Source organism: Anas platyrhynchos, chromosome 6, assembly GCF_047663525.1.
Source record: "Anas platyrhynchos isolate ZD024472 breed Pekin duck chromosome 6, IASCAAS_PekinDuck_T2T, whole genome shotgun sequence".
NCBI lineage: Eukaryota > Metazoa > Chordata > Aves > Anseriformes > Anatidae > Anas > Anas platyrhynchos.
The window spans coordinates 40,598,292-41,113,997 of NC_092592.1; the positions used below are offsets into that span (position 1 = coordinate 40,598,292).

Sequence of the window (515,706 nt, forward strand, 5' to 3'; positions counted from 1 at the left end):
GCAAGAAAGCTTTTTAAAATCTTTTTTCCTTGGGAATTACCTTTCCATAAGGGCAGCAAATGGGAACATTCGGGGTGCGTTCAGCCTGCAGAGGTCCCATCAAGGTGTGCACAGCCACCGGGATGGGGAGGAGGGAGTCAGACCCCGTGTGTCCTTGTGGAGCCGTGAGGGACCCCGTCTGCCTTGCTGCCTTCTGAAGGTTTGGGGACCTTCAGCAGATATTCAAAATCATGTTTATGTGCATAGTGCTGCTTAAAGAAAACCCATTATTGCACACCTCTCTCAGCCGTTGTGTGCGTGCTCATTTCCCTGCCTGTGATCCAAGCAATTGCTGAATAAATGAGAAGCACGTCTGTGGGCGGCCTTTCAGGGCAGCACAAGACCATGAAGCTGGCGTTACGTCCAGGGGAGGTCCGGAGGCCCATACGTTGATCTGCTATCAGAGCACTGCTCAGAAAAGCTGCTAACACAGCCTGTTTTCTGCTCAAGTGAGCAAAATATCCTCATAGGAGAAGTTTGTTAGCTTGAAAATAGCAAAATTTTATGCATGATTCAAGCTTCACTTGAAGCTTCACTGAGCTGAAATTGCTTGACCTTTTGATCTTTCTGCAAATAAATGAACAGTCCCAAGGAAGCCTGAAAGTGCTGCACCTCAAAGGAGGGGGACGGGGCTGCTGGAGGAGCTGAGGAATCAAAGCGTTGTTTCATTGCAATGGATGGAGACCTGGAAAAATAGAGGTGGCATCACACACTTCATAGGTCTATCCAAAATATATACATACTGTATCAACAAGATATACATAAATTTATATGCACAAGCTCAGAAAAGTGTTATCTTTGCAAAGGCTGCCTACCACAGCAACACCGTTAGGGCTTGCTCAGCTAGCTCCCACGACTCACGTTATTGCCACCCAGGATGCTCTTTCTGCACAATCTTGAGGTCAATATGAAAGCTGAAGATGTATTTAAAGTCCCAAGAGGGAGACAAGTCTTGATGGACAAGCTTTGGAAAGTCTTTGAAAAGATCAGCTGTAGAAAGATGGAGCTATTCTGAACCAAAAACTACACGAGCGGTGTGGTCACTAAGCCACCTGTCAGAAAAGTGATGGAGACCAGCAGCTTTCTCAGATGGAGTAGCTCCAGCATTCATGCTGAGTGATCGTCTGAGCAGGGCATAATTGGTTGGACAGCTCCCAAATGGCAAATCTCATCCATTCTGCAAGGTAGGCAATTCTTAAGAACTGTGTTCAGCTATTAATCAAGACGTGGGGGGAATTTTTAGCCTCCCCATCTACTTTCATAAGCCATCTCACAGGGTGTACATCTGTGTTTGGCGTGATGATGGAGAGGATCGGATCTCTTCTTCCCCTGGGAGTTCAGCTGGAGTGCAAGTGCTGCTGCCCTCCTGGGCTGCCCGCCGGCGTGGAGGGGAGCTCTGCACACCTCACAAGTTAAACTCTTGCTGTCTTGTCATCAGGCTTCTCACTGATCTCCAAAGGGTGCTAACATTTGGGTCGTGCAAACTTTTTTTTCCCACAATAAAATTGGAGTGTGAATGCCAGTCACTGCCAGGAGTCAGGCTGTTGGAGAGGCAGGGATTTCCACATTGTGCTACGAGTTTCACAAAACTGTGAAATCATGAAACAGTACTAATAACCTCATTATTTAAAAGGTAAATTGGAGAATGATAACCATGCACGAAACCACAACTGTGGAGAACCAGAGCTCTGGCAGCCGGTAAGACAAGCAAGCAGATAACGAAGCAGCACCCCCAGAGCTTCCCACCCATGGGTGCCGAGCAGGAGCGATCTTGCCAAGGAGACGTCTTCCTCCTGATCTGTGTCCTCCTTCGGTGTGTGCCACAAGTGAGGCACAAGGAACGATCCCTGAGCCTTCACAACTCCGCTGTTGCTGTGACACAAAGGTAACCAAAAGTTAGTATTATAGAAATTTTCTGTTCTTACAAAACATACATTTTTTTCCTGTTAATCATTTTTTCCTCCCTTTCTCTCAGACATAAAAGGACTGAACAAGCAGTCAATCCAACTAGCTGGATGACAGGGCTGAAGGGAAAAACATGATTTACCTGAACTTCATTTCATACAACACACTGTTCTGGATGGAAGCAAAATTTGCTAAAATTTACAACAAACAATTCAGAGAACAGCACAGAAAGTCCAAGAGAAAATGTAACAGCCCAACTTACAGATCTATTTAAGCATCTCTGAATAAATCATGCTTTTAAAAAAGCTTAGAGAACTGTCAATAAAATTTTCAAAAAATATTTTTGACTAAACTCTCCACCGCAGAGCAACATGATTGCTGTGTGTGCCAGGGACTTTCCCGTCCATTAGGAAGCTTATGAGAAGCATCTGTGATATTATAAAAACAGTCTTGAGATGATTTCACTTGATGGAGGAGAGGAGGGCAATGTGATTTTAAAAATATTTCTAAGTTGAGGCACGTGCCTGTGTTCCACAAGTTGTGTTGGCTGAACATTGGCTCCCCTGTTTGTTGAAAAAAAAAATAAAAAAATAAGAGAAAAGGAGCAAGAAACGCCAAGGAGAGGTGTGAGCTCTCGGAGCATCCCTTGCACATGGAGCCCTGCTGCGGCCGCCCGTGGCACCAGAGGCTGTGTGCTGCTGCCAGTGCCTACAGCAGGGCAGGCCCAGCCCAACAACTTCAGCTCAGCAGTGCTGAAGGGCTGAGTTTGCTGCTTATTTAAGCACACCGCTGCTTTTCAAAGCTGTACGCACAGCACGGCAATGGGACTTTTAGTCAGCAGCCCAGGAGAGCTGCAGGAATCAAAGAGCCGCACTGGGATACCTACGGAATGTAAGGAGGCTTGAAGTGCAGCGGGAAGCTGTGAAATGCTTCTATTTTTATCCTTCAAACCATTCTCACCCTGTCCTAGCATTCACAATTGCTTGAGAAAGGCAGAAAGGAAGCTGGCCTACATAGCAGCCCTGAGGCTGCGGGGACTGCTCCTGCAAGCCTCTTTTATGTTTCTGATCCGACACCTAAACCTTAGCAGTTCCTCCTCTTCTTGCACCTCTGAATTTACTCCAAACAGAAGAAATAGAAATGAAATTGAAAAAAAAAATAAATAATTTGATTTTAAAAGTGTTTTTGTCTAGTCAGAGCTGGGAAGTGCTCGAAATACAATTGTGCAAGATCGAGGTTGATAATTGGGAGGGTTGTTAGGAAAGTTCACCCTGAACCTCAACCCAAATTCTGGCCGATGAGATCACGCAGTATTTCCTTTAAATTGAAGCTGACAAACAGAGCAAAGCTTACGATGTGTAAAAGGATTTAATGTTGATTTGGAAATACTCCTGAAGCTGCTCCTGACCTGGGCAGTGAAGCCCCGCAGCTGCCCAGCCATCCCCCAGCAGCAGCATCACAGCTAGGGGCTGCCAGGCTCCCCAGAGAGAAAACACTGGGTCAAAAGAGGTATTTTGGGTTTCTTAGTGAATAAAAGCAACTAATAAAATCTCTGTTAATGTTGGTTGTGGAGTCTGGCTCTCTTCCTGGTAAAACTCAGTGGCTATGAAAAAAAAGCACACTTCTAAAATGAAGACAAATACACCCACTCCCACACGTTGTTAGGCACAGAGGAACAGGAACAAAATTCATTCCCATTTCTTAGGTACCCAAAACACGCTAAAACCTACCACCCAGGAGGAAAAAAAAAAAAAAAAAAAAAAAAAAAGATAAGTAATTCATGCCTTTAGAATAAAATATTAGGTGGCTATGTTGTGAATGCTGATACCCTACAGCTGGCTTTAATATAACAAAACTGTGGAAGAACTTCCCCATCTCTGTGGATGGACAAAGAGCAAGGAGAGATGGAGAAAGAAATGGGTCTGAAACCATCAGAAGAAACATCACACAGACAGCAAATAAAAGAAATTTCCCTCCTCCTCACTGTCGTTCTCCATCTCCATCACCCTGCCTTATGAATATGTATACAGAGCTTTAAAAATTAGGCGAGACACTTTAGTGTCTATTACTGGATTCTCCTTACAGTCATTTAAATTGTAAACAGGGCTATAGATGCTAAACCTGAAGTACTGAAAATTATTGCAAATAATTCACACCCAGCTCTGAAATTCTGAAGTCAATTTAAAGCATCGCTTTTAGAAATTGGATGCCTTGTCCTAATAAATGTATGTTGGCCATATTGTGAAGACAGTTCGCAATGTTTTTATAAATTTTACATGCAAGTAAACTAAATTTATCATTACATTGATTCAGTAGCAGCCATCTAGAAAGGTCTAAATGAGAAGAAATTGAGAAGTCAAGGAACCAGAGTGGGAGAAACATGGAAAGTGAAGATTGGGATGTTATCTACTGCCTCCCACTGTCCCCCTGCCATGCCTCTTCAGCAGGAGCAGTCAGGTAGCAGGCCCATGGGCTCTGCACCCTCCCAAGAGATCCCATCTCATATCAAACGGCTCAATTTGGCCTTAAAATGGACATTATTCAGTTCAAGATGTTTTCGTGAAATAGCACCCCAGTTCACATGCACCCGGTGCTGCTTGAGCAGCTGCAAGGCATGCCTGTCCGATATACAAAGCAAAGATGAAGTAGGAACGATACTTAAAATCCCACCTTAAAAAGTCATTTTGTAATTCCTCAGCAGGACTCACCTCAGTCTGAGTTCCCTGGGTGCCAGGTGAGAGGCTTCTATGCTCTTTATGAGTGATGTCAGGGCACCAGACAAGGAGCACAACGTGTTGGGTGATGCTGGGAAGCTGAGACATCCAACCTAGGAAACCAACATTTATTAATTTATACTATACAATATTCCTAAAGACAAAATTAAAAATTTCCTCTAACCAAGTCTAAGCATGCTAGCTCTCTTTCAGACATCCCTGGCTACATAAAAGTGGAGCTACCTGGGGAAAAAAGGTCCAGTTCTTGCAGCCTGTAAGAAGCTGACTGCCTCATGCTGTATCTTCCATTTTTCACACCTCTTATTTCTATGATTAATTAAGCAACATTTGGAGTTACCCAGGAATGAAAAGAGAAGCAGCTGAATTTAGGAACACTAAGGACTTTTTTTTTTTATATATATATTCTCCTACTTTTTACCTCAAAACCACATTCATATGAGAAAAACATAAATAAGCAGAATATTTTTTGAATTCTACACGTACTGCACTGTCAACTGTAATTACACTACTTCAAACCACATTCATTTTCTGCTTTTAAATCTTCTATGACAATGATTTGTTGCAATAGTCTGATTTTACTATATTATGCCAATACTACTCTGGTAGGAATTTCAATCTTCTTATACAGGAAGAAGTGCAAAAATACATTAACAACAAGCAGAAGAAAATTTAAACTCTCAATGCCTCTAGTTTATGCTATTGTGTGTGTGTGTGGTTTAAAAAAAAAAAAAAAAAAAAAAAAAACCACCTTTCTTTTAACAGCTTGATGCTGTCTCCTGAATGCAGTTTGCCTTTCCCACGCTGTCGTGCTTGTCAGCCCCAGGTGCCGGGCACAGGCGATGCACCAGGGACTGGGCTCCTGGAGCAGCTATTCAATAAGATTAAGTAGCACAGGTCACACAAATTAACTTCTACAGAAGCCAATATTTAATACCTATGTGTACGCCGGGGCCAAGTTTTTTTCACTGTGGCATAGACAAACACGGGCCGGGTGGATTTCAAACCCAGGTTGGGTGGATTTCAGCTGCCCACACCGGACAGTTTGCCTCACTCCTGAATTTACCAGATTTCAGTGCTCCCATCACCTGCCTGAGGCAGGGTGCGATGCTTCTCCATGCCAGCACATCCAGAGTGCTGCAGCGGCCGTGCCAGTGCTGCCCAGGCACCCACTGCTGACAGCCGCTTGTCTGCCCTGAGGTGAGAGGAGCCACATCTGCTTTGCATCTCTTAATCAGCAATAACACTTGGGTGTCTTTGGGTCAGAAACTTTAATCTGAAACCTGAATGTCTTCATGCAGCCAGTGCCGTGCCAAACCCAACGTGCACCCCTGAAAAGCTGGAGCTGGTACCTGTCCCAGAGGAGACGAACCTGCCCCTGGGAAGGCACCAAACCGGGGCTCACACCATGACGGGGGGACAGCAGAGCACAAAGGACCCTCTTCTGTTCCCCATCCATTCCAGGAGGGCAGGTGGGGAAACATCTTGCCAAGGCAGGGCAGCAGGGAAGCGTTGTGGTTTCCGTGTCCAGGCTGCCTGGAGGGGCCCGCAGACAGGGGACAAGGCGGGGGAAGCGGTGCCCAGCCGGGCTGAGCGTGGTACTGAGAGGCAGCAAGGTCTGTGGCACCCACTGCCCACTCTCCCCATCACACTGACAGCCCATCGGGGCAGGATTCGGTACACACGGGAGGGGATCAGCACTGGAACCTCTGCTCGGAGCGAGCACAGGCGCTCACGGTTGTTTAAAGCATGAATTCCAGGCATGCGGCTCCTGAACTCACTTTCACCTGCATTTGTTTCACCAGGAACTGAGAAATTAAAACTTTGGGCTTTGTGAGTTGTTTTTTTCTCTATTCTTTTTTTTTCCAAGCCCTTCTTAAATTTTCCCCAACTTACCAGATAGACGCCAGGGAAGAAAGGGTGAGGACAAACCGCAGCACTCCTCTTCGCGCCTGGGGAAGCCTTGGATACTTCTCAAGCTCTGGACTCGGAAAGAACAAAGCCGTTTCTTACATTAAAAAGAAAAATAATTTAAAAAATAAAGAAAAAATAAATAAAGAAAAATCCCCATCTCCACTATCGATGTCTGTGTCTGGGGATGCAGGGATGCTCCTGTGCAGCATCAATGCTCCCAGCCCGGCCGCGGTGCCCCCCGGAGCTCCGGCAGTGAGAGCCTGCAGCCATGTGAGGGATGCACATCGTCACCCTCCGTCCTGTGCCGTAGTGCTGGAGTTGTTTAAAGCCATATTTCAGCAAAAGAAAAAACACTTATATCTCCTCGGGGAAAAGCAAGCCTGCAGTGAAATAAATATCTCTTTTGTATCAAAGCGATTCACAATTCCTTTGATAAATCTTATCACTGCAGAGTTTTTCTGCATTGAAACAACCCCATGAAGGGCTGAAAGAATCATCTAAATGCATCTGAACAATTCTGTTTATTTTGTATTCAACACTGCACTGCACAAGCCAGCATAGCATTTCCATTAGTCTTTAAAAATAGTATTAAAGACATTTCAGTCTATTTAAATTATGTCTATTTTCATTTAAATTAGTTGCTAAATAACAACTTCTATACCATCATCATGCTGTAGTATGTGACTGCCAGAAAAACGCTTCAAACAAAACAAATTAAGGAACCTGGAAATTGCTACAGCAGAGCAAGGACATATTTTTAGGCAAAAATAAACAAGAGAACAATGTCAAGTCATGAGAAGTATGATAATAAACGAGCCTCTATTTAGTGCGCCAAAGGAATGGTACATACGGAATAACTCATTTCACTCCTATGTGGCTTTTGTTTATAAAACAGCGCGTAAAATTTGCAATTTCCTTACTTAACGGGAAGAGGGCTAATTACAGTTTCGGTGGCCTGTTCTGTCACACACGGCAGCTTTCTGAGAGCCCTCGGAGCGGGACAGCTGGCGCCCTTTGTGTGGCACCATCCATCACATCACTGTGCCGGCTCCCAGCAGAAACCAGGCCTCGGCCACGGGCTCCCTGCACCCCTCACCTGCAGGAACGGGAGGCAAGTTGTTGCTTTCTAAAGAACTTAAGCCGTGGTGATTTATATCCCGAGTGCCAATGGCAGGGCTGAAGGAGGATGGAAATCCCTCCTCAGGGGCGCCTTGTCGCTAGGGGCACGCGTGGAGGAGCGATGCTGGCAGCAGCCCGAGCAGAATAAATGCCCACTGGCTCCCGAGCCATGCTGCTCCCCAAGGAAGCTGCCAAAGCAGCGTCAGTGCCAGGAGCCTGCGGGCAGAAGAGCTCAGGGGCCCTCACCCATGGCAAGAGGTCCCCAGCACATAAAACATACCGAGACAGACATCCTTAGGAGTAAATCCCGTAGGAACAAAATCTGACCCTATCAGCTTACCAAAGCCTTAACCTAAACATAACCCTTATGTTGCACCTTACGAAGTTATATACTATGAAATTATATCAAGACAGAATTCGAGGAGAAATGTCTTGCCTGAGATATAGCTCATCAAACAACGGGACTGAACACATGTGCACATACCAGGAATGTTAACATTTCTCAAGTTCAGCATTGCCTTCTCCAAGCAGTGCCCTGAGATCACTGTTCATTGATCATTACCTACATGAAGAGGAAAAAAGCATATGTGTGTATTTAGACCCGATGAAATGCAGAATTCACACACTTCATCCTAAATTAACTACGGCCACGCACATGCTCTTGGTGGGTCACCTCTCCCTCCAGCAGCTTGCTCTGCCTCTCCTGCAGCCCCAGGAGGGAAGCCACCACCCTGGAGATTGTGGGAGCTCTCATGCCTCTGTTCCTCAAGAGGCTCTGTCGGATGTCTTGGTGGTACTGACGGCACAACAAAGAGGCAGCACAACAAATTCTTTACCAATAGTACTCAAACTCCTCACCAGTTTGCATCCCCTACTTAACTAGAAGAATCTAGCTTTAGGTTGGGAATGTTTTCAGACTAGAGAGGTTTTGGTCTTTTTGTTGATATATTTCCCAAGGAATAAATACATCTTCTGCAAACTGAAAATCGAGAAAGTCTTCTCAGCCTAGGTAATTTGCATATATATTTACTCTCTAAAAATTCCTAGCTTCAACTCAATGTAGGAGAATAATGTAGTGTGTACATTTGATACTCAAGCCATGCAACAAATCATATGCATTTAATTCAACAGTACTATGAAAAAAAAAAGAAGTACCTGAGTAATCAAGAATGTACTTAACCTTTCTCTAAGCAACACAGAAAAAAGTTGTTGTGAAATATGTGACAACCCCCTAAAAATATAACTAAAGGGCAACTGGCAAAGTGTGCTGTAAAACCACAATTGGCACTAAGTAAACAACAAACTGACACAGCAGAAGAAAAATTTGCTTTGGAGCCATGCTCAGTAAAAGCTGATGTATGCTCACAGTAAAATGAGATGTATAATGCAAACCCCAAAGAAAATAAAAGACAACATAATTTCAGTGTTATGCCAGCACAACAGGTCTAAGAATAAGAGTTAGAAAATTCCTGTGGGCTGAAGAAAAAAAATATTAATCCTCTTTAAACCTGAAATCATACAAAACCTCAAAAATTATAGTAAAACATCTTCCATTACATTTACATAATCACAGGATAGAGAAAGGAAAAGTGAGACCATTCAGTTCTTTGGATTTGCTTTCCCTTAACATTAAAAATTGACAAAAGTGCTTGGAAAGTGTGCAGCAACCCTAGAGGCACAGCCGAAGGAAGAGGCATCCAGTATTTTATATGTGACTCAAACCAGCAGGTGAGCCCCAATGCTTCTGGAGAGCAAGGAACTTCTGTTACTGTGTCAGGTTCCTTTAATATATAGGAAAAAAATGTATATATACATATTTTATTTCTCTTTCCAAAAAGATAGCACAGCTCTAAGCCTTGGAAAGAACAGGTTTATTAGAATAAAACTAACTCATCATCTTAGGGCAGCAGGGAAAAATGAGTAAATCCTGAAATTTCTAGCCACACAGATAGAAACAACCTGGTGGAAAATTGTTAAAATAGAAAGACTATCAGTATGACACAATATCGCCGAGTACTCTGAACCTATGTTCATGACTCAATGAACTATGGCTTTGGGCTCTGAGCATTTAAAGAAGATATCCCATTGCTGAGAAACCAGAATAAGCAGAATCAATTATACAAAGCTTGGAAACTGGATTTGAAAGTTAAAGCTTTAGCTATTGATTCTTCATATGACTGAAAATAATAATTACTGCAGCAACACAGGCAACAAACAACTACTTATATTAATACCAACATATAAATTAAATATTTAATGCAAGGATAGATTCCAAATTAAATAATTAAATTTGCCAGACAGATAAATGTGATGTCTCATTTCTCACAGTTCCAAGTTAAAAGCTTTAAAAAACACGCAAAGTACAGCTCTGCTGCCATCAGTTACATGGTGGCCTTTTCCAGCCTTAGTGATTCTATGGTTAGCATTCCATGTCCTCACAAATCCCCTGTCCAAAACAGGTTGGGAAGTGGGGCTTCTCCCACTTTCTGTCTTCCATAGTTTTACCTGCTTGATCTCATTTCTCTTCCTGAGTCCCCAGTTGTTGCCAATGCTCCTGATTACTCAAGTTTTTACATCTTCACCACAGGCTACAAAACTGACATTTGCCACACGCAGATGTGATACAAATCGTGCTTTTAAAATAAAAATAAAATAAATATTAAAATAAATAAAATATGTAGATAGAAACTTCAGCATGTGTAGCCTACATCCTTGTTGAGATCTCTTGTTAACTAATGAAGCCTCTTGCTCTTAATCCATGTTTAGATGAAGAATTCAAGTAAACCCACAGGTATTGTACTGTTTCTGTGTTACAATTAACTGTGCTTTGCGATATTTAAGCAAACAACAAGAAATGAATGAAAAGTAGTAAAATCCATAGGCGAAAACCGTCAGGTATACTATTCTATTAACCAGCAACAACAAACAATAAGATAATGCTATGCCTAAGGCATAGTGTCAATTACAATATAACAAAATGAATACAAAAATAAAAAACAGCAGTGTTACTGCACCTATTTGTGCATTGACAATCAAACAGATGCCATCCGCTGCCAGGGCAGATTTAGCATTCAAATGCTAACCTACTAACCATATCACTGGGAAGAAATTGAATAGATAAATCGAACCTAAAATAGCATTAACATTATGACATAAAAAGCAGGAAATGTAAAGTCAGTGCTTACTGAGCTGCTGGCTTAACTTTTTTTTTCTTTATTTCATGGGAATGCAAACTAACCTCCAGTCTTACATAGTGGTGCTCTTAAGTCAGCAGCAGTCACATCTTGGTCGAGTCCAGTAGTTGAGCATGTGCTTATATTGCCCAGGTAAATAAACTTCTTTCTTCTTACATGATTTGGTGAGGCAATCTCCATATTTGCTTGGAACAGGCTTGATTTTGAGAAGAAACTCCCTTAACTCATCAGCAAACTTTTGCAAGGCTCTCCAAGGCGAATCACAGAGATTATGTTTAGGATGTAACGTAAATCATTACCAAATAAATCCCTTTTAACAGATCATCAGTAAGCAAGACCATGATGATAAAATCCTTGGGGTCTGATGGTTAGCATTGCTGTGTGCTTGACTGGATTTTCCAGCTTACCAGCTTTCTTGTGCATTCCTGTATAATTCAGGATGGATGCATTCCCTTTAAGTGCTGGGATCCAGAGGCAAACTTCTTTGAATTGAAATCCTTAATTCAATTTTTTCTTTATTATTTCTCTTGCAAGGCAGAGAGAATAGCTCTGTCTGGGGGGTGGGACCAGATAGCCAGATCAATCATGCTGCCCCATGGCAAAATGCACACCCTTTAGAACATGCAGTGTGTATGTATTTTGTCCATTGCAATGACTGGTTAAAGAAATGCTGCAAAGAGAGGAAAAGTGCAAAAGCACAGGACTTCCTCTAATGAGAAGCCTGTACAAAATTAGGTCAGTGCAGTGAGGTAAATAGTAAGTTAGTAAATAATTCTAAACGTTGCAGTGACGCTCAACGTGGCAACATCAGAATAACTCCAGCAGGATGTAAGTTCTGTTATGCAGTAATAAAATATAGTCTACATAATCCTGCAAAGATTTGCGAAGACCCAACAACAAAACCTGTAAGGGTAGTCTTTTCTGTAAGCATCTCAAGCTATAAGAAAACAAAGTTGAGTAGCCCAGTGTCCTGGTTTCAGTTAGCACAGAATTAATTTTCTTCCTAGTAGCTGGTGGAATGCTGTGTTTTGGCTTAGGATGAGAAGAGTGCTGATAACACCCCGATGCTTTAATTGTTGCAGAGCAGTGCTTATACTAAGCCAAGGACATCTCAGCCTTTTGCTCTGTCCTGCCAACGGGCAGGCTGGGGGTGCAGTAAGAGCTGGGAGGGGACAGACCCCGGACAGGTGACCCAAACTAGCCAAAGGGGTATTCCATACCATCTGACGTCATGCTAAACAATATATAGGGGTGGCTAGCTGGGGGGAGGGGGCCGGACTGCTCGGGGTTAGGCTGGGCATCGGTCAGCGAGTGGTGAGCAATTGCATTGTGCATCACTTGTTTGTACATACTATTATTACTTTCATATTATCACTATTGTATCATTATTGTTATTATTGTTATTATTATTTTTTTGTTATTATTATTTTCCCTGTCTTATTAAACTGTCTTTATCTCAACTCACGGGCTTCACTTTCCATTTCTCTCCCCCGTCCCAGAGAGGGAGGGGGGAGGGTGAGCGAACGGCTGCGTGGTGTTTAGCTGCCGGCCGGGTTAAACCACGACACCCAGAGAAAGCAGGGAAATGCACAGCAGATGTCCAGTAAATAAACCAAAAAACTCGTTGGGTTGTTGCTAATAATCACAGAAAACAAGCAAACTACTTTGGAAATTCAATTTGCCCTGCAGTTTCTCTATGTACATACTGGAATACCAGGCAGAAAGCAAACATTTTGGTGGACATTGAGACGAACAGGATTTCCGAGCGCTGTGAGAGCACTCCCAGAAGCACACTCCCCCGGCACGATTTCATGAGGCAGGGGAGCAGCCCCTGCACTGCTGCACAGCACAGCACGCCGGCACGGAGAGGGGCTGGGGATGAAGCCACGGCCTGCCTGACCAGTCAAATTAACCACAGCCTTTGCCTTTATTTCTTCTAGCATTTGAATATTGTCTCCTAAGGCAAACCCAGCATGTACCAAATTACATCTCAAAAACCTATTGTATTTTACTTTTTAAATCACAGAATCACAGGCTGGTCTGGGTTGGAAGGGACCTTAAAGCCCATCCAATTCCAAATCTCTGCCATGGGCAGGGACACCTCCCACCACACCACGTTGCCCAAAGCCCCCCAGCCTGGCCTTGGGCACCTCCAGCTTCTCTGGGCAAAGTAAAGAAAGGCTTTACAGAGACAAGAGGAAAGGAGAAAGAAAAACAAGTTTTGGGACAGGGTTCAAAACTCCAGCTCATTCCAGTTGGCTGATTTCTTTCACCCCACGTGGACACGTGTTTGCTTAGGGTCTCACCTTTCAACCACGAGCCGTGCTGCCACATGAAGTGGCATTTCACCAGGGCCCTCCAGCTGGCAGCCCCATGCCCAGGCTGCCTGCAGGGCTGGAGGAGCTCAGCACAACCCAGCTGTGTGGGTAAGGAGGGAGGAAGAGTGAGGACTCCAGTTCTGGAAGCTGCGGGCAGGATGCAGCACCCGTTACATCGAGGTCACACATCAGAGGAGAAGCACAGCAGCAGTGTGTTGGTACAGGGGAAATGCAAAACGGGGTGATCATTCAGGGGTCAGCACAGGCAGCTCAACCACCAAATGCGCCGTGCTTCCAGCACTGCTGTGCTCTGGCCACAGCCAACTCGAGTGATATCTCACTAAATATATTTAGATTTAAATAATTTCTTTGATTCAATAAGGACGATATCAGGGGCTCTCTCACAAAAACTGCAGATGTTTCTAAACAAAGCTTTAATGAAAAAAAATCTAAAATATAAAAAATTCAGAGCTAAATAATTGAGAATTTATGGTGTTGTATCAGGGGCAAAAGACAAAACATGTCCTCATATATTAGATATGGTCTGAATAGCCTTTAATGTCAACAACATATCACACAGTAAGTGAACAAAACACCTGCAGATTGTTATTCTGAATCAGTTCAGCTTACATTAGCACATGTGAGAAGGTTTAAACCAGAACAGTCTACACAGTGACAAAACGGTTTATAAAAACAGTCTGTTGTTTTTGTCTCCAAGTTGCTTCTCTTCTGGTAAGACTTTTAATTTTTCAGACTTTCAAATTTTATCTCTACAGAACTCTGCTGAACCTCGAAAGGCAGCAGTTAAAATCCATTCACTGAAAGCAACATCAACTCTGAAAACAAATGGAAAAGGTCAGGGACGAGAGAGGATCTGGAGAGCAAGTGAGGAGATGTCTTGATAGGAGGCCTCATTGCACCTGAATAATAAATTTCTTTCTTGAGTTTGGTACAAATGGAACCACGTTGAATTCAACGTTTGGAGGCAGTTTTTTATGATTAAGCAGTCATCCTTTTAAGCTGTACTTACTATTTCTTTGCTGTTAAAAGGCAGAGTTAGGTCGGTGTGCTGCTGTGCCAATACTGTCTCTGAGAGGCACAAATTGCAAACCAGAAAGGAAAACCCACAAAAAGTCACCAGCAAAGCCAGCACTGACCTCCCACACCAGCAGTCATTTTTGGTCCATTCTTGGGCATCGTTCTGGGATGAAATCCCTTCCAGACAGAGCTCCACTGGCAGGAAGAGCGCACAGCCAATCTCTCTTCAGACCCAAAGCTGTGATATCCCCGTCATCACCACAAACACCATAAATGATGTGAGGTTCCTGCTGACAGTACTCAGTACTGGCTGGGCCAAGGTCTGTGGCAGGGCTGCCAATCTCACCATTGTGAGCTTCTGCTCAGCACACTCTGGAATTAAAAACAGAGCCCAAACACCTGGCTGGGTAAGATATAAAAATGGGCTTCCCTCAGAGGGAAAAGTTGCCTAAAAATGTGACGGACTCATTTTCAGGGCAGGGCAGTTGCTATCATGTAGTGGCTACTTTTTTTGTTGGCGGTGGGTTGGGTATAAGAGTTGGCCCTTCTTAGCATGATGTGCTTTGCCCTGCAAGCACAGTGGCAGAGCCAGTGGCTGCAGGGCACGGGCAGCTGCAGGAACCAGCCCTTACGTAGGCAAGGTATAAGTGTCCTCTGCCCTTCCCGAGGCAATGTGAAGTAAATGCACTTGTTAGTGCTAAAATAAGAGACGTTGCCTTCATGGTTATACTTCTAGGAGAGGCGTAATATGCAGTATGTTGCCACAGCTATTGTGACCCAGAAAGCTGAACGTAAATCACAGCATCAAAAATCAGCAGACGAGAGCTGTGGCTCAGTGGACAGGTATACAGCAAATCCACTTCTCAGAGCAAGGTTAAAATAAATCCAGCATTTTCCCAAGATGCTATACATTACACTGACAAGATAGCTGAAAATACCGTAAATAAAATGGCTTTTATCATCTCATATCAGTCTCTGGTGGGTAATACTGTTTATCTCAAGAATACCTCCTCCAGCATCACATAAAATTCAGCAGTAAAATGGACTTTGGTTCCTCAAACCAAACAACAGAGCGGGGAGATGCTGCTAATGAACTAACGGGTCCATTCGCTCCCTGTGCTGAAGGAGCCACAGCCTGCAGTCCAGTCCCCATCGCAGTCCCCTGTATAATAACCTGCGACAACAGAACAAGAGATGTCACATTTCTTTAATGTGTGTATCCTTTCATTTTATAAGATGAATGAAAATAAATCATTATGTTTATCATTTCAACAGAAATTGCTCATTTTCCAACTCCAGAAATCTGAGTATTCATTGCCATATTCATTGTTTGCATAGGGGGTTATCCTCAGCTACGTTCCAATTTACGAAATAAAATTTAAACTTCTGCTAAATTGCAGACTCAAACGGATACTTTGCTTTTAATTACTTTCAAAACTGTTAAATATCTGACAATAAGGGATGCATTCTTCAGCTGTGTGATACATTTATTTACTCCGCTGTGCTTTTGGAGCTCGCTGAATGTTTATAATTAGGTTGTGTAACCATGCGAACCTTCAGCTGGTGTTTGCTGTTTCCAAAGCAGTTTTGTTCTGCATTTTGAAAGAAGGAAAAGCTACAACGCACCATGAAAATTATGCAGTAGTCTTTAATCTATACTTCCAGCGTATAAAAAAGCCCACTTAAAAATTATAATCGTGATATTATAAATGCTGCTTAGGTGCATGGCAGAACAATGTTTCCTGGTGCAAGGCAAATGTACCCAGTGACATTTATCCATCTAGGAAGCAGTCGCTGCAGATTTCCTTCCCCCGTCCCACAGGTGCTGCCATCAGCCCCTGAGCGCAGCAGGCTTTGCACAACTACTTACACACCTGCACACACGAGGGCAGCCCAAACGGGGTGTGCATCTTCGAGTACTGCAGCAATACATTGGGTTAAATAACTGTGCTTTTGCAGGCTTCGTCCAAAAGCCCCCAGGTTGTGCAGAGGCATTCAGGAGGGCGGCAGCACCCCGCGGAGCCTGCCCAGCTCCTCTTCTCCTGGCAGTGGTGGGCACAGCGGCCCCAGCACACAGCAAGGCTCTCCTCTGCCTCTCCAGGAGTCGTGGCACTTTAAATAGGTGCATTTCTTCTTAGTAGGGTAACTTCTCATCCAGGATTAATTTTTCCATTGTTTCACGAGAACGTGCCTTTTAAACCATTCTGTTTTCTGCAGTAAACAGCAAAAGAGAGTAACAGTTGGTGTCCGGTTTAACCATCTGCTCACACACAGGATTTCTAACTCTCCCCCATGTCATTTATAAACAGACTCCACCCTGTACGTGATTAAGTTATCTCCACCACACAAATGTTCACGTACATCTTTCCAACCCAGCAGTACTCCACACAAATTTTCTAGTAAGTGCTGAGAAACTCAGCTTTCCTTAGAATGATGACAAAAATCTGAACGCAGACCACAACATGCAAGCATTGGAGATTTGCCATCTTCCTGTGCTTCTGTCACAGTTGTAGCTGAAGAGTTATGCAAATACATGAGTTTTCTGTTCAGGAGCTTGAAAAATAATAATGAAATATCAGCTTGACTATGAATCATTTTTTCCTTTTTTTTTTTTTTTCCCCTCGCCAAAATCTGCCACACAAAATTCCATTTTTCTTTCCCTGTGGAAATTATCAAGCAAAACCAACCAACCAAACAAAAATGAATGGAAAATGAAGGTGGTGCACTGGTACCATTCAAAGAGGGAGCAGGAGGGGGGTAACAATGCACATTGCTCCAACCCCACCGAAACCAAACCTCTGTGGTGGAGGAATCCTTATTCTGCCTGAAGGGACACAGATTTCCTCCCCTGACAGAGTCTCTGCATTTAACATACCCTTTGTCACGGCCTGAGACACGGCGCCCTGGTAGCAGGTGGGCAGGAGCCTGCACAGAACCCAATTATCTTCAGCAACAGCTCTGGGAAGAGAGGTTTGGCTCCATGGAGCTCCCTGCAGATAAATAAATAAATAAATAAATAAATGGATTTCAGATGGGTCTGGAAAGTGCGGATCTGGCTGTGGGTTTTCACTCCTTTAAGTGCTGTACTGGTGCTGTGACAGCTCTCAGCTGCCCAAGGTGTCCTGATGCTATGAGGACATGCAGAAACAGCTGAAGTCAGAAGCAATTTCTGCAGGTCTGTGTGTCTTCAATGTTAGGAGACAATTCTTGTGCAGATTTTCTTTATTTCCTTCTGAGACTTAAATAGGTCAAATCCCTCACTCAGTGTCATGCAGGAAACTGTACATTTCTATATTTGAGAATGTATAATCAGACCATTTAAGTATTATCATTATAGAAATGACAACAAAACACAGACTGATAAGAACTTCAACTTATCCACAGGCCCTTGAACTTTAATGCAAGTTATTCTGATATTCAGCTCTTTGCCTCATATCACTGCATTCCAAATATATAGAATAAAAATTGGATTAAATAACGTGCTGAAGAGCACCACTGTGCAGTACGTAGAGTGCTTGGTGGCATGCAGGATCCACGTGTCTAGATGAATTACTAAGGCTCGAGAGTTAAAGTGTCCAGGCATGATGGGAGAAAATACAACACAGTGATGGCTTTCCGATGCCTCTAATAAAAACAGCAATTCCAGCAGAGCACAAAGTACCAGTATATTCTCTTAACAAAAATATTGAGTTAGAGAAGTGAAAGAGATGGCAGAAAGAGAAAACAGAACATATCCGCAAGTCGCTTGGTCTAGGACAATAACAGACTTCTTAAATTCTGCATCTGCACCATCCTTCCCGACGAGCTGCTAATATACAAGTCTGTCACAGACTAAATCTGGTAGAAAAGATTGGAAAATTATGTTAATGTGACTCGAGCTGAGAATACTAAACCAAAATAAACAAACAAAGAAACCAAAAGATAGAACTTCGTCACTGCAGAGGCTGTCATGGAAATCATAACACACTGCCAAATAAAAGGAAAGGCACGTTCACTGCTGGAGCACGTGAGAAATAGCTCATGGGGATGGAAAGGTGGGACATGGCCCTTCTGGGCTGTATAAGAACACACACACCAGAAACCTCACAACCCTTTCTATCTATAGGGTAAAAATGAGAGTATTTGGTGCCTTTTCATCTGCTTATATGAGCGGGCATTGGCCAGTCTGCATGGGCTGGTTAGGGGGCTGGGGCTCGGCAGCCCCCATCAGCAGCATAAGCACCGCAGAGGCACGTTCCCTTTCCACAAGTGTTTTCCTGCCAGGGTTCTCTGGGAGCACGCAGCTTCCCGCCTGCTCTGCAGCTCTGCCAGTGCTGTCCTCCCCGCCTACTTTCGCCTCCTTGGCGTTAAAAAGATGTACACAAAGTTTCAGTAAACTGTGAAATGAGCTGTCATTCAACAAAGCTAAGCTTTGAATAATGTGTGCTTGCTAATACATATTGCCATCAGCTTCTAAAAAAACAACTACAAAATCCTTGTCAAAATGGTAGGTCTTTCTGAAAATGTAACGCTAGATCTGATTTTTAAACCTACAGATTTGCTTTTGCCACTCTTTGCCAAAGAGGGGTATCTAGAAGAGCATAAGTCAAATCCTTTTCACTGATCCTAATGGCAAATGCTAAGAAGAAAATGAGAACGTTAAAGCCTGCTAAAAGGATCCAGCTGACTTACCATGCTATGGTTTTTATTATTAAATGATATTTTTCCTGACTGAATAAAATTAGGATGCTTAAATGCTGCATACCAGTGATCCTGATTAGTTGTATGTCTTGAGGGATGTCTGAAGGACTCAGATAACCAGCGCTTGGGATTACATTTAATTTCTATATGAATTTTGGATTCGGGGGAAACATATGAATTTCAGATTACCCACAACTTGGATAACAAGGTTTCATGCATTCAAGGCTTGCCTACATTAAGGAGTTGCCCAAGAGCTATTCTGCATCTTGTGTGTAACACATCAACAAATGAAAAAAAGACCGAGAAAGGAGTTGATGTTGGAAGGTAAGCAAAAGAGCACCTATAATGAAGTACATTTTGCTCATAAGTCAGAAATCAGAGAAGCATATTAACACGCCAGGTGAAAGTGCTTTGCAATTCCTCCCTAATTGGGCCCTGAATAAGAGACACTCGGGGACTTTTTGCATCAGCAGGGATTTTACTCCCGCGGTGAACCCGCTCGCTTGGAAAACAAGGTGAGGAGATGTTACAGGGGAGATGCTCTGGCTGTGTTTTATTTCTTGCACATTCACACGTGCAGCAAGAATTTTGGAAGGACCTACATGGCCATAAGGGCTCAGCTTTGTTCAGTCCTTTTGTGACTACTGTCCTTCATAAATATGTTTGGCCCATGCAAACTAGTGACAGGGTTTTGGGGGAAAACACCCCAGAAGTGTACTACAAGTGCTGCTACTGCATGAGGAACTTCACAGAGCAGCTTGTTAAAGTAAATGTTTTCTGAATTCTTTTAAAATATTGACATCATATTAAAAATAACACTAGAAAACAGAGCACAGAAAAATTCCAGAACATAACCCAATTAGTCATGGAGCGGTGAGACAAACACTAAAAAAGTTGTCAGATAGCAGGGACAGATGGGTTCCCATACACATTACAGTCATATCACCAAGGTGACTCCAGGTAGCCCCCAAGTGCCACCCGCTGTGCATACCTGGAGCTGGGGAGCATGGGACCCAGCCAAGGCCCCATCCCATCAGCAGCACAGGGGCACTCTGGAGTGAGCTTCCAAAATTTGGTGTATAATCTGTTTATAGCACTTTATTTGGTCTGAGATAAAAACAGCCCAGATACAAATGAAGACAGCTGTCAGTTGAGCTGGCCAAATGCCACTTGAGTTTCTATATCTTTTTCTCTTAAGAGAAGGAAAAAAAATCTCAGGAAAGCAAGCCAGCCCTGACTTCAGGCTGATACTGATAACAAGTGTTGGCTTTCAATATGTTTGGAATATTTCCCCTCTCCTCACCCCAAAGTTTGTCAAACTTGAGATGTTATTTCCAAGGCATGTGAGTATGCACTTTCATGCCTTTGAAATACCCTTTTACACATTAAAGACAGAATTTCACCAACATTTCTTTACTCCGAGTAGTCCCAGCCTTTGGCCTGTGCCAGCTGCTCTCACCTCTTGCTATCAAGCAAATGTGCCAACTTAAACTGCTATTTCTTCTCACTCCACTGCAGTACCAAAGATTCTTCAGGCCAAATAAAATACTGCCTTATGCTGTTAAAACGCCCTGATCCCCAGATAGCACTATAATAACAGCTGATGCTCAATGCCATGGTGTCACCCGATGCTTGTGTCAGAGAGCCTGCACTGCCTGCACTTTCTTAACCAGCAGAAAAATGAAAAGGTGGGTTTAGATAGGAAGAAAATAATTTCTCATTAACAAAATAGATGGGGTGTTAAAAAACTGGAGTAATTGCAGTTACGCAGGATGGACGCAGAGCTCAACTAACTGAAAAATTGGCCATCAGTAAGCGCCGAACCCCCAAATACCTGTTTGCTCTGCTAACAGCTGTGCTGCCCAAGGTTCACTGAGCCAGATGGGAAGACACAGATGCTGAAAAGCCAATGTAACCTCTCAAGTAGGCAGCAGGGAAAATGTAAAGGGAAAAAAAAATAAAGTTGTCAATATTAATGGAACATCAAAACTTCCAGGAACATCGACACCAGGTGATCAAAAGAAAACAATGAGAAAATCTCCCACCAGTAACGGAGCCGCAATAAATGCGAGAGAGCAGCAGGAGTTATCGATTTCCTGCTCTCCTACCTGGGGATGTCAGCTGGGACAGCACAGACCAGAGTTGTGTTTGAATCCATAGAAATAACTCACCGGTGTTCTTCTGGGACCCAGCGAGCTATGTGGCTGCTCTCCAGCATCACGTTTCAGCAATAGTCACCTCACTTCTGTACCAAATTAGCAACAGATACGCCTTATTGTGCTGACCTCATAACCTCATTGCTTTTTTTTTTTTTTAAATCACTTCACCACTTATTTGCACTTATTTCAATTTCGTTCTGTGAAATGGAGATGCTGTAAACACGTGAGAGAAGGAAAACCCCTGAAAAGCTTTATCTGAGTCCCACCAGCCAGTTACTACTGGCAGGTTGCAAGTTTATGGCAGAAATATATTGGGTGTGTTTTTATTTCTTCCCTCGCTAAACAAACAAACAAATAAAACCCCAAAGTTTGATTCCACTCTAGCAAGGAGACAAAAACAAACAAAAAGGTATAGCAACAGGTTGGTTTCAGCTGGGGGGGGGCTGAGCTGTGGCTCTGGAGCCCAGCCACAGGGGTATGGGAATGGGGCGGTGTGAGGGATGCTGCCCTTCACTGCAGCTGCCAACACCTCTCTGCACCCTATCTGTATGCCTATACAAAAAAATTTATCCTGGACTGAATTATCTGAGGCATTACTTATTTGGCAAGTACAATTTGAGATTATCAAAAAAAAATATTGTCCTTACCTCGTATAAACCCAAGCTACAGCTGTTCTGCTGATAGCAGCAACATCAACACCTCATCGATGGACTGAGGCCAACGCAGGCCCAAAGGCTCCGGACCATGGGACCAAATCCCCAGCAGGATTGGTGCCGAGGAGCAGAGGCAGCTCGCCCTTGCCTGCCAGCCCCATTCCCTGCGGGACAATGCCTCGTGGGGTGCGGGAGCTGGAGAAGGAAAGGGGACAGCGGTGGGATGCTGTCCTGCATGGGGAGGGGGAGTCCATCCAAGGAGGAAAAAGAGTAAGTCCTGGGGTTCTTGTTTTAAAGCTAAAATGAGAACTTTGCCTAAGTGAGAGCAGCTGGCAGGAATCACTAGAGATGATGGTGCCTGCGTGCTGTGGGGTAAGGGAGCCCTTACACTGTTGGGTACTGTGATTAAAACAGTCTAATTTCAATAGGCCAAGCCTCTTTTTCATTCATTTAAGATAAAATTAAGGTAAAAACACACATAGATTTACAATCATAGGAGGTGAGAAAAAAAATAATTAAATTCATATAACACCAGTGCAGCACCTCCTTGAAACACAGGCCTGTTAATGCTTACTTTCCAAGTGTAAAGCCCAAATGTGCTTCTGACAGAGTAAATAAAAGTGGATGCCTGCAAGGGGTGGGTAAACTCCCGTCCCACAGAGCCACAAGACTACAAGCTGTTAGTAACACTGCAGAAAATAAACTTCACAGAAGAAATACTACCAAGACGTTGAATAACAAAGAGAAGAGAGAGAGAGGTTTGCAGGAAGCTGCCTTGAGATGTGCTGAGAGTGAAAGCACCTGGAAGATCTAGCCTTCATTTTTAAATCCTTATTTTTTTCCCCCCCACTAGTGACTTGATATTTATGGTAGAAAAGCAGTTATTTCTGTCCCTGTTATTTCTGGCCACCTTGCCAGGCAGGGGCACAGGGAGGGCACAGCAGCACGCCGATGCCATCGGGAGCCCCGTGCCACCTGCACGCCCAGCTGAAGGCCAGGCAGCTGCTGCTACACCCCAAGAAAACCACCAGGTACCTGGCTGGGCACGAGGCCGAGCCTGTGCAGAGACATTCAGCCTGCTGCCAGAGCCTCCAATTTTCAAAATAAATTGTTTCATCACTTCTGTTATCAAGCTTTGTTTTGTTCGTTTGTTTCTCTTTAGGTGTTACAGAGAGAAAGAGAAAAATCTGATGGGGGTTTCCAGACACTGCTTGGGTGCACAGCCAGTGGGAAAAAAGGATGGGTCAATCTCCCTCTGTGCTGTTTTTTGTTTTTTCATCCACAGAAGCCAGACACCACTTAATAGCTAATTTAAGATGAAAAACAATCCATATATCTCATCATTCAAACCACATTCCTATAGAGCTGTTAAAGTACACAGGCACCTAACCCCTCAGGGGCTGGAGAGCTTGTACACACTGGGAGCTCTCTCACTTACCTGCTTTAGGGGAAAAAAATAACAAATAAAAGAGCAAAGCCAAAATTTGACTCTAAAACCCTTGTCACATCAAATGCTTGGGATAGTACCACTCAAATGTATTGGTGCCTTTTTGCTTTTGGCTATATTTTCACAAAAAATATACTTTGCCAGATAATGTGAAAACCCAGACTTGAAATATCCTTGCCATCTCTAGTGCCTAAGGTCCGTAATGAAGATGTTAGCATCTGCTAGATTAATGTACAAAATAAAAGATCAACTCCCACTAGATTAATTTGAGAAAAAAATCTATACACCTCCCTTGATCCAACACGTGGACATGTCCCAGCAGCGTGCCCTGCTGGCAGCAGTTGGGGGGCCCCCAGCGAGCCCCATGCACGTTGCTGTTCCCACATCCCCCTGGCTGCCCCAGGCTCAGGGGTTCCATCCGGCCCTTGGGAAGGAAACGAATAAACATTTTTTAACGTTATTTGGGTGTCAAAAAAGGAGACAGAAATTAACAGAGAAGTACACTTAATACCAATGTTGCTCGTGAGTCACGTAGCTTACTGGCTTTTCCACTGTCAGTGCATTGAGCCCTGTGCCCTGCTGTGGCTCGCAGCAGTGTGTTCAACCACTTTGAGAACCAGAGGAATATTTAAGGTAGACTTTGACCAGAAGACCCAGCTCGAGCAACCCCTGCCCCATCAGCAGGGAGCACGGTGCTGGAGAAGGGGCACAGCCCTGCTCTGCCACCCAGAAACTTCTCCTGCACCCATCACAAGTTTCAGCAGCCTCAGACAAAGAAAGCCTCGCCAGGAGCAGGTAACTCAGGTCAGTCAGATGAATGTATATTAAAAACACAGAGATAGGTTTCAAAAGTCTGATTCAAAAGCCAAAGTATAAATTAAACGCTTGAGGAAATATTATTTACACGTCGTGTTTTCAGAGAGCAACAAAGCACTGTTCTAAAATGATGTTTCTAACCCCTTTTGATAAACTGCATATACAAAGAATAAATTTAAAGTTAGATCCATGAAGGCTGTCAAAAGCTACAGCGTTTATTTACAGGAAAGAGGAACAATATTTTGACTTCTCTTGAGCAACCTTTCAGGAAGGGGACCTTTCTGCGACTTAAATGTAGAAAGAAATGCCACATTAGTCAAAGGTCTATTTCCCCACCACAACAGGAACATTACTTCGTAATGACCTCCAGAAGGCCTCTATTTTTCAGTGCGGATTGGATGAGGTGTGAAGTCACAGCCACTGCCAGCCTTAGCTGGCCATGCCCAAGCAGCAGCTCAGAGGACGCCTTTTTCCTCTGCAAAGCCATTTCTGGTTCATCTCCTGGTATCCACAGTGAGAGATTTAGCTACGTTAGGATGGCACAAAACACCTGACAGGAAATACAGTGATTTTCTTTTGTGCTCCACATCCCATGGAGCCAGTCCCCATAGGGGCAGCAGCCCCAATTGGGAGCTCCACAGCCAGCCCAGCATCAGCCCACACCCACCCACCAAGCAATACCCAAGTGAGAAGATGAGATGATACGGTGAGAAATTGCCCCAGCTTGCACCAGGGGAGGTTTATGCTGGGCATTAGGAGAAATTTCTTTACTGAGAGGATTGTGCAGCACTGGAACAGGCTGCCCAGGGAAGCGATAGAGCCACCATCCCTGGAGCTCTTCAGGAAACACAGGTATAGAACTTGGTGGCATGGTTTAGGGGTGGACTTGTCAGTACTAGGCTAAAGGTTGGACTAGAGGATCTTGGAGGGCTTTTCCAACCTGAGTGACTCTATAATCACCAGCTCACTGCAGGTATGCAGCACAGCTGGGTGGGCACGCTGCACGACTCCTGCAGATGTTAGGGCTACTTTGGTTTCTTCAGTTTTCAGCAATATTGATCTATTTGTTGAAAGGCTAAAGCTTTTTTTTTGTTTTGTTCCCAAGGGGTTAGTTTGGTAGAATGTTATCTTGTTTGTTGGGCTTGATTTTTTAAGACCAGACCTGAGATACCTCACTTTTGTCTCTTCTGTTTCAAATAGGCTTTGCACACACATGCAGCAGGAGCACTAACAGCATTTAGTCACAGTCTGTCACTGCCACTTTCTTTCAAGCCTTTCCCCCAACCTCCTTTTTATGACTGTAATCGTGTGGTTACTGTATGGTGCACTGCTGCTGCATTTCAGGGAGAGATCGTAGAGCTGTGGCTTACTTGAAGCACACATCCACGCACAGGCATAACTTACTTGGTATCTTCATCCAGGAGAGTAAATCCTATCTTACCTGAGAAGCTTGAGCCTTTTCCTTTTTTTTCATTTTTCGCTTAAACAATCACCTCCAGCCACCCAGCTGAAGTTAATCCACTCAAAACAGGGTGGCCATGCTGCAAAACCGCTGTCCCAGAGTGATGCGATCAGCAGAGCAGAATGGTTGAATTAGCATCTGATGGGCTGTGCTAACGTGAATTACAGGCTGTGCCTGCATCCCAGCACATCCCTATTCTGGGCTCAGCAGGACTCCAGCTCCCTGGTGGGTGGGCTGGCTCAGGTTTCAAGCACTGCTTAACTCGTGGCTTTCATCTGTAGGCAACAGTTAGCAGCAGCACTAAGATTGTTTTTGCCAAAGGCTTCAATAAAAACGTGCTTCCGCTCTTCCTTCTTACCCCAGACATAATATACATTTATTTTGTAGCCAGCAACACTTTAACCATGACTGCTTGGAGTCTACTGGCTAAAAGTTGAAACTGATATTAAATTCGCAGTACCTGCAAACAGATACTGGAACCTGGGAAATAAAGATGCCAAAAGAGCTGGTTTCAGTACTAGTCCCACCATAAATTCTAAGAACTTGGGAGAATAAAAGAATTCTTTAGAATATTCTTTATAATACAAAAGTATTAAGTTTTATTAGACTTTGAAAAGACTTTAATTTTACCTTTCAGTGTTTACTGGGAAAACACCCTTGTGCTTCAGGAGCCTGAGCACTTAGCAGTAGAACTTGGCCATTTATCTTCAGTAATGGCCCACCCCACTGTTCTCGTTTCTGCTTGGGTAATATGTTTATTGCAGCTTGGTGGAGTGCTATGATTTATTTATGTTATAACCCCAGTACTAATAGATATGAATGAATGGGAACCAGAGCAACACACTGATGTGATCTTCTAAACAGCACTGCCAACAGCCATCCTTCATATCCAGACACGACGCAGAGTTGTGCTGCTGCAATAACGCTATTTTGGAAATAATGTTTCTCTATAGTAATTTTCAAGGAGCTGAACTGATCAAAGGGAATTTTTAATTCCATCCTGCAAACTCAGACTTCTCACAACCACTCCCCTCTTGGGTGCCAGCCGTGAAGATACAACATCCCTGAAGGGATACGGGCAGACATGGCATCTCTGGAGGAAACAGGTGTTTCCATACTGGTGTTTCCTTCAATATGCCAGAACATTGAAAATCTGTTGCAGAAAAGTAGCACTTAGACAAGACTGATAGTATTGCTCGTCACTATACTCATCAGCAACAAGAGGAAAATATATCACTAAAAAGAAAAGATACAAGAGTTTGAACTGAGTAGCAGATACTTTGACATGTGAAAGTCTCCTTAATTACTTTAATGGAGGCAGATTTTACCAGGAGTGTGCTGTTTACAGCACTGGCATTGCAAAAGATCTGGGTACAAGTCTCCATTACCCCAGTCCTTACTTTTCCCACTTTAAATATAGGACTAAGATCCACATTTTGGACACAGGAGCTAATTCCCCAGTCCCCAGCCCATTTTACAGTCTCACTTTTCTTTCCTCCACTTTTCTAGTTTCACAAGTACATGCTTAAAATTACATTTCTGTTCCAGATTAAAAAAAAAAAAAAAATAAAATAAAACAACTCAGAACCCTTTTATAATTCTGCAGATAGGAACTGTTGCTGCATCAGACCAAAAACTGCATGTAGCAGCTGAGAGTGAGAGGCCCCATGCAAGTTAGCATAGATGTGGTAGGTCTGCACTCCCCAGGCTGGAGCCATGTAGGATCAGAGCCGTATAGGATCACGTGCAATGCTTTGGGAACTGGCAATTGCCCGCCAACATCTTCCCCACTGCAGCAATCCCACATCTGCCTGCTAATAACATGACAACACCAGTGACACCAGAAAGCTGCCATGAGGCATCTGCAGCCATCCCAAAACTGGGTGTAACTTAGGAGAAAGTGGCAGAGCTACAGTTCTGCTTTGAACCCCAGTGGATTCCGAGCTGCTGATGTGCTGTATCATTAACAGGGAAGGAAACACTTTTTTTTTTTTTAAAAAAAAAGCAACATGACTATCAAGTGATCGTACAAAGAAATTCAAGCTCTATTCTTTTGTCTCTTGACATTTTATATTGTGCTAGCATGCAAAGATCAGAATATGCTGTGCATCTCTTGACAGTGGCAAAAGTGAAGTATGGCAGATGTAGACCATAAATTGATATAATCTAACCTTATACAAATGTTCAAAAATAAGAAGTTTACTACCTTATGTCATGATTTCGCAGTTTTACTTCCATTGTCACTCTTATTGAATATGCTCAGACTTGAACTCCAGAGAGGTCCGTGCGCTCTCCAGAGCAATGACAGCAAGCAAAGAACTTGAAATTACCAACAGACTTGCAACATCCACACTCATGGGGGTTACAGAAGCTGCAAGACATTTGGCTTCACTTCAGTGAAGACTTATTTTACAGCCTTTAGCAGTAAAACTCATGAGCAAGAGATAAGCGCAGTTCCCAGTCCAGTTAAATACCCAGGAAAACCGAGCAGCAGCTCAGCCCGCAGCCCAGGGGACACCCCAAGGCAGCTCCACCTGGAGTGCTCCAACAGGCACAGGCTCTGCAGCCCCTGCAAACATGAAGTTTTGGGTTTTAGAGAGCTTAAAGCTCATGGTAGAATCTAAGAAACAATCACAAGGAGTAAGATCATTTCTCTACAGGGAATGCAGAGGCTACACCTATCTTGCCCTAGCACAGGGTATTTTATTTCAGCATAAGATTAGTTTATTAAGAAGGAAAGGGCAGACAAATCATCTGGGACCGCATTTCTTCAGTACATTTAGGTGCCAGAAAGTGCCTCTCATTAAGAATCAACTTTAAACATATTCCCCAATACTGAGCAAAGCTGTTAACCACCTTTTTTCCAGGACGGTTAACGTATCTTATGTGTAACTGGAGCAGAGCCACGACTGCCCGTGCTGCTCTGTCGCATCCCCCTCTGTTGTTCCTGCCCAGCCCCAGGGACCTGGAGGCCTCCAGGGGGGCACAGGGGGTCCCTTCCCCAGGCAGCCTGTGGGCAGGAAGCACGGCAGCCCCCAGGGGAGCAGGTGACAGGCTGAAAGCACTCAGGCAGAAGAGACATGAGGGCTGTTCCACCATATTTCATTTTAGCAATTTCACACCAAACTGTTTTGCAATGAGGAGGAAGAAGTGAAGGAAAACAAACAACATATCCTCCCCTCTGCTCATGTTTTCTAGGTCTGATCTTGCAGCTTTTGGTGGAATACGTTTTGAGGATGCTTAATGGCCAAGCCTGCTGGGTAAGGACCTCACTGCTGGGCCCCTTTATTTGAGGGGCACCCTCAAGAGCTCAGGGAAGAAAGCAAAAATAAATCAAGACATCTCTGCAGTTTAGCTCTGCTGGCTCTAAGCAGCAGCTAAGCAGATGCTTTCAGACCACTTGTTCAGCCACATACGTTGGAATTGCAGCTCACTCACAGACACTGCTGCCCTTCTCTGCAGAAGCACCAGCTTCCCACAGGCTGCAGTCTCCGAGGCAGGTGCTTGCAGCTGAGTCCTGACCCCACGAACATGCACACCTCTGTTCAGCTCCTCATCAAGCTGCTTGCAGTTTTACTTCAACAACTTTCTGCTCAGTCATGTGCCAAAACCACACTGGACTTCAGCTGGGCCCAAACTTTACCCTTCGCATGTGCATTTTGGACAAACCAGGCATACTGGTAACTTCCAGCTGATGGAGTGCTGCAGGAGCCATCACTGCACAAATCCCACATACCTGATGTGAGATGAAACAGGCTTTCAAGCACACAGAACAGAACTTCAGGCACGAGGGGGTCATCCAGAGGCACAAGGGTGCCGCGGCAGGGTCAGGCACAGCCAGCGACGTGGATGACAGCGAACATCATTAAGGGTCCTGAGCTCTGCCAAGGACAGGAAAAGCCTAATGCCTCACTGCTTAAAACTGCATCATTCAGCTCAGGTTTCTGTTTGTTGGTTATGAATTGAGTGGAGTTTTTTGTTTATTTTTTGGGGGGGGGGAGGGGGGAGGAGAAGTGTGTGCCTTATTTTGTTTTTAAGACTTCTCAAGGCCCAGAACCATGCAACTCAACATCTGAAGAAACACAGAAATGCCGAGGACAAACTTACCAAGAACTGCTTAGCAGCAGCACACATAAACAGGCAAAGCAATGTTTTGACAGCCCCGTTAATGAGAATAATATTTTCTGAGAGAAAAGGAGAAGAAAATGCTACCGTGAGACTATGCAGTCAGACACAAGACAAACTTTAGCAAAGATTTTGTGTTGCTGAAGGCTTAAAGAGGAATAGACCAGTAGGTCCTCATGGCACCAAGAACGAGAGCAGGACATCCCTGGACCAACACAGAGGGACATCTGGCATGGGCTTCCTAGGGCAGCCACACGGAATAGCAACAGCTTATCCACCAGGTGCCTCGACAAAGTAGTGCTATAAGAAGTCCACACCTGAGCAAGCACGTATTTAGGCATAAAGAACTACAGGCACATTTGGATTTTTTTTGTTTAAAAAAAAAACAAACAACCAAGTAGCAAGTTTTAGGTGGTATAAACATCAGGCAAGCATTTAGAAAGGACCTATTAAGCCCTGGTTTTGAGCTTGCACATCAGTGATGTACTCACCTACATCTTCACTGGATCAGGTCTGGAATCTTTATCATTTGCTTTTGAAAATGTGCCTCCAGGAATGGGCATCATAAATCTGGAGTAATAAAACAGGCAAAGGGAAACAACATACCATTTGTACATATTTGCTGTATTTTACTTAAATTAGTTTTACCTTTGTGGCTATTCCAAATTCTTCTACCATTTCTAGGTACTTTAATAACCTTTTCACGGAAAAATTAGTCTCCTCATACACTAGTTAATGTCAAAACAAGGTGCTTGCAAATCTAGGCTTCTTGCCTGTTGAAAGCAGTAACAGATGTCCTTTCTGATCATTATTTGTTTCACATATGAACCAGCTACTGAGAGGTTCTAAATCACAGATGTGTTTGTTTGATGCTTCCATTTCATTTGGAAATACTTCTATTGGCCAACTGCATAAGAACTGATTTTGCAAAACAGATGGAGATTATTCTGCTGATCACTGGTTCTTAGTCATAGTTCAGAATATTTTCTGTGCTGTTCCTTTGAAGTATACTCATGCAAAACAAGCACATTAAAAATCCCTCCCACATTAAAATATAGTAAAAGTTCAGTGTTAACCCTCAAGGACTCCCAAGAAAAATCAAGGATAAAGCTGATTTTCCTCGCTACTCCACCTTGTTCTAGATGAAATGACATGAAGAGGTGCATTCCTCCTTTGAGATAGATGCCTTCCGTGGAAAGAAGGCATAGCTCATGCACAGCATTAGGGTAGGATGGAGTTTGCCTGTGCTCTGTTTTCAGCTGTAAGCACAGGTAAAAGCAGGAGAGATTCTGATGGTAGGAAAGGGGCTGATCAATGCAGATTATACGATGTAATATAAGGTATGGTGACTGGGGCCCTGCCCCCCAAAGACCTGCATTTTAATACCCAAAGTCTTTATGAGGTCTAGAGCAATCTAAGTATATGTAGAATAAAACCTGGATTTTGCCCTGAAGAGCTTAAATGAAACAGAGGAATTAGCATTAGATGCAGAAGTGGAGGAGACACTAGGATTAAGAGGTAAGAGTAATAAGACTGCAATGTTATGTCTTAAATGCAGTTCTAGTGAATCCAAGTTGTCTGTTTTTAAAGAAAAATGCAAAATGATGGTGCCTCGGGAACAAGCTGCCAACTAGCAGGAAACAAATGACTAGTAATAGGAGGAGTGTGTACCCGATAATTGTACCTTTGCATTTTACAGCAGAATCTGAGGAGAAAGAGACGTAGCTATTGCCTAGACTATCCATATGAACAAATAAGTATCAGCCACTGCCAGCAGGAGACTTGGTACTGAGGGAGAGTGGCTGGAGAGAAGGCACCGCCTGCATGGCACTGTTTTTTGGAAGAGTAGCTGGAACAAGTTTTTATGTTGATTCATAAATGTGTCATTTTTGGAGGGAGGCAGGAAAATGTGTGTGAGCAGAGACAGCAGCACAATGAATAAATACCAGAAGTGTGGGAGACGGGAGCAGAGAGAGGAAGGGAGAACACAGATAAAAGTTCAGAGGAAGAGAACACAGCCTGGATGAAAAACAGCAAGGAACAGGGAAAGGGGGAAATGAAAGACATTTTTACAGGTACAGAGAAACAATGATAGATTAAAGCCTGAATAAAACCAGAGGGTGAGAAGGGGATATGCAGCACTGACATGGGGCAGAAGGGAATGATTTGAAATGGAAACACTAAAGAAACAACTACATTGCTTTTACATTTTCTTAACAAGTATATGTGCAAAATTATCCCTCAGCCTACGATCATTAAATTTGTTAACAAGGGTGAAGGTAAAGGGAGGCGGAGGCAGAAGAAATAAGAGTGGAAACAGCTCCAGCTATACTGCCTCTTCTCTAACCATATGTACTCCATACTGGATGAAGCTCTCCTCTCCTCTTCCCCCATTTCATTTCCCCGTCGCATCCTGTGCTCTGCAACCTGCTTGAAATCCCACTTGAAATTCTGCTCTGAAATCTGCTTGTATTGGCCCTGCAGTCTTTTGAAACTTGAATGCAAATGAAACCATCTGTGTGGAGATGACAAATTCCACTCTCCTCCAGCAAAAGCTCCCACATGACAAAACACTTGGTATCCTGCCCTGTAAGATAGTGGTTGCCCAAGTAATTGAATTTTCCTGATGGCCCAGGCTAAAACACACGGCCAAAAGTCTCTGTCAACCTTTTAGCAAGTGGACAAGCACAATGAGATGCTTGGAAGGAGAGCAAGACATCCTAATCCTCCCTGGACAGAGACTCAAGCTAGACAAGACCAAGCTGGCCAGCACTGATGACCATCCACCACCCCTCTGAGCTTCAGGCTGGGACCAGGGCTTGAGGAAGGTGGGAAGTTCATGCTTAGGGGAGGGATGGAGTGCTAAAACAAGGTCTGTGAGCTCTCCTGCTCCACAGCTGATTGATTTTTGACCCAAAAAAAGATTATAATAAGGCAACAATAAACCAGACCAGAAGCAGTCCTCAAGATATGCTTGAAAGACAATTAAAATGTGGCAAAAATTGTTTAATACACAATTTCAGCACTACAAAGGAAACTCCAGTTGTCTCAATTGGAAAGTTTGTCACAAAGCAGAGAAAAGTCTACCATAAAGCCTACAGAGCACAGCCCAATAGTATTAGACTTCAAATGGAGTATTTCAGATGCCTTTTTACACCAGCTTATTGTCTGTTTCCTTAGAAACAGGAATCAGCAGCCACAGGCGAAGGAGTTGGAACTTGTGTTAATTTTAGCTGCTGTTTGTTCCAACTTTGCTTCCATTTTCAAAGAAGCACAAAAGTATTGAATTGGACACTGCCATTTTGTAGGACATGTGCAATGTTTCAGTCTTTAAGCTCTGGATTTATATCGAGCCTCTCTATTCATGAGGTGGTCCATGAAATGTTCCATAATAGGCCCATCGCTCCAAACTGAGCTCAAGCTTTTACAAGCCTCACACGTGTAACTAATGGTCTTTACTCAAGATATTTTTAAAGGATGGTAATGGGTTGTCTCTCAAAGATTTGTATGTGACGCCTCGAAGTCCAACCCCATGAAATTACATCTCATCAACAGCTTCACCACTGTTCCCATGATGGAGAACTAGCATTAACCAAATATTTTGTTTTGCCATAACCAGCTTTCATTCATACTATTTATTTATACTAATTACAGACCACCCAGCTCAGCACAGTCTAGTGCCAGAGGTGCTTTAAACTTCATGTCCTTACTTTTGTCTTTATTTCTTGCTGTTCATCCCATGCTTGTTTTTAAGTCTATTGTTCTTTCTAAGTAGGCATGGCTTGAACCTTCAATACAAACTGTCAGCTCTCTGCTCCATTAAGCTCCACATTGTCCTCATCACCTCGTATTTAGGGCTCTGTTAAATGTGACCCATTTTGATTTTTGCAGGCTTACCCTTTCTTTTCTTTAACATTACTGCTACTATCCAGCCTAGCTCATGCTTCCTGTTGCTTCTGCTGTGTAAACTGAAAGCAAAATAGGATCTCAGGTCAAAGGAGCACAGCTGGAGAGACCCCTTCCAGAGACACTGAATCAGTGGTACATAGCTTGGTTTTGACTCAGCTGATAAAGAGCACTTCATTCCTGAAAGCAGTCTCTGCTTTAGCTACCAATCATCTCATCTTTGGTATCTGTTCCATAGGGTGAGTCTGTTTTACAGGGCTATTACCAGAGGACAAGGACAATCCCACAATTAGGGCACGGCAAGAAATCTCAGATAACACACGTTGAGTGCATTATATAAAAGTAGCCAGGTGGAAGTACAAAGGAGCTGTGGACTCTATTCAACCCCAAACACACACCATTGCACTGCATTGCTCATCCTGGTGGTGCCTCAGAACTTCCCTGTGTAGGCAGAAGTTCAGAGACCTCTGAAGGCAGATCCCGGGCTGAACCCATCTGGGCTGCCAAAAGGTCTGTCCTCAATCTGAGGAGTTTGTCTAAGTGATTTAATTGAAACATTTCATGCTCAAAGCATTTTGCTAAAGCTTTGTAGCTCAATAGTCAGTATGTAGATTAAAATTTAATTTAACTGGCTTAATATGTTATGGCCAACTGATTTTTTTTTTTTGGACCAAAATTTTATACCTATCAGACTGATGATTCAGGCTGGGAAACCTTAGGAGATTTATAGTCCAACCTGCTGTTCAAAGTGGGATCAAAGCTGAATTCAGACCAGGTTTGTCACAGCTCTGTCAACATGGGTCATGGAAAAAATCTGAAGATGAAGGGTAAGTTAAGCAAAAAACAACCATTTAAGAAATTATATGTTAAGTCATTACTTTGAATTTAAAATGGGGTGAAAGGTAGTCTTTCTAAACTGGAGGTATGGCCATTTGTATGCAAGTTTTCCACAAGCAGCAAAAGATGTTTGTATGCTGAAGAACTGCTGTTGGTTTTGTGCAGTTTTGTGCATGCATCCTGCAAAACATTCATGTCATGGTTTCCTGCAGGGTAGACAGAACACCTGATAGCAATATAGCAAAGGGCACAAGACAATGCTAAGGGTTACAATGGGAGAATCAGAATACCCTGAGTTGGAAGGGGCCCACAAGAATCAGACTCTAACTCCTGGGCCCCCAAAGGACCATCCAAAAAAAATCAGACTGTCTGAGAGCATTGTCTAAACACTTCTTGAACTCCAGCAGGCACTTCCCTGGGGAGCCTGTTCCAGTGCCCAAAGAGATTAAGAGGTAGACTTAAATTGCAGGAATTAAATACAAAGAATTGGAAAGTACTCTGGTTTAGGATTTAAGAAAACAAAGACCTTCTGAAAGTAAATGCATTATATTTTCAAGTGTAATTTCTCATGTAAATTATCAAATACATTCACATTCATATTTTTATTTATGCTTCATCTTTTCTACATCACCTTGTATTGTATTTCCAGTTGCTCTCAAAATGCTTTGGCATCTGTATTTAGGTTTTGCTGTGTAGAATTTTGACTAGAGAGGAAAAAACAAGACGTAAATACTTCTGAGATGCCACTTACTCCCACTTCCACAAAAAAGCTCTACCTATGGTACTCTTACACATTTTTCACACAGATCAAATAGGATGAATGTGCAGACTGCAGACCAGTAAGTGATTGAACATCATTTTCCAGTCATCAGTTGTTGGAAATATCAGAATATCAAGATAAAATTATTTATGGATACATTTTACAGATTTTCATGAAATAGAGGCCATTTCATGAGATCAGTAAAGTGCCAGAAAGGGTAGTTCACTGCTGGTAAAATTGCATGCTTACATAAAAGAAACAGACAGGGAGAGATTTCTCTCCCCTATGAGCATAGGGGAGAGAGAAGTATGTGTACAGTGCAATATTCTTCAGTACTTACGGAAAAGTGACAAAATTTCTCAGACTCAGACTGGGGCAAATAAGAACAGCCTGAGCAGTAGAAAATCAGGTACAAAAGATAGATATGAGCTTGGTAGTAATGGCAAGAATAGGGGTTCATTAATGTAGAAACCACAAAACCTGCTTGCAGGCAAATGACATGATTTTGGACAATGTTTTCATGATAGCCACCAACAAAAAATTTTATGTAAAAACTCTAAAAATATTAATTTCTAATACTAGCTAGTTAAAAGTAAAGAAGGATAGAAGTACCTTTTTTTTTTTTACACAGTATTAGTGTGCAGTATTTTTTATAGGGATCTGTAGTGCTACAAAAGAAGTCAGCAAAATCAAGCTTCAGATATACAAGATCATTACATGGTCTTTTCTGTGTGCCTTGGAGACCCAACCACTTCGTAGAAAGAGGAAAATTGAGTTGACTTTCCATTAAACAGGAATGGATTGTTGAGCCTATTGAGTCATTTCAAATTTACAGAAATGTAAGCAAGAAAAACACGAACCTAAGAAGTTTACCCGACAGAAGTGAACTGCATAATAAGTACAATGCTCTTAGCTAAAAGGTTACAGTGACCTATATGATGGTTGGGAGGGAAGGAAAGGTATTTCTGCCCACCTGGAGCAGTCTTCCACAACATTTTCAAGGAAAGTGCAGGGGGCGGGTGATGATGCAAACAGTCCAAAGCTAATGAATGGTTATATAAATACTATGAACAGCCAACACCCTTGTGTTTGAATAACATTGTGAAGAAAAAATATGTACAACAGCTAGAATAAGTTTTATAAAAAAAAAAAAAACACTATAAAGTGCTGGGAGAGGGGGTCTCCAAAGCTTTCCCACCACAGTCCTTCCAGAACCCCAGTTTCCTTGTCTGAAGCCACATTAGTGTAAACAAGAACTGTTTTGATTTTAGAATTAAAAATGAGTGTTCTAAATCATGAATTCATCCCTTATTATGCAGCACAACTTTGGAGTATCTGGTCAAATGCCAATTAACACTGAAATAAGGAGCCAGTAACTTGGTTGTTGACTAAATTTAGTTTGGGCAGATAGTCAAGAAGAAAGTGTTAGAATTCAGGGAGAAAAGAAGGTCCAACAACACACTGTAGAAAAGGGGAAAATCTAACAAGAGAAAGAAATGCATCCAACCAGCAGAGACCTCAGTGGCCAGGCTGTGTGCCACGGTGGCCAGAGGCAAGCACGAGCAGCCCTTGGCAGAGCACTCTCCAGCTGTTCAGAAAGGAAGAGGCAACATCCCCAAACCCATAAGTGCAATTAGTTGATGTGATCTGGCCAGGCTGCAGTGAAATAACTGTGGGCAGATGGCCTTAACAGCTAGGGTATCAACCACACATGGAGTAAGGAGGCACAGCTACCACAACAAGCAATCAGGGCAGAAAGCACTACCCAGTGCCTCTTCCCATACACTCACCTACTCTCTGTTAGTGCTGCCCCAGCTGCCTTCACCAGCACACAATACCTTTCATTGTCCTTTTCCATTCTGCATGCTTCTGGAAGAAGCCACCCTTGCTTGGAGCACCGACTCCAGAAGTGCCACCTCCACTTATGGCCTGAGCAGGAGCAAGGCCCCCACCAACAGCAGCATCACTGCACAGCTCATGCTCCTGGTGAAGAGGAAAAAAGAGGGAGCCTGTTCCCCACCTTCTTTTAAATGACGGCCTTAATTCTGCAGTTGCTCCAGCTGGCCCTTCCTCGGCCACTTGGTGCTGCCCAGCTGCAGCCAACACGCTGCTGCAGGTGCTGGCTCTCAAATCACTTCGCTGCAGAAGTGTGTGAAGGAAATTGTGAAGGCAGAACTCAGCTACCAAAGCAGGGATGTTCTCATTAAACAAAAGCATGGGGAAAAAAAAATAGGAAAAGATTTTGCCTCTTAAATTAAATGTGTAAATGAAAAGCTGAACTGCCATGTCCTATATATTTCTGCCACTCATAGCACAAAAAAAAAAAAAAAAAAAAAAAAAAAAAAAAAAAAAAAAAAAAAAAAGTCAAGAACTGCTTCAACACATTTTATCCCTATTGTCTAATGTATTCCTCTTGCAGTGACCTTGGTCTGAGGAGAGTTTTGTAGAAAACTTGCACTGGGATGAAATCTCAGTGTCCTACCTGCAGTACAGGAGGCATTCGTGAGATGATTCCAACAGTGAGAATGAGATTCTCAAGTCAAAATCTGTTAAAACAAATCTTTGCAAATTTTATTTACTGCTTTTATTTGCTCTTTACAGTGTTGACACATAATATGCACTAATGACAAAATGTTTTAATAGAAGATAATAAAAAACTGAGATAGCTTAGAAATAATTTTCATTCAAAATTTCCACTATCCTCCAAACTGGGCATACTAACTGCAAAATCTCTGTAGCCATAGGAACCTTGAACTGCTAATGCTGTTTATACAGAAAAATCTACTGATAGTTTATTTGCAATTTTAGAAAGTTAACAGGATAGGATAAAATCATATTATATATTCAAAGCTTTACAATGTAAACATGATTTTTTCCATAAATCTTCAGAGTTTTCTAAAAGGCATCAAAATATTGTGTTCATAAAGTTTCATAAGGTTTATTTTTTTCAATAAAGTTAAAAGCAGTTTGAAACATTATTTGGAATTGCTACATCTACATCTTCACTGATGGCAAAGTTGCTCTTTGGTGATGGCTATTCAAGAATGAGAATAAACAAGGCAAGAATTAGAGTTTGATGCAAATTTTATTGCACCTTCTGGCTTAATGAGTGATCTCCCCAAATTCCTCAACCATATGAAGTCTGCTGCAAATGCTGATGATTTTTTTAAGTGAAAGGAAAATATCATCTTATTTTGCTTTCTTCGGGCTTAGTTATAAAAACATTATGTTTCTATTAAGGAAGCAAGCAGTTGGTGTTTATCATCTCTCCCTTACCACAAATGTGATTTGAGCAACAAAGCCGTTATCCAGCTGTTCGCTGGTTTCTCGTGTTCACACTCGGTGCCTTAGTGTTGGATGTGCCACCCGAGGAGCAGGAGCTGTGACCGGGCAGCCGGTGTTTTTTTGTTTTGTTTTGTTTTGTTTTGTTTTTAATCTTGTTGTGAATGGTGCAGGCTTTGTACAGAAGCCTCTGGCACTCTCTGGCACTGCCCACACCCAGGCACCCGTCCTGAAGGCTCCAGCGCTGCAGCAAGTGGGGTTTCAGGAGAAGGCTGGGCAGAAAGAGAGCATCACGTCATACCTGAACATTTTTAGAAGAACATGCAGATGCTCATTTTTATTCCTCCTGCAGTCTTCAGCAGCAATATAGGCCTGAGTAAACCCACCTCACTCTTCAGATGCCTGAAGTATGCGTTGCATGTAGAGCTGAATCAGGTTTCTTTGTCCCATGACCGACGTGGTGTCACATCATTACGCCCACCGTTTGCATTCAGAGCTCATCACAGCCTCCGGGCAGCTCCCAAAGTCCAGAGCCTGTGCAGCATGCACCTTGTTCACACCGTGCAGGTAGCAGCCGGCCTGACGCCACCTGTGGTGTAAGAGCAGCACCGTGCCAGCCTTCCTCCGAGCACCGAGCACTTCAGAGCACTGGGAGAGGCAGGCACTGGGAGCGGGACCCACCACAAACTGGTGGCACTGGGTAAGCTGGCTCCCCAGGAGCGGCAGCAGCACCAGAGCTGCCCACAGCACGCACAGCAGGAGCAACCTCGGGTGGTTGGCGACACAGAAAGCTTCCCAGTTTCTGTGCTACAGCTTGTCAAAACCCAGCTTTTAGTATCTGGTCTGTGTTAAGCATCATTAGGATTACAAATAATAACCTGTTCCACAGTTTAGCACACCAGCTTTGATACACATCTATGAAGTTGACTCAATTTGTACCACGGGACTTTTAAAGGATGCTACAGTGAGGAAAGAAAAAAACAAACCCTCTCTGCTGGTGTTAATTTAAGGCATACCTTTTATTTTGTCTGACAACAGCTCTCTTCTATCAGTTTGAATTTACTTTTTAATTATGTATATTGCTTTTTTTCATGTGAAGCTCCAGACTAGAAATATGTATCTCATTATATTTTACGTTATTCAATTGACCTAAACACAAAAGCATTTTTCTTGAATACTGAGTGCTCATGTACCTTTTTAATTAAAGCTTAAAAAGCTTTTAATTAAAACAATAAATCACAGACAGCAGGGTCTATCCAAACTGTCTTGTGGTCCAGGCATATTTTTCCTTTTGTGATCGGATTGACCCACAGGGTAACAAAACAGGTGAAAATGTCTCTCACAATTAATTGATACAGTAGAAATTACCGGACTGTTCCACACGACAAGCCAAGGAGTGTGTCTGAACCAGCACCACTGTGCCCTGCTTGGGGGCACTCGGGGCTGATGGCCCCCCTCAGCCCGTGCCCTTGGCAGCAATTAAGCCTCCGCTGGCTGCTCCGTCTCCCACGCCTTTTCTGCCACTCCAGCCCCAACCTCCCTTGCTCCAGCGCAGGGGCTGGACTCGACTTGCTGGTGTGATGCTGCCACCCCTGCCCCACAGAGCCCCCAGCCCTGTCCCATCCATGCCCATGCGGGACCCCAGTGGGACGCACGCACCAGGCACACTCAGCAGCAAGGAGGCAGCGTGTGTGCCCCTTCTGGGGATCTGAGCCGGTCTGGGCAACTGTGAATCTTGTTTTATCTCAAAACTCACAGGAATACATCTAATCTACTAGAATAAGATATACTAAATGCACTAACTTTGGGTTTGACTTTTTTTTTTTTTTGCTCCGAGATTACAAGGACTTCTCAAATTCAATTCTGGGTATTCTAAATGCCCAGAATTTCTAACAGTCAACCAGGTTTTGTGCTTACAGAGCACATGCTAAAAATACACTTGGTCCTCATGTCCTCTCATGCTACAGAACCCTCTTCTACTTGTGTAAAAAAAAAAAAAAAAAATTATATGTTTTTCCCGCAGGTGGAATATTACAGCCACTAAATTCCCAATTACATCTTCAGTACTGGAAGGGAAAATTTAACCTTCATCCTACCCCTATAGATACATTGTGCTGCATTCATGTTTTTAGGGAAATATTTTCAGAAATTTCCAGTTCATTTGTAAATGTACTATTGTGTTTGCAGAAGAAAATTCATTTGGACATGCCAGCGAGCTATGCAAACATGCATTCTTCAAGTTATATGTGGAAATATTTGTTCTACACACAAATTGGGACGAACAGAAGTGAAGCTGCTCCAGACACCAAGCAGGGAGGAGGAAATGAGCTGGTGGGAGGTGGTGTTCCTTTCTTCTTTCCAGTCGCAGCAGCGATGCGCAGGAGCAGCGCGCAGCACCCAGCGGGCTCAGCTCTCCTGCACACACTGCCCTGCTGCACGAGCCTCCTGGTTCTGAGCAACTTCTTCAGCCGAAGGACAGGTGAGAAGCGAAACTGCAAAGAAATGATGGCAGGGTGACCTGAAGGAGAAACACAATCGTGCAGTGAAGCCAGCAGCAAACCCAAACCACTTCCTACAAGCACCACAGAGTAAAGCAGGGCACACCTGGCCAGGGCCACGCCATGCTGTGCACGTTCCCTTTTCCTTAAAAGCCTTTCCTTAAGGAGAGGATCTTACCTCATGCCTCTTTTCCTGTCTGTTTTGTGGTCTTGATCTCTAACGCATCTCCTTGAGTTTCTTGACCCCTCCATGTTCATTTCTCAGGTAACCAGCCCCGAGGAGGGAACACCTCCCGCTCCCAAATTACCAGGCATGGCGGTGGGAGGCAGGGGGATGCACGATGCTGAGGAGGGGGCTCTCTCAGCACAGCCACTGTCCTGCTGCTGTGCACTGCCCAGCTCCTCCTAGCTCTGTGTCCCCGAGCAGCTCACTGCACACGCGATCAGAGGTCCCAGAGAGACGGTCGGGTCACGGGCGAGCAAGAAAACGAAACTCACGAACACGAGACCGTGCTGTTGAAAAAGAAAAGTAATCCAAACACGGCTTCACCTTCTGTAGCTAAGGGGACTCTGGGCCTTTACAGTGTTTCTGAACAAGAGAACAAAGACAATACTTTCAAGTGGTTTTAGTTTGGGGAGAATTGTTTCATCTGAGACCTGAGGGACGGAGAGACGTTGTCAGACCACAGGCTGTAATTAAGCTTGCCATGCTCAGCTCATGAGCTTTCAAGCCTTTTGCTAGAAGAAAGAGAAGGGGAGCAGGAGAGCAGCTGTCAAGAGCAATCTGCGAGCGTCCGTGGTTGTGATGGACGTACTGCAGGAAGGATGCTCGGCGTGGTGGGTGACTGCAAGTACGGCCATCCTGAGCACGAATCTCAGGCTGCAGCAGGGAGGGAGCCTTTACACCTGCCTGCAGCTGAAGATGGGACGGGTGAAATGCTGAGCCTGCAGGACAGGGCAAGCACCGCTGATCCCCGCAGCCAGGGGTTGGTGTCGGGCAGTGGCTGGCTCGCAGAGCTGCTCTAAGCGGTGCTGTCAGTGCTGCGCAGTAAGGATCTGTGTTCGCTCACTGCTCCTGACAGCTCGGCTGAATTGCCTCGTTGAAACACAAAAGGATGAGCCTAAGCTGTGTGTTCAAACCGCCTGCTTCTGTGCAAACTCGTAGTTTTACCTTCCGCACATGAGGCACGTCTCCCCGCTGAAGGCAAGCACACCTTTTCCCAGGCCGTGTTCCCAGACAAAACTTGTCCTGGACACTGGCAGAGGCTTCCCTGGCTGCTCGGCAGATGTTGAACATGAGCTTGAGCCAAGCACACCGTGTCTGACCCATCCCTGTCCCCACATCTCCTCACCACAGCCCAGGGGCTGCACAGGAGGAGCCCCACGGGTCCAGCTGAATCAAGCAGGACTCCTCAGCCTGAGGCAGACCTCCCCGACCCTACGGGGTGATTGCCTCTGACCTCAGCACCCCAGGAGCCAAAACCTCACCTCCAGGGACCGGCAGTCTCTGCAGAGTCTTTTGCAGGAGATCCCCAGTGCTCGCACAGTGCTTCCTATGAGGGAATTGGTCTCCGCAGGGCAGACTTTCCAGTTCAGTTTAACACATACCTTTCTAAGTTTTCCAAGAACATGATTTTGTCTTCAGTGGCAATAACAACCGCATTACCATAATTCCACGTGTGTTTAAAAAATCAGCACACGAGTGCTATGCGTAGCACAAAAATACTGCTGAACTTAATGCAATGTGCCTCGTTCCCACTTGTGATAAAACCCAGGAGCATTTCCATCTCTGTAAAGGCAAATAAAAACAAAAATTATGTCTCTCAGCCAGGAGAGGTGAACGCCTCCATCAGAGTGGAGCAATAAATCCATTGTGGCTATTAATGGCACGCTCCCCACCAGTCTGTGTTCCCCATGAAGGAACCTGGAAGGTCTCTCCTGCAGCTGTGGGTGCTTTCGGGACCGAGCCCTGGGAGAAGGAGCAGGGTGAAGAGGTCTGCTGGCTGGCATGGGTTTGTGCAGAGCGACTGATCCTCCAGTGCTTCCCATCCCACTGCCACGCTGCACCCAGCTGTAATACCTGCTATGGCTCCAATCCATACCACATGAGCTACAGAACACAGGGGCAAAACCAAAACATGCAGACACCTTCATGAGCTGAGCTATTTATCAGTTATTGGTGTTATCTCTGCTGCCATCAGCTCCTCTGCTCAGAGAGCGGTCAGGAGTCTTTGTCTTAAACGAGGAATTTATTTGCTCTTTCTCTCTAATGTTTACAGTCGGCTTTTTCCTTTTGCATACACTCTGCAAAGTTAACATTTCTTCCTCAGAACAGTCTGTGAGAAAAAAATCAATGTGTGTAGTTGTTTGGAAAAGAATTAGGCAGGTAATACTTTTTCATCAAGAGCAGAAAAAAATATGCTTATTTCATGTAAAGCACAAAAATCAAGAAAGAAAGAAAATGACTTGATAACATCTCAAATTTGAAATGGCAAGCACAGGACTCATACTGAAAACAAATATATATTGGTGGATAGATGATTTTTTTTTTCAGTGTCCTGGATTGATAAGATTTAAAAGCTTTTAAGGAATTCAGGGACAATTTCTTCATAGGGAGGTGCGATAAATAAGAAGTATGGCCATCTTATCTTGACAGGCATAAACTTTCATTACCCTAATTCAGTGCAAGGCATTTAGCTCTTGAAGTTAATCTCACCAGGCTGTATTCATCACGCCCATGGAAGGATGTCTGTTATTTTTACTTTAATGTTCAGTACACTTTTTAATGTATCAAACACATGGAAAATCTATTTCTTCAAGAGCACGAGAGGCAAATAATATTTCTGCAGCAAATAAATGTCATTCAACTGCTGCAAACTATCTCGAGCTGGAGATGGTAGGAGGCAAACTCAGACAGCATACATACATTTTGCCTGTTTCCTTAAAAAGGATAATGAAAGAAAATCTGCAAAGTGCCATTAGCATGACTAAATGTATTTTTAACTACGCAATTGTCTTTTGCAGGGATTTAAATTTCATTTCCACCTGTTACTGAGCAGCTAATAGCTTACTGAAATGCTCAGAATTTGTTTTTTCCTAACTTGCTGTGACAGAAACACTTCTTACCACAGCATCAATTTCTGGAAAGGCATCAGATCTGCTCGGCTACATCAGTGGGATTTTCGCTGTAGTTTTGAAAGGAGCCAGACAGGATCTGGCTGCCCAAGGGGCAGAGCTGCTTCCAAGCACCACGCTGCACAACACCGGGCTGCCCGAGCCACCAGCCGATGCAGGGACAGCCCCATGCTGCCCACGCCGGCTGCTGGGGGTCCCAGAAGGAGCCACCAGTGCCCTGGTGCCCATGGAAGGTGCCTCCAGCAGCAGCAGGGTGAGGCCGTGCACGGCTCCAGAACCTCAGCCTGCAGCCCTTGGGATGTCTTGATCCACCGCCACAGCAATTGGCCACCTCGATTTCTTGTCTCTGCATAAATCCTCCTGAGCTAACTCTTGTTTTTCCTTTCTGCTTTGCTATTTCTGACAGGAAGTTTAGCCTCGGGATGGCTGACTGCATCGTTGGCTGCTGTGGTTTTTATTCAAAATGCTTTTGTTAAATTGTAACCAGAGAAAATGAAGTATGTGAGGCTGTCACGAATGAGTCGAGCCGGCAAGCGAAGCCCGATCACACCGCTACGCATAAGAACATATAATGAACCTTAAAAGGCTGTTGTGTATCTCGCTGCGCTGCAAGATGCGTTTCAGCGGCTGTTCTGGATGCTTCCACTTTTAATCTTCTTTTGCTTCCTTATATTTATGTTTCAGAGAATAATGAAATGTGAAAAAGATAAATTTATGGAAAAAATATGTAGTTCTATGTATGCAACGAATAAACAAGTATTTTAAAATAACTTTTTTTTTTTTTTCTAAATTGGAAGTTGTAAAGCAACACTTTTTGCTTCATGTCTGTCTGTTTTCTACTCGGGTAAATTCTCCACTCAGGTGCAGTACAGTAGAACAGCTCCACATATTGCGGTTATCCAGCTATACATATTGCGGTTATCCACAGAGAGAGAGACTTTTCTAATTGCTTTTCAAGTGCGTTAAATAGCTGCAAAATGCAGGGCAGCACTGAGCACCTGTCTCAGCACAAACATTCAGAATGGGGTCATCGGGTCAGACGTGCAGAGTCACCCCAAGCCAGCACTTGGACCCCATGCCCGAGGGATGCCCTTCCCCACCCTTGGCAGCTGCTTTTCTCACAGAACGCAGGCCTGAACATCACAGATCCCTGTGCAGATCTCTGACTTCATATTCAGGCCTTTCATAAATAAGAAGAGACAATTTTACTGATCTCCTCACATCTGAATTCCTGTCTCAGTGATGTTTAAACATCCTTGAGTAGTATCTGCTTTGGAAAGTAAAAATGGCTCAGCTGTTTCTTTGTCCAGAGCTAACACTAATGTCTTTTCAATGTATGCTCGCACACAAAATTTAATCTTTGCTGTGGAAGTAAAAACCTTACCTTCCGATGTCATGTTTTTTGACAACATTATGAATACAATAAAAGTTCAGTTGTAAGCAATGGCAAAACATTCCTAACCCATAGAAGAAAAGCTGTAACTTCCTATCGCCGCAATGACAGGCACTAAAACTCCACTGTAAAACCTTTCCCTGCTTTCACACCACCTCTTTCACAGCATTAAAAATGTATTTAAAAGGAGTTGTTGCCGTCTTGTAATACTTGTTGGTGCTGTCAGCCCCGTTCTTTGTGAGCACAGGATCACAGACATGCCAGGAAGACGGGGCCGTAGCAGGGCGTGCAGCAGGCTGCTGTGCCCCATGTGTGCCCCCACTGCTGGCCCGAGGGACACGAGGGGTGGCCAGGAGAAGGGGTTCAGCCCTTCGGCATCTCCTGTGGCACCAAGAGCACCTCGAGCCACGGGGGAAACGCTCCTGTGTTGTCCTTGGCACTGCTGTGCCAAGTCCTGGTGTACCGACAGTACTCCCAGCGGCGATGTAGCTATGTTGGAAAGCACGGCCTCTATTCCTTGGGCTGTGCCCTTTGTAGGGCACTCATATTGGGAATATCCATGGTACAAGGGCCTGGCAGGCCGAGCTGGGTGAGCCCTGGGGCACTGCATGGAGCAGCCCTGTGCTGCGGGACAGTGGGCGGCATGCTGCACCGTGAGCACACCCAAAGAGCACAGAAAAGCCAGAACCAGCTCAATTTCTTCAGCTAGGCCTGGTTTCCTACAAAGGTTAAACACAAATACCTGCAACTCTTAAGCCTACACCTCTCTTTCAAACTTCTATAGGGGTATGGTGACTTACTAAATTACCTTAGAAATCCAGACTTGACTAAACAGGGCAAAAAAACATGCCACGATCAATGTCGGTGTTATGAAAATACTGTGGTGGTTTTTGTTTGTTTATTTGTTTGTTTTTTGATGAGCTTAAATGTATTTGTGCAAAAATCATTTGAATTTTTTTTAATCAACATGTATTCCACCTAACTGTATTCCTAGCTTAATTGTGCATGAATGACATTTTTTTTTCTAATGTATAATTGAATTTCACAGAAATCCTGGAGCAACTTTTGGCCAGTTTCCATTTTGTAATTGTTTTGCTGTATTGACAACTAGATTAATTTATCCTAACAGTTTCAACACAGTCTGTTTGTGAGGAAGTCCCTGTTGACTTGTGTGGTCCCACAGGTGCTCTCACTAACCAGATTGATCTCCCATTGTGTTTGTATCTTGGACATTATTATAGATGTCTTCTAGCTATGAGCATCTTCTTAATCACTTTAACTTTGTCTTTTAATTCTCAGTGTAACCTTGGCATTGTGTTTTGGTGTTATAGTATGCAAATAGTACTTCGGTGCAATGAGCTACATGTCACTATTAACCATGGAAAGAGCAAAAAGCAAATATCACTGAAAGATGGAAAAAAAAAAAAAGTTACTGAAGCTAGAAAAAAGTTTTTCTGCTTACTCTTAATTTACCACTACCTTTTTTTCCCCCTCAGGAGTAGAAAATCTGTCACGAGTCATTTCTGTAGGATGCATGAATTCAATACACATGTTACTTGATGTGGAAATAGAGCCCAGTATTCCATCTTTTCAATTTTAACACATTAAATGGCACCAAAGAAGAGAAATCACACTCATCAAGAAATAATATGCAGGGCATTTTATGTAAAGAGTGTGAAAATTCATCAAATTCAAACTCAAATTTTAAAAACATCAACCAGAACAACACAGAAATATCAGTTTTAAATCGGACTTGACATGTTCAATGGCTTCTAAGGGAACTGTTGGAGTCAGTTTCAGAGAAGACCAACTCAATGTCTGATTGTTTGATTACTCCTCAGAGTGATGATGGTGAACAATAACTCCAGCATCCATTTCTTTCTCTTTCAAAAAGTAAATTTAATGCCACAAGTGGGTCTCTGATTTGGAGAACTCCTCTGAAACACTTTCAATACCACAACTTTTAAAACCTATCTCTATCTGCATCAACTCTACCTGGCACAGATGCCTTTATGGAACTCATGGGGCTTCAGTGATCTGCGTCTCCATAAGTGCTTGCAGTATCTAGTGCCTTATTGGGAAAGATGATATAGACATTTTAATTTACCCCAGGTAGTAATAAAGCTGAAAATAAAAACAAATGACAACACCAACAAAAACCCTGCATGTTTATATGTTTGTTTCTAAACTGGTAACATATTAAAACCAAAACCCTTAAACAAACCATCCAGACAAACCATCCTGATGCTTATCTTGTGATGTAGTATCATAAAGCAAAGATTAGGAACTTGTTATTCTCTGTTTATATGGATTTGCATTTAGATCATTGAAAAGTTCAAGATGATATAAAAGAAGAGAGGAAGGTTTCTTCATCTCTTTCATTCGTTTACATCAGTGAATCTGCATATAAATAGTAAATCAGATCTGAACATGTGCTTTCTGGAGTGACATTATTAAAGTCTACTTCCTAATGCTAATTGCTACCATTGACATCAATTTATGATTGCCTGCTTCTGAATTAGACCAAGTGAAAGAACTGTAGCTCCAGATCTTTCTCTACTACATTGTCACACACAGTTGCATACAAAACATGAGTTCCTTTAAGAAAATGCATTTCTCCAAATAGCTACTGGCACAATTGTCATTGTTAAAAAATCTAATTAGCAATGAGAAGAATGCTGGTAAAGGATTGTTGCTTTACTGCTTATGGACGCATTCCTACAAACATCACTGGACCGAGAATGTCCGCTTATCTTACGAGTAGATGCTTTATGTTTTGTGCTTCACATTACACAATGCCAGTGTGATTAGCAGCAAGGTATATATAGAAAATAGAACCACTAAACTATTGTTTTGCTAATGATTAGCGTTCACCAGCAGTCTCTTGTTGCCCCAACTCTTTCAGGTATATCTCTTAATAAACAACGTACTACAAGAAAAAGCCTTTCAGTCAGTTCAGGGGTGCACTTATCACAGCTTCACAGGCAATGCAAATATATATATACTTCAAGAATTGAAATAGTATTTGTGCCTTTATGTTAGCAAAAAAGAGGCAGCAAACATTTGACTATTAATCTGCTTTTCCCTTCCCCTGAACAAAGGCTGAGATAAAGTGTGTGGCTCAGTTTAATTTAATATGCAAATCTTTTTTTTTTTTTTTTTTCCTTTCTTACAATAACAGTAGCACATTTTATTCTCCCATATAAATCCGCTAGTCTTCTGAAGAGAACCTGAACAAAGCATAATCTGCAGTTTACCTCCAGAAGGACTTCAGAGGGGTCTGCTGGCAGCCAAGCCTCCATGTCCCCAGCAGGCAGCAGCAGGCGTTTACCACCCCACGTTTTGGACCATTTCTTCTGGTACCATTCAATTTAGGAAGCAAGAAGTCTCCTCATTATCCCAATGGAGTTTTAAATGCAGACCTCCTTCACTGACCTATGCATTGGAGCACTGTGGCTCATGAAGGATTTTGATGTCCTGGACTAGCCTCTTACCAGCTATTCATTCTAACCCCCTTCCAAAACAATATACCTTCAGTCTTTGTGACTGTGCAGATTCAGAAAAGAATAACAAAGCTCTTACAGAACTGAAGTACATGGCATAAGAACAAGGTTAAGTCCTGTGGCCATGATCAAAACTACACAAATGGCAAGAAAAGGGCAGCTACTTTATTTATCAGCACAGATTTCCCTGAAAGAAAATTGATGTCATAATGACTAGTGAAAATGGTGCTAGAATGTAAAATGTATTTTGCAAACAGCATACATTTCCTTCAGTGAAAAATTTACATCCCGCATTCACTTTAAGAGAACTTTAAAGGTGGGTGAACTATTTAGTATTGACACTACCACTGAGAAATTCTGAGATAACTCAGCTTTAAGATGCAGAACCCAATGTTACAAAATTCCAGCAAATACAACTCTGAAAAGACATTTTAGACATATTTTCAGTGGTGTTTGAAATGAATGCAGAATGAAGATGAAATGATGAATTTTAATACCAGAACTTATTCCATTAAAAATATATATCTTGTGCCTCTATTATCTGCCTTCCTGATGCATGAAGGTGTTACCCACAGTACGTGAATTTTTCCTCTTACTATTCGTTGCCACATACCTGCTCCCACTCCAGCCAGGGAGGACTGGGTTGGTCCCTATGTATACTGGAACAAAAACAACAAACAAACAAGCAAAAAAGAATATATTTTTACCTATACACATAGTGCTTTTCTATCTGTTTCTATGTGTGAGTTTTTCTCGTTACACCATTCTGCGTTTGAGAACCCAAGTCCCAAAACATCCTGAAAACCTTTTTCCTCAGCTCCTATCCTGCAGCTGGCTTCATGGCTTTTCCTGCAAGCAAAACCTGTTGACATGGGGAAGTCACTTCAGCAAATCCACCTTTTATTTGCCCAGTGCTTCATGTTTTCCAGACGATTCAACTGAGACAATGGGATCCGATTTGCAGAAGTACCAAGTTGTGAATGGAGTCAATAACTACTTTCTATAGAGAGGAAATAGCGTGAAATTAGCAGGGTTCGATTCATTAAGTGTTGCACCTTATGGAGGGATTATGGATTCCATCAGTGGAGAAGGATGACTCCTACAGTGTTCTGAAGGCTGCAGTGGGTCACAAAGTGAAGACAAAACAAGCACCCACTGGGGAGCACATCTGGGGATAAAAGCAGGTGGGGAGCCCGGTGCATGGGGTGAGGTTTGTGGGGCACATCATGGGGCGGGAGGATGTCATGCCTCAGGGCATCCACGGGAAGACCCAGAAGTGGTTGGGACTGGACAAAGTCTTGCCTGTGGGGAAAGATGAGCAAGCTGGCTGCTTTACCCAGAGAAAAGAGCAGGATCATAGCAGTCTACAAATATGCAAAGGGCTGACACAAAGATGGAAGCAAGCTCCGGTTCCTGCTACCTGGGGAAGGAGCACATAATGGATTTAAATTGAAGCAAGGAGCATGGACGTCAGATGTTACAAGAATCTTTCAAGGTAAAAGGGATAGTTAAGCACTTGAATAGATCAACTAGGAAAGTCATAAAATCTCTATCATTAAAGGTTAGACATTTATCCTACCTGGATATCCTAGAATTTATCCTACCTGGGGCAACGGGATTTACTACATGACTTGATATCCTTTCCAGTATTTCTTTTTTTTTACAATTTCTATGATTAAATAGGAAAGTAATTAATAGTGCCAGGTTCTCTGAAAAAAACAGCTAAGAGGCATGTCAGATTTGGCAAAAATTAATAGATACTTTTGACCTTAATCTTTCTGTACGTTAGTTTTCTATTTACAAATCAGCAATAATGCCCACTCATCTCACAGGAGTGTCAGGAAGAAAATTAATTAACTTTCCGAAGCATGCTTGCATGAGCAGGAGCAGCAGTACTGAAAATCCCATGCAGAAATTAATAATTCTTCCTGCAGAGGAGAGGGTGGGTAGTGTGTGCAAGGGGAGGGCTGGATGGACTAGAGCAACACCAACAGTTTGTCACCGTGTGATTAAAGATTAAAGCAGAACAAATGCACTAAGATGTTAAGTCAAGAATGCGTCTCCCAGACTTCACAGACTTGATTTTCCAGCCCTTGAAATATTTCTTTGTAAAAGTACACACACGCGACATGCAGGGCGTGTTTTCATTTATAGCTGGTCGAGTTTAGAATTAGAGTGCAGCTCTAGCAATTATTTACATAAATATACTGTAGAAACTAGGAGAATCGTCTATACTTTTACTAATAAGTATCCTGGAGTGCTCTATATTCAAGTTTTTTCATGGACATCAAACTTCCCATATTGATTCTTTGGAGAAGATTCTCTTTCCTGAATGCAAAAACAAACAAACAAACTTATAAACAATGAAAGCTGTAAGTTCAGCTTGCCTTGGCTGTTTTGCCTAATTCTAGTGTCTCTTCTGCAAAGGCTTAATTTGCCCATGAGCATGAGGGCTTCTGTCAATGCAAGCACTGCGAGGGAAAGTCTCCCTCTGCACAACCCCAAGGTGTGATGCCAAGCAGGCATCTTAGACTCAATTTACTCTACATCAGATCATTCATTTCTTACCACAAGTGGAATTGTATAATGGAGTTACTTATTTTTGGCCAACATTAAAAATAGATATTGCAAAGTGCCAATTCAGCTCCCAAAAGAGCTGAGATCCATTACGACCGCTGGTGGCGTGAAGCACACGATGTCTGCTGCACCCTCACCGAGCACAGCAGAGCAGCACGGGCATTTCGGAGAGAGGAAAACGAGCTTCCCAAAAGCAAACCTCTGCTCATCTGGGGGCAGCGAAGGAATCACTTGGACATGGGATTTGCTGCAGGGCTTGGTCATCCCAGGAAGACTTTGGTGGGAAGCAATGAAGGTAGCAGAGGAACCTGCCCAGAGATCTCCACCCAGCTGGAGGACATCCCTGCAGACCTGGGGCCTCATCCTGGGCTGAAGGGGGAGTGAGAAGTGCTGGCCTCCTGCACAGGTGCCTTCTGGCCTGGGTCAGCAGCAGCACTCAACCTAGCCTGGAAATCCTATCTCAGGTCACAGGTGTTTGTCGCTATCCAGCCTGACTGAGTGACTGATGGCTGCACGGGCAATCTGGTGTTCAGACACTGTCCTCTCCGTTCAGAGCAGGGCTTTCCGGTGATTCCTAAACCACAATCTTTTTTCATTGTCTTGACATTAATAAATCCTAAAAATTCAGGTAATATTTCACACTCAGGATCCAAATGGCAAGCGTGCATGGCATCCCCAAGATGATGAAATGCGGTCATTCTGGATAACAGCCTGCTGGCTCCACCCGCCACCCCAGGACGCACTTGCCATTCCAGGTCTAAATCATTGCTGTTAATAATAAGGAGTTCAACTTATATGGCATTTTTCATCCAAAGATCACCAACTAGCGTTTACAAACTTCAGTTCAGCCTCAAAACACAATAGGGTAGCTCAGAGCAACCAAGAAAACTTGGGCCAGTTTACTTTTTTTCTTTTAATTTTTTAAGGAATGCATTTTTTCATGACAAGTTGGCGAGGCCCTGCCCAGGCTGCCCCAGGAGCTGTGGATGCCCCATCCCTGGCAGTGCCCAAGGCCAGGCTGGGGGCTTTGGGCAGCCTGCATTGGGGGCAGGGAGGGACCATGTGGGCTGTAAGGTAATTTTTTCCCAAATTTATTTCCTTTTAGCATTTATTTTGATAACTCCTGCTGTGCAATTTTGGAGTTCCCAGCACGAGGGTGCTGGACCTGGCCGTGGGGCTGCCACACAAGAGCAGACCCGTGGGCAGTGAAGGTGCCCGGGCTGTGCACGACTGGCTCCCACATCAGCAAAATAATTCACAGCGAGGTTTCCCAGCTCGCAGCATTTAACTTGCCAGCTGGCTTTGAACACTCCTGGTAGACATCCTCATCTGCCTTTGAATTTCATGAACTTTGAGACTTTTAGGGAATGCTAAATAAAATATTTTTCTGACAAAGCAGCAATGAATCATTGAATAAGAGAGCCAGGAATCCACAGGGGAAGCTTGGACTTGTGGGTTTTGCTAAAAGTGGTTTGAAATGTGTTACTCCTGCTCTGCAATTACAGGATAGCAGACAAGAAGAGCTGACACCTGAGAGGTGCAGGTAGGAAATTCTTCCTTAGGTAAGAGAATATGCTTCTTTTTTTTTTCTTCAGGTCCTAGTATAATTTTTTTATGTGCAAGACCTGAAAACTGCTTTAAAATCTCAATAAATAATTTATTGTGGAATAAAAAGCTTATTAAGTACGCAAGAGGTTCCTAAAAGTCTTGAATGTGTGATTTTGCACAGCTGTTACAAAATAATGGAGGGATGCAGAGAACATGAAAGTGAACTGTGGAAACTACAGATGGAAGCAAGGGGAGGTTTAATCAATTTATCTGGCCTGCACGTGGGTCATGGCTCAGCACTGCAACCAGAGAAACTCCAAAGCAGCAGCATTTGAGCCAAGGTCATGGCTTGGGCACAGCAGCTAATCCTCCATCATCCACACAGGGGCTGCAAGCTTCCCGGTGGTTTATTTTGGTGCAGGGAATGTGGTTGTTACATGAAAACTGAGACTTTGTGACGGTGTAGAGGTCTGTTTATTTTAAGGAGAAAAAACCAGACTTGATTAGCCTGTGGCTTGCTTTGGCAAAGTCAGCAATGAAAAATGAAATTGTGTTTCAGATTGAATTTATTCCTTTAAAGTTCTTTAACTTTCCTAAGGACTTTCCTAAAGAAGACTAATTTGTTGATTTAGCTTTATTGATTCCGTTTTCTGTTATGCTAAACAAAGAAAACACAAACTTGCTCCACAAATTTTAAAAAATTCCCTCTGCCTTCAGCTAAACTGCAGAGAAGTGGTGTTTTCCAAGCCCGAGCTGCTGCCAACCCCCTGCCACGCCTCGCTGCTGCTGGGGCTGCCCAAAACTCCTGACAAGGATGCTCCTCAGCAAGGAGAGCAGCATGTGCCCACTGGCACCCAGCAAGCCACAGGACACCAGCACTTTTTGGGTGGATTGTTGAAGGAATCAAGAGTTTTCCAGCATTGGAGAGGGCTGCCCACAGCACCCGTCCTGGGTTGCTTGTGCTGGGGACAGCTGGTGGGATGTGGGACTTGTTGTGGTCTAACCCAGCCGGCAGCTCAGCACCACACACCCTCTCCCACAGTGAGATGGGGGAGAGAATCAGAAAAAATAAAAATAAAATTAAAAAAAAGGCTTTGAGTTGTAATAAAGACAGTTTATTAGGACAGAAAAGAAAGAATAATAATTATTATTATTATAGTAATAATAATGTGTATAAAACAAGTGATGTACAGTGCAATGGCTCGCCACCTGCTGACCAATGCCGACCCCATCCTTGAGCAGTGGCCCCCCCAAACCCAGCCAGCCACCCCATATGAATTATTCAGCATGACCCCACAAGGTATGGAACACCCCTTTGGCCAGTTTGGGTCAGCTGTCCTGGGTCTGTCCCCTCCCAGCTCCTGCTGCACCCCCAGCCTGCCTGCTGGTGGGACAGAGCGAGAAGCTGAAAAGCCCTTGGCTTGGTGTAAACAGATTTTCGGTCATAGCATTTCAGAAATTAGAAATTTAGGCTGAAAACTCTTCCATAGCAAGGAAAAAAAAAAAAAAAAAAAAAAAAAAAAAAAAAAACAACCAACAACGTCAACAAAAAAATCTTGGTACCTAGAGCAAATGAACATTTAGAATCCAGCATCGTCTGTTACTCTCTTTTTTCTCTGTTGTTTTCCTTGTCCTTTTCAGACTCTAACAAGTCTGAAAATTGGACTCTGAAAATTGGGTTTGCAGAAGCCAGTTCAGCCTGTCACCTCTGAAAGAAAATGATACCCACACCATCACTCTGGGGAATAGCACCGCTGCCCTGCACAGCCACATCTCTCCCAGAGCTGCTCGCCCAGCCCACCATGTCCAATTTTAGGAAGTTTTCAGGGGCTGAGCCCTGGGAGCGAGGCCGCACACCCAGTGCCCTCACGGCATGGACAGACAGACGGATGGACAGACAGACAGCCTCTCCCAGCAGGGGCTGCAGCTCAGGGGCCAGGTGAACAGGGCAAGTTCAAGCCACAGCAGTCATCGAAGGGCAGGCTGCAGGTTTCATTAAGGGGAGTTACAGAAGCGAACATTGGTGATTCACTGCGTATCGCCACCTCGGTGTTTCATGTTATACTTCCATAGTACAAGGGGTGAATGCATAAATCCATCAGAAAACCTTTGGGAAAACTGTGGAGGATATCAAAAGCCTGCTTTGCTGGGGTTTTGGCATACCTCCTCGCGAAGCATCCATCTCAAACCAAGCTCTTACTGCACTGGAGAAGATAGTCAAGCATCTTCCAAGGGCACTGTGATTTATACCTTGCAAAGCCTTATGCCAAAACATCAGTGCTTGAGATCGTACCTTGGCTTCGCAGTGCTTCCTGAGCAGCATAAGCCAGGCAGTAAGACCCAAAAGCATGGACAAAGCTCTCAGAAACTGCTTCCACTGAATAATACAGCCACAGGAGGTCAGGTAACCATGCTCACTCATGGGAGAAAGGCAGCAAAGCAAGAGCCTAACAGGGCAGTTTGCTCAGCCCACAACTCTCAGCCTCCCCACAGCCCCCGGGAAGTCCCTGCGAAGACTGGGAGAGGCAGGGGGAGCATCGCAGAAAGGATGAGGTGGGACATGAGGATCCCCCATGGGGGCGGTTTTGCAGCGGGGGTACCAAGGGTGCCCCCCGCCCACGTGATGCTTGCATTAGGGGAACTTCATCCCCTCTTGCTCTGTGTTCACACCCAGCATCCTGAGCCACCCGTGGGCAGCCGAGGTGCTGCACAAAGGTAGCACAACATCACTCACCAAGAGCCAAACCCTCGCCCCCGCTGCCCCCTGGGCACCTCCAGCCATCGGCAGAGCCCCAGGCTCTGGGGGAGCCCCAGCAGCTCCTCCAGCACAACGCTCCTCACCCCGCTGCCCCCACACCACCACCTCCCCCAGGCAGCACGCCCCGCTTCCAGCACCAGAGGCGGCTTTCGGGGCAGCAAAGTGCCAAAATTGGTGATTCTTCGCACAGTTGCCGCGGAATTGCAGAGGCTCGGATGATCCCTCAGACAAATGCTAAACTGCCCACGGAGATTTAACAGTTTTGAGAGTGATAGGTGCAGCGAGAAGCTAGCATTATGTTTTATTAAAGCCTGTTGAAAAGTTTATGGGCTTGCTTCTGAATGAGGCTTTTTCTCCCCCTAACTACATCTCATTACTTCTCCCGAACACACTGTCAGTCACTCTCGTTGTGTTTGCAGATAGAAAGGGGGCTTTATAGGTCATCTTATTTGTTGGATCGCAAATATAACAAAATGCTGCAAATGACTTAAGGCACTTGGACAGCTGAGCAATTAGAATCCCCAAAAGCTTCTCTAATTAAACAGGAATTTCTTTCGTGCCTTAAGTGGTGGGGTTTGTTTGTCGTTTATTGGAGAAGCTCTTGCCAGAACGCACGTAAAACCCAAAATAGCGTGCCTCCATGTTGCAGAGGAGGATTTTTAAGCCAAAACTTCTGATGGAAAATTTTCCAGCCTGTTTTGAGCAGGGAAAAAGAGGGTTGGGCATTGACACAAACCTGACACCCACTGTACCCCCCTGACCTCCCAAGGCCTGGCCGCTGCAGGGCAGGCAGGTGCCAGCAGCACCCCCCTGTGTGCAGCCCACAAGCCCCCTGCCCCGACAGCCCCACCTGGCACGGGGAGCACCTAAGGGCCCCCGGCTGGGTCCCACGTTATCCTGGAGAGCACAACATCTCTGGAATCGCAGATTTTCAGAGCTGTGGATGTTTTCCCTAATTGTATCGCTGGATGGAAACCCGCCCCGGTTTTGCAGGGACTGGTGTTTGGCCTTTTTGCATCGTTGCCTTTATAATCCTGTACAATATTTCCTCCAGCCCTCCGGAGAACGTCAGCATTTACGTACAAATCACATTATTTCATCTCAATTTGCATGCATCTTTCAGCCAGCCTGGTGTACAGGAGAGCTCCTGTGGTAAACAAAGATATCAAGCCATTAAAATGCAGTAACTAACTTTCAGGAACCATTTGACTAATTCCATGATTCGGGAACTCTTAGGCAGCCACCACAGCAAACCGTGGGGCTAAACGGCGTGAATGCTAAATAGTCAGACCTGCTTAGCTTTCCTTCAGAGCACCAGCCTGATTTTGAGTTTGTATGTGTGGTGCTTGTTTGTTCCCTTTATCCTCCATGTGCTCTCCTGCTGGGAAACTGAAAATACGTACACAAATAAGGTGATCTATAATGGACTCCAGTGGGAATGGGAAGCAGAATGAAGAAGCCCTAAAGCAGAAATAGCTTTGAAACAGTGATATTTATGATAGGAACGTATCATTTCACTTAACTGGCATTGCCACAGGCACAAAGAACAAGGTTTCCGCCTGCATTTGCCTATCTGGAGCTGCAACTGCTGCCCACCTACTGCAGGGAGGGCACTGACTGCTTCCCCCTCCCCGGGCAGCTCTGCACAGGGCTCATGGCAAACGCGGTGAGGGACCCCGGGCACCTTCACCAGTGCTGAACAAACACAAAGACGGGCATCAGGCCTCAGTTGTTTGGCTTTCACGTATCTGAAATGGCTATTTATTGCATGAGTATATCTTAAATGTGCGCTTGTGTGGTGGGCATGCAGCTCGCAGTAGCACTGGTTGGGTTTTTCTCATCGCAACGTGCGCTCATTAAGCGGGATTTGATTTGCTGTAAGGACTGTCATTCCCCGCTCTCCTCTTGCAGGAGGCAAGTCGGTGATCCTGCTCTTACCCATCAAAAAACAGGAGGAATTTAAATTGGTTTGCTGAACGGATGCCACCTCGATTCAGCCTCCGGGGACTGGTTATTTCTCTAGATTAATACATTCACCTTAATGCAACGGCGGTTTTGCCTCCGGGGTGAGACTTTCATTGCAAGCTGGAGTGATGTGACAAAAAGGTGACAAAAATCCTTAAACCCCAACTCACGACTACAAACGAGCTTCAATGGGAAATATATATTTTTTTTCTCCACATAGCAGAGATTTGATTGGAAAACGTTTTTCAGTAGAATGCTTCTGGTTTGTCCCTTTTTCCCTACCCCATGCACTGATTTTAAGCTCCCAGGAGCAGGCCCCAGGACCACGCAGTCCCATCCTCCTGCCCAACTCTGCAGGCAGAGTGGAGCCAAGGGGCAAGCAGCTGCACTGCATGCCTGGAGGAGATGCAGGTTGCTGGGGGCTCCCCTGGCCCCACTCTTCCATATTTAGCTTTTTTTGAAGGCAAGTAATTCAACAGCATGGTCTTCAGCAAGGACAGCAAGCATTACCCAGCTAAAAGGCTCAGGTATAGATCCTCACTTTTTTTTTTGTCATGGCTGGTGTCATTACACATCACTCAATTCTCAAATTAAAAATGGGTAAAACATCCTTTGTCTCTTCAGACATACCATACGCTGTTTCACGGAGATCACTGAATGCTGACAGTAGAGACCAGCTGGCTAGAAACAGGAGCTCTGGAGGAAGGAACTCAGTAATGCTGCAAAGTATTTCTCATCAAGATTTTCCCTACTACTTTTTCCATCAGAAAGCACTTATTCATCTGAGAGATTTTTATTTTTTTTCATAGAAACACATCCGCTCAGTGAAGCTTTTCTGGAAAATGACTCTCAAACCCAGGGCAGGATTTCTGGCCAGGCCCTTCGCAGAGCAGCCTTTGGTGCTGCATTGTAGAGACTAACGGAGCCCATGCTGCAAGTCCATGCTCTGATCAGCATCCCCAGGGCCTGAGATCCCCCCAGTTTCCAGGCCCTGCTCCGTGGGGTGCATCCCCGTCCCCACAGCGTGGCTGTACAACTGCTCAGCACCACCCACCGCTCCCACCACCCAAACAATAACTTTGCCCTCCCGATTTTCCAGCTGGCACAAAAAGGCTGGGGTTTCATTCCTCACCAGAAGAAATTATTTCTTGAAACCTTTGGGTTTTGTCACAACAGAAAGCCATTTCTAATTATATTCTATAGGGAAAAAACTAGACCAAGCTGGACAGAGTGTTCACCTGGAGGTGCCAGTTATCTGGTTGATGTCTCTTGTTGTCACAGAGGCCTTCAATCTTTTGCAGTGGCAGTTTTATGTCCCATCAGTTCCCTTGCCATCAGTGAAATACCCCATGAACAAGTGAATGGAGAGTGAACCTATAATCAGCCACAATATAGGCAGCTCAAAACTACTCCACATCTGCATTATACTCCTCCAATCCTTTAAAATATTAGCCTTCCAGCAGCATCTCAGACTGTTTTAAAGTTTAGAAGTGCACAATCACCTTGCAGCATGCCGTTACCTGAGCCTGACCTCGGAGCCATCTGTATGTTCAGCACAGTGCAGTGCCTACCCTGGGAGTTCAACCTTACTGCATGAGTAAACAGCTGCCCGAGACGGTGTCCTCGTGCACATCCCTAGTCCTGCCAAATGAGACACACGGGTTCACGAAGCCCAAATGCTCCAGGACAGCACCACATGCAGTGTCCTGGATATACAGCATGAAAATAAAACCAGGCCTTGCTGATTCACAAATTAAATAAATAAATAAATATTTTCCTGGAAGAAAAATTCAAAATACCCCAGTAAGACACAGCTATTAGTGCGGGTAATGCAGCACCACCAGGCTCCGTGCCATGGCAGGGAGCAGCAGAGCTGCTGCTGTGTGCTCACCTTTCTGCAGAGAGCACCTGCAGAGTGTGGCATTGGGGAGCTGCTACCTCTGAAGACACTTGATGTTTGCTGGTGTGGGACATGGAGACACCCATCTTGGCACAAGAACTGGAAGAAACCCACAGTGCTTTGTGTCCGGGGCAAAAATATTCCCCCCAAAATCCTCCGTTTTGAGGGTTGCACAAAGGTTATGCAGAAGAAATGCACACCTGTACCTCAGAGGAAATGCTTGAATGTTTGGGAAACAGATGGATTAGCATGAAATAAGCACGGGAAACATGCAGATTTTTTATTTTTTTTTCAAATGGCACCCGAGTCTAGAATTTCCCCTTCATTCATTTGCCTCTTTCCTAAAAATGCTGCAAAAGGGAAAAAAAAATACAATAACCTTTCTTGTTCTGTTTCTGCAACGAAACTAAATAGATTTCTTTTTGGGCCAGCCTAAGCCAGGATTTAACTTCACCATCTTTAAAGTTGGAGAGTAAAGCAGAAACAACAACCCAAGCATCTCTTGGCCTTTGGTGGGCTATCAGGACCTGCTCTGGCATGGGTCGGGAGGTTTCTGGGTACACCACAACTCTTTCTTTCCCGTGGTGGCTGAACTTTATTTCCAGCTACGCAGAAAGACCCACTCAGCAAGGAAATTAATGACCTGCCAGAAATACTGAAAGCAGTACAAACCAAGTATAATACGAAACAAGGGAGTGCTGACATATTTTGATAATTCGAGATCCACACCTTGCGATAATAATGAATTATTTGAACTTCTGTTGTGTTGAAGTACCAGCTGCACTTATTTTCATTAAATTGACTTACATTTTTAATAAAACATCAATCATTAATTACATAAAATGCCGGATGTCTATTGGGATCCTATCCTCTTTTCCTTGAGGTTAACAGGCATGGCATTCAATATCAGCCTGAAGCTTTGGCAAGGAATAATCAAGTTTCCAATATCCCGTAAGCTCAAATCCTAAAGCACAATGTCAGCTTTTCAATATGCTTTACTTTCTACCAGATTTATTTCTTACTTTTCCTTACTGGAAACAGGGAGCTTCCTTCCAATCAAATAGTCAATATTGTCGAGGGAACGCACCAGCTGCTGTGACAACCACAGGTTGGGTGCCCCGTTTTCTAGGGACAGCATGGTTTGTGCATGCATGCACCTGCACACGTGTCTGTAACCCCATTTCCAGTGCAACACCAGCAGGCAGTGAGTCCCTCCTCGCTGCACTCTCGTAACTGTGCTGTGTTTTTCAGCTGTCCTACCTGGGCTCCCTCACGGTGATACATTCAGCTTCTTATTACTTCTCTTCATCAGTTCCGACTTTCAATAGCATAATATGCAAAGCAGCTATCAAGCACATAGGAGATGTCTTTTTGTAATAAATCTATAATATGAGAATAATGTAGTCTCAGATGGGGAGAGGATATATGCTTAAATGTCAGACATGAGATTTAAAATTCAGTCTGCTAAGCTAGATAACATCCTTCACATTTGCATCTGTAAGATAAACAATGAGCTTCATCTCGTTTAAGATACATACTCCTGGCCTAACGCCCTGAGCTTCTAGACAGTAGCTCTGTCAGTGAACTGCCCTGTACCCAACCAGCCTGTACCTGAACTGGGGTCGAATTAAACAGAGTTGATGCTGTCTGTATGAAGCTTTTCTGTAAGTATTTGATCTATGCAACTAAATGTATTAATATATTAATATATGTGTATATATGTATTATATGTGTATATATATATGTGTATATAATATATGTGTATATAATGTATTAATATATTAATATATGTGATAAAAACATCCCAGTAATTAACAATTGCATTACTTTGGATTTCACTGAGATGTTTCATGTGTGTAGCTCAATCTGACTGAACAGGATAAAAGGTTAATAAATTTCTATAAAACATTTTTGAAATAGACGAATATTTCCAAACTATAGAGGTTGGTTTGTCATAATGGGCTCCCAACAGCATTTTGCTTAGTAAAAATGAAATTAAGATTTTCTGTGCAAGAGCTGCTGTTGGGGCCGGCCCTTCCTCATGCTCTGATACAGCCAGAACAGCCCCAGGCACCCAGGCAGAGCCCCCCCAGCCTGGCCAGGTGCCTGCTCATCCCCTGCTGACACCGGGGCCTCCAAGAGTAGCTAACAAGAAAAGAAAGTGGGGAGAATGGGGGAGTCTTCACACCACAGCCTCAGATGGCCGTATTCTACTCCTGCTTTGGTGAATCAGTAGAGGAATATCTGTCATTAAATAAAAATAATAATAAAATTGCACAACCTCAAATTAAGATCCAATGTTTATGAATATTCACTGTAAATATCATGCCAAAATATGTCTGTGCTCAGATGCCTTTTGTTCACAAAGTCTTGACAATTAAAATGTGCTAATGACATGCAGATTATTACAAATTTATCATGCAGATTTTATGTTGATGAAAGTTTAAATATACACTGAACTATCAGCCACAGACAGGGAGATGCTCATACATTGTGACACTGCAGTAACTGAGACTGAGTTCTGATTTCCTGGCATGCCGCCAGGAGAAGTCGACGCCTCACAGAATATCCATCTTTTGTCCAAAGGAAAGCACATTACAAAGTCAAAGCGTTTTATTAAAAGACAAGAAAGGAGCAAAAACAAAACAAGGACTATTTTCAGAAGATAGCTAAAGCTGCAGAGGGATTCTGCCTTTGCAGTTCTCCTTATTCCCTGCGTCCCCGCTAAAGGTTCAAGCACACTTTAAAAATGAAGAACTAAAGTTGATGCATGAGTTCTCCCAGCGCTGGGATTTAGTAAACCATATGTTGCATTGATAATGGGTGGGTTTATCTATTAGCTCTTTTTACAGTAATGAGCATTCAAAGACATTCTGACTCTAAGACACCGAGAGGAAGTTTCAAGGGTAAACTTTGAAAAATAATTCATTACTAGGTCATTGGCAGGCACTGTTTGATCATCTTAAGTCATAAGTTTACAACTGTAAATGAATTAATTCAACTGAATAAATACCTTCTGGGACAATCTGAGTGGATTCAGAGTCCAAAAGCAAAGAGTAACTACAGGGAGCTACAGCACACAGCTGTCACCTGCAATGTTCAAATACAGTATTCTGGCTGGAGAGCAGATAAATACATGGAGTGTCAAAAATGGTGTGAATAGGGAGTGGGTAGGAGCCACCTGATGCTCACAAGGGGTGCCTTAGAGGCCACATCCTTTCTCATGGGTGTCCAGAGAAAAAAAAATATCAGTACTGTTCATGAATGCCTTGTGCAATCCTGCAATAAACTACTTTGGAGAAGAGCTTAGCTAACAGAAGATATCCCCTCCTTCGCATCCAACAAGTAAACGAAAACCTCACAGTACGCATGCAAAAGCACTGAGACTTCTGTATAAAATCCACAAACTTAGCTCAGTTCTATTCTTAGTGATATGACTGTCAACAGGTTCTGTGTTACCTCTGTACTTTGTATTTCCATTACAGACTTTTCACAAATTTGCATTCTTTCAAAACGTAAGCCAAAATTCTCATTATAAGAGTCTCTACTTGCCTCAGTAAAGATGGATGAGCTTTAAAAAGAACAATTTCAAACACTAAGTGCAACTTGAGTATTATAACATGAACACAGCTTTAATTTTGAGAGGTAGACACAGCAAGATATGGTGTACGTGGGTGTGATTCATACATATTAATGCCCTAAGTGTGTCATTTGTCTTTACTTGATGTAAATTGCATTTGTCTGTTAGGGCAGAAACTCAACCTACCATACTTTTAACTATTAGCAGCTTCATATGAGAGCTCTGCAAGGAAGAGCACAAATTAAAACCATGTCAGCTGCTGCTCCGGTACAGCACTGGCACCGGGTGCAGGTGCCACGCTCCTGACACATTAACTGCTCAGCTCGAGCTGCAAACCCCCTGAGAAATGCAACTCTCCCCAGTAAATACACACAGTCTTCAGGCTGAAATGCATCTGTAACTATTACTAGCACTCCATGCTTTTCAGATTTGCAATTTTTCAACTTCTAAATTACGGCACTTACATTCGTGAAGAAATCATCTCATTTGTACAGTGTTACCAGCCCTCGTGTACCGCAGTATGATAAAACAGCTGAACAGATCACCCCCAGGCAAGACTGCGTGTATCCTGTTGGTGTACATTTTATCTCTGTTCTGATCCTTTCTCTGCTAGGAAATTAGATCAACCCTACCAGATACGGTAATTTTCCTCATGTCATCTTTTACTGACTAATTTTTTTTTTCTCCTCCTGTAGGCAAGAATGAATCAGAAGCAGCGATAGCTGGTTTCAAGTGCTTTTATACTTGGAAGAATAACTCTTGCACTGAAGAACCAAGTCTCCTCTGATGCTGTCCAAACAACTACCAAACCCAGGACCATTCAAATCCTCACCTTGGACTCTGCTTCTTCAATTCCTACATCACAACAGCAAAAAGCACAGCAGCCACCCTTTGTCTATGCAACCGAGAGCAGCTTGGGATGAAAACCTCTACAGGGAATCAAGAACAGTGCTTGAATCCAAGTGCTGCAGTTTCTCTCTTACACGCACACACCTCACCCATTATCCCCCGTAAGCGTGAAGCCCAAACCACACAACTTCACCACCTCTCACCTGCAAGTCCTGGTGCCCCTTTGCCTTGCCTTCATGCACAGCCCTCACTGCTGCAGGCTTATTTCGGCACAAAGCCACCTCCCCACTCAGCTGCTAGCAGGCAGCAGATGAGCCCTTTGGGGGCGGTGTGGGTGTGTGTTCCTTCACCAAAACCACCCAGACAATGTTATTCAAAACCTTGACACCCTACTATTTGTTTTCTTCTTTTACAGAGTATGATCTCTGCTCCTGGGTGAGAAATCCAGTTCTGCTGCTGTTTATCATGGAGAGACTCAAGGACCAGGCAGAATATAAATGGGGAGAGACAGAGCTGCAGCAAAAGGCAAAGCAGGGGGTGGAACCCCATACCCAGCAGGACAGCCACACATCCTTTTACAAGACAACTGGGGAGGCCTGCTGAGGCACCCCAGCATCAGCTGGATTCAATGGCTTCAAAAAATCCCACCAGCAATGCGAAAGCTCTGCTGCTGCTCGTGCAGCCTCACCTGGGAGCACACCTGCAGAAGGGATGCTGAAATGTGCCACCAGCACTGCTCGAGGTGGGCAGACAACATGCACCCATCCTGCTGGGGAGCATCCCTGTGGGCACTGCTGGACCCCAGGGCGCACTGCAGCCTCAGCCCTGGCTGAAGGAAGGAAAGAAGGAAGGAAGGGCCTCCTCCTGCTGATCAGCTGCTTGCACTTGCCACTACATCCTTCTCTGTACGCTCCTAACTGATGTGGCAGCTAATTGCTGTGTTAATCCTTAGAGCCTATAAAATAGACAGCCCACATCCTTCCAAAAGAACCGATATATCAAAATAAATCCTCTGCAAACCAGCAAAAAAATGAGTCAGAGCGAAGGAGGAAGAACTGGGGGAAGAGTCCTGGGGCTTTGTCTACAGCTGCCGTAAGAGCTCGTATAACTTTATGTCTTTTGAGAGGGCCTCCAGGAAATAAAAAGCCTTGCGCAAGGGGGGAGGGAGAAATCAGTGAAAAATCTGCATGCTTCAGGATCTGATGGCAAAAAAAAATGACTTTGAGAAGTACTTGTAGTTGAACTGATTAAGAAGCAATTTGTTTCACTAATTATCTAAGTAATAAATTGCTAAACAACTCATTTTCTAATAAAATAGTTAATTCTTGCGGTTCTTTGCCTGATTTGTAGATTAATAGATCTTAATTTTGGCTGTTTGAAGTGGTGCATCAACGCTTTACTCAGTAGATAATTTTACACGTACCATCTCTTTGAGAAGACGGGGCTGCCTTTCAGTCATTGCCACGCGTTTGTGGCACGCACCCGTCTCTGTCTCACCCATGGAGGAGAATCCAATATCATCCAGAGAAGAAACCAACAAAGCAGCACCAGATCACATCCCAGGCAGGTGCAAACTGAGGCAGCTCACACAGGGTTATGGATTCGCATGGCCTGGGACCTGCCCCAGGAGTGGGGCTGCCTTCTGCCTCTTTGTTTCTTCACACAAGGTTTCTCGTTAGCTGCTGTGCTGTCAGTACCACGCTGAGCAGATGATCCACGCAGCCCCACAGAGAGAACTGCTTCACAACAAACCCTGCTCCCCCACCTCTCTGCATGACCTGAGCCATGGTCTTTGTCTCAAGTGCCTGGTGAACACCAAGACCCCGATCACCCCCTGCATCCCCAGGGACCAGGTCAGGCAGGGGGTGCTGGTGCTTGCCCCCAGCCTTTGGGGTGCAGCACAGGGTCCGTACAGAGGGCTCACGCCATGCACGTGGTGGGCAGGAGAGGTTGCTTCCAGCACAAACCCCTCAATAGCAATGACATACTGAGACTTTATGGATGAAAGACATTTCTCTCCACTGTGATCTTACAGTTCTCAAGCTACAAGATCCCCTCTAAATCTCCTTGATGGAAGGATTTGGTTATGGGATTTGAAATAGGAAAGAAAACCATGGCCTGATTCTTGGGTTTACTCATGCCCAAGTGTGATGGACAGCAGTAAGAATGGATTTGCATGGTCTGAGATCCCAATGAATTACCATGCTTATTTTCAGTTATACCTAAAAATACCTATCACTAAGCCCATACCAAAGAGAGCAGAAGCCCAACAACATTTGGCTTTTCTCAGAAGCATCAACCAGAAAAGGTGGCTGGGGTAAGGTGTGACCCTGTGATAACTCAGTATGGCATTGCGAGGGAACAGAGACCTAAAAATGTGAGGCATGGAATTAAAATTGAAGGACATCCAAACACATCTGAAAGAAACCAAATAAGAATTTTCTAGTTCAGCCACGTCTTTTGAGCAATATTGTCTAGAAAAGAGTGCACACTATGAAAAATATATATCAGATAGATTTCTGGATTTACTGGACATTGCTCTTTATTTTGGTAGATTTGTTCCTTATTTGCTACTAATCTTTTTGATAGTTGCAATCCTGCAGTAGGGTCACAAAAAAGCTGAGTTGGAAAACAAGAGATTGAGTCACACCTGCAGCCTATAAAGCAAGTCATACACCCACAGAGAGACCAGAACACCTCATGTGGATTCATGTTCTCCAAGTAAGCAGTACCGATACTGGTTTGCTTTAAAATCGACAGGATTGCAGTTAAATAAAGGCTGCAAGCTCTCAGCTGTAAGGGCATATTTTTCTCATCAAGGAAGCAGTGCAGTGTCTCAGCACTAGGAACAAGGTGCCTGTTGGGCTAGGGACTGGGGTTTGGGGTCTGAGAGGTTGAAACAAGCCGGAGGATGAGGACCACCAGCCACGGGCAGCAGCCCCAGAGCTTAGGGGTGTCCCAAAGCTGCCTGGACCTGGGGCTCGGCACCCTGCTCGGGGGGGTCCTGCTGGAGCAGGGGTTGGACCTGGTGATCTCCAGAGGTCCCTTCCCACCCCAGCCATTCCCTGACTGAGAAACTCAGGTGTACCTACTGATAGTCAGAGGTGGGTCAAACAGACTTCCACTTTCAGCTGGACACCAAGCCAGTATTTCATTACATCTCATACAGTGGCAACCCTCTCAGCTCAAGCACCAACAGAACCTGCTTCCTGGCTGGCCTCTAAAATCCATATTATTCGTGGCATCTTCTACATTGATGTGAAACTGCATATAAATTTTAGCGCTCAGGAAGGAAAAAAAATACTTCTGTGAAATTCTGACTCCTTGCCAAAGACCATTTCAATTGGTAGCATGCATGTTTAATGAGGTGGGTTTTTTCTTCGGTGATAGTTGGAAACTTAGTTCCCTGAGCAAGTTTGAATTTTAATTTTTTTTTAGTTATTCAACAATAGCGCTAGGCACACATTAACAAAAAGCAATTATTCCTGACATCTCAGCACTTATTCCATGTCATTTCAGAACAGAACTGTGTAGCAAATGAGGATTTTGAGTTACACAATGCAGAGTGAGGAAAGCTAAAGTACTATTTTTCTTTCCAAAAAGGTGGATTCAAGGTTTCAAAGCACAGGAGATGCAGGTTAATGTTAAACACGGTTTAAGCTCCCACATTTTGAATCTGTGAATTTTGAAGAGTCCCCAAAATAATGACAAGCTTGCTGGGACAGACACCGACAGAAACATTGGCCACGTGAAATTAGATGAATAACTCTTACTGCACCTTCGTGCACCGAAATAAAAGTGGGAGCAGGGATGGGGCCAGGAGTGCTTGTCCCCCACAGCCTGCTCCAGCACCCAAAACTCATGGAATGGGTCTGCGTGAGTCCCTCCTGGACCGATGGGATTCTTCTCTGGTTTAGCATGGGGAGGAGATGAGATCCTACAGGAACCACCTGGTTACATGTGTATTCCGGAAACTTTCTGGAGCCCTTGGAGGAAATGGAGAGATTTGATCATAATTTCCAGGGTAGATGCTCAGATAAAGAGTAAATGCTTTCAGTAGCGTCTTGCATTTTTCAAGTTTCCCAAGATAAATCCCTGGAGGAACATTTCTATATTTAGATGTTATCTATATGTATGTATAATCAAGTTGCTTAGTACATTATTCAAAGAAATATGTAAACTAGATTTACGTGCAGTGCATTTTTTAAGATCTAATTTGAAAAATATGTTTGAGAAAATTCGTGGTGGGCCACAGCTGTTCTAGGATGAAAATTAGTCAACCTATAAGCAAGCTGGAACAAACTGTACAAAAATAATTATTTGGGAATTATTACAGCCTCTCTACATACACAAACAAAATTGAAAGGATACCAGACAGAGTCTATAACTAGCATGTTATTGATAGTGCTGCTATTACTTACAAGTGTATTCTACTAATATTGGTTTGGCTTAACACAAGAATCAACTAATCATCTGATAAGTACACGCAAGATTGCTCCTACCATGTACCAAGTCATATGCAAATTTAGCCTGTTAGCAGCTTTTCACTTATGATATTCGGAATAATTGTTTGTCCCTCGGACACATGCACTGAACACTACTGGACAGAATCATGTTTATGAGAAGCAAAAAAAAAAATCTATGCTTTCTTCCCTGTTCCATATACATAAAAATACCCTCAGGAATGTTTTGCTGAAAATCTGATGTTCAAAGTACTTTTATTAACAATTGTATCATTACTTATTAATCCAAAACTCACACTATTTTTCTTTAGGTATTTACAGAAATGTGGTTTACATCTTATGATTGGAAAAATGGGTGTTATGATTTTTCTTCTATTTTCTGTTTATAGCAAATGAGAAAGTCTTCCTAATTCATTATAAAACTCATTTGTCATATCAGATTACTTTTAAATTAGCTTTGCCCCCGTGTTTTCCATATTTAGTTCTGAGAGTTATTGCTTTCCATTGTGAAAATCTCTGCCTGCCCGTCTGAGAAAGGGACTAATCCTGATCCCATTAGTGCCACACACAGCAAACCAAACAGAAGTTTCCTGGTCTGATCCTCCTCCCTTTCCCTGCCGTGCAGTCACGCACACCAGGACACAGTGGGTTGGGGACCCCAAAACCAGAGCTGGGCAGCAGGAACGCACTCCCCACACAGGGACAGCCTGAGCCAGGGCTGCCAGAGGAGCAGGTCCAGGGCACCCAGGGCCCTCTTCCAATGCTGAGCAACACAGTGCCTAAAATCTCACACACACCGCACTGCAACAAGACTACAGAAAAAGCTGGGAAAAAAATGAAATTGCCCTCTCATGCTGCAGAAGAATAGCTTCCCACAGAAAGGACATGGAAAAAAAAAGTTATCTTGCAAGCATCAGCAAAAGCTCAGTGTAATTACAAGAGCTAACAGAGTAACAGGCTCACAATAACATGTTGTGGGGCTGCTAAAGACTATCTTTTCCAGTTGAGTTACAATAATGACCTATGATTTATTTTGAGTTAGAACCTGAGGAACAAAGTTACATATGTATTATTTACTGCATTTTGTCTGTAGCAAACATCATTTCTTCACTTTAGTTACAGGGAAAGTAAGAATTGGTGTGAGCGTATTTGTGTGTTATTTAAGAAAGCAAAACTACTTTCTGATTTTATGGTCTGATATCCAAACTTCTTGAAACAAATAGCAGACATCCTGCTCCCTGCCACAAACCAGCTCAGTGGTTATCGAGTATGGGCTGGGTCTGCAGTGAGCACAACTCCACACGCACCTCGAGGAGGGGAAGGTGCCCACAGCTGGGCCATCACTGCCAGGGCAGGGGCAGAGATGCACAGAGCCCAGCAGGTGAGCTGAAGCCGCTCTGCAGTCCCCAGCCCAACCTGCGGAATGCTCTGAGAATCAGAGCTGCAAATTCAGAAGAGGTTGATAAATTGAGTCTTCTTTTGAGAAGAGAACACACTACATGGTTTCCTCCCCCACAAACGAGCTAATAACAAACACAGTATTAGAATTTGGAAATATTAAGCATAAAGCCAAGGTTTCTCCCTTTTCATCAGCTCTTAATCTGTTGCCCATTAATCATCTAACATGATAGAATCTTTCTTATTACACCAGGTCACTTTACAGCATGCAGCCCAGTCCATGGGGTGTTTGTCTGCTGGCCACAAGTACCCAGTCTGAGCAAGGCCTCATCTTTGAGGATTCTTGACTGTATACCGATCTATCATAGGTATATGATGTAGACATCACATTAATTAGGAATTATTTTAATACATTGGAAAAAAATTAGCCTTCTGCATTCCATGCCTCTATTGAGCTTACGCACAAAATGTCAGTTTCATTTGAGCGTTTCATCTGCGTATTTGATAGTCTTGAATGGAGAATGCCCTTTGCATACAAAGCATCATAATTACCACAAAATCATTTAGCATACCTATAGTTCATTAAAAGGAAAATAGCATCAAGAAGTTATAAATATTTTAATTTATGGTGTCTCCTAGCTGCTTTCCAATGGCATTTCAAAAACAGATTTAGGTTTCTGAGTAGCTTTGGTGCTAAGTAAAAAGCTCTCATTTATCTCCATGCTTTAGATTTTTATTTTTTAAAATAGTTCTTAATTCTTCTCTCCATTTTCTCACCCATTCTTCATCGACCTTAATGCAGACTAGGCAAATTAAGACTCAACTGGGAAGAATTCTGTCTGACCATGAAATCAGCAGAATAAGGCACAGTTGTGTGCTTCTTGTAAATACACACAGACATTTACAGAAGCCACAGGTGGAAGCAGGAAACAATGATTATTGGACCACTCAGAAATGTTGGTTGTAAGCTAGACCAGAAAATAGTTTAAGCATATTCTTCCAGGATTTTTCCCCAAAATGCTCAGTGCAAAACTGCTCAATGGAAATTAATTCTAATAACTTTATGGAATCTTCTATTCAAGCTCTAATTCTTCACATTACACAAATCTTGCCACAAAAGAGATAATAGGCATGGGATATATTAAATTACTAGATAAAGTTCTTATCTGTTCCTCTGTTACTTCATTGGATCTGAAATGACAAGTCATAGTTATTAAAACCCTGTAAATTGCCTATGATTAACAAGGAAGCCTATATCTTATCCTAATATAATTATCTTCTCTGTCTGAAGCCCATGACAATCACCAACGATTCTTGTCCTTAGAAAAAACTTTTTACACAGCAGTTACTCATAGTTCTGTGGAGAACATCTTCAGTCATTAACAAAATGATCTTATAATTACAGTACATCTTGCACAGCACCTCTTGGTATTTTGATACGTTCTGCTATGGCAGTCTTGTGGGAAGCCAAAAGAATTTCCAGACTTCTCTTGAAGTAGTCATTTATCAGTGAGGGCCAGAATATAAAGCAGGAGCGAGCTTCTAACAAATTATATAAATATCAAGAACTCCTAGATTTTATAAATTAAAAGTTTAGCATCGAAAAATGAAGCTTGTATGTTGGTGTTGTTTTGTAAAATGTCCTATTTAGAGGAAATCACCTAAATCTTGTCAGCTGCTTTCCAGCACACAAGAAATTACCTCTGAATCTCTTAGGTGCAAGCTCCTCGCACCACATTTCCATAGACCAAATGGAGGGAGGAGAACTTCAGATGCGCCAGTGTGGTCCCTAGCAGACTGAGGTTGCCATCAGTGCCACAGGGTGTTCCAGCTCATGGGCAGAGGCAGGCTCACAGCCACCCACAGCCATGCTGACTCCAAGGAGCCTCTGGGGAAAAGCCATCATGAAATGCCTCTCCTAGGAGCATCCTCAGGCTAAACCAGCAAGTGTGCCCAGGGGTTAAGACTTTCATATAATAAAACATTAGAAGTCAGTTTTTTTGGAAGTGTTTGTGGAGTGTGAGCATCCTTTGTTCTGGTTATGCCAGATAGGTTTAAAAGCGAACTCAAAATTCAAAATTTTGTTCTTCTATCCTTAGGAAGAAAAATACAGTCCAGAGAGGAAAGCTGCTCAGCAGTGTTATAGGGAAGGGAACCCAGTGGTGCCACAAAACGTGCCTGTGTGACTGCTGCAGACTGCAGCCATTTGAAGTAGACATTCCACAGATTGCTTCATCTTAAAAAGCTAAAATCAAAATTGTTATTACTTTGAGGGAACAGATATTGTCTACAACCAGGTCTTCTGAGGGATATTACAAGCAGCAATAAATGTATTTGTTTTACAGAAGTACTGGAAATATTTTTGAAATACTCATTGGGATTGAAATCCTGCTCCTCTCAGCACTGAACAAACTCTAACAGAAATTGAGTATTTTCCTAATAATCTTGGAGATCAAAGCTAGAAACGGCAACTGCAGGAAGAGGTGAAAAAGGCAGACCCCAAATCACAGCAAGTGCAGCTCAGTGCCTTGAGCTGGCTGGTGCGGAGGGAGCAGGAGCCCATGCCAGCACCCTGACAGCAGAGGAAGCATAAAAAGAACTCTTGTTTTCAGCTTTACAACTTTACAACTGAAAGCTGGACAGGCAATAAAAAGAAAATGAATGCTCAGGTCAGCCTTTGCTTTAGAGCAAGTTGGTTGAGAAGTTAGTTGCAAGCACACCTCACCACCACGTTCCTGCTCCTCGCTGTCAGTGTGACACCAGCCCTGATGAAGCCTTTGTGGGACTCAGTCCGGTCAGCAGCTTGCCACCAGCATTCCCCAGCCACCACTGAGAGACCCCAGCTCGGGCTGGACAGGCGCTGCTCTGCACTGCCTCCTGAGGTCTGTGTGCACCCGGTGGCAGCTCCAGCCTCTGCACAGCTTCTGTCCACCAACAGTACTGGGCAGGGCACCTCTGCGCTCTCATCAGTGCTGCAAGTTGACATCTTTGGTGATGTAAGAATCAGTTCCACCTTCCTGCTGTCTTTTCAGTACGTACCCCCACGTCTCATCTCCTTGCTGTGCAGCTTTCCTGAAGTCAAGCCACCCTAAACAACAACTGCTGAATTCCTTTAGTGTTTAGTCCAAAATATTACAAGTGTAGTTACTAACTGGGCAATTCCCAAGTACGGCTCATCCCCGTGTTTGACTCATTTCCTGAGAGTACCTTCATAAAATACCTGAGAGCAGCTAAAGAAATTACAAGCAAGAACATCTGCATTTTCTCGCCATGCATCCCATCTTCTGCTCTGAATAATTACGACTTAAATCAATCATCAAAAATCCATAACTTTCTCTAGCACATCAACATTACATTAATACGAAAATCAATGTTTGCACACGCAAATCTATACCTAAGTGGTCAGTGACCGTTTGCATTCGGAAGCAGCAGGTTTTAACCAACAGCTGCAGGCTGCCAAGGAGTGCAGGTTTCTGGTTTCAGCATTAGTCACCAAAGAAGAAACAAGATGGAGAAATCGGGGAGGAGGGAGGCAGAGGGAGCCCAGTGAGCAGAACAATGCTGTCTGATTTATGGCCTGTGGCTGCCATCCCCCAGCGCACTGCTGAGCCCAAGTACCAAGTAACCTTTGTAATCAAAGTAGCAGTTATAAAGAATAAATGATGTAAAGAATAGACCCAAGATTAACCAAGTAATTCTAAGCAGATATTTTTATGCCTTTATTTTTGTATCTTGATACCAAAGCAGCTCTTTGTTGGAATGCCTTTCTGATTACCTGGCATTTATGGCTTAATTGTGTGGTTTAAAAACATTCCTCTGATAACAGAGGAGTACAACATTCAGTTATTGTGATTGTTCAAATCAACCACAAGAGAAGGTAGGATACTATATCTTACAATTAATATTTTTTTGCAGTCTTAGACCACAAGCCTTCGAGTGAAGATTTCTAGGTGTTAAACAGTAAGTTTTCCAATGAATAGGGCAGTCATCCTGGCAGATCACAGGCATAAGGGCTAGCAGATGAGTGTACACTCCTAAGGTACGCTGCAATAGAAGTGAGGGTGAAAAAAAGTCTATTAAATCATCAAATGAATTTCCCTGTGCCTTGCCTAACAGGCACATTTAGGATCTGTTTGCAAAGCCTAACTTCTCTCGGGCCCTTGGGAAGGCTGGACTCTGACCAGGGACATCCCCAGGAGCATGGAGGGACAAGCAGCAAACAGCCACCAAGCACCACCTGCATCTTCCCAGCACAGGAGCAAGACATGGATGTGCTTCTCCAGGATAAAGCGATCGATAATAGGCAGAGCATAAGAGTCAGAGGTCTCTACTTTGCAAGCACATCTTACAACCAGGTGAAAATAAGGCTACATCAGGCTGCAAAAAGAGCATGCAACACATGCTTAGCTAGGGAAAACACAGGAGGAGAAACAGATTATCCTGACATCTGAATTTACAATTAATCATTTATTATGTTAACAGAACTCAAAAAAATTTATTGAAGAAAAAAAAATATATTTTCTCCAGAATTTGATGTTATTGGCTTTGTCTACTTCCATCTACCTCAATTCTAAATGGGCTTGGAAACCTTGAATAAACATATACACCGATAAGACAATTAGTTCCATCATATACTCAGGAAAGTGGGTGTGAAAATCCATTGGCCTCTTGGAAAAATGAGAACATCATGAAAATACCATGCATCACATCCAGGGCATTAAAAAAAATAAAAATGCAGAGAATTCAAGGTGGAGAGTGAAGCTCTTTAACATGCTGTGTTTGTATTGGATATGTCAGCCAGCCATCTTCCACTCAACAAACACAAATTCAAATAGAAGTTTACTAAAACTCATTTGTCCTAGTAAATCAAAATATGATGTATACTTTAAAATGTTTTGAAAGTGTGAGGTTTGTTTGGTCACCAGTTTTTGTACCAGCTAACAGTGAAGCTCACTCTCCCAGGCAGCACAAGCAGCCGCACAGCTAATTAACACCACTGCGTTTTTCTCTTTCATGAGCCAAAACCACCAGTCCTTGTTCTGCAGCAGTGGTGAAGTTATTCATCCACACTATCGTGGTCTTCTTATTGATGTAGATACTGTTAATATATTTTGGGGAAATAAATCCTTCATTTTAGAGGAAATTGAGTCATACAAAATAGGAAAACCAGCGTTCCCCAAAATCTACCCATTATGGCGTTAGTTTCTTCAGTTATTCAATAACAGTTCTAGGACGGTGCAAAGGGAAGAAGACTCATATAACTCCAAGTATCATTTCATTTCTGTGTACAATTTGGTTTCTACCTCAATGGTACTCATATTGGATTCAAACTCTGCTACAGATATCCAACTTGGTAATCCAACCCTTTGTTTCAGAGTAATGTGTATTAGAATAAATCCATTTATAAATATAAATAAATTTATAAATAAATTGTTGCTGTTCACTTTTTTTAATTCCCATCTCCACTATAAACTGCTCATCTGGTAAAAAGGACATGCACTTGGACAGGCTGGATGGCAAACTGAGACAGCATCGTTTGGAAATCACAGTAGAAGACGTTGGTTTAAACTAGTGTCACTGTTTTGGTGGTACTGAGTGTTGCAAGACACCTTTTTTAAAATAAAAGTTATTTTCCCAGAGCTCTTACAACGTATGTCCCATGCCTGCCACCACACCACCAAAGCCATGCAGGATTTTGGAGCCCCTTGATGTCTCCCTGCAGCTGGAGCCGAGGAGCTCTGCTCAGCCCCTTCCCCAGGCAGGAGGGATGCTGCCAGTTGTCAGAGGGCACCCCCAGCCAGCAGCTGTAAGTCGCTAATGAGGTTCTACAGAAACAAACATCGCATCAGCAGAAACAAAGTCAGTGCAATAAAACAACGACGGCTGGGACTTCCACGCAGCCTTTGCCTACGCTTCTGTTTCCATGGGAACCCAGCAGAAATGCAGCTCAAAGCAGAGGGAATAAACGGCCCGTTTCGGTCCAAAGTGCAGCCATGGCTATTTGCCCAGTCATGTAAAATTTGTGCCAACACAGCCTTTACAAGGAAGGGAGGTTTGGGGAAGAGCAGGGGTTACACCTGCATCAGGAGGTGGTCTGCTGAGCACCAGCACCCACCGCGCACATCTCCAGCTCCAACCTGCTCCTGTGGGCTCAACACCCATTAGGGTGAACCTCACCCAAAGAGCACCCACCAGCACGGCCATCAGAGGTGTCTTTGCGCATTTCAAACTGGGGCATTCCTTGTTCAAAAAGAGTTGGATCTTGGGAGGCAAGGGGGAAAGAAAGTTTGAGTCAACTTGGACTCAAATTTGGATAAAACATTGGAAAAACATTTGGGACTTTCGTGAAAATCATAGTCCCAGAGAAGGACTAGTGGTAAATTTTGTATTAACTCTTCATCCATTCCCTACATTTCTGCCATAAGCTACAGCTTCCTCTGGTTTATGGTTTTATTCATAGGGTTATTTTCTACTTGAAGGAATGACTTCTTTTCTGACCTGAGATAAAAGTTTAAAATCTTGGCATTTAACTACCTAGTCTGATAGAAACCTTACTTTGCATGTGCAGTATGACTGTTTTCCTACACGTAAGGAAACTCAAAAGAGCAGAGGTTAGGCAGTAAGTGGGCTTCACCTGCCCTTCAACCAGCCCCAAGGGTGTTGTTCATCACAGCTCGCCCAAGCTAAGCCCTGTAGGCGTGGGTTGAAGGAGAAATCTACTTGAAGGCTGAACTGCTTTCTGAAGCATCCTCTCTGGCTTTTGACCGTCTTCTAATGGCAGTACGTCAGCTGGCGCTGACAACACTGCAGAGCTACACATTCTCAGTCCTGAGAGGTCTGCTGCTTCTTTATCCAGGACTATAAAGTCTGCTCCTGTGATAAAATGCAGTTTGGTGTTTGTTTTTTTTTCTGCTCCCGCAGCACAGAGGGTCTCAATCCTGCAGGAAAATGAGCAACAGCAATTCTTTTAAGAGAGGAAGTGGCCTCTTTCCTCTTCAGCAGAAAGGACAGCTTCAGAGGACCTGGGGACATGTCACTTCTCCAGGGCGTAACATGCCCTGAGGTCATGGGCAGCAGCAGAGAGCAGAGCAGAGCAGCCTGGAGCTACAGCCAGGTCAGGCCGACGTTTCTGCTTGGAAACACAAAGCCAACTCCTGCTGCTCCTGCATATTTTAACTTTAATTTCATGAATATTTATCTGCCAGTTTATCACCCAAAACTCTTTATTGTGGGTCTGTTGTGGTTTTAGCTTCTTATAATTAAAAAATTTTAGATACAATCCATATAGACCTGTCTCCCCCAAGGAAAAAGGGGACCTCACCGCCAAGTACCCCCTTTCTGTTGACCCAGTAGCATCACTCGTAGCCTGCACCCCCAGACACATAACCCCAGCTGATGCCAGCAACTGCATGAACTTGTGAACAGCAAGCCCTAAGCCCCTGCTTTCCTCCCCAAAGCCTGTATTACCTCCATCTGGACCCTCTACTGCTCAGTCTCACCTCACTCACAGCCTGTTCAGTCTTCCATTTCTCCCTGTGATGTGAGCTCCTTTTCACTCACGCTCTTCTTGCTTCACCTCAGAGCAATATGCTAGGAGTCTTTATTACTTTCAAGCCTTCCACCTTCCTCCCCTTTTGTCCCTTCGCTGCGCTCCCAGGAGCTGCCCTGGGTGCAGAGCTGAGCCCTGCGGCTGGGGCCGCCCCGTGCCACACACAGCACCCCATGTGGGAAGGGGGGGCTGGCCCCAGCAGCTGCTTCTGGCTCCCACCGGCCCCCAAATCCTCAGGCACCAGAGCAAGAGCACCCCCTGCTCTGTTCGCACATCTGTCAGCGATGGAAGTCATTTGAACACTGCAAGGCAATTGGGTCCTAATCCTACCTTGTCAAATTAGTTCAATTTGTTAAATAATGATCCTTTGTTTTCCATGTTAATAACTCTCCAAGCTCTGTAAAATAGGTTTCCTCTGTGGGTAAGCTGTTTTCTTCAGAAAACCAGATCTCCAAATCCCGGTATTTCCTGTGCCGTTCTGTTCATCTCCCTTCCACACTTTTTTTTTTTTTTTTTTAATTTGTGTAACAGATCGATCAGTTCTTGTCTTATTTTTCAGTCTTTGCATTCCTGAGGACTTGCATAAATATGTAAGATTGGATTGTGTTTAGATACAAAGCACATAATACATCTATAAGAAACCTGTAAAAGTAGCACTTAGTTCACATAAGTGAAACAAACATAGCATGGCTCGATCAAGGTTAGAGCCTGTAGTTAAGGCAGACATAGAAAAATGCGAGATTTACATGGATTTTGCAAAGAACAAGGTTAAACAGATGCCAAGCTGCACAGTGGGGCAAGGAAAACATTGCTCTCACTGCAAGCCGTGTCCCACACTCCCTGGCACCAGGGCACAATCTCCCACAGGGCCACCAGGAGAGCCAAGTACAGACACAAAAGTGAGGTTAAACACAAACCCTCGCTGTCCAGCGATGGCCATCACCACCAAACAGCAAGGCAAATCTGCCCTCCTGCTGACCTCAACAGCCTTACAGGTACCCAGACAAAGCCCGGGTTCGGAGCTGGGCAATAAATCCTTTACAGCCTTTCAAGAGAGCGTTCAGCTGCACAGCCCTCCAGCGAGTTAGCAGACTGATTAATTAATAGCAGCCGTGGCCCAGACCTGTAAGGTTTCCGTGTTATTGGCTTCATCTTACTTGCAATAAACACAGCTCTGCTCCTTCCCACCTCTTTTGACCTCCGTAATTATTAACCTGGGTTTAGTATTCCAAAGCAGTGGGTTGCAGGTACCGCTGATCCTGCATTCCTCTCAGCAACACCTTCCCCGTGCACACACCACAGCTTGCAACGCATCTGGAGAGGCGACACATTTGGAAGATGGCACATCCAGCTCTGACCCTGGCTCTTGGGCAGGATATAATGAGGGGGGAAGATCACCAAAATATGTGCTCCTAATAGAGGTCTTGTTAGGAAAAAAAAAAAAAAAAAGAGTATAAAGATGTAAAAAAAAAAATAATAATATATTGTGATGAGTATAAAGCAGAGACCTAATAAGGAGCTATAGAGGGAGGTAAAGCTTTGTGCTGATAGAAAGCACGCTGGGAAGACCACACATGCTATATGCTCGCATCTGGAACAAACACAACCTGAAAAAAATCATATTGCAGCAGCATAGCCTGAATTGCAAATAGATTACAAGAATTAAAACACAGAAAATGAATTCTTTTCCATTTAAACTTTGCATGAGATATGATCCCCAGTGAATACAGACTGATAAAAGGAGAAGGGTTTTTAGGTGGAAAATGTCACTTGGCACGAGCCTCTCGAGCCATTCCTCACTCCCCATCATTTCCTTAAGCTCAGTGTTCCACGTTGTGAAACAAAACCAACAAACTGTTCTCCTCTGGAGTCACCTGCTATGTAAAAACAATTAAATCCTGTAACAGTCTCTATTTACATACCTTACTAATGCAACAGCCAAACAAGCTTAGTCCCAAAACTTTTCCATCAGCTCTGACAACCTCCCTTTCTTCCTTGCCGATTAACTTGACTGCGTAAGCACAACTGCCAGTGCATCTGTGACAAAGATGGATAATTAACGGTCCTGGGAGGAACCTGCAGAAGTACAGTCTTCTCTCCTGCCTTTCATGTTCCTTCAAGTAACTGCTACAGGGATCCCAAATACAAACAGCTCGTGGCTCCCAGCAGCAGCTGTGGCCAGAACTGTGTGGCATCGCTTCGAGTCAGAAGCCCGTGCCCAAGTTCAGAGAGTAACTTGGAGCATGCTTAAAGTTATCCCGATAGAAAATCAGTGTAAAACACACTTGCAATGTTTCCTTGGTATGGTACCAATATACCTCTTAATGAAGTCTGTAGCTTCTGGACTACGCACAGCTGACTGCTCATTCCACTTTTTTTTTGTTGTTGTTCTGGACCATTTTGCCCAAAGAAATATCAAGTTAATGTAAGTCCTCCAAACTGTCAAGGACAGGTTCATTTTGAACAGAAATGCTGTGAACCCTCACTCAACACAAATCCATCTTTAAGTACCTTTGCCTAAGAATAATTTATATTTTCTCACAGAATCACTTGGTCTGGAAAAGCCCTCTAAGGTCACCTAGTCCAACCTTTAACCTAGTACTGACAAGTCCACCACTAAACCCTGCTACTAAGCTCTACACCTGCATGTTTCTTAAAGACCTCCAGGGATGGTGACTCGGCCACTTCCCAGGGCAGCCCATTCCAATCCCACACAACCCTTTTAATAAAGAAATTTCTCCTAATATCCAACCTAAATGTCCCCAGGTGCTACTTGAGGCCGTTTCACAGAATCACAGTTTACCCTTATCTTCTCAGTTTTTAATGAATATAATTCATTAAATTTATCCCCTCTTTTCCTGCTCATGGAATTGGTGGGTGGGCTGATTTAGTCCCATTTCATTTGCTTTTCAGTGGAAGATCTGTATATTTGGATGCACTCAGGTTAGAACTATTAAACCAGGAGCTCTGCATCTCTTATCTTTGTTCATGCTACACTACAACAGTAAGCGAGTTCCTGGTCTTTGTACCTGTGCTTATCCCTGACTGCCACACAGCAGATTAGGTACATTTTAATGAATTAACCTATGGTAAAGACACTTATCTGGGGGCATACTTATCGCAGCAGGATGCCGTGGCATTATGCTGTGTATGGTAGCATCATGCCACAAATACAGCATTCCCTGAGCCACAAGGCAGGGAAAAGAACAGAAGAGGTGCAATAGGAAACTGCTGGTGCCATGGCACGGGGAGGCGGGTGGCAGGGAGCTCTGGCAGTGTCTCAGGTACTGTTCCTGTAAGCACAGGAGTGTATGTGGCAAGGAGAGGTATCGCCAACTAGCAGCCGAGCTGAAAGGCAGGCCTCAAAAGTTACAGGAAAAAGTGTTTACTTATGAAGTTTTCTTATAATAAATTTCATAGTTGGAAGGTGAAAGAGGCTTCACGTGAGAATTCTTGTCCTGTGCAGTTTCCTCCTTGATAAGATGCATCATTTCTCTTGGACCTTTGGAGAAGCATTGGATATAGATAAACTAGGAGGTACTGGTTACCTGGATCCGAGGCCAATGAGACTTACAGAGCCACGGAATGGAGGAGGTGGCAGGGACCTCTGCTTCCCTCTGCCCCCCCGAGCAGGGTGCCCAGCCCCACATGCAGGCAGCTTTGGGAGAACCCCAAGGAAGAGCCCCCCAAGCTCTGCAGCCTGTGCCAGGGCTGCGGCACGGCACAGCACAAATGAAGCACTCTCTGACGTCCAGACAGGTTGTGCTGCACAACTCCAGTTTACATCTCTTTGCTTGGTTTTGTCGCCTTCAGAAAAATATTGCTTAAGTGTCTTAAGTAGGAATTCCTGAAGGTTATTGGAATCTCCACCAATTCCACTTCTGTCTGATCCAGTGCTGATTATGCATTCAATCAACACGCTTTTGTCACGTGCTCAGAGCTACATCTGTTAAAATAGCTCTGCATTTTATTCCACAACTGAAATGAAGCTTGATAGGATCAGCTTTATGGGTTTATCTTGGTTATTTTAAAATTAGATTTGTTTTCCATGTACTTTCTGGTGCTCAGAGTTTGCTCTGAAGTACATTAAGTTAAGCCTTTAAAGACATTCTTTATAGAACTCTCTTCTGTTAACTCTTGTTGCTTTTCTGTTCCGCTATTTTTAAACCAAAAACAAAGCATTTCATCCCAAGTATTCTAACTTTTTCTTGAATCAATCCATTTATCTGGTATGAAGGCAAGGGCACTAAGCTTCTCTGTCAGTCTGGAAATTGATTCACCAGTTGGGCAGAGATCCATCTGAAATAGCCATAGTGAAAAGTCCAAGGCTGCTTTCCAGTTAATCTCACATCCTTATCCATGGACAACAGCTCCGTCCACAGCCATCCTAGCACTCCTGACTACTTTCCTCTTATTTATCACTGTGTAAGCTGAAATTTAAGCCATGGATCTTGTTAATGAATCAAGGATCTTTATTAATATTTCTCCACAAGTTATTTTTACTGTAAATTTTAAAACCTTTTTTATGTCTCTGTAATGCTCAATATGTTCACTGGCATTTAGGCTCCAAAAAGCCAGTGGGAAAATTAGATGTGCTTTAAATTAGGCAGCATTGACCATCTGGTTTTGGTGGTTTTGTGTTTTTAAACAGCAGCCACATTGGCTCAGGATATTCCAACAACTGCTCAGCCAAGAGGTCCATCAGTTGTGCTCCTTCCAGTGTTTGGGTTCTGCACAACCCGTAAGTAAATGTCCTATTAATTTCCCTTACAATGACATAACTAGGCAATTTAAAATACAGTTTTAAGCTGTACTTTAAAATAACTTAACCATTTATCAATAGTTTAATCATTTAAATGATACAACCCTGGTTATGGCAACCATTACCCAAACCGTGCCTCCTACTATTGGACATCCTACTATAATCTCCATTTAGGAGAGCAAGGAAACCATCTCAATACGACTGGGCAGGAAAGAGCTTCTTTGCTGTCCTCCCTGTTCATGCATTATTTGTGTACTACACCTCTTTTTATTTATAAGAAAAGAAACCATAATGACCTGAAGAAGCTCCAGGGGCATTACCTTACTCAGTCTAAAATAGGACAGATTCCACCTCCACCACCCCTCACACACACACAGTAAATTACTGTCCTTTTCTTCATCCTTCAGAATTTCATATTTGGACAGCTTGGTTTAATTGCAGAAGATTTGGGGCTTGCTCATACAATGGTCATAAAAGACCATTAAAAAAAAAAAAGTGTCCTGAATCAACTCTGTTGATATCTGAAAGAGTGACAGAGGTGGACTGATGCAGCACTGCGAGCGTATTTCTGGAAATATTCCCATTTGGAAAAATAAGGAAAATTAAGGGGAAAAAGGTTAAATTTCCATTAATGGGTAGCCAACTTGTGTCCACTTTACTTCAAGAGCTACAAATCTAGATCTGCGAGAGTACTGCAAGGCAGATGAAGTCCTATTATGTTGCAGCACTGAGAGACGTGAGGTTTGTCAGCTCAGTGAACCGTTCGCTCCTAAAATAAATGAGCGGTTTATTGACCTTTCGGTGATTGAGACAAAACTGAAAGCCAAAAATACCCCGGCAGCAGGCAGGCCACACGGGTGATCGCTCAGCAGTCCCCAGCTCGCGCAGGGAGCGCAGCCCTGAAGGTCACCGCGGTGGAACAGGGATCGCATCGACCTGCTGAAAACTTCTGCCAAGAAACCCAGGGGTTTTGCTTTTATGCTCACTTAACTCCTTACTCATTTTTTGTTATGACCACATATATCTGCTCCTTCAGCTTCACTGCAATATACCAGGAGCTCCACGGCTTTGCAAGAAATAGGGCCATTATCTCCCCATCCTGGAATTATTTTCACACACTGCGATTCTCTCCTCTCTCCAGACGTGCTGTCAGCTTCAGTGGGAATAGCCATAACACTAAAGTTAGCTGTGCTCAACCTCAGAGCTTTAAAAGGTGCCCAAAACTCAGCATATACCTGGGGACAGCACCTTTGGCTGTCTTGGCCTCGTTTCCACATTGGCAAGGACTTGCAGCTGCAGCATGCCATGTCATGGCTTGTGAGCTGCGCTGCTGGCATGCTACACTGATTTTGTAGATAAACATGTATGAATAGTTACAAAATACATCTTCAAAATACTTGAAAGCAAGAAATTTAAGACTGATTTGGAAAACTGGACTGAGAAAACACCTGCTTTGGGTTGGTTTTCACTGAGGGAGAAAGAAACTCCTTGTTGGCAGCTAGAGCCTGGCAGAGGAAAAATCCTAGATGTACCTCAGTGTTAGCTCTGCACAAAGCTTTTAGACCAGTGGCATTATTTCTGCTCCAAGTGGTTCCACCCCGCACAATTAGTTTGTTTTGTGCAGAGCAAAAACAGCAGACTCGGCAGCCTGTGGGTCAGGATGGTCCCCCTGGCTCACTGGGCCCAGAAATAAAGCTGTAATTCACATCCTGGCTTATCCCCAGGGGTACATAGCAATAATCCTGCAATTTAAGTATAGTAAAAACTGGTTTCTGGCTATGGACATGACCTTGCCCTTACGCATAGCTTGGGATGCTTAACACCTGTTCTTACCCCATGTGTGGGCTTTGCAGAAGGGATGGCAATCTGTATGCTCGTGTCCTCCTCCTCACCGTGAGGAATGCATCTGAGGATTTGTGTAACCGCCGATATCCCAGCTCAGAGATGCACACGCTGGCCCATGCAACCCACCCAGACTCAGGTACCAATCCGCTGCTAGCAACAGCAAGCCCCAAATTCCTGCTTTCCAGAGTGAAAGGGGACTGGGTTGAGTTGCAGCTGTCTTCCCCTGCAAGCCCCTCCTGGCACAGGGACACAGCCGTGAGTCCCCGGTGCCTCTCCGCAGCCACAGCCACCAGCACTGCTGGCTGCCAGCAGCTCCCGAGGAGGTGTGAGAGGAGAGGAACGGCTCTCCCAGCAGAAGAGGCCACTCTATTTAATGTCTTATACTGCCACCATCTGAAAACTCGCTCGTTCGGAAACTCGGCTAATGGCTGTCACACACCGTCCACTCCGTCCCAGTCGCAATAAAGAAACTTCAGCTGAGGCAATAAAGCGGCAAACACAGAAGGAAACAAAAATGATGAAAGAGGGGCATGACAAACTGGAGCTGCTGAATACAATTTGTCTCCCCAATTCACTCACTGCACAAGTTAATAGAAATAGACAAAGGTTTATATCCATTTTATGGACTGGGATGTGGTCGTAAAGGTAATTCCTGTTAAATGCCAGTTAAATGCCACCAGCACTCACCCCGGAAATTTCATTCACAGAACTTAGAAGCTTCTTTGCAAGCAAAATAGTACTGCTGGCTGCCACGGAGTGCATGGGCGTTTATGCATAATTTAGCACAGGTTCTCCAAAGAGCAGGAATTACAGGATAGCATGTGGCAGGGTATTAAAATCTGAGCCACTCAAAAATTGTCCTTAACAAAGACAGCTGAGTAACCACAAAAAGGGGGAAATGATGCAGTCAATGCACTCTTCAGTCTGACAGACGATGACTCTGTCTTTTCAGAAAACAGGGATGCTATTACCTTTGTTTCTCATTTCAGGCTTGGAAAGTGTTCAACCACTTCCTGCAGCAAGTGCAAAGAAAATTTTGTTCACAGTTCAAGGCCTGGCGCTCAGGAGCCTGCCTTCTCCACTGTAGCCCACGCCAACTCACGTAACACGGGACATTGCAGCGCACAAAACCAGGCAAGGACTGAATTTACAATGCAGACAGCACTCCGAACTCCTCGCTAGCACTAAAAATAGCTGCTGACATCAGACAGCAGCACTGGGGAGCTTCCAGCCAGAGCTTCCAGCGCAGGAGCGCATCAGCGCCGCGGTGCCTGGGGCTGCAGGAGGCACTGGCCCCAGGGGCAGGGGCTGCCTGACCCCAGCCACGGGACAGCAGAAAAGGGACCCCCACAGCAAGAGGCTGCCCCAGCTTGCTCAACATCCCTGCACTGAGCTGAGCTGTGCAATGCCTGCCCGGGTGGCGAGGGCTGAGCCGTAAATACGGAGAGAAATTACGAGGCAGGAAGTTTTCTCTTCTACAGTGCTCAAAAGAATGGATTTTAGGTATGCAGCTGCTCTGTGAAGCTTCACACCACTTCAACTACTTTTGGAAAATCCAGAGGATGTGGAGTAGCAAAAGAAGCCCTCAGTATCACCGACATGGCAAGGTAGTCTAAACGAGTGCACGGCAGGGCTCCCTGCTCGAATGTGATCTTTCCATGGAATGGGGGTCCACCTTTATAACCCCCAGCACACCCCATCAGGCCCAGTGAGACCAGAAACCTCCCGCACGCAGAGGGAGCGAAGAACACTCGGCACCGGCAGGACTGATCTGAGGATGCACAGATCATTTAATTCTGGGTGTGTTTGATAAGGAAATGGTTATCTTTGCAATTCTGTCAGCTTTATGATTGACTTTGACATTTTAATATCCTATTTCAAAGAGTTAATGAATAGGTTGTCTTCAGGGCTTCAGCAAATTGCATAAAAGAGAGGATTTACAAATGAAATTGGGATACAGCAGGAATTCAGCACTGCTAACCTCAGCTCAGGAGGCTGAAATGAGTCACAATTCATGTTGGCACAGTGAATGAATTTCTTTAACATCTCTTTACTATAAGATGTATGACTCTCTGCTTACTGCCTTGACAAGAGAACCATCAACATCACCTCACGATACAATGCTAAAAAACAAACCCCCAGAAGTTAACTTCTGCAGAACCATTTGTTCTTATGTATTGACAAGGGAGAGGGAGCTGAGTGTTTTCCTTGATGAGAGGTAGAGATCTTCTACAAGTTACTCTTATTTTCCACCAAAGAGGAACAACAAATGCAGATTCAAGGGGGGAGAGTTTATTAAAAAAAAAATAAATCATCACTCCTGCCAAAAGAAGTTGACTCTGAACATTTGTATTCATCTACTTCGTTGCCATCTCAATGTTCAAGTGTATTTACTTAGGAGGGCTGAAACAGAGACAGATTACATGCTTTGGCAGATGCTTCATACACCTTTTAGCTAAGGCTATTTTCAGCATGACCCAAATAAGCAACACCGGAGTCAGTGGGAAAGGCATTATTCAGAGATCTGCGCTGACTGTTACAATAATCATCTCATTCAAGGTGCGATTGACCATCTGTCACTGAGCTTGGGGATTTTTCCATTGAAACATTTATAAATAGTCAATTATTTAAGTGTTTAAAATTAGAAGACATTTGGGAAAGGAACATCAAGCAACTTGGCATGTATTTCTCAGCATCCTCCTCCTCGCAGCTCTCAGCTGCTCGGCGCTGCTATGAACTCTGGTTATAATAAAGCCACGTCCTTACTGTGAAGGCTTCCCCGCTATCTAACTCTTAGAGGTACCCAGCTCTGGAAAAAAAAAATAATCCAACAGCCATGTGTTCAATTAGTTATTGCTGTAGAAGAAACCTTGATGAAAAGGCAGTGATAAAATATTGCATGGAGTAGCTGAGAAATACCAGGGGGAGAGAAAAGGAGAAAAACCATGAATGAGAACTACCTCTAAGCTTGAACTCAACAGCATCGGTTTAGCTAGTTGGGAAAGCCACCTTTGCATGAATGTCACTGCAAGTGAACGACAGCACCGTTCTCTCCAGAGGAGCCAAATCTCATCAGCACAAACACAAATAAAAGCAGGGCTCAGAGGTTTCTCCCCTTCCCAGTGGGACACCTGGTAGCCCGCTGCCTGCTGGAGCACGCTTGCAGCACATTTCCCTCCCACAAACACTGCGCTGAAGTTCTTGTGTTTGCCCCCAGCACTTCACACTTTTCATAAGGAAGCCACTGCTTTGCTTACCAATGTCACCTTAATGTCTCTTTTTCACAACATGAGCCTCTTTTGCTTCGGGATATTTCAAGATTGCCTGCAATAAATATGGACGCAAATGTATTCATTTGGAAGTTGTATTTGTCATTCACTGTTACCACTGCTACGGAAGCTAGGAAGACATTCATCTACAAATTTCTTACTAGAGATTTCTTCACTGAAGACAGGTACTTGATCTTCCAGTACACTTTTTTGCCTTTTATAAAATAAATACATGAAACAATATATAATTCAGTCTTATTTTATGTTCAGTGGAAAGATATCCATACTCCGAGAAGTTATGCGCTACCAACCTGCCTCCTCAGTCTAAGAAAGAAATTAAACCTCCTTCCTGGCAACCCCTTATAAACTGCTTTTCAGAGTGTTCCCAGACCATGGATGCCACAAGGACCCTGTCCACAGGGCAGGGACTTCCTCACAAGGACCTCCCTGCCCCAGGCTGAGAGACCTTTACACCTACACACTCAGGTTTCTGCTAAGCCCCAGGTCACCGCCTTTAAAATCCCACTGCTTCCAACCCTGCTACTGACAGAGGCTCTCAGCCTTCCGAGGAGGGATGCACCTTTCAAACAGGCTACCTCTGTTTAATAACCTTCTTCACCAGCCCAAATGCTCCTTAAATTGGCTCTATTAGCTGAACCAGGCCAAATACCTACAGTCCTGTGGCATTATATCCTAGACTGACTCATCCAAGCCCTTCCCAAACACTGCAGATATGAGCAGCTTGATTATATTCCACAGCAAAATGGTACAGGAAGCCCCCAGAATAATAAGATCTCTGCATAATCCTGAATTTCATTATGTGCGCTTACATTAAACAGAAGCTTTAGAAAAATCTACTTTTTCTAAGAGACTGGACAGGGTCAGTGTTTTGGATGGAGTCAAGGAAGGAAGCAACCCCAAGAAGGATGGAGCACTTCTGCACTAAAACCCTCCTGAATATTAATGAAGCCATCACCAAAGAAGCTCCAGCATTAATGAGTAGCATGATAAAATATGACTTCAGCTTATGACATGTTCAATCGCTCATTTAATTTTTATAGGAGTTGATTAAGATGCCTTCACTTGAATTTTATACTGTTTACTATAAAACATTACCCTTTTCTTCAAAAATCTATCGAGACAAACCACACATTTACCAAGCCGTTAAGTAAATAGTATTAAATCAACAATACCCAGGATCCCAAAATGCAGGTCATTTCCATGTATATTGATTTTATTTCCATTTGCTACAATAAAAGTTTTGTCTCCAAGCAAGAAAAAAAAGCTGTTTTTATCAAATTGTTTCAGTTCCTGAAATGCTGCAGTTCTGCAGTCACTACACAGGGCAAACCTGCCTTAAGTGCTTTCCTCCAGACATGCCTCCAAGAGCCGACTGAGCCGAGTTCTGCACAAAATAAGGCCTGAGTGGATACCTGCCCAGGGGACAGCAGAAAAGGAACAGAGAAGCCATGGCAGGCAGCAAAGCAACATCAGTGAGACACTGCTCTTAGTGCTAAAACACATGCACGACTACTTCTGACATATGCCAGGGCTTTGTGGGCAGCCTGCATGAATGCAAAGGCATTTCCCTTTGTGCAGTAGGCTCTGTGGCAAGAAACCCAACACAGGCAGGGCTAACCTTGCTTTCTCCCAGAACGTGTGCCCCAGGCACTGCCCATCGCTCCTCCCCAGCAGCTCTAAGCAAGCGCCAAGCCCCTCATAGCTCCAAACCTCACTCCGTGCTCCATCGCCCCTTTTGCATGCTGTGACCCCACAGGGCACTCATTGTGTTCCTTAACTAACAGCAAAGGCAGCAGGTCAGCTGGATCCATCGAGCAGCTGGATGTCAGTGCCAGAAGACTTGTGTCTTTACCCAGGCAAGTCACATTTTATTTCAGCAGGCATTCTGCCCCCAATCATAGCAGAGAGGGTCATACCAGTTATTTGACTCTGGATCAAATTTGTCCACTCTCCTACTGCTCCTCCTCACAGAAGCCCATCTCAGTTTCTCACATTTCCATTCACTGATCTTTTTTCATAATTAGGTATTCTGAGATGCTTGGAAGAGTTGCAGTTCTCTAAGTGTTCCTCATTAATATGTCAATGTATTATAGTTCTTATTACTTCAGTCTGGTGCTGGGTCTTCAGTAAGGTTGGAGTATACTTCAGGCTAAACAAGTTATAAATATTCCAGTTCTGACTTTGCACTGCTGAGTTACTGCAGGCCATTTAATTTCCTGGTATCTGAAAGCCCATACCTTGAGAATGAGTGAGAAACTAAGGGATTCACGGAGAATACAAAATGATGAAAAGGTCAAGCTTCTGTCACACCTTGCACAACCATAATGAAGCCATGAGATGAACACATCTTTGTCCTTGCAAAGACAAAACAAAACCAGGCTTGTCCTTTCAAACCATGTAAGAGGAGTTTCCTCATTAATATACATCCTGAATTCGTACTTGCCCATCACCACTTAAAATTCAAAAGGTATTTATTAACTAGTAATTTCAATTAGGATGGTCCTGGATGAAAACTATTTAAAAGCACATTTTGTGAGTGTTTGATTTAGTCCGTCCTTTTGCCAAAGGAATAAAGAACTGCTCGCTTTTCCGATCTATAACAATCATTTTTGGTTCAGATACAGTAAACTAAAATTTAATTGCTATGCAGCCTAACACAGTCCACAGGATCTATATTATTCAATATTTTTCCAGAGGTTTTGCATACATAGACCCAACTGCTTTCTTTTTCTGAGTTTTATAAGCTGATAGTTTATCCTTCATTATAATAAGGACAGCAATCAAAGGAGGTTACACAGCCACTGCCTTGGAACACCATCAGATGCTCTTGTATTTAATCAACACCAAATACATGCAATAAAGCCACCAGCCAAATCCCAGCCCCATTAGCACAGCACAGCTGCCTCAAGTGCTCTTGTAGATGAGTGTTACAGCCAAGGGCTTTAGATTCCTCCAGAAGTTTTTCTAGCACAAACCAAACGGATATGAGGGATGGAGAAGGGATGATGTAGAGATTACTCCAGGAGTTTTTTGTACTACAGAGCAGCCTCACCTTCAGTAGGCTTCTATTTGCAGTACGTATAACACCATTGCTTCAGACATGGCCACAGTTTTGTTTATGTTTGGGGACAGGTCCGTGCTCCTCCTTGTCAATAAAGTCAGAAAGGCAGCAAGGAGCCTTGGTGCAGACAACGCTGAGGTGCTGCCGGAGGACTGAACTATGACAGTCTCAGTAATTCAGGGCAACTGACCCCCTTTGAAGTTTGAATGGGAATACTCTATTTTAATTTGAGTTACAATCTGAAAAGCCAAACAAATGTGCTCTTCTGCATAGTCAATAGGCAACAATCCCTAGCACAGCAGTCAAACGGCACCCAGATATGCTCCCTCTACTCTGATCCAGCCTCTGTCTTCTGTAACCACAGAGACACAACACAGAACTGCTACTGATAAAAACAGAGCTTTTCAGGCAAAAATATGCCTGGGGAGTAGATGGGAGATAACACTACTGTGCTTCTAAGTAACTGGAGTACTTCCTGCATACTGATAAATGCCAGAATCTTTCAGATTGTCTGACTTAACAGGCTGATCATTTACCTGCCCAAGACAAAAATAAACTTATTAGTGGATGAACAGACTGAATTTCAACACCCCTCCACTTTTTATTTTGAATGAGCCCCCAGAAACAGAGCACCAAGTCCTTGACTGTTCCAGCATAGCCTCATGAATAGCCACAGACTTGCCTCAGAAATTGGACATTAGTGCCTATTGCTGTGTATAAAATGCCTCCTTTTAAGAATTATTTTCAGCTTTGTTAAACAATAATACTGCTTGACAACATTATTGTTCTCACTTCGGTCTTTTCAGCAGCACTGAAACTGAGCAATTCTTGCACCTGGAATTGTCTATGTCTACATGTGCTCCTAGCCTGAGCAGCAGTAGGGTGATGCCTTCTCATTCCCACCAACAGGACATCAGCTGGATTATCTGCTTTTTGCATGGCACTACATTTTGATGCTGTTAATTATCAGCAATTTACATGAAAATTGTGGGCTTTGTCTTTTATTCCTCACCTGCACTTAGTACTGGTGGTAAGGTTCAGAAAGCTGCCTTGCCCTTCCTCTTCCTCCCAGAAGAAAATATGCAAGAGATTACTGTAGGCAGAATTTTTCAGTTGACTTCACTGGGCCGTAACAGAAACAGGTGGAGTGTTCCACATTCCTGGAAGATTCAACATGTTTTTCAAAACAAATACCCAGCAAAATTATCCATTAACTAAAATACATTACTTGCAAGGGATAACTGTCAATAGCAATGTCTTCCTGAAATCCAGCCTGTTCAAATGAACACTGTTCGAACTTCAGTGTCAGGTATCTGTTGGATAAGAGCTGCAACAGCACTCAGCATTTAGCACTCAAGCTTCCAGTATTAAAACAACCCATCACAGGGAGAAGGAGAAAGAATCATTCTTCAAAAGTTTCTCTTTAGATTGCTTGCAATGGCTCAGGTTTTTCATTAGGTACAAGTGCACTAAATACATGGCAATTGGCTCAATTTCTTGTTTTGTGATTTAATTAGCCTTGAAGATAAGATGAAGTGCAAGCCCTTTGCAGCTGAAGGAAGAAAAGATTTTATTCCTGAGCTTAGAGTATTCTCACTGAACAATGACACTGTAACCACTGCTTCTTCTCCCACTGCAGCCCAGGTAGCCCTTACACCAGTTGATGCGGCAGGGAACAGAGAAGCTGCAATGCACAAAGCTGAGCACTCGTGGGCAAAGAAGTTCCTCAGCAGAAATTGCTGCTCAAGTAGCAGACAGGGATCTCGAGTATTTTGCACATTGTGTTCCACCACAGTTGTCTGATAGTGAGCTGATGGTGACATTTCATACTTATATTTCAGCAGCTTAATCCTGGCATAACATATTTAAAGAACATTTTACAAGAGGCAAGCAAGTGTAATTCAATACAGTAAAAAGCATCAAAGCTGTGAAAGTGGAATGAAAGCACAAATACTGGAAGGGTAAACTGAGAAGCAGCTACTGAGGGCAAGGAGTCTGTAAGCAGCAGGTGGAGCAAGCCTCACCGTGCCCAGAACCACGACTGCAGCAGTTTCTCAAAGTCAGAGGAACTTGTTTGTTGGGAAGCCAATGTAAATAAAATCAGATTCAATCAGAGACTTTATCTGTGTTCTAGGTATAAACAAGTTCAGAAAAAAAAAAAAAAAAGAAAGAAAGAAAAAAGTATTTATTCTGCCAAAAGATGTTTTTTAAATTCTAAACCCAAGTTTTCAAAAACAAAACAAAAATACTAACAACAAAAGAATTAGCTTCAGATTTATTCTTTGTGCAGAATAAAATTTCTCCTAACCCCATGTGGCTAAGGAGTACATGCATATTTATCAACTATGCGGGAAGTTTTGCTACATCTGTTATCAGTTTTTACATGATGCTGCGTAAGAGCATCCCGGGTCAAGTAGGTCACATAAATGACAACCCATATACTGATCATCCCAAAGCCCTCTCAAGCTCCATTTAGCAGAAAGATCCCAATCTATCCAGATGCCAGCAGCCCCTGGTGCAGCTCGGAGTGCCATTTGCTCGGCTCAGCAAGGGCTGCTCTCCAGCAGAGCATTGGTAAGTACCAGCCACAGGAGGGAGATGAGAGGCAGAGCCTTTCAGTACTTATTTTCCAGGTACAATCAGACTGATACATCACGTTCTCTGGCAGCTGCCAGTCTCACAAGGAAAAAATTGCAATTTTGATGCCAGGCTTACTAGACAGGCTCTCTTAAAATGAAGAAGCTCCATGGTGTTTTTAGACACTGTGTACTGCCGTGATACATGAGGGCTGACAATTCTGAAGAGAAAAAGGGTTTCAGAGAACCAAGCTTTGTCATGATAGAAATCAGCTTAAGAGAGACTTCCATACCTCCACATCCATAATCACTTTAAGCTAACACTGTTTCTAGGGTAATGATTTCCAAAGTATTGAGAAAAGCAGCCCAGACAATGCTTAATCTCTGTTTTCAGAAGCAAAATGACTTAGAAACACACAGCATCCAGTGAGACTCCCAGAGACGAGGACATGCTCAGGTGAAAAGGCTCCAGCCAAGGCTTACCTGGCTCACAGCATCTCACTGTCCCCTCCCCGGCTGCGCAAAGCTCCCTTGGGCTGAGCACCACTGAATGACCAAACGTGGTTTCAGCCCTGTCTGATTCAAATCTTAATCCAAAATACAGCCCACCTAAAGTCGCTCTCTGCCAAACCCCTCTCGCTGGATCACATCAAACCTAACCCTGGCCTGAAAGACCTGACCTAAGTGTAACCCTCCCATATTTCTAGGCTGCACCCAAACCTCAGGGTTTAATGCACACCTGTATGCAATCAGGTCTCCTTGCAGCCTAATCCCTCTCTGCTTGCCCTCCTCTATTCTTGCAACCAATACAATTCAGCTGGAGCAGGACGTTTAGCCTGAGGAATTTACAGGCTTTGACTAGACCTTGTGCTGGGAGAATAACCAGATTGATGGTGTGATTGACAAGGGCAAGAAGTATATCATGAATTTTTTAACTTGTTAGTGGCTTATAGACATATTAAAAAAAAAAAAAAATGTTAACTCCAAGCAGATAGACCTCCAGTAATCAGCAAGCCCCAGTGCCCCCAGCACACAGGGAGCCCAGCAGCACCCTGTTGGGTGGACGGTGTGCCCTGGGGGGACAGTGGCCCTGTGTGCCTGGGAGAGCAGCAGAAAGAGGGAACAGGGCCCCAGAAAGGCCTGAAGAAAAAACCTCGGCCAAAAAGTGGGGAACTCTCCAACAGCAGAGGGTCCCGAGGTCTGTGCTGCCAGCCCTGCTCCAAGCCTGGGGGCTGCAGCCCCACGCCAACCGAATGCCTCCTGCTCTCCTCTTCTGCTTACAAAGAGCTGCACCAAGCTCCGCTGGCTGCTCATGCTTACCTTCCTCCTTGCAATCTGCATGTCTCTGATCCCTCCTCCCCCAAGAGTTACAGAGTGCCAGCTGGGATGTACAAAGGGAATAAGAGGTGAAAAAAAAAACACAGCGTTTTCTGAAACAAGCACCAAAATTGATGTGCAGCTTTCCAGGAAAAGAACAGCATAGGGATAATGAGGTTTTAAGTAGGTACCATGGTTTATTACAAATTTATCTTTATTCATAAAATCTCCCACTAGTAATATTCCTGGCTGTAGTAGGGAATACAATATCAAATTAAGTTCCAAATACTTGAGTACAGTCAACCACTAAACCACAGCGCAATCACTTTAACAAAGTGATCCAACATAATTAATTCTTATTTTCATAAAATAAAATTAATCTTCCAATAACATTGGATCGCAATACCACGTTGGAGATCCTCAAGGTGTCGTGGCAGTTTATGGCTTTAATGTACGTCGCAACTATAATTTTGCTTTTAGTACATAAAGGATGTGGATTGATTTCTTGTTTGGCTGAGCAGCAAGTCAGAGGAGGCAAGGATGGAGGAAATTCAATCGGACGGTCCTTTATACTCAGGTACAGATATGGGAGATTAATTGAACAGAGGTCCCACTAACTCATGTTTATCACCCAGTGCCATGCCCTTCATGACATCAAGGTCTCAGTGGGATCCCAGAGACAGTTGTACACGACTATGACTTAACCCTCAAGCTGTGTATTCAATTTAGCGTCAGTGAATGTATGGCAACACATGAAAGAGGGCTATTTGGGGACAAAACCATAGCATTCAGCTCAATGCAGCTGCTGTCTTCTTTGTAACTAGGTTTGTGCTGCACTAACCAAAGCCTTTTTTTGCTTAGTTTTAGATGAAGAAGTTTCTGAATAAACTGTGCTGTACATGTTCCCTCCATCATGATCCGCAGCTGCCAGAGCATGTCCAATTATTCCATTGAGTTCAGCAGTTTCAAAGGTTGTTTAGATGTATGTGTGCCAACTGCTTCCTTTTGACTTGCTTACTTTGTTAAGAGGTATAAGGGATAGGAAGAAAGAAGCCATCTAATTATTTGTTACCTGACAGGAAAAAAAAAAAATGCATACCAAGATGTCTGGGTTAAACGGGGAATGAACGGTTTTCGCTTTCCTACAGAAGAGGGAGAGCAATGACAAGGCATGGGTATGAGGAACGCCACATCTCGGGGCAGGGGTTAACAGAAATCTTGTTTTACATATTGATCTGAATTCACGATAGCGCCTGTTTCTCCCGTGCAGGGAAAGATCGGTGAAATTTTCAAAACCTTTGCACAGTTTCAATGCAGATCGTTGTCATTTGCACTCCTGACAACAGCAGCTTGGTGCGGGTGTTGCCTTCAGAGGTGGACTGGCTCAGGTGTATTGCCATTAAATGGTGACAGTGACATCACCTCCCTTTTTTACCAATTAACCTTTAGCTTAGCAGCAAGATGACAGCCTAGACCTGTTAGAGGAAATGGGATAACAGAGCCTTTAGGAAGAATGAGATACTGGTCTCCCTGGCCCTGTTACAACCCCACTACACTGCAGATGCTGGGTGGTGTGGGCCAGATGACATCCAGGTGGTGAGCTCACACACAGCCCAGAAGAGGAGCAGAACTTGCCTTTTCCCCACAGTGGGAAATTGCATATTTGTAAAAAGTGCAGGTTTAATTTTTATTTTTTTTCCATTTATTTTTCAAGTCCACTCCCTTCCAACAGCTGGTTAAAGCATATCAAAATTATTTCTTTCCCTCTAAGAAGTTTTCCAGTTGCATTAACAGATTCTGCTCACTGAGCTTCTGAAACGAGCTGTTGGTGATACGCCTTGTGCATTGCCTTTTCTTCCTCTTGCCTTGCTACTTCCTTGCTCACAGCTCTGCTGGAAAATGTAAGAAATCGGGTGCTTGAAGTGATGGCCACTTAGCATAGCTGAGGAAATCACTGTATCATGAAAAGTGGAAAAAAGACATTATAAAGAATGAATAGACGGCTTTGTCTTGTCTGCTCTTCAGCCAGATCTGGACAAAAGAGAAATATGCAGCACCGAGCAAAGCAGGGAGAGCCACGATGTCATCCCAGCTCAGACCTTCAGAAACTGCAAATTGCTTTTTCTGCAATTTTAGATTTTTTACTTACATGTTCCATCTTTAGTAGCCAGCCAAAATTTTATACATGTTATACTTATCACAGCTGCTTTCTTGATTCAGGTGTGGTAGAAGAACATTTTCCAGTTCTGGTCACCACTAAGTCACCTTACAAAGCACTTCAAGTCTACAAAGGTCAACAGGCACTTGCTGTGGCAGAATGTTTTGTTTTGTTTTGTTTTTCAATACCAAAAGTCCTCAACAAATTTGTAAGGTTCAGGGTTTGAATTTGTTCCATTTCACCTGTAAGGTAATATAATAAATATAATAAAATGTTAAAAAATAATAATTATAATATTTATATCATATATAATATTTATAATATAAATATGTAAATCAAATATAATCAAATGTTTTACTAAGATAACTGAACAGTCATGTAGAGTAACCCAAGCTGACTTTGGCATTAACAAATCTGGTAAATGGCAAAATTAAGCTTAAGACTTTTTATCCACATTTGTGGTGTAGGTTTCCTGGAGGTGATGAAGCTGGGTTATAGGAGGTAGGCAAACCAATGAACAGTGAAAAATGAGTCTTAAGCAGGCTGAAACTAGGCATGTAAAGGAAAAGTTCCCTTTGTGGTATTGTTGTTGTTACTATTATGCATGGCTGAAGCATCAAGTGGAAAATGATTGTTTGACTGCTGAGGTGGCTGCTCCCAGGAAGGTATAAAACATCAATTTTCCTCTTGGGAATACTTCCAAGAAAGGAAACAAAATAAAATAAGCAGTTAAAAACATGAAGATGTATACAAAAGGGATGTTTTTAAAAGTTAATATTTTATGACTATTATTGGTATGCTCTTAAAAAATATACTATATAAAAATCCTCCAAGACACAGAAAGACTGTACTTAAAAGGACACCCAACTTAGCAGCAATACTTCCTTTTTTCTGGTCGTTTCTGTATTTCTTCCTTTTGCTGTAGTTCACAAGAAATTATTCACTGCTTCCCTGTAGGCTTAGCCTTATCCTGCCCATCAGGTTCATTTACTCCTTTCCTTCAGAGGTGAGCTCTGCTCAGATTTCAGATCACTACTTTATCACTCTAAGGAGGAGAAAGCCCTTTCTGGACAGTGAGTAAGGGACTATTTTGCAGAGGTAGTAACAGGAAAATAAATGTGTCTGGTAGTGAGGATGTGAAAAGCAGAGGAGTCAGCACTCCTGGGCTCAATTGAAAGCACAGCATCTGTGTGCAACCCTGAGCACTTTATCTGCCTTATTTAGCTTCCCCATCTGTAAAATGGGAATAGTAGCCTCACAGGATTGTCCCAAATCTTCATTAATTAATACTTACATGAGTTAAGGATCTTTAAATCTCTGATCACGTTCAACTACTAAACATATTACTAAAACAAGGAGAAATAAAAGTCAGATATTAGTAGGATAAGGGACTGAAAGGGACTTAAACCCCTAAAGCACCTCATATTCTCGGTGGGATTACACAGATCTGAACCATCGCCCATCCTGCTCTCCAAGCAGCAGTGCAGAGACACAGCCTCCATGGGCAAATTGTGCCAGTGCCCAAGTGCTCTTAAATACAGCAGAAAACATTTATTAATAACTAAAGAATTCTCCTTTGCTGCAATTTGAGCCTATCTGTTTTCACACTGCCCTGAGTGGACATGGATAACGGCTTAATGCTTTGTTCTGTGCAATATGCTTTTACATAATTAAAGACTTCTCATGTCCCTCCTCGGGATTCTTGCCTCTAGACTGAACAACACCGGTGCTTTCTTTTTTTCCTCATTAGCATGTACAAGCATTTTCTTGGGAACTGTCTAGAATAATCCTACTCTTCTGCATCACTGCCTGCGTTATTAAGGAGAGTGTGAACAGGAGAATTATTCTCAGAGTATTCCACAAATTCTTGCTCAGTTAAGCCTTCCCCAGGGTAAACGGTCTTATGAGATGCAGAGTAAATACTGTGAGGATTAGTCTCAAAATGTTTCTCAACTTTGAAAACTAGCATTAGTCCAAATCGGTCATAACCATGCTTGGCCTGGTTAAGTCTCTGGGTTTTAACAAATATTTTCACATAGGAAATGATCTCTAGGAATGATTTTTAGTCCAGGAGTTCATTGCTTTATGAGATAGATGAGTTTAACGTTTGAATAAACAGACTTGGTCCCTCTTAGGGATAAGGCTATATTACTGTTCTGTCCTGTACCTGAGAGACTGGATCGTGTGAAACAGTGGCTGGGGGGTGGGGGACAGATGGAGGTGCATCTGGATCAATTATTTAATTAAAGGAGGAGAAGGAAGGATACATTTTCTGCCTGTGTAGCCGTGTTTAACTTACTGTTTGCTTTTCTTCATTCAATAAAACCCATACATGGGTAAATACACAGATTACTAAAACAGTCAGGCTACAAAGAGAACCACAGTAAGTTTCAGCTATTTTGTTAAAAACAGTTTTTCTTTTGCATTCATGAAGTACCAAGAAGTTGACAGTCCCAAACTCTGAACAAGTACTTCCAATACAAACAGGTATTTTAATAACTGGCTTCTGTACACGGCTCATTCAGATGGAATGAGGCACAGTCATCTGGAAAGCTTTCTGAAGACCTGCTTTTCCTCTGTTGTAAATTAGTTGGGTCTCTTTTAAAGCAGAGTCCTTATTCTGAAAAATGTTCGTGTGCATAGGGAGGAGATCTAAGAGCAGGAATAATTGGACTTACCTGTTTGATGACCCTGAATTCCTGATGCTTGTAAACCTACTTTATTTCCCTCTGGTTTTTCAAAAACACAGGACTTAAATTGATAGCAACCTCAGGACATGCAATGCAGAACAATAAGCAAGCAGTAAGTACACTTGACTTTTAGAGCACAGATTAATATTACCGTGTTCCTTAGCTGAAAATTGCCCTTCTGACAAATTTTCTCTGGCTATTTTTCCCCACTATATTGTCGTTGTCTGAGGGAGTAAGAGTCTATTCTAAGAATTCTTATAATATATTTATCTGGAGAGACTAGGAGTAAAACCTTACTCGAATGAACACCGGTTCTCTTGAGAATGCAGCAAAGAGAAGGTTTTGTCACACAATAAAGTGGAAAATAAAGACAATTTTTTATTTTGATTTAAAAAATCTTGCTAGAAGGATGCACGGTGTTATGTTCTTTCTATAAAGTCATTCTTAATTTTCTTTCAAAATATTTTGTTTTTAGAATATGAAAGAAATAAAAATATGAGCATTTACAAAATAAAATGACATTGTAAATATAAGTTCTATACATGTGTTTGCATAATTATTATATTGTGCAGTAAAATGTCCAATCAGCCAGACATCTCTAAATAAAAGAGCAAAAACACTTCTACATATGCTATGAAGGAAGGAAGGCACAGAACGTGGTTCCACTAGAGAGGCTTTGTGTTTTGTTTTTTTTTTTTCCTAATTAGTATAAATTTTGCAGTTCTGTAAGTTTTCAAAGCATGGTTTGAAGTCCTCTCAGTCTTTCCATCTGAAGGAATTTGAGGCACTGCATCAGGGGACCTGGCACCTACACTTCGCAGCAGGTGTAGGAGTGTGGCAAAATATAAAATGATACTTCTGACTACTTCCAGCGAGAAATAAATAGCATGTTACTCTGGCTCACCTTTACTCACAGGCCACAGCTGCTTTCCATCTTCTGGGTGTTTTGGCTTCTCCAGTGCTGCCACCTGCCCCATACCTTTCTTTTTAGCATCTCAGCAAACCCTGATGTGCATGAGTAGTGAACACATAAGACTACAGAAACCTCTACCTTTCAAATCCTTCTCAAGACTGAAACTTCCTGCTCCTTTGCAGAAGATATGTCTGAAATAAGAAAGCATAAAGAAAGCAATAGCAAAAGCAAAGAGGTTTTTTTAGCAGACATCTCCTGCACACCAAGAAGGATTGCTCCAGCAGGTCATCCAGGCTATAGCCTCTTGACCCCAATTGAAGAATGATGCTGAGCAGCCTCTGAATTGACAGAAAAAGACTCCAAAGGTCACACTACCTTTCTGCAAGGAAATTTCTCCCAGACTTCAGATCCAGCAGTCAGCTGAACCTGTGTTTGTCAGCCAGAAAGCCAAAGACACAAAAATTCAGGTTATGCTCTGAGATGTAAATGATAGATGAAACATTTTTGTTTTTGTTTTTAAAAACTACACATTTTCAAAAAATTGATAGCTTTTCTTCAACCCATTCATAATGTACATTCTCTAGATTTCCAATTAAGCTTTTTTTTTTTTTTTTGGCTCGTCCCTACATTGAAACTTGCAATTTTCCTCAAAATGAGCTGTTTAAGAGACCTGATTAGATTGTTTAACAATGATGCTTGAGTTGACACCATCATTAAAGCTGAGTGTAAAAGTCTGCACTGAAATATTGCCATAACACCAATGCCTTGCAGTTCTGTAATGTGCACTCTCATAAGATGCTTCCTCATGTTGTCCCATAAGTGCAAATAGGATTCATTTTCCTCCTGCCCGGGAACTGTGAAGACGTGTGATTCCTGTTATACTTTATCAAATGTTGTTAATAGCATTGCAGTTTGTCATAAGTAAATGACTCATCTGAAGCTGCTGACTGAAAATACATAGAAGACAAAAGTCTCTTATCCACATAAGCAGAAAGCACAAATCTCCTGCTAAATTCGGGTGAAACGGGCCACACTATTAAGGAATCAAGGTGGGAATGTGCAAACGAAGAGGAAACTAAGAGGAAGGTGTTGTCAGTCTGTTACACATGATCTGTAAAACACTTGTGCCTCTGCACATCCGAGACTGCAGATACCAAGAACTGCACTTCTGATTTGGCTAGGAGCTTCTTCTAGCACAACCTGCCTCAGCCAGGCTGAGACCAGGTGTTTTGGAGGAATGTGCAGGTACAGAAGAAGAGTAATAAAAGAAGAAAATCTTAAAAATCTCCTTTACAGTCCTGTTATCCAGAAATAGGTTTCTGACTTGAAACACAGATTTTTCAATTCCTTTTGAAGTCTTGGACTTTACTCTTTGTATTACTCTATTATTAATTTCTCTGTGATGGAACTTGTCCATAATGTTGCTGAAATGTGCTGCCCTCTGATATGCTGGGCTCGTGGCTGAAGAGAACAAGGATTTTCGGTTTCATGCAGGTTTGTCTGAGTTCCCAGTACTTCTTTTTATCATTCACTTCTCATTTTACAAAAAGGACTATTGCTTGATAAGCAATGTCTTCCTTCTCTCTCTTTTTTTTTTTTTTCTTTTTGTTGTTGTCTTGTTTCCTTTCAGGACAAAATGCCACATTGGTCCAGACCTATTAAAAACTGCAGAAACAGGAACAGTGCATACGTGCAGCAGCCTCAAATCTAACACCAGCTGATGTGGTCCCAGCACAGACCAACGCATTGAAAGCACGCCAGGCACGTTGTCAGGTTCAAAGCCTCGCTGTGAACCCAGCTGATTTTCAGCCACCTGGGTTCCTGTTTAGATGCAACCACAGTTGAAAGACCATCTGCATAGCAAGATGCTGGAAATGAAAACTCGAGTTCGCTAATATGACAGCAAATCTGTAACAGTTCCTACAGCAGCCTGCCAAGTGCTGGATTATCACTTTACGTGAGGCTCTCCAGCTGCTACCCTGGCCAGGCAGGTCAGTCACCTGGTTTGGGACCAGAACCCAGATTCCTTATTCAGTATCAGAATTACAGCTGAGGAATGCTTTCGGCCAGCTGAACTAGCACTGAGAAATGTCCTACTCCACATGAAATAAAGGGGCTACACACAAGCAAACTACCACCCTTGGTGATGCTCAACCCCTGGGTGCCTTCCTGAGCCACTTTCCATGGGGACCGGCAGGGACTGGGGTGGGACAGAGACCCCACACTGCTGCCAGCCCCGGCCCCGGGGCTCTGTGCCCCTCTGGGGAGAGGCATTGGGTCCTGCTGGATAGGGGCCCCCCATCTTAACACACACATGTAAAGCTCTAAGCTCAGTATTTTGGAAGGAAAGAAATGAAATCACAAAGGGCTTGAAGCAGAGGAAACATTCACATTTTAATTAACCAAAAATAGGGCAGTCACACTCCCACTGACACTCTTTTTCAGATCTTCTATCAACAAGAGTTACTCAGCTATTTTTATCATCAGGATGCGCAAGCAACACTGGAGGTGCAAAGTGGATGGGCAGAGGTGGATAATTTATGCACAGAAAGATAAAAGAGAGTGCTCGAACCAAGGTGAAAAATGTGCTGTGCTCCTCTCACAATTACATTTTCACTTTTCCTCCCCCGTGTGATGGAGGCCTCCACATCTCCTCTAATAAATAGAGGGAAGGAGAAAGATGGAGCTGTCAGTTTAGTTGCACTGCTGAACGGGGGGCTGCGGGGGGAAGTTAAGGCTGTGCATGGGGAGAGAGGGAGTCGAAATAAAGTACAGCCTGGCATTGAGATGAGGCATTTTCTTTGTTAAGATTGGAAAAAAAAAAAAATAAACCAAAGGTCTTGAGGTTTTTTTCTTTGTTAAGGTGATGGAAGAGATGATGAAAATATTTGTGTGATGTTAAAAGCAGGAACCCTGGGAAGCTGGTCCTGACTGACAGCAGATTCTGGGATATTTCAGGATGATGAAACAGGAGAACATTACTGCTTCGCACTGGTGCTGTGTCACACTTCTCTTTCCACCTGTGTCATTTCGGTCACGCCCCAGGTAGCTGTGTGTCCACCTCTCCAGCACTTGGGGACCTCCCTGCAGCCCTGGGCTCTTGTCCTCTTACATTGTGCTGGAAAACACAGAAATGCCATTTTGGCTCCTCGGTTATTTGGGAGGTGGTAGGAGACAGTCCTGTCACTGCCTGTGTCACTGGCACCCCTCAGTGACTGCCTTCTGTCGCGGTGTGCTGAGGTTTGCACTCACACAGGATCACAGCCATGCAGCACAGCTCAGCCTGGGCGCACCCATGGAGCTCGGGATGGAGCATTCGGGTACTGCCTCTGGATTTTGTTATCAGTCGGGCACGGCAGAGTTAACTCGGTGTGCACCTGAGGTAGCATCCACATTAGCTGCCCTCCTCATTTTTCAGGAATGCCGGAGGATAGACAAGGGACAATAAACAGTGGCATCTTGCAGCTGACATGCACCTGCTTTTAATTAGTCTGATGACGGGATGCGCAGAGCAGCAGAGAAGAGTGCACCCGAGGTAAGCAGCCTTCTAATTTCTGAGAAACTTCTGGTTTTAAGGCACCGGCAGCAGGAGATCAGTGAATTTGCCCTGCACCACACAAGCCCCGGCAGTGCCTGCAGATGACAGACTTGAGTGGTATTAATGACCATGAACCTGACTCTGGTCGTGAGCCCACGCCAGCCTTACAGCACTGTAATTCCACCTCTGCTGCCAAGAAATGCGTCCGGCTCTGGCTCCTTCACCAGGACGGGCAGGAGGTGACAGCCCACAGACCCTGCCCAGCCAGGTGTCACCCCGCCGGGGCTGCTGCTGCCTCCTTGTTTTGGGTTGAGATTCTGTCACACTTCAGTTGTTTATGTTTTCTCTAAGTTCCAACTGTGCCACAATTTAAATTAATGATTGAGATTAGAAACTTGAAAAGATCTTCTGCAAATGTAGTACTTCCGTCAGTGTTATTTTTAATATAGCCTGCCTTGTATCAAACGCGCTTGCAAAGCTATTCCTCTCAAGTTTGCTGAAGCTTTCCCTGTGGAGCACAGAAAAAACTCCACAATCCCTCAGAAAATACAACTGCTAATTTTATGGTTTACCTGTGCCTTACTTCAAAGTCTCATGCCTCGTACTAAAATACTAAACACAAAAGGCTCGTAGATGAAATTGATTTTTTAAGTTATAAATTACAGAAAACATGATTTTTAATTGGATGTGCAAGAGAACATCTGCAATAACATCTGAAATAAATAGTTTTTAAAAATAGCTTTCCTCTACAGAGCAATTCCTTTGGAACAAATAGAGTAAATGTAATAAAATGAACTTTGCATTTATATATTTATTTCTATATTTGCATCACTTCAGAAAATGAAAAATAGTATAATTTTATTTTGGGCCCCAGAAAATACAAGCAGAGAGTTTTTATGGCTTGCCCCGTATCACACAACATTAACAGCAGAGTAGAAGTAAGCAAAATTGCATTTCCCCCCGTGGGACTCGCCCTTGCCCTACCGTTAGGCTCCCGGGTCTCTGTGGCGATTGAAATCACAGCCCCACCTTGGTCAATAGAAAGCTGTTACCAAATTAATGAAGCCTGCCTCTAGCTCTTGATGAGAACCCAAATTTCTGATAGTGCTTGGCAGAAGGTCGTAGCAAAGGCTAAAAAAAAAAAATCATTTGGAAAGTAAAACGCAGACAGCATTGAGTTAATATGAGAACAGAGACAAAGAAACCTGGAGAAGCGGGGCCTGTGGCTCCCTGCAAAGACATCTCTGAAGGCACCCGCTGCCCAGTTCTCCCAGTGGAAGAGCCCAGATCCCGGGCTGGGTGCTGGGAACGCTGGCTGCTGGGTGCCGTGTGCCCCAGGGGGGTCAGCGTGTGCCCCCCAGGGCTGGCACAGCCACGGGGCTGAGGTGATGGAGAGAGGAGCGGGGCTCAGGGACACCTCGCGGGGTGTCTGACGGGGAGGCTGCGGGCCTGGGGATGGTGTCTGCAGTGGGATAAAAAATCTTCCGCAATTAAAACAATTAAGACAATTAGCAATTGTTAGTAATCGATTAAAGCCATCAGTCTTGAAGATCTCTAAGGTTAAGTGCAATCAGCATACGTTTGATCGCACTTGAGCAGACTCAGGAATTGCTGTGCAGCAACATATTTGAGGAATTATTGTAGAAAGGAAAAGTAGTAAATACCAATAACTGCTTGGTGGGAAAGGGCAATGGAAAGATACAGGAAAATTAGTAAAACGGTAACTGCAACCAAGTGTGTTTTTAGAAAGAAAAAGTGAGAAAAAGAGAAAAGAGTGGGGAAGAAAGAGAGAAAGCAAGAATTCAAGCAAGAAAATTGAATAAGAAGGAGAAAGAAGAAAGAAAATGGCTCAAAAAAGAAATTCAACTTTTAAGCTCATGCTCATGATCTTCCAATTTTCCTGAGCTCTCACCTTCTGCCCATCGACCTTGGCTTTCAGATCCAGCCACTCCTCAATTCCCTGCTGACCCATTCCTTATATCTATCACACAGGGCAGAAAAGGAAGTTTTGCCAGTATATGGCCATTTTTCCAAGCTGTCATTTTTTAGCCGGTTCCTTTAACTTTGCACATTTCTTTGCCATCTCACAAGTCTCGTTCCCTCAGCACCACACCAACAGGCATCCCTCCCATCCCACAACGTGTTGGTGTTACGGCCGTCCCACCCCTCACACTCATCACTTTATTAATAGAGACCACTACAAAGCATTTTGCATCAATACATGTTAAGTCCCTAAATTGTGATTACTACCTCTTTTTTGTGTTTTTGTTTTTTTTTGTTTGTTTGTTTAATATATGTAACAGAAGATAAAAATCTACCTGGATATAGCATACACATCATACACAGAGATACTTATGAATGCTCAGTAGTTCTGCAAATAATATAGAGCAGTCAACAGAGGAGATGTTTTCTTCTAAATCAAAACAAAGAAAAGAAACCATAAAAGGACCTGATCTACCACTTTTGAAGTCAAAAGAAAACTCTCAGTGACTTCAGTGAAGCTGGATCAAGCTCAAAGTCTGCATATTTCTGTTTTCATGAGTCGTGTAAACTCCATCTGTTTTCCAGTCCCCGCGGGGAAATGCCATCTTTCTGTTTTCATTATTCAGTTTGCTCTCTCTGTTGTAGTTTGTACTCAACTCTACCACTTTCACAAAACACAATATTTTATGGTGCAGTGCTCAGCTCTCTCACAGAGGCCTCGGTTCCTGTGGCATGACTGACATCAAGCATTTTTAATTAAAAAGAAAACTTTATTACTCCATAACCTCCTCTTCCATCTTTTCTCCTCTGAAGAACAGGATTCTGGTCATGAGAGACAGCACAATATAGAGCTCTTATTTTTATTTCATTGGTGCTCTCTCCCTGATTTACACATATTAAGCACGCCTGAGATCCTCCTCTCCTCCGTCCTGGCTGTGATGTAAAGTTTTAAGGTTGCCTGGACCTGGCTGAGAAGTCAATTGTCTCTGAATGGTGGTGGCGAGGCCAAAGCCCTTAAGGGACATTCCAGGCAATGCAAGATGGAGCAGTAGGTCCTCTATGGCCAGTGCCCACCTTCCACAGGACGGCAGCAGTGTGAGGGTTTCAGATGATGGCTGTGTCATTGGCTTCGGAGCTCATGGCAGCTAAAGCTTTCTGCCATAAGTTATATCCATGTGTTTAGTGATGCATGCACAGAAGCAGAGAGGCTGTGGTCAACAAAAGGCTAAAAAAATTAAAAATTAAAATTAAAAATAAAAATTAAAATTAAAATTAAAAATAAAAATAAAAAATAAAAATAAAATAAAAATAAAAATAAAAATAAAAATTAAAATTAAAAAAAATAAAAATAAAAATAAAAATAAAAATAAAAAATAAAAATAAAAATAAATAAAAATAAAAATAAAAATAAAAAATAAAAATAAAAATAAAAATAAAAATAAAAATAAAAATAAAAATAAATAAAAATAAAAATAAAATAAAAATAAAAATAAAAATAAAAATAAAAATAAAAATAAAAATAAAAATAAAAATAAAAAAGAGAGAGAGATGCATCATCACTGACCTGTCTACATTATCCGGGCCAGCAAAACTTGTCTGAAATCATATGATTTTTGTTATGTGTCTTTCCATCTTCCTGTGAAAGGAATGAAACCTACTGAAGACTGCAGAGGTTTAGTTGACAGTGATTAATTTAGTCAAATTGATGAAGATATCAGCCTTTATGCAATTTTTGCCCACAGGTAAGAGATGATGGTAATACCTAGCCCTTCCCCGGCACTTCTCATGGCACACTTGCAGAAGTGCTCCCGCTGCAGGTCCCGGGAGCACAGCGGAGGCGGGTGGCTCACCGAGGGCAGCGATGGCAGTGACACACCAGGACACCACCTCAGCTTAGGACATGAAGCATTGCATCCTGGCAGCACTTTGCTACTGGCTGCAAGGACTCGTGCCATTACCAAACGCAAATCCTGCAGGTTCCTGGCACCAGCAGCGTGCTCCCGTCCTTAGGGCAGCCTAGCGCGTTGGCTGCAGGAAGCACACCCTCCTGGATCAGGACCTGCCTGTGTCCGGGAGGCAAAGCTCACTTTGGAGCTGTGGTTAAACAAAGCACATTAGCCCTCAGAAACCAATTAGGTTCTTCATTATCAGTGGAAGGAAGTAAGGCGAGAAAGCTTCGTGGTAATCAAGTCGGTGAACAAGGCCCTACTTCACTAATTCATTTGGGTATTAACAAGTGAAATCTTGCCTATATTGTGATTCTGCAATTTTGAAATAATTCCTAAAAGTAAAATTAAAATACAGGACTAACAGGAAATTTATATATCATTCTCATTTTCAATGACACTACGTACAAATTCCTTTTCTATCTAGGTAGTTTTGAACATAGAAAAAAAAAAAAAAACAAAAATCATTCAAACAGTGGTCTTTCAAAGGTCAAGCAAGGAAATAATAATAACGGGGTGTCCTCATGGGTAAAGCACATGAGTGCATCTATAGATACCCTCAGCTGTCTTGTAAACTCTGTTCTTTGTTGCTAAAATGAGCCTAAAGCATATGCCACTGTCTGCACGTCTTTGTGTACAGAAAATCTCGATATTGCTGTCCCCAGCTTGAAGACATTCAGCCTGAGCTACAGAGGGAGGGAAGTTACACAGATGTGAGTGAATGCATCAGGAGCAGATTCATTTACATCCATGTCTACATCATGTTTGCATTACCCTCTCCAATTGTATTTCTGTGCACAACAACAGTTACAAATCACTGTGTAAGAGAACAGAGCATTAAGGTCAATCCCTGGTAAGAACAGCAAGAGGACTCGGGGGTTCGTTACACCAGCCTAAGTCATGGGGAAGGAAGGCAGCAAACTGTTGAAAACAGGATATTTTAGTCCTTTATTCTTTTCAGATTACTAAGGTATACTGAAATAGTTTCTGTGGATGTTTGTTTTGTAGTACAGAGCTTGTCAGAGAGATCCATTAGTGTACTTTGGCTTTAATAAGTACAACCAAAGAGAAAGATTTTTCTTCTCAAAACATTGAAAGTTTTGTCATGAAAGGGAAAACTGAATTTTCAAGTAGGTGAAATAATGCATATTAGTGCAGAATAACATAGTAAATACCACAACAGCAGCTGCCTTCCATTAGGGTCTGTGCGATGAGCTGTCAGTGTGAGTGCAGCTCCGCAGTGCCCGTACTGAGCAGGGCCAGCACAGCAGCATCGTGCTCACCACCAGCTCTCCTCACCCACACCCAGGGAAAACGAGGTTAGCTTACATTTGGTAAAACAGTCACCAGACATGACAGTGCTGGCAACCTGGCCCAGAGGGATGCAGAGGGGCACGGAAAGCCTACCAAACCTGAAGAACAGGGAAAAAGAAATAATTCTGGTGGAACAGCACAAGTCTGTCAGGGGTCTAGAATAAAAATACAAAAGAAAAACCTCGCAAGCAAGGTTTGCATCAGTTGTCTGCATCAGTTGGTGCTGGCAAAGATTGATGACAATGATAAGTATGATGAATTGATGCTGTAATTATGAGTATATGAAGTTTTATGAGGAGACAACAAATGTGTCACTATTTATACACAGCTGAAAAAGCACCACCGATTTCCTTCAGACTGTCTGCAGCTTCAGAAATTAGTCATTACTGCAGGCCTGCCTTTAGATAATGATTTACCCGATGTGAATGCTTTGCACCTGAAGATGATCTAGACCTCCATACTGAAATGAGGTTTAAAGAGCCAAATATTATTGAAAAGCATTTAAATCCTTTAAATCCTTTAAAGCCATTCTCAGGAAATATATACATATATCAGGAAATATCCATCCTCAGGAAATATATACATATATATGTGTGTGTGTTTGCATTTTGTAAAACTTTTAAACAGCATCCTGCAAGACCCACATATGCTGAGGCTGTGAAGCTGAACAAAAACAAAAATGTGAAAAGATTTGTTTTTTACTTACTAAACATGTACGCAATTGAGTAAGAAATTGCAATGCTTGCTGATATGGGAGCTGGAAACCTGGTTTACATACAAATAAATTCTGGGTACTATCACACAATGCTAATGCGGGGGTTTAATCAGCCCCAGAGTTAGGAAAGCATACGAATGTGAGCACCATGGGGATGGGCGATCAGCTGCTGTTCCAGACTCCAGCGAGGTCCCTGCAGGTTTCAGGCCCGCCAGGAGCCCTCCAGCACCACGTCCTCACCAGGAGGCACCTGCAGACACCAGTTGGGTTCCAGCAGTGGCTTCGCTGTGCCAGACGCAGGTGATGTGCAGGGACCTGCAGGGCACAGCAGCAGTACCTGGGCCACCTCCGAGTGCTCTGGTGGCCACCCAGCATTGGGAGCCAACCACCAGGGAGCCCGCGTGGGGTTTGGTGCATCAAGCATCCTGAAACCGCACGGCTTTAGGTCCTCATCATAGTCCTTAGTTAGGATAAAGGCACTGAATGTCCAAAGGAATAGACAGGGGGTACTCACGCACCCAGCACATCACCAGGTTTCATACATGCTAGATATAAACATCTTGGGGAACTTGGCACTTTTACAGTTACTAGATAAATATCGAAACCAAATTCACCGATGCTTAACATGTGTTGATATGCGGGGGATTTACCAGGTTCGCACTGACATGAAAGCAAGGCTACCTCATTTTCCTGTAAAAATGTGTACTTTCTGCCAAGCTGCTGCTTCACATCCCTCAGACTCCAGACACAGGGCCAGCAGCTTTGGGGCAAATAAGAGTTGCTCCAGAGGCTCATGTAAATGTATTAGATCATGAGCTGTTCATACCCATAACTGGTACAAAACTGCTTCCTTTTTTTTTGCCTTTTAATGTCCTATGAGTTTTTAAAGTAAAATATCCTGTGAGTTTTTAAAGTAAACAATGAGTTAGTATTCATATAGTTATGGTCTTTTTTTTACTTCGTATCTTATACCTCAAAGAGAATTTGCCTGCTTATCGGAAGGACTGACATATCCCTGCAGGATGAAGCAGCCCCTGGGAAGCGCTCCTGTTTGTCTTACAGCCTACGAGGACAGAGCAGTTTAATGTTTTGGTAGAAGGCGCAAGTGAGCTTCTCTTCAGTGATGAAGGAAAATAAGCTTAGTGCTAAGGCAAATAGAAAATATTGATCTATCTCCAGGTACTGTAGCTGAAAACCTTTTGTAAAATATATCATCCCCTATCCCTACTGATCAATGCCCTTTGTTTTTCACCAGCTAATTCTCTGTAGTGGAAGGTTTAACTTTGAGCACACACACACACAAATAAAAAGAAAAAAAGACCATTTATGAGCATCAGCTAAATGAGCAGCATGAGTGCTTCAGGACCCACATCGGCCGTGCCTGCAGGAGAACGTGGCCAGGACCACCTCGCAGGCTGACCTCCTGTACTTGCTGCCCTCTGGCAAAGTGACCAACATGAACATCCAGTGCTATTTCTGTCCGTTCATGCATACTGCATCTGCATGCATAGGGTTAGGTATGAAAATCAGCAAAACACACTACAAACACACAACCCCTGGAAAAGAGGCATTGGTTATATACAGAAATAACAGCAGCTTCCTAAATCCTTCCCGTGAGTGAGGGATGGATAAATAACCAGCTCCCAGCCCACAGGTCGCCCCCCCAACCACTGGCATCAGGCTGCCTGGGGAGCTGAGAGACAAAGCCCCAAGGGGCTGGGAGCCATCCCGGGAAGCGTGGCCGTCATGAAAATCCATGAGCCTGCAGCTCGCCCAGAACGATGCCAAGACTGAAATCAGAGCAAAATGAGAGCGCTTGAGTGCCTGGCCCTGCTCGCAGCCAGGCTTTGTGCCGAGGGAGTGGGGGGGCCGTGGGATGGCTACCAGCACAGACCCGGAGGGGCGCACACAGCCAGCACACAGCCGGCTGATTTATTTACGTAAATCTGCCATCAGTGCCTCGAAACAGGTAATCAACTCCAATTTAAACCAACGCTTGAAACGCTTCCTGTTTATTACAGGTTTACATGGTTTGGGATGGGATTTTTCGGGCCAGCTTGTTTGTGTCTCCTCTCCGCTTTTATTAAGAGCAGGCCTGTGCCATAATATTATTTTTCATACTCTCGTACCACTGACAGCACATCCATCATTCCTCATAATTGCATCTAACAAATATTGATTTTGACTCTGAAGGAGTAAATAGAAACATTAAAGTGCTTTTGTAGAAGGCACAACCACTAGTGGAAAGCATATTTAGCAGACCGGCGAGGGTGCAGTCCGTGTCCTGTGACGGGGGGTATGGCTGCGGGACAGCAGCACCGATTTGCAGTGCCTTAGGAACAGCCCGGCAGCCGGCGTGCTGGGCTGGGCGGCCCAACGCTGTCAATACCAGCGTTGTTCAGTCCACTCCTTCTCAAAACACTTTCTCAGGGCTTCCTGGATGGGAGGAAACAAGCGTATTTTAGCCTCAGAAAACCACTCAGGCTGCTAAGTGCGTTGCTGCACCCAGGGCGCAGCGTGCAGCGGGTGGTACCTGGTGGTGCCACCGCGCCCCGCAGAGACACAGCCGGGCAGCAGCCTGTATCCTGGCAGAGCTGGGCCACCCTGAGGTTGTTACAACACCCCACTCCTCCTTTCTTCCTCCCGGCCCTTCCTCTGCGTGTCCCTTCAACCTCAGGATCGTGGCACAGTGGCAGTGCCGCAGCCCCCCCAGCCCCCGGGGACACGGTGCTGCCATGCGCCGTGCTTAGCTCAGCTCTCACGGGTCAGAAGCTCTCAGGGGAGCTTTGGGTTCCATGCCTGCATCTCCTGGGTGTGTACAACCGAGCAGCTGTACGTATTTTTCCAGGTCCTCCTCTGCTCTCGGACATTACCCCGAGACACCGGCTGAGACACCGGCAGAGGTGGCAGCGCTGCAGCAACTCGGCCCCTGGTCCACAGGCAGCGCAGCTCTGGTGCCTCACACAATTTATCCATGGTGCAAATAAAGTTTGCTTTGGAGAGGTTTGTAGAAATATTCCTCGGCGTTGGAAATGGATGAGGCACGGCTTTCAAAAGGTATTGCCTTGCAGGAAGAGGCAGAAATCACAGGATCAGAGTCATTTAGGTTGGAAAAGACCCATAAGATCATCACATCCAGCCATCACCTAACACTACAAGCCCACCACTAACCCATGTCCCTTAGTGCCACATCCACACGTCTCTTAAACACCCCCAGGGACAAGGATGCTCCCTGGGCAGCCTGTCCCAGGGCTTGACTGCCCTCTCCATGAAGAAATTCTTGTTGATCTCCAACCTAAACCTCCCCTGCTGTGACTTGAGGCCACTTCCTCCTGTCCTATACATCCCCAGTCAACGACTTTCAGCCCTACATAGCCTTTCCATAAATAAAACCCAGAAAGCTCTTCATGCATAAGACCAGAAATGGAAGGTTTCTGGCAAAAACAAGCAAATGCAACACATAGGAAGAGAGAAATCAATATGTTAAAAAAGGAAAGAAAATATAATTATTTGGAAAATTTAAGACTTTTGTATGAAGAATAGCAGTCGCTGATTACTCAGTATATTGCCATTAGTAAATTAACCTTGTAAATACAATCTATCAAATTGCTTTGGTGTCTTTAACAAAAATAAATAAATAAAATTAAAGTAAAAAATCCCACAGTTACCTTAGACCTGATATATGGGAAGAAATGTCAGAACGCCGGAATGGCAAACAATCTCCACCTGCAAGTTTTTGTGAGTTAATGAAAAATGAAGATGCATGAAGTACGTGGAAATGAGAACACCTGGAGATACCTTTCTCTTCCAGAACTCTGAAGGTGTCTTCACAAATACCTGGGCTTTAGGGGTTTGGTTTGTGGTTGTGTGTTGTGTTGCTTTGCTTTGTTTTAAATGTGAACAAAAGTCTTGTAACAGAAATGAAAATACTGATTTGGTACGGAGCTCTTTTTAGGAAGCATACATGTATTAATTAATTAGTAGTTAATTAGCAATTAGTAAATACTCTTTATGCAAATCCCGCAGCAATTAGCCATATTGCTGCAGATCACTTATGACAAATGTTAGGAAAAACAAGTGCCTTGTTGGTGCACGGGGCGCTCCGGCACCCCGTAAGGGCACAGTCGCAGTCACGGTGCCTCTTCGACAGGTACCAGCACTGCAGTCCCCCTCATTGCAGCGGGGCTGGCACACTCCAATATCAGAAAGAAAAATGATTTCCATTGCGGCTGCACGGTGCTCCGTCCTTATGAGCATGGGGCTGAAATGACAAGTCAGGATGGCAAAGCTCTCCAACGGGTCCCTGAACCACAAAAACAGCTGTGCAAGCTTCTCTGCTCCCACCTACGGGGCTCTGAGCACAGACACCCGGTGGGCTGGAGGAAGGTGCAGGTGGCACCACCCATCTCTCTCAGGGCACCAAGCTCTGTGCCCTGGACACTACCGGACACTGTCACACCCGTACCACAGCCACCATTAAAATTCAGGACAGGCAAGGGCTGATATCCATGGTCTCACCAAAGGTCAAAGTAAAATTTAAAAAAGATCATTCCAATAAGGCTGAGGTCACCCTGATATATCTTCATTAGCAAAAAGTACAAGGAGCAAATTCCCTCCCCTTCCTTACTTCACAGTCCCTGGAGCCAGACACGAAGCAGCAGCCAGCTACACACCCATCTCAGCTCCGGATGGACAGGGGTGAAACCTGTTCCACTCCTGCTCCCACCAGGACTCTGGACTCCCCTTTCTGCATTTCCAAGGGGTTGAAATCTCCATCAAAGCAAGAGATGCTCTAATGAGCTACTGTTTTGTTTTCTGGATTATTTTTTCAACATTTTTTCTGGAGAGAGTTTAAATTCTGCAGGATCCACTACTTTCAACAGCATCCCTTTGGGCAACACATTCAGGCATTTGTTTCAGCAGGAGATGCCCCAGCTGGAGAAAATTTCAAGAGGAAAAGAAAAAAACTCTAACATCAAGCAAGCAGCAAAATGGCATGCAATAAATAACAGCAAGAAGAAGAAATCATTCTAGAGAAACTTGGTTGACTACTGACAGCTTTACAGAGTGGGAAGATAAAAAGAAAATTATACATTCGGCGTGCAGTAAAGTATTGGACATTGTGTCTCTCCTGAATCTTGATGGCTAACATGATTCTGACTGTCTTGTCTGGGAAATACCACTGCTCCGGGACTGGCGGAGGGCAGCAGCTCAGCATGCCTGCAGCTTGGCAATGGGAAGCTTTGTCAGGCACTCACACTGAACCCCTGCACCGGCTGCAAGTCTCCAGCATCCATGGAAAATTAACAAACTGATCAAGAAATCAGATCCCCACTGCACAAACACTCGGTAAAAAGAAAGCGTCAGTCAGGTGCTAGCACTTCAGGAAAATGCTAAAGATGAATACAATAAGCTGAATTTTTCTCTAACAGTAAGTTCTAATGTTAGAGTGAAATTCTGAACATGAGACAAATGAACGTTACTAGAAGATTAAAGGAGAAAATCAACAAAAGTCACTGGAGAGACAAGAAGTTCCTTCTTAAGGAACACCATTGCAAAACCTGATCATTATCTGATACAGCAGCCTCCTGAGTTAGCAAAGGTCACTGGGAGAAAGCCAAAAAGGGATACAGGAATATCACATTTCTGTGCACATCCTTTTCCCAGAAAGGCCACGAACTGCAGTCTGGAGAGCACAAGTGGAAAAGAACAAGACAGCTGTCTGCAAACATCCATTAGCCAAGTAACCGCATTACTGGAAAGACAGGACATGGCTTTGTGCTGTGTACGGTGCCCACAGCCACTTGGATCTGGGAAAGGCTTTTATTCCTTTGCTTTCTTGCACATATTCCTCCAAAATGCCTGGTAAGTTGGTGAATAACAGTCAGGACATTATATACCTAAGCAAAACAAAAACACCTATTTCTCTATTAAAGCTCCCCTGTGAGCCCACCCGATGCCAAGTAGCAGCAGGAGGCACTGAGCCCGGCAGCCAGCTGCCCCCTCAATGTGCCCTCGGGAGTGTGGAACTGCACTTTTCGGCAGGTCTTTCATGAAGCTTTCAAGTGGCATCACCCATCGCTCTCAGGCCTTTAAGCTTTTAAATTGCCAGGACACCTCCACCCAGACACCAGCTCCCGGCACAGCTCCCATCCCCACGCGTCCCCTCCTGCCTTCCTCATGCACATCCCGTCCCCACCACCTCCACTGCTTTCATCACTGGAGAAGTGTTTAATTGGAAATGAAGAATAAAAATGAATTTTAAAAACTTTCCCGGGTGAGTTAATCTATTGCAACAATAGACTGTGATTAACCAGGCACCAAACCAACATGAACACAGAAAAACCCTTGGAGGCCGTGGGGCTGTTACTCTGGCACAGGGAGCCGCTGTGTGTCCGTGTGCTGAGCGGGCCGGTGCCCACACTGGCTGTCAATGAGCATGGGATGAAGGCTGAGCCATGGAAAAGAGGATTTCACAACCGAGCAGCCCAGCAGCGAGATGTTCTGCAGGACACAAGCTGAGGCTGCTGCTTTGTTACAAAGCCGCAGCCCACGGGCTGCCTTTGCTCTCTCATTCTGCACCAAGTGCCAGGACTGCGGGTGGTGTGGACATCCCACCCCATGGATGGGAGCACAGCTGAGCCCCTGGACAGCGCACATACCTCTGCTTTTGGGCCCCTGGTCCGTGGCTTCAGCCCCAAGGAGATGCAGAATTCCCGTTCTGTTATTGAAGTGTGTGGGGAGCGGGGTCTGCCCGGCACGGGAACATCTTGGCCATGGCCTCCAACCCCTGCCGGTGCTGACGGAGCACTTCAAGGCCCCGCACCAGCCCATCAATCTTGCATTGATTTGCAGGCAGCATTTTGTAACAGCGAGCACAAAGGGAAGGGCTGGGAACCCACTGAATGCAGAAGCTCTGTGGGGGTCGTACCGCAGAGGGACACGAGCCCGGGCACACGCGGGTGTGCAGCAGGGCCCGGGGGCATGGGGGCTGCTCCTCCGTGCTGAGCACAGACAGCAGCAGTGCCAAGCTCCCCGCAGCCCTGTGGGGTCTGTTGTGCCCTTGGTTAATGCATCTCATGGACATACACGGGAGCTGCACCACCTGCGCCTCTTCTGGAGACAAAGCACAGCGAGGAGCCCCCGTGCTGTCCCCAACCATACTCATTTTACCAGTGTCCTTCGTGTGCGCTTTGGGGCTCCACAATACAAAAAGGTGTTAAGATCCAGAGGAGGGCAAGGTTCAGACAGGAGCTCAGGAAAAAGTCCCTTACCATGAGGGCTCAAACCCCAGGACGGCTCCTAGCACGGTGGTTGGTGCCCCGTGCCTGGCAGTGTGCGGGGCTAAAGCAGCTCCGGGAAGGTTCCCCTGCAGGGTGCTCCTTCCTCACCCCCCTGCCCGCTGTTACTGCTGCGGGTGCCCGGGGCTCTTTTCCATTGACACGACCAGCCTGTTGTTAATAGCTCTGCTTTAATTAATCTTGAGGGTGGGAAGAGAGAAAGACGAGCTTAACAGAATCTGATGCGTAAGGGGATCATATTTTGTCTTTTGGGGGAGCTGCAGCCGCCATAAACACAAACACAGGGGCTTCTAAAGGCTGTGCAACAGAAGATGGCCGGAGGCAATCTTACTAACTGATTTCTAAGGCTTAAAAACTATTTTTCATCACCGAAGAGCATGATTTACTTTCTTAGAGGCATCTGTTCAGAGAAGTACCTGGTTCCATCAGTTTTATTGCATTAATTCTGCTGCCATCCCCACGCCCACCACCCGGCAGTGCAGCCTGAGGTGGGCAGCCCGAGGGCACGGGACAAGGCACGGGCGAGCGGGGCGGTCACCAGGACACTCAGCACTCGGCTGCGTGAGGACATTCGGTTTCAGAATTCTTTTCCTTATCCCGACCACTGCAGCAAGGAGAACTGGATACTCAACAAGAATCAGGAATGAGAGAAACAGAAACCCAGATTTTGACCAAAATTACTGGCCAACTCCAGGGGTGGTCCTCGGAGATTCTACCTGTGTTATTTGAGGGATTCATCACTTTTAAGAGACTCAATCTCCTGGTGGTATCAAATGACACGTTTTTTAAAGGTACTTGTACACTGTATAACCTACAGTTAGTATCAAGGTTAAAATCAGATTGGACAAACAACTTGAAAAATGCTGATGAAAAGGACTTCCTAGTGTGTATGTATATAGAGATATTAAGCAGTTCACAGGACAATATTTACCAATAATTACCATATATACCACAATAATTAGCTATACATTTGACGTTTACTATAGTAAATAAAATAACTGGAATAGATAAAAAGTCAGGAATCCAGATGGGAGGTCTATCACCAAATCACCATCCATCCTGTGTCCCCTGTTCAGGTGCTGCACACCTGTAATTTGGCAGTTCTGTTAGCTGCTGCACAGGAAATTCTCCTTTTCACAGCCAGCATTATAACATCCATACCAAAAAAAAATTCTCTGATAATAGGTCTCCAGTGTGCTGCTCCCGAGCAGGAAAAGTCTCATTAGCTGAATGATAGCTCTCTAGCTGTAATGCCTCTCCTCCCAGTCTGCACCTGTGCACTGTGTTAACTGTATTTTAAACACAAATACAGAAAAGAACTTCAGAAAAACAGCAAACAAACAAGCTTCTTAAAAAAAAAAAAAAAAAAAAAAAGCCTTTGGAGAGATTTCTTTCTAAAGTCTCACAGCAGACTAAAAATAAGCAGAGCACCCACGACCCCTCCAGCTCAGTTTCCAGGCATCAGTCAGTACCTGGCACGTTGTTTACGACCGCATGCACCAGACAACAAAACCCGCAGCTGGAGGCCCCACCTTTTCTCAGATTTATGGGAAAATCTAAATGCCTGATGTTATTTTCATATCCACCTCAGAGGCATACTTATTAATGATTAGTTGTGATACAGCAAAAGTGTGGGCTCTGCCTTCGGCTGCCAGGGGGCCAGACACCACACAAAGGCCTGGTTTACCTGAGTAAAGAGAAAACTACACAGAATCAATGTTTCTTTCCAAATAGCTTCTATGTTTTAAAAAATACTAATATAATACACCTGTATGGGATTTGCTAACTCAGGGCCAGTACTGCTTAATGCTTTATGACCTTAAGTGATAAAGAAGAGCATAAGTGGTAATGCCAGTGTTAAAACAGGACTTGTACATGGCCCAAAAGACTGGTTCTCACTGCCTCTCTGTTAAAAAATAAATAAAAAATAATAATTAAAAAAAAAGTCAGGAGTGAATTTATGGATTTCCTACCTAGAACACAGGGTACAACATCTTACAGAGTTCACTTTCTTGGTCTGACACCTCTGCTGTACCACACCTAGCACCCCATTCTCTCTCTTTTGATTTGCCTTTTACATTCCCTCTCCTGTTCTGCTCTTAATCCCGCCTATAAATAAACACCAAAGAAGTGGCAGAAAACAGCCACGGTGGCAGAAAGTCAGTTTCTAGCCTGCTCCTATGGAGGCAGATGAGAACCTTTTCCAGTGCTAAAATGTTAAGCTGGAAGGAAAAAAGCTGCTGCAAAAAACTATATTAGAGCTTTTATCAAATTAATATTTCATTACACATGCATGGGAGAGACTAATCATTCCTTGGCTGTTTCATTCTAAAAAGCTAAAACCAGCTTGTTGAGCTTTAAAACTTCACTTTTTAATAAGAAATATCTTTGTAAACAACTAATGAGAAAAATAATTTAAGGAAATGTTTTTTCCTCGATTGGGTTGTTCCTCTTATTGCTTTTTACAGCGTGATGAACAAATATTACAAACACCCCAGCTGCTTGGCAGGTTGTTACCCCAGCTGGAGCAGGGCTCTTAGTGGCCATGCAGCGTGGAGCAGTGAGGCCCCGCGTTGCTGCAGGGAGGCAGGAGGCACCGTGACACCTCCCCTCGAGGGTCTGTCCCTACCTGTGGTCTGTCCCCAGCTGTGCTTGCTGAGCAGGTGACAGGGAGCCACAGGACCCGCAGCTGCAAAACTGACCCAAAACTTTGCTTTTTGAGTGGGCACAGGGACAGAAACTGCCCTTCAGGGTCAGGGTCAGCCACAGCCGCCAGCCCTTCCCCAGCAAGGAGCAAATCTCCTGAGCAATCAGCACTCAGGAAGCATCCCAGCCAGCCCCGCTCGCCAAACTCCTTAATAATACTGAACTGGGAATTAACACAATGCTAACTCCAGGCAGAACAAGGCGCTCCTTGGGGGAATTCAGTAACAGCCAGGGAGAAGTCGTGGGACGTAAAATGCTTTCTTGTTTTCTGTTTGTTTGTTTTCAGTGCAGGATAAAGCCATCCCTGAGCAAGCTGCACAGTGAGCAGCTCCTGGGAACGTGGGCACTTCTGAACACGGCTGTGAGAGAAGTTGGGCAAGTTTCACGCAACTGCTCAAAGTCTCAGAGGTAAAAAAAATAATGCAAATGTGTACTTCTAAAGGGTTTCTATGTAAAAAGACACTAACAGCAGGGAAGGCTTGAGATAGCCTGCTATGCACAACAAATTATTTTACAGGGCAGTGCATGGAGGCCCACGAAGAGATACAGAAGGAGGAAGGTGGCAGACACGACAACCTGGGCACACGGCTGCTCGGTGCTCAGTGCTCGGACCTTTTGATGCAGCTGTAACACAAAGGGACGTTTCCAGGTGCAGTTAGCTCACCACACAAGGAAGGCTCCGCAGGGTCTCGGTGCTGACCAGACAAACACATTTGGATGAGATGCTCACAGCCAATTGATTCACGAGGTCGATATTTAGTGTTGAGGGGACAATCACCAGTGCACGGCCCTGTCTCATTTAAGAATAAGCCCAGTGCTAAACCCATCTTTCAGTTTCACCAGGAGCAACCAGTCCTCGGTATCTCCGAGGATCAGACACTTCCCATTCAATACCTAATTTCAAGAGCAATCACCCAATTTAGCCCAGCTGGCCAGGAAGAACGATGCTGAGCTGGTGCAGTGCAAGACGGAAGCGGGGCTGCCTGCCTGCTGGCCGTGCAGACAGAGGTGAGATGTTCCTCAGCACGGGGCTCAAACAGAAGAGACCACAGTAGTGCTATGCCTCCTCTCCTTGTGCCCGAGCATCCTGAGATGTTTGCTGTTTGGGAATGCTGCTTGTTTTCAGCTACAAAGATGAATACATGAAGCACACTGAGAAATTCACCAGCCCACCCTCAGCCACCCGCAGACGGTGGTTGCCTGTGCCTGCTGCTCCCACGTGTTACCGAGGAGGTTTCTGAGCGTGAGATGAGAGGCACCAGGGACCATGGCAGCAAGACACGCGATACCAGCATCTCCATCCCGGAGTATCAGCCACAAAACTGGTTGCTAAACATAGATATAACATTTTAATAATGTTTTAACTATTAATGATTTAACTTTTAGTAATGTTTTAACTTATTAGGATGCTTAATTTAATAATCTGAAAACAGATTGCTCTACAAGAGAAAATTACAACAAGCGTTCCCAAGGCAATGCAGGAAAACCACGTCTCATATTATCCTGCAGTGGGTACAGGACCACGCCATGCTTGTGTCTTGCTTGGCAATGCAGCAGGGTGTGCCAAAAAGCGGTATTTGGGGATTCAGTGAGGCTTCTCCACCTTGTGCATATGGTGGAGAGCCATGAAAGACAGTGCATGAAGCCAGTAAGAGTGACCTACTCCCTCGGGCTTTGTGGTAACAGGAGAACTAACAAGAGGGGAGTTTCCAATTGTACAGAAAAAAAAAAAACATTATTCATTTTCCAGTAAAAAATAAAAAGCTATAAAGAATTAAGGCACTGAATTGTTGCATGTTGCAGCAGAAAACGTTATCTGTGTTACTCTAGAAATATTCCAGAAGTCAAACAGGAACCACTGAGATCTTTCTCCTCAAACTCCAAGTCAGCTGCACAATCTAATGCACTGTGGGATTACAAGAACTGTAATGTTCCAGAAATTCTGGCAAATATTAAAATAAAGGTATGTCACCTAAAAAAAAATAAAAAATAAAAATTTCCAGTGAAAACTACATTTTGATAAATCCAGTTGGGGACCAGGGGTTATTTTTATATGTATTTTACAGGTTTAGTTAAGAACTTACTTTATTTTACATGGAATGGAAAGAGTGTTTAAAGCAGAAGGAGGGGATGTCCTAGCAGACCTGTTCCCAACCTGTGACCTGTGCGGTGTCAAGAGTTGGACTTGATGATCCTTAAGGGTCCCTTCCAACTCAGGATATTCTATGATTCTATGATTCTATGATAATTGCCATTCTGAGACGAATGGAAATTAAGCCATCTCCATGAGGTCTAGCAGAACAGCCAGCAAGACCTTCTTGGGTGCAGGCTTGATGCTGCTGCCTGCATGCACAGGTGCAGATCAAGAGGGGGAATGTAAAGGATTAGCTCTCCTCCCTGCTCTGAGCATGTGGGATGGAAGATTTGCGTGGGCACAACCGGTCGGCAGGGCAAGGGAAGCTGAGAACTTCTCCGGGAGGTCGCTGCCACAGCTCGGTGTGGGTGAGGTGGGAGCACAGCCCCAGCCAGCACAGCACCAGCACCAGCACCAGGCGCTGGGAGACCCTGGTGCAGTTCCCCGCTCCACCCAGTGCTTAGACGAGCAGCTCATCCGTGACTTCATTCCCCCTGACAGCTTGAATCAGAAGCGTTTTTCCATGTTACGAGTAGGAGGATAAAAACACAGATGATTTGAGATAGAGATGACAGCGAGAGAAAGCAGTGTTATCAGTTTAATGAATCTCAGCACTTTTATTATTGCTTTAATTTCATATCTACACAGGGAAGGCTTATGCTTCGAAATGCAGCTTCTCTAGACAGCATTTCAGTATATTATGGTAATCTCCATTTTAATTTCTCTGTAAGAGAAAAAGTCTTCAAAATTGGCTCAATATCATTACTCAAAAATATTGCAAATTACAGTTTGAAAACCGGGAACTTCACAACTTGCTGTCTAAACTCACGTTGTGCCAATGGCTAATGCCACTACAAAGGTTTCCATTATCTGGCCTGCCTAAATCACAGAATCCCAAACAGGCCGAGGTGGGCAGGGACCTTGGGGTGCCTCCAGCCCCCCCTGCCCCAGCAGGACCCCCGAGCAGGGTGCCCAGCCTCATGTCCAGGTGGTTTTGGGACATCCCCAAGGAGCCCCCCCAGGCTCTGGGCAGCCTGTGCCAGGGCTGTGGCACAGCCCAGCTCTCCCAGCCTCTCCTCATAGCAGAGGTGCTCCAGCCCCTTTGTCATCTCAGTGACCCTAAATTGTAGCATGCAGCACAAATCCAACAGGAGCTACGGCCACCCAGGCACCGAAACCTGGATCCTGCCCCTGTAGCCGCCAGCTCTCTCCCTGCTGCAGACGGAGCGTGTGATAACTCCTGGTGAGGGGCTGCCCTCCATTGGCACACATAATGGAAAAGGGAAACACGGGAAGCGTCAAGAAGGCAAAAAGGAATACAAATGGCAGATGTCCTGGGAAATAAATAAATAACTATACATATTTATACCAGCCGTGTCATCTGTCTTCCCTGTCATGCCTTTTGGTCTCGCAGTTCCTAATCCATCACCCATTTTTCTGAACTAGCAGGTCGCAATTACGCATTCCTTCTTGCGGCGCACAGACATGAGTCCTTAACCTTTAGCTGGTGGCAGCATTGCCATACCAAACGCCTCTCCCTGCTCAGCATTCCGCCCGCTGGCTCCACGTGCAGCTGGATTTGGAGACATCTCCCCGTGTTTCACACGCTTTTCACTTTAAAGACAGACGAAGAATCGTGAGCCGGGGAGGCCGGTCCGTGAGGACGGGTCTCGGGAACGCTGCACCCCCGGGGCCCCCCCGGAGCCCCCCGGAGCCCCCCGGACCCCCCGGTGCCGCCCGCCCGGCCCCGGCCCCGGCCCCGCGGAGCTGCTGCGGAGCGATCGTGCCCCCGCGCGGCCGCCGCCGGGCTCAGCGGCAGCCCCGGCTCTGCTCAGCGGCCCCATGGCTCCTGGCGGGATGGGGGGAGTCGGGGCTTTTATTGTCAACGCTAAGGGTGGAGGCAAAAGAAAATTCAAAGATAAAAAAAAGTTTGCAAAAATCTTTCTTATTCCAATCATTTTCTATTACTGTCTGCAAGCAAAAAGACCCTGAACGCCCAGAATTTACAAGTTATCAGACGCAAGTGTTTTATTCTGACTCTTTACTTTCAGACAAGAGCAAAGACAACTAGGAAAACAGTGCCATGACCACGTCCCTGGGAGCCTGTCCCAGTGCCCGACCAGCTCTGGGTGCAGACCCTTCCCTAAACAGTCTGAGCCTCCCCGAGCCTCCCCTGTCCCAGCTCCATGCCAGTCCCTCAGGTCCTGGTGCTGGTCCACGATGAGGTCTCCTCTCAGCCTCCTCTCCTCTGGGCTCAACAAGCCGAGTGACCGCTCCTCATACATCTTCACCTTGCACATAATCATGCGTAAACAACAAAAAGAAACTGCTTTGTTAGTGCCCAGCAACAGCTTTGTGGGAAGGACGTAATGTCTCCTTGCATCCAGCTCCGGTCAGGACGTGGCTGTACATCTACGAGGAAGTTTTACCTGCAAACTCCTAGGCTATGGCCTGCAAACACCTTCCCTGCTTTCCTGCCAGCTGCACAGGACAGTCCTTACCAGGACAGCAAAACTCACCAAGATAAAACAAATCGCTGTCTGAGCACTGGTTCCTACCAAACGGTGCCACCTAGAGAGGAGAGCAGGCAGGAACAGGTTTTTATCTCAGGCTGACATGGAGAAGGAAATCTGCAGCTTGCAGACTTGGGGCAGCTGCCCCCTGCCCACCCCTGCCCTGGGGCTGCCCCTGGTTTTAGAGCTAAATTCCTCTGGCACCAGCTAACCCAGTGTCCTGGCACTTATTAGCATGCTGAAATAAAAGCAAATTGTAACGCAAGAGAGACCGGGTGCTGGCACAGAGACCGCTGCCCTGTGAATGCACACCTACCCCCCAGGTTTCCTGGGAAAAGGACAGGGGAGGGAACAGCTCCCACACTGTGGGTCCAGGTGCCTGGCAGCTGCTGCACTTCCCAGGACAGGGGTCTGTTGGAAAAACCTCATTCTGTCCCTTCTCTCTGCCCCCCAAACCACAAAATCATTTAAGAAGCAAATTTTAGACCTTAAAAACTTTCCACTTCCCATGGGCAATGTGGCCTTCTTCACCTACAAGCAGTTTGCTATGAAAACTGGATTAGTTCAGTACACAAAGTGCTACCGCTTTAGCAATTAAAATTCCACGCTTCTATATTGCCCACAAACTACTGCTAGCCTGGGAAATATGCTCAGCCTCCCACCGACCCCTGCCGCAAAGGGAACAGCATCCCACCGCCCTGGGTTTGTGCTGCTCTCTGTGACACTGGCTGCAGCCAGCAGCAGCCACAGGTCACAGCTCCCTGCTGCAGTTACAGCTCCGGGACAGCAGAGAGCAACGCTGCACGCAGAAAGCAGCACCAGGGGGTGAGGAGTACTGGGTACCCCGAGGCAGAAAGTAAAGCAGAGCTGCAACCACCACAAACAGCTTTCCTCTTGTACGGAAGGGAGTAATGAGGTGGAATGGGGTAGCGCCGGTGTCACTTATGCTACACACACACCTATATATATATATATATATATATATATATATATATATATATATATATATACTTTAACTAAAGAATATATATTTGTATATCTACAAGTCTAAGTGTTAAACAGGTCAATGAACCTTATTTAGCATTTATAATTACACTCACATGTGATCCCAAAGAAGACTGGATGGCATTCTTTGACTCAGCATGCTTTGCCATGCCAAATAGCCTCATGTTGCTACAGGGATCACAGCAGATGATCTAAGTCAGTGACATATATTAAAAATTAAGTATAACAAGAGAGGAAGAATTAAGTATAACAAGAACAAAAAGGAGAGGAGAGGAGAGGAGAGGAGAGGAGAGGAGAGGAGAGGAGAGGAGAGGAGAGGAGAGGAGAGGAGAGGAGAGGAGAGGAGAGGAGAGGAGAGGAGAGGAGAGGAGAGGAGAGGAGAGGAGAGGAGAGGAGAGGAGAGGAGAGGAGAGGAGAGGAGAGGAGAGGAGAGGAGGAAGGAAGGAAGGAAGGAAGGAAGGAAGGAAGGAAGGAAGGAAGGAAGGAAGGAAGGAAGGAAGGAAGGAAGGAAGGAAGGAAGGAAGGAAGGAAGGAAGGAAGGAAGGAAGGAAGGAAGGAAGGAAGGAAGGAAGGAAGGAGGGGATCCTTATTTTGAACACTGCCTGATTTTCAATCTGCCAGATGGAGTGTGTTTGTATGAGTTTGTATGTATACAAAACGGTGTATTTGTATGAGATTTTAATTGCAGCCCACTAACTAGTTGAAAGGAAATCAAAATACAGTACTTATAACCTCAATCAATATTTAAAACTGTATAGCCACAGCTGATAGATAAAACCCTGTGCTTTCTGCACCACGGTGGTTAGCCGAATTTCCCTTATCAGGGTAAATACACGATCTGGGACTGGCACAGTGGGTCCAGCTGGCAGTGTTCTCACCACTGGGCAGCGAAAGATAACATTCGAGAATGCACAGTCCGTAATTTATTAGATTAAACAGCATTCAAGTGATACAAACTACCCGAACAATGCTTAGAAAGGGGAGGAATCTATTAGCATCACATCCTAATTTCCAGCAGCCAGCCTCACTTTCTGTCCGCTCGCACCGCAGTGCCAGGACGCAGCATATATCCACCTTCCTGGCAGTTCACACGGCAGTCCGGGTACGGTTACCACAGCCTAAATTCTGGAGACAAGGACAGACACAAATCTCCATAAAAATAACTGAGATAGGATGGAAGCTCGGTGTCTGTAGCAGAACAGGGTAAGGCACAAGGGCAAAGTCACAGCACTGAGCAGAGAAGCATGAACTCCAGGCCACCTCAGCTCTCCAAACCAGCGATGTCCCACAAAGCTACACCCAAATCCCCAGCTCACCCCGTGTGCTGGCCCTTCCAGATCTCACTCCGGCCGTTTCAGGCATGGGGCTAATTGGGACCCTCCCGCTGCGGCTGGGTTTCTCAGCTGCCTGCCCCGTACCTGCTGGCTCCTGGAACGTCCCACACCACTTCAGGCTGCTCGTGCTGCCCCCACACTCCTCCACATCTCCACACCTCCTGCTGATGCTCCATAGAAAGGCCAGGGGCTGGGGGGGGATACAAAGAGAGAAGACAGCAGCAACCCCCCTGCCCCAAAGCTGCCGGGCGCTTTTCAGGCAGGAACCTTTAGGAAGAGACCAGCCTTGCCCGGTTGCTCACCAGGAGCAGTGCCTGGCTCTTGGTTTCGGAGGCAGAGCAGAGCAGAGAGCTCCAGCAACCCTCCTGGTTGCCATGGCTTTCCCCATGTGCCGTGCGTACGAGCACCTTCTCCTCGCGTTCAGCACCTGTTCTGCATGCACCGCGTGGCTCTGTGCCTCAAAGTAAGTTTTGTCTCTCAGAATGCCAAGCAGCCCGACTTCCTGCAAAAAAGAAGCAAAACAAAGTCTCCCGTAAAGAGACTTTGCTCTGGTAGCTTGCTAGCAAGCCCAGCTCTCCCTGCTGCTTCCCACGTCTCCAGAATCACTGAAGAAAACAGATTTGCTCTGATTAGAGGAAAAACACCCATTTTTTCATTTTCTATCAGATTGCCCAAAGCCTGATGCTGAATTTGGGGTAGGGACCTAGCACTTCTGCAGGACAAACAGCTGAAAACTCCATATCAGATTGAGAAAAGCAAAGACTGACCCCGAGCTGAGCTGGGCCAACAGGCATGGCTTGGCGGCAGTGCTTGAGGCTGTGCAGCAGGAAGGTGTTTGTTCACGGCCATAGAAACAGCCAGTGAAATTACCTCAACTTTACTGCTTCTCCTGGCCTGGGGAGGCTGAAGTCACACTGCCATACGGACCCTGGGCTTTCACAGTGCTCTGTGGAAACCCTCTGGGCCAGGGCCCTCAGGAAAGGGATTTGGGATTTCTTGGGGTTCTTCAACAACTGGCACATGTTCCATGCCTAAGATGATGGAAGGCTTTTTTTTTTTTTTAAGGCCTTTGTTTGTAGCCTTTATAACTTTGAAATATTTTTAATGAATCAATGCATGTTTAATGGAAAATGATCATTGTTTTAATTGTAGTTACCATTCCATTTGTATTTAACTTTTTCAAGTAAAAACAAAGTTTAAAATAGTTTTTAGAGGAAATATTTTTGTCTACAGTCCTAATTATATCATTCTAAACATTGCTGCATTTCAAAAAGCCATCTTTTCTGCCTGTTACACCATCCTTCACAGGATAACTTCTGGCCAGCAATGTTTCACAGGCTGCTTCATTTTGGAATTTTGACTTTAAAAACCAACCAAACAAATAAAAAGTAGTTTAAAAGCAAAGACAACTTCTGCTACAGATAACACCTGTGTCCTACAGTTAGGATATCCCATTTCAATCAGTAATCCTCAATCAAGAAGTGGCTGTAAACATTTTATGAGCCTGTTGTAAGGGTAGGGGGTAGTTTAATAACTGAAATAAATGTTTAGCACATGCCCATGTCCCTTTCCCTCAGACCTTTGTGTGCCCTGGCTCCCTCCCAGTGTAAACCCCTGCTTAGCAGCTCGTGCCATGCTGAGGACGCAGCCACAATTTGGCTGGGTGGTGGAGGACAGCAGGCAGAGCCTTCCTTTGGTAATCAGCTGAGCAGAAGGACGTGGCCAATATCGCACCACTGGTGCACAGCTGTGCCTGCTGTGATGACAGCTCTCAGTTCTGCCCAGACCATCTTTGACAGGACGGGTTCTGCCGGAGCAGCATTTAAGGACTTCTGCCACGCGCTAAGCCCCTGCGATGACCAGCTAGTCTCTCAAGCACTCCAGCTGTAGGGTAAGTCCTCTCACCTCTATTCCTCTTCTCAAAGCCTGGCCCCACATGTGGCTGTAGCTCCGCAACTTTGCTGTGATATCCCAGAAATGTTTTGCTGGATGATTTTCGGTGGTTGCAGCCCTGCACCCACCTGAAGGCTCCAAATTCTCTTCCCTGCCAAGCTTTACTGGTCAAATCATGACGGCCATAAATAAGCAATAGCATTTATTTACTTTTTTTTTTTTTTTTCTTTTACCATTGTGGAGGACCTGCAGCAGCTGTGCAAAGTTCAGATCTACTGGGGGCAATACGAGGACTGTACGACCATTTGCAGCCCAAGCCTCCCCGGGCAGCACGGAGCCCCAGCAGCCTCAGCAGGCACCCAGCGGGCTGCGCAGGCACAGCAGCCCCAAGGGGCAGCACGCTCGCTCCCTTCTCAGCAGGCTGGCTCACAAAAGCTCCCTTCACCTCCTCGCATTGAAGGGAGACCACGCACCACCTCACAAGCCCTGCCCGGCCAGCAGCCCTGGCCCTGTCCCTAAGCACATTCCTGCTGTGAGGTTGCACAACCATGTGGAAAAGTTATCCAAAATACACAGGGCACTTCCACAGGTGTGGGATTTAATCCTCTTTGGACACCACCGATGCTAAAATGTGCACAGGGCAGACAGACTTAAAAATGAAGAATTTTACAATTATTTAAAGTTCAGCATGTTGAGCCTGTAGTAAGACATGCATGGTGTTAGCGCTGTCCACTGGCATTTCAGATACTCCTTGTGGGTCCTCCAGCCAGACGTAGCCCTGGCATGCATTAGTTCTACATATTTCAACACTGAATTTGCTCCATTATGTCACCGTGGCTTAAACACTCGTGTTATTTTCAGTATACCTTTAATGCTTACCAAAACATCAAACATCTTAGAAGGATGATTAGTCTGGAAGCCAACCAAACCTAACATCATTCTGTTGGACACACATTAGGCAGCATACTTGTCTGGCTGCGAAAGGATTTCAACACTTCATTTAGTCCCAACTCTCTTAATAAATAAATAAATAGATAGATAAATAGATAGATAAATAAATAAATAAGTCATACTTGGAGAGTTTCACTTCACACTGTCCCTGATTCAAAGACTGATGAGCTGACCACCCCCAGAACATGCATTTCCTACTGTAGCTAACAATGAAAGTAGAAGGGCTTGTTAATCTTGTTTATTTTTAAGACATGAATTTGCTATCCACAGCCCTTTGGTGCTTTGCCCCTCCTGAAATCCTACCATCAGAATAGTAAGGAGAAGAAGAACAACAAAAATGTCTTCTTTACCTTCAAATAGAAAAGCTGCAGCAGGAAAAGAGAAGACACATCATTTCCTACGTTTATGTATATCACCACATATAGGTCTTCTCAATAACTACATGTATTTTTGCAGAACATTCCTGTGTTCAAATAAATAGGTGTTCTCCTAACTGAGGTGTTTACAGTAGGATTCAAATATTATCTTCTTCAGATGGAAGTGTTTCTTTTTCTCCTAACTCCCACTCTGTCAATCACATGGATTATTTTTACGCAGGAAGAAATACTTCAGAGTTGAACAAATCCCCTATCGGGCTCGATTTGCCATGCTGTCAGAAGGTAGGTAATGGCTTCGTAGCCTTAAAGTCAAGGAGTGGAGTATCTGTAGCCACACCTAGCTGAAGAAGTGACTCATAACTTGGTTGTGACAGGTTTATAACTTTTCTTCTCCACTGGAAAATGCACAAGTTGCAATTAAAACCTGGGCGAGGCTGGACAAACCCAGCGATGTCTGGAATTATTCTGAAGTTTTAATTGTAGTGGCACAGAACGAAGCAGCTGCGGCTGGGTGGGAATGCGACTGTGACATTTAGCAGAGTGTCACAGAACAGAAATCTCGCTATCACAGATATGACTAACTCACTTCTGTGTCTGACATCCATCTTCTCAGAGCTGCGAAATCAGGATAATTCCTGCTTTAATCTGGGAGCAGAGAGATGAGCAATTCCATTCAAACCAAATAATAAGTTCCTGTCAAAAATAAGTTGAAAATTAACGTTCTAGCAAGATGTTCGTACTTAACCAGCTGCCTAGGTCTAAAAATATCAAAATGGGCCATTTCTAGGGGGGTGGTACCTCACAAGGGAGTGGCACTGGCTATCCCCAAAACAGAGCCCACTTCGGTTAGAGATCACTGAATGTTCTTCTAATCCTCTGAGAACGAAATCAGAAAACAGCCAGTGACAAAACAGAGGTGTATTTGTTTTTCGTTACATTAACAGGGTTGTGAACATTTGGCTCACGTTTTAAACTGAAAGACTGCACTGCCACACCCCGTCCCTCCCGATAGCTCCCCAGGTGCAGCGGCCGTGCAATGCTGAGCGACTGGAAGGGCACTGAATAAACTTAAGTGATGTGAATCTAATTTGAAACAAGACCGAATTCCTTGCTTTTATGCAAATAAGCCACATAGCCCCCAGCAGTGCCGAGAACCGAGGACAACTGTGCGTGGAAAGGGCAAGCAGCAAAGGTCTTCTGAGGGCTTTGAGGACTAGCTGAAAGTGAGGAAAACACCCATAGGAAACAACGCTTAGGATTTGCTGGCACTTTTCTGCTTTGACTGAGGAAAGCTGAAATGCAGAAACAGATTTACATCTTGACAGAACATACCATCTGAACTCAGAACCAAAAATGTGGCGTGGCTCCCATCCAAGCGATTACGACCTCGTGATGTTCAAGCAGAGCAAGTCTGCAGCCATACTTCATGTTCTCTGTGCTTTAAAATTGTTTCCATGGGCCACATCAGCCAGAAGACAGAAGGCAAACAGACGCAAAACCACACAGGGTTGCTATAAGAATATTTTGCTCAACTTCCAAAGATCCACAGCTGAGGAAGAAAGCTCCCTCCAAGTGGAACAGCAAGCAGCTGTTGCCCATTCCCACCAACCATAATTTCTGCAAAATGGTGCCACCGACAGGACACAGGAAAGAGGACCCAGAGGAGGGACTTAGTTTTTGAGGAAAGAAGCTGAAAAGCAAGGCTCCTGTGGGTGCGTTGGCCCAAAGCCCCCCCGCAGAGCATCAACCAGGGGCAACAGGCAGCGTTTTAACACCCGCTGGCGGTGGTCAGGGACCTGGAGTCATTCAGCCTTCAAACAACTGCTCAAACTGTTTAGGCATAATGAAAGACTTGCAATTCTGCAACACCGTGAGGAAAAACATGCAGCAAAGACAGGCCAGACCATGCTGGTGGGGCAGTAGTGCTACAGCATATGATAAAATTAAGTAGAAAACCTGCTGTCAGCCGTGAGTCCACATGGACTGCACGTACAGGCCAAAGCGTGAAGGCTGTGGCACTGCTCAGAATTACTGCTGCTCTGCCAGGCAGGCGAGCTGTCGGCATGCTGACGGGTGTCTGAGAGGGGAAAAGGGCAGGAAATGTGAGGGTAAGGGCATTCATGTTTGTCCCCATCTACATGGACTGGGCCAAAACCAAATTAGGGGATAATTTCCAAACATGATTTTAGGGACTACCAACTGCTGTTTTATGGAACAGAGAGAATGCACAGACTGAGATGTGAACCCTGGCTTGCTCCTGGGTAACATGCAAGATCTCACTTCAAATGCTGTAGTTGAAAGAATTACATGCAACTCTAATGCTGTTCAGCCTCCCTGTAAGAGCAAAGACTTAGAATATATTAAAACCTGTAATCAACTTGAGAAATACAGGCTACAGGAAACAAGGACGCTCATCAGATGTAGACAGTAAAGCAACTGAGGTAACTAAATCCTTACAGGTGGCATGGAAGCTGTTAACTCCATCCAGAGCACTCACAGCCTGTGGATACCATCACTTAAAAAGGCTTGGAAAGAATCAGGAGAAAGCCAGCACAGCCCACTAGCATGCTGATACAGGACGACATAAGGAAGAAGGTGGTATCCTTCAGACAGCTCAAGCAATATCCGAATTAAGGCAATAAGAATGGACCAAACTCCTGGAGACTAAACATAAAATGCAATTAGGCAGGCCAAAATGGAAAAGAAGTGAGGAAGCAGAAGAAATCCAATTATAAATTACAGTATAATAAACCCTAATAGCTTTTCTTCCAATAGCAATAACCTGTTAACTTGGTTATGCTTAGAGTCTCCGTCCTCAGCGATGCAGACTACCACTCGCCACGAGGAATGGCAGGCACAGGGCACATTTACAGGCAGGAGCTGCTCCGTGCAGAGGGAAAATAGCACCCCTTCTACAGAAACACCTCCAAATCTGCACCAGTGTCAGTTAGTGGAAAACTCTGGTGGCTCCTCAGCCGGGCTACAAAGCGACCAGGCTCCTCTCCCCGCAGCAACATTTTTGACATTGCTGAAGAAATGTTGTGTACAGAAGGGTTCACACCGTGCTCAGAGGCTGCCTGAAGTTTCTGTTTAGCTCAAGTTCTTTCCTTACAATGCCAGAGAGCAATTACTGGATCAGAGCACGAAAAGCACAATAGAACAGACATTTTCTTCAGCCGGGAGGTGATTCAGCTATCAGAGAGTTTCTTTTGTTTCTATTTGTGGGAAAAACAAATGGCTGTGTTTAGCTGTCTGAAGCTGAAGTTCCCAAGGTCATGCTGGCAGCCGGCTGCAGCGCGGTACCTGCGGCCCTGTGCTGCTCCTCACATTCCTTCCTCCCTAAACAGCCTGAGGTTCACTCGAGGTCAGCGGCATTGGAAGGCAAGCAGGGCGAGAAACTGTGACTAACCAGGGCACGTTTTGCCTCTGCAGCTGTAAACAGGGAGCAAAGCACATGCCATCACTCCTTCCGTTCCCTCATACAGAAGCTATCCATAATATATAAAGGAAATGTGCAGCAGCAGCCAAGGCAGCGCTGAGAAACGAGGCCGTGCTGCTTCTTCCTGGAAGAGCTGCCCTTGCCGGCGGGGCGAGCCAGCGGGGCAGGCCTCAGTGCGTCAGGGCACGGCACGGCACGGCCCTGCTGCACGGGACACAGCCAGCGAAGGTGACGGCACTGCCTGTGGGACTGGCGTCGCAGGAGGCCAAGAGAAACACCAGCTGAGCCACGAGTCCTAGGAGACTCGTGGGAGACTCTGTCCCACGAGGGAAGGGGCCTGCTTCGCTGGGCTGGGTGCAGGGAGTGTGGTGTGAGAACCAGACACCTCCCTGAGAGGGGTTTGGGACTTGGGACAGGTCTCAGGGCAGGCATTTGGGTCTGGGGGCGGAGGGAAAGGCAACAAGGGCAGCAGCTGCCACATTTAAACAGAGTGCAATCTAAAGCCCACGTCTGAAATTCAGCATACGTCTATATACCTTATTGATAAACAAAGGGTAAGAAATACAGGTAATTAGACTAAACACCTGGCTGTAAGGTAACTTTCCAGCTTCTAAACCGCAGATTTTCTTTGGAGTTTGGAAGAGAGGCAAAAATCCCATGGGAAAATCTGTTGCTCCTCTCACCTAGAACTAATCAGATGTTTTTTATGTCAATTAGCATGTAATATGTATCTATTAGTGAAATCTGATTCCTTATGCCAACCGGTTGTTTCTCTCCTTACAGTAAATGCTATTTCTGTGGCTTGCACTACATTTAAAAAAAAATATATAAATACGCTTTGAACATGCTTTGTTTTCAGGCACTAGTTGTCAAAGACCAATATCAGAGTGCCAGCCAAGAACTGGGGTTCATTTAATCATAAACAGATAGTGGGAAACACGCCAAGAAACAACTGCTGGTGAGCTGGCAACAACAACGCTTCACACAGCATATGTCAGGGGGCACGAGGCAGCTGGCTGGGCAGGATGCTATTTCGAGAGAACATTTGGAAACATCTCTGTCAGGAGCTTTTCTTGCAAAGTGTGGCAAGAGCACAGCGTCACTTTCTTCCAAGTGCAACTCGAACACACAACAGTAAGCCACTAAACTAGAAACAGCCCTGGCAAACACGCTGTGCTTTAATTCTGAGAAGTGCCCAGAAGTGTTGCACCCCTCATCACGCAGCATGTGCCACACCACTCCCCCCGGGCTCCTGGAGCAGCTTCCCAGCAACTGGAGACAAGTGACAAGTGACAACCACCGGGACCCCTCCTTCTGGACGGCTGTGGTACACAGCCCTCCCCTGTACGAGATAAACAAACGTGTTTGGTGGTGACACCGTCAGCTCCCAAGAAGAAGCAACTGAACAGAAATGTTCTAGGAAAATCCCACACAAATGCCAACAACTTTAAGCAGGTTTATTCACTGCAAAACAAGCAATAGAACGTATTTGTCTGAATCTTCCTCTGTCAACACATCCTTTTGTATTTCAAGTTCAAAACTTTAGAAAGCTTATAAAAGCTAATTAGTTCCTTGACTTTAATTAACCTATTCTTTGAATATAATGGAAAGCAGGTGCTTTCTGTATACATATTAAACTTAAAAAAAAAAAATCTTCACACAAATCTAACAATTTTTTTAAAAATCCTGCTCATAAAACACAGACATTACAAAATCAACAAATATATGCATCCACTTCAATAGACTTAATTATTGGTTATTTTAATTTCTGTTTTCTGATGAGCAGGATTCCTCCAAAAGAATGCACCTACGCCAGCGTTTGAATTCTCTCCCAAATTTCACACATTAATTTATGTTTATGGGATTTAAAGGCATACAGTTCACCCCAAAAGCACATTAGTGGAAAGCAAACAAACAAAAAGCGGGCAGACACAAAAATACTAAGCTAAGAACTAACAGTGACTGCACAGTGAGGACCCTGGCCCCTTTGGCTAGGAGGGACCCCGGAGGGCAGCTGGCCCAGGGCTGGCCCATGCTCCTGCTTTCCTCAGGATCACATTGAAACGGTGCATGAGGCTGCTCACATCCTCAGGCAGTCGAGACAGGACTTCCCCCAAGGATGGGACTTCCACCCTGTCCGGGCACCACATCCAGCATTAGAGCACCTTCCTGTGAAGAGCTGGGTCCTCATATGTAGCCTGGGTTTTCCTTGCTGCAGCTGCATTGACTGCCTTCAGTCACACTGCGCAGTGCCTGTCCTCCACTCTCCCTACCTCCATCCCTCCCTGGATGGCTGGCGATATCCAAAACACAGACACGAGTGATATCCAACTGTTTTATTTTTGAAAGTTTATTATTATACATGCAAGGAATTATAATGGCAATTTGCCGTACACAAAAATGGCCAATAAAAGTAGTTTCTTGTTGAAATTTTATTTTAATTTTTAAATTGTTAAAACTGCTTAACTGCTTGTTAAAAATAATAATAATAATAAAATCTTAGATTCTGAGGTCATAGATGTGATCCAACAGAAGTAGCTGCTGTCAAGATGTAAGCAGACTGAGGCCAACAATGTGACATAAAAGCTCCCCTACCAGTTCAATAACAGAATGAAGCCAGTGCTCACTTCAGGCTGATATAAGATTTCAAGGCATGAGCCCCTGCCTGCATGTGAGCTACAGTTATTCTATTCATAGCACATGTAAATTTAAAGTTTGTTTTTAGATGTGTTTGTTGCTAATACAAAGTGATAAAAGCACTATAAAAACTTCAAGATTGAGTTTCTTAGAAATAAAATCAGTACCATTTGGATCCACTAGTGATCTATTCCTTTATTAAAACAAAAGTTTCAAGGTATCCACAAAATTATGACACATAAAACATTAGTTTTATATAAGTATATAACTGGAAAATCAGTATGGTCTGAACACGCCAGTCAATCAGAAAATAAAATGGTCAACTTTCAACAGGTAAGTAAGTTTTGGTAATCACAGAACTTGCCCCACAAGTTCTCTTTCCAGAGCAGAGATGTGATAACAAATGAAAAGCAACTAATATCCAGTTGCCTTGTAAGATTACTTTCCCATACCTACAAAGAAGACACCCACAGAACAGTAAGCTGAAATTAATTTCACTTAAATTCTTAAGTTCTTAATACAATGCATAAGGAATAAACAACACAAAGTAATGAATCCATAAATGGACCATGTACCATGCCTAGAAATTAAATAAAGACAACTTTGTTCAAATATATTTCTGTAACTGAGGAACTAAGTAACATCAGTGAGAGGCTGCAAGCCTAAAGAAACCTTCGCTAACTGGAACCATACTAAACTCAGGCGGGTTTCAGAAACCAAGTGCCTTTGCAGAAAGATGCTGGAGCCCCTCTGGATGAGTGTAGGTCCTGTGAAAGAGGAACTCCAGCTGCAAAGAGGAACTCCAGCTGCAGAGCGCTTCATTCGTCACTGCTGATCACTAATGAGGCTCTTGCTACACAAGACCACCTACTTCTTTTGTGATCTGCATTCAAGATCACAGCCCACCAGGCCTCTGCTCACCGCCCACTTCCTGCGTACTTTCCACCACCACGATTTAGGCTGTCTAACAGTAAAGACATGCCAAAACAGCCTGATACCTTTCTAAGCACTTAGCTCTTCCCTAGAAGGACGTTAAATCACAGCATCACAGGCTGGTTTGGGTTGGAAGGGACCTTAAAGATCATCCAATTCCAACCCCCTGCCATGGGCAGGGACACCTCCCACCAGCCCAGGCTGCCCAAAGCCCCCCAGCCCAGCACTGCCAGGGATGGGGCACCCACAGCTCCTTTGGGCAGCCTGTGCCAGGGCCTCACCACCCTCTGAGTGGAGAATTTCCTCCTTATATCTCATCTAAATCCCCTGTTTCAGTTTGAAGCCATTCACCCTTGTCCTCTCACCACCCCCCTGACAGAATCCCTCCACAGCTTTCCTGCAGCCCCCTTTATGTTGGGGCTGGGGGCCCGGAGCTGGGCACAGGGCTGCAGCTGGGGCCCCAGGAGCGTGGACAGAGGGGCACGGAGCCCCTCGCCATGCTGCCCACGCTGTGGGTGCTCTCGGGGTGGTGTCGGGGTGGTGTCGGGGTGGTTTTGGGGTGGTCTCGGGGCTCTGAGCACGCCGCCTGCTCATGCTGAGCCCTGCCAGCACCCCCAGCCCTTCTGCTCAGGGCTGCCATCAACGAAGCTTGAGGCCCCTCACCTTCCGAGGGTCTCATGGGTCAAAAATCCATCAACACGGGAGTTATGGGGAAAAAATATTTTTATTTATTTGTGTTCACTTTTTGGGATTCGGGTATAAACATTGCACCTTTGGAGCTTTCACTACGCGTATCCTCTGGGGAAGCGTCTGGATTAAGGACTCAGGGAAAAGAACGGGAAATAAACCCCGAGATGTACCAAAAAACGCTACTTTCAGAACTTCCCCGCTCTTGCTGCCGCCAGGACTGCGGTGCCAGGCGGCCACAGGGCGAGCGGCGGCCGCGGCCTCGCACCTGCCCCGGGCACGGCAGAGCCGCGGGGGACCTTGGGGACCTCGGGGACCTCCTCATCCTCCTCATCATCGCCTTCATCCCCCTCATCCTCCTCATCCCCATCTTCCCCCCCCGACCCCGCCAGCCGCCCCCTCCCTCCCGGCGGGGAGCCGCGCGGTGACGTCACGCGGCGGGCCGGCCGGCCATGGGCGCCATTTTGAAAGGCCCGGGCCCTCCCCTCCGCTCCCCTCCCCGCCGGGCCTCCCGCGGCGGCCGCTCGGCGCCCCGGCTCCGTCCCGCTCCCGCCCGGCGCCTCCCCCCGCGGCTCCCCCGGCCCCGCCGCACCGGCACCGGGCGCCATGGCAGGTGGGGGACGAGGCTCGGAGCCGCCCGGCCTCCCCGGGAGCCGCCGCCGCCGCTGCAGGCCGGGCAGGGCCCAGGGAGCCGGGCCGGGGCCGGGGCCGGGAGGCGGCGCTGCGGGGAGCCGGGGGCTGAGGGGACGCGGCCTGGGCTGGGGGCAGGGGGCAGGGCCGGCTCCTTCCCTTCCTTCCCTTCTCTTCCTGACCGCGGTCTCTTTCCCCGTAGGGGTGGCAGGCGGCGGCGGTAACGGTAACGACTTCCAGTGGTGCTTCTCGCAGGTGAAGGGGGCCATCGACGAGGACGTGGCGGAAGGTGAGGGGGCAGCGGGCCCGGCCGGGCCCCCCAGGCCGTGACCGAGTCCTGGGGCACGGAGCGGGGCCCAGCGAGCCCGCAGCACGCCAGGCCCCGCGGGTCTCGCTCCTGAGGCGCAGGGAGCGGGCGGCGCTGCCGGGGGTGCGCCATGGGAAGGGGGGGGGGGGGGATGGTGTGAGGGCTGGGGGCAGGTTTCGTGCCTTGGTGGGGAGGCTACGAGCAGGGATGCTGAGCTAGGGGGCATGGGCGCGCCTCTACACCACCTCTGAAACTTGCCAAGCCCATCGTGTGTGGGGTTGAGTCCAAAAAAAGGCTTTGCTGGTTGGGGGGCGTTTCTCTGTAGTATGTAGAAATGACACAAAGTTCCTAAATCCAAAGTGAAGACCCTTTCTCTCTAAATCTTCCACGTTCAAACTGTTCAGGCTGGAAATACTGAATCCTGACTCTTGAATTCTGATTTTTGGGTAGGCCTGTGTGGAGCCAGGAGCTGGACTCGATGGTCCTTGTGGGTCCCTTCCGCAGGTTATTCTATGATATTGCTTAGAAAGGGCGGTGTGGAATGAGCACAGAACATAATTCTGTGCTGCTTAGTGAGGTTTTTACTGCATTAATTGCAAGTGCTGCATCTACTGCGTTAAGTGAAATAACTAATGACTAGTGTGTGGTCCTCATGGGCTGTGTATTTTAGTTTTACTGGAAGCAGTAAATATTTTTTCTGACTGTCTGCTGCAGGGAAATAGCATTGACGGTGTTTTCATTTTCATGCCACTTGTTTTGGCATTCCATTCAAAATAAGAGCTCTGGGAGGAACAGACATGAAAGCTACTCAAGATCCTAGTACTCAGGCATGGCCGTTGTTTTCTTCCTTTTATTTTTTTTTGCTAAGTGTGTTTTGCGCCACGTACTCTTGTTTTGGAGTGCACAGAATTCTTTTGAAAATATGTTTAAGTAGCCTTCATGAATTTCTCAAATAGTCTTTTTTTTCTCAGTTTCTCTCACTGTGGAACTAAACTGCAGTTCTCCATGAGTAAGATGTGCTTCTATGAGCACGTTACTTCCCTGTCAGCAGCTGAGCAACAAGAATTTGTGTAGTGCTGGAAAGCTTTCAGTTTTTGAAATACCAGAATGTCTTAAAGCCATTTAATTATTTAAGTGCATAGCAGGGCTGTTCAAGGAGGAACTTAGATTACTGATGAGCCGCATCACCAAGGCCGAGCTCTTCGTTAGAGGGGAAAGCTCTCTGTTCTGAGCCATGCTGAGAGGAAGCAGGGGTGATAGTGCTCCAACACTTCTATCCTGGAATTGCCCGTATGTACCTTATTAACGCAACTCTTCCTGGAGTGAGGACTGCAGATTGTGTGTGACACTATTACATGGGAGGAATTTTTTTTTCCTGGGGCAATCAATGTAAGTAAGCATTTAGCCCCTGTTTTTTACTGAATTGGTGCTAGTTTTGTTTTCCTGCTGGAGTATGAGAACTGCTTACAGATTTTGTGATTCTGTTTATATTTTGATTTCTGCTTTTTTCTTCCCTGTTAGTTTTTGCCTTGAAATCAGGCTTGAGTACAGAAGGGATGGTTTATTTGCTAGTAATTGTCTGAATTTGACTCTGGAGTATGCAGTGAGAATGCAATTGTATTGCTAAATTTTTGTTCCAATTACGGAGATATTCATTCATCACCATTTTTCTAACATTTTTACCCAAGCCGCATTTAAATGTAGTGGCGGTGCTGCTGCTGACCTGGGATAGCCTTGGTGCAAATACTGCGTACAGCCACTGTGAGTTCCACCTACATTGTTGTGATGGGGAAAACTCGCCTTTTTGTAATGCTTTTTTTCTTCCCTGTTTTGTGAAAAAAATAGCTCTGTAAAAGAAATCTGAAATGATAACGTGAAGTAGCTGTCAGCTGTATTAAAAGCAGACTTTTTGCTAAATGTTCCTAGGGGCAGTTCATTTAGCAGTAGAAATTAAGGTGCCTGTTAGTCAGGCAATGTAACCAGAATCCCCCTTCCTTTTGAACTGCAGTTCCAGGGTACGGTTTGTATTCAGCAGCCTTCTCAGCTGTACTGCTTTGTCACAACCCCGCTAATATTTTTGTTTGCTATAGTTAGATTTGCAACTGTCATCTCTATTCACAGGATTTTTTTGAAGTCATTAATAGAGAAAATCGTTCTCTTTCTTTGTTTTCTGTGTACGGAACCAGTTTCTTCAGTGAGTAATCTCTGAAACCTGAACAGTGCTCTGCTCAAATAAATAGAACACCAGTGGTTGTAATGGCCAGATTGGCCATATAAAAAGATCAGGAAAATACACCAGGATTTGAAATATGTATTTGTCTAAAGCAGGAAAGTTTAGTTGGATTGAAGGAGGAGGAGGAAGATTGGATTAAAAACAGATACTGAATTGAAGAAATAGTATTGAGGATGGCAACAAGTTTAACCTTTTTTTTTTGGGGGGGGAGGGGGAGTAGTAATCTAAACTTGTGTTGTAAATTGGTTGTTAGCAAAAAAAAAAAAAAACCAAAAAAAAACAACCCATGGGATTATGAAAACTGATTGCCTGTGAAACTTTTTGTTCTTGGATTACCTTTTTTGGTAGAAATTGGCTTTCTAAATAAAGGCTTCAGGGTATTTCTGTGCTACCCAAGACCTAATTGTTTTTGTGATTTCAGTGTTTAATTTGTTTTGCGTGCTCAAAAAATACTAGATTTCTTTTTTCTTTTTTTTTTTTTTCTAGCAAAATATGAAACAGCTTATTTAAATAATATACAGATAGTCCCAGATTCCTTTGGGACACATGCACTGCATACAATCCATGACTGCTTCTGGATGTAATTAGCAGTGTGCATATAAATATATATATATTTAGGGGGTACTATAAATCTTCCTAATTGACTTGTGCTAGTGACCAGTTGGACACACTTGGGAGGCGTGACTGATCGTTGTCAGAACGTGAACCTGTATGCTGTGGAGGTCCTGGGTTTCCCCTTACTGATGGGGAAATTTTGTGTTTTGCTTCTAACTCCTCCCTTGCCCCTCAAAGCAGTCTGTATGGATTTTTGAATTGTGATGACTGTTCCCTTCTGCGAATGCTGTTTTAATTCAGTATCGGTAAGGCATAGATTCCTGTTCCAGGTTTAAGCAGCTTTAATGTATGGCTACTCCACAGAGTATTGCTTTCTTCTCACAGCCTCATTAGCTGAAGACTTCATGTAAGTGTTGTATTTGAAGTTTTTCTGGAGGAGCTGAGCGTAAAGCCAGGTCTTGCAAATAAATGGCATACCCAGTGACCTGTTGTAAGTGAGGAGAGTTCCTTAGAAGCTCCCTTTCATTAACTTGCAAGGTATTTCACAGGAGTAGAACTCTTGTTCTTCAGGTGGAAAAAAAAAAGTTGTCATTGATGTTAAGAGTTGTCACTGGCTTACAAACATAATTTGTGTCGGTGTAGTGCATTCTCTGCTTGTTAAAGACTTTTTTTATCTGCATGTAGAGATCAAAGAAAAATACTGTTTTCTTTTTTAAATTCTCCAGCCAGTAAGTTTGATAGCAGGGGTAAACTAAAGGATACCTTGTTCTCATCAGTTCAACAAGGTGGTTACTTAGCACGGTGACAAGCCTAAAGAGAAGTAAATCCACCTCCCAAGTGGGTGAGAATGCAGAATACAAGTAGAGAAGAAAACCACGATCTGGTAAAAATATATTGGATTATAATCCTGCAGTTTTTCTCAGGTCTGGAGACAAGTGCTTTAAAAACATGGTGTGTTTACCTGTCTTTACAAATAAGTGACTTGAAAATCTTCAGGAGTTGAACTGGTTTATTTTTGTTGTTTTTAAAGCTGATTCTGGCATGATGGTGCCATTATATATGTGTGTGTATATACATGCAGGTATTCCAAAAGAGGTACAGCTAGTTGGCATCTGGTTACAATTGCGTGGAAGAAATGACAAAACTGGTTATTATCTTTCAAGATTTTCTTTTATGTAAGAAATTGAAAACAATGTGAGGGAGTTGTTATTAAGCCACATGGATTGTTCCCTTTCATCCTAAATAACTGCTTATACCTGAAGATGTTGCTTATTACTGGGAAGGGGCAGAAAGTCAGCTTTTAAGCTGTTTTTGTTTTGTCTGTTTTTTTGTTTGATTGCTTTTTGGTTGATTGTCCTTTCTTGAAAAAGGATTTTGCCATAAGCATAAGGTTTCACGTGCCTGTTCCCTTGCTGCACCCATCGCTGTTTTATGGTGGCACGCTGTGGTGTGCTCTTGCCTTGATCCCTTCGCAGCTTCACCACATCTTTGTTCCCAGGACAGTGGAGTAAGCTGAAGAGGCACCACTTGTTGCGGGAACCAAAGTTTTTGATAGTTTCCTTGATCTTTCCTGCGTTGTGTGCTGTACAGAGTGTTCTGTATAATGCATACAATTATGTTGCATCAGCTTTGGGAAGTGCTCTGGTGTTTTTGTGGGCAGAAATAAATATTTTTGCAAACAGTTTTGACCAGAGCCCATGTTATATAGTGGCTTTCTGCTGGAGAAAGTCGTCTTAATATTTTAGGTAGACCACTTCTGTTCTTTCGTGGAACCCACAACCAGAATTTATCTCCACCCTTCATTTCACAATAAGCTGTTCCCTAAAAACGGTCTTCTCAGATAGTGGGATTTAATAATAAGCACTCTTGAATTCCACTTCTATCAGCCAACAGTAGAAGCAGTGTGTTACGCCACTGGACAGTAAATTGCACTGTCTTACTGTGTGAGTAACTGTGGATGCACCAAGATGGTGTGAGCGAGAAATGCTGTGTTAGTGAGCTTTTGGAAGCTTCTAGTTCTTTCTCTGCTCCCATAATTGTTAGATTGTGGCTTCTCACCGTGAGGAAGCCCAGATGTACAAGACACAGATGTTGGGGGGTGCTGGGCGGCCTGGCCTTTGGCGCGGGCCTTGGGAGTGGGGTGCCAGCTCACCTTGCTGCTTTCCTACCTGCTTGCTCGCCCCGGTGGGCCCAGGGCCTTAGTGAGGCCTGGCTGCAGGACCCAGCGCTGGCAGCTGCTCGAGGGAAGGGCTCGTGTTTGTGCACTGCCTTCAGCCACAGCGCTGGCTCCAGCCAGCCTCTGCTGCTGCTGCTCGAGTGCCCTGCGCTGTGCTGCCTGCTGAGCGCCTCGCGTGCCCTCCCCGAGCTCTTGGCTGACCTCTGACCTATTCAGGGATTTCCACTAGTGCAAAAAGCGGGCTTGTTATGCACAGAGTTAAGTTCTACTGGGTATGTAAAGGCAATTCAAGCCATTTTGCCAGTTGTTTGAGTATTAAAGGAGAAAAAACAACACGTTAGATCTGGTGGATACTTGAAGTGGGCAGCACTTATATCTGGAAGAAATTCAGTCTGAGCAAAACTGTGCTGTCCTTGGCTTATTCTCCTGACCTCTGATACATGGCACTTCAGTGTTAAGTCTTCAATCACAAGAGTAGAAACCTGAAAATAGTTTAAAAAAAAGTATATTCTGAAAAACAGGTAATTTTGGATAACTTCTACAGATGTTGTCAAGTGATTATCGATACCTTTAAAGTCTGGCTTACTTTTCAGTACATCCAAATGCAGAATTCAGCTTTCTATCAAACTAAGCAACAACACTAGGAAATATTTGAGGAGATGTTAGGCATTACAATAACAGCATGCCAGCGTTAGGCCATCCTACCTGCAGGTAGTGTTAATCCTTGCCATTGACTGTTCTGGCAGGTGTAGTACAGAGAATCTGTGTTCGGCCAGAAGCAGACGAGCAAAAAGAGCAGGAAGGAGGGGAGTTGTTGAAGACTGGCAAGGAGTGCCAGAGCTGGTGACCAGAGTCCCGCAGTAACTGAACTTGTGCTGGCATTGCCTGCCCCGACAAGTAGGCAGTGGGAGGAGGGCCCGCTGGCAGCTCTGTGGCTTTGCCTGCTGTGATGCTGCAGCGAACCCGGGGTGAGGAGCTGCTAAACCGTGGGGCAGCTCCCTGCGCCCCACCCCAGAGCCCTTCTGGTGCAGACAGACACTGTGTGACACTGAGTGGGGGGGTTCTCTTGCAATAAATGCAAATCAAGTAACAAGCACTCGGAAGGCACTGTGTATCTGTCACTTCTGCAGCTTGGATGCATTTTTTTTTTAACACTTATTAACAGTTTAACAGGCATTAGGCTTCGAATTTATTCATTTTCTTTGATTACTTTTTTCCCTCTAATGTGTCTCTGGGTATATTTTTTCCTTTGCTAATCTTACTGGCTGTTTTTACGTTCTTGTATGACATTCTCTCTCATTGGGAGCAGCTCAGCAGAGGGACTTGGGGGTTCTGCTGGTCAAAAAGCTCGACATAACCCAGCAGTGTGTGCTGGCAGCCCAGCAAGCCAGCTGTACCCTGGGCTGCAACAAAGCAGGAGTGCCCACAGGGATGTCTCCCTCTGCTCTGCCCTGTGAGCCCCACCACCCAGCTCCAGGCCCCCAGCCCCAGGAGGACACGGAGCTTTTGGAGCAGGGCCAGGGGAGGCCATGAGGATGTTCGGAGGGCTGTAGCCCCTCTGCTGTGGGGACAGGCTGAGGGAGCCGGGGGTGTTCGGCATGGAGAAGGCTCCAGGAGACCTTGTAGTGGCCTTCCTGTACATAAAGGGTCTTCTAAAGAGGATGGAGAGAGGCTTTTTACATGGGCATAGTGACAGGACAAGGGGGAATGGTTTAAAACTAGAAGAAGGGAGATTTAGATTAGATGTTGGGAAGAAATTCTTCCCCATGAGGGTGGCGAGGCCCTGCCCCAGGAGCTGTGGGTGCCCCATCCCTGGCAGTGCCCAAGGCCGGGCTGGGGGCAGAGGGGGACCGGGTGGGCTGTAAGGTCCCTGCCAACCTGAACCTTTTGGTGATTCCGTTTGATTCTTCCTGTGTTTGCTCTGCAGCGTTGGCTCTTTGCCGTTCCTGCCTGGGCCCTGGCCACATTTCTCAGCAGTTGTGCCGTGAGGCCATGTGTTGGCATTGCCTGTTGCAGAGGAGGTTTCTGCTCATTCTGCTGGCAGGTCTTAGGTTCAGCACAGCATCACAGGGACATCCCATCTTCTGCTTTCCAAGATGGTTTAGGAGCACGCAGCCTGTAGTTACCCCCCACGTGCTCCCTTTCACTGCCACCAACAGCAGGTGATCGTGCAGTGTCTCCAGGACCTTTCTTCAGCTGTGGAACAAAATGCACCCTAGAATCACAGGGCACGGGGTAGGGGAAGGTGTGTGATCTTGACTGCAAGCACAGAAATGTTCTATGTTTAGTTTGCTCTGTTAATCTCCTTTACGGGCTGTGCCAGCTCTCTGGCTGTGGGCCAGGTCCAGTCACTTCCTCTCAAAGCTTGAGCCTTTCCAGAGAGCCTCATGGTCCTCAAAAACTGCTGCTTGTTTGGATCCCCAGGACAGACCTCGGACTGAGGTGTTGTGTATTAAAATGGTTTTCAGGGAGAGGGGCAGGAGGCAGGTCGGCCAGTATGTGTGTCTGTCAGCGCCTGAGCTAAGCGTGCAGCTGTTTACTTACATTTCCCAAAAATGTAATGGTCAAGGTCCCTTAGAATGTGAAGCGTCCTTCTTTTTAGGTAACGTTTGAAAATGGGGACTGTTTTGCTGCCTTGTCCATTAAGTGGGATTTCACCAGAAGTGTTGGAATAGCTCTCAGGAAGGAGAGAAGTTGATGCTGCTCGTGTCTAGCAGCCGGCACTAAGCAGCGTGCAGCCGTACGGCCTGCCAGGAGAGCTGTGCTCTGTGGGGTTCTTCAGGCTTCAGCAGGAGTGGCAGCGTGCAGCCAGCTTAGAAAGGAAGAGTTCGTGGTGGCTAATTTTAGACATCTATTTTAGATGCCTAAGCAGAGAGCCGAGGCGTTGATACCGGTGTCAGGAATACCCAGTGGGAGCCCTTTGTGGGATCAGCCCCTAGGCCCCAGCTTGCTGTGCTGTCCTCAGAGCTGTAACACCAGCCGGTCTCTGTCATCCCCGCTTTCACCCCGGCACAGCCAGCCCAGGGTACTGCTGGGCTGATACTGGAGAGCTTCACCAGGCTCAGGGCAGGGGCTGGGATACAGGGAAGGCAATATCCAGCAGTGCTGCTGACAGGCAGCAGCAGGGTGGGGAGGGGACTGTCCCCTGCTGCTCTGCTCTCCTGAGGCCCCACCTGGAGCCCTGCATCCAGCCCTGGGCACCCAGCACCAGGACGTCGGGCTGTTAGACTGGGGCCAGAGGAGGCCATGAGGATGCTCAGAGGGCTGGAGCACCTCTCCTGGGAAGGCAGGCTGAGAGAGCTGGGGCTGGTCAGCCTGGAGAAGAGAAGGCTCCGGGGAGACCTCATTGCAGCTGTTCAATAATTAAAGAGGGCTTATGAAAAAGGTGGGGAGTGACTCTTTGATCAATCAGGTAATGACAGGACAAGGGGGAATGGGTTTAAACTAAAAGAAGGGAGATTTAGATTAGAGGTTAGGAGGGAATTCTTTGCTCAGAGGGGGGTGAGGCACTGGCACAGGCTGCCCACAGAGGCTGTGGCTGCCCTGTCCCTGGAGGTGTTCAGGACCAGGCTGGACGGGGCCCTGGGCAGCCTGGCCTAGTGGGAGGTGTCCCTGCCCGTGACAGGGGGCAGAACTGGGAGATCTCCAAGGTCCCTTCCAACCCCAGCCTTTTTATGACCTAGAGCATTTAATATGAAGTTTTAAAATTGGTGTTAAGGCTTACAGGACGGGCTCCTGAGTCACTGGGAATGCTTTCCACCACGTTATTATAGAGATGGGTGTTTTTAGCCTTCTAGCATGTTTGGAGGTCACTTCCTACCCGCAGAAGCACTCAGTGCTTTTACATTTGAGGAGTGGACAGAATCAGTCTGGTTGCCAGCACCTTTCACCCAACGCTCCTTTTAATGCACCAGCTTTGGAAACAACTGGGAGTTTCCTGCTCTGCGTGGAGGCCATAACCAAGTTAGAACTTCTTTCCAAAAGTGAAACTAAACATTAATTTTTCATGGCTGTAAGGAAATCTTGCCAGACACACATCTTACTGTAAATCCGCAGGTCTTGCTGCTCTCCTTAGCTTACAGGAGAGGAGTGCAGGCTCCCCTGGCTGCGTGCAGAGCAGAGCGCCTCAGCCACGGGGAGCAAAGCTGGAGGGAAGGAGGCTGGGCACACTTCTGCTTCCAAAACATAATCACAAGGGTGCCTTGTGTAGGAGAAGAGTGCGTTAGGATGCTGTACCTGAGGCAGTACTGTGCTTTCCGAAACGCTTGTGTGTTTTATTGTGAATTACATTGTTAGTAGGAAGAAAAGGCTGAAATATTCTGCCGGGAAGTAGGCTGGTGCTTGTGCACAGAAAAAGGTACGATGTAAAATAAAAAACCTTCAGAGGCTTCAAAGTTAATGTGATGATTAAGAGCCTGCAAAGGCTTGCTTTGTTTTTTTTTTTTGAGCTGTCTTCAAAATACAAAGCAAATGTAGGTGGGTAACATTACTGAGCTGAACAGAGTGATCGCTTTCAAATGGATTTTGTGGTTTATCCGTAGTTTCGTAACTGTTTTCTTCTATTCACTTTGGAATAATGCTGAGATTCCTGATGGAATTTGGGGATTGGGGTTAAACATGTTTCAGTTAAACAGTCTTATAGGGAAAAGTGGGTTTAATTCATACTTCAAAAAAATTACAGTGCTGTTTAAGTAACAGAAAGTTAATTCTTCATAAATACAGTTTTTCTTGATAATCTACAAACTTTCATCAAGTATCTTCTATTTTTTTCCTGAAGCGCACTGTCCGTGTACCGATTTCCATCTGGCATATTTGTAGTAGATTCTAACGTACTGTTTCAAGGATGATTTGAAATTTTAGTGTGAATTTTCCAATTAATTAAGAAGACATTTCACAGTGGCATGGTCATTTTATCTATACATCTTGTTTACCCTCTTCTCCCTGTCCTTTTATGTAACAATGTAGAATTCCAGCAGTGTCTGTGTATTAGCGTGTTTCCACAGGGCTTAAGGTGAGGGAACTGAAGATCATGCTTGGATAGGAAACACTGCTGGTAAATAATAGCTGGCAGACTAGTTTTGTTGACTTTTCATGCCCATTAAAGCAAAAAAAGGTGCACAGGGTATTTTGAGCAAATCATGTGGGTAGATACTTTGTGTACCTGGGAGAAGTTATCAGTATCATTTCCTGAAACTAACTAGAAAGTGTTTTCCTTGATGTTGAAATAATTGCATGTGTTAAGGAGTGATTTGTTTCTGGTAGGACAGCTTACTCAGGTCTCAGGATAAAAATGACCTGTGCTAGAATGACTCTCAGATTTTGTGGTAGTGGAATATTCGTTTTGTTACTGGTAAAACTTTGTAATTCAAGGGTTACTCTAACGTTTAAGTAGAGTGCTGAAAATGTCCTGAATTTATTCTGTCAAATCCCTTTACTGTGGATTGCCTATCTCGGCTGTTCGTATCTTTCCTTAGTCTATTTCCTCTTGAAATGCCTTTTTTTCCTGTGCATTACTGATTGATCCTAGGCTGTAGGACTTCTCTTAATCCTAGCACTGCTGTCAGTCTTGTAGTAGAGTTTAATTCAGATTATGTTTCCAGGTCGCTCAGTGCACACTAGCGTTGTCGGTTTCAGTGCAAAATCCTTTATGTGATGGTATTTGGTAATTGTAACTAGAAAACCCCTTAGCCAGCCAACCGTTTGTAATAACTTATTCATATGTTTGCAAGATTTAGACATGTATTGGGCACAAAACAAACGTATAATTGTGGGAATAATTAGCATGGATCAGTATAAAGGCTGATAGTGATATTAACCACATACACAAAGGGGTGTGTGTGTGTTCTGGTTCTGTTTACGCTGAATTTCAGTTCTTGTATGTTTTTTCCCCACGATTCTCATGCAGGAAGAATGAGTTGGCCTTCAAGCAGTGGCACAATTCCCACATACACGTGCTCTGCAGGTTGCTGTGAGAGGCCTTGATTAAATTTGTTTTCATTTTCAAGGCAGAAGACAGTTTTCCTTCACCTTCCAAAGAGAGGAGCAGAGATGGCACTTGGGTGGGAATGGGCAGGTTTTGTTTGACTCCTGAAACTTGTTGTTTTAACCTGGAGGTGTGATGAAGAGAAGTGCATGTAAAATGGCACAGCTGTGCCCAGTGTGCACATACAGCTTTGACAGCCTCAGGGTGCACCAAGGGAGGTTTAAACTGGGCAGTGGGCAGCATTTCTTCACAGAGGGGGCGATCAAGTGCTGGGGCGGGCTGCTCAGGAGGGTGGAGGAGTCCTGAGGATCTCTTAATAAAATCTGAAATATGAGTGATATCTTGAGAAAACTGATGAGACTTCCTGATCGTTTTCCTGATAAAAGGGGGGTGATTATTCAAAGGAGCTTAAAAGTTGGCACATCAAAATCAATCCAGGAAAGTAGTTTTCAGCTAGTCTCTAATTGCAAACTCTGAAACTAATGGGCATCAGATGCTTCAAATCTTTTTTTCCCACCCGCCTAATGTAATGAAAGTTGACATGGCTAACAAGCACCAGTACAGTTACAAGTTCGTTGACATTTTTAAGGTGAGTAGCGTTTTGTTGCAGTACCGTGTGCCTAAAGTCTGTGACAGATCTGTAGGTCCTTACCTATCCTCCTCCTTATTTACAGATTGTTTAATGGCAATTGCTTCTTTATTACCACCTCCGCAGATTAACTGTGGCATGTAGTGGTGAATAAATACTGGTTGTTTTTTCAAGGTGTGAGTCCAAGAGAGCTTAAGTCAGTCTGTGCAGGAGGTCCTGCAGCCTCTTACTTTGCTCTCCTGTCCTTCAGCTGCCGCCACCCTTGCCTTGTTCGGTGTAGAAATGCTGATGCTTCTGCGTGGAGGTGCTTGATGGAGCTCGACTGGCAGAAATTCTTTTTTTTTTCTTGGCCAGTTCAGCTTCCTGAACTAATTACCTAAATAGTTAGCTCAGGGGAAAGGCAGGCGTGCACCTTGCACTGATGGGTGTGAGCTGCACTGCTGCTCCAAGGTGACGCCGCAAACGAAGCGCTTCTGGCACGGCTCCTGCTCCTGGAAGCACTGGGCAGGCGTTGCTGCCCGCGTGGGTCAGTGGTCACTGGTGGCAGGTAGAATACATAGCTTGGTTCTTAAAACAGTGTGCCTTCTCCTCGGTGACCAAAGGCTTTCAAGGTTCAGAAGTAGCGAAATCACAGAATGGTTTAGGTCGGAAATAAATAAATTCTGATGGGCTTTGAAATGAGTTAATTTCTGGATGTTAATGATGTAAATCAAGTAGTTGGGCTGTTGCATTAATGTGAACTGTAATTTTGTTTTGTGTTCAAGTCTTGAAACATCTTGATTTGCTTTCCACATTACAGCGCTATTTTATTTCTGTTCTGTTTACAGCTGATATTATTTCAACAGTTGAATTTAATTACTCTGGTGATCTTCTTGCAACAGGAGACAAAGGTGGCAGAGTGGTTATATTTCAAAGGGAACAAGAGGTCAGTGACTTGAAAAACAAAAGTGCTGTTACTACGCTGCTCTTGTGTTGCACAGTCTCACTTCATCTGCTCGTGCTATGAAGTTTAAATGGTTGGGTGGTTTTCTCAGAAGATGATGTTAGCCGTATTTATAAATATCTGCCTCGTGCTGAATTTGGTAATGTAGCTTGGTGGTGGTTCCACCCCCTCACAGCTTTCAAAAAAACCCTCACAAAATACAGTGGGTTTGTTATGTGTACCTATTATGCTCAGTATCATAAGTGTAGAATTGCTTTTGAGGTTTCTCCTAAACTTTACACTTAGGTGGATGTAAGACACTTTCTGTTGTTTTTGAAAACAATGCAAAAGAACTGATTTATAAAAGAGGACACATGTTAAGCTGCAACAGACAACAGAGTAAGACGGTCCAGAACTTGAAGAATTAAACATCTGATGTGTTTTAGGATCCTATGAATCAAAAGCAGTGGTAACAGCTTCATCTCCAGGAACACTTGGGTGTTCTGGTTCAGAGGGTACGAAGACTTCCCCCTCCGGTAGTTAAGCAGACTTTCAGATGGCTCTGCCCAACGCTATCAGCTGGGAGATGATGCTATGCTGTATCCTGCCCATTCAGCAATGCAGACACGCTGCCAAGCCTTTTATATCCAAAGTATTAGAAAAAATACACTAAATGCTGATTTACTGATCAAGCCTTTTGCTGAAAAACAGTTCCCATGCCTTTTCATGTCTGAGAGAAATGTGGAATTTCTTTTACATCAATGTTCCATGTGACAATTTCTTTTTCTCCCCCAGCACCAAAGAGCATGTATGTCCTTCCCTTTGAAGAACTGATGAGAATTTGAACCTTTTCCTGGTTTAGAAATACCAAAATTGATTGTGGGATTGTGATTCAGCTTGTTTGTGCATGAAGTGCACTGCTCTGTAGGTGCTATGCTTTTTTCCCAGCAGAATCCCCCTTTCATTGTGTGGTTTGACTGATGCTCATTAAGGACTAGCCATCCAATATTTTGCATTTCATCCTCGCTCTGACACTACTTACAGAATGTCTCACCAAAGCTGGTTTATCAGTTTTACTCTGAGGATTTTGAGAGGCAGTGAAATGAAAATACCAATGCTGGAAAAGCTGCTGAAATGTTACACAGCTACACCTAGACAGCAACTGCTCATTTATCATTTAGCCTGCTGTGTAGACGTAACTAAGGCACAGAGACCAAGGTCAAAAGGATCCACCTGCTGAGGATCTCTGACTTCCTTGACGCTTGTTCAGGGTGGAGCTGTCATTGGTTGGCTCTCAGCTGTTTGTGCTCAGTGCTGTAACTCAAAACCCAGCTGTCATGTCTTTTCCTCGTAGTATTAAAAAAAAAAAGTCACACTCTTCACACAGCAATATTCAAATGTCTTCTGTGAGCACATGTGGACTGTAGGGAAGAGGTGGGCATTAGAGTCCTTTCTCTTGTCATCTACAAAACTGTGGAATTGCTGAAGAGGAGGAAGAGAAATCTAAAATAAGTATATAATGCTAGAATGATAAAATCGTACTTATTTTAAACAGTGTAATTCTTGGGCTATAACTTTGGATAGTTATAAAATTTTACATACGCTTTATTTTTGGAAGGCCGGCTGAAATGCTGGGCTCCCTACCCTGAGCTCATAGAGCATTTTTTCGTTTCCAAGCAGCTGTTTGTTCCAACCAAATACACAAGTAAAGAGTGAGACCACTGCCAAGACAGCTTGCACAAAACATAGGTGGTTAGGTAAGGAATGGAGAGAACTACACAGAGTAGTGTAGTTGAGAGGATCCCATCTAAAATGATTAAAAGTGAAGTGACAGAGAGCAAAGTAATGTAAAGTCTCAGACTTAACTAAAATTCCATACTTCTGAGAGATTGCAGGGAAAAAAAAAAAAAAAAACTCTGCAAAACCTTATCAGAGTTGCAAAGTCAAGCATGGAAATACAAGTAAGTGTCAGAACAAAGGTTACCTGTGGAGCCTCAGGTTGGCATAGCAGGCTTTAATTACGTGAGTCACTACTATTTTTTCCCCAGTAACGCACCGTCAATCAATGTGCAAGATGGGCTTTTCCTGGGCAGCTGATTTTCTTGCCTGCCTTTGGCAATAAACGACTTGCTTCTTCTCAAGTGTGATTTCCGATTGTGCTTTGGGGAGTTTTTTGCAGGCGTTCAGGGCACTGCAGCTCTGCAAGCGGAGCTGGTCTCCAAATATGAGTCACTATCTAATATTAAATTATTTGAAGAGCCCAATAACATTTTCTTCAAATGTGATACTGCAGGTCCGCAGGTACTTGCAACTTTGATCTCTGTTCCTTGGTGCCACAAAAGTCAAATAAGAATAACGCAAAGCTGTCTTCTAGTGCTGTGAGGAGCAAAACAAGTTTTTAGTGCACTTGTAATAGTCTTTGGAGTGTTACAACAAACACTACAGAAAGCCTGAGATGAAAACGTGGTAATTCCAGCCTTCAGATTTTCACAATGAAAAAGGTTGTCAGAGCTTAATTATGAGCCTTGATGGCAATTCTGGATACAGCATGGTTTAAAATGAGTAGGAAAGGAGCTAGATCTAGTGCTCATATGACTTTGTGCCCTCATGGCTTTATAAAACATTCAATTGCACCATGTCCTCTGTCCTTTAACACTTACTTGCTAGTCTGCAAACCCTGTATAATGTCATATCGTGACGAGCAGAGGAATGAGCTTTGGAAAAGAAGGAAAGGAGATAGGTGAAGTGTAGAAACTGATCCCATGGAGTTGGTGGTTTAGGATTTAGGACATAGCTGATTTTTATGCCCTGGTTGGTTTTAAGTCCTGGGGGGCAGCAGAGTAACCCAGAGCTCTTCCACATGAACCCAGAACTCCTCTGCAGACAGCTGCCCTTTTTGAAGTGCTTTGATACAAGTAGACAAAGAGTTGTATACAAAGAGTTACTTTTGAAAAGGAAGTCTGCACACATTGTATTGATGCTAAACTCTGGGAAATGTGTCAAATTCAGCAAGACCTGTTGTGAAAAGTTTACTTTCTAATTGACCGTTTGTAGGCGTTACTTTGTATGTGTGATTTCTAATGACCCAGATAACATCAGCTTCAAGAAATATTATGTTTCTTTGCAGAATAAAAGCCGTCCTCTTTCTAGGGGAGAATATAATGTTTACAGTACCTTTCAGAGTCATGAACCTGAGTTTGACTACTTGAAAAGTCTAGAAATTGAGGAAAAAATAAATAAAATTAGGTGGTTACCACAACAGAATGCTGCTCATTTCCTGCTGTCTACAAATGGTAAGAACATTTTATTTTTGAAAAAAAAACCTTCCTGTATGTCATTTGAATATTATCTCATCGATGATGCACTTGTGGGGTTTTTCTGGAGTGTTTTGGGGTTGTTTGTTTCTTCCTTAATTACACAGTGTCTGTTTTGATTGTAATACCTTGTAAATTACTGACTTAGGAGCTTAGAAGTAACGAAGTAGCAACAGCACAAGTCCTCAATTTACATGCCCTGGTGCTCTGCTGTTTAGTATGCGTTCAGTGTCAGTGTGTTGCCAGTGTGCTGAACTGTAGCACAAGGCTGACATTAACTTAACTTGATCCTCCCAATTTTGAAATTGAATTTTTTGTGATCCCAGATGAATTTAGAATAAAAGCATTTGAAATTGAAACTCTGTGGTTACAGTGCTCTTCTGATTCTAAAACATAGTGTGTGCTTTGAAGAGCTTATGGATTAAAAGACAACAGTTGCTCTAGGAGCATGTTTGTACCATTTTTTCATTCACGTTATTTTCTTTAATTTCTCCCCTTAACGTCTTAGCAGTTACATGTATTGCTGAAGCAGTCGGTGCTGGGACTATAGCGCTGTTTCATTGTGATGCATCTTGGAGCAAGTTGTAACTGTAAATGCAGAACTGTGCATGAAAAAAACTTGCCTTTGACAGAGGGATGCGCTTGTTCCCAGCAGCTTGCTTCACCTTGTTCCTAGATGCTCTTTTGTAAGTGCTGATGTGTGTTCTGTTATACCAAACTTCAGAAGCAGGAGTGACTTCTGGCTGCTGGACTTGGATCAAAACAGATGAATTTAATTTCAAAGTCCAGCTAAACTCAAGGCAGTCTCTAAAGTGTGTTACCTTAAATGCATTAAATATCTGTAGTAGTCCAGGGAGGAGAGGTTTGTTTCCAGTTAGCTGAGGCTCTCACTCTGTGTGTACTCCCTTTCTGCATTTGGACAAACTGCCCCCGGTAGGAGCCGGGAATTACGTGCCTTTGGACGTGGAATCCTAAAGCAGTGCAGCAAACCTCCTCAGTTCCTGACTCTGCTCTCCCCTTAAGGGGGTTACTTTAATTCAAGCTCTTCTTTTTTTGTTTTTGTTTTCTCTCCCTAGCATTTGTCTGTTTAAAATAGGTTAGATAGTAGTGGGCTCACTGCTGAATGTTGGTCAGCAGCGTGTGAAACTTCCCTTGTAAAGGATCATTTTGGTGAATGGTAGGCGTTGTGCTTTATCATTCAGACAGAAACTTGTATTTAATCCAAACAGAATTTTATATTACAATAAAAATGAAATCTACTTAATTTTTTCTTCCCTTAAATGATATTTTCATGCATTTCCCATCCGCACCCTCCAAGTGCATATTTTCTGTTTATTTTTAATGTACTAATTCTGCTAAACTATATAGCTGAAGGCAAAGTTCTTCATGTTTGTGTAGGGAAGGTTGTATTTCATATTATGTAGTTGTGGGATCCTTTCTGTTGCAAGCAGTAGAAACCTAGATAGAAGAATAACACATTCTGCTCACCCCATCAGTTGGGGAATTTATTTTTGAATTGAATTCATTCTCAAGGATGTGAATTTTTGTTGGTTTTAGATAAAACTATTAAATTATGGAAAATAAGTGAAAGGGATAAAAGAGCCGAAGGTTATAATTTAAAAGATGAAGATGGAAGACTTAGGGATCCTTTCAGAATCACAGCACTACGGGTATGTTTCTGCTCTTTAACTTTAAATATCTTTTTGCATGTTCTTCTTTACCTTTGTTCAGAGTTGTCAACTGAAATGTGTAGATTAGAAATGGTGCTTTGGTCGGGGTAACTGATAGCCTTTTTATTTTTTTTAAAAAAGGCGCTTGGTTTAATATAGAAATAGATATATTTCTAAAATCATAGAATAAGGTTCCTTTGGAAAACTTGAGACAAATTTCAAAACTAAGATACTAGCTTCTCAATAGTTGTTTGGGTTTGTTTGTTTGTTTGTTTTTGTTTTTTCTTGGAACACCTTATATTTTAAATGGATAGGAAATTTTAAACTTTTAACAATCAAAATTAAGTATTGTCTTAGAGGTGTTTTTGTTAGAGGCCAGCCCCTGAGCATTCAAGAAACCTGATGTATATATACTTGTGGAGCCTTGCTATTTCTCCATTTTCCTAGTGATGTTACGGTAGGGTTAGTGCTCCAGACTTGGAACCTTTTAAAGCATGAGCACAAAACCAAAGCAGTCATTTGGGGGTAGGGGATTTTTGATGGACTTTATTTTTGTTGCTGTTGCTATAAATAGGGATTGAACTAAAGCTCTCACTCCTTCTAAAGCTGTTGTCACTCCTGACACTTGCAGGAACTATGCTGTTGTGGTTTTGTGGTTTTGTTTCGTTGATGTTGTTGCTGCTGATGTTTGGATTGTTTTTTCTTCTCTTGCCTTGCTTCAATTGAATATTGAAGCTTTAGGTATACATCAGCATAATGCCTTGTTGTGCTGGGAAAGGTTACCACTTCTGGGAGGGAGCTTTCTACTTAGTGTAGGAGCCAAGATCTGACTGAGTGCTCCAAATACAATACCTAAAACCAGGGACACAAATCATACAATGCCTTAGCCCAGTGGCTGGAAGTAGGCAGGGATAAAATTTGGGCATCTCCAACCTTGCCATTCTGTAGGAGTAGACAACCTATTAGAGAACATGAAAAGTGCAGAATATGGCCAGAACAGTTCAGCTGGATACTGGCCGGTACTCACTGCACTGCTCAATGAGTGTGTTGGCAGCTGTGTCAAACACTGTAAGGTTTTTAGGAATCATCAGGCTGAATTGGGGGGGCAACAAAAAGCAAGAACTGCTTTCTTAGAAGTTAGTCTTCAAACTTTGCTGCCCTTCTGGGAAAGGAGGCTTGGGCTGAGCTGCAAACCCTGCCAGGCACATCATTGTACAAGAAAAGGTGACGGAATGAACTAAGTGTGAGAAAAGATTGGCAGAAGGGGGAGGAAAAACTGAGTTACTCTCATATGTTAAAAATATCAAGTTTTAGAGATCTAGAGCATATGTAGCTTGGCCTCTTATGGGCATTGTCTCCATACTGCCTTACAGAAGTAGAACCCCAGTTGTTTGTAATGAAGCAGACTTTAGGAGAAGCAGCCCTGTGTGTGGAGGCCTTGTCACTTCCAGTACCATTCCTGGTGACTCACGTTAATGCGTCTTCAATTTCACAACTGACAATTGTTGGAGCTAGGAACACTCATGGTCAGATAGGAAGATTGGCTAATAAGCAGTAATAGATTAATTTTAATAATGACCTTTCTTACTTTAAACACTGCAAGATACAAACATGGTGAAAACAATTACAGAGCTCTTAGATTAATTTGCTTCTTGTTCAGGAAGACAAATTACCCTGAACAGTGTCATAACTCTTCTCGTGGTTAGATGATGTAAGATAGTGTTCTGGTACACACAGTTCAACAGCACAGCATGGGAACGTCCATGGACAACATTAAACTCTTGACGTGCTGGTCAGTGACAAGGCTGGGGAAGGAGCAAGAAGGAAGCTTAATCCTGCTGGCTGGGGTAAAGCTGTCACCCTCTGTATCAGCGAGCTGTGGAAATGGAGCATTTACATCTTCCTGAAATCATATTGTTCAGTGAACAAATCGGGGAGGTCCTTTGCAAACTTCCTAACAATTTCATCAGCACCCTCTAAGATACAGAGGTTGATTTTAAGCACTTGTTTCCAATTAACATCATCTTGAAATACCATGATAAACATGTACTGTTTTCTGGGGGGTGAGGCACAAAGCTTCCTTCTTTGGCAGGTAACTTCTAAAGGGAGCGACCGAGGCTTTGTGCAAGTGGTCTGCCAAAGCACTGTTCAAGGCCTGGTTTACTGCATCTCTTGCTCTGAGGATTTACAAGGCAGTTAGGACTTGATCTAGTTTTAGAAAACAGAAAATCCAAATTTTTCTCTTAGTGTTTGCCATTAGATGAAGTGTGCTGCTGTGGATCTCATAGCTCAGGGGTTGCAGCTGTGTTCCTTAACTTAATGCGGGGAGAGGGACAATAAACTTATAATCCTGTTGGAAAACTGTTGGGAGGGTGTCAGTAAGGCAAAACAGAAATAAGTGGGGTGAAATTAACGTCTTCTGAATCAGAAATCAGTTTTATGCCCAACTTGACCGTTCTCTTTCATGTTTCAGGTGCCAATATTGAAACCCATGGACCTAATGGTAGAAGCAAGTCCCAGAAGGATATTTGCAAATGCACATACTTATCACATAAACTCTATTTCAGTAAATAGTGATCATGAAACATACCTTTCTGCAGATGACCTAAGAATTAATCTATGGCACTTAGAAATCACAGATAGAAGTTTTAGTATCCTTTTTTTGGTCCTCTGTGAACGCTAGGGTACATGCAACTTATGTATGTTTAACAGAATCACTTTAATTTTGTGAATTGGTGTTCAAATCTAGGGATTAAAATACAGGATTTAAAAATCTAGAGGATTAATGCAGGGAAAGCAGGTGTATTAGGATGCTCTCGCTCATTCTGAGTGCGTGCATTCTTTCAGTGAAAAAGTACCAGTAGAAATGTTGCAGATGGCTTGTTTTGGTTGTGGAGTTTGTACTTTAAGTACGACTTGAAAGATTTGAAAAGTAGATCCTATGTTACTGTAGATCTTTTCAAAGTTTAAGGTCTCTTAACTGTCTAAAATAACATTTCTCTTGGAGAAGACAAATTTTATTTTTTTTCCATATCAAATGGTGTTTTCAACTGTAGAAAAAAAATTCAAATCTTTTTGCAAGCCTGTCTGTCTAGCACTGTAATATTATGTTCTCCTGAGGCAAGTCTGCAGTAAAAGAAAAGTTGCAGAAATACATATTAAAAGGATCATATGCAAGTTATCTAAAGCTTTAGATAAGTAAGGAAACTATATTCAGCATTTGTATATTCAAAAAGTATAAGATAAGGCCCATCTGGACACCCACCTGAGCAGCCTGCTGTAGGGAGCCTGCTTTGGCAGGGGGGTTGGACCTGATTATCTCTGGAGGTCCCTTCCAACCCCTTCAATTCTGTGATTTGGTAAGAAGTGTTAAAAAGGAAGTTTGGGAGGAATCTGAGATTTCTATCTGGGAGCTTAATCTCTGAGTTTCGTCTTTGGTAGGTGCTGATGCGAGGGATTGGAGGCTAGCTGCTTTGTAAGAACAATCTTTTACCCCCTTTTTTTCTTTTTAACTTTTTTATGCAAATAAGAGTTTATAGCAAAAATACAAATTAATTCTTGCCTCTTTCTGTAATTTTGTGGGTAGAAGGGGCTTTTGTTTTGGAACAGATTCTTTATATCATCTTTCAACTTGTCTTCAGTTAACCTCCAGCATCTCCTGAAGTAGATTTGTTACAACAAGGTCTGGTGTTATGGCTCTTCTTTAATCTTCTGTGGTCACTTTACTTGTGTAGATTGCTGATGGTGGAAATTAAAATCTTGCCTGGTTTCCTACACTATTTTCTACGTTTTTGTAGATAGCTACTTGAAAGCAATGATTCAAATGTGAGGTGTTACATACCTTTACCAAAACCTTCCCAGATATTGTAGATATTAAGCCTGCTAACATGGAGGAGCTGACAGAAGTGATCACCGCTGCAGAGTTCCACCCTCATCACTGTAACGTGTTTGTCTACAGCAGTAGCAAAGGAACTATTCGACTCTGTGACATGCGCTCTTCAGCTCTCTGTGACAGGCATTCAAAATGTAAGTCAGGATGCACCTGTGGTTTCTGGGTTTCTTGCTTTGTTCTCATGTAAGATAGAACGCATAGGTGTTCGCTTATAAATAAATATGCCAAGTTCTGCTTATTGGTAAAGAGCATACAAGGTAAGGAGTGGTAGTTTTGTAGAATGGAACATTTTAATTGTCTTGTTCTAGGCCATCAACAAGCAGAAGTGTAGCATGAGACAATTGACGATCTGACTCTGCTCCTGTTTACCCATTTATGCATCATAAACTGATGGGAACAAGTGCTTTTGGCACCAGTGAGACCTGTCTTCTGTCCAGACTCAGTCTTGGTGCTTCTCAAAGGTATCTGCTTATCAAATCCCAGTTCAGGGCAGTTTGTTCACCTTTGTGCATTAGCAACTGGGCTGCGGCTGCTGCTGATCGGTTTAGTTTGTGACCATTTGCAGCTCCTAAGATAGAATATAGTCTTGAAAATGTGCACTGAGTTTGAAGTTAGTTTCCAGGGCTGACAGATGAATGCTTCTTGGTCTGCTGAGCTATGTAAACTTAGGTAGGTGAGGAAAGCTTTTCTATTGAATCCAAAGGGAACACTGTCTGTGCTTTGCACGCAGCCTATTGTTTCTTTTTGCTACTGTAACAGCTACGGTTTATTGGCATTACTATTCCTGTGGGTTACCCTACCACACTGATACTTGCAGGTAAGATTTCTATAGTGAAGATCAGGATTTCTCCCTGGGAGAAGGGAAGTACTTCTGCAATGGGAAGTGTGGAGTGCTAAGCATTTCAGCTGTGTGACTTAGCACTGCCTTAAATCACATACTAGCATTTTATTTTTATTTTTAACTGTTCATTACTAAAACCCATCCTGTTAAAAGGGTCTATTCAAAAATGAAAAAAGTAATTCTGGATAGCTTTTGTCATGAAATACTGACTCCAGAGATTGACTTTCAATTTAAGCAATATTTCTTCCTGCTTTCTAAAACCATACCTTTCATGGCAAGTGTAGATGCTAATATTTCCTTTCAAGAGGTTGCATTGTACAACTTCTGTTCAGATCTAAATAAAAGTATGTCATACGGTAGTCTCAAAATATGTGGGTCGTGCATTAAGATCTTTTTTTGGATGCTGACAATTTCACCTGCTGTGGTTCAACTTAATTTGTAGATCAGTTGTAATGTTTTCACTGTACACATACTGTTGTTTTTTTTTTTTAACTTTTTTCTCTGATTCATCCCTTAAGACCTGTGAATTGTTTGCTGATGCTGTGCTCCAGCTGAGAATGCTGGAGATGGTCATAAAATTGCTAGAATGTAACATTGTTTAAACAGAGACTATTTTTAATAATTTAATGGCAACCTCTTTTTTTTTTTTTTTTTAAAGAAACTAGGAATTTAACTTAAAATTGTCAAAGTACTGGAGAATGTTGGAAGCTGTAGAATTTGATGTTGGTTTCATTGGTAATTGTCTTCTATCTACAGTTTTTGAAGAGCCTGAAGATCCTAGCAGCAGATCATTTTTTTCAGAAATAATCTCATCGATATCTGATGTAAAATTCAGTCACAGTGGTCGATACATGATGACAAGAGACTACCTTTCTGTTAAAGTCTGGGATCTCAATATGGAAAACAGGCCTGTAGAGACATATCAAGTATGAAGTTCAAGTTCTCTTAAATACCCTCTTTTCTTCTTTTTCTTTAAATCTCTCTAATATCAATTTAAATGTTTCAAAAAGGTTCATGAATATCTTCGAAGCAAGCTTTGTTCCCTGTATGAAAATGACTGCATTTTTGACAAATTTGAATGCTGCTGGAACGGTTCTGATAGGTAAGTTGTTTTGCTTTGTTTGTCTCTCAAGTTTAGGAATTTAATTTTGTCCCAAAACTCATGATATTTAGCATTAAGGATGTAATTAGTTAAATTCAAATCATCTGGGGGAGGGGGTGTGTTTCATGGTGTGTTGTTGTGGTGGGTGTTTGTTTTTGTTTTTTATGTTTGAAATCTTTTTTGGGGTAAAACAGAACCATTCTTCATCTTCCACCCTCCAGTTGAAGGAGTAGAATAAGTCTTTGTCAGTATGTTTCTAACATGGATTCTTGTTGAAGCTTTATGTAGTCAAGGCTGGCCATTTCAAGCCATGGAAAGGTTACTCAGATTAGTTTTCAAAGAGTATACAAGAGCATGCACTCAGTATTTTCCACATTAAATCTTTGTTTTCTGTAGGCTAAAACAGATACTGATTTGTATCTGTTGCAAATCATGGAAATACTTGTCTCACCTGCAAGTTACAGAAGCATTATAACCAAATAGCAAAGCCACTCTACTGGCACAATTTGTGCGTGTGTCTTGTCACTAGCTACATATTAAAATGTTTTCAGAACCCCGTGTAAGATAGCGGCAAATCTGGATCTTCTATCTGGATGCTTTTTGTTGGCTTGCCTATGCGGCTCATCCTTTATTTTTTTTGTAGGATTTTTATTATTTCTGAAATACCTAAAGCCATGACTTGTCCACCACCAAATGCTTTCAAGCTGTTAAATGAATAGGTACCAGTTTGGATTTGATAGTAACAGGATCATCCTGTGAAACAAGCTTTGGCCTAGTAATGGAGGACCAAAGATCTGCCACATAACTTAGGAGCGGAGTGATCAAGGAAGTCAAATCTGGCAAACTGTCCAGGAGTCAGTGGAGGAAGTAAAATCTACCCACATTGCTATTGGAGTGATATTCGAGGTTGCATGTAATGCTAGATGCTGCTTAACAATTAATTTTCTGCAGAAACAGTAATAGAGAAAACAGGTTACTGTCAACTCCAGGTTGCAAGTGGCTGTGAGTTACTGGGGGGAAAAATTACACTGTATCAGTGTACCAAAAAAATTTTTCTTAGCAATATTTCCATTATCCATTATAAAATACATAAAAAGAAGCTGTATATGTTTTTCACTAAATTAAAATGCAAGGAAACTGACACTTATTTCAACATTTTTCAAGTAACTCCAGTTAATCTCTAAAAAAACAAAAATCAAAACAACATCATCTGATTATGACATAAAATAAGAACATGTGTTGCTTACCTCCCTTGGAAAAATTCCTTTGGCTCTGCATTCCCCCGTACAATCTGCGAGATGTATGTTGTGTTAATAGTATCTCGTTCTGCTCCTAGTCTTTAATTCTTTAGTGCCGTGAAGACAACAAAAAAACTGTTCATTGGAAGCAAGGTACATGAAAGTATTTTCAGACACAGTTTTTTATCCTGCCTTGTTCAAATGCAAATTTAGTACTTTATGGAAACCCTGAATTGTTCCTGAAGGGCTATATCAGATACTCAAGTGAAGGGTTTCTTTTGCTGCTACAGAACAATTTTTTGTAATGAATCCATTGGCATGTTCATGGTCAGCACGTGCAAAGGAAAGCACTTCTGTTTGTCATAGTCTGATGAAATGAAGTAGTTTAAAGTTGCTTTGATTCCAGTATAACTTTTGGAGCAGCGGGATAAAGGGATGGAGTAGGAATAGGAAGGCCCGCTTTGCCCACATTAAGATGAACAAAGCCCAAGACTCTGCTGAGAGCCAGTCCCAGGAGGGATACCTGGGAGAATACCTGGAAGAGAAGTTCACGGAGTGGAAGCAGCACTTAATACCCAACAGAGTTGAGCAAACATACATCAGAGAGGAAGAGAGTGTAGTGCCAAATACTGGTTGTGAATTCGATTTGAGTCACCTTGTGGGTAAGAGGTGGAAGAAAGGGATCGAATACCACTGCTGGAAGCCTACTGAGATTTCCTTTTTTCTGTTTCTCAACAGCGCTATCATGACTGGATCTTACAACAACTTCTTTAGAATGTTTGACCGAAACACACGGCGGGATATCACTCTAGAAGCGTCCAGGGAAAGTAGCAAACCTCGTGCCATCTTGAAACCGCGTAAAGTGTGTACAGGTGGTAAAAGAAAGAAAGATGAAATAAGTGTTGACAGTCTGGACTTCAACAAGAAGATTCTTCATACAGCATGGCATCCCATGGAGAACATCATTGCTGTAGCTGCCACCAATAATTTGTATATATTCCAGGACAAAATTAACTAAAGATGACTTACTTGAGGACAGAGTTGTCTTCTTGCATAGTTAAGCTCAGTTGTTATCTGTAAAAGAGAAGGCCTTGTTGTCCTACCAGTGAAGAACATTGATGCACTTACTTCCCTTTAGATAAAGGAGAGAATCTGGCCTGTTTTTTGAGTTCATGGTGTAGTTCTGCCTTCAGTGGGGTTATGGAGTGTCAGTTGCAATTTTCTGAGGAAAAACCCTCTAGAAGCAGAATTGATGGACAGTGCTCAATCAGGCCAATACTCAAAACAAATGTATTTATTTAAGTCTGAGCCTTCCTTTCCAGTTTATAGACCAAAAATTTAACACCCAAGAAGAAAAATTGTCATAAAAATGTAATTTCTATCTCTTGCGCTCTTTCTCTGCTGTAATATTTGGGCCTTTCAAAACATATATTGTGCTTAATGCCTGTAAACATTCCTCCTCTGGCCTGTATCTAGGCTTAGGTGTTTTTACCTTTGAGCACTTAGGTAGGTCTTGAGTTGGGTTCATAGACAGGTTTCCATGAATATTTACTCACCAACTGTATCTATAACCACACCTTCTGGTGTAAACCACTTAATAAAATAACAAACTATAAAAAGTGTTTTTAAATCTGATGGTATGTATTCAGTTTTTTTTATTTTTTTATTGCATGTACTGGGATTGTGCAAAATAACCCAAATGGGCAGATTTGACAGTGTTTGTCCCAAACTATTAAATTTTGGCAGACTAATACAAACTTTTTTGTGTAGTAATTCAAATTCTAAATTTAGAGTTTCCATGAAAGTGTCGTTTAGTTCTAAGTTGCACAATTTTTTTTCTTGTAAGATGCCATTTGTATAACGAGTAGGAGAAATGTAAAGGTTGGTATAGAGATGTCCACAGCCTTAACAGAAAATGACCACCTTGCACAGAAGGGAAAACAAAATGTGTAACATGTTCTTCTTTGGAGATTAAAAAAAAAAATAAAGTTTATCTGATGCCTCTCAACGTTAGGTAGAGACATACCTTATGTGCATTATGTTTTTTTAACCTTTTTAGTACTTGTCATGAAGATACACTTTTATTTTAAATATCTGGCATAATGTATTGTATTTCACATTGCCGTTCAAGCAAAAAGGTATCTTGATTATGCCAAGCAGTGACACGGCTTAATACTTAGCACATTCTGACTTTAACACCACGATGTCGGAAAACACTGAGGCTACAAGCTGGTGTTACCTGCATTTGTTATAACCCTGTTCTTGCTGTTTGTTTTTTTTGTTTGTTTGTTTTTGTTTTCTTTTTAAGCCTTAGGTACTTTTTTTTTTTCAAAAGGGGCCTAAAATGCATCAACCTTCTCTTCACCCTAGGCTAGCATGAATGCAAATTTTTTCCTGAAGCTAATGCAGCACATTTTAGTACCATCAGGTAGCTAAACATTACATTCTGTAAAATGTGCCTGCCAATTAGAAATTCTTTGAAGAATTAGATCCCTCGGGCTTCTGAAAGGAGACGCAGAAGTGTGGTTTACACTCCGTTTTTATTAAAATGAAGGTGTATTATGATTACTGAATCAGAACTGCATATGCAACAGTCAAATGTCTCTGTTCTTACCCTCTCAATTAATGTCCATAGAGTGCCACTCTTGTTCACAGTAAGCTAGTGAGTACAACTAACTTTGAGGTTCTACAAATAAAGTTTAAATTAAAACAAACAAACCCTTATACTGTATATTGGTTGTGACACTATTTGCAAATCTTGAAATGTGGAACTTCTGGGTCACTAAAGTGTTAGATTTGACCTTGTTCCTAAAATGCATAATAGAGCTAATACAATGGGATTGTACATACTTGTTCAATTATTTTGACCAAAAAGTTTAATAAATTTTAAATGTTTACCTGGATTTGCTCTGTGTATTTTGACAACTTTTTCTTCCACAACTTCTTCCTTTTGTGAGATAATTGGCCAAACTAAATAACCTGCAAACTTGAATTTCCATTTTTGAATGGTCATACTTCTAACCCAAAGCTGTCTGTTCGTATTCAGTGAATATCTTAGTGCTCTTTATTTTTATCTATTTTTTCAGCTTCAGCAAATGCAAGTGGAAAATGAGTAAAAAGAGAAAGGATATAATGAAATCTATTATATAAAACATGATTTTCTTATACCTATTTCAATTAAATAGCTTTTAATGATTCATTAAATTTTTATCATCTAATTCTACCTAAAAACTAATTTATTGTAAGTTTGATAAATTACTGGTCATTCACATATTTGCTTAAAATCACTATTGACTTCTCTTATCAGTTTAAGAGCACTGTATTGTTGGCACATATACCCTGAACAGTTAATTTCCCTGACATAGGGTGTCTCGTAGGCGATCTCTGACCCAAGCAGTGGGATTATTGCAGTGGATGCAAGGTGGTCCCGCGTGGAGCCAGGAGCTGCGCTCGATGACCCCTCTGGGTCCCTTCCAGCCCAGCGAATGCCTCAGCCCTGCTGTGGGGGGGGCTGTGGCTTGTGCTACCAGCCTCAAGGGCAGAGGGGAGGCTTTCTCCTGTGGTTGCTTTCCCCTTATTTTGCATCCCTCACAGTTCCTTCAGTCCAAAGCAGGCTGTTGCTGGAGTCCTGGGGCTGCGCTTGGTGGTGCACGACCCACCTGGATCCCCATGGAGGAGCCCTGGGAGCTGCTGGGGGTCCTTGGCCCCATGTCGCAGTCAGCAGCAACATGGTACGAGGGTTTGAAGCAAAAAAGGTAAGAACAGACTTTAATTTCTTCTTCAATAGGGAAAGTGTATTGCTTAACAGAGATGGGGATAGCTTCACCTGTCTTACCTTTGAAGGCCTTAAGGGCTGCATGTGTCTCATCACAAAAGCTTTTGCAATACCCTGTTGTTCTAGGAAGCTCTATCTCTAGGCTCAAGAGTTAGAGAAACTGTTTCTGTCCAACTTTTAACCAGAGGTTTGTGTTTAGTACCCTGTCCAAAGGCATCATCTAGAAATTAAGTAAGCTGATGGGCATGCAAGGACTTCCCCGTGCAGCAAAGAGCCCTGGGGAGAGGAGGCCGAGGGGAGCAGCTCTTCTGGGCCGTGTCCCTGCCTGGAGGAGAAATCAGGTCGGTTAATCAAGTGTAGTCCTGGCTGCCTGGAAAAATCGAGTCCCTGGTGCTGAACACACAGTACTTAAACACTGCCTGTTTACCCCATTCCACCTGCTGGAGCTGACGGAACCAGGACCCACTCAGGGCCGCTGGAACACCGAGCACGTGTTTGTAACACCGAGCACTTGTTTGTAACACCGAGCACGTGTTTGTAACGCTGCTGTAACACCAAGCACGGCTGCCTCATCCCGCAGCAATGCACAAAGCGTTGGCTCAGAGGCTGTGGAAGAGGAGCGAGGCACCGCTCGCAAGGTGCTGGTAGAGATACACGTGCAAGTGCATGGTTGAAAGGCACCAAACAGTTTCTAATTTTATTCCTTTAAGCTGTGAAAAAAAAAAAAACTACATCAGAAATGAAAATATAACAAAAAAGCGAGGGCAGCTAGGCGCGCACTCGGCTGTGTTTGCAGAGGCGAGGACTGCATTGCCGCTCAGTTTCTTACACCTTTGTTTTTAGCATTTAGGTTCTAACAGCGGATTAAAGATATCCAACTACTGTAAGAACACCAACTTACGTGGCTGCTTTGCAACATCTTTGCAGGGTGGCAGTTCTTTTCCTGCCCCTACAGGATTTCTTTGTTTCTGTGGTTAAAAAAAGAAAAATGAAGCAATACTTAGTTCCCTTATTCACAATGCCTGCTTTCATACCATTGCATTTTGCAATGTACAGTAGGAGTATTTAAGTGTTATTCCAGTGTAGTTTCTGTAAATCTTTCTGTTCAAAATAGCAGTAGTTGCCATAGAATGTAAACACGGCGCTTCCAGTGCAGCGTATCTTCACATTCAGTGCAAACAGGAACTATTCAATACAAATAACAAATTGTAAGAACCCTGCTTACATAAAACGTGAATGTGTACAGGTGCTGGAGCTTGCAGGACACCCCATGCACCTGCTGTAATTTAAAAGATGTCTTTATGGGTGTAAGGTGCTAAGTATTCATGATGAAACTTTTACTTAAATTCTGATATAATAGTATTAAGAAGTCTTGGATTTTTCAAAGGGGGAAGAAGCAGTTCATCTAATGATCATTCCAATATCAGTGTTTTTATAACCATCAGTTAAAAGGCCCCAACTTCACAAGACTTATAATTCAGAAATTAAAAATGTAATAATTCCTTTTTTTATTGCACAGGCACTTAAAAACCAACCACCACCACCACCAGATACTGGCCCTCCTACAAGGGGTATGTGATTAAATTCCTGCAAGTGAGAATTTCCAGTGGCCTCAGCAGGATTACTCCACGGAAAATGCAGTACGTGTCTCTCCTGGATTGGGGCCCACGGGATTAGGGCACTGCTTGTTTGTACAGCAGTAATCTAGTCCCACACCTCCGGTGACATCATGTGGTGACAGGACACGGGCTCAGCACCGTGCTGCAAGGTGCTCAGCAGCAGGACTCCAAGCACAAAAGAAAGCACTGCTAAATAAGAGCAAAAACAAAGTAGAAAGTAAATTTATTTTTAAACGATGATAGTACAAAGCAGAACCCATACTTGCAAGTTCAGTGTTTGTTTTCTGAGTGACTTCTAATGACAGCTTACTCCTATTCAAATTTAAGAACCAAAATGATTTTCTATAGAAACTCCTTACCCATTTGTCAGTTATGCAAATAAATTATGAAATGGCCTCATTTAAGACAGAGCCTTGTCAAGCACTTCAAACAATTAGAGAAAAAGAAATGAGAAAACTCAATCTACGAGGAACCTTTTTATTTAAATATACAAAACATAATTTGGCAAACATTCATTTATTCTCATTAAATAAGATAAAATTACTGAAAAGGCATTCAATTAGTACAAACAAATAAGCAAGCAAACCTTTCTTTAAATCTATACAAGGATAAAGCAAATAGAAGATGCAAATTTATTTTACAGATAAAAAGACTGAGAAGCAATAGGCTGCAAGAAGATACAGCAAAAAGAACTTCTATTAATTGGGGAGTTAAATATATGCCTTTATAGAAGAAACTATTTATTAGGCACTAAGGTCCAAATTTTAGTTCAGGCTTTTGCGTATCACACTCTGAATGAGTAAATATTGAAGGAAGCTTTACCAATACACTAATTTATTCCAGCTGTCTCTCACATTTCACATCTCACACAAAAGTGAAAGAGAGCTAAGCAAAATCTAAGGAAGGAACAGCTTCAAGTGAGGTAAAAAGCTTTTTCTGAACTCCTGTATATGATACATAAGGCCACACATTGTTTTGGGCTAATCCCTTATTGTCATGATTACAGTAGCAGTGACAACCATTCACATCTATGAGATATAAAGAAACAGCACTTTAATATTGCAGTGGTGATTCAGCTAGATACTCAACTAAAGCTAAGATTTTGTTTTTAAACATCAAATTGTTTTAGTTTTCAAAGATACTTCACTACAAAGCAATGCAGCGGATGTTAGAGCACGATTCGGATGCGTTATGAATTGCTCCAGAATATTATGTATGATACTTCAGCTTTAGTGTCTCCTCCCACTCTTACTGAACTAGGACCACAACATTTACAGAACAAGTATACGCTGACCGTGTAGTCATTGCTAGCATGGATGTTTCTGCTGTTCACCTCCCCTATTCCCTGATGAACGTTTCCTTTGCTTTGAAATCACATTTCAGGTGCCTTCAAAACGTACTGCTTGAAGCTGTGGTCGTAAGGCGTCTTCCAATGTAAATCCTGAGATCAAGAACACACAGCCAGTAAGCATTTGATTTCAGCTCAAGAGGAATGTACAGCATGTAGGGTTTTTTTTTTTATTTTAAATCAGACTACTAGGTATATAAATTACAGCGGGGCAGTAGTGCCAGTTTTAATTAAGAGGGCAAATCAAGTGTCTCCTATAAAACTTGGTCTTCGGTTGTTGGTACCTTTCTGCATACCCATGTCTAATAACGCTCCCTAAATTCTACATCTGAATAAGTCTCTGTGTAAGCTGTACAGTTTCAGGAATGTAAGAGGCAGAGATAAGCACAGGGTTAACAAGAACACTGCTTCAGGAGCTTTCAGAAGTCAGATATTTTTATCATGTTTTTTTTCTTTTGTTATCTTGAATTTTCCTATTCATTAAATACATCTGACATTTGTTAACTGCTCACGTTATGGTCATCTTCACATACTCTTTAGCATTTCTCCAGTCACTATTTCCTAACTTGGTAAACATTTACAGCTGCCCTACATCGGGTCTTTTATTCATTTACTTTTTGCAGCTTGAAGAAATCAATATTTTGCGTTTAATGATTTTAGTATTATTACACTAAGCACTTTATGAAGATGTGACTTATTGTCACTCTTTACCAACCTGGAATGTTGTAATTTCCAGCAGCGGTGGAAATAACAGGAAAGTGTTTACATTGCAAAACTTGCAATTACTTTGGAAGGAAAATTTCAGTATGCTTTTGTTCCATCTCACACAGTTACTCATTTTAATTTTGAAAGGAGTTGTATTAGTTTCATGTTATTTTTACGCCATTATGTTGCTGAGATGTGAATTTTGTACAGGACAGATGAAGGCCCAGATTATCTTTAAAGTTATGCATACTGCAGAGACCACAGTCTGTCTTTCCAGTTACTGGAGCTGTCATAGTCCTCTCCTTCTCTCAACTTCTACACTCTCCCCCACTCTCAACTTCTGTAGTTTTTATTTTTGATAAGGGTTCAGGATTTATGCAAGGTACTGAGAAGAAAAAGAACAGGACTAGAGGTAATTGGAGGCTCCTTGGAGGACAGCTGTCACCTCAGAACTTGTTTGACCTCTCCCCTAAGCCCTCTCATGTGGCACATTGCACTCAAAAAGCAGAGGTCAGATGTGCCTGGAGTCCCAGCATTCTTTGTTGATACAGGAATCTGCCATGCCTAGGTAAAGGCAAACTCTGCTCCTGACAAAAAGGCATTTAATCTCTTCCCTTTAGTCTGCGTCCTGTGGCTATTTTTAAAGAATCTCATCTAATCCCTTAATCATCTGGAAAACAAACAAACAAACACACACTAAAACAAAAGCTCAAACAACAACTCCTGCTTTGTTTGCTATCCCGTCCGCAGAGGTGTGGAATTTTAAAATATATTAAATGATCATTTTTCCTTCACAAATAGCATTGAGATTATGGACCAACTACCTCCAATGGAATTGAGTATTATGTATGTATAGTAAGATTTCACACACACAATTGCAGTGTCCCTTCATTCTTTCAAAAATACTCAGCTAGTAAGAAAAAAAATAATTTGATAGATTCAGCAATACCACAAACAAGTAGGAAACATTCCTGAATAGCTAATTGTCTAAGAGATGAGCAATTATAGACTCTTCTCCACAGAACGACAACAAAGATGGAACTGGGAGTCAGAATTAGGCCTCAGAGAAAAACGTGTAAAAAAAACAAAAAAGCCTTTTTTTAAAATAATAAACTTACCCTAGTCCAATAGCAAGCAAATGAGAAAGAAGCAGAGATGGAAGGAAAACCTTCAAAAATTCTGCTGAGAATATGCCCCCTTTCTTCATTACACTGGTGTTTCTCATGCTGAGAGTGGCTGTGCGCCTGGGATGTTTGAACAGGAATTCCCTAATTTTGAGGAAGAAAATACAACCAGAACATGAAGGGGTACATGTTTGTACTTGTGGCAGAAGCAGTACCAGAGTTCCTCCAGAACCACTGAGAGCACTCACTTGGGTGGGATGTTCTCTGGCCTGCTGGACCAATCCCATATCCAATCTGCATTTTTCTTCAGGAGCCTTTCTACTTCTTTCCTCCTTTCCAGAAAGTCTTCTTCAGACTAAAACAAAGAGCCATTATCAAACCATACACACGACTACGATGGGTAGAAAGTCCTGCAAAACAAATCTTCTGTTCTGCATCTAAAACCATACACGAGACCACCCTTGCAGCTCAAATCTCTCAGCTCTTTGCATATCACTTGATATCACTTGTATTGAACTATTTAGATCCTAGATTGGGGCACGGAGGGGAATCTGTCCTCACAGCAGGATGCAAATGCAAAAGGTCATATCCCTGCCTCGTATTTGCTTAAGTAAAGACTGCCCTGGAAATAAAGTGCCAAAGCCCTGTATTGCACCCTTACATGAAGGCTGAAAGTTACCCACATTCACACATCTGAACGACACTGGGCAGAATAAATTGCTAAAGTCTGTCTGCATTCAAAACTGCATGAATGTCATACTTACCTGAAGATGCTTATTCACGCTAATACAAGCTAAGTAAAACTAATTCAGTCTAGTAAAGCTACCTGGCTTTTGGGCCAGCATTAGGAACACAGGTGAAGAAGCAAGCCCAGGTTTATCTGCACACATCTGTGCAGAAAAAAAAAAACAAAAAAAACACCACAAAACAAAAAAGTGGCTTTGTTCTCAGTAAATTACAGTGTACATGCTGAATGAGAATACAATTTCTTGCTTATTGCACATGCATTGAATAGAGCCAACAGATTGTGATAAAAATAGTATCTGATCATAGAGTTTAAATAGCTACACACACACAACTGTGGAATGGAAATAAAGTTGTCCAGGCAACTATGTCTGATGTTTTTTCTAACTTTTGATGAAAAAACGATTTGATCTCAAAATCCAAGTAATCACCTTTAAACATATGAAGGGTTTTCTGGAAACGTAACATAAAAACAATTAATTCAAGGTAACGCATTAATTAACCTCAAGCAGGTAATCCATTGAGCTAGATTCCTGTAGGAGTTGTAGAGCTGGTGAGAAGAGTTTCAGATAAAGCGAGAGGCTGTGGGACCACACACACTTAATGTAATTTTGAACCGATTAAACCTGTTGGTAACACTTGGGTTGTCCAGCTTGGAGAAGAGGAGGCCAAGAGGCAACCTCCTTGCTCTCTGCAACTTCCCAAGGAGGGGAAGTGCAGAGCCAGGTGCTGGTTTCCCTCTCCAGTGACAGGAATGGCACAAAACTGCACCAGGGGAGGCTCAGACTGGACACCACAAAAAAATTATTTACTGTGAGGGCAGTCAAACACCGGAACAGGATTCCTACCAGTGTTTGAGAACCCAGATGTCTTTAGAGACAGAGTAGGGCACCTTAATCCTTCTGAAAAACTCTCAGGTTACATATTTAAAAAAAAATAAAAAATCAATGCAAATCAGGTACTTACTAAAAGCCTGATTCTGAGAAGATTATTTTAAGATACTGAGCTACTGAAGTCTCTGCACGAGGTGAAGCTGCTGATTTCCCAATACTGGTTTCCAAACAGTGACAGTAACAAATCCTTCCTCCAAAGGAAAATGAGATTTTTACCTGAAAGCTATTTTTTTCTCCACTGCTGTGACTCTCTATTTCCAAAGCTCTATGACTGTCTTGAGGTGTCTGGGAACGAGGAGGGCTTGATAAAAGAGAAACACAAATACAAAATAGCTCATTAAATTTTTTATGACGTTGTTTATGGGATTACTAACAAGCTAGTGAATGAAGCTTGTAAGCACAGCTGTCCTGAAGAGCTACGGTGCCCTGACCATAACCTGAGAGATTAATCTGCCAATGGGTGATATAATCCAGCCACCTCACTCAATTAATCTTTGATTTCCTAACAATCTGACAAAGCGCTTGCTGCTCAGAGTTGTTTTTCAGCAGCGTGGAGACACGCCCATAAGGCTGTATGATTTGGCCCATGTTGCTTACTAAATAATGATAGGCAGCAAGCTATTCCTAGACGTACACTTTGGTTTGAATTCAACTAGCCAGATGAGACTAGGAGGTTCTGCACCCGACTGCCTATTTTAAGGCCTTTTAGTTAAATAAACTTTAGGCTGTAGACTTCCTAACCCAGCAAAATCAAATACATGAAATAACAAAACTGACCACGTGCCTCAGATGTCTTTTTTTATTATTATTATACTCCTAGAAATCTTTGTACACTAGATATAGGACTTTTTTTTTTTTTTTAAAGCAACTGCCTAAGAACTCCTAATTAATGTACCCATCACAAAACACACTGCTTTTTTACCACCCCACTCTGAGGTTTCTGTTTGGGCAGCAGCACACTGCTTGCACAGGGTCTGACCCTTCAGCATGACAGCAGCACCCTGCTCTACAGGGCTTTCCTCACCAGAACAGGACTGTTGCCTGTACTCGAGCAGCACACCCATGGGAACACTGCGCATAAAGAAGGCGAGTTTCACATTGCTTCCAATGAGGCATGTTGTTTACCTGTCACAATGCGAACTTTCCCTCGAGCTGCTCCGTCCCGACTCATGCTGGGCATCCAGCAGGATTTTCTCCATGTCGCCGTTGTGGATGGAGATGGAGGCCGGCACTTGTTCGTGGCCCGTCGGCGTGGAGCCGTTCCCATTGCCATTCCCATTGCTGCTGAAGTGGAGCTCTACCCAGGAACCTGCTCGGTGTAATCGGGAACAGAGGCGGAATAAACCTGATGGTTTTGTACAACAGGCAGGTGGGCAGAGGCTGCTGACCCCCAGCCCGACCTCACAGCGGGACGCACACCCACGGCTCTGCCCATACCCACGACGAAATGCCAACCCAGAGCGCCAGGGAGCTGGGGGCGAGCTGCCCAGCGCTGGGTGCCTCCTGCAGCCCACAGACCTTCCATTTCAGGGCACGGCATAAACAACCCCTGCTGCTCACCACAGCTGGAGGCCTGCGGGGCCCGGCACCGCCTTGTGTCGGGCTGGGAGCGCTGCCCGGGGCTGGGCAACAGCGGCCCGGGGGGCAGGGAGAAGGGGAAGGGAGAAGGGGAGAGGGGAAGGGGAGGCCCTCCCGGTGCCCCCGGCCTTACCCTGCAGGTTGTCCTCCTGCGGGCTGTGCCGGGACATGGCGGCCCCGCTCTGCCCGGCCCGCGGGCACGGCGCTGACGGCAGCCGCCGGCCCGGCCTCCTCGGGCCGCCCCCGGCAGGCGGGGCCCGGCCGGGCTCGGTGCTGCTCCCGTCAGGAGCTGGGGGGGAATGGTTCGGTGCCCGAGCTCAGTAAAAGGCGTGTCTGTGTCTGTGTGTGTGTCTGTGGCCCTGCAGCTGGTGCCCAGGGCGTTGTTTTGGGTCCCTCAGCTGGCCCAGCGCGGAGGATGAAGGAGAAAAGTGGCTGGGGCAGCGCTCTGCCGGCTGCCACACGGGCAGATTTTGTTAAGAGATAGCTATGGACGCTATTAAGGACACTGCGGGGTGTGGAGCAGCTTTTCTCGTAGCTCCTTCAAGCAAAGCGAGGTTTGATGTCCCCACCGCAGTGCCCAGCAGTGCCACGGCCCCACAGGCAGGCCTGGGCCCAGGGAGAGCGGCTCCGTCCCCACCTCGGGGAGGGGACAGCGATGCCACCTGGAACAACGCCAGAATTGGGAGAACATCACAAAACATTTCCCAAGGAGGGGTCGCCAGGTTTAACCTCTGGGTGCACACTGCTGAGATTACAGTACAGGATTGGTATCCTCTTCGGCACAGAGAAACGGTCTGAATTAAAATAAAATTAAAATACACTAAGAGAGAAAATGTCGTAAATTGATATCATTTACATGGTAAATATTGAAGTGTTAAAATTAACCTTTGGGGAGGGATACATTTTTTTCTGTCAACAATTATCTGACTTTGAAAACTGATTTTGCCAACTATGGGCCAGAGTCAGCTCTGCCTTTGGTGGTCTAAGTAGATGGGAAATGGATTTGGGAAAAGGTTTGGTGCTATGGGTGTCATGCCAGGTGTAACGACATCAGCACTTCCAGCAAGGCAGCAGTGCCTAAAACCCCGTGGTGGTGCTCAGGATGCTGGATAGGCACCCCAGGCACCCTGCCAGGCGCTGGGCACAGCAGGGACACCCCGGTTCCACTGCCCACCCTGTCCTGATGTGCCTGGGTGCCCTGGGTGCCCGGTGACACCACACTGCCATGGGGCAGGATGCTGGCTGCCACCACCCATCCCTGCTCCCCGGCTCGGGGCTGCACTGACAGCCAGCACTGGCCTGTGCCCCCGCACCAAGCAGCCCCAAGGCTCACTTTCTCTTCGTCCTGTTTCCTCTTGGTTGACCTCCGCTTCAGGAAATCAATTTACTAGAAGTCTTTCCTGCTCTAAGGCTGGTATGAAATGGGGTCGAGCAAATATCACAGTGCGGCTGCAGCAGCTGACCTCTAGGATCTTTTATTAGCAGCCAGATGAGTGTGCTTGTTTTCCTATAGACCTTTATGGTAAATGATTTTTGGTTGTTGCCAGACAAGCACTCTGCTGTGATCACAGAAAATTGCAAATTATATGGGACGAAATCTTTCAAAGGCTATCGATTTGTTAAGCTGCGATCCTCTTTCAGGTTGGAACCCACTTTAATGTTGTTTAGCTGCACATCAAGAGAACAATCCTGCATTGATCATTTCCTCCGAATGCAGAGGCACGGCCCACCGCCTCCACTGGCTAAGGAACGCAGCATTTCGGGTAGCTGTGAGGTCCCACGTGCTGGCCAGACACCTTTAACTTCGCCTTTAGCTTTAAGCCCGTGTTTTTGTACCGACCCTGCAGCTCACAGCGGTTTTGAGGGACAGTTATTTTAGGCCTTCCACAAGGACTGTTTGTAAACCCAAAGTGATTATTACCTTAAAGTACTACAAAAATGGACACAAATGGACTAATTAGAATTGCCTTGGTGTCTTGCTGCTATAAACCAAGGTAATACCCACCAAGTTTCTACGGGCTATGGCGTGAGGCGTGCTGTCAGCTAAGGGCTGACGTGGGGGCCAGGCCCAGGCCCCCGCAGACGGGGACCCCACGCACGCCGTGGTCCCCTGCTTGCCCGCTGCCCACACGATGCCCCTGCCTGCACCCAGCACCGCTCCTCGAAGGCGCCTGCACCCCGAGGACAGTGCCTTTTCCTCCCTCTTCTTCCCTGCCCGCGGTGGCTCAGTCATTAACCCACTCGGCTGCCGCTGGAGGTGAGCTCTGGGTGTACATTTCATGCTGCACGCCCCTCGGAGCGGCGTTGATCATTAACTACCGAGCTGTTCCGAGATCCTCATTGCAGAGCCGTTCGTGCTTATCCAGGCCGCTGGTGTGAGGAGACCCAATGTGTGCACACAGCCTGTTGGTACGGCCTCTTTACGTCTGGGGTTTGAAAACCAAAGCAAACACAACGTGGTGAACTTAACGATCCGATTTCATATACAGCCTCAAGAAGGAGAGGAATTAGGAGCTAGGTCTGTACATGATAATCATACCGATTTAACCAAATATTTTTCTAGAGTGATATAAATGGGGAGAGTCTTATGTGGACCCCCTTAGACTGGTTTAGCTTAGCTCGGGAGCAGACAATGCAGGCCCAAGTGCTGGGCACAGCCTGCAGGGTGCAGCTGGGACACAGAAGTCCCCTTTTGCACAATTTTCTTAGGTTTTAAAAGGTGTTTGTGCTACAGGGTAGAGGACAGGGGCAATGAGATACCCTTACAGGTGGAATAAAACCAAAACTTGGGTGCAGAAGAGCCTGAGTCTTTTATTTGGGCCAATCTTGTTACTTTTTTTTTCTAAGATTTGATTTCTTCGATTTTAATTTATGAGCATACAACACTATTTCTTGCATATTCTTCTCCCTTTTCTATGCATCATTTCTTACTCACAGCAGTTTCTGATGGCCCAGTGACCCAAATCTGGTCACTGGGATTGTTCATTCCTCATGGTGTCATCCACTGCCTTGGCACCCTGGAGAGGTGCAGGAAGCACGACTCACACTGACTGCATGTAGGACTGAACTGGTTTCAGATACCTGGATGTTCTTCTGCTAAGCCTTGGAAATTGCTTTCTCTTTTCTCGCTTCTAACAGGTGCACACTGACCTGGGCTCAACATCAGAAGTGCAGAAAGCCTGCCTGAGAGGTGCGTGCCGAGGGGCTCTCAAGGCTGAAAGAGGCAGAAACCAGAGAGTTAAAAACAAAAACCAGACTGCTGGATTGCTTTTCAGGCTCTAAAATGTTGGAAACCCTGACCACTTCTAGAGTGAATCAGAAAGTGGAGCATAACAAATCATTCAGCTCTTCTTTTACTTGCTAACTTTGGATTTTTAAAGATCATTAATGTGTTTGTTCTGCTTGGTGAAGCAGCATGCGGTGGGGTGCTTTGGACAAGCCTGTAGTGGGTACACCTGAGGAAATGGAAATTGCCAAAAGAATGCTTTTTCCTAGCACTTGTCAGCTGAAAAACAAAACCTGATTGTTTGGACGATGCAAACTAACATGGCCTCTTGCTTTCCATCACTAGCGCTGCTCCCAGTGTTACTCGTTTTACTCACAGGCTCCCACAAACTGTTGCAGTTCAGCTCTAAATGCAGACGCCTGTTTTATTTGCCCAGGGGCTGAGCAGCCCAGTTTGCCCAGCTCTGTGGTGCTGGGAGGGCTGCAGCAAGGTGGCCTTTCCCATCTGCAGGGCTTTACTTCTCACATCAGATTTTACCAGAGCTCGCAAAGCCACCTGCCTTTTTTCCTCCGTGCTGCCATTTCCCCACAGCTCCAGAGCTCAGCCCTGCTCCGTGATGGTTCACAGACAAAATCGGGGCCCCGCTGCCTGGCCCCACACCTGCATGCGCGAGGGTTGCGGTGCAGCACCGTGCTGCGGGGGAGCAGGCAGCCTGCTCGCTATTTTTAGCCCCGGATACCCTGCAGATCTCCTCTGCCCTTCTCAGTAATTCAGCTTCTGCTTCAGGAGGAGCTCAGTTTGGATGCAGACAGTGCCGGATGCAAACCCTAATAACTCAGCTGCAGACACGATTCCTCGCAGCAGCGCTGCGGAGCGAGAGGACCTCAGAGGGGATCTGGGCCCGTGCCAGCACGCTCGGCTTGGCTTTCCAAAAGGGAGGGCTGGCTGCTGGGGAGCCGGTGCGGTGACGCGCCCGCGCTGCGCTGCGCGCTGCAGTGGCACCGCAATGGCTGCGGGCTGCCGCTGGTACCGCGCAGTGAGCTCATCCCGCGCAGCGCAGCGCCCAGTGCAGCACCCAGAACATCACCCAGCACATCGCCCAGCACATCGCCCAGCACATCACCCAACGCATCAATCAGTGCATCACCCAACGCATCACCCAGCGCATCACCCAGCGCATCACCCAGCGCATCACTCCTTGCATCGCCCAGCGCATCACCCGGCACGCAGCACGCACCCGCCGCCAGCCGCGGCCTCCCCTGCTGCGCTGCGCTGACTCTTCGCTGGGGGTGTGTACATGGTGAGCAGATTTTACTGTCTGGTTGGTTCTTCTGCTTCTTCCTTCTTTTTTTTTTTTTTTTTTTCTTCCCTTCCCTGTCCTCTAAATGCTCCCCCGGACTGATTGATGAATCATTTCTCATCTGATTCCGCTGTTCAGGGGACACAGATGGAAAATATAAGCTTATGCAGCAGGGATGGATTATTTTTTTTTAGCTTTTTGCAGCGTGAATTGTAAAAAATCCTTTTAAATCTGTCTGCTAGGAACAGCCTACAGGTTTTAAAATGAAGTGCACTGCACACAAGGAATGGTACTGCCCTCAGGTAAAGCAGACAAGCAGTGTGTGTGATGATGGAGCGTGCCTGTAAGGTTAGTTCTGTGTATGTTTATGCCTCTCTATGTATCTGTTAAATATATATATGCTATATGTGAAGCATCTACTACCTATGGGGTTTGTACAGCCCATTTTCAAATGTAATATTTTGCATCCTATGGTTTTGCCCTCCCCCCCCCCCCCCACCCCTCCCTTAGTACCTAGTTTCTGTTTGCTGTGGTTAATAAACATAGCTCTGATTTGTAACAGCTTTGCCGTAGGATGCTAGCAAACCCATCGAGGATAATGTCTCTGCATTTCCTTGGTTAAGTGGGCTGTACCTTCCTGCTACAGTTATTTATCAGGATCTTCGTAGTCTCCATCATATGTGATTGAGTTGAAACGCCAGGGCCTTTAATTGTAGGTAAACCTCCTCTGCAGCTCTGAACGTTGGTATTTCAGGGTGGTACAAGTTGTGATGAATTGCTGTAAGAAAGTAATCTGCTTTCCACGTTCACTAAATAATTCATTTGGATATATCCAATTTTCTGAACTGTACATAATGCATATACTGCATATCTTGGGAACTGCTTCCTATTCAGCACTGTTTAACCTGTTAAATTAAAAAATGAAGCACTTTTTTTCCCCCACCTGCTTGGTCCCTTGCAACATTAAAAAAACATCATTTTTTCAAAACATTCATTTTTTCATCAAAAAACATCATTCATCTCACCAAGATTTCTTTTCCTTTCGAGCAATGTGGCCATGCCTCTACTAAAACTGCTTAAAATGCAGGCAGAAATTTTAGAACAAATACACTGAAGTCAGATTGATTTTTGCCTGTTATTTCTCACACCGTGATACTTTCAGAGAAGTGCGTACCATAAAATAATAATTTGCTGGCAGGAGCCGTTCCCTGCTTTCAGTCTAGGCTCTCGGCCCTCAGCTGATGTGCAGCATTTTTAACCAACTGCCTGTTCTGCATTCCCTCTTCTCTGTAGATGTAAGTGCACAGTATGCTCAGTATGCTCAGAAATTGAATGTTTAAATTGAAATTTAAAGTATGCTCAGAAATTGGATGTTTGGTATAGGAGCTTTCTTAATACTGTACTTTGGCAGTGGACTTTGAGTTTATTTTGTGCCTGCTCTTGTCAGCTTTCTGACTGGTAATGGCTTGTTCTTCACCTGGAAATATCAGACTGGAGGAAGGTCTGGATTCTGCAGCGCTGGGTAAGGAGGCAAATTAAACTGGTCAAGGGCTACGAGCGCCTTGACTAGAGGAAGGTGCCTTTGTCATGGGGGTCCTGCTAAAAAGTATAGCACCCAGTTAAGGTGACTGTCGAGAATGTGCCTAAGGCCTATGGATTACCTTGAAAAACATTAGTCTTGGTTATATTTGTGGAAGTGTGTGCCTATAAAGCCTTTCCTTCTGATATGCCCTGCAAGTGATGGTTGTCAACACCTCCTACTTTGTGAGGCTTCAAGCAGTTTCCAACTGTGCTGTCAATTTATACGGAGAATAAAACTGCTTCACTTTTCTTCCAAATGCATCTCTGAAATATTACTTTTTATTGCAGATGACTCAAATTCAAAACCCTGTCAGAAAATGAACGCTGGCAAGTGAAGGCCTCTAAGTAATGATCATTTTTATAACACTTTCTTTTAAACTGTCTTCTAAGCTTTTTACCTTACCTGGTGCAGCTCTTTACATATAATCAGCATCAGAGGTTCAGCTGAAAGGGAACAATAAAACAAAAGCAGGTTCTAAAAACTCTACATAAATCACTTGGCTGGGATGTAGGATTTGAGCACAGCGATTGCACCCGGCTGCCCTGGCTGAGAGGCTCTGACAGGGCTGGGCAGCCTTCAGACAGGTAGCAGCATTCCTGCTTACACAGGGTATGGTAAACGCAGCTGAACATTAGCCAATATTTCAGACTTCGAAATAAACTCATTCTTTTAATCCTGTCTTTGTCTCTCCACAACGAGCCAGTAGCACTGATCTGCATGCTAAGGGAAAAGGGGAGCTCACTTGTCCCTAGAGCAGCAAGCGCTGGCTGTTGGTGGTGGTAAAATGCTACACAAATTCTGTCGGGGTCTCAACTGGAAAGAAGATTCCCTGGTTTTCCTTTGTCTCTTACAGTCAGGTCCTCTGTAGTCAAATAGACCCTGAGATCTACAAGATCTCAGGAATTTGATACAGTTCTGCAGAAATTATTCTCAGGGAGAATGACATCCTTGTCACTTTTCAAAAACTCGTCAGTTCCGTACAAATCTGCGGCTCGTTGTGTCCAGGAGCACGTGAGGAGGGATCTGCAGGCCCGTGGTGACCCTGGGCGAAGAGGCAGGACCCTGGTGTCGGTGAGACACGGCTCAGGGGGGCTTGAGGAAATGTCTGCAGGACACAACTCGCCTCCTGAAGCACACTGCGAGCCACGGGCATGGCGTGTTGGCTTCTCTAGGCCAAAGGGACACCTTGTGCTGCTTTTTGAGCTCTTCTGCCCGTGCTGAGGTCATTTAACCTTGACAAGGTCACGTGCAGATGGGGCCCTTATTCTTCTTTGCGCTCAGGTGATAAGCAGGAGCCAGTCAAAGATGCAAAACTTATATTTCCTATCCCTTTAACCACAGTTTCCTGGCTCCTGTTTTCTCCTCTCACTGTTCCTAGGCTCAGCTGCCACTTCAGAGCATGGCCGAGGCTGGGGGCAGAGCGATGCCCCTGCAGCCCCCGAGCTTCCTGGGCTGAGCTCTGGATGTCCCCAGACTACCCAAAGCCAGCATCGGGGCCATGCAGCCGTGAGCCAGACCCTGCTGCATGTGGCAGGGGGCTGCTGGAGCTGTGCTTCACAGCCAGAGCTGGCAGGCCTGGCAGGACCCGGCGTTAGCTGCACAGCAACTGCTGGCTGTGCAAGGCTGCTGCGGAGCGAGCGCTGCTCGGACCAGACATCGTCTGTGGCAGTCCTGGCTCCTCTACTTCAAATCGTTGGTACAGCTGTCATTGACTCAACATGGGCTTTGGGTATCAAAAAGGCTTCTCCTCTTTTTGCTGACTGCTCGGTTTTGTCTTGCGCACCCCTTAGGTGCACAGCAGGTGTGTCCCCTGGCAGCGGACAGCACGAGGGAACTCCAGAGGGCACCTCCTGTATTTTACTGGGATGTAAATCTGAAACAAGTTCTGCATTAATGGTGCTTAACTAAAAAGAAACTGCACACAGAAAGCCTGGTTCTGATGGCACTGAGTCAATGTCAGAAATCCAGCTGACTTCCAGGGACTCAGGACGTGCCCAGAGGGAGAACTGTGCAAAGCATCTAAGCTGTCTGCAGGTTTAAGATTTGCACTTTTAATAGGACTCTGTCACTAAAATACCCACAGCTTTACTTAAAATTTTTGTTAGGTTTCACATTTTAAGTAATTTTATATTAAAACTATTGTTTGGTTCATTCCATACTGGATTCATGTTGCCTCCATAACAAACAAACTCTAGCCACGGTTTATGATAAGCCTGTGTCCTGTTAGGATGACACCAGCGCTTCTAAGGCAAACTTCCTGATGGTACCAATTGCACTTCGTTTTGCATTGTGTATGTTGTCAGCATCCACAGTCTGGATCCTCTTTGGGTAAAACTAAATCAGAAGGTGTTCTCCAACCTCTAACTGGTGCTCACAGCAGCGTAACACTACAGTTTGAAGCTCCCCCAGAACTCGGATAGCGTGAATGCCAGACCTTCAGCACCAACCCTTTTCCTTCAGCACACATTGCACTGCCCGCTGGTGCAGACAGAGCCAAGGCTGTCTGCAAGAAGCACCAGCTGCCACTCGGTCAGTAACTTCTCAGAAGGACAACAGCTCGAGTTATACCTCAGAAAAGTGAGGTATTAGTTTGTGGGATTACGTAGGCATTGTGCTTGAGCATCTCTAATGATGACTGGGTAAGGTAATGAGGAACAGCATCTTTCCAGTTCACGATAATGAACTGCAGGTAGTGTGGAAGGCTTTCCTAGGATCCTCCTAATGTGAAGGGGACCCCAAAGTACATCAGATGTTTGGGTAGGACATTTCCAGTCAGAAAATCTCTGCATTTATTTTATTATTGCTGCTAGAGTTGAAGTCAGCCCCTATAGGAACAGAAAGTTTGAACATATAATGGAGGCTGAGAACCTAATGTAAATATATATGAACAAAAAGGCTTTGTTTAAGGGACTCAGAGTCCAAGGCTGTGTGATGCATGACTGAGATCTCTGCTCACTGGGAGTACAGGCACCCACAGCATACATTAGGTTTTTTTCCTATTTATAAGAATACTGATATTTAAAGGTCATGTGTCCACTTCCATCTAATCCTGAGCAAGACACAGGTTTCCAGACTTCTCAGATATTAATGACAGATAGCAGAGAAACCAATGTAAATGTAATTAATATGCAAATTGGAATTTCCATCCCAATCAAAGAGAGCAATGTTCACCGCAACGTATGGCTGCAGCACCACAGAACTGACCGATGGAGTTGAAGTCATTAATGTTGTATCTTAAATACCATGTGGAGAACATTTAATGTGCTGTTCTGAACATTACTGAGCAGCTTTACAACAGTGTGATTATTTTATTATTATTTTTTTCCCCTTTGGAAGGGCTTTACAAGAAGAGAAAAGGAAAACAAACAAAAAAAACACTATTTTTTCCCTTCTTCTGTGTATGTATCTCTGGAAGTTTATGATACCACGTCAGAATAACTGAACATTTTCCAAATGGGCTTGTGCCGCTTAGGCAGGGCAAAGTGAATTTAACAAAATCAGATCATGAGGTAATTTCATAAGAAGCAGATTCATGATTATACGGGGAACTGTAAATGTAATATTTCCTCCATTAGAAATGATTGATTTCAATAAGTCACATAGGCTCCAGCTTTAGGGAGCATGACAGATACGTGCAAGGCTGCAAACTCCTGCAGCCGTAGCGCTGGTTTTGTGCGAGGCGCTGCTGAAAGGGCACCGATGGCCTCGGGCCCCAATTCCTGGGGTGGGCGCTGCCACTCCAAGCCCCCCGGTGCTGTGCAACGTTAGTTTGGTGTAACCCTGCGCTTCATTCTGTTTGCTTCTCATTATATCGGTGTTGCAAGGGATATAAAATTGATCCCACAAAGGTACAGAAGCGGGCAGCCCCTGTGCCTAAGCAGAGGCTGAACCTGCCCGAGCCCTGCACCAGCCTGGTAGACGGCTCCTGCCTGTGCCCTGCCGCAGCATGGCCCACAGCCCCTCCTGGGCTTCTGGCTGGCATGGGGCACTCGGGGCACGATTTTATGGTATGGCAAAGCCCTGTCATGGCAGAGCTGCCTGGATTTGCTTTGGTCACAGTCAGGGATTGGCACCGCTCGTCCCAGTGGTGGTCGTGCTCAAGTTTTCCCGTGTTTGATGCTGCAGTAGCTTGCATGGCACTCTGCCCTGCGCCATGCAGGTGGCTCTGCAGACAGAGAGCCCACCCTCAAAGAGACAGGGAGAGGAACAACAACAACACCAACATGAATTGGCTTTCCTAACGAGGCCTGGGTCAGGGCAGGTAACAGAAGTGTGGGTCCCTCCGGCACGCGGCACCCATCACACAGCGGAGCTGTGCTGTTGTTTTGCAGGAAAAACCCAAAACTATTGAGAACAGAAAATGCGAAGTAACATTTTCTTTTAAGGAACAACAAAACAAAAGGATCTGAGTTCTAGAAATAAGGAAAATTATGTAACGCATGATATATTCAGTTTTGTTTTCTCTGATTTGAAGGCAACAATTTGTAACCATGTACGTGCCACATAAAATAATGAAGTTATAAACTACCGCTAATCCTGCAACTTATGAACATTAACACAAGTGAAATATTTTAAAATTAAGCCATCTTTCAGTACATCACAGCAATTAATTAAGCAATCCTTTTGTCCCATTCTGTCATAGAAAATAAAGCTTGAATATTAACGGCTTACAAGTTTTTATATATGAGCCTACATAAACCAGAGCACTAAATTGACCCATTTTTTATTTTTATGGCTTAAAGATGTCTTCTCTAGCATTTCTTCTAAAAATGGAACAGTCGCTTCCATAATGTTGGCTTTTTATAGATACAGGGTTCATTCTTGCATGTGACATTTTCTTACTCTATCTGAAAATAAATTTCAGCGAAGGAAGCTCATGAGCATCTTGAAAGCATACTAGAGATCCAGTATAACCATGAAAGCACAGATTTTTCTTTGCCTCAAAGGCAAAATTTCAGATTTTCATGGATGCAGGAAAAAAATCCCTGAACGTAGCTGGTAGAGTTACGGTGTGCAATGAGAGGGACAGGAGTTTTTAGTCACGGCCTTTGTCACTTTGGAGAATTGCACTGATATGCGTGCCATGGTGTGATACCTGGGTTGTGAACTGGTTCAGAGACAGCAGCTGACAAGCACTGAGTGTTTGGTCCATAGCAGTAAATATCCTTTGTGATTTATGGAGATTTTGTTGGCAAAATAAACTGGTTAATCACAATACACCATTTCATTGTTTTCTAATACCACAACTCCTTCTTGCATGCCAGGTAAGGCCAAATTATCCCAACTATTTCTTGGGAAATGCTTTTTATGTTGGATAGGAAGTTTGCTTCCATATTGTTTGCATCCAGAGCAAAGTCAGAGGAAGCTACAAGAAGGACAAGACCACTGCTGCCACATTTCTGCACTTTGCTGGCTCCCAGGCTTGCACTGGAAATCTCATTACACCTAACTCTCCTTAGGATGCTCTCAAGCTCAGCAGCAGCCAAAGGCTGGCTGCTCACAGGTGCCCCTGATGAGATGTGGTAATCACTCATTAAGTAAAAATGTTGCGAGGAAGCAAAGAGCCCAGCAAATGGGAAGTGTCGCAGGTGTGAAGGATGGGAAGGAGAGGAGTGCTGGGGATGCATTGGAGGCGTGTGTGTGGTAAGGGTGTCCCAACGTGTGCCTGGTGCAAGCAGCTGGTGCTGGGCTCCTGCCCTCCTGGGGCAGAGCCACTGCTGCTGGCAGCTCGGGAGAGCTGGGACTCCGTGGTGTGGTTGGGAAGTCTGGCTTTTGCTGGGGAGGAGGAAACTACAGGAGCTACTCTTTTATGTTTCCACTCCATTGCCACCACCTACAGCACCAGAGAGGTGTGTACGGCAGGAAATGAGGCAGGTTTGGTACAGGGGCCTTGTAGGAGGGCTTGGTGTTGCTGTGCAGTGTCTCTAGCAGCCTCTTAGGAGGAGCATCACGAGTGGGGGTGAAATGATCTTTGCAGCCCATGGTGCACTCCCTTCCCTAGATCAGAACTGATGCCAGCTGGGTGTTTTCTGTTTGTTCACGGGGAAGAAAAAGATGCAAGCAGTTCCTTTCACCAGCTGAAGCTGGAAGGCTGAGATGCTCAGCAGGAGCAGCTTTCAGCAGCACTGAACGCTGATGGAAAACCTGAAATGGCTTCCAACAGGCAGGGTGTTTGTTCGCTGGCGTCGGCCTGTTTATTTTTACTGTCAAGGGGTGGGCACCTGTAGCAGAACTAAATGAGTTGTCCTTCTGACCTGGTAACTCTGCTTTCCATCCCTCTGGTCTGATGCTGTCAGAAGTGTTTGGGTGTGTTTTACTGTGAGGGCACTAACAGGTATGTGAGGGGAAAAAATGTTGCTGATTAACTTGGGGGGAGGTGAACAAACATGAAACTAAAGAAAAATAGGTGCTTCTGCTAAAAATATTACTGTCACTTAAAAATAAGTCACTCAGCAGCTGCATTTGACACTGCAGACATGAATATTTTTCCTTCTGCTTGTATTTCCATGTCAATCAACAAAGTGTGACATCAAGTAGCGTTAGTCAGCTCGGGAGTAGATGTACCTCCTGGGAAGGGATGTCGGCACACAGACAGATGTACATGCAGATCTCCAAATCACGAGTGAAAGATAAGGAGTAAGAAATGCAAGGATTTCTTAGAACAACAGCTGTATCTCTGGAGCAGTTTGATGGCATGACTGTATACCAGCACCAAATGAAAGCAGGTAATTCAGCTGCTAATAAAAACTGCCCTGGAAATTGTGAGACACTTTGCTCCTGCCTCCAGCCAGCCCTTGGGTGTTATAGCTCACAACTGGCTGCACCGAGCACAGCATCCACCTGTGGGATGCAGGAGTAATTAAAGAATTAATTCTGAGCAAAGCCACTGGGTATTTGAAAACGTAGACTGGGACCCACTGAGGTGTAGAGGTAGCCCTGAGGCACAACTGCCTGGGGTGCCGGGGGAGATCTTGCCCCTTGACCTTCTTGTGAACGTGGTTTGAATGCTTGGAGAATGTGCGAAGGAGTTTGGTGTTGGGTATGGCTTGTACATTTCGGATTGCTGTGGCTGGTTTAAGTAATGCCATACTGAAAAACAATTCTTTTATATAGGTACGCACTCACATGAGCTTTACATAGAGTTTAGGTAAAGAGTGTGAGCTCTAGGAAAAGTCAAATGGTACGAAAGACAAACTTCTTTTCTTATAAAGATTTTTTTTTGCCCACTATGTTCTGCACTATATGCCCAAAATGTTCTGTCTCCTTAACAGCAATAATTACTATTTTGCACAAAGGACCTAGATATATGCTTGTCTGATATAAATCTGTTCCTTACAAGTAGGAAAACAGATGGCAAATGGGCAACAGACCACTTCCCCACATGAGCACTTAGGGAACAGTAGGTGATAACGTGCAAAAGCCTGGATGCTATTTTAAAAAAGGCAACTTTGGTTTATCAGTGACTTTTCATTAAACTTAGCTTTGGTTCACCAGCTCAGGGTTGTGAACAAGAACATAATTTCATGGGTGCTTAACTCATATTAATGTGACTCATCCATTTCAAGTAACAAAAGTGCAAGCTTGGGTCTCTGAAGCTTTCTCAGAGTTCCAAGCTCCAGTCTGACTCGTTTTGAGTCAAATTTTGAGGCATTATTTCATGTTATGTCCAGGTAAAATCAGTTATTTACTACAGCAAAATCTTTTTGCTGTAGTTATTATTTGTTATAAACATTTAATTATTTTATTTCTGTTGTTGTTGTTTGTTTTTTTTTTTTCTCATACAGAAGTTCAAATCAGTTTTCTTCCACAATTCAAAAAAGTTCTAGGCCATTATTTTTGGAAAATGTTTTGTGGAGTAAATCTTAAGAGCCTAACGTTAGACTGCTTTTGAGAAGTATGTGACTGTCTTAATTGGTGACTCACTCACGAGGAGAGGACTGGAAAGGAGCACCTAGAGTCAAAGCTGGTCGAAAATACCACGTTTGGCAGGCTTGCAGTACCTCTTCTAAGTTTAATGTTAAACTCTGGGACATGGTAGTTTTGTTGTTGTTTAGTTTGGTTTTTATTTTCAACCATGTCTACTTAAAGACAAAATATGGAAATTTATCTTCAGCATTTGCTGCTAAGTCATCAGAGAAGATAAAGGACAAAGAGGAACAAAATTTGCAGGTCCCTTTGTCAATAGCAGGGAAGACAATTCCTGTGTCCTGGTTTGGTCAAAGCTTTCCTCTCCCCTCCTGTCTCATCTTGCTGGAGCTGACCAGGGCAGGGAGAGGTCTTCTCCTTGTCCTGCTCAGTTTTTAGGTAATATTTTATTTTGTTTTACTTTATTTTTGGAAGTTCAAATTGCACGTAAACTGTTCAGAGCTTCACGGGCTTGGTCCTGCCCTCGAGGCTGTTGCTGGCAGCAGGAGGATGGCGGTGGGTCCGGCGGGGCTGGGGCTGTGCTGGAGGCAGGCTGAGCCTAGCCCAGCGTCCTCTGAGGTTCTGTGTCTCTGTAAAGAGAGCCTACATTAACAGAAAAGGGAAAAAATGGCTTTGTTCATGTGCTGAACTGAAACATCTCAAATGGGTTTTTCCTCTTCCTTCTTTCTCCCTTTAAGTTCCACCCAAACAAAATAAAAACTTACCGCTTGACATTCCTCCTGGAAGAAAATGTTTAAAACCAGGGTTTTTAGACTCTTGTTTTTAATTAAACTCAAGCAACTCTAAAACAAGTTTTAGTTTCATTTTTACATCATAATTGCAATTTTATCTTAATATTTTGACTAAAATGATTGAGAAATAAACCCAGCATAACAATTCTTCCATCTGCCAATTTCATCACAGGAACCCTGTGCTCCAGACATTGCCTTTTGCCCACAGTCCTTGAGCTCTCCATGTAAACATAATTCACCAGATAATCTACAGCAAAGTCACTGCTCTTCTGTGTTTAGTTTTGCTTTTATAAAAAGGGCATGTGTGTGTGCAAAATGAGTGTGAGAGGGCAGGGGTGCGGCTGCAGCCCGCTGTGCCTCGAGGGAGGCTCCCCAGGCCATGGAGAAAAGCTGTCTCTAAATGCAGCCAGCGGGGGTGATGATCCCACAGGTGGCCTGGGCACACCTTGCCCAGCCCCTGGGAGCCAGCTGGGACCTGCTGCCCCTTACGAGCCTGCAGAGCGGGCGGCACGGGCAGCTGCTGCTTCCCTGGCACAGGTACCATGGTTTGGGGAGCTCGTGGGGAGCCAGGAACAGCAATTGCCCCTGGATTTCAGGCACAGATGCTTGTGTCCTCAGAGGCCCTGGATAAAACCTGTTTTCTTTATCCTTTGATATGTACACATGCACAAAAAAAAAAAAAAAAAAAAAGCCAAGCAGTGTGGGTCAAACCAAAATTAGGTTCCTTGGTTTTGTTTTTTCTCCTTAACACATGCTATGAAGAGAAGCAGGCAGGGAGGAAGGGTGAGACGAGGCAGAGACAGACTTTGATCAAAGGAAATGTCTCTTTAGCTCCAACCAAGATCTTTTATTTCCCCCTGGAGGATGTAACAAAAGCAAAGCAGTGGCAGTGGGGAGGCAGACTATGCACAGAGCCAAGGAGGAAGAAACAGAGGTGTCACAGCCCTTCCCCGGCCCCCTCCACCTGCACAACGGGGTGTTGCTGTAGGTAGCGCATCTTTATGGGGGCCCTGGGGGCCCTCTGCCCGCTGGGGGCCCTCTGCCTGCCAGCGGGGTGCACAGGGAGCTCAGGAGCTCCCCAGGGGCTGCAGCTCTTGCTATTTTAAATTGTGGTTTTATGGCACTTCAGGCAAATATTGACTTTTCTTTTCTAATTCACCTTGCAGCCTACCACATGCCACGGAAATTTTATTTCTGTTTTCTTACCAATTCACCCATTTAATCCATTCTAAAACTCTCAGCTATATGCCTTTTTCCTCATGTCATGCCAGGGCCTCTACCAGCCCCAGGGCTGGTGTCTCTGCATGCTGTCAGACCCACAGACATCAGCGCCAGGGGCAGTGGGAGATGTGCTGGGTCCCCCTCAGAGCACTGGGGGTGCCACCAAACAGCACTGGGGTGCCACCGAGCAGCACTGGGGTGCCACCAAGCAGCGCTGTGTGCACGGGCTCTGCTGCACCGTGCTCCCAGGGAAGTCCTCTCATCACCAACCAGCACCTCCAGGCTTTCTTGTTGCAAAATGCCACTTGTAAGTGTGAGGGTGGTGGCGGTGCAGCTGCATGTGGCTTCTGGTGCTCTCTGGGTGGTGTGCACTGACACTGACACCCCTCAGAGGCTTTCTGCTGCTCCCCTGGGCGTCTCCAAGCTTTTTGTTGCTGCTCTACCCCACGTCTCCTGGCCATGGGCTGCCCCACAGCGCGTGTGTGGTCAAGGCCCTTTATTAGAGTGAGTATTTGAAGCTCTCAGTGATAAGCGCCCACCCAGCAGTAGCTGCTCTTTAATGCTTTAATCATTTGAAGGTATTCATGGCTGCAGAGGGACGTGAGAGCCGTGCAGCCGTCCTTTCTGCACCTCTGGGCTGGGGCTGGGTCCTGCTGTCGCAGCACCCTGATGGGCAGAAGGTTTGTAACCGGGGCCGTCCTGGACCCAGCCAGGTCTGCAGGCTGTGGCCGTGGTTCTGTTGTACTAGCAGTGAAAGAAACACATGAAAAACTTTCACAGAATCACAGTGTAAATGGCATTGGCATTCATTTTTTATTTTTTTTTTATTAAAGCAAGAAGTGAAAGCCTACATAATTGAAATATGTACGAAGCTAAAACGCTGCTGACTTGTCCCAGGCTGAACTCTCCGGCACTTCTTGGTTCGGTGTTTCTGGAAGGAAGCTCTCAGCCTCCATTCCCCATGGTAATGGGCCAGCTCTCCACGGGCTGGCACCCCAAGGGCCGGGCTCTCAGGAAGGGCAGCGGCAGGGCTGGGGCTGCGATTTCCCTGTGCTGAGCATCCTCGGTGAGAGCCAGCAGTGCCCCGCTGCCAGCACAGCCCTGCCCTTCCTCTCGCACTCGCTACGGGGAATTATCGCCAAAGGGACTTTATGGTGGCACCGGCAAAATCTTTCCCGTCTTTGTTTTAAAATGAGGTTGAAAACAAACAAACAACCGAGCGGGTGAGTCGGTTCTGTCCCCCGCTGTCTCGGGGAGGGGGGGACCTCGGGTAAGGGCAGCAAACCCCGGGGCTGATGCAGCGGCACCGGGAGCACCCCAGCTATTGCCTGGCGGGGGGTGCCGGGTCAGGGGGTGCCGGGTCAGGGGGTGCCGGGTCAGGGGGTGCTGGGTTAGGGGTGCCGGGTCAGGGGGTGCCGGGTTAGGGGGTGCTGGGTTAGGAGGTACCGGGTCAGGGGGTGCCGGGTTAGGGGGTGCTGGGTTAGGAGGTGCCGGGTCAGGGGGTGCCGTTTCGGGGGTGCCGGGTGCGGGGGCTCTGCCCGGCTGTGCTCCTGCGGGCTGCTCCCGGCTGTTCCCGGCTCCGAGGCGGAGCGGCAGGACGCGGAGGTTTGGTGCCGTGATGCCGCCCATCCCCATCCCCAGCCGCAGGCAGGGGGGGACAATTTTTCCTCCTCCGGAGGAGCTGCGCTCCTTCTCCCCAGCGCCCCCGCAGCATCCCGCTGCCCGACGGCGGGCGGCCGGGCAGGGCTGAGCGCACACACCCCGGCAGGGACCCCAAACACCCCAAATACCCCAAACACCCCAAATACCCGGCGGAGCGGCGGCACGGGGCGCAGCCAGCTCCTCCCCGGGGCGCCTCGGCGAGCTCCGGGCCGCGGCTGCTGAGTCACGGCCCCGGCAGCCGGGCGGCGCCGGGCACCGAGCGCAGGTGAGGGGGGACCGGGGGGCTCCGGGGCCGGGGGTGGCTCCGGGGGGCCGGGGGGGGGTCGGGCCGGTCCCCGGCAGCACCCGGCGGGATGGGGCTGGGGGGGCTGCGGGGGGCTGCGGGGTGCCGGGGGGCTGCGGGATGCCCCCAGATGCGCCCCGCAGGCAGCGAGGAGCGACCCCCGGGCCCCCCCCTCTGCTTTCCCCACGGCCCAAGGGCTCTGCAGCTGCAGCCTGGTGTTTCTGCAGCCCTTGCACTTGTTTATCTGCCGGAGTTGCAGCAGCCTTATTTATTCTTGCTTTTCCATGGCGTTGCTGTGGTTCAGCTGCACAGCCGGGGGCTGCTCGCTTCCCGAGGCTTGTCCATCTTCCTCCCTGAGGCTGCGGGGCTGGGGGCGAAATGGAGGGAACGGGTGGGCATGGGAAGGGGGGAGCTGGCCTTTTGGAAGGTTCACCGGGTTTCCTTACGGCAGAGAAGCTGCAGGTGGTACCTGCAAGTAGGAGCATTCCCTGGGCACCATTAAAATCCAACATCTGACTTCTGAAAACAACCCTGTTTTGCTGAACTACTGCTAAGATATAAACTGTTTGGATGGAAAAATAATCTCTGGCTATGCTTTCAAATTTAAGCATAGAAATTGCACTGGCAGTTGCTTGTAAATTGCAGGTTTGCATTTTGCAAACAAAAACATTTCAGAAGCAAATATTAAACATAAGATGCCGTGAATACATATGTGTTTTCCATGGACTTTTAAATATTATTTAAGTAAACAAAAAGCTGAGCAATATCATCAGGGGCTGTGAATTTGGTGCTGCACTGATCAGGCCAGCTCAGTCTCCACAGAGGCCTTCCCCTCCCGTCCCCCTTTTCCCTTCCCCTTCCCCTTTCCTCTCCCTCTCCCCTCCTTGCCCAGGCAGGGCTGCCCCACGCCTTGGCTCCCATCTCAGCAGGACGTCTGTACAGACAGCTTTTATGCAAAGCAACAGAAAAGAAGAAATGATGTGATTTCAATACAGAAATGAAAAAAGGAAACCAGAAGGGTGGGGGAAATAATCTCATTAGATCGAAGGACCAAGAAACTTTGTTGTCTCTGCCCTGATGCCTGGCCTTGCCCTGCCTGATGCACTTGGTACAAGGAAGGTCCAAAACTAAGCCAGGAGCACCTTGCTGCCGTGTGGGGCTGCAGGCCAGGTGGTCATTTTGTACTGGGAAGCACAAACGTTTCTGCAAAGTCTTTGAGGACAGAGTTTGCTGCTAATGTGAACTTCCTAGCCTTTTGCTTTCGTTTCTTGAGCAGCAGATAAATTTTGGCTGTTTTTCCTCCAGAAGCAAAAGAAAAATGGTGTGCAGAGCCTAGCTGATGCCCAGACAGCCGGGACTTTCCAAGACTGCAGCAGCTGCAGACGGCGTCTTGCAAAGGGAGCGTGAGCCTCGCGGCAGACAGGTCCCCAGGGCCTGCCAATGCCTGGGCACACACTGGTTTGGGGGCAAGCACTCTTAAATGCCACGCTGAGTGTTGAGGCTTGTTTGCATCTGACTTGGACTCCGAGATGATGCCGGTGCTTATTAGCAGCCGGGAAAGCTGCCCATCCTCCCCAGCTGCAGCCGGGGCTCTGCTGCCTTGCTGTGACATGGGAGGACGAAATGTTGTGTGCTTCCTGTTGGGAGGCTTAATGGGATGCGAGTTTAAAAGCAAATGTAGAGACACGTTAGTTCTGTAGGGCTCAGCTGAGCTGGGATTTAGGTGAGGCATTACCAGACATGAGGACAATCTCCGTCCTTCTCGTGATGCCGTGGGTAGGAGTTGGGCTCCATGACCCTATTTGTAGCTCTTAGGGATCAGGATGTCTCCCTGCATAGGGCTGCAGGATGAGTGAGCTCTTGTTCGGGTGGCTGGCTCACCCCTCCTGGCACCCCCAAGCTGCTCGGTCGTGGCCAGGGCTCTGACAGGGGCTGGGGAAGGGCTAGGAGCCAAACGGGAATCCTGACTGAGACAGCAAGTGAGGATGCTGGTGGAGCCCCCTGAGCCTTGGTTCCAGTTATTTTCTGATAAGCTCTGGGTTATGTGGGGAGAATGCTTTCAAGAAGTGAAATGGCATGTGGATTGAGCTGTGTGTTCGGGGCTGTGCACCAATGGTGTCTCACTGCGAGCAGGGAATCTGGGCCTCACAAACTACATGTGGCGGAAAACAAAGTCAAGCTGCGGCGGTTTTTACTCTAAGCCTCTTAAAAACAACAACAAAAGAAAGCAAAACCCAACCACAACAACAAACACCATGCACTACAAAGGCTGTATAATTTTAATGATTTTTCTTTTATTCCTTCTAGTATCCATTCCTAGAGCACGTAAAAGCTGAAGGAGGGAGGGGGAGGCTCTCAGTGCCGTGCCCTGGAGGGCTGGTGGAGGTGCTGTGTGTGCAGCCCGAAATAGCTCTCCTCCATGTTCTGCTTTCCCGTTTCCAGCAGGTCGCCTCGCAGCGTTTGTGCAGCAGGAGGTTTCCTTACCAGGGGGCAGAGGCTCTGTTGCCAGCCACGTGCTAGCCCAGGGAATGCTCAATGTCTTCATTTGGAAGGGATTTATAAAATGTATATCCAAAGCTAGGGTTTCAGAGCAACTGTTTAATACATATATATATATATATATATATATATATATATTTTTTTTTTTTTTTTCCTCTTGGCAATACCTGGGAGGCATTTGCAGCAAAACCTGTTGCTCTGATGCTGTTGTTACTCGACCTGCTCCCGTGGAGGCCACGCAGCATCCCTGTACCTTTCCTCAGCGCTGTGCCAGGCCCTGCTGGTGCTGGATGCTGCCAGCTCTGCCGCCGTCACCCTGCAGCCCGTGGCTCACACAGGGTGAGGGCTCTGCTCAGAGCAGCAGAATTTGGCTCTCGCCATGGGTTTGGCTCGTGGTAGTTTGATGGCAGGAGCAGAAGGACAGAGGAGTGCTGCCAGTGTCTGCAGCACGCTGTGCAAAGGGAAGATTTGTCTGTGCCCTGTGAAAATCCTGTAAATGCCTCCTGCCAGTGCCCCCTAATAACGTCGGGTGGCTTCTGGTGCTTGCATTATTGTGAAAAGGTAAACGAAACATTCTCTTCACCTCCATGCTATCAGTCATTCACAGCTGCCTGTTTAATGCCTCTTCAGAAAATCCCAGCTCTTGATTCTCTTGTTACCTGGCTGTACCTTTTATGTTTCTTTTAGATGAATATTACTGTAATCACGAGTACCTACCACTTATCCTTCTGCAGCATTATAATGCTTTTCATCTTGTTTCCTGCCTCCTGCTATTAAAATCTAATATCTTATTTACCTAGCTGCACGCACAACAGATGTCCCCAGTGATGACTTGATCTTTCCTTCTAAACCTCTGTCTGCAGGATATGTCAAAATGTATTTTTAAATATGGATTATCTTGTACTTTCCCACATTGGATTTCATGTTGCTTAGTTACTTAATTTTCTAGTCTGTGGTTATTGTTTTAGTTTTCTCTTCCCTTTTCTTGCTTTATATTCCTCTCTCATCTTGATTGACCTAAATAATCCTCTATTATCAGCAGATTTTGATATCCCACCCTTCACTCTTTCTGCAGGTCGCCAGCAGAATACCAAACACTGACAGGCCTGGCTCTGGTCCTTGGAGCCCGCAGCTGGGAATCTCTCCATCTCAGTGCTTGTTCCTCCTTTGTTTCTATCCCCCACCCATGCCTAGAGTTTGTTTTACATCATCTTACTAAACCTTCTTAAGCAGTTAATTGCGTAAGCATCCAACCCTGAAGTATTCATTGTCAAAATGAGACTCAGGTTTACGTCCTCGCATCTTTACACATTTACACATTTTACACATTTACATACACATACAGGAGGTCGTGCCTGCTGGCCCAGGTTCAGCTCAGCCTGTGAAGCCCTTCTGCCTGCTGGGAGCAGCTCTTTGCGGGCAGTCACAGCAGCATCAGCGTGTCTGCCTGGACACGGACTTCTCTGGAGCTTGTGGGTTTGATGACAAGTGCTTGTGCAGTTCTTACCAATATTTAGAAAGTCAGAAGGCAGACGGACACATCCTCTTAGCTAAGATCGGTGCAGCACAAGCCATGCGAGAAGCGACTTTCCCTGAAGGAGTAAGTGCAGAAGGCTGTAAGGCTGGAAAATCCTTCATTTAATGCCAGGTTACCCAGATGCCACACTCAGAAAAGGAAAGAGCTCTTCCCTAGCTGTGTCCTCTCTATAAATGGAGATGTCTGGGACAATGTTTCCCCAGTTCTTTGATATAGATTATTTTCCCAAAGAAAAGCAAGGCTAGCACTACTTCCATCCTGAACAAGTCCTTGGGAGGGAGAGGTCTGCCTCTGAGTAGGTTCTCCCAAGGTGAGGCATCAGCAGGCCTTGCTGCAGAGGATGCCACTCGGGGCTGAGTGACTTCGTCCTTGGTGCTTTAAGGGCCAAGAGAGCAAGTGTGGTATCGCAGAAGATTTCCTCTGTGATGTGTTTTTTTGGTTACAAAAGTTACAGAGTTACAGCACTGATGGCAAATTAACGGAGCTCCAGGACTACAAAGGGTGCTTGGGACTGATTCCACTTGTGGATAGACCACAAGGTTTTGGCTCGTTAATGTTTTATTTTGAAGCCATACCTGGCTTAGCTGAGAGATGAAGTCTTTCTCATCATTTGTGGTGGCGTTGGGTACTTGAAGCTGTCTGCTTTCACCGCTGGTTTCTAAATGCAAATCCTGAGAACCTGAGAACAGACGCTCTTGTTTGAAGGGAGCTAGATAAAGTAGGTGCTTTTTGTTGAAATAACCCGATTAAAGGATGCATGGAAAATTGTACTCTGTATTTTAGAATGGCAGGACTTAGCTGTACAAGAACAACTGCTCTTGTTATACTCAATTATGTTAGCAGCCGATGCTGACCTGTGCTGACTGACATCAGCACATCTTGAGTTCTATGGACATCTTCAGTTTGTACCTGGGTTTATATTTCATTTCATTTTTGCCTTTGTATGTTGGTCCCTGGAAGTCTTTTGCTGGCAGGTAGAGCTACGTGTGTTACCTGGTGCCATTAGAGATTTAATCCTCTGTGTGCATTTGTCCTTCTTGGTCCAAGTAACAGGAGGCTGTGAAACATGGTACAATTTCTGTTGGCTTTCTCTCTGCATACACACACATACTTTTTGGGATGAAGCACCTTCTGAGATGCTCATTCCAATTATTTTTACATTTCTTGTTGATTACATTTCATACAGCAATAGAAGGGTCAATCTACCTGATCCCTGTTAGTAACGCTGTACCTTCAGCATGACGATGTATGTGAACTGGATGTGATTTTCCATGGAAGTTAGCCTCTCTTCTGGCTGTTAGTCTTGGTTAAAGAAATAAGTAAGAGGTTACACAGCTCCTGTGCTGAAAATAAGGTTTCCCTAAAGGACTGGGTTCTTGACATTTTAGATGGGTCTGGTTCTGCCACGCTGGAGGGAAGTCTTAAACCCACTCACTGTTCTGTAAAAAAAAACTGCAGAGAAATGGATATCTGCCTGCCAAGCAAATCGACTGGGAAGATAGATGCAGCATCTCAAATCAAATCAGCTTAAAAAATAATAAATAAATAACAGTAAAAATCAGATTATAGCTTAAAAATTCTCAGCCACGTGTATCTGGTTAATGCACAGCCACCTATGAGCAGAAATCACCTTGACAAGGTCAGCAGCAGTGAAAGAGCACTGCATCTGCATATCCTTAGCATGAAGCACCTCCAGTGACGTGCCTCTGGCCCGGGAAGGCTTTGCTCCACGATACGTGGGGCATGTCCTGCTCCTCGGTGTGGCCTTTCCAACGTGCTTGAGTGTTTCCCTCCTAGTCACAGCTTTGCTTTGCTGTCTGGAAACATGAGCTCTGTTACTGCAAGCTTCATGAGTCTTTCTGTTCCATTATCTGGGAGAGTATTTTGCCTTTAGGATTTTATTCAGCCATCTTCCAGGGCCTGGACTGAGTCAGGTTTGTTGGTTTGGTTTGTTTCATTTTGTTGATGTTGTTTATTTTAAATCTTACTCATGTTTTAAATTTAATTCAAAAGATGAAGGTGATTTTCTTATAGTTGGAAATATGTACTTAGCCAGGCAAAATTCCTCCCTCTCCAGGTCCTGAGTACCTCAGTACTTGGCACAGATTAGAGGATGTGTTGGCTCTTGCTTTAGTTGGCTTCATAACACGTGTCAGTAGGGTTCTTTGCTACTGACCCGAGTGCCTGGGGCTCAGCTGTGATTTACAGGAGCAAGTCTGAGTTCCGACCCCAAGCTGATAGATTATTTGCCAAAAAGTGGTTGGTCTCAATGGGCCCTTTTGAGTACCAGAAGCAAATAACAATTTAAAAAGCGGTGCTTTCTGTTAAAGCATTCAGCTAGCTCTGCTGTCTGCATCCTCCCCAGCTAATTCCCATTTTTTCACCCATCCTTCCCCAAGCTGTGCTGGTACACAGGCTGGTGCTGCCATGGGAGATGCCGTGCCGCTGTGCTAGGACCAGGCAGGGGCTGTCAGGAGAGCCGGGGTCTCCAGGGAGCTGGCTCTGCCGAGCCATCGTGCTCCTGGCTCTGAGGATGAACACAGCTCCACGTCCAAAGCCTCGCTGTCCCCCTGATCCCCAGAACCCATCTCATGCTGGCGGCACGCTGGGTTTGGCAGCCTATGGACGGGGCTGTGCTTGCTGAGCTGCTGCTGGGGAGAAGTGCCTTTCAGGCAGTCACTTCCCACTACTGTAATGACCAGATCCTTTTAGTGAATGGCAAGCTTCCTACCGACTCGAGTGGAACTTGGCTCAAGTGCCTATCTGACAACCTGGTGAAATAAATGGAAAATGCATGATTTCAGAGGGCTGTGAGTGAGGCCACAAGGGGTTACAGCTGTTCCCAACTGCGCTGTTTCTGTCTGGCATCTTCATCCCTTGCATAAACGCAGCCTTTCTAGATATGTAGTGGAGCTACTCTGTGGAGCTGTCCAACAATATATACCCATATAAATATGAAATCCTTTTCTAAAAGGGATTTTAGAATTCAGATTCTCCTAACAGGCAACTCTATGCTATTAAAATGTGCAGTATCAAGGAGCTGTGTATTTTGACATTAGCTGAGAGTAGTCATTGATCACATTGATCACTTGCTGATTAATGGGTGAATCGTGAAACCTGTGAAAGCATATGAATTAATTAGTTATACAGAAGTTTATTTCATACAGTGACCTGGTATCCCAAAAGATACTAGTGGTAAATCCAGTACCTGTTCTCATGTACTTTAAAAAAAAAAAAAAAAAAAAAAAAAAAAAAAAGGGGGGGGTTTCTTCTATTTTCTGTTATTCACTTAGATCTGTCTCCATCTATTTTATATTTCAACACTTCTTAATTACAGTTCATTTTGCATCATGTGTGAGATCTTTGGTGAAATTCAGGAAGCAAAGAAAAGCAGTTCACATTATCCAGTTGAAGCTTTTTGGGTTTCTATTACAAGTTTGTTGCATCACACACAAACAAAATATATAGAATGGAGACCTTAATCTGGTATCACATTTCCAGCAGCTTCGGTGCTCATTTCACAGCAAAGTGCAGTAAGCTAAATACTGCAGTTCTTATCTCCTCAACAGGATTCACAAGCAAGTAAAGGCTTGGTGCCAGGAGTGTTTTCAGAGCGACTCGCGTTGTCCCTGTGGCTGTACAGGCAGTGGCCGTGCCTGCTTTAGCTTCCACGGGGCAGTGGGAAGCAGGTTCTACAGGGAAGCAGTGGTGATGTGCTGCTGCTGAAGGTGGTGCTACTCGAGCTCAGAACTGCTGTTGTGAATGCGCAAAGCCTGGCCTCTCAACTGCAATGATAGTAGTAACACCCGTGTTTTGTCTCTTGTATCCGTGTATAACTTAGTCTTCTTTTGTGTCCCTCTCTTCCCTTGGAGAGGACACAATCTTACACTGCTCTCCCATCTCTCAGAGTGTTTTAAGCCATGGTACACAGACAGGGAGGAAACCCCACAATTAGCAAGCACTGCTCTCACTGAACCTCGCAGAGCTCTGCTGCAGCAAACTGCTGGCTTCCTTCAGCAAGGACAGTAAAACTGCGTTAATAACCCCAGAGCACAGAAATAAAAACTGGTTCTGGAAATGATTCCCTTCCCTACGCCATTACGTTATAATGTGATAGAAATCTGTGTACTTAGAATAACTCCAGCTAATTGGGTAACAATAGATATAAATGACTCTGTTGTGTTCATTACGATTTTGCCAGCCCAGTTCCTATACTGAATATTTACTTAATGCTCCCCACTCCAAATATTAAGAAACCCCACTGTGTGATACTGAGAACCGAATGTTAGGTCATGGTAATGTGCAGTTTGAACAGCTTTTCTTTTCTGTGCTCATTTGTCACCTCTAAATAGGACATCACTCTCTCTTTCACCTTCTCCACCAATGTTCTAGCCAGAAGCCAGAGGAGCAGCACGTTGCCTCGTCAGTTACTTTACTACAGACCTTCCCGTTACCAGAACTTACTAAAAGCTCTCTTGGTCTTTCCCAGGGACCATCTTCCCAGCTGAGACCATGCCATCAGGCTCATACGTGATTCCATGAAATTTCAGACATCCAGCCCTCAGCGGGACTGCCCACGTCAAACAGATGTTTGGGGGAGAGGAAGGGTGCTAATCCCCAGCGCTGCTGTCTTCGGTGGGTACTCCAGCCTGTCCCTGCTAAAAGGGTCAGAAAAAGTCTCCAGCAAGTCTGTTTGATCATATTTTTGCTTTCTTTCTTAATCAGCTTATGGGCCAAGGGGCTTGCTCCCTGTCAAGTAAGTGGGCAGAGGTGGGCTGAAATTAGGGAGCAGAATCTCAGCAACTGTCAAGACGAGGTAATTTAAGATAATGAGAAAACAGGTCTGAAGTTATCTGACCCCAAGGAATAAACTTCGGGGAGGGGTGAATGAACAGCTTTGCATTAGAGCTTGATGGGCATTTAACAACTTGCAATTGATTTTCATTCAGATTTTTCAGATTTATCTTCCCATTCAAATTCTTGTTTGTTGCAGTTAAATTTGTTGTTGTTGTTGTTTTAATCAGTGTAGGGCTGGGCACACATCTAGTTATAAAAGGAACAAAATGTAATAAATAAAAATGTATTTTGTTCACTTGGAAAGCCATGGTCAGGCTAAAGAAAGGCTCTACCTCCCATCAGTGTCCTTCCACGCTGTCCAGTTCCACAATGCTGAGTTTGCTGAGGATGAGTCATTCTGAAAATTAGTCTTATTTATGAAATCTAAAATGCAATGTTTTTGTTTGCCACAGTAGAGCCTGTTATTTACAAACTCATTTATAAATTGAATAAATCCAAGAGCTGAAATTCTTTTATAACAGTGCTGCAATTAAATGCTGCCTTTTGCTCTCTCAAATCCAGCTGTGTTGTGTGTTCATGCAGAAGAGGGTTGGAGAGGTAGCATTAAATAGTTAGTTATTTAGGGATGTTAATAACATGCTTAAAAGGTTTCTATAAAGCGCTTTTGGATCATACGACGCCATCTGTGTTACAGTTGATTGTAGTTAATTATACAGGGATGAATTCCTTGGGAAAATGGATGGCATTGCTCAGGCAGTCTGTTTGTGATCAAGATAATGCAATGACACAACATTAAGCTGACAGAATTAAGTCTGAGATGCACTCCTCGCTAATAATCCTACACAAATCAGTGAAATTATTCTGAGTTGCTCCAGTTTAACTGAGAATTTGGATAGGTGAATTTTTGTAATATTATTATAATAACTCCAATGTATTTTTGTACCTAAAGTACTGAAGAATATCTAAAGAAAAAATATTTTTCTACATAATAGTTACTGTTTCTAACTTATATAATTTCTTTACTTTCAGCAGTTTAGCCACAAGAGATGTGAAAGTAAGAAAGGTGGCCTGCTTAGGTAATGTTAAACTTGTGGTGTTAAAATATCAGGCTCTACCTGTTCAGATTTAGTAACAATTAGGTCTTCTAGTACTTAAATTTCATTACTTTCTTTGTATTTACTGGAAACTATTTATTAACTATGTAGGCTATTCACAGATTGGACAGCCACCCATACCTTGCATTAAAAAGAACAAACAAACCAAAAAAAATAATGTAAAACTTATTATGAAAAATCAGTGGTTGGGGTTTATATATGAGTGCATGTGATGCAGCAGGCAAACAATGTATGTGCAGTTCACAGGGTTCAGGATTTTGCTTTGGATTCTGTAACCTTGGTCCACCCATCAATGAGTTAAAGCTAACAGTGGGTGAGGGATTAATCTTTGAGGAAAAATTCAGGTCAGTCAGGATTTGACATGTGTCCGTTAAAGCTGTTGTTGGAATTGATCTAATCCTAAGCAAAACTTTGGCTAGAGATCCATCTGCAGAAATGCATTACGGTACGGTGCTGGTTTTTTTTGGTTGGTTGGTTGGTTGGTTGTTTTTTTTGTTTGTTTGTTTATTTGTTTGTTTCTGTTGTTTTTTGTTTTTTGTTTTTTTTTTTTAACCAGTTACTATGTCATCATATTTAAGTTTTAGAAGTTGTTCCATGCTGGGAAATATTGTGTTTGTTTTTCCCTATGAAAACTGCGGTTTACCCTAGAACAGCTAACTGTTGATAAGTATGTGCACTCAGTAGGTGCACATGGGTAGTCCACAAGAGTCTTGCTGGCATACAGAAGCGTACACCAGCTCTTTTCAGAGTGGAAATCTTCAAGACAAGATGATGTTTCCCAGTCAGTACAGCAGTTGGTTAGAAGTAGGGCCCTGAATTTAAGTCTTCTGCATCCTGAATTTGTGCCCCGTGTGCTTGAGTTTTACTTTGCTGTCTTCTGCCAGATTTTATGCACATTTTGTTTTAAGTCTGAAACTTTCTCAGCAAAAGTGTGGTTGAGACAAATATTGGAAGTTGAGATAACTGCATTTGGTCTTAAAAACAAACAAACAAACAGAGATAAGTTTGATTATATATTTCTAAATATATATATAAATATATGTATGTAAGTATATATAATATATGTATGTTCATAGTAGTGCTAAATTAAGGTTGCATGGGATACCCAGGGATCTGTGAACTCTGGAAAGTGCTCTAGTTTCTTCTTGGTACCCGTTGCTTCTGCTAAAACTGGGGATTGAAAGAAATGAGACTTGACATGGGTTCCCTTTTAAAAATGGTCTATCATTCACTTCCTATGCTGGTTTCACTACTGAAACTTGGCAAAGCACAGTCCAAAACCAGAATAAGGTCTGAGTATCACATCAAAACATACTCCCTTCCTCCTCCTTAATCCCTCCCTTCCCAAGTCTGGCGAGCCCAGGGTGACCCTGCCCTCCATGCAGCACGATGCCATCCTGCTGGGGCTGTACCATCCTCCTGGGATAGGGATAAGGTCAGCCTGGGCTGGCGGGACAGCAAACCACCCTAGGAGTGAGTGCCAGCTCGTGTGGAGTTTGGTTCTGTCATAGATATCGCTGCTGGGGTGTTCCCATGCATAGGCTAGCAAGGCTTGAACCCTTTTCTGCTTGATGGCAGAGTTCACGTTCTGAAGGTTATCTTGCAAGCACAGCCATGGCAGCTTTGTCATGTCAAACTGCATTAACATTTTTTTTTTTTTTCAATTTAGTATAATATTTGGTTTTCAATTTTAACTACTTTTAACTGTTTTTTAATCATGAGAGAGTTGCACAGTAAACTATTATCTCTGAGGCATAAAAAATCATCACAAAACCAGCACTTTGACCCAGCATGAAACCACCTTTCAGAGGACAGCCAATTAATTTTCTTTTATTCAGATTTATAAACTGTTGAAATCCCAAGTGAAAAACTGAGATTACTCAAGAAGAGCTTCCCCATATGAGGAAGTGGGAACTCAACCATATCAAACATACCTGTCTATGGCTGAGTTACATTTTGTATTTGCATATTGCATTTTCTTTCTATTACAATATTCTGAGGTGTGCCAGAGACTGAAAAGGGATTGTATAAAGCCTTTAGTTATAATAGCTTTTCAAAACAGAAAAAGAACAGCATTTTCTCAAGCTCGTATCATATATTTCAAATGTCCAGTATTTGTAAGAACAGTGTTTTGTTTAAGCTGTTTTGTTTAAGATACTGGTACTCTGGTAGCACTCAATTTAATTCAAGTGCGGTGAAACTCTGGTTTCAGAAACCGTTAACTAGAAAATGTATTTTCCAATTAGCCTTGATGTCTGAACTACAAGTCAGGAGGCAAAAAGAATGATGAGCCCTGCTAAAGACACCTTACGATGCATAATTGATGCTATTTTCAATATCAAACATACCAGGAATCGTATTCATATATCCATAATATATTCTCCCTGTATCAGAAATGTGAAGACATTACTACTAAAATGCCTCACAGATTCCCCTCTACAGAACTAATTGAAAAATAAAATAAAATTCAAGGGCGACATACCTCATGTATCAGAAATGTGTTTTTTGCCCGTTACTGCCCAGGACTGTGCAGACAGTATCCCCCTGAGCTGGGCTGTTTGCTGGGGGTTGGCACCTCAGCGTTAGCTTTTTGGGTGCACCACGCTTCAGCCAGCTGTCAGAGCGGGGTGGCAGGGAAAGCCATGTCTGCCTGATTTGCACCCCTTCTCCAGCACGACAAACTCTCTGCTGAGTTCTGTGTAAGTACAACGATGTTGGCTGGGAAATATTTTTTATGAATATTTTTTCTCACAGCATTTGGGAGAAGTATTCGTTTAAGGCTGGCGTTTGTCCACCAGCCCCCAGATGGCTCATGTGTGCACAGGCATGCACCAACAGACACCACTGTTCAGCATTACAAGACCATGACTTTTTTTGAAATACAAATAACTACTTTCATGCTTTACAACAATGATGCTTGATTCATTGCAGGCACAGAAGCTCATGGTTGCCACTGGAAAGCTGCCTTACTCTGCCCAGTCTGTTTTCCCACTATTATCCCTCGGAAAAACAATTCAGCATACGCCAAAAGGACGAATGGTTCTAAACCATGTAAATCCCACTCTGATCTGTAGGGCTCGAAGCATCCTCTGTGCCTCTCACCAGTTCTTGAAAATAAGACCATTGCCTTGAGGTTTTCTCCTGTGATGCATTATGCTGCGTCCATCGACCTGACTCTCTGAGGGGTTGTGGCCAGGAGCCCCGAACCGAGCCGATTCTGCAGTCATTTCTGTGATCTGCTGGCCATGGGACACCTGCAGCCACAGGAGCTTCTCCCGAGGGGGAGAACAGAGCTGGGATCCACTTTTCCTCCATGGTTTGTGCCCATCCTTGGCAGCATTTTTATCCCCTGTCATGTCCCAGCTAGGAGAAGATGTGCCACCCAAGGGCCGGGAGCCCGCAGCTCGCAGGGTCGTGCAGGGCAGACAGCTCCTGCTGCCTCCTGCACCCGTGGCAGTGCTCCCTTCTCACCCCAAATCAGAACCTAGCACTGCCTGAGAGAGCGTGGGGCTGGGCAGCAAACAGAAGGCAAACTGCTCGATGGAGGGGCTGAAACCTCCCGAGGAGATGCGGAGCAGCAGAGGACAATGCCTCCCGAACTGGGCTGCTCCCAGGGAGTAAATTACAGGCTGTGTGGCAGTGAGTACGTGCTCGGTGCCTGTATGTCTTTTGTTTATTCTTCCTGCGGTTCTCTTCGGCACAGAAAAGCAGTGATAAATGAATGGTTTGGGTAACGTGCTTATTGATGCTTTTGTTCTCTCTGACACAAAGTCTGGTGTAAATACTAATAACGATTTTTTTTTTTTTTTCTGCTCTGCCTTCAAAATCAATGTTCTTGCAGGTAAGCAGCAACTCAGGTTATGTTTCTTGGTTTTCCAGAGATAAATGAACCTTGTCAATAATAGTAAATATCATTCAAACTGCGTTTTAATCTTTTTATGTTTAGAAGCTCAAGAGCCTGAGCGCTTCTTGTCTTTAAAACTAATGTCTTTGAAACCCAGTGGAGTTTCATGAGTATAGACAATCTAAAATCTTTGCATCACTCACTAATCATTCATTAATTTGCATAGAATTAGACAAAAGTAAATAATTAAAGTGAGCATTTAGTAACACTGGAGCTCCCAGTCCACAGCCCTAGGCTGATTTCCCATCCCTCCTCTCCCCTTTCTCCGGGAAGGGTAAGGATTCGGGTTTGTAGCCAAAGGGGTGGGTTGGTCCCTGCCTTGCAGGGAGGGGACCGTGAGCCCCCATGCCCCAGCAGGGCAAGGAGCACTTCCCCCTCTGTCTTTATCCAGTATCTGCCTTTTACATTTCAGAAGGGATGTGCAGGGCACCCAGCAGCAGGGTCTGAGGTCCGATACATCCAGGAATAAAAGCAGTTGTAGCATCACTGGCGGGTACTGCCACTCCTTGCCTGCTGATTTCTAACAGCACATGGAGATGCTACCACAACCCCCTCCTCTGCAGGCCCCTTCCACTTCACTGTTTGATGAGTACATCTGCAACTAATGCAGCCCATTCTGACTTTGGGACAGGAGAAATGCGCTCTTTGTCTCGTGTGTCTTCCTCTGAGAAACCTTCCCCACCAGGTTTTGAGCTTGGAAGCGTGGTGTGCAGGGCAGCCTTCCTATTGTTCTGCAGCTCTCACTGTAGTAGTACATTCTGCTGACAGATCGTTACCAAGGCTGATCAAATTCCTATTATCCAGATCTCTTAATCCTTGGATGTTTTTCTTGGCTACATTCAAGTTTTATCATTATGTCCTTTTTTCAGCTTTAAAGACTTAATTAAAATAGTCCTCAGCTAATTTCTGTGTGGTTCTTTTTGAATCAAGCTTATTACTTTAAGTACTGGCAAGGGAGCTGATTTTTCTCTAAGAAAATCTCATTAAAGCTTTAGCATCCCAGTTTGGAGGATGCTCCTGATGCTGGACCCCTTGCCCACGCTGAACTGATGGGAGTCCATAGGACCTGAAAGTTTGCTCTGTCCCTTTCCATTCTCACCTGGGATTTGACATGGGCATGTTTACATGAGCTGCAGCAGAGCTGTCAGAGGAGAAATTCTCCTGGGCCTGCTTTCTGGGGAATGGGTGCTGGGTGTTAGCAGCCTGTTCTGGCAAAGCTTGGCTGAAGCTGGGCTCCTGGGGCCTCTGACAGGCCTCCAGTTTTCCAGACCTGGGCTGCTTTTATACTTTATCTTCAACGGTTTTGTAGACACACTTAAAGCAAATGTTGCAATACAAGCCTTTCTTCCCTGGAATATGCTATTTTATCTGTGTTTTTTGTTGTTGTTTTGTTTTGTTCTGTTTTTAGTAGAGAAAAAACATACTTAGGCAGATGCTTGGTACGAAATGTGTTGACTCATACAGGAAAACCTCAGTAATATTTTCAACAAAAATGAAAAGCTCAAACTCTGGAAGCATGAGGACACGTTAGTGCCACTAATCCTATCTCAGACAGAGTTCCCATCAAGTGAGCTGTGCTTAGAAACCCCTTGGCCCCTGCCCATGCAAGGCTGTGCCAGGATGGTGGGCTTCTCCCTGTGGTGCTCCCCAGAGGCTCTGAGCCAACACCAGCACGTGCTGGTGAAATAGCTGGTGTGTGTGCAGGGTATCTGGGTGCTTTGCATTGTTACTGCACAGTCTCCCAGAAAATCAGCTGCTGGGCTTGTGCTCCTCCCAACATACCTCTCATTACTTTTTTGTCTTTCAGATTAGTTTCCTGTTTGAGTTCCTTGCTTGTGTTTTCTGTAAACAAAGAAAAATCCTGTAGCTGTTGCCTGTTGAAAATAACCATTCTAATTTAAATTATTCTGACAAATTGCTGTATCATTATATTTATTAGTTCTCTGATTAGTTCTCTAACATTTACATATTAGCAATTAAAAGCTTGTATTGTGTTGCTTCTCATTTCCTCAGGTTGTGAAATAACCAGACTCCACCTACTACATCTATCATTACAACATATTGTTTAAGAAAATCATTGTAATATGCACAAATGCTTCATTCATCGCAGGAGAATTCAGTGCCTGTGGCTACAGACTGCCCCATTTTTTTTTTTCTATAAGAAGCCTCTTTTGTAGGGTAATTGCTAATGCATTGCATCTTCTTATACAAAGAAGCATGAATTTTAAACACTAAGAACATCTTTGCATTCTCCTTAGGGATTTTTCAGGCTACGTCTGTAAATTTTTATTTATTTTCATTTCTTTGAATGACCAAACACATTTTTTTCTATAGAAACTTCAAGGCTACAAAGGCAAGCACCACAGAAAGAAACAACCATGTTTCTCCAAGTCTCTTCTTCCCATCTCTCAGCAGCTTTGCACAGTTACTCCCCAAATCCAGCCACTTCTCCCATTAATTTCACTCCCATTAATCACTGATTAATCACTCCTATTTTTCACTGATAACTTACCAATTAAAAATGACAGTTGAGTCAGTTTTGCCCAGAGAAGCAGAGACAACTTTCTTTGCATGCGTGTTGCTGTTTATCCTTTAAATGTGAACGAACTGGATTTTCACACCCATAGCCCATAATCTACAGACTGGAAAATTGCATGGTATAATTACAAAGGAGCTTGTGCTGCTGATGTTTTTTTTTCTCCCATAGTGCTTTGACAAAGTATTTTTCTATAAGAAAAATTCCTGGAATTATACAAATTATGAAAGAAACATTGAGGGAACAAGTGTATTTTAGGATGGCACTCCTGTTCCACTGCTCTAGTGCCAAACGAAGCCTCTAGGACATGGCATTTTCGTGCAGAATTTCTTGTTATCCTTATGTTTCTATTAAATTAAATCTGTTCATACTATCAATAAGCAATGAATGAAGTACTGACCAGAGGAAGAACTGGCAGCAGCCTGTATGACTTGTTCAGCACGTAGTGATCAAGTACAAAACGTTAATGGACTGTCAGTCTGCATCAACAGCTGAGAGGAATGAGTCAAATGAAGCAAGGACAAACTGTGATAATGTCAGTCACGTTCACCTCTGTGCATGCAACCCACAGAACATGGGAATTTCACTTGAGTTGATTAATAGGCTAATTATTTACTTTTACATAGAACTCTCATAGAATTTTCTGAATCATAGGATGGATGCAGCAATAAAAATGGCATTAACATATATTAAAAAAATCACGTTTCTCCCTACCTTCATCTGCCTTCATCTCAGACTACAAATTCTTTGGAATGAGTTTGTGTTGTCTTATGCCATCTACATCTGGCAGTTTTATACTTTTATTTTAGTTTAGTTTTATACGTTTATCAATTCCAGGGCATTCATTGTTGTTTATTCTTGTCTCAGTTAAATAATTCTGGAATGTAGTTTTAGAACTGTATTTATTGTTATAGCAGGTGTTTTGTTGACAAATCTGAAGTTGTCATTGCAGAACTTGTGTATGCTGTGTTGTTTATGAGAGTGTTGGGATTAGTGGGTTGACACAGAGCACAAACAATATAAATGGATAAATTCTGTGAAGATGGATCCACTTTGTCCAGCTCTTCCCTGTTTAATAGAAGAATTGGATTCTCAGTTCTGTTTATTTAGATTTAGTAAAAAAAAAAAAACTTTTAGTGTAAATAAAACTACTACATTGTTACCAGACTTAGGTAAACATGTATAGATACAAGTTGTTGTTTTGATGATACACCACAAATGCTGGCATGGACAGCTCCTGTTGCCTTTATATAACCTCTGCTTGCTTCTGTATCTTCTTACTATTTGTATTACTTTTACTATGAATTTCTTGAAATTATTTGGAGGAAAACAAACCTTTTTTTTTTCTTTTTTTTTTTTTTTTTTTTCTGTTAAACTTTTTTTGAAGATCATAAAGTCTTTCTGCCTGCACTGAAAGTGCTTTTCTCTGCTGTAGCTGTCTGCGAGCCATGATGGTGCCAGGGGATGGGACTAGGAAGTCCCTCCAGAATGTCTGTAGCCTCTGGTCTGTGTAAATCCAAGTGCAGATGAAGAGATGAAAAATGTTTATAGTTTATGATTTAAATCTTATGCTCTGGACAGGCATAAACCAAAATATTTTTGCAGCTGAGCTCTGTCCAGCCCTTGCTTCAGGTCAGGGAGGGCCACTTTAGCTGTACCTCATGCTTCCCAGAGTATCCAGCTGTCTGCTGCTCCTCCTTCCAGGTGCAGTGATGGTTAGAGGAGTAAAAAATGACTTTAATACTCATGTTTTTATTATTTTTTTCTTTTTTTTGTACCTTTAAAGCACTGCTCAGGTGGTAATGAGCAGGATGCTGTCTGACTTGACCTCTCTTAATTTTGTGTGGCAACGAAATGGTGAAGCAGCCTCCATCAGAAGTGTTTGTTTTCTATAAACCAGCTGATCTGCATGAAAGGCAGTTGTGGGGAAGCGGTGTGGTGCTTCTGAGTGGAACACCTCAAGTCCTGTGGAAGATGCTGAATCCTGGCCGTGCTGCTGGCAGTGACACCCAGCCGTGCTCTGGGCAGTGACACCCAGCCGTGCTCTCGGCAGTGACAGCAGCCTGCTCACGGCTCTCCTCTGCTTCCCTCCCTGCAGGCGAGTGAGAAGATGTAGCGGGGCGCGGCAAGGAGGAGCAGCCGCAGCGCCGGGACGGCGGGGCCTGCGCCAGCACCCCGCCTCGCCGCCTCACCATGTCGAGGAAGGGCACCAGCAGCCGCGCCCGGGGAGAGCGGCCCGACGCCTTGGCCGCCCTGCAGGCTGCCAACGAGGAGCTCAGGGCGAAGCTCACCGACATCCAGATCGAGCTCCAGCAGGAGAAGAGTAAGGTGTGTGTCTTCCTCTCCTCTCCTTTCCCTCCCGCAGTGATTAAAATGAAGGCAACCTGCGCTGTCTTGCTCCCACCTCTCTTTGCCTGCTGCCCCACACGTAGTCAACTTGTACCCAACTTCAGAAATAAATCCTTGGGGTGAAGCATGTGAGCTACAGGGACTAGCCTTCTGTGTAAAACAATAGAGCCCCTTCATGTCGTGTTTTAAACTGTCCCCCTTGTATTTCAAGCAAAACGCGCCCCATCTGTAAACCCAGGGGCACAAGGTTATAGGTGCCGGGCAGCAGCGGTTTGCACGCTTGCTCTTGTGATCAGGGAGGAAACGAAGCCCAAAAACCACGTAGCTTCATGCCAGCAGGAGACCTGGGAGAGCACACAGCTGCTCGAAACAGGGGGCATGGCCATGGCGCTGGGCTGGAGCTGTGCACCCTTTTTGTTTCTCACGCTAGAAATTTTCCTAGTAAGTACTTACCTGGTTAGGAGGATGGGTACCATGAGGACTTTGAATACAACTCGGTGGTGGTCAGAAGTTCCCTTTGCTGGTTCTTCTCTTTCACACTGAGGCTAATTTCATTTGGAGGTTGTGCTCAAAGTCCTTCAGACCGCCAGCAGCCCTGCCAGGCCTCTGGGCTGCCTCTTCCACAACCCTCAGCACCTTTCTCAGCAAGGGCAGGGCGATGTTATTTGTTCTTCAATAATCCCTAATTAGTTTCCACTGATAAACTTTTTTTCTTTTTGGTTGCTCCGGAGCCCTAATAGAGAAATGCATTATGATGCCAGGGACAGAATTACATCCTGTAGTTTTCCATTAACTTGCATTATAATTTGGCACTGTAGACCATGATTCTAATTTTTAAGGAAGCTTCCAAAGGTGGTGTCTGTGCTTGTGTATATACACTTATACACATACACACACACGCATATTTTAGTATAATATCTATTAATAATTTTACTGTGAATCAGAGTTTACAGCTTTAAGACTGTGGACCCTATTTTCCTCCCCTCAACCTTTCCCAGTCGTTTTAGATACAAGGCTTCTCATCATAGCTTTTCTTGACTTCCTAGTTTTAAATTGAAATATCTTTTTACCCTTCTGTGGTCAGATACATTTTGTTATTTGTAATGCATAATTTATTGCTGAAAAAGCATCTGATAAAATGCAGTTGTTTTGTGCTTCCCAGTAGCTCTCACAGAGCTTTTTATGCCTTGCATATGCACATGCATACAGCACAATTCGGATCTGTGTGCCTGAGTGTGCCAAAATAATGGCTTAGCATCTGGTTTCTTGCATATTCTTTAGGGGATGTGGTATGAGACCTGCAGATACCAGCTGAAAAATAGACTCAGACTTCCTCTATAAGGTGCTGGCTATTTCCGGAGTGTGTATTATCTTAAACATTATTCTGTTTATAGCACTTGTTACAGACATGTCAGTCTTCTTTCTGAGCATATACTTCATGTAGAGTTTGGATATTAATGCTTAGCTCACTTGGGTTTTGTGCTTCTTGCATAAGTTTATGATACTTAACGTGTTCACTAGTGGATCTAGGTCACTAAATTGGTCAAATTAAAGTCTATGAAATTTCAAATGCTTAGTATTTGTTTATAAAAATAGGATGTGATACTAAAAATCATTATTGGTGCCTAGATTCATCCTCAATATCAGTAATTTCCAAAGTGGCAATGATATGATTTTGTTTCTCTTTTTCTAAATATACAGGTATTTCTACTTATGCTGATTTCTAGTGGAAGAAATGTCTTTTCTATAGGGTTGTCAGGATTCTTTTTCCTCTTTTCACAGATCACCTTTTCTTTGGAAGAATTATCCCAGTTCTCTGTAATGTCACAGGTTTTTTTCTTTACGCCTGCAGTGTTTGGTTCTGTAGAGTGCTCTCATATGGGAAAGAGATTTAGTCATGTTCTTAGCAAGAAAATGTTCCTGTGTCATCATAGGAAAAACAAACAAACAAACAAACAAAAAAACCCATCTTTACTAAAAATAATTGACCTGAACTTTTTTTCCCCCAATAAACACTTCAGTAAGTAATTATAATGTTGTGAATATCCACTTCTTAATCTTAGCATTTAAATATATGCACTGGCTGCTCTGATAAACATCCTAGGGCAGAAAAGATAGAGAGCATTGATGTGCACTCCCTGCCTCTGAACAAGCCTGCTCAAAGGAGATAGTTATGCAAACACTTTAAATGCTACTGCAAATACATGCTGGGAATATTTTCTAGTGCAATGCCTGCCACTATGCCACATCCACTTCAATAACAAGCTGAGGTGGGTTGTATTTTCCCCTGACACACGTGGCTCTCATTTGTACCCCAGGACAGCACTGCTGACATCCTGCCAACTTTGCAAGCCCTTCTGATGTGTGCACAAGTGTAACCTCACAGGTACATTCACTACGACATCGGGCAGGCCTTTCTTTCTAAGGCACAATCATACAACACTGAATTCTGACGTAGTAAAGTGATCCATGCCATTTTTAGATTATCTCATAATTTGCGGCAATAATTTTGTTGATAAAAACACTGCTCTTTTTTGACTTCCCATGTAGGTCAGCAAGTTGGAAAGAGAGAAAAATCAGGAAGTTAAGCAGATCAAAGAACACGAACAGCATAAAAGTACAGTGGTGGTAACAGAGCTCAAAGTCAAACTTCATGAAGAGAAAATGAAGGAGCTCCAAGCTGTTCGAGAAGCACTTCTGAGGCAGCACGAAGCTGAACTACTTAGAGTAATAAAAATTAAAGATAATGAAATCCAGAGACTACAGGCCCTTCTCAATGCTGTACGTGATGGGGCTCCTGACAAGGTGAAAACCGTGCTGCTTTCAGAGGCAAAGGAGGAGGCCAAGAAGGGGTTTGAAGTTGAGAAAATAAAAATGCAGCAAGAAATTTCAGAACTTAAGGGGGCTAAGAAACAAGTGGAAGAGGCTTTAACTATGGTCATCCAAGCTGACAAAATTAAAGCAGCAGAGATAAGGAGCGTGTATCACCTGCATCAAGAGGAAATCAGCAGAATTAAGAGGGAGTGTGAGAGAGAAATTCGCAGACTGGTATGTGTTGCTATCTGTATCTATGTTTTTAATAACACTGATGTTATTGATAGCAGAAAAATGAACATCGATGCTGAACTGCATTAAATGCATGAGGATAAGCAACCAATTTTTTTCAGCTTGCTTCAAATGCGTTTTCTATCTGCTAATAGTGATGTCAAAATGTTTTTTTAAAACTTTCTAGGATGTTTTGTATGGAACTTTTTATGTCTCTCAGTACCTATTAATATTGCTCATCTTTCAGATATGAAGAACAAGCCTTTAGTTACCAGCTGCATTAGGGTAATTCTACCTAATGTATTCGTTTCTTGGTCTACAACAGGGCCTATTAGCCCCTTTCCCCTCCGTTTCCCCACCATTTGTTCCTCACTGATTCACTTTCAACCCTCCCTTTCCCTGCCTTTGCTCATTCCTGCAAACATCCCATAATAAGCTTTATGCAATTCCAAAATGCTATTTCCTCTGCATCCTGTAGTTTAGAGTCCTATAACCTGGTGGTGATGACCCCCATCACTCTGCAAGGTGTTCAGGGAGTTTCTTTCTCTCTGTGTCCCCCCGTCTGTGGGTTTCCCCCAGGACAAGTGAAGCGGTGATGCTCCTCCTTTGGTGGTTACTGGGGTTCCTTCCCTTCATTGCTCATCTGCTCCTTGCTGGATCGTCATGTATGCTGGTCATCTAGTCAAACCGTTTGAGTCTCAGGTACAACAGTTAGGCTCTCAAAGGCTACATCCCTGTGGCTTCAGCATATACATCCAATGGGCCGTGAAACTGGTTGGGGATGTTAAAACGGATCACGTTCCTTGAAAAACAGGAGAACTCCCTGCAGGAAGGAAGGGGGAAGTCTTTGCATGAAAACCTGGCATGCCACCACCACTTTCTGGATTTTAGAACAATTTCTCCCTCACTGGCAGCTTGGATGCTTGCCCTGAAATTCACTCACCCTTTTGAGTGCAGCACAGCTGATTTGCAGGACTGTCTCTCTTAACTATTGCTGTCATTCCCAAGAGCAGGGGAACAAATGTAACATCCATACTCCTGTGAGCTGTATTAAGGGTCTTGTTTCAGTACTTATTTGATGCTATCATCTTTTTGGGTTTGCTATGCTTTTCTTTTTGGTATGCAGTGGCTCAGGATAAACTCATTAATGTTCCTTCGAAGTAATTCTCATTTGACTATTGTACAAATCCTAAAAAAGCCAAACCAAACCAAACCAACCAACCACCATCAACAACAACAACAAAATGTAAGTGAAAGCATGGCACTGTAGCCATGCTTCAGTGAACATCCTGCAAAACCTCCCCACCACAGGGCTGGTGCAGCACCAGCTGTGTCCTGGCAGACCAAGGAGACTGGGCTGGCCGACAGACCGGGTGCTGCTCCCCTAGGCAATGCAGCGTTGCATACCCTTTATTTAGCTCCTTGGACTCTCAGACTTCAGGTTGTTATTTTTTGCCCACATAGAGTATTTTATTTTTATGAATAGGATATTAAAATAATTTATAACCAACTGATCTATTGATACTGGAGAAATATCCTGCAGTGTAAGTACTTTCTTCTCTAAACATACACTACCAGATACATTGATTTAATACATCAGAATGAAAGGGTGGCTAATGTACATCCTAAATAAACTTAAAGCATTACATGAAAATCCATTCTAATGGCCTCTAATGTAGAAGCCATAAAATAAATATGTTCTGAGTTATAAAGAATAGAGTGGTTTGAAGTTATGTTTTCTAAATTGCCTTGGAAAATCAAAGTTTTTTTTATTCCTGCTTGAAAGAATGAAATTATCTAACTGTACTAATTAAATTACACAATGCCATCATTTTACCAAGCCCTGAGTGCTTCCTGAATGACTTTAAGTACTCTCGGTTCCATTGACTTGACCATAATTGATTTCAATGGGAGCTGTTGGCTCCTGGCACCTTGTGGGGAGGGCCCTGATGTTTCAAGGGGAAAGGCTGGTGTCACATCCTATGATAAAAGCTCTCTTCTCTATGAAAATGAGGCAATTAACGAAGCAATTAAGCTAATACCGAAGCCAGCACTTTTTTCCTCTGTTAAGATAGAAGCTATCAGCAAAGCCTGTTCACTGAGCCTGGTCGGGGCTGCCATGATATACAGGGAAATGCAGAAGAGCCCAGTGTGAGCCGCTCTGTCCATGCAGCAGAGCAGTGCTGCAGATCCCAGCCCGGTGCCCCCGAGGTATCCTGGCACCCCGGGACCAACGCTGTGCCTGCTCAGCCCGCGGCACTCCCAGGGGCATCCTGCCGTGCTCCAGGCAGGCTTTGCTCTGAGCCTAGCAGGTGTGGGGCTCAGCAGTCACCACCACGTCTGCCAACGGTATTTACCAACAATATTAGTGTTGTATCTTTAATCGTGTTCATGAAACCGCCCCTTACCTGCTATGGTTCTGTGCAGATGGAGAGCCGTGCCCCGCTGTGTGCAGCTCAGCCCAGCCCCGTGAGGAGCCAGGTGGATTTCTGCCCGCTTGTATCTGGCCCAGTGCTCGTGCATATTGCGTTGCCTCTGGCCCACGACTGGGGATTGCACGCTCATGTAGAGGCTGTGGCAGACATCCAGTTCTGAAATGTTAATAGTTTCATGTTAGGACTGTAAAAGCTCCTTGATTCGTGTACAATGCATTATTTAGTCATTTAACAAAGAGGGGAAGTGACCTTCGAGCAAATTGCTATTTCACTTCTTGAAAAATACTGCTTTTTTGTTTCATCAGAATGGAGAAAGTTAAATTATACTCATTCACGTTTAGGTCTGCAATGATATTAGCCCTTTAACATGCAATAATCTTCTGAAGTTATTTGTGTCTGATAGGTACCATTTTTCATTTTCAATATTTTTCATTTTCATATTTACTTTCAAAGGACATTTGACTTATCTTAGGTGCAGGATGGAAAATACTTCCATATGTAGTCAGACAAAGTTTGTTTTGAAAAGGTAAGCTTACATTATTCCATTATCTTCCTTTTAAATTATTTTCTTCTATTGTACAGACAAATACATTTGCTAGTGTCTCAATTTAGAAAAATGTGGGAAAATATTAGATGACCTTTGAAGTAATGTGTTAGGAGGATGCAGTATATAGCAAAAAGGAAATGCACAACCATACAAATTTGCTTCCAGCAAAATGGAGTGCATTTTTGTGCTTCAACATCTTCTTAACTTCAGGCTGAATTGTTTTCCCATCTTTTGTGGGATTTGCCAAGGGAATGCAGGATATACATGCTCAGGCTTTCAAAGTACCTGGTTTTACTATGAACTATTCCATTTTGATGACTTAGTAAGTCGTCAAAGCTACAGCAGAGCAAAACTACAACAGTGAATTAAGTTAAACTGTTAAATTGTTAAATTGTTAAACCCAGCCCTAGTGAATGACCCAAAGCTACTGAGCTCTGTCCTGCTCTGTCCTTGCCGTGTTCCCAAGGGGAATCCTTGCGTTCTTGCCCTCTCCAGAAGAGGCTGGTCTTGGGGAAGGCACGGCTACGCTGCAGCCAGCCAAACCCGCTGTGCCTGTACGTGTGCTGTTCTCCAGCTCCGGCAGAAAAACTAAGCCCAAAGTACTCTTGTGGTCAAAGTGATGCTTTCAGATGTGATTGTAAGCTGGGTCCTCCCCCCTGCTTGCAGTCTCATGCTATGCCATGCCACTCCAACACACGCAGCAAATAGGCTGTTAATTAGAGATGCAGTAATTGCAGGGGGCAATTTTGTAGTTTTGTACCACCAGCCTGGGAGGCCTGCAGACTGTAATAGCTACCAACGTGTAATATTCTTTTGGAAGCAGTTCCCACTCTATATTTACCAAACAAGCATTCTTTTTCTTCTAGATATCGTTCAGGTGACAGGGCTGACTATTACTCATTGATGCTGACAGCTTTAGACTAATCCCATACATCAAAGCTGAGCAGCTATCTGTCCCCTGAATGTTGCAGGGAAGGCAATGATGTGTTCTGCAAAAGCATGTGTTCAAATTGTTCTGCCCTTGTGTTTTCTATTTGCACATACAGCTTGTGCTGTTTGTGTCTGTGAAGTCTGGGTGTGAACATCTACAGAGAAGTACAACTCACCCAGTTAAGCTATTCCTGGCTCAGAAGCTTAAGAAACGTTAATGTAAAAGATGAAAGTCACATTGCAGATGGTAACAAGTAGGTATGGCAACAACCTCCTTTCTACAGAATTTCTAATTTTAGTAAACTCCTTTCAAATTTTAATTTGTGTGTTTCAGATCAGCTTTAAATGCTGCGTGAATGTATTTAATTACATTTGCATGGTCTACCTCTAATAACAACCTGCCCTGTATCTGTGTACTCATGTCCAGGGAACACAGCCCTTCAGACATGAGAATGCCATGGAATTAATTGGCCTCAAGTTTTGCTTAGTGGAGATGAAAACTCAATGTGGTAAAAATATTTAAATTTTACATAAACATAAATTGGTCAGAAGTGAGAAGTGGTGAACATCAGTGGTAACTGCAGCCACCTTTCCTCCTGTTTTGTTTTTTTTTTTTTTAGGGGAACTAAAACAAAAACCAGAAAGATTGAAAAAATGAGATTTGTTACAGACTGGAGAGTATTTATTTGCAAATGAAGATAAAAGTTAGTCAATAACAACTACTAAAAGGTTTAATATAAAGCCATTGTACATTGAGCCCTTTGTGGGCTCAATGTACCAGGGACACTGAGGAGAGCAATCTGTCAGTAATGTTCTGAACCAGCATGTCTGCAGGCACTTCTCTGAGATTGCTCTGCTAGGCAGTGGTAAATTAGGGAAGATGTGACAGTTAAAGGACCGTTTCTCAAGAAAAAGTGTGTGACTTTTTAAATATTAATTTTATTGGTGATTGACAGTCTTTTTCTTCTCCTTTTTGTTCCCTTATATGGAAAAAGATCACTATATTTGGTATAAAGGCATCTCAACAGCCATCCTATACTGAAAGCTAGACAAATTATTCAAAGGGATTAACTCTTCCTTGCAAATCATTTGTAGTTAGAACCTCATTTACACCACTGCGTTTCTTATTCCAACTTCACCCAGACTATATTAAAAATTATCCAACATTGTTGTGGGAAACTATTTGTCTGTAATTTAACTTGGCTCACCAGTTGGAAGGATTTAGGGAATCAGCATTCAGTTGAAACCTCTAAGTGGGTTAGTGGGTGAACACGGGTGAGGTTTTCAAAAGCACATGATGGAATAATTTAACAGATCGCTCTGTTAGCACCTAGCTATCAGTTAAGTATATGTGAGGTACCATACATGTACAAATTTCTCCTGTGGGTGACAGGAGTATTTTCTCCTCCTATCTTTATGCAGTTATTTCTCCCATTCAATGTACCTTGTTCTTCAAATATGGTATTGCAGTTAATTCTGTTACATTTTTGTTTTAAATTGTTTGAAAATAATTATTATTCATTGAACAAATTTACTCTGCTTAGTGATTTTTTAATATATTTTAATATAAATCCAGAAATATCTAACAATTTAAGTAGCTTCACTTGTAACACTATCAATTTGGTGTACTGCTGTTCACACCAAGCACTAAAAAGGAAGCCAGTCTTCAAAAATAAAAGTCTTTGTTGCCTAGTGAGGGAATTTTTTTTATTAGTTATACCCTGAGTGGGAGCAGCAAATTCTGATTTTGCCTGCACCACTTCACCTTTCTGCACTGCACAGTGCAACACTTTGGCTCTTTTGGTTCTAAACATGCTGTTTGGTTCAGTATAGCTGAAATTCAGGCAATCTGCAAATAGGATCCTTCTTTGGCCAGTATTGTAGCCGAACCATGTCACTGAATAGTTTTCGGTGATGGATATACCGTGTGCCCTTGTTTAACTGCACAGAGATAATATACTGGCTCCTCTTGTATTTGACAGCTTGGCAAGGTTACTGGAGGCGTGGTAATGCACTGCTGACAGTGAATGCCTTTTGACGAGGGTCAGTTCTGGAAGAAGATGTTACAAGAGAGGTTCCCTGGGTGAGAGCCTGGTGAGAGCCCTGCACGGCTGATGGACCCGCAGCTGCCGTGTGGCAGCGCAGTGCTGGGGCTGTGCCAGGGGTGGTTCTGGGGTAAGGGGCTCCCTGACAGGCAGACGAAGCAATGGGATAGCCACAGCTTTATTCTAAGGCCATCTAATGAGAACTTAAAACCCATGCAACTGGCAAGACTCAGGAAATGCAGAGCCTAGGAGGGTAGTTTCACCTTATGGCTTCGTTTGCGAGGCTACCAGAGCCCCCAGCCACGCTCCCCTCACCCCAGCATCACGCCCACCCACCTCTCCTGAAGCAGACCACGCACACACACAGTGAGCCAGCTCAGTGAGCTGCCTTGGCAGAAAATGGATCACAAAAGTGAAAAAGAACAGTTTCCCCATGGTCTGATACCCTGAGCCGGCTCACCCTGTCATATCACCAACAGGGTGTGGGACCACTGCTTCTGGTGGTGCTTTGCTCGTGTATTGTGGCTTAGCTGCAGTGAGAAACTCTCCTCTTGACGAGCTGCTGCTCTAGCAATGCCTCTAACAGCAATGGTAGCATGAACCACTCTTGGCTTTCACCTCCTCCCTCAGCTACACGATAGATGCATCAGTCTGTGTCCCTTGCAGAGCTCTGTGTCCCTGCTCTGCTAACAGTAACGGGGCTGGGGCATTCCCTGCAGCCACAGCATAGGTGGGAAAACAACACGTGGCTGTAAGGAGAATTTTACTTTTCTAAAAATGTATTAAGTACTTTTCAGTGTGCAGTTTATTACTGCAATATACATGGTAATGACACAAGATACTACAATTGTGAGAGGGAGGGGCACTTTTGGTTTTTTGCACTTTTTTTTTTTTTTTTTTTTTGGTCTGTGCTGAAGGAAGGAAAATTTTCCTTGGCTACAAGGAGTATGGAAGCTCATTGTGCTCCTGCACTGTGTGTGCTGTCGTCCCACCATTGGCAATGTCAGGACTCAATGCTGACTTGGTGCTGCAGCACTGTATGGCAGCCTGACTCTGATGTGCAGGAATATTGATGGAGTTTCAGCGCCTCAAGTTACATACGCTGACTGGTCAGCAGCACCAGTCTGCAGGTATGCTGCAGCTCTCTCCCAGTCTGTTTGTAAAACACAAATCCTAGTGGTTTATATCAACGTGCAGTATCAGAGCACAGCATTTGGCGGGCTGGCTGACTTCATATAGCTGGCTGTCGCTGATGAGTGACACACATCGCTAGGGCAAAGAGGCAATCGCATTTATTTCTGTGGGAGTGTCAGGGAAAATGTTCAGGGAAATGCAGAGGGAGGGTGCAAACAGACACCCGTCCCTCGTGGCAGGCCTCCCCGCGTGCCTTCTGCCACCCAGCTCCCTGCCCTGGGCCTTCAGGGAGGTGAGGACAGGCAGGTCCCGGCGTGTGCCAACTGCTGGCTCTGCACGGCGCCGTGGGGCAATGTCTGCTGTGCAGCAGCTCCGGCTGGAAAGGGTTTTTCTCGTTTGCATTTAAAACCCCTGTCTCCGAGTGACTGGCTTTTTTCCACCACGCGCCAGTAGCTTCAAAGGCAGATTCCTGCGGCGTGCAGCCACGCTCCCGGTGTCATCTGTGGGATTTGCAAAGGCCCAAGAACATCACAAGGAGAAATTTCCCAGCCAGGGAAACCTACGCATGGGTTTTACAATCATCGTGGAAACAACACATTTTAAAAGAGCCATAAGGCTTAAAAACAGCAAAACGCGATGCTGGGCTGGGAATTGCACTAGAAAGCACAAGGAGGGAATAACAAATTTAAGTTTGCATGGGATTAGGTTTGCATAATTGATATCCGCTGTGCTCGCAGGCTGGATATTAATTAGCACTCCTGCATAAATATTCATTCCAAGTCAAGGCGGCCTGCTAAAACTGAAGTGGGAATATCCATGGCACAGAGCAAGGCATCTTTCCAGGTGATTGGGTGCTGTGCTCACACGTGCGCTGCCACTGTCTGGTGAGTGCTGCTGCTGTCTGAGCCGCCAGACAAAAGGTGGGGAAGGAGGAGGGTTGGCCGGGACTGGGACCGGGACTGGGACCGGGACTGGGACCACCGCTGCTCCCGGGGCGCGATGAGGCGGGCGGGTGTGACAGCCTGGGGGGGCACACACCGCGAGGCTGGCACCTCTCCCCGTGAGTCCTGTCCTTTCCTGTCTTAATGTTGTCATATTGTTAGCAATGATGTAAAGAAATGTGCTAAGTAATATTTTCTGGTGAAATGCTTCTTTTGATTAGTACTATTTCTATAACATTTCTGTTTCATAGTATTTAATAGTGAGATGGCCACATCAAATTGTTATGCATATTTCATGAATATGAATTTAATCATACGAAGGGAATGTGAATACTGATGTTTCCTTAGTTGTTCACCAAGACTGTTTAGTTTTTCTTTCCAGGAGATAAGCCACCAGTGAAATACCTTGTTACAAAATCTTTTGCATTTTCTGCAGTTTCTTTGTTCTTCTTAATTTGAAGTGTTGCCTATGTTGTACCATGTCTTTGCTTTCATATAAATAGGAGCTAACTAACCAATATTCTCCCTATTTAAAAAAAATAAATAATGATTTTACAAAGTGTTACCTATGTGTTTATAGATCCATTTAGATTTCTACTTGGTTAGATATTTAGTAGAAGGACCACAACAGCTGTCTCTTTGTTTGATTGAAAGTTAGTAGACCATTGGCTTAATGGAAATTATTGAAAGCACCTTTAATAAAATGGCACCCAAAATACTTTTGATTTGCTGCATTTTGTGAAGAGAATCTGAAATTTTCATTATTGTGATTCCATGTAGTGCTTGTGTGCTGTCCTACCCTGTCTTTTGGCAAAGCAAGGGTCAAGGAGCTGGCTTTTCACCTCGGACAAAGCAAGACTGGGCTCTGGTTTGTAGCTCGCTATTTCTCCAGCTCCCCCGAGCAGCTGAGGCAGGCAGGGCTGCCTGTGCAGCATGAAGCCTCGGGAAGCACCTTGCTTCCCGAGCAACACAGCTCTTGCATGGGACCCGAGCTGCAGGTGTGGTGTGCTCCCACCGTGCATGCTGGAGCACAGGAACCGGTGGCAGTGTTCTGCCTGCAGCCCCTCCGGATCCTACATGGGGGTCCCACACCACACAACAGGGGGACGCTGCTCCCCAGCCTGGCACATCCCTCCCACCTCATTTGTCTCACAGCTGTGAGCAGGAGCCTACCCCACCACCCGAAATCCACCTCACGGAGTAATTTCCTGATGCTGTTGCTGGACGAGCATCGACAGACACCACTTGCTTTTTCCCTGGGCGGGCATTTTGGCAGTATTTAAGAAGAAAGCCCTCTGAGTGATCTGTTAATATGCTATGCCATTTTTTTTGCAGGTTTACAGACAAAGCTATCCAAAAGAGATGAATGTATCATGAATGCAGTTCTCACAAGGCAAAATGTTCTTATTTTGAGCAGGCTACGTTTTAAAAGCTGTCCACTGAAATTAAATGGGTAAAGTCTCAAAACCTGCCCAAAATCTGATGTGTACAATGTGCATACATGGTGTCTGAAAAGCATCAATGAATGTCTTAGGAGACGTGTATGATCTCTTTCTCCTATCGAATCGTTCACTGTAAGCACATTTGGCAACCCAGCGGTGTGTCAGTGTAATTAATACTTTATATTCATGTATAATGTATAGGAATGCAATCCAGCTGGAAAGAGCCTGGGACCATGTTGCAGTACTGTGCTTCATTGCAGACAAATATTTCAGGCTGCACTCAATATTTTTTCTATATTAGACAGGGCATAGGCCACCCTTGTTTGAACTGTAAAAGACTTCAGGGTCTGATCCTGGTGCAAGCAAATAACACGTGCACCCACCCTGCAGTGCAAGACCTCTCTGGTGCAGGTAGCTCACAGCACACAGACGGATTTGGCTCAGTTCTGTGTAAAGGGAGGTTCCAACTTCCACATCAACATTCAGAAAAAATCCAAATGCTCTGTCCCTCAGAAGGTATTCCTGGAGCATCTGCAGACTCGGTGTAACTCCTCCAACAGCAGTGGGCACAGTTCTCTGAACTCAGCTACCACCGTAGAGACACATAGAATAGAAGAGACTTAGAGATAGCTGGCTATTTGCCATTTAAGCATTTAATGATTTTGCAAAATGCTTATTAGGCAAAAGCAAAACCTTTCATGGAAAGGAGACAATTAAGCAAATTACTCAGATGGGAAAGTTTTGGAAAGAAAATCAAAAAATATCACATCCTTCCATATGTTGAGAATTAAAAAGATGTTCAGGTTTTAACTGTCTTTCTTTTAAAATTACTTATTAAACCTAATTTTCAATCAAAATGCAGCAAAATCATTAAAATCTTTGACTAGGGTAATCCATATTGGGATATGTATTATTTGTTATTTTTTTATTATTTTGCATTTCTTTGTTGTTCATTCGAGTTAAGAAAGAAGGTATTTTGAAATGGTACTGAGAATGTGGGTTATCTCCTAATCATTTTAATGAAGAACTGCTTAAAAAGGATGTTTTAATCTGATGGCCTTCAAAAGTGGTTGGGCACACCTTTGTATGAATAATATTCCTGAGTTAGTGAAGCAATTCAATGTGTATGTTCACTTTCAAATATTCATTGCTGTTATATTTTCAAGAGGATGTTTTGTTTTTTACATGTTGAGGGGTGTTGGCTCTGTGAAACTGTACTGTGGCTGTGTTTGGGGTCAGTAGGATGCTATGTTGTTGTCAAGATGCTGCACGTGTGTGTGATTGTGTTCTGTTCTCCTTATAGATGGAGGAGATTAAATTTAAAGACAGAGCAGTCTACGTGCTGGAAAGAGAGTTAGGGGTTCAAGCCGGGCATGCTCAGAGACTGCAGCTCCAAAAGGAGGCTTTAGATGAACAACTTTCCCAGATCAAAGAGTCTGATCGGCATCTGAGCAGCCCCAAGCGGGAACTTCCTTATGCAAGTGGTGCAGGAGACGCTTCAGATCATTCAGGAAGCCCCGTAAGCACTTTCACGTGGTTTCACCTAAACAAACGAACAAACAGAATGACAAAATGACACAAAAGGACAGAATCTTGATGAGTGCACCTTTGAGCAACAGCTTTCCCATAGTAACTCAGGGGAAATGGAGAGGCGTTGATTTCTCGCTCTTGTTCATTAGCCAAATCTTTAAGATACCAAATTGAACCAAATTATGGGAGAGCTTTTGCTTTTTTGTTGTTTTGTTTTCTGGTTTCCTTTGTTTGTTTTCCTTACCAGGGTGAAAATTTTCTTTTCATTTTACTCTTTCTTTTTCTTACTGTATCATACTTCTACCACCTGCCTTAGTTTGACACTTTGACACAATTTTTGCCAACAAATGATGCAAATGCTTTTCTAACCAAGTAATGTATGTGTGCTAGCTTTTGGAACTGCTGTCAATGTATTTTGTAAGCAGATGTACAAGGCCAGTTTACAAAAGGAAACGGGTGAAGGTAACCAGTGCATGACCACTTAGGAAGTCCTGCTGTCCTCCTGGAACACCTCCGTTAGCTCGTGTTTTCATGCTGCTACATGCTCTCGCTTTCAGTGCGCCAGAAAGTAAATTAAATATGTTAACCTATTCTCTCCTGTTTCTTTTCTACAATGCAATATCCTAAACATTAAATTTTAGTTGCCCTTTCACAATAGCTTTTTTAGTATTCCAATGGCACCTTTTTGCTTTTGCCTTAATTTGCTAATATTAGAAAATTCAGTTAACTGACCTCATATGCAGATTTTCTTCATTGCTGATTCTCATCAAGATTTCTTTTGCAACGGCCTTAATTTTCTCAGTAGAAGTGTAAATATTTATACATGAGCAAAGCAATCTATTTTATTCTTTATTCCAAGCCTCTCCTGCACCTGTTGAATGAGGAATCCTAGACCTCCCAAACCTGCCACCAGGACTATGGACACTAATTTGCTTGTTTTGATTTGTGCTCAACTTCTGCCAAACATCAGAATAAGTACTAAAGCAAAAAAAATAAGTACTAGGAAAAAAATAGTCTGTCACGCTTGTAAATATATATAACTTCCTTCTGATTCTGAATGAGAACATGTCTGCCTATATTTCTATTCATTTATAATTTGCTTTAAGCATTTTCACTCAGATAAAGAGCTACCCCATTTGCTTTACAAGTGACCCTTTAGAACCAAATAAGGGCCACAGCTTTATGGAAGAAGAGCTTATGCAATGGTATAATTGCATGGATTTTCCCCATTCGTACGTCAGTACTTTTAATATCATTTTCTTATAACAAAGTCCTCAGAGTGGGTGATATGTCTGAAACACTCAGTTCAACAGTGGCATACATTGGAAACATTGCCTTGATTTTTGATATTTTCTTTTCTATTTCCAAGTTTAGCATTTGTGACTTTGTATTTACATATACATACTTCTGCATTTGCATACTTTGTTACATTTTCACTCTTGACTTTCCATTGGTCTCATCTTGCAGCTTTCAGTGATCAGTTCCACTAAGGCATAGGCACACTCTTCCATAAAATAGTTTTGAAATGTCTGGATTCAGACTTTTATTTTTTTTTAAAGTTTGATTTTTGAAAAATGCTGATATTCCATGTACACTTATGAACAGTTATTTGCAGTTGATCTTTGTTTTAGGAACAGCAGTTGGATGAAAAGGATGCCCGGCGTTTCCAACTTAAAATTGCCGAGCTGAGTGCAATCATCAGGAAGCTGGAGGATCGCAACGCGCTGCTGTCGGAGGAAAGAAACGAGCTGGTGAGTCTCAGTGGTGAACGCACTGCACTTACTGGCAGGGTCTCACCAGTGCCAACATCAAGCTATTTTCTCCTTTGCTATCCAGAAACTATTGCAGGACATCCGCAGGACCCTGTGCGTATGGGATTCAGGAAAATTCAACAATAATAAATACATTCCCCATGTGGTATATTTGTTCCACAGGTTGTACATCTGATGAGGAAGGAGCAATCCTCTATATTATAGGACTGTACCAAGAGTTTCCTTACTAATTCTGTCTTGCATTAAGAGAAAGTACTGCTACTATGATAGCTAAAGCAAACGATTAATATATTAGATTATTATTTTTTTAAAAAAAAAAAAAAGAACAGCCCCTGAGGTGTTAATTCTCTCTTAATTTTTCAGTTAAAACGTCTTAGAGAAGCTGAAAGTCAGTATAAGCCCATCTTGGACAAAAATAAACGCCTTAGTAGGAAAAATGAAGAGTTGTCACATGCTTTGCGTCGAATGGAAAATAAATTAAAATTTGTAACACAAGAAAACATAGCAATGGTAAGTGACTGGGCTGTAACTGTAAACTCACATAATATACAATATAACATGTAATGTAGTACTCACAGGGCTGATGAAGTCAGACATTACCACACACTTGAAAGTTTGACAGGAACCTTTTCTCCTTTCCATTGTTTGCTGTTAAGTTCTGAGTGGTTTGTGGCTTGAACTTGTTTTATAATATGTTTTATTTAACCCTAGAAACCAATAGTTCTGAAGAAAAGAATTTATGTAAGTTTTGCATATTTGGATCAGATGGCTGCTCAGTCACTGATTGCTAAATTATAATGTGAGCACAAACTACCTCACATCAACTTTGACTTTTGTACAATAATCACCTCATAATCCTTAGGAAATCTGCACCTGTCATTCTCTTCCCTCTTGGTTTTAAATTCATTGTTGTTAGTGGCCAGCCGCTGGTGCTAAGCAGTGCTGACACTGTGTGGATGTCAGCACAGGGTGAGGTGACCGCAGCCCCTCATCATCTCAGGGGGTGCTGCAGTTCTGGGACTGCTGCAGAGGAAAGGCAGTGAGCAACCCAGAAAGCAGTGATGATCCCAGCTCTTTGAATTCCTTCTCCAGCAAGAAAAATACACCAGGTTCTGGGCAGAACTGAAGCTGAGTTAGCCTTTGGCAGCTGGCAGGCAGCGTGTGATGGCCCCGTGTGCCTGCTGTCCTCCCCGGCCACTGCCAGCTCCCTGCAGCAGAAGCTGAGGAGCCAGAACAAACACAGGTTTGCAATCTGGGATTATTGCTCAGCAAAACAGGGAGCAGGGCAGCCGCTAGAACAGCCAGTAGAGTAGATGCACTTCTAGCTGTGAAAGGGATAGGTTGTGTGCTGTTCTTTGGCAAAGCCTCCTGATCACTTCATTTTTTTGCCATATGGGTTTCTTTCAGAGGCAAAGAGCTGGAACAATAAGGAGACCGAGCTCTTTAAATGACCTCGATCACAGCCAGGAGGAGAGAGAAGTTGATGTTCTGAGACTACAGGTTATTGAACAGCAAAATATCATTGATGAGCTCTCCAAGGTAAGGTATAACATTGCTGCACGTGCCTGAGGTTGACGAAGGTCATAGTGAAAGAAAAGGAAGCCTAACTGAGGGTGTACCTCGGCTGTTGTAAACTAGCTGGCAGAGCTAACATCAGTGGCAGTATGGCAGACACTGATATGATCAGTAGTAATTGAACTCAATTTGGGCTATCCGTAGTATTGTAGCTGGAAAAATCCTCTCAAGCTACGTTGCACTTGCATGACTGAGCCACTGCAGCACCTCCAGCAGGTATGCTAGGGACCAGATCTTGCACCAGCAAAACAAAGTGTAGGAGCTCCTTTAGCCAGAGACAACATCAAGCCTAAAGGTCACCACTGTGGTTTTTGTTTTTTTTCTTTGCTAACATGCACTCAGTTCTCCTCAGGATTTTTTTTCACTTATTGACATCGTATTTTGTTTTGTTTTTTTTTTTTTATCAGACCCTGGAGACAGCTGGCTATGTGAAGAGTGTCATGGTAGGTATGCAGCTAACTTCATCCTCATCTTTGTATACTTTAAACTGTTGCTCATTAAAAGCACACACCGTATAATATTTTTATTGTCATTTTCTTCTCTATTTGGACTCAGTGTCTTCTCTATTTGGACTCAGTGTCTTTCTCAATGTAGATGTTATAACAGGCCTTATCAGCAGAAGTTGTTCACCAGAGAAAAAATAGTGACAGTGGAGAGCAAAGCTCAGAGAGGAAGCTTCTTTCTGTCACTAGGATGTCTGCAGGGGCAAAAGTCGGCATGTCCAGCATGTCCCAACAGTTGATAGCAATTGTCCCTCCTCTCTGGGACAGCTGTGCCCTGTTGGAGTTGCATTTTTTAGTCTGATTATCACTAGCTTTGTCTTACCCATACTTGCATCTTCTCAGTCAGTGCTCTTCTCATTCCTTTGCTATAGTTGGCAAAGATTTTGTGAAGTTTAGCCACTCTAAAATGTACTGAAAAACATGTACTGTTTTGTTCTTCATTGCCAAGCATACAGCATAGCTTATGCTGTCAGGTAAAGCCAAAAAGTGTTTGATTATCTCCCGTCTAGTTATCTACCTGATGATAACGCTAGTATTTGCCATTGGGCTGGTGGGAGGGGCACATTATCAATGCCCTGCAGGACCATAGTGAATGGTACCAAAAAACGGTTGAGATGGGAGATTAAGGGAAATTTCCTTTTAAGAGTTTACTTGTGTTTGATTCTGGAGCTTGCTTATATTTGCAATCCAGAATAAAGAATTATTTTCATTACTATTAAAACTAATATCACTCTATGAAGAGAGTCATAATTTTCACCAAATAGAAAAAATGTCAGGCAGCAATAAATGCTCAAACCATTTTTCCAAGTCACTGAGAACCAGCAGATCCTTAAAGAATTCAGCCGAGGTTGGTTTATTTTTATTTTTGTTGGTTTTTGAAAGTGTTTATTTCTAACAGTCTCAGAATTTTGTGTAGTTTGGGCAAATTGCGTGTATGCTTGCCCCAGGTGGCAGTACAGCTGGAGTACAGCCAAAGGCAGGTGTTAGTCTTAGCTTCTTGCCCCTGGACAAAAAGCCCATCTACCAGAGAGGAGCTGGAGCATGGACCTGAGTGCACGTTTGTTCATGGAGCAACTCTGAAGTGACACCTAAGCTGTCAGTGCTTCTATACTGTGAACTGCTTCTATACTGTGAACTGGGAAGACGTTGGAGTAAAATGAACTCCTGACTGGTGAAAATGTGGTTATTTTATTTTGAGACAGTGGCCAGCACTGACATTATTGTTCTTTGATTGCCTCCTAATTCTGATATGGTTAATATAAATGATATCTCTCTGAAAACAGCTCGTCTCTCTGCAAACAGCTAATGTGTGTATCTGATTCTTTCAGGAACGTGATAAGCTGTTAAGGTATAGGAAGCAAAGAAAAAAAATGACAAGAATTCCTAAGGTAAAAAAAAAATTAAAAAAGCTTGGTTTGTGACATGCTGATGGATAGATGTGGTATTTTCTGAGAGTGAGGTGAAACGTGCTCCTTACTGGCCTTGGGGGTGTAGAAACAGGATCTGTGGCTTGGGGCACTGACCCCCACTGTACACTACAGAAAGTTAGATATGACATCAGAAATTTTGAGGTGCTAAGCTTAAATTTGGATCAAGTGGTTTAAGGCCACTCGTAGGCAGAGTACTATGATAACTCAGGAAAAATCTGGCAGGGGTATTTCACCCAGGTGTGGTGCCTTGTGCCCGCATTGCCCATCGGTGCTGGTTGCTGCCCTGCCAGCAGCCAGGGCACAGTGTGACGAGACATACTACTACGAATTAACACATCTGAAAGTGACCTCTCAATGGCATTGTCTGAAAATACTTGTAGGTTGTAAATAATTCATGGAGGAGTTTAGTGCTGTGCAAGAACTGCTGGTTACAGGCAGCAGCTACTGAACTGTTAGAGCACAGAGAAAAAGAAAATGCTAGCTAGTGAGCGCTTGGCAGAATGCTAATGTACAGATTAGCATCGTCGGGTATAATGCCAGGGACCGGAGGGCACCTTGTACTCTGCCTCTGAAGAATTAAGTCCCTGGTGGAGCTACTGAACCCACAGCTAATGAGTTGGGATTGATGTGAGATCAACTCCTTCACTCCACCGTGGAGCAAAAAAGAGGCAGGCAATGCCGAGGGGCTGGGCACATGCTGGTGCCTGCAGACGGGAACCAAGCTTCTGAAGGAGAGCTCGGTTTTGTCTCCTGAAAATATTATCCAGTGCAAATTAACGGGAAAAGCCGAAATCTAGAAATGGTGGTGTAAGTCACCAACTAAAAAATCTCTTCAAAAAGCTGTTTGTAATGTCACTTTTGACTTTCAAACGTTTAAAAATGTTGAAACGTTTGGCACAGAGTTTAGAGATGTTTTCAAGCTCACGGCCGTCTCCACCAGAGTCGTGGGACGGTTTCAGCTGAGGGTGCTGCAGGATGGACAGCACGGGTGGGCTGCACTTACACCTTGTCTCTGGCCAGAAGCCGGTCGTGGAGACATTTTTCGGCTACGATGAAGAAGCTTCCTTGGAGTCTGATGGTTCCTCCATCTCATATCAAACTGACCGAACAGATCAGACGCCGTGCACTCCTGAAGATGACTTGGAAGAGGTATTCATCAAAACTAAATGGTGATGTTTAACTACTTATGTGTGCTTTTAAACCCTGCTATTGCTTTGGCATGAAACTCCTGCACTGTTCCATTCTGGTCAACTCTGATTGGAAAATTAAAATTTGGTGCTAAATTGAATTCTGTGCATGATGGTTGATATTTCTCTGCCACAACTTTTACACAAGCTGGAAATATTATATCCTAATAGTGCTGGACTTAGAATGGGTGTATGGGTTAGAGGTCCAACAAGACTAAGAAGCTGGGTGACCCTGGGAACCCTCTATCCACAATGAGATTTGCTGCAGGGCTGTGCATGTGTAGTCTGGGTTCAGGTTCTTCTGTTTGTTGTTGTGACCTTGGCACAGAGCACAGCCATAAGTGATAGTGCTTGTATTCCTTGAGTGAGAAATAAGCAGTCAAATAAAACAGCAATGTCTAGAGGAAAAGCTGTCTCCTTGCAAGTATATTGAGGTCATGACTTTTCTGGAGGCTCTGAATGCAGGCTGTGCAGAGGCAATACAAATAAAAGGGATTATTTCCATTTCTTTTGCAGGGTTTCCCTACAAATGCACTGCTGAGCGTATGTCAGATCACTGCCCTCTTACATATTCCTAGGTTTAACAAGAATCTTGTAATAAACAACAACTTCTTAATAATGACATGCAGCCATTTCATACTACAATGGCTGCAATTTTTGATCTGCCATTTTGTCTGTTTCATGGGTTGTAATTAGGTCTGTTGTAAAGAGAAACCTAAAGAATTTATATCTCTATCATAAAAAATACATGACTGGTTACCAGGTAGGTGCTGCACTGCATGCGCTGCAGGAATTCGGAATATACTTTTCTATGTATGAGTCTGTTTATTTTTCATTTCTCTATTGACATTTTTCCCCTGTTCAGACGGTACAAGTTTATGCATGCAGCCAGCAGTATAATTTTATTTCATGTTGAATGACATATTCCAGTCAACCTGGCATGAAAGCATCCACTGCTGGACATTGTAAGGACAGTAAAGAAGATGAAGGGTGCTGTTCATGTTAATGTCACCTTTTCTACAAGCATTAACTCTCGATTACTGTTTTAATAATTGAGTGAGATGCCAGGCTTGGCATATTCTCCAGGTTGGAAACCTTTTGTTGTTTCAATAAAGTTGTCATTTCACCTTTAAATGTGATGACTTTGCCTGGTGCAATAAAAGTGATTCAATCGTTCGTAGGTTACATGGTTGTCGTTTTTCTCTTTACCAGGCAAGGGGATTTTTTTTTATATATATTACATTTTCTTGAGGTTAAGTGTATGCAAGAGATGTTTAATGGATGGAAGAGTAATATTTTTAGAGCACGTGAACAAGATTCTCTTCCCAAATTGCATTTCAAAGTAATAATTTCAGAACTTTTTAGAGAAAGCAAACAATCCACTCTGTTGGTGGTTTCGTTTGTTTGTTTGTTCAACACCCTCATTGCAGGGTTAAAAAAAAAAAAAAAAAAAAGAAAGAAAGAAAGAACTGGTGCAATAAATAAATGTTTTTAACACTTCCAGGGCATGGCCAAGGAAGAGACAGAACTGCGGTTTCGGCAGCTGACGATGGAGTACCAGGCTCTGCAACGAGCATACGCCTTATTGCAAGAACAGGTCGGAGGAACATTGGATGCAGAACGAGAAGTTAAGGTCTAAATGGCTTATACTACATGCAAATAAAGGACTGTAATTGTATGCAGCTTTCTAATTTTACCTGCTCAGGTTGTTTTCAGACCGAAGTGGCGCCAGCCAGCCCCTCCAGCACGCCGCCAGCCGTGAGTGCAGGGCGGGGGGGTTCAGCCATGCAGGCTGCCAGCGGGCGGTGTGCTCCCTACTGCCATGTGTAGTCCTTAAAATTAAGCTCTCTTTCTATAAAAATTTAGCGTGGATGGCCTTAAATACATAATGCCTGGTATTTAATTCCTGTGGATTTTGTCAGATTGTGATTGTTCAAAGAATGTTTAAAAGGCTTACAGTTGAGAGAGATTAATTTTCTTAATTAATTTGCAAAGTGTTGCTGTTCTGCCTGCCTGTCTGTCTCAAACAGCCCATGTGGTTCCAACCAGCTAATGTGTCATTTTATTACGAGGTACAAAATGTTATGTTTGTTAGGAACAAATTGTATATTACCAGAACTTAGTGTGGCACAGAACTGCCTGGGACTAAGAATGTGAGGGTGAATATAGTGAATAAAGGGACAAATCTATTGTGAGCTAGCACTCTGAAGTCTTAAGAGAAGTGCAGCTGCAGAATGTTAGTTTGGCTCTAAATCTATCATGTGCAGGCACTGTCCAGAAATACTTTGTGTAGCTATGACAATGCGGGGAGATACCCATATTCCATCTAGCCCAGTCCCTCCGATGGAAGGACCCAGGAACTGTGGCATGGCAGCACCGTACAATCAAGCAATTACGTGTGTAAAAATGAAACAAGATATGGCTAACCTCCAAAGTGTCTTGATTTTACTTTTGCCATAGTGAGACAAAAAGAGTACAATGCAGGTATTGCAAACAAATAACATCATTTGCATTGTAAAGAACAAGAAGAAGAGCAGATAAATGGTTTGAGAAAAGTAAATCTTCTGTAAAACCATACTTGATGAATAGAACAGCTAATGATCATTCCTTTTTTTTCTCCAGCAAACATGTAGGAAGGCACTGGCTATTTAAGTAAACGTGAAGCTACAAGCATGGTTGAAAATTACATACAATACAGTAAGATCAAAAGATAGGGTCCTAAATGTACAAGGAGAGATGCAGTTCATTGGTTTGTGCCATTACCTATGTAGGGCCTGTTCTGAGCTATTTAACACAGCAAACATGTAAAGGACACGGGTGTGTCCAGAATCCTGGCATAATACTTTTTGTTATTTTATATATGTTACATTTGTTTTCATGGAGAAATGAATCTTTGCATTACACGGACTTTTTTATGCACCCTGTTCTAGACCAACTGCTGACCATCACAACCAGCTGAAAGAAGCCATTTATTTTTTTGCTATCCTAACATCTACCTATTAGGATGCTGTTTATCTTGATTTTAAACTTTTAAATTATTATCCCATTTTACAGACCTCTTTCTGTGACTAATGACTAATTATGTACTTAGCTGCTAATTTGTTTTGCCATAAAACTTAAAAAATCATTTGTTAGAATTATTTGATGTTTTAAGTATTCTCTGCATGTGTTAGCTTTGGGGTTTTAGATAAAGTTTTATTTACTTATTTATTTTCTTTTTCCCTCACATCCTACAGACACGCGAGCAGCTCCAAGCAGAAATACACAGATCTCAGGCTCAGATAGAAGACCTAGAAAAGGCCCTCGCTGAGCAGGGTCAGGTAATGCACGCAGCCGCACACGGGTCCTCTCCTCAGTCTTGTTCTGGGTGCAGCCAAAGTGCTGGGGCTGGCCGGGGTCTAGCAATGCCCATGGTGCTGAGGATGCTGATGACACTTCAGTGTTTATTTATGTATGGAATAATCCTGATGCTACTTTTCAATAACTGTCTCATTGCTAATTGCAAAACACAAGTGCCAGGGAGCAATTACAGTCTCTGTCAATGTGTTGTGTAGTGACCTAGCCTGCAAAATCCCCGCTGACAGTGCACTCCTTACTTAGGAGACATTAATGTAACCTGCTGAGTACTGTTTCAGTAACTGTGTTAGTTAATTGGAAAGACAGCTCTTAATACCTGTGGTCTAGTTGGTTTCAAGGAGAGCCTAGCATGTAAAAGCTTCTGAAAACCCCACTCTCTGTATTTACATACTCTGGTATCTCAAATGTTGGTCCCCAAAGCCCTGAGTCCTCATCAGTGTTTCCATGCTAACTCCCACTGAAATCAACAGCCATTAATGACCCATATGCCTTTCTGATCTCACTCTTAATGCCTCACTTTGTTCGATGCAGTGGAGGTAACGATGGACAATAACTGCATGAGAGATTCTGAGCTGCTCAAATAGTACAGTAAGGGAAAGGAAAAATTAGATGGTAAAGGAGTGCCTAGTTTAGAGGCACATATAGCTATGAAGTCAAAATAAGTGCAATACATCTACAGGACACTGAGAGCTTCTCTGTACAACCAGAGTGTAGTTGAATTCCCATGCTCTTTGTGATTGCTGGAAGTCCTACAGCACAGGGTCTGACATCCAGCTGACAGGTGTGACTGCAGACCAGACTTACTCAGACAAGGAAATGCAGAAGTTCTGCTTGAGTAAAAATGGCTGAAATCTTAAATATTGTAACCCAAGAGCAGAAAACCACAGACACAGACAGGCGTTTCACACTAATCAGGTTACAAGCACATGTTTAAAAATGAGTACTTTTATTTCAAAATAGATTTATAGGTAGTTACAGGTAGAGTTATAGGTTAGTTACATTTAAAGTAACTAAGCAGGTAAGCTCAACTTGCTCTCCTGCAAGAAATTAATCCAGGGCCTCTACAAGCAACAATTAATGCATCTGCATCTACCCCCTAATTGTCACTAGCTGCTTACTTGCTCTGTTATTTTATTATGCATTTCTTCACAATTAAACCAGTGAATACCAGGTCCGTTCCATTGTCAGTCTGACGTTGTATATAACCCCTGAAAAAGCATTGCATTAAAAAGAGGGAACAATGGTGTTTGTCAAAAAGTTGGTCCACTTTTTTTTTGATACCGAAGAAAATCAGGAAGGTAAAATAAAGGTAGAATGCTTATTTTTCTAAGGAAATATTTATTTAGCATCTGTAAAAGTAAGCCTTCCTTATGAATGGAGCTTTCCTTGTAGCTGCATAAGATACAGCTTTCTGAAAAGAAGGATAAAAGCAGGTGTTAACTTAGGAAGCTGTTAAACATTCTAAGAGGAGGAGGAAATGTGCAGTAAAGGCTGATAGTTATTTTCCCTGACATTCAGAAATATGTAACTTTTATTCAGTGTAACTGAAATTTAATAGTAACTGGATAGCTAGAAATATCCCTATTAATGCAAAACTTTTTAAATAGAAAAGGTTCTTTTAATTACTGGAGGTTTTAAATTCCATTTGCACACTACAGAATTTGTTAAAATAAGATGGAGAACTTGAGATTTCATATCATAGGAAATACCAGTTGCAATTTCATATGCAATGTTATTCTTCTATTTAAGTGTGATTTAATGAAATGGTTGCTACTGTGCTTGTTCTAAATATTGCCAGTTTCACCTGTACTTAATGATCATTTGTTTTTCAAGGACATGAAGTGGATTGAGGAGAAGCAAGCATTGTACAGAAGAAATCAAGAACTCGTAGAAAAGGTGTCCAATGCTTTAATTTGTATTATTCAAATTATAATTGTTGCTTAAGGAATGCAGAAGGTGCACTGTTTTAATCTGTATCACACAGCTCTATTGGAAATAATTCACATGAGATAACAAGATCCTTAGTGGGTTCCTGTCATTCCCTACTACCCCATAAGATTTCACAGTGCAAGGCCATGTGAGGACAGTGTCACCCCTGGAGCCCTGGGTCCCCGTTGTGCATGCAGCAGTGAGGGAGGGCTGCTCGCTCCGACCCTGGTGTTTCCCAGGCGTGGCGGGTGCGTGGCAGATCCCAAGTGAAATTCTATAAACCATGCTAACCCATATTGCTTTATTTTACAGATAAAACAAATGGAAGCAGAGGAAGCTCGCTTAAAACATGATGTCCAGGATGTTAAAGATCAAAATGAGCTTCTGGAGTTCAGGATCCTGGAGCTTGAAGTGAGCACATGTTGCAGATGCTGTCCTGCCTACCTGCTCAGGGCTGTGCTAGCTGAGGCTGGGGAGCACCATGGCTTTGGGAACTCCTCCAAAGTTATTCTAAAGAGCTGCATTGCACTGAATGAGACCAAAGTGTTTGGTACAAAGTGCTAGCAAAAGAAAAAGAAAGAATACCATAAGTTATTTTAAGGGCCAGAAATTGGATTCTGACATGAATACACATTTTACTACACATGATCTGTTCTGAAAATGCAAAGAAATAGAATCAGAATGGAGCATCCATGGAGAAAAGGAAAAAAAATAAAAAAAGAAACAAAACACTTTTTCATTGCTAAGTCATTGCTGTATTCCAACTCTTGCTAAACTTGTGAAGAAGGCATCATATAGCCTAAACTTCTCCATTTACTCTGTCTGGCCATCTGTTTTCTATATAATTAACTATATAAACAGAATCTTTAAACTCTTGGAAACAGTTTTCAAAATTCTCCAAAGAGAGAAGGAAAAAAAAGCAGCCGCTTACCTGAAAAATATAAATGCTACCTAGTTTTTACTAAGTATATATATATATATATATATAACTGTGTGTATATCTATATATATACGTGTGTGTGTGTGTGTGTGCAAATATGTTATGTAGTAAAAATAGTGGGTAGGCGATCACAGTCAGTCCCCTTTGCAGTCAGGTGGAGAGCTTCCCAGGCAGGCCAAGTACCATCACAAAAGCACTTGGTTTGCCCAGAGAAACAGCTCTTGTTCCTGACTGTTAGAGTAAATAACAGGCTGCAGAGGAAGGGGTTTGTGCTCTGTGTAAGAAATGAAATCACTCTGTGACAGCACTGCTTTATAATGTACTCATTTAGAATAGACCTTCTTGGTATCATGTTTATGAAGTTCTTAGAGAAGCTGACATTTGTGAGATACAAATGTATTTCAAAATACTGTCACATATAATAATAACGGTAATGCAATAATCAGACAAATACTGTTATTCCAGGAAAGAGAAAGAAGATCACCTGCAATCAACTTTCATCACATTCCTTTCACAGAGGGGAAAAGCCCTCTCCAAGTGTACTGTGAAGCAGAAGGTGTAACAGTAAGGGATTCTCATTTCATATTTTCCTTTCTCTAAATTAATTCAGACACTCTGTTCTGACTCTTGTTTTCCATTGCTCTCTTGTTAGGACATAGTAGTAGCAGATCTGATGAAAAAATTGGACATTTTAGGGGATAACGCCGTAAGTGTATGTTCCTTTAATATATTGTGCATGCTTTGGTACATATTGTCCTTACATTAATGTAGCAAAGCTTTCTTGTTTGTTATTGCAAAAGCTGTCTTCAGTGTGATCAAAGTACTGAACTACAAGCTAAAGCTTTCTGGCTTTTAAAGATTTTTTTTAGTAGCCTTCCTACAAGTGCCATGCAAGATCTTGATATCACAATATTGCCTTTAAATTGACAATAATTTGGAAAATATTTTGAAATTGTGGTGTTTGTTTTTTATTCTTTCTTTTCTAGCCACTGTTTACATGTGTTTTTTTTCTTTTGTTTACTATGCAATAGCTTTACGTTTGCATTTTAATAGCTGTGTGTTTTAATTTTGTCTAATATCATAAACCTCAGATAGTAACCAGGATATTAAACAAAAAGTTACAATAGCAGCATGAAAAGAAGTGAATAGTAAGCAATTTGAAGGTGTTTCTCTTTTATCAAATTGAAGTGACTAATTATGTGCACTTACATCTTATGTATTTATATACATATATCATACAATTTTGTTCTTCTATGTTTTTAAATAATAAAAAATTACACATAAACTCAAGGACCAGTGAGTAAGAATGACCCTGGTAGTCTGCAGAAAGATAACACCCATTAATCTGTTGGGGCCTGTAGTAACGTGGCCTTCAATGGAACTATGAATGTCAGGTTAGTCCCATGCAAAGTGTTCTGCGACAGCACTCCAAATAGGCAACTTGGAGACAATGGGAACTGAACAAGTGATAGCTTTTCTCACATTTTCTATTTCCTTTCTTTTCCTCTTGTTAAAACAAAAATAAAAACGACAACAACAAAAGTTTCATTTACACAGTAGACCATTATTTACGTTTTGCTCAGGGGTTCTCAGAAAATGTCTTCTCCCATCCTCACCAAGTGGCACATTCACTGTTCCCAGCCGTGTGCATTAAATCCAAGTTTGCAATAGATACCCTTCTTATTCAGTTTAAACAATTCTGTGATGCCACTGTGGCAATGACAGCTAAGAGAGACTGACTCGTCCTCCTATGTCTGACACTGGAGGTATGGACTCAGTTCTCTGGATCTGAACCCAAACTGGAAGGATTCACTGCTACTGCCATCTGGTCTGGGTTGAAATAGTTTCACTATTTAAAAAATAAAAAATAAAAAAATAATAATAAAAAAAAAGAGAACAAAAACATGAGTTGAAAAACTAACATCTTAACAAATGATTTTTCCAAAATCATTACTGTTGCAAAGTAAAGCTTGTGTATTAACTTATTGTGCATACAATGAAACTTAAGTTTGCATCTCTTAATAGCACATCATGCAAAGCTTGATTTTGCCTTGTGTAAGTGTGTGTTTACTCCTTGTCGAGGAAAAAAAAAAAAAAAAAAAAAGATCCACAGTCTGCATCTTTTTTTAATGCCAGAATTTTAGAAGAATTAACTGTACGTATGATAAAAATTCATCATTAACAGATAGTTTTTTTACAAGTTGCATTAGAATACTAATTTTATTTGCCTTAGTTTATTGTTCCTCGAACATATTTAATTTCATATTTATTTAATACAGCAGTGGCCCAAGTAGTGGATTAATAGCAAGACACTGGGATTTGTTGTAATTATATTCTGCTTTTGGTGCAGAATCTGACCAATGAAGAGCAAGTAGTTGTCATACAAGCAAGGACAGTTCTCACATTGGCTGAAAAGGTAATAACAACTGCGTCACTCTTCAGTAAACATACATCACAAAAGCATCTGGCCCTCTCAGAATAGTTTACTTGAAGACACTGGTGATGTAAATAATATTTTTTTCATAAAATGCCATGCTTCCTTATATGGTACTACACCTGCACTCTTTTTGTCAGAATAAAGGTAACGTTCAGGCAATATGGACAGCCTGTTGATTTTCAAATTTTATTTAATTAGAAAAATTATGTTAGAGGGTAAATGGCTAGGCTTTGAAATAATGCTTTTATCCATCACCAGTTTCTACAAAAGAAAAAGTGTAGTGATATAAGTTGATTTTTCCTTTCTTACTTAGTGAATTTATCTGAATTTTTAAAGTGTGCACTGACGTACCCTAGAGTTAGAGTGAAAGCCGAGTGCGCAGCATGCTGCCTCCTGCTAGTTTGACTGAAACACCGATCAGCCACAGTTCAGGCCTTTACCTGCCGCTCTCTGTTTGTGTGCACAGTGGCTACAGCAGATAGAAGTGACCGAATCCGCACTGCAGCAGAAGATGCTGGATCTTGAGAATGAAAAGGTACCGAAAGCTGCTGTGAACAAAACAGCGAGAACAACAACGAGCATCACACCACTGCCACTGTGGTTGCACTGACTTAATCTTCCCTGTGTCCTAGGAGCTATTCAGTAAGCAAAAGGGCTACCTGGATGATGAGCTCGACTTCAGGAAACAGTCCCTGGACCAGGCTCACAAGGTGAGAAAAACAGTCAGGAGTGATTTGTGCCATCTTGATTCCATCTGTAATCTGTTGTCTGCAGAAAAACTCGCTGCTTCTGACAGTACTGCCTGTGGAGTGACCCAAAGACTACACAGGCTGAATTTAAAACAAATCCTCCGTACTTTGATCTAATAACGAGTTCCTTATGGACTTAGGTCCTTGTATTTGCATGGTCCTTCCAGGTTTAGGACCTAAATATAAACTCATTCAACACAAATCTTAATTTAGCAGAGATTGTGGTTAATGACATTTATAGTGATTTTTTACTTTCCAAAACAGAGATTCTAGCCTAGACTTTTTCTTAGATCTTAGATTATGGTTTCTGCTACCAAAATATCTGGAGAGAGTTTGTGATTCTGCACATTTGAAATGATTCTGCTTTTTGTCAGGTTCAATGAGCACATTAACTGATCCTAACCCATTTCAACCGTCTCTCCAGTCATCAGCTGTTTTATTTCCTTCAGTTAAAGTACAACATATACTCATGAAAGACATAGAAGCATACATTTTAAAATAGATTTAGCTTATTCTTTCAGTTTCCTTTAAATCTTTAAAAATGTGTCTATAATAATATGTCTTTAAATGAAAAACATAGAAGCAATGGGGTTTTATGCTTGTTTTTTGGAAAACTATTGCCAATTTGGATGTCAAACCATTTGGGAGGGCTTTTATTCAGTACGCTTTCTGGTCTTATACAGATGATTTTTAGACTGGCTTTGCCAAATGCTTAGCTTTACCTGGAGCCCATTCCTTGCAGAGTGGAAACCCTGGGAAATGTACGAGTCATCCACACCTGTAGGCTTAGTCCTACCGTGAGATTACCTCCTGCAGCCCTGAGTGCTTCTGAGAGTGCTTGATGCAGCCAAAGGCTGAAACTGTGGGATTTATCTTCAGAATTAAGCCCTGACAGTGGTTATCACCTGAGCCCATAAATCCGGATAGGGAAAAATCAAATGGCATTGCTTGAAGCTCCTGATAATGTAACAGGGCCAGCAGAGAAGCTCAGTCACAAAGCCATGGTTATGGACTGTGGCATTACACGACACCCCCGTGGCTTATGGCCTGTCACTCTTTCACTTTACACGTCCTGTCAGTTCTGGAATCCTGAATTTGCTGAAGGATCCAAGACAAATTGTTGCTCCTTAGCTCTGCCCCTCGTGGAGAAGGAACAAGCATAAAGAACTGTGTCTCGGTACAGGCAGAATTCGCTGAGGATGATTTGCATTTTCCTGTGTTCTTTAAATGCATCGTGTGGGCATCCTCGGGCAATGCAATGGGCTTTACTCACATGTACAAATGCAGCCTGAAAGCAGCCAGAAAGCTTTGTTCTTCCCTGAAATTCCAGTGGAAAAAGCCATTTTGATTTGTATAATTTGTTTCACTTCCATGTTCCCTTTGTGCTCCTCAAGATGAGAAGCTGCTAATCTTCCCCCCTAACTACAGCCAACAAGATTACCAGCTGTAACCGCTAAGCTTTTTGCACGGTTTTCACTCTGCTTGGCTGCTGGCTGGGGATTTTGCTACAAGAAACACTTCTCTACGTAAAGACTGCTGGAACAACTGCTTTGGAGGCAATGAATTAGCTGACCCTTTTTCTTTTCTTTACAACTCCATGTAATCAGAGGGGTATAATGGTGGGGTAATCAAGGTGCAGGGACCAACAGTAAAATGTGTTCCAAACCGAGGGGTTTTGTTACAACAGTTAACAAAAGCATATTAACAAATATGCTGCTGTTATTTTTAAAAGTGGAGCAGAACCTTCTTGTAATGTCCAACACAATCATCCCCGCAGAGACACTGCCATTACTTTCAGGCATTATCAGTCTCCACAGCTCCTGCTATACTGTGTAATTCTTAATTACTCTTGTAAATGGTATTCTTCTGTCCTGACTCTGATAAATCATAGTAAGAAAACACCAACAGCAACCCCAGATGGACAAAAGTGTTGATTTTGAATTCAGCTGAATTATCACAACAGCCATCTCTGGCAGCCTGCCTATGGTTCAGACCATGCTGTTGCTGTCATGTGCTCCTGAAGCCACAGAGGTGAAAGACATCACCGGCTTTGGAAAGGGTGTGCAAAGGTGCCATCATCTTCTGCTTTGCCTCTTGCTCTATGTCAAACTTTCAGAAAAAGATTTCAGCTTGGTTTTAGCTTGTGTGAAGGAAATAGCGTTTATCCTGGACTTTGAGGCAGAGGACATTACCTGGCAATGTCACCTGCCCTGGGAAGATGCTGGACTCTGTGGTTCTGGGGAAGTATTTTCAACCCATTTCCACACTCTTATATTTCTCACTAAATCTGGAAGGTACCTCCACCAGTGTGCATGAGAGACATCTTCTAACACAGTGCCATAAAATTAGGCGTGCGCTGGGGCTGCAGCCTCAGACTGCAGGAACAAAGCCCAGCTACTGGGTGTTTTGTGTTTTAAGTGCCAGATTTGACTGGGACCAGAGCCCTACAGCACAGAGGTAGCGTGAAATGTTTACCCTGTGGACTATTTTCTGTGCTGTCCTGTGGGGGAGACTCAGTGCACTACCCCTCTACCTCTCCTGTTGTCTTACTGCAATAGGATTTTCAGTTCCTCACAAAATCCTCAACCAACCAGAGATCAGGTTAAGCTGACAGCCTTATATTGTTTTTGATTAGCAAATTCTGGAATTAGAAGCCATGCTCTATGATGCCCTGCAGCAAGAAGCTGGAGCCAAAATTTCCGAACTTCTTTCAGAAGAGGAGAAAGAGAAACTGAAGAGCGCCGTAGAGCAGTGGAAGCGCCAGGTCATGAGCGAGCTCCGGGAGAGGGACGCCCAAATCCTGCGTGAAAGGATGGAGCTCATTCAGCACGCACAGCAGGTACAGGCCAACACGAGGGCAGGGTGACATTCAGGATGGGACTGTCCCCCAGGTGGAAACACAATGAGCTTGTGAGCTCCATCCCTTCCCTCACAGAGCTGTACCAGAAATATCTGGTGTTGGGGCCAGATTTTGATTTGCCTTAGAAAGTCCCTGAAGTCCCAGGGCATTTAATTTTCATGGATTTGTGACACATGGTGCATGACTGCTGCATTAATCGAGGACTCATCTACGATAAAACACAAATTCATTTTTTTGAAACAGTCAATACAAGTCATATCTCTGAAAATAGTAATGCATCTTCTGAGTACAACTGTATTTGGTTGGTTAATAAATATATATTTTTACTTTTAAATCTGACAGAGAATTAAAGAACTGGAAGAAAGAATTGAAGGCCAAAAGCGGCAAATAAAAGAGTTAGAGGAAAAGGTAAGGCAATTGAAAGGAAGCAGTTGTTACATGTGTATGTGTCCATATCTTCATTTCATCTTTGCTAAGAAAAATCTTATAAAAAGTGATGTTGTGATAACATTTCTTTTTATAATTTGTGTCCATCCTATTACTGTAATTCTTTCTAGTCCCACTGCTGTACATTCAGCCAGGCAGCTCTAATGTCCAGCGCTCTCATCCAAACCACACAGAGGTGCCTTTCCCATGTGTCCCTAAGCAGGACTGTTCCTTCCTCCCCTGGAGGCTTCAGTTCTACGTCCAGTCTCAAATGAAAACAGCTAACTCAGAGACAAGCCAAAACCAGTCACAAAATTAGTGGGCTTCTGCAGCTCTTTCATTCCCCACTTTATTAACACAACGTGCTATGTGGGAGTGCTCAAGGAGACATTTTGCATTTGAAGTAGTTCATCTGAGAAGGAAGGGTTAAAAGCCTAAAATCAGTCTTTTCTTCCACTGTCCTTCAGTAAAGTCTAAATAGAGGACTTTGTGCAGTTTGTGTCACTGGGCGAGGATTTGGGGGTCCATCTACGTGGGGAAGTGGAAGGACAGAGCTGCTGCAGTGGCAGGCTGAGGTGGTAGTGTGTATTTTGTGGAGGGATCACCATCGACCTTTTCTCTCTCCACCTTCAGCACATGCGGATGCAGTGGCCCACATCTCCGGGAAGGGAACAGGGGGGGTCCCTCTCCTCCGCTCACCTGCAGCCACTTTGGTCACTGCCCCTGGAGAGAGCCAGCTAGCTAACGCCATCAGGCTTTGCTCTGGTCAAGCTGTAACTGCTGAATTCTACCCTAAAATCACCCTAGTGTGAAATCGTCTATTTCTAGAGAAATTGCAAAGGAGCAACCTGTTCAGGTGCAATAGGTGTTGAGATGAACTTTCGCCCAAAACTAAGCTCAAACCTTAGCAGTGCCTCTTTTTTGAAGTATCAGAATATTTCAGCTAATGTTTTTCCTCCCCATTTTCATGCCTGGCTGCATTTGGGTTGGGCTTCGCTGGGGCAGGGGACGTGATTCTCACCACTCTGCCAGACATGGGCTGTCTGCTTGACTGATGGAGCAGAGCCCCTCGTCTCTCAGAACTCACCTAACAATTTGCATTTCTTCTCAGCAGAATGATTTGTTGCACTCTGCCTGTAACCATCGCTTATTCTCAGCCAAACAAACTGTAAAATCTTATTCTCTTTCTTCTCTTCCATTTTTTCCTTTCTTCCCTCCCCTTTTCAGTTTTTGTTTTTGTTTTTATTTTTCTCTTTAGCTTTCATTCTTTGGTCATAGTCCTTCAGGCCAAATGCAGAAGGTAAGCCCTTGGATTACGCATGGTGCCCCCTCCTCTTCCCAGTGCTGCTCAGGCTGCTTCAGCACTGCCTGTGGGGTCTTCTGGGCTCACCAGGTCACCTGAAAATGGAAATCTCTGAAGCCTTTGAAACAATGTGATGCTTGGGTGCTAGCAGGCTAAGAATTTGTCAAACAGAATTTCCTTCCTCTGAGGGAAAGGACAAGGAGAGAGCAAAACACAGCAGGCTTCAAAGCAAGGAGGCTTCTAGGAAACCAGGGTGAAGGCTCAGCCTGTTTGCTCCCCTACTTGCTGCTGGGGTTTCTTTTTTTAGCTCCTAAATGATTACTCTTTCTCTAATGTAAGCAGGAGCAAAAGTGCCCATACATTTCTGCTTGGAGCGGTGGCAGAAATTGCCATGTCATGGATGGCACTGTAAGGGTCCCTGTAACTCATGCAAGTCAACAGAGTACAACACAAATCCTTTTTTATTAGTTGTATAATTCAAACAGATATTTACAAATACAGCCCTTACAGATTTTTGTGCATGTGATTTTTGACTGGATGTACTTTCCTTTGATCCATGCTTTAATATATTTTTTCTTGTTTCAGCCTACTGAGGAAGCTGGAATTGGTTCTACGGTTGCTAACAGGAAGACAGCATGGATTACCAAGATAGAAAAAGAGACATTGCGATTTCAGAAAAAAAACACTCAATGTATCTCATATTTTGCTACTGGAGATGGCAGAACTAATCTTTATGACCCTTTCAGAGTAAAGATGAACTATCTTGGCTGTGTGGAAATGTCTGCATAGGTGGAGTCTGCACCACTGAAATCTCTGACTGCATTTTCAAGAGCTGGAACTGAGCTGTCAAAGAAGAAAGCCAAAAAAACCCTCCCTCTATTAACAGTTACAGGCTTCTTGTACGGAGTCCTGTCCCTGCTGCTTGAAATAACTCTCAGCTTTATGTAAGGAGCAGTATACTAATTCAGATAAACTGAATATAATTTGGTTCCCTGCTGAGCAGGTAGTAAATTGCTTCTCTGTAGAAGTGACCGTGTCCTGTTTTATATGTCAGTCATTTATATTTGTGGTTCATGGTTATTTAAAAATCTGTATTAAAAGAAGATTTTAGAAGGAGATCCAGAGGAATAACTCACCAAAAGATAAACGTGAATGAAAACAGCGTGTTTTGTTCCAAGTTATTTTGTCATAACACAGGGTCTGTCCAATGGTTTGTTGATTATCCCACAAGCCCAGTATTAGGGGAAAAACACGAAGCTCCATTTGAACCCTTAGGAGCTAAAGTTGTAATTGTTTTAGAGTTTTCAGTAGGCCACATCCCACAGCACAATGAGAAATCTGGCACAATAATTTATAGTTTGCTGTTCCTCAATGATGCCAAAAGGCTTAATGTTGTCCCAGCAAAAAGCTCAACTTGAAAAAGAGTGAACCTGGAAACACATCATCCCTGGTGCCAGCAGTCTGAGCTGCGGAAGGTGACAAAAGGCAAAAGGAAGCACAAGTGCTGCAGAGCAGGAATACCAGAAGGAGGGGCTCAGGAGCCAGGAAAAGAAAAGTGGATCTTCTACAAAAACAAGTGAAGGAGGAAAAATCCAAAAGAAATCCAACCAGTATACTTTGCTAAATTGGAACTGAACCCGAGTGCACAGATCTGGATTTGGTGGTGAATGCTAAAACTTCCCTGATTACGTTGTTCCTACAATCCGCAGCAGCACAGGATGCTGGTGGAGAATGCTGCCCGTCCCTTGGAAGCATAAAACAGACAGTGAAACAAAAGAGCTCCTGACAGGTAAGATGGATTGATTAATAAAAATTGATTTATTATGTAATTCTATAAGCTATATAACTTTCTTCATAACTGCATGCTATTAATCTGTCTCACTCTAATGAAAATATTTATGATGATAACACCGAGAAAATTTTGAGTTGACCAAGATCTTTATGTAAATATTATTTATTTGGTTTACTTTAGTCTGTAAATTGAGTATTGAATGTATGCTAACTTTATTTTTTTCAAATCAGTGATCACTCAACAAAAAGTTGCTATTTAGGTAATGAAATGTGCTGTCAAATTTGTATGAGCATCAAGCAATCATACTATATTATAAAAATATATATTTTAAATGAAATAGATAAAAATGTTCATTTTGGATTGAAGAGACAAATATTCAGAAAAGCTGTCTAGTTCACCATTTCGCTTACTTTTATCTAACTTACGCTGGTAACGAGTTACTTGCCTGGTAAACATGATGGGAACAGTAGTGGGCTCACCCTGGGACTGCTGAAGCTGTCTTTTTTGGCATCTCAGCTGGAAGTTGCTCAGCTCAATAGAAGCTACTTCAGTACATTTTCCAGAGAGCGACATTGCCTCTTATTGAGTGCCATAAGGCTACTTGAGAACCGTAAAGTATGTATACGTCTATATACTGCTCTTAGGACTTGCTTCTGCTTCAAAGGAAGAATTGTCTCTTTGTGCTTTAGCCTATCAGGTTTTTGTTTTAGTTTGGTTTGGTTTGGTGTTGGTGTGTTTTTTTTTGTGTTTTTTTTTTTTTTTTTCCAAATACTTTTTCTAAGCAGAATGTCTATCAAGTCTTAGTTTGAACATCTCTCCAACTTTACCCTGTTTGATTGCGTATTACTGCCATGCTGCTCGGGAGAGGAATGCTGCCTTTAAAATCAGTCAGATGCAGAATGTCTGTGTATGGAGGGATGCACACAGGACCTATAATAAACTATTTGTCTTTAGTGGTGCTTGCTGGAAATAATCTGTGCTCAATGTTAGATTTGATGATGCACACTCTTCTTAAAAAGCTGCACGTGTACATCTCGGTCCTGTGGTTCTTTCAGGAGGGGTCCAAATCCTTCGTGTCTGTCAGTGTCACACTGGTCTCCACAGGGCTGGCATTTCCTAGTTAGTAAGATCAAGGAGTTCCATGCATTGAGTAACCTAAAGGAGAAACTCAAAGAACTCAAAGAACTAAAATAATAAAAATCAGGAAATAATTGAGATGAATGTAGGACAAGGGAGGGCTTTTTAGAAACAAGAACAGTTTAACAAAGATGACAAGCAAAAATCAGTAAGGAAGGCTTACCTGATGGAAACCAACAGAAAGCATACAACACAAAACATAACTGTATCAATCTTTTTCACTATCTTGTTAGATTTGCAATAGTTACAAATAAAAGTGGTTTGGATTGTCATTAGTGCCTCCTGAAAATGTCTGCTGAAACAGCTTTCCAGCAGGAAGTCAGATTTCAAGTAAATGCTTTTTTCTTTAGGAATGTGTGCTTTGACAAGAAGCACGTCACCTGGCATCCTGGGCCTCAGTGCCATTGCCAATGCCAGTGGGACCGAGCCCCTCCATCCCCTTGCCAAGAGCTCTGCCTTCCTCTGAAGCCCCTTTGTGGGAACACTGAGATGTTTTATAAAAGCACGACTCATGCAGCAGGCTGCTGCCCTGGCTGTTTGCTGGCTCAGACCGCGGTGAGGCTGGGCACTGCTGCAGGGCTGTGGGACAGCAACCGGGGGCTGGGCCTGGGACTGCAGCCCCCAACAGCCCTGTGCTCGGGGCAGCTCCAGGAAGTTCTTCCAGGCACAGTTAGCTGAGTTAGATTTTAATGGACATTTCAGTTGTTTCAGAGATTGTGGACTTCCGGAGGTAGGTGGCACTAGCATATTTCTAAAAACATGAGTTGTCGGTTAAGCTAAGAGAATTTTTTTCTTGGCATTAACTTCATATTTCTAGAAGGGTTTGAGTAACCAAAAATGTATACTTTTTTCCTGTGATCTTGTTTTTGTTTGTTTGTTTGTTTGTTTGTTTAATAATAACAGTTTTTAAAACTCTATTTGATATTTATTTAAAATAAGTAACATCTGATAAATAGAATTCAAAGATAATCAGATATCATCTGATATCAGATATCATCTGATAAATAGAATTCAAAGAATTCTACTTGGAAATTGTACATTACTGTTCTGTCATAAAAACGTGATATTTTGTCTATTTGAGGCATAGAAATAAGATCTGCTGCAGTGGTTGTTTGCTGACAAATGCAGTAATTAGCATCTCCTTCTTTCTGAAATATGCAAATGACTGAGGATTAGGCTGTAAGCTGAGCAGAATGCCTGTCTTCCTGGAAACTTGGCCCAGAATGCACCTAGCCTTCTGCTTCTGCATATTATGTATAGAAGGACACGTTTGTGCTTTTTTTTTTGTATGAAGTAGAAACACAACACATGCAGACATCTTAGGAGTCCCCCCATCTCCCCACTCCACCAAAAAACCCAAACCACCCGCCTGAGATGTGACTTGCTGAAGCCCAGGTTTGCAAAAAGATTTGGGCTTGCACACACAAGCTTGTATTCAAATGCATGGGCTCAGGAATTCAGCAGTATGTGTCTAAGCATATATTTGGTCAAATCCTAAATGAATATTGAGAATTACGCTCATTTTTTGTGTATTTGTCCAAAAGGCGTAGTGGTTTCAAGTGAAAACCCATAAGATGCTGCCCAGCAGAAGGAAACCTGTCCCTCAGGTTGCAGCAGCCCAGGAGATGATGCTGTTGGGCTTCACAAGACAATTTTCCATGTTCCCTGTTTGCTGCCTACAAGCTTCCTGCCCAGCTCTCCCTCTGAGGCATTACCTGGTGGTAAACTGTACTGAAGGTCGGCACAGATAAAAATGAGAAGGATAGGACCTGTGTCAGCCCCTGTAAGGAGACATTCCCTCCATGAGGAAGGATCACAGCTACCCAAAAGGAAGCTGTGGGGAGCTGGGGTTGGCCTCTGCTCACAGGTAACCAGTGACAGGACCAGAGGGAATGGCCTCAAGTTGCACCAGGGGAGGTTCAGGTTGGAAATGAGGAGCCATTTCTGCTCAGAAGGAGCAGTCAGGCGTTGGGACGGGTTGCCCAGGGAGGTGGTGGCGGCACTGTCCCTGGGGGTGTTCAAGGAGAGGTTGGACGTGGTGTTTGGGGACATGGCTCAGTGGTGACACTGGTGGTAGGGGGTGGTTGGACCAGATGATCTTAGAGGGCTTTTCCAGCCTTAATTGATCTATGATTCTGTGATCTGGGGGATGATCCAGTTTGATTCATGACTGCAAAGGTTTCCTGTTGGTAATTGAAGAAAGTTATTTAATTACCTTTTTAATTATTTTAAACATAAGTAAAATATTGAAAAAAAAATATTAGAAGCTTATATATATTTTTTCAGTGACAGAAGGTGGGAGAGCAGACCTCAGTATAAAAGATGGGTGCAGTTTTCAATTTGCACACGTGGCATTTGTGAACATGGGGAGATCAATCTCCTCCCAAATCCCCCATGGCTGTGACCAGTAAAGGAACAGCTTTAGGTTCACAAAGAAGAACAGTCCCAGAGAGCAGCCCATACACTTTCCAGATCCTCTAACCCTTGTGTTTTCTTACATCAGTATGCTTTCATTTTAGGGGTGGTTTTAACGTTTTTAAGACAACATGGTATTTCCACTGTAGGTGCCACAGATCACTTAGAAATGCCAATTTCACGTCTTCAGCATCTGACCTCTTTATTCAGTGTGGGTAGTACCTACGAGTGTCTTCACACCAGCTGCACTGCAGTGGGGCTGACCTGAGGCTGGCGGGGGCATTTCACCCCAGTGAACGCCGAGGGTTTTCCCAGTGGGGTCGCCTTCTTCTACACAGGTGCTGGATCTGTCTGTGTGATCCAGTTCCTTTGGTAGATAATTGCTTTTCTTTAACTCACCCTATTGGCTGCATAATCATATTTCTCTTTTTTTATTGATGTGCTTGAGTTGTCAGAAGAGATTTTTTTTTAAGGTCAGCAGCACATTTTTCCAGAAATGATCCACAGGGGAGATGATGAGCTACTAGAGCTTAAATTTTGCTTTATTGTTCCATCAACCACATCCTGTATATTTCCAGGCGCTTTGAAAGGGGTCGTAAAAGGCTTACTTCATCGGGGTACAGAGATAAGGGTAATGAGTTACATTATTAGAATACTAATTGGGAAGTCATTGCTGTGCAGAATGACCCAAAACATCTTTGTTTAGCATAAGCCTGTAAAGAAAATTCAAGTCTTTAGGAAGCCCCTGTGGGATGAACAGGAAATAATAAAGCAAAAGATTCAAAGTCTGGTTGTGTTTGCTGTGTTGTACAGCTCGTGTAACTTGATCCCAGCAAAGAGCAGAATGTGGTTCAGTAATAGCAAAGTGATTTCCTGCAGACTGATAATAACCAGCGTATATAAAATGTGGGATGCCTCGTTGCACAGTATTTCTGCTTTAATATTTCAGGAGTTGATATAGGCTGCAATACATAGAAATGACAATGTCAGTCTGAATTTGCAGTGTCTGGAGATGAGATTAGGTAGAGGTCCCCAGGCAGGAATAACGCCATTGATGGTGCTTAAGGACAGTTTAAGCACAGAGCGGATTTGAGACACGTCTGGAAAGCTATTTGATCATGGAGAGGTTTCAGTTCATAAAGCAAAAGGCTGCAATTTACTGTTTTCCTAATTCCCACTGGAAAACAATTTGAAACAGACCTGCTGAGATTTTCCATGTAAGTAGAACATCTGCTTTATGGTAGTAATCTGAGATGCTATTTCACAGCAACAGACCCTCACACTGGACAGATTTGTTGCACTAACCTGGACACAAATAAACCCAGAAAATTCAATAGCATTATGTAATTTTCAATGAAACGCTCTTGGTTACAAAATACAGCCACTTAAAATGCTAAGCAGACAACGGTAAATTTCTGTAATGAAGCACAACCCCCAAATAATAACATACTTAGAATTAACATTGCTGAAAAATATTTTCTACTGACACATCTATTGCTTTTAAGATCAGCTTGCAGTCAGACATTTCAGTAAGATGGGCAGATATAGTTTCAATACTCTTTCAGGGAGCTCTGTTTGAAAAGATGTTCACATCTGATTGAGACACAGGCAAATAGTCCCAAGCACAGGGGTGGGACAGGGGACTTTACTGGTGCAGACTGAGGTGTATGGGAAGCCTGACCGCAGAGCGGCCAGGCTGGGCTGCAGCCAAGCTGCTCGAGTACTTCCATTACGTTTAAATAGTGCAAGGTTTGTTTGACCCAGTTTTTCTTTAATATTCAAGAGTAAAATTAATTCCAAACCCAAAAATAAATGCAGCCTAAACTGCATGTTTTTTATGTATTTTTCTTGGAAAGCTCAGTGAAAACATGGAAGTCATCAAAATGGTCAAAGCATGTGAGTCTCATATGCAGCGACCTGTTTTGTGGTGTGGCAGTCGATATACAGCACATAATCCAGATGAGTTTCCTTATGTTTGTGATAACTAGCAGAGAGCTTTCTCTGAATGTAAACACTTGGTAAATCTGTGTACTGTAGTGCTAATTCCTTGCAGCATCTGCTTGCCCTTCAAAGCCTCCTGAACTTGGAGCCCATATTTTTTGGGGAAAACTCAATTTCTGCTCTGTTGAGCTTTCATAAAATATGGGGTTAAACACCTTAGTTAACATTTAAAAGAGCCCTTAGATCTGTTGAGAATTTCGACAGCTGTTGCATTTGAGGTGGTGACAGCGTTTGTTGGTGAAGCAGTGATGGTTTCCGTCCGCAGTGCGTGGTAGGATGTCCTCTGCTCACAGCTGTGCTCCGCGCTACAAAACTTCCCAGGGTTGGAGAACAGAGACTGGAAGTTGGAATAAAATGTCCGCAGAGACCTTTCTGCTTGAGCCAACCACTTCTTGGCACGCTTCACAGATTAGACACACTCTGCAGTGACAATTTTTTTCATGTGTATATCATATTAGTGATTTAATTTATTATTAACCAAAAACAAGCTGGCAACTGTAATTGAGGTACCCATTCAGTCTGAGCCCCATTTCATGCTGGTAGGAAGAAAACAACAGAATTTGATCAGCTGCAATAAAATTATCTTGACCAGTCTTCTGTGTTTCATTCCCATCTTGAATAATCCCCTCTTCAGGGAAATCACCATGCTATATTAGCACTACAGACAGGCTGTGCAAAGAGGCAGAGCCCAGGCTAGTTTTGCAAGGCAGTATTTTCTGTAATCCTTAGCCTCCAGCTTTCCTGGTGGCATTAAAGTGCAGAAAACAGTCCCCACAAAAACAACAGCAAAACTTTTAACGCCTTTAAAAACTTCTTAAAATATAAATCACGCCTGGTGACACATTATGACCTTTCCAGGGCTGATGCTGGCTCTGGTGGCAGTCTGGGAGGAGATCCTCAAAAAGGCCTCAGCATCAGTCTGTCGGTACGGATCAGAAAAGCAATTATTTAAATCAAAGGTTTATGCCAGTAAAAAATTAAAAGTGAAATGTTCGTTTCCTCAGAATGATCTGAAGGGACAATGGGGAGAGAAACAAAAACCATCGCTTGGTACCGTTCAAGAAACCAGACGAAATCTGAGGTCAGTCAGGGGATGGAGGCGGGGATGTCTGAGCAATTCCCTTTCCCTCTGGTGGGGAACCGAGATGCTCAGCAAAACCCTCAGCTGTTATCTGGAGAACTGGATTTTGAGTGTAAATGCAAATTAGCTAGATTAAACTTAGTTTTTATGACAAGTTCACAGTGCTGTTGGCCACAACTTTTTGTGAATTCTTGCTCTTTACTTGTAAAGGTTTCAATCAGTACAGCTGTGTGACGGTGTCATGTGGGAGGAAGGCTTGATGTTACGTGTCCCTTCTAGCACTTGTATGCGTGTAAGGAAATACAGAGAGGCATTGCGAAGGGTTTCTCTTGAGATGTATCGTAGAGAATCACGATTCTGTTGGTTTGTTGGATACCTGGGTGAGAATAATGAATATTATGCTGTGTGCTCATGTCGGGGCGCTCGTGTGCAGGGGATGCTGCTCTGTGACCGCCACACGCCTGTGCTGTGCTGGGTGGTACCCAGCACCCAGCTTTTCTGGACCACAGGGTCTCCTTGTAACTCTCATCTGCTCCGGGGTGGCACACACGTAAGGGCTTCCTCCATACGTGTGCTGTGGCCAGCGTGCCAGATCGACCCTAACCCCTGTGTGTGCACCTAGGTGTGAGCACTGAGCCCTGCGCCCCCCAAACCCACTGCCCCTGCTGCATACACGCTGACAGTGCTCAAGGCATTTATGCAGTGGGGCTGATAGGCGCAGAGATTGTGTCCGCACTAATGGTCAATTAGAAATCCCAGGCAAGCCTCCTCCAGGAAAAGGGAACCTGTCTAAGAAAGTAAGACCTGTGATGGCCTTATTACAAAGATCTGTAGAGGCAGATGTAGGAAAATTTGTTGTGTCAATGGCTTTTTCTAGAGAAAGAGACTGTCCCAGTGGCCTGCTTCACTCCTGTTACAAGCAAGAAAACACCCTAGGGGCATAACAAATTGATAAAATGAGAGTTACAATGACCGTCAAGGAGATAGCATCACGCATTAGCAATGCTGTGACAGTCACTAAGGGAAGAGGACTGTAAAATCCTCACACGTTGTCAGGTCAGAGCAACCCAGTCAGCCTGCGCTAACCGTACCCATAGAGCGACTGCAGGGCCCTAACGGCTGGACGTGTACAATCCAACAGATTTGTGAGAGTGTTAATTGCAGCTGTGTTCCCTAAAAACTGCCCTGAAAAGGTCATCTAGAGAGGAGAACTGCACTGCTGCAGTTTGGTGAGATGAGGCAGCTGTCTTCATGCAGGACCCAGGGCATCCCTCACCAGGGCTGATAACCAAGCTGGCGTTTTGCCCTGATTTGCTTTGGCCATGAATTTTGGGGGGGAGCACATGATATCCTAGGGCAGCGAAGGGACTCGGTCCCCTTGTGGCAATAGCTGGGTACCCATCGATGTACGTGCTCCGTCCCCAGGCCCAAGCAGCGGGTGTTCACCGCTGCCCCTCTCCACCTGCCAAGGCAGACACAAGGAGTGACGTTACGTCCTGCTGCCATCCGAAGGCTCCTTTTCCTGCAGGTTCATTCTGGAAGTTCAAAATCTCAGTTACCAGACCTTTGAGCAGGCTGTGTGGGACTGAGTGGCTTCCAGCAGTTGTCACAGGAGTGCCCCAGACACAAAATTCCCAGTCCTTGTGCGGTGCCTGGCTGCCCGGGGAGGCATTCCTCTTAGAGGCTTGATTTCCTTTTATTTCTTTATTTCCTCCAGGGATTCTTGAGCCCCCTGGCCAAGGCAGCAGATGGATGCATGCGCTGAATCAAGGATTCTAGCCATAAACTTATCTCTTGCGCCTAAAATAGAGATTTCTGTAAGGGCCAGGTGTTTTGAAAATCCGCATTATTTTAAGTATCAGAAGATTTTTTTTTTCTTACTTGGAAACAAATCCATGCTATTTATGTACAATGATGTACATATATATTATGTACAAACAGTTGTATTATGGAATGTTTTATATATAACAAATTAAATTTTATAGCTCTTGTAACATATTTTCCTGTGCCATAATGACAATTATCTAATAGATTTGTCTTCTAAAAAAGCATTCAAACGTCACTTACCAAATGCATGAAAATTACATGCAAATATTTTTTATGTGAACAATAATTACAAATTCACTCATAAGCACCATATGATTAAAAAAATAATAATAATAACTTTATTAATTATGAATTTTGCTGTTCAAGAACCACCCTGCCATCAGCCCTGTAGTCTCAAAGTAGTTTATTTCAGTCTGACTTTGAGCTTTTGGGTAACCAGTCTGTGTAACTGCCTTGTCTGCCCGCTCTAAAGCCATTTCCTTAACCCCATACATTCGGACTCAGGTGCCATCAGACCAGACACACCGCCAGGTTTACCCTTGGATTGAGACGTTGGATGTGCGCAGAGTAACGTGGGCTGGCAGCTGCCTCCCGAGCTGCAGACAGATCCGAGGCAGCACGTCCGTAGTAATTCACTTGCACCTGGAAAAGAAAAGGTTGTAAGACAGCTTCCAATTACCAATGATTTTACAGTGATCGGGGTTTTGCTGTGCGTTAGATGCCTAAAGGAGGAATTAATGGCAGCCATGAGCCAGTATTTTGGAGAAGCAATTAATGAAGGACTGCGGAGATGCCAGGCACCCGAGGGCAGCACCGGGCGAGTCCTGGGCTGAGGGCTGAGGGCTGCAGGTACCCCATGGAGGGCAGCGGCAGCAGGGGTGGCACCAGCAATGAGCAGGGGCTGGGGCTCTGAGGGGCAAAACAAACAGCTTTCAGTGCAAAGCCTGATGAAAACAGATAAATTCAGTGTAACCTGTTCTGGTGTGGGTACGGGATTCAAGCCAAGGTTTCATATGCTGCTTTTTGGGTGATACAGAGATTTAGGTATAGATAATTATAAATCCTATTTTCATTCTCTATCACGCTCTGCTTCAAAATCTAACCTGAAATAAAAATGCTACAGAATTCTCCCTATATAGATATATCTATATACATATATACATAAAATGAAGAGTATCCAGTTTGCTGCCAAAAAAAATGTATCACTTAGATATATCAAATAAATCATTCATAAAGGGAGGAAACAGCTTTGAAAAACCCTGTTATTAAGCATGAAAAGGCCAGCGCTGTTTTGGCCTCTAGCAGAAGTAATTTGCAGTGTATCCGATTTCCTCACCAACAAAAATGGGTGAGTGTAACTGTGCTGCAGGGCCGCGTGGCTTTCTGCACCTACACATCAGAGGGATGCTGGTGCCAGAAGCCCCTCTGTGCCTTACACGTGGGTCTGTTTATGGTGAAAAAAGAGTGAGCAGGAGCAGCAAAAAGCTGGACGTGCTGGCTGTTACCCTCCTCGGTGAGAGTCTCAGCAGAGCGTGCAGTGATGGGAGGGGAAGGAAGGATGGCAGCTCCTATCTAGGTCAGGTCCTGCCACCACTGCTCGTGTTCGAACATCTTTGCTGAGCCCCAAGCCCCAAGATCCAGCCCTGGGGGCAGCCAGGTGGGCTGAGGGCACTGCCCAGCCCAGCCCCATGTAGAGCCCCGAGCCCGGGTGCAGCCCCTCGGGTCCCAGCCCTGCAGAGATTTCTGAATGGAAGAGCTTTTCTGCTTATGAATAGTTATTTTGCCTTGCATATGTTCACAAGATTTATCAACATAAGCTGATATGTTGGGTGATTTTTATGCATACAAATATCCAGTTGGTATAGGAGACTATTCTAGCAGGGGAAAAAAGCCAGAATTTGCAAACTGGTATGCTCGGGAACAGAATACCTGATGAACATTCACTGGGTTTCTTGCAGAGTACTCTTAAATGCCAAAATCAAAATGAGAATTAAGAATTTAGTAATGAATTAAAGACAGTGACAGGCTGCTAGGTGCTGATTGCTGGCAGCTGATCTGTGTGCTACAAAAGCCATCCTGCTACCAGCTGGGCAGGTCGGGAGGTGAGCAGAGGCCCCATGGACAGCAGGGCAGGCTCGGGAGGAAGGCAGCACTGGGAGCTGTAAGTTCACACTGGCCTGGCCCACAGAACTGGATGTTTTATTTCAGCTTTAGGCAGAAAGATGCTTCTGTAGAACAGTCTGAATTTATGCTGAGGCTCATTTTCATAGAGAAATTAATTCTAGAGAATTAAACTAGGAAAACTGCTTAGCATAAAATAACATCTTAAAAAGAACATGCATTTTTTCCAGTCTGTGGTTGCAGTGTAATTTGTGTGAGTATTGGAAGACCCATAACTGTTCACCTGATCTTTAGCTGATGTAGGTCACCATAGCTTCATTGCATGTAGCACAGGTAGTTTCCTCTGGCTTAACAGAAAGAAAGAAAAAAAAAAAGAAAGAAAAGAAACAAACAGAGGTGTTCCCCCCGCCTCCCCGGGAGGAGCTGCGCTGCCATCTGCCACTACGAGCACTCTCACGGTTCTGCGGGTGCCGTGGAGGCTGGAAGGCACCTCTGCAGCCCCAAGCACACCTCACTGCTGAAATCTGCCCAGCTCGAGCAAAAATCGAGTCAAACCTCCAGCCAACTGAAACGTGCTCTGGCATTTCAGCCAGTTATGAATCCTGCCTAACATCAGCACACTGAGAGATCCTAAAGGAGTCACTTAGCTAGCTGAATAAAAGCCCGTGTGTTTCAGATATCTGCCTGTTATTCCCTGAGCATCTCTCGTGTTTTCCCCAAGAAACGGTGATGTTTGCACGCTGCTGGTGGTGTCAGCTCCTGGCCATATGGAGCCGTGCTGGCTGCAGGGGCAGGGGACCAGCTGCCAGGATCCCCTGGGAACAGCCCTGCACAGGCAGCGCCAGCCTCTGCGGAAGGCAAGGGCATGCGACACGGGGCCCGGGCTGTCAGCTCTGGGTGCTGAGTTTAAACAAACCCCCAGAAAACCTCCTCAGCACCGCATGGCGTGCCTTAGCTCCTGGCCCCCTCCCTGGCCCAAATGCAGGTGCTTGGCGTGGGCCAGCTGACAGAGCTGCTGTGCCTTCCTTCTCTGGTCTGTGCACTGTGCTTTATGCTGCTTCCCATGCATTTGCCCTAGAAATACCCTTCTGTCGGACATTTGGCTAAATTTAAAGCTGCAACGAATGGTCCAGGAATGGAGCACATGGAAGGATAAGGGATCAGCTCGCACACAAGGGCAGGATGTCATTTTGGGGCAGCTTTCCTCCCTTGAGGAGGTCCGATTTGGCTCCTGCGGGTATTTAACTCGTCCTTGCTGTGGCACAATTCCTTTCGCTGCCCACTGCACTTACATAAAGCTGTCTGTGGGGACCAGCTCTCTTTGAAGTGGCTTACAGCGCTGCGTCGTCTCTTTGAAGTTCCCAGTGCCTGGCAGGAGCGTTTAGCATCGATTATGTTCCTGGCGACAGGCTGAGATGTGTGCTCGTGCAGGACAGCCATTCAGTCCCTGGTTTGGGAAATGGAGAGGGGGATCATTTCTACTGGGTTTTTGTTTGTTTGTTTTCAGAGAAAAATCACAATTGGATAAACCAACCGCAACTGTAGAGTGAACACCTGCCAAACCTCATAAACTGGAAATGCTGAAGTGCTTGGGACTGAAAAATCACCTACTGGAGAGAGAATCGCAGTTGTAGTTAATTCTGATGTTTATTTTATTCTATAGGTACCTGCACCGCTTCCGCAACTTATGTTGAGTTTATAAAGCTAAGAAGAAAATTCCTTGATACTGAAATCCTAAAAAACCTCCAGATGTTTGTACATCAGTCGTCCACTTTAAACTGGACAGTGTGAACAGCAAAGGGAGCTAAGCTACAAAAATATAAGAAAATGAATTATTCATAAAAGGGTTATATTTGTACTGAAGTAGTATGACAAAACATTTTAAAGCAAAGGTTATGGATTATGATATCAGCATATGATTATATTATAAGAGTGATTTAACTAATTCCAGTTCGACCAGATATGAGCATCTATATTGGAGTTACGCAGATGAGCTAAATTTTTACTTCCCCGTTTTTTGCATAAAACGTTGTTAAATCCTAAGTGTCCATTTTGAGTTCTCCTTAAACACGATGTCCTAACACACTCCGTTGGTTGGAAGAACTGCAAACAAGAATATGTGGTGACTACCTGCAGTCTAAGACGTTACTGGACTCTGGTGGAGACGTTGGCTGGATGCCTGCTGGAGCGTCCCATGCTGGCATCTGTGGAAATGCCTTAACTCACCGCCCGAGCGCACGGCCCCGGCGTGCCGGGGGCACAGGAGCACGGAAGCTGCTATGGGTGTGAATGTGCAGGATATCTGCCGCGCTGCTCAGGACCTGGAGCAGCGAGGAGCAGTGGCTCTGGAAGCCGCTCGGATACATTTCACCTCGGGTTACTCAGGCCATGCTTCTGCATGTTGTGTATATACGTCAAGAAGTTCAGTTCTGCTCCCCCCTAAATTAGGCTTTCTTACCCATGTTTTCTTTAACAAAAAGCTAACTGTACAGGACAGATACATGTGTAAATAAGGGATTATGCTTATGTATATGTTAATATTTATATGTAAAAAGTTATGTACATAGGAAAGAAAAAAAATGGCTCAAAGAATGTTTTTAAAAGTTTCTTGTGTTTAAAGGCACAGACAGGACATTTACATAAATGTGCTATTTAATTTCAGCATAAGCGTTTTTCGCTCAGTTTTCCGTCACTTTTATGTTGATCCCACCGGGGCTTGGTGTGACGAGCAGGGCTTTGTGCAGCTCACAGGGTCCTTGGCTGCAGCGAGAAGCCGTCCTGGCGAGCGGTGCCCTCACCGCTGAGACAAGCTGCACCAGACCTCGGCTGCTCCTTCTTACACGCGGCTCCTAACAGCACGGTGCTCTCAAAGCCATGGGGCCGCAAGGGGAGGCATTCCCCAAAACTGGGCTCTGTCTCAAGGCGTTCCTCCTGCAGCCCCCCATGGGTGCGAGGCACCGAGGCCCATCCTGACCGAGCGCCTGCTCCGTGTCAAGCAGCCGTAAGCCACAGCCACCAGCACCCCGTGAAGATGCCCCAAGCATCCTTCAAGCAATGGCAAGCTGGGGGCAGACAGAAGAGAAACCACGTGTATCACCGCTTTCATTGCCGATCTATTACCATAGCTATGTTTGCCTACCAGAATTTGAAAAGTACGTATAAACGCAGTAGCTCATAATCGTAGACTTTCTGAAGAAATGCCAAAATAGTCATAAATGTTCACAGTCCGGGTAACGCAGCACTTGGGTTGATGTGAACCACAAGTTGTGCTGACCGATTACAGCATGTGCATAGCAATGTGGATTTTTTTGATTACGTCTAAACTAAAATCCATTCGAATTGCAGCTTACTTCGTCAACAACCGTATGTTGCGTGTTTCAGGCCTGTACTTCTTGTTCAAGCTGTTGAAGGACTGTGGCTATTAGTTAAAGTATTCTGCTCTAGAAATATCTGTAGCCTTCAGTGTATCCTCGAGTGCCTTACGCAGCTCGTGAACAAAACTACTGACAGTGAAGAGGCGACGGGAGTCGTTCCTGGTGGTCTGATGCCAAATCCCCTGGCGGCTCCAGCGCCGCCGCTGAGACCTGGCAGTGGGCAGTGTGTTTTAGCACAGTAATGGATTTAGTTTAGACTCAGGAAATTGTATTGTGAATATGTGTATTAAACCATGTACTTACGTATTGTACATTTTATAAAAAGGAACTACTGTAAATTTATGCAAACTGTAAACCAGAGAAAATGTTTTTTTTTTTGTTTTCTTTTCTTTTCTTCCCCCCTCCCCTAAGGCCAGTGTGCCGTGACTTGTGTTCTCTAAAATAATCTCTGAATAAGCATACCCTGAATACGTAATGTTTGGTTCAGTGCTGAGACAGTAATTGACAGGCCTAAAACAGGGCTGGATCGATCAATTACAGAATTTTACACATATTTTTGTATTGTGATTCATATGATATATATCAAGAGACTTTCTATTCATTTGTAAAATACATAAATTATTGTAAGCTTTTAATAAAAAGATCTGTTTTAAACCTTGAAATGAGACGATTTGCTTTGTTTTGGTTCTTCTCCAGGCTGCAGCTGAAAGCCTTCGGTTAGGCACAGCGGTTTGGTTGGTTCCTCTCATTCTGATGCCCGAGCTCTCGGCCCCGGGGCTTTACCTGCGTGCGTGCTGTCACGACAAGGCGATGGCACCGCACGAAGGATCGCGACCCAGGCGCGCTCCCGCAGCCCCCGCAGCGCGAGCTCCCCCCGCGCCCACCCCGCGCCCCGGCGGAGCGGCGGCGCTCTGCGGGCAGCGCAGCCCAGCCCAGCCCAGCCCGGCCCGGCTCAGCTCAGCCCAGCTCAGCCCAGCTCAGCCCAGCAGCGCCAGGACCTCGGGGCTCTCGGAGCGGCCCCGGGGGACGCACGGCGGGTTGGGGGCCGGGGGTGCCCGGCATGTCGGGGCGGCAGGCGGAGGCGCTGCCCGCCTGCTTCGCGGGGCTGGGTGCGGGCAGCCCCCGGCCGCGGCAGAAGCGGGGCGGCATGTTCTGCAGCGTGGAGGACGCCTTCGACAACAAGACGCTGGATTTCCCCTCGCTCGGCGCAGCCCGGCCCCGCGGCCCCGGCCCCAGCCCCGCTCCCGGCCCGTCCGACGGGCACGGTGCCGCTGTCCCTGCCGGCAGCCCCGGGGGGGCCGCGCCGCCGCCCCGCTGCACGGGGACCGCCACCACGGGAGAGCCGCCCGACGGCTGCCGGCAGGTAGGAGAGGGGCGCCCGCCGCCGGGGCTCGGCCGGGATAAGGGCTGGGCTGGCTCCCTTCTGCGCCCCCCTTCCCTTCCCTTCCCTTCCCTTCCCCGTCCCGTCCCGTCCCGTCGGGGGCTCGGGGGACCCCGAGCCGGGGTCGGCGGCAGCGAGCGGGGCGCTGGGGACGGAGCCGCCCCCCCGCCGCTTCTTTAAACTACAAGAAGGGAGATTTCGATCAGACCTTAGAAGAAATTCTTCCCCGTGAGGGCGGCGAGGCGCTGCCCAGGCTGCCCCAGGAGCTGTGGGTGCCCCATCCCTGGCAGTGCCCCAGGGCTGGGGGGCTTTGGGCAGCCTGCGCTGGGGGCAGGGGTCCTGCCCACGACGGGGGTGGCACAGGACGGTCCCTAAGGTCCCTGCCGCCCCGACCCGCTCCGGGCTGTGTGGTTCCCCCCGGGGGCACGGTCCCCTCGGCGCTGGCGAAGCCCCCTGCCCGCAGACGGCCCCGCACGGCCGCGGGGAGCGCGCCCCGAGGTGCGGCCGGCCCCGGGCTGTGTCCCGCAGCCCCCCGGCCCCGCGGTGCCGGCAGCGCGGCCCCGGGCCGTGGAGGGGGGGGGGGGCGAGGGGGAGCGGGGGGGAGCCGGCGGCGGGGGCGCGCAGGCGCGCACGGGGGCGCGCACGGGCGCACAGGCAGGGCAGGCAGGAGGATGTCGCAGCCGGGCAAGAAGAGCATCCCCCGCAGCACGGTGAGCGCGGCGCAGCCGCTCCCGGCGCCCGGAGCTCGCCGCGGCCCGGGGCCGCTCCCCGGCTGCCGCCCCCCGCCCCGGGCCGGCCCCGCACGGGCTCTCCCGTCCCTCCTCTCCCCTCCCCTCCCGGCGGCGGCGGGCGGCCCCCGGGCTCTTTGTGGGCCCGGCCCGGCGGCTGCCGGCTTTGTCCGCCCGGCAGCACGGAGCCGGGGCCGCGGACAAAGGCGGCGGGGGCGCGGGGCGGGGGGCGCTGCGCCCGGCGGAGCCCGGCGGCGGTGCTCGGGGGGGTTCCCTCCTTCCTTCCCCTCCTTCCTTCCCCTCCTTCCTTCCCCTCCTTCCTTCCCCTCCTTCCCCCGCTGCCGGGGCTCGGGCAGCTCCGCTCTTTCTTCCCTTTCTTTCTTTCCTTTTTTCCCCTGGCCGCCCCCCGGCCGCGCTCCTGCGCGGAGCCTTCCCGGGACCGGAGTGGCGGGGCCGGGAGCCGGGAGCCGGGCGGGAGGCGCTGAGCGCCCCGGGGGCTGGGGAAGCAGCAGCGCAGGCGGTCGGTGGCTTCCTAGAAATTCTGTGATTCTGTGATTCCCCGTGCGGCGCTGGGGGCTCTGGAAGCAGACGCCGGCTGTTTGCCAGGCTGGGCGCTGCGGCAGCGCACGGTGCTGCCATCCATCCATCCATCCATCCATCCATCCATCCATCCATCCATCCATCCATCCATCCCTCCATCCATCCATCCATCCCTCCATCCATCCATCCATCCATCCATCCATCCATCCATCCATCCATCCATCCATCCATCCATCCCCCCGCCGTGCAGCAGGCTCCTGCGGCCCCCCTCGGGGTCTGTGCCCCGGGATGGCCCCAGGATGGCTCCTTCCAGCCCTTAACAGCACCAGGGAGCAGGGAGGGAGCCCCTCATTCCATGTTTACAGAAATGCAGCCGCTTTCTGATTTTTGGTTAAAGATCTTGTAAGGCTGACAACCGTGGCACAGTCTTGCTTTGAAATGAGGCAGGTCCTTGAGGCATTACCAGCCTCTGACAAGACTGGGGAAACTAATTAGTGAATGCCAATAAATTATCGGGTTAATAAGATGCACTTAGCAGCCCTCACCAGAGGCGCTGATGGAGGAGCAGATGCAGGACTGAGCTGCGGGATGTTGTCCTGCAACACTGCTGGAGCCGCCGAGCGCCTCGCCTGGGCAGCTGGTCCCAGCATCGGTCCCGGGTCCGAGCGGGGTCCTGCAGGGGGTGGCTCTGCACGGGCCCCACCACAGCGCCCGGCTGCCTGCACGCTCCCTGCGAGCCGGGCCTCCGGAGCTGGGCTCCTGGGCTCTGCCGCGTCCACAGCCTGGGCTCATGGCACACATCAGAGGAGATCTGTCTTCCTCGGAAAGTGTCTGTGGACTTTTCTGCAGGGTACAGCTGGGCTTCGGTATGGAACACAGGATATTAAACTAAGTTTGGATCGTCAAGGATCAAAATGCTAAGTCCTAGACTTCATAAAAGCTCATTCTGAGTAAACAAGCATCTAAATAAAGCAATCTTGAATTTTTATTTGTTTTTCCACTAGAGTGATCAGCTTCTAATCAAGGGAGGAAAAATTGTCAACGATGACCAGTCATTTTATGCAGACATTTATGTGGAAGATGGTTTAATAAAGTAAGTTTATAAATATATATATATATATTGTAACAAAATTTCCAGGCATAGTACATTTAATTTGAACAAGGAAAATTACATTTGACAATTAAATTTGTCATTTAATTTGAACAAGGTTCCTTTCTGTCAGTTTTTCTCTTGGAAATACGTCCCCTATCTGAAAAACAAGAATTTTTGGATATGGCCAGGCAGTGACTAGTGTGCCCTAGTGGCTGGGGCTTGGGCTGGGCTCTTTGTACGCCGGCACTTAAAAGTTGCTGCCACTTACCAGGGCACCTTAATCCTGTTTTCAGACAAATTGGAGAAAACTTGATCGTGCCCAGTGGGGTGAAGACGGTTGATGCCTACAGCCAGATCGTTGTGCCGGGCGGGATAGATGTGCATACGAGGCTGCAGATGCCCGTGATGGGGATGACCTCTGCCGATGACTTCTACCAAGGCACGAAAGCAGCCCTGGCAGGAGGAACCACAATGATCAGTAAGACCGAGCGGTGTCTGAACAGACTGCTAAGTAGAACATTGTGTAGTGAAACACATGGGGCCTCTTGTCGTGGCAGAGTTTATTTATCCTCAAAGCAGAGAAATGTTAATTTTTGCTATAGTAATCAAAACATCGCAAAGCTAATTAAAATGCATTATGTGCCTTTCGGTAACTGCCTTCCTTTGCTGTGCACATATATTGCAAACACGTAGCTGTTCCTGCTTCACCTCATAAGACAGTAAAGCAGAAGAAAACTTTAAACACCTTTTTATTTTATTTTTTTTGTTATGTATGTATTATAATTTTTATTTCTGTTTTGTTCTTATTTTGGTCCCAAAGCACACGGGAGTATTGGCCTGAAGGAGCAGTTCTGAATAAATCTGCTGTCGCTCTGTACCGTGGTCATAGCCAGTACTGTAGGGAGTAAGAGCAAACACAAGAGGAAGAGCAGGAGGGGATGGGGATGGGCGGTGCGTGGCTGCACGTGGGGGATGCCCAAGGGAGCTGTGCAAGGCCATGCTTTGTCCTCTCAGCTTGCCATGTGGTGGAGGCTGTAAGAAAGAAAGAGGCATAACAATAGCCATAAATCAGTTAGTCTGTTTCCTTTGTTTCACTTTTCTGATACGTTTATCTGTAATCAAAGCTATAAAAGCGAATTACAATGAAAATGTCTCAATCGTAGCAGTAAAGTCTTGCACAGAAATACCTGTGGCTGTTGTAATCTCCAGGTGTTTCTCTAGTCACACAGAGCTGTCCCTAGAAAGCATACCAATACTCTGCAGTATCTCCTCAGTTGACCACGTGTTCCCCGATGCCGGGACGAGCCTTCTTGCTGCGTATGAGCAGTGGAGAGAGTGCGCCGACAGCAAAGCCTGCTGTGATTACTCACTGCACGTCGACATCCCTCGCTGGCATGAGAGCCTGAAAGAGGAGCTGGAAGCCCTCGTGAAAGACAAAGGTAAAGGCACAAAGAGCAGCGCTCTGACACACCCCCACCCCCACCAAAAAAAAAAAAAAAAAAAAGAAGAATATTGCAATATCGGCACATAAGCAGGTTCCCCCAGGGTAGGCTGTGACAGTGCTCTGCAGGAATGCTTTTATCCACTGGTAAATGCGTACGTGCAGGGGACCTTACTCATTTGCTATTGAGGGGTGAATCACCCTTCTCTTACCATCTAGGTTAAAGATGTAGACGAGTATTGACACTGGATTCATACCCTAACGTATTTTGCAGGATCTTGTTCATCTGCTCTTACCTCTGGGCAATTTACAGCCCAGTATTGAAAATCTGTTTTGGAAACTACAGAAATCGTGTCAGGCTTCCTGAGTCAGGCTCCTGGACTTACAGACAATATTTAAAGAAAAACATTTGAGGTTGGGCTAGCAGGCCCAAACGCTTTAGGCTTTTCCCAGAGATGTCATTTGTGCTTCTGATTCCTGTACATCCTAAAGTATCCCTTGGACATAACTTACCAAAAAGCTGGCCATGTGTCAGGAATACATGCATTTCATTAATACTTAATTCAATGTTTTGGAACTACATTTTGCTTTCAGATATGCTAATGTAGAGCTAAATGACTTCAGTGTAATTTGCAGTCTTGCAAGCAAGGGCTTAATTGGTCAATTAACATAGGAATTTGCAGTGAATTTCCCATTAAAATGCTGAGCGGATGAAGTAATGCAGCCATTCAAAGCTTAAACCAGATATTTTTCATATGTATGTTCCCATGAAATACAGTTTGTTTGCAATTTGATCGTAGTTTGGGATTAGTTGTTGCCTTTATCCATATAAAAAACTGTGGCAATTGTCAGGCTTTGACTCTGTGCTTCACGTTACATGTTGGATAGAAATGAATTAAGATTGTGTGCAATGCTGTGTGCAGAAATACTGTACATCTAGTTGTCTAACTAAATGCCAACAGTGCTTTAAAACAAGAGAGTCTCATATTGTGTTGTACTTTGTGGTCTTGGCACTAATGCATTAATTCAAATACAGTTGGAAGTTGGAAAGAAACCATAAATTCAGACCACTTTTGGAGGGAAAATTAAGATTGGAAGCAATGCATTTAATTCTGTGAATTAGGGTCGAGTTACAGAGTATCTAAAATCAGAAATGGACGATGTGTTTTTTTTTGTTCAGGTGTATCCAAACATAGGAGAGTATTGTGTCTCGTGACTCCCAAAACATGGGGTTCAGCTCTCACGAGAGGAGTTTCCCTGCTTAGCCTTGGTTTGCTTTCAGCCTAGCCCCCCTGCACAAAGCACCGGAGTTGAGCATCCCTGCTCAGCCCGTACCAAGGTGCTGCGTTCTGGGCTGTGATAATAAATGCACGTGTCGTTTTCTTTTTTCAAGGTGTGAACTCCTTCCTGGTTTTTATGGCTTATAAAGACAAACTTCAGTGCACTGATGCCCAGGTAATACAGACAGCCGAGGTGCAATAGGAGTAATTTTGCACTTCAGAGCAGAGACCATAATTTATCTGATACTGGGCAACCCCTTCTCTCTTGACAGATGTATGAAATATTCAGCATTATTCGAGACTTGGGGGCCATTGCCCAAGTGCATGCTGAAAACGGAGACATCATTGATGAGGTACAGTAATGATGTTCATTTAAATTAAAGGTGGAGCAGAGTAACTTGATGTAAGGCAAAGTGCTGACTTCAACAGATAGCACACAGACTCTAACAGAAGGTGCCAGCATGCTTTTAGCATTCATTTGATGCTGCAAAATCAGCAGAGATTTTCAAAATGAGACGAAGAGGAGTAATCTGCAATTGCTTTGTGAAGAGAATCAGCGTGCGCTTCTAGTGTGTGCTGTCCGCTGCTGTCACCTGGATTGCTCACCTCTGAAATCTCCAGCAGGGCAAACTCTCCTTCCTCTTTGCGTGTTGACGCCAAGCCTTGAAGAGGGCAGGGGAATCCAGAAATGGTGTCAGCCCTAACCTGCCCCTTCTCTCCTCCCCCCACAGGCTCCTGGTGGGATTCGGTCTCCAGAATAATCTGAGTACCAAAGCTGTGGAGGGAAGGGGCTGAGAGGAAATCCTGTTGTGGCAGCATGTGCAGGCACACGAATGTGCAGGAGGATCTGGGGCTCCTGCTAAAATCAACAGCGTCCTCCCAGCTTTTCCCATGCGCTTGGGTTTCATCACAGGAATCTGCTCAATAGTTCCCAGATAGGGGCCTCTTAAAGATTGACTGACTGCTTTAAGTGATATTTTATCACTTTATTTATCTTGTTCAGAAATCTTGAGTATGCTTAGAAGCCTTGAGGACTTTAGAAGGTTAAGGAGTTTTGCATTTTTTAAATAATCTACATTAGACGTGGTAATATATATATCCAAAAATGGCTTTCAGGAATTTATTTGGAATTGCAAACTGTGTATTATTTTTCCTTTTTAGCTTTAGAGAAGAAAGTCCTAGGTAAATACTGCAAATAGTTGATAGATGTAGAATTAGACTTGTGGTTTCTTTTAGCTTACGGTCACTTAAGTTCAGTACGGTGTGGGAGGAGAGTTTAAAATGAAAGCAGAATCCCAGTCCTTGAAATGGGTTTATTTGAACAAACAGGATAGAGGGTAATTCCCACCCCCATCTTCTCTTCTTCCTTGGGCTTCTCTGAACAGCTTCAGCCATGGACTTGAGGGTCCAGGAGATACCTGCTCCTTTTCTAGCTGTGAATCATATTTAGCATAGGCTTGGAGTAAGCAGTGGTGGGTCTGAAATCCCAAATCTTCCAGAACTGTAACTGGGTTTAAAAAATGGAGAAGGTCCAAAGGACATGTAGCAGTTCCCAATCCAAAGATGTGTCCACAGCATAAACTGGGCCTTCCTTTCACTCCCAGCAGCTGATGGATTGCCATAGATACCACACAATTGTATTCATTTATCATTTACGTGTATCATGGAATTGACACTGCTGAGCCAGGTGAGTCCCACATGGCTTCAGACTGTTCACATTGCTCACCGCTCTTGTTCATCTTCTTCCCCCTAGGAGCAGAAGAGACTGTTGGACCTTGGGATTACGGGGCCAGAGGGGCACGTCCTGAGCCGCCCGGAGGAGGTAATGTCAACAGCTTTTCCAGCAGAGCTGTCCAAAGCTGCAGACCAGCCACAGCTTGTGGTGGCTCAGCTCTGACAGAGATGTCTTGAGATGTTCTCTGCTTGTATTCGGTTTTGTGTCTGCAGGTTGAAGCAGAGGCGGTGTACCGGGCCATTACAATAGCAAAACAAGCCAACTGCCCCTTGTACATCACAAAAATAATGAGCAAAGGTGCAGCAGATGTGTTAGCCCAAGCAAAGAGAAAAGGTAAAGTGCTATTTAATGTTTGCACACTAATTAAGCCGATTTAAATACCTCCAGGAATGTCACGCTAGCTGCAAGGTTTAGGAACTCGTTAGCACCTGAGTTCTGTCACATTTTAAGGGTGCGAAAACTTGGTGTTGGCTTTTCTTCACAGAGTATGCCAGAGCTAATTGCTCTGAACTGAACTCGAAAGATGTGAAGAGATGTGCTTGAAACTGACACCCGGATCTGAGTAGATGCAGCAAAAAAAAAATAACACCTCGCTTCTGATCATTTCTCATGAACTAAATGAAAAATGGAACTGGAACAAACTCCAGAGTTAAATGTGGTGTGCTGGGGAGGGCTAGCAATGTTCCTACAGGGAGGCAAGGTCGAGCAGTGTCCTGAGCACACGGTGTTGTGCGGCCACGGCTGCCCCCAGCCAGAGAGCCTCCGATTTGATGTAAAGAAATGTGTAACACGTATCAGACAGAAATGTGGGTTTTTTCTAAGGAGAAAAGAGACGCATTCAGAACTTGTTCTGGCAGCACTTCCCAGTCATCTGAGATAATCTGAGGGATTAGTCTGTATTTAAAAAGCTGAAATGCTGAGAGCACTGGAGGTAAACGAAACCATCCTTATTGCTAACCACGGTATTTGTGCTGTGTGAAAGGAGGCTCAGGGGCACGCAGCGCGTTTGCAGTCACTGCTCCCATTGCTCTGCAGGCACTGTTGTGTACGGAGAGCCCATCACCGCCAGCCTCGGCACCGACGGCTCGCACTACTGGAGTAAGAACTGGGCCAAGGCCGCAGCCTTCGTCACCTCTCCCCCCATCAGCCCTGACCCGAGCACGCCGGACCGCCTCACCTCCCTGCTGTCCTGGTGAGCTCTGCGCTGCGCTGCGGTGCCCACACCCTGCCCACTGGGCAGGTGCAGATGGCATTCCCGGGGGGGGCACACTTCTCCATAGCAAATCATAAATCTTGGGTTGTTTTTTCTAACAAGGAGCCAGGCGACAGTCGTGTGGCTGCTTTGAAAGAGAATCCAGGTTAGGCTTTGATGAAGCCGGGTAGCAGCTAGCAGACTTCTCCCATATAAGTCAGTCTCCCACGAGCTGCTTCCATCCACAGAACTGCGCAGGGGAGCGTGCTGTGCCCTCCGCATCACCCGAGGGCCCCGGGCACGGGGACTCAGCGCCCAGCAATGCTCTGTCTCGGCATAACCCACAGAAATCTACCAGTATTAGGTTAGCTTTACAGTAAATTGAAGGGTTTCATCAGAAGCAACGTTAGACATTCACAGGCTTTTAAAATCTGAAACATAAACACTGAGGGCATGTTGCCCTGGAGAGCTGTTTTCAATCTATTGTAGTACAACAAAGCCCATCATGTCAGCTTGAACATCTCTGGGACAGTTCACAAACACAGCAGACACTGACAAGTCAGCAAACGAACGGACAGGTGAATAACAACGCCTGCGTGTGCTCTGTCTGCATCCACAGAGGCAGCAGTGGCTGGAGCTTTGCATTTTCATGCAGTATGTATACATACAGTGCTGCATAAAATGTAATATCTTACAGTACTTTACATTTGGTTTTATCCAGAATCTTGTTTTATTTAACCATAGCCTTGCTTTAAGAGCTGTTTTAGCACCATATCAAAAGAATGGTTCTGAGACCCACCTTCATATTAAAACAATATGAGGTTCAAAAGGAAGGCACGAAGATGAAGATGGTTGCTAAACAGTAAAAGTAACAGCTAGATTAGGAGAAAATATCAAAAGCACATACGGGGCTGCTGTTCCTGTTCTTAGAAGATTTCAGTGCTTTATTCCTGTGCAGACTGGTAGCGTGAGATGCCTCTGTGTACTTGTAAAATTTACCTCGACGTACCTTGACTTTCAATGGGATTTAAAGATCTGAAGTCGCCTGCCTGTGCGGCGTTTATTGATTAAATCAATGCACATCAAACAGGCGGAGCACAGAGCCCGCAGGCCCTCGTGTCACACAGTCTTGGCCAGGGTGAGCTTCACCCAGGCAGCGCAGCCCTGTCACAGGGAAGGAGACACATTTTCGCAGTTCTGAGACGCCCCCTCAGAGCCTCCTCTGACCACCTCTCTCCATCTGTCCTAGCGGGGACCTGCAGGTGGTGGGCAGCGCCCACTGCACGTTCACCACCGCCCAGAAGGCAGTGGGGAAAGACAACTTCACCCTCATTCCCGAGGGAACAAACGGCATCGAGGAGCGAATGGCGATAATTTGGGAAAAGTGTGTGGTAGGTACTGAAACAGCACCGGTTTTGTGGTAGGCACTGAAATAACACCGATCCTTCCTCCACGTGAACACAAGGGGATGTGAAGAGTGCTTGTGTCAGATGATGTCAGATTTCTCATTAATTCAAATGAGCCCTGAAGTGTGACATTGTCTAGACTGCTCCTTCAGAGGAGCTTGATAATGGGAGGGAATGTGACACTCCAGTGCCTTCAAAGCGTCTTCAAAGGGCTCGCTGGGGGAACAGCCCCCCCGCCTCAACCTGCAGTCAGGAGAGAGTCCTCCACAGATTTCTGTAAGGGGAGGACGCGATGTTGCTCTTCACTAGTGTTCGCAGGAGGCCCGGGGAGGTTGGTGGGGACAGGGAGCATCCTTTGTACCTGCAGGAGGTGCCCCCAGCCCTGTCCCACACCGCTGAGGGTCAGTGTGCTCAGCCCCATGGCCTGCTGCCCCCCACTAGATGAGGCAGCAATTGAACGTCTGAGTGGTCCATTTCCAGTTGTTTAATGCTTCAGCAGGGCTTAATTACATCACGGGGACAAAAATCTTGAATTAAATACTGTGATCAAGACTGGGGGATTTTTTCAGTGTATAAAAGCACTAAGAGAAAGGTTGCATGCAATCTCTGTGTTTGTACAGAAAGTGCAGATTGGTTTGTGGTGGGACTGCTGTGCTTTCCCGTATCAAATGGTTCTCCCTTCCTTCTGCTCCCCAGGTCCCAGGGAAGATGGATGAGAATGACTTTGTAGCCGTGACCAGTACAAATGCTGCCAAAATCTTTAACTGCTACCCCAGGAAAGGGCGAATTGCAGTCGGCTCTGACGCAGACTTGGTCTTGTGGAACCCCAAGGCGACAAAAATTATCTCAGCAAAAACCCACAATTTGGTAAACTATATTTAAAGTGTTTTCTTGAGATGATACTACAGTCAGAAGAGAGCAGTAAAGTAATACGCTTCTTCAGAGTGAGTCGGTCAGAAAAGGGTTGGGGTGTCTCTTGGTGGCATTTTATCCATGGTTTTTCAGGCTGCAGACATCCCCAAATTAATTCCAACATGAGTCTCGGGTAGAAAGCTGTAGTTGAAAGTGAGGGATGCATTTGAGTTGGTGTGAGGTATGTTAGAGGTGGAATGGATCTAAACAAATGTAGAAACATTTTTTGGCACAAAGGTTTTTATTGAAGAAAATTATTATTACTGAAACATTTGGGTGTTTTCTTAAAAAAATAGAAGCAGTTCATTTTTTGTCCAGAAAATTCTCTTACATTTTTTCAAGATGCAGCATTTTTTCATGGTAACGTTTGAGTTTTGGATAGTTTTTTAGTGATAGCCATGGGAGTATTTGAAAAAAAATGGCATGATTTTGTATTTCCCATAAAACACAATTCTCATTTATTGTGGTAGAAGACCTGCAGGGTCTTGGAAAAAATTACAGGAACTTTGTCACCAAACGGAGAACTGCAGCAGAGCTCTTCTGAGGTTTTGAAATAATTAATTGTTAATGTATAGTAAAAATCTGGTTTGCTTCAGGAATGCCACAAGTCTTTTGGCCAACTACTGAATCTTCTGGGGATTTAATTTTTCTGTTCTACTTTGCCTTAGTTCATGCAATTAGAAGAACCTTGTTATTTGAAATATAAAGGCCTAAGTTAAGTACAACTAATTGTGCATGAGGAATAATGTACAAAAATGCGTGCATGTGTAACTGGATAAACTGTGACCTCCTTTTCTTAAATCTTAAATGTACTTAACATCCTGGTTTGTTTTTTTTCCAGAATGTGGAGTACAACATATTTGAAGGCACAGAGTGCCATGGGGCTCCTACTGTGGTCATAAGTCAAGGAAAAGTTGTTCTTGAGGATGGGAACCTGTGTGTCACCCAGGGGTCAGGTCGCTTCATTCCCAGAAAGACGTTCCCTGATTTTGTTTATAAAAGGATAAAGGCAAGAAACAGGGTAAGAAGGATTTTATTTGCAATACTCCCATATTTTCATTGCAATTTCCTTGCATCATTGTACTGGTCACTGTTCTGGTATGCCTGCTGGTGCAATGGGCAGCAGAAACAAGAGTATTGTTAACGTTACTCCTCCTCACACCTTGGAAATTTGTAACGTTATCATGTAATTGCTTTGGTGTATGGCTTGGCACAAACTAATCCGTAATGCCTGGTTTAGTATTATAACTGATCACACCAGTTTATTAGTATTACTTACCTGTTATAAAGTTATAGAACAAAAATGTGACTTCTACCAAATCTGCTTGTTTTGTATTGAGGTAGAAGGGAGAAATTCATCTCTACCTGTGCTAGAAACGATTACGTTACTGTATTACCAATCCACTGCTTTGCTTCTGTCCGTGACTAGTAGAGGTAGTGTTCAATAGCTGCTGGAAATAACCAAGTCCTTCACAGTGTGCTAGCACAGCTTTTTTAGGAGGTACAAAGACATTCAAATGTACACAGATCTCCTTAACGACTGCACCCTCCCTCCCTTTTTCCATGTGTTATTTTAGACATTTCCATTACGCACTGTAGATGAATGCAGTGCAAGAATCACAAACCCCAAGCTCACCAGCAGCACTGGCGCTGGCAGCAGCGGTCCCAGTTTGCCTCTGGAGTCCCTGCTGCAGCGGAGTCAGGGGAAGGTCGATGGTGTTGGGGCAGCTCCCAGCAGAGGGCAGGACCTTGTGCCCTTCAGGCAGCCCAGCAGCACCGGCAGCTGCAGCACAAGGAGCCCTGCACCGGCAGCTCCATCGTGGCACCCTCTGCATCACTCACACAGGGATGCCATGCAGGCTGTGGGGACAAGGAGCCCCTGGGCTCCTTGCTAGCAGTCAGGTTGCGTCTGTGTTAGCTTTGAAAGGAGACACCCTGTGCCACTGCTGTGTCCTAAAGGACGGAGCTTGCTAAATATAAACTCCCTTACTGAAGGTCCCTGGTCTGCTGGCTAGATGATAATTGAGTGTCAAGCCAGGCAGTTAGTGATTTCTTTGTTAAGTTAATTCATTTGGGCAGGCACATTCGGTACTTTGCAAACAACCAGACAGCCTGCCCATGCCATCTCTTGATCCTTGATTTAACTGGAGCTTTGGAAAAGAGCAGGGTCAAGGGGAGTGCTGTAGAGCACTGAGCTGGGGATTTTCTCTGCGTGACAGTCAGCATGAAGATGAAGGTGACGTATGAGAAAAATTGCTATGGAAAACTTTCTATACTTGTTGATAACCTATCAGTCCGTCCCTTCTTATTTGAAACCCAGCACTTCTCATCTGCAAAACAAGCCCATCCTGACCCTGTGGCTCCCAAATCACTGTCACACTGTTTTGCCTGTGAGGAGAAACAGCCTTAGGCACATTCGGGATGAAGGACTGGTAATGAAGTCCTTTCCCTGTGCCAGCTGTGGCTTTTCTCATACAGGTCTGAAGGGACGGAGCTTGGCAGGACGTGGCAGTGGCACTATGTCAGTGGCACCATGGTGGGCGAGGGGCCGGGCACCTCCTGCTGCCTGCTTGTACAGGGCCTGCTGGTGAGACACCAGCACGGCGGCTGGTGCTGGGACTGAAAGAATCAAAAGCAGTTTTTTGCTCATTTCACAAAACGCAGGTAACCCCTTGTGCAGTAGATTTGCAGGACTAAAAAGTGCTATTCCTTTTGGGGTGAGTGCAGCCAGGGGTTAGTGCGGCATGGCTGCAGCAGTAGGTGAGGACCCGATCCGGCCGGGATCCTGTTTGGGTTCTCCAGCATCTCTGCGTTCCTCACGCCTGCTCCTTCCCTCCCGCAGCTGGCCGAGGTGCACGGCGTCCCGCGGGGGCTGTACGACGGGCCGGTCCACGACGTCGTCCTAAGCACGAAAGCCGCGGCGCCCACCACGGCGTCGAGGATGGCGGCCTGTGTGGGCAAAGTGCCGTCCGTCCCCGTGCGCAACCTGCACCAGTCGGGGTTCAGCCTGTCGGGTAGGTGGGGGCCCGGCGCAGCGGGACGGGCAGGGGCTGTGTGTGGTCAGGGCTCCGGGGAAGCGATAAATATCTGTCCGACAGCTGGCTTGTTCAGCCTGGTTCCGTTCACATAGCTCCATCCTCAGGAACCAGCAATAAAACCTCCGCTGCCCTCCCATGAAGGCAGCGGTTGCTTCAGCGCTGCCTGGCACAGCGGCCCCTGACAATCTGCCCAGCAGCGTCAGTGACCTTGGAAAAAATCGCACTTTGTCTTAAAATACCTGCCATCATTTTGTTCTCTTGGCTGGCTGGACTCATACAGGTGGATCAGCGTTTAATAAATCTGCAGGGTCCCATGCTTTATTGCACAGAAACTGTTTACAGGAAAGCCATTTATAAGGTCCAGAAAGAAACAGTAAAAAACAAAGGCGTTCAGGCACCCAAAGTCATTCCAGCCTGTACCGTGATAATACAGCATCCAAATTAATGTCTATTGAAAACGCTCGCACTGCTCACAAGCGAAATGCTCGATGACTGGTGCATGCCAGCTCGCGGATGTCACAGCCGTGTGCCTCTCCCTTCCCGCAGGGTCACAGGCAGATGACCACATTGCCCGGCGCACAGCTCAGAAGATCATCGCCCCTCCGGGCGGGCGCTCCAACATCACCTCCCTGTCCTGATGCCGCGCTGCTGCCTGCTGCGCCCGGCCGCCCGCGGCGCTGCCTCCTGCCCATGGCAGCCCCACGGCAGGGGCTGGGGCTGGGGCCGAGCCGGGAAAGGCACGGTTGGTTCCCTCAAGCTCAGGATGAAAGCGAGGCATTCGTCAGATACCCCGGGCCCCTTCTTCTCTTAGGTAGAAAATAGACGAAGCCAACCCAAGAGGTAGTGGTGATAGTAGTGCCCATCTGCATTCCTCCCACTCCGTAGAGCTCCCAGTCTGTATTTCTTACCTAGATACTCAGAAAGCCCTTAGCATATGCATGCCAACACCTAGAGGTACGTTTTGAAGTGTGTTCAGCGGTGCTGCTAGCTGTCTTGTGACCAGGATGACCCGAAGGTGCGTTTGGCTGGACTGTGCTCCTTTCTGGCGCTGTCACTGCCCTTCCTACTCCAAGGACTTTTTGGTGATGCACACTTTGTACACAGCACATCGGGGCTGTTGTGCTTGCAGCTCTTTACACCATCTCCTTGGGCAGCTCGGGCATGCTCCAGGAGCCGTCACTGAGGAGAGGCGCAGTGGTTCGAGCCCACAGCGTGGCCAACTTTGGCTGTAGCATCCCTGGGGCTGGTGCAGGTGCTGTCGGGGCAGCCCAGGGTCGTGGCTGCGTTCGTGGGAGCCACGTGTCCGGTCTCCTGTAGTCTTGTTAGGCTTGTTTTTAAAGGTTATTTATACAGTTTTTCAAGTACCAAGTGTATGTCCAATAAAAGGCTCATTTGAAGGCCAGTTCCACATGACAGACTTTTTTATAAAGGCTACTCTACCCCGTTTATTATATTTAAAGGTACGTTCAGTAAAAGTGAACCTCTATGCCACAAAGCTATGCATGGACCTCTGACAGAATGGATCACATTTGGGTTTTGTTCCTTGCTTGGAATAAAGTTTGTTGGAAATCCTGAAACGATGGAAGTGGCTGACTGGTCTTAGTCTACGTTTGTGTGGTTTTCCTTGGCTTTTTATGCATGAGTTTGTAAGATTGATTCCTGACGTGTGGGTTTCTGCACACTGACAGTAAGAGTTTGGTGAGGTTTTTGATGTGTTTTTTTTTTTTTTTAGATTGTCTACTCTGACCTATACCTCATAGCCCCATGCAATTACATTTAGGAATTTCTGTATCAAATACAGTTGAATATGCAATTGTTCAGATATATTTTATTTAAAAAAAAATAATTTATTTTTGTTTAATGTTTTTTTTGTTTTGTTTTTTGTTTTTTGCCTGCAGTTGCAACGAGGCTATTGAACATCTATTTATTTTCTTCCTGAACTGTGTTTTGTTTCTTTCTAATAAAAAGCATTTTCCTTCAAAAAACTGTAAAATCCATTCCTAGGGAAAACGCTCACTTGAATGAATTCCCAAAGCTGCGTGCTGCTAGGGAGCACACCCCCACCCAGCGGGGCTGACCGCAGCCAGTAACCCAGAACACGGGCTTGCACCCCTGGGTTTTCCCAGGCCCTGCCCTGCCCCAAATCCCGCTGTTCTTAGCAGGGAACTTTCTGCAAGCTCTTCCTTGGCAAGATGCCTTCCTTCAGCAGCCAGGCTGCTTGTTCAAAGGGGCCAGGGCCGGGGGGACCAGGGCAGTGCCTGCAGAAACCATCCTCCCCGCTGAGCCCCACGGGTGGGGTTGGGGCCAGTGCCCCCATCAGCCCCCAGCAGCCCCCATCAGCTCTGCTGCTGAGGAGGGGTTCGCATTTGTTCCCTCTGTGGGGGCTGCTTCCCAAAGGGTGTCCTGGGGAGCAGCAGAGCCCACAATGCTGCAGGCTCACCCCAGCCTCCAAACACAGCAGCGGGGGCTAAAACACAGAGCATGCCCCCCTGGGATGTGTGACGGGTCCTGCAGACCCAGCTGTCTGCAAATGCATCCAGAGCCTGTGGGAAGCGAACCCACCTGGGGCACAAGCAGCCTGCGTGGCCTTAATTCCCTCTGACAGCGCCGCTGCAGGCTCTGGGTCAGACGCTTCCAGGCGCTGGCTCAGCTGGCGACACGGAGCTGGCATCCCTTCGCCGTGTGACGCTGGAGCTCAGCTCAGGGGGGCTGCAGGGGGACAGGGACCCCGCAGGTCATCGGTCCAAGCCCCAGCTCCAGCGGGGCAGGCGGCTGGAGGCAGCGCCGAGCCAATGCCCGGGGTTTGGGGATGAATGTCCAGACCAGCTGGCAGGCTCTTTGCAGCAAACCTTGCCATGAACCACCCTCTGGTGGGCAAGGGGGCTCCTTCCCAACCCATCCAGTGCAGGCACCTTTCGTGCAGACCCAGCCATCCCAAACGGTAGCACAGGCACTCCGAGCAGGGAGAAAGGCAACCTGGGTGCTGAGCATGGGGAGGACGAGCCCCAGCAAGCGGTTTGCAGCCTCTTAGTAGAAGCAATCCCAACCCACGGGTGGTCGGTGGGGGATGGCAGGCACTGCTGCTGCAGCTGCGCGACTGCAAACGCTCCTGTGGCCGGCGGGTCCAGCGGGCACTGCGCTGCCACTGGGACAAGCTGGGGAAACGCAGCGCTGCTCACAGAGCTGCTGCCACGAACACAGCTGCTCACTGCCCGGCTGCAAGGTGCCGCTGCTGAGCTGCTCTTGCAAGTGCAACGCAGCACACGCAGCGTGCTGGTGGCGTGCTTTGGCCGTTACACCACCTGGTGTAGTTTGGATGCTAAACAACTCCGGTCTGCGATGCGTAAACAAGAGAGATAATTATAGCATGCACTTTTTACAAGTTTTAATGTTGTTTTCCTACAGAGCGATAACCTAGAAATGACTGCAAAAACTTGGCAATGTTAAAAACACACATTTATTACTCCACATATGCAATGGCTTCTTGCAGTATTTGCAAAAACACAAATTTGTTGTCATAACTGAAATCTTCAGTGACGTGGTAGTATTGTCATGCAGTAAAAGTACAGAAATGTATGAACTGAAAATACAGAGATATGCTTTACATATCCAATTTACACGGAAATAATTAAAAACTATACCCTACCAAGGCAGCAGGATTTCGGCACTGTCCAATGGCAAGTCCATATTATTGGCATTTTTGCTATTATTACTCCTACTCTCTGTTTGGCAAGGTATAGAGCAATAATAAAGAACTGGCAACAAAAGAAACATCCGGACCTGATCTGGCATTTGTTTTCTATGCAAAATTCCCAGTGAAGTCTGTGTAATTCAATGGAAACACTTAAAAATATGCAACTTTGCAGAACTTCAAAATACAACGGAGATAGGAAACTCTTATGGCAAGGAATTCAAGGAGAATAATTTATAGGTGATGCAGACTTTCCACAGCAGATAATGGCACACCCTGTATAAATCTGTCATACAAAAAATACATGTATTTAAATATCTATATACAGAAAATTATTGTATTCTGGTTCTAGTGGAGATGTAAACCAGAGCTGGATCAACTGCCAGGCTCTGCCTTACGGGTTTGGTAGCAGTAGTGCTTCACGACTTCACCATGAGTTTTGCTTACACCCGGAGCTGAATCAGGCTCTGAAGCAACAGAGGGAGAACAGAAGGACAGAAACGGCTCAGAGGACTTCAAAGCAACACGGTTTTCCTAGGAACCAGCCCTTCCACAGGGCGTACGCCCCACAGCCTCGGTGCCTGCGCTGCTGCCCTGGCACAAGCACCCCGCACGGCCGCGGGCACCACGCTCTGCTCCAGGGCATGCACTGGGCATGGGGCTGCAGGGAGCTGGGCACACAGGGGACAGCAGCACGGGGACGGCTGCAGTGCAGCTGATGTGAACCCATCCCAGCCCACGTGCCACAGACAGCAGTGAGAGAGTGGCCCCGACACCCCAAGGTGACAAACAATGGCCCCACAGCAGGAATTGAGGTGACAACATACAGACACAAACAAAACAGCGACAGGGAGCAGGGCACAGCAGAGGTGACACATTAAAACCCATCCCGGGCTTTTTTGACAGTGAAGCAAACAGGTACCCATTTATCACCGTGTTTCCTTTGTACAACTGCTCGTTTCTTTCAATTTCATCTCTGGGGTCTCTGCATAAGCAGGCATCAATAAAGCCCGTTCCCCAGGTGGGCAGTAGTGAAGTGCGTGTCCATGCGTTACTGGCAGTGAGTACCCAAACTGTATCGTACTCACGGTGTCTCTACACGGCACAGTGATCCTGGAAGTCTACGCTGTGTCACCTGTCCCCAGGGAGTCAGATTCAGAAGTTTCTGATGCGAGGCAGAAACGAGAGTTCCCAAATGCGTTCCCCTACGTGTCTGCTGGATCTGCCCCCGGGTCAGCCCCGACACGGTGTCTCCCCAGAAGCTTTGCGGGTCACTGCTTGGCGCTGCTGAGGGCATTTCCAGCACTGACACAGGACGTGCAGTGCTGCAAAGAGAACATCAACGACCAGGACAGGCTCTGGAGTGAGGCGCTCTGGGCTCTGGGCAGTGAGCCAGCCCATGTCTGCACGCAGCAGCGGGGTGTTACGGGCCATTTGTAACATGTCCCAAAGAAAGCGATGAAGATCTGATGAGACACGTCCTCCAGCACTGCAGACATCTCCTCTGGCCTGAGAGCTTGCGGCTGAACAGGATGGACCTGTACCTCCCACACAGGGTGCATTTTGGTCCCCAAATAAAAGTCACACTTCTCCTTGTTCTCAGAGTCTCTAACGTTTGTCATTATTTACAGAAAGAAGCAAAACAGTAAAATGGAATTTAACGAAAAGAACCATTCATACCGGTGACGTAAATCACCTGTAATTCATACTTCCTGAATAAAAACATCTCGTGACCCTCATCCTGCCCCTTTCACACCCACCTGGCTCCCGGCAGGCCACGAGGCAGGTTTCCAGCCCCTCGCAGCAGCAGGGTTATGAAGCCAAACAGAGCCCGGCTCCATGTGGTTATGTGACTCGAGGCTGAAGTGCTGCTCCCGTGACCATGCTGCTCCTGCAGCTGGTGCCCAACACCCACAGCCGTGCTGCTGGCTCTGCGGGGAGGCTGGGGGGGAAACACAACGCACGCAGACGGGGGCCGAGTACAGGGCCGAGGAGCAACCGGCAGACCCCGCAGTACCTCCAAACGGACAGGACTCGTTCCGACACACCGCAGAGCCCAGCTCCGTGAGCTGCCCGTGCCCCCAGCGCCGCGCTGATGCCCCCCAAGGCGCAGAGCCACGACCATCTCTTGCAGGGAAGCGGGGCTGCCATGGGACCCATTTATCCCTGTGGCATGCTCAGTGCCTGCTGCCAGCCCCCAGCCCCATGCACGGGACCACACCGCTCTGTGGAGCCGTGGGGCTGTACTGTGGAGATGCTCATCGGGTGCACCGCCTGCCTGGCGCTGTCCTGAACACCCCTGTGCCACTGGTATAAAAGCTCTGGCTTCCCCCAGCCCCCCATAAAAGTTGTGCCTGCACACCTGAACACGTCTGTTTAAAGACTTCTGAAAGTTTGGTTCTGCACAAGCACAGTCACTCACTGATTTCCACATAAAACTGTGGAAAATAAATGCTTTGTGTCTTTTTTTTCATATAAAAGAGTTTTAAATTGGTTAAGCCATTCTATTTCATCCACTGAACACAAAATTTGTTCTAAAAGAGTCTGCATCTGTTAAAAACGTTTTCTATCCCATTTTGTGTTAAAAATATGCACGAGGGATGCAAACCCAGCGACCTCCTGAACGGCTGGCAGCAAACGTTATGATAGCTGTAAAGTGAATGCAGTTCTCAGGAAACCTTTGCATATCACAGCAGCTTTGTGTTAGCAGACCCAATGGCTCGTTTTTAGCAATAGTAACCGAAAGCCACTGTACAGCAGATTAAGCAACTGATATAGTGAAGGCTCCTGAAAAAAGAAGAAAGGTAACAGCTGGAACAAGTCAGAGATCTCCTGTCTTACTAAGAAGGCAAAACAGGTACTGGTGAATTATACACAGCAGTTTTACTTTACACTGAAAATAAAGCGAAGGGTGAAATAAGGTACTCCCCTCCTTTTGTGATGGAGCAGCACTGTAAGGCCACCCACTTGGTTTCCATTAAATCTGCATCTGTGATGAAATAAACCCTCTGAATCTGGACAAACAGAACCAGAGTTATATGATCCGTTTGCACAGCTCCTTGCAACTCACAACAGCTATGTGAAGAAAGCAAATATTTTAAATACATTTTACATATCAATTATGTGTTTAATCATTACCAAGCCCCAGGAGAATCCATGGAGTGCACAAAAAACATTTATTTGCCGGGAGTCGGGAAAAAGACTCTGGCAGGTGATGAAAGGACAAGGGTGTGCCCGGGCCATCCCCTCCCGGTGCCACAGGACCGTCCCTGCCCCACGGGACCAGCATTGCCCCTGGCTCTCAGCAGGTTGCTGCCACCCTCTGGGACCAGCGAGGCGCTGGGGCTGCTTCGTCCCCACGCAGCCCTCAGTACTGGGAGTGCCGGAGTACAGCGTGCGCCCCGTTCAGCCTGCCTCCTGCTCCACACCTGCTGTGCCCCTTTGCTGTAGCTGTAACTCCGCGTGTTGGCATCTTAGTGTGTTAAAAGCATGTCCAGATCAGCAACCTGACATTAGAAAAGAATAAAGAAATCGGTCTACTTCCTCCGACTCGTTGCATAGCAAGGACCCTTACCCACGACAGGCACCCCAGTGCGCAGACCGGCGTCCGCCCAAGTCCCGAGTTCAGTTCTGTGAGAACTGCCTGTGTTGCTACAGCGCTGCGAGACGAGCTGCTGCGTGCCTCCGGCTGTCTCGGAGCGCAGCCGGTGTTAACTCAGCGCTACCTGAGAACGGGGGACGGGGAGGGGGCGGCCGGCGGCCCCCAGCCTAGCTGCTGCCCGCCGAGGAGCACACGGAGCTGCACATGTTCAGGTTGGAGGTCTCAGACTCGGCCTCCGTCTCGGCTTCATCGGTGGTTTCGGGGGGGGACACGGACTCGCTCGTCTGCTCTTGGCTCTTCTTTAGCCTGTGCGGGGCAGAGGGACCAGGCGTCAAGGATGCACCACCTGAGCTCCTGGGCTGACATCTGTCACGCAGAGCCAAGACCTCAGCGAGATGCTCCTGACCTTCAGGCTCTGGCACTCTCAATTTCTGAGATAAGACAGGAAAAAAGTATTTCTCCTTTCCAAAACATGCCCCCCACACTTACTTCTCTCTGTTAAAGATGACAAAGTCTTGCTGGATAGCTTCAAGGCATTCTTGGAGATAGTCATTTTCCTGTTGAAGAAAAAAACCACACAGGGGTAAGAAGGCCCATCTGCATCTCTCTGCTTCCTACAGCAGCACGGCACAGAGCAGCCACCAGGAACTTCAGCCTCGTCGGCTGATGGAAACAGCACAAGCGATCGCTTTTGTGGCTCTCACTGGGGGCTTGTTTCAGGGGTGCACACAGCGGGGAGCTGACAGTGCCCACATGGCAGGAGGAAGGCGTGGATGTGCAGACGGCTCATGTCCCATGTCTGCCGTTGTCTGACCCCCTGCACCCGCCTGTCCCTGCTCAGAGACCTCCCCGGAGCTCACACACTGCTGCTGCGGGGCCAGCTCCCACCCTGTGCTGCCGCACGTGCTGAGGGGCTTGGCAGACAGCTCGCCCCCAGCTCTGCCGGCAACAAACCCTCCCAGAGGTACTCTCAGGTCTGCTTATTCTGTTCTTTTCCTCCCCAGCTTCCCGATTTATCCTTCGGCCTTTTACAGTAAGTCTCATTGATCGCAGCATTAACTCCCGTCGAAGAAGGAAGGGATCTATTGCAGTTAATTGGCGCAGACAATGAGACAGGCAAAATCCCAACCGGCGCTTCCTCCTGCTGCTCAGATAACAGGTACCGGTGTCCTTGCGGGAGGGGACGGCTTCTGTTTCCTCATGTTGGAATTTGCTCAGCTAAGAGAGGAGCTGCAGCACCAAAGTGGCGGTGATGGGATCACGCATCCTGCCACCCCCTGCACCCCGGCCCTCACAAAGCACTCAGTGCCCCAGGACCTGCCCTGGTGCGCAGTGTGGTGGTTTTATTCCGAGGACATGTCTGATCTGCAAAACCCAGATTCTTCTATTTATCTCCCTACTGACATAAAAGCACCCTAACGCCCACAGTGAACAAGGGAAACAAATGTGTCTGATCTCCAGCTGCATTTCCTGGCTGATGAACTCTCCATAAAGCACTCGTGGCACGCTCCCCCAGACCCACGTGCCGGCCTCTCCGAGACAGGAGCGCAGCAGGGCTGCGGGGGCTGACACAGGCATACAGCCCACGTGGTGTAATGAAAAGTCGGGCCTATTATCCAAAAAATGGAACCGACACCCTGGCTGTTTCTGTGTGGCCATCATCCAGTGCTCAGACAAACCACTACAACATAACCCTGTCCGCAGCGTTTGGAGACATGGGACAGTGCCCTTCAGAAAGGCTGTGACCATACGGACTTTGTTTTTAGTTTTGCTCTGGACCAGCATGCCCAGACCCCTCATTTCATTTACCAAGCCATGGATTATTGTGAAAGGGTTTTATCAAACTTATGTAAGAGGAACATTTGGTTGTCATGAAGACTCCATTTGGCAAATGTTTTTATCAAAACAAATCTGCACGGGAAGGCAGTGCCGCAGTAACTACTGGTGCACACCCCCACAGTTGGTATCTCAGCCTTTTTCCCTGCTGGCTGTTACCGCAGAGATCACTTACGGACTGGGAGCTGTCTTTGCTGTTGTCCCTCGACTTGTTCTTTGCAAGCCTCTTCTTCTTCTTGTGCAGGGGCCTCGACTCCAGGATCATCTCCTCCAGCTCGAAGGTGGGGTCGCAGTGCAGGCGGCCCTTCTGCGGGGCACAGGGACACCACAGACATGGGTTAGCTGTGGGGCGGGCTCCCTCCCCCTCAGCAAACGTGCTCAGGAACTCCTGCTGAGCACAGCCCTTCACCTTAGGGTGCAAACTGGCCCTGGCTGGGTGAGGGAAGCCGCCTGCTGCTTGTACTCACGTTTGGGACGAAGCCCGGCTCCACGCGCTTCTCGCCCACGTCGCTCCAGACCACGGCTGACAAGTAGGCTGACGTCTGAATGTCGGCGAGGCAGGAGAAGCGGTGCTCGGGGTTCACCGTCAGCAGCTGCCACGACAAAAGCGTTCCCATGAGGAAAGAGAAACAGAAACAAGAGAAACAAGAACCCCCCCTGCTTCCTGAACGCACTCGAGTAACTCCACAATGCCGCAAAGTTTGTTTTGGGAAATACGCAACACCCTCTAAAAAAACAACACAAAACTCAGAAAGCTGTTCTACAGAGCGTGAAACCAGGCGGTCACAAGTTCGGTACGGTGACAGCTCAGAGCAGCCCTGCTTTGCCTCCCCCTGTGGGTGCCCACGATGCGGGACCCCCCTGCCACCGCTCCCCCAGGGCCGGAGCAGGCAGCCCCTGAGGTGCTCAGCCTCCCCAGGGGCCCTTCCTCAGCTTCAAACAGCACACGCCTTATTTTCACACCTCCTCTGTGTACCAGGGGATGTTATTCCGTTTATCACACACTCAGACTACTGAGTATATATGAAAAAAAAAAAAAAAGACAGGAATGGCAGCTCGCTTGCTGCTCCACCAAGGAGCCGATGTGAAGGCAGGCTGGAATTTTCGGAGAGCTCCGCATGGTACCGTGCTGAATGCTCAACAGATCTGTGGTATCTGGCACGGCACTTGGGTAAGGCTCCCGGATAACTCAGTGCTTTGTCTCCAGCACCAAAAGCCTCAGCTGCAGCCTGGCCACGCCACCTCCCTGGGGTCCATCCCGGTGATTTCCCCAGGGCACACAGAACTCGAGCCCTGGCCTCCAGCCCTCCCAGCTCAGCTTTGGCATCCACAACCTGGGCGCAGTCCTGCTGCCTGGGGAGCCTGGACACGATGTCCCTGCATGCAGTGACATTCACCTCACCACATGGCACTCCCACGGTGCGCAGGGCAGCGGTGCCAGGGGACAGAGGGGGGTGTGGGGACAGGAGCGTCCCGCGGGGAGGCCACAGCCAGCGACTGAGCTCTGTGCCGCTCCTAAAAGCTGGCACCTCGTGCAGCCCAGCAGATGGCAATGTGAACTTGCTGCAACACTCCACCCAGTGGTAACTAACTCTGCTTCTCCCTAAAACAAAACCTAGTCATGTAAATTGTCCACCCGACATCACCTTATATCGGAGTCCTTATCTGCTGTCAGCGCTGCGCACGCCTTTCCTACAGCACACTCATCAGCTGCTTTCTGAGCTCTCAAGCAAACAGCCCCCCAAATCAGCAACTTTCTAGCTGCAGCAATAAAATGCCAGCAGCTGTTTCACAGATGTACAGAAACCCTCTCGGACAGGTTCACCACTAACTGCCCCTGAGCCGGACTCTTCAGCCGTGCAGAGCCGAGGAGGGAGCAGCTGGCGCAGCAGGCTCAGCACACACTCCTCCATCTCACTCTGCTGTCCCAGCCACGATCGCCACCTTTCCAAGTCAGAAGGCCACATCTGTGCTTGGATGCTGGGAGAACACAATCCTCACCTATGTAAGAACTGGGCTGTTACAACAAGATCAGCCTCTTTGCTCCACTTGCTGTGAAGCAATGCATCTTACTACAGAGGTCAGTGAAAGAACAAAACACCAGATTAATCCATGCTTAAGCCTGAGCACAGTCATATAAAATTAGTCCCGTTTCAATTTTACATTAACACGCTGAAAGATCTCATGTTAGTCCTGCCGTGTACAGTTCACAGCACACCCGAGGGCACCTCACCTTCCTCAGCAGCGCAACCATCTCCTTTGACCACGTGGACGAGTACTGAACACTGACAGTGCTGAACAGCTGGACCAAGGACTCCACTGGGTTGTTGGAGTGGATGTCATACGGCCTCTGGGGGAAACACAGAAAGGTGAGAAGAAAGTCACTTTTCTCTCTGCAGCTCACTAAGGACGCGTGTTCTTAGAGCTCAGGCAGTCCGAAGCACCCTACCCAGCCCCGAAGGAGTTCGTAAGCCATAATTCCCAAGGACCACCAATCCACTTCGAAGGAGTAACCCGTGCCGCCGTTCAGGAAGGAATGGAAAATCTCCGGAGCTGAACGGGAAGAGCACAACCACAACAGTTTATTCACTGACTTCAGTCAGCTTCTGTTTCCATTGCCTACTTCATGCACGCCCGCAGGTAGACGCGGTGACTGCTTTCATGCGTGAATGCCACCGGGGGGGCTTTCAGGACGAGCTAGGAGGCAGCACGCCCGGCCACAGAGGGTGCGAGGAGCTCTGCTCCCCCCGAGCAAGCAGCAAGGCTGGCAGCGGGGCAGGACAGCGGGGCAGGAGAGCAGGGCAGGCTGGCACGGCAGCACCAGCAGGGCTCTGCTGAACAACTTGGGTGCATGCATTAATGGGCTAAGCTAACTCTGTGCCTTTGTGACAGGCAGGAGCTATGAGGTGGCATGCAGCGAGCATTCTCCCAAGGTAAAACCCAGGCGTAACGAGCAGCTATTAGTTCTTACCCATGTATGGCTTTGTTCCAGCTAACGCAGTTGCTCTCTCGCCATCCCTAATTATTGTTGCAATATTAAAATCTGTTAAATGTGCATGACCTTAAATAAAGACACAGTTTAAGAAGGAATTACTCTCGGCACAGAACAATCACAATGCAGAGCACAATTTTTCATCAGCTTTCAGTCTCCGCGAGCACAGCGCAGGGACAGGCAGGTTGCTGTACAGACCCCCCCAAATGGCCACGACAGACCCCGGAGCCTTCTCAGGATCCCGTGCTTGCCAGACGTTTAGGTGGTAGCTAGCTTTGCTTCTTGGTTTTGAATTGCACATGGAGCTTCACATTTTGAACAGAATTTCCAATATCCAGCTTATTCCACCCTACCTGGCTACTCTGCTTCTTTGTTCACGTTACCCCCACCGCGAGCCAGTGACTGCTCAGATCCCCGTGGTACCAGCCAGCTCTCAGAGCTCTGCTACGTCCCACGGGCACCCAGAAAATCCCCAGGCATCCTTCAGGACTACAACATCCATTCCCCTCTCCTCAAACAGTGCTGTCCCCTGCACTGGGCACTGCCACGAAAAAAATTCAAGGCTGAACATGAAAAAGGATTTTTGTTTGTTTGTTTGTTTGTTTTTACAGGATTCTGAGGTTCAAACCTAGGATAACAAGTCCAGTTTTAAATGCCAAATTCTTTACCTTTGGAAAAGTCAGGTTCAGCTTGTGGCCAGCATGAACAAACAGGAGGAATGTGACAAAACCAGGGGAATGCATAAAGGAGCAAGAAAAGCATTGTAACAGTTTACGCTTACAGAGCTCAAACATTACTAGCTAAGCCTACCCCAGGAACTAGTGAGCTACACAGCTCCAGCACATCATCACGTTGATATATCCAGAATCTACAGTCAGTAACAAAGACAGTAGAAAAACACTATACTAAAATAATGCCTCGGTCATGTTGATTAAAAATAACCTGTAACTGTTTTTTGATGAAAGCCACTGAACCACGACTACCACCAAAGTCCTAGAGCTGAGACAGTACCACTCTGCAGACCAGAGCAAATTCGGGCATGTCGGTCTAAGCGAAATTGTAACACTTTGCAAACCCTGAGATTGTACAAGGAAATCATTACAATATTTCAAACAGCGCTGCAGTACTTTCACTCTGTTTCTGTATTCTCCATCATCAGGACTGGGAGTTAGTTAAAATCTGGAGAATAAAAATAGTCTGAATGATTTGAACAGGCTGGGAAACATCTCTCTTAGGTCTGCTGCCAGCCAGCCGGGGCAGATCGGGTAAGCACCGGGGTATTTACTGGCACAGATCAGGCATCTGCAAGGCTTTAAGAAATCTTGCCACGAACTGAGTGTCCCTACAACACTGCTGTACGAAGTGCTGCGTACCTCACGCACAGACTCAACAGGAGCTGGGATAATGAGCACAAGCCGAAGCAGCAGAGGTTTAGGTGTGACATCAGGAGAGGTGCTCAGAACACAACAGTTCAGTGCAGTCGAGCCCCAGGCGGGCTGCTCGGGGAAGCTGGGGTCTCCAGGACTGGGGCAGAAGCCCCAGGACTGGGGAAGAAGAAAAACACCCCCCCACGTGCCTTTCTTGAGGCTTTCTGCTATCTACCAGGCAGCTGTGAAAATGGTCTGTAAATCACAAACAAGTTTCTGCTGTTATTTCTTCCTTGTATCTCCGTTTTCCCAACATCCTTGAGCTTTATACCCTGCGCTATCATCTAATGAACTTCCATGCACGTGTAAGCTTTGGTTCTGACAAGCCTTTATGCTAAAACTCAGGTGCTTTGGAGCCTTCTGCCCTGAGAGGTTGTGTCCTCATTTTGTAAGGTTTATTGCTGGAATAGAGGTGACTATAAGGGAGCTGTCCAATTAGACCACTGAGAGCCTACTAATTGCTTGATAATAATAATATCAATAGATGGTCTCAGGAAGGTTCCCAAGCTTGCTCCTGGCTCAGCCCAGATCCCTCTCTACAGCAAGACATCAAAACTCTTTTCTCCTGCCTAGTAAAAGTTTATGTGCAGATCATTCACTTAGAACTCAAAAAAGACAGTTCTTGTGCTCTGTGCCCCTTCACAATGCATTTCTTGCATGGATAACCTGTGCAATGTAAGAGGCGCTGGCTTGGTGCTGGTGAGAAAGGAGGCAGAGGCAGGGGGTCAGTGAGGGCTCCTCACGATGGAGCTTTCCTCGAATGGCAATGCACATGTATGTCCAACCAAGCACCAACCAAATGTAAGGAGTGGTGCCTTTTCCACAGTTTTTGCAAATAAAAAGACGCACAGAATTCAAGACTGTAAAGAATCGGTCCCTTGAATGAAAGAGGTGGACAAAGCAAGACAGAGAGATCCTACCTTGCTCATCCAGGAGAATGTTGTCTGGTTTTACATCTCTGGAAAAAGAAGCAAGGTTACAGCAAGATGAAATCTCAGTCAGATGAGGGATGCAATTCTACAACAACAACAAAATCTGCAACTTTTTTATCTACCAAAAATTAGAAAGATATAACCCAAATCCTAATAAGGAGCAAATCCCTTTAAGATGGATTAGAAATACGTTTCCCCAGGGGGAAAAAAACAAGTGGGACCACCTGACTGATTCAGGCAGCATCTCCATGAAATTAATAACACAAGGCTCTGCCTGTGAAGCCCTCAATCACAGCTCTTTCGGCTGCCCCATGGAAGAGCGAGGAGTGGGCAGGGCCAGCAGCCCCCCGCCGCCCTGCCTACAGCACCAAGCCCACCCACATCCCAGCACGGACACCCCTGGTGCCGCAGGGCCACCGTGGGCTGTCACACCACAGGGCACCTCGCTTATGGAAATGCCCTCGTTTCCAGCAGCACGGGGCAGCAGCGGGTGTTACCTGTGAATAATGTGCTGACTGCGTAGGTAGTCTAGCGCCAGAGCCATCTCACAGATGTACAGCCTGACTGTCTCTTCGGTAAACTGCACGTTTTGCTGCAGGTGATAGCGGAGGTCACCCCCGAGGAGCAAGTCCACCACCATGAACATGTCCTCCTCGTCCTGGAAGGAGTACCTGCGGGGAGCAGGGTGCTGAGCGAGCCCGCCAGCTCCTGCAGCATCTCACAGGAGTCACAAAATGAAGTTGTTTTTTTTTCCTCTCTTAATTATACAGCACCTGTGAAAAACTGCAAACATCCCCGCAACGAGCATATGTTGGCCTCGGTGTTTACACTTCTTTAATTAGGCAAGCACAATTCAAGATGCTGCCTTGCTTTTTAGCCTTTTGCTGTGCTGGGCAGCGCCTCCTGTCACAGGAGAACCCTCCCCACCAGGCCCTCCCTGCTCACCTGGCACCACTGCCATCGCCACAGGAGGCTGCACACAGCTACAGACCCCGAAACTCCCTGGGGAGAGGCTTAGGACACCTCAGAGAACTGCAAAGGCAACTGAGGTGTCTCAGCTCCCAGCCCAGCACCCTGCTCCCCTCACACCCCGCAGGCCTGGCGCCGAGCGTGCCCCCCCTGCACACCACCCCCCGCTCTGCCAGCAGGCCGCCTTGATTTGCAGTTGGGAAAAACATGATAAAACTGTACTGAAAATATCCCCGTGTATCCTGAAAGTGAATTAGGAAACGCAAGTGCTAATTTAACCACAAAAAAACACAGAAAAAAAGACCTATATTTACGGTATAGTAAAACGCCTCTCTGTATTTGCAGTGGATCCCGAAGGAGACTGACAGCAGTGAGGATACACCACAAAATAACGTTCAATTGTTATATTTGGCAACAGCATTTCTATGGAGGGAGCCTGTGGGGTTGTGTAATGCTTGTGAATCACACACTTCTCATCCTGAATGTGTGCTCATTCTCAATGTATGAGCTGAGAGGGGAAAAGCTGCAAGGAGCAAATTTCCTCAAGAACTTCATTACCTGTTGGGAAAAAAAAATGTTTGCAACTGTTACAACTCTGAAAACATAAATACTAACTTCTTTGGCGACTGTGGAGTAACTGGCCAGCAGAAGGCAGGCGAAGCACTAACAGCTCCCAGCCTGCCAACACGCTCCGAGGCACCAGGAGCCTCGCGGGCTGAAGGAAGACGTGTGCTGCAGATGCATTTTTTGCTTAACGCCTTGATTTCACCTACCTGTGATTTTCCAGGTAAGCATGGCTCTCTTTTCTATTTGCAATTTGCTCCTCTTAGCAGGAGGGAAGGTGCAGCTCCAGGAATTTGTAGGTAATCTCCAAAACTGCTGGGCTGAAAACACTGCCTCAAAGACCTGATGATGCTCTGTGAGCCACGAGCACAGAGCCTGCCTTTATAAAGACCCATGCTACAGCTGAAAGGGTGCATCACAACCCAGGCAAGGGATGTGCAAAGCACCGAGGAAATCAGTCCTAGGCAAAACATGGTTACCCTGGTCACACGCACAACAGGGACAGGGGAGCGTGCTCCTCTCTCCCTCTCAGTCTGTCATCCTCCTCCCAACGGGGTGCAAACCTTCTCCACCATCTCTCAGAAATGCCATTCCTCCTGCAGGATGGGTGTTCAGGCTGTGAACTCCAGATTTCTGTAACCCGCAGCGTGTCCCCTGTCTGCCCTCCCCCTGGCTCCCCCCAGCAGCGCCCATGCCTGCTCGCACAGGACCGGGCATGCACATGGTGGTTTGAAGACATCACACAACTTTTTTTCAGAAACAGATCACTAAAAATAGTTACATTTCAAATTGCTCACTACTAATTAGATTAGATTAGATTACGTTAGATTAGATTACATCAAATTAGATTACGTTGGATTACATTAGTGCATGTGCACTGGCAAAAAGTGTACTCATTACCTGGCAGTGTTTTAGGGTCTAACTTAAAAATAACTACCCTTGAATCAGGCTGACATCTAACAACTAATTTTAGTCTGTAATGCTTTTGAAAAACATCTTGTCTAGATAATTACTGTAAAAAGTGGTAGGCAGGACAACTCCTTGGCTTCCCTACAAGCACAGTAATCCTCCTGCCCCACTAACAGCCCTCCAGTTTACAGAGCAGCCTTGGCAATGACTGCACAGATGCAAACACAGGCAGGGCAGCTTCAAGCTACCTGCTTGTCTGAGAAGTCTCTTGACTTAACTCAGTAAAACTGTACTGAATACACTGGCTATGGCTAAGAGCAGTTCTGCTTATTTAAACTATTAGCACATCTCTGTGAGACAGAGGCCTTCACTGGGACCAAACATTTGCTGTGTAAAACACGACTTTGTACATTTTCATATTAATAAAAGTAATACATAAACATCTCTAAAAATGCTAGCTTCTTTGAATTTTCAAGCTGCTTTTTGGAAAAAAAAGGAAAAAAAAGGCCTCCCCAGAGAATACAATTGACCACAAACTGACTGTCAGAGTATTCAGTATCTCCAAGCTCAAGGGATGGACTGACTGCTTCTTCAACTGCAGTCATTGAAGGGAGCGTCTCACGGTGCCAGCACACCTTAGTCACCCAGCACACAACACACTACAATATTTTAGTTACACTGGTGAGTGGCCCCTCAGTAGGTACGTGATAGGAGTATTTGCAAGAGGGCTTGCTGAGAAAAAAAACACACAAAGGTTTTTGATGGCAAAAGATAGGCTGTCTTAAAATGTTCGAGGCCATGACATGCTGGCATGCCACCAGGAGGCAGAGGGAAGGAGAAGCTCACCAGAGGTTCACCAGGAACACGTGCTCAATCTCCTGCAGGATCTCCAGCTCCCTGAACACGTTGCGAACCTCGTCCCTTTCGATGCACTGCTGCTTGTTCATGTACTTCATGGCATACATCTTCTCAGTGTCTCTCTTCTGCACAATGCACACCTAAAGGACAGCAAAAGTGGAGAAAAAGATAAAAGGTTTAGCAAAACGTTCTGTATCCTCACTGCAGCTTTACTTAGCTGCATAAACAGGTTTCAGAGCCATCTCCTGAGTGATGACAGAGCTCCCCACAAACCCAGCGCTGGGCAGGGCACTGGGTGCACGCGGTTCGGTTCTGCCTCTCCAGGCACCCCCCACAGGGCCGGGGGTTCAGCTGGGTTCCCCTGCTGCTATTTCCTTTGGTGCTGCTCCCCAAGGCTCCTCTGACTCCCGACGACACTGCAGTTATCAAGGTAACTATTTTTAAATGAATTAATGAACATTATGCATGTGGTGTAATTACATCTGTCCTCTTTTAATTATCAGACGACATGCTTATTATCACAATGTGCTGAATGTATTTTCTTTGGAAAAATAAAATAAAATCTGGCCGTTTGCTCCTACAGCCTTCATGTGGACCACCACGGCGAGGCCGACCCCAAGGTGACTTCTCCCCCCCCGTCTGAGCCGTGGCACCCACATTGTGCGGGGCCTCAGCCTCTGAACTGCTGCTCCTCTGCAAGGCTCCCATTAATAACTGTTTGCAAGTGCTAATGGCACATAATATAATATCATCAAGGACACGTTACAGCAAGAAGGTGACACAATAATGGGTGGTTATCAGTAGCCTGATGAAAACACCCCAATTAGCGGCACGCACTCCAATTACGGGGATTATTTTGCGGTTGTCACCGCGATTACTGTACGAGCAGAGGTACGGATTTTATAACTCCGTGCACACCTCAGACCCCGTGCTAAAGGCTTCCCGGCTGCCATCTCCCAAGTGATTGGAACTGCACAAACCAGGTCCAGGCCTCCAGAACCCCCTGCTCGGGGACAGAGCGTGGCCACATGCCTGGTCCTGCAGCAAGCAGGGCAAGCTGGCCTCAGCACCAGGGCAAGGTGCCCGTGGCCACAGCTGCGGGAGGGCAGCCCCAGCCCCCGCCACTCTCTGCCAGGCCCAGCAGAACGAGCGAGGGCTCCTGGAGCCCCGTCCCTGCCACCTGCAATGCCCAGAGGTGCCAAAGCTGCTCGCCTGCGGCTTCTGCTGGGAGTGGTGATAAAAAAACATCAGCTGAAGCCCTGCTTAGTGCAGGTCAAATGGCAACGAACTACCTAGCGCAAGGCAAAGCACCCGCGGGATCTGACTTCTGCTTAAAGCAGACTACGCTGGCTGCATGTTTAATTAGCCACTCAAAAGAAACTCTCTTTTTTAATTTCTTTGAACCGAAAGACCTAACAACAGCTCTTTAAATCATGGACTCTGCTTTTCTAAAAACAGCCTTTCACTAACAGCTTGCCAGACACTGAACAACATCCTCTTCTGATTTCTGTTTGTGTTTCTAAATTTCTAAATCTTTCTTTTGTTTGTTTTGGTTTAGATTTTGACTTTCAGTATTTTCACATGCATTGCTTTTCACATTTCTGTCATTTGCTTTTTGTTTCTCTGCAGGGAAAAGGGACACCCAGTAGAATAAATGAGAAAGTGATGGAAGATTCCTGTACTCTGCAATCATCCTAAGTTGTTTTCTGAAATGGAACAGCATCACCTCAATACCAAGTAATTCCAGCTTCAAGTGCTCTAGAAACTTTTATTCTCTATTTCCTGGAAGAAAGAAAAAAAAAAAAGAAAGGAAAAAGAAAAAGAAAAACACAACACTTGGGAGTCAATAGGAACATTCTGCTAATGGCCAAGCCCCACGCAGTGCCGGCTGGGGGCAGCCCCACGGGGGCAGAGGGAGGTGCTGGTGCCAGAGCGGTGCCGGCGAGGCCCCAGGCACAAGGCAAGGGGCGCCAGGACAAGTCTCCTGTGCCCCGGGCACTCCTCCAGGGCTGGGGCATGCTGTGTGCCCTGCAGTCACCCCTACAGCCCTTAATGGCTAAGGACGTTAATGCAGTTCTTGGCAGGGCCTAGCGCTGGTCTACAACGTGAGGAGCGGCGTTGGTCCTGCCCTCGCCTGGCACGGACGTTTCGGTCCTCCGTGGCAGCAGGAATCCTCCCTGAAATGTCTGCGCCCACAGAAATGTGTCCCGTGCACAGACACATAGTGCCCATCACGCACCTCTGTCTGCTCCTCTGCTCGTGCATCTGCTCTTGAGGAAGCAAGAAACGTCTACTTGGTAACGAGTCTAAGTGGCTTTTTCTATTAGGCTCGATCCATTTTTCAAGTAGATCTACAAAGCGAAGAGACACAAGAAAGCAAAAGAAAAGCCTACTTTGTCCTCATCCTGCATAACGTGGTCCCTCGCTGCACAAAGGAAAATTTTGGTGCTTAAATGCAGCCATTAGAAGAAATTGTATGTGATGCTGCCAGATTTGCAAGGCAGAAGGCAGGCATCAGCTGGTAGGATATTGCTCAAGACATGGCACATAAAAGATTTAATAGAGTCCCAGATACCCTGAGCATTCAGCTGCTGCCAAATGGTTTGTATACAGCTGCCTTTGCTTTTATTGCATTAAAGGCACAAAGGGTTTGGAGCTTGCATTTACTATTCAGGACATGAGATGTGCATTTAACATCTCCCATTTCGATCCCACTTTATGGGGCCCCAGACAATGGCAACGCCTGTATTGTCATCATAGCTGGCGGCTTGTTTTCATCCGAATCTGGGGCAATCTCGGTCTTTGCTCAACAGCCCGATCTATGGCATTAATTTAGAGGTGACTAACAAGGATTGCTGACCTAGATGATGCCCCCAAAAGAAGTAATGGGAGGGGAAGATGGACTCTTGGCTTTGCAATATGCATCTTCTTTATGTAGGTGTTACAGTTAAAGCACACAGCACACGAGTGTGTCTACACGTGCAGGTATGTGTAAAGGCATCAGAGTCCTTTGGGTCTTCCCAAAACAAGCCCAAGTGACAGTGGGGCAGAGCCACAAGCACAGCCCAGCATGCTGTAAGCAGCTTCCCAGTACGTTCCCAAACTCCTTTATGCAACCAGCCGAGGAGGACACGCTGCACATGCACGGAGCACCTCACAAACACCTTCTACAAGACAGATGTGTTTAAAGGAAACCTTGAACACGCAGAGGGACTGAGACAGCAGCAGGACGCAGCTCCCACTGTGGGGGACCACCTGCAGCTCTGCTGGCTCGGCTGCTAACGCCAGCTCTGTGGCCACGGTGCAGCACCCATGTGTGCCACACACTTAAAGCATTGTGCATGACCATGCGGCGTGCAGGTGAGCTGCTCCTTCACAACACTCTCTGTCGACAGAGCTGCCCTTGCACCTCGTGCTTCCAGCGTGTTCTCAGCAGCCGGAGCAGCCAAGGATCCAGCCCCAGCCCGCCCGACCCCGTTTCCCACCCAGGAGCCTCCCGTTCAGACGTCTTAGGGCAAAGCCTCGGGATGAGCCCCGCTCTGCAGAATCACAGCGCTCTTTGTCACTCAGTGGATTAAGCAGCAACAGCAGAAACAAAGTCCATAAACAGCCAGGAATGATCTGGCTTCTTATTCCTCCGTAGCACTCGCTGAGCTACTGCTTTGAAGAGTTACTTCTGTTTTCCACCCAACCATGCTGTAGCTTGGAGTGGAATTAGAGAGCAGAGATTTGGTTGTCACCTTTTTTTTGTTGTCCAGGAGACTGCAAGACATTTTTTTCACTGGAAATTTTTTTGCTGTTGTTCTTGTTATTTTAGGATATTTTCCCTGATCCTCCAGATTTTTGCTGCTCTGTACATTTTTCAGTCCAACTTCTTTGCTATCTTTTAGGCAGGCAGGCTTTGCCTCTTCTTTAGAAATTCAATAACTTTTTTCCTGCTGATTCTGAATGAATCCAATGGGCTGAAATCCCCACTCAGATGAAAGGTCATCTAATCATTTAATAGCATGTCCTGACTTATCTCAGGCTAATTGTAATGGAACAGCACAATTTGTCTGTGGGCTCAAACAAAAGCAAGTACTTTGCATTCTGGGCAGTATCTGCGAAGCTGATAAATACTTGAGATTGCTTGATCTCAGCTACCCAAAGATTATTTTTCCTTCTACTGAGGCAGACGTCATCTTAAATTAAGGCACTCACGATCCCACCCTCTGCAGGACATTACTGTCACATCTGATGCAAATGCACCCAGATGGGTTCAAGAATCTTCCTCTTGCTTTGGGAATGTGAGCAGTAGGTTTTCCAGAACCTCTTAATGGCTTCTGCCTTTGAAAGACCAGGAAATGCACCGTAATCCTTCCACACACAGAAACATTATTGACTCCGGCTGATAGCCATCAAGTAGCTTCAGCGTACAAACCTGGATTTCGCTTATTTTGTTTTTAGAGTAGAGTCAATGCTTTGCATTAGCAAGTACTACACACTAACATCAGTCACCTTAATCCTACACGAAGCGAGCCCCAGGAGAACACTGCTCCAGCTTGCAAGAGCTGATTCGGAGTGGTTACACCTGATCCAAACGCACTGACTCACACTCCCGTTCCTGCTGACTGCCTCTGGGTATTTGTGCCTGGGCTCCTGGACACGCAACGCGTACCAAACTCCCATCACATATTCAGATGGTTAAATAAAAATCCGCGTATTTCCCACCGTGCAGAGACGAGAAGCACTGCAGCTACAAGCGGCCATCCCGGCACCGGCTGTTCATTGCAGCTGACGCATCCATGGCACCCGCGGGGCTTAGCTGACCCCAGCAGCACCCCCCAGGCATTAATCACCCAGAGCAGCAGCTCTCAGCTCCCAAACATGCGCCAGCTCCAATGAAGTCATTAGCAATCGACATGAGCAAAAGCACCGCCAGAATATGCCCTAAACTTTTACCCAACACAGAAAACACCAGCCGCCCCTGGCAGCAAACACCTTCTCCATCGATGTGCCCGCTCTGCTCCTCTGCCTCCCAGCCTCAGCAAGCTGCAGAACCTCCCCAAAAACATTTGCTGCCGCTCCCCTTCCCATGCCTCGGGGCTGCGGATGCCCTCACGCCCTGACTGCAGGCAGCAATGTCTGACAATTATATTTTTTTATATATATAAATATATTAAAATGTTATATTTTGTCAATGATATATATATATAAAAGAAAGTTGATTTTCAGCTATCAGGAAAGTAACAAAAAGGATCAAGTTATTCTGAAGAGGAACCAAAGACATTTGACGTGGCCACAGTGTCACGGTTGCACAGTAGGCAGCATCAGCTACCCTGTTATTTAAAACCAATCTTCATATCCATTTTGTATTATGGTTGCACTGATGGTAATTGAAATACAGTCTTTGCCTGTTAATTAACATCTGTGTAACATTTGTAATTAAAAAGATAATATTAATTTGTTCTACAGTTCTAATAAGCATTAAGGATGAAACCATACAATCAAATTTTTTTTAGCCATCGCCAAGATAACGAAGCTTAAAGCTGTCTCCTAGGTGTACTTGCAGTGATATAATTAAAATGTCAAGGACCCATTAGGCACACGACCACGGTGAGCAGCTGGATGGAGCTGTGCTGGAGGCACCTACCCGCCTAACAGCCAGGTCCTGACTTCTGTGTCCGGCCGGGAGGGATCCCGGGGCTGGGTCACCCCTGCGGCACTGCACCAGCCCGAGCCCCGGTGCCGTGGACACGCAGGGGTGGACACACAGGGGTGGACACCCTGCTGGGGCTGGGACTGTGGCCCCACATCCCCAGGCTTGAGCGAGAAGCTCGAGAAGCAAAAAAGCAGCACTGAGTTACAGGTTGCATCGGGTGTGAAACACCGGCAGCACCTGACAACGATCAACTCAAATTTATCAAACCAGATTCAGCCCATCTAAAGCATCCTCGATAAGGCCCCGTTTGTGCTGGCTCTGCCGAAAGCAGCCCTCTGGCAGCTGGGTCCTCCCCGCGCCCTGACACGCACAGGAGGCAGCATGGGCAGAGGTGCTCGGGCACAGCCCGGGGAGCAGCTACGGGGAGCACAAAGCCTGCAAGCTGGGCTGGGAACAAAAGGGGAACCGAGGATTCCCTGACACACAGCAGTAACACCAACAGGTCCCAGAGGACAGGGCGTGGGCTGCGGAGAGCAGGAACCTGCAGCAGGAGCTGCCCCCGATGCGGTGCCCAGCACCATGAGGACACTGACCCCACTCTCAGAGGGGACCCATTGCCATAATACTGTCTGATCCCGAGTAAAAACATACTTTAAAACAACCAACAGCCTTCACTGCTTTGATTATGCAGCTTATTTAACCAGAACTTTGTTCTGGGAACAGCTTTGACAATGGTGTCTCTGGCAGTGTTTTCCCCCGCTATTATCTCCGGCACACAAAGCCCCGTGCAAAGAATGGGCCACCTGCAGCCCTGCTCCCCGCGATCTGCACAGCAATGTCCTGCAGCACGAGGATCTGCACAGCAATGTCCTGCAGCACGAGGATCTGCACAGCAATGTCCTGCACCACCAGGATCTGCACAGCAATGTCCTGCAGCACGAGGCGCAGTGACAGGCCTGCAGGCTGCTGGCCCTGAGCACGGCGCTTCCCAGCCCGGCCTCGGCCGTGCCCCTGCAGGGGACCAGGCCAAGGGCCCTGCCCGGCCGGGCCTGCCCATTGCAGCAGCCCTGCCTTTGGGTTCTGCGCGGTTCTGCTCCTCGGAACAACGCACACATCCAGGCGTGATGCTGAAATTGTTGCTCCAGTAGTCATACTGGGCCTGGGTGGGATGCTGGTGCTCACAGCCAGGGACACACGCAGCACCAGGAGGTGCTCCTGCTGCACGCTGCTCTTTTTGGGAAGTACCTCCACATTTTTAGGCTCCCGAAAAGGGCACAGCAGCTGGCACAGCAGCTCCATGTGGCCTTCGTGAGAGAGGTCTGTGCTGTTTGCATCCACTGGGCTGCACCCAGACGCAGGCATCTGGCCTCCACAGCAAGCTGGTACCATAAGCAGCTTTTCAGCAATTATCAATTTCAGCCAGTTGGGACCTCGTTATAGCTACGTCTCAAAGAATAACAGCAAATATATTAATAACACAGTTCCCTCTTCAGATGCAAAGGTCAAAATCAGAACCCATTTACTCAGGTATAAAGGAAATTAAAAGGTATTAAGTTACAGCGAATGGAAAAAGCCTACAGTCCTCAGGAGACATGCTCTAAGTACAAGGTTAGCAGCTCGACGCATCTGCTTTCACATCCTTACCTTGAGAGTTGATTTTATTTTTTATTCTGAACACCTCCCCATCTTTTGCACCTTAAGGTATTTTTCATGCAGTCTTACCGTTTTACTTTTTCCCTGCTGAAAGTTATGCTTTATCACAAGATTGATGAAGGACTGGTTTGTGAGAACACCATAAATCATTAAAACCTCTTTAATTCAGCGTGGCTGTTTGCTACAGCCAAGTGGTAACAGTAGCTGATAAAACTTTTATTCACAGCAAGCCTGCTGGTGTTTTCAGGCCATGTCAACACTTCCATTAAAAATCCTTTTCTCAGTTGCGTCTGGTAGAGATGAAAACCTCTTCTGAGCTAAAATAAAAATTGTTGTTTGAGATAGCATCTCAGGGTGTCACACCTCAGTAACTTTAGCTGTCTGATCTTAAGATCGTGTTCATGCTCTTGTGTAGATCTGCAGAACTGTGAGTGCCACAGACCGGGCTGATTTGTATCGTGCTCACTCCTCTGGGAGGAAAACACGTAGAATAGGGGCAGTTGGGAGCGTGCTCAAACACATGCAAAGCTGCCATTGCAGGGTTTTTTTCTTTGATTTTTTTGTTCAAAATGAACCTTTTTTCTTATTTTTATTTCTTATTTCTATTTCTGTCTTGCTGTTGACATAAACAGCATCTCAATGTTAACACAACCAACCCACAGAAAACACCCCAGGAAAAACTCCTTACTGGTTCCTGTATCTAGCAAGGTGGGAGCTGAGCTCTTCTATCTGGTGTCTATCTTGAATTTTTTTCCAACTTTCCTGAAAGAATTCCTGAGGAGACAATGCGGAATGTTATCCACAAGCTCTGAATCCTGTGATTTAAAGGAATTTTACATGGTTCAGATTAAACACTTCCTTTTCATGTCACGCTGAGAAATAACATCCAGCCAGACATTAAGCAGATGTTTCTGCAATCGAGTTTTGGGTACGGGTGATTATTTGACTTGCAGCTCCAAAAATACGTAGACTTCTATACCTCATCAGAGACATTAATCCAAATAAACAAGGAAAAGCCAAGGATGTGACAGCATATAAACTGAAGAAACACATAGGAAGAGAAGCACTGCCTTTGAGTTTTGTTTGCCTTTTCCCCCACCCTCTCCCCTCGCGCACACCAGCTACGTGGTTCCATTGCTGGACAGAAATCATCGGCAGCTACCTCAGCACCCGATGTCTTTACTGAATGCTGCAGCACAGAAGCACGCAGGCTGCTCCTTTGGGCACAGCCTCGACGTGTGCCCTCCACGCGGCACTGCCGGACTTGCTGACCCCAGGGACAGACGAGAGCGGGCACCTGAAAGCCTGAATGCAGACGGCTTCTGCTTCCCCACGGCTGTGAGCACAAGCAGGGAGATGTGTTTTGAAGCTTCCACGCTTCCAGGAAAACCTGACAGGCACCTGCATTTTTGAACAGCTTTAATCATGCCCGTCTCTCTGCTAGGATTTTCTGTTTTAATATTCGAAGAACAGCAGTGAGAAGTCCCACCGACCTGCAGACCCCCCGAGCACACTGTGACCCGTCTTCTTTCTGCCTTCTGGGTGTGCCCACCCTGGGCCCACTGCTTCCTCCACACCAGCAGCAATCCCTGCACTCTGGGAGCATCTGGACCCCAGCACACAACTCCAGTTAACAAGTCTTTTCTGGATAAAATGTGAAAATACATCTTCCTGAGGCTGACAAACAGCTTGAGTTAAGTCTTGTACTTGGAGTCATCTTTCATTACAGCCAAAATTAGATTCTGTGATGTTTTATACGCCGGTCAAAGAGGTAGACAAGACGGTTTTTTTAGTTACATATTTGATAAAACCTGGGAGCAGACGGAAATCTAATCATTTCCAATGAAGAATGGAGGGCTTTATTTAATCTCTGGACATAAATTAATGTTGTAGCTATTCCTGATCCCAAGGCCAAAACAATCCCTGTGCTATTTGGAAAAACCTCATCGCTCATCCTGAAAAGATGCTGCCAGGCGATGGCACCGAGAGCAGCGTGCCCTAACAGCCAGGGCGCTGTGCTGCCGCCGCAGAGTGCCTCCAGGCACAAGTGTCTCCATTGCTGAAGTAAATAAATGCAGGTGTAACTTGGCAGCCAAGGAAGGCGGCAGTGCTCGTGTTCCACCATGCAAAACTTTCCGGAGGCATTTAATGAAACTTGCAGCCAGATGCTCCATGTTCCACTGGCAGAAGCTTGCTTCATTGCACTGATGTGTTTATCACCAAATTCTCACAAAGATCTGCCCTAGTAGACACCTCATCTAGAGACAGTCCCCCTGTACCAACAGACCTTGTTTGTCAGCAGCAGGCACAAGGGACTGTGAAGTAACCATGAGAGCTATCAGAGTGCAGATGCTGGTACCTAAGATGCCAGCAGATTGTGAAGTGATTCCCAGCAGAAGGTGAGCAAGGCTCACTTCAGTTCATTAAGAACAGCTCATGTGCCAAAGCTATCGGAAAACCTCTCAGGTTTGACACTGGGCGTTGGGTCTGCCAACTGGCAGCCAGCAACCAGAGTAAGTGTAAGCAATTGCTACGTGACAGCAAATGCCCCCGTGCACACACTGTGCACGCTGCACTGAGCATTAATTACCCCATCAGCTCCAGGTTCAAAGCCCGTAACTTGGCGGGATGGAAGTTTGGCCAGGTTATAGCTCCATCTGTTCAGATTTCCTTTTTAATACTGCATTAAAATCCCCACTACCTTTCCCTTGGGAAAAAGGACAGCTCAAGCCTAGACCTTGCAGGATGTGATCAAACACAGCTTTACTCTCCCTTTGTCCAACACTCAACACGAAGCCTTCGGAGTGCCACCCTCGGAGAACATGCCATGACCTATCGTAGTACAAGCAGCAAAAGTACCAGTGAGAAAACACCATCTCAGAAGGGAGAGCATTAATGATGAGTTGTGGTTAAGACCATTGTCGACCCTTCTTTAGAAAACAACAAGCAAGTGCATGTGATGGCAGCTCCTCGAGGAGATGTCTCCTCCAGCCCCAGCACCCACCTGTGCCCGTGCAGAAACTCCACACACAAAACACGAGCCCCTTGCTCATGTCGAACCCATTGCAATCCCTTCTAGCCACCAGGTCCTGTCCCAGCAGACTGGGGCGAGCCGCGTGTCCTGCGGGAGGGGGCTGCAGGGGCACGGGGACCACCAACAGCCCAGGGGCTGCCTCCAGCCTGGATGGGGAACGTGTTCCTAGGAAGACAGGGCTCTACCTCACATGCCTTTCTGTCCAACCTACCAAACGCCACTGAACAATATCGTATTACCAAAATGCAGAAATATGCTCTGAGCACTCAACAGCACAGAAGAGGATCTTCCTACTGCAGCTCTCCCATTAGGCACTGCGGAGCTTTTATGCTTCCACTAATTAATCCTGCTGAGTTATTCACCGTCCCTCAAGCGGCCCATCACCACAAACATCCCCACGCACAGCAGGCAGCAGTTACTCAGCTGAGTAATCGCTGCGACTTCAGCCAAGCACCCCAAGAGCCAGCAGCTACCGCGGGCAGCCCCGCACAGGGGGAGCGGCGGCGCAGCAGGCAGTGCTCGCCGGGTTGGTGGCAGGAGGCACGGCAAGGGGCACAGCAGTGACTGAGCTCATCGCCCCTCAGCTTTGCTATCCACATTTTATAAAGGAATGTGTCTAGAAGCTTTCAGCAGACTCATCTGGAACCGCATTTGATATTTCTGTGATACTCTACTTTTTCCAGATGACCATGGAAAATGATGTTTTTTTCCATACACTTGCCAACGCATGTGAATAAACCCTAATCTGTCACTTATCTGACAATGCTTCATACATAAATTATTTGCTCTCCTACCTCACTGCCTGTGTGACATCAGGTCATTTCTGAAGTCGCTCAGTCCATCTTTCTTTGGCACTGAAGACTGCTCTTACTAATACCAGTCTAAGGCGTTCCTAAAGTGCTGCTACAAATGACAGTCTTTCGTCACTATTTTTTTCAGTGAGTTGACCTGTCTTACATCTATAGTACTTACTGCCCAATATGCACTTAAAGTTATCAACTGTGAGATGCTTCCTCTAACCAAAATACCCTCTGACACAAAAGGTTGCCAAATTAGGCATTTCACAACTATAAAAAGATAGAATTTGCAATGTAAAGATTAAAATAATTTCCCATGTTTGTGCAGAACACCTTGAAATCAGTGGCTCCTTGTGGTTTTGTAGCTCTCCTCATCCAGTGCACCAACTGATGACGTGATGGTGCCGTTATCTAACAGCTCCACTGCGCTGCTGCTGCCCTGAGCTCCTGCCTCACTACTGCCTGCTAACATAGTCCATTTTCAACCTGTATACTGAATTCTTTGTAAAAAAGGGGTCAGCAGTTGTCTTAATTTACTTTTTTTTTTTCTTCTTATATCAACATAATGTCCTATGTAATTTTTATATTCATTATACTGTAATGTTTTATTACAGTGCACTTTTTAATCAAGCACAGCTGCAAATAGAGAGTCAGCCTACGGCTCTGACCCCCTGCTTTATAAAAAGCAAGTTGGTGTACATCCACATTACTAGAGTGCTGGTTTATTGACAACCCCAACACCAGACCCTTCACCAGTTCCAATACAAACCTGACATCCCAGGAAACGAGCACAGCATATTTATGTGAATTGGGGGTATAACTCAGCTGGTATGTTGCACGTAGGGTCCTGGACAATCTGAAGGTTGTGTGTGAAGTCTCTAATATCACTTCAGAGCTGATACGACAGGCTGACACTACTTGGGGAAAGAGAAAATCCTAGTCTGATATCACAAGGACTGCATCTGAAGATAAATCCTTCCTTTCCCATTAGAGCTGCTATCTCTCTTTGAGGGACTGATCCATGCCGAAAACCCCCTCATGTTAATTAGGAGATAAGCGGAGAATTGGGAAGTAACCTTATTTCCAAGCGTCTGCAAAATGACTAGAAGAGACAACACAATTTCCCGAAGCACTCAGCTTTTGGAAGAACACCTGAAGCATATTTATTTCAGACTGTACTCCCTGGAAGTGCTCCCCACCCCGGCCTCAGGAGTACGCACTCCAAGGACAGCAATGGGGGTCACACCAGTCCTAGAGGAGGCACCGTGCACTGTCCAGACAGAGAGGTATCAGAGGAGAGGCTGTGCAGGCTGCAGTGGGGCTGCTCACTGTTGGCACTGATGACCTTGATAATGGCAAGCAAGCAGCTGGGAGAGTAGAAGTGCTGCACACCAGGTAGGGATGCAGAACAGTCATGACCAACAGCAGGCAGGCACGGAGAAGTGGGATGAACCCCTGGGGATGGGGCTGGGTATGGCAACTGGGCAAGAACAATCAGACACATTGCCCAAATTAAAGCAAGAGGAGTGTCTTATGAAGAAAAACTGCTTGAAATGAGCTCATTGGCTTCAAAAGGGTTGGCTGAAGGAGGCAGAAAATCTCAAATACACCAAAGATGCTGCAAATCAGAAGAAAATAAATTATTCTTTATATCCAAGGTCAACAGCACAGGTAATAAATGGCAACATGGAAGCTTGAGGTTACTTACTGAGAGAAAGTTTCTAAGGCTAGGCACAGCAAGATACTGAAGCAGACTGCTGGGGGATCCTCAGCAGGAATGTACAACTTCCAGCACCCCATGGTGCTAGCAACAGTCTAGATAAATACCTGCTAAAATTGGTGACCCTCCCTCGGCGTGGGAAAAGGCTTTCAGGTTTCTTGCAGCCCTGGTGTTACCTCCTTCCTCGGGAAACAAGGCACTTCCACCAAACCGCCTGTCCTGATTGCCCAGCGCCTTCCTTCTCCAGTAACTTCTGAAGTAGCCAACTTCAACCAAGACTGAAAGAAACTAAATGTCTTGGCAAAAATGGATTCCTTGCAGGTTGTGTAAAAAATCAGGCAAAGAGAACCCAAAGCAATGCCTCCCCTGAGGAAAAAGCAAGCAAACTGCAACTGCTGCCTGGTACGTGACAGCCCCTGACGGCCACGTTAGCACCTGAACCATGCAGGACGGTCACATCGCACGCTGAGTTTTCCCAACAGCGTTATTAAGGGAAAGAAAGATGGAGGAAAGCAGCACCCAGGAACTGAAACCTAATGGAAATCACATTCTACTTCCACTGTTTACAAAGCCTTTATTTTATGGCCATTCTCTAAGAACCTCTTCACTACTGACAGGCTGAGCAGCCTGACCTTGCTGTTTTCCTGTTTGTTTCCCTGTCTGCCCAGTGCTAAAAGCATGCGCAGAAAGATACAACAGAGCCAAATAAATAAATAAATAGATAGATAAATAAATAAATAAAAGCAGGTACCTAAATGACAGAATAGAATCCAGGAACACAGCTCAGGCTGAGAATTACTCATTTCTGTCTCTCCTTCCCCCAGATCCATCAGTCTTGAGGGGAGAATTAAATGCGAAATGGAGTACCATTGCACAACAGTTTGGACACATTAGGAATAAGGTTTTACACTGCCGAAGAGCAGGGTGGTGCCCAGGATGCCAGGAGTGCTCCAGAACAGCTTTCCACGTGCACAGCCAAGCCCCTCGCTTGTGCTACATGCAAGGGACCCGCAGCACCCGTCCCTGAGCTGCGACAGAGCAAAGGTTTCTGTGCCTGGGCAAGCGTCTGAGAAGTGCACTGCGCTTGGCTGAATTAATTCATTATCAGAAAGCATCCAAACACTGAGCTCCTGAGCAACTGGGGAGAGCAGCACCCACCTGTCACTGGCAAAACGTTCCCCTTTGTGCAGCGCACGAGTTGCTGCTTTCCTGAAATGCTTCCTCATCAAGCAGGCATTCCGAGGGCAGGGTTTTTTTTTAACTTTCTCCAGGCACTGGGAGAATGAAAATCCTTTGGAAAATATCCAGTATGGTGCACTTTGACAATTCCAGGTATTTTCTGGCCACACTTGGCAGGCATCAGATGTGATGGTACCCACACACCGTGCAGGCGAACAAGCAGCAATGCTGCAGTGATGGGAAGGACTGGGTGGCACGCTCAGACACGAGGGGGTTGCTTTATATGAACCACTGCCTAAAGGGGAAAAGTGTGTCTGAAACACTCACCTGTATTTACACCAAAGCACACCAGGATCCCCCCGTTTGGTAAGGCATGTGGTCAGACATAACGGCTTTGAGCCCCATAAATAACCAGGGCCGAGGCTACCCAGCCACGATTAATGTGGCGAATTGTAAATCTTCTATAATGCAATTAGGTAGCGGGACTGTACGGCTCATCTGCTTCCCAGGGAATAAGAGGTATAAATAAAGACTGCCTGGAAAAACACCGACCATTTACACGAGTTGATCTGACGCCAGCACCACATCCTGCCACTTTGAAAGGACACGTGCAGACACAGGAGACCTGGCACATCACACAATTTAAAAAATAGCAGGTAGCTCAAATCTATCATTTTGGTGCTTCCTCCCGCTGGGGCCAATGACCCGCAGAAGGAAGGCAGCCTCTGACAAACACCATCGATGTTTATGATCAATAATAAATCACAATTACGGCTGTTGGCTTGTGGGCAGCTCCTGCACTCACCACGGTAAAGGCAGAAGAATGGAGCCGTACCCAGTGCAGCTTCTCTGGATTTATGTCCGTAAAATTGCTGTGAGAAACAGATTTGCTTCTAAGCAGTGCACAGACACTTGCACAGGAAGTCAAGAATTTCAGACTTCTTTGAATGCTGCTCCAGTCCACAAGAACAAACACATCACGAGAAGACAAGGAGCACGGCTCCTTCGACAAACATCACTGAACTACGGTGCTGCCTAGAATAACAAAGAGGGCACACCCCATAATCCTCGGGGTAAATCCAGAAAATATTTACTCTAATAAACTCATACAGAAGTGCTTAGGGAATATTTGCTGTATCATGCTAACATGTTCAACATTTCATAAGAACAGAGGACATTGTTACTTATCATTTATGACATTAAGTGGTTTGTAATTGGATTGTCCAACCCCCAGCACGAACAGAACACTCAAAACTCATAAACTGCAGCTTCTGAGGGCTTGCAGATGATTCGGACATCCAATTTAGCTTAATTGTTGCCAAATCCTGCATCTGATGCTGAAATATCCCATGCTCTTGGTTCAATTAACTAGCTTGTGGGGGTGTGCTGTATGATTGCTTGTCAGAACAAAGAAAAGATCCAAATGCTAGCCATATTTAAGCCACTGAGAGATTTATAATTAACATTAGCAAAGCAGGGCACATTTTTTTTTATTTTAAAAACAAGACGTTTTAATGTTGGCCATGTTAGATCAGCAGTCTGCACGTTGGCTGCGCTGCTGGCACGGAGCTGTCAAAGGCACCGTCACAGATGAGGCACAGCCTCTTCGCAAAGACTACAGATGAACACAGCCGAGCTGGAGTTTCTCTTACAAGCAATGCTGGAAGAACACGACCTCCAGCTTTTTCTCTTCTGCATCTGCTGCCATCACGCAGTGGGTGCTACAGCATCTCCTCCGCCCCTCAGAAGACCTACGGCTCTCTGTCTGCCCACCCCGTAATTAGGCTGGCCCTTCTGAACACAGGTATTAATGTTTGATTCAAAGACCTCTGACATCCAGCAGACGTAAATCCACAGAAAGGTCTTTTTAATCCAAGTCTAGGAATGAGACTGCACTTGTGGCTTAGCTGGGGCAGGGGGGCAGGAGATATTGTGAGAATTTAATATTGAGACCAGTCACGGGTAAGAGCAAGGCAGAATTCAAGCAGGACACAGCTATTTATTTAGCCACACAAGCATTCCCTGTACCGACAGGCAGACGCAGCCTCGTGGTTCGCCTCGGGACACTGCTCCTTCGCCCGGGCCCAGGGGATCCGTCCCCTGCAGCGCTCCTGGCAGAGCCACCGTGTGCCAGAGACACGGCCGAGGGCAGCTGCTGCAGGGCCCCCTGTGTGTCCAAACAACGACCTGGGACACACAGCATGGCTTTCGTCTGGCAGGAGACCACAAACGAGAGCTAATGGTTCACCCAAGTCCAGGCAGAGATAATGATGTGAAAGAAACCAGGCCAGAAATACGGCAGAACGATGTCCTAAGGGGTCCAGCCTGTGGTCCTAAACTGTCAGGGTGCTGGCTTGGACATGACAATGTCAATGTGCAAATACAATAATCAAAGATTTATTTGCCGTAGTCACAAGTGATTGGAAAAAACACCTGTTTGCAATAGGGCATGTGAGAATGTGCCAGATGTTCCCATCCACAAGGACGTCGCTGCTGCTCTCATTTGGGGCAGCTGGACGCAACTGTGGGACTTTTACATGGGGTTTTGCAGAGGACAGAGAAAATGCCCCTACAAAGCCTGGCTTTGTGCCTCCAGCTCACAGGACGGAGCTGCACCCTCCTGGGAGCTGTTTCTTTTGCCTGCGCTGTAGCGGCACTGCATCATTTTACTCTTTATAGCAAACAAGAACTTCACAGTCTGTACACAAACATGTCATGTGGAAGATGTATTATGGATTTGCTGTCTAGGCTTCCTCCCACTAACGACCTTTTGGAAACTGCCGTAGGAAAGCATTACATATGCCTGTCACTGCGTGACTTTAGGCCTGAGCAGGCACCGAGGGAACGCGCAGGGCCCGGAGAAGCCTCGGCCCACCTCAAGCAGCGCTGGGCCTGTGCCAGGCCTCTCCATTTACACCCCTCTCAGGGTGACAAGTTTCCTTTTCCTTTTCACTTAATGCGTGGCTTTTGGAAAACCGAAAGCTTTACATAAAATTACATACAATTAAAGGCATTTTATATTTCGTGTTTCCATTCCGTTTTGTGCAGTTGGTAGGTGGTAGGGGACAGAAAAGCACTGGAAAAAAAACAACAAAACACAACTTGTTTGGATGCCAGGGAAAGGCACTAGTTACATCCCTGGGGCCAACAAAATTAAAGAGCAGGAGCGAGGCAAAGATGACAGAGGTGCAAGACGGGATCACTCAGTACCCTTCTCCCTACCCTTTTCAATCACGTCCTACCATTACGATTGCTCCTGACAGTTCATCACGCTTCCAACGTCCCACATACAAACAATGCTGGCGTACCGACACCACGAGGTGTCTGCCCACAGCCCCAGAGTGTGACAGGGTGCCCGGGGACACTGCCACCACCCCACCAGCCAGAGCTGCTGTCCTTGCAGCCCAGGACGCAGGTTTTCCCACAGAGGAGCTCCGCTGCCAACTGCATTACAATGCAGGCTCACGCCGCGAGGGATTGAGTCTGCTGCCTTCACACGAGGCTTCATGAATTAAACATTTGTGTCTGGTTTGCTAAGAAGATGAGGATATGTGATTTTTTTCATATTTACTCCTACTGACTTTTAGAACTGTTGGCCAGTTTCAGCCAAATTTCACAGAAGGGTGGATGTCTAGAAGGCATGAAAGTTCCTCTCGGCTCTGTGAAAAACAATGAGACGACGCAAAAGACAGCCCCAGAAGGAGGGAAAGGCTCCATCGCTAATTAAACTCTGTGATTAAGCGCCAAGGAGTTTTCATCAGTTCGTCATACCAAGTTCACTGGTCTGTTTTAATTCCGACAGGCTTTATTCTGGTAACAGACACTAGATCCTATCCAGTGCTGGAGCACTTTGATGAGAAACGACAAGAGAAGGTGACATTTCAGGGCAGGGGTAAGCAGGCGCTGTCCCCAGCAGCTCTGCAAGCCCAAGGTGGAGCACGTTTACCAAGTGCTGGGGAGTGAAACACCCTATGGTTTATTTCGTAGTCAATAAAGGGGATAGGCTAGCTCACACCAAAATGTTATTCTTGGTTGTATACATGACCTGTGGTGTGTTTCCCAGCTTTCACCAGAGCCCAAAGAACACCACTAAGTGCTGTCTGTGCCTGCCCTTCATCACCTAGGAAGGGAAGCGTAAGGAGGAAGGCATGTGAGCAGGAACGTGCACTTGTGAGTAAGTACAGTACAAACACTGCCCCAGGAAAGCCATCCTTATCCCATCAAGAGGCTTCATCAAAATACGCAGGGCACTTCCCTGAGACAAGATGGAAAAGACTGGTGGACAAACTGGAGTGAGCTCAGGGTTGGACGCTGTTCGAGAACAAACATCACCTGCAAACACCATCATTTAAACTGGCATCCCGTTTTCCTCCAGTCTTCCACCGAGCAGGAACCAGCAGGTTTCAGGGCTCAGGAGGACAGCAGCATCCAGGTGGCAAGCTGGGAAGCTGCACGAGAAGGGAGCAGAGCGGAGTGCCCCTGCCCAGCAGCCAGCTCCTGGGAGCCCGGGCAGCGCCGCGGCAGGCCGTGCCTCCGGGGCAGTGCCGGGACGGAGGGCTGCAGCCGGCGGGACGCTGCCTGCAGGGGGGCCCACGGGGTCCCGGTGTGTTTCGGGAGGTGCTGTTTCCACCCTCTGCTCTCCAACGCTGCTTTGCCAGCCCACGGGCCCCCAGCTGCTGGCGGCAGCATCAGTCCCACCTCCGTCCCACCTGCACCCCACGCCGACGTGACTCATCCACCAGGAACGCTGGGGGCTGAAATAAACCCCAGGCAGTTTCAGACGCAAGGATTAATAAGGGTCTGGGTATATAATGATAACAACAGTGGGTAGCTTTTGCTGTAAATCACTATCTTAGAGAGGCCAATCCTCCAGAAACCCCAACCATGCCCTTGGTGCAGTGTGCACTACCATGTCCCAGACCTCGTTTCAGATGAAAATGTTCACAACCATATCGCAGAAAAAGCTGCTGAATAATTTCCCTCCTGCTGCTCCCACAACTTGAGACACAAATGGCAAGGTATTGCTGGAGCACATCAGGCCAGTTCGGGACAGGCCCTGAACTGTGCCAGCTCCTCCATGTCTGCGGAGACCCCCCCCGGCCTCAGGATGCCCCTCGCCTGGCTGTCCCCAGCCGGCTGTGGCCAGGGCACCTCCTCTTGTGGTGTCCCCCGGGACGTGTCCCTCTGCTGGGAGGTGTGGGGTGAGCTGTGGGGCTGACATCTGGAGCGACACGCGGCCTGAAAACACCCACAGCACGGATGTAACCTTGGCCTCGCACCTGCTCCGGCACAGGATGAGAAATAAAAGGGAAAAAAAATATCCGTGGTGGTTTAATGTCAGAGGATTATGTTTCTAGCCTTTCTTTTGAGGGAAGAAAATCCAACGTTTATAAAACTGGGAAAAAAAGGAGAAAGGATAAAGCTTGTGTTGATATCAAAGAGACACTCGGTTGAGAAGAGACTTCAGGGGAATTTTATCTATCGTGTATCTACTGGATGGGCATCTATGACCTTTAGAAAATGGATTAAAGCTTTACAATACCCAGCTTCAGGCTGTCTGAATTATTAAAGCAACAAAGTCATGAAGTTAAAGCACTTTTGCAAAGCAAACAACGTTAAGAGCAAGCTTTGGCTGGAAAGGTCCCTCCCCGGAGCTGGCAGGAGCTGTGTGGGGCAGCCGAGAAGCCTGGCGGTGGGAACATCTCACCGGTGACCGGGGACGTGACCGTCTTCATCGGACAAACCAGTGCCAGAATTCAACTTCCCATCTTTGCAGATTGTTTTCGCGAGACTTCGTTAATATACTGACCAGGTCAAATGCACGTGGAAAGCAAAGCGAAGCCAGCCATGGAGCCAAACACTGCAGCAGGAGGGGCAAGGGCCCCCAGCTGAGTGCCTGTGCCCACAGCCTGGGGGGTGCCCCAGGAGTGGGGCTCGCCGCCTGTGACAATGTTCATTCATTTCCTGCTGCTCTTCCTGCCAGCCTGGATTCACCCCTATTTCCAACAGCAGACATAAACTCGAGCTGAGGAACTTCGGATATGCTTTTATTTCTTCACAGCAGTAAAGTGAAAATAATGAATTCCCCATAACCCCAGGTCTTTAATCCCTGGCAAAAATAAAAAAGGTGGTAGCTGATTAGGAGCGCGTATGGAAGCTCAGATAAAAGGAAAACCTCGGGGAGAACAACCTGCCTTTCTGCTCCTGGCTCGAGCTGAAAAAGCCTGAACCCAGGAAAGGTCAGCTTTTAAAAGGGAGATGTCAAGATACCTACAAAGCAACTAATGTCTTCTGAGACTTCCAAGTCTCACGCTGTCTTTCCTGAAGCCTACCACAACTCGGAGCAAGTTTCCCATCAGCAGAATGGATCATAACTTGCATCAATTTCTGAAAGCCCTTTCCTGGCTGCTGCTCCTCAGGTCACAGCCCACTTAAAACTGGAGCAACTTCTGCTGCCTGAGAAACGTAACACTCCTATTAAAATACTATAAACCAAATAATGCTATCTCTAATACATATGGGAATGTTGTAAATTTGCTAATTTGAGTAAGGAACTGAGCGCAACCGTTATTTGATTAATAGTACCTCAAACATGGTTAAACTTAATTTGAGCATAGAAAAATCAGTCAGTTTTTGCAAACATCCCAGAGATGAAGTTCAGGGACTCTCCAGTCTCTTCAAAGGCAATTTCTGGGTTTCTTTTTGCTTTGTTTTGTCCAGTGCCTGTACCAAGGACCATGCAGTCTGTTCTGAGAGGTGCACACAGTGAGAGTGGAAACAAAAATCTGGAAAAGCAAATGCACTGCCCAGAGCTACCCAGCAGCAGGGTGCTGACTATGTCCCTTCACTACTAGATCACAAATTCCACAGGTCCCACATGAGCACATGGATGGTTCACACTCTCAGTAGGACATTGGCTCCTAAAAACTTTCCTGGATGTGAGCACACCGTGCTTAAACCAACCAAAGCAACTGAATCACTCATACATGTGTATTCCAAGTAACAGTTTTCAGGCAGATAGTTCCACATTTTCCATAATTAAATTCAAGATTTAAATGATTTTGTAAATGCAAAAAGTTTTTCCCAATATCAAAGGAAATTTAGCATATTGACATAATTATCCAGAAAGACGACAGATGAATCATTTCAGCATTTTGTTGAAACTCAGATATACAGCTCAGATGGCTGATAGCCTGCTACACGCTAGACTTAGTCCTTCTTTAACCTAAACAGAGCTGGAAGCAGCCATGAGGAGCAGCTCTCCAAAGCCCAAAAGGTCCTGCCCTGAGACAAGAATAATTTTTCTCCTTTTTTCATTGTGAGTAGAAGTAATTTTCCAGCACACAGTGCTGCTGCTCACCAGAATCAATCTCTTTTCTCTGGGAAGTTTACATCTGGAAGGATGAGTCTCCTCATATGACCTCAAAAAGATGTTAGCCGCTATTTTTTAGTAAGGTTTTGATTTAGGTTTTTGGTCTTTGACAATAAGCAGAAGTCATAAGACTCAGGTTTCCTGTTCTTGCCAGAAGCATCTGGACAGACTTCCCCCTGCTGTTTGCTGTACCTTTATATTGCTATGCTAAGGAAGGACCTGTGCTTGTATCTAATCATTCTTCATCCTCTAACATAACCTCAGAAATCTGATGTAGCTCTGCCTTCAGCTTTTGCCTCTTCTTGCTCAAGAGACAGGAGTACAATTGTGGGTGACTGTTTCAAACCCACCCTCTCCTTGCCTTACGCTGCAGTTGGCATAACATTTCCATTAGCCCTCATCCCGTGGGAATTCACAATGAAGCCAGGCAGGGATCTGTGTGGGCAGGCTGCGCCCTGAGCGTGCCAGAGCGATGCAGTAGAAACCTCAGTTAACTCAGGCTGCAAGGAAACATCTTCACGAGCAAGTAGTGCTAACGGCGGGGCTACTGCTGGCAGCGCCCATTCTCCCAGCCCTAAGAACTGGTCTGTATCTCATCTCCCAGCCCTAAGAACTGGACTGCACCTCATCAAGACCATGGCCGGGAACGTACATCTGTTGTTTCTCAAGACATGCTACTGACACATCTAAAGTATTTTAAAATACCAGCAATTGGTAAAAATTTCATCTCTTCAGGCAAAACAGGTCTCAGATATCCTGAGATGTTTCTGCTTTTGCAAAGTCTCCAGGCATCTAGGGCAGGGGCTGGAGCTGCAGGGAACGCAGGGGGTGGTGCTGCATGCCCCCAGGCTGGTGGGAGCTGTCAGGAGCAGAGCGAGGGAGTGCAGCACAGCACAGCTCACCTCCTGCGCCGCGTCCAGCCTTCCTTACCCACACAGAGAGAGCTGCTGATCAAAGCAGGATGGGCAGAAACCAGCCGAGACGACCAGACCAGACAGAAATGAGAGGATACAGCTTTCTGCTGACCGACCAACTCGTGGTCAGCTTATCTTAGCAGTGCATGGAGACACGGAGGTGCCTGCACCATCCTCTAAACGAGTTAGTGCTACTTTACATGTTTAATATTCCACGCATTTTGCCCATCCCTGCCCCAACCCATCACAACCCTGGCACAAAGCCCCACGCTATGGAACCACATGAGAAGATTACAACAACCCAAACTCAGCAACTTCCATGAATCCTGACCAGGGCTATTGCTCCAGGGCTCCAGGTGTCTTGGCTAAACAGGAACACGGCTACCACTGGGACAAGGTAAAACACGGGTGACAAAATAACTGTGAAACTGTAGGCATGCAGCAAAGTCTCGTGCATGTACACACGCACACTGAGCTTTCGGCTCACAGTGCAAACAGAAGGTATGAAATGCTGTGAGACAGAGAGTCAGCGAAAAAGGGAATAAAGAAGGAATATAAACCAGCAAACCAAACAATTGATCTTCAGAGCTATCCAGCTTTTTGTTCATCATCCCCCACCTTCTCCCACATACTTGGCAAAAAATATATATATATATTAAAAATAATCAACAAAAACTCTTAGGCAGAACTCATTTCTGAGTGGGAAAACTGCCCGAGGCTTCGGAGAGCCCTCCCAACCACACCGTGTCAGCCCCATCCATCTCCCAGAACAGCTTCCAGCCCCTTCCCGACCAACTGTCGCTGCTCGCTACCAACAAGCCCCCTCAGGAACAGAAAACATAATGAATACTTGCCACAAAATGATCGCAATTGTGCTTGTAATCTAAAATACAGCTGTTTCACCAAGATGCCAAGAACTAAAGCAATGCCTTATGGCAACAAAGTATTCTCCTGAATGCAGTCCTCCTGTGTTTACTTAGCAGCCATCATCCCACAATTAAAATAATTCATTTCAGCAACATTACTGTTTCAGTAAGCAGTAAGCACTTAACAGCAGACACCTGATAAAACACACAGGGGAACTTGAGACGGAGCGAACAAGCCTACCTTGCCAAAGCTTCCCTTCCCGATCGCCCGGAGAATCTGGAAGTGGTCAAAGTTCACTACAAGACAAAGAAAAAACAATTTAAGTTTGTAAAGGCTTTACTGCAAATATTGTGTATTTAAAAAGGCAAGGAGATATGCAAAGAGCAATGGCCAAGCTTTGCTAGAAATCACCACCTGCTGTGAAGATGCAGGACACCGGTTACTTTTCTTTCAGTGGTCTTTCCTTTTACCTGCTTGAGGTTGCTAACAAACACGGTCAATCAGTTTGCTAACCAGGTGGTTTAGCACCAGTTAATACAGCCCCAACCTGTGTCGGTACCGGAGGGACCCCACGGGATCACCCCGAGCAGGGAGCAGGCCCAGGGAGCCCCGGTGACGAGGACACCGCCGCGCCCCAAGCCCCCGGCCGCACTGCTCCTGCTCACCAGGCCCCCGCTCAGTACCGCCTGTGCACACAAACGGTGTGCTGTTGGTGCCTTCCGAAGGCAACATTTACAGGATGGGGACAGGATTCCACTCTGCATGTACAAACCCACCCCTACCAGATCTGGGATTTGCTCCAGAGCCACGGCGAGGAGCACCAACGGGAGGGACAGAGCAGATACAACACCGCACTACTGCCTTCACCAGCAACCGCCGCACACAAAGGCATCTACCAAGCTGCTGCTACGATCTAAGACTGGTCTTAAATAAAAAATAATAATGTCCATTTCTAACAATACCGATACAATCTCTGCTACCATACAACTGGAGTTGGTACCCAAAGACCCAGCCATCCCACAGAGGCTCGGCCGCGCCTGCAGCTCTCCACCCGTGACCCTCCAGGACACCCACCATCAGATCCCGGCCCTGCAGTGGACCCTCGGGATTTCCTTCCTCCCCATACAGCTCTGAAAGTCGGACCAAGAGCAATGCTTGTTACGGGCCTGGGGATTTCCAGCACGAATGACAGGTGAGATGGGCAGGAGTGCTCCGACCCACGTGTGACTGACAGCAGAGACAGAAATCACACAGGAAGAGTGGGAGCGAAGAATTCACTATAAATACTCCGAGTCCCACTCCCATAGCTTTAATACATGCACACCCGTCATTTCCGAGGATGAATCAAAAGCCCACACATGCCCGTGGAGTTCCTATTATCCTCTTGTGCTAGGCTTATATCCAAAATATTGTTATTGTCACTCTTGCGGGACATTTTCTGCAAAGAACTCGGCAAACTTTGCCAAATGGAGCTGAGAACAGCGCCTGGCCCGGCTCCTGCCACACGTCGCCCACACGCCAGGCCCGCTCCCCGGGCCCTGAGGGCCGAGGTGAGTCCAGCGGCCACCCCGCCAGGTGCCGGGGAGCTGCTGCCGCCCCGATCCCACAACGTGTGCACAGACAACGCACAGACCACGGCTACGGCTTGGTCGTGAACACTCCAGCTGAAATCCAGAGCTCGAGCACGCAGTGCTGAAGCACCCTGGACAACGGATCCAGTTCTTTTCTAGATGCACGCAAATCCATTACTGACCTGTGGTCACTGGAAATGTTCAAAGGGGAAACCTGATCACGGTGAGTGTGTTTGGAGCATGGTCAGCCATTCACAATCAAACTCTGCGCCAGTGCTCGTGACCTGCGACCCCCTCAGGAGGACGGCTTTTGACAATTCTTTATTACAATGTTTGGAGGATTGTGCAGAAAAGCATCGCCGCCTAAAAAACAAACCCCAAACTGTCATTCATGTGTATCCATGGCTACAACTGATAGGGAAAGCATGCTCCAGTCAGCAGTCAAGAAACAAATCCAGATATGAATATTTACCAGGCCCTCGAACCTCTCAGCAGACAGCGCTTTTAATAAATTAAAGACACCAGCCTGTTGATTTGAAGTACCGATGATGTCAGATGAACTTGACTTTTTTCCAGTTTCTTTATTTTCTTTAGGAATTATTAACTGCAATAAGCAAAAAGCAAACCTCAACATTTGCGTAAGGAAAGCACAGTAGCAGCACGTTGGTTTTTGCACATGGTATTTCTAAAAGAGACGACGTATCACTATACCACCACAGCATTTCTGATCAGCCCCGAAACCGAAATCCCGAGCCCTCCCGGAGCAGTGATGTGCTCCAGCCTCCTCTTTCTGTGAGCTGGCAGAAGGCTGCCGCGCACCAGCAGCCGAAGAGCTGGCTGCTGGGGGTGATCTGTAGGAGCCTGACTCACGGCGCCAGGGAGGGATTTCGTGCCGCATGCTCCCCGCAGCGGGAGCTGACAGCGGCTGCCTCGGCATGGGGCCACGGCTCGGTGGGCACAGCCCATGGGCACAGCACGGGGCCTGGGGGGCACAGCCCGTGGGCACAGCACGGGGCCTGGGGGGCGCAGCCCGTGGGCACAGCATGGGGCCTGGCCACAGGGACCCGCGGGAGGGACCCGGAGTCCGCCCCGCAGCCGATGATGGCACGGCGGTGGCACTGCCACTCACCACCACCGTGTGCTCAGCTCCCCAGCGGGTATTTCCACAGCTCCTCCTGGAGAAGCCAAGCTAAATACTCCTCCTGGCTTCTGCAACAGCTCGTTAGCAGCGTAGCACCTTCTCAGTGAAGTGCTGGACGTACCGTGTCGGCATTTACCTCGAGACATGCCTCTTCCTGACATCAGGCACTGGGGCGTGAAGCACACAGATAAATGCCGTGACCAGGATTTGCCTAGCGCAGCCTCGCCTTGTTCTCAGCCCCCCGACCAGGAGGACAGCAGGGCCGCAGGGCTTTACGGGCCTGTTGGGCCTCCCTGAGCCTCACGCAGCCACATCCAGCCCCCTTGGCAAGAGAGGGCCAGGTGCTGCGCTGACATCCCTGCAATTAAGGTCTCACTGTAATTACTGCCTGTACTGAGTTATACAGCAGGCTGGAGCCACGGCTCCTGTCTGCCAGGGAAATACAGAGAATGGAGAACATGTTTCTCTGCAACAACTTTTTGTGCAGAAGGATGAGTGTGCCTTAATACAACATGCATGAGCTTTTAGTCTTTACTATCTTCCAAGATTTTTGCTGTTCCTTCTGTATTTACTTACGAAATATCAAGGTATGACAAGATGAAAGTACAGCAAGTCTTCAGATACTCGGTGGGCACCAAGTGAAGGTCCAGTATCAGGACCTGGCGTTAACAGTAGGTAAACAGTGAGCATGGTGAGTAAACCTGATACCCAGCATCCTCAAATCTGAGGAAAACAGAAAATTTGGTACCACATTTTAAGGACCGAGACAACCTTTCACTATTTATCTGCATGTCTTTCAGCTTCATCAGTAAAAATTGTGAGGTCTCAGCTCCAGGAATGACTCTCTATGGGCTAAAGACATACAAAATACTCTTTTGATTTTTTTAACAATAAATTTGTAGGACAATTACAGCGCGATCAGGTCTCTCTATTAATGCACTTCTATATGTTGGCATAATTAATAGCATATGTCTACCTATTATATTACTGCAGCCTAGCTCGGGAAGAAAACACCACAGTAATTGATGTAGAAACATTCGTACGCGGCCACGCTAACCACAAGTGTGCTGCCAAAAAATGCCAGGAGGTTCAGCTCAAAGGAAGCAGAGTTAGGTAGACCTAAAAGCAATCACACACAGCGACTGCAGCCAGAAGGGAAGGGCTCCTCTGCAAAGCCAGGAGGCGGCGGAGGGACCCCGAGAGCAGCCAGCCCACAGGGAACCAGGGCCAGTGGGCATCACAGGGAGAAAAATGGGCATGGAACTGAAGGAACCGGTGCTGGACCCACAGACATCGGGTCAGGAATAGGTTTTAGAGCCTGGGGCAGGGCTTCAGCAAGGACAGTGGGCAGACTGGGAAAGTAGCACAAAGACCATGTAAGCGCAGATGTCACTGCAACAGAAACCCACAGAAGTTTCCAAAGGCAGCAGGGAGCCTGCTAAGATCTGTGGCAGGACAGCAGAGGGACAGGAAGGGCTCAGCACAAAAAGCTTCCGAGTTGGAGGATGAGTCTGAATGAATTGGAAAGATCAGAAAAATTACAAGTGAGGATCAAAATTAGAGGTGAGGTAAAAGCTGCTTGGAAAAAAAAAAAAAAAAAAGGGTATTTGTTGGAGAAAGGGAAGGAAAGACGAGTGGGGAACAATACCAGCAATCCTCCCCACGTCTGAAGCCCTTCTGCTCCACTCCTCCAGGGCCCTCGGAGCGGTCTCACACGCAGCATCAGTTCTCTAGCAGGAAGGCTCCACGCGGCACAAGAAATCCCTGCTTTCCTTTGTGTGCTGGAAAGGCACACGTTTGGTCTCCAACATCTAAGGCTGATCTGTTTTACCTATTCATATCGACAGAGAAGATTGCATGGGGGAGAAAAATGGAAATACAGAACAACGTGACTGACAGGGAGCTCAAGTGAGCATTAACTACCCAGGAACTCAGGGAATGCTGGTAGATAATGAAAGAAATTAAAGGTATAATACAAGCCCGGTGCTATAAATGAACCCCTTTAGAAACTAAGGATTCAAACATACTATTAGGAAGCAACTCCGAAGTCATGTAAAAACAGTAAGTTATTGTGTGATGAAAATGAATCTCTGACTCTGCAAGGAACCAAACACAGCACACACAGCAACCGCAGACATTTTAGGGGACTGGGTTATTGATAGTGGGTACGAGAATGTTTGCATTGGCCACAACCCATTCCTAATTAGCGCAAAGCGGCTGTTTGCATTGGCCAGGCAGCCTTCCATACGCGTGCCAGTGCACTACGTTCATCTGCCTCTTCCTCAGCAAGCTCAGGAGGCAGCAGCGCCCGCCAGTAGCAGCACGGCACCTGGTCTGCCACGAACAGCTCGCCTTGCAAACCCCACTGCTGCCAGACCTGCGCTACGTGGGGACAGCCACCCAGAGGGGTGACCTGGCTGTGCATTAACCGCCCAGCCGGGCTCTGTCGGTGCAGGTTAGCGAGCACTAAATGAGCTCACGGCAGTGCTGGCCACAAGCACAGCCACGAGCACGTGCTCTCTCCCCGCATGCTGAGGGGCGAATGAGGCTGCAGGCTGTGCAGCCATCCCCACAACTCACCCCCTGCAGCTCAGGGGGGACATTCCTGAGGCCCCTGGTGCTCACCAGCCTCCCCCGGCCCACCCAGACCAAAGTAACCAACCAGCACCCCGAGGCCAAGGCCAAAGAGATTTTTGTTTCCCTCCTCCGGGTCAACAGAGCTCAGGTGAGGATGTGATGGTTTGTGAACAGTGCTTGGGTGTGTTTTTAGGGCTCATATCTAAAGCATTATTTTCTCTGTTGGACATTGCTGAAAGCACACATTTATCTCCGTGTTAAATACACTATTTCAAGTCTGCATATGGAGCTACTATTCCTACAGAAGATGATTATTAAAGCCAAGCCAACGCTAATTGTTCACCCCTGGAACAGAAGGGCGCTGCTCCCCAGCAGCACCGCGTCCTACCACGAGAGCCGGTCCCATGCTGCCACACGTGGCCCTACCAGGAGCCACCAAGGCGAGACAGCAGCGAGACATCGTGCCCAGTGCTGCAGCACACGAGGCAGGCACCGAGCCCTCTCCGTGCAGCCGGAGCTGCCCCAGCTCGCGGCAGGACAGCCGCAGCACCTCGTGCCCCTGGGCGCAGGGGGTGCTGTGCACGAGGAGCCCCCTGCCCCACTGTGGGGGCAAAGGCACTGCCCGGAGGGTGCTGGTGGGAGGGAGAGCTGCTCGTGCAGCTGGAAGGAAATCTCGCTGGGAAATTGTCAAACTCTGCCAGTGCACCGAGTCTGAAGCAGAGCGGGGCTGCAGCCGTTTGATCACGGCGGTGTCGTATCTGGGCTGAAAGGATTGCTAATTAGAGCCCTGTGAGGTATGACAGGAACACACTGTTTTTATTCCAGCTCCTTGGATGTGTCATTGTAGCAAACCTGAAATCTGTTTCCTGGGGCAGATGCACGTTTCAGCAGCTGATGCTGAAGTACGGGCTTGGATGCACAAGGACTGCAAGAGAACGTTGGTGTGGCAGAGAAAACAGCTCCCTGCCTTCGCGGCAACTCGGGGAGGTAAAAATTGTTTGGAGGAGTTTTTACCGTATATTTTGCATTTTAACTGTGCTTAGTATCTGAGAACATGAGCTTAAGACACCAGAAGAAACAAGGAGACAGGGACCAGAGGAGCAAGGTACCAGCACTGAGGAAGGCGCCAGCAGCCAGGGCAGTGCCCCAGAGCTCGCTCTGCTCCTCGGGGCAAGAGCCAGGGGCCTTTACCCACGTGGGCAGAGGCTGAATGGGCACAGCAGAAGGCTGATTTCCCATGCTGAGTTAATTAAGCTCTTTTAGCTTAACGTCAGCACCCCTTGGCCTAGCGCTGCACGATCACACAGGTGACCTCGGTCCCACCCGTGACATTTCTCCCGACTGCTCTCCACAAGCAGTGAGACCCGCAGAGAGGAGCTGCGGGCACGCTCTGCTCCCAGGCATCTGCCTGTGCACCCAGGAAGGGGACACGGGCAGGGAGCATGGGTGGCACAACGGGAGGAGCGGGAGGAGGAGAGCAGCAGCCGGGCTGAGCGGTGGCTCTGGCGCGCTCCTTCCCGCGCAGGCTCTGCCAGCTCAGCGCCCGGCTGGAGCTACGGGATAATCACCACTTCTCGCTCCACGGCACCAGTAATTATTTTTCTTCATCTCTCCCCGCTCTCTCTCCCAGAATAGCACAAGAGCATCAGGAAGGTTATTTGAGCCATTTAATTCTGGGACGGTTCCATTGTAATTACCGAGTCGGGTTATTCCAGCCGCGTGGGGGAAAAGAAGAAGGAACAAAATGTCCCCTCCCGGTCACCTCCCCGCTCCCTGCAGCACAGCTCCTCCTCCGTATGTGCTGGCAGCAGGAGCCCACAGCCGGCCCTTCCTCCTAAACCCAGGCTACCCCCCGGGTGGGCTCTCACACGCCAAGCAGGGGGAAAACCCACTCACTGGGCAGAGCTACAGGGCGTGATGCTGCTCAGTTTTAGTGCGGATCAGAGCAGGCAGCAACCATGGTGCCTGTATGCAGAGCAATGGCCTTTGTGATTTCAACATAAAAGCCTGCAGAAAAGGCTTCTAGAAGAACATACAGACACACACCTGGAAGAAGTGATCAGGTAACAGACAGACTCCTCACTCCTCACCTTCCTGCTTCCTTCCGTGCAGCTGCCCATCAGAGCTGGATTTCATCACTTCAGATCAGCTGGGGGCACGGGGACCTGAGGCACTTCACAGCCAACACTCCCACATCACAGCCACACCGAAGCACCTGCACTGAGCCTGCAGACACCACCCCTGGACCACCGCGGCCCCGACTCTGCCAGGAAAGCAGGGGCACCACGCGGCACAGCGGGGAGCCCGGGTGCACACGTGGCACCGCGTCCCCACAGCCCAGCCGCAGGCCCTGGGGACACGCTGCTGCCACCACCAGCAGCCCTGCTGCGCCTCCTGGCACCCGCATGGTGCCACCAGGAGGGCCCTCGCCAGGGCACACAGCTCATTCAGCCCTCTGGCGTTAATGCAGGCTAAAGGGGCTTTTTCTTCTCCGTCTTCTCTAGGAGTTCAGTGCCAAATAAGCAGTTTGTAATGGGACTGATTGGTAAGCACGTGGCGAGGACTTTCATTAAAAGGCACCAAGAAGTTCCTCCTGCAAGGCATGGCACCTGGCATCGGCAAACAAATTAACTCGATTCCAAATTCAGCTTCCATCTTTAATCTAGCTGGCGGATCGGATGTGATCTCCAGCTTACAGAATTTTACTTCAAGTAACTAACACTGATTTTGCAAAAAAAGCATGCTGTTATAGCATGTTCATAGTAGTGTTACATTAGCAATAAACATCTGCTAACTGTTACTTAATGTTTCTGCAACATATGTGATTGAAGACAAACGGCTGACTTCAGGTGCCTCGTGAAACATTTCGGCTCTGCGGTGCTCAGGGCTGGGCTGCGACTGCTGAAATCCCTCAAGGGAACAGAAGGCACCTCGGCACAGCTACACAGCTTTAGACAAATTTATTTCAACAGAAAGTACAAAGATGTCTCGCCCAAAACATAATTCACTTTCTCAGTTTAATTTCATTTTTTACTGTGTGTAGGGAGGTGGCAAAGCCTCTCCTTTCTCTGCAGTGTTTACAAAACTGGCTGTGACTGTGCTTTTCTGCACAGCAGACCTCCCTTTTCATCTGAATTTTAAGATGTGCAAGGAATAAAGAATTAAACACAATGAAATACTTGATCCAAAATGAAGCGTTGATTTCTCTACCGAAAATTCTGAATTTCAGGTCACCCAAACCAAGCTTTTTTCCCCAAATCCTCTGAAGCACTGCGGAAGCAGCAGAGGCATTGCCCCGTGCCGTGGCAGAGCTGCACGCAGCCGTGCAGGAGCTGCAGCCCTCGCGCCCCACCGCCTGCCCCTGCTCCAGAGCCACGGCGAGCAGCTCCAGCACCTGCAGCGCCCCTACAATCCCTGCACCCAGGGCTCAGCCCCCTGCTTTGTGGTCTGTCCCTCGCATGCCTCCAGCTGGAGAACTCCTTCCTGACAGCTCCTGCTCAGCGTTTCCACCAGGCGTGCAGGGAAGCGTTATTCCATGCCTGCACCACCAGGACAGCACCGCCAGCCGAGCCAGAGCCCTGGTGGGAAACTCACAGCCAGCTCCCACCGAGACTGGCTCTGATGGAAAGTGCCCACCTCAAATTACAAAAAAAAGAAAGAAAAAAAAATCTTAATGTTTGGAGTTTTCCTGAAAACTTGGCTGAGCGAAGTTTGGGGCAACTCTGCCATTCCCATTTCAAATCAAAATTTTTCTTTGCAAACTTCAGCCTGACCCAGGGGGGCTGAGCCTGAGGGACAGAAGGGAGGGACCGAGCTGCCAGGCACCCGCGGGCATGGGCAACAATTACCATGGGGGAACAGAGAGCTTGCTGCACCTCGCTCCCGTGCACAGCAGGAAGCTTTTCTGGGGTTCTGCTAAAGACAACGGGGAACACAACTGGTGCATGTTTCCGCTGCCCTGTGGGCAGGCAGTATTGCCAACCAAACCTAATTGCCTTACATAAAACTCCCAGGACTCGTGGCAATCAGCCAGCAGCGCTGCCCCTCAGCCGCACTGCCCCGTTACACTCCGTGCTGTGTGTACAGCTTCACACCGCACCGCTACGGCACTCATCAGGTGGATGGGGAGCAGGACCAGCTCTGATTTGATGGCATAGCCTGTAACGTGGTAGCCAGTTTCCAGCGCTAGTATAACAAAGACGGAAATTTTCACATTTATGCCTACAGTGATAGGTTAATTCAGTGTCTTGAACTCGCAGCACAATAAATAAAAATGTTTCGTGTCGGAAACACTCTGCGTATTTTCCTGACCTCAGCTCACCCTGAGGTTCTTACTGCACCAGGAGAACCACGCCGTGACCAATTAGGCCTTTAAGCCATTTCAGTGCTCTGTTTAACAAACAGCTGAACAACAACAAAGCCACCTCGGAGGACCTGATACTCCGAACTGCTTGACACCCTCGTGCCTATAATTCACCTGTCCCGGGGATGAGCACAAGCCTCAGTCCTGTCCCTTCGTTCAGCAGGAACCTTCTTGCAAGGAATGAGCAGAATTCAAAGGATGCGAAGGGCTCGTGCTGCCCTCCTGCACGGGGATGTACTTTGTTCTGAAGGCACGGCACCCCGCACGCCACAGCTCCTCTGTGTTAATCACTTTGAAGTCACTGAATTATTCACCGTTCAGAAAATGCATTTCCATCGCCCAGAGTTAGCAATTGGAAGTAACTCGCAGAAATAGGTCAGCCTCATCCCATAGAAGAATTAACATACATTTCATGTGCTCCCCCCCTCCGGTTTCTATTTTTAAACTCTGCTCCGTGTGAGGACGGGACAAATTTAAACCCTCTGCATTTTTCATGCTGCTACATCACGCCAAGCCTACAGGCTGCACCATGTGCCCTGACTTTACATTTTTAATAAACCGCAGCCAGCCACAGAAGTAACGGGCTGAGCTGCCCGGCCTCCCCCCGAGGTGAGCACACCTGGCACAGCAGCCGCAGAGGACGGGACCCGAGTTTCCCAACTCCACCACCACAGCTCGAGATAAACCCCTCCTGCTCTTCACCTGCTTTGGAGGGGGCAGCAGTTTGCAGTTTTCTTTCTTTTCAGTACATCCCAGATGAACGGATTTTAAGGTGACATTTAAAAATAAAGGAATCTTCGATTTCAATTTGCTGTTTTAGCCCATTTCCCAGGGCAGTGCAATTTGTTGGGGCTGCCCCCCAGCAAGCTGCTACCCCAAGCGTGCCCGGGCTGTGTCCTGCGGGGTGCGCATCAGCCCCTGCTCGCGGGGAGCCCCCTGCAGCCCACGCTGCCTGCTCGGCCTCACCAGCTGGGGCTGCCACGTGCAGGATCCAACCGAGAGGCAACGACAACACATGGAAGTACAAAGCAAGAAACCTTTCACACGCTATGCCAGGACTGAGGACAAAGGGCAAAATCAGGATCACAGCCCACAGCACGCCGCCAGGGAAGCGAAGGAAACCCAGCCTGCAGGGGCAGGGAGCGACGGAGGAAGAGCACGGCGCCGTGCTCATGTTCCTGGGGCCGCCAACCACCAGCAGCCCCGGGCTCTATTCCTGGCTGCCCGTCTGATCCAGAGCGAATTGAACTGGCTCTCCCTTTGTGCTGCCCCTTAAAAGCCCATTTTTCAGCACAAAGCATGCCTGCCACTGTCTGTCCTGCGCAGCCGAGCGAGCACAGCAGGGCCTTATTCCGCACAGAAATTGGGTAAAGATGTCCAAGCAGAATTACGCACCAACCACCTGCGGGTCAGAGTTTCATCTCCTGGGGGGATAAAGAGCAGAAATAACGAGAAGAGGTCCGTGAGTGCTTTGTGAGTTCTAAGGTCCTCATTCAGCGGTGCTCACAATGGCAGTGGCAGATTTGGGGGATGATATTTTGCTTGGGAGAATCAATAGCGGAGCTTCCTACTGACTTTAACGAGGTACCCGTTTTCTTGGTAAAGCTCTGGAAGTGCCCATCTCCCTGCACGGAAAAACACAAGCCGTGTTCCCTTTGGGAAGCACCAGGGATGTGCCTTAAGCCAGTCTCATGCTTACACAGCTTAAAATTTATTAAAATTTCAAAACGGGCCGAGAGACCACGGCAAAGTCAGGCCCTTCAGGCTTCACACTTCTGAGTGGGATGCTGCTTGTTTGTGATTCATACCAGGACAGAGAGACACTGATCTCAGAACAAAACCTGTGCTGCCATAGATCAATTGCTGCATCGCTTTGTTCCCGTGGCACACTGAAGTGATTGTTACCTACTCAGGAAGAGGAGTGCTGGTAACGGCACGCTCACAGGCTCACACCAGCATTCGATCCAAAACAATCATTCAGCTCGACAGCAAACGGTTTGTGCCAATTCCTGCTAACTTTTAATATTTGTGTATCGACAGATACAGAGTTACACCGAAATGGCACAAATCCGAACACGCAGCAGGATTAACTCTTCTCGCTTTCAACTTAATTATGTGCAGTCAGGTGGCACTTAATATTCCTCCTTCCCAGCTAAACTCAACAGCACACGCTTAATGATTTCAGGGCACATACGCTGATGGAGCTAATTAGGACTCCTGTAGGGCTGAGCTCAACTTTTCCAGTGTTGTCTAAACTGAAAACAAAATGTTCTAGAAGCCATACTGCGTAGCAGACAACTTGTTTCTACGATTCTACAACCCAACAATGTTTGCTGGGAAAATGAAAACATCTCCAAAGATCAATACCGAGCAGCCCGTTTCCTGGGCTTTCAGACTGCCCCACACCACTGGCTCCAGCTTCACGAGGACCAAGCTGGGGACCACATGAAAAAACTCCACTTACACGCGCTTTGAAATGGACTAAGCTAAAGCTAAACACAACCTCAATTTAAGAATACGAGGAATAAACAAAGCAAATTCCTCCATCCATGACTCCCCGCTGAAGGGCCCACCAGTCAGCCAGGCGAGCCATCAGCTGGCCTATCATTAACCCAGCTGTACGGTGCCGTCTGAATGCCAAAAGGCGAGTTTGGGAGCGTGTTACAGACCGTGCTATGGTCTAAGCTTTCTAACACAAGCCGAGGGAACAGAAGCCAGCCCGCTGCTCTGCCAGCTGCTGGAGTCGCTGCAGTGGCAGGTGCCGGTGCTGCCCGGGGCCGGCTGCACAGAGGGTGCCACGAGAAGAGAGCAATGGGAATTTTGGCACGGGCAGCAGAGAGCACGGAGCCTCCTGCAGCAGCTCCCCAAAGCCACCCGGTGCCAACCACGGGCTCCAACTCCCCAGCTTTGTGCGGGGTGTGCGAGGAGCAGCAGACTCGTGTGCCTTCATCCTGCTGTGTCTGCCTCCCCCTGCTTCTGGGGGGGATTTCTGGCTGCCTTCTAGCAATGCAGAGACATCTCAGGGGAAGGCCCAGGCCCTGGGGAGGTCGCAGGCACCGGCTCCGTGCCGGGATGCCCCGTGCAGCCTGGCTCCACGCACGTGTGTGTGTGCATGAGTGTATGTATGCGTGTCCTCATGGGGCAGAGCAGTCAGGAGCTTTCTGGAGGGCAGTAAGTAAAGAGGTTGCTGCTAAAATTCCAATTCCAGCCTTTTCTTCAGCAAAGGTTCAGGAACAGGGGGTCGGTAGCACTGTGGACACAGAGCAGCACAGCTCGAGCTGGCAGCAGCCGCCAGCACCTCTGGTGGAGGCACCCCCAGGTTCCCTTCTGCAGCTGCCCGTCAGGTCAGGCAGAGGTAAGCAGCACAGATGTAAGCCCCAGCCCCAGGCAGGCCACCCCTGTGCCCTCACACAGCTGTCCCTCCCCGTCACAGGGGCACGAACAGCCCCAGTGCCCGAGGACAGCCCATAACCCCGGGGTCAGGAACCCTCCGGGGGGCGATAGCGCTGCCCCCGCTCCCGTCTGATGGAGACTCCTCTCCCTTCAGAAAAGACGGCTGCTATTTTTGGACCTTCAGGCTCCCGCTTCAAATGTCAGCAAATTTACATCTCAGAAATACATCCACTCCTCCTCCAGCACAACACGAAGCATTCTGGGCAGCTGAGAAGGGAACTGTGCTTACTCACTGCGGCACTCTGCTCCCAGACCTTGCCGCTGGCAGCCTTGCCTTTGCACGGAGGCTCTGCGAGCCTGGGGCAACCACCCAGAACCCCATCCCCTTCTCCAGAAGCGGGTCATGAAATACCCTCCTCTGCCCAGCAGCCGGCTCAGAGGCTGCTGGATGCCGTGTGCTGGAGGGGAAGGCTGGGCTGGCTGCTGGAGGGCTGCCTAGCTGCTCTCAGGGCAGCAGCCCAGCTCCCCAGACGGTGCCTTCTGCCGGTACAGAGGAACCCCCATCAGCTCCCAGGCAGGCTTCAGAAGCAAATCCTTTTAAAAAGCAAATAATTTGCACTTTTTTCTACGTTATTGTTCAAGGACCAACTGCAAATCCCCTCGGTCAGTCTCACTAGGTGTTACCCACAACGTGCCTTAAGGCTGCAAACATCCGCGCCTGTCAAGAAGACACCCGCCGTCCCTCTCCGAACGCCGAAGTGCCGCAGTGCACGTCACCTGTGTAAATCCAGGAATCCTGTAACGTGAAAGCATCGGATGACATGACCGCAGAATCGCGTGCAGAAAGGGAAACACAGGCTTAGCCAGATGCTGACATCAAATTGACCTCTCTCATCTTCCCCTTTCCCCTACCCATACTTTTTTCCCTGCCTCTGCTGTTTTATTTCTCTTTTTCTTTCCTCCCACTCACACACTGCAATGAACTGGTACTCAACTCCTGCTAGAAACACACTGATCAAGATGTAAATTCATGTAAAATCTTTTCCACTTTTCTACACCTGAAAGAGAAAGCTGAAAAAAAAATATTTTGGAGTTTGAGATAAGTAAGTATAGCATTACTTACAGAAAAGGCTCTCCATCACAGCAGGTGACCCTTATTTCCAGCATTACTGCACGGAGAGCTAGCCGAACTATTCATCATTAAATTAGCCCCTTTCTTTTCTAGTAATCATTTAAGACTCATTCCTGCTCACCACAAACATATTCACCCTGTCAGCAAGGTCTGGACTGCGCACTGCACATATCCAGAGCTCCCAGGAGCAAAGCCCAGCGAGCTTCAGGAACAAGCCCAGACCTTGAACCGTGTAAGAATGTTTTTTTCTGAAGAACCAAGTCCCAGAGTGGGCACGTCACAACAGACACCCACTCCCCAAAGGGCTGTTTTACTCCACTCCCTTCCAACACCGACCCCCGAGCCACCCCACGCATCTCCAGCCCCAGCAGGGCCAGCTCCTCGCATGCCGCACTCTGCACTGAGCCAGGCAGGTCCTGGGAGCACCAGCCAGGGGGAAAACGGGGATGCTCTTAAAGCTCAGAGCATATATGTGAATACCTATTAGATTATTACCTAATCTAAACGTGAGTAATAACATTAAAGTATCACTGGCAGCTCGGAAACTGACTGCAGTAACTGTAAGGCTGCCCACTCTATCTGACTTGCACCTCGCACAGCAGAACAAAGACCCCCAGTATTCAGAAAGTTTTTCAGACAAATTAATACTGCTACAGCAATACTAGACCTTTTCTAAGGTGTGAGGAAATTCAGGGGTTGAAAAATCCCCAGTGTCCAGAAATGGTACCCCTTGTGCAAGACAGAGATGAGAGCCAGGCTAACGAGAGATTACTACTCCTTGGGAGCCTGCGTAATAAAGAGGGACCTACAAGATAAAATTGAGATATATTAGGAGGGAAAAAAAAGCAATCAGCATTACGATGACAAACAAGAGAAAACCGTGCCATCTGGAGCTGATGGACTTCCCATTGATATGTCGCAGCATTTTACCTTCCAGATAATCTATCAGCTGATGCACTAGATTGAAAGCAATTCCTCCCTCAATAAGGACGTTGTTCTTATGTGGCAGCCATACACTGAAAACATTCCCATTAAAAACGATCCACAGGAAAACAACAGCAAGCAGAGGAGAGGTGAACCACAGGACTGGAGAGCCCAGCGTTGTGCTTCAGTGGCTGTTCCCCGTTCTGCACCAGCTGCACGGCAAGAGCACGCTGCCTGCCTCTCATGATAAGCAAATTCTGGAGATGAAAAACAACAAGGCTGTAAATGCACACAGCTTCACCACCACCCAAGCAGCCTCTTCAGCCCTTGTCGCAGGACACAGGAGCCCTGCTTACCTTCTGGGACAGCACGCAGCACAGTGAAGCTGAGACTCACACCAGAAAGTAAGAAAAACCTTATTACTGATGCCAAAAGCACCAAAGTATGTACAGGAAGGAATAATCCCCTGCGAAGTGCAGTAACCACTACCTTGAAATATGCAGTTAAAGCTCCAATTAAGTCCTGCATTCAGTGAAAGCAGTGCAAAATTCCCCCAGTAAAAAAGGGACAAATTTCATCCCTAAAACAGACAGCCCTAACGAGCAGGTGAGGACAAAGCAGTGAATTATTTCTACAATTAAACTCTCACGGAGGGAAGGTGACGTACTGTCTGCCGCTCTCACTGCTCTGTAACCCTCCACAGACCTCTCCCTTACCTCCTTGTTTCTCTGTGGCTGGACCACGTTTGTTGTCCCTCTCATGCAGCCACTGCACTACAAACCTCTTATGAGATATTAACAAGAACAGATTGCATAGATTTTTCCCAATTACCAGTTTCAAAAAAAAAAAAAAATATCTGAAAAATGATAGTCAACCAAAAAAAAAAAAAAGCCTTTCCTTTCTCTCAGGATCTGTTTTCATACCTGACATCTTGAGCACTTTCCAGTTACGCTTAATGAATGGAAACTGTTCTCTCCTTATTCCCTAAAGGCAAATACGATTTTTCTACCTCATCATGGAAAAAAAAATTGCTCAGATTGTCTCCATTTGACTAAAAATAGTGACAGAAAGACAAAATGTCTCCTAAATTAGCTTAATGGTACTCAGTAACATTCAAAAAGCCACACAAGTTTTATATATACATATTTGTATTAATATATTTAAACATACATTCACACCAGGATTAATCACTGGGAGGAAACGCCTTGCTGCCAGAGGAGGGACCAAGTCTCCTGCTCATGGTATGAACAGAGTCCCTCTGTCTGAGGCAGCCTACATACATACACTGACCAGAAAAGCTGCAAAAATACAACCTGTGTTCACCCCCCCAGCCCTAAAATCCTTGTCTTACCACAGCCTCATTCACCAATGACACCCACGGGGCCATAGGGAAGGGGGGATTTCTGCATGTGCAAGAATTCCCTATTTTTTCCTTGTCTTTGCACCCCTTCTCAGTGTGCTGCTGCGCCTCGAGACATTTGAAGCTGCTAGCTCGCAGCCTTCGAGCTACTGCTGCACCTCCCCAGGCGCAGAATGAAAGCTGTCATCTGCCTTGCGCTGGTAATCACAACAAACTGAGCGAGTCTGAATGAATCGTGCTGTTACCCTTCTCTCTTCATCATTCACTACGCTTCACCATTCATGATCCATCTGCATAATTCAACATTTCAAAAAAGTAAAGGAAAAATCTGAAAGAAACAAAAACTTTAATTATATTAGATGTTGGTCTCAGCATTTCTGTCAACATGAGAAAATTATCGCTGTGAACGATTTATCCACTTTTAGTATAAGAAAAAAGTGCTGTGCACATCAGTGTCCAGCCTGCCACCACTCAGACTGCACGCATTTTTCTCCAATGCACATCTGCCCCAGAAAAGCTTTGGTCTCATCCAGACAAGAGGAGAACGAATGATCCATCCTCATCCCAGTAAGTCTTTAAGTCTTTTTTTTTTTTTTTTTCCAAAAAAACAGAACAAAACAAAACCCACACACAAATACACTGCCTTACCTGCCTGCCTTGATTCCTATGAAACATCCCTGAGGATAACAGAACCAAACACCACCACTGGATCCATTCCAGACATTCAGTTCCTAGCCATGTGAAGTACATGAAGGAACTACATTTTGCACTTACATAGGCTTTATTTTTTTTAATTGCCATTTTGATTACCAGCTGAGTTCACAGAGCCCCAGTAAGTGGGGAGAGGAGCAGCAATGGCTGGAGGGCCCCGAGCAGCCCTGGCGGGGCGCTGGGGCAGGGTGACCGGCAGGCCCCGCACTCACACCTGCATCCAAAATCCTGAGTGCTCTCCAAGTTTGTGGGGACTCAGGTTTAGGAGTTTTGTTCAGCTCTCTGTCTCCACTTTTTATTTTTTTCAATAAGCATGTAATTTACAATATTGAACGAAATATGGAATAAATACCACTTGTCACTATCCAACGCTACAACTTCTTTAAGCCTATAATTACTCACAAAAGCCTTTTACTACCCGATAAATCTCCCACAGATTTCTCCCTAAATGAGTTCAGTCTGAATCTGAGGATTACCATCTGAAAAGACGTGAATTTATTTTCACTTATTTATTCCTCTAGTTTGATCTATCCCAAGGATGAGGAGAAAAGACGAGATGTGAGCCATTGACGCTTACCAGAAGTCCTCAGGAAGTTCAAAACAGGACCCTGTGTAACTTTTCAGGTCTCTGCTCCACGCGGCTCACTGATGCCTCGCCAGCACGCACAGCACGAGCACAGGACGAGGTGCCCGGGGCTAACGGAGGAGGAGAAGGGTACGGCGAATTCTGCTTGTCCTCCAAGCTAAGCAGCACAAGCAGAAGATGGGAAGAGCACTGGAGCCATGCACCAGCCCCATCACTCCACAAGAGGCTTCCTGCCTGACCCCCGCCAGACCTCCAGGCTGGGACCAGCCCTGCTCAGCCCCTCACACCACAACAGCACCACCATCAGCAGGGTTTCATGCTCAGACAGCTTAGGCTCCTAACCTGCCAGAAAACCTAACCCTCCAAATGTTCCCATGGATTTATCTCCCTCAGCCAGCTCATCATCGGGCCAGACAGACACACGGTTATCAGATGTAAAAAAATCCTATTAATTGTTTGAAAGTCACACACACTCTACAATGGGTAAGCTTGCTCGAACATTGTGATAGACTCTTATCTCCAAGATCCCTCTCTAGTGGAAAGAGAACATTTTTAAAATAAGAGGAAGATGAGAGCACGTCTTTTCTTCTACAGAAATGACATTGTACCCAGGCAGAATGCTGGCTTTACCTTGTCTCGTAACAGGTTCATGTTAACATTTTTAAACATAAGCAAGGTTTTTTTCCATGTCTTTTGGGCAAGAAGTACTCAAAATGCATTAATGTCTTGCTCTGTTAACAAAGAAACTATGGCAACACACTCATAGTTGCCAAGAGAATTACTGAAACAAGGTTTCATAGTTAATAAGCAGCCAGATGATGTCAGACTCATCTATTAAGACCAGTTTATATCTGCCTATTAGAACTTAATGTCCCAGAAAGTTGGGTTGGCCAGTATTAAATAGTCTTCCTTTCAGCCCAATTATCAGTAATAAAAGCAATTTTCTAAAGAACAGTGTAGAGTTGTACAAAATGTGGCCAGACCATGCCTGTATTTCATGGCACGACTATTATTCTCCTTTTGTTAAGGAGCAATTTTCTAGATGTCAGAGATGTGAATCAAAATTTAATGTAACGCGTGTCACGAAACTGGAAATTACAGCAGTTGCCCACAGAACTTCCCAACTGCCACGTACCCTGCATTGCACATGGAGGGAATCAAAACATTTGCTAAAATTACACTGTGTCAACACATCTTTAAAGTATGTTTGATTTATTTATTTATTTTTAATTGAGGTGATCACAACTTGTTAAATAATTGCCAGCAAAAGTTACTTTCCAGAATACAACGGTAACTATGTTAGGGAAAGACACCGAGTTAGCAGAGGTACTTGTGGATTGCTTTTTGTTTGTTTCCCTAGTTTGGCAAAGCCAAAAACACCTCGGTGACTTCTGAAACAGCTTCTCCTGCCTCTGGCTCCCTCCTTCCCTGTCCACACAAGGCAGAAAGTGGTCCTCTAGCCCGGCTTTGACAAAAACCTGCGAACTCCAGAGAGCAAGCAAACGGGTGCATCTTTTGACCAGATTTTACCCAACGTGGTGCAAAGGCACCATACCCATATTCCATTCCCTTCCTCCAGTACAGTCAAACCTCCAAAACCCCTTCCATCGGTGCAGCCGAGTGGGAAGGTCACCGATCCGAGGTGCGGCACACGCTGATCCCGTGGGTCCTTGGGGCGCAGAGCCTCAACCACAGCCCCACGCACACGGCATCGCCTCCCGGCTCGTGCCCGCTTTTATCCACACCTACCCCGAAGCATCTGCTGACAGCAGCACTGAGACGCGCGGACACAGGCAACAGCTCTGCAGTTTTCCAAGAGGCATCAGTGACAAGGGTAAATTATCTAAATTGGTGCAAGTCAGATTTTCACTTCAAAAAAAAAAAAAAAAAATCACACGCACAGTACATACCTTGACGCCTGCATAAAAGATGTGCTCCAGAACTGCGTAATATCTGCCGAAATCGTCCATTTCAGGAGGCAGGCCTTCGTCTCGCTTCCATTTGCAATGCACTGAAAGCCTGTGATTACCACTGAAGCACATGTGGCTCTCTCAAAAAATATAAATAAAGCAGGAAATGAGGAGCAAGGGTGCTGCAAGTGTTTAATTAGGGCCACCCAGTTTGCCCCAGGATGGCGATGTGTCTATGTCAGGCATCACCACCGCTGGGCTATCACAGTATCAGAGTTTCAAACTCAGGTAAGGCTGTTATTAAGCTGAGAGTTTTACAAATACAGTAAGAAACAATCCCTGCATTGAAAAAAAGTTGGGTTTCTGATTAGGCAGGATAGGAAAAAGCCAAAATAAAGCGAAATGGAGATGAAACTGGCCAAGGCTGCAGAGCAAGTCAGGATGCCAAGCAGGAGCTGCCAGCACACCTCGCACTCAGCCCGGCGCTGTTTGCATGGCACGGTGCTGCCTTGCCTCAGCCCTTCTCTCCAACAGGTCAGCAAGACATCCTCTAGTCCATAAGAAATCAGATGAAAATGAGACCTTACTGAAGTACGAGGAGATAAATCAACATTACCAAGAAACTGACTTAATTTGCTGGCGATGCAGGCAAGTTCTACAGATGGAAAAGGCAGACTCTAAAGGGGTTTAAATCTGCTGCACACAGGTGTTTTCCGCACAGGGTATTTTCACAGAATCGCAGAATACCGTCTGAAAGCCAGCTTGTCTGCCCCAAGCCTCCAGAAAGGAGCTGTGCCTGAATCACTCCCAGCAGCACCGCTTCCTACGCCGGCAGGAACTGCAGCTACCTCAGAGGCCCACTCCCCAGGGCTGACTGTACAGACTTACCCTCAAACAGCCTTCCATAAAACCCCACCACTCCTTCCTTCCTGTTTATTAAATGAGCTATTGCTTCTACTGACAATGCAAACTGAGAAAAACGTTCTCCCTTCCCCAGTCCTCCTCCCACCCATCCTTCATGCGTCAGACATCCCGGTCCCTCGGTGCTCTCCTAGCAGGACAGGCTGAGAGCTGGGATGTTCAGCCTGGAGAAGAGAAGGCACCGGGGAGCCCTTACTGCAGGTTTTCAATAAAAAAAAGCCCCCTTTAGGGGGCTTATAAAAAAGACGAAGAGCAATTTTTGCTCAGGCAGATAATGACAGGACAAGGGGAAGTGGTTTTAAACCAAAAAAGGGGAGATTTAGGTTAGAGGTTAGGAGGAAATTCTCCACTCAGAGGGTGGTGAGGGCTTGCAACGGGTTGCCCAGAGGAGCTGTGGGTGCCCATCCCTGGCAGTGCCCAAGGCCAGGCTGGGGGGCTTTGGGCAGCCTGCGCTGGGGGCAGGGGTTTGGAATTGGATGATCTTTAAGGTCCCCCCCAGCTCAAGCCCTTCTATCATTCTGCAATTCCTCCAGCCCCTCCCAGGCAGCCCCAATGCCTGGAGATCAATACTGCCTGCACCCAGCTGAGGCTTCATTATTGGTAACGACCCACTACAAGTTCTAGGTACAACGTCTTTGCTTACAGAACTGCTCTCTAACCAACTTCTTTCCAACCACTCATTGCTCCACTGCTGCCGTCATCACTGGAGATGCCGTATGCGCAGTAGCACCTTCTCAAACTGCCTTACACTTCGCTTTTGTCTCTAAGCTTTGCAACTCTCAGCTCACCAGTCCTTTAAAACATCTCATCTTTGGCCAATTACATCTTCCATGACTTTCACTTTAGACTCCAGTACTGTTTCCCATGAAATCAATCAAAAACCCCTTAATACTGCCAAAGAGAACGATTGGGCATTTATCTCTGGATCATTTCTAACTTTCTCTTGATTGCTTCCCTTACACTGCAATGCAAAATTCTATGTTCCCAGGTCCTCTGGCAACAAACTCCTCCTCCACTTCTTAGAGGTCTTTGCACCACAGATCTACCTCCTGGAGTCGCGAGCCAGGATGAACTCTGCTCAGCACCTGAATCTCAGCACAGCCGACGCAGCTCAAAGCACGGCGTGGGGCACCTCGGCACCACAGAGCCCACCAAGCCCACCCAGACCCAGCCATGTGCAGAGGAGGACAGCGGTGCCCGGTTTTGCCTGATCTCAGCAGCCCTGCTGAGCTCCAGCTGCGATGCTGATAAGCAGGAGAGAGCCGTCCAGAGCTGTGCAGAGCCGCCGTTGTGCAGAGGAGCTAGCTGCCCCGGCAGCACCCAGATCACCACGAACCACGACGATGCAGGGAACCTACAGCACCCAGCTGCAGACGGGACCAAGGCAGATGTCATTACTAATGAAGTGCTTTGGCAGACCTGACATTTTGGGAACACAAAACGTATAACTCGGTGCAATTTTGCATGACAAAGTATCCATTCCATAAAGAAAAATAAAATATCCTTAAAAAAGCTCAGCTCTTCATGTGAACATTGCATGAAGGATATGGAAATGTTCTCTTCTCTATGAAGTGAACATCTTAACAACAGATGGACCATATTTGGATCTTTCTTTCATAAATACAATATTCACCATTTGGAATAAAATGAGCGGTACAGCTGTCCATTGTCCTCACTTGAAGGGTTTTTTGTTCATTAAATAAGCAGGAAATCAAGAGTGTGGAAGAACAGAAAATCGCAGCACATCTTAAACAACGCTGGGGTAACTCTCAATGGCTTTGCAGGGACCTTACACCATCCACGTGCACAGAAATGAAACATACGATCCTGCAAACCCTTCTGGAGCAGAGAGCATCTTCTGTGAGCTGCAGCACTGAAAGGATTAGAATTGTTCACCTACTTCATTGCTGAAACAGAGGTCTGCAGTTTGGGAAGGGCTGCTTTTCCCCTCTGTGTTTTGCTACTTAAACCTCACAACAGCTACAAAAACAAGAAATAATTAAACTGAAAGCTAATCTGCTGTCTTTACTTGGGATAAATTATGAATTGCTGTATTATGGACATTCGCTAATTCAGAAGGCTGCTAAATCAAAGATATCAATATTCATAACTCCCTGACCCAATGTCCACATAATTTAATAACGCTGGTCTTGTATGGCTTCGGTGAGGCCAGCATCAGTATTTGGTAGAAACAGGTCCTGCAGGAGTAGGCGCAGAAAGGAGCACAAAGCTAAACTAAGGCAGAGATGACTCAGACGAGGCCGTTAGAATGAGGTAGATGATAAAAATACCCAAAAGACGTAAGGGAAATTGCAAAAACACTAATTTGGTTCTAAACCAGTACGACTGGGCCACTTCTTTCTCATTTGCTAAGCCAACTCTAAAATTAAACGTAAATAATGTTAGGGGTGAGCCATACGCAGGCTCCCGGTACACAACCACACCACTCCCCTCGCCTGCCACACATTCTCCACGCCAGCCCGACCATCCGGTGCCATTTCCCAGTTCCAAGCCAGCAAGGGGAGAGAAAGGCTGGCAGTGTGGTGATGCCTCCTTCCCAGCCTCAGCTCCGCATCCCCCCACCGCCACCCCAACCATCCCGCTCCATGGAACGCACCCTGCGTAAACAGTTTGTGCCAGGGCTGGTAGGAAAAGTTCTCTGAACGATAGAAGAAAAGAATAGCAAAAAACTACAAAAGTGCGGTGTGTTTTTAAGTCTCAAAAGGTACAGACTGATTAATCAGCTCTGCACCGAGTTGAGAACAAAACGCTACAGCTTGCTTCGCAACTGTGACTGCTTTCACAGCAGAATGTGTGCAGAAAGCCAATGCGAATGTTTTTCACTTTCAAAATTAAATCTCTCTAAGGACAGACATTAATTTCTTTTAGGCTTCAGTACTAGAGCAGAATAAGCTACTTTTATCTTATTATTTTGAAAAGGAAATTTTTGTTAGGAAATTGGAGATTTGCTTCTTTCAGCAGCAGTACATTTCTCCCTCTAATTGCCACTAAGTAACGGACACCTATTTAATTAAAGACTCTTTGTAATTTGACAGCAATCTCTAGAAATAGTTTCTCTCTTGAATTACCTCCTGGAAAAATTTCTGTCAAAGCATAATTGAGAAAGTGACCTTCATCGTGAACGGGGGGCATGGTCCCAGCACAGGTCACTCCTGGGCAGAAACCTCAGAGCGGCTCGTGCTGCCCCTCGCTGGGATACAGGCTGCTAGCTCCACGCCAACCAGGGGATGCTCAAACTGTGGTCTGTGGGTTATCGAGGCCCTCTCAGTCATCCTGGAGTCCCGAAGGATTTTTCAGAAAAAAATCAAAAGCCTTGGCTGAATTTGTTCTCATCTATGTCAATGGCCTGTTAGGCAACGGAGCGAGGCAAAATGGAAACTGTCACTGAGAGCTTTAGAAAATCCCATTCTTAATTGTGTGTCAAACGTGTGCTGCACATTTTAATGATATATTGAAAGACACGTACATTGTAATCCATTCCTCGTTATCTAATTATGAAACGCAAAGTCATTGCCAATTTACCATTGCAAGACAATCTCACAGCTGCTTTCATATTGACACAATAGGCTGAGACTTTCAAATAGACCCTTCAGAGGCAGAAAGTGATTAACAGGAAAATCAGGCCCTTTTCCCGCTAAGTGACAATTGATGGTACCCACTGTTGTGAACAGAGAACTCACTCAGAGCCTTAAATATTGTATTCCTGCTACAATATCTGAAGTTTCTAACACAAAATAAATGAAGACAGGTTGTGATTTCTTTTTTTTTTCTCTTCAGTTTTCTTAGCTCAGTTCTCAAAGGCCCACAGAGTCACCCTCAGTGACTTCTCCATACATTACATCTGTTTTTTCTTGCATTCAGGCTACAGAAAATGAATGTAAAAATATACAAACTGGAAGTTTGGGGTTTTAGTGACTAGACTCCAGCTTGACAGTGTATCTTTAATAACCGTATCTCACATTAGCAGAACATCTTTGTTTACGCCAAACATACCACATAACATTCAGCAGTATACGAGGAAGGATCGTAATTAAAGCTGTACTGTAATTGTCAAAACAAACAAGCAACATTGATTTTGCTCATTTGCTGACACAAATTTGCAATGGAAACAGAAAAATCCGCTATCCAGCATGTTCATTTCAGTGAAGTGGCACGGGAAAAAGACAGGGCCATGGGCTGCACGGTTGGATGGTGAGCACCAGACCAGCCTCACGACACGCAGAGCTGTTTGGTTGGGGTGGATGCTGCACCAGCCTGAACGCCCTCCTGAGGAGCAACTCTTGCAACACACACATGACTTCTCGTATGAAAAAGCCCAGAGCTGGGGTATGTTACGGTTGGAAAACGTAGTGAGAAGCACAGAACACACAACTGCAAGCTCTTGCTTAAGTCCCCGACAGAACTCTCCTCTTACTTGCTTTTTAATTAACCGCCAGTAATTAGCATCACTCAAGCAGCCTCCATAGAGTACCTCCGAAAGGCTTTGCACTACCCTGCAGAAACAGTGCACTGTAATTACAGGCTGAGCCTCACCAGGCCAGCGGGGCTGCGCTCCTCCAGCACCAAACCCAGCGAGGACATTTTTCTTCCAGTCGTTCCTATATTTAAGTCTACAGAAGCAATTTCTTACGTGCAGAGATTGTTCTCAGCTCCAGTTCAGGATCCAGCCTCACGCCACACAGCATGGAGGTTAGTGCTCACGGGGAGAAGACACGCTGACAGCTCTAGCCAGGACACCTGGTCCGGGCAGCACAACTGTGGTCCTGCTTTTTGCAGGGACTTGCCAACACCTGTGTGACACTCACACCCGCCTGGATGCTAAGCAACACTGAGGGCAGCCCCCAAAGCTCCTAACCTCACGTCTGTCCCACCACGGCAGTGCCAGCGGGACGCAGCGCAGCGCTCTGCTCGCCGGCAGCACTGCTGGTCCAGCCCCACGGCCAGCCACAAATGGAGTTTGTTACTTCACAGCCCTTCAAAAAAAAAGCATTGACAATGCCTGGATTTTGCTTGGAAATGGAGCTAACAGCACAGCACGCAGAGGAGTAATGTTTTAAGTAGAAAAAGCCATTTATGCAGACAATATTCTATGCTTGGGCAATTAAAAGAGAAACAGGAACAAGCGTTCAGAGAATGCGCAGTGAGAGCGGTGCAGCAGCAACGGGCCTGTTCCCTGAATTACTCCCTGCTGTAAACATCAATTTCTTGTTGCTTTTTTTTTTTATGCTCTATGACATTTACAAAGTAAATTTAGAAACAATAGACTATTTATATAGCAATACTAACCTGTGGAAATCGCTGCCCCAAGACTTGAGCAGAACAGATTCTCCAGTCCTATTTTTTAAGGACTGTCAAGTTGTATTACCACAAACATGCTGACAGGCTAAGAGAGCAATAGGAAGGATCACGGTTTTTTTCCAAGATGCAAACTGAAGGGCAGGAGATGTTCCTCCCCTGCTGCACAACGCTGCACGACTTCTGTCATTAGCTGCTGATGCGACTGCTCACGGAGATGGGACGTTTGCCAGCTGCTTCAGAAGCCTAATTCCCTGTAGGAGCTGTACGGAAAGTTAAGAAGTGATGTTACCTGTTTAAGAAAAGTGAGAAAACGTATTTTGGTAGCTTTCTTACAAAACGGCAAGAGTTATGATGGAGCACTGTTGAAGGGCGAGATGAAGCCCTACTCGCAGCGCTGAGCAGCACCGATCCCCGAGCAGCGAGGAGCAGCTCAGGTGCGATGGAGTGCGTGCAGCATCCCGCCCTCAGCACGGCACTGACAGCTGCTGTGCTCCTCCAGCACCAAGCACAGCGGCGGTGGGTCCGCGACCAGACCTCCCAGTTGCTATGGAAATACCGATAATAATGAGCAGTAAGAGTAACTGTTGAGATACACACCAGTTGCTAACACGAAATCCAACGCACTTTATAGTACCGTAATAACATTCCAACTCCTGACGTGCTATTACACAAATGCATCTAAGAGGAACGGAGCCATTTTGCAGAAGGGAAAGAAATGATGCTTTGTAGCAAAAGATCAGGGTTTACAAGAATTTTCAAAGTACACAAACTATTGCTTTTGCTCGTATCACGCCACTTGGAAAGGCTCTGACACCATATTCAGAAGATTTAAAACATTCACTAACAGTAAAAATAGCAATATTAATAATTTACCATGTTTTCTTAAGAAAAATTGAGCCACATTAAATCCGGTAACAGTGGGTAACTCAAAGTCCTCACACTTTGCATATTTGTTCCGTGTACCTAAAGAAGGCTACAAAGGCTGCTCAAAGAAAAGAAGAAAAGGAGCTACCCACTTGTTGTTCAGCTTCATGTTTTATGCAGAAACAAATGCTGAGGTATTGTGAAAAAATTACTGGGCTTACACTGGCAACTGGTGCGTGATTGATCACCTCTGAACAGGAAAAGTCCCCCGTATTTTTATGGTAAGGAGCCCTACAGCTGTTCGTGCTGGGGGATTAGATTCCCCCGAAATCCCTGTGGCACGAGGACGTGCTGCCGGGCAAGCAGCGAGCTCCCTGCTCCCTGCATTGCCCCCAGGCTCCCACCACAACCGGGCGCTGACCAAACCCGGTCCCACTGCCCCGTGCCATCCCCGCACCCAGCTCCAGCCAGACCTTCTGCTCCTGGGAGCCCACCCGACACACATCCAGCAACACACCATGACAGAACAGGCAGCTCAGCAGCTCTCAGCACCGGCCCCGTCACACAACCTGACAGACGCCGGGCGCCTTCGCTCCTGCCACGCGAGGTGCCAGCAGGAGCGCCAGGAGCCCACGCCACCGACGGGCACGCTGACGTGTGTGCCAAGAGGCAGCCGGGGCCAGGAAGCAGGAGGAAGGGAGGATAACCATTTATCCCTCTCCATCCCTCAAGGTGCTGAGTGAAGCAGGATTTCTGCCATGCGCTGCCAGCAGGGGCTGCCGGGCCCCCTCCCCTGGTGCTGAGCCCCAGCAGCACAGGGACCACCAGCTCCTCCAGAGGAGGCTCTCTCAAGGCTCCGGCTGACACTTTCTTTCAATCACTTTCACCAAAACATCCTCTATTTCCTCTGCTCCCTCCTGTTTATCTCATTGTGACTTCTTCCCACAGAACTGCCTCTCTCTGCAGTTGTCTCCCATTTCCCTGCAGGCTTCCCTGACACTACCACAAGACAATTACACTGGTGCAGGGATAGCGGTGGCTTTCCAGTCACCCTTCAGGTCTTCCATCCAGCACCCCCTCATTTTATCACCCTTTACTTCCCTTCTGATAAGGGCACAGAGCATTCGGGTTTCACATGAGAACTTAGGAATTTCTGAGACGAAGACAGAATTCAGCATTTTTTTATTATTTTTTTTTTAATTACAAAAGACTCTATAAGAAGTTTGAGACTGAGAAGATGTTTTTTTTGTTGTTTTTCTTTTTTTTCCCTGGGGGGAAGGGGTAGGGGGAGAAGACGAAACCACCTTCAGCCTCAGTGATATTTAATATGTTCTACAATTATCGCTGCTTTTAGCAGATCCTTCCAGTACTGCTTAATGCTCCCATGGACACAGTGTGTGACAGTCCTGAGAAAAGAACTCTTTGTACAAGGAGTTTCCAAGAAGATCTTCTTTCAGGACACTACAATCAGCAGCTTCTGCTTTTTAATCAAAAGAGGCTCTTAGTGCCTGCCACACCAGCAAATCCATTGTTGGGCATGAAAGACAGCCTTGTTCTGCCTGCTGTTTCACTGCGCCTGGTAATGACTATCAGAGCACGGGAGGAAAGGAAAGGAAAGGAAAGAAAAGAAAACCCAGCCTGCATACTGGGCAGCTCAGCACATCCACTTACCCATACACTGGTGAATCTCTTGGCTAAGCACACAAACGCCCCCCTCGTCTGTGAAGGTGACCACACCAACCCAGCGGTGCCTCAGTTAAACACCACACTTGTGTCACTACTCATCACCGCCGGGTCCCTAAGAAACATTTTATCCTGGGACAGAAGGCATGCTTAACGAAACGCAGCTTTCCTGCTTACCATGGATTTGCTGTAGCTCCAGCAGTGCTGCACATGGCACGTTTACATTGTTTAAGGGTGGTCTGTGCTCCAGCTTTCTGCAAGAGCACTGCGTTCCACTTGAGTACTGTGAAGAAAATCTAAAACCAAACCAGCCAAAACCACAGCCTCGTGAAGAAGGGCTGCGGTTGTCCGCTCTGCTCATTGCTTGGCAACTAGACCGATGAGCACCATGGAAATGCAGCCAGTGTCTCTTGTGCTGTTTTTTTTTTTTTTAATGCATGCCTATTAACAAGCCCAGGAGAGGACGATGAATTCCCCCAGCACTCAGGGCGTGGGCCAGCAGCACGCCGCTTCGCAGCGCTGGGCACGCGGCATGGGGTGCTCGGAGCACACACTGCACCACACCGTGCCTGGAGGAGCTCGCTCAACACACAGCAACAAAAGGCTTTGCTGCTTCAATGGGCAGGCAGCTTTATATATATATATGTAATATATATGCGTTTAACAAAGCTAATGAGTTCCTTATTTACCCGCGTTGTGATGTGAGCAGTGCGCGGGATCTGCATGCGCATACGTTGTACTTAGAGTTAATTTATACGTTACCCCATTAAGATAGCGTTCCCTGCAACAGCACTGTCAACACAATTATGATAACTTGAAAACAAACTCTGGATTTCCTTCCTCAGCAGAAGCCACCGGTGCAGCCTGCACTGTGCACGTGGCTCCCGAGAGCTATTTTAAGCGCTCAGTCCTATCTTTGTCCTGGAAGCTCACGAGCAGCAGACACGCGCTCCCAAAATACCTTCAGCTAGGATAAACCGACGTGCTCTTCCATCAGCAGTGCCTCGGGATTTTAACGCCTGTGGGAAACGCTGCTTTTCGAGTGCCCTACGCTTTTTTGATGAACACAGCTTAAGAGAGGACGCACAGCACAGGCCAGCAATGCCAGCGGCTCGCAGGGCTCTGAGAGGAAAAACAACGCATCCCAAGGAGCCTGCGGCAGGAGCACCGTGACGAATTCAGCTAAGCAGCAGCCCTCAGCTCAAAGGGGGGCAAAGACAAGAACTATCAGAACAAAAAGCACTCGTGAGGCTTGGGGATCTTTTTATCTCGCTGTGATGTCTGGTGCCTGCACACGCGGTGCTGTATCCTGCCGTACATCTCTGGGATCACACCTCACATTCATCAGGCAAGCCGCTTCCCAGACCTCCGCAATAAGAGTGGCTCTTTTTTGCAAAGAAAGAGAAAGAAAAATTAATACCAAGATAATAAATTAGCAGTTGTCAGTCATACATGCCTGCAATGTAGGTAAGTCTGGAAAGGAAGCAAAGACAGCCACAGGAACTCAAGGAATACTTGGAAAGTTTCATTTGATGGGTTATGTTTGACCCCAGCTCAGAGCACCAATTCCCTTTGGTTCTCCCCAAAGTGAACAAATCCGTTCTTTGTTCGGCAGGTAACAGAGGCGGGTGTCCCAGCAGCTGTGCTCAGCGGAGCAGCCACCTGCACGCAGAGGGGCTGAGCCTGCCCACCCCGTACCGCAGCAGCATGGAGTAGATGACACTTGCTGCTCGGGATTCATTTAAACCCCACAACAACAAGAAACAGACTCAAATTTACAGGGAACGGCAAACAGAATTATTTACAAAGTTTAACTTCTCTGGGGAAAGCCGGCATCTCATTTCTGTGATACGAAATTCTCCTGAACACTGCCAAGTACCAGCTCTCAGAAGAGAGCATCTCATGCAAAGGGGTTTAAAGACGAGGAAGGGAAGCCTGGCCCATCGCCTGCTGAGCCGAGGGCAGGCGGCTCCCCAAGCCCTGTGCTTGGTGCTCAGCACAGCCAGGGCACAGCCACAGCACTGCTCCCACCAGGGCTGCTGCTCTGCGGGCTCTCCACCAGCGCTGAGGCACAGAAACGAAGCCCTCCTGCAGCCCTGCCGGGAGAAGGAGAGGACCAGCAGCAACTGGCAACCCGTCCCAAGGCAGGAAGGAAGAGGGGAGAGCTTCAGCGGTGTGGGATGGAGATCAGGAAAATCTAAACCAGGGCCAGCAGAAACACTACACTAAAATTATTTCTGAAGTGTTATTGAGGGGCAATCAGCGACTGAACTGTTTGTTGACATTCATCACGTTCTGACAAACAGAAGTGATTTGTTCTGGTTAAAAGAGACCCGCTATTTTTAAAGGAATTTCACACATTGATCTTTATATCAGAAAGCCACACAGGAAAACACACAACATGCTGAAAACACTCATTAATCAATCCCTACATTCTCCTCCTGCAACTGTGCTTGTTTTGACACCTGCTTGCAATTTTCCTCGCTGTGGCATTTAACACGAAATAAAAACTAATCAAGCGAAAATGAAAAGCGAGTGCCCCAGCGCACCGAGCTCACCCTGTGCCAAGCACACCGCACTGTGCCGCCGACAGACCCCCTCCTGCTGGGCACTGCCACGGGGCACAGGGCACCGATGTCCCCGCTGCAGCCCCAGGCAGCTCCCCAAGCGCCCCAGCCACTCCTGGTGCCCCCGCGCTGGGCACCGGCTGCAGGCGCAGAGCCCGTGCCCTCCGTACAGCCGTGCTGGCACACCAGGATGCGAGTTACTCCGAGGATCCCACCGTACAGGTGGCAGGCAGCAGCTGCACGGGACATACCGGGGGGTCGAGTCAAGCAGCAGCTCCCTGTTGCCAGCACCACGCGCTGCTCTGCTTGCGGCTCTTCCCACACAGCCTGACTGCTGAGCAGGCGTCCCTTAACGTCTGGGGAATTCAGGGAGGTTATGCAGAGCTCGTAGCAACAGCCCAAACCCGCACTGACCTTCCTGGTCGTGCCCGTGACCGCCTGGAGGTGCAATGATGTGTGAAAGGCGATGGAAGCACCCCAAGGGCACGGGCAGGAGGTACCTGGGTGGCTGTGCTCTGGATGCCAGCGAACAGGCAGCACCCGGAGGTGTCAGTGCTCCAGGCGCACACCCTGCACACCCCCTGCACTGCCCGGAGCTGCGGGGACCACCTGCGTGCAGATGAATTATTCACACGATTGCAGTGTACTGAATTGAGCCTTTAAAGTGCGAATTACTTGGGACCAGGCTTTAGCCTTATTGTCTGTAAAGCACAAAACACATTTTCCTACGGTACAAACAATCCAAGTCTAACCTATATTATTTTCTGTATTCCCTACTTCCTAGTCTTGCCTGCCAGTTTCCATTAAAACTGGAGAACCAGCAAGATATAAAGCTAACGTGCAGCATGCAGCTTCCCAGTGGATTATGAGACACATGTTTTACAAGGTCATTTAGCATTCTACCTATCAGAGCTTTAAAGAAGGCCTTCCACATGAGATACATCACCCTGGCAGCAAGAACACCCAGAGTCGTAAGGGCCACGCCGTGTCCAACCAGCACCAGCAGCGGTAGGAGATTTACCTGATGCGAGGGGTAAACCACCAGAGCCAGCTGGAGGCTCGTAGTGTGCACAGACCAACTGCACCGCCCGGAATATACTTGGGCAGATCTCATTTCTGCTCAGTTGTCATGGCAGTGGCTTGTGGGTGTTCGCAGCATGCACTGACAGCGAGTGTCACACCTCAGCAACACACTTGCTACCCAATGCTTCGAAAGTGCTTTTTCTGTACTTGAAATAGCCCAGAAATGGTAGTAGCAATGAAAAGCTATTGGCAAGCAAAGCCAGATGTGTTCATGAGATGTCCACAGACTCCTCAGCTGCGTGCATGCACCGTGCTGCTTGTGCGGTCTTTGGAGAACAGACTTTGAAGGACCTTGACTGATGCTGGTGGTGTCCTGGCTGGGTAACTGACATTAAACACACGACGTTTCAGCTCCAGAACCCACCCCGTTTCACTGGCATCCCACCTAACCCCCGGGCAGACCCGCTGGCTCAGAGGAGCCAGAGCTTCAGCGCAAGCCCTCCCAAGCCTCTTCCTTCTGACTTCTGTCAGCGTATCCAGGGACCAGAGTTAGAACATGGGAATTCTGCAAGTGACCGATACGGGGGATCTAAGCAAGTACTCCCTCTGTGCTCTCACACTGACTAACCTGTCCGGACACCAATAAAATTAAAGTCTGGTGCTCGGCAGTGTCTGTGGTGCTAAGCTCCTACATACTGCACCAGTTCATCATCAATTAATTTTCTTCCTAGTTACTACTGGATTTCTGTGATCCCTTCCTTTCTTTCCCCCTCTGGGTGTCCGAAATGTGCACGATGGCCAAACTCACGGGCCATGCATCATGAGCCAGTATTTTAGGTGCGGATGCTGACTTTGCTTAGTTGTGGGTTCTGTCTGGGGTTTGTCTGACGAGCCCTGGGGGGAGATGGCTTGGTCAGGGACTTAACCCAAAATGAAAAAAGAACTGCTATTTTCCTGAGCAAAGCCAGCTGTGTTTTCCCTTGTGCAGGCCAGGCAGACACGAGTCCCGAAGCAGCACATGGTGTCCGTGAAGGCACCGCGCACAGCGCCGCTCGGAGCACATATTGGTCGCAGGAGCACATGAACTCTGTACTGATACGCACAGAACCAAGCAGGTTTATTTTCTGAACAATCCATGACAATTACCAGCTTCCAGAGCTGTCATTTGAGCTGTAAATACATCAGTAACTGCAGTTTGATTTAATTACACAGGACGGGGAGCCACCAGGCTGTACGGACTCGGTGCGCAGTCACGCCAGCGGGCTGCTGGCTCAGCACAGCACAGCGCCCGCCGCCTCCTGCCAGTCCCAGGTACTGGAGGAGCCCCTGAACCTCAGCCCAGATGTGGATTAGCACATCACCATTCACACACTGCCGTATCTCATTGCTTAGCAGCATTCAGAGCCGTCTGTTCCCACACATCCTGAGCACTTTTAATTTTCTGTAACTGTCACCTAAAGCAGCGTAATTCCTGAAGAACAGGGGAGAGGAGAGGAGGACACTGACATTTATCTCCTCTTGTTAGGAGAAGCTAAGCTGCTCGCGAGCCACCTCCTCTCCATTGGGGAGATGAATGCCAGAGCACAGAGCAGCTCTCACGCTTCTTTCCTCGCCGGCTGCCTGCAGCACACCCATCCCCGCAGCGTTTGGCTGTCGGTGCCATTCAGCACCCGGCGCTGCCTTACTGCTCTCCAACCTCCAGCCACACAGCGGGGAGGTGCCACTGGTGGGTAACACTCGGGCTGCTGCCCATCCCAGGGCTCACCTCCCCTGTCAGCTCCTGCCGACCGAGTACTCCTGGGTGGGCCCCAGCAACAAGAACTCGGCCATGGCCATGGGGAGCTGAAAGCCCAAACTCTGATCCAAACGCAGAGCCACACCATCACAACCTGCACGCAAACATTACCCACCACCTTCAGTTTAAGGTGTTCCCATGAGAAATAAGCAGACATCTGAAAGGAAATGTGCCTCGTGTCCCTCCACGCGTGGACTCATCCGTGCACACCCTCCAGACAAGGCGCCACACACGACCCACTGCCATGCAGTGCTAAAGCAGCTGCAGGTGGTTATACACTGCCCCGCGCCCCATCAGCTAACTTGACAAACAGATCACAAAAAGAACAACCACTTCCATTTCCAGGAAGGTTTTTCATTTTAAACAATACAAGCTGACATTCTGCCCGCCACAGGCATGGGGTGGCACCACAAACACCTTCACACACCCAGCAGTCCCCGTGCATTTCTCCTACCCGAGAGCTGCCAGCATGGCTGTCCCAAAGCCACCTGCAGCCGCGCGCTGCGGCTCCTGGCCGACTCCATCTGATTGCATTCAGACCCTGGGAAGATGCGGCTGCAGGCCTCAGGGGAAACGCTAGCAGAACGGGAAAGGTGATCGTTACATAGCAGGAACGTGATCAATAAGGTGTTTAAACCCCTAACAACATGCTCTTACACACCACTCAAAATTCACAGAAGACTGCTTTAAATGGATTGTAGCGACTGTGGCCTTTAGAGAACGGATGAAATATTAATCTGATCTAGCATTTTACCTGAACTCCATTTCTGATTACTTTTTCTTGATCTGCCCTTTTCCCTCCCCATCAGTCAAGCACCCCCTGAATCGCAGCCAGCTTTGTGAATTTTCCCTTACTTGACTTCAGGCGGCCTCAGCTGCCGTCAGGGTTTGTTTTCACCTCAACTCCTCCCTTAGGACTTCCCGTAAACTCGTTTGCCCCTCAAGGCCTTGCATAATCTTTCTCCCTTTTTTCAGGAGATGCCTGGGATGATCCTACGTGAGACGGGGCGTGACAACAGCAGGATCCTGCAGTGCACAGTGACAACAGCACGGGGATGGAGCTGCATTCAGCGGGGTGCTCTGTCACTGATGGGCACATCACCGCATCAGCCCGAACTCAGCCAGGGGACCCCCAAGCTCAGGCACACGCGGGCTGTGCAGCGACAACCCTGCTGTGTGTGCTGGACCTCTGCTAAATGAAGTATGAAAATCTGCAACATGCTTACCCTGTCAGTGCTTTGACCAGCTGACATCTTTTCGATGTCATGAGAGCTTTGTGAGACAGAAAGCTTGGTGGGGGACAGAGGCAGAGGAAGGCAAACGATGCCACAACCCTGTACCACCCGGCGCTGGACCAGGACAAGCAATGTGGTTGTGTAAGACAGATCGAGAAATGAAGGCTGTGTCTAAATCGCTAATGGTAAAACCATAAAACAAAATGGACACGTAAATCTGAAAAAAAAAAATAATAATAAAAGATTTGAAGGAACAAAGTACCTAATGAAGTGCAGAAAACATCTCCAGCCTCCATGCATATTGCATCACCTCTTTGAAAGACAGTTTAAATTTTTAAACAGTTGCAAATTAGAAGATTTAAACAAAAATATAGAAGCCAACACAAGTGAGAGGTAAAGCATGACTTCGGGTAAGCAACCGTGACAGTTTTATGTAAGTGCAATTTCGCAGCGTGCAGACCAGAACGGTATTTCTCCAGGTTACTTTCAGCGCTGATGAAGGGGCTGTGGTCCTCAACGTGGATAGTAAAATGAGAGAGGCATTATTCATTATTTCTGAAGGGGAAGGAACCAATAATCCAGCTGCTGGGCTGGTAACTACACATGTTCGTGGTCTGCAATTACTGAGCTCGCTGGACTTGAACCATTTCTGCGTTACATGACACAAAAACTTCACGCACAGAGCTCCCTCAGCAGAAAACCAGCGAGAACGGCAGGTTTTTGCAGCACTCTCTGCACAACAAAGCAATGAAGTGACCTCAAGACCTCACGGCAACTTGCAGAGACGGCAATCACACCTCGCCCAACGCGACACCGTGCGCCTCTCCTGCCTGTCCCCACAGGGAGCTGAGGCGGTGCCGACATCGCTGCCTGCCCTGCACCACCGTCTGCTCCACCTCGTGCCCAGCCCTGCCAGACCCTGCTAACGAGTCGGGGGACAAACGGGTCCGATGGGCTTTAAGCATGGGCACCCCATAGAGGTGTGTTAGAAGTGAGCCCGCTCGACCCCAGGAGGCTGCACAGCCCCGAGCCCACCGCTGGCTGCACTCCCTCCGCAGCACCCCCAGCCCGCCACTGACCCAGCTCCGGTTGGAAATGGTAACTAAAAGGTTTAAATCACAAGGGGGAACAGAGCGCCTGCTTTTGTTGGGAGGTCGGGCTGCAGCAAGAACTTGTCTCTGGGTAAACTACACACAAAAAAAGCCACAGATCTGGGAGAAGAAAGATTTCAAACAAAATAAGAACAACAACAACAAGTGGCAATACTAAACACAGCTTTTCTGACACCTCCTGGCAATTTTCACTCCCTCCTCCCCCCAGATACTTACTTAGTTACCACTTTGATGCATAAATGCTTTTTTCCCCTTGTTTTTAAATAACAGGCAAAGGCATCTGTGCTCCCAACCCACAGCCACACGAGAGCCAGGCGACAACAAAAGGTTTGCTCTGCAGCCTGTTGGGGACGTTGGGATCCGTAACCTACGCAGGCCTGGAGGCACCGGTCCCTGGTTGCCCCCACGGGATAGTTCCTTTACCTTCATTTTAGAAAAAAAATGTAATAAGCAATTCAGAGAGCATAGAGGCTTCGCAGATCTGTACTTGACCCTACAGAAATGGGATTTTACAGGCTCCCCACCGGGCCCAGGGCTCCCCGACCCAAGGGGCAGCGCCTGGTTGCTCAGCGCCCACAGCCCTGATGCCTTAAGGACACTGGGCACGGGGCACAGCAGCGGCTCCTGGCCTCTTGGGGATGGGTCTGGGGGGCCCCGTGCTCCAGAAGTGTGCATGGCACAAGGCAGCAGTGTGCACGGGGACATGGGGCCTCGAGGAAGGGGCACAAAGTACAGGCTCCCACTGCACACAAGGAAAGGCCCAGAGCAAATCAAGCTTTGCTCCCGTCCCCCTGTCCTGCAGAGTCAGTCCCACACCGTGCCCTCATCGCTCTTAAGGTCCCTGCTCCCCAGATCACAGAATCACAGAATTTCTAGGTTGGAAGAGACCTCAAGATCATCGAGTCCAACCTCTGACCTAACACTAACAGTCCCCACTAAACCAAATAAATGATTGTGGGGGAGAAAATCTCAACCTTACAAGTAACACAGAGCCCTGCAGACCAGGCTGGATGTCTCGCTCCCACAGGACCAGAAAACAGGATGCAGAAGGAGAACAACAACACAGCCTGACACATCCCAACTCACGCCTTTGAAACAATTTGAGCCAAAACGAAAGGGGAGCGTGAGGGAGCGCCCCTCCATCCCGAGCCTGGCGGCGGCAGGCCCCGCACGCCTCATGGCCCCTCCAAACCCCAAGCGGCTCCAGGGCGCGTCGCCCAAGGTCTGGCTCCGGATCACCACGACGAGGCAGGAGGGATCTGTGCTCTGGTGCGCGTGCAGTCCTACGGCCTGCCAACACATTGTTTGAAATTAAAATGGAGATTATTTTAAGCACGTTACCCCAGGTTTTGCAACTTCTCGCCTGTTTCCATGGGGATGGGAGCCGTGCCGGCAGCTGCTGCAGGGCCCTTCAAACTCCTGCACATTTCTGGAGGACTACCAGGGAGAGAGCCAGGGCCGGCCCCCACACACCGCCCAGATGCTACGAGCCCTTGGGGCCCAGCGCATCCCTAAAGCTGAAGTACTCCAGCTTCAAAGGGAACGGCTGGGAACGTGCCTTCAAGACACTGAGCAGGTTTCTGCTCCCCCACGAAGACAGCTCGCAACACACAGCAGGCTCTGACGGGTGGCCCTGCGGGAAGAGGCTCACCACCAGCACAATGCTGGGCACCACCAGCACAATGCTGGGCACCCCCAGCCCCCTGCAAATGCTACTGGGGTGCCCAGGGGCCCCGCAGCACAGCAGCTCCCTCCGTCCTGGGTGAGCTGCCCTGGCAGTGCCAGCCACACGCTGCAATGGCAGCACACACCACATCGCCTCCTTCCTTCTGCCTGCTCACCCCAAATCCCAGGTCAGGGCTGGCTCCCACCGGCACCTGAGCCAAAGCATTCTGAGCACAGTTTTTGTGAGGGAAACCCCAAACACTCACGGACACAGCACCTAAGGCAGCGAGCAGCCCTATGGCACGCACAGCTTGGAGTCAGACTGCTCGGCTGCGGGAGCTGTACAGCTGGGACCCTGCACCAAGAGCAGCTCTGTCGAGCAAGCAAGATTGAAGACAGGAGGCTGGACGGTGCGTCGAGTCCTCAGCACTTTGGGAGAGAGACAGACAAGGGATTGGCATACGCTGACTGAGACAAAACGCTAATCAGGACAAACACTAATTAGGCTGCCACACTACAGCCCCGTAAATCTGCTGGGAACCTGCAGTGTCACCAGCCAGGCAGAAGGCCCTGGGACCAGGCACCTCCTCAAAAGCAAGAGAAGAGCAGCTCGGCGGGTGGTACCAGATGGTTTTACATGCTGCCGTTCACATTTACACACGCTTTTTTAGGAAGCCACTTGGACTCTGGAGGAGCCATGACCAAAACGCAGCCCGCAGATATGTAGATAGGGGCACGCTGTGCCCCTCGCAGAGCTGTGGGCAGCACAACCTCCGAGTGCTCCTCGTGTTTCCTCTCCCTCAGCTTTTGCCTTTCCCAGTCTGAGCACATCTGCTGAACGTTTTCTAAAACGGAAAGGTTGAAACATTCCTGTTGGTTTCACAGGGACATTTTGTTCCCCGCTTGGTAAAGCAAACAAACAAACATACAAAAACAAACAAACAAAACATTTGTTTGGGCTTTTCCCAAAGCAGAAAATCTTAACTGCCCACATTCCCTGACCAGCTAGTGAGCTTTCAGAAGGTTCTTATGGGTATAAAGAAACCCTAAAAGCCCTTACAGACAAGGACCAGTGTTTCCTGATGTGCAACATGTGGCGATAATGACCTGCGCACAGACCATAAATCCCCAAGCCTGCTACAGTTGACTTCAGTTTACTGAGGCCACCGTAATGCCAGCACACGACAGCTTTGAGAGTCTTCAACCTTGTAGGCTTGTTCCAGCTCTTACTTCTTTTTTCCTTACCTGTTTTTCCTTTTACACTCATTAACCTTCTCTGTTCAGAATCCAGGCACAACCTACCTCGTCAAACGCTTGCTGTCAAAAAGGCACCGCTGCTGCCCAGCCTCTCTGGACGGCCAGGCTGGCGCACACACCCCAGCCGATGCAGTTTTAGCAGCTTCTGCACGTGCAAAGCTGTCTGTGTAAACAAAAGCTCCTGAGTCAACATTCACAAAGGGGACGGGACCGTTCTCTGCAGGTACCACTGCTTTCTGGAAGCAAACAAAACACACCAACACTCCCCTCTCAGGGTCAGCTTTCCAATTACTTGAACCCCGGCTCTGAAACACTCGGAAACATTTCAAAGATTTTATCAGCCACCACGGAACAGCAAAACGCACGTGCTGCTGCCAAGCACCACACCAAGAACACGAGTGGCACAAGAGGTGCCAAGGCCCTGCTTCCAGGACAGCTCTGATGAGCCGTGACAGGGGCTGGCGGTGGCCACCCCAGCCCGTACCTGGGCGCAGGGCTAGCAGCAGCCGGCCGGAGTGGGGCAGGACGGGGCACAGCAGCCACGGTGGGACAGGAGGTGGGAGCAGGGTGGCCGCGTGGGGCTGCACACCCCTCAGAAGCAGCGAGGGGGTTACACCGACACCATGCTTGGAGGTGGTTTGATCCTCGCGAAAACAGCGGGGTCTGTTCTGGTATGAACGCAGCACGGCGCTGAAAAAGCTGGAGGGGGCCAAGAGACCCACATGAGAGGCGCAGGAAGATGAAGTTTTCCTTCAGTCACAGCCTCAGAGTGCTCACTGCCACAGCCCACCACGGGCTCAGCAGACGGCTGCGGTCACAGCTGGCGTTCAGCAAGGCAGAAATACAGCAGCAGGCCCGTCGGTTTATCAGGGTCAGATGCAGCAGCAGGGAGCAGCCCAGGCTGCAGAGAAGGTGGTGTTGCTGAAGCTGAGGACAAACTCATTACTCATTACTGCCCAGCCCACAAAACCCCACCGCACCCTGGTTCGACCACGTCTACTTGGCCAAAAGCCTTGGTCATGTAAGTCTTGAAACCCGTCCTAGGGACATCAGGCAACACCATGCTGCGGGGTTGCTGCCTTAGAAATGTCGCATCTGTAGCTAGCGCTCTCTGAGGGCAAGTTCTGGACCTCACGTTCGTACACGTTAGAATAAATGTTAGCCTTCCATTTATGTACAGCCTTTCATAACCAAAAGGGATTAACCACTGCATTTAGGCAGCCAGGCTCATCCTTGTGCATGCCTCATTGGGAGCCTACGGGTAAAATTTCACGTGCTCATCTATTTTTAATTTTTTATCATTATTATTTTACTTGAAATTGCCAGCACTAGTAATTCTCCCGCATGCTGTCACACACCAGGCGAAAGCACTAACTGGCTGCTTTATTTAAGGAAGTTATCGGAATGTCTTAAGGGATCTCCATAGCAACCCTGCTGTGCCAGTAAATAGGAGCTCGCCAGCACAACACCGCCTGCTCCCAGCACACACCAGCCAGCCGTGACAAAAGGGCAGGCGATACTCAGCAAGTAACGTCCTGGGAAGTCTCCGCTACTGCTGAAGCGCTGCTGAAGCACACCTTACTAGGTGGCACCGGGGTTTTGCCGATGCCCACGCAGCTGCAGCAGTCAGCATCTCCACGCTGGCCGTACAAAGGCTCGGTTCAAATCGTGGTGCCTTCCAGATCACGCAGCAAAGCTCCAATGTCAGCGCTGCCCCGCGGCGTGCTTGCTGCTCCCGTGCACGCCGCATCCAGATGAGGTTTTTCACCGGGCACACACAGCCAGGTGCAGCCCGGCAGTCCCACGGCACAGAGGGGTTTAAAGGACTCTGCGGTGCTCCTCCCAAGGGGGATTTTGCTCGGCGCTCCCTGGGCAGCTCGGTGCCCGAACTGGCAGCTCCTCCCTGCTTTAGTAACAGCCCAGAGACGCGAGGGTCGGGAAGGCAGCGTGCATTGCCCTAACCGGTACCCAGCCGTGCGGGGGGCAGCGGGGGTCGCCCAGCCCGGACACGACGCCCGGCTCCCAGCACCCAGCACCCGGCGGGGCCGTGCCCCCGCCACCCCCCGGGGAGCACCGGGGGCACCCAGGGCAGCGGGCTCCCCGCCGCCTGCCTGGCGCCTCTCCCGGCTCCGGCGCCCCGTACGGAGCAGCACGGCGCCTGGGGAGCCCGGCACGGCCCGGCACGGGACGGGGGCACTTCGCACAACTTGCGCGGCCGGCGGCACCCGGCCTGGCGCTCCGCCGGTGCCCCCGCGCGGCTCGGCACGGCTCGGCTCGGCACAGCACGGCACGGCTCGGTTCAGCACGGCTCGGCACGGCTCGGCTCGGCACGGCTCGCTGCCCCCCGATCCCCCCCCGTCCCCCGCGGGGCTCAACAGGTGCGCACTCACCGTCCTCCCTCTCGTCGAACACGGGTCTCTTGGAGGACGAGGCGCTCGCTCCCATCCTCTTCTTCCACTTGCCCCAGTGAAACATCGGGGCGAGCCGCCGGGCATGCCCCAGGCGCCGGGCCCCGCCGGCTCCCGCGGCCGGGACGAGCCCCCCGCTGCCCTCAGGCGCCCCGCGCCCCTCCGCCGCCGCCGCCGCCTCCCCCCCGCATGGCAGCGCCCGGCGCCGCCGCCGCCGCCCCCCGCGCCGCGCCCGCTGCTCCTGCCCGCGGCGCTGCCGCAGCGCGGCGGAGGGAGGCGGCAGCGGGGCCGCGCCGGGCGGAGCGGGGCCGGGGGGCGGGGGCGGCGGCGGGGCGGGACGGGACGGGGCGGGCACGGACGGGGCGCAGCGCCCCCGGCGGCCGCGGGGACCGGCCCCGCTCCCAGCCCTGGCCCTAGCGCACAGCTCGCACCCGCTGCCCCGCAGCCGCCTCTCCCTGCCCAACCCTCAGCCACCGGCCCTCGCTGCCACTGCTCAGCCTCCCCGACTCGCCCCGGTCCTACAAGAGGCAGGCACTCAGGGGCTGTGTTCCCCCAGCAGCGAGCCCCGAGGGCCTCTGTCATGCTTAGTGACACACGAGCCAGCAGGAGGGATGCGTGTCCCGCTCGCACTGCCACAAAGCGTTTGCCAGCACACACATACCGAAGCGTGCAGCTGTTCTGTGCTGCTGCACGAAGCCCTGTGCACGAGGAGGACAGGCTCCGGCCCAGCCTCTTGCTGCAGTTTTGTTCCGAGCAGCGCTGTGTGATGGACCAGCCGTGCTGCCTACAGAACCAGCGCCTCCAGCTCGCCAGCTCTGGACATCTCCTGCCCTTCTGTCGCGATACAGCTCGGCTGCTGCGGAGCTCCTCAGGAAAACACTTTTTTTCTCAAGCTTTCACAGGCTTCGCAGGACATGGAGCCGTAACACGCTCGTGATGCCATGTCTTCATGGGCTGTTGGACAGAAATGTCTCCCGGAGCGTCCAATTCAATGCACTGCTCAGAAACTATTCCTGGTGGTCACAAACCACATCAGACATGTCCAGCCAAGTGGCAGCTCTTCGGCCCTTACATGGTGTCTGTTATCACAGCAGTACTTTCAGAATTTCGGAGGCGATGCTTTGCAACTCTTAATTTAACATGTATGCTGTTTTCTTCTGCGGCATGCTTTGAAATGGATAGGTTAGTTAATGCACTCTTTATAGGAGATTTGCTAAGAGTTAGTCATTATTTGCAGAGCCTGGAAGGTGTAAGAGGATTACAACTGAAGGGTGTAATTTAAGAACAGTTTTCCAAAGGCAGAGAATAGTTCTTAAATTATATTTATTTGAGAAATCAGAAAGAATAGGTCTCAAATAAAGAGATGGAACACCTCAATACCAGATGGCAATTTCTGCTTTGTCTAGGGATCATTTTGTTTTTCAATATATTGCAGATGTCTGAGCCATCAGCTTTCACTCCCTCTTTTCTCTTTCCGTTCTGTAGGAAAAGCCTGAAGACTGCCATGCAATGGCCTCAGTCTGTGTGCCAGCCAGTCGTCACTTCTCTCTTTCTCCACCAAGGCTTGGACAATCAAACCACAGCCCGGAATCACAGACTTTTTCTGAGAAGTTTGCAGGATTTACTACTGTAGGATGAAAGAGTGGTAAATACAGAGTTGGTTGTTCAAATTCTGGGGGAAAGTTTCCTTCCACCAGATTTCTCGATTTCTTTACCTAAGAAACCAAAGAAGGTGCAGCAAGGGTTTTTTTATTGGTTTTATTGTTTGCTAAGGTTGTTTTCGGTGCTGTTCAGAGAACAGGTGAATTAGTGCTGCTCAAAGCTCTGTATAGGGATACGGGCTACTTAAAATCAGGTCCTCTTGCTGACTCCTGCTTTCTAGGAACCCAGCCACAGGCACGCATATATGTCCCAACAAACACTGGGAAACCCAAGAAAATTACCATCTAGTTTTCATCCTCACAATGAGATCTGCCTGTTCATGAGACACACCCATTGCATAGCCAAGAAAATCAGGACGTTAGTGGTGTTTTTTTAAAGGAACAAGCAGCAGACGTGTAACACCACCCAGAATTACGGAGGTTTTTCTCTATTCACAGCAAAAGAGCAGGCACAGCACTGACTGCTGCCACGAACTGGGTGCCATGCTCACTGCTCCGCCAGAAGGGCCACTGGCTTCTCACTGGGGCTCTGCCTGTAGCGGATGCCCAGGTCCAAATCCTAAGCCCTGTTTTTAACTAAATGATAATACTGAAATTGTCAGGGAGAAAGTTATCTTGAACAGAAAACGGGGTGAGGTTTATTGTGATTTGAATCGGGCAGCTCTGCTCATGTGCACGTTCATTGGAACTTTGCCCTTTGGTTTGGGAGAGGATATTCTTGTTCTAAATACCCAGCCTGGTATTCGGAGACTGTTGGGCCATGCCGGCATCATTTGAAATGTGCCCATTAAAGATCATAAAACAGGTAAGAGAAAAAGAGCTTAGAAAAGTTCCTTCAGCCTTCAAGACATGGCAGAGAACCTGGGCCACTAGCAATGGCATTTGGCTGTGGCTGGTAATGTTTTGTCTAAATCGCTCGTCATGTCCCAGTGTCAGAAACAGCATTTTTGCTTCTGGTCTTAAGTCATAGCTCAGGACATCTGAATGATGAAACAGAGACTGTGTTGGAGGAGAAATGGGAGACATATGAACATTGACTTTGGAGAATTCATGGAAGGAAAGCGCCACTTGCTGACATTGACAGGGTGCTCGTTACACGGCCTGAGTCGTGTAGTGGTGGTCCTGCCTTTGAGCACTGCTGCCATCGCTGTTCACCTCAATGGGAAGAGTGAGATCCATGTTTAGTTCACAAATATTTAGCATAAATGGGGTTCCATAATGCTTTCCATTTTCAGTATTTTAACACCACTGAAAATAAATTCCATTTGTTTAGAACTCCAACTCTTCTTGCACTCCTGAATAATTCAGACAGTGCTCTATTGTTGTCTCCTCCTCTGTACCAAAAGAAATGGAGGGAAGGATCAGATGCTCACTGTCTCGGATCAGTTTCCCTATTCATGAACAGAGAATGCTGGATCATGGTTGCCTGTGCACATTATTCACGATGGAGCAAAATTAGTGCCACAAAAGCCAAATGTAGTCCTTCTGCTTCCTCTCAGACAACAGTGTTTGCTCTTACCTACAGAGCAAGTGTCTTGGAGGTTCAAACATCCAGCTCGTCATTATTTCTGCAGCAGAATTGTATTCATTTTCTGTCTGTAAAACCCGAGAACAGGGCTCCCTTTCTGTTCTGGGCACACGTGTCTAATACCACTATTCAACACCAGCGCAGTAACACGCAGGGAAAGACGTTTGTCCCCTCAGCGAACAACTGCACTTCAAAACAGGAGTATCAGCAGACCGCCAACCACAGCAACACCGTTACACTAATCTTATGAAAATGTGTATTCAGTAATGGATACTAATCCTACAGGGGAAAAAGGTAAAACACATAAACTGCTCCGTAGTGGTCCAATATAGGGAAGGGAAACAGAGCAAAGTCTGCCTTCTAGGTATCCTGGTCTCCAGGGAAACAGAAATTCACTTCGTCTCTGAATGAGGAACTTTAATAAAAAGCTAACTTTTACCATCAGTTATTCCACAAGACATCTTGGAATATAATTCTAACTATATCTCTAAGAGGAAAAATTTGCAGCCTGGGTGACAAAGGGTTATTAGAAACAGATTGTTCTTGAAATTACCAAGAATGTTTTGAAATTACTGCTTTCTTAATTTTTCCTCTTCCTGTTTTCTATTCTTTTTGTTTTATATTTTACTCAGCGACAGGCATTTAATGAGTGAAAGTTTTGAGGATACTTTATGCACGTCTCTTTGTCCTTGGAACCCATTAACATGCCACAAATCTGATGATTTTCTTAAATGAGAGAACAAGGGAGAGCTGGGACTTCTCCAGGCTCTGTTCTTCCTGGAGAAAGCTGGAGAGAAACCTTAAGCAGCCCAGAACTGCTGCAGCCAGCGATGTTCAGCAGCATGTACAAAGCGCACCCAGCCCCCTTGAAGGTTGCTGGCTAATGCCAGATCTTGCAAAAGGAGAGCAACTGCCCTGGAAGAGTTTGTCTTCTCAAATTTGTGTTAACTTCTGCATATTCCCTTTTTTTATAACTTATTTCAGAGGTTAGAATATTCTTGCGCTTCACCAGCCACGAAGCCATTCCTGCTTCATGGAATTGCACCTGCTGAGCCCAACTCATCAGGTTTGCATACATTCAGTACCACCTTTGTTGTGTCTCGTCAAAAGCTCACAGACGTGCACCAGGAAAAGCCTATATGCATTCATTTAGCTGGGAAACGTGATACCTGTTCTGCTCTAGGCCAGGCCAAACAAACCCCTTATGAAATTCCAGGATTACACTTTTAGTCAAAGGATTTGTATCAAAAATCATCATCCAATCATTCTCAAACACATGAGCTCTGGAAGTGAATGAGTATCCTTTGGGGTGACTGATTGTTCTCATTTCCAAGCACTGTGAGCTGCATATTTTACATCGTGCCAAAATTAGCATGAGGCAAACTGAAGATAATATTTTATTTTTTGTTTCTTAATCTCACACCTCAATTAGCTGCATGGATCCTGCAGTTTACCTCTTTATGTTATTTTCTGCTGGTAGCTCTAAGTTACAGCTCCCTTTCTGTCTTTTTGCTGGCTGCATGGAGCTGTGATTGTTTCCTTCTTTCAGCAGTTCAAATCAGGATCAACTTCCCTAGTATCAGTGAATTTATCCTGAATAAAACCATTGTAAATAAAAATAGAAACGCCTGAAGTATCGTTAGATTCTTTACGGTTATCTGTTCTCAGTGAGCTGATGAACATTTTGAAACCAAAACGCTACCAATTTTCATGAAACTGAAAAAGAGGCAAATATTATAAGAATTGAGGCATAGAAACAAGGGGCCACCATAGGCTGACATTACACTCCTATTAAAAGCCCCTACTGATTATAGTGGCGAGAACTGCAATGTGGTTAGGATGATGAATGGTCTATTACTATGATTCTTAACATTCACAGGGCTTCCTCACCAAGAAAGCCTACTGAGAAAAAAACTATGTTTATTCTGAAAAGATTCCCTGAAAGAACACATAATTCTTTCAATAAACATTACATAGAGGGGAAATTTCACACATTTTCTCATCATTAGCATTTCTGTAAATAGTACCAATTCTGGTTTTAAAGATGCTAACAGTAATCACCAATCCAGCTGTTTCAAAGTCCTTCAAAGTCACTCCAGTTAACTAATAATGTTCTCCTCTTAGGATCACCTGCAGAGGCCTGCATTAAGCGGGAGCAGGCACCACCAGCGGTGATGAAGCCTTAAAACTAAGATCTCGTTCAGACCGGTGGAAAAAGGGTTACACATTTCATTGCCAGTGCGGGTCTCCTTCTGGTTCCACAGGTGCAGGCTGTAGTGCAGATGGATTACATGCATTTTACCAGCAGGTGTTCAAACCCTACAGAGTGATAAAAGTGCCTGCCTTCTTCCCAACTAAACTCCTTCCCTTGAGCTGGTGAGGTAGCTGTGTGGTAGTTCAATTGCTTATTTTGTTTTTCTCTTTTACAGCCTGAAAGGGGTGTTCTGTTTAGTTTTCTGTATAGTATAACGGCTTCTCTTGCCTAACTCTGCTTTCTCCTGTGAGAGAGGGAGGAATTTATTTCTGGAACTGTCTGAACAATTCAGCTCTTCAAATTTTTAATGACTTCTAACTTTTTTCCCCTTCTTTGTTTCCTTTCATTTATGTGTCTGCTCCCTTTCTGCTTATCCATTTAAGTTAATCAATGTTTCACTAAGAAATCAAGAGCATGTGTTGATATTCTAATAAGATACTTGTAGAAATCACTCATCTTTTTTCATTTACTGGAATATTAGGAACTTATAGAAAGTAATGACTTCTTTTGTATCTTTCAACAGCTCTTTAGAAAAATGGGGGGAAAAAAAGCTTCCTTTTAGACTTAGTTGAAGTCAGATGCAGATGAAACTTAAGTAATGTAGGTGCCTACCAATCTGAAGAAATAGCTGAGCGGGGGAATGCTTTTCTCTGAAATTTTGTCACTTCTATGTTGAACTCTGTTGAGGTCTCTTCCAACCTAGAAATTCTGTGATTATGTAACTCTGTAAAATAATGCCGGGGGCAGTATCCTTAAAATCCATAATCAAACAACTAATCTGCATGAGGATTTATCTGACACCATTTATTCTGTTAGCTGCATCTCTGTGGCACAGTGGAGAAGTCTTGTTACATATGATCTACATATAGAACCACATTAAAGGACTGTGGGCACCCCAGTTCTACTTCACAGCGCCCCAGGGAGGCTCTCCTACACGTGCAGAGGGGCCTGCCCAGGCTCATAGGAGACAGCTAGCGATGCTGGTGCCAGGGCACTACATGGTGATGCATGGGGGCTCCCATCTGTTCCACGTGTACTGATGCTCTTGAAGTGCAGTATCTGTGTCAGCACTAGGGAGGAAGGAGGGCTGTGATTCAGAGTCCACCTGAGAATATCTGACTCTGAGCTCTCTCTATGAAGACTCAACAGCTTAGGTCCTGACAAGAGAACGGTGCCAAAGCCTGGTCTTCCCAGAGACCGGCATTTTCTGAAGACAGAGCTTGTGATTCCATCAAATGAAATGTGTAACGCTTCTCTTCTTGCCCAGCAAAACAGCGGAGCCTAAAAGTAAAGGCTAGCACAATTTCAGAGATGACCTGACATTCATTTCAGTCTGTTGCAAGTTATGTTAAGTCTCTGCAGCTGAAGGATTAAAAAACACTCCCCAGCAACTGTGGGAAGTTCTTTCAATGACCCAGCACGTTCTCTGTTTTGTTAGAAGACTGCTTTTCTGGATAGAAGAGCAGGCCTACAGCTAACCCACTCAAGCTCGTTGTTTTCACTGTTCTTCCCTGTTCTGACATCGCTTCCCTGTGAAGTGCAATCGCTAGGATGACTGTTCCAGATGCAGACCTGCCCCAGTATGCTGGGTCAAGATCCCCTCAAGGCTAGACAAGGTTGTTATGACAGCCTGCCCTTGAGAGATTTCTATCTGCAGAGCAATTTTATGGTATTTTTGTACATTCACTTTGTTTTGATTTTGTTTCCAGGAGAGAATTCCTTTTTTTTTTTTTAAAAAAAAACATCCTTAGTTATACCTCAAGATCAGGAAAAAAAAGCATACAGTTTGTTGCTTGTTTGCCATCTCGCATGCAAACTTTTTGTTAAGTTTTAGTCATAGTTCAACTCAATTTGAAGGAGCACAGAAATTCCTCTTCTAACATGATTCAGCTAAGTTGAGTAGCTTTCTAGATTCACTTTCTCTGCCTGAAATGCTCACAAAAACATTTGCTGATTACTGTTGTGCTAAAGGATTCTAAAGAAGTTTTGATCTCAATGTCCAGCTGAAAAAAACAACACTGCTTAAATTAATGTCGTTAGTTTTAATCCTAATGTGTTTCTTACGTAATCTTAAAATTATCCTAAAATACTTTGGGTTTTACATAAATAAATGCAATTCAGTACTTTTCAGTACAGCGTTTCCATTGATTCCATTTTAATGTTCATAAGTTTTGCCCTCTGGTTTACAAATATTGCTCATAATTAGAATTTAATCACCTAAGTAGCCTCAAAGAATATCTGTTCCAGGAACAGCATAATGAAATTACCAATCATACCTTTTTTCTTGAAGTCAGCAGTAATAACATAATTAGTAGAATCTGTATTTTCGAGGTGGAGATAAATTCAGGCTGAGCGATACGTGCCTTGTCATCTTCAGCCCAGGTACCACTATGTTTTCCAGAGGCTTGTGGCCCTGCAACAAAACAGATGTGGAGGTTAAGGCCTGTTTAGTTCCAAAGGTAAGCAAACTGTTCCTGTGAAAATGAGATTATGTTGTTTCGCAGTTATCCACCAGACTATTCCTTCAGATTTCCAATGTTTCCTACAAAATGGAAGTTTTTAATGTAGTCTTTGGGAGTCAGAAGCTTCTGAGCAACAGGATTGATGGTTCAAGTGAGTGCAGGTAAGAACGCTTCTAAACTTTTTTTTTAGCAGAATCAAAGCTTTGTATTATATTAATGCTTGAGCTATTTCAGCCTCTGGCTGTTTGTTTCCAGGCACTGTGTAGGACCTAACAAGCAATCCACACTGAAATGTACACGCCTGCCCCAGGATGTTAGCGCTGGGGCTGTTTGGCCGTGTGAAGGTTTCTGCAGTTGGATGTTTCCTGCTGGCTGCCAAGCCCTGTGCACGCGGTGTTCGGCCTGTAACGGAGTCCTGTCGGTGTTACTGTACAAGTGAAATGCTGCAAGGAAAGGGGCTCTGAGGGAAGCCCCGTGAGATACCTGGAGATACCTGGTGGTGCTGAACGCGACACCGGTAGCCTTGTTCCCCAGGGAGTTTGTCATCAAGTAAAAATAATCTCCCTCGCTGAACGTGGCTTGTATTTCTGGTGATGAGCACTGGCAGCAGCGTGGTAATGCTGCCATCCCGCCTGCTGTCATTCCTGCAGTAGGTTCAGGCCTGTGAAGACCTCCGGAGCACGCCGGTACCGGGCGTTATGGCCCCGGCTGCGGGGCCGTTGCCGGGGCAGCGCTGCAGGGGTGCCTGGTCCACTGCTAGGCCTCGGTGTGGGGCCCACGGCTGGAGGGCTCAGGGAAAGTGTGGGTGATGCTGCAGCACCCGTTAAACCCATTGGAAATTAACGAGATTTTAAATAAAGGCGTTCTCGGGCTGTCTGCGTGGCAGTGTGCCACAGCTGGGCAGGGCACAGGCTTTGGAGGGGCCCCGAGCGCCCTCGGGTCTGGCTGGGGGAGGTAAGGGAACTGCTCCCCGCCACCCCGAGAGGGTGGCCTGGTGGATGTACATACCCCTTATAACATACACGTGTACGTTATAAAGTTATATCTATGTGTACACACACACAGTGTGCCTTCTGTGTCACACTACGTTCCTAACACCGGGGACAATCAGAAAATAACAGAACCGAGAAGCTTGCTTTGTAGGCGTTCTGTTTCCAAAATATTGTGTGGTTTTTCTCAGGTCGTGACCTGCCTTCAGTTGATCTGTCTGAATTACTGAGCCCGTGTTTTTGGCTTGCAGACAAATGGATGACAGCTCTTACAAAGGGCTTAATGGCAGTGGTGATAACTCTGGAGATGAGTATCGCAAACAGAGCTCATCTGGCTCCAATTCATCAGAAGAGATCAGGAAGGCCATTGAAGAGTGCATGTCATCAGCTTCAAGTACCCTTGATGTTAGCAGAAAAAATATTAAGCATCTTACCGAGGAAATATATAAACTGCCTGATGTAAAGGTGTGTGTGCTGTTGTCCTTTAATACCTTTGGCATGAATGTAGCGCAAGGCAGTGAAGGGTTGTGGCTTTGCCAGATGAATGGGAAAACTACAGATTCTTAGATACAATCTTTAATACGTGTTGTGTTTTGTTCTTAAGGTCCTTAAATCATCTGTGTAACTTAGAATCGTGTATCCCTTAATTTCCTTTAACTGTTCTTTTTGTAAAAGTGTAGAGCAGTTTACAGTTTCCATGTTCAACACTGTGTGCCAAGGAACAGTTCCTCTATTTCTGGATTTAACACATGTTTATGTTTTTTCTCTATTAGCACTTTCATCTGGAGGGAAATGCCATATCGATGATTCCTGAGGATTTATTTCAAAAGCTGCCACATCTTGTTTGGCTGGATCTCCGGTTTAACGAGATTACAGCTCTTCCCCCTGGAATTGGTTACCACAGGTAAGACCATTGGTCATACAGGCAATTTAATAAAAAATGTATTTTTCTTCTATTTGTCCTACTGCAATTTCATTGTAACAGTCCAACTTTTACATGGTTTTGTTTGGCATTAATCTTGGTGCAGGAGAACACTATATAAGCTTATTTTTGTTTACTAAAACACAGATGAAGTGAGAGGTCCAATTAATATTATGTTAGTGAATTTCTAAACACTTAACTTCAGAAATTTACATCCTGTTAGTATTTTTCTCCCAAGACAGAGTAAAGCTTACTGACTGTAGCTGACTAACATTAGTGCCGCATGTGAGGTGAAAACATGGACACATAGATAACAAACATCACTTCTCTTGTAAATGGACACATAGATACAAACATCACTTCTCTTGTAAATGATAATGAGGGACAGTTTAGTCAAAGAACGTTATCCATTAATCTGTTTTTGCTAGTCATCTGACGTGGTATTTAACTGTTGGAAGGATTGCTTAGCTGTCACTGATTTATCTGGGGTGGCAAAGAAGGGTGTCCACAATGTTGCTGTGACCCTGAACAATCCACTTGCTCTCATGTTGCTGAGATCACCAAAGCTAATTTCTCACCAGTTTTTCAATGTGCTTGGACAATCCTTACTTCTCAGCTGAAGTGGAAGAGCACAAACACAATCTATAGTAATAATTGGGAACAAAGGAATGATGTGTGCCCCAAGGAAAAGAAACTGACACAGGAATATGTGCACTTCTGGTTCTAAAAGAAACTTTTCTGTGAAGAGTAGTAAGGAAAAGAAGACAACCCTTGAATGGTATATGCCATGGAATTTTCCAGAATTAAAAATGTGTGGCATTGAAATAAGATGCTTAAGGTTATTTTAAGGTCAGTTGTTTGGGAATGATTATATATTCAATTCCTGATTAGAGAAATACAGTAAATGAAGGCTATGCCTCTAAAAATAGCTGAAAAATGCCGAGTCTAATGTCTTCATCTTTTAAATAGCTTTAATAAATTATTCTTAAAATGGATGGGAGTGATGTTATAGCTTGTGAATTATATGGTCATCATTGTACAACTGGTTGAAACCCTGTGAGACTAAGGTATTCACTACGTGTCTTCCTAAAAGATACCATGCCAGCCATTTGTCCCACCGTGTGATATACTTGTTTGTATTTTTTCACAGACTTGAACAGCTCAGATTTAGGAAATGCTAATTAGAAATATTCACTAAATATTACTTGAATTCCTCAAAATCATCACTTCATTTCATTGTTATTAGTTGCTGGAGTGTAAAAGTGCGTTTTACCTGGTATACAGCAACGCCTAAATTATTAACGAATTTGGGGCTTGAAGTGGGGAGTCCCTTGCTGCTTCCAAGTTTGTTTTAAGCTGAACTGGATGTTTTGCTTTACAAATATGAATATGGTGCTTGCATTTTTCTGACTGAATTGAAATGTCTTAAAATATTGCCACAAATGTTAATCCAGTGTTGAGCAGCTGCCAAAATGTTTGTTTTGTTTTCTCTTTACTAGAGGTAAAGAAATATTATGACAATCTACCAAGCTTTCTTCTTGATTTTGTTGAATTTTAACAGTAAATAAGTCAAATTGCAGCACTGGTAAACAAAACACATTAACTTTCCTAGTAGGATGATGCTTCATTTATGGCATGGACAGTGCTTTGTCTATAGAATATCACTTGATCTGATACATTGCCGGATATTAAACTTAAAAACTACTGAAAAAAAATCTTATTAAAATAACAAACTGAAGCAGTCAAAATTAGGAAATTCTTACTGCTTTTTTCTAGTAGTCTCCATTTCATAGCTGCTTTAATGTCAGTACCTGTATGCTACAAGGGGAAAAGGAGACAACCTCCCTGCTTTTGGACAAAATGTCCACCCTATCCTCAGCGCTTGGTAGCTCAAAAGTTCACATCAGAGACGCTCTATATAGCAGTGCATGCAGCAATTCTGGACACTTCACTTACTAAACAATATCAATTGTTTTACAAGCACAGGCAAACTGATAGTTTTTCAAAAGCTTTGGGTTTGTCTATATGTTAGAAGACTTCCAAAATGTCATGTGTGACATAAACCCCATAAATGTTTGTATTTGAGATGAATGCCTGACCCATGCCAAACTTCTAGGCTGCTTCCAAGAATAAGAAAACAAGCTTTTAAAAAATAAAAATAGTTTATGAAATTAAATACAAATAGGGCATATTTCTTTCTAATATCATTATCAAAAATGGGTGAACAGTTTTAGCTCAAATGTAGCCTGAGGAATGTACTCAACAAAGCAAACAGTTGCAGCTCAGCAAAATCATAAACAACTGAAAATGATGAGTTTATAATTGGAACAGTCAGTATCAGAGTTTAAAGTGATAAGCTTTGCAAAGAAAGATCAAATACTAAATACTGAAGGAGTACATAGTAATTCATGGGCATAAAAGCAAACTTCAGATTGACATACCAGAAAGCTTTGGGGGTATGTCATTTTTCAGCACTGATGTTTGCAATGGAGAGCCATGGATTTGCCTTCTGGTTCCCTTCTGTAGTACAAAACAAGCAAGAAGAAAATCAAGGAGGAAAAATATTCTCATGTTTCTGCTTAATTAAATGAACTTTGCTTTTAACATCACAACTCTTTTCTGTTTTATTGCAAAGGCAATTGAAAACTCTGCTTTTAGAAAGGAATCCTATAAAAGAGCTGCCCACAGAGCTTGGTAAGTACCCACTGATGTCATAGACGCTCGATTCTGTAGTTAGACTTTAGAATACTTTGATGGGTATCTAAAGAATGATGTTGCAAACATGGGGGTGGGGAGGGAATTAGTTTTGTTAGAGCACACGTAATGACTCTCCTCACTGAGAAGGAAAAAATGTAATCAGATGTCTAGGATTTTGGTCAAAAATGGTTAATATTGTTTCTCTGAGTAAAGCTGAAGCAAAAAAGAAACATGTTTCAGAACTCTCTGAAATCTTGGGGTGTTCTCACAGTCAGACATTTCTAAATGCAATTAGAGTTGAGAACTTCTGCAGCAGCTTTTTGTAGTTTCAAACTTTAAAGACATCTCTAGCATTATAACTCCTCTTGCGCTAGCAGTTACTACTCGGGAATCACAAGTATTTCCAAATCAAACGCTCCTAAGGAACACTGAGCAGGTTGTGCAGGTTCCTGGGTTGGCCTGAGGCTGCCCCTGGTGAGCTGGAGCTGAGAATGGAGACTTCTGAGGAGGGGTCCCTATTCCTCGTCCTGCCCCTGCAGGGCGCAGAGCCCAGCACCCCTGGGACTGTCAGTCCTCACAGCAGAAGTCCTGACTTTTTGTTGCTCAGCACTGTTTGAAGTTGTCTGAGCTTTAAGACTGCTGTTGTACTTCAAAGACTAACCTCCAAAGCTACATCTTGATTCTGGGCTTGTCACCAAACAACCGGCATGATCTCAAGCTGGCCACACAACCAGGCCCAACTTCCTTCTGCTTACAGAGCTGATGTTAGGCTGCCCTTTGCCAAGGTGGAGCTGAGCGCTGCTCGCTGTCACATACATCCTCACAGCTGTTTAAGATCAGCCACGTTGGCTCCTGTGCTTCACTAGACTCCGTTGTTCATGTTGAGTTCCCTGTACTCTCTCCACGAGGTATCCTGCCTGTCTGAGGTGACATCCCTGCTAGCAATCAGGACGTTCCCAGGTCTGTTCCCACCTGCTGGGGGCAGCTGGCATGAAGTGACCTGTTCCTACATAACCACACTGCCCCAAACAGTATGCAGCACCCCCTGGGTTGGAGGTCTGCGGCTTCAGAGCTCCTGGGCCGCCTGCAGGCAGTGACAGGGAGAGAGATGGCTTTGTTATTCGTATTAAATGCTATGAAAGTATGTTCCCTTCCTGCTCTTTGGGCAGTGCGTTAAGAAAACGAGCAGGTGCAGCAGAAAACACCCCTTCCTCACAGCTGTTCTGGGTTCAAGCAGTGTACCTTTGCTAAGATTTTGGCAGAAGTATTGCTGGTACAATGCTGATGCTTTGGCTTTCCGTGTAGCAGTTACACTGGGGGACTCCTGCCCCGTGCAGGGTACGTGCATCTCTCCTGTTCTCACTGGCTGAGCAACTGAGGGGTACCAAAAAGGATGCCAGCCTTCCTGCTGGGTTTGAGGTCTTTGTTCAAGCCACAGCAATTGGAAGAGAGCACTGCAGGTTTTTTCAGGGCAGGATTTGTTGGGCAGCAGTGAAGCAGTGACAGATGGCTGGAGGCATTCCTAGAGGCTGGCTGCAGCCAGGCCTCCCCAAGCTGTGTGCTCGTTAGCAGGCAGCGCAGTGACACCCCGACTGTAGGAGTGGCCCAAGCCATGCCGTTCTGCTCTGCCAGTTCGGATAGCACAACTTCGGCATCGTTTGCTTAATCACTTGCCCACGTCCACGTCAGGATTTCTGAGTCGCGAGGATCTTGGATGCAGCTGGCAGGAATGTTGTGCTGGGGTGATGCTGCCCTGCCATATGCCTTGCTTTGCATGAGCCGTCAGTTCCCTTGGCAAAGGCTGTGTGTCCGTGGCATTGCCACCTACAGGGTAGTGTTTAGACACAGATAGATACATACGAGATGTGCACAGCTATGCCTCCTCCAGCTCCACAGCAGCAGAGCTGCTTCAGTCTCGACTCTTTACATAGCGGACAGCGTGAGACTGGGACTGGCACAGGCACAGTGGTTTGAACCTTAGCTAAAGGAGGGTGGAGGTAATTCAAGGATTTGGCTTAATCCAGGTTACTGAAGTCTTTTTCTTTCCCTGCGGTGGAGCTGTGCTTCTCAGAAGTCCCCTGCGTGTCCTGGGCAGCTGGCATAGCAGGCTTCCTCTCCACAGTGATGGGGACATCAGACCAGTAAGCAGTCCATCTGAAAGGCTGGGAGGAAAACCTGGGAATTGTGCCTGTGACAATGTGAGTCGCTGTCAAAACCTAGTGTATTTTTACAAAACACTCCTGTTTTGACAAGACAGCTTTTTCTTACAATATCATGTTTCATAAGCTAATTCCCAGCCCACTCTTCCTCCTACCCTTCCCTATTGCTCTCTTGTCTGTACACTTGCCATCCTAACCACCTATATCAAGAAACAGAGTAGGAGCTAATGCTGACAGCTTCAGCACTAGCTTAGTTACCATCCTGCAGTGTCCATTCCAGGGCTGTTGTCTTCTCTTTTCTTAGTACGAACCCCGGTTTTCTGGTGCTTGTATCATAAATGCCAAACAAAGTTTGTGATGTAAACTGGGATGAGTTGGGAGGGTGATGCAGGATAACCCTCCCAGCTGTTAAGTCTTCATCTCTTGTGTATATTTCTCAACTACTTCTGGAATGAATTTGCAGTGTTTACCCTCATTTATTGTTTTTTTTTTTTTTTAAATTTTTTTATTCTTAGAACAGGTAGCTTTTAATTAAAAAAAAAAAAAAAAGCTTTGGGAAGGGAGCAGAAGTCTGAGCGGTAACAGCAGTTCTGTTTCATACCTGTGGCTGTTCCTAGAGCTTTTGTATGGATTCACCTGATCTGTGCAGAATTACCATGAGTTCTGAATTTAGTTATCAGAGAGGAAAAATGCTTTGTCAGCCACCTTGTTCTCAGAGGTGATCTTAAACTTCAGTGTGCTATGTGCTAGTTGGGAGGTGTTGTGGGGTGGCTGACACTTGGTGTACATGCCTCCTTTTTTCAGTACTGCCAGGGGCTCTCTGGAAAATTCAGGTAGGCTCCTGAACTCGGGATAAGTCACCAGACTGCCTGTGCCTCAGTTTCCCCTGCTGTAAAATGGGTACAGTGATACTTATTTTAGGAGGCTTAAAAAGTAAAAGCATAGTATAGGAGCAAGGTAGTATTACTGCATCTAAGCGTTCTTTAGAGTAATTTAGGAATACTTCTAAATAATGAAGAATCTCAGCAAGTGATGCAGGCTAAAATTTAAGTAGACAGTTTGGAAAAGGATGCTGAAAGGTAGAGAGCTGATTTGCCATCCTCCCAGTTATGCAAGTTGTCAGTGCACACTGCCACATCATGCTGTGTGCGTTGTAGCTGCGTGTCCTGTGGAGCTCTCCCACTACAATCAAGTCATGTTCAACCACGAGTGGTTTTCAGCAAGATAAAATAGACTTCGCTTTTCCAATACTGAAGTCATCTGTATGATTCATTTTGATAATTTGTTTAAAAATAGATTGAGTTTCTTCATACTAAACTATTTTAAATCTAATTGTATTCCCAAATAGTTCTTTACATGCTGCATCTTCAAAGCCATTTATTCTTGCTGGTAATGTAACTCTTCCACTTCTGCATTATATTTTATAACTGTTTGAAGTAATTTTCTAATTTGTGAATCATGATTGAATGGAAGGCATTTTGGTAATTAGCTCTCTCAGAAAGCTTGTTTTTAGAATGGTAGAATACAGTCGATTTGCTAAGCCTCTAAACTTCCACATTGCTCACCATCAGTACCTCACTGAAAACAATCAATACGACTGGAGTGTTGGCAATGCTTGCTTTTTTAACAAAGGTGTGATCATACACAAGTTCTCTGGACATATTTCTTTACAAAACCAACAGCAGTAATTGCAAACCAGCATATTCAGTCTGCAATAAACATGGATCTTCAGTGTTAGGCATTTTTGTTGCTACCTAACATAATTATGTACACAGCACTGCTCTTCTCATGTGTTCCCAGTTTGTAGTCAAGTCATTCATCCTTTACGCCATTGATCTGTAGCACCAAGTAATTCCTCTCCAAACCTTCCCCAGAAGTTTCCTCCTCCCGTGAGATGCTGGCAGGCTGATCCAGTTCTCTTCCCCTGAGTTACAGCAGAGCAATGTCTGTGTGGCAGCCAGCGCGTGGTGTGCGTGCAGTGCAGCTGTTTTCACCTAACCTGTTTGGGTGCAGTTTCTCTAACTCACCTTAGCTTCAGTTTCACTGCCATTTCAGAGTAACTGCTCAGGCACTTCTGGCTTTCACTGGCTCTCAGTTTGAGTTCAGCTTTAGCAGACTTCAAAACTGTGAGGCTTCTAGTTCTAAATAAGGTCTGTGGCAGGGAAAACATAAGTTTTAAATGTTTTTGAGAAGTGAGTTGAATTTCCTTCAACTCGGTAAGTAATTTTGACATTGGGATGGGAAAACTCAACTTCTCCTCTGCTACTGCTGAATTACCTGCCAGCTCTGCCCCTGTGGCTGGTCACAGAAAAATTAACGATGGAAGAAGCAGAATGGAGTTGGAAAGTGCCAGGTGTTTGTTGGGCAGGTCAGTGAAATGGAAACAAATCTGCTTTCCCTGGGAGTAACAGGTTGTTGCATTAAATACTGCAGAGCTGCCGTGGTCCTGCATAGAGCAGGTTGTACACACCTCCCTGAGGGGGAGAACCCTTTTGTGCATGCATCTCAAGTCTTCCAAGGGACCAGACCCAGGATCCAGCAGATCTCAGAAGAAATTCCATGTTCACCAGGTTCCAGGAGAGCCCTGCCACCTACTTCAGCTGCTCATTTCCTTCCATTACTTTTGTGCTGGTTTTTATTTTTTTTTCTTTTTAAGTGCACTTTGTCAATATTGCTGTAGTTGGCTTTTCTAGAGAACTAATGTCAAATGGAGCTGTTAATCACATTGTAAAACTTGTTTTGTAACATTTCTTTCAGCTTTAATTACTGGTAATTTAAAATCTAATAGCATAGCTATTAGTAATGTATTTGGTATTTCTGCAAGATTTTACAAAAACATTTTAAAAGAGCGAATACACCATTTTATGCTGTAGGGAGTAAAGCAGATAGGCGCAGTCAGCCTGCAGGAAGCAAACAGATTAGGCTGGAAGGTCAAGCTGTGAGTGGAGATTTGGTGTGACTCCAGTCCCACTGCAATACAGTATGGGAAATACAGACCCTGATTGACTGGGCTGTCCGTTCTCAGTGCTGCACTTCCTAAATACGTAATATAAACTGCATGGCTGTCTAAAATAAATGTCAAGACAAAATATTCCACCTTTCTTTTAGAGACTTCGTACATACATGTATTTTTTGAAAGATTTAAGACAGGAGCTCTTGTATTTTTGCCTGGATCAGGAAGTTAAAGCATTTTTTTTTAAACCTGACTGAAAGCATTATGTAATTCTGCAAATGTGTAGCTATTGGGAAGGCAAATTTGTTAATTTTGTCTTACTTTAATGAAGCATAACTTTTTGGGGAAGATAAATCCAATTTCTGAAACTGTGCATCTTTTGTTCCTATTTGACCAGACAGTAAGCAGTATATGAAAAGAAAGAAGACCCTATCAGTCATTACCTCTTCCCATGTGTAACTTTATGCTATGTAAAGAAGTCTATATATATAATTTTATATATATATATATATGTCTTGGATGCTGTGCCTTTCCCAAGAATCATAGGATAAGGATATGGGCAGATGCCCTTCCCTAAGGGATATAGGAGTAACTCATAGCACATACTTTGCTTGTGAGAGAAGCAGGAGACTGCAGCAGGCCTGCGGGATGCCTGGGCTCAGTCGCCCCTGGGAGGCTGATGATTGATGTCACATTTCTCTTCTGTTGAGAGGTGGTAGCCCTCTGTTTCCTTGGGCAAGAACAGCTAATGGCAAGACTGGAGTGAAAAGCAATGCAAACCCAAAGATTATCGAATTAGAAAGTTAGAACATTACATTAGAAAAAAGGGAAAACTTGAAATCTTTCATACATTTCCTTTTATATAGAAAAGTTAATGTTGGGTAAGAACATTGATCTATCAACACCACAAATTCCACACATTTGAGAAAGCACAAGAGCAGGAGCTGAGGGATTGTACTGGTTACCTCAGCTGTAGTGAGAGTTCATTTTGTCTAGGCTAATCTCAGATGGGGAGAACTATTTGGTTAGAGAGAAATTAAATAGTTAAAAATAAAGAATGAAAAAAAAAGATCGCAAAGATGCTTAGCAACTGGAGAATATATGGACAAAAAAAAAGTAAAAGAAAAAGCTACAAATAGTCACAAGAAGAATGACGATCTGTTTTATACAAGGTCATGTGAACCATCTTAGAAACCAAAGTACAAAATCCCTGCAGTCATCAAGGGGCAGAATACATGCCAGATGCGTGCTGTATTTCTGGTTCAGCTCACAGATGCATTGCCGTGCTGAGCGATGGTAGAAGTTCTTGGTAGAAGATATGATAGCTCTGAGTTTGAACTAAAAGGATATGAAATGATAAATACGTGTTTGGTTCTGCATACATCTGGTGCAAATTCTGGAACTGGGTTTGAGCTGTTTTATTTATTTTCCACACAGAGGACTCAGTTAATTTGTAGATAGTCCTATTTGAGTACATCAAATCCAGAACCTTAAAGTTGTTAAGAATTACTTTGAAGTAGAAAGCAAACATTGTAATGTAATTCAGTCTAGTTTGTCTTAACTTTCTTGAGTAAACTGAGTATTTTGTTTGTTTTTAAAGAAAAACATAGCCCCTTGTGAATTACATAAGTAAGCTTAAGTATTGCAGTGTTGGCAACACTATGTGTATAAAAAAGGATCAATTGTAGTTCTAGAAAGAGCAAGCTAAAAACGTTTGAGTTGGGCAAGTAAATAACTTAAGGCAGTCTATAGTACCTGCATATGTGATAACGGTAATTATCACAAAATCATTATAACCGCAGTGAATGCCAGTAATTCACTCTAACGCAACTGCTAGACATGTCCGAAAACTCATCCATCTTGCTAACTGTTTGCTAAATTACGTTGTTTGTACAGGAAGCTTAACTTCATTGACAGCCTTGAATCTGAGACATTGTCCCCTTGAATTTCCACCCAAAGATGTCATAGAAAAGGGAGTAAAATCTATCCTCTGCTTTCTTCGGGTGTCTGGGAATGACAGGCTACTCTCCATGGAGCCAGCCACTTCAGGTATGTTGGGAACACATGGATGTGTATTTACTGTATTTTGTTGTGGAAAAAAGCGTGAGCCAGGGAATGCTTCCCTTGTTGGCGTTTTGCTAGTGAGCGTCACCCTGCTCTGTACCTGAAAGGGACACTGCGAGATGCAATGGATGATGAAAAAAATGCTTTGTTGTGCTACAAAAGCAAACACTGAGTCTCAAACCATTAAGCAGAGAAAGAAGAGGCTGTATTTTGTGTAATAAGAGGATATCTTAATTATGTGCGATGTGAGGAGAGAAACAGGACACTTACAGCAGGGGCTGTTCTTCAGAGTCAGCAGGGAAGAAGCACGAACAGAGCTGGCTGGGCTGCTTCATTAAGGTGGCAAATGGCTTGTGTGCATGCCACGCACGCAAGCGTGGGGTAAGTGTACAGGTAGATGACACTTCATAAGGGAGACAGGAGTAATAGAAATGTTAGGGAAATAAATTATGTAAAGAGCAGAAGGCCAAAACACACCTGCCTGTAGTCTCTGGGTAAGAGGCCAGCTGCAGGAAGCCCTGGCAGGTCAGCAGGCTCCAGGCTGAGGTTAGAGTTAGCTTTCTTCCTGTTCTGTATAGCCAGCTGGCCAGGTCCCTCACAGGAGGTGAAGGGAAGGGGGAAATACGAATGGAGGAAGTTCCTTCTGCCTGCCTGTGTGTCATGAGGAAGGTGGGGATGTAATTGGTAAATTTACATACAGCCTGAAGCACAGACCTACTTTTTAAAAAATGTAGTACAAACACACACACTGTACACCGTAACTGTTGCTACAAGCTGTTTGCTGCTGTTTGTCCACGTGCAGAAGTCTGATGGCATTCTCAGGATTTTCACGTGGTGTTTGAGTTCACGTTCTTCAAAGACAAGTACAGCCTGCCTTCTATCTTCAGATCACATTTTCTTTTTTTTCCCCTCGTTATTGCAGCTATAAATTTACATTAGGAGGGTAAAATTTAAAAGCTGTCAGCAGAGAGGAAAAGATGCAACATCATTTGCAGTATTTATGGTCAAATAGATTCCAGAAGTCATTAATAATAGAAATACTAGTCATATTCCCACGGAAGACCTCTTCTCACATTTAATCTTTCCTATAATGAAACCTAATGACTATGGATACCATTGGTATCAGATTGGAATTAGGGATGCCAAAATGCGCTATTGTTAATGGGAACTCCGTAAATTCAGAGTATGAATGAACCACTTAAAATTCTAAGCAATATGGTGAAATACATTAAAAAAAAAATTGTTTGAAATATCATGATACTGAAAATGAAGACAAAATATGTAAGGATGATGACTGTGTTTCTTTATCAATCTCAATTCCACATATGGTGCTACTGAAAAATAGTTTGGAGTAAGAATAAAATATCAGATGCTCACCATTCACTTTCAGTGAGAATTAATGCTGCTCCTGGATATTCAAAATTATGCCTTTTATGGACATCAAAGCATTTTGTTAAGCAATCTGTGTCAGGGTTGAAATGTATTGGAATACATCAGTCCAATTAACTGCATTTTCTGTAGCTTTCAAATGGACTTCTGGTACGCAAAATATCAAAAACTGTGGCAAAATGCTCAGTAGAGCACAAATTCTTACTGATCTGAATTCGCTTTACAATTTGGAAATTAATTTCTTTGAGCATTTTTTCTTGTTACTTACCATTGTGTGTTTTTTGTTTTGTTGTTTTGTTTTTAATAGGATAGTAACAAAAAAATGTCCTTTTGTGTGAGATTAAAGAAGTAAACCCCCTAACCACAAGAAAGTGCTCATTTAGGGACATCTGGCTAAGTATATTTAGATACTCTACAACTAATGGTAGCAGAGAGTTAGGAGTTCAGTAATGAACTAAAAGAGGTTTTTGGGTTTTATTTTTAAGGATGTGTAGACTATGCAAATAGGCTGTCTCCTTTTTATCTGTGTAAGATGAATCTCTATTATTTTTCAGTTCTCTCTCTTTACTCGGCAGTAGCAATTAAGAATTAATGACAGCTGATCACCCTTGAAGCTTGTATGGGAAGTGAGAGTTCTGCTTGGCAATTAGCAGAGTGGTTTCCAACAAGGGTGTATTGTTTTTATAGGAACAGGGACTTATACAGATGTCTCTCCAAGTTCCCATATACATTTATTATATGCTTTCTTTCAAAAGGAGTAAGTAATATACTTGAAACGCTCTAGTTATTTTGTTTTTAACTTCCTTTCAGTGGTACACAATCTTGAAAATTTTGTGGATTTTTAGTATTCTTCAAAATAGCAGATCTGAGGCATTTTTTCTTCTGCCTTTTTTTTTTTTTTGTCTGCATAAAAATACGGGATTGCATTATGTTCTACTTAATTCAAGCACAATAGATTATAATGATAAAAAAACTGAAGTATGGTCTGCATAGCTCTATAACTTAATTACGTTATGTTTAATGTTAGTTTAGGTAGTGGTATATTTAAAGAAAAATAATCCCATGGACTTTAATATTTAGAATCTGTGGGCATGCACATGAAGTTTGGGAACCTTCTGTAATATGCAGGAGTTTTTTGCTCCCTCCCACGTGGCCCATCTGTTCGTGTTGGATGGGAGCAGTATGTAAGAAGTAGTATATCCATACTTCATGCAGAGAGGATGACAGAATGTGCCTTGGAATAGCGCATTCTCTCTGAATGCGAGAAGAGGAGGGATGTGAAATCCAGTGCGTTCGTTCTCTAGGAGTCGGGAACCTCCCCAGCCTGTCATCTGTGTGGAGCCAGACCTTTGTGCACCTGGTGCCATCTCAGCATCACAGCCGAGGGAGAGCCGCGACACCAAATCGCAGCTGCTGCTGGGGCAGCCGGGGCCGGGGAGCAGCCAGAGGGGTGGCTGAGGTCTGAGCTGGGCGCTGCTGAGCTGGGGGCTGCTCCTGGGAGCTGCTCCTGGGAGCTGCTCGGTGCCTGCGGGCTGTACGCACAGGGCAGCATGGATATGCCCCAGAATTAACCATCGTCATAGAAACATGGAAGGTCTGTGAAAAGATGTGTGAAAATTAATACTTACAAAGATGTAGCTTGAGATAATGCTGAATTTCTTTAACCTGAAATGCCGTTTGGGATGGGCTTTGATTTTGTAATTCCACTGCATATGTAAATTGGTTATGTTACAGTCACTTCTGATTTGACTCACAGATTGCATCTGGGCACTTGTAGCATGTTCACAGTTACGTATCCGTTTGCTTTGCCTTTTTGCTTCCTCTGATACATAGAACATACTTTAACTAGTCATCATGCAGACAACTCTGAAGCCAGTCATGCACGGTTCATGTAGTAGTTATTTATACACAAATCTACACTGAGGCACTAAAAATGCTGCAGAAAACTGTGGAGAAAGGAAAAAGTTGGGATTATACAGCCTTAATTCAATCCATATATGTACACGTATTGTATTGTATTATTGTCTAAATTTCCATTTTAATTTCATCAAAGTGGAGATTTCAGTGCAAAGCAGGGTTTTACATCTTTCATGTCATACTCTATCAGAAGGCACTGTCATTTATGCAGTATTTGTGGCAGGGCCATATTTAAAACTTGCTGGGGTCTGGGGCAGGCTCCCTGAGTTGGGCAGGTTTCAGGACAGACCCAGAATTGCCTCATTCAGGGGGCTCCTGCAGTAGTAGAGTCCCCGTAATGCTGTGTGTACACAGTACAAGCAACCAGAGACCTTCATGGAATTAGAATACGGACACTATGCAGTGAATTGGTTTCTGCAAGGTGTTGAGGACACACAAACTGTTAAACTGTTAAGCGGAAAGTACAAGCCAAAAGCATGAAGCACTTGAATATAATTGCACTGTTGAATCAGCTTCTGCATACTGGTATTGACTATTTAAAAAAAAAAAAAAGTAAAAAGCTGGCTGAAGAGTTTGCCATAGTGAGATCTGTAAATTATCGGTCAGAAGGAGGCCACTATGCTGCTCGCATGTGTCAGAGACTGTTGGGTTCCTCCAGAATACAGATAGCTTTAAACACTGTGAAAAATCTAAGAGAACAAAATATATATTAAAAGAAAAAATGACCAACAAATCCCACTTCTGTTAGACTGACGCTATCTAGACACTATGTTTTTCTTAGATAAAAATCTGACGATGTAATTGATATGTAGGATCATGCAAACTCTTTTAATCCCCGTAGAAATACCACCTGTTGAAAAGCTAAACCTAAGTGAGCTGTTGCAATCCAGTTTGGATGTATCGGATGATTGGCCTAATGAAGAGGAAAAGCTAAAATTTCAGAAGCTGAAAGAAGAAATTATAAAAGATGAAAAAGAAGAATTTCTTGCTGACCAAAGTTTAGGTGCAATTCGGGATCTCACCAAAGCACAGAAAAACCATGGAAAAAACAGAGAGCTCTACCCAGAGCCAGCTGGTCTTTGCAGGTGACTAACTTTTCGTGTAATGGTACATGGCAAGGATCTTGCAAGTGCTAGGAAACTGCATTTCTAGTGGAAAATGCAAAAACATTTTATTATGTGGCATTACACAGTGTCAAATATGTATTTGAATAAATGGTATTTATGACAAGTATATAGAATGTATTTTTCATAATTGCTGTGATTGTAAATATTTTCTCCAAAATTAACACGATCCATTTTTTATATTTTCCTATTTAATTCCTTTTCCACATGTATTTTGTTAATTGTACCCTTGAGAGCATGTGATAATACAGAATAACGAACTGTAGAATCTTGCAGATATCTTATTTTTTATTTATTTTTAATATATGTAATGTGATAAGTAAGTATAAATGCAAGATAATACATTAAACTCATTTGTATTTTGACATATTCTTTATTTGTTATATTTCACAATATGTAATTAACACAAGCCTTCTTTGAGAGAATTTGTTGGTGAATCCTTTTTGAAACATGGAAGTACCTTTTTGCATAAAGGACAGAGTAAAGACAGTAAAAATATTCCTAATCTTTTTTTGTTCAGAATGTTTCAGTATTTATGATAGCAGTGATTTTTTCTGTCAGTATTCAGATACATTTTTATTGTTACTTGAAAAATATTTCTCAAAAGTACTTTTTTGGTAAACTGGAGCAGACCATTTTATTATTTTATTTTTTTTAAGTGCTGGCCTTTTTCATCAGGTTTCACACTTCAATCAAGCAGAAAAAGGGATTTTTATATTAACTGTGAACTTTCCTTCTGTTTTCTCTGTGTCACTGCTTGCCCTTTCATGTTTGAATCCATACGTCTGTGCTGTCACTCCCAGAAAAGCAATACGATACTGACTGTAATTTAATTAAATCCATGTGCTTAACTAGCACTGAAGTAATAGGGGGGAAATTTAGAGTTATTTATTTCTTTAGTAAAATTGCTAATTTCCCTGTGTGTATGTCCATTATTGGGCCTACAGCTTTTCTTACATGAAAAGAACCTGAAGGTGGCAGTGTGTCTTTACTATATGCCTCAACGTAAACTTCTCTGAAATATTGCGTTTCCCTAATTCTCATTGTTTTCTACACTTTATGTAGACATAATTATACATTACACGGTTTTTGACACCAATATTCTCATTGGGTGCTTTTTTGTTTCTGAAAGCAGAATAAGGACAGTATGGAAAAAAAAAATCTTGTACAATTCATACTTTGTGCCTGCCTTCTTATCCTCATAGTAAATCATTGTGCTTAGAGTATTTTCTATGAAGTAATTCATTTGGTAAATTACTTAAACATGTTTGAATTTAGATATTTTTTGTGCTTATACTGAAATAAAATCAACTGCGCATATGCTTAATTAGGCGGCTCATTGAAGTAGGATGCTTTGGGAATTTGTTGCACTTGAAGTTCTACCTGTTGTGATTCCTGGATTGTCTTATGCTTTGACAAAGGATCGCTAGCAAATTAAAAAGACTGCTTTTGGAGTGTATTTATAGCTCCATTACTAAATATGCAATATCTAATTAACAATATCAAACTTCACATTTTAAAAGGAGGATGTCCAGACAAAGGAATAAATTCGCTGAGCTTCTGTCCTGTGATAGGATGATTCAGGCAAGGCGAGGGGAAAAGAGCAGATCAGCAGCAGCACAGGAGCTAAAAGAAGAGCAAGCTTTATTTAAGCAAAGGAAAAAGCAAGTATTATGTCACTATTTTTTCAGTCATTACTTAGTTTCTTAACAGATTGCCTAGTTCACCATTTATAAGGAAAGAAGTAATTTCAAAATTTTGACTTGCAAGTGGAAACTTGAGCGAGCTTTCATTTACAAAATACAGTGCTCAGAGGCAACAAGAAAGGTGTCTATCAAATTTCTTGCAGGCTTGCCCATGGAACTCCATGATTTCCCATTGGATTGAGTAGAAAATCCTTTTACAGTTAATTCATACTTTTTGTTACATTCCATATAAACATAAACTAAGGATAATGTATATTATTGATATTGTTTGTTAAAAAAATAATTTATTGGGTATTATTATAGTTGACAAATAGTTTTAGAGAGACAGTGGAAATAAAGGAAGAGAATTATGGTTTAATACCTGACAGTGGTAGTATGAAGAGAAATAGTCTGAAACTTAAAATAGAAAAAATCACCAGAGAAGCACTGTGGACATTCAGAATCAGAGTAAATATAGTTTTAATAAGATATTTACTGATGAAACTTAAAAACGTGATGGGTCAAATTGTTACCAAATAGAATTTTTTCTGGTACAACTGTTTAATTTTTCTTTATGTTCACTCAAATTTACTCAGTATCTCAGCTTGCCAAGTTTAAACTATAGGTCAGAGATGAAATGTTTACCTTGTTACCAGTCCTTTGGGCAATTTAATTACTGCGCTTGGTTTACTCGGCTTTTGTTTGAATCTTTGTCCTGCTCTTTGATACTATATTCCTCCACGGAAGTCAGAAGTGACGGTGCATCTTGGCAGTTTTCCTGCTCCTGTGGTAAATTAATATTTCATAAAGAGGCTCCTGGTAGTTTATTTCTAATTGTTAGGGATCACCTCTTTAAAAGTTTGCTGTAAATTAACTTTTTCAGCAATAAAGAAATGCGTCAGGACTCTCGAAGCTATGCAAAGTGGAATAACGAAAAGAAAGAAACATTTAGATTTTCACCTCCAAATGCACATATGGTATGTACCAGAGAATAGTAAGGTAGGATGTTGGCAAATACAATCCATTAATTTGATTTCTTTTCTTTATAGCCTGTATACTGAAGTTTAAAACTTAAGAGGAGAAAGCCAGAACTTTAAGTGCCAACACTTCAAAGTCTGTGGCTTTGCAGACCCCTTCTCAGATGTCTGTGTGGCTTGTGACTCCTGCAGCCCCATGTGCAGTGTAGGAGTTGCTCAGTTCTGCACGCTGCTACTCAAAATCTGTAGTGGCTCCAATAACCAGGCTACTTGGAGGCGTGAAGACAGAAGGGCGTATGTTTAAGTATTTATTTATTTTTTTAATTATTGAAAGCCTCCAATATGAGGTGTTGCATCTGCCAAACCAAATTTGAAGTGGGCTGGATTTTCTGTAATTTGTAAGCTGGTAGGACTGCCGGGAATTTGTACGAAAGGAGGGCACCTCACTTCAGGTTCTTTTTGAGGTGTGTATTAAGGGCCTGGCAAGATTTTTCCCCAAAGTAACAAACTTTGTTAGAGATTTTTATTTTAAATTTTGCCATTAGTTTTGCTATTAGATTCTCTTTTCTTATATATAAATATTGGAAAAGTTGAAATACTGAAAATGAATGCACAACATTTTTCCAGTGCTCTGTTATGAAAATAAACAGTAACATAGAGTAAGGTGTTTGGAGATAATCATCTAAGGATCTTGAGATGCTCTAATAGTTTTTCTCTTGCTTTGAGGAAAACTTTACTCTCAGTTTTCATGATTTCTGGGCATGCTGCTGCTTTTCACTGTGAAGGTGTGGAAATGTATACAAGTTTTGTCTGAAATTTCAGCATCTTTTAAATTAAAATGAGTTACATTCCTCCATTCTAAAAGAGATTTACTCAGGTTTAATGTTAAATCCTATTAATATCTACTTAGCAATACCTGGTGTTCAGACAGTGAAGAAGGATCTTTATGTTACAGATTACAACTTTTCTAAAAATGTAAGAAAAATTGAAATTCAAAATTTACACAAACATTTTTCATATTTTAAAAGTAAAAACAGGACTGTTGCACTTCCAGCCTGCTAGGTTTTTGTTTGTTTGTTTGTTTTACTTTTCTTTAAACTCGTGTTTTGAAACTCAGCCAAATTACATTACTACATGTACCAGTGCTTGGATAGATGTTGTTTTGAATTGAAGTTTATCAAATAGATGATTGCAAAGGTTTGCCGTGTAACTATAGGCAATATAAGGTCTTTGATTTGGCATAGAAGAGAATTGAATTTTGAATGACAAGAGGAGTAAGCATATTGTTGCATCATACTTTTAAATAATTTTCTATTCAGCGTTCCTACATTTATTTAAATGGGGAGAGTGATGATTCACTACCAGAGAATAATTCTTTAATTTCTCCTGTAAAAAAAAAGGGGGGGGGGGGGATGGGAGGTGGGGGAAGGTGGGGGAAAGTAGTTACTTACACAGCGATATACAAACGATGTGTTTAAAATGACCTTAATGCCGTGTGAGTTTGTGCTTCTGGAGGTCCGTGTGTGCGTCCATCTGATCTGACACGGGGTGGCACTGCAGCACAACGCACACCTTGCACGGGGACGCTCTGTGTTACTGCAATTTATTTATTTAACAAAGTATTTAACAAATACTGAAATCAGAGCTGTGAAACGTTCTCATAGTTTTGTACTAACAATCATTAGTCTTTGCTCTTATATTTAGCTTCTATAGTTGTTCTCTGGTCTTTTTTGTAGCAGTTTTATACTCCTTGAGCATTACAGACACATCCTGTATTTAATGTAAAGATTTTAGTTTTCAAATCCTCTCTTCACTAAGAAAAGTGCTGTGCCAATAAAATACTTCAAATCTACCACAATATTTATTTAGCAGTGAATTTGTCATTTAAACAATATGTTCTGTTATACCCCCTCCACCCCTGATCCTGGGGAAATAAGACCCTTGTAAGTAAATCTAAAATAATTCTCATTTCATCTGTGAATGTTCCAACGTAATGGAAGGCAATAAAAACATAGAATTACAAGGTGCAGAATTCAGTTCTAGGACTGCGACTTCAGCCAAACTCGTGAGCACAGGCGTTGTGTAACTCCTGTAGGCCACTCCAGCATTGTTTGTTTTTTTTTTCCTGATTTTGTTTGTAATCTAACCAAAATCTAAGCGTAAAGTACGCAAACAGATGTGTTATGTTTAAAATGTTTGCTATTGGCTTTTTGATTGAATAACAAAATGATCATCTAGGAATTCTCACTTCCTGGTAGTGAAGCACTTTGTCCCTGTCAATAAGCCAGTGCTTTTAGGATCAGAAACAATTTTCCACAAAAAACATAAAACTATAAAACTTCTGAAAAGTAGGAGTTCTTTTCCTTTATCTATTGCAGCGTACATACTTCAAAAATTGGTTGGGCTTTTTACTTTTATAAAAGTTATTTGAAAGGCCTTCATCAGAAGATGGGTTTGCAGTAAATCTGCCCTTATCTGGAATCATCTCGCTGAATGTCAGCGTCTTGTTCCTAAGGCTATTACCAGCCAGAGATTTGCTTTGGACTATCTGTTTTGGTGGAAGGGGCAAGGACTTTTTTTTATTATTATTATAAACAAACAAAAAAGTAAAACCCAATGCCATATTTGAAGGTTCACTTATTTTTAAACTGCAGCATCCTACAGGTACTCACAGATGAAAGGGCAGGCACTAGCTAGCCAAAACTGGGCTTTGGATGCTGGCCTTCTGGAAGGAGTGAGGTTTGGGGGCTTTATCAAAATTTTGTTAAAACCAAAGCATTGCTCTGTGAAGTTTTTCTGCCTTTACCACCTGATGTACTAGTAAAAAAAATGGTTTGTGTTATTCTGTTCGTGAAATGTTTCACCAGGCTTATCTCTAGCCTGCCTTAGCTTTACGCTAACTGTTACCCAGAAACACTTAAATCTGTGTGGGACTTTCAAAGAGTGTGTTTCTTGGAACTCTTACATCTACCGTGTTTTGAACAATTTACTCACAGGTTATGCACTTGGGTCTTGGTGACAGTGGGAGCTCAGTTTTCACCCATTTACTGTGATTTTGAAAACTACTTTGCAATTACTTCCTTTACCATAGAGAAAATACGTATAAAAAGAAATGGTACTCAAAGCAAGCCTTCGCACAGCCTCAGCTCCTGCTGTCCTGGACTCTGTATTAAACCCTCCTACAGAAATGTAAGCATATTCATGCCATGTAACACATATCATAGAATCATCCCTTTGGGGTTTTACAGCTTTATATCATGCTCCCCATAAGCTGCACCTGGCTGCTCGGAAGCTGCCATTGCCTCTGAGTTGCCTGAAAAGATCAGAAGGCAGTTAGAGCACTTGTCCAAGTCACTGAGCACTGGCAGTGATTTCAAATGACAGCAGCCTTTACAGCATTAGAGTCTCAATATGAAACCAATTTCAAATTCCTAACATTTCCATATAATGTGTTAGCATTTTGTTTCATTGTAGATGCCCCAAACTGCATCATATGGTACTGATAACATCAGTTACTATGCCACGAAAGAGGCACCCGAGAAACAGAAGGACCATACACCTGAAAAAATGGACCAAGGACTGCTGAAAGTGAAAGATGAAACTACAAGGTTAGTGCTAAAAAGATACAGCTATGAACTGCTCCTGTGTAATGGTACTGATGGCATCTGCTAACTTGCTATTATGAAAACGTTAATTTATTTTCTCTTCCGTGAAGTACAATCAACAAGAATCCTAATCAATAAATTGTTACTAAAAAAGAAGTTAATACAAGCAAATTCCAAGCTTATTAAAAAAAATTAAATCACTAGCACTTCAAGACTTGTAGCTGAGCTCTGTGCACCTGCTCCTTCCCTTGCAATGCAATACCCGGACAAGCACACTGTTGGAACAATTCTTATCTTTTAATAGCAATAATTTAGTTTGATAAAACAACTATTTTATAGTACCTTTATATCATCTTAATATATTTTAAAACACTTAATGAGTGTGAGCCAGAGGGCTGACTAGAAATTGAGTACCTCTGATCCTTTTTGCAAAATGAATTAAACAAATCACAACTGGCTGATGTCCTAACCTTGAAAAGCTTCGCCTGGATTATAAATGTGCGTAGTTATCTAAGCTGGAAAATACTTGAAATCATTCGTCTTTGAGGGCTGCGCACACGCGCACACACACACACACGCACACACACACTGAAGAAAGGGGAGAAATGTGAACGTGTTCCAAATTTTTAAGAGCATATACAATATCTGATTTGATTTTGGGAAGTGTTCAGTTTAAGTTTTTTCTTCTATTTGGTTTTAACTTTTACAAGGAAAGCTTGGAATGTTGTTTTATTCTAGTTAGATGCCATTTCATTCCACTTTGCACTCCTCAGAATTAGTCCTTCTTTATATGGGGCTGTATCTTGAGTAGCTGGCCAAGCGTGTTCCGGTTGATGCATACACCACCATCCTCCCCGACAGATAATTTCTTGGGGCATAACCACTATGCAAATGTCTGTAAGTCAAGGAAAATTTTAATTAGCTTCAAGTAACACTGCACTGCATTATACCTTCTCATAATGTGGAAAGAGATGGTTACAGGTACCACGGCTATGGCCAGACGGGTCTGATGGCCACAGAAGTACAGTACAGTAAATACGTTTACTTAGTGATCATTGAAATTTCAGTCCTGTCTTGTATTTCCCTTCACAGTTGCATGAGTGTCTCAGTACGTTGGGAAGGGCTGTTCTATAGTACTCCTTTTCTGTGTTTCTCGTGTCCCAGCATGATTTTAAATCTACAGCCAAGACCTTTGAAAAGTAGTTGATATGTGCTGTTCGACCACTTGCACTGGAGACAGTTCCACTGCCTCTTCAAATTCTTGTTTTGCTAGCATGCCTTCCACAGCATTTCCTTTAGTTTTGCTTTCTGGCTGTGCTGAACTCCCCATCAGTGTTTCCTTCACAGTCACATACTTTGAATTACACACTGCACTGAAAGGCTTCCAGCTTCTACAGCAATTCTGCAAAGGACCCACCAAAAGCAGCCTGTACCGCTCCGGCACTCTGACCTCTCCCCAGAGTACCACTGAGCTTAGGGACTGAACAAGGCAAGGGTTAGATTAAAATAAGGTCCCAGTATTGTAAGATACAGTAGTGTAAGAGCACCACATCGGGCACACGTGCATATTAGCAAAGGCAAGGCCACAAGATTTCATTCATTTTGCTTCCCATCGTGCAAATACTTTTGGAAGAAATGTGTTAAATACTTGAAACCAGAAACGGAAGGCTCTGTGATTATAAAGGAACTGAAATAATACTTCCATCATGTTTACTTAGATCCCCCAGAGGAAAGAAAATGGAACAAGGCCTCAAATGGCACACGCAGATGGTGAAAGCAAGAGAAAAATTAAGAGCAACGCCCCCAGAGGAAAAGCAGGACTTGGAAGTGGTGAGCATCTTCTCTTTTGGGGGGAACTGCAGTAAAGGTAGTAGTGCTCTGGGCTTATTAACCATTGTAAATTTGTCATTTCATTAATTTCACAAGTTAATCTCAGGTAATTAATCATCTCAGGTACCAAATATTTTAAAACTAAAATCATCAAAAATGGAACATTTATTTTTATGTTTAAATTGGTTGTGTGTACATGCACACAACATGTAAGTATATGAACAGGTCTACACATTGGTAGCACTCTGAGTCTTTCAAAAGTAAAGCCAGAATTCTAAGATAGAAGACAGAAATCACGAAAAGCGTAAGAGATGGCCAAAGGTTGATATGAAGCTCACTAGACAGGAATGATGGTTTTTGTCATGTTGCGTGCAAGCTGTTCTATGCAAGTGGTTAATGCGGCAGAAAGTTGAAATTCAAAATTATCCATTTACAATTGGAAAGAGGACTCGTAAATCTATACCTGCCTGCTAAGGAAGAAAAACTGAGAGCTGTGTTAGTGCAGGTGTGACATTTATTTGTTTATTGCAACATTTTTAGGGATTATTTTGTTTTGACTGAAAGTATTACTTCAGCTTTCCAAACTGTGTGGCTAGTCAAAATACATTTTTCAATAAAATGAGTTAGTGCTTTGCACGTAGTTTGATTTCTGTGCATAATCAGGTCACTGCACTCAAAATCGGTTTTGCCTCGAGAGCCTAAACTGGTTTGATTCACATTTGCATGAGGTCAGTAGATAGTGACTGAGCTTCTGCAGGGTTTAAATGGGATTTACTCGACAGAGACCAACTAGCCAGCGGTGGGGCTTCCCATTGTGCTTTCTTTTTGCCTTTCTGTTCTGCCTACCTCCACGGAACCTGCTGAAATGATGATTTGGTCAGATTCAAAAAAGGAAGCTGTCAGAAATAAGTTTACTGAGGGCAGAGCAAGTACAAATGTTCAATACGTTTCTTCCAAATGTGACAGTACGTTGTGTACTTATCCTGCATTCTAATCAAGCAAGAAATTGAATTCATTAATGTTGTAGGGATATCACCTGTACTACATTTGGCAATGCCTCTCCCTAGTAAAGACTAGTGTTAGTAATAAACACCTTTTATAATGCCCAGGGAATATGGAACAACTCCAAAATTGTTTCTTACTGCAAGGAGGAGCAGCAGTCCATGAAAAGGCAATTCCTTCACAGCTCCTCACGTGGTAGTAGAAACTTGTGCCTGCTGTCAGCCAGCTACACCTGAACCTTTGAGTATGGGTTCCATGTCCTGAGGTGTCCTAGCAGCCACTAGGTGGAAAAATTGGAAATGTGCAAGTAGCTATAGCTGTGTAAACTGACAGGGTAAAGGCTGTGGATTTCATAGCCTCATTTTTACAGTGTTTACAGTTATAGCACCTGCATTTTTAGAAAAAAAGGAAATCCTGATGTTATTCAAAGCATCTTTTGGCCTCAAAACCAGTGATGTAGTGCACATGAGGCACATTCTCCATACTATACATAACAGGGCAAACAAGCTCCATGCAGTGCGCCAACTCTGTCCCTGTGCCAGGAAATCATGACGCTGTGCTAAAATTACCCTGCTGCGTAACGCCACGCACAGCCAAACGCACACCCTGCGCTCCCAACATGGAGCTCATTCCTCAAGGTGGAGGTGCAGGAGTCGGGGATGACAATGTGACCTGGCATTTAGGGGGGGCTCCCCGTGTCCCGAACCGTGGTCCCCGAGCACTCCGGGGGCTGTGTGCTCACACTGGGGGCACAGCTCCGGGGGGATGTGGTGGCAGCTCAGGGTGGCTTGGTTGCCCTATTTCCATGGGGAATCTGCCCTTTGGTTTCCAAATACGCATTGAGGAGTCCTGACAGCCCTGACTGGCAGAGGAGTCCTGTCTCATGGGTGTCTGCTGGAACAGTTCCTCCAGAAACAGGATTCCCCGGGGGAAGTGGCAGCACTGCTGTGCGCAGCAGGGGCAGCGAGGGCTGGTTTTCATTAGGGGAGGTGGGGGTTCTGTGCACGGGAGAGCTGTTTGTAACTCCATGTGACCATGTACCCATTCTCTATTTGTTTATTTTTAAACCCAAGGTTGAAGACCTGCCGACCAAGCTGGCACAACTGCGCCAGCATCGCTTTACGGCCTCCACAGGACAGCTTTCAGCGGGTTCCCTGGGACTGCAGACTAAAAATGCGTTTTCCAGTAGGAAGCTCTGAGCGCCTGGAGTTGCAAAAGCATCAAGTGTTTCCTTCAGAAGATGGGAATGACAAAGATCTCCGTACTCCTGGCTGCATTTAGCAGCTGGGAGCCTCTAATGCTGATAAACGTGCTCTAAATGGCCCCTCACTGTGTCTCCTCACAGCGCCCCTGTGGCGCCGCCCTGAGGCCCCTCACAGCCCCTGAGGCGGGCAGAGCCCGGCCCCGCCCCCAGCCCCGGCCCCGCCCCCGCACGTGCGCGCGGCCCCTCCCCTCCCTCCCCCCTCCCTCCCCGCCCCTTCCCGGTGACGCGGGGCGCGGTGACGCCATCTTGCGGCGCGGCGCGGGGCCCGGCAGCATGGCGGAGGCGGAGGCGGAGGCGGCGGCCGAGGCGGAGCGGGCGGGGGCGCCGCGGGTGGGCGCGTGGCTGGCGGTGCGCGTGGAGCAGGCGCTGGGCGACACCCTGCTCGTCACCCTCAGCTGCGGGCAGCGCCGCTTCGCGGGGGTGCTCATCGACTGCGACAGCAAGTACGGGGCGGTGGGGGGGGGGGTACCGGTGGGGGGGGGGGTACCGGGGGGGGGGGCACGGCTCCCCTCAGCGCTCCCGTCAGGGTCCCCTCAGCGCCCAGCGGCTCCCCTCAGGGTCCCCTCCCCGCGCTGGCCGTGCCGGTAGCGAGGCGCGGTGGTCCTGGTGTAGCTCAACCCGTAATGAGTTGGTTTTTTTAATTATGCAGCAGTATAGGGCTGAGGGCAGCGCCTTCCCTTCCAAGGGGGGGCCGGATTGAGGTAACGTAATCCATAATCTGTATCTGTAATCTGTGATCTGTAATCCGTGACCCGCCTGCCCCGGGGGGGGGGGGTTACACCGGGCTGAGGGCTCGCCCAGCCCCAGCTCGGTGCCTGTGAGCGCCCTGCCCTGCTCTGCCCCTCACACCAGAACCCTCACAGCATAGTCTCAGTTGGATGGCTGGCAGTGAGCAGAGCCGACAGTGACTGCAAGCAGATAGCTAGGTCAGAGGTTGGACTCGATCTTGAGGTCTCTTCCAGCCTAGAAATTCTGTGATTCTGTGTGATTCTGTATATCAGAAGACACACGAGTTGCATCCAGAGGCGAACAAAAGGCAGGGTGCTGTGGGGAAGGCTGCTGGAACGGGTGCTTCTCCTTCAGGTAAAAGCACGCCGCTGCTGGAAAGCAAAGCGCATCAGACCAGGCGCTTCTCGGTGTGCAGGAGGTGGAGGAGCAGCGAGGGGAACTGCTCCTGCAGAGCTGTGCCTGTACAGGAGGCAGCATCGGGACGGGACCGTGGGGCCTGGCCCTGCAGCAGGGCTGGGGAAGCCTCACACCTCCCCAGGCACCTCATGGCCATGGGACGAGCACTGCCGGGCACAGGGACTGAAAGCAGCCCGGGTGGCAGGGAGGCTGGCAGGAGGCTGGCAGGGGCAGGGTGTCTCGGGGCTGCTTCAGCCTTCAGAGCCGCCTCCAGCGTGAACAAAAGGGGCCGGAGGCCAGCGCTGGGCAGCGGTGACACGCGGCCGCTGGGAGCAGGCTGCTGGCCACGGCACGGAGCTCAGGGCTCACAGCAAGGCCCCCTTCCGAGCACAGGCACTGACCCTGCCGTGAGAGGAGCTGCTGGCCTGGCCTCCGGGGCCAGCCGGGCTGGGGCAGCTTCCCACAGGGCTGCAGGACCCCTGTGTGCCGCCCAGATGAGCTGCAGGTGGCCGGGGTCACCAGGCTGCAGCCTCTCCTTCCCTCAGCTCCCAAAAGGGACCGGGGGCAGCCTGCTGCCAGCCCCCCCGTGTCCTTGAGGGGAAGTTGCCGTCCCTCAGCACCGCAGCTGCCCCCCGTGCCGTGCCCCCACCAGGCTCCGGGTCATGGGGAGGGAGCTGGGGCAGCCTGCGGGCAGCAGGCCCCAGCAGGGCTCAGGAGCAGGGGAGGCCGGGCTGGCGTCCACCTGCCGAGCAGAGGGGGTTCCTCTCATGCTGTTCCCTGGTGCGGCCGAATTGGGCAGATTTGTTGCACGAAATTACCAAAATTTACAGCCAGAGCTTTGGCAGTGGGACCGCTCCCAGTTGTTTTATGGACTGCGCTGACATCTTTGGCTGCACAAAGTGTGCTCGCTTGGTTGTCATCTGAAAGACACCTACGTGCTCAATTGTCTCTGTTTTAAAAGAGAAAAAATCTTACAACAAAATTATGTTCCAAACCTTGCCGTTTCAGCAGTTCAGTCCTCTCGACGTGGAGCTCCCCATCTGTTGGTCAGACTGTGCTCCTGCTTTCTTACTCTTCGAGTAATGAGAAGGGGCTTCTCGTGTTAGGGTGCAGGTGACTCGCTTAACCTTTTTGTTTCAGCTGGAGAAGAGCAGTGACTTGGTGCCAGGATCAGGTTAATGCCTCTGTTTAATTGATGTAAGCCTAGCCTTAAACTTCAGAGTCTTCACGGGAATGAGGTTGGTATGTGGCCATCGGTAACTGCTCTCTGCTGATGCGTCTGGGAAGGAGAGGTGTTCTTGTCCATGCCTGGTAAGGGCAGGTGGTATTTTAGGTATTTTAGCATCTTTCTGCAGCAAAGCGATGCAGCCCGAGGCCAGGGCTGGGAAGGGTGCTGTCAGCCCCAGCACCTGGGTGGAGGGAGGAGGCCCCTCCTGCTCTGCAACCCAGTAACGCTGATTTTTAAGGTCAGGAGGTGTGATTGGGGGTGCCTTAAACTCCTCTTCACTGGGTAGTGGTTACCAGTCTCCAGGCGATCCCCCTGTTGCTTGAGGAGGCGTCCTTCCTGGGAATTACACGGAAATGATGGGAGGGTCGGTGGGGATCGTGGCAGCCGCAGCTAAAGCTGTCTATGCTCCGTGGCCACGGCTCGTCCATCAGCGTTCCAGTCACTGGGGGTGCTGAGGCAGCTCGCTGCGGGTCTCTGCAAGGCCCAGCCAGCGAGCGCTGCCCGTTTTGGGGCTGTTTCGGGGCAGGTGTGTGGTGAAGCGCTGCGCTAGCACAGCGTTTCTGATCGTCAGGCTAAGACCATACGTTCCTGTGCAGAAGCCACAAGACATGAAGCGTTGCTATGAGCTCTGGTGTTTCGGAGGATTTGCTTATGGCAGTGTCTGGGCAAGATATGGTGTCTGGGCTTGGACAGCCCGTAATGGAACCGGGCACTGAGCAGCAGTGCAGCATCACGCTTAATCCTGCTCTTCTGAAGCAGCAGCGTGTTTCTTATTTTAACAACTGGTCAGGCGTGCAGAATACCTGGGGAGAACAGGACTGTGTCCTGGTGAACTTGGGGCATGAGGGTGTGGGATGTGCCACAAAACCAAGCTGTTAGGTTTTGAAGGAGAAGCCGAAAATCAGCCACACAAGTGCAGTGTGGAGAAAGGAGCTTTAAAAGCTGCCAGAGGGCTTGCACAATCTGTATCACAGGCTGCCCTGTGGCTTTACCAGCCTGCTGATAAAATAAACTGCTTTGCCTGATAAAACTTAAAACTTAGAGCAAAACTCCTTTTCTGTGTAAATGGTATGTGGAGAGAGATGTTGATCTCCACGCCTTGTCTGGCTGAGCAGCAGGACACCTTTCCTGAACTCTCAAACGCTGTGATTTCTGTCAGCAGCAGAATTGGTTGCCCTGCCTTAAAGGAGGACAAGTTGCACTATTAGCATGGCGAAGTTTCGTGTGTTCTCGGGAGCTAGCACGCTTGTCACGCAGTCTGCCCCGAGAAGCATCTGTCAAACACCCTGACTCTTTGTCTCTTTCCCTCCCTGTCCTTCTCGCCCTGTTTTTAGGTCTGGGCTCTTCTGTCTTCCGTCCTCCCTCCCGAAGCAAGAGGAGCCTCCTGCCAGCGCCTGCGCTAACGGGGTTGCCAACGGTGGAGACGCTGCGCGGGGCGAGACGGAGCCGCAGCCCGATGCTGGGAAGCCCCCCAGGGGCAGCGGGGATGAGCAAGTGCCCCCGCTCCTGCCCCCGCCCGGCACCATCCCTCCCTACCCGCCCTACTTCGAGGGAGCTCCCTTTCCTCGCCCGCTGTGGCTGCGGCACACGTACAACCAGTGGGTACCACAGCCACCGCCGCGGACTATAAAGAGGACGAGGAGGCGTTTGTCGCGGAACAGAGACCCGGGAAGGCTCATCATGAGCACCATCAGGCTGCGGCCCAGGCAGGTGCTCTGTGAGAAGTGTAAAAACACCCTGAACCCCGAGGAGGAAAACACGGCAAGGCAGAACGCTAAAACGAGGAGGAAGCTGAACAGTCAGGACAAAGAGCAGAAAAAGCACAGTGACTCCGACTACGCGGAGAAAAGGAACAAAAGAGAAAAGAGAGAGGACGAGAAATTTTCTGGGGAGCTAGTGCACCGAACACCGGTCATAAAGATATCCTACAGTACTCCGCAAGGAAAAGGCGAGGTGGTAAAAATCCCTTCCCGGGTCCACAGCTCAGTCAAACCGTTCTGCCCGGAGCGAGTACCGCAGAACGGAGAGGAGGACCAAGAGGAGATCCCAGACTCTGAGCGATGTCAAGAAACCAAATGTTTAACGGACAAGTCGGCAGGCAGCCAGCTTGCTTCCATTCCAAAGCTGAAGCTGACGCGGCCGGTGCATTCCAGCGCGGATGTTCCACCTCCAAAGATAAGGCTGAAGCCCCATCGCATAAATGACGGTCAGAACGTTTCAATTTATAAAGCAGAACTTATTGATGAAATAAACGTCCTTCAGAACAGCAGGGAGACCAACCCTGCTGCCTTTTACAACGAGGAATCCACAGACAGGGGGTTAGCTGAGATCTCTTCAGGGAGTTCGGGAGAAGACGATGACTTCAAAAGGTTTCCGCAGGGCAAAGATGGACACGATAACCTGGCTTTCCTCATGAATTACCGGAAAAGAAAAGCAGACTCTTCTAGTTTATCGGTGTGTAGTAACGACAGTCTAGATGAATCCAAGTCCTCTAGTTCAGAAGTAACATCACCAGAAATATGTGACTTTTTGCCTGGTGATGACGCGTCTGTCTCTTCATCTTCAAAAGATGAGCGTAAAATTGTGCCCCCCTTAACAGTTAGGCTGCATACCCAGAGCGTGTCTAAATGTGTCACCGAGGATGGAAGAACTGTTTCAGTGGGGGACATTGTTTGGGGTAAAATTCACGGATTTCCGTGGTGGCCGGCACGTGTTCTTGACATAAACCTTAGCCAGAAGGAAAACGGGGAACCTTCATGGCGAGAAGCAAAAGTGTCATGGTTTGGTTCTCCAACGACTTCGTTCTTATCTGTTTCAAAACTCTCTCCTTTCTCTGAGTTTTTCAAACTGAGATTTAATCGCAAGAAGAAAGGGATGTATCGGAAAGCTATCACAGAAGCTGCGAAGGCAGTAGAGCATCTGACTCCAGAAATAAGAGATCTCTTAACACAGTTTGAAACATAACTTTGTCGCCAGTATCAGGTGAGTGCTTGCTGGACTAATGCTGCCCATGGAAAAAACCTCCTTGTGTTTTTTAACCAACATTCCACTGTTTGCATTTATTTTTCCATTAAAAAAACGAGGTCGGCAGTTATTAAACTTAAAAGCCTGGGTGTGAGTTGGTGGTGGCAATTTCAGAGGTGATAAGAGCTGTTAGCTCCAAAACTTTGGGAGGGCCATGGGAACGGGAGCCCCTGGGCTCAGGGGGGGGCGCACGAAGCGATTGGCACTGTGAGGAAGCAAGCCTTACTAGTGTTGTAGTAACGCGTTAGGGCTGTTTGCAGTTAGGATGTGGGGAGTATCGATGACAATTCACTTGCGATAGGACTAATCCCGTGTGGTGGGAGGACTGACAGCCTCTAGGCTGTGTTTTGAATTGCCTGGTTCAAAGAACTAGAACTTCTTGGGGTTGAGATGACGCGTGCTGTATGCGGGTGCTGGTACCAAGCAGTTACCACAACAGTTACGTGCTCTTGGAGGCCCTTTGCCCCCCTTGCATTTACTGCTCCCCCGTGGTGCTTAGTTGTGAGGGAGGCTTTATCTGACTGATCAGCATGATGGCACTGCAAGCTGCCTCTGCGGGGGAATGCTGCTCGCAGCAGTTGTGTGCCTCCTGTCTGAAATGGTGGGGACTGGCCTGGATCATCAAATGCAGCACTTCTGGTCCTCACCTGCAGCCTCTGTGAGGACAGAAAGCGGGAGCTAATTCCTTCTAACACCTCCATAGTTTGCTGTTACTGGTTGCAGGCACAGAGTGGGATGGGACTCCTGGTCAATAAAATAAAAACTGCCCAGGGTGAAAATGTGGTGCCTGTAAAAGCAGGACGTGCTATGACTGGGAATGGGGCCACCACGCGTAACCTTAGCTGATGCTGCACACTGTGCTGCCCTCAGTGAGGTCCCCGGGGAAAATACCATCAGCTTGAGAAAGGTCCAGAATTGTTTTGTTGCCTTCCAGCTGTTGGTATCTAGATAAAGCCTCATCTGTGATACTATTAAACCAGGCAATGGAGTAACTTGTTATCTGAAAACCATAACTAATTAGGAAGAGTCTGGTTGTCAAAGCTCTAGCTTCATGTAGTGTCCTGGAGAGGGTTTTTATCAGTTCACTGTGCTGTCCATAAGCTTTTCCGTAAGTTTTCTCTCTCATGCCAGAAGGGCTGTGCACACGCCAGAGCTGCTCGTGCCATCGGCTGATTCACTGCTCTGTATGGAAGCAGGGCAGTGGGGCTGTGATGGCCAGTGCTCTCCTAATCCTGACGGGGGGGAAAGACTTTTTGTACCCTCTGCCATGGGGCTTCGCTGTTTGCTTGAGAGGGATGAAGGACTCGCTTCGATGGCGTTATTCCATCACAGCAAGATTGGCCTGAGCACGTAGTGAGAGCATGGCACGTGCCTCTGCTGGGCTCACGGGGCTGGACAGCTGGGCACTCGGGCAAGTACGAGTGTATGACTGCAGCAGCATTTAAGCTTCATCCTTGATCCTGCCTCTTCAAATGCTGCTTAATTCCGGCTAAAGGCTTTATTTTATTGAGAGCGTTTGGACTGGGCCCAAATTCGTATTAGCCAGATCAGGAGTATAAATAAACCCGATGCCCCAAATGTGCTGTCCTTGCCAGCCAAAGAAAAATGGTCACAATCCACAGCTCCTTCCTGAACTGCGACTGGAAGGAGCAGCAGAGCTTTGTCCTCTGAGCTGACCACGCTGGGTTTCTGCCTGCGGTGGGGCCGTGTCAGCAGGGGGATGTGGTGGCTGCTGCTGGCAGCTTTCTGCCCGGGTAGAGCTTTGCTGCTGCCATGGCACTCTGCTGGCTGCTGGGGAGGACAAGGGGCAGGGTGAGGCGGCACCTGATGCTTCAGAGCAGGTTGGCCATGCCCGTCAGTCTGTGCACAGTGGGAACCTTGGGACCTTTTTTGCTCCTTTTGGCCGCAGCCTGGAGGTTGAAATGAGGATGCTTCCCGGTGACGTGTTAGCCTAAGGCAAACACTGCCCCTTCCTGCCAGCGGGACCACCGCCGACGTGGTGCTAGCGGTGGTGCAGGATGAGAGCTGACAAGCGAGGCCCCGAGGAGGAAAGGAAGCACTTGCTCCAGAGACCCGGCTTACGGCAGGCACGGTGCTGCCTGACCTGCAGGCACAGCAGGAGGGATAGGACAGGTCTGTAAAGGGAGGGAACGAAGGTGATGTGTGAGGGAACGGTGTGCTGGGCCAGACCCTGCCTTCCCTCTGTGCTCTGCAGCCAGGCCTCCCTGTGCACGTACTGCTGTCCAGGTACATTTCATACATATTGCTGCTTCCTTGGCCTCCTTCGTGGGCTTGCTGAGCGGGGTTTTCTGCCGTGCTGGTGTCTGAGTGCCAGCCCGGTGTGCCTGCCTGGAAATCACACGGTAATTGGATAAACAACTGCGTGCACTCAGAAGAAAACTAGAAAAGCAGAACAGAGCCACTTCCCACCTCCCGCATGTGTCACGTTTACTCAGTTTTCCTGTTAGACCAGAGAGCCCGGTGTCTCAGTACGTCACTGCCTGGCAGCTCATTGTTTCGGGGCCTTGCCCTGTACCTGTGCTGTGCTGTCGGGAGGACTGAACGCTGCTGCTTCCCTCGGGTGTTCTGGGATGGAACTGAGACATTCCTACTGGCTGCTAATCGACTGTTCTTCCCTGAAGGGCGTAACTTAAGTTTTTGCTGACATTTGCAATTTCTTAGTCCCAGGACTAGGACATTGGACATTTGAGCAACAATTAAATGTTCCCAAGAGCAGGCATCTGGCTGGCACTATTGCACCTTGACACTGTAAAATCTGCTGTGCTGCCAATTCAGCAGCAGCTGTGCGAGGAGGGCCGGTCCTTGTGAGCAGACGAGGAGCAGGAGTGCAGGAAATGCATCCAGCACCTGCACTGCTCCTGGTCCTCATGGGCATGGCAGAGCTTTGTGGCTGCTGGCACTTAGTGCATCTTCTGTCCTCCGGCACGGGGTGCTGCTCTGCAGAGTGTGTGGGATAACCACTGGGAAAATGACCAAACAATCCAGGTACATCTGTGAATGCCTATGGAACTGGAAGGGACTGGATTTTACAAACAGTGCTTGTTTGGGGTTGGAAAAGCTGGTGTGATCATTTTGTGTTTTATTATTCTGTATTTATTATTCAGCGTGCTTTATTGAAAGCCTGTCGCTAGCTGGCTGGTAAAGCAAGGTTTCCAGGAGACCAGCAGGCAGAGCAGCAGCCTGTCAAAGTCACATTCAGAAGGCACTGAATGTGTGTTTGGACTACAGCCAGCAGAAAAATGCCCACTGAGCACGTTGTCATGCTGCCCTGTAGCTTCTGCCTCGTATCTCCTGTACAGAGACCCCATGCACAGCTGCCCCAGGCCTGGCGCTGTTGGTGCTGCAGAGACACCTTCAGCTGGTGGCTGAACGTGGCTGAGCCCCTGCCTGCTGTCAGTGCTGGGAGCTGGGCTGCTCCTGGTGAGCCTTGCACCTCGCAGCCCTGCTGCGGGCTCTGGGTTTGGGGTGGCTCAGGTACAACTGGCCGGGGTGACAAGGCCGTGCTCAGCGTGCCAGCGTCCAGCTGGGACCCAGCCGTGCCGGTGTGTGCTTCCCCTGCTGCCCCGTCCCACGGGCACCTCCCCAGGGCAGCCTCCTCCTCAGGAGGGGAACGGGGCATGTGCTGCCTCCAGATCCCCGGCCTTTTTGGGGAAGGCTGCGGATGGATGCACCTCGAGGCCCCAGCACACTGCCCGGAGCGCTGCTGGTGTGTGTGGTCTCTTCTCTGGAATTGTGCAGGCATGTGGCTGAGCAAGGAGCGGGTGTGAAGCCTCCTGCAGCAGCTGAGGTGGCCTCATGGTGCCTGGGAGGCCTCCCTGAGCCGCGGCGATGCCGTTCCTCCCAAATGGTGCTGCGGGCGGTTTCGCACCTCCCCTGGCTCTTGCAGCACCCTGCCCTGTGTCGCTGTGATGCCGTCTCTGGACGTGGCTGGACTCTTCCCTAACCCGTCTGGGCTGCAGCACTCATTTCCGGAGGGGGAGCAGTCAGAAAAGCCTCCTGAGACAGGGCAGTGCTGCCTGCTGGGTGCCCGGGGCACGTTGCTCAGCAGGCCCGGCTGCAGGACCAGCGCCAGGCGCCCGTCCAGGTGTGCTTTGGTGCTCCAGCCTGGCCGTGTGCCCTGTACCTGGTGCTCTCCGCGAGCAGGAGCGCCTCCTGTGCTGCCTCCTGTGCTGCTGTTTGCTTCCTGTTCCCTTTCATGACGCTTTCTGTTCACTTTGATGATACCTCCATATTTAAACTTGCAGCTGCGTAATCATCCAGTTCCTTGAGCTCCTGGTGGCTCTTCAGTCATCCTGCGCAGTCATGCACGAACCCCAGCTCCCTTCTGGCTTTACAAGCAGCCCCGCTGCCGTAGCAATGTGCTGAGCGTGGTGGCCGGGGAGCTGCAGCGTGCTGCCCTGCAGGCGGAGGAGGAGCAGGGCCATAGAGCCGAGCTGTGCCTCCCCCCAGCTGCCCCCCAGGAAGCCCAACAGGGGCTGGGGTGCTGGGCTGCCGCGGGGGGCTTGCTCTCCGGCCCTCCCTTTCACGTTGCAAAGCTCTTCACAAAAATCGCCTGTCGAATTTGGTACGCGCCTCTGTTGGAAACAGCTTTACAGCGTGTATCTTCGTTTGCTTTTTCAGTCTGGAAAGTCCTTTATTCTCCCCCTCCCTTCCCCCCAGCCCCCAGGCTGTGGCTGTGAAACCATTAAACTTTAAAATACCGGCTTCTTGAAGGTTTTAATTTTACTGCTATTAGCTTAATAGACCCTCGGTATCTGTGTTCAGCCATTCATCAGGCAAGGCGCAGTGCTGCGCCGTGCGGCAGAAATCACCGCCTGCTGCCCGCCTGCTATATATAGCAAGCTCTAATGCAGGAGCTGGAACGCTGGGTTGTGACTTCACCTTCAAAGATGTTCGGGGCTTTGTGTGTGCATGTAGCCAGATCTGCTTGCCAGCAGTTTATGAAGCACCATAAATCATTCTCCTTTTCCTTTCACCCCTTCCTGTCTGCTCTGCCAGGGGCACAGAGGCTGTGTCATTTGGTGTGGAGCTGTGGCGATTGCTGCGATAGCCGGAGCTTTAAACCACCCACCTGGTCATGTGAAATATTTCAGCCCAGAAGATGAATGCCTGAAATTTTTCTCGGCCAGGTTTCTAAATGGCTCAGTCAACTCAAAGCAAGCACCCGACGTAATTACTGTTTCTCGGCCTTCCTTCAAACAGCTCGCAGTCAGCGTCTGCGCACGGCGATGCAGGGCAGGAGAACAGGTCTGGAGCAGCCCTCGCTGTGCCCTCGTGCACCCAGCGCCGGGTGCCTGGAGCTGCTCACCTGGCACTGCCCTGCTGGCTCTGTGCTCCTCAGGGCTCTGTACGCTTGTGGCCACTGCCTTTGGAGACCTCTCGGCCTGTGCTGCTTCTCCTGCTCATGATATCTGTTGGCCCCTTCCCTCCACTCCCGCGGGCCTGTTTTTTGGAAATGCCAGCGGGCCATACATCGAGCTATTTGTAACTGCACGCAGGCTGCACGGATGCCCAGGAATGCGATCTGCTTACGTGAGCTGTAACTTCAGCTGCCAAAGGAGCTTTGTATAAACCCAAGGGCTTAGCAGCTCTCCCTGGGAGAACAACAAGCTGTTCCCCCGTGCTGCAGGGACCTCCGTGCCCGGCTGAAGCTGCAGGCGGCCGCTTGTTGCAGCAGCAGAGCGTGCAGGCCAGGCGGCCGGTGAGCTGTGCAGGGGGTTGGGTGCCCTCCTGCCCGGCTGCTCTGCACCCAGCTGCTGCACGGGCCTGCCAGGGGTGCAGGGCAGCCAGCACCTCTAGCAGAGCACGTGGGGAAGGCAGGGCCTGCACAGCCCCGACCCCAGCTCTGGGAGGGAGGGAGAGCCTGTCTGCAGCAGAGCTGCACCTGGGTGAGGAGCCTGGGAACTCGCCTCTTAGAGAACCCACCGATAGCGCAGCTTCCCGGGAGATGTAAAAGTGACATGTCTGGAGCTTTCCTGAGTGCCATTTAGTTACTTTGGCTTGAACTCAGACCTGCAGCGGGGCTTCCCTCTTGCAGTGACCACGGCGAGGCTGGCCAGGCCCCAGAGCTTGCTGGCTCTGGGGGTGGGCAGTGGGGGCAAAGCCCTTGCAGAGGTGGCCCTCCTGCCGCTCCGGGCAAGGTGCAGGAGTTCGTCCTGTGCCTGCTGTAGTTACACAGATGTGAAAGCTTTTAAACATAGAAAAATGTGCAATGTTGTTTTTCAGCCTTGATCCATGTTTCTGTTGGTGTTTGTTGTGTTTTTTTTCCTGGAAGTACCCATTGCTGAGATCGGGATCGGTGTGAAAGGGAGCAGTGAGTGGGCTGAGGAACGGTTTCTCTTAAGCTCTCCCTAAAAATGCTGTAGAAGCAGCATGCCTGTATCCTGCAAACTAGACGAAGATGAGTTGGTGCCTGGTTTATTGGTTTTAGTCTGCTTGATGGATCTGTTCCGTACTGTACATGCCGTTAGAGAACACGTGGGCTTTGCATTAGCTGGTTTATGGACTCCTGCACATCCTGAGGTTGCGTACATCTGAGGCAGTGATGCCAGAGATGGTGTCTGACGTCCGAGTTCCTGGCAAGCTTGTCCCCCTCACCCCCACAGTCCCTCCACCCCCAGCCCCTACCCCGCAGCCAGCTGCAAAGCTCCTCGCTCCCCGGGGCAGGAGCAGCGCGGGGTCCTGCTGTGCATGAAGGGGGCGTCCTGCAGCCCGGGAGGGCGAGGGCTGTGCCTGCTCTCAGGGCTGGGCCCTGGTGCCCGTGGGCAGCAGAGAGCCCGGGGTGCTCCGGTCCCTGCAGACACGGCGTGGGCCCCAGCTCCATGCATGGCCCCAGCTCCGTGCATGGCCCCAGGTCTGTGCAGGCAAGCTCACCTCGTCTCGTGCCTCATCTCACCAGAGGGCCATAAATTGTCCCCAGCACCATGTGCCGAAGCCTTTCCCACATCGAGTCTGCCAGCTGCCTTGCATTACTTATACCATCATCTCTTTGGCTGCCGGTACGTGTGTCTCTGGAAGGGAAGAGCAGGGTATTTTTTTTAATGAAGGCTTTTTTTCATTAAGTTGATTAATTTCTGAAGAATTGAATGCTTTTAACCAACGTACCAGGTCCTGTTTGATCTGCATTGGATTTTTGCTGTTGTAGGATCAAACAAACTTGTTTTCTTTATAAAAACACATTTCCTGTGTGCTGTCTGCAGTTGAAGAAATGAATTGCAGCAAAATTACTGGTTTAATTTCCTTTATGAGTGATGACTTGCTTTGTTTTGATTCAGGCCAATAATCCAAGCTCCTTCTTCATGCGGAAGGCAGCCCTTCCTAAAAGCAGAAAGCCCTAAACCTGGTGCTGGCTCTTCGTAGAGGTGCTGGGCGGTGGGTTTGATCCTGGAGCAGCCGCCTGCGGACAAGCGCCGGGCCTCTTTGCCCTTCCCCTCAGCTCCCCGGGTGCCGGATTCTGGCAGGTGCAGCCTTCAGAAGCAAAGGCAGCCAGAGCTGCTCGGCGCCTCTCAGAAGCCTGCAGGGCCCTCCAGCCCCACCGGGCTTCGGGCACAACGAGCACTCGGTGCTCAGCGTGCCAAACTTCCTTCCACGGCTGGGGGAAGGCTGGTGTGGGGAGCGAAATTACAGCCTGCTGGTAATTGTCTGTGTTAGGATTGGAAAACAGGCCTCCAAAATAAGCTGCGTGAGTACAGCAGGCTCCCTGCTCATACACTGCCTGGTGGGGTGCGATGGCTTGTGTGGCACCCTGTGGGGTGACCTGGCGCCGTGTGGTGAGACCTGGTGCTGTGGTTTTCCAGAGGAGCCCTCAGCAGGAGCTGGGATCCTTGCTGGGGGTGCAGCAGAGGACACCCAGCACCGCTGCCACGAGAGGCTCTGCCGCTGGGCAGGGCCCTCCGCAGGGGGAAGACCTCGGCTCCATCCTGTGGGACTTCGGCACGGCGTTCCCCGAGGCCAGCAGCTCTCGCGGTGCGGTGCCCAGCATGCTGTGATTCCCAGGGGTGGGGGATTGGGGTGTCCCCGTGTAGGGGCAGGCTGTAGGGTGCCTGCGCTTGGTGACGGGAGGTGCTGAGCCTGCCGAGCAGGGCTGCTGGCAGAGCTGTGGTCAGGGTCCCCACACGCAGACACGGTTGGGATGCATTAGTCTCAATTCAATTTTGAATAAAATCAATTTGAATTAAAAAGATAAATCAGCTGCCGGGGAGCTGAGCCCCTGGGGGCTGCTTGGCACCGGGCTTCTCTCCTCCAGATACTGCTGGTGTCAGCACAGGGAGGGAGAGACTGGCCTGGGGGCTTGCTGCCTCCTGCCCAGTGGAGCGTAGATGTTCTGCTCAGGCAAAGTCTGTCTCTGAAGGGTCAGCTTTTTGCAAAAAGCACTTGAGGAATATTCTACTAAGTCCTGAGACCTCTCTGAAAGTTTTTGGAAGATAATAAGCGTGCACATGAGTTGTGTGCTCTTGAAAATCTCAGAAGGCCGGTGGATAGCTTACCTTGCAAAGGTAAGGATGTATTTATACTCTGTTAACTGTGGGTACTGGGGCCTGGGCACATCCCAGTCTCTTCAGAGCAGGATAATTCTGCTGAACACTTGAGTTGGTGGATTTAAGGATCGCAGTCCTCTGAAATGCAGCTGTTAGGACAGGTGTTCGTGGTGCTCTTAAGTGTGTAGGCAATACTGGAAGTGGTTCTGGGTGCTGGGGCTGCAGGTTGGTGTCACTTCGGTTCCAGGCTGCAGAGGTGTTGGTGCATGGTCAGCAGTGCTGGAAATGTGACCGTCTTGCTGTCTGCTGTTGGCATTCTTGGTTTAATCGGGTTCTGAACTTAAAATCACAAGGCTCTATGAACGGGGTTTAAGAGTGTTTGATCTTTTGCTTCCTGGCATTGATCCCGCTTGTTAGGAGCACAGATTTTAGCCTTCTGTGTCCTTCGGTTTTGACTCAGCCCATGCAGTTGATTTGACATCGACACGTGTTGGGACTCCTCAGACTTCTGAACTGTGTCAAACTGAACTGCATTTGAAGCACGGTGCAGCGATGCTTCTGCGATCGAGACGTACAGGTGTGGATCCCGGTGCCTCCTCTCACGTCTATCCCTGAGCTGTTCCGTGCATCTCCTCTCCTGGAGGACAGCCGGGTGCTGCCTTTGAACTTCCCCTCCTGATCTGACTCGCGGGGCCGCTGCCGGTACCCGCGGCGTGCAGGGCTGCATGTAAGGCACCGTGCAGCAGGGCGCAGACGGGGACTTCTCTCACGGGAAGCTTTTTCCTGTGACAGGCGCACTCTCCTCCAGCAGATGCTTCTTGGAAGCCTGTCACCTGCCCTGGCTCTCAGTGGCTGGTGGTCAGTGGGAAGGCCAAATGACCTGAGTGCCACGTGTCAAGCGTGAAGTGAACTTCATTGCCTTTTGGTAGCTTTCTGCTGGAGTGTGTTGTTTTGCATTTCTGAATTCAGAAAGAGCATCTCCCTCGCCATTGCTGCCCAAAGACTGCCCAGATGCGGTCCCATGCGCTTGGTTCCAGCCCCTCTGGGTGGCCGGGTGGCACAGGAGCCGCGGCATCGTCCTGCTGTGTGGTGCTGCCGTGGCTCTGCTGTCCTGTGGAGCCCCAAACAAACACCCAGAGTGGAAAGGGGGCACCCGTGGGGAGTGGGGGCGTGCGAGGGGCAGCAGGGACGTCTCATCGCTGGAGTCAGGTGCAAGGTTTGGCTGCTGTGCCTCTTCACCTGGAGCATGGTTTGGGCAGCAGTCCATGTCTTGAGCAGCTGCGGGTACTTAGAAAAGCTTCCGTAAGGCTTGCTCTCGGGAGGGAAATAATCCTATTTTATAGATCGAGTTTGAAAAGCGGAGGCAGGACTGAGCAGATGCTCTTCACATGGCACTCTATAGAGGGACTTGGGGCAGATTAGCCTACGGTGCCCACCTGTAGAGACTAAAAGGTCTTCAAGGCAGAGACCAAAGACCTTTATCATACTGAAACTCATATCATGTCTCCCTTGGAGAAAATGCCCACTTTTTCTTTAGCTCTGCTAACGTGATGAGTTTCTTCCCAAGCCGTAGGCGCTATCCTGCCGTGGCAGCAGCAGCATGCCAGGCTCCGCTTAGCCAGAGCACGCCTCGCCACTGCGCTCGGTCGGCTCTGTGCGCCTGCAGTAACCTCTCCCTCTTTCACTTTCTTCAAGGTAACAGAAGATAAGAGCACAGCTGTTCTCCTAGAGTGTCACGAAGTCTGTAAACATCCTGACTTGCTCCCCAGGAGAATCTGGAGGTTGCCACGCGCAGACAGGAGGACGGGTTTCCTTGTCAGATTGCTCTGCTTACCATCGTGAAAGGTGACAGGCACGGGGACGTGGAGCTAGGCGGCTCTTCTGGCGTGAGGCTGGCAGGAAAGTCTTAAGGATCCCTTAACCTAAGATGAGAATTTGACAAGTCATACAGCAATGAAGTAGGAGAACAGCAAAAACACAACTTGGAATGTATTTATTACCTAAAAGTTAGCTATTCTTGATAAAACCCCCAAAATTATTGCTGCTGCTTTATTTTACTTACAGATTTCACAAACTTGTTAATTTTAAAGCTACCAAACTTTTACTCAATACTGTATTCTGAGAAATGTAATTGGAGCAGGACATGCAATAGAATGGAATCATTGTAGTGTCTTAAGTACAATGGACTCACTTTTGTGTCTATTAAAACTTGGAAAATGTGCAACACAGAACAATGTGGCTGTCATTGCATATATTAAAGCTTTCTAACGTTGTTTATTGCAGAGCTGAGAGAATCAGCGTTTTGAAGTACACGAACAAGCAGCCAGCTGGTAACTTGGATGGTTGTGTGTCCTCAATGTGTGCTTTCTAAAGTCACCTGAAACAGCAGGCAGGACAGCCTTGATTTGCTTGTGCTGTGTGTGCAGAGGTGGGTGGTTAGCCTGATGGCACCGAGTGGAGAATGAACTCTTGTGTCTACAACATCTAGTCAGTGAGTGGAAATTAAGGCCTCTTGAACACATGCTGCTGGATAGAAGGAATCCTCATCCTCACATATTACCAGAAACGACCGTCAGTCTTTAAAGAAAAAACAAAACCAAACAAACAAAGAAAACAGCTTATAGCTTCTGTGTGTCTAACTTAGAATAGAAATTGTTTACAAACTAAAGTGAACTGTGGCCAAGCTTTTGAAACAATCACTCAATTTCTTCGTATTTTTGAAAAGTATCACTTAATTTCTTTGGATTTCTCTGGCAGTAATCGCACTTTCCTCTAGATTCCCCCAGTGTCAGAATTCACGATAATCTATTGCTTGCAGTGCTGGGGAGAAGAGTTCAGAGTTGCCCCTGGTAGGTAAAATGTCGTCTGCGTGGGCTAGAAGATTAGCTTCAGGGTAAAGGAGCATTGCACAGATTCCGCTTCCTGTTTGTTCTTAATCTGTTGCAGCAAACACTGATTAACTATTGTTGAATTCAAAGAACACAGAAGCTCGTATTTCCTGACTCATGCTTGTTCATGATGCGGTCTTCTGAACATCAGCAAGAGAGGTCAGAACTTCCCTTTTCTGTGTAACAACAACAAAGTTTAACAAGAAAAGGTAAACACCAGAAAAACAAACCACCTTTTTCTCAGTCTCAGTAAGAGCACACAGCCAGTCAAAGTTGTTTGCTTTAAAACAGTTGGAAGACTAGTAAAAAAAAACACACACAAACACCAAAAAATACCATGCAAACTGAAGTGCATTACTGAAAGAGGACGTCTGTCTCCCAAGATGAATTTTGGCCATCCCTGCAAACAAATAATTTTCCTGTTTTCCAAAAATAGATGTAAAAAGACTGCAGTGTATAGAGAAGGAATGTGTTCCTGCACCTTGTGTAAAGCCTTTGTGAAGCAGTTGTTTACCTGGGCATCCGCTGTGCCCATCCCCAAAGCAGACTGCTTTGGCAGAGATGCTCTTGTGCAGTGAGTGCTCCTGCTCATGGAGAAAACAGCTTTGCCTTTCTCAGCTCCTGTCTGTCTGTCTTCAGAAATTTCATGTGTGTTTTTTTTTGTGTGTGTTTTTTTGTTTGTTTGTTTTCCTAGCGTCTTCTTGAGCTAGGCTTAGGGTTAACTGATGGCTATGTGAGGTAGTTTCTGTATTTTATACTCACGGAGCTCTTCCTTGTACAAAGCCCCTGCCAAAACGTCATGGAGCTTTTTGGCTGTAATGTTGCAGCAGTTAGCTGAAGGGAGTTACAAGTGGCCTTCTGTTCATTAAAAAGAAGGTCAAAATGAAAATAAGCAAAGCCCCGTGCTCCATGAAAAGTGCCTGTCTATTCCCTGGTGATGGGCTGCTTCTGCCCCTCTTCCTGAGCAGGAAGGCTGCTCAGTGCCTGGCGTGGCCAAGATCAGCAGGTGAGTACTTGCTGCTTCCATGAGAAGGCGAGCAGATGGCACTCAGTCTCATGGGCAGGCAGAAACATCCACGAGCCGGGTGGTGGAGTCTCTGCTGGGTACGAGTTACAAGTCTTTGTGCCTGGTGCCAGTGTTTTCCTCTAGCTCGTGTCAGTGCTGCGAGCGACAGGAGGCAGGTCGGGAAGGTAAGATCAAGCCGTGTCCCTTCCCTGTTGCTGGCTGTAGTCCTCAGGGTAGGGTAATTTCAGAGGGAACGGCCCAATGGGGGTTTCTGTGATCGTTGGGCTCTGTGGTGAGACCTCTGGTGCATGTAACCTCTGCCAGGTGTTATTCAGTGGAAACTGCCCGTCCTGCAGCTGTGGTTAACGCTGCCAAACGCGGGGGCTCAGGGCAGCAGCTGTGCCCCACAGGGCTGGTGGGGGAGTGCCCAGTGTCACCAGCCAGAAACCTTCCCACTCGTCCCCTAAATCTCACTGCGTCCTGCTGCTGCCCCATCACCAGGGCACGCTTCATGTCTCGCAGAGGGCAGCAGCCTCCTTGCACCTGAGCGTGTGACATTCCTGAGATCGCTGGGCCCTTCGGAGAGCAAACACTTCACTACCTGGTACTGCTGCAAGCGGAGAGGTAAAGGAAAAAGGTTGGTTTGAGCCCTCACCGATCCTTTGCCAGCAGCAGGGACAGAACTGGTTTGGTGCCCTTTCCTGCCGGGGGGAAGGGGAGGCGCTGGGGCCATTGTCCCCGGGGGACTGGGAGGTTGCATCTGGTGGCCCTTTTTTTTCTTTCCTCTTTACCCTGGGGACAGCCAGGTGGCCTGACACCTGACACGTGTCTGTATTAACGCCAGCTTAAAGGATGGAGCAGATGAGTGAGGCGCTGCAGGTGAGTCACCAGGTTGTTGATCACTTTGCTAAGAACTGCTACAGAGATTTTCAATAAAGACAAAGGAAATGGTGCTTAGGGGGCATGCGAGTGGACTGAATGTTAGCATCCTGCTCTTAATCAGCGGCTCAGTTCTACAAGTGGGTTTACACACCAGCCGTAGACAATATCCCAATAAAAGGCACAACTTCGGACCTGCGCATGGGAATTGAAGAGGCTTGCTCGCTTCGCCTCACTGAAAAGATTATTCTTCAGTTTTGGCAGGGCTCAGTGTGAAAATCCAGCAGCAAATTGCCTCTTTTGCCTTGGCCATTATGCAGATAAATGACAAGAATTTCTCAGCAAATGTAGAAGCATAAGCCAGGAGCACGCTGACATTTCATTTCTTATCTGATTTTAAAAAGTTACTGCAGAAGTTTCTAATTGTCATTTTTAATAACACAAAGTCTCAAATGGTTTACTCAAGTCTTTTCCACCAAAATAAAAGCTCCATTAGGCTGAAAGCTAAGTGGAAATTCTTCCAGGGTAGCAAGCTGTCCTTCGTATTGTGTGCAAATTGGTTTTGTGCTGCCCTTTGAACACCACTGCCCAGTTCCTGTGCTCTGCGCAATTCCTGAGGCTTCCCTTTGTGCACTTCTAGAACTTGTACGTGGCTCGAGGAAATGGTGGGCCTTTTTCGGTCCATCTCAGTTCTTGTTACACTAAAGGCTTTTTATAGTCTCCTCTGCTCCACACTGTGGTTTTGGAGGTTTCCTCCTGAACACTACAGCTGTGCTTCAGCTCGAACAGCTGATTTCCTAAATGTGAGCCCTGCAGATTTAAGCTTGTTTTTCTTTTTTTTTTTTCCTAATATTTTATTCTGACTTGAACAAACACTAACCTTACCAGTATTTTTTTGTCATAAGGTGTTTTGCTAATATTCTGAATCTGTAGATCGCAGCTATATGTGCATAATCTACGTTCCTTTTATTTAGCCTCACGTCTAATGCACTTTGAGAAGTTTTTCAAGTCTTGAGAGTCTCCTTGACGCCCTTGGTATAGAAGGCTCACTCTCAGCTCGCCCTGCCTGGTAGGATTCCAGCCTTGTCAAGGGGAAGCCTCATGTTTTGTAGAACTGGAGCGTGAGTTTGGTTATCTTCTGTTCAAAACCAGCATTTTCTACCGAATTTTTACCCTAGCTTTTCTGGCTTACACGTAGTTACTTCTAATAGGCCCAGTAGGTGGCCTGACCTAATAGCTTCTGGTGCTTTGTGCGATGTGGGGTGACTCAGAAAATCGGCAGGTGAGGGACAGGGACTGCAGAGATGCTGATTTGGGAATGGAGCGCTGGTTTAGAAAATGGCAGCGTGCATCTGTGCATTCTGCCTTGGTCTCCCCAGCAGCCAGCCGGCTTAATTACCTTGGGTTGTGCTACCTCCCTTGGCAAGGAACTGGGGCGGAACGGGTCCGTCACCCGCTCGAACCCACTGCTGGGCTCGTGTCAGAGTCGTAGCACGTCATGGGGCGCTATTTAGGTAACTTGTATATCCCAACAAAGCCCTCACAGCGGCTTACAGAGTAAAAAGCCGTGCGTTTTGGGTTCCGCTGGGGATCCTAAGCTGTAGATGGGACTCAGCCGGTTGCCTGCCTGCCCGCTCGGTGCGGTGAGGCCTTTGTGCCCTGCACCTTGCCCTGCCCTGCTGTCGGCTCTGGCTGGGAGGCTGCCGGCTGGCGATGGCCGGTGAGCACAGGGCCGCAGGGGAGGCGGTGGGGGCTCTGTTCAGGCATCTCCCTGCCACGCTGTGATGGGGGGCACCAAGAGCCCGGCCCTGCTGCCACCAGGGCAGCCGAGAGCCCGGCCCAAGGCCTGGGCAGCGGGGTGGCTGCAGCCATCACAGAGCGCCCTGTGGATGGGGCCGTGCTGCTGTCCGGCTGTGTGCACCGCCAGTGGGGCTGGGAACCAGGCGTGCCCCCATGCCTACGGGAAAAACCATGCCAGCCCTTCCCATAGCATGAACTGCTCAGTTCCTCGGGCTGCTTGGTGACCTGGAGTAAGCATTTTGCATAGTCTGACTGTGAAATCCAGCTTTTTTGTGATGTAGTATTGAATAGGGGAAAAGAAATTTTAAAGTGAATGGGGTGAAAATCTGTTTCGCAAACAGCTCTGCCTTTGTCATTCATGGCAGACCTGATGAGACCGCTCTCAGGGAGAGGATTTTGCACAGTTGACTTGTGCAGCATTCCTTAAGGTCCTGTTTCTGGGCATTTCTCCGCACTTTTTCTCACTAAGAGAAAACTTCCTCCCTGCTTCTTAAACAAAGCAGAATCACAGCCACCCAGCTTTGCCCATCACGCCTGCACACAGCAGCCCCGGGGATGCGCCCAGGCCTCTGAGACGCTCCCTTCACTGGTGTGGGGCCAGGCTGCCCGAGCTGCTGGGGGGACAGAGCAACCCCGGCCAGGGGGCCTGGCGCTGAGGGGGCTGCTGGAAGTGCAGAATGAGCCCGTGGGGTCAGACCTTGGTGAAAATCAGCACCAGAGCTCCAGTCAGGGCTAGCCTGGTAGGGCGGCACCGCATTGTCCTTGCTAGTTTGGTTTAGTTGCTCCCGGCACCGGTCTTGTTCTTGTGGGGTTTTCTACCACTCCCTCGGGAAAAAAAAAAAAAAAAAAAAAAAAAAAAGCAAAAACAAAAACAAAACAAAAAAAAAACTATCTTTATGTCTGAATTCACTGCACTTCAGCAGTAGTTGTGTTTTGCGTTTATATATCCTGCTGGCTTGGCTGCAACCTCGAAACAGAACCTCTTTCTGGGGCTGCAGCTTCTCTTCATAGGTAGGAGAAATTGGGAACCTGAGCAGCCATCCTTAAAGGTGAAAGCAGCCTTATGCTGGCCAAAGGCATGGCAGCTATTCTGGTACACAGTAATTCTCTTATTTTGCTGGGTCTTAAGATTATTATTACTATCCATTTTTATTCCTACTTGCAGCAGAGGATTTCTAGGCAGCATTGATGGGTTCTTCCCTGTGTCTAGGGATTAGTGGTTATTTTGCGAGACCTGGTGGCTGTGTGGGACACGGATGGGGCCTGGGCTGCCCCTGCCCTGTCCCTTGGGGTGTCTGTGGGGGCCGTGGTGCCCGGCTCACACGGCCCCCATTCATCAGCCCTGCAGCAGGCAGGGCTGCACCCAGCTGCAGAACCTCTGGGCTTTCAGCCTGGGCTCAGGTGCAGCACGAGGCTGGGTAAGGTGTGGGGCTGCTGGGGACGGGGTCTGCCTGTGTTAGTACAGGGCAGGGGGCTCAGCCACACAGCCGGGCCCTCCAGCCCTGCTCCAGCCCTCCCAGCTAAAGAGGGAGCTGCTCCAATCCAATCCAATCCAATCCAATCCAATCCAATCCAATCCAATCCAATCCAATCCCAGTCTTGTACAGAAAGTATTTTCTTTCCCCTGAACTTTTTTTTTATAAGTGCATATTATAGAACACAAATTTAGGCAAGATGTTTTTAAAATTTATTTTTTTTTTTTGCGTGGGGGGAACACAAATCGTGAGTTCTTTTGAAATAGATATTAAAGGCTAGAACATTTGGCTTTGGTAACAAAAACCTAGTGTGGGCTAAAGAGATTTTCTATTTCAAATATATTCTAAAGTGCAGCTGAACTGACCCACCTGGGGGTTTCTGAGCTGAAGGCTGTGGTTGCTTTTCCTGATGGAGATGGTGACGAACCCGAGGTGGGTGAACACGAAGCATTAGCACCGCAGGGCACGGGGGGGCTCCTCCTTCCTGGCGCTAGGGGTCTGGCCAGGCCAGCAGCTGCCCCCTGCCTCTGCCAGCCCCACGGCACAGCCTCACCCACAGCCTGGGGGAAGGGGAAGGGAACTGGGGCCGAGCCCTGAAACAGCTTCCCCATAGGGTGCACGTGGGTGAGCGTGGGCTGGGATGCAGAGGCAGGTTTGCAGGAGGCGGGAGGTGAGGGCAGAGCAGGATGGCACCCGGTGCTGCTGGGGGGGCTCCTGCTGCCAGGGGGGCAAGTGTGGGGCTGTGGCACAGGGACCAGGATGGGGGAGCTGCAGCCCCCTGCGCTCGGGAGGCTTGCGAGCAAGCTGGACCTGGGTCTGCAGCCATGCATCTACCCCGTCCCTGAAATTTGGTCTTGTTTTTCATCTTATTCCTGGTTTGGGGGTGGGGGATCTGTCTGCTTTAATTCTCTTTATGACTTTCCTCCACCCCGTAATTTTGCTCAGCAATATTGCTTGCAGAAGCCTGTAATGAATCAGTATGGTTTTAATTTGCTTATGGGTGTGAGCTAATGAAGGGTTTGGGATCAGGCTTGGCGGGCTGGGGCTGTGTCGCCGAGTGCCTCTGCCCGGCCGGGCGCAGGGAGCAGCGGGGAGCAGCGGGGCCAGGCAGCTCGCTGCTGCACAGCGCCCGGGCACGCGCCCGCACCGCTGCCGGTGTCCGACACTGACATCAGTATCGGTGAGATTTAAGGAAGAGTCCTCACGTCGCTGTAGCCTCTCCTCATTTATAATTTCCACTGCTGAAGTTCAGTTGCTACAGAAAAAATGAATTTTCCCGGCGGCGTGGAGGCTTGGCTGGTGAATCACCGCACTTTGTTAGCTAATCTTAGATCTGCTGTGAATTACTCAGTGGCTGCTGATACAGTGAGCTGAGAAAATGCTTGGTTTAATCGTCGTTTAATTTTAGAATTTGGGTCTCTTCCCCAGCAGGGAGGGTGTGAGCGCCTGTGGGCTCAGAGCCACCCGTGTCGGTGTGTGCAGCTCCACCGGCAGGCCTGGGAGCAAAGGCAGACGTTAGGGTATGCGTGGTTTTCTCAAGCTAGATCCATGCCTGAACTTCGGTTATGTGAAGGTACTTTTAAATCCAGGAATAAATGTGTGTAATGAAGGATGCATTTAATTAGATGGATTATGTAGTTGGGCTAGAGAGTGCGAAGAAGGGGGCTTGTATTACCAAAATGAAGTGCTAAAATCTGGCGGGAGGGACCACAAAAAGGTTTTGTTTGGAATTCACTGTTTTTTAGCTCTTACTCCACAGGCATTACTGGTTTCTGGATACCCTCAAAAGACGAGTGATAAAGCAAGATCACACATGTCCGCATGTGGAAAATGTGAAGAGTCCTAAATCCCGAATGCATTGCCCTGGGTGCCATGCTGCCGAGGGCTCGGCTGCCAGAGTCTCCCCATGTCAGAATGAAGAGCTGCTGACATAGCGTCTGTCTGCTTTTAAAGGAAAATGAGCAAATATACAGGAAAATGCAGAAACTATTCTCATGGACCACCACAAAGTGCCCTGACTGCTAAAGGGGCTGCCCAAACATTTCATGGCTAATGTACAGCCTGAAGCACAAGGATCGACAAGTTGTTCTGCGCAGCGATTGCTGCTTTTAGCCGTGTTTACCCCATTTTCTGAAAGTTTTCTTTTCAACAGAATATCTTGTGATGTGGAGTTCCGCAAGACTAAAGCATTTTGAGAAGGATTTTATGGCCTTCGTTTCCTCTGTTTTCAGTATTTAAATAATTATTGCACTTCCACTGTCTCCAGTAAAGTTGAACAGTTCATTACTCCCTTGTCTCTTAGCTGGTTTCTAATCTTGGTTGCTTAATAGATTAATGCGACGGATTTTGTAAAAAGATGATGTTGGTTTACAAACTGTGTCACCAGGTTCTTCGTCTGATGTTTGTTGGTTCAGGTTTCACCCCAAACCTCCTTCCATGTCTGTTCCCTGCCTGTGCACCCAGAGCTGGGGCAGCCTTGGAGGGGGCAGTGTCCCTGGGGGACCTGGGATGGGGATGCCACCAGCAGCACTCGGCCATGGCACAGGTCCCCTCCACGTGGGTGCTTTCTGGGCAGTGGGGGAACTCCCCGGGGAGCTGAGGAGTTTATTTTAGTGTTGTGCTCCTTATCTTTCTCCTTAGTAGGGCTTGCATGAGCACCAAGAATTGTATCAGTGAGTTTCCCAAGCGGCAGTTTCCGTTGTGACTGGAACTAATGAAGAAGTTTATTTTAATGTAGAAGTTTCTTTTTCTCGTCCTAGCCATGGTCAGCTCCTAATAAATGCTGTCAGACTCAGCCCTTGTGGTTTGTCCCTGACATATGAAACACTTCTTGGTATGAAAATTGCCTCAATTTCAAGAAATGGGAGTAGGGATCTGGACAGGAACTGCCATTAGAAACATCTGTTTTGCCTTTCTATCTGTATGACCCCTTTCCTTAAATAAAATAAAATAAAATAAAATAAAATAAAATAAAATAAAATAAAATAAAATAAAATAAAAATCTTTTTTAAAAAAGTTTACTCTGTGTAATACAGACGCTAGAGTTACAAGTGACTGTAAAAGTTACGTTAGTGCAGCTTCATGCTTACAAACTGATGCCCAATGGGAAGAAAACTCCAGGTCCCCCATGTGCAAACACTGTCCTCCAGCAACTCAGCTTTGTAACACAAGATTTTCTGAGTTTCTCCTTTCCTGATGCTGTGTTTTCCTCTGGCGGTGTTTATCTAGCCTGTAGTGCAGCCAAGGTGCTGCCCTGTACGAGGAGGGGTGTCTCGGTTCGGCACAGGCTGAGCAGGGTTGTGGTCACGGTGAGGAAATGCCCCGGCAGCTCTCCTGCTCACCGGCTGGGACAGTGCTGCGGACAAGGCGGGTGGCTGCTGGGAGGCACAGGCTGCAGGTGAGCGAGGAGCACTTCCAAGACAACCACCTGCTCTGGGTGATGCTGGCAGGAGCAAGGGGCTTGCACGGGGCAGGTCGGTGTGCGGTTGCCTTGGGCAGACCCCGGGCAGCGCCGTGTGGCCGGGACTGTGGCACCCAGCAGTGAGCGGATGGCACGGGCTGCCATGGGGAGGCTTTGGAAAGGAACCACCAAGCGGGGCAGCGAGATGGAAAAGTTCAGGAAGGTGAGCACGGAGCAGTGGCACTGGGTTCTCCCACGAGAGCTGCCCCAGCTGAGCGCTGTCTGATGTCCCCCTCAGTGCTGGCTCTGCACGCCTATGGGAGGATGCACACTGGTTCCTGGTGAGGAACGGGACATGCTCTGCAGGCAACTGGAGCAGGTAATAAACTGAGGAAATGCCGAGTCTGAAGTGTTCCCACCTGCTTCAGTTATGCATTTGTAACTCTGAAGAGTGCCCATGTCGTTCAGAAACGTCTCCTTGCTGCCCTGCACACTTAGCTTCTAGGTGGCAGAGTTCTTATTTTCGCTCAGTTTCACTGCCTGTTTGAGACTGGAAAACCAGGAATGCAACCACAGCGCTCCTGCCAAATGAGCGTAATTCATTGCATAATTCTCTGCTCTGTGTGGGATCAGTGAACACAGACACAAGACAGGTTGCAGAGGTGCTTTGTGCCCCAAAGCCTCAGCTGAACATCCCTGCACTGCACACGGGAGCAGCGGCTGCTGAGATGCGCTGGTGTGTCCATGGAGTAAAGCAGCCGAAGGCACTGCCTGTCCCTGACCATCGCCTGCTCAGCGCTGCCAAGCTCGGGGCGATGGCCAGGACTGGGACCCACGTCCATCCCCACGCCAGGATGTGTCCCCAGTGGGGCACTGGTGCTGTGGCTGTGGGGCAGGTGTGAGGTGATGGGGTGCAGACCTCCCCGGGACCCCAAAGCAGTGAGCTGGGCTTTGCTGCAGAGCCATAGCCATGCCTGTGCCCCCGGGGGCTGGAGGGGGCTGGGGGACAGGACGTCTGCAGGCAGGATGGGCTGGGGAAGGAGCCGCCAGGTAGGGCATTGTGTGGTGAGAATGCCTTTGTGCCGGTAGCCTGCGGAGTAGGAAGGGTGGGTGCCGCTCCTCAGGCACAACGGGAAGGGAGCGGTAAGCCCAGCAGCACGGAGCAGCACTCCCCAGCCCGCTCATGGAACGGGTTTCTCGCCTGGAAGAGCCTGGGTCTGGTGCCAGACCCACAGCCCTGTCCCAAAATGCAGGAACCCACAGCAGAAAGGGGGCTGTCAGATAGGACAGGCCTGACTTTGCTCTGCCTGCAAGCTTCTGCTGGCTTAGGCTCAGACTGCCGTGCCGGGCAGAACTGGGTTCTCCAAAGGAGCTGAATTTGGCTCTGTTTAGCACAGCGAAGGGGGAGCGTGAGGCACGGGACACCCCGGGGCTGGGGCTGAGCTCCCGCACGCAGCCCCTGTGTCACACTGTGCTCCTCGGGAGCTGCCGGCATCATCTCCCTTTGCCACTGCACCACGGGCAGGATCAGCAGCTCCCTGACACGCTGAGTGCTATCGCCTCCCTGTACGCACTGTAGAAAACTTTGGAGGCAAGCTAATGCTTGCCGGGCTTAATTAAGGCTGTTCTCTGTTAGCCTTGCTGTTCGCTGTTCCCGGCCTCCAGCCCCACCTGGGAGCTTGGTGCTGCTGCTCTCACTGCGGGCAGCTCCGTGCCTAAATTTAATTCATCCTTATTTCAAGGTTAAACGGTTCTTCCCACCACAGATGTTAATTACCAGCTGTAATTAATGCTTTTTCCTCCTCCCATCGCAGATACAGGGATTAGTTGCCATCAGCCAGTTAGGATCAGTTGCTTGCACTGAAGGATGTGGCATGCACTTCGGGGTGCTGTGCTTACCGTCTCCTTTACCATGAGTCACTGTTGTCTCCCTGGGAAGCGCGGGCAGGCATTCTGTTTAGAATAGCAGTTTTTGTGCAGGGATCTGTGTTTTTCCCTTGGCTACAAGTCAGCAAGCCAAATTCTTGCTTACCAGCACTGCCCACACACATCAGCACCGCAACGCTGGTCCTGTAGTGCTCTACCTGTGGGAGCCAGTGGCCGTGGCCAGCAGTGTGGACTTCCATCCCCTGGGATTTGATGGGTACAATAATCATTCATTTTGGAAGCATTTGCATCGTCTGCAGAAGAACAACCAGACACATTTCACCCTGAAACAGATTGTGCAGATTTTCTTTCTGATGGTCTCGGTTTAGGCTGGACCTGGCAGGTGCCAGAAGCCGGTGACCTCTGTCAGCCCTGCCGAGCGCTGACACGTGTGTGCCCATCCCCAGGGGCGTGCGGTGTGGGTTTGGCAGGTCTGCTTGCAGTGGGGGCCGCAAATTGCAGCCAGGACGGAGAGCAGTGGGACTGGGGGCATCAGTGAAGGAGCTTCCCCCGAGCTCCCTCAGCCTCAGCCTGCCCCCAGGCAAGCACCAACAGGGTCGTCCTTTGGCAGAGCAATGGTGGTCTTTGGTGGGAAGCGAGCGAAACCCCAAGGAGCTGACATAACCGGGGCCACCTTCTCTAGTGCTGACCTTGCCAACCCCATCACCTGCTCTTCAGTGTTAAGGAGAAAAAAAAATAGCTTATGGGTGGAGCAAGCCCAAAGAGAAAGGTGCAGGCTTCACAGGAGCAGAGTGCAGGAGGGAAAGCTGAGAAGCTGACGTTACCAGAGGCAGAAAGGGCTGGTGGCCTGCGGTGACTGGAGGTGCACAATGGCCTGGAGAAACTGAAAATAAAGAGGGGTGAGGTCATGCAGAGCGAACAAAACAGAAACACGTTCCTGTCCAATTGTTTTTCTTCCTGTCTAGAAAACATGTTCTGAACGCTCACGTCCGATGCTGGCAGTGGGGCAGCGTGCCCCTGGTGCCAGCGGTGCCCCCCAGCCGTGCTCATGGGCTCAGTGCCATGGGAGCAGGGGTCCCCAGGCCCGCACCCCGACCTGCGCTGCTGCAAGCCCGGCACAGCACGGCGAGGAGGGGCTGGGCAGCCTGCTTCTGCCCAGCGGCAGCTGGCGCTCCTACTGCCTTCATTCAATCTAGGAAAGCCTTTGGTGAGGTGACAGAAGCACCTACTGACTCAGGCTTCCTCCGGTCCCCACGCAGCGTGGCTGAGCTGGAGGCAGTCGGTAACCACAGGGCAAGGAATCAATCGGGGCCAACAAAACAACGCGTGGCCTCCCCGTTGTGATGCCAAAAATGGTGTGAAACCAGATGGTGAAAGCAGCAGTGGAGAGGCCAGAGCAGGACCGAAATTCAAGGCAGAAGAGCACTGTGCTCATCCCTCAGGCTGCAAGAAGGGCGGCTGTGCTCGGGACCCCCAAGCCCTGGCCCAGGGGCAGCGCTGGGTGGAGCCCAGCTGCTGGTGGCCCTGCAGAGCACTGGGGCACAGGTGTCCCTGTGGGGTCAGGGCACAATGTGATGTGCATGACTGGTTTTGCTGTTAAAGCAGTGGGTGCACAAATACTGAGGTGTACCGCTATTATAGAGCCTGGTGAATATAACAAACCTTGAAAAAAAAATGAAAAAACATCTACATTTCTTTAAAAAAAAAAAAAATACCCTATTTTTCAAAAGACTCAAGCCTTTTCAGGAGCAAACACGGCTCCCAAAGGCAGGAGCAGATTAACAGAGGGCTGGAGGGTCGAGGTGGGTGCCTCGTGCTCCCTGCCCAGCCGTCCTCCCCATGTCGGCGGCTGCCTCCTGGGCTGCTTGTGGGCAGTGGGTGCTGCGATCCTCATCTTCCTGCGAGTCCCCTGTTTCAGTAAAAGGCCATTTCTGTGCTACCACATGGTAGAATTGTGCTAAATCTGCTCCTCCATCATTCTGGGGGGAGAACATAAAGCTCCGAAGTGTCGCTTGAAGCTCAGGCTTTGCCACTTGTGGGAAGCCAGCACAACAAAAGCAGAGGTGAGCATACAAAAATGTACGGAGAAGCCACTGGTTCCCGTTAGCCAGACAGCCACAAGCAGCTTCTGTGGAGCTGCATTGCCCTCACACCTAGGGCAAAGCTCTGCCAAAGTTTGTAAGGGATATCGCTAATTAATTACCCTAAGAGATTTGAAAACAGCTCTGCAGGCTTGCAAAAATTGTATTAGTCTACTGCAGTAACTCGCTCCACTCCACTGACTTAAAGTACAGCCCCGTGTAATCAAATCACTAACGCAATGCTGCAGAAATGCTTTAGGAAGGTGCCTTTTATGGCAATAAGATTTTTTTCAGCAGAATTTGAAAGCCAGACAAGGAGGAAGCCTGATGCTCCAGGAATTCAGATCTTCTGTTTAAAGGAGATAAGCAATCAATCAGAAATTTGGGATCTCATCTCAGGCATCTGTTTTGGCTTTTTAATTACATTTATTAGTTCTTGCTAACTTAATTACAAGCAACAGTGACGAAGTTACCTTGCAGAGCATTCCAGATGGGGGGGCTCCAGTGCCCCCCGGTTCCGCGTGCTGCCCTCGAGGAGGTGCCCTCGGTGCTTTGCTGCAGGGGAAGAGGGAAAGGTGCCGGGAGCTCAGCCCACCAGGCCAGCATGGACACAAAACAGACACATTTCTCTCTTTTCAGCTACAAGTCTGCAATATACATGCTAGGCTGGCTGAGGCAGCAGATCCCAAATCGATCCCGCAGTGCCCAGGCGGAGCTGCCCTTCTCTGGTTTCACTCCTTGCATTGAGGCAGCATCATCAGCGGTGGGATTTGGGAGGCGATGGAGCAGCACATCAGCCCCATGCCCTGGGGTGTCTCTGCAGGGAAAAGAGCCGAGGGAGCTCTGCCAGCCACAGGCAAGGAGCTGGGCAGGCTCTGCAGCACACGCGGGCTGGCAGCGATTGCCTCTGCCCTTGCTCAGGGCAGGCAGCGGCAGCGCCGAGCCTGGGTGCATCCCTGGGGGCACTGAGCAGCCAAGAGGAGACCCCAGCAAGCAAAGGCGTGGGGAAAGGGGCTGGAGGGGTGGAGAAGCAGGGGGAAATGAGTGGGTTCTCACTAGGAAGAGACAGAAAGGTGGGGAGGCCGGAGCACAAAGCACGCAGGGGGCACAGCATCCTCTTCTCCTTCCCTTTGCAGCCAGGACGTGCTCATACGCATCCTCGAATAATTATCGTTGGTGTTTACAATTCATTCTTCCCTTTCTTCCCTCCTTCACAGACACAATTTGGTCTAGGAAGGTGCTTGCTGGCATTTCCCCTGAGGGGTTTGAGTGAAGGATGTGCCTTGTGGAGGCACCAGGAAGGCACTGCCCCGGGGCAGCCTCGCAGCAGGGTCCCGTGGGAGGTCGGTTTCATGCTTTTTATGGCGTGGTTCGGCTTGTCCCCCATGGGACAGGAACTCGGCTGAGTCCAGAAGAGATCCTGCATTTTGTCTTAGTGCATTTATGGGTTTTTCTCTGTCCTGACACAAGGCAGATACTGCAGCCCAGCAACAGCAGAAGGCATTCATGGCATTTTTCTCAGTGTAGGTGACAGCAGTGTAATTTGGGGAGCCTTTTGCCTTGCTGCATCCAATGTACAAGCCCCAGCTGGGATCCATGCTGCATCATTAGTTGCTCCTTAGCTGCTGATAATTGCACATATTTCTTTATTAGGCAGCTACTTCTAATATGTTCAAGGCTCCTTAAGTAATAAAACAGGCAGGCTTGAAGGCAGAACAGCAAATCGATGCATTACACAGAAGACCTTTCGAAATAAATGGAGTTTTCAGACCCAACCCTCTTAGAAGAGTCCTTCAAAAGTTCATGGAAATCGGCCCTCTCCAGGGCGGGTGAGCCAAGCCTGCCATGTGAAGAGCTGCCCTGCTCACAGAGCAGGCGGAGGTGTCTGCTGTTCCAGCTTAATAAACATGAGGGCATTAGAGATGGAGGCCAAACCCAGAAATTGCAAGGACTGTGTCCTCTGACCCCTTTAAAACCTGTAAGCGTAGAGGTGCAGTGCAGGCAGCCCTGCAGAGCGGGGTTGCGAATTAAAACACCCCAGGGACGGGGACTGCACCACCGCCCCGGGCAGCCCGTCCCAGCGCTTGGCCGCCCTCTGTGAGGAAATTCTTCCCGATATCCAACCGAAACCTCCCCTGGTGCAACTCGAGACCACTTGAAGTGATTCAGAAAAGTAAACACCAAGGTGCAGAGAGGCTCGGGAGCGTTCACCAAAAGCTCTTCCCTCCAGCGGGTCTCCTGAGACGCTCCTGTCTCCACACGGGCACGTTTTGCACAAAACCCTTGTCCTTGCCCTTTTCATTCCTCTCATTTTTTCCTTCCAGCAGAGGGGCTACGCTTGTGTCTTGCTGAAATATAATTTCCAGCCTTTTAGTGCCATCTGTTTCTTCCCCAAACTGAGATGTTCTCAGCCCTGCTTTGTGACCTGCAGAATACGAGGGGGAGCTGTGGCAGTGAAAGGCCTTTGCAGCTGACCTAGACGTGAACAAGACAAAGTCAAAACGTGCGATTTGCAGTGCCTTTGTGCTGCCCTTCAGCTGCTCCTCCCCACTCATGGCGCTTGTTGGTGCCAGGTGGGTGCTGTACCTGTTTCAGACCCAGCACAGTGCCTGGAGAGGCTGCCGAGCTGTTCAGCCTCTCGTTGCTGTTTAATTTTGGTTCAGCATACCGAGCTGCCAAACTGAAATTCAAGGAGGGCTTTGCAGTCGTCTCCATCTCAAGTATCCCTGCTGCTGCGGCCAGGCTCAGAGCTGCCCGTTCCAGCGCTCCTGCCTCCTGGCTGCTCGCTGACGTGTGCCTTCAGCTTTTTCAGAGCAAACACGGGGTCAGTCCCAAATGCACCTCATCACCTCCTGCCTGCAGAGACCCTGCAGCTGTGGGGAAATGCACACAAACTGTTTTGCTGCGATGCTTTTTTGGACCTTCCCAAATTTTCACTTGCCATTTTCCCTTGGCTGCAGACAGTTCTGATTCTTGCCACAATCGTGCAGCACCGCGGGGAGGTTAAACGTGGTGGCTGTGTGAAGGGGCTTCTGGTGACCTTTCCGAAGCAGCAAGGGCGCTGCTAATGCACCTCTGCCCTGCGCTTGCTGTGCTCCTCTGTGTATCAGCTGAGATATTTTTTTTAATCAGCTAGAAGGAGGTGATTACCACAAGGGGAAGAAGGCAGCCGTCAGCAGCATCCTAATTAGCACCAGCCAAGAGGAGCGGAGGATGGGTCACTCACACAGAGTTAACCCTTCACGGGAAGGGTCCCTGCTCTCAGACCTACATCTGCAGAGCTTTAATACCTGCACCTAAGGCACTGGATGCTCGAGCACAGGCAGCCTACAAGGGAGGAGCATGTCTTCAGATATATCTGTGCATTTATGTATGTATCATATAAAATGTGTGGATATGATTACAGTTCTTACAGCCATTTAGGGAGATAACTTTAAAAGCCATTTAGAAACCCATGATTTCACATGCCTGAGTATTTAAATTACATTACTAAGAGGCCTTTAGGTTCAGCCACGTAGGGATATTGACAATTTCTTCTTGGTCCCCTCTGGAGCACCTGTGGAGCTGATGTGGGCAGCCAGCAAGGGTGTTTCTGTGTCTCCCCAAATCATGTTTCCACAGCTCCCTACATCACTTCCATCAGCCCATGAGCCACAGGTTTCTGTTAAAAGGGAAATTAAGACCTCATTAAGGAATGAGGATGGAAATGCTGCTATTGCCCTGGGGGAGCAAATGGCCAGGCCCCAAAAGGTGCAGCTGAGCACCAGAAAACCTATCTGGTGCAAAACCCCAGGACTTTAATGGGATACCTGCTCAGCTTGTGTTGTAGGAGAGCAAACACCTTTGGCCAGCATTTGTCCCAGTATGACACCTGAGAAATTAAGCCAGTCGTCTCCTCTGCAAGCCAATCTACGGCCTCATCCCTCAGACAACCTGAGCACAGTTGTGAGCTGTGATCCTGCCAGTGACAATCTCAGAAAAGGAAAATGAAATTGTCACCCGCTGCAGCAATAGCCCCATTTATTACTAGGAGGAATAAATCACTCCTCGATGAACTCCCGATTGCACAGGCTCATGTAACCTCGCACATTTACAGCCAGCACTGCAGTCTGGGGGCAATGTCACTGTCACCTGGCAATGCGCTGGCCACGTCAGTGCAGCCGCTGGGTGCCCTCCCCTCGCCGTGTCGTTCCGTGTCAGCCCCTAATTAATGTCAGCAGAGTGGTGTGTGGAGCCCTGGCATTTTGGATGTTGGAAGCAGTAGTGATGGGAGAGGCCCGTGTGGTGACTCCGTTCCTACATGCCACTTCGGGTGGGATCCAAGGTACTTCTAAAGTCCTCAGTAGGAGGAAGACTGCAAAGTGTCCTTTGCGCCTCTGAAAGCTTCCTTCTGTACCCTGCTAGTCTAGGAGCTGAAAGCAGTGACATGTCCTGATACTGCTGTGGCACAGGTCAAAATATGCCCCTGGTGAAGATGGGCACCTTGCCATGAGGTCGTGTCCTGCAGCAGCCGGGGCCCTGGATGCCCAGGAGGACTCCATCGCCCTCTCACTTGGCTCCTGTACCCATTCCCATGCCCCTTTATCAGGGTGGGACATCAGCCTGGGGCCGTGACAAAGATTTTTGGTTTAAAATGCTTTCAACATGCTTTAGCAATTGGTAACCTTGGGCAGGTTTGTGGAATTTTTTTGTGCTTCAGCTTCCCCTTTACAAAGCAGCAGTCCTGAGGTGACTCAGCTGCATTTAGTGCTGTGAAAATGTGGAAGGCAAAGGAAGCTGAGGCTCGCTGGCTGCGGTGAGGCTGGCACAGGGAGGCACCGGTGTGAGCCGGGGTCCTGCATGGCTGCTGCGTTGGGGCACGGCATGGTGCTCCAGCACGGCCCCGCGAGGTGTTTGTGCCCGGGTTACAGTGCGGGCAGGATGGTGCTCAGCCCCCGGGCTTGGCACGGGGATGTTTTCCTGTGGTGTGGCCTGGCCTGGGGTGAGGCGGGGGCAGGCGCTCACAGGGCAGAGTCATCCCCAAGGGGAGAAGGTGGTGGTGGAAGGGGGTAGAAAAAGGCAGAGGTGTGGGAAATTGGGGCTGGTGGGACTGGTGGGGCTGCCCTCCTGCCGCAGCGAGGCAGCGGGGAGCTGGGCAGGGCCATGGGCCGGCCTGCTGGGTGCGGTGCTGCATGCGGCCGGTCAGGCCCTGCGGAGGGGACTGTGCGTGTCCCAGACGTGGGAGATGCTGCCTGCTGTTCCACAGCAAGTGCTACATCTGTGCAGTTTGCTTGAACTGCAATGGAAGCTCCCCAGCTATGTCTGAGGCACACTTCTTTCCTCCCTGGTGCTTCCTTCCCCTGCCCGTCCCCTGCCCGCCGCCCCCTGTGACCAGGCCAAAGCCCCCCGGCAGCTGGGGCCCAGGGAGCAGTGCTGGCAGTGCTGCTGCCCGCTGCGAGCGGAAGCGGCCTTCCCAGATACTTGTTTTTATTTTTCAGCCTGTCAGAATAAAAGAGAGACGTCATCAGGAAATTAGTTATGATGATTTCTCTGAAATTAAAGATTTGCTAGTCCTCCCGTCACATGGTGAGTTAATAAGGCAACAGGGCTGACTTCAGAAGGGCAAACAGGAAATACCGCGGGGCTGAGGAAGTACTGTAGGTTTATCCTTGCCTTCCTCTACGGGGGAGAGACACCAGGCATTCGCCGCCTTGGTTCGTTTCCCTGAGCTGCTATAGAGCACCACACATTGTGCTAACGGAGCACCCCACTCCTGTGCGGTCACACCGTGTCCGTCTGTCCTGAAGCAACCAGCCCACGGCTTCTCCACACTGCAGCACACTTTGTGCTGGGCAGGCACTCGTTTTGCTGCCCTGGAGCCAGCTGATGCCATGGGCAACGTGCCCTGCCATCAGCCTGTGCCGCTGTCAAGGGGCACAGAATCAATTTCCTTCAGGTAACTTAAAGGTAAAAGCAAACAGCCCGTGTCTCATCCAGCTAAACCCTGGCCTAAACAACTGCAGGCCTCTGCTTAGTTAAATCATTGGTTAAACAGTTTGCACTGGAGGAAATGCTCCAACTTTGACCACTGTGAAAAACTAAGTGATTTACACTTTTTAAGGCGGTACAAAGCCATCATAAAGCGGTACGAAGTCAGAGCCGTGGCATGTTTCAGATGTCAGGTTTTCCTCTCATATGTATAAAAGACCATAAAGTCCTTCTCAAGGCAGTTTCCTGGGAGCTGGGACAGTTGCACAGTCCTGGGAGGCTCAAGAGGAAAATATTCTGGGTGCAGGATGCTGGAGGTGCCAGCAGCAGGGCTAGCGATGAGCCTTGCAATTATTTCACGTTTCAGCCACGGAGCAATCTGTCCCTGAAGGAGCCGCCTGTCTCCCCCGGCACAGCAGCCGCAACCACCGCCGGGGCAGTGAGGCCCCGCAGGCTCTCCCGCCGGGCTGGGCTGCCCCACGGAGATTTGCTGAGAGCTGCCGGAGGCCGGCACGGTGGGCCCAGGCGCTCTGCATGCCCACAGCCCAGCGCCCCAGGCTGCCCCCTGCCCCACGGAGGCAGGCAGGTTTGGGTAACGCCGTTTGCTATATGGAAACACCTGCAGACAAGCAGCCCCAAATGTCAGCCTGGCCACGGCGATCTGCAGTGACTCACACGTGCTTCTGCCGGCAGCGGGTCCTGACCAGGAAGGCATGGCATAGATTTTAGGGCGATTTTCTGCTAACCCACGCAATATGCATAGACCACATAGACACGTGTCGCTCCAGGAGTTAGCAAACGAGGCTGTGGCAGCTGGCTGCCCACCAGCACACCCAGAAGCTGCACCTTAGTCCCAGAACATGTGGAGGTCCCAAGCCAGAAAGCTTTGTAACCTCAAGCAAAAAGCTCCTTTCCCTTCTTCTTTTGCTTCTGTTTCTGTTTTTTCCCTATTCGCTTTTTCCCACCCTTGCCCACCCTTCATTCCCTCAGCCCATAACTGCACCCTTGTCTGCACAGGGATGCTGGTGGCTGGAGCTCCCCAAATCCTGCCTGGGGCAGAATGAAGCCAGTGGCAGTGGATGCTGTAAATCCACCGGTGTGCAGCACCCCTCGGCTGCTCTTCCTCCTGCAGGGCAGCCTCGCTTCTGCAGCAGCTCCAGGAGAGAGGTCTTGGGAGCGGGGCAGTGCTGTGAGACCTGCCAAAGGGAACTCGGTCAGTCATGGAGAGGCTGATCTGGGTTGGACCTGGGCTTGGTTTTTGTAACTCAAAAAGCAAGTCAGCTGAAGCATGCACAAGATCTGATCTCACCAACAGAATGTTCTCCATATTTTGCTTTCTGGACACAAGGGATGCTGCAGTTGGCAGTCTGGTGGTGTGGCCATGTTGTTGTCCCAGAGGTGTCTGTGTGGTACATCTCTGAATGAATGCCCTGAATGCAGAAGTAATTGTGTTTAAACAGGAAAAAGGGCCCTCTTCCAGCTCCTGCCTGTTCCGGGATTGCCCTGACTGTAATCAGGTGGGGCGTGCTGACGAGCAAGGCAGATTACATGCACATAAGCTGCTGGCAGGGCACCTCTTGTGCTGCGCCTCGATCAGAAAGCCTCTTGCTTTGGTGTACTCTGGCTTCGTGAGCACCCGAGGCTTCCTCTGATCCCACGAAGGAGCTCTGTAAACAGGCGATGGGGCTGGTGTGGGCATTTGTACCTGTGATGATCCCTGCAGGTGCAGCTGTGCAATTTTGTTGGGTTTTGTTCTTTATTTTAAAGACCTGCATTGTTTTTACCTGGCTGCCAGCACTTAGGGCCCTGCCCTTGCTGAGCAGTGACAAACAGCACCTCAAGAGGCAGGTGGCCCCGCAGGCAGCTTTAGGGGTTTTCTCATTTCAATCTGTCTTTCACTACAAGTGAAGTGTGAGGCACCCCTGGGAGCACAGGGAGATGCAGGCACCAGCTGCTGGTGATGCTGGGGGGCTGCTGGTGATGCCGGGGGGCTGCTGCCCCCTCCCTGCTCCACCAGCGCACCCACAGATGGGCTGCAGACTGCCCGGGCGCTCCTTTGTTAGCCCCGATAGCGGTGTTCAATGCACACCGTTCTGGGACTGACTGCAGCTGAGGGGTAGCTGCAGTGGGGTTTAGAGGCTGGCAGCGTGACAGGAAAGCTATTCAGAGGAGATCGTCACAGCTCGTGGGCGTGCGCGGGTTGGCACGGCCATCGTGCCAAGCAGGAATGTGGAGGAGGGCCAAGTTCTCTGACACTTGCGTTGGGTTCCAGCCTGAAGGCTAATGAAATGAGCTTTTTTTCCCTCCCGATCAGCTGGAGTTACCCATCCATCAGGTGTCTGTGTGGCAGCCCTGCTAGCGCCTCAAGCTTTCACAGACTTTCCTCTGCCAACATTTTCTGGGTTAAAGGGACCAAATATTTAAGTTCCCAGAGCTGGTAAGAATTAAAAATCCCAAGGTATGATCACACGTGGGCTTTTAGGCAGCCGCTGGCCAGGCTGAACAGGGGACCATGGGCACTGATCCCCAGCCCTGTGCTGGGGGCAGCTGCTGGGCGAGCCGGGCACACAGGTACCGAGGGGCTGTGCCACCCAGGCAGGAGCTCGGTGAGCAGGCGAGGTGATGGTGGGCACGGGGCTGGAGCCTGGGGCTGTCCCGGGGCGAGGAGCAGCCTCCAGCAGGAGCAAGGCCCTGGCCCCACGGGGCTGGCTCTCGTCACCGCTCGCCCCGACAGGACGAAGGCACGCTGGCACTGCTCCCCTTCCAGCACGGGGCTTGGGCATGTGCTCTGTGTGAGTGCTGTGGCTGTTTGTCACCACGCTGTGCGCTGCACAGGACACCTTCATTCCCCACTTCTTAAATCCTGAAATGGAAGCAGAAGGGCACCGCAGGCAACACACTGAGAGGTCAGGTGGGAATGCAAGCAGGCGAGTCAGGTAGTGCCACACGCCTACAGAGCCACAGGTTGGCATATCAATACCCACTGGGCCTCCGGGGGGGACAAATTTAATCAGAACAAGGCAACAGGACTTTTATGGGAGAGCCTGTCCTTCCTTCTAAAAGAAGGCTCTCTTTCAGTAAAACCCCATTGCTCTTGAATATGATATTTAGGCTTACAGGTTACAGGTGACTTTGATATTTCAACACCTTTAATACCATAAGTAAATAAAAGGTTGCACAGCTTTCTAGACACACAAAGAGCATTTCCTTTTTTAGCAAGACATATTGCAAAAAAAGATTTGCACTTCCAGCTGGACAAAGTCTGCTGACCACAGAGATTTAGAAGGGCATTTTAGCCTCCTGACAGAGCAACCAAACTCCTTCCCTCGCTTGCTTTTCTTGATGGTTTTATGTCATATTTTGTGTTCACACTAGACAGTACAGAAGATGACAGAAGACATCAGAGTCCATCCTCCTCTTGCAGGGTGCTGGTGAGCTCAGTGGCTTTGTCCCTGCTGCAGCCACCCACAGCACCTCCCTGCAGGCAGGGCCAGCCCCAAACCCTGTCCCCCCAGGAGCCCGACCAATAACAGACAACATTTTAGTAATAAATCAAATGATAAACTTCATCAGTGACCAGCACAACAGCCTTCTGCCAAGTCTGGGCTTCCCTCTGTCAGTGAGCACACATCCTCCTGTGTGCTGTTCCTGGCTTTGACCCCCCATGCTGCACAGCGCATCGAAACAGCTGCGGGGGCGAACAGAAAAGTGCCCCGGGCCCTGTAAGTGGTCGCTGCCTTGTTATGGGGTGCAGTAAATTGAAGGGGGGATTTCAGCAGGCCCCAGGGAGCTGGAGTAGCCCCTTTCACTGAAACAATCCTGGAATTAGATCCCTAACGCTTCCAGGTCTGGTTCTCACAGCACGGTGCAAGTCTTTAGCTTTGGTTAATAAAGGTAGTCCCAGGTTCTGGTCTTGGTAGCTAAATCATGCATAAAAATTCACAGTGTTAGGACTTTATTTTTCTTGGACGTTCCCTTTGAAATATATATATGGTCAGACTAATAACAGAGCCCCGCTGCGATGCCTGATGCTGTCAGTTCGTGCATGCACAGAAGGGCACGGTGCCTGCAGCAAGCAGCTCGGCTCTGTTCCACCCTCTGACGGCGCGGCAGTACCACTGGCACAGCAAAACCTGCGGCTGTGCAGCGCTCACGCTTAAACCACCAGAAATAATGATCTCCAGACAAGGGATGGTTTATTAGTGGTCTGTAATCATACAAGCGTTTCGCTTCCTCAGTGGGCTGCGGTTCACACAGGGTCGAGCCCCCAGCGCAGCGCTACCATGGGGGGTCGGTGCCCAGGGGTCGGTTCTGGCATAACCTGCACCATGGAACAGGGAGCCCTGGGCTGCCTTCACCGCTCTGCACCACAGTTTGATCTCGGGGCTCCCTCCCAGCACCGTGTCCACCCCCGGACTGAGTCACTGTTGACTTTAAGTGGATGGCGGAGCTGAAGGGTGCGGGGCAGGCAGGAGCTGGGAGCCCAGCTGGTGGGTGGCACGGGGCGTGAGGAGTGAGCAGGCAGGGCAGGGCGACTTGCCAGGGTGATGAAAATGGGCATATGCTTGTTTTGTCTCTTTATGATGCATATAGAAAATCCATGGAATTTTTATTTTTTTGCTTCTATTTTATTTTCTGCTATTTTTTTCCCCTTTAGATGTTGAGGTTTCATCTGTCCAGGAACTCAGTGCAGAAAACTATAAATAATTATGACAGGGGACGAAAGCTGAGCAATTGAAAGCAGAAGAGATTTATAGTCGAATTGTTTAAGCACTGTGTTTTTTGTTAGCACCTATTATACTTCAGTGCCATAAAAGCACGTGGGAGAAGTGAGCATTTGGTGCAGGATTTGACAGCCCTGAAAGCGCCGTTCAGAAATAACCTGATGTTGCGGGGTGTGCTCCATCTCCTTCCATGGATGGGAGGGGGTTACAAGCCACAATTCCCAATACTCTCATCAGAAGGAGGCTTTGCCATCTCATTTTGCCTCTGGAGTTTGTGCTCTTTGGCAGTGGGCCAGCAATTTCTGTGCCTGGGCTGCTTGCTGGCAGGGGGACGTGGCAGGGTGCTGGGTACAGCCAGAGGGTCTGCAGGGCGCGTCCGGGGGCAGGCAGGGGCTGCCAGGGGTGGTGTGGGGGGGCTGCAAGGGGCAGGCAGGGGCTGTGAGGGGCAGCACAGGGTGGCTGTGAGCAGAGGAGCCACTGTGGCGCTGGGCAGAGGGTGCTGCTGTCCAGCTCCACGTCCTTGCTCTGCAGCAGCGGCCCTGGGAGGCACCCACAGCTGCCTTCCTTGTCTCCTTGATGCACACCACAGACCTGGCTACAGCTAGGGAATGAGCACAGGGAAAGCAAGTATTTACTTCTTAGAAATGGAGTAAAAAGCACGGATCAAGGCACAGGCCTGAGAGAGTCCCCAGATTTGTACCTCAGGATATGCGCGATGCTGTTAATGCCCCATAAGGAAGATGAGCACAAAGCACAGGCACCTGAGAGCACTGCAAGTTCTCGTCTGCCTTGGGAATTTAAAGCTTTTGTTCTTGTTAGAGTAATTGAAATGGAGGGTTTGGAGAGACCTCGCTAACACAATGCATAGCTGACATATATGGCTTGAAAACTTACCCAGGAGAAAATCTGCACTGTAACAGGCATTTAAAGCACATGCGAATGCTTTGCCACTGCTAAGTCCTGAACTAATGCATAATTGGTCCATCTAAAAATATTGGTAGCATCTGACTGCCATCAGATGACTCGGCTGACTCAGAGGAGGCAGTGGGGAAGCCTTCAGCATGCAGAGGGTTGTTCCCCAGAGCACAACATCAGCTCTAGCAGCCTCCAAGGCCCTCTCTCCATCGGAGCAGCTGCAGAAGGTTTTCTCCCCCCCACCTAGGCAGGTGACCCGGGGCAGCGGCAGGTCCATGCACGCTCTGCGGGACCCCGCAGCCTGTTTTGCTGGGTATTGCTGGGCATTGCCCCAGAGAAGGAGACGGGGTTAGAAATTGCATCTCTGGGGCTGCAAGGTAAATGCCAGCTCTGGCAACTGCTTCCAGAATGGGGAATGCTTCGGGTGCCTAACGCAGCCTGAGTTCAAAGGCTCTCATGGGAAAAGTGCTCCCGATGCACACGGGGTGAGCACTGCCTCTGTGGCAGCCGATGAAATGATTTCCCTGCCTTCCCGTAAGCAGACAAAACAAGCTCTACCGTCCAGATCAGAGATTTACATTCTGTTGGTTTTCACTCACTCTGCCTTAGGCTCGTGCTCAAGAACCAAGCCCTCAGGGAAAAGCTTCCCCTGGTGCCCGCAGAGGTGAGCTCTGACCCTGCCCCATGCCCCCACCTCTGCCCCTGCGGCTGGACAGGACGCGGCTTCGCTCCTGGCCTGCGCCTGTGTTATCTGGCAGCAGCTGGCCCTATCAGTCAGTAAGTGCTTGGCGGCTGCCAGGAGGTGGAAAATACCCTGTCATCGGCTCCCCAGAAGACCTCCTGCCTGCTGGCTGCTGAGCAGGGATGGAGGCGCCCCATCGGGCAGCATGGTCCTACAGCCCCGTCCCCATCCCCTCCCTGCCACCAGCCCCAGACACAATGCTGCTGGGAGCTGCCACACTGGGGGGAGAGATCGGGGTCCCCAGGCACCCCCAGGTGCTGGCAGCCACCCCTGGGGCCTGTCCTGTCCTCTCTTTGCTCCCATTTCCTGAGCCCGTGCAGCGGGGAGCAGCGCTGGGTGCCCGCCTGGGCACAGCCAGGACCTGCCGGGGGCACGGCCCCGGGGCACACGGCTTTGCCCGGGCCCCAGGGCACACGGCTTTGCCCGTGCCCCTGCATAATGGGCAGCTTGAAACTGTTTTTATTTTTTCTGCAGGTTCTGCAGCCACTCAAAGAAATGCCTGTCTTGGAATAGTCTGTGGGAGCTGGGAAAGGACAGTGGCTGCCTTTGTTTGTTTGTTTATTTATAGATAAGGTTGATTTGTCTCTTGGTTATCCTGTGCCATAACCCACCTTGTTTGTTACAGTTCTCCGTCAGATGTTATATTTAGCTATGGGTATGTGGTGGCCAAATACACGGTGGTTTTTATTTTCAGTGGTAGCAACAACTATTCCCAAACACTACATATTTGCGGACACGTACAGCGAGTATTGAAAGCCTGGGGAGAAAACTGCAGATCTTGTTTTTTACAAGATAGTTTCCAGGTATATCTTGATTAAAGCACATGGATTTGCAATTAAAGTTTCTCTTGAAGCCTGAAATTAAATTTTAAATGTCTCAGCTGTAGGAGTGTGATGTGACCTATAGCTCTAACAAAAATACTGCTGTTTAAAGGATGTGGTTTCAAAGGACATCAAAAGAAAGGTTTTCTGGCAAGAACAGTCAGAGTAGCCAACACAGCCAGCAGCACAGGGACTGTGAGGCTACACTATTTGCTTGCATTATGATTAATTTTTGCTAATGGCAATACGTGTAAACAAAACATAAAAGGCACCAGGTCCACGCACTAGAAACGCACGCAATCACTCCCAGCACGCTCAGCCACATATGTGTTTGTGTGAGCTTGGAGCGAGAGCATCTTAGTGCCAAGGTACAAAAACATACATACGGTTTCAGAACAATGCAAAAAGAACGGAAATTTTAGCAGTTTTGAGCCCTGACCCTGCTCCCCCACATGCGGTGCCCCGGCTGTGTTACAGCGGTCATGGATGGCACATGTGCCACAGAGGATTTCCCTGAACCGTCCCCAAACATCGCCCCTGCGCCCCCCTGCACACTTGCTGAGCACGGCAGGGCACTGCTCAGCAGACGTGCTGGCCAAGGGGCTGCAGATGAGGCTCCTTACTGCTGTACCTTGCTACGTGGCAGTTATTAGGCTCTTCCTTTCTGCCTTCTGTTCCAGAGCACGGGACTGCGTCGCTGCTCAAGGCTCTCAGCAGAGGTCGGTGACGGGTCTGTTTCTGGGGAAGCTGCCAGCTCCACGGCCTCCTGCTGCTGCCTTGTGTCTCATTTCGGTCACCGTGGCATTGCTCTGCACGGGCTGGAGCTCACCTGACTCATCATGGCCATCGGACTCATAATCTTTTACGTAGTCTTTGCTCAAAACCCAGCCCCGTGCACTGCTGTTCTCACTTGCACTTGGAGTATTCAGCACCAGTTGTGGTGTGGTTTCTGTCGTCGTTGTTGTCAGTTTTTGTGTGTGTGTGTTGTGAGAAACACTCCGTAGCCAATAACTTAGGCTCAGGCGAGGATCTCAGTGAAGTAGTAATTTATTCGCGATTGCAATGGCGGGCGCCCCACAAGCAGGAGAGAGCGCATCTACTAGTTCCAAAACACAGTTTATATACCTTTTGATGGCAGGACCCTCCCCTGTTTCCCCACTGAGTGGGTAATCCAGGTTCACAATCTATCTGATGCTTCACAAACAATGCATGGCCTTCAGTTGCCGGCCTGTTAAATTTCAAATTTCTTTTGACATTTTTACTGTTTGAAGTGGTAATGTTTCTTCACTTATCTGACTTGACTTAACACCATGATTTTCACCTAATTGTCCTAAGGAGACTGGTTGTCTGCATTTTACTAGGTCGCCTGCTAAACTTTCTTATCACTGTAAGCATATCTCAGTACCACATTCCCTCCTTCTAAACAATGTAACTCTGCAAAAACAACATTTCTATTCCCACAATTCCCCCCTTTTCTTTTTTTATAAACTGTTGATTTTTGCAAAACCTTTCTCTAAGGTGCAATTTGATAGACTTCTTCTTCTTTGCTTTCCATCTCCTCATTATCTCCTTATCTGAGTAAGGTGTTAGCTCCATGGTCATTTGTTTCAATAGTGCGATTTCAGTTAACCACTGTACTAGTCCTCTTACACAGGGGATAATGCAGCAACCAATGGCTGTCAAAACTCCTACAACTACGATCAATGTTGCAAATATGCCTATTTTTTTTTTTTTATTTTATTTTTTTATTTTTTTTTTTGCCAATTCACTGGCAAGGGTGGTAAGCCCTTGCAATGCTCTTGTTACCGAGCCATCTGGGACACTATTGTTGGGTATAAGAGTGCAACAATGGTTGCTCAGTATTACACACACAAACACACCTACTTCCTCTGCGAGCATCATATCTAATGCTATCCTGTTTTCCCAAGCCATTTTGCTGATGGCATCTAGTTGTTCAGCGATTCCTCTCATTGCATCCTTGGTATAATTGATGAATCTCTGCTGATTATAATAGAAATAATTAATCCAATCCACATTTTTATTGATTGTTACCCACCAGAACAGTGACTCAAACCCTGCAGCAATTTGATTTCTGGCTTTATGTTCATCTGGAACTCCTCTAGGTACCCCAATAGAATCTATATATACTCTATCATCAAATGATATTCCTAAGCCTCTTTTACTTCTGGGTATTTGTGATGTTTTTCTTTCAAATGCCAGGGTGAAGGGTATAGCTAATTGAACAAGTGCGCAAGTGCCTTCCCAATTAGATGGTAGGGTGGACCGTAAGATCTCCCCTCCACCGTACCACCAGAGATCTGCCCTGGGGATCTCTAGTCTTGAGCAGTTTCCCATCAAGTCCTTGATAGCACAAGCCAAATTCTCCCAGATGCCAGGTAGCACTCACACCCTGCCGTGAGAGGCAAGCTGTATGGTTACCTATAGCTGTAGAGAATGCAGGGGGAACCGCGATATTGTTATCATGCAAGGAACAGCAAAGAGAGACTTACAGGCCTCATTTCCCCAGGCAGTCTTTTCTTGGTACAATGCAATCATATATCGCATCCCTTGGGAGTCTTTGGTCCACCCCCATGGGAAGGGCACTATCTGGGCAATCGGTCATCCCGAGGCACAAGCATAGCAGTAGCTACGGTTGAGACTCTGGATGGTATATTTGACCCATTCTATCCAGGCATTCACATCCCCATACCTTGTTTGAACTGACACATTTCAGAGGGCCTCCTGTTTTCTCTCCTGTTTTCTCCTTGAGTTTCTCCCTTTCTCTGATGGCAATAGAGGATTGTTTCCATACAGTATTCTCAATCTGGCTGTTGGGTCTCTCTCAGTTATTGGTTCTCTCTGCTCAATTGTCATTGGGCATTTAAATCTCCACAAGCTAACACCTCACAAACATCAAACGTGACAGAATGTGGTACATAACCCTCTGTCACAGTCACCCGTATTTTGATGGGGTATCCCGTTTTTGCTATTATCTGGTCATGCCTTTTGCAAGTTGCCAATTGACCAAGGCCTTCTCTGAGGCCTAGAATCACTAAAAACAAAATTAGTAATCATTTTTTTCCCTGTCATTATTTTTAAACCTTAGGTTTCCAAATAATTATCAATACAAAAAATAAGATGTACACTACTACTATAACAACCCCCCCTTGGGAGCACTGCAATTCGCTATAGGTCTGTTCTTTCTCTCAATCACAAGTCACAGACGTTAGTTACCTGTGAAAATAAAAGGTTAGTTTACAATTGTAAGCTCTTATCCTGCTCAGAGTCCACTATGAGATTTTTCTCTTCAATTTCAACTTCCAACAAGTCTTTTGTAGGAACAGCATCCCAGGTACTAGCGTCGACGGATGCCTTCACTCGAGTATAGTGAGTCCAACCTTTTTCCGCAGTTCTTACGGCTGTTTCAGTGGTTAGTAATTGTCCTTCCCATTCAGGCCGGAGTTGACTCTTTCCAGGTCCAAATCAGGACCCGGTTTCCTGGGTGATGGTGGTGAATGGGAAATTCCAAAGGTGGGGTTTGAGCCCACAACCCACAGGTCCTGAGAAATGACAAAGAACAGAACAACCCCAGAATACAGTTCTTAAGAAAAGTCTCTTGTTTTGAATTGTGGTATCTCATCCCTTCTGTCCAGATAGGGCAATCTGAACAGCATCTCATATGGTAAAATTCCTGTATCCTTTCTTGGTGCTGTTTAAACCTGTAGGAGTAAGCATTTTACCCAAGGAAGTTGGGTTTCTAACACTAGTTTAGTTAATTGCTTCTTTAATGTCTGATTCATTCGCTCCACCTTCCCAGAAGAGGAGGGGTGCCAGGGGCTGTGAAAATCCCACTCAATCGCTAAGGCCTGCTTTAACCCTTGCAGTAAAGCTTTACACCCATCCAGTCACATGGTCAATTAGAACAAACAAGTAACTCAGTAAAGTCTACCTGTATACTTTGGAAAGGTCAAAGCCCTGGCTCCCGTCCCCCTCTAGATGGGTTACAGAAGACCTTTTTATTTACCTTTTGACATATGGTACATCCTCTACATATGTGCTTCCCTAAAGTGTATATTCCTACACAGACATACTTTCTTAGCACAACATCACACATTGCTTGCACTTCCCAATGACTCTTTTGATGTAAAACAGTTAATATTTGCCTCATTATCACTTTATTCAGCATTTCTCTCCCATTAGGGAGTATCCATTTTCCTTCAGACTTCATGGCTCCTGATTCCTTAAAAAAATCTTTTTAAAACTTTTAGTTCTTTCTTAATTTTCAACAATTCCCTGAATCCTCTCTGCATTTATTCTGTTTTCCTTCAGACATTAGATGCCTTAAATACCTGACTTCTCTTTCTCCATATTGTAATTTATTTATTTTTTTTTTTTAATACTCCCAAGCCCTGCTTTCCCAGAAAGTTGAATAGCTTGTTAGTAGCTTTCTTCACAACTCTTTTCTCCTGTCCTGACAATAGAAAACGATCCACATATTTGTTAACATTAATACCTCCTCGGGAGGTTGTAATTGCTCCAAAGTCTTTTTTTTTTTTTTTTTTTTTTTTTTTTTTTAGAACTTACCCAAATAGATAGGTGGCCCTGTATAGCCCTGAGGTAAAATTGTCCACCTATATTGTTGCTTCCGCCCCCATTTCAGGGTCTTTCCAGTCAGAGGTGAATATATGTTTGCTCTCAGGGTCTGAGAGCACTCCATTAATAACACTGTTATTTCAGTCTAACAATTTACTATTTGAATGCCCAATTTAATCATCAAATTCCTTCTCAACAAGTTAGTTCCTGCCTTGGGTACATACAACAATTACCTAGCGATCATTTTATCCCCTAGTCTCAGCTTGGTATCCCCCAAAAGTGGCACTGTTATCCCAACCCCTTCTACCCCCATCACTTTTTAGGGTTTCATTAGTTAATTTAATCCCTGATACTTTACAAGTCAGTAATGACCTAGCTGCTCCCCAGTGTATTGGGTTTGATGGCAAGGTTCGGGGGCTGTGAGTGGGGGGGGTAGGAAACTGCAGTGGCAGCCCCCGTGAGAAAAACCCAGAAGCCTCCCCGTGGCAGGTAAGGGACAATTTCATCCGGCCCCTAAGGGGCTCACTGCTGCCCAGAGCCAAGCCATGAGCAATACAGTCCGTGCCTCTGTGAGAGCACATCCACGAAAACAAACAAACAAAGAAACAAAAGCCTGCTGCTCAACAGCAGCTGGGAGAGCGAGAAACCCCCCCGCAGACACCAAAGTCAGTGCAGAAGGAGGGGGAGGAGGCGCTCCAGGCGCTGGAGCCGAAGCCCCCCTGCGGCCGCTGGAGAGGCCCTGGTGGAGCAGGCTGTTCCCCCCTCCCCGATGCTTGGGAAGCTGACCAAACACCACAGCAAATATACCAAAACTTCTAGACTGTTACTTAGATAATGCCTACATCACCTTTCCCTGCTCATTCAATTTCAAACAGCTCTGTTAAATACTACATGCCACACCTTTAACACCTTCAGCAACCCTTTTAACACTTCCTTTATCTTTCTCCAGCCTGTACTTTTCTAATACCAGTACCAAAGGCTCAGTCAGGGTCCAACTTAATTCCATACCTTTTCCCTCCAAGATACTGAAACAACATATCAATATAGTATATTTCATGCCATTTTCCTTCTTTCTTCCTTCTTCCACTCCAGATATTCCTATTCGAAGTGGCCAGCCTGGCCACACTTAAAACATCTTATCAAAGCCTGTCTCTGCTAGGACTCAGGCCACAACACAGGCAGCCTTCTTTGCCTGCCATTCCTTCATCTCTCTTCCTCTCCTTTCCATCCTGGCCCTGACTCCCCCTGAAGATTTTTTCCTCTTTCTCCAACCCTCTGCTTCACTACCCGCTGCACTGTCAATACCATTAGTTTCACTTTTTTTTTTTTTTTTTTTTTTTCCTTCTTATCTCCCCTCTGGACACACACCTCCAGGGCCTCCCACAGGAGGGTCCCCCAGTGACTGTTCACTACATCCCCCCACCTTCTGAAGCATTTTCTGTGTATTTTGCCAGGCTTTAATCACACAATGAACTTTCAAGAGCCCTTGGGATACTGGGTCCTCAGGTCTCATCCCCAAGTACTTTCTCATTCTGACCCCAAGTCTCTCATATGATTTCTGTGTTGCACACTATTATTATTCCAGCCAGGATTGGCAAGTGGGTATTTCTGCCCTGCCGGTATTACCCCTGGTCCTGGAGGATGAGCTCTTTCCCATTCTTGTATAGCAGCTCTCCTCCTGATCATTCCCGTTTCTTTCCCTGTAAACAACATACTTACAGACATAATTCCCTCCCCCAAGAGTATAAATCAGGTCGTAGGAACTGGTCTAATTGTTCAACTAGGCTGTTGGGGTCCTTGAATAAAGACTTCCTCTCCTTCTAAAAGTCTTAACCTCTCTGCTGGTAAGGAGGGGGGGGGGTAGTTCACCTAAGAGGATACACAGTTATTGTTAGTACTGTTAGTATCAGGGAAGGCAAAATTCTCAATATCTCTTCTACCTTGTTCTAATTCTTGCCAGAACCTAGAGTACGATCCTTCTTTAGGGACAGTGTTAATTACAGCCCCTGTCTCCCTTCCTGGAGTGACTGCTGCTGTCACCAGTTCAATATTAAGATTATAGGGAGCATGACTTGGCTCCTTCTCTAAAAAAAAGGAATCTTCTTGTTTACACATAAATTTAAAGCCTGAATTTTCATCAGACCCGTATTTTGGCCAAAATACTGCTGTTTCCTTAATTGGTTCTTTTGTCCAGACTGATACACAATATTTAACCTTTTTTTAAAATTATTTTTCTTTTACAATCCCTCTAATTTTGGGATTATGTTTCCAATTTCTTATCATTCTTCAGGAAGAACTATTAGTAGGCACTCCCCCAGGGATATCTCCCTGTCCCCTGGAACTCATATTTTCCCATTTTTCCTAACCCTCGCCAGTATGTGCTACAGAAATTTCCCTTCTGCAGTGTACCACACACCAACGTACTGAAAAATGGGGGTGTACCGCCAAGCACTTCCCCATGCAAGCGTTACCGCACACCTATGAGTTTACCAGATTCCCTGGAACTCGTACTTCCCATCTTTCCTAACCCTCGCCAGTATGTGCTACAGAAATTTCCCTTCTGCAGTTTACCACACACTAACGTACTGAAAGATGGGGGTGTACCGCCAAGCACTTCCCCGTGCCAGCGTTACCGCACACCTGAGTTTACCAGATTCCCTGGTGTACTTCCAAGCACTTACCCGTGCAAGGATTACCGTACACCAGATTCCCCTGGTGTAGTGCCAGCACTTCCCCGTGCAAGGGCTTACCATACACCAGATACCCGACCCCCAAGGCAATACTTAATATTTCTTACCTTGGTCTGTGCACAGAGTTACCGGATCGATTCTTAAAAACCCGGAGTGCCTACCTTCTTCCTTTCCCCACTACTTCACGGATCCTGCCTCTTTAACCAGTCTCGGGCCCTCTGTCAGCTTTCCACAGAACCGCCACCGTCGATGCACAGGACCGCTGAAATCAGCGGGGCATGCCTTCCTGCTGCTGCGGCGGTGGGGCTCCCCAGTAGGTGACTGGATCCCGGACGAGCCCCCAAATTGTGAGAAACACTCCGTAGCCAATAACTTAGGCTCAGGCGAGGATCTCAGTGAAGTAGTAATTTATTCGCGATTGCAATGGCGGGCGCCCCACAAGCAGGAGAGAGCGCATCTACTAGTTCCAAAACACAGTTTATATACCTTTTGATGGCAGGACCCTCCCCTGTTTCCCCACTGAGTGGGTAATCCAGGTTCACAATCTATCTGATGCTTCACAAACAATGCATGGCCTTCAGTTGCCGGCCTGTTAAATTTCAAATTTCTTTTGACATTTTTACTGTTTGAAGTGGTAATGTTTCTTCACTTATCTGACTTGACTTAACACCATGATTTTCACCTAATTGTCCTAAGGAGACTGGTTGTCTGCATTTTACTAGGTCGCCTGCTAAACTTTCTTATCACTGTAAGCATATCTCAGTACCACATTCCCTCCTTCTAAACAATGTAACTCTGCAAAAACAACATTTCTATTCCCACAGTGTGTTTTCTTTGGTTTTGCTTTTTTTTTTTTTTTTTTTTTTTCCTACAGTACGTGTGTCATCAGATGTTGGTTGATGATAGATGTCAAGGACAGGTTTTATTACTGTGCTGTGAGTGCAATGCAGACAAAGAATGAACCTCGTTTCAGTGAAGTCAGCAAGCCCATGCTCTGCCAGCTGGGGAGTCAATTACACTGAAGCTGCCTTTTATATTTTTCTTGTACATGATATTACCGCTGAAGAAGATTAAACATAACAGAGGTGAATTTTTCATATTTCTGAATGTGTTTGAAACTTCAGCTTTCACTGCAGAGATAAAATGAACAGAATTTTCCACCTGGCTGGTGGTCTTGATAGTTATTTTTATTCACATATTCTACACTAGATGAGGAAAATATAACTATATATGGCATATTGATCTTTTTTCTTAGTGGTCTATTGATTTCCAAGGACAAATCAATTGAATTAAAAGATCAAAGCAAGCTAAGACAGCATAATATGTTTTTAAGTTGATTTTCAAATAATTCTTTGAAAGACTCACGCTGAAGATCCATGTAATTTTTCAAGGTTTTGCGTTACTCTTCATTTTCAGTTAAACCCAATGGTTAAAATTCAACACTTTTTCAGTGATCCAGTAGTAATAATAATAATTAACCAAAGTATTTTTCAAGAGGCCACGTACAAATTGGAAGGTCAGTACATGCAGAACCAATAAATGAAACGTTCCCACAGAGTATTGTATCTCTCTGGAATTCACTTATGCAGAAGATTTAAACAAATAGTTTGGCTGGAATAAAAAGAAAACCTTTGGCTGGATCGTTTTGTGCCCATGCATAACATCTGTGGCTGTGCAGGCCCCGGCCAGTTCTATACTGGGGCGTGCTGCCTCGGGGTGCAGGCGGGCAGCAGGATGCACTGCGCGTTACCCGGGAGCAGGCACGGGGCAGCACCACGGCCGCTGCTGGCTCCTGCTCTGCTGGCTGCCCCGCTGATGCGTGACCTGGCACCCTAGCCACAAGGGGATGGCAGCATGGACATGAATGCACAATTCCCCAGGGCACAGGGCAGCTGTGCCCACAGCAGTGCTGCCAGCTCCTCCCGCCCAGGCATGGCCGCACAGCATCGCCCTGGCAGCCCCTGCCTTGCTCTGGGACGGGGACGGGGACGGGGCTGGGGACGGGGATGCTCCCTGTGGGATGCCCAGCACAGCTGTGGGTGCGGGAAGGACGCTGTGCACTAGCAGCTTATTTTCTTATCCAGCCACAGAGCAGCCTGGCCAGGGTGCCTCATGCTTGCAGCTACTTATCAAAACATATGCCAGAAGAAGTGCAATTAAACTGTCCTTGCAATGCTATGCGTGAGCGGCTCCTTGCGTGTCTGGAGGAGTGCAGCTCCTACCGAACAAAGTGGAAGACTGATTGGCACCGTATTCTTCACATGTATTTCAACTGGAATAGGAAAAGGTGAACATTTACTTCATGCAGAGCAAGCACGTTTTTATCCAGGCTACTTGCTGTAATTTCCCCTTTTTATCTTAATTGCTGGCCCCAGAGCTCATATATTATCAGCTAGGAGGAGAACTTAAACACTGAAAGAGAAGGAAATGGTAATAATAATAATAAACTATGAACAAAGCTGAGAGTCTGGAAATGCTAACCATCTTCTGCAAAGTGTAAAACAGATATTTTGACTAATGAAGCTGAACTGGAGCTCACTGATTTTTTATTGTATTTATTTATTTATTTATTTATTTATTTATTTTTGCTGTGAGATATATGTGATTGGGGCTTTTTGGAAAAAAAGCAGTTTCAATTAAATCCATTTTTGTGAATTGCTTTTGTTGTTGTTTGATTGATTGATTGTTTAATTGCAATGAAATTTCTGGTGGGAAAAATCAAAAAGCATCATTTTGCTTTAGGGAGGAAGTATTTCAGCTATCAGCTGGCTCTGCACAGTGTTCACTCCGTGTTATTGCTAAAGGCCGTCAGCCCGTGTAACAGGGACCAGCTGGCAGTTTCCTTAAAGACGCAGCATGTAGGCCTGGCCAGCAGCGTGTGGCTGTCCGGTTCCTTGCTTCATGGCCGGCTGTGACATGGGCACTGCTGGGGGCAGAGGGGACGGGGCCGAGCCCCGCTGCCTGCTCGGGCAGGGGGTGCATGGGGAGACGCAGCCAGACCTCGGTGGTGGCCTGGGTTGATGGACAGGAGAGTAGGTGGCTCTGTTGTTCCTGCTGTGCTCACCTCTGGCTGAGGTGTGCTGCGGGCTGCAATCCTTCCTCGCTTCTGCCCCGCTTCCATCCCGGCTGCTGCTGTGCTGGGCGCTTTTGGTTTTATTTGCTCAGGAAGTAGCTCAAGTCTAAATGATACTTTCCTGACACGGAATGTTATATTTTTAGCAAAGTTGCCAGTTTTTGCGTCAAAAACAGAATGAATTTGCTTTCTTTTTTTGTCCACAGCCTATCCTGCTCCCTGTGCTGCTACAGAAATTTGCAGCTGGTACGTAGGAAATTACAGCTTCGCATGTCCAAAACCTGGTGGCACATCAAAGCCACCTTTTGGAAAAGTACATTGAGGTGAAACAAACCAGATGTGCATTTCTAGCCTTTGGTACCGCTGCTTTTCTTCCAACTAACCGAGTCTGGAAGAGGCAGCGCTGCTGGGAAGGAGCGTGCTGGTGTGGATGTGCACAGAGGCACAGGGGCAGCTGTCCCCGCAGTGCCCAGGCTGCAGGGCCAGGCCCTTGCCGAGGTGTGGGACAGTGAGAGCAGCGACCAGGGCCAGGCTCTGGTGCCCCGCCTGGTGCCCCTCTGCTGCTTTTTTTAGCACCACGTGGTCACTGTCCCGTATGATGGGCGAGAGACACCCGGGCACGCCTGGGACGGCTCCAGCTCACGTAGTGCCTGCAGACATTTGGGTAAATCCGAGGGTGGGAATTCACCAGCTCCTCGGGTGGCTGGCGGCCAGGGCAGCCCTGCCCTAACTGTCAGGCTAAAGCAAACACAACTAAAATTATACTGCCACCTGCACGCCTCGTTGCTTAGAGCTGTGTGATGCTTCCAAAGCACTGCAATTCGTGCCGATTAGGGCGAATGTCATGAAACTTCCTAAATTAAACACGCATCAGGCTTCAAACTGCGAAGTGCTCCGCATGCCCCCAGACAGGAGCCTTGGTCTGTGCCTCTGGGGGCTCAGTGACTGCGGGATGGCAAAACTGAGACCTGTGTCAGCGCTGCCCCTGCCCCAGCCCCCAGCCCCGGCCCCAGCCTCGCCACAAGCACGGGAGCTGCGGCTCGCCCCAGGCATTCAGGTTGGTGCCGGGAGCGTCCCTCCTGGCTTCCCACTCACAGCATTTCTCGTGTAATTGTCTTCTCAGCCACCCCTCGCTGTTAATGGTTTTTCTTATGAGTCACTCTGTAACGTGTAATTTACGCATCTGTATTTGGTGTTTGGAATAGGCATTTGGTGTAGCAAGCATGACAAAGGAAGTTTAGGATTTTTGTAGAAATCAGTCTTAAAAAGCAACATTAAGGCAACAGAGACGATATTGCTGTAAAATAAGCAGAATTTGTGCCATCTTTTTGTAAATATGCAGTGCCATGTGGGTGAGCTTCCTGCTTTAGAAAAGCTTTAATTCTCCATTCAATTCAGTATGACTTTCCTGCAGGCATAGTCCCGTGCTATTCCTGCATTCCAGACTGCAAGCAGCAACTTACGCTGCTGGCACAGGGTGAGCAATCTGAAAGGAAGGCACGTCTGAGCAGAGAGCTCTCCTCACCATCACCCCCTGCAACTCCTGCCACTGCTGGGAGCAGAGGGGATCACTGCCGTGCACACTCAGTGCCACACCTGGAGCTGGTGGGGTCCTACTGCACGTACCGGGTCCTCTCCATCTTCTGCTTAACACGCATGTGAAATACGAACATCATCTGAGTGATGAAAGCCTAAGGGCCCACCCCGACTGGCTTTTAGGAAGATGGTTTTCACTCCCTGGTGGCACCGGGAGCACTCTGTCCTGATGCAGGTGCAGTGGGCACTGCAGGTTTGTGCAGTGCCTGCCCACCGCAGGGACGGAGCCTGCCTCCACGCCACCCAGATCCCAGCCGGTGACTTCAGTGTGCTCTGCTCATTGCTTTGGTAACAGTCACAGTATTTCCCGCTGTCTTTCAAAACATGTTCATACTGTTTTCTTTCTTTATAACACTGTAGAGAAAGAGCAGATCATGGTGGCACCTTCAACTTCACCACGATTTTGGACCCCAGCTCAGGTCAGTGACTGCCCCTTCGAGAGCTCCCTTGTAACCACTGCTGTGACCCCAATGTAATCTTCTAAAATCAGCATCATAAAAGAAGAGGTAAATGTTATGTCCTCACACCCCTGGCTGGAAGTGCTGGTGCTGCCATCAGCTGCGGTGCAGGGGGTGGGTCAGTCCGGTCACTCACAGCCATGTGCCAGGGATGGCACAGGCACAACGAGCAGTCATCCCCACCGTGCACACTGCCTGCTGCAGCTGGAAGGAGCTGGTGGCAGCTGCGGGGACTGGCCCATGTGTATCCACCCACGGGTGCTGTGCCCACGCCTGTGGGGTGGCCACGCCACAGAGCCCGTGGCAGTGTGGGGCTGAGGCAGGCGGCAGAGCCTGCGGGTGAGGGTGCAAGGCAGCATGGCATGGGAGGCAAAATAAGCAACTGGGCACAGGGGAAGCGGCTTGGGATCGTGGTCAGGGATGGTCTTCAGTCAGCGTTCACACTGTGCTGAGGTTCATCACCTCCCTCTGTGGCTGTACACAGCCACCTTGCAATGAGAAAAGCTGGCAGGGACTGGGGCTGGCCAGAACTGCCAGGAGAGAAGTCCAGTTCCAAACTCCATCTTAAATCGATGGGTGTTGCGGGCTTGTGTCCAAGGTGAAAATGTGTCCCTCAGGCTTTCAGACTGTACCAGCCCCTGCCACAGCCCAGGAGCTGTTACCCACTGCCAGATCCCTGCAGCCTGCCAAAGCAAAGACAAAGGGCAAGCTGCAGCTGCTGGGGGGCTGCAGGCTGCAGGCGGGGGCACGGGGCTCACCGGCCAGAGCAGTGCTGCTGAAAGGCACCGGGAGTGGCTTTACTTACAAAAAAGTAAATCCAAGAGATCACCTTGCTGCGAGCTCAGCCTGTGTTTGGGGGAGGCCCTGACCCACAGCTCCCAGCACGGCTGCTGCTGCCCCACGGAGCAGCCCCTGCCCCACGCAAGGCACCCGGCCACAGGGCGCAGGCTGGGGCCGGGCGTCCCCAGGGGGTGACAACCCACAGAAGGCCCCGTGCCAGTGCCAGAGCGGGCAGGAGCTGCCCACCGGCAGCCCAGCTATTCAAGAAGCCGCAGTTTTTGAAGTGGATCGGTTAAGATCAGAGTGTAGGAAAAGCTACAGAAAGCTCCATGGAAAATGGGCTCGTTCTGAACTCTAGAAAATGGAGCCAGGTTGGATGCTTTTTACCGCTTTGTGCCATCACCAGCTGGGGAACGAGAAGCCCTAGTGCAGTTCCAGCTTCCTTGCTGGCTCCTTTGCAGATTTAATAAAGTAAATGAATTGCTTGGCTTTACTTCTTCTGCCTTCAGATAGGCCTGAGGACTTTTTTTTGTCTTTCCTGCAGCTATGATGAGAGCTTTAGTTGGTGCTAAAATTCAGGTTTGGAATGCATCCAAAACCTTCTGGCAGTTCCCAGAGTCACAGTATATTTAGGCAAAATTTATTGGATAATTGTGGAAAGGCCCCACAGCAAGGAGCTGGACTGCTATTTCCATAGCAAGAGGCAGATGTTAGCAGGGACAGATTTGAATGCAGATTTATTTAACACACATTTTTTGCCGTTATTAATACAATTAACTCGAGGTTTCCACTGGAGATGCATCTGGCGAAAATTCTGCAGACTAGTTCTCGTGTATAATTATGTGTTCCTGCTGGGCTCAGCTTGGACTTCTTTGGACTCAGAGAGTCCAAAAACATTTCACAGCCCATGTAGAAACTGCAGGATTGACTCAGGGTTTGGGACGTCTCATCTAAGCCTTTGCTATGGACTCTTCACTTGTTCGTTGTTTCTTCCTAACTTTCTTCCTCCTTTCAATCAATAAAGTACAATATTTTGAACAACGAAAAGATGTTCCAATTCATCTTATTGATGTTCTTATTTATAGGCCCAGAGAACAAGATGACTGCATGGAAGGGCCCCAAAGCTCCATTTCTTTGCAATAAAAATAGATTTAGGGAACACGCTCTTTAAAGTTGTTTTTCAGAGCTATAAAAAGAATATGGCAATGTTTCCCTTTGGTATGTCTACATCCTTTCCACTAAATAAGTGATTTCCTTTTTAGCTTTGCTGATTAGGAAGTTCTCTTCTGGAGGGTTCTGCTTTGATGCTTCTGGAAAAAGAAAGTCAAATTAGCAAATCTACAGGAAAGAATTAACACGGCATTGTTCCCCGTGTCTAAACTGTAGGGATTAACCCTCTGATTTGATTTAGGCCAGTTTCAAACAGGCTAAGAAAATACGAACGCAGAAGCTTATCTTCGGCTACAACTGTGTTACCTGCGAGGAGTTCCTCTGCAGCTCGGCGTGGGGCTGTGTGGGGCTGTGTGGGGCTGTGTGGGGCTGTGCAGCTTGTTGTGGGGCTGCGTGGGGCTGTGTGGGGCTGTGCAGCTTGTTGTGGGGCTGTGTGGGGCTGTGCTCCCTTGTGGACCCCTTGCCCGGCAGACCCTGCTCTGCTGCAGCAGCCAGCCCCTGCCAGGCCTCTTCAGTGCACAGACCAAGGGCACAAAGGGGCAGGCGGCCTTGCCAGAAGTCTGACAGCACAGAAGCTGAGGGAAATCCCTGTTTAAGACGCATTTGCTGTCTTTCTTCTCACTGGAAAGCTCAGGTGGATTAGTCCTACTTAATGCTTCAGGGTTTCTCCAAGTTAGTGTGACACAGACCTATGCTGTGCATATTTCTGAATAAATACCTTTGCTCCTGCTAAAATCTGCCCGAATAGTGCCCAAAGCATCCTCTCCCTAGCTCTTGCTGAAAGCAGGTTAAAGCCCGCCAGCCCCTCTGCGTCACACGGCAGCAATGCTCTGCAGGGTGGGGCAGGAAATGCTTTCTTCTCCCATTAAATTTTTAGAGCAGGAAAAAAAAAATCCACTCAGCATTTGTGTGAAGCCCAGAAAAGCCTCGGCTGCACCCACCCCCAGCAGCAAGAGCCCTGCTTGCTCCCAGCAGCATCCTTGTCCCCATCCCCATCCCCGTCCCCGTCCCCATCCCCGTCCCCATGCTGTGCCGGCGGTGCGGGCGCAGGGCTGGCGGGCAGGGCAGGATCCAGCCAGCCTTCCTGGGCCCGGGCAAGGGCAGTGCGTTCAAGGTCTATGCCTTAGCTCTATTTTTCCATTTCCTTTCGCTCAGCAAAACCCTTTACCTTGTTTATCTCTGCTATAAATAGTTTCCTCTGTGCCTGCTTTCTCTCTTGCTGTGGTCAATAACACGCTGTGCTGGGGTTTGGGGTTTTTACTTGTTTAACTGATTATTTTTTTGCCTATCACCAGTGTCAGAGTGGAGTGCAAAAACAGATTAAACCAGGAGAGATTAAAGTGAGAGGAAAATAAATGGGTCTAAAAATAAACCCCGGGCTCCTGAGGCCCACGTGAGCCGGTTGCACATCGTGCAGCTCAGCTCCCTCCCAAGCAACGAGCCCCTCGATTTCTGGTGGCGATAGCAGCAACGTGCACGAGGAAACGTGCATCTGGGGAAAGCCACGCTTGGCTGTGTGTGTGTGTGCATGTGTGTGTCACCCCCGCCACACGCACACCCCAAAGCTTTGCTGAGCGGCTGCTCTGCCCTGGTCCTGCTCTGCTGGGGGCTGGGGGCTGCAGCTGGGGGCTGGGGGCTGGCTGAGGCGTCCCGCTGGGGCTTGCTGCCCTCGCACCGGGTGCTGCCCGTGGTGCCACCCCCAAACCCATGGTCAGACAAGGCCGGGGTGGGTGCAGGCTCTTCCCCAGCTCTGCAGCAGCTCCCGGCCCCCCCTAGGGCACCGGCAGGCCAGGGAGCCCTACACCCATGTGTGAGGGACAGGATGCTGTGTGGGATGGGATGCTGCAGGACCCAAACCCCCAGGCTCTGGGGACTTCACCAGTCACTGGCAGTTCCGTAGTGACGAATTCAGAGCTTTTTTTAACCCCCTCTCATGTAAGAGATGTAAGCGAGATGCAGAACTCCTCTCAGCAGGCTGGAGGCTGTAAGAAACCCAGGTGTCGAGGCTGTCATGGTTTCTGTTCTGCCTTTTCTGCCTTCCTGGCCAGGGACACCTGGGCTCAGGCAGCGGCCTGTGCTGGGGGTGCTGCTGCGGGAGCCCTGCACGGGCTGCGGAGAGCACGCTGCACTGCCAGGGGTAGGGTGGTCTGCCTGCCCCCCCTCTGCCAAGAGGGATTTTATGGAAAAGTGGCAAAGACAGAGCCGCTCGGGGTCATTGTGCAAGACCCGCACAAGGAGGAAGTGGAAAATCACAGATCAAGGGAGACGACACCTGGTTTCCAAACAGGAAGGTCATGGCTGGATAAAGCAGAGGAATTTCAGCTGGTGCCGGGCCCTGCGTGGTGACGGCAGCGGGGCGGGGTGACGGGCCCAGCAGTGTGTGCCAGGCCCTACCCACGGCACCGGCAGGGCGAGAGCTGTGCAGTAATGGAAAATGTGTGGAGCTGGCACGCTGGCTTGAAAACCAGCCGAACACGAAACGGCCCCGTGCTCCTGCAGGTGTCCGAACGAGGCGCGGCGGGCGCATAAGAGGATTACTGGGTTACAGAAGAAGACTTCTTTGTCTGCAAAAATTGCTATCTGATAATGGAGATATCCCCCTCCCTGCTCTGCTATGTAAGCAGCCGCTGTGTGTTGGCATTGCCTCTCCTGTGACAGCAGAGATGCATGTGCCGGGTGTCGGTGCTGCGGCACTGCCAGCCCCATGCCCCCCCTGCTGCCTCCCACTGAGCCTCCCTGCAGTGGGGCTGTGCCCCGGGAGGGGGACCCAGCTCACGAGCCCGTGCTGTCACTGCCTGCCGAGAGCCTGTGGCAGGAGCTGTGTGTGGATACGGCACGATAAAAGCGGTCCTTCAGAATGAACATTAATTCCTCAGGTCTTCTCCCTCCAGAGACCTGGCAGCTGAGAGTGCCCCGTGTTTCCTCTGGGTGCCGGGTGCCCAAACAGTCCCACAGCCACCGAGCTGCAGCCACCACGAGCTCCTGGCCATGGGTGGAACGGGGCCGGGGCTCGGTCGGCTGCGTCACCTCTGGAACGGGGGCAGAGGCTCAGGGAGCGGGGGTCAGGCCCTGCACCCTGCTTGTAAACACAGCCTGCCCCAAAAAAGGCAGAAATCATGAATCCTTCCTGAAAGTCAGAATAATTTTGTAACTTTAATGAATTTAGGACAAACTTTCAGCACCCTGTTTGCATCCCTGCTGTTGTTCTAAGGCTGTGACCCACGCTCGCTGACCAGTGAGGTTTACCCCTAACTCAGGCAGGCTTGAAACCTTTGGAAATCTTTGGAAAATCTGAGCAAAGCAAGATGCAATTTTGACCCCAAATGTATGTATGTGTGCATATTGATGTCTCTATCATTCGTCTATGAGCAGGAGGAATACCTTCATGTACTCGTTTCACAGGGCCCCGCTGTGGGATTGCTTTGTATTTATAGAGAGCCAAGAGAGCGCAGAGCAGCAGATACTCACTGGAGGGAGTACAGAAAGACGAGAAAATTGCCCCCATGTGCCTGCTTCTCTGTCAGTCCCACGCCCTGTGCATACAGAACGTCAAACACTGACTGCATGCACGCTGTTCAACAGAAGCTGTCATTATTAAAAAATAAAAAAAAAAAAAATAGAAAAAATACGTTTGTGTGTGTCCGTCCCTGTATATGTGCAAATATTTACATCTAACTTGCTATGGTTTTACAGAGAAATATATTATGAGAGCTTCTGGCCATGGTCAGTCTGCAGTTTCAAATACCTCTATTCAGAGACTTCAGGAAATAATTTATGGCTAATTTGATGGCAGCAGAGTGGGACTTCAGTTTGCCACAGGGCTCTGGCCGCCAGGCCCTGCTCAGCAGATGTTGTGTTCCCCCAGCAGTGCCTGCTGCAGCCACAGACCCGGGGCACAGCACTCGGGGCTGGGAGTGTCTGCACCCAGCCACCCCCCCAACCCCTGCCCAGGGCACTGGTTTGCAGCATCAGATAACCTTTAAAACAAGGCATCACCTCTTGTGCTGGTTTCTAGTATTTTCTTTCCAGTTACAGGTCCCTGGAAGCTTTCCATCAGGAGCAGGTGAAATCCTGTCTATGGGAACAGACCAGAGGTTTTGGCTGCCCCTTACACACCCCAGGCTGTCACTGTGAATCCAAAGCTGCAGTCCAGGAGCTACTCGTATCTTGGGTAAAAAGTCCTCTGCTATGTATGATCCCCACCGAGGGGAACCTTGTTCTGCTCCAGGTTCCCCTTTCCAGATGCTGTTACTTCACCATACAAGGGCAGAAGAACAAATATCAATTACTGAATTATGCTTCAGGAGAGACATTAGGGGATGTGGTTCCCATCTTGCCTTTCAGGCTGAGAAATAATTGCTTTGCCTAATAGACACTCCCCTGGGATTCTCCTATGCATTCCCATTAGCTGCAGATGTAGGAAAATCACCAGCGGCAGAGGGGCCCATTCCCCTGGCAGTGCTGTAGGGCCGCCACGCACACGAAGCCCTGCCTGGGGAGCCCCGGTGGCCAGGGCTGTGGGGCAGCCCCCCGGCAGCGGGTGCCGTGCCACCTTGCTTGCACTGGCCCCAGAGCAATTGCTTTCCCCCTGCTCCACTGCAGCCCCTGCTGTACCCTACTCCCTGCGCCATCCCTGCAGGGCACCTCCATCCCTGGGTGACGCGTGGCCAGCGAGGTGCAGCGGCACCTGGCCATGGGTGCTGTGAGAAGCATGCACAGAACCCAGAGCTGTGCCACGCTGCAGGGCCAAGCGTCCTCTGGGGAGTTCATTACAGGAAATGTGCAGGCAGGGGCCAAGATGCACAAATCAAGGTGAATCACAGCAGCTAAAAACAGACGAGTTTCGGTGTCCCCGTGACTTTGGGAGAAGTGTTCTCAGGTGCTTGGTCCGGCAAATGCGCCTGGGACAGCGAGTTTGGACCAGAGCTGAGTCATTAACATTTACAAAAACTGTATCATCTCCATGAAAAGTCTCAGCCGCAGAATCCAAAGCATCCTTTGTATCAGAGGTGGGTGTTTATTGCCTTACATCAAGTCTCATACCATGCCTTATTGTCAATCAAGGTGCTGTTTCACAAAGTGGGTTTCCACACTGGAAAATGCAAATTTCATTTTTTGTGGAAGACAGCTAATGAATGCTCCTCAACACTTACCCTTGTTAATAGCTCTTTAATTCTCTAATGAATATTTATGAGTCGTTGCCTGAAAGCAACGAACCTTGGTGTGTACAGGCTGATATTTCATAGGGATTGTGTTTGAAATTAAAATAGCAGTTTAGTTTTTTTTTTCGTGGTGAAGAGTGCAGTGAAACAGCTGAACAGAATGAGAATAGCAACAAATTCTTTTTTTTTCTTTTCCTTTTTTTTTCCCCCTTCCTTTATGGCAACTACTGAATTATTCAGATGCCTCTTGCCAGAAGAGGTGTATTTGGAGGGTGACTGGCAGCATCAGCAGTGCTCACCCGTATCAGGGTCCGGCCTCACCCCTGGCCACGGCAGCGGTGGCCGCGCGGTGCCATGCGTCCTGCTCGTGACTCACCCACTGCCACCCGCCACAGGAACCGCTGCTGCTGCCAGGCCCTGCGCTTCTGCTCCGCATGTGGCAGACAGCACAGCGAGGGGGCCGGCAACTGGGCCTGTTCTTGGCCAGCTGGCTGTGATTTCCTGCACAGAGCTCGTGTATTGTAGCTCCTTGCTGGTGGCTGGGTGGTGTTCTCATCCCGTGCATGCCATGGGCTGTGCTGATCCCCTTATCAGCATTGTAGTCAAACATCGTAACAGCTCTGATTCCTGGCCGCCTGCCTTTGTTCATGTGCAGACTGCAAAGATGGATTCTGAGCAAACAACAACCAAACAAGTGCAGGGAAACATCGCCTTTACTTACGTAGTGACATAATAATTGGTGAGATAGAGCAGAGTGTAACGCATAAAATCCTTCTGGCCGGTGACGTTTTCAGTGGCTTCCCCTTGCCCATCTGTCAGCCCGTGTGCCACAGGAGGATGCCGTTCAGAGGAGCCCTGTGTCCCTGTGCCCACAGCACTGCCTGCAGCGTGGCAGCTTGGTATCCAAAGTGCCGTGTTTCAAAGGTCTCTCACCTGTGCCAGGCATTCGTGCGACATTTCCCACACACTTCTGCATCCCCAAAGGTTCCTCTCCCATTTGCGTAAGCATTGGGTAGTTTCTTCAGCAAACCTTCACCTCTTCCCTTTGGAAAGTCTCATGCTGGTATTCAAGAAAAAACGTACTGGTAGCATCCCAGACAACTTCCCCCATTTAGTGACTGTGAGCTGCAGAAATGGAAAACACAAATGCTCCCCTCTGGGGAGGACAGGAGCCCTGTGGATGACCCGGGTTGTCACAGCTCCAGCCCTGGTGTGCAGACCCCGCAGGACCTGCCCCAGCTCCCCCGTGCCCCCAGAGCGGGCACCCTGTGAAAGGAGGTGCTGGAGAGCACTGCGAACGTCATGCACCTCGTGCAGGTCTGTTTGTCTGGGGGCTTCTCTGCTCCAGTGTTCTTGTTTCTTCTGGGTTTGAGCATAAAGAAAGCAAAGAGGGTGAGAAGAGAAACATCAAAGCCTTTAGCGCTGTTTATTCAAGGGAAGCAAGATGAGCTCACTTGCAGGAAAGCTTTAACCAGCTGGCTGTGCGAGTTGCAAACCCACTGGGTGGGGAGAGCCAGCCCCTGCCAGCCCCTGCCAGCCCCTGCCAGCCCCTGCCAGCTCCTGCCAGCCCCTGCCTGCCCCTGCCTGCCCGCAGGCTGCCGGCTGCTCGGGGCGCAGGGCAGCCCGGGGCCGCCAGCATCGCCCAGCACATGGCACCCATCCCGCTGTGCACTCAGCGTCTCCAACCTTCCCTTCTCAGTGATCTCTGTCTGCTGTGCATCCTCCAGCAGACACAGAGGATGCTGAAGCAGAGTTCTGTTACCTTGTACAGAGTGGAAGAGAAGCTTATCGGAGGGGGATAGTGGCTTCCTTACTGTGTCAACTTGTAAAACATGGTAACTTAGAACATTAGTAAATGCCAGAAGCTGTCACTGTGCTCCAGTGCTTTGTTCCAGCGTATTCTGGAATATTCCACATGTGGAACACTTTATTCCGGAATATTTTTTCCCTCTGGGACATGACAACATACCGATCTGTACGTGGAAAGCCACTGTTTGCAAACAAGTGCGGAGCAGTTTGTAGTCATGGCTGGTACTAATCTCCAGCTTTAGATGTTCATGATCAATACAAATTAAGTTCGCAATGGGAGTTGATTAAACAGGACACAGTCAGCGTTTGTGAGCATTCATCTGAATTTCAGATTGTGTTTACTGTCGTAGCATCCACCCGCATTTCCCCCAGTTTCCTTTTTCTGCACAGGACTTCATGGCAGAGAGCTGTGAATTTGCTGCTCTTCAGACGCTGAGCAGCAAACGTGTGCATAACCAAATTCCTTCTCTCCTGTTTAGCTCTCGTGTATTCACTGTGCATGTCAGCTGAAGCATTTCTCCCTGAAATTGTTTCAGCTGGAGGGCATAGCTTTCCCTAAATTGTTCCTCCAAAGTGGAACTTTGAAATGAAAGACTTCAAGTCAGTAGTTCAGCCCGAGATTCGGAGTGGCAGGACAGCTCGCTTAGCTATTGTTTGAGCTGAAACCTCGCAGAACTACTCGGTGCCTCAGCTTCTCACCCTGACTTTGGATAAATCAAACGTCAAAATGACAACATTTCCCACAGCAAATTCCTTTCTCTGGACAGATTAATTCATCTCCTGCCATACATTAGCTGATGCCAAAAGCAGGTCCCTACGTGCCAGTGCGAAAAATACCAGCAGCAATTCCAGGGCAGATGCAGCCACTGGCTGGAAGCCTCATGGGGCCAGCACTGAGCTGTGGGGCCACAGCAGCCACCGGGGTCACGGCAGTTCCTGGGGTCACGGCAATGCCTGGGGTCACGGCAATGCCTGGGGTCAGCCAGCTCACGCCTGGCCAGCGTCAGGCAGAGGCACGGGCACCGCGCACCCTGTGCTGCAGTGCAGGCAGAGCCCTTCTCCTGCCTGACCTTCCTACCTTTCTTCCTCAGCATGTAAGAACGTGCATGGGACAGCACCACAGGGCGCCTCACACACTCACAGGGCACCCAGTGTGGAGGGGCCATGGGAGACCACCGGCTGCCCTCGCTGGGAAGCATTCCTTCTGCATGGTGGGAGCAAACCCCTGCTGGTGCAACTCACACCCCTTGTCCCTGGTCCTCTCTGTGTGGCTGCCCGTGAAGAGACTCAAGGAAAAAAGCTCACTTGCAGCTTGGCTAATTTGCACCTCACCATACGACCAGCTCTGTTCAAATGCTGAGTTGCTAAACGAACTCTGCAAGAAGGAACTTTTTCCCTAAAATATTAGCCAGCTTGTTAAAGTTAGCAATATGAAGGGGGAGTAAGGATTGCATTTCGTATGGAACAAGTTTAGCATAGTGCGTTACAAAAAGGAAAAGAACGGCACCAGTAGCTGCATTAGCTAAAATAATAGTAACACATAATAATAATAGTGGTTCTTCCAGATTTGGGTCAGTAACTGCTCACCAAGCCTAAAACAGGGATCCCTCACTTGACAAAAGGCAGATAAAGAATTTGGATGAAATGTGACATTGTGACAAGATGCGGTGAAGTTCTCACACAGCTGTTAGCGTTTGGGTGTTTTCCGTGCAGCCTCGGGCACAGCCGGGCAGGATGCTCTGTGCCGGGCACTGCTGCAGCCACACTGCCCCGCTGCATGCCTGCGGTGCTATACCGAGACCAGCCTGCGGCTCAACGAGCTCCTGGCTTGCCCGGCTCCTCAGCCCTTCCTTCCTCTGATGGGACCTCGGCTGTGCCGGTGCTGACCCAGCACACGGCAGTGCTCTCTCTCTCCTGGCAGCAGACAGGAGCTGGTTTATGGGCCACCTTCACGGGCTGTGTGCGCGGAGGGGAGGTGGCTGTGCAGGTGACTGCAGAGAGGCAGTGCTGCGGTTATCTCGGGGTTTATGGAGGGCACAGAGTGACAGCAGCTGATGAGTTCAGTAACAATGTCTGGCACCGTGTGTCTGGCTGTGGAAATGCCACGCAGTGTCACGAAGGCTTTTGGTACCCGTCCTGTGCCAACTCAGCGAGGGGACAGGCAGTGCCCTGGCTGCTCTATCCGAGCAGTTCCTCTGAGGGCATGGATGTCTCCTCCAGCCTGAAGTGTGCAGAGCAGACAATGGCATGGTCAGAATAGCGATTAGTCTGCCAGTTAGTAACGCCCCCACGGCGCCTGTCAGGCAGCTGATGCATTTATGACACAGCAGCTCCTGGGACGTGCAGCCGGCCGGCGCGGGCGGCACCGCGCTCCTGCGTCCCCTCCAGGCACTGCAGCAGGTCGGCGAGCCCTCGCCAAGAGCAGAAACCATCCTCCTGGTGCCAAAAGGTCGCTGTCTGCATTTATTGTATTTGCTTATTCAGGGGAGGCCCGCTTCCCGGCCTGCAGAGTCAGGAGGATTTCCTTGTTGAAACGTCACTGTAATAAACACCTGCATAATATTTACTGTAGCTTTGCTGCATTTTTAACTCTTGTGTGGCTTTTTTGATTTCTAATGACTCAGACAGGAAGTGACCCAAACTTCCCGTTCTTTATCCATCCCAAAGTATTCAAGTCTAGACAAAATTTGGAGATGTAACAAGGCAATGGCCATCTTTTATGCTCTTGTTTTCTAATCCCTTGACTATCAGGGCTCTGTCAGAAATGCCAAAATCTGTTCTTGAAAAAAGTCTGCTGTAGTTACGTTATATTCAGCCTGGAAATACTGTGGTACTCAGAAGCATTTTTCTCCTGTGATCCCAGAAAAGAGGAGCTGAGGTAATTTCAGTCAGGGAGGCATCTGGTGTAAATGTTCTGACTGTTGTGGGCTGCACCACCAGCTTCTGCAGACACGTTTCGGACCATGAGCTGCAAGTGCCAAGGGCTGTCCTGCAGGACACCCACTGCTGGCAGACCACGTGGGGACGGGGCAGGGTGCCGTCCTGTCCCCTGCAGCAGCGAGGCTGGGGAACTGCCCTGCCCTGATCGATGCCCTGCTCCTGACCAGCTGGCAAGGGTGCTGACTGTAGCAGCAGTGGAAATTTGGGGCTGAAGGGAAGGGCTCCTGCAGGGTCAGCACCAGTGGCCAGCCGCGGGCTGGGCTGCAGCAGGCAGGAGCGCTGAGGTTTGGCTGCCCCTGGGTCAGTCTCTTGCAGAGTCGTGCATGGGGCTGTGCTCACATTTGGGAAATAAAACATTGAGGCTGCAAGGCAGGCTGCTCTGGCGCATTGCTGTCCTCAGGTCAGAAGCACGGGAAGCATTGGCATGGCTGTCTCTGCAGGTACAGACGTGCAGGCCAGGCTGAAGTTACTTCCAGAATCCCGGCCATATGTGCATTCCCATCACATTGCTCGTCTTTTTGTGTATGCTCAGGACTTGAGGAATAAGCTATGACATTTAGCAAAAAAACAAAACCCAGCAGAAATCAAAGAAGAGATTACTGATAAAAAGGAGTGAGCAGAGACAGAGGAGCAGCTGTCAGGCTAGACAATGAATGCTGCACAAAGGAAAGGACAAATCTGCTGCAAATAATGCCCAGAAAGCTAAAGCTTCGTGGCTGCTAGATGGGACACAGCAGAATCGTGTTTACTGAAGCAAATAAATAAGCTGTTTCAAAATGTCCAATATTTAAAAACAGAGGACAGAAGTCCTGTTTTGTTGAGCTATTTGAACGTGCTGCATTTACACGCCAGCAGCTGGTGTGGGCTGCAGTTGCCTGTGCCCGCCTGTGCTAGCTGCAGGAGCACTGTCAGGGTACAGCCGCACTGCCCTGCCCAGCTACTGCAGAGCCATAGCTATCACTGTCAACTCATTTTGCAGAAAAATATAGGATATATTTTAAAAAATCTATTAAAACTGTGACTTTGGCAACTTGTTAGTTTTGCCAGGGCCTTGGTGGCACTAATGATCCCTGACGTCCCTGCCCAGCCCCACCTCTCCCCGCGCAGCCCCTGCCCACGGGCAGGACCCCATTTCACCCAGCCCAGTGATCCTGCAGGATGCCGGTCCCCAGGCACACCTCATACCCACTGAGGTGTGAAGGGCCCCGCTTGGTAACCCCCAGGTCACAGAGAGGTTTCTGCAAGGACCTATTTACATCCAGTTTTCACCTGGGTAAGTCAGGCACAACCATGCCAAACTGCAGGTTTTGTAGTCTGTGTCCTGCCGCTCCCATCTGCGTATCTAAACGTGTCCGAGCTGGTTTGTCCTACACCGTTACAGTGTTCGCTGCTACCTGCACAAAGACAGGCGGATCCACTGGGGGAGAATGAGTACTGGCTTCAGGATGTGCGACACCTGCGTGTGAGAGCACTGGGGAATCCGCGTCCTGCAGCTCTCGAAGTCTGTTCTAAATGCCTTCAGAAAACCAAAGTGCAGGAGGTAATGCTGCCAGAAGATTCTCCTTTTCCTGTCGTTGGGTTAACTCATAACGACAGCAATACAAATATCAGATCTGAAAAACGAAGGTGTAGGAATTGCATGTTCCACAGAACCCTACAAGAAAAATCTCCTCTTGCTTTCAGTGAGGAAGTGAAGGAATCAAGTACCTTTTGTAAAGATTATAAGGGAGACCTTATGCAGCATGTTTCTGTTTCAAAAACAGGGAAGGCTTTCCAGAGATTCGTCTCAGGGGAGTCCTGGTAATTGAGGCCATCTCTTAAAACAAGGCTCAGAGCTAAGTTATAAAGTGTGTGTGTGTTCTGTGATTTGGATGAAATGCTTTAACCTGGGAGCTCTACTGTAGATGAATTTATAACATGGGGGAGACTTGTTACTGGATTTCCTCAGCCTGCCTTATTTATTAACATACTGAATCTCTGTATGAATGGCTGTACTGATGTCTGAAAATTACTTCATAAAACCAAAATTAGTTCCTAAAAATAGGAAAGCAAATAGGCAGGATGCTGGGATCTGCACAGGTAGACTTTGATAGAGATGGCAGGCAGCTTTTGCAAATGAGTTCATTACATTTTACTTTATATTTCTGTATGTTTCTGTCACTATTTTTCCACTGAAAGAGTGAATTTGCCTAATAAATATTTTTCCCAACAATGCAGTTGTAATAGCTCCCCTTGTCACTGTTCAGTGTCAGTTCTTATGAGGACAGCTGGATCCCTTTTGCATCCTGTCCTTTATTTTGTTAGCTTTCCCTCCTCTGCAGAACAAAAGCCCTTGGAAAATGTCGAAGAGCAGGCCTGGTGCGTGGAGGCTGGACACAGCACAGGACTCTGCAAATGGAAAAAGGGCAGAGGTCTGGCTTACCAAATGCAGGATATTGAAGAAGAGGTAAGTGATCTGGAAAGCTTGTGTCCCGGGCGTTGTGCCACCCTCGTGCCACTGGTGATGCATGGCTGTGAGCGTCCCCTGGAGTGGGTGAGCACAGCTCCATAGGGCATCCCTGCTTCGCATCTCCTTTGTGTCGGGGTCCAAAATGCCAAGCCGCAGATTCGCTGCTGGGAGCTGATCCACCCCGCTGTGACCTGCCTGTTCTGCTCCCCTGAACTGGCCCTGTCACCCGGGTACGGGGGTAGGGAACGGCGAGGAGTCTGCCTCTGGGGCTGTGCCTGTGGCCTAAAATGGCCCAAAGTGCCCACGACTGGGAGGCAGACTGGTGTTACCTGCCCACTGGCAGTGCCTCAGTGCCAGCCCTGCACGTGGGACAGGCACAGTACGCACCCCTCAGCACCCCGGCACCTCTGCTGCCCCGCCGCCGCCGCAGCTGCTGCCAGCACCGCTTCCCCCACGCAGCACCTATTGCAGCAACGCCTTGCTGAGAGCTGCTGCATCGGTCCTGCTAGAGAACAAATCAAAATGTGCTGACAAACTGGAGCACGCTGGATCAGAAGATTTTGGCCTGTTTCCCAGCCAGTGGCTGCGTGCCTCTGTGTGACTCCTGGAACCCAAATGTCCCCTGCTCAGCACACAGCTCATGAACACCAAGCATCGTTTCCCCTTAGAACAGCAACAATACCTCTTTACTGACAAATGCTGATAGTAACCATTGCTGGATTAAAAATACCCCGAATTTCAAGGGTACCTTTCTAAAGCATGGCTTTGTGTTATGAGCACATAGCTCCTATTCTCACCAATGGTGAACTGCAGCTGTCTGTGTCCTGACCATGGGTGAAGGTCTTCACGTTATGGCTCTCATGAGGATTTGGAGATGCTCTGGAGACAAAATCGGTGAGCAGCTGTTGACAAATAAGGACTACGTGCCAGATTCTGTAAACGGTATAAGGGAATGATACCAGGCTGCATTTTTATAGCAGTGCAAGGAACTCTATTTCTTTACTACATTTTCTGTTAGTATTCATTTTTTTTAGAGATCGGAAATCATGCAACGGTGATAAAAGCAAGAAGCTAACTGTTACAGGATTTTCATCACTAGTAACAAATCTGTAGAGGAAGAAGTTCTATTACTAAATTCACTGCAGTATCTGTCATGCAGGGGGAAGGCAGGGTCAACCCTCAGGATGAAAGCCCAGATCAAAATATGCTGCCTCTGCATTTTGGCATAGTAGGATGCTAAATATATGAACTGTCACGCTATCGTGAAATGCATTACACACTTCTTCAGTCCCATCAGCCTCTCCATCATTGTCACAGTTTCCAAGGACTGACTTGGATTAATAAGAGGATTCTGATGCCGGTGCAGGAAAACATCCTGTTTTTTTCTTTCAGCCTGGTCAGGGGTTTTCCAGCCTGCCCTTGAGCTGGACCAGAACATGAAAAGGTGATTTTATGCTGCTTCTGCCCTTCCATGGCACTAGAGCCAGGGGAGGCTGACCAGCCCCAGGTTTAATTCAGTGTGTCCTGTGGGTTTAAGTCAAGGAAGTTAAGGTGTTCTGCCTTATGTCAATGCGCTAATTATTAACCACTATAAATCCTTTCTATGAGATTCCAAGTAGTAGCATCTCCTGTTCTGAAAACACACCAGGACAGCAAGCAGGCTCAAAACAGAAGTGCCAAGGAAGCAGTTTTAATTTCCTGATAGATTTCATACCATTAATTTGCAAGAAAACTGCTTGCTGTGGGTATTAAGCAATTAAATTGCAGCTCTAGACTGAAGTTTTCAGACAGGGTAACATTTTTCCCCAAATGGCTGCTCCACACAGGGAGTGCAGCCTGTGCGGGCTGGTTTGGCTCTGCTGCGCTTGCAGAGTTGATACGCACGTGCAGAGAGGAGCGCTCGGCCCCAATGCTGCTCATTTTTGTGTTGGAGTGCAGGGCATTGGGTTTGCACCTGGGATGAGCGTGGCACAGGCTGCCAGGGCCAGACAGGGCCCGGGGTCGGGCAGGCCTCGTGTCCTGGAGCAGCGCAGCAGTGCCAGCCCTCATGGGGTCCCCCCACGTGCCGACAGCGCCGTGTCTGCAGCGAGGGGCAGGGCTACTTGGTGGTGCATGTGAGGGCAGTGTGCAACCTGAAATAACACCAGTAAGCTGGGGAAATTCGTGGGGAATCGGGCAGTGACAGAAATGTAGAGGAGCTTTTTCAAAAGGACTAAAAAGAAATTTTTCATGGGTGGTGGACAGCATTGAGATTAGAGCTGTAACTGTTGCTCAAAAGCCCTGAAAAATGTTGTTCTCTTACAGATAATCAAAACGGATTCCAAACGAACAAGCTGGTTAAAAACCCAAGGTATTGTTTAAGATGTGTATGTGCTTTGAGATTAAAACCCAGCATTGTTCTAAGCTCTTCTAAAACAAGAGAGTAATTCAAGCAGCAAAGGGGGATAACTGCTGCATATTGCTCGGCTCCAGGCTGAAGGCAAGAACTGGCACTGAGGCTCGTAAACCTTTCTTACAACCCAGCCGGGATTCACAAACCCTGAAACATGCGGCCCGTGTGGCAGCCGGGGGCAACCGGGCAGCCGGGGCAGCCCCTGCGCCAAGCGCTCGGTGCGGCCGGGAGCTGCGCTCCGCGCGGTGCGAGCCCCTCTCCTGGCAGGACGGCGTCACAGCAGCACGACCAGCGCAGACCGAAAGGCACGAAAGGCACTTCTTCCTGTCTCTCTCTCTCTCTCTTTTTTTTTTTTTTTTTTTTTTAATTTTTTTTTTATTATTTCTCGGGAACATGTCACTTGCTCAACACTGAAATTTTGCGCAGGAGAAAGAGCGGGTTTGCTTCATCATCTCACACACAAAGATGTTGAGGGAGAACTTGGGAGTTGTCAAAACCTTTTGTTCTGGCCTTTTCCAAGTTGGAAGGTCAGTCAGTGCATTTCACAATGATTCCTGGTTTAGGGAATTACTGACTAAAAGCCCATTTGCAGCTGAAATCCAAGCACAGACCCCCTGCCAGCACCTTGGGGTGGTGGGCAGCCAGCCCCAGACCGAACATCTTCCCTCTGCCTCCCCCTGGAGCAGTTTTGGAGGCACCCTGCACCTTTTGGAGGCACCCTGCACATCCTGTGCACCGCTGGGGCAGGAGCTTTAGCTGGGGAATCAGCATGTCGAGGAAGAAAGAGATGTCTGGGAGCTTTACTGGGATGTGGCTGCGTCCTGAGGGGAAAAGACCAAGCCGTGAGTGTCCATGCCAGGTAGGGAGGTGCCGTGGCAAGCAGTGGGTTTCAAGGCTGGCCTCTGCAGTCTGGGACTGGGACACAACGGTGGGGTCATGCTGTACCCCAGGGACCACGGGGACAGCACCACCCTGGGCAGCGCTCAGCTCCTGCTCACCTGCCAGTTAGCACTTTATAAAGTTCCTCTCATGCTGCAAGGCCAAGTGTATTGAGCTTCAATTTTGGCACACTGGATTTCCTCAGTCAGTGGTGGTGCTGCAAAGCAGCCTGTTCCTGGGTCTGAGGAACCTGCCAGCGTGGAAGCAGACTGGCTACCTGCGGCAGGGCGCAAGGCACCTCTTTCCTTCCCATCCCCACAGACTGACGCTTCCCAGCGAGCTGCCCACCTCCCCCAGATTTCCCTGCGTCCCCCACAGGCGTGCTGGGTGTGTCCTGTCGGTGGATTAGCCTGAATGCATTCAGCAAACGTGGAGGCAAAGAGAGACTGGGTTTAGAAGCCCTGCCCTCCTCCCGCCCCATCTCCGGGGAGGAGATGCACGAAACCAGGAAGCCGACACCGGGAGCCATAGGGTTACGAAGAGAGAGCATCACTGGTGGTCCTCACTGCGGGGTGGATGGGGACAGAAGACCACTCAGCCCTATTATCATGCAAGTGAGCAGGGCACAGCTCCCATTATACGAGGCAACGTGGGGTGATGGAGAGTGCTTCATCCACCCCGGGTCTCTGACCTCATGTTGGTATTAAAGGCATGGCCTAGCTCCAGTGATGGTTTATTATGTTCAGGCAACATTTTGAAAGGCAGTTTTAACATTTGGTGAGTTTCCAAGTAGGAAATCCAGGCTGTGTTTCGTTTTGTCCCTATAGGAGAGTCGCATAGGGTTCCTACCCTCAAGGCTGCAGAATTGTTACACCTGAGTATGACAGGAAACATTGGATATATCACAAAGATAGAGGGCAGGCAGACAGCTGTCAAACGTAAAGCACCTGGCAAGAACCGAACCAGCGCTCTGCTCTGCTGCTGGGGTCATTTCCCATGGTAGGCTTACAGCAGCCAGAGGCTGCCCGCGGCAGCGCTGTCTTTTGTTGAAACTGGTTGGCTTTTCTTACACTTGATCAAACAGCATATGCAGTCTGTTGAATTAAAAAATCATGGATAAACTTCCAAGACTGCTTGGTATGTGAATGATTCTGCCACAGAGACCTACAGAAGAACGGATCAGTGTATAGCTCGCTCTCTGTTGCTTTGATTTACAGGGAGCTGGAGACCTGCGCGCTGATGTCAAAGCAAAGCCCCCGGCTGTCATTCTGACAGTGCTAACTCATGGCTCCTCCATAGGAAACAGGACTGACTGTTCAGAGCCTTGTGTCTTTGGTGAGTAACATGCCACAGAGACTAATTCCAATTGAGATGATATGTATTTTTGAAAAAGTGACTCTCAGTATGTAAAACCAATGAATTTTTGTGTTGGAAGGAGAAAATGGGTGCAGAGGACATTGGAAGGAGCAGCTCAGCAGCAGAAGGCACAACGTGTGCTACCAGAGCTGTGCCGCTGTGCTGTGTGAATGCAAACATGCGATTTACAGCGCTACATTTGAATAATCTAGGACAAATGCTGAAGATCTTTAAAAAGAACAGAAGAATGTGTACACAAAGGCAAGACGTGCTATTTAGATAAGCACACCTTGACCTTTAGAGCTGCTGGCAGCCAGCTGGGTTCTGTCTGCTCACCAGATCCAGGGGCAGCGTTGCAGGCTCCAGGCTGGCGGATGAGGAGCGCGTGCCCCGCTGCAGCCCCTGCTCTGCCGCGGCACGGCGGGGGCTCCTCTCCTGCAGGGCACGTCCCATGCTGGGGCAGCCCGTGCTGTGCCCACCCGTGGGCACATATGTGAAGGATGTGGCTGCTCCCCACAGCACGCACAGGAGGGACTGGGCTCCCTCTGGGGCAGCCGAGCGGCTCTGCTGGCTGTGCAGCTCCTCCTGCAGCAGAGGGATGGAGCAATAGAAGAGCACCAGGTATTTTGGGCTTTTCATCGCCAAAGGCCTGTTGTCAAAGTCCTAATGCTTCAGGCCTTTTTCTTGTAACAAAACAGCAATTGCTTGATGGTGCCCCAAACCATCCATTTCCTATCCATGTCCTACAAGTACATGGGGGAACGAAGCCTGCGCGCTGCACGAGGGGCTGGCGGCACGGGGAGCCCAGGGGCTGGCAGTGTGCGGCGCCTGCTGTGTGCTGGGCCCTTGCTAGAGCTCCGAGAGACATAAAGATCAGCACTAACCCACAAGAGTTATTTGTAGTTTATTTATATTTATTGCTTCTCAAGAGCTCGCGCTATCGCACATGCATGGCCATTTTCTTATTATCAAACATTTGAAAGAAAAAGGCAGTTTTGTGATTGAAATGAATCACCGCTGTTATTCACAGTCACCAGTGTTACTAACAGAATCATTTAATTAGCAGGCACGGCTGGTAAAACATGATTGCTGCTTAAATTCTTAATAACTCAGTAAATCAAATATTTACCCTGTTAAAAGTGAATGTTGGTAAGTCCCATGGCAATGCACCAATTTACGAGGCCAATAAAAACATTATTTATTTGTACCATGGTCTTTTCTGAAGCATTACAACGGCATTCACTTCAGGCAAATAGCTTTTCAGAAATTAGGAGATAGTTTTTTCATGACCTTTAAAATACAAGTTCCAGACCGTGGCTTATCCTTCGGTCTTAACAACATCATCTTTGTCTCTCAGAGCAGAGCCAGGGACTGGAAAGTAGAAAAAGCAGCTTGAAAGATTCACCCCATGTACACAGCCTGAGACAAAGGGAATTTCATCAGCACTTTTATCTTTTATCAGACTTTTATCGGACTTTTTATCTGGGAATCTCTCAAATTATCTGTAAGCCAGTGTGGCTAAATTCTCACTCTTCTGTGACCAAACTCCTGCAAACTGCGAATCTTTGCACATTTGTGGCAAAAGCTGTGGTGCTTCATAGGGGAAGGTGGTGGCAGCAAACTCCAAAACTCGGTATTATTTTTGCCAGCCCAAGAGAAACATTTTCCAATTAGGAAAAGCGCCCTGGACTAGCACAAGCTGTCCCAAAGCAGGGGCACGGGCTGCCGGCCCCGCAGAGGAGCTCGTAGGCAGAGCACTTGCAGGCGTCCGTCCCCACGCAGGACGCAGGATGGCCCCTTCCCCGCGAGTGGCAGGGACAGAGTTAAGCCAGGAAGGAAAGGCTTTTAATCTTTTCCCTCAGATGATCTTGGCTAGCTGGAACCTGTTGTTGAGGCTGTGGCTGAGGAGGGTGGAGATGCCTAAAAGGTTTTTGGGTTTTGTTGCATGCAGATTGCCATTTACGAGCTGCAGGGTGGCGGCAAACTTTGGGTAGGAAATCCTGGGTCTGGGCTGGCACACCCGTGGGGAGCAGCTCGCCCTGCGGGGCAGTGACAGAGCACGGGCGGGGGAGCCCCCTCCCTGCCGTGGGGTGGGATGGGGAGGCGAGGGGAAGCAGCTCCTGCCCCGGGTGTGCTGGCACCTGGCAGCACGGGGCAGCTGCACCGCCTGAGTGCCACCTTCTGAGGCAGGGATGGGCTGCACAGCCTGCTTTGAAAATTGCAGGTACCAGCTTAAATGGGAGCGTGGCTTCTGCCACGGGGTCATTTTCTGCCTGAGGACTGAATAAAGGCTTCTAAAAATACAGAGGAAATTTTCAAAATGGGAAAATGGTTTATACAATGAAGCACATCGCACTGAAGCAAGAGAAAACATCAGCTTTGGAGCTGAAAACATTTTGTTCCTGGAGCCTGAACACTGGCAATGTATGTACTCAGGGGGAGGTGAGATCAAGCTGCTGGGATGCAAGGAAAATTAAAAAAAAAAAAAAAATCACTTTTCTTTCTTTTGCGTTGTGTGTTTACAGAGCTGCTGTGCTCCAGGCTCATAAAAGCCACACCGTCCTCTCAGTGCCTCTGTGGGCAGCACACTGTGGGAGCAAGGCCACCAAGGGCTTCGCCCCCAGGAGCCCGATGGGCAGCCCACGTGTGTGCAGGGGCAGCAGGCACCCAGGGGCTGGCAGGCAGCATCAGTCCTCCCCAGACATCGGCAGGGCTGGGTGCCTGTGGAAGGCTGGCTTGGGGACCACACGGCCGTTCACTGCCCTTGCGCAGCGATGCCTAAAACCCCTTGGGAAAACAAAGCTCCCAGCAGCGCCTTTCCCGTCTGCTCAGCCTCCTTCGTCTCAGGTTGCTGTGGGCAGCTGGTTGGGCACGAGGTGCTCCGTCACGCCAGAGCAGTTCCTGCAGCCTGTGGCTGGTGGCCTCCAGGAGCACCCAGCGAAGAGCAGTGCTCTGGGGTCACAGCAGCAATGGGCTGCTTGCCCTGCCAGGAGGCTCCGTGTAGCGACGCTGAAGGCAGCAAACACCCTCCTTAACTAGCTTACAGTGAGCACTGAGGGGAGAAGGAGAAGTGCTCTGATCTGGGAGGTGCCCGAGGCTGTTCCAGCACCACGGTGCTGCCAGTCACGTCTCCCAAAACCTCCACGGCCCGGGACGGCTCTGAAGGGACGCGGCACGGCTCCGACGGCTCAGGGCGAGGCTCGGCCGTGGCTCCAGGAGCATCACTCAGCAGCCATAACGTACTAATCCTTCAGCAGTTCCTAATAACTGTAACTACTGCTGGTGCACTGCGCCGAAGGCTAAAGCTAAGAACATCCCCACCTTCAGAGGGCACGGTGCTCTCAAACCCCAGCACCTTGCGGTGGCCGCGGTGCCCAGGCAGCGCAGGATCCTGCTGCAGGCCCTGCGGGGCTCACGGCGACCCCCAGCCACAGGCAGTGCTTCCAAAATGCAAAATCAGTGGGAGACAGAGCTGCTGGCTGGGATTCCCCTTCTGCTCTGCCTCAGGCATCCTCCACACAAAAAGCACGTGGAAAATGCTGAGGAAGCGGTGCCGATAGCTGCGCTTCCCAGCTCAGCACTTTGTCCATGCAAAACTTCCCAAAAGCGTCTGGAGGCTGCATCTTGTCTGCAGCAGCTCGGTCTGGGGCTGGAAGTCAAACTGCCTTTTACCCAGCCGTGTCTTCATCAATCATTTTGTTTGTTCCGGTCCATGAAGTAGGAGCAGGAACAAGTCCCTCAGGAGACCTCCTTTTTCCCCTCCTCGGGCACGAGTCTAGCAGCCACAAGGCAGCGCAGATAATTAAAAATGAGCATCTGCAGGAGAGTGGGAGGCTGGAGACCTACCAATGATACCTCTCTGTCCCACCGCCCACCGTGCAGTCTGAAGTCCAACTGTGCCACGTGCCCCGGGACAACCACCCTGTGCTGCGCAGCCCCCTCCCTGCCCACGTACCGCAGCTGCTCTGTAAGAGGTGTGTCCTGTTTTGGGAAACCTGGAGGAACAAAAATAGACTTCAAAGCATTTGAAAGCAGGGGCGGGGAGATTTACATCCACAGCTGTTCCTGCTGTGAGGACAACTTCTGGGAAAGAGGTCCTCCTACTGCACAGGCTCCTTCAGCCACCTGAATGGCATCACAGGTGACCAGTCATTTTCTGGTCACCGTACACTCGGTTTTAAAAGCCCATGAATTATCTGACATTCCCGTGACACACAGATCTGCCGAGTTTTGGCAAAACTCCATGTAATAACTGAAATGAAAACAAGAACTGCAGCTGCACGCTTGCATATAAAGATCAGACTTTAGCAAAGGGCTCTTTTAGCCGAGGTGACAGGCTTCTGCCTCGGCTGGGCTGAACTCAGGCCGTCGGCACGGAGCAGCCCCTGGCCAGGTGGGCAGTGCAGGCTGGAGCCGGGCTGGCCGTGCTGCAGCACCCCGGGGCCACGCTCACACCCAGCACCCGGCACCCACAGACCCAGTGGCTGCCAGAGAGCCCAAAATGGGGTGGAAAGTTCATTTTCTGCTTTTCTGCCTGGGCTTGTAGGGTGCTGCCCAGCTCCTGCCTCCAGCCTTCATTTTTGCCTGATTTCCATTTTCCATATTAAGTTCTTTATCAAGTGTGAACTAAAAGACCATTTCCACCCTCTCCAGTGGTCCCACAGCTGCCTGCATTATCTCAAACACTTCCAAAATGTCTTCTTTGGAGCCGCTGTTAAGTGATGTTGGAAAGAAACAGCCTTGAGCAAGGTCTAGAGCTAATTTTAACAACTTGAACCGCAGGAACGACCTCGCACCCAGAGAGGGTGAGCAGATTTCCAAGTGGCAGCCTCTGAATCCAGGCAGCTTTTTCTTCCTTAATTGTGGCAGCGCACTGCAGGTTCTCTGCTCTCAGAGCACACACAGGCACATGTAAATGGGATTCCTGTAATACCATTAATGATGCAGAAGTTGTAAATGGCCCATAATGTGAGCATGCTGTGCCGTGCTGATCAGGGAGCAGCCTTCCAGGAAGGTCTACTTGTGCAGAAACGTAATTTATTGAAATAACACTACCCATTAGAGACCAATATAGCAAGGAAAAACTCAGATTCTGGCTGGCAATAAGCTAGCATAAGCTAGCTGCCCACAGGTAGAAACAGCCAACATGTTCCTCAGTGCTTTTGCCAAACAAAATGAGCAGCTAGCGGTCAGAAACACGAGCTCCTCTGGGGAAGGAAGCAGGAGGCTTGCTCCTGGTGCTCAGCAGATTTGAAAGAGAAGCAGCAGAGATCAGGGCTTGCTCTCCTGCCACTCTGTACACCATTATTTTTCTGTATTTCAAGGCCCTGGAGCATGTTTGATGATGGAAAACCCCTCCCTGTAAAACAGTGCGCATCACCTTCCCCTGGTGCGTGCTCCCTTCTTCAGTTTAATTCCTCCTGGTGCTCCCTAGCAGCCCGCAGCAATGTGCTGCGGGGGCAGCATCTGCTACCTGGAGCCAGCATCTGCTCACCGAGTAAACTGGAGAATAATAGCTGCTTCTGTTAATTATGAATAGCATAATAACATAATGGCATAAAAAGAGCTCTACACATGGTGAGAACCTTCTCCATAGAAATAGCTCGATCTCACAAAAGAGAAAATTGTTGAGCTTTGAGATATTAGGCTTGAGACTCAAAGAACCTGGATTAAATTGTTTTGCCATAAACCTCTCCTGTTATTTCAGATTACCCACTTACATCATTACCTTCTCCTTGCACACGGAGTGGGAAGCAGGCAGCTTCCCAGCCTGCCCAGCCTCCCCGCCGCCCTGGCTGCAGCACCAGCAGGGTCCGTGCATGCTTCAGCTGTGAGCTTGGGGGTCGGGGTGCATTTGCTACGCGCTGCTGCAGCATGGTGCCAAACCCCAGCTGCTGCTCCCCAGTCATATGCCTAACGCTAATCAAATAACAGCTGAAACTTGACCCCTGAAAGTCCCCCAGTTTCTTCTCCCTAGTGCAGTGCTCAGCTCTGAGCCAAGCAGCTCCCAGCAGCTGCCGGCTCTTGGCTCCCTCCCGCACTTCAAAGTGTGACTTTCTTGTGGCTAGCGTGGCAATTGCTTGCACATGACAAAGCAATTTGGGGATGGAGCTACGTGCTTTTGAGCCATGTTTCCTATCATCATTGTTGACTGTCCCCATTTTATAGAATAATTTATCACTCTGTTGACTTTTCATTTAATCTCCTTTCACAACCAATCAGTCTGGAAACATCTGTCTAAAAAAAAACCTCCTCCAGCCTCTGGTAGATGTGATCTTTTCCATTCATTATCATGTTTTCCCTCATTTCTGTGATTACAAAACTCAGGGGTTTATTAGCACCACATGGTAAAGAAGATGCGAATCTAAATTTTTCAGATTCTTTTTATGAAATGCAACCCTGTTGAAAAAATCTGTTTCTGGATAGGATGGAGAGTGACAGCAGAAATGCAGACTTCTCACACGCGGAACAGAGCAGGCAAGTGCCAGGGCCGCCACACCACGCTGCAAAGCCAATACAACGTATACTGAAATAGTTTCACATAAACTCTGCTGGAATAAGGGGACTCACCAGAGCGTGTGAATAACTTACCAAATCAGGTAACTCTTCCTGGAGTCGAGTAGCTGCTTCCACAGCTGTGATGTGATATACGTACACAGCTTTCTATACGCAGCACTATGAGAGGCTGCTGTGATTTATTGGCACGCACTAATAAGTCTGTTTCTTTGCACACAGGACCATGCAGGGCGGTTAGAGAAGCCGTAAAATAATCCCATGCAAGGAGACCCCCTGCAGCAAATTGTCACGGCTCACGGGCCGGTTCCAGGTGACTCGCAGGTGCCCGGGAAAGCCCCCACACCACTGTGCAGGCAGCTCGTGGCTCTGGCAGAGGCCGTGGGGAGCTCGAGGCCAGGACCTGGCGGCACAGCTCCCGACACCGCCGCCAAGCGAACACGGCTGTCAGGGTGCAGGGACCCAGCCCTCAGAGACCGCGCTTCATTGACTCACAGCGGTAACGTTTTTCTCCTTAACATTTCCAGTAACATTGCAACACATTCCACAGCATGCTATTTAAGGTCATATCCTCTGCTGTTTGGTACTAAAACCTCCCAATTGTAATTTTCCACTGCTAAGAGCAAAGCTGTTCAGAAAAGGCTTTGATGCAGGCAGGGGAGAGGTTAGGAGCATGCAGATGTTTCAGTGTGGAAAGTATTATTTAAAACACACAGGTATCACTTTGTGATGGCGTGTACTAAGCAACACTCATGGGTAGGCTGGTATCTGAGCAGGACATTTTCAGCACCTAAAATGTGGTCAAGCTCAAAATGAATCAGAGCTTGGTTTTACAACCCTTTCCCACAGTTTGCTTCTGAGCAAAGAAATTTATCTCCAGTTGCATGCTATCCTTTTATGCCTGTCATATTTAGCTTGCCCCAAAACAAAAATCATCGATGAAAAGCAAACCCGCTGCAAGCCGCCTTGTTTGGCAAGCTTGACTACTTAAAAAGGAGGAAAATAAGAGTAGGCTGCCCCATTTTTTCTGTGGCTTTCCCCCCCTGCCCACGGCCAGGAGGGGCTGGGAGGCAGCGCCAGGCTCCTCGCTCCTCACCCCAGCCTCTGCTCGGGAGCCTCCATGTGTGCTGCCCATACGCACCTCCAGCATCTGCACGTGCCCAAAGCCTTTCCTCCCAGCCACTCGCGGCCTCACAGCTATTCCTGCTGTTAACCCTGCCTTGTGCCAGCCAAAGAAAGCCTTTCAGAAGCTCAGTCCGCACCCTCATCCTACGTTAGGTGTTGTAATGTAATTCCACGAGTTCCCTGGACAAACAGCAGACTACTGAATGCCAGGCACTGCTCGTTTCAGCTTAGCCGTTTAGAAAAAATATCGTGTAGCCACAGCCACCAACCTCTGCAGAGAAATTCGGTTCTGGAAGGCAGACAGGGGACATTCACGGTGCTTGGTTATTTCGTGCTTTGTTCCTTCCCTCGGCCCCAAAGCAATCTTCTGCCTGAGCACCTCTGGCTTGAACATCGCTTCTGACAGCAAGTGTCCGCTCTTCAGGAAAAGTTTGCACTACCCACCAAGCTTTAATTTCTGGCATTATATAAAGCTGACTTTCCAATGTTAGGGAGATGAAATGTATATTTCTGACTCCGTTTTGCAAAAGATAAAGAGCTAATAGCATGCATGACATGACAAAACCTCAAAGTTCAAGCTAGCCTCCTAGTCAGACATTATTAATAGTAAATGCATATCAGGTGGTTTCGTGATGACCTTGAGAGCAAGTAAGAAATCTTGTCTACCAGGTCACAGTTCCCCAGGCATTTTAGAAAAGGAAATCCTTACTTTTATTAACTGTTTTTTGGAAAATAAAATTAAAAAAAAAAAGCATTGTTCTGTGCACACAAAATTTTATCCAGTGTCAGAAAATGACTTACACAAAAAAGCCCGCTCATCTTGGTGTTTTACCTGTAAGTACTATATTTACTACGGACAAATGAAGAAGAAATAAAATTCAGCTTCAACCTCATTTCAATTTGCAAGTTATGAAAAATGTTTCTAGAAGGGAGCTAATAAATATGATGGATGTGCTCAGCGGTAATTGATCATTTATTTTAAAAAAATCCTGGCAAACATTTAATTCTACTATTCATTAAAATGTTGCCCTTGTGAGATGTAATCCATAAAAATGATCTATCTCGTAACTATGATGTCAGTGAACTAAGACAGAGGGCGAAGGTAAACTAGGATTCCTAAGAGGAAAATTACAAATGCTAATTCTCTTGCAGGTTAATGCAAGTGGTCCGTGCATCCATTCAGCCCCTCTATGATATATGATGACTACCCTTTCTCCCGCTTGTTTGGAGCACATTATTTTTAAATGCTCCTGCACCATTTCAGTTCTGGTGCTGGGAAGAGCAAAGCCAAGTGCTGGGAACGTGCTTTCCCTGTGGGGCTGCTCGGCTCCATTGCAGCAGGTCCTGCTGCAGTTCTCAGCTCGGCCCCAAGCCCCCCTGGCCTTCGCCCCAGCTCTGTGTGACCCAGGTGCCCCAAATCTCTGGCTCCCTGGCTCGCCAAGTCCCTCCCCTGCTGGCAGGGAAGGGGCATTTGGTCACACAGGTCCTTCTGGGCTTGGTGCCAGAGAGACCCTGCAGAGCCCAGGCTGGGGAGCACTCCACCAAGCTGCTCCGAAGGGCTTGGAGGTGGCCGCAGGGTGACAGGTCTGGCAAAGCGAGGTGCTGCTCACACCGGGAAGGAGCAGCACGGGTGGCACAGGTACTGCGAGCAGCACTCGGGGCAAGGCTCTGGCCAGCACACAGCCATATGGTCCCCAGGCGATGCTGGGGCTGCTCTGCTGGGCTGTTCACAATGCCTGGCCGGGGGGGCTGGTCTGGGATTTCTTCCTCCTAGGGGAGGGAGGAGAGGAGCACAGAACGGCCGTGTGTGCAGGACGCTTGTGCCATTAAAGAGAAAGCCCAGGCTGTGGTGGGCCTCTCTCTAAGTGTTGAGCACGTTCCCAATCACACCCACTGCTACCTTTTAAGCATCACAAGCAGAGCACAGTTTTTGTCAATTTTTCCCGTTGTTTTGAAATTGCAGCTGCCTCAGGCATCTGGCAGATTCGGAGTGCAGTAATAGGAACTGGAGCAGAAAGCAAAGCCAGAACCCACCAGTAAACTACAGCTGGAGTAGATGGTGCAAGGCAGCTGGTCAGAAAGTGTTTTTACTCTCTTAGGAAATGCTGCGGGGTGTTCATTGATTCCTGATTTTGGATGAAGAACAAACACAATCATCAAAACTGCCCTTTCTGCAATATTTTTCCCCCCAGCGGAATAAGATAGTGAAATGTAGACGAACAGCTCAATTGCTGAAATTAAAGTGGAGATTAAACCCAGTAGCAAGGCTGCCTGGGATTTCCAAAAGCAGCTGGTTCGGGCCTGGGGTAATACAGGCAATGGGTGTGTGACTGCAGCCTGGTAAAGCAGCCACCCCTCCGCCCCCCCGTGCCGCCTGGCAGCTGGGCCCGCGTGCACGCAGGGCCCACAGACGCCACCCGGACAGCCTGCCCCAGGGCTGTGCACCACTTTTGCATATTTAGAATATTGAGATGATTTCACATCCCTGTGCAGTTTCCACGTTTAGTCTCATTTCTGGGCTAACACCCGCAGCGAGCTAGCAGCCTCCCCGCCACCCCACGGAGGCAGAACTGAGAGGTGGGGCTGGGAGTCCCCCCAGGCAGGGAGCTCTGCGGGGCACCCCGCACTTCTGACATGGCTGTGGGGTTGGCACCTGGGGCACGGGGCCCAGACAGTGAGGGCACAGAGCCGGTGGCCCCCGTCGGGTCCGGCCACCCCGGTGGAGCTGTGGGTGGGCGAGGCGGTGGGAGCCGGGCGGCTGCCAGACCCGCGGGAGCCTCGGGGTGCGTCAGAACACGGCACGCACATGGGCACCCGGGGTCTGCTGCCGGTTACGTAAATCAAAACCCTCATTAAAATGAGCAAGCGAGACATTTCCATCTAATTCTAATTAGTTTGAGTGACAGGGAAAAAAATAATAGCAATTAAGAACTAATTGAACAGTCGCCCTATTTTAGGAGGTGGTGATCTGTTTTTGAGCAGATAAACAATAAAGGCGAGGAGCTGATCCTCGCGGAGGAACCACAGTGCATTTGGGAGAGATGCAGTACCTGCGCTTCAGCATCTTACGCAAAAATAAGCAAAAGCCTGCTTTAAGCCTGCTTTAAAGTTTGGTTTAGAAAATGTGACAGAAACCCAAGTGCAGGCCTAATTAAGGACCAACATGTGTTAGAGCAGCACGTGGCTTTTCAGTGCCTGTGTTGGACAAGAAATGCAGACTCCCTCGTGCCCACATCACCTCTGCAGCATGCAGACCCCATCCCCTTCACTGGGCACCCATGCACAGCACAGCACAGAACTGCACTGCACTGTACTGTACTGCACAGCACAGCACTGCACAGCACAGCCCCTGCCAAGCCCACAGCTGCCCCCCATTAGCCCACAGCTGCCCCCCATTAGCCCACAGCTGCCCCCCGTTAACCAGTAGCAAGGGCCTCAGCTTGCCAGAGGGCCATAAAAGCAGCCCCACAAGCACTGCCCTCAAGGCTGCAGGGGAGACTCTGCTTTCAGGTGGGCAGTTTCAGGTAGGTTTGGCTTTTTTTTTTTTTTGTATCAACCAGCTCGTGATGGACAGAAGAGCTGGTGATGGAGGTGTGTAACTCTATGGAGAGCAAAGTTTTTGCTTGTCCCCTGCTGTGTGAGCTGCAGACCGGGGTCCCCTGGGCGCAGGGCGTCCTGCAGCGCCTCAGTTCCCCGCGGGGCAGCAGCGGCTCAAGGCAGGGCTGGGGGCGCCCGGGGCAGGGCTGGGGGCGCCCGGGGCAGGGCTGGGGGCGCCCGGGGCAGGGCTGGGGGCGCCCGGGGCAGGGCTGGGGGCGCCCGGGGCAGGGCTGGGGGCGCCCGGGGCAGGGCTGGGGGCGCCCGGGGCAGGGCTGGGGGCGCCCGGGGCAGGGCAGCCGCCGAGGGGCCGCGGGCTGCGGCCGCGCTCCAGAGCCCCCCGCGGCCTGCAGGGGGCGCTGCCGGCGAGGGAAACCCGCCCGGGGCGGTGCGAGGGGCGCGGATCGGGGGGCCGGGGGGTGCGGGGGGCTCGGGGGTCCTGCCTGCAGGAGCCGGGCCCTCGTCCTGCAGCGGTCAGCTCCCGCAGCCCGTGGGCACCTGGTGCTGTGAGCCTACCCGGTTCTGCCGTGTGCCGTCCTGCGCTTCCCATGGGGGTGTTTTGCACTATGCAAAACCAAAACGCCTCAACCTGCCCCGGTGGTGGTGTGGTAGGGGGGCTTTCGGGTGCTGGTGCTCTATGTGTGCTGCTTGCGTTTTGGAAATTCATTGCAAAGGTGACAAGGCGGTGACTTCTGCCGTCCCTGAAGTGTTTGCCCACACCTGGTGACTTAGCTAACTGAAATGAGCCCTGCAAAAGCTCTTTAAACAGTGCTGTCATCAATAATCCTACAGAGCTGCAGAGCAGCGGCAGATGAAATAGAAGGGAACAGAAGGTGGCTAGTCAAGCACTACAAAACCAGCACCAGAGTCAGTCCCTTGCAGGGCACCCAGACAGCCACCTCCCTCCCAGGGCATGGGCTGCCCTGCCCTGTAACATCCTCCTCCGTGCTCCTGGCTCTGAGGCTCCTGGCTTTGTTCAAGCCTCTTGCAAATTTGTAAACTTAAATTAGCATTTGGGAACTTGCTGCTTTGCATTCTCAAATCCCGGGGCAGCAAACTTGTTTTTTTAATCTGAGCTGGACAGAGCTGAGTGTGTGCAATGTGTGGGTATTGCCTGGCACGTTGGACCCTGCTGCCTCACCAAGGAGGTAAATGCATCACTGCAAAATGAGTCTTTGTCCTTGTTTCCCAGTCTCCATTCCTTATGGTCACTTTTTGCAGTATACCTGTGTCAAATGATGGTTTTCCCATATGCTGCATCTTCCCAGGGAAGCACGCCTTGTCAGCTGTGGGAGTGGGGTTTGTGTGACTGGGGCTTTCGTCACAGCAGGTTCTCCCATGTGGGCACTAATCACAAATGGTGGCTGCCCTCTGTTAGGAGGTCTCAATAGGTTTTTTTTTCCATGTAAGAAGGAAGACAGGTCCAGGCACTACAGTGGCCTCTATATGTGTGTCAGCGTGACCCCAGGGTGCGTTTAATTCCTGTTTTATCTGTAGCTTACAAAGGCATTGTTTCGAGAGAAGAGAGGAGTGAGAGGCTGGACATGGCAGGAAGGTTCACGATCATTGCAGGATTTCAGGCCGCACGGGAGAGTTAATTAGCTCAGATCACTGTGCAGAAATGTCCTGCAGAGTATTGATTTCAATAAGTTTTTGCTCAATTAGTGTCTCACTCGGGGAGGATGCCATTACCCTCCCACCTCGCGGGGCACCAGCAGCCTGCCTCCCAGACAGGGGTGCTGTCACACACATTTGTCTCCCTGTGCCCCCAGGGCCCCTGGGCTGTCCCAGGCGGAGGTGCTGGGGGTGCTTTTCTCATTTTTATGCACAAAGCTCCTCTGTCCCCCTTTTCTCCAGCACTCCCCCTTTTCTGTGGCCGTGCTGTTCACAGAGGTGGCTGCTGCATCCATGGTCCCCCCAGGTGTCTGGGCCCCAAGGAGCTGAGCGTGGCCGGGGCTGGTGCTGGCTGTGGGGAGCTCCTCACGTGGGAGCAGCCGGGTGCTCTGCCAGCGTGCCTGGAACTCCCCATCCCTTAAAAGGATTTTCCAAAGTCTTTTCGTGCTGTGCTTACTGCTGTCCTGCTCAAGCGCCCCTGGGATGGAGGGGTGCTGCAGGTCCCTGCACCTCTGGTGAGCATCCCCAGCAGCTGCAGCACCGACACTGGCTGTGGCCCAGCGCCTTCAGCGGGGGGATTTCTCAGCACGGGACTCCTCCACGTGCTGCACTGAGGAGGGGAGGTGGGAAGTCACTGTGGGAAGCTTCAGGGCTCTGCTATGAATACATTTTCACTTTCTGCCTTGCTGTGAGGCAGCCAGCGACCTGCCCACAGGAGCGCTGCCCAGGTGTGAAGCCTTCACGCAGGAACAGTCTTGCCCCCAGGGCTGCTCCACTAGGAATGTGCTGTGTGAAGGAACGACTTACGGGGCTAGGAGAAACTGTAATGAGCAGGAAGGCCAGGTAATGCCCGAGCAGGCTGCTGGACTCAGAAAATGTCAGCTAAATGGGGGAGCTGAGATACGGCACTCACAGGGAGCGGGCTTCAAATAAAAGCTTTCAAGCTGAAGTAGGCAGAACCTAGGCAACCCCTGGAGAGCCCCGGGGCTTCAGGAATTCACAGGAAAAGACATCTGCTACCAGAAGTTCGCAGCCTCTATGTTCTCAGATGCTGGTTTGGCCAGCCTGTCAGTTACAATACTCCCACACCGCCTCGTCCTTGGCTGCTCACCGCTGCCCCTTGACTCATGACAATACAACTGTTCTGCCAGTTGCACTTGAATAACTCAGCCTGAAGGAGGAAAAAAAAAAAAGCTGGGTTATTGCTGGGTTTTGTAATTCAGCTGGAGCTGCTCCCTGCTCTTGCTCAGTGCGCAGCCCTGGGAGCAGAGGCTGCGGGGATGGGGACAGCGAGGTGCTCCCAGCAGGATGAACGGGGCAGCAGAGGGGAGCTGGGCAGGGCTGAGGCAGGCAGAGGGGCGCAGGGTGCCTGGTTCAGCTGTGCTGGCACAGAGGGATGGATGGCAGAGGGCGAGGTGGGAAATGTCTGAGCAGGCAAACCTGATCTGGCATGCAGCTCTGCTTTAATTCCTGAACGAGTGAAAGGGCAGGCTTATTTTAACAAAATTCATTTTTTCCTTGGTTAAATTGTTATTTCAGGGCTTTATGAAAAACAAATATGAATATCCGGTTGGAGCCACTGTTTATGTCATTATGCAACTGTATTATGGAGCCCTGTTACACAGATTTCATGTTTTGTGTTTTTTTTTTTTTGAATAAATCCTTTCATACATAGACTTAAATTCCTGAGAAGTGTATTTGTTTGAAGTCATAGAATTTTCTAGAAAAACTCAAGTCAATTATGTGGATTAAGTGAATTATAATCCTGAATGACTACATGAGAACAAAGGGTGTAAAAGACCTCTGAAGAAAGCTTATTTGCTGGGGCATTTCAGGCTGAGGTTGCAATGGAAGCTGACCTAATTAGACAATTTATAGGTATTTAGTCACCTAATTTAAAATGGCTGCACTGTAGGTGCCAAAAAATCCCATTTTACCTTCTCTCTGCCAAGTTTGTTTGCAAATTTATTATGTTTTTAAACAATACTGGAGCAGCATTCTGGTTTTATTTTTCAAGGCTTGCATTTTAAAGTTGTCATCAGTGCATTCAAACAGGTGAATTATGGCCTCATTTTGGGTAGCAGAGCAGTTTAGAAAGTCAGCTGCTGTGACTCACCTCTGCTTCAAGTGAAGCATCCTGGCAAACAAGCTGTTCCAGTGGGCTTCTGTGATTTACCCTGCGATTCACGAGATGGAGATTGGGGGTGCTGCCTAGGCACCATTGCGAGTCCTGTGCTTCGTGATGAGCATGAAACCAAGGCAGCACAATGTGGATTCTGTTGTGACAAACTGATCCCATCAGAAATGGAGATTATTCAGTGGCTCCCCAATGAGTAACAGGTTTTGCATTGCTTTTGTCTGATGTTTGGTAACCTGGGTGCTCTTTAGGGTTCTTTTGGTTCTGCCATGGTTACAAGACTCTTTGAAAATGTATTTAATGTCTAAATATTTGTGTTCACCAGCAGGACATGGTAGACTGCAGGACTGTTGAAAATAAAGGCTAATCTGGCTTTAGTTTGGCCATGAAACTGCAGCTCAGTAGCATTTGCACCACAAAGGTGCTCTTCAGATAAAATAAAAAAATATATAAAATCCTGGTATTTACAAGGCTATAGCTGAGCTGCATCATCTGTGCTGAGAAGAACCGTGTTTGTGGAGAGGCAGGAAGTCAGCCTGTCCTGCCGGCACTGAGCACAAGCAGTGAATCACTGTGCTGCGTGCCCCTGGCTGGTGAGATCAAGTTGTTTTGCAATGCAGTATCTCTTGTGTGGTGTGAGAGCAAAGAAGTGTCCTCTTCCCAGAGCTGCAAGGATCTGTTCCTGTTTCAGATCCCCGCACCTATGGCTTGAGGCACAGCTGCTGTTCTGGAGGGAGAGCGCTGCCTCCAGACTCGTGTCCAGCATGAGCTGTGTAAGGATGGGCGCAGTCCCAGCACGGAGCAGGATGCCTGGTGCTGGGCCAGAGCCTCTCCCTCCAGGATGAGCAGTCTGGGTGCCATGTCTCTAAGAAGGAGTTTATGAAATGCTTTGGGCAGCTGGGGTGGGTGGTCAGTCACCCAAAGGGCTGGCTCTGCCTTCTGTTTCAACTTTTGCTGGTTTCAGCACCTGCCCACTTGATGCCACATGCAAGGCTAATGCTCTCTGCCATCTGATGCACATGCCTTGTGTAAACACCTGTAGACTGTGGCTACATTACCCCACAGGCTCCTTTCCCAGCTCTGTAACTGGTCCATGGTGTTGTTTCGATGCCCCTTCACCTCTTGTTGCCTCTGGTTTGTTGCTAGGTTCAAGGGGAGTAAGCTTGGAAGTCACACTGTAAATGGGCATTAGATACGGAGAGGTTTAATTTGGGAGTCCTGATGGATATCCTTGATATGAGGAGCTTAATGTGTTTTTATATTTAGCACTGGTACTGCGACTATTCTAATCTTCTTAGAGAAATTGTGTACAAAAGGGTATGATCCATATAATGAGGTGAAACAGGCAGTCTCACTGGGAAAACAGCCTGGTGCAAATGTAAATTATAGCACTTTCATTAGTCTAGTAAATTACCCCATTTAAAGGATAGCATTTTCCTCAGCAGAAGGAACTGGTGGGGTTGTAGGAACGCCATTGCCCTGGATGAGAGGAGCTGCCCGCTGCCTCAGGGCAGGCAGGTTCCTCCTCCCCCCGCTGCTGGGCTGTGTGGTGCTGGTGGTCATCTCGTGCCAGGAAAGAGGAGCACAGGCAGGGGGTCCCAGTCACCCCCCTGCTGTAAGGAGAACACTGATGTGAGTGCTGTGGGAGCAGCTACCCACAGCGAGTGCTGGCTAGGACACGTATGATAAGCAGCTATTCTGTAATGTAATCTCTGGTGTTTAAATGCTGCGAGAGAAGCAGCTGACAGCTTGGATTAATGCAGGATTTGAGGAATGAATATTATTTCCTCTGTGTTGCACCACCTCGTGCTCTCCCCACAGGCACCAGCCCAGGACATTTGGGTCTCTGTCAAGTTAGGCTGGCCAGAGATGAAAACAGAGGAAACCTCAGCTGATGCTTCTTATTGCAGTTCTCACACAGCGAAGTGGTTGATGGGAATGCAGTAGAAAAATCAAAAAGCAGCCCAAGGCAAGTCACAGCCGTGTTTGTGGGTGACAGAGCTGTGTGCTTGGGGTCCACAGGACACCTCAGCAGCGGGCAGCTCCTCTGCTTCTGGCAGCGCAGGTGGGAATGCTCCATGCGGCAGCCCTCAGCTGGGCACTGCTGCCCGGGGGCTCCCTGCTGGTCCCGCTGCTCCTTGCCCTGTCCCCGGGTGCAGAGGTGCCAGTGGCACCGTGAGAAGCACTCCGGCTGCTCCTCGCACCCAGTCCCTAGGCTTCCGGAGCAGTGTTTGGGTGGCAGCAGCTGGGGGCCTGCCGGGCTGTGCTGCATCCTGCTGGTATTTCTGCTGCTCCATAAAGACTTATTTCCACTGAGTGCTTCCCTCTCAGCTTCAAGCTGATGGTGCCTGCCCCTGTGGCCCTGGTGCCCGTGAAGGCCGATATGTGCAGTGCCCTGTGCTTTGTGCCTCTGGCCTGCAGCAACCAGGGCAGTGGTTTCCGAAAAGCCCCTTCTCCACACTCTGCGTGTAGAAAGGGCACAAGAGGCAGAGCTGCAGCCAGGTGAACCGAACTGATCTCTCCCTGCTCCCACAACGTGTGGGCACGTTGCTCATGGGGGCAATCTTCCCTTTGGCGCCTGGCAGGGCTGAGCACGGGTCAGAGGAAGGCCTCCAGCAGCCATCACATGGCTGCAGCACGGCGCTGCCAGCACAAGTGCTCACCTGAGTGCCACTGGGGAGAAGCAAGGGCCTTTGTGGGAGCAGTGCATGCGTTCCCACCTCCCAGCCACAGCCAGGTGGGTCTATAAAGACAAAGGTGATTCGTTTCTATTCACTCTCTGCTTGAAGCAGGAAGAAACAACTGAATGGAGCCAGGCAGAGTGGCACATCGCAGCAGGAGAGGCAGAGATGCAATGGGTGCTAAGCAAACACCAGCTTCAAGGGTCTAAGCATGGATTTCCGTGATCCTAACTGGCGGTTTACAGGACAAGCAACTGTGTTGCTCTGATTGCTCTGCAGTAAAGCAACAAATCATAAACAGTAAATCCATTTCGGGAGGATGTTACCCTGTCTTGTGATGGTTTGGAGAATCCTGATAGCAAAGACAAATGCTTTGAGGCAGAGGTGACTCAACCGCAGCCACTGCCAATACTGATGCGTTTCCCTTCCCAAAACTGAGCTGAGTACAGCTAGCTCCGTGTCAGTAATCCGGTGCTGCTGTCACTGTTTCCTTTCCGGGTTAGGCAATACTGATAGTCATGCACAATCAACATTACATGGTCCTGTGTGCCAGCATCTCCATGATCCTGACGTGTTGCTGCTGGTTAGATCTCCCTGTGCTGACCTGAGGCAGGGCTGATCTGCGTAGGAAACTGAATATTTGCTTTTATGTTGCATTTGGTTTTATCTGAAAACTGACAAGCAGGAGATTAATATTGAAATGCTATGATATTTTTGAATTAGTTTTTGGCAACTTCAGTATGTACTGGAAAGTAAGTCTGCTCAGTTCTTAATGAAAGTCAGTGATACAGCATACTGGGTATCTTTAGTTTGACATAGGAGGTAGCACTTGCATATTATAAATAAAAAAAAAGTCTTCCTCCTTTCTTAAGGCTCTATAATCATTTAAAAATTACAGAAGGAAGACAGGAAAAAGGGCCACCAGAGACAAAGAAGAAGCACATAGAAATTACAGGGGAAAGTGCTTAAATATCTGCCTTGAGCCCTAGGCCTGTTTCTGGAAGTACTGGGTGATCTGAGCATTAAGAAGATGTGGCGTCTGAATGAAATCTGTTTTATGGCTCTGGAAACTGAAAAGGGAAGATGCAAAAGTGGTAAAGCAGGCATACTCAGATTCTCATATATTGCCCATTCTAAAAGGACAAAAAGTGACTCAGACCAGTCTTGAAGTTGGTCTAATGCCTTAAGATTGTTAGAAAATTAATTTATTTCTGTGTGCTTTGCTATAGCTGAACTTGGATGGATTTTGACCACCTTTTCAAGTCTCTCCTCTGCAACCTAAGAGCTGTAATCTTGCTTTTAAATTCAGAATCATTTCCAGGACCTTACACTGCACCATCATGAGTGTGATCGCAGCTGAAGTACTGGCGATGTGCTTTCTGCTGGAAGCATAAACAGATTTAATCATCTCTGCTCTCAAATTGTTGTGTTTGCCTCAGAGGGACAAACGCATACCAGGGCTCAGATCTGTGCTGGGCTCTGGCAGGGTTCTGTCTGCATCCCCATTCAGAGCTTGGGGAGGGAAACGCCTCTGCTTGCTAGATGCATTTATGCATGGCAAGCTGCGTGAGGGGGCCTGGGCTGGTATCATCGCCTGGGAAAGTGAGTGAATTCCCACGTGAGTACCAAGTGAAACACGCTGTAAAGACAAGGACTATTGTCCAGGGAAAAATGTAGGCTGAGGATGCCTGCGCCCCAGGACGTGCCCACCTTGCCCTCTGTGTGGGCTGGATTTGGTGAGGAAGAAGGGGCTGTCAGCATCAGTCACACTGTATGCTAAATGTGTGAGTGCGGGTGTGAACCGGGTCCTTCCACAACTCCGAGCTGACTGTGGCTGAGGTGAGAACTCTTGCTGTTAATAAAAACAGCTCTGTTTTCTCGTAATGTTGACTCTGAGATGCTCTTGCTCAGCAGAACTGCTCCTCACTAGCTACGTGCTTGTAAATGAATTCACTGGTAGGGCTGTTAACTGGTGTGCTGAATTTTAAGTGGATACTGCAGAAAAGTCATAAAGTGAATTTTGAAAATTTCATCTTATATCCACTATAACAGTTATAGTCTGTATGATGCAAAGATATCATGGGCTGCATGCAAGAAACTGCATTTGTTTTCTTAACTGAATAGGGGGTAACTACAACAAAATGTTTTCAGAAAAAATACAAGCATGTAGGCAGTGATTTGGGGAAGAGGGCAAAACCAGAATCATAACAGCAGATCCTAAAAGAAAAATATGAAAGTGAGTAGTTAGCTGGTGTAATGTGTAATAGCACAAAGCTGAAGTCAAGCCCTCATATGGTACCTGTAGTACCCTGGTTCTTGCATTTGTTGAGATGCTGATGTGAGTTTATAGACTTTAACATTTTTTTTCCATTGAGCACAGTGTGGAGGGTTATTTTTATATCATATTGCTTCCAAATAAACGCTTGGAAATATGCAGGTGCTAAATGGGCATCTACTTGTTTAGAAATATTTGGAAAAAAATCTTGGTTGCCATTTGCCATTTTGTAGCTGCTGTTGCAGCTGCTCCCCACCAGCATAGATAGGGTAAATAGCTGATGCTGGTCAGCATTTTACAGAGCTCAAGCCAAGGCTTCATTGTGGCACTGGGCAAAGCTCTGAGGTCTCTCTGTGCCCAGGGAGGGTCTTCTACCCTGCACCCCTGCCCCTGGGATAGCAGAGCTGGCAGGGGCTGCAGGCCGGGTGCCCCAGCCCTCACCCCAGGGAGGTGGCTCTGAGGGAGCCAGCAAATGGCTCTTGGGGGTTTAACAAATCGAACAATCAGTTGTGCCAGCTCCTGCTGTGCTAGTGTATTTACTCGGGTAAAATGAAGGCAGCAATCGTTAAAACTAACTTTGTGTCAGATGTAAATGAACGACTTCATTACACCAGTGTTTATTTAACAGTGTTGCATTCAGGCCGCCAGCAGACATCGATACGTGGTGGCTCTGTGCTGGGATCCTGCCTGGTTCCTGCTCTGTTGTGGCTGTGCTGGGAGCCAGCACACAGCTGGGCTGGGAACCACACTTACAACTTTATACAAAACTAATGCAGTGGGGAAAGTAGCATGTTAAATTGCTCGCCCCCACTTCACTGACTTCTAAATACAAGTCTGCCCTCACAGCCTTCCTCTCCCATGTATTTGATTTTCATGAGCGTTCATCTGCATGAAATGAGGCTAACAGGCCTGTTCAGTTGCGGGCCAGCCTCATTTCTCCAGGTGGACAGGAAAGCTTAAAGCCTGCTCAGGGAAGAGCAGCCATAGCAGTGCCAGCAGCACACAGTTACAAAATCCCAGGTCTTGGAGCATTACTCCAAGCAATTACTTGGAGCAAATAGTCCACAGGCAAGCCAATATTTGTTTGCTGAGGATGCTCAGGGTGCAGCCTATTTGCATAGAGTCTGCATTCTTTTCGGGGTATTCTGTAAACATTTAGCTATAATTTGTCCAAATTTAGTAACACTTATTAGATCAGGTCATGCTGTTAAAAGCTGTAATGGTTGTACAGATTCCAATGGAAATGTTTCTTATAGTCTGAAAGTGCGTTACTAGCTCTTAATTTGAGAACATGGTACATGGCAGGCCCCTGTGGAAGATGTAGTTTTAGAAAAGACCTTGAAATGTTTCCTCTGATATTCTGTCCCCAAAGGAGGTGCCTATTTGAAGGGGACAAGGCTAGCATTGCTCATACATACTCTGCCAGCATAGTAGGGATGCAGCAAGAAAGAAATAAAGCAGGTTTAGCACTGAAATATTGAACTCTTCTTTCTAGCCTGCAGTGTTTACCTTGATCCTCCCTAACAGTGTGTAGGGGACCATAAAGCACTTCATAGACTCCTATCAAGGAACTGATCACTAAAAAAAAAAAAAAAACTGGCTCCAGACCCATGGGGCAGTGGAAGATGCTTGGACACTTGGGCACCTGCAAACTTTTAAAAGCCGTTCCCCTGTTGTGCAGTGAGAAGCCCACCAGTAATGAAAGTGTCTGTGGTTTGAACATTTCTCTGAAAGTGGGTGTAGTCCATGAGTACCAGCCCGAAACCACCAGGCCGGTGCTGTGCAGCTGAGTCTCTCCTTGGTGCCGCAGAAGCAGCAGTTCTCAAGCATGCTGCATCCTACACCTGGTTTGGGAGTTCTGCTACAATCAAAGGTGTTGGATGGGGACCAGCAGCATGTGGGTCTGTGCTTCGTGTGGTGGATGATGACAAAGAGTAGCCTTGGCAGATGCACGGTTGGGTGATGTAATGGGAAAGGCACAACCTTGGTTTTGTAGGGTGAAGCTATTTCTTGTAGGTCTGACAGTGGTCTCTGAAAGAGTCCGTGAGAGGTGGTGGTGTCTGCTTGATAGCGTGCACTCAGTTTTGTACAGCTCTTAAAGGTCTCGCAACTGACGCGTGTAGATGAATTAAGCTGCCAGCAGGAAGAGTTAGTGTAGTAAAAACAAAACTGTAAATAAACGCAAAATCTGTAAAAGAGTAAGGAGCACGGTATCAATAGCTGCTGATAACATGGTATCTAGGTAGCCAAAAACTAAAAATGGCTGAGGAACTGTGAGAAGTGACTGCAGAAAGGCAGGCAGGTACTGCAGGTTACCTGAGGACAGCAGCTGAGGGGTTGAGAGGCAGTGTGCATGCACGGTGTCAGCTTGTGGGCTGGCTGCGGCCACTTAGGGAAGAGATCTCTGCATCTGTCACAGAGCCACTTGCTGCTGAATCATGGTCACACAAGGCTAGGGAAGTGCTGCCTGCAGGCAGGGCAGGGGCAGTGTTGGCAAAGCCCCCACAGTGCCCAGGCAGCGTGCGCAGCTCTGCCTGCAAAGGCAGGGAAATGTTCCTATTCTCCCTCTTTCTCACCTGAATTTCTAACGTCCTTCTGGCCATAACACAAGCAGGCAGAGCATAATCCCACAGCAGGACAGACTCCGATTTCACTGTGGCACTGGAGAAAATTCCATGTTTCTTTGCAGAATTACTGGAAACTTGCATTATTTTCAGCTAGCTTTACTACAGCCTTTTAATTTTCACAGTAGTATCTCCTGGATGGATTCTTTCCTGAAAAATCTCCCAGTTACTATCTTGGCTTTTTATTTTTAAAGTTTGCAGTTCTAGTGGAACTTCATTCCTCTGCCAGTCAAAATGCTTCTGGCAAGTAATCTAAGTTTTGGAGCTTACAGGCATTTATCTGTTGGCACTGTTAAGCCAGGGCTGTGGTGTTGCGTTGGTTGGTGTTAACATCTGGTTTGTTGCTGGACAGACAAGGGCATGTTCTGCATGCTATGACTTGCCCTGTATGTTCCTGAAAAATGCAGCTTTGATGAGATGGTGACTGTGTCAGTCCAGTAATAGTAAAACTGAAAATTGCGTGAGACCTTACAATCAATCTTTTAATCAGTATTTTATCTTGCATGCATGTTGTACTCAAAATAGCACAGGATGCTCAGGTACCTGTCTCTGTCCAAATGCAGTAGATGGGTAACAGCGGTGGGGCACCGTCTGCACGAAGTGAGCTAATGGGAGGGTGGGGACGAAGGGGGGGGAGAAAAAACTCCTTTTTCTTCCGGTCTAGCAATGTATACAGGGATGGTTTTCCACCTGTTCACAATCCACATAAAGCGCTGTGATTTTTATTTGGTAAATCTTCAACATGTCATGTTTTATCCCAGAACATCAATCCTGAGGGCATAGCTTTATATCATCCGCTCTAGCTAGTGGCTTTGTGCCATTCATAGGTGCCGGTAAGCTTCCTTTTGCAGCCATAATTTCTCCTCACACCACAGACCTGCCACTGTGAGCAGCTGAGTCCATCACTTCATCCAGGTGTCGAGGTTGTCACTGGTGCAGGCTGTTAACTCAGGGAAAAATTGCAGGCAGAGCAAGTGCTGCATTTGTAATTGCCTCACCTCTTGGCTGTCCCTCAAACAATCATTTGGCAGTTTAATTATTATTGATCAGCCCTAGGCTTTTGCAAGGAAGGGGTGCAGGGGGCACCAAGTGGGGGCCAGGAGCAGCAGTTCCAGGTAAGAGCCACATGCAGCCATGCACTACGAAGGTTTCAGCACCCTCTGTGTTGAGTACGCTGACTGCCATGTTACAGCAGAGGGGAAAATCCAGTGAGGTCCATGCAGATTGCTTTGCTCAGAGCCAAATTCTGGTGTAATGCTACTGCTTTTGATTCAGCTCTTACCTGTGTGGCAGAGAATGTTACTTTTCATTATTAAATACAATGGAAATTTACTCATCTTTCCCCGTTGGAAGGGATCCTTCAGACTGTGGACAGGTGAGTGGTCTGGGATGATGGTGTGGGGCTGCAGCAGGGGGGACTACACGTGTGTACTTATATGTAAGCAGGCGAGTGCTGGCTTCAGTTTCAGAGCTCGCTGCTCTCTTCTGTGCAACATTTTGAAAGCCACGAGCACGGTACTGAACGCACTTAGCACCTGCTGACAGATAAAGAGGTCAAATCTGAGCAGCATGGGGAAGTGGGCTGAGCTGTACTTGTGTAGTCATTTGCATTAAAAAGGCCTGATCTAGTCATCCTTACCGCGCTCTTACACTTCTTCCAAGCAAGCATTGAAGCACTTTTGTTTTGCTTGTTTATGTAACTAAGTTCCAATTATAGGGATTTTATTAATGCAGCCGGTATGCCCGAGACATGGTATTAAACGTGCAGTGTTCCCTTTCTGCATGGAAGGCGTTCTGCTGTGGACTCCAGGCTCAGTCATTTGGTCACACAAGGAGTGCTTCGAGTTCTTTGGAAACTGCACTGTTCTAAGAAACAAATTTCTTTTCATCCATTGCCTCATTATTTTTTTTAAAAGCATGCATCTCAGTAAATTCTACATAAAATCTATGTAGCTCATGCATTAAGCTGCTCCCGTGTCATTACTCTGCAAATCTGTAGCCTGCTGATAGGATACTTATTTCAGCTACAACACATGGGTTGATGCAGCTGCATCACACCTTTTGCAGGAACCAGAGGTACTGTCAGTACCACTTACAGTGCATTTAACATCTGCCATCCCGCTGCTGCCCTCGGCAGCACTAAGCCTTCCTGTCTGCAGCTGTCCTGAGCAATATGTATGGCTCAAGATCTGGAGTGAAATTGTAACTGCTTTTTGTACAGGGAAATATCTATTTAGAGCATGAGGGTTGTGGCTGATACTGAAGCACGCTTACTGTGTGTGTTTAACATCTCTCCTGCTGTGACTGTGTTCAGTATTTATGACAAACACCAATGGATGCTATTTGCATGGCTGTTCTTTAGCCATTAAGAAACTTTATCAGGCTGCTAATGACAAGATTGCTACTTGTGTAACAATTCCCAAGTCTTTCACTTCTTAAAATCCTGGAAGGTAAGGTCAAAACCTTGCTATATTATTTGTACAGTTTGAGCCAAGACTACTGGAAGACCACAGTGATTTGGCTTCTAGAGAATGTTTCTGAAATGTTTGATACTGACACCACGTGAAGTTACCAGCAAATGGGGCAGCTTTTTCTTTTTCTGGAGCACTTAGTCCTGATTGCAGAGGTGTAGCAAATGGGCAGTGGTCTCGCCTAATGTGGCAGAACAGAGCGAAAGACTCTTTCACGAGAAGTCACTTGATTTTCTGCAGGTGAGCAAAGAGTCAAAAACAGCCTGCATCAGACTGATATTTGCTTTTTTTCTGCCCTCACACTGTCAGGCAAGCAACAAGCCAAGGCTGGCTGCTGTTGCCTTTGAGCTCACGCCATGGGGGCTGTGGCAGGGGCTCGGCAGGAGCAGCTTGCATGTCCCACAGCCACTGGGCACCCCTGGCAGCTTGGTGTTTCACTCGGGTTTTAGCCCTCTGTTTCACAGTAATCCAGTAGCGCATTATCAGTGCAGAAATTAGCACAGGTGTGCTGCCAGGGATGCTGTTGTACAGCACCGAGCCTTACTGCTAATCTGCGTAGCACCCTTAGACAAGAAAAATGGTGAGAATTTATGGCAAGTGTGAGGTTTTTTTGTTTGTTTTAAAAATAGCATTGCATTGTTCCTGCATTCATTCTGAAGTGAGTTTAGGTGTATTAACACAATAACACGTGCTAGTGAAGCAGGTTTATAGGAGTGGTTCTGTGGCTCCTGTAGCAGTCACCATACACAGAGGGAAGCTGGTAACCTGGAAGCACTGACAGAGGAGAATGAAGCATAATTTGTTTCCTTTTTATGGCATACAGCCCATTACGGTCACTGGGGAGCCCCATGGACCTTGCAGTGTTCTGGGATGTCCCATGGCTCTCCAGGCCACTCACGGGCTGGGGTTTGCCCCCCAACACCAAGGTGTCCCGGTGGAGGGCAGCCAGAATCTGAGCTGCAAGCACTGGAAGAACAAGCTCCATTTTTTTGCTAAAAACTGTGGCTGAGCATGGAAGACCTCATATTCATTTCTCACAAAATCCTAGTGACTTGGAGAAAGTTTTGACTGAATTTGTTTCACATACCTGAGATGGTTTTGTGTAATATTAGAATGTAGCAAAAAGCATAAATTGCACCATGCTGATAAGCTCTAAGGTTGGGTCTACTCATCTGGAAAACATGCTCTCCCTTGAAATGCAGTGAAGATCATCTTAGCAGAAAATTTTAAAGTGATACAAGTAACAAATCTGAGTCTTTGGATGTAAACATTGATAAAGTATCTTTCTCCTCTCTGTCAATATTGATAAAAGTTACTTGGGAAGTACTGAAGGTAAAAAAACAAATGACAACTTGAATCTAAGAATTTAGGCTGGTTTAATTTATATTTATAGTATAAAACAACCATAAAAAGCTTCTTGTCATAATTTATTCTTGAAATGAGCCTTGCCTTAAGGGTTTCCATAGCTACAGATGTTTCTGATCCTGTAATGTTAGCACAACTGACATTTACTGCACGACGAGAACCTCTAATTGATTTTTCTACGTGTAGAGGAGAAAGTGAGCACTGGGAGCCACACGTGGTCCTCGGCTGTCAGCTTCCGAGGGACGTGATGTAATCGTGCACTAAAAGGTTGCAACTATTTGAAAAACAAACAATGCTGACAGATCTTCCGATGCATCTCAAGGCAACCCTATCAGCATGGAGCAGCAGCAGAGAGAAGCAGCTATGGCACTGCGTGTTGTGTTTGTGTGCCCCAGCGCCCCGCAGCCTGCTCGCACTGTGCAGGGCCATGGCCAGCAGGCAGCTCGTGGCACCATTGCTGTGGGGAGCTGCAGGACGCAGGTGCCAAAGACCTTTCAACATCAGGCCTGGAGCCTTCGAGCTCTGCAGGGGGTGTGAGGCTGGCGGCTGAACCACGTGCTTTAGGGAGGCAAACCCAGTGACCAGAGGCCTGGGGCCCTGCCTGCGGCCTCCTGCTGCCGGGAGGCCCTGCCCCAGGCCCTGCAGTGCCACCTCGGTGCCCGCCGTGCTGCCCGGTGCCACTGCCCGGCCACTGCTTCCCTGCGCGGCAACATCCATGCCTTGCAGGCCCTTCCTCTTGCCTGAAATGCTGCCATCAAGGTAAAAAGCAGTGTTGCCGTTGTTTTTACAAAAGCAGCTTTCTTAAACATTTGAGCCAAGTTAACTAAAAATATCATTGTCAGTAGAGCTATTTATAAATGTGAAGAGCTGGTTGTTTTTGTATTATATATATTTTTCAGAGTTGCCTTGTTTTCATAATAATGGAAAATGATCAAGCCATTATGGAGAAACATCAATTCACACCAAAAGAAAGCAAATCCATTCTCTATTTCTCTGACTTGTGAGATTGTAATTTCAGTTAAATATGAAATCTTTTAAAATTTAATCTCACTTTCTGGAATTGCTTCTCACTAGGACACTGTTCATCCTGATTCCTTTGTTGTTCGATTATTTTGATCTACTTTTAATCAGGCAGCAATAGGATCAGGAGAGAACTGAACTATCTGGGAGAGAAAACAAGCTGGATTAAAGTGTTAGGGCTGTAGGAAACCAGGAAAGATTACAAATTTCAATTTATAGTACTGAAAGCTAATGCGCCCGAGATTTGTAAGAGCCATTTAATGGTCTGATGTGAAGAACATCAGGCAAAACTTCTTGTCTTTTTAAATCTATTTGCCTCATCTCCTGCTCTTACCCAGATATAGCTTTCTTTTACCATTTTGGAGAGATTCAGAGCATGAGATGAAAGCAAATTATGCAAAGAGACATATGGTGCAGTGATTTGTGGAATAACTCCTATTTACAGACTGCTCTGGGTTAGTCTAGTTTCTAGTAAACACATAGTGAAGTTGTAAGTCTGCCTTTCTGTCAGGTAAGCAGATTTCCTCACAAAATAAATACATAAGAAAAATTAGAAAAACACCTCTCCCAATATCTTCCATTAATTTTAGTTTTATTTAAAGCTTTAAAGTGTGGCAGGGAAATGCACAAACTTGAACTAGATTCTAGCGTACTTTAAGAATTAAGTTATTGAATGATAGCAGGGTTTTGTTTCCAATATAGGGAACTACTCGGGAGTCCACAACACCCATAAATTCAGTGAAGTTGGATATTAACCACAATCTGATAGTCTAACAGAAATAATGGGAAAATGGAGATGTAATAAAGCTATTCTCTTACAGAAGCCCTGGTAAAAATTGGAGAAACAAAAACAAAACAATCAAAAAACCACCTAATTTTACCTTCCTATAGTGAAATAACCACTGAAACACGAGAAAGAGCTTTATTGAGCTTTATTCTGCTGTTTTCCAACTCTAAATGCAAGTGAAGGCACTGAGCTGGAGGCAATTAGAGTCCATTTCAAGAGACAAAGAAATAGCTCAACAGAAACATGGAAAGCATTGAAATATTGATCAAAATGGCTATTTGAGGGGACTGAAAGGGCAAGCAGTTAGCCGTCAGTGAGATTAGTGCCTGTAAGAAGAGGGTGTAAAATACCTGGTGGAAAACAAAAGTCTAAAAATAATGTTACTTAAGCAGGAACAAGCTGCACAGGAAAAAAAAAGTTGAGCAGGTGGGCAGTACATAGAAGAGCATCAGGGAAGGTGACAGATCTCTGTTACCTGAGGAAATAGAAATGCATGTTCCGCATCAGGGAGGGGAGAAGCTGACAGCTGCATAAATGGCACAAGAGTGCCCATCAGGGGCAAGTGGGGCGGCGTGCTCTGAGCACACAGCCCAGTGCTGGGACTGCTTTGCTATGGGTTTGGCAGCCCCAGGATGCGTCTCCGATGTCTCTGAGTACACAGCAGAGTGGGAGAAAGTAGGGTAGTCCTTAAATCCTGAAACCAACAGATGTTGGGGCCAGAGCTGTATGCCAGTGGGACTCAGGATTCAGCATCCTGATGGCATGTGAGCCCTGATGGGCTTTGTGAGGGGTATGGAGAATGTCAGAGGAGAAAGCAGCTCTCAGGTTTGGCAGGCAAAAAGAGGGAAGGGCAAGAGACAGCAACAAGGCCAAAACATTACCTTTATGCGTGTGTCCTAAGAGTCTACAGGTTTACTTGTGTCATTTTGAGAGTCTGTCCTTGGTGTGGTATTTGATAGACTCCTGCTCAAACTCTTCATTGTGTATCTCGAGATCCGAGCTCTCAGCTACCCAGCAGAAATGCTGCCAATAATGGTGAGGACGAAGATTTTCTATTCATTTCTATTCTGCAACTTCCATGCATCATTTGTTGCCTACAGTAATGCAAACCAGGGGGTTATGACATGAACTAGGAAAGAAACCCAGGTAAGCCAAGAGAAGCACCCACTCCCAGCGCCAGCCCTGGAAACAAGCGGCAGGACCCTGCCCTCTCCAGGGACCTCAGACGGGACCGCTGCGGTACCAGCCTCTCACAGCATGTCCGTGGACTGAGCGCACTGCAGGGGGCTGGCAGAAATAAGTCACTTTCCAGCAGGAAATGGAAGAAGTTGCTGCTGTAACAATGCCGTTTTTAGGATTTTTCATGGCACTGTTTGGTTGGCTCTGGTCTGCTCTCCTTGCTGCTGGCTGCCTGGGCGCTGAGCTCTGGGCAGGGCTGCGTGCCTCAGCCCAGCAGCAGGGAAGGGAGGTGGCTGGAGGTTTCCCAGCCTCACTTTCCTCACCAGATCATGCATCAGATGTTCAACCACTATTTATTTAAATTAGTTGATCATAGCGGAATTAATTTATTTTGAATGCTCAGCCAGAAAGTATTTGGCAGCTGGATGGGAAAATCTAAAAACAAAACAAAACCAACAAACCTTAAACTGTAAAGCATTGATTAATTCTTCAGCTTTAAGCACAAAAACACCTGAGAGAAATCATTAGTTCTGTAAGTGTAATGAGGCAAGAGTTGTTTCATTCCCAGACTATAGTCTTAGGTTCAGGTTTTTTTTCATGGTTATTGCTCTGTATTTGGCATTGAGCTTGTGCCTTCACTGAAACGGAGTGCCAAGGATCCTTGGATGTGGTCCCCGTGGTATTTGTTAAAAGGCAGGGTATCTGAGCAGCAACCACTGACCATCTTATAGAAGGTATTTTGAGCAAGTTTGCTGATGACACCAAACTTGGAGGAGTTGTGGACTCGAATGAGGGTGGAAAGGCCTTGCAGAGGGATCTGGATAGGTTGGAGAGCTGGGCGATCGCCAACCGCATGAAGTTCAATAAGAGCAAGTGCCGGGTCCTGCACCTGGGACGGGGAAACCCTGGCTGCACGTACAGACTGGGCGATGAGACGCTGGAGAGCAGCCTAGAAGAGAGGGATCTGGGGGTCGTGGTAGACAGCAAGTTGAATATGAGCCAGCAGTGTGCCCTGACAGCCAGGAGGGCCAACCGTGTCCTGGGGTGCATCAAGCACGGCATCGCTAGTAGGTCGAGGGAGGTGATTGTCCCGCTCTACTCTGCGCTGGTGCGGCCTCACCTCGAGTACTGTGTGCAGTTCTGGGTACCACAGTATAAAAAGGACATGAAACTGTTGGAGAGTGTCCAGAGGAGGGCTACGAAGATGGTGAAAGGCCTGGAGGGGAAGACGTACGAGGAACGGCTGAGGGCACTGGGCCTGTTCAGCCTGGAGAAGAGGAGGCTGAGGGGAGACCTCATCGCAGTCTACAACTTCCTCGTAAGGGGGTGTCGAGAGGCAGGAGACCTTTTCTCCATTAACACCAGCGACAGGACCCGCGGGAACGGGGTTAAGCTGAGGCAGGGGAAGTTTAGGCTTGACATCAGGAGGGGGTTCTTCACAGAGAGGGTGGTTGCACACTGGAACAGGCTCCCCAGGGAAGTGGTCACTGCACCGAGCCTGTCTGAATTTAAGAAGAGATTGGACTGTGCGCTTAGTCACATGGTCTGAACTTTTGGGTAGACCTGTGCGGTGTCAAGAGTTGGACTTGATGATCCTTAAGGGTCCCTTCCAACTCAGGATATTCTATGATTCTATGATCTTTGCATTGGTATTAAAAACAACTACAAGACAAGAGAAAGTGTAACCAGAGCTTTAATCTCCATTTAAAGAACATTGTATTATTTTAGATATAGATGTAAAATCTATATGCACACAAAATGTGAATGTGGAAAAGGCCAGAAAATAGTTGAAAGAAAATGTGAAATGTTTATCTTTTAGCTGTTTTTTACATAAATGCAGTCCTTTGTGAGTTTCATGCTGATTTACCTAAACTCTTTATGTGTGCACTGAGGTGCTAGGAGGGGCTGAGGTGGTCAGCAAGACGGCAGAGCTTTTTGCTCCCCAGGAGCCACGTCCTAGCCGGTGTTCGTATAACCACGGCGTGGCGGCTCTGCTGCTGTGTGGTTAGGAAGTCGCTGTGTGGTAGGAAATGTGCCTGGAGGCAGGCAGGAGGTCGTCCAGTTCCTTCTTCTGCCCCAGGGCAGGATCAGCTCTCCCTGGCCTGCCCTGCATGTTCTTGGAAAGCCCTAGCAATGCTTCCAGGCCCTGTGCAGGCAGTTCTGGCACTTCTCTCAACTCACCACCCAGCCGCTTCCCTAGAGTCTGAGGGACTCCTCGTGCCAGGCCATGCTCTGTTCTTCCTGCTGGAGGGAGCAGACTGTCCCTCTGCAATTTGTCGGCATGCCTGAGGGCTGCCATGTCTCCCTGCGGGCCTACAGCCCAAGCCACCTGTCTGTTCTACCTCCAGAGCTGTGTTTAGGTCTTTCTGCTTCCCCTTCTCCTGACCCCACACATTGCCACCTTCCCATTGCTGTGTCCCGAGGTGCCTGGCTGTCCCAGGAGCTGAGCTGTGCAGTGCCCGAGCTCCTCCGGGCAGGAGCAGGGGTGGCTGCCAGGTACCATGGGCAAGCGTGTCCTCGGCATGGGCATGGGTGCTGTGCCACTGGGTGGCCTGGGAAGGGTGCACGTGGAAATCCTGTGTCAGCACTGCTGGATGGGGTGGCTCCTGTGCCTCCGAGGCACGTTCCCGCTGTGGCTGGGCATGGGCTGGGTCGTGGTGTTAAGGCTTCCCCGCTCGGCACTGCCACTGATGCCGCCTCACCTAGCAGGGCAGAGCTGGGATGCCTTTGGGAGAAAAACTGCTGATGCTGCAAAAAATAACCTTGCCATATATTGTGATGCAGATAAATGTCTCCATGGCTCCAGGCTGAAAATCCCCTTCTGGTTTTACTTGTGTCCCAAGACACTTGAACAAAAGTTTTCAGAAGGGAAAGGCTAATAAATCAAGACCGTGCTTCTCTGGGCCTTCGCTCTGAGCCGCTCAAGGGAGCTGTTTAAAATTAGCAAGGAATGTGGGACGGATGAGCCCTGCCTTGCCTTCGCAGCGCCCTGCAGCGTGTGCTGCGCAGCACGGAGCTCGTTCCAGCTCTTCCGAAAAAGGAGACAAACAGCTCTCGGCACAGGGGAGGCTGCTCCATGCTCCCCGCCGTAACCAAACCGGGATACTTCGGGCAGATGTGGGGCAGGTGGCCGCTGTGAAACAGAAAAGTGACTTCTCTGGCAGTGAGAACGGAATTCCAGAGTTAAAATTCAAACTCCACTTTAAATGTTTGGGAGGGAGAGGGGTGAGGCACCTCAGGGCCCTTGTGGATTTTAGTTTTTTTTGGTAATGTTGAATATTAATGGAGCACTCACCCAGAAAAGGTAAATGGAGGCGAAGTGATTGATCACGGAGAGCTTGCCATGTCCCAGAAAGGAGTGTTTACTGAGGGAGCATCTTGTCTGCAGCAGCTGCTGCCAGTGTGCAGCAAGGCTGAGGAAACATCCCCTGGAGGCTGTTTCAGAGCAAGGTCCTACAATCTGAAGCACGCAGAAAAAGTCAGCACAAAACATCTGTTATCATAATACCGATGCAGCTAAAATTAGGGCTGGCTCCCAGGGCTTGGGGTGCAGGGAGCATTCCCAAAGGCTGCCCAGAAATCACTGCTCCTGCTTTTTGAAAACTGAGTGTGGACAAGGATGTCAGGGTACTACCTAGCTTCAGAAACTGGCCCTCCAGATGGGCACAGGTGAGCAAAGTGCCAAAGCAGGGTGTCCCTGACTGCCAGCGCCTCCAAAGGACGTGCTGGAGTGCACAACACACACCGTCTAGAAGCACGTTGTCTGCTTCTGAGCAGGGGCCCTTCTGAGCAGCTGTGTGCTGGTTTCTCTTGGTAGTTCCTAAGCCACAAATCATCTGTGCTTCAGAAACCTCCTTCTTTTTCTTAAGGAATGACCAAGGCGATGAGCGACCCACAAGGGGACAATCCTCGATAGCTGTGCTTCAGTGCTGACCGCTCAATGCATGCTCACTTTGTAATACCCAGTGTGTCACAAAGTACCCACAAAGACACGGGAAAAAAAATGGGAAAAACACCCAGATTGTGAGGGAACCAGGCTCCTGCCAAAGGCCTGGATGCTGGATCATCAATTAATCACTTCATTCATCTTTCTCCTGCCTTGTCCGTGTTTGGACCATAAGCTTCTCACAGGTGAGACTGGCTTACCTCTGAACGGCACAGTGGAATAACAAATATTTAGCTGAAACACTCCAACATGTAGGTAGTTTATTTTTATTTTTTCCCCTGGGCCCTCTATTTCTTTATTGTAGGAGTTCAAAGCAACAGCACTCACGTGAGCAGCACTCAGCGGTAAGCCAGAAGCCAAGGGCTCTCTTTTACTATTGCCATTCTATTTTAAGAACAGGGCATTATTGTTAATATATTTCTTATGTTTGGTTTCTCTCAGAGTCAGTTTGTTTAACTAATAGGCAGATTTATTTACTGGAAGGAGGAGGAAAGCAGCAGTTAAAAGGATGCAGCAAACAAAGCAAACATTAATCTTGTCCCTGGCAAAACCACTGGCAGCACCTTGGAATTTTTTCAACTTTTCTACAAGGTCTTTAGGTTGTAGTCAAAATAATGCCTTAATCTGCACATTCCCAACTCCAAGGTCTGCTCTGAAAGTCCTCAGGAATAAGGTCTTGTGCTGGAGAAGGCTCTGCCGCAAAGAGTCATGGCACTCCCTTGGCCGCTTAGGAACTGATGCCGAAAGAAAAAGTAATTCCCATATAACCCCACAGGAGATTCCTTACAGCTGCTCAGAGCCTACAGTACAGTCACTTTCCTGATTCGAAAGGTAAAAAAACAACAACAACAAAATCTCCAGCTGGAGAAAACAATTATTCAAGTTTATTTTTTTCTTCTCATTTTTATCAAATGACGTAGTTCCGTTCCGTGAAGACCACTAAAATTAAGATTCTCCCTTTGCTGAGAGGTGACATAACTCTAAGTTTCCATAAAAATGGAATTTGATCAAAAGAAACATTCTCAGTCTGACAGCTCAGTTTTTCCACTTGGGCATTCCCATCTATCTCTCTGAGGAGAGTGATTCAGACCGAGCATCCCACATGGTGAAGATACACTTGAAAGAGAGAAATCCCAGTGAAATATTTTGACTTTGATCACATTTCAGTGAAATGTCATTTCCCTGAAAGTGTGCCAGAGGCTGAGGAGTGTTGAATCTGGAAGCCGATCCCTGCCTCAGGGTCTGTCCCACCCCACGGCGCTGTCACAGGCACTGGCAGCTGGAGCGGCCCCGGGACAGCACAACCAGGCTGCACTGCAGTGCCCAAGCACAGCTCTGTGTTTTAGAGTGCCCACTGGGTTTTGGAAAATGCTCTGAATGCCAGATTAATCTTAGTGAAGTGCTGGATTTGGGTACACGTGCCCACAAATACGCATGTTATCTGTGGATTACAGTGATGAGATATAAGGAGACCATCTGTTCTTTTAGTTCTTGGTGACCTATTGCTCTACATGCTTATATCTGTGCAGAATAGCATTTGTTTTTTTTCCTGCAGACCTCCTGTAGTTAAAAAATAGTAATATTTGAAATGTTAAAAAAAAATAAATATTGCCAATGTGAACGTGAGTTGGCTGGACAATTATTTGCTTTTAACCTTAACATCCATGGTTCTTACACTGAAGCTAACACTGACAACCTTTGAGATCCTGACAGTCCCACTAAAACCAGTAAGACTATTCACATCACAGAGGATAAGAGATAACACACGTGATTACTGCAGTTTATTTGGGGGTTAATGGCTTATACAGTGTAATTTTAGGGAATAATAGAATATTTATATGCCTTTTTCAAAGCTGTGTGAAGCCACAAGTTTTGAGGAGCTTGAGTAATTAGCAACACCAGAAATGTTCCTTATCTTTTGACTCATGAACCACAAAGGGAGAATGCTTGCTCAGTTTCTTATTCATTTCCCTTGTGATCACCCCTGGACTCAGTTTTGCATCCGGGTTGAGATCCAAGAAAAGTGAGATTAATTAGTTCAGAAGGTAAACCAACAGTTTCTTTGCTCACAAAAATTGTCAAAGAGCTTTCTTTCTTCTTCTCCTTTGTTTTACAAAATGTTAATTTTGCTTAAACATCAACACATAGCACTTTGTCAAAGAAAAGCATTTTAATCTCATTGCAATGTGTATGGCCACGGTGTCCTCCGCCCCCTGGAGCATCCCAAGGGTGAACCTTTCTTCAGCAACAAGCACTGATTGCAATGCTCAAGCTGTGGGCATTCGTTGCCTTCAGGCCCCGTCTGGTTTCCTTGATGCTGGTCTATGCCCATCTCTTGCAGGTACACTTTGTTCTCGCCCTGCTTTGTGTGTTCCCTGCCTGATGCTGAGAATGAAAGCCGATGGATTTGGCCCTCCCATGCCAAGTCTGCGTGCCCACCAAACGCCTGCTTTCCTGGGAGCCCATCTGGCTGACAGGCCAGGTGTTGTGCGCCCAGCCCACAGCCGCCTGCCTCACCATCCCAAGGCACCGCTGCCCCAAAGATCTTCCCTCAGTACCTCTCAGGTGAGATGGAGACCTCTGGCTGTCCCATGTCCATCCTTTCTTCTGACACCTCCAGCCATACTAGTCAAGTTAAAATCATGACAAATTAAATAGGATTGGGACTTGCTCTTTCTTGAGCAGGTCTCTCTAGAGATCAAGACTCATCCGTGATTCAAGCGGGGAAACATTTCCTCCTGTAACTACTAAACAGAATCTGGAATCCCTTCTTCCAGCTGAAGGACACCGGAGTGCTGATCTTTAGAAACCCAGCAACCTGGCTTGGTAATCCTGGTCAAGTGCTAATTTGAGCAGCATTTTTCTATTGTCCTCTGTTACCTTCTTGAACCCCCCACAATCTCTCACCATCCTTTACGTTTCTCTCCCATAGAGGCTGTGTTGTAAGAGCAGATTAAGCCTGTGTACATGGAGTTATGAATAAATGTCTGTGAGAACATATTGCCTATCAGCACTTTTAGTTCATCTTTCATGAAAAGCACTGCCTGTGTGTGAAACGCAACCATCATCAGTGCAGGCTAGTCCAGCAAGTTCCATCTGAAGATATGTTATCATCTTCCTTTACACATACTGATTCGTCATGATTTGTTTGTTTGTTTGCTTCCTTTGCTATTGCTTGTCAATAAGAGCTGATAATTGCAAAAATAATTCCCCGAGCAACAAATTGCCAGTGGGCTGGTTTGTTTCTGAAATAAAACTACAAAGTCGTAGCATCCAGATGTCTGCTGTAGTTACCCTGCTCATGACAGGCTGTTTCTGCAGAAAGGCAATGTCTGCCACAAACCTTTTTTTAGCATCCTTTTCAGCAGAAGTAATGAAGGCATCACAGGAAAGTTTTTTTAGGACTCATTCCCAGCAGCTTTTTGAACGAAAGTACTACAGCAGATCAGCAGCTGCGGGACTGGAGACATGCAAACCAGCCTCTTACAGAGTGCCCGTGCCAAAACAAATGTGCTCCTACGGTGGGAAAGCATGGGGCTGCATTCCAGGGGTGAGCCCTTCCCTTGCTGAACCCTTCCAGGCAGCAAGCTTTCATGGCAACATAAATTTTGCTTTACATTTATTTCAATGGATGTTCTGAAAAGCCAAATTCCCTGATATTCAGGTGCAGTTAAAACCCCTCTTGCTTGTCATCATCAGTAGGTCTTCACCTAAGAGAATAAGTAAAAAAAATAAAAATAATAAAAAAAAGCAAACATCTACAACAACAACAAAACACACAGCAGAGATGACATGAGTCTACACTAAAGTAGTCACAGGAAAGAGCATAAAAATAATCCCCATAACAGCACAGAACATCAAAGGCAGTATTTGACGAGAGAGAGGTGATAGAGAGGGAAATTAGACACAGATAAAAGCATATCTGGGGGAGAGGGAGAAAAGAGAAAACAGAAGAGCATGGTCACAGCAGGTGTGGAGTTGACTCCAGAGGCTGAAAATCCCCATCTACTTAGCAAATAGTTGAAGCAGAAAAACAAGCATTCCTAACCCACCCACCATTTTTCTTGGAAAAGAGGCCTGGCAGTAGGATATACGAGTAGCTCAGTCCGTAGGCTTTCCTTGTCCCCTGTGCCACAGCTGTGCCTGTGGTTCAGCTGTGGGGCCGTATTTTCCAGTACTTGCATATCTGCCGCGGGAAAACCCTGAGAAATGAAACGCCAGAGCCTGTCCTGCACCGCGCCGTGCCTGCTCGCTGCCTGACACTGGGTTTGGTGCTCCCTGTTTCTGATGGCTGTGGATTAAAACGCCAGATCTCGTATGCTGGCTGGGGACTGTGCTTGTGCCCAGTGACGCTGCTGTCGGGCACAGGAGCAGAGCATGGCAGCAGCCCCCATCGGGCAGGGGCCAGGCCGTGCAGACCCCCCACCAGCTGTGCCCATGCAGGGTCGGTGCAGCCGGGGGGGCGTGGGGATGTGGCCACCAAGGGCAGGGCACCGCGGTCAGCACTGCCCGAAACGTACCTGCTGTGTCTGTCAGCAACTGCGCTGACTTGCCAGAAGAGTGACAGAGGCTTTCTGTTCTGAGAACTCCAGCTATTGAAGGAGCACCTGTTTTGTGTGAGTCAGAAAAATGAGGGAAAACAGAACACCAAGTTTGTTTGTCAACATCAGCACAGAAGTAAGTGCAGAGAAAAATGTAGTTAAGTCATGGTATTTGAAGGATTCGATGGGGAAATAGGAGGGCTGTGATCTAGGAATATTTGAATCTTTTTTTTTTTTTTTTTTTTTTTTTTTTTTTTTTTTTTTTTTTGCCAGAACTGTGGGTTGAACTTTCCTGTTTAAATGTGCCTTTAATGTCTTTATATGATTAATTTCTAAGTTGGTCACCATGGCAGCAATGGCAGACTGACATGAATGAAAATAGAAATTAGCAGAGACGAGGCTGGAGCGCAGCTGGCTGTTGTTCTTGCTGTCTCTGTTGGTCTTGGACGCGCCGGCTCCCAGGGGAGCGCGTTCCTCGGCCGAGGGCTGGCTGCAAGGCGCGGGCAGCGGAGCACCCTCTGCCTCGCTGGGCTTGCCTCCCCGGGGACACGGCCATGCTCTGCCCACTGAGCTGAGCTCAGGGCCCAGACCCAACATCCTGGCCAGGGAAAAGGGACAACCCTGTTGCCATCTCCCCACATTTTCCTCTGTGGCCAATCCACACAGGTAAATGTGGCTCCCATGGCCGTACAAAGCACCTGCTTTGCTTGTTTTGTCTACAAATGTGTAAGAAATAAGTGACCCCTCTCACTGTGTGCTCCTACATTCAGTGTCTCCATTTCCTGCTGTGCCTTAATAAAGCCACAATTTAATTTAAGGGTAGAGCTACAAAGTGATGCTGCCTGCCTGCATCTCTGCACTCAAAAGAGGGAACGAGCATTTGCAATGGCATGCTCAGCAGTATGTTTATAAGCTTCTGCTTGTAAAGTTTATTGTTATGTTACTGTGTTACCCAGACTACTTTTTGTATTGCTGTGTGACTCTGCAGCTCTCATAGCCCTCTCTGGCCAGTGAATGTAAGAGAATGACTGAGTAACCTGCTTCATGTATGAGAAATGCCCTGCACAACTACAAAACCCTCTGGTGTGAGTTCTTTATGGGGACAGTTCTTTTAATGTCTGAGGACCATCATGTGAGAGCCACATTGCACCAACAGTGATTGAAGGGCTCCATCTAAGTACAGGGCTCTGGAGCCTTCAGTGGCTTTGGCATTACTGAAGAACGAAAGAAACCTGCAGCACGACAGCGTTGTCTAATGTAGTCACAGTGGTAACACTCTGGTTTGAATAACTCTTTTTATAAATTAGTTTCTGAGGTGACTTGGGCTTGAGATTGAGCAGCCCTTCTGCCTGCATGCTTACCAGTCAGGGCTGCCATTTGTCTTACTGGTGCACTGAACTCAGACTTTCTGCTTGCTGCTGCTCTCGGTTTTGCATGCATATTAGTAATTTTATTAGGCATTTTTTCTTTCTCACTCACAATTAAGCTCGGTCTTTTTCACCTCTCACTGTGGGCCCAGGTGAGCGGCACCATCCCTTTGCCTGGCAGCACGGCCCCATAGCCTGTGGGGCTCCTCAAGAGTCCTTGGCCGCAGCCCGACGAAGGCTCCCGACGCAGTGCCCCCAGTCCCGGGGGGAGGCCACGAGCAGGGCTGGGATGAGCGAAGATGGGCAGCAGCCACCAGCCCTGCCTGAGGCCACCGGAGGCTGGGAGGAATTTGGTCCCGTGGGCACCCTGTGCCCATGATGGGAGGCGGGAGGCCAGCTGGTGCCAGGGCTGCTGCCCAGCAGGCAAGGCATTGCTTCCAAGCAGAAATTAAAACCATACCAAATCTGGGGAATTAAATTAGCTTAGACTCGCTAGTGATCACAGAAACACAGAATCACAGATACTGCAGAGAGCTCTCCAGCGAGAGAACTAAAATGTTGCTGTGGACTTGTGGCACCCACCAGGGCTGCAAGAGGACAGATACGAATACCAGGCTGTTTCTCCAACAGAAAAAAGTCCCAGGTTGCTCCTGGAGTGTCATGAAGGGAACCAGGCTGGGGACACCGCGGGGGACAGCGGGGAGAGCCGTCCTCGTGGGAGCCACTTGAACGGCACGGCCAGAACGGCTTTCTCTCACTCCACGCCTTGACCTCCTCCTTGAAGGAAATTTCTGATGGAAGCATTTACATACATCTACGCTAAAATAAACAGAGGATGGAAAAGGAAGTTTATACTAAATGGAAAGAGTAGACAGTTTTCCAAATACGCTGTTTGCTGAGCCTTATCTAAATTAACCAGCCACGCTTGGCCATCCGAGAAAGGTCTGGGGAGGGAGCACTGTGCGAGCATGTATTCACCAGACGTGGAGGATTTCAGCACTGCACTCAGATAAAAATGATTGAGATCAGAGTCATAAGGGATTAGATAAATAAACTGTTTTCCTGCTCTAGAGAAAGGCTGGATGTTCCAGTCATTAGGCTGAAAAGGAAAAAAAAAGAATAGCTGAAAAGGAAGGTTGTGTCAGTCATTTATCCATTTCTGACCCATGTTTAAAAAATAGAATAGGAACTACATTTCCAGGCTATCAAGAATATATTTTCTGAGAGAGATGATCTTAAGAGCAAATTACTGCAAGCACCAGTGTGCTGCTCCACAGACGAAGGAATGCCCTGGAGAGCAGGGGCACGCGGGGGGCCGTAGCCAGAGACCGGGGGCTCCTGCCCCGAGCCTCCCCAGGGCTGCAGCCGGCACAGTGTGGGCACAGTGTGGGCACAGTGTGGGCACAGTGTGGGCACTGGGTGCACAGGGCCCAGCCGTGCAGCAGGGATCTGCCGGCAGAGCTGCCATTAGGTCTTCTCATAAGCCTCCTGTGAGCTCACAGCTTGTGGTTTTCCTCCCTCATCAGTGTCATAACTGTACTGCAAACAGCGAGCCCTCAGACAGCCCAAGTGGGGCTCAGAAAGAAAATTAAGAAAACAAATTATTTCACTTGTCTTTATTTGCTGCTAGGAAGTTGAAAGACAGTCTTTATCAGAGAAGGTATCTGTTTCCATGACTATCAAACTTTCTGCCAGAGGCAGATGCAATATTTCTAGGAAATTAGGCTCATCCAATCACTCTGTGGGTGTTTTTTTCCACACCCATTGCACTACTTTTTTAATCTGTTGGCCAATCCAGAGTGCTTTGATGGGACTGAAGCGTATCAGCAGCAGTGGGTTCACCCGGAGGTCCCGCAGGAGGCTGCTGCTGGCCGCAGCGCGGGCCCCGAGCAAGGATGTCTGTGGGGTGCGGTCCCACTGCTCCGCCGAGGGTCTGCAGGGACGTGGGGCTGGCGGGATGGCCGCCGGGAGCCCGGGTTCTGCGGTCCGACGAGTAGAGCCTGAGCACTGAACTATTTATGTTCCAGTTAGGACGGCTATTTTTAATACAGCTTTAGAGACTTGCTGTATTATCCTCTTCTTTCCTTTTTAGAGTCTGCTTCTTTTCTTGATCTCATCTCATTTTCCCTGCCCTTTCTTTATCTTCGGATCAATTTCTACCATCCTTTTTATCACGGTCTAATCAGAACACACTTTGCGATTTCAGATAAATGTAGTCACGGTAATTTTCCACTCCATTTAGGTCAAGTTTAGATGAAACAACTTCTTTAAATCTTATCTGCCAACCACCAGAAATGGCTCCCTGTTAAGCTATTTGCTCCCTTGCTTTTCTAACGCGGTTCGATGTCAGTGCCAGGCGTCACTCAGCTTGGGATGTCTCTGGAGCTCGGCTCTGTGCCGCAGGCTGGGCTGGCGGCCGCCTGCGAGCGGGGCACCCGGGGGGCACCGAGCATGCGTCGGGAGCCGGGGGGCACGCAGAGCTGCCTCTCCTAGGGCTCTCTGGGCAGGGCTCCATTACCTCTGGGCAACGCGTGCTATCTGAGCCCATAATAATATTATTCTGACTCGAGCAAGCTAGCAGAATGTTAACAATCTTTTCATTTGATATTGCCTGATTACAAAAATATTTATCTGCCAAATTGCCATATTTCTCCTCTATTTTTTTCTCTCTCTGAGGATGGTACGGGTTCCAGCTTTGAAATGCAAATATTGGTCTCGGTGCTCTTTCTTCCCTTGCAAAGGTTAAGAACACATCTATCACGCTGTTCCTGGCTGGTTTGAAAAGGGCAGGAGATGGGGACTGGGATGAGGACTCCAGCAACATGCAGCTCCCAGCTCTGCCACAGCAGGCTTTGTACCCTTACACGCTTATATTGGCCTGCTACATTTAGGTCAAATTCAGTTTATGTATGAGGCAATGCTTTGATTGAATGTTACAGCTATTGGCAAAGACGTGTACAAGCCTTATGAATGTGTGTGAAGTGAGTACAAAAGTATTCAGTATAAATATTATCTTAAAACCCCAGAGTAATTAACATGCTTAAACACGTGAACTCCTCTAGAATAAAATAAAACCTGTGCTTCCCAGTAGCCTGCATGGTTTAAATTCCAAGAATTATGCTATGGATATTACTGCCTAATAATTAAAGGTGGCAGCTCAAACTAGTATCAAGAGTGCTAAAATCAAAGTGAAGGAAAGGAAATTACCCGGTGATGCTTTTATTGGGCTCTAATAGATGTCAAAACCTCAGGATAAAAAACTTGGCCTTTGTAATTTCTACTTTCAAAGTGACACTAAAATGGAGAAGAATGGCCCCTCTGAGCATGTACTTCACGTCTTTCATTGAGTTATCTAAGACACCTCAGGACACCTCAGCACCCCAAACACCTCTTCTGGAGGAGCTGCCAGGGCTGCACGATGATGGGATCCTTACAGCCAAGGACGGGGCTGCACGGCTGCAGCAGCTCTGCTTGACCAGCCTCATGGGGGAAAAGCTCCTCTTCGGATCCACGCCGAGCCTCTTCTGCTCCCATTTCTGCCCATCGCTGCCGTGCTGCCCTGCGCCAGCAGGACGAGCGTGGCTCCAGCTCCGCGGCCCCACAGCAGGACCCGGCTGCTCGGCACCAGGACCGTGGTGCAGGAGCCAGCACAGCTTCCCTCCAGCGCTGCTGACTGCCTAATGTGAGCGTGTTGGCATGAGCAACAGCTTTTCTCCTTTTTACAGTGAAAGGCCCAGAGAAGGAGGCTGAAGCTTGAGGGGGCTGCCACGTCTAGCTTCCTATGCCCTGCTTTTACAGGAGAGGATAACTGCACGTTTCGTTGTGCCTTTTAGCTTTTTTTTACCACAAGGGTGTCTTTTACACTTAATGTAGGGAACGTCCTGTGACAAAGCTTCTAATATGGCCACAGTTACACAGAAGAAGGTCTACAGGAGCATAGCTACTGTAAAGGCTGCTTTAATAAGTTTTAAGCAATTAGCTGCTTGTTTTGTTTTGTGCTTTAATAGGGAAGAAGGGAAATGTTTGTTTGGTTTTTAACATTTCTTCTAGGTACAAGTTAGGAAGTAAACAGTCTTAAAGAAATGAAGCGAATGTTATCAAGAGTATGGTGCTCTAATTATAATTACATAACTCATATTTCAATTTGATGGGAATATTAAAAGGATTCCTGGGAGAGTTTTGAGCCCTCTAAAAGTGCAACAGCATGAAAACCAAAAAACCTTGCAGTCTTTTGGAGGACATTTCCTTAAAGGGCCAGCTCCAGCTGTCGGCGCTGCAGCAGAGGTGCGGTTGCCTCCAGCGCTCTGAAAGCCAACCCTACATTCGCACTGGAAATTTCGTCCGCCCTGGCAATGGAGTGATGATAGTTTTCACTGTCGTCAAGGCTGGAATCCAGAGGACTGTGCAATGAATGCAGCGCATAAATATTTCCTGTGCACGCCTTATTTGTGTAGAATACAACGTGTATTTATAGCCCAAGTGCGGGATGGACATGGGTCAAGAGAGAGCTGTGCCTGAGAGCGCAGGAGCGCTCGGTGATCTGTGCGGTGGTTTCATGGGGCTCTGGGGAGGGCCGAGGGGCTTCTCCCCGCCTCAGGTCCTGGTCCCACCACACGGCAGAACTGGCGGTGGGGTCTGCATCACCCCGGGGCCATGTGGGCCCTGTGTGGGGCTGGGAGGCAGCGGGCAGGTGGACAGGCAGTGCTCCATCGGGGGACAAAGTGCTGCTCTGCTCCTAGCACCCGCTCCACTGGGGGGACAAAGTGCTCCTCCTAGCACCCAGCCAGTGCTTGTCTTGTCACCCCCAGCCTCGTGCCCCTCTGCTCAGGCTCGCCTCTTAACCAGATGCTTCCCAGCCTTCCTCCCCCTGACTGCCAAGTACGCAGCTCATGCACCACCCTGCTGAAAATAGGAGAGGGACGGCATCAGCAGGGTGCCAAAGACAAAATATTAAAGCTGTTTCATTCCCACTAAGCAGAAAAAAAAAAAAAAAGTGGACTTAGTATTTGGGCTGTTGTCATCTTTTAGATGTCTTTAGATGTCACCATTTCATGATTTAGGTTTTTCGTCATTTAACTGTTTCCTATCCTGGAGCACTTTCTGAAATAAATTAATTTGGCAACCTTACCTTTCACAGACTAGAACCACTGGTGTTAACATGGGATAAGACAAAAAAATCTTTGGGAATACCCTGACTTTTTCACACTTTCAAAATTATTTTTACCTTTAGGTTTATTTTATTTTTCTGGGTTTCCAGTGATCATGCTAATGGAACTGCAACATACATCTTGGGTTATTCATCTTTATTTCTCCATGTATTCTCAATGTTGGCTCAGTCATAGTGTTATTTTCTCCCTTGAATTACCATGTCAATTAGCAGAGTTTCCGTTTAAAACCTCCATGCTCTGAGGGCTGTAACCCCTTTCAGAAAAATGTCACAAGCAAAATTACCCATAATATTAAAGTTAGGATGGTGGTTCTAGTATGATATTTTTTAAACAAAATAGGGAGTGAATCTTGCTGTGCCACAGAGTGTATTGCTCAGTATCAAGTTGAGAACCAGAGGACTAACTAAGTACTGAAAAGCCTTTCCTGAAACGTGCACTTGCTTGTAAATGGACAGCACCAAACATAGGAACAAATGTAAGCATAGGAAAATGTTCCTGTGGCATACTATTTATATAAGCTATTGTTTGAGGGACCGGGTTTTAGACCTGACTCTGAACCCTGTTCAGCCAGAGCTTTTCCACAGACACCCTTCAGAAACCGTTCTGAGGCTGCACGGACACAGCTCACGGCTCCAAAGTGTGTCGCAGGGACGCTGAGGATCAGCCTGGGGAAAGGCTGCTGGCAGGGCTGGAGCGTCGGGGCACGGGCCCTGCTTGGGCTGCTGGTTCTGTGAGTAAATAGAAGTCAAAATGGCGTGAAAAGAGATTTCCCTATTAAAATGCTATTATTTGGTAAACGTACTGACCTCACAATAAATGCTTTCTGCCTACAAAGCAACCACTCACACAACCTTCTGCACTTGTGCCAAAACACCTACGCGAACCCTTCTGCTCAAGTTTCCCTCTTTTCTCTCGCGTGGTGCCCCAGGCACAGCAATATCTGCGGTACGGGGCCCTGCAGCACTGCCAGGACATGTGCCCTTCCCTCACGCCTGTCCTTATTGTCCCAGGTTCACTGATGGAGCGGGGTGGGGTGGGGTGGGGTGGCAGCACCCATGGCTCTGACAAAGCCTCACAGAGTGGGGGTCTCTGCTGCACCTCCTGGGCCCCTGAATCCATCCCCCACCCTTCCAGGGAAAGAAGTTGGAGAGCTATTGTTTAGCATGGAAGGGCAAATCCTGAGAGCTGAAGAGCACTGTTGCCTGAGAGAATTTGATTTAGATTAACTATTTTTAGCTGGATCTAGTGGGAGTTGAAGAAAGAGAGTGTCTTCCAGGAGACGCAGAATACCACGCCACTGTGGGCACTAAAATAGGAACAGATGCTTCCAATTACACTTAATTTACCTCAATTATAGAAAAAGCCAAAAAAATCATAGTATCACTAAAAATATCTTTTTTCTGAAGTTACAAATATTTGGCACTAAAAACTGACCGTGTTAAAGACCAGTAACACCGCCGGTGTCAATGAACTGCTGTGAGGTCGGTGCCTCATCACAGAGCTTCTGCTGTGGGGTGACGGGCATGGCTGTGGAAGGGCTTTCACCCAGTGAAACCTGACTTTGGGACAGGTTATCCTGTTCCTGTTTCCCAACATCAGCCAGCTCTGTGGTATGTTAGTATGGCTGCAAAAGGGTGTTTTGTTCGGCTTTACAGTGGCGTGCAGTCTGACGCTAGTCCTAAACCAGGCAGATTCACAACAAAATGCCAGATCCCCCTGCCAGGTAACTAGAGGCTGGCATTAATTTCTGTCTTACTAGAAATCATATTAAGGCTGAAATCAGCGCAGCTCACAGCACAGTGAGAGTCTGCCCTGAGCCTGGATGCTGTGCAGTGGCGTGGAGCTGCCCCGGGCCCTCTCCAGGCTGAAGCTCTGCAGGGCAGGGAGCTCCGGGACGAAGGAGCTGGCGTTTGCACAGCCACGGCTGGTTCTGCAGAGAAACAAAGGCTTGGATGGCACTTTCTCGGCTGCCAAGTTATGAGTAACTATTTCCTTTGGCTTTCCTTACTGAGTAACTGTTTCCTTCAGTTATGCTGCTCCATTTATCAGCTGGAGGCCGCCACCAGGTCACGGGGCTGCCACCCGCTCCTCCCCGGGGCAGGCGGCTCCCAGGCACAGCACGGGGCAGCCGTGCTCGGCTCCTGCTTGTTGTGGGGCGGTGGGGCTGCCGGGCGGGGGGCTGTGTGCCTGCCCTGTGCTCCTCGGCACCCAGACCCCGGGGCCCCTCGGCCCCCCAGGAGCCAGCTGCCCCCAGCCCCCATCCTTGTGCTGCAAGCTGGAAAGGCTCTTGGCATTTTGTTGGGCCTGAGGGAGGGAAAAGTCATTCCTTCAGTGCTAATTTCCTAATTCAGTGTAACCTTTTTGTTTCCAAGCTAAGGACAGCTTGACATTTCCTGTGCATCCCAGGGAGAGGCTGCAAAGCCGCTCAGCTTTGACACTGACGCTGCTGGCTGCACATCCCTGGGACACGTTGTGCATTACCAAATACTTGAAAACATTAAACTCGTTTTTCAAGCCCTTATTCTTTGGTTCACCCGCTCAAGCGACCACCACTGCAAACCATGATGCGTGCAGCTCTGCTCTGCCCGCTCCCTGCTGTGCTCCCTGCTGTGGCCGGGAGCCGCTGGGGCTGATTTCATGGCAAGGGAACCCAGCATGAATTCCCGCTGTCTTCCCAGGCTGTGCCCTCGTTGCCTCAGCGGTGAGCTGCCAGCACCCCAGCACGCTGCCCACATGCCTCTGGCGGTGCCGCACCGTGCCGCTGTGCCCAGCAGGTGCTGGGGTGGCCCCACGGCCACGGACATCCTGCGGCAGGGAGCGCCTCGGGGTGTGGTGGTTTTACCCTGCTGGGCAGCTGAACCCCACAACCGCTCTCACTCCCCCAGTACACGGGGTGACACTGCTGCCCTCAGCTGCCCTCGGTTCTGGATGAAGGGGCCGACTGCACGGGCACTTGGCACTTTTTTAGTTTTTAATTTCTTGGAGACCAGTCCTTGAGGAGACCAAAAGAAGCGCTCCTGTCCCCAAAAACTTCATGCTACTCATGACTGCCACACCAGGGAGGGAGAGACACTGCCTGTGTCTGTGAACCTGCAAGGATCCACGCGTAGATTTGGAGTGAACGAACACACCCAGAAGATGCAGTGTGGCAGAAGAAGCTACAGAAGAGACTTCTTTTCATAGCTCTTCGTGGTATGAGTGATAGTTGCTTTCAGTGTTTTGAAACATTTCCCCTCTTTTCATCTTGTATTTTCCCCCATTGTATATTGTCTATTATGGCTGGTATAACGCAGGATTTACACATTGGTTACTGACTGTGGGCCGTGACTGAGATTCCTGAGAGTCTGCAGCCAAGAGTTGATGTTAACTGGTGATGCTGTAGCTCCTATGCTCACCACACAGACCACTGAGACTTGATTCAAGTCGTAACTAAGTGTGTGATGGAGTGGGAACACGTGGCTGTATGGTTTATGGCAGCTGCAGGACACATCTGGTCACACTTTGCCCATACCATTGCTGAATAATAAAGTCCCCAAACATGATATTTCTGATCCTGCACTGGGTGCCCAAAATCCAAAGGTGCCATCTCGAGTCCTGAGCAACCTCAGAGTAAAAGATTTCTTTTTTTTTTCTTTTTTTTTTTTCTCTCTCTAACTTAGAAAATTTCTCTGAAACATCAAAATAAATGTTTCTGGGATAGGAAAAAGAGAAGATGGGTATTACACTTGGAGACAGCACCTAAAGTAGATCAGGTCCACTTACATAACACTGTAAGAGCTTTGCAGCAGGAAGGGAAGGAAAAGTCAGCATTCAGACATGGACAAATATTGATCCTAGCTATCTTCTAATGGCTTTCAGCATGTCCATCACTCTTCTCTCTGAGCACCCTCCAGTGACTTAACACATGACCAGTATCTGCTTTTCGTACTTCCTTCCCTATTGCTCTTCCCAAAGGGAAATATTATTTATTGAGGCATAGAAGCCTCTGTAAATAATGTCTCGGATGACTTAGGTTTCCTCTCTGTGCTTGATTTATTGTCCCTAGATAATGTGATGGGAACAAGCTCTTGTCAGGCTCTTTCGTATAGTCTTAACTATAG

The 515,706-nt window shown here is 46.7% G+C and overlaps 7 protein-coding genes and 5 long non-coding RNA genes across 38 annotated transcripts; 5 read left to right on the plus strand and 7 right to left on the minus strand.

Annotated features, from left to right (window-relative positions):
• Positions 1-13,754: 13,754 nt before the first annotated feature.
• On the minus strand, positions 13,755-37,099 carry LOC106020092 (uncharacterized). Its single transcript, XR_011810196.1, has 4 exons — positions 36,895-37,099; positions 17,135-17,249; positions 16,134-16,470; positions 13,755-15,433 (listed from the first exon to the last, which is right to left on the minus strand). It is a non-coding gene; the product is annotated as an uncharacterized lncRNA (long non-coding RNA).
• Positions 37,100-56,274: 19,175 nt separating this feature from the next.
• LOC110354452 (uncharacterized) lies at positions 56,275-64,534 on the minus strand. The gene is made up of 3 exons (XR_002406448.3): positions 64,296-64,534; positions 60,924-61,045; positions 56,275-56,945 (listed from the first exon to the last, which is right to left on the minus strand). It is a non-coding gene; the product is annotated as an uncharacterized lncRNA (long non-coding RNA).
• A 21,948-nt stretch (positions 64,535-86,482) lies between these two features.
• On the minus strand, positions 86,483-93,697 carry LOC106020093 (uncharacterized). Its single transcript, XR_001195454.5, has 3 exons — positions 93,520-93,697; positions 87,367-87,433; positions 86,483-86,918 (listed from the first exon to the last, which is right to left on the minus strand). It is a non-coding gene; the product is annotated as an uncharacterized lncRNA (long non-coding RNA).
• Positions 93,698-94,546: 849 nt separating this feature from the next.
• On the minus strand, positions 94,547-96,746 carry LOC113843934 (uncharacterized). Its single transcript, XR_003497887.3, has 2 exons — positions 96,503-96,746; positions 94,547-96,307 (listed from the first exon to the last, which is right to left on the minus strand). It is a non-coding gene; the product is annotated as an uncharacterized lncRNA (long non-coding RNA).
• Positions 96,747-137,970: 41,224 nt separating this feature from the next.
• PPP2R2D (protein phosphatase 2 regulatory subunit Bdelta) lies at positions 137,971-165,875 on the plus strand. 2 transcript variants are annotated; one of them, XM_027459843.3, is made up of 10 exons: positions 137,971-138,133; positions 138,353-138,439; positions 150,821-150,918; positions 154,043-154,208; positions 155,787-155,899; positions 158,373-158,550; positions 159,761-159,925; positions 161,389-161,558; positions 161,643-161,734; positions 163,711-165,875. In XM_027459843.3, exons 1-10 carry the CDS (start codon positions 138,127-138,129, stop codon positions 163,988-163,990), a joined length of 1,356 nt encoding a protein of 451 aa, XP_027315644.1. In that variant the 5' UTR covers positions 137,971-138,126; the 3' UTR covers positions 163,991-165,875. The 2 variants fall into 2 exon arrangements, with proteins under 2 accessions (XP_027315644.1, XP_027315645.1); XM_027459844.3 differs by lacking the exons at positions 137,971-138,133; positions 150,821-150,918; positions 154,043-154,208; positions 155,787-155,899.
• Positions 165,876-168,829: 2,954 nt separating this feature from the next.
• Positions 168,830-175,048, minus strand: BNIP3 (BCL2 interacting protein 3). The gene is made up of 6 exons (XM_027459845.3): positions 174,892-175,048; positions 174,306-174,489; positions 173,397-173,481; positions 171,792-171,898; positions 171,538-171,687; positions 168,830-169,807 (listed from the first exon to the last, which is right to left on the minus strand). The coding sequence occupies exons 1-6, from the start codon at positions 174,926-174,928 to the stop codon at positions 169,756-169,758; spliced, it is 615 nt and encodes a 204-aa protein (XP_027315646.1). The 5' UTR covers positions 174,929-175,048; the 3' UTR covers positions 168,830-169,755.
• Positions 175,049-175,135: 87 nt separating this feature from the next.
• On the plus strand, positions 175,136-262,353 carry JAKMIP3 (Janus kinase and microtubule interacting protein 3). 16 transcript variants are annotated; one of them, XM_072039937.1, is made up of 25 exons: positions 175,136-179,284; positions 179,527-179,632; positions 201,215-201,360; positions 211,176-211,405; positions 213,977-214,474; positions 225,249-225,464; positions 227,107-227,226; positions 227,611-227,757; positions 228,655-228,786; positions 229,230-229,265; positions 230,654-230,713; positions 231,776-231,904; positions 233,447-233,575; positions 235,179-235,262; positions 237,133-237,195; positions 237,541-237,639; positions 238,634-238,732; positions 238,821-238,880; positions 240,519-240,584; positions 241,072-241,140; positions 241,238-241,315; positions 243,990-244,193; positions 244,557-244,622; positions 246,529-247,732; positions 259,981-262,353. In XM_072039937.1, the coding sequence occupies exons 4-24, from the start codon at positions 211,271-211,273 to the stop codon at positions 246,730-246,732; spliced, it is 2,694 nt and encodes an 897-aa protein (XP_071896038.1). In that variant the 5' UTR covers positions 175,136-179,284; positions 179,527-179,632; positions 201,215-201,360; positions 211,176-211,270; the 3' UTR covers positions 246,733-247,732; positions 259,981-262,353. The 16 variants fall into 16 exon arrangements, with proteins under 16 accessions (XP_071896038.1, XP_071896039.1, XP_071896043.1 ...); XM_072039938.1 differs by lacking the exon at positions 179,527-179,632; XM_072039942.1 differs by lacking the exon at positions 175,136-179,284 and having other exon boundaries at positions 179,312-179,632; positions 233,447-233,539.
• Positions 262,354-262,733: 380 nt separating this feature from the next.
• On the plus strand, positions 262,734-278,014 carry DPYSL4 (dihydropyrimidinase like 4). 2 transcript variants are annotated; one of them, XM_038181653.2, is made up of 14 exons: positions 262,734-263,054; positions 265,345-265,433; positions 265,727-265,911; positions 266,708-266,872; positions 268,268-268,329; positions 268,427-268,507; positions 269,908-269,976; positions 270,102-270,222; positions 270,925-271,081; positions 272,331-272,472; positions 273,184-273,354; positions 274,241-274,420; positions 276,242-276,413; positions 276,984-278,014. In XM_038181653.2, the coding sequence occupies exons 1-14, from the start codon at positions 262,752-262,754 to the stop codon at positions 277,073-277,075; spliced, it is 1,989 nt and encodes a 662-aa protein (XP_038037581.1). In that variant the 5' UTR covers positions 262,734-262,751; the 3' UTR covers positions 277,076-278,014. The 2 variants fall into 2 exon arrangements, with proteins under 2 accessions (XP_038037581.1, XP_027315984.1); XM_027460183.3 differs by lacking the exon at positions 262,734-263,054 and adding an exon at positions 263,674-263,782.
• A 1,861-nt stretch (positions 278,015-279,875) lies between these two features.
• STK32C (serine/threonine kinase 32C) lies at positions 279,876-359,176 on the minus strand. 5 transcript variants are annotated; one of them, XM_038181450.2, is made up of 12 exons: positions 358,893-359,157; positions 317,634-317,689; positions 294,205-294,356; positions 291,414-291,587; positions 290,905-290,942; positions 288,537-288,626; positions 288,015-288,118; positions 287,799-287,915; positions 286,033-286,158; positions 285,741-285,872; positions 284,219-284,286; positions 279,876-284,035 (listed from the first exon to the last, which is right to left on the minus strand). In XM_038181450.2, exons 1-12 carry the CDS (start codon positions 358,975-358,977, stop codon positions 283,897-283,899), a joined length of 1,281 nt encoding a protein of 426 aa, XP_038037378.1. In that variant the 5' UTR covers positions 358,978-359,157; the 3' UTR covers positions 279,876-283,896. The 5 variants fall into 5 exon arrangements, 4 of the variants coding, with proteins under 4 accessions (XP_038037378.1, XP_071896055.1, XP_071896053.1 ...); XM_072039954.1 differs by lacking the exons at positions 317,634-317,689; positions 358,893-359,157 and adding exons at positions 292,200-292,443; positions 292,659-293,045 and having other exon boundaries at positions 294,205-294,338; XM_072039952.1 differs by lacking the exon at positions 317,634-317,689 and having other exon boundaries at positions 358,893-359,160.
• A 5,310-nt stretch (positions 359,177-364,486) lies between these two features.
• Positions 364,487-393,457, plus strand: LRRC27 (leucine rich repeat containing 27). 5 transcript variants are annotated; one of them, XM_072039956.1, is made up of 13 exons: positions 364,487-366,247; positions 366,858-366,976; positions 367,071-367,769; positions 368,056-368,269; positions 368,578-368,708; positions 371,362-371,420; positions 378,432-378,584; positions 382,747-382,990; positions 384,553-384,693; positions 385,598-385,691; positions 389,166-389,299; positions 391,015-391,126; positions 393,202-393,457. In XM_072039956.1, exons 3-13 carry the CDS (start codon positions 367,624-367,626, stop codon positions 393,325-393,327), a joined length of 1,554 nt encoding a protein of 517 aa, XP_071896057.1. In that variant the 5' UTR covers positions 364,487-366,247; positions 366,858-366,976; positions 367,071-367,623; the 3' UTR covers positions 393,328-393,457. The 5 variants fall into 5 exon arrangements, with proteins under 5 accessions (XP_071896057.1, XP_071896060.1, XP_071896061.1 ...); XM_072039959.1 differs by having other exon boundaries at positions 367,071-367,501; XM_072039960.1 differs by having other exon boundaries at positions 367,071-367,364.
• Positions 393,458-393,627: 170 nt separating this feature from the next.
• PWWP2B (PWWP domain containing 2B) lies at positions 393,628-417,602 on the plus strand. Of its 2 annotated transcripts, none has more exons than XM_038181224.2 (3): positions 393,628-393,835; positions 397,080-398,727; positions 417,075-417,602. In XM_038181224.2, the coding sequence occupies exons 1-2, from the start codon at positions 393,666-393,668 to the stop codon at positions 398,707-398,709; spliced, it is 1,800 nt and encodes a 599-aa protein (XP_038037152.1). In that variant the 5' UTR covers positions 393,628-393,665; the 3' UTR covers positions 398,710-398,727; positions 417,075-417,602. The 2 variants fall into 2 exon arrangements, with proteins under 2 accessions (XP_038037152.1, XP_038037151.1); XM_038181223.2 differs by lacking the exon at positions 417,075-417,602 and adding an exon at positions 408,963-409,519.
• Positions 417,603-436,883: 19,281 nt separating this feature from the next.
• Positions 436,884-443,956, minus strand: LOC140002762 (uncharacterized). Its single transcript, XR_011810198.1, has 2 exons — positions 443,243-443,956; positions 436,884-439,412 (listed from the first exon to the last, which is right to left on the minus strand). It is a non-coding gene; the product is annotated as an uncharacterized lncRNA (long non-coding RNA).
• Between the last annotated feature and the right edge of the window lie 71,750 nt (positions 443,957-515,706).

Coding starts and splice junctions, on each gene's coding strand:
- PWWP2B (XM_038181224.2), top strand. CDS start 393,666: ATGGCGGAGGCGGAGGCGGAGGCGGCGGCCGAGGCGGAGCGGGCGGGG. Junction 393,836..397,079: donor CTCATCGACTGCGACAGCAA/GTACGGGGCGGT, acceptor CCCTGTTTTTAG/GTCTGGGCTCTTCTGTCTTC.
- LRRC27 (XM_072039956.1), top strand. CDS start 367,624: ATGCTGCAGCACCCGTTAAACCCATTGGAAATTAACGAGATTTTAAAT. Junction 368,270..368,577: donor ATAAACTGCCTGATGTAAAG/GTGTGTGTGCTG, acceptor TTTCTCTATTAG/CACTTTCATCTGGAGGGAAA. Junction 384,694..385,597: donor TTATTTAAGCAAAGGAAAAA/GCAAGTATTATG, acceptor TAACTTTTTCAG/CAATAAAGAAATGCGTCAGG.
- DPYSL4 (XM_038181653.2), top strand. CDS start 262,752: ATGTCGGGGCGGCAGGCGGAGGCGCTGCCCGCCTGCTTCGCGGGGCTG. Junction 270,223..270,924: donor AGCCCAAGCAAAGAGAAAAG/GTAAAGTGCTAT, acceptor ATTGCTCTGCAG/GCACTGTTGTGTACGGAGAG. Junction 272,473..273,183: donor TAATTTGGGAAAAGTGTGTG/GTAGGTACTGAA, acceptor TCTGCTCCCCAG/GTCCCAGGGAAGATGGATGA.
- JAKMIP3 (XM_072039937.1), top strand. CDS start 211,271: ATGTCGAGGAAGGGCACCAGCAGCCGCGCCCGGGGAGAGCGGCCCGAC. Junction 237,196..237,540: donor ATCAAGAACTCGTAGAAAAG/GTGTCCAATGCT, acceptor TTTATTTTACAG/ATAAAACAAATGGAAGCAGA. Junction 240,585..241,071: donor TTCTCACATTGGCTGAAAAG/GTAATAACAACT, acceptor TTGTGTGCACAG/TGGCTACAGCAGATAGAAGT.
- PPP2R2D (XM_027459843.3), top strand. Junction 154,209..155,786: donor TTTCCTGCTGTCTACAAATG/GTAAGAACATTT, acceptor TGTTGGTTTTAG/ATAAAACTATTAAATTATGG. Junction 155,900..158,372: donor TCAGAATCACAGCACTACGG/GTATGTTTCTGC, acceptor TTCATGTTTCAG/GTGCCAATATTGAAACCCAT.
- BNIP3 (XM_027459845.3), bottom strand. CDS start 174,928: ATGTCCCGGCACAGCCCGCAGGAGGACAACCTGCAGG. Junction 174,490..174,891: donor GCAGGAGGACAACCTGCAGG/GTAAGGCCGGGG, acceptor TACACCGAGCAG/GTTCCTGGGTAGAGCTCCAC. Junction 171,688..171,791: donor CCAGAGAACATCCCACCCAA/GTGAGTGCTCTC, acceptor CCTCAAAATTAG/GGAATTCCTGTTCAAACATC.
- STK32C (XM_038181450.2), bottom strand. CDS start 358,977: ATGTTTCACTGGGGCAAGTGGAAGAAGAGGATGGGAGCGAGCGCCTCG. Junction 290,943..291,413: donor AGTCAGCACATTATTCACAG/GTAACACCCGCT, acceptor TTCTTTTTCCAG/AGATGTAAAACCAGACAACA. Junction 288,627..290,904: donor CATTCTCCTGGATGAGCAAG/GTAGGATCTCTC, acceptor TCTTTATTTAAG/GTCATGCACATTTAACAGAT.